At 40.7% G+C, this 576,716-nt stretch overlaps 8 protein-coding genes, 1 long non-coding RNA gene, 1 other non-coding gene and 5 pseudogenes across 42 annotated transcripts; 5 read left to right on the forward strand and 10 right to left on the reverse strand.

Moving 5' to 3' along the window:
- Positions 1-96,663: 96,663 nt before the first annotated feature.
- KCNA5 (potassium voltage-gated channel subfamily A member 5) lies at positions 96,664-99,500 on the reverse strand. Its single transcript, XM_036296478.1, has one exon. It carries the CDS (start codon positions 99,253-99,255, stop codon positions 97,444-97,446), a length of 1,812 nt encoding a protein of 603 aa, XP_036152371.1. The 5' UTR covers positions 99,256-99,500; the 3' UTR covers positions 96,664-97,443.
- An 11,763-nt stretch (positions 99,501-111,263) lies between these two features.
- Positions 111,264-123,892, reverse strand: NDUFA12 (NADH:ubiquinone oxidoreductase subunit A12). Its single transcript, XM_036300331.1, has 4 exons — positions 123,735-123,892; positions 122,773-122,855; positions 120,527-120,614; positions 111,264-111,540 (listed from the first exon to the last, which is right to left on the reverse strand). The coding sequence occupies exons 1-4, from the start codon at positions 123,818-123,820 to the stop codon at positions 111,360-111,362; spliced, it is 438 nt and encodes a 145-aa protein (XP_036156224.1). The 5' UTR covers positions 123,821-123,892; the 3' UTR covers positions 111,264-111,359.
- A 13,097-nt stretch (positions 123,893-136,989) lies between these two features.
- Positions 136,990-178,549, reverse strand: NR2C1 (nuclear receptor subfamily 2 group C member 1). Of its 10 annotated transcripts, XM_036299144.1 has the most exons (16): positions 178,410-178,496; positions 177,592-177,707; positions 176,738-176,870; positions 167,762-167,835; positions 166,298-166,528; positions 162,782-162,863; positions 160,521-160,700; positions 159,623-159,770; positions 159,437-159,527; positions 155,006-155,190; positions 153,654-153,819; positions 147,686-147,807; positions 142,896-143,035; positions 140,712-140,849; positions 139,534-139,639; positions 136,990-137,495 (listed from the first exon to the last, which is right to left on the reverse strand). In XM_036299144.1, exons 4-16 carry the CDS (start codon positions 167,813-167,815, stop codon positions 137,321-137,323), a joined length of 1,818 nt encoding a protein of 605 aa, XP_036155037.1. In that variant the 5' UTR covers positions 167,816-167,835; positions 176,738-176,870; positions 177,592-177,707; positions 178,410-178,496; the 3' UTR covers positions 136,990-137,320. The 10 variants fall into 10 exon arrangements, with proteins under 10 accessions (XP_036155037.1, XP_036155040.1, XP_036155039.1 ...); XM_036299147.1 differs by lacking the exon at positions 177,592-177,707 and having other exon boundaries at positions 178,410-178,549; XM_036299146.1 differs by lacking the exon at positions 178,410-178,496 and having other exon boundaries at positions 177,655-177,963.
- LOC118652362 lies at positions 142,565-142,699 on the reverse strand. The gene has a single exon (XR_004966603.1). It is a non-coding gene; the product is annotated as a small nucleolar RNA SNORA48 (small nucleolar RNA).
- A 1,636-nt stretch (positions 178,550-180,185) lies between the features above and the next one.
- Positions 180,186-311,597, reverse strand: FGD6 (FYVE, RhoGEF and PH domain containing 6). 4 transcript variants are annotated; one of them, XM_036298105.1, is made up of 22 exons: positions 311,336-311,597; positions 304,486-304,757; positions 302,360-304,185; positions 266,380-266,536; positions 248,094-248,161; positions 247,979-248,009; positions 237,618-237,769; positions 233,946-234,102; positions 231,114-231,201; positions 211,468-211,518; positions 207,884-207,942; positions 207,732-207,803; positions 206,960-207,028; positions 206,083-206,166; positions 204,269-204,348; positions 195,530-195,632; positions 194,899-195,045; positions 193,432-193,534; positions 191,363-191,487; positions 189,228-189,356; positions 186,784-186,932; positions 180,186-184,660 (listed from the first exon to the last, which is right to left on the reverse strand). In XM_036298105.1, the coding sequence occupies exons 1-22, from the start codon at positions 311,349-311,351 to the stop codon at positions 184,624-184,626; spliced, it is 3,975 nt and encodes a 1,324-aa protein (XP_036153998.1). In that variant the 5' UTR covers positions 311,352-311,597; the 3' UTR covers positions 180,186-184,623. The 4 variants fall into 4 exon arrangements, 2 of the variants coding, with proteins under 2 accessions (XP_036153998.1, XP_036153999.1); XM_036298106.1 differs by lacking the exon at positions 189,228-189,356 and having other exon boundaries at positions 311,336-311,596; XR_004965884.1 differs by lacking the exons at positions 189,228-189,356; positions 193,432-193,534.
- Positions 187,790-187,922, forward strand: LOC118652175 (annotated as a pseudogene).
- LOC118650155 lies at positions 262,269-266,371 on the reverse strand (annotated as a pseudogene).
- Positions 311,598-311,846: 249 nt separating the features above from the next.
- On the forward strand, positions 311,847-382,912 carry VEZT (vezatin, adherens junctions transmembrane protein). Of its 11 annotated transcripts, XM_036298438.1 has the most exons (13): positions 331,258-331,431; positions 343,971-344,105; positions 348,487-348,573; positions 349,842-349,895; positions 352,759-352,934; positions 358,699-358,974; positions 361,636-361,785; positions 362,636-362,783; positions 367,492-367,823; positions 371,888-372,081; positions 375,891-375,991; positions 377,508-377,715; positions 381,899-382,912. In XM_036298438.1, exons 1-13 carry the CDS (start codon positions 331,270-331,272, stop codon positions 382,426-382,428), a joined length of 2,553 nt encoding a protein of 850 aa, XP_036154331.1. In that variant the 5' UTR covers positions 331,258-331,269; the 3' UTR covers positions 382,429-382,912. The 11 variants fall into 11 exon arrangements, with proteins under 11 accessions (XP_036154325.1, XP_036154332.1, XP_036154331.1 ...); XM_036298432.1 differs by lacking the exons at positions 331,258-331,431; positions 349,842-349,895 and adding an exon at positions 311,847-311,988; XM_036298439.1 differs by lacking the exons at positions 331,258-331,431; positions 349,842-349,895 and adding an exon at positions 311,847-311,988 and having other exon boundaries at positions 348,491-348,573; positions 361,648-361,785.
- On the forward strand, positions 324,880-328,152 carry LOC118649712 (annotated as a pseudogene).
- Positions 382,913-388,343: 5,431 nt separating the features above from the next.
- LOC118651595 (uncharacterized protein C3orf20-like) lies at positions 388,344-492,466 on the reverse strand. Of its 9 annotated transcripts, none has more exons than XM_036300902.1 (18): positions 492,254-492,466; positions 486,685-486,813; positions 480,544-480,616; positions 480,364-480,456; positions 456,858-457,088; positions 454,427-454,525; positions 451,785-451,884; positions 442,812-443,039; positions 441,711-441,860; positions 433,704-433,824; positions 429,097-429,237; positions 427,753-427,854; positions 423,183-423,342; positions 419,308-419,533; positions 411,387-411,681; positions 405,807-405,923; positions 392,965-393,107; positions 388,345-388,537 (listed from the first exon to the last, which is right to left on the reverse strand). In XM_036300902.1, the coding sequence occupies exons 5-18, from the start codon at positions 457,018-457,020 to the stop codon at positions 388,492-388,494; spliced, it is 2,091 nt and encodes a 696-aa protein (XP_036156795.1). In that variant the 5' UTR covers positions 457,021-457,088; positions 480,364-480,456; positions 480,544-480,616; positions 486,685-486,813; positions 492,254-492,466; the 3' UTR covers positions 388,345-388,491. The 9 variants fall into 9 exon arrangements, with proteins under 9 accessions (XP_036156798.1, XP_036156799.1, XP_036156795.1 ...); XM_036300900.1 differs by having other exon boundaries at positions 480,364-480,440; positions 492,254-492,465; XM_036300901.1 differs by lacking the exon at positions 492,254-492,466 and adding an exon at positions 491,922-491,961 and having other exon boundaries at positions 480,364-480,440.
- Positions 492,467-497,101: 4,635 nt separating this feature from the next.
- On the forward strand, positions 497,102-533,423 carry METAP2 (methionyl aminopeptidase 2). Of its 3 annotated transcripts, XM_036300910.1 has the most exons (11): positions 497,102-497,359; positions 499,203-499,310; positions 507,926-507,997; positions 512,328-512,430; positions 521,843-522,004; positions 522,737-522,918; positions 523,759-523,853; positions 524,086-524,182; positions 531,546-531,649; positions 532,337-532,452; positions 533,101-533,423. In XM_036300910.1, exons 1-11 carry the CDS (start codon positions 497,209-497,211, stop codon positions 533,351-533,353), a joined length of 1,443 nt encoding a protein of 480 aa, XP_036156803.1. In that variant the 5' UTR covers positions 497,102-497,208; the 3' UTR covers positions 533,354-533,423. The 3 variants fall into 3 exon arrangements, with proteins under 3 accessions (XP_036156803.1, XP_036156804.1, XP_036156805.1); XM_036300911.1 differs by lacking the exon at positions 507,926-507,997; XM_036300912.1 differs by lacking the exon at positions 507,926-507,997 and having other exon boundaries at positions 499,206-499,310.
- LOC118651597 lies at positions 497,769-498,881 on the forward strand. Its single transcript, XR_004966301.1, has 2 exons — positions 497,769-497,906; positions 498,764-498,881. It is a non-coding gene; the product is annotated as an uncharacterized LOC118651597 (long non-coding RNA).
- Positions 517,242-517,331, reverse strand: LOC118652286 (annotated as a pseudogene).
- LOC118649713 lies at positions 527,508-528,145 on the reverse strand (annotated as a pseudogene).
- A 4,991-nt stretch (positions 533,424-538,414) lies between the features above and the next one.
- Positions 538,415-547,465, reverse strand: USP44 (ubiquitin specific peptidase 44). Its single transcript, XM_036301954.1, has 5 exons — positions 545,979-547,465; positions 544,400-544,595; positions 542,670-542,778; positions 539,842-540,047; positions 538,415-538,611 (listed from the first exon to the last, which is right to left on the reverse strand). Exons 1-5 carry the CDS (start codon positions 547,401-547,403, stop codon positions 538,415-538,417), a joined length of 2,133 nt encoding a protein of 710 aa, XP_036157847.1. The 5' UTR covers positions 547,404-547,465.
- Positions 547,466-576,716: the final 29,251 nt, after the last annotated feature.

Raw genomic sequence — 576,716 nt, forward strand, 5'->3', positions numbered from 1 at the left:
CCTGGGGAAGGGGCAGGGGCTGTGCACGACACCTCATAGCTGCTCCCCCAGCGGAACTCACCCTCCCACAGCTGTGTATGTATGGGTGGGCATGTGGGCTCACAGACTGTTTTAGAACTTGAATACTGAACTGTTTTCCTGGTTGAAAGGCACCGATGAGGGTGTTAAGTTTGGGCTGGGGACAATGGGTGGGGAAGCTTTGAGGCAGTCATCAGCATCTGCCTTTCCATCATTTTGGTATCTCAGACTCCAGTTACACCTCCTCTCAAAAGCATTGTACTCCGGAGAATAAGATTGACCCTGACCTCACACTATTGCCAAAGCCCCTCAGAACGGCCAGAGAAGCATCTCTTTCCACTTAGTGTAATAAGCCCTCTATGGCTTGTAAAGTGGTCTGAGGGACTGTAGCAGAATGGAAATGGATTTCAGGATTTCAGCAATGTGAGGGTGAAGCTAAGCCAGGTTGTGAGAACTGAATGCAGAGTATCTGCTTGCACAGCCCATAGAAGAACACCCCACACACTCACACACACTCACATTCTCACACAAACACACTTCACTCAAACATGCTCTCACTTACTCACAAAAACACACTCACACACAAACACAGTTGTTTTTTTACCTGTTTCTTTTTTTTAAATATATTTTTATTAATTTCAGAGAGGAAGAGAGAGAGAGAGGAGACAGAAACATCAATGATGAGAGTCATTGATCAGCTGCCTCCTACACACGCCCAACTGGAGAGTGAGTCTGCAACCCGAGCATGTACCCCGAATCGAACCATGGCCTCCTGGTTCATAGGTCGACACTCAACCATTGAGCCATGCCAGCTAGGCTGTTGTTGTTGTTTTTTTAAGTTATTGTTTCTTAACCTTCAATTCCCAGAGTTTTTTCCTACCTATTACTGGCTGTGGCCAGGGCCAAGCTGTTCCCTTTTTAATTACACATTTTAAAAATTATATTTGTACTTCTATTACAATAGTAACAATTATTATAGAAAAATGAAATAATAGGCAAGAAAAAATTTTACTACCATCTTTCTACAGAAACTGCACTTACTAATACCAAGCTATATAACCTTCCAGACATTTTCTATGTCTAGGTTTTCCTATGCAGTGATACGTTGATAATATAGACATACATATATTTATAAATATAGATATCAATGTAGATATATAGTATATACATACACATATTTTTTAATTTTTTTAATAAGATTATATCCTTATAAGTATGCCTTTTATATATTTGAAGGCAATCTTTTCAGGCCCACAACATATGTCCACAACAATTATTCTAAATGACTGAAGGATATGGAACACGAGCATAGTTAACCACTTCTTTATTGTTGGACATTTTGGATATATTCAATTCTACACAATAAATTTAATTAAAGCCAAATTTTTTATCTATCCACTAATGATACACTTTTAGCACCCAATTTGTACTCAATAATGCAGAATGTATAATTATAAGTACACCATGTCTTTTTCCTTTTTGATGAGACTCAAACAAAAATAAAATGTGTTGGAATTCCCCTGTTGTACGGCCCAAACTTGCATCAGTCCTACAAACAGCAAATCCTTTCATCGTGTTTATTAATGCTCACTGTTAAAAAAACAAATTTTGATCAACTGTGCTAGAAGAAAAGCTGAGTTATCTTTCCTTCCTTTCACAGAAAATGGTTTCACAAAGTGGTTGCCATATGAAGAGGTGACTGAGAAAATGTAGAGGAAAAATGCACTTTGTCAAGAAGTTAATGAAAATATTGTAAATTTTCTGGATTTTAGGATGTGTGTTATAGACATCAGCTTTTTAAAAATTAATTTATTATGATTTCTTTTCTCATTCTAATTAAATATGCTTTTCTGCTTAACTTTATCTGTATCACTGTTGCATTCTTTTCTAAAATTGTGTAAGCTTATGCCTATCGAAGCCTCGATGCCCTCTGGTTAACCCCCACATTTCCCTAGTTCAGAGCCAGGCAAAGAGGAGTTTCCTCAGTTAATGTTTATTGATCAGGACTGACAGCATCAAATTTGGATAGGGCAGAGGCAGACCCACCAGAGGGTATGGAGACTAAAGAAATAGTCTTGTGTCCCCTTAACAGTCAATGTCCTATGAATGATTCCTTAACAAAGACATCTGCCTGCCCTTTTCCTGAGTTTCCCCTTTTCCCATCTCCCCCCAATAATGCATTACCATTGTTTTCCAGACTTATTTCTTCTCTCTTTCCCCTTCAAGTCTCTCTCCCTCTCTTTCTCTCTACCTCCCTCCTTCCCTCCCTTCCTCCCTCCCTTCCTCTCTCCCTTTCCCTGTTTCATCTTTGCCTCATGCTCTCATTTTCCTTCCATATCTGGAATGGAGATCTTCATGAAAAGTTGGCAAACACAGCAGATGAGAAAATGAAGGCCTCCTGGCTGAGCCGGTACTCACTTCTGATTCTCCTCTAGCCCGGGCAGGCAATGCAGAATATAAGGTCAAAATCACTCTTACATGGAGTGAAAACTACCAGTCTGTCAGCCTGTCTCCTCCCTCTGGCCTGAGGGGTCTGGTAGAGGCAGAGATGGAACCTGTGCTCAGAAGACATCCAGGGTGGGGACCAGCAGTCCTGCAGAGCCCTGTAGTGCCTGCGTGGTGCCCTGTCGCCTGCCTTTCCCAGTCCTCTCCTCCCTCACCAGTCCTCAGAAATTGCTGTGCAAGGCCTCAGGGAGGCCAGTGGGCTACATGGAGAATTTGGCAACCAGTAAATCTGTCTTCGAGGATCTCAGGGCCAGCAGCATGGGTGCTGTTCACTGGCCAGCCTCCCACCACCACGGGCTTCCAGGATGCTTGCTCAGCCCACACCCAGGGGTGACAGCCAACCCCAGCCCTCCGCCAGTGCAGACTTTGCACCCAAGAGGGCAAGGAGGGGGTCGGGGAGAAGGACTAGAAGAAAATAGGGAGAAGGAAGTCCTGCAAAAATCCTACCTTCTCCACAAAGCTTATCCTGCCCCCTCAAGACCTTGGCCTCGCTCCTTCCTCTAGGCTTCCAGGACATTCATCAGCATGTTATGTTGCATGTACATCCTTGTTACCTTATGAATGCAGTTTGTCTCCACTACGCAAAGCCACTCTTGGTACAGGATGCATTATGATGCATTATTTATTGCTGTGACCCCATACCTAGCAGTGGCCGGTGAGTAAGAACTATTTGCCAACTGGGTCATTCCTTGGGCCAATACTAAGATTACAACTCCATGCTATGCTTGAAAGAGACCCTATTTTGCCTGGTGTTCTATGTTCTATTTTGCCTGGAGTATTTGATATCCTCACAGAAGAAGGAATCCTAATTACTTCTGTCATCATATTACATGATGACTTATGGGGACAGCAATAAAGGGGGTTAGCTAGTATACAGAAAATCACTCAGATTCAAGAACTTTGTTAATCACCCTCTGTGACCCTGTGTCCCTTTCCAGGAGGTTCCCAACCTGCAATTTGTGAGAAACCCTACCAGCCAACAATAAAATCAACATCAAAACATTTCCACAGGAACCATGGTCCACACTTTTAAATGTGCAAGGAATATTCTGTCTGTCCTCTGCATCAGTGAAGCCTACCCCAGAGAAGGAAAAACAGCAAAGCAAAGGGCCCATGCTCCCTCAGACGCAGCACCCTCTCGTGCAGTGATTCCAAAGGGGGATGCATGGAGAGGCATTAACTTTGCAGGAAGGCTGCTCCCATTTTGATTCCCCTTCAAGGAGACTGGTTCCATCAGGCACTGGGATCTCCTTAACTCTTCTCAAACACTGAGCTCCCACTTTAACCCCAAATAAATAGAGTGACAGCCCTCAACAGATCACAATATTTAGCTAGTTTCATACCACAGGTTTCAGTGAATAACACTTGCCCTTTGGTCTCCAATATTTAAAGCAAGTAATGTGGCTTATTTTTCATTGGCATTTGTGATATAGTTTCCTTTTAAAGTAACTACAATGAAGTAAAATATTGGGTCTGGCTGTTAAAGGAAAAGGATTAAGTAATAGCACAGGTGTTCGCAGCTATACCAAACAATGACGACCATTGAATGCTCAAAACCACAGGTTGGGAACCACTGGAATTGGGAAAAGGAGAAAGAAATTAGACAAGTCCAGTTCTCATCTTTGTCCTGACACTTTCCAGTGTGTGGCCTCGGACAAACCACTGTGCCTCTTTCCATGACTGTTTCCTCCTATGTAACATGAGGAGAGTTGGTAAGCCAAAGGCTTTTAAAGCATATTCCAATTCTGAAATTCCAGGATGCTTTATTATTGTGTGTTGAGGGGGAGGTGAGGGGGGGAAAAGAAAGGAGCATGGAAAAAAATACAGTAAAAAGAGGTGGAATTCTTCTGCCTTTTGTCTTTGAAGATAGCAAAGGGGAGCTCTCTCTTTGATTTCACTATGAACTGAGACCCAAAAGTAATGCCCATCTGTTAGCAATTCCATCTGTAATCCTCCCTGGCCCACCCACTGGCCCTCAGAGGCAGGGCAAGCAGCAATCCTCCCCCCACCCCCATTCCTCAGAGATGGCAGCTACTTAGTTCTGAAGACGAACAGCCAGAAAGGGAAATGGAGAGCCCGTGCCCTGTCTGCCTGGTCGGAAGGCCCCTCACTAATCTCCCCATCCTGAAACCCGAGGCCCTGGGAATGGCCTGTTCATGAATGGCCTGGGCCTGGCCTAATAGACAGAGAACTCCTTGGGGGATCCTATCAGCCCCCGCTCATCTCCCCATTGTGACAGGTGAAATGAGAAGCTTGGGCACAGAGCAGTCGGTCCCCTTTCCAGAAGCCTGGTTGGAGCTGGGGATGGATCAGGGAAGCAAGGCAAACCCCCTGTGTTAGCCTCAGAGGCCTTTTTGAAAAGAGAAAGAATTTGATCTTGGATAGATTTGTCTAAAAGTCCTTGAAATGGATTGAATAAAAAGGTCTGGGTCTGAAGAGCTCAGAGGTGGGCGAAGCTCTCACGTGGCTCTGGGCAAATCAAGACAGGGAAACAGAGTCCAGACACCTGAGAGGAGGCAGGAACGGGCACCTGCTGGCTCAGAGCCTGAGGACCGCTCCTCAGACAATACCAGGCATGTTTATATGTGCAATGTTTTTAAAGAGAAAGGCTCTGAAATAAAGAGCCTGGGAGAGTTACCTAAGAAGAAAATCTCCCAATTCACCTTCAACTAGCTTTGGCCTGCAGTCTTCTCTCTCCAACCGATCACTAGTCATTTTTCTGGCATCTCCTTGGAATTTCTACCTACAGACTCTAAATTGGAATTTTTAATTATTTCTGTCCACCCTTCATATCAGGGCAGCCAACTGAAATGCCCATGGAGAGTGCACTGTGTGTGTATGATGAGGAATGGTGGGAGCTAGTGAGGAGGATCCAGACCCATCTCCAGCTGGTAGCTGAGGCTCACTCCCCCTGCCGGTTGGCAGGGAGGCCAGCTCAGAGTCCCTAATTATTTGGGTTCTACCCCCAATTCCAACGTGTTGTGGGAGCACGTGGGGTGTTTCCCCCACACCACCAGTAAGTAATTCTCTGACACCAGCTGGGTGTCCTAAAGTTCGGCTTAATCCCAACCCTTTAGAGAGATAGTATCAGATCCCACTATCTGACTCACAATACTGTGCCCTGGCCCCAACTTCAGATGCCAATCCAAAATCCAGGTTGTTACCTGTGCTTCTGACCAACTGGCTATAAATCAGAGGTCCCACAACCACCACCACCACCCCCCCCCCCTTGGACTTGATTAATGCGCTAGCATGGCTCACAGAAACATTTTACTTAGCAGATTGCTAGTTTATTATAAAAAGCATATAACTCGGGCCCTAGCCAGTTTTTCTCAGTGGTTAGAGTGTCGACCAGGGGACAAAGGGTCTCAGGTTTGATTCCAGTCAAGAGCATGTACTTTGTTTGCAGACTCAATCCCTGGCCCAGGTCGGGGATGCATGCAGGAGGCAAATAATCAATGTGTCTCTCTCACATCAATGTTTCTCTCCATCTCTCCCCTTCCCTTCCACTCTCTCTAAAAATCAATGGGAAAATATCCTCAGGTAAGGATTAACACATACATACATACATACATACATGCATGCATACATACATACATAAATAATGATGCAGAGCATATATTTCACCAAGTAGGGAATGTGCTGGGCCTGACTGGGGTCCAGAGTTAATCCAATGAATAAATGGCAAATGCAGCTTTGCATGCCTGCTAGGTTTTAGGGCTGGCTTAGAATGGGCAGCTTCTTAGTTCAAAGAAAAGAAAAGAACTTCCTCAATTATAATATGCTTAAGCCAGTCTGATAACATCAGCTGGCAAAAGGCTCCTTGAACAGAGTCGCTTTGACCAAACAATATTTTGTTGTGTTAAATGCAAATGAACCAGAACCGTATGTGACCAGTCTCCTACCTTGGGGTTCAGTGGGGATGGAATAGAGGTGGTTGGGGTGAAGAAGGGCATTGACATAAAACATTTGAGATTCTATAAAAAAAAAAAAAAAAAAAAAAAGATGTGTAAAAACAAAGTAGCAGCTGTTGCTCCCAACCTACTTTCTCCAATCCTAAAATTGTCCTGAGGTTTCCCTGGTCCTAATCTGATTAATGAAATAATGCCAGACTTTCCAAGTGCTCACTGGTAGATCTGAAGCCAATGCATGACAGGCTAGGGATGCTGGTGGTTTAGTCACCTAATCCTCTATTTGCCTGTTTCCATGCAGGCATAAACAAGGTTGGGGCTCTCTGTGAATGGAGCAAGGAGGAGCCTGGATAATGCAAATTCCTATGTAATCTCACCTATATTTGGAAAATGTATTAAGGAATTACTTCAAAAGCTACTTACTCTCTTGCTTTGCACTCATGGTTTTATGTGTTTGCATTCTGGAAGGGTGGTCTGGATGTGTGTGGGGTGTGAGTCACTGAAGTAGGGAGATGGGTACAGCAAGAGAATGGAGATAGGGAGGACTTTATATCTTAACTGGCTTTGTTTGTGTTTTTGTGTTTTAAAAGAGGAGAAGCTGGAGAGTTGAATGGAAGCCTAGGAGGAGGCCTGGACAGCTCACCCCTCAAAAAGAAGGATTGCACATTAATAATTAAAGAATCCACTTACTTAAAAAGCAGTATTTGATGAATTCTCCCTTTTACTAGTACAAGTCCCTCTTAGCCCCCTCCCCGTAAAATGTCTTATGCACCACCTCAGCTTTTCAGTGAAGTGCTTACAGGAGAGCCTGGGTGTGGTAAGCACTATAGACATTTTTGTTGGTGGCGTTGCTATTATTATTGACTTTTTTTTTTAGAATTTGAACATACCTGTATTGAGCAACCTGCTCTTTACCAGGCATTATGCAAGCACTGAGGATGTAGAGATAAATGACATCATCTGGGTCTTCAAGGATTCACATTTCTAGGCCTCAATAATTTAACTTCCTCACCATGTATTGCGGTCTGTTCCCTACATGCACACCTTCTCCCCAGCTGTCCTCACATACACAAGTGAAGGCTCAGAGGATCTACAAGGAAGTGTAGTGGAGGGGTTGTGTGGGTAAAGAGATAGAATCCTACTGGCTGGCTAGACTAGGGTGGCCACCAAGAGCCATGAAATCTACCTTCCTGACCCCCATCTCCTTTTTCCACATATTTTTCCCCATCAGACTCTTGTAACTTGCCCTCGTCCAACACAACCCTTAAGAAAACATCTAGAGTTTATACTTAATGTAAATTCAACTCTCCCGGGGGTGATCTCTAATAATAAAAGCATAATATGCTAATTAGACTGGATGGCCTTCCAGATGAAGCCAGGGCTTCGAGGGAAGCCCAGGCCCTGGGAGCCAGAGGGAAGCTGGTGCCGGCAGCCAGGGGAAGGAAGGCCTACTCTTGCACGAATTTCATGCATCGGGCCCCTAGTTTAACTATAAGCCTTACTTTTAATTATGTTGGCAAGTCTATGTCCCTCTTTGAAAGGAAAGTTAGGCTCTAGTTAAGGAATGGGAAGTATCATTTCAGGGATAAGTCTTCCCTCGATCTGTGAAATCACACCGCTGGGCCCATGTCTGAGGCCAGCTCTGCTTCCACCTGCCCCACCTCTCCTTCTTGGCCACCCAGCAGCAGCTGCACCCTTTTGGGAAGGGAATTCAATCCCTGAGTTCCCACTGCAGGTAGCCCCAGCATTTCTCTTGGTCTGTGTCTCGGATGCCTTCTCCCAGCTGCAGATGAATCTCCAGAGCTCCACATTCATAGATGCCCGATGCCATCCCTTAACTCCTCTGCATGCCAACCAAAGCCTGGCCAGGAGACACTCCAGACATCCTGGAAAAGGGCACACAGTATGTTTCCCTTCCCTGGTGAAGACCTGAAGCTGCCCCTTGGCTATCTATCTTTATTCTTCTGAGGCACCAGTTCCAAATTCTTGCTGGGCAATAGCTTTCAAAGAGCTGCTTCATTTGGCAGACACCTTGTCTCTGCCCTTTGTGTAGTTAATGATGTGTGCAAAACCTACATTCATCACAAAAGACAGGCAACCTCACACAGAGTCACTTCCTTTCTCTGAAACACGTCTGGACTCTCCCTGCCTCAGTGACCCCTCACAGAAGGAAATGTAATACCAACTGAATTTTTATCCAGCACCTTTTATCCCTACGGCTCAAATTCACCAGCTCTCTTCAACACATACAACCTTCACAGTCAAAAGGTAAAGATAATTTTTCAACCGTTTACTCCCCCTTTCCTTGTTCTTTTCTGACAAATGTTCACTAACCCTGGCGACTCCATTGAGGGTCTCACCTTTGTCCTCTGGCATCTGGTCCTGTCTGGATGCTTTTTCCCTTCTCAGAGCTTATCCTTGTCACCCAAAACCCACTATTCTTGAGTTAGAATGTCTAATTTGGCTCAGAAAGTGCCTCTTACTTCCTCCCAGTGATAGCAACAATTTTAGCTGAGGAGAAAATGCAGATCTGGGTTCTAAAACCTAAATTTATTGACCCTTAAAATCTTTATCTGGCCTTGGGACCTAAAGGGGTGGAATATATTAGACTTGAAATATCTTTTTTTTTTTTTTTAAATATATTTTATTGGTTTTTTACAGAGAGGAAGGGAGAGGGACAGAGAGTTAGAAACATCGATGAGAGAGAAACATCGATCAGCTGCCTCCTGCACACCCCCCACTGGGGATGTGCCCGCAACCCAGGTACATGCCCTTGGCCGGAATCGAACCTGGGACCCTTGAGTCCGCAGGCCGACGCTCTATCCACTGAGCCAAGCCGGTTAGGGCTAGACTTGAAATATCTTAAGAATAGAGACTATATAATACCTATCTGTTTATTCCCATAGCACTAGGTAGGGGCCTGGCACATAGTATGTGCACAAAAGTGACTGACAATAAGTGAAGGATGCTCCTACTTTAGATGCTGTGCTCTTAAGTGTGGAAATGGTGTATAAGTGTGGTCTACCAAGAACCAATATGAATAAGGACTGTTAAAGTTTTATCACTTTGTAGAACATTTAAAACAACGGTTGTCAGTCCTCAGAACAGGTTAGAAATTCTAACATCATACTATATTGATTTTGGAGTGACATGTTGGCACACCTGGAGCTTTAAGAATTAAATTATTTTAATTTAACATAAATGGCTATTCATCCCAAGGCTAAGGAAACCAAAGAATGGTCTAGAAACATAGGGATATAGATTTAAAGATACACAAGGCCATCAGGATGATTTAGGCTGATCTTAGCGAGGCGGTCTAGAAAACCATTGCAACCAGAAAGCTGAACTGTAATGAGAAAAGACTGTATTGACCAAAGGGTGGTGGACAGCTATCCAGAGAAAGCACAAATTTGGAACTGGCAATTGAATGCAAGGGAAAAATTGGCCAGAATAAAGATTCCAGATTGATATGCAGACAACTAATTTTCAACAAAGGTGCAAATTCCGTGGAGAAAGGAAAGTCTTTTCCACAAGTGGTGCAAGAACAGTTAGTTATCTACAGTAAAATAAAATTTAAAAATCAACTTCAATTTTCACTTTATATTGTATACAAAAATTAACTCAAGTTGTATCAGAGACTTAAGTATAAAACTTAAAACTATAAAACATCTAGAAAAAAACCTTTGTGACCTTGAGTTAGGCAGATTTCTTAGATATGACAGCAAAAGCATGATTCATAAAATAACAAATTGATCAATTAAACTTTATCAAAGTTAAATTTGCTCTTCAAAAGACTTTAAGAAAATGAAGATACAAGCTACAGAATGGGAGAAAATAGTGGTAAATCACATATCTTATAAATACTTGAATCCAGACTATTATAAAGTATTCTCAAAACTCAATAATAAGAAAATAAACAATCTGAATAATAAAATGGGGAAAACAGTTATCTACTTTTCAAATTTATCTGTGATGTTTAGTTGTTGTCATGTTTACTGTTTTAAAGCAAATGCCTTAATTCAATCATTATTTCTAAACTTGGGTATTTTCTTATATAACCAAATGCTATTATCAAATCTAACAAAATTATCAATAATTTTTTATACCACCTAAAAAATGCAGTTCATATTTAATATCCACAATTGTCTCAAATATATCTTTTACACTAAGTTTGTATAACTCAGGATCCAAACAAGGGCCACACATGTTTCGTTTTAATGTGTCTTAAATTGCTTTAAATCAAGAGCAGAGTCTCCTTCTCCCCACCCCCACCCTTTTTCCATACTTTCCTTGTTTAAGAAACTGGATCAGTTGACCCTCAGACTGTCCCACAGTCTAGCTTTACCTCTTTGCTTTCTCCTGGTGTCATTTAACTTACTTCTTCCTCCCCTATATTCCCCCTACAAGGAAGTTTGTGCTAGAAATTTGGTTAAATTCAAGTTCAACACTTTTGGCAAGAGCACTTCCTAGGTTATGGTAAATACTTCCATTGAATCATATCAGGAGATACACAATGTTTTAATGATGGTAAAATTGATAAAGATGACAACGATGGTAGCAGCTTAATCCCTCCACTGAAGAGTTCCCCATTAAACTTTCTTTTTTTATCTCCAATATTTCATTTGATAATTTCACCCATTGGTGATCATTGCCTGGATTAGGGATATGATTAAAAATTGCAAAATGGTGATTTTTCAATTCCCTCATTTCTTTCACTTTAGTAGACTGAATTATTCTCTTAAAAATATATCATCTACAAAGACTATTTAGTTATCCTGAAATGGAGCTCACACAGGAATCACACTAAATTAATTTCCTTTGACTACCAGTGTTTAGAATTAGGAGTTGCTTCTCTTCAAAAAAAAAAAAAAAAAACCTGAAAGAAAAATATGAGGGTAGTTTCTGGAGAAGTCTTTTGTTTTTGTTTTTGGGTGTGTGTGTGTGTGTGTGTTTTATTTTCACTCCTCAGCAGATTGCATGAGGAGACGCCTGCTGTTGTGCTTCACATACATCTGTGCACAGGAGCAATGCAATGCCGGACTGATACCGCTGCCTTGCATGGCCCGAGACAAGCGTGAGAGTTAAAAGTCCATATGCTAGAGGGGCGGGGAGCGGTTCTAGATGGCAACCTAAGAGGATCTTGAGCTCACCTCCTAGCACCAAATCTGCAGGAACACGTGGAACTGGCTGGTGACACTACATGCCTTCGAATTGGGCAAGCAAGAGAAATTCCATATGCAAACAGGTAGCACAGGCTGGGACACAATCACCATCTCCTCCACAAACCCCCACCTCCTCCTGACCCCCATGCGCGGGGCACAGCCTGGAGGAAACTCAAACTCGGAGCTGCTCCTTGAGGAACAAACGATTTAAACCCCACATCCAGCACCACCAACTTTTAAAACCTGCCCCTGAGGGACGAGCCCCCAAAACATGTAGCTTTGAAAACCAAGAAGACCCAGCACCAGCTGGAGCGACTTTAGCACAGCGCGCAATGACTCACCCGGCCAGCGGAGCGTGGAGCCTGGGCTCTCTGTGTGGTTGAGGCCCCTACTGCGGCCTGCGGGGCGGCCTGCGGGTCTGACACATCTGCACCTGCTGGATGGAAGCTGCCTGGGATGGAGACTGCGGGTGCATTCTTCACACGCTCTTTCCCGGGCACCACCCTTTGCTGTTTTCTAAGTCTGTTTTCTGTCGCTCCAGAATACCAGTATCTCCTGGGCGGGAGCTTAGACCTGTGTCTGCTGCCACCAGCGGCACCTCTCCAAGGCCGACTCTGGTGGCCAGGGGGGCTTTCTCTTGCGGGTCCCTCGGGGCTGCAACCAGGGTAGAAAGGGCTCTAAAGGGGCCACCACCTCCAGGACACAGCCAGAGGCAACAGAGCCAGGAGCTCAGTCTTTCTGGGAGAGGCCTGTTAGCTTCTGTTCATGGCTGCAGCCTGAGGACCGGGCTTCTAATTAAACACATCTGGGTCTGACTAATCCTTTGCAGAGGCCTCAGAGCATGCGCCGGCTCAGTCCTCGCGAGACACAATTTCATCATCTCCCCACAAACCCCCACCCCCTACTGACCCCCATGCACGGCACACAGTCTGCGGGAAACTCAAACTCAGAGCTGAGCTACCCTCCCATGGGAGCTGCAGGGTGCTAATACTTCCCTGAAAGGGCTTTTCACCCATGCCTGGTGCACTTATCTTTTTGGCTCCCCCCCCCCCCATGGGACACCCCTTGATTGTCTGTCTCAGTGGCCAAAGGACTTTGTTCCTGGGTCCCACAGGGCGGTAACTATTGGAGAGTTAGCTCTTGGCAGGCTTACCACCCCCAGGACACAGACAACCCAATGAGACACACCCCCAGTCTTTCTGTCAGAGGCCTGTTTGCTTGCCCTGGAGCTTGAGCCTGAAGGAGGCTTCCAGTTTGGCACACATTAGAGGACTACAGAGTTCAAATTATATTACAAAGCCATAGAGATCAAAACAGTATGGGGTTGGCATGAAACACACACAGATCAATGGAATAAAATAGAGAGCCCAGAAATAATTATATATATATATATATATATATATATATATATATATATATACACACACACACACACATATATATATGTTATTTTATATGCTAAATGTTATTACATATATGCTAAATGTTATATAAACATATGGTGGTATATATTTTTTAATATGGCTAATTGTTAAAATTTTATAAAGCTGGGTGGTAAATATTCAGGAGTTTATGTGATTCTCTAAACCTTTCTAAAGTTTGAACTATTTTATGTTGAAATGTTTAATTGAACAGGGAAAAAAACCTATTTTTGTCAAGTTCAAAATATACTTGAAGTGTTTATATGACATTAAAATAGAAGCTTGACCTAAGCTTTGGGAGTAGAAGTACATGTCCTTTTAGAGGCCTAATAAAATTTGTTTAAATGATAGACAGAAAGGAAGGAAAGAAGAAATAAGCTAAAAAATATAAACCAGTCGAGTGAGGAGGCACATAGCAAATACAGGTGCTCAAGGACCAGAGTGGGGAGTGATGGGACCCACGCTACACAGCCCCAGGGAGTCTCACTGTGGTCCAACGGCCTTGCTCAGAACAGGAGGAAATGTCAGTAAACCAAGCAAGCAAACAAAAACAGCAAAACCAAAACTAAGTGCTTTTTGAAAGAGGCCAGACTTAAGAGGAGAAAGGTGCCACAGCCGGCATCTCCCAGGTAAGGTCACAAGAGGCCCAGCAACCTCAGATGCCCTAGCAGCTGGCAGAGTGCCGCACGGGGAGGGGAGAAGGGAAACGGCATTTTGGCACGAGCCTAGGAGAAGCATTGGCAGAAGTTGTACGCCCCTAAGAATGCATTCAGGCATTTCTATTTAGGCACCGGAGAAGGCAATGAGCACATAAACACACATGAACTTAGTTAAGCAGAACTGTGTTCTGATGAAACTTGAGGAAAGGCAAGGAGTCTAACAGGCAAAGAGCTGGGTTTCAGGAGTCAGGCAACCCCGTGTTTGAATCTGGAGCCCACACCTTCCAGTTGGGTCACCCTAAACCTGCTACTTAACCACTTGGTTTCCTCTTTAACAAAATGGGATAAAAACATGTATACCTCTTCCAATGGCTGCTGTAAGGATTAAATGAGAAGGTTGTGCCACACGCCACAGGTTTTGAACAAAAAGTTTTCTACTCTTGCTACTATTGTTGTTATCTGTCTTGTTTATCTAAATGTCCAAGTCAGTTGATACAAATGCTATCCCATGTTAGAAAAGCAACTCAGGTGGGACCATCATTCTGGTTATATCATGTTAGATACTCTAAAACAGTGGTTCTCAACCTTCCTAATGCAGTTCCTCATGTTGTGGTGACCCCCAACCATAAAATTATTTTCATTGCTACTTCATAACTGTAATTTTGCTACTGTTATGAATCGTAATGTAAATATCTGATATGCAGGATGTATTTTCATTGTTTGCGACCCACAGGTTGAGAACCACTGCTCTAAAATAATTGTCAGCCCAGCCAGTGTGGCTCAGTGGTTAAACGTCGACCTAGAACCAGGAGATTATGGTTCGAGTCCTGGTCAGGGCACATGCCTGGGTTGAGAGCTTAATCCCCAGTAAGGAGTGTACAGGAGGCATCCAATCAATGATTCCCTCTCATCATTGATGTTTCTATCTCTCTTTCCCTCTCCCTTCCTCTCTGAAATCAATAAAAATATATTTTAAAAAATAAAATAATTTTCACTGCAAGACTATCTGTAAAAATGAGAAAGTCTCCTTATGTATCTGTTTATTTTATGTACAAACCTAGATTCACGGGAAACTCAGGACTAAGGGAATATTTCTGTGAAAGAGAACGGGACAGAGCGAGGCTGACAGGGAAGGACCTGTGGTCAAGTGACTGTACCTCTATGGGCCCAAGTTTCCTCATCTGCAGAAATCCACAGACACAAGTCCATGTTAAATAAATGTTATTTCCACAGCATTTTACTCTGTGCATCTTTGTACATACCTGGCAGAATAACGACCACCAGCATGTATCATACTGGACTGCACCACCCACTGAATATGCCACTTAATCCAGCAAAGAGTCGGGAAATTTGGGCAGTGATTACGTATGTACATATGTGTCTGTACATCCCAAACACGTTCTGCTGTATCCGCTAGGCCTGGATCAAATGGAAGGTGATATTTCAAAGAGAGTACAAAACCATCTGAAAGCTCTGAAAGCTATTATGAATGTGAGCCAGCCCAGGAGGCCTCCCTGGAAAGGTGCCTGCTCCCTCGCTGTTCTCCATGGCCTCTGTTTATAACTCTGTTCCCTGGCCTTTCTCTTTCACTTCCTCTGAATCCTCCCTGCTCCACCTTTCTCAGCTTTATGGGATTTTCTGTAATGATGCAGATAACACCCATTAGATTACACTCCATGGTGGTGGTAGCTGCTCACAGGACTCTTTGGCTATTGCAATCAGAGCCCATCTCTTGGCAGCTTATTTGTCAGAGGGTCTTTTTGCTTCTCTCTTCCCCTTTGATTTTTCACCCTGTAGAGATGCAAGTCAATGGATGCTAGAAATGCTTATCTACGACCAGGATACCCTCTGTCTACTGTGAGGGAAAGGGTCTGGCATGCCACTCAGGACAGCAATTATGTGCTCAAGGTGAGACCACCCTCATTCTTAGTTTTCCCTTCACAAATGAAGAATGTCAGAAAAATGCCAAATGATTTAGCAAAGCCTAAACTTCAAGAGGCAGACACACAAAACACAATGGGCCTTCGGACACGGATCCTTGGTGGCCTCCACGTGAATAAAGGGGCCATGAGCCTTGCCCTGCGGGACCGGGACACACACAGACAGCGCAGCCCCAGGAATGCTCCTGTGGGAATGTGTAATCCAGAGCAGATTCATCTGGCACAAACCAGATATAGAAATGGCATGAGAATGCAGATTTTGGACTGGGGGGCGGTGGAGAGGAACCAACATTTTGACATAGCAATTGAACACCAAACTTCTGAAGACTTTGCTGGTTGGTGGGTCAGATCTGGATGCCAACTGGGCATCATTCAACAATGAGGGGACACATTGCATGGTCCTGGGCAATTGCTTCCTCAGATGAGCCCATAAAAGGAAAAGCTGACATGAAGTGGTTGAATCTGATGGATTTGTGTGCCAGATAGGAGCCCAATTTGCAGAACAGGGACTCTATTTCACTAGGAGTCCTCAGAAGGAATTCACGCATTCAATCAATAAACATTTAGTGTCTGCCTATGACAAACAGGCCCTAGTGATACAAAGATAGAGGTCTTGCTCTCAAGGATCTCTGAGTTATAGGTAGACAGTATCCTAACCAAATAAGTTCAAAACAAGTTCCTGGAAAGGATGGTTCATTAGGAGGAGTTAGGAAAAGAAAAACTGGTGTCATGAGGGCTAAACTAGAGACACATAGAGAATGACTTCTCACCAAGAGGACTGAATCCTTTATAAATGAAATTAAACCTTCCTGCTTAGGATGTTTGGGATCAGAATAACCTCTGAAGTGTGGGCTCTGTGGATGCCTTTACTTCATTTCATGTAGTCTGAAAAGCAGAGAGGACATACCATTCACACCTGTGGTTTCAGAAAAACAAGATGGATTGTGGTACAGTATCCAAAAGGTCAAAGATCAGAAAGGTTACTTCACATAGATGTAAAATGAAATTTTTCACCAAGTATATATAGGAAGAAGAGTTTAAGGAATATCTAAAAATTCCACACAAAATCCAAGATAATTTACATAATAAGATCTAAACAATTCAAGCCATTTTTGAAGTTTAGAGTGAGGGTTATGTTACCGCATCTCCACCCCAAAGACACACATGCGTGCACACACATCAACGCAGCATTTCAGAATGAGGTAGGTTTCAGCCATGGTGCAGTGAAATGAGCATGGGCTTTTGAGCCAGGTAGACCTGAATTCAGATCCAACTCCATTGTGCAATAATTATGTGGCTTGGGCAAACTATTTAACCTCTGGGTTTTCATTTCTTTGTTGTATTAATGTTGGGGAGCACAAGAGACTTGGTTAGAAAGTTGTAAGGAGGACATTTCGAGAAAAGAGAAGTGTGTGGAAGGTTGCCTGACCTGTTTTTCAGAATTCTGACTTAGGAGAGTCTAAGGGGAATGTCAATGATGGCGCCCCTAATTATTCCTTGACCTTTCCAAACAAGCCTGTGCATATGCAGACCCCGGGTGTTTACTGGAATCCTTATGCTTAATCCCTGGATGCCCTTGCCTAGAGTGCAATGTAAACACATGTGCCCTCCCAAGATTACTCGCCCTACTGATTGTATCTAAAGATAAAAATTCCAATAAAGGCCTAACAAGGCAGGCAATAGAGGCTGCTCTGGCCGCTAGAGCCGGGGAGCCCTTAGCCCTCTCTTGCACAGTCAAACTGTGTCTGAATGATCTGTTCATCCATCATTCAGGGGCTGCTGGTCAGCCCTGGAATATTAAGAATAATAATACCTACTCCATGGTGTTGTTATACATTTTAATAATACTATTACTCATCATCTATTGAGTACTAACTCTGAACCAGGCAATAAGTGAGGCACTTTATCAATATTATTTCATTTAGTTTATACAACAACCCTGCAATGTAGGTATTATTACCTCCATTTTAGAGATGGCAAAAGTGAACCTCAGAGAAGTTAAGTAGCTGGACTATTCACACACAATTAAAGATGGTTGTAGGCAAATCCCAAGACTGCACTATGATCTCCTGCAAGGAGTCCCAGGAAGTATATGAAGAGCAGAAGTCATCCAATGAACGGGATTTCCACATCCCACACACCTCTTTCCCTTGTTTCTCCCCTTGTTTTCCACCTTACTAACCTTGATTTCTCTCCATCTCTCTCAATGTGTGGGTCTCTAAATGTGCGTGTTTCTAGTTCCTTTATCTGGGCCTATGTTCATTTCTCTATTTGTATGGAAAGGTGTGTGTGTGTGTGTGTGTGTGTGTGTGTGTGTGTGTGTGTGTGTGTGTGTCTATGTGAAAGAGTTTCTATCTAAATCTTTGCCTGACTATATCTGTATCTGTTTCTCCATCTCTTTGTCTATACCTGTACCAAAGGTCCAGTTTTTGTCTTTCTCCTCTGCTACCTCCCCCACCATCTTCTCTTCCATTTCTCCCTCTCCCTTCCGCTCCCATATACTTCTCTCCAAACTGGATACAGTATAAGACAGTTGTATTAAATTTTTTGCTGGATTATAAAAATTATAATTTAACAGAGAGATGAAAAGGGTATTTTCTTTTTCTTTTTATTCTTTGTTTATTTATAGTTCATGTGTCCTTAATTGTTGCCCACCCCTTGGGAATAAGCAGCTACAGTTTTAAAAATTGAAAACCTGCCCTAGCCAGGTAGCTCACTTGGTTAGAGCGTCACCCCTTTACCCATGTTGTGGGTTCAATCTCTAGTCAGGGCACATGCAAGAATCAACCAATGAATATAAATAAGTGAAACATCTTTCTAAAAATCAATCAATCAATAAATAAATTGAAAGCTCTTCTACCTCTGGTGAAGTGTAAGCCAAAGGATGGATTAATTAAGCTGTTGTTTATGGTTTCAGAGTCACTGACCCAGTAAGCAGTTGTTACATTCCTGGACACAGGCACATACTCTAGTAGGAAACAATTTATTTGAGGTTTTTCATGAGAACACTTGTGTATATATGCTCCTTCTTGGGAAAAGAAAATACTTCAGTTTTCCTTGCTTTTGAATAAGAAAAACACCCTCCAGTCCCGCTTGTTTACATAACCTTACTTAGAGAGGTACAGATATGCTTGACTCCATAGAAAAACAAAAAGTGAAAATGATTTCCCCCACAATACTTAAAAACCCATATTTATAAACAAAAGAAACCTAATAGAGTCTGCCATGGGAGGAAAAAAATCTCCTCAGCCTGCTGTGAGAGCATGTCGTGTGTGGCCAGTGAAGAAAGTTTGGACAACAGGAAGCATTCCATTGCCAGAAAAAGTCCAAAGATAAGTCATCCTCATTCCAACCTTACCTGATGCCTTCCTGGAATGAGAGGCCTGGGGCTCTTTTCCCCCTTGGCTGCTTGAAAGTCAGCTGTCATCATGAATGACACAGTAACTATCCTGATCAGGAAGTTCATGACCAACAGACTACTTCTGTGGAAACAAATGGTCATTGAAGTCCTTCACCCTGGAAAGGCAGCAGTACCTAAGACAGAAATTCAGGAAAAACTAACCAAAATGTCTAAGACCACACCAGATGTTATCTCTGTGTTTGGATCAGAACCCATTTTGGTGGTGGCATGACAACTGTCTTTGGCAGGATTTATGATTCCTTGGATTATGCAAAGAAAAATGAACCCACACATAGACTTGCAAGCCATGACCTGTATGAGAAGAAGAAGACCTCAAGGAAACAGGGAAAGGAATGCAAGAACAGAATGAAGAATGTCAGGGGGACTGCAAAGGCCAATGTTGGTGCTGGCAAAAGTGAGCTGGAGATGGGACAGCAGAAGGAGTAAAGATTCTCCAGTGACTTTATCTGTGGTGACTGCAGAGGTTTCATGAGAGGAGTAATAAACTAAGAACTTAAAAGAGATAGAAAGAAAGAGAGGGGCGGGGGCTGGAGGATAAGGAAAGAAGAAAACTTTCCATTGGTCCTGAACAAGTGGAAAACTTACTGCGTAAGAAAGGTTTTTCATGGTTTGGCAGAGGAAGGACAGAGTGAGGGTTTACATATTGGGTTCCTATAAAGGAAAAGGTTAGACTATGTGGATAGAGAAGGTCAATGCTCAAACTATATTTTGTTTGTGACGTGTTCTGTGTTATGCCATAACTGTACCTTGCCACAGCCTAAGGAAAAATAGCATCTATACTAGTCATTTTGTACATCAGTATTTTCTAGAAACCCCTAATCTGGGAGTTGCCATCTAGTGTACATGAAAATAACATAGACTTTCAGATCTTATCAGGGAGCAAACTTATTATTCTATGAGAAACTCTAATTTCTTCTGCAACATTTGCACCTATTAGAGTTCTAACTTTGACAAATGAATTCCTAAATATCCAAACAGTCCAAATATATATTGCATTTGCCTGACTTCCCAGTAGGAAACACTTTTCACTAGACACATTTTGTGATTTGTCTTTAGTGCACCCTGGATGGTTCCTAAATGATCAGGTCACTCCCTTTCCCAAATTTACTCTCTATCTCCCCCAAAACCCTCCTGGATTCTGCCCTGGCTCCCAGGCCTCCATATTCTCCCACATTTGACAATCAGGTCAACATTTACTTGGAAGCTGAGGTCCACCATATGTCCCATTATATCTGGTTTCTCCCAGTCTACCAAAGGTGGTTCAGCAAGCACATTGCAAATGCTCTCAGGCCTCTGCACCAGAATCCCATTTAATGGGGAGGTGAGACACACAATGAACACCTAGGGGCTCTCTGACACCTCTTCACCCATGGCAGCTTCAATTCCCTCCCATCCTGGCCATGCCAGTGGGAACATCAGAGCTGGAGAGGACCTAGGGAGTGCCGATCTCTCTGCTACCTCTTTATCTCACCGGTGACCCGAAGCACTGAGCCTTGGACTTGACTCAGCTCCAAATGTACCTTAGAAACCCTTTGAGTTGTTTTACATTTGTTATAATTCTTAACTCCTCAAAGCTTTGACAAGAGTCCATTTTGGAACAAATTATAGAGATGACAGGAGAGAACCTCTTTTTTTTCTCTCTCTCTTTTTGTATTGTTTTATTGCTTAAAGTATTACAAAGAGTATTACATATGTCTCCTTTTTTCCCTCCCTTAACAATCCCCCAGCCTCCCCTATCCCCCAGTGTCTTATGTCCATTGGTTATGCTTATATGCATGCATACAAGTCCTTCGGTTGATCTCTTACCCCCCCCCCACTCCTGCCCCCCAACCCGCCCCGGCCTTCCCGCTGTAGTTTGACAGTTTGTTCGAGGCAGCTCTGCCTCTGTATCTATTTTTGTTTATAAGTTTATAATGGTCTTTATTATCCATAAATGAGTGAGATCATGTGGTATTTTTCCTTCATTGACTGGCTTATTTCACTTAGCATAATGCTCTCCAGTTCCATCCATGCTGTTGCAAATGGTAAGAGTTCCTTCTTTTTTACAGCTGCATAGTATTACATCGTGTAGATGTACCACAGTTTTCTAATCCATTCATCTACAGATGGGCACTTAGGCTGTTTCCAGATCTTAGCTATGGTGAATTGTGCTGCTATGAACATAGGGGTGCATATATCCTTTCTGATTGGTGTTTCTGGTTTCTTGGGATATATTCCTAGAAGTGGGATCACAGGGTCAAATGGGAGTTCCATTTTTAGTTTTTTGAGGAAACTCCATACTGTCTTCCATAGTGGCTGCACCAGTCTGCATTTCCACCAGCAGTGCACGAGTGTTCCTTTTGAGAGAACCTATTTTTTCCCCTTCAAAATATTAGATTTATTTTAGACTAAAGACTAGGAAAAGTTAGGGGGCTCAGAATAAACAGGAAGCTCCAACTTAATGATTTCATATCCCCAGTCCTCTGGATCCCTAGAAAAGAAATTCCTCTTGCACTTATAGCCATTGTCAAGAGTCTCCTATCAGGTGAGTATTAGATTTATTGGGGTGAACACTCTGTAAGTTATATAAATGTCTAATCTCTATGCTGTATACCTGAAACTGATATAATATTATATATCAACTGTAATTGAAAATAATTTTTTTAAGAATCTCCTTATCTGTGTCCTCCTAACTCGACTCCCATCTGTTCCCTTGACCCTGTGTCACTATTAGATTTCAAGGCACCCAGGACCAGAGGCCCCATCTACTCTTCATAGTCTGAGTACAAAGTCCCATGTAGATGGACACTGTCATACTGAGCAACAAAACAGTGCTCTTGGCTGCCCAATTCATCGATTATTGAATAAAGCCAGTAATATCTTTAAAATTTGCTCAGTGACTTTTATTTTTAACAGAGTTAAGAAGTAGGTTAATCCAATAACTAATTAGCTATTAGATCAATGCTAAATACTTTCTATGTGTTTACAGGACAGAAAAGTGAACAAGTAATGGAAAATTCTGCCTTCTCTTTCTTCTACCATCCTTCAATCATTTTCCCCTACCCTAGGAATGCTCTGGTCCACCAGTTCAGAGCTACTTAATGCCTTACTTAAGGAAGGCTCTCTGTAGCAATCAAACATGAATAGCAAGCAGCCTGCAGGGTCCTGGCAATTTCCAAAGAGTGTTACTTGAAGCTCCTCTGAAAGACTCTCTGTGAATGATCCTGTAGTTGTGTATAAGGCATTTCAATGCCATTGGAGGTCATATCAATAGACCAGGAGCACACCATTCCCTTGAGGAGCTCAAAGACAGAGATTTTGCATGAACAGGGGAGATAGGAGAGCGTGGCGGAGAGGAAACTGGTTAGCCCCCAGTTTTCAGTGAGAAAAAAAAAAATCGTAATCATCACCATCACCATCGTCATTACCAGCAGCTTCAACAGTAACAAATTCACAGATTGAAAATGTTTACAAAGCCCGATGCACAATTAAATCAGTGGAATCGTTTTTAAATGCATCTGCTTGCTTCAGACAACATTATATGGGAAGCAAAAGGAATCAGCCAAAGATTTTAAATGTATTTAGCTGGGCCATTTCCAGTAATCTTCAAACAAGTTTTCTAAGTTTGAATGAAGCAAACAAAATGACCATACACTTTATAAAAATGTGAATCTCTGTAGCATATTTTGAATCCATTTATTAAGATTAAAAACATACCTTTGCTGTTTCCAATGATTTTACTCAGTTGTTATTGTATAATGTCTTATAATATATGTGGTCAATCATTAGCTCTGATCTAAAGCCCAGTACTTGGTTAGGAATGTAATCTCCTAAATTACAACATAGTTCTAAGGAAAAATAGAGACATGCTTTACATTAGTGCATTTTATTACAAGAGTTCCCAGAATGCCATGTGTAAAAAGTGGAGTGTTCATAAAATAAAAGACATCCCTGATATTTAGATTGGGAAATAATTAAGTGACTTTTGAAGTTAAAAGGTGATTTTTCAAGATTATAAAATACTCATTAGGTTATTCTGCCAGCACTGAGTTTTATATAGGTTGTTGACTGACTGATCAACTCCCTAATATTCATTCATTCATTAAGAAACTATTTTTTGAGCATAAATTATTTCAAGAGGATAAAATCTGTTCAGAAAGATAACCCAATCATGGTAACAAGCAAAGGGAGTCTGCATACTACATAGACTTAGAGCTTGGAAAAAATGATAGTTCAGATGTAGACCTAAAAGAATTGGGAGATAAACCAGAGAAATATGCAGGAACATGTAGACTGTGGCCAGGAATTAACCTAAAATTTGATATCATTAGAATGGCAGCACTTGAGCATAGTTTGAAAAGTTAGAACAGAAAACCAGCAGCACACCATCCCCTTAAGCAGCTCAAAGGCAACAGCTTTGCATGAACAGGGAAGGCAAGAAGAGAGTGGCTGGGAAGGAACTAACTGGTTAGCAAGAAAAAATGTTTAGGTGCATTGTGTATTTTTCCTAAGAAAATAGTAAATTTGACTTTCCCTCCAAAATTGAAGATCTTAATGAATCAGACTTTATTTTACTCATGTATCATCATATCCACTTCCTACTCACATGTGCACATAAAAATGATCCTCAATGCCTTAAATGAGCAATGAAGAAAGGGATTGTGGAGGCATGGCTGGCTGGTTGGTTTAGGCACTGAAGAACACACCTAACTTGTAACCAATAGAGGAGAAAGGGAAAGTTAAAACAGGGTTCCTTATCTATCTTCTAAAAGTGCCAAAATATTCCCCTAATGCAGTGGTTCTCAACCTTCCTAATGCCGCGACCCTTTAATACAGTTCCTCATGTTGTGATGACCCTCAACCATAAAATTATTTTTTTTTGCTACTTCATAACTGTAATTTTGCTACTGTTATGAATCGTAATGTAAATATCTGATATGCAGGATGTGTTTTCATTGTTACAAATTGAACATAATTAAAGCATAATGATTAATCACAAAAATAATATGTAATTATATATTCAATAGGTGTTTTCCGATGGTCTTAGGCAACCCCTGTGAAAGGGTCATTCGACCCCTAAAGGGGTCGAGACCCACCGGTTGAGAACTGTTGCCCTAATGGAAAGTTAAGGGTCATTAAGAACATTGAGAGCAATGCCAGACACCCTTGAAAGCCCAGATGCCTAAAATGAACCTGTGAGAGATGAGGTGTGGGACCAGGAAAGCAATGAAGAAATAGCAAAATTTCCTCCCCTGTTAAGACCTTCTCTTTCCCATCAAAACCTATCTCTTGAAATGTTCTGCTTTGGTCACAGATAGTTTTCTTCTTTGTGTTTTTTTTCTCATTAATTTTTATTGTTGAAAGTATTACAGATGTCTGCTTTTTCCCCTCCATTGACCCCCTCCAACACACTCCTACCCCTCCTCAGGCCTTTATGGCACTATTGTCTGTGTCCATGGGATATGCATATATGCATGTAAGTTCATTGGTTAATCTCTTCCCACCCAGCCCCCCCTTTCCTCTGAAATACTTCAGTCTGTTGCATGATCACAAATATTTAAATTATGATGTTTTCTGTGCCAGGAGTATTTACAATTTAAGTTTCAAACTTACAGTAGAGAAAGATGTTCTGTCCCTTTTAATCCATATAACTGATTATTATATAGGTTCCCCTTTCTCTTTCCTGCCAGGATTCTTAAGGGAGATTCCAACTGGTCTGTGTAGGCCAGTGGTTCTCCTTAATGGCTGCCCAGTAGACTCACCTGGGAATCTTGGGGATGCTGTTCCTGTCCCCCAAATAGTCTGATCATTGTTCTAAATCTAGGCTATGGTTTGAGTATGTTTTAAAATATCCCTGGGTGACTGTCAAGTGTATTCAGGTTTGAGGATGAGTGGTCTAAGTCGCTGTGCACAGAATATTGCCCAGTGCATATAATGCTGATTGCTGTTGTCAGCTGTCTTGTGCCCACAAGGAAACTCAATCTTACATGAAACTAACACAACAGTTTCTACAATAGTTACTGCTACTGCTATTGCTCTGCCAGGAGTAGAAAAAACCCTAGGTCCTTGAAATCATTACTGATACTACTCTGGACTTCTGGAATTTCTCTGTCTTATTTGCTTTCCTTCTCCCTCTTCTACTCCTCCTCCTCTTCCTCCTCCTCCTCCTCCTCCTCCTCCTCCTCCTCCTTTCTTCTTCTTCTTCTTCTTCTTCTTCTTCTTCTTCTTCTTCTTCTTCTTCTTCTTCTTCTTCTTCTTCTTCTCCTTGAAACAGGAGTACTCTGTCACTTGTAACCAAGACCATCTAAGTTGGTCAGTATAGAATACAGTATACCATAGTGACAAACTTCAACATCTCAGGGGCTAAACATACTTAAAGTTTATTTCTCACCCCAAATCCAGTGCAGGTTAAATAATTTGCCTCCATTTGATAGCTATGCCAACTGGACACATCCCCTTCAAGACAGAATTATGTGATGGAAAGATTTTATGTGTCAACTTAGCTAGGCTATGTTGCTCAGTTGTTTGGTCAAACACTAGATGTTGCCATGAAGGTATTTTATAGATGTAATTAATATTTACAATCAGTTGAGTTTAAGTAAAGCAGATTACCCTCAATAATGTGGGACTCATCCAATCAGTAGAAGACCTTAGAGCAAAAAGTAAGGTTTCCTAGAGGAGAAATTCTGCCTCAGGACTATAACATAGAAATCCTGCCTGAATTTCCAGCCTTCTGGTCTCTCTCTCTCTCTCTCTCAAATGTGTGCTGGTGTTTGTTGATATGTGTATTGTGTCAGTTCTGTTTCTTTGGAGAACCCTCACTAATACATATTTTGGCCTGATAATGGTTCTTGAAAAACAGAATCTTATGAATGAGTATTCTGAATTGGTTCTGGGATCTTTCCAGTTGATTAATTAATCTGATGTGATTTTAAAGGCACCAATGACTATTTCCAATAGTAAAGGCACTGATAAACCATGGCATGATGTTACAATAGAAATAGGCAAAATATCAGCACTGGATACTACTAATCAAATGCTTACACAAAGCAAGGTTCTCAGTGATCATGTATTTGATGCATTAGAACATTTTAGTCAAACAAGTCTAGTGAGATGGGTTAGTTACTACTAATTGTGCTGGACAATATGGGGAAAGAAAAGCATAGCCCAGGGATCCAGATTCCCAGCTCAAGCAACACATACATAACCTAGAAGCTTCTTGGTCTTCCCTAAAAAAAAAATATTTTATATACAGTAACCAGAGAGATGAGATTTCTGAAACCAGGCTTATGTAATGAGGGCTATTAATGTTATAAAAGTCCCAGTGAAAGCCTCTACGTATGAATATAGTAAACCAAAGGAAATACTGTATTCCTGGAGAGACTGCAGAGATTACTGCCAACAACAAGGACTTGAAAACTGCAGGGGTGGTGACTCCTTCCCAGTATATCCCTGTTCAATTTGCCTACTTGGCCCGTGTAGAAAACAAATGGGTCTTGGAGAATGACAGTGGATTATCATGAACTTAACCAGGTGGTGAATCTAAGTGCAGCTGCTGTTCTGGATGTGGTTTCATTGCTTGTTCCCAAATGCATATCCCCTAAAACTTCTGATGCAGTTGTTGATCTGACCAGTGCTTTTTTCCCTGATACCTGTTAGTAATGACAACCTGAGCAATTTGCTTTCAGCTGGCAAGGCCTTCCTGTCTTAGGGGTGTAGCAGCTTTGCAACTCTGTGTCATGATTTAGGAACCTCAATCACCTTTCCCTTCCACAAGGTATCACACTGGTCAATGCACAGATTACATTATGCCAATTGGACCTAGTGAGCAAGAAGTAGCAACTACTTTAGACTCATTGGTAAGATACTTGCATGTCAGTGGATGGGAAGTAAATTGAACAAAAATTCAGAGGGCTTTACCTCAATGAAATTTCTAGATGTCCAATGACATGGGGGCATCCTGAGATAGCCTTTCTAAGATGAACGATACTTAGTGTGCCCTCAGTCGACTGTTGAGAGGGTAACAAGGGGGCTCCTAGCCTGGCCAGTGTTGCTCAGTGGTTGAGCGTTGGTCCATGAACCAGAAGGTCATGGTTCTATTCCCGGTGATGGGGTGATGAGGAGGTGAATGGGGTGATGAGGAGGTGAGTTGAGCCCTGATTGTACTTTCCCTAGACCTAGGCATTGGTGTTCTCTGGAGCCAGGAAGAAAAGGAAGAGGAGAAAATTGAAAAAGGTACCAAGCCCAGCTGGTATGGCTCAGTGGTTGAGAGACAACCTATGAACCAAGAGGTCACGGTTCGATTCCCGTCAGGGTATATGCCTGGGTTGCAGGCTCGATCCCCTGTGTGGGGCATATAGAGGGCAACTGATCAATGAGTCTGTCTCATCATTGATGTTTCTATCTCTCTCCCACTCTGTTCCTCTCTAAAATCAATTTAAAAAAAAAAAAAAGGTGCCAGAAGACTGCTAGATTTGGAAATATCAGCAAGGGAATGAAAGCAGGAAGGGAGGTTGGGCTGGGAGGGAGGGGGGGAGGGCGGGAATTGAGTTGTCCCTGGATTGTTAGCCCAAGGTGACTTTCTTTTAAATCCTTTATAAATATAAAAGAAAAAGGAGAAGAAATAATATTATTGGACAAAGGCTACTGCTTTCAATTCTCCCATGGCAAGAAAAACAAAAGCAAGAGATTCATTCCTGGATTTTGTCAAATCACAGAAAATCACATAAGAAGGATAGTCTAATTCCCAAGCAGTTTTATAGAAAACATCAGAATGGATGAAATTTAAGCCTGGATGCAAACATCTGTGGAATTTTTTCTTAGAGGAAGAAAAAAAAAGTGAGATTAAGACCTACAGCATCTGAAAGAGTGGGTTAATAAAAAGAATAAGTATTTACCAGAGTTTTGTAACTCAAAGGCACTCCCACATGTCACAGATTTTCTGAAACATCAACATCTTTGAGAAACCACAATGTTTATTCCGCATTTCACACTCATGTAATATAACCGTGAGCGTTGTTTCTGCCTTCCCAGACCTCTTTCATTTCTCTTCTGCTACAGAAACCTTCTTTCCTGCGAGAATCCATTCAGCGGTTCAGGTGGGGCTGCCCTGACACCAGTCTGCCCTGTGCCCTGTCAAAGGAGGCTTCTGCAATAGTGGCTTCACCTGCTACAGCACCTCAGCCCTCAGGCCAGAATGAATTGCTCAGAAAGGGGCACCTAAGGAGGACAATCAGAGCCTGCCTGTAGTTTGATGTGTAGATTTTGAGGAAGAGGAGGGGGCTTTCTTCTTCTTGGGGATCATGAGAGTTGAGGATCAGAAATCCTGGAGAGGCTTGGAGTCATCCTTGCCATTGCATGTGGGTGGCTGCTGAGGACAAAGATGATGAAGAGGAGAAAAACCAGATTAAACACGTAAAGAGAGACTCGGCTCTGATGACAGCTGTCCAACAGGGAGCTGTGCGTTCTCGGTCCCTAAGGGAAGCCCTGAGTGACCAGCAACTATGAGAAAGGAGCTCCTAGCTTGGCCAGTGTTGTTCAGTGGTTGAGCGTTGGTCCATGAACCAGGAGGTCATGGTTCTATTCCTGGTCAGGGCACATGCCCAGATTGCAGACTCGATCCCCAGTCGGGGGTGTGCAGGAGGTAGCTGATCAATGATTCTCTCTCATCACTGATGTTTCTCTCTCTCCCTCTCCCTTCCTCTCTGAAATCAATAAAAATTAAAATATAAAATAAAATAAAATAAAGAAATGGGCGGCTCAAGTGGTGTGGGCCCCAGAAAGAAAGCCTTCCCTGTTTACCTCCTGAGATGGGTCCATGGAGGACAAGGGAAATAAGCCTTCCTGTACCTGGTATGGAGCCCAAGAGTCTGCACAGCTCACCAGGGCACTCACTACTCTGACACGGGGCACCCTCTGCCTCTGTCAGGAATCAGATGGTGACTGTGCTATATTTTGTTCTTCTCTCCCCCTTTAAATGGGAGTTTTTAGTGAAAAGTCTCTCCAGATAAAATATTACTTAATTGAGGCCACAGTAGAGGACACGTCCCATAATTCCTCAGAATCTTCTAAGTCTTTTAATCTAAACATCAGCACAATTGCTAAAAGAGCTACAATAGGTAGTTACAGGAAATAGAGGAAGTGACAGAGCGACAAATGTACTCTCAACCTTAAGACAGACATTCCTATGAGGGCCTCATTGTGATTGTCTTAAATGGAAGCTTAAACTGGTGAGAGAAAGAGAAGAGAGAGAGAGAGAGAGAGAGAGAGAGAGAGAGAGAGAGAGAGAGAGAGAGAGAGAGAGAGAGAGAGAGAAAGTCAACCATGTTTGGCACCAGCTCAAGCATCCCTGAACCGGTGACCCTTGGAGGATAAAAGCCAAGGGGCTGGAATGGGATAGTCAAATGACAATTTCCATCTCAAAAACTAGGGTCTGACTCCAAGGCACAAGGGTACTTGTGCCAGCATACTTGTACTTGGGCTCCAAGGCAGCCCAATTAGTCCCAGTCCAATGTGGGAGCAAGAGGGGAAAGGAATAAAGCAAAAGGCACAAACAAGGAGTCGTTGATACATATTACTAAAACCTAAAAGAAATAAAGCAGATGAAGTGGAGTGAGCAGTGAGAGGGGAGTGCTTATGAAAATCTGAAACTAAAAATTGAAATGCCTCCTATGACCTTTAGCTGAATAGTCATTCTTATAGAAAGGGAAGGGAATGAATAAAAGAAGAATCGAAAAGCAGACTTGGGGCCAAATTTTAGTGCTACCGGAATATGTTCATTGTAATAAGTTATTTAAATGGACTGGCCTCACTTCGTGAGCAAAGTGTAAAGTGAGAATAATGCTGCCTACCTGATAGAACCATTGAGATGAACGAATGACAACGTGCATGAAAAATGTCCAGTACAGTGTCTGGTAGGTGGAAAGTTCAAAGCCATGAGCTTTCATTTTCCTCTTCCCTGTGCTCTGGCCATGTTCCCAGTGCCCAAGCCAGGGCTTCTAAGTAATGGTGCCAGACTTATGCCCTGATTCTGGAACAAGACAATGGACACGTGTCCAACCTCAGGTGTGTACATTATAAATAGCAACCTGAGGGCTAGGAGACTGTTGACTCCTCCTGGAACAAGGAAGGTAGCGGATGGGCTGATCCAGCCCAAGTAGAAGTCCGCTGGCCCCACTGGCATCACCTTTTTTGAAGCCCCTGTGGTTCCACAGCTACCATTTTTATGTTCACAACAAGCAACTCATGGGGCTTAAGTGAAACTGTAGAGTGAGAACCATCCATAGCAAATACCTCTTTTCCAAAACCATATGCTGGGCCCCAGGCCAAACAGCAGGGCTCATGCCTGCCTCTGATTTCCTTGAATCAGCTGCCAGTGTCTGTGTGGCTCTGCTCCCCAGGTTTCTGATAAAGCAGCTTAAGTCTTCAAATAAGCTGCGACTGTGCAGACACAAAGGAATGGCAGGCTTGCCAAAATACTTCCAGGGTGCTGTCTTTGAATGGGGTGTGGTAGGGGCAGGAGGGTGATTTGCCAGAAGCCGGTCCATCCTTGCTGTTTGACACAGTCACTGCAGGGAAGAAACATCTGCACAGCATATGTTTCAAGGGACCTGGCGTATATGGCATACTGTTCTTAATATGTTTGCTCCCCCTTAGTGCTATGTGTTTTAACCAGGGCCACCTCTCCGAGAAAGGTTGTTTCCCCAGGTGGGGATGTTTCCCTGGAGTTGGGGATTGATGGGACTGGGGAGGGGAATGAATCAGTAAAACCCCCTAGTGTTACAGAAATACCATGTACTACTTATGAAGAACTCGGACTAAGACTGTTGGCAATAAATTTGGGACTTGTTGGGCCCACATCCCCAGGGGTCTGCCCATCAGGGAAAGCACCAAAGCCTATACCCCTGGAGACCCATCGACACAGGGCAGTCCCAGGGAAGGCAAGCAGCAGGGCTGGGAGGGCATAACCTTTACTGGGTAGGATAATCTCCTTCAGTCACTTCCTTGTAGCTTATCAGTAGAGCAGTAGAATAGTGACCTTGGAATAGCCCTTATAATGGAACCCAGAGATTAACATAGACAAGATTAAAATCAACAGAACTAGATAGAGAGGATTTTTGGCAAAGGTCAGATAAGAAACTATGGACATGAATACAGGAACTGTAGAAGGCCAAGGGAGGAGCCAAAACATACCATTATGTCATGCTTATAAATACAGATGTAACAGGACAATAAAGGAGAGAAAAAGAGAGAACCTGGCTATGTTGATCAACTGAACACTGTCTCCGTGTCATTCCTTCTTTGCTGACTCCATCCACACCTTTGGGAACCCCTGGACCTGCTGAGGCTGGACCCCAACAGGGCGATTGTCCCTGCACTCACAGGTGTGTAGATACACATCTTCTTGAATGCCTGAAAGTAGTGGGTGTCATACAGAAACAGAGGAATGGGTAGTTATTGTTTTTTTAACAACTTTGTTTTCTAACTTCAAAAGTAATGCATATTTACTGTAGAAAATGTAAAACCATGTGTTAGTCAGAATAATTAACATTACCTCCTATAACAAACAGCATTAACAGACTAACAATGTATTTTTCATTCACACAAAGTTCAACAAAGATGTTCCTAGGTGGGTGGCTCTCTTTGGTGACTCACCTTTAAGTAGTGACTCGGGGATGCAGGATTCTTCCATCTGGCTATGCTGGAGAGAGAGAGAGAGAGAGAGAGAGAGAGAGAGAGAGAGAGAGAGAGAGAGAGAGAGAGACTTGGTATTTTCTAAAGCAAGTCCTCTAAGTACACCACTTTTCCTACATTCCTTTGGCCAGAGTTAATCTAATGGCCAACATAAAAGGTTTCCAAGCAAGGAGACTAGGAAATACTGTTTTCCTGTGTGTCTAGGAGGAAAATGACAAGGTATGACTAACACAGAGCTTTGCTGCTACAACAGCATCTAAAACTACACAGGCACAACAGATATCTACTTATATAAAAACCATGGGTGGTGTTCATCACATCCAGAAGAACCGCCTCGACCAAGTGGAAGGAAGTCAGTCCTGCAGGGGTTGTCTTGGCAACAGCTGTGCCTTCCCCCAAGCTGTTTCCCAGAGCTGTTTCCTGTAAGGGTGGGGTTTGAGGCAGGAACCCACCCTCAGAGCGTGGAGGCAAATCTTTCTAAAGTGTGCCATGCGCCAGCACGGCCAGGGGTGAACTTGAGTGGGGGCAGCTGAAAGGCTTAGAAAAGACAGACAAGAGAATGAAAGCCGGGTCTCAGTGGGATGCTGCGTCTCTGAGAGACAGTGACCATGCCCACAGCCATGCCTTTATTTTATAGCAGATGCTACGAGGCAAAGTAAGGGCATGACCAAGATGTTTACAACATTCTCCTGGGTTTCAATCCTACTCATCTACATGCAGCTGAACTCTATCAAGCCTACATCACTCAGGTACATGGGGCCACATGTTTGGACCATAGGTTCGAGCTTACAACTACAGCTGTTGGCTATAATTGTGCTGGGAGGGCCCTGCCCTCCAAGCTGGGACTTGCACATGGCAATGAGAGGACTGTGCCCTCTCATCAGTCCAAGGCTTGAACCTGTCCAAAACACTGTAGCGGCTCCCCACAATAAAGTTTTAATTCTGTTTCTTTGTTACTAATGTTGTGGCCCCACCCCATAACAAAGAAACAATTTCCGGAGGATGAGGCCCAGGAATCAGGATTTTAAAAAGATTTCCAGGTGATTCTAATGTGCAGCCAAGGTTGAGAACCACTGCTATAGATAATATTAAAAATATATCTAAACGTGCAATTCTTTGTCCAAAAAATGAGCATGTTCAAAAATTAAATGAAGAAAATTTGGATATACTCGATGGAGATTTTCACACATATTTGAGTGATGATTTCATTGATTCCACAGATGATGCTGAAAAGGAAAATTTTCCCACCGGATTTCTTAATAGTATTACTCCTTCGGGAATGCCGTGTCATAAATTAAAATTGAAAGTGGGTGCAATCATCATGCTATTGAGAAATCTCAATAGTAAATCAGGTCTTTGTAATGGTACCAGATTTGTTATCAAAAGATTATGACCTAACATTATCGAAGCTGAAGTATTAACAGGATCTGCAGAGGGAGAGGCTGTTCTGATTCCAAGAATTAATTTGTCCCCATCTGACATTGGCCTCCCATTTAAATTGATTTGATGTCAGCATTTGTGATGACTATTAATAAATCACAAGGATAAACTCTAGACAGAGTAGGCATATTCCTACCTGAACCCGTTTTTGCACATGGTCAGTTATATGTTGCTTTCTCTTGAGTTTGAAGAGCATGAGATGTTAAAGTTCTAAGTACTTCATTACAAGGGAAATTAGTCAAGCACTCGGAAAGTGTTTTCACTCTTAATGTGGTGTACAGGGAGATATTAGAATAAGTTTAATCACTTTATCAGTCATTGTTTGCATCACTGTTGTTTTTATATCATGTTTTTGTTGTTTTCATATCATGTTTTTGTCATTTTTATATCATGCCTCTGTTGTTGTTATATCCTTTTGTTACTGTTTATTTATTAATAAATTTATATATGATTTTCATATACATTTTACTAATTTCCTTTCATCTCTCACACTTCTATTATAGAGAAAGGGTAAATAGCAATATTAAAATATCTCTGCTAATTAATTCCCTTTTTAAAAAAATATATTTTATTGATTTTTTTGCAGAGAGGAAGGGAGAAGGATAGAGAGTTAGAAACATCACTGAGAGAGAAATATTGATCAGCTGCTTCCTGCACACTCCCCACTGGGGATGTGCCCGCAACCACGGTACTTGCCCTTGACCGGAATCAAACCTGGGACCCTTGAGTCCTCAGGCCAATGCTCTATCCACTGAGCCAAACTGGTTAGGGCAATTAATTCCCTTTTAATGTGCATGAATTTCATGCACTGGGCTACTAGTCCTATATAATAAAGAGCTAATATGTAAATGGTCATCACACCCTTATACCGTCACGCTCTCATGCTGTCACACCCTAACGGCTCAGACACTCAACACTGGGGAGAGAGGAATGGGGACCAGCCAGGCACAAATGAGCTCGTGAGAGAGGAATGGGACCAACCAGGCCGCGGCCGGGAGAAGGACAAGCCGCCCACCCCACGGTCCCAGGCACCAGCAGCTGCACCTGCGCCTGTGGCCCAGGAGAGGGACAAGCTGCCCGCCTTGCAGTCCTGCGTGCCAGTGGCTGCATCTGCACCTGCAGCCTGGGAGAGGGACAAGCCACCCACCCCACGGTCCCAGGCACCAGCGGCTACACCTGCACCTGCAGCCCAGGAAAGGGACAATGTAGGGTGCAGCTAGAGTGTTTTGGACAGGTTCAAGCCTTGGACTGATGAGAAGGCACAGTCCTCTCATTGCCACGTGAAAGTCCCAGCTGGAGGGCAGAGCCTTCCCAGCACAATTATAGCCAACAGCTATAGTTGTAAGCTTGAACATATGGTCCGAACACGTGGCCTCACATGCCTGAGTGATAGAGTTCAGGTGCATGTAGTTGAGTAGGAGTGAAACTCACAAGAATGTTGTAAACATCTTGATCACACCCTTACTTTGCCTCCTGGCATCTGCTATAAAATAAACACATGGTTTGTGGGCTCAGGCACTGTCCATCAGAGAGGCAGCGTCACACCGAGACCCAGCTTTCATTCTCTTGTCTGTCTTTTCTAAGCCTTTCATCACCCCCACTCAGGGTCACTGAACCAGGCTGAGCTGGCATGAGTATGCCATGTCTGTGCCGGCTCCCCACAGGACAAACTGCCCGCCCCGCAGTCCCCAGCACCTGAGACTGCAGCCCAGGCAAAGCCACCCACCCACGGTCCCCTGCAACTGAGGCTGGCCCGGATGAAGCCGGCCCGGGTCCTGGGTGCCTGCAGTCGGCCAGAGGGAGGGAAGCCTGGGTCCTGGGTGCCTGTGACTGGTGGGAGGAGGGAATCCTGGGTCCTGGGTGCAGGGTGAGGCAAAGGTGGTTAGGGGCGATCAGGCCAGCAGGGGAGCAGTTAAAGGTGATCAGGCAGGCAGGCAGAGATGGTTAGGGGTGATCAGGCAGGCAGAGGTAGTTAGGGGCGATCAGGCAGGCAGGCAGAGGAATTAGGGGCAAACAAGCAGGCAGGCAAGCAATGAGGAGCCAGCGCTCCCGGATTACGAGAGGCAGTCAGACATCCCCCAAAGGGTCCTGGATTGGAGAGGGTGCAGGCCATGCTGAGGAATGTCCCCCCCCCCCCCGCACAAATTTTGTGCACCAGGCCTCTAGTACAATATAATATACTTGCAAAAATGGTATCATATAACATATTCTGTTTTAGAGCATTTTTTTAAATTTGCAACTTAACTATAAATATTTCTCACTAACCCAATTTTAAGAGGCTGTTCTGTATGGGTTATCTGTTATGAGACTGGTTCCAATCCAGTTGCTAGTTTTTGTTTTCTTTCATAAACTACAATCTACACTAATAAAAGAGAAACATGGTAATTGGCGTACGACCACTACCCTTTTCATTGGCTAATCAGCGAGATATGCAAATTAACTGTCAGCCAAGATGGTGGCCGGCAGCCAGGCAGCTTGAAACTAACATGAGGCTTGCTTGCCTCAGTGACGGAGGATCGTTGGAGGAAACCAACGTTCCCCGCCTGCAGCTGCAGGCCTCTGAGCGGGTAGTTTAAGAAACATTGTAACAAATACCACCGGACTTCAGCCAGCAGATTCTCAACATTGTAAGCAAAGGCCAGAAACCTACTTTCAGCTGTGGAGGCCTAAGAGCTGGAGCCAAGCCTCAAGGTAAAGTTGGCCCAGAATTAAAAAAAAGAAAAAAGAAAAAAAGGAGCGGTTGGGAACTTCAGTCACTCCCAGCCTGAAAACAGCCCTCAGCCCCTCACCCAGACTGGCCAGGCACCCCAGTGGGGACCCCCACCCTGATCCAGGACACCCTTCAGGGCAAACCAGCCGGCCCCACCCATGCACCAGGCCTCTACCCTATATAGTAAAAGGGTAATATGCCTCCCGGCACCAGGATCAGCGTGACAGGGGGCAGCACCCAAACTCCCTGATCGCCCTGCGGCTCTGTGTGTGACAGGGGGCGGGTCCCCAACCCCCTGAGCAGCCCTGCTCTGTGCCTGATAGGGGGGAGCTCTCCAACACCCCCCCACACGGTCCCTGCTCTGAGTGTGATGGGGTAGAGCCATAACCTCCCCATCAGCCCTGCCCTGAGTGTGAGAGTGGCAGCGCCCCAACCCCCTGATTGGCCCTGCTCTGTGGGTGATAGAGGGCAGTGCCCCAACCCCCTGATGGGCCCTGTTCTGTGTGTGACAGGGGCAGCGCCCCAACCCCCTGATTGGCCCTGCTCTGTGCATGACAGGGGGTGGCGCCGCAACCTCCCCATCGACCCTGCCTTGAGTGTGACAGGGGATGGTGCCCCAACCCCCCAATTGGCCCTACCCTGAGCGTGACTGAGGGTGGCATCACAACCTCCCAATCTGCCCTGCTCTGTGTATGACGGGGCGGCGCCCCAACTCCCCAATCGGCCCTGCTCTGAGCCCGACCAGGGGCTGCACCTAGGGATTGGGCCTGCCCTCTGCCACCCGGGAGCAGGCCTAAGCCAGCAGGTCGTTATCTCCCGAGGGGTCCCAGACTGCGAGAGGGCACAGGCCGGGCTGAGGAACCCCCCCTCCCCCCCGAGTGCACAAATTTTTGTGCACCGGGCCTCTAGTGTAATTATAAACATGCATAATATTTCTGAGTATTTCTCAGGATAAATTCTCAGAAATAAAATTTGTAAATCAAAAATAAGCACATTTTTAGGGCTGATGAAGTAGCTTCACAATGATTCCTTTACTAGGATTTTACTTTGGGAAGTTTAACCTCCATGGCAATATTGAATTCTTTGCAGACAATTCTAACTTTCTAGTGGTGTCCTTGCTAATGTGTATTCACAGCTTCTATTTGCTAAGGAAACAGTCTTGACTTTGGCAAGAGTAAAGGGAAAATGCAAAGTCATGGAGATAAAGGTTGGCTGAGCCCACACTACACACCAGGCACAATGCAATATGCTTTACAAAGAATTACATTTAATATTTATGACAAGCTTGAGAGGTAAGTATTATCCTAGTATTATGAAGAACACTAAGATTCAGGGGAGCTCAGTCATTTGCCCAAGACTGTGAATGGTGGAGTGAAGACTCAAATAGGACCTGCCTCAGGCAAAATTGTGAGACTGATGAAGAAAAGAGTTTGCTCTCCTGCCTCAAACTGATTGTCAAACTGCAGCGGGAAGGCCAGGGAGGGTTGGGGGGCAGGAGGGAGAGGGGTAAGAGATCAACCGAAGGACTTGTATGCATGCATATAAGCATAACAAATGGACATAAGACACTGGGGGGGTAGGGGAGGCCAGGGGATTGTCAAGGGCGGAGGAAAAAAGGACACATATGTAATACCCTTTGTAATACTTTAAGCAATAAAACGATTAAAAAAAGAAAAGAAAAAAAGAGGTTGCTCTCTATTCTTTCCCCTTCCTCATCTCTGGGTTGCCATGATTCTCCTATCTCTAGCCCTGTTACCCTACCAATGCAGGAAAAGACCCTCTGAGGATATGACAAAAGGCACTGGTCATATCAGAAGAATTAAACTGGAATCCTGTCTTGGTATATTTCAATCAGTATGCTACACTAACCTTGGTGAAACTGTTTTCTTATCTGTTGAAAGAGGCATTTGGACCAGATAACTCAGTCTCTTTAATGTCCCCAAATCATAAGACAGAGAGCCCTAGATTTTAAATTCCAAAGACAAAGACTTGAGGTTCAGCTCTGTCATGTGTATGTTGAGTAAACCTGGAGAGTCACTAACCCCTTGAGTCTCAGGACTACAATCCATAAATGAGGGACTCAGCCCAGGAGCATTTCAGATTCTTTTTCTGATCCCAGAACTCTTCTACAAAACCTAGCCAAAGACCTGGCACATAGAATGATACAATAAATATTTATTGTCTATTGGCTCTTCAAACCTCTCCATTTTGACACCCCCAAAAGGTGCTGAATATATACTTAATTGCATGGAATTTGGCTCCTGCTTGCCTTGATGTTATTCTATAAGAGAGACAGGCTCCTGATGAAGAATGTTAACTAGGACACCAGGTCTATGTCCACTTCCAATTAATCCAGACACATGATTTGCTATAGCTGTAAAGGACTTCGCTTGGTTGAAAAAAAAAATGTTTATTAGGACATTGATCAAATATGATCAAATATTTGAGGCTCCTATGCTCCTCTATCAGTCCTGGTTGGAGAAGACCATAGGAACAGTGAGTTGTGGTACCAGCTACTTTTGAACTATTGGCTTGCATGAGCCTTTTTGGAAATTTTGGCAAGGTAGTCTACATGCAAATCCAGAAACCTGAGTCCACTACTAGGCATTGGGAATCCAGCCAAATGTCACAGTAAAATTATAGTTCTAGCACCATGGTTCCCAGTCTTTTGGGGTTCAAGCGTATCTTGTACAACCTACTTAAAGGCTACATATGGGCCCAGCTTGCATGGCTCAGTAGTTCGATTCCTGGTCGGGGCACATGCCTGGGTGCTGGGCTCCATCCCCGGTGTGGGGTATGCAGGAGGCAGCCAATCAATGTTTCTCTCTCATCATTGATGTTTCTATCTCTCTCCCTCTCCCTTCCTCTCTGAAATGAATAAAAATATATGTTTTTAAAATAAATAAATAGTTCAAATGCTGCCTCCTCAAATCCTTTTATGGAGCTAACTGGAGTATAAATAAATTGGCATGGGGTCAACCATTCACAATAGCTTTCTAAAATGAGTCATGAACTGCCATGAATTAAAAACTTGTTTTGCAGTCATGGGAGTTAGAGGACAGCTGGTCACCAAAGCCTGTAAAATGACCTTTCCTGGGTTTAAATGCTTTATTGAGTCATCCCTTTGGCCTCCATTACTCCAAGCAAAGTAATTTCAGTTTCTTTACCTTCCTCTTCAGTCCTATGTTTCGGCTGAAATAGATTAGCAGAGATCTGGGCCTGGAACTTTGGAAAGTGAGTTGAGAAGAAGGTATTCTTCCACCAATAGACAATCTTCCCTCATTCAGTTGTGAGTTATTTCCACAGCTATACCTCAGATAATCTCTCTCTCTCTCTCTTTCTCCCTTTTCCTCTCTCTTCCATTGTTCAAGCTGCTTATAAAATCCCACATCCACTATGAAACTAAGGCTTCTGTGTTGCACAGTCCATTTTATTCTGTATATGGTGGCCCTGGAATTGTGTGATGCAGAAGCACTCCATAAAGCTTTCTTGATAAACTCAAATGTCTCAAGGATTTTCCCTGCCTGTCCAATCTGGGAGCTTTCTAATCTTAGGGGAAAGCATCCAATATTTCACTGTTCAATATGCTGCAAAATACAAGTTTTTCGTAGATATTGTCAGATGACAGAAGTTCCCTTCTATTCCTAGGTTGTTGAAGGTATGTTTCTCTTATGTTCCATGAATAGGTGTTAAATATTGTGAAATGTTTTTCTCTGTATCTATAGAGATGATTTTCAGATTAATGTGGTAAATTATATTAATTGAATTTTTAATATTATATAAATTTTGCTTTCCTGAATAAGTTTATTTGGTCATAATAGTATATCTTTTAATATATTATATATTAAGTATTACACATTTACTTGATCATAAATATTGTATATAAATTATATATGGAGAGAATTACTAATATTTTATTAAGAACTTTTATGTTGGGAGAAACCAAGATGGTGACATAGGTAAACACCTGAAATTGCTGCCTCGCACAACCACCTCAAAAGTACAACTAAAAGACAAAACGGACATTACCCAGAACCACAGGAAGGCTGGCTGAGTGGAGATTCTACAACTAGAAGGAAATAGAAAAGCACACTGAGACTCAGAGGAAGTGCGGAAGTAAAGTGCAGAGGTACGGAGGCGCTCGCAGAAAGGGCTGGCAACTGAGGACCCAAGAGCCAGTGTACCCAGTGGTCAGAGTGGGACCATCCAGATTACAACTCCTCAGATCCATAAGGGACACACTCAGGGGGCAGACTCAAAGATCACCAAAGCCCCACTGAAGCAAGTCTTTCCCCATAAGGGTGTCTCCAGAACAGAAGTTCTCCCACCATAGACACAGCTGATTCTCACAGCCAATTGGCCTGGAGGTCAATTCCTCTCACTGATACCAACAACAATCAAGGCTTAACTACAACAAAACTGTGCACACAGCCCACAAAGGGGTGCACCAAGAGTGTCCACCTCAGGTAATTGGGGAGGCTGAGCCACTGGGCCCTATAGGACACCTAGTACAGAAAGCCACTCTATCAACACAGGAAAGCAGCCAAAATGTGGAGACAAAGAAACAGGTCACAAATGACAGAAATAGAGGAAAGCAAACTACTGGATATAGAGTTCAAAACCACACTTTTAAGGTTTTTCCAAGAATTTTCTAGAAACCACCAATAAATTTAGTGAGACCCTCAATAAATCTAGTGAGACCCTCGAGGATATGAAAAAGGACCAACTAGAAATTAAGCATACACTGACTGAAATAAAGAATATTATACAGAGATCCAATAGCAGACTAGAGGATCACAAGAATCAAGTCAAAGATTTGAAATATGAAGAAGCAAAAAACACCCAACCAGAAAAGAAAAACGAATCCAAAAATATGAAAATAGTGTAAGGAGCCTCTGGGACAACTTCAAACGTACCAACATCCGAATTATGGGGGTCCAGAAGAAGAGAGAGAGCAAGGAATTGAAAACCTATTTGAAGAAATAATGACAGAAAATTTCCCCTACCTGGTGAAAGAAATAGACTTACAAGTCCAGGAAGCGCACAGAGAACCCCAAACAAGAGGAATCCAAAGAGGACCACACCAAGACACATCATAATTAAAATGCCAAGAGCAAAAGACAAAGAGAGAATCTTAAAAGCAGCAAGAGAAAAACAGTTAGTTACCTACAAGGGAGTACCCATATGACTGTCAGCTGATTTCTCAACAGAAACTATGCAGGCCAAAAGGGAGTGGCAAGAAATATTCAAAGTGATGAATAACAAGAACCTACAACCAAGATTACTTTACCCAGCAAAGCTATCATTCAGAATTGAAGGTCAGATAAAGAGCTTCACAGATAAGAAAAAGCTAAAGGAGTTCATCACCACCAAACCAGTATTATATGAAATGCTGAAAGGTATTCTTTAAGAAGAGGAAGAAGAAAAAGGTAAAGATACAAACTATGAACAACAAATACATATCTATCAACAAGTGAATCTAAAAATCAAGTGAATAAAAAATCTTATGAACAGAATAAACTGGTGAATATAATAGAATCAGGGGCATAGAAAGGGAGTGGACTGACAATTCTCGGGGGGAAAGGGGTGGGGGGGGTGTGAGAAGAGACTGGAAAAAAATCGTACACCTATGGATGAGTACAGTGAGGGGAGGGGGGTAAGGGGAGAGGGTGGGGTGGGAACTGGGTGGAGGGGAGCTATGGGGGAAAAAAAGAGGAACAACTCTAATAATCTGAATAAAGATTTAATTTTAAAAAAAAGAAAAGGCTTTAGGAGCACAAAGGAGCAGATCACAGCATCAATTCAGAATACTCAACTCACTACTGTTCAATCAGTTCATTCAACAATTGATATTGTACACTTACTGTGTGCCAGAAACATTGCTAGGTTCTAAGCCTGGTGCCCAATTACACTAACTCCAACTCTTATTTTTTGAATGTTTATAATTTGTGCATGTCCCAGGCACTGTTATGACCAAGATGAATAAGGTATGGCTTCAAAGAACAACCAAAAGAATAATTTGAATACTGAAGGAGTTTCATATTTCAAACCCATTGAGAATTAAAGGAGGAAATATAATGCATAGAAGTAGTGGGACAGTTTTACTTCTTCTTTTCCAATTTGGTTGCCTTTTATTTCTTCTTCTTGTCTGATCGCAATGGCTAGTACTTCCAGTACTATGTCGAACAGGAGTGGTGAGAGTGGGCATCCCTTGTGCCTGTTCTTAGGGAAAATGGTTTTAGTTTTTGACCATTGAGTATGATGTTGGCTGTGGGTTTGTCATATATGGCTTTTATTATGTTGAGGTATGATCCTTCTATTCCCACCTTGCTGAGAGTTTTTATTAAGAAAGGGTGTTGGGAGAACCAAGATGGCGGCATAGGTTAACGCCAGAGTTTGCTGTCTTGAACAACTACTTCAAAAGTGAAACTAAAAGACGGAACGGACATCACCCAGAACCACAGGAACGCTTGCTGAGTGGAAGTCCTACAACTAGGAGGAAAGAGAAACGCATACGGACACTCAGAGGAGGCGCAGTGCTGAAGTCAAATTCTGAGGTGCGGAGTGCGTGGAGCGGGCTGGCGGTTAGCGTTTTCAATCGGGAGGGAGTCGCAGACTCTGAGCTCCAGATACGGGCGAGTCTTTAGGGACCCAGACTCAAACGGGAGAAGCGGGACTGTCTGGCTTCGGTCAGAGCGAGTGCAGCTTTCTCTCCGAGGTTTGCAGCGGTTGCTGGGACTCAGAGAGGCAGAGCCCCTGGGGACAGGACTGAGAGCTGCCATAACTGCTCTCTCTGGCCCACCCTGTTGATCCTGTGCGACCCCCACCCCCACCCCCCGCCCAAGCCCTGCACAGAGGCATTTACCAGATAGCCTCAGGCAAAGGCTAGATTAGCACCTCCCTAGAGGACAGAAGTTCTCTCACTGCAGACACAGCTGATTCTCACAGCCACTTGGCCTGGAGGTCAAACCCTCCCTGGTATTAGCTACAACAATCAAGGCTTAACTATAAGACTGCGCGCAAAGACCACTAGGGGGTGCACCAAGAAAGCATAACAAAATACAGAGACAAAGAAACAGGACAAAATTGTCAATGGAAGATATAGAGTTCAGAACCACACTTTTAAGGTCTCTCAAGAACTGTTTAGAAGCCGCCGATAAACTTAATGAGATCTACAAGAAAACTAATGAGACCCTCGATCTTATATTGGGGAACCAACTAGAAATTAAGCATACACGGACTGAAATAATGAATATTATACAGACTCCCGACAGCAGACCAGAGGAGCGCAAGAATCAAGTCAATGATTTGAAATGCGAGGAAGCAAAAAACACCCAACCAGAGGGGCAGAATGAAAAAAGAATCCAAAAATGCGAGGATAGTGTAAGGAGCCTCTGGGACAGCTTCAAGCGTACCAACATCAGAATTATAGGGGTGCCAGAAGATGAGAGAGAGCAAGATATTGAAAACCTATTTGAAGAAATAATGACAGAAAACTTCCCCCACCTGGTGAAAGAAATGGACTTACAGGTCCAAGAAGCGCAGAGAACCCCAAACAAAAGGAATCCAAAGAGGACCACACCAAGACACATCATAATTAAAATGCCAAGAGCAAAAGACAAAGAGAGAATCTTAAAAGCAGCAAGGGAAAGAAACTCAGTTACCTACAAGGTAGTACCCATACGACTGTCAGCTGATTTCTCAACAGAAACTTTGCAGGCCAGAAGGGAGTGGCAAGAAATATTCAAAGTGATGAATACCAAGAACCTACAACCAAGATTACTTTATCCAGCAAAGCTATCATTCAGAATTGAAGGTCAGATAAAGAGCTTCACAGATAAGGAAAAACTAAAGGAGTTCATCACCACCAAACCAGTATTATATGAAATGCTGAAAGGTATCCTTTAAGAAGAGGAAGAGGAAGAAAAAGGTAAAGATACAAATTATGAACAACAAATATGCATCTATCAACAAGTGAATCTAAGAATCAAGTGAATAAATAATCTGATGAACAGAATGAACTGGTGATTATAATAGAATCAGGGACATAGAAAGGGAATGGACTGACTATTCTTGGGGGAGAAAGGGGTGGGGGAGATGGGGGAAGAGACTGGACAAAAATCGTGCACCTATGGATGAGGACAGTGGGTGGGGAGTGAGGGCGGAGGCTGGGGCGGGAACTGGGAGGAGGGGAGTTATGGGGGGGGAAAAAGAGGAAGAAATGTAATAATCTGAACAATAAAGATTTAATTAAAAAAAAAGAAAGGGTGTTGGATTTTGTCAAATCCTTTTTCTGCGTCAATTGATACGACTATGTGATTTTTATCTCTCAGTTTGTTTATGTGATGTATCACATTTATTGATTTGTGGATATTGTACCATCCTTGCATCCCTGAGTTAAATCCTATTTGGTCATGGTGTATGATCTTTCTGATGTATTGCTGGATCCGATTTGCTAGAATTTTGTTGAATATTTTGGCATCTATGTTCATGAGGGATATTGGCTTATAATTCTCTTTCATTGTGTTATCTTTATTTGGTTTTGGTATTAGGGTGATGCTGGCTTCATAGAATGAGCTGGGAAGTGTTCCTTCCGCTTGAATTTTTTGGAATAGTCTGTTGGAAAAGAAGAAGTAAAACTGTTCTTATTTGCCAATGACATAATACTGTACATAGAAAACCCTAAAGACTCCATCAAAAAATTATTAGACTTAATAAATGAATTCAGCAATGTAGCAGGATACAAAATTAATGCCAAGAAATCTATGGCATTTCTTTACACCAATGGTGAACTTACAGAAAGAGAAACTAAAAAGCAATCCCATTTACCATCGCACCAAAAAAATTAAGATACCTAGGAATAACCTTAACTAAGGAGGTAAAAGACCTATATGTGAAAAACTATAGGACACTGAAAAAAGAGATAGAGGAAGACATAAACAGATGGAAGAATATACCTTGTTCATGGGTTGGTAGAACCAACATCATCAAAATGTCCATACTACCCAAAGCAATCTATAGATTCAACACACTCCCCATTAAAATACCAACAGCATATTTCAAAGACCTAGAACGAACTTTCCAAAAATTCATCTGGAATTTAAAAAAAAAGACCTCAAAAAGCTGCAGCAATCCTGAGAAAGAAGAACAAAGTAGGTGGGATCTCAATACCAGATATCAAGCTGTATTACAAAGCCACTGTTCTTAAAACAACTTGGTACTGGCACAAGAACAGACATATAGATCATTGGAATAGAATAGAAAACCCAGAAATCGACCCAAACCACTATGCCCAATTAATATTTGACAAAGGAAGCAAGAGCATACAATGGAGTCAAGACAGTCTCTTCAATAAATGGTGTTGGGAAAATTGGACAGATACATGCAAAAAGATGAAACTAGACCACCAAATTACACCATACACAAAAATAAACTCAAAATGGATAAAGGACTTAAACGTTAGATGGGAAACTATAAAAATACTAGAGGAATCCATAGGCAGCGAAATCACAGACATATGCCGAAGGAATTTCTTCACCGATACTGCTCCTAGGGCAATGGAAACTAAAGAGAAAATAAACAAATGGGACTACATCAAAATAAAAAGCTTTTGCACAGCAAAGGAAACCATCAACAAAACAAGAAAGCCCACTGCATGGGAGAACATATTTGCTAATGTTATCACCGATAAGGGTTTAATCTCCAGCATTTACAGGGAACTCATACAACTTAACAAAAGGAAGATAAACAATCCAATCAAAAAATGGGCAATGGCCCTAAATAGACACTTTCGAAAGAGGACATACAGAAGGCCAAAAGAAATATGAAAACCTGCTCAAAGTCACTAATTATACGAGAGATGCAAATCAAAACGACAATGCGGTATCATCTCACACCTGTCAGAATGGCTACCAACAAATCAACAAACAACAAGTGTTGGAGAGGATGTGGAGAAAAAGGAAACCTTTTACACTGCTGGTGGGAATGCAGGCTGGTACAGCTACTGTGGAGAACAGTATGGAGTTTCCTCAAAAAACTAAAAATGGAACTCCCATTTGACCCAGTGGTCCCACTTCTAGGAATATATCCCAAGAAGCTAGAAACACCAATCAGAAAGGATATATGCATCCCTATGTTCATAGCAGCACAATTCACCATAGCTAAGATTTGGAAACAGCTTAAGTGCCCATCAGCTGATGAGTGGATTAAAAAACTGTGGTACATCTACACAATGGGATACTATGCTGCTGTAAAAAAAGAAGGAGTTCTTACTATTTGCAACAGCATGGATGGAACTGGAAAGCATTATGCTAAGTGGAATAATAGTCAGAGAAAGATAAATACCACATGATCTCACTCATTTGTGGAATATAGTGAACAACTTAGGCTGATGAAAAGGGATAGATCCAGAGACAGAGAAGCAGCGATAAGACTGTCAAACCTCAGAGGAAAAGTAGGGGAGGGTGGGGGTAAGGGGGAGAGATCAACCAAAGGACTTGTATGCATGCATATAAGCCCAACCAATGAACACAGACAACAGGGGGGCAAGGGCATGAGAGGGAAGGGGGGATTTATGGGGGGAGTGAGGTCATATATGTAATACCTTAATCAATAAAGAAATTAAAGATTAAAAAAAAAGAAGTAGTGGGAGGCCCATATAAGAATTTATGGGCAAATAATTTGGTAGGTTGTTTACTTGGTAGGCTCAAATGAAAGGAGGAACAGCTGGAAGGTATGTCATGTTTGCATTGTGAAACTTATTTTTACAGCAAATTATTGTGTGTGTGTTTTTTTTATATATCATGTTTAAAAAGATAAATGATTTTTGTAAAAAAAAAAAAAAGAATTTTTATGTTGAGATTTTTATGGGGTCACAGAATTAATAAGTGGAAAGTCAAAATATGAAGCCATGTCTATTTGACTTTGCATCACATATTCTTCCTAATATAACATCTACTACATTTCACTGATGCATATCAGATAGCCTGTGTTTTTTAAAGCATGTATGGAGATCCTAGAAAATCTGACCAGTGGCTGGTATCATTGGCATGTCCCTATTCGCTCTGTGATGGGAAGCCACCTAGAATTGGTAAGGTGGGCTGGGTAGATCAGAGCCAAGGGCATATCTCCCTCAGGGAGATAATGGGAGAAATTAGAATCTTAATTATCAATCGAACCCACTTCAATACTTAGAAACAATGGTTCTACTCAAACTGAAGTATATTGTAAAGCTAATGAAATCTGAGTGGAGATACTTGGGTTTGTCCCCAGTTCTGTTACAAGTTAAATATATACCTGTGTATAACATTTTAATCTCTATGTATGAGCAATTACTTCTTAAAGATTACAGTAAGTACATCAATTATGAACAATTAAAATCCCAAATTGACCTTAATAATGAATCGTCAATATTTTCACCTTTATGTATGTTGGTTTTGGTTATAGCTTTCTAGAAAACCAAGGATTTTCTATATACTTTCCCTTCTTAAAGCAAGCACATTTCAAAACACTTTGTAAAAGTATAATAAAAACAAACAGAAAAGGCAATAGAATGAAGAAGAAGGAAGAAAAGGAGGAGGAGGAGGGAGAGGGGGAGGAGGGAAAAGAGGAATTGGGCCCAGTTCTCCTAGACTAGTGGTTGGCAAATTCATTAGTCAACAGAGCCAAATATCAACAGTACAACGACTGAAATTTCTTTTGAGGGCCAAATTTTTTAAACTTAAACTATATAGGTAAGTACATTGTTATTAACTTAATTAGGGTACTCCTAAGGCTTAGGAAGAGCCACACTCAAGGGCCAAAAAGCCGCATGTGGCTCGCGAGCCGCAGTTTGCCAACCATGGTACCTAGATCATTTATGGCATGCGCAGTGCTCAGCCTTCAAGGTCCAAGAGGGAGCAAGTCCTGCTCAAGTGAAAGTAAAATTCTTCAAAAATAAATTTAAACTCAAGGTGGGCATAGCATCCAAGACTCAAAACCCAACATTCCATTCATAGAATAGATATATTTTAAATCAATAATATTTGCAGCAATGGGTAAAATATTGCTTTGGCTCCTCATGTCATTTCCATAAAGATAATCTATATATTCACAAGGAGAATTATATTTATAAAAATCAGTAATAATAGAAATGATGAAACATTAGCATGAACAGAACTCACCTTCATATATTGAGTCTATCCGTCTTTTTTAAAAAATATATATTTTCATTAATTTCAGAGAGAAAGGTAGAGGGAGAGAGATAATAGAAACATCAATGATGAGAAAGAATCATTGATCGGCTGCCTCCTGCTCACCCCCATTGGGGATCGAGCCACAACCCAGACATGTGCCTGACCCAGAATCAAATTGTGACCTCTTGGTTTATAGACTGATGCTCAACCACTGAGCCATGTCAGCCGGGCCCATCTGTCTTTTAAAGTTCAAGAAAAGTCCACAGCCCTTTGTCTCAGGATAAATCCAAGCAGCTTCTGAATGGCGCTGAAATGCATGTGTTTCTCATTCCTCCAAGATTTAAGCTCCCCAGACTCTACTCAGAAGAGCAATCAGATGTCAATCTGGCAACCTATACCCTCCTCCCTCATGCTAAATTAAGTCCTTGTAGAACTTCAGAGTCCATTAGGGTCGGTGGCCCAAACCAGGCCATACTTATGGGAGCTGAGACCTGGGAGGGAGAGGTTCTAACAACTCTACAACTGCCTCACAATGAAGAATATTTCCCTCCTCTGCTGGGATCTGGGTCACCAGCACTTCTTCAGCCCATCAGTCTCTTTTTCTTTCTCTTATTTATTTTTTTTTTAATGAGCACCCAACAGCTGGGGATGGCTTCCTGAAACCCCTTCTTTGTTTCTCCCTGAATTGATGATGAATTCATGGGTTTGCTTAAGAAAAATAAAGCCAGGACTTCCGGCTAAATTCTATACTTTGTTCCTCAGATTAGACAAAAGGCTTATGCCTCTTTCAAACACACCAAATTATCCCCAGATCAAAGTGAAAGCCCTTGAAACAAGTGATAAATGGTAAGACCCACTGGCCCTTGGCTACTCCTAAAAGGGATTCTCTGGTGAGAAAGAAAATCTGGTTCCAATAGTGGTAGCAGAAGTGAAGTACTTTATAATCCTATTATAAGGGGAGAGGATCAGACCCACAGGGGTCCAGCCAGCTTCTACTTGACTGGTTATAATGCTCAGAGGCCACGGGGTGTACCTCAATATATATAGTGAGCACTAGGGTTATTTTTTAGCTTTACTGTTACTATCTATGATTTTTTATGTTGAAAGGATATAATTTTGAATAATGTGAGTAATTAAGGAAATGAGACATTCTGGAGAGTTTATTATTTTTAATAGCCAGAAAATTATTATTCCTCTATATCATTGAAAGTATTGCTATGACCAGGAGCTAATATTCTTGTAGGCAGGGAGAGCACTCAAGTAAGAGTCAAGAGAAGAAAATCTGAATCACTCATTCTTCCACTAACCAGCTGGGTGACCTGAGCAACTCCTCTTCCCTCCCAGAGCCTCAGTTTTCAAATCCGTGGAGTGAGAAACCTGGACTCTGTGATATCTAGAGCTTCCCCTGTCCACTTACTACTATCCCAATAAGTGGGTTTTGAGGGAAAGAGTTAGAACATCTTCCCAGAAGATCAAGGAGAACAAGAGACACCTATCCCTCTGAGGGAGGCTGGAGAAGGAATGAGGAGGCAGATGCCCCTGGGGACCCTTTCTAAGTTCCAGGTTTCAAGGACTGTAGGGGTACATGCCCATGGATGCTGTTAGCTACCCCTCTAAAGGTTGGGACTTTGCCTGGCCAGTGTGGCTCAGTGGTTGAGCTTTGACCTATGAACCAGGAGGTCATGGTTTGATACCTGGTCAGGGCACATGCCCAGCTTTCGGGCTCAATCCCCAATGGGAGGCATGCAGAAGCCAGCTGATCAATGATTCTCTCTCATCATGGATGTTCTATCGCTCTCTCCCTCTCCCTTCTTCTCTGAAATCAATAAAAAAAATTTTTTTTTGAAGATAGGGGCTAAAGCAAAACACCAGTGGTTCAAGCACAAACTCCACCTATTCCTTGTAATCCAGGAGAAATCACAGGAGTTGCCCTAATCTGATCCCCTCCCTAGATTGATGGATAAGGCTACACTGCAAGGATGCCCTCCCACAAGGTGGACTTAGACCCTGATGCTGCCACTTACTAGCTGTGAGAACTTGGGAAAGATATTTAACTCCTCTGATCCTTGATTTCCCCATCTGAAAACAGGGATTAAAAATAGCTATCTTCTTGTGTCATTCTGTAAAAATAACTATATCGTGAATTTATGGAAAGTGTCTAGAATAATCCAAGTATATACAGTTAAACAGTCTTTCTTCATTTTCAAGCTAAATTGATAACCTGAGAATCATTTGCAAGTGGTTTTGGCATTCAGTCCAGCACCAAGTCTCCTAGACATATACAGATCACAACACACTTACACATGTAGACATTCTTGAACAAGTTTGATACACCTGGGCATGATTCCCAGATCAGCTCTTTGTAAGATGCTCAACACACACATGAGTGACAGAGTCAAAATCCTCAGAACATTGCAAATAAGAGAATGAATGAGAGACGCCAATGGCTCATAGCATACTTTAGGGGCATTCTTTGGCAGGTGATGCCTAAGAAAGGGAAATGATAAAAAGGGAAATAGTTATCAAGAAGGACAAAGATTTCAAGATTGGTAAGAAGTGTCAGAAAGTAGGACTGACATAGCTAAACTATCATGGGGAAAAGGTGGGTGGCCATAGGGAGTTCTAAGAAAAAAAATCCTCAAAACATCTTAAAAATGAAAAAAAAAATTTCCTAGAACCAATCTATTATAGAGTGAAGCTCTGAAAAAAGCTCAAAGTCAGACTGAAAGGAAAGGAGAAAGGACTTCCAACAATGCAGAGGTGGTCTTACTTGGGTACACCCAAGTAAGGGACTGTGAATGTGGGGAGCCAAAATCTGGGGACAGGAAGCTTGCTGTGAAGTCAGCAGTAGAAAAAAGTTGCAAGAAATTAGGTTTAGAAACTGAGACACAACATTTCCAATCCAGCCTGTACTCAACAGGATTGAGGATTTACAGCAAAATTAGAGTTGGAAGGTGGGTAGTTTAGAGATAATCGAGTCCTACATGCTTACTTGGTGGTTTGAAGAGGCAGAGATAAAACTCTTGCATAGGAAAGGTATTTAAGAGTTTTAAAAAATAGGGACAGCTAAATTGCAGAATTAAATTTATATATCGTAACATTTTACAGTAAAAGGTGTTTTTTTTTAAAGGCATCAAAGTGGAACCTGCCAATTTTCTTTCTTATTTATAGAATCCTTCATCTTTATTTGTTGAGCCACCTAACATCCTCCCAGACTTACTTGTTTCTCTAGTCATTGGCCACTTATTCTGTGAAAAATTCAAATGATCCCATGCAGGTGCAAACTAAGGGCGATCATCTCTCTGCTCTGTCCTCTCTGGTCCCATCTAGGGGTTTCCTGTTGCCTGCTGGGGACTGCTAGGTAACCCCACATATTCAGCTTGAAAGTCCAAGAGAGTTGATGCATATTGGGCTAACTTTTGATCCATGGGAAACAGGAGCTGGTAGACACATTTCTCTCCTTCCCCCTTCCAAATGGACTTTCTTGGGTGTCAAGCTGTAGCCAACATGTCTCTGTAAATTGGCTGTTCTAGGGGCCTCATAGAAGTGGAATCACACAGTATCTGCCCTTTTGTGACTGGCTTATTTCACTTAGCATAATGTCTTTATTCATCAGTGTGACAGCATGTGTCAGAAAACCCTTTTTAAGGCTGAATACTAGTAATATTCCATTGTGTGTACATACCACATTTTGCTTAACCATTTACCAATTGATGAATATTGATTGGAATGCTTGTATCTTTCCATTATTGTGAATAATGTTGCTATGAACATGGGTGTACACATATCTTTTCAAGACTTTGCCTTCAATTTTTTTGGATATATACCCAAAAGTGGAATTGCTGAATCATACAGTAATTCTATTTTAAATTTTTTAGAAACTGCTATACTGTTTCCCGTAGCAAACACAGTATTTTGCATTCTCACCAACAGAACACAAGAGTCCCAATTTCTCCACATCCTTGCCAACACTTGTTATTTTCCTTTCTTTCTTTTGGGTGTGAAGTGGTCCAACACTTGTTTTTTATAACAACAACAAAAAAAGCCTATCTTCCCACACCTACCAGTACTCATAATATACAAACAATGAAAGGATTTACTGAATATGAAAGAGATAAAATGCACAAAAACCTAAGTATTTCAATAAGTCAATGTTCCGATATAATTATGCTTAAAGAAAAGAAAACTATTCCCACAAATTTCCAAACTGCCTTTTAGGAGATGGTATTGCCTCAGTCGAGGCCACCAGTGTTGGTGACTGATAAAAGCCAAGGTGGTATCCCTCCCAGAAATACATGGACTTTGATACAGTCAAGCCTTAAGCCTAACGAGTTTCAGCCTCATCAGATGTTAGGGGAGTGTTTTGCAGAGAGACAGACAGATCTCAGCAGCACCCCTGAGACACATGTGAATGGAGCCAACTCATTCCCTCTCCTACCCACACAGCATCTGTCACAACTGTCTGGGTCAGGGACTCCTCTGGCAAATTCGAACATCACAATCCAACTTGGAACTGCAATGCTACCCCATTGACCTTAGGGAAAAGATCAAAACCTTATCTCTCCCTTCAGAGCTGAGGAACAAGAGCATCAGCTGGGAGAAATAGTTGCTCCTGGGCCACCAGCAGGTGAGTGAGAGAAGGGGGACTAGACCCCATTCTTCTAGCCTCAGTCCTGTAGTCTCCTGACCATACGTCACAAGGATGTCCCCAGGCCTTATTCCTGAAGAGGTGGGTGAAAATAACTGCAGGTGGCTCCTTCTCTGGAGTGGTTTGAATGCCATCCTTCCTGATGGTGGAGGAAACACCAGCTGAGAAATTGATGGTGTCAGTCCAGACTCTAAAGAAAGAGATGAGAGCAGACAGAGGCCTGGCATAATGGACATCGTGCCAGTCAGAAAACAATCCTGGAAGCTCTGGGCCACAGATTCCTACTCAGAGCTAACAAATTAACTGATACCCCTTCTGCTCTAATGCAGAGGCATTTGAGCAATGCAGAGCAGTGAATTTTCCACGTTTAAGTCCAATATCACAAGGAATTTCAGCTCCCCAAATCCCTTCTCTCTTTTCAGCCAGCTGTCTCCTTTCTTCATTGTGCTCTTTGTGTGCAGGCCTCTCCGGACCAGTCAGCGCCTATCATGGAAATAATTCTGTTTCTCACTAGAAGGGAGAAGAAAATTCACCCACTGAACCAGAGCAAATTGCAGTGACAGCGTGGAGACCCTGGAGAGGCGCCATATTGATTAAAATGATAAAGTTAGTAAAGAAAGGAGCAAGGGGAGGAGGAGAGAAAGAAGAGCAGAGAGGGGAGAAGGAAGAAAAGAGGTGGGGAGGAGCATTCACCTTCTGGCAGTCTCTCTCCTTGGGTATCTTCCAAAGCGACTTGGTGGGTGGACCAGGAGAAAAAGCATTTAGCGTGAAGAGAGCCAGCAGAAATCCTGCACATCCCTTCACTATCTGCTCTCGGATGGAGCGCTCCACTATCGCCCCCTGGTGGGGGTCAGCACCGACAGGTGCAGCCGGGATTCCGCAGAGCAGACCCTAGTGGTATCATCTACACTAGGCAGCTGGTGAGGCCATCGCCTGAGGGTGTGAATCCTTCTGAATGACCCTGGGAAAAATGAGTCTATCTCAAGTGTCAGCTTAACCAGTTCTCTCCGCATTAACAGTCATCTTCACAAGAGTGATGCCGCTCACAATGTCACCGAACTTGACAGCTCACAAAGTGCATTATCTCATTGAATCCTCATTGCCTCCCAGTAAAAGAGAAATGATTATCCTTGCTTTACAGATGAGGCGGAGGTTCAATGAGACTGTGATTTGCCCGAAAGGAAAGAGAAAAGCACAGTGCCTTGCCTTGCATGGGGGCCTAGCTCTCAGCATTCATAAAGCACCCTCCAGACCCTGAGGAAGGAGGTCTAGCTCTTCCCACTTCCCTGCCCTCTCCCCCCACTCCCTTGCGTGGTAATGAATCCAAATCCCACCCTGGCTTTGGATCCACAGCAGTGGTCCGACTGTAAGTCTTCATGTAATTTCTCGGAGGCATGTGAGCTCAATCAGAACATTGTCAAGCTGACATGGCTCACTTAGCAAACAATGTTTTGAGTTTCTATTAGAAATTGGGGGATTCCTACTAGTAACTAGGGGATTCAGTGTTTTTTTAAAAAACAACCAAAAAAACCCTAGGTCTACAAATTATTCTCTCCACTCAACAGAGAAACAACAAAAACTAAGAAAGAGCCAGCTGCCTCAGTCACAGCACAGATCGACCAGACACTCTTTGTACCCAACATGTAACCAGCATTCAGGGGCCAATCTCCTTTGCAGAGAGGCAGGAAATGGGATGGTGTGACCTCGAGAAGCTCCTGAGCCGGGGGTCTCCTGTATTGTTCTGTGTCAGGCTTACACGTGTGGTGACTGAGTCTTCCACACCTAACCTTTCCAGGATCAGTGGAAGGGGATTTGGGAGGCTTCATCGGAGGTTTAAGTTTTTCATTCTAGGTGTCTAAGTTCGGGCAAGTCACTCCACCGCTCTGGGCATTGGTTCCCCGTGTGTGATAGGAGGAGTTGGGTGAGCTGGATTTTCTCACTGCCTAATGTGCAGGCCCGAGAGCAAGGCAGCCTCGTAGGCTGCTCGTCTTCTGCAGTGGTTGCTGATGAGGGTGTTGACTGAGTTCATCTGTTTACCAAGATAGATGCAGCTGTCCCCCTCCAATTACTTCATCACAGGCGCTGACGGACCCTCCCGCTAGGGCTTTTGGCACCACCTCACTGGGGAGCATCTACAATCGGTGCCCATCCTCATCAAAATGAGATTTATGGAGTGTGAGGCTGGAAGAGGCCCCAGGAAGGTCGTGAAACACATGGTCTCCAGGGCCCTGGGAGCTCATGTGCTGACTTGTGGGCCTTTTCCCAAGACACTGTGCCAAGCAGATCAGCGTCAGTGTTCTCACCCTCCATTCCATGGGGTCAGGCTGAATGGGCTGAGGAGCATGACACTTTAACAGGTCACTCAGTGGCTTTGCCAGCCCTTACAAGACCTACCCCTACAAGAAATGCATATAATTATTTTGTATCTATGATTTTGGACCACCAATTCTGCTATGGGTGTAGTGAGGAACAATAGGTAGAGAGAGTCTTGAATCTAAACAATTACATTATATTTATGACAATAAATAGTGTTTTCAAACAGTTATTGTGTACCGCCTATTATTCTAAGTCCTTCACATAGTTTTACTCACTCCTTCCAGTAATCCCACAGAGGTGTGTAATCCACCCCTTTTTATTGACAAGAGAGTGCTGCCTTAGAGAGTTCAAATTGTTTGCCCAGGACTTAGACTGAGGTCTGATGCCTAATTCTTGCCATTGCACCCCAGCTTCGTTGGGTTGACCAGCTACTCCTTGCACAAAACAATGGCAGACAATGGGACAGCTTATCAATAAGTGCCACCAAGTACATGCATGTGGAGTTGGGAGGAAGGAGAGAGCAGTGTAGGATGAAGCATTGAGGGAGGTTTCTCTGAGGAGGTTGGGTGAGGCTGGCCTTCCCAGAACCAGTAGGATTTAACCAGATAAAGTAGAGGGTGTGCGGGGGTGCGTTAGGAGCAGGGGAGAGCCCAGCATGAGGTGAGGGAGAGGGAACAGGATGGCGAGTGGAAACGAAAATGGAGTATGTTGCATTCTTACCTTCCTTTTCTCTGTCCTCATTCATGGCTTGATTTCCTGGGACTCTGAGTACCTGTGAGCTACTGTGCTCTGTGGGGGTCCCAGACAAATGTTTGCTTTCTGACGAACCTGCAGGAGAGGAGGAAGGGAAAGAGGCTGACCCCTTGGATTTTCTGTGCCCATCTGTGAGGTCATTTCCCTGTGGTTTTCAACCACTTATGTCCTTGGGGTAGAACTTCATGCACTAGTTCGGGGGATGTAGATGAGATGGGATTAAGCTGCACCATCCATAACTGCACTAATCTTGTGGAGACTTTCTGGCCCTAGTTTGCTCTTTGACACCCACAAGTAGACTTCTTGGGTGTTCTCATGACAGTTTGTCCTCAAGACATACCTCCCTCCCAGTGCAATGTCTCAGCTCAAATGGACATCCCCAGCATGGTATGCATCCAAATGAACCCAAAGTCATTTAATCAAAAATTGGCAGCCCACCTCTGAAGGGGGTGGGGTGCATGTGTGCACTGACTGAAGGGTGAGAACCGTGCCTCTGCTACTGAGAGACCAGCCCATGCTGGTGAGCACCAGGGTGGATGGTAGAGTAAACTCTAGGTAAAGGATGCTGGCTCATGGGACTGGAATTCTGGCTTTTGGTTTTAGGTATTACCACTAACCTGCAACTTAGCTTCTAGAATCAGGGCTGGAGACTCTCAGCTCCCCACTATGCTTGTCCCTGCTTCCTCTGCCCCCACAACACATACACTCCACACACATTCAGAAATAGCAAAGGTCACGCCGCAAACCCTCCCCTGATGGCTCTGTCCCCACAGCTTTATTTTTAGGTTAGAAAAGACCCTTTTCCTTCTGACTCATTGTCCTGCTGACAAATATGCCCTGAGTGGGGCAAGCTAAATAAGTCATTCCCATGTCACAGTCTTTCTTATCAAAGGGGCCCTTGTGACTACATCCTGTTTTGTCATTTTGCTCCTCCCATCCCCAGTACCCATGCCCTGTGGGCACTTTTGCAGAGCAGGGCACTAAGGCCAAATAATCCTCTCCCTATACTCAATACCTCCTCACAGCAGTCTAAGGAGATTTAGTTTAACTTCTTAGATCAGCGGTTCTCAACCTGTGGGTCACAACCCCTTTGGGGGTCGAACGACACTTTCACAGGGTCGCCTAAGATCATCGGAAAACACATATATAATTACATATTGTTTTGTGGTTAATCACTATGCTTTAATTATGTTCAATTTGTAAGAATGAAATTGGGGGTCACCACAACATGACGAACTGTATTAAAGGGTCGCGGCATTAGGAAGGTTGAGAACCACTGTCTTAGATGATGCTACAGGGCAATTAGCTCAGGAGCCACTCGGTTGATGTTAGATCACCCCTATGTCTAGAGTAACTAGGACTTTGAAGGGTACTGGACACCAAGGTAAGCTACTGGTTTAGGTACTAGACTCTCAATACTGTCTTAGCCTAAGGACTTGCAGAGTGGGTTGGATCCAAAGATCATGTGCTTGTGAGAGCTAGATAGCAGGCCCTGCTCTAAATTATGATTTTGGATCACTCTGGTCCCTTTTCTGGATCTCAGTCCAATTTAATCATCAGATCCACTAATTCCATACCTTTCCTCTGTGACATCCTAGTCAGTGTATTGCTTATTGGTTCCTTTGTAGTAAGTGGGAAGTAAGGCATTGATATCTATCCAGCATGTCTGCTTGCCTATTATTCTTTTGTTGTTGCTGTTAATCCTCACCCAAGGATATTTTTCTATGGATTTTAGAGAGAGTGGAAAGGAGGGGCAGAGACAGTGAAAGAAGCATTGATGTGAGAGACACATCAATTGGTTGCCTCCTGCACGCTCCTCAACCGGGGCCAAGGATCAAGCCCGCAACCAAGGTATGTGCCCTTGACTGAATCAAACACATGGCCTTTAGTCCATTGGCCAATGCTCTATATACCAAGCCAAACTGGCTAGGGCACCTATTATTATTTTTATTAAAAAATGGCTAAATGATATTTTTAAATTGGAGACTGGAGGCTAAAGTGGAGATACCTGACCCTTTTTATAGGTTTCAGTTCTCCATGTCGTCTGTCACTAGAACAGGTGCTTGGTTGCAAGCATCCCAAACCGTAAGTTAAATAATCTTGAATTGCAAGTGTGCAAACTCTTCCAAACTCTTCCAGGCAATCCCCCAACTTTCCTGGGATGTTGTCCCCCAAGGTCACAGGACCCAGGATTACAGGCGAGAAAGGCCCAGGCACACAGCTGGTTCCCCTGCCACTCTCCCTCCTCTGCTCCCATGGAAAAGAAACCCAACCTCCCAGCCCAGTGTCGGGACCCCTGGGAGCTTCAGCCCAGCAGTGGCAGATTGGATTATCTTTATTGGCCTTAGCGCCCTTGCTGAACCCCTGGGGAAGTGAGCCAGATGTCCCCATTTGACCAACCTCTGCAGTTGTGTCCAGCAATGCCCAGCTGTCCCTGACTCTGTTCACAGAGCATCCCATTTAGCTTGGATTTCCTGGTGCCATAGCCAAGCTGCCACTGGAGAAAGGGATGCTCCATTCCTGACATCAGGGGGAAACTATGGACCAGGAATCTAGGAAATGCTGCTAAGCCTTGTTTCTTCCCAGCATGCGTCCACCATCTCCCCTTTCTTCCCCCACTGAACCAGGGAGGTATACTTCGCTATCCTTCCTTGAAGAATCTGATCCAGGCATCTCGCCTTTCAGAAAAGATTTTCCAATCATTTCTGAAAATCTGCTGCATTTTAAGGGCAACCCCATTAAGGGATTAGCTTTGGGGTTTTAGTTCCATGTCTTTAGGGAATTAGGGGAACACAGCTGGAGGGATAACTCAGCTCCACAGATATACCAAGGAGAGCTTTACATCCAGGGAATTATTGGGAAGCTCAGCCCTTCACCTCCTCTCTCTACCCAAGTGCTATTTCACACTTATTTACAAGCTTTGGGATAAGATGCCACTCTAGCTTGAGTTTGATGAAGACAGGAAGTCAAGCTGTCTCTGACTCCGTGCCTAATGTGGGTAAAGGTGTTGAAGAGAAACCTGCACTGCTCGGGAGGTCGGGGGACTGTGTTCTCACTCTGACTGTGCCCCAGACTTGCTGTGTGAATCAGGCACCCACTGTGGTTGCTCATCTCACAGAGATCTCTAGGGATTGTTCTCCACCCCATCCCAATACTGAAGCAAGTTCCAATCAGATGTATATAAGCAATTTGTTCTTGCATCTCTGGGTCCAAATGAATGGATCAGGACTTGGTTACTAACCCAGACTGAGCCAAAATTCCATCCCCAGGGATGTGGGCATGGCACAAAGAGGGCCCATCTCCTTGGACTGGTCCTCTGAAACATGAGAGATGCTCACTCACCACACACATTGGTGAGCAGAGATGGCCATGCGGAGAGAGAAGAATCAAGGCTGAAAGAGCAAAAGCTGTTATGTGTGTATGCACAGCTTAGTACACATATATGCATTCCTTAGCTCTGTCTGCTGAAAGGGCTCAGGAGCAATAGCACCCCAGTAGCAATGAGCACCCCAAGTGCCCAGATCTTGGGTTTTAAATATTCTCCAAACCCGGCCAGCGTGAATCAGTGGTTTAGTATTGACCTGTGAACCAGGAGGTCATGGTTGGATTCCTGGGCACATGCCGGGGTTGCAGGCTCGATCCCCTGTGGGGGACATGCAAGAGGCAGCTAATTAATGGTTTTCTCTCATCATTGATGTTTATATCTCTCTCTCCCTCTTCCTTCCTCTCTGAAATCTATGAAAATATATTTTAAAATAACAATGAAAAATAAATCTCATCCTCCAAGAAAGAGACCAGGACTCCTGGGAGAAATAGAAAAACTGGGATAAGAAAGGAAGAAATCTGTGTTATAGTCCCAGTAGCACCCTAAAACAGTTCTCTGGTTTGAGACAAAGCATTTCAATTCCCCTACAAAATAGTCAGGAGAGTTGTGTCAGCATTGCCCACCTTGCTGGGTTACCATCAGGCTCAAACAGCACAAGTACCTTGAAAAGGTAAAGAGAAAGAAAAAGTAGAGCTGGTTCACTGTTATGATTAGCAGAGCCCCACTGGTGAGGACAGCTCTGTAACACTGTGAAGAGTAATCAGAGATGGGTCACACCATCCTTTGTACATACAGAAGAGAACAGTGGCCGTCCTCACTGTGGTCTGGGCGAGGTGTGTGGTTCACACTAAACATGTGTCTCTCACTTCCCCCAAGTCCCCTTCTCCGGAACCAGGATTTCCGGAGCTCAGCTTGCAGAATCGCATTTGTTAACTCATGGGTCTGATTCTTGCCCTGGCCAACTGCCTTCAATGATGGAAACAAATCTAAAATTGTGAACTATCAGAAGAAAAAATGTTTGCAATATGGCATTTTCCCACCAGGTGGCGGCCAAGGCCCATGTTTGAGATTCAGTTCTGGCCTCCAGCCTTTGACCTAAGCGTCCTATTCAAAACCCTGTCCTAGGGAACCAGAGAAGATACTGCAGGCTTTGCAAGTTGTTCTCTATGCGCCACAAGTCTATGATGACAGAACAATGGCAGAGGGCCTAAAACTACATCATGGGCCGATGGAAATGAGGCGAAAATCAGAATATTTTGGAGTGGTTTAAATGGCATCCTTCCAAAGCTGATGTGCGCTTACAGCTGTAGAGGTCTTAAATGAATGGCCTCTGAGCAGCCTTGAAGCTGCCAGCCTTCCTGGAGACAGGCGATGGGAAAGCCAACCTCTCCAGCGGTCTGTTGTTTATTCCAATCTGGAATGCATGTTTTTCCGCGTGTGAAGATTGGCCTATCATAGTCTTAGGGCCCCATCTTCAAGCTCTAGACTTTTTGTCATTCACACTGTCTTGCTTAGAAGTTTCAGAAAAGATGAAGAGAATGTGGGCCCCAAAACATCTGAAATTGTACACACTACATTCCTTCCATCAAATAATTATAGTTGAATTTGATTGGGCATTTAGTATATGCAAAGCACTCTTTGGGAATGGTCTGATTTAAGAATCATATCCTTCTCACCCTCACAGATGGGGAAACAAGGCTCTGAGCAGTTACATAGCAAGTGAGCAGCAGAGCCAGGACTTCTACCCAGGTCTGTCCCAGTTCAGACTCATGCCTACCGAGGCTCCAGGGTGCACACTTGAATGGGAGCTGTGCTGGGGACTGGGCATAGAGATTGATGGGACACAATCCTTGACCCTATAGCAGTAGTTCTAACCTGTGGGTCGCGACCCCTTTGGCAGTCGAACGACCCTTTCACAGGAGTTGCCTAAGACCATCCTGCATATCAGATATTTACATTATGATTCATAACAGTAGCAAAATTACAGTTATGAAGTAGCAACGAAAATAATTTTAAGGTTGGGTCACAATATGAGGAACTGTATTTAAAGGGCCAGAAGGTTGAGAACCACTCCCTAGGGCAGTGATGGCGAACCTTTTGAGCTCGGCGTGTCAGCATTTTGAAAAATCCTAACTTAACTCTGGTGCCGTGTCACATATAGAAATTTTTTTATGTTTGCAACCATAGTAAAACAAAGATCTATATTTTTTATATTTATTTTATATATTTAAATGCCATTTAACAAAGAAAAATCAACCAAAGAAATGAGTTCGCGTGTCACCTCAGACATGTGTGTCATAGGTTCGCCATCACTGCCCTAGAGGGTAAGGGAGACACAGATACAAAGGGCTAAGTCGAATACACATGTATGTACAAAGTGCTCCAACAGCCAGAAAACAGAGCAATTAGGCTGTGAGGTTATCAAGGAAGATTCTGAAAACTCAAGAGGTAAAGAAGGACATCTCAGCACAGAGAAGAGGCTGTGCAAAGGCACAGGGACATGAACTTAAGGTGTCCATAAAGAACAGTGAGCATGGACTGCATGCAAAGGGCAGGAGGAGGGGAAATTTAAAACTTCGCTTCACCCTGGAGAACCTCGTACAGCACAACACAGAAGGTGGATTTCCAACAACAGGGCACAGTATGTGGTTGGGCCAGTGGGTTTGGATGGTTGCTTCCCAGAGGACACGGTGCACGTGTCCATTGGCCACATCGTCTCGAGTGCTTTTTCAAGGAAAGGGAAAGGATGGCTTCCTTTGTTGCCATGAATCAAGAAGAAATCAGAAACTTGAATATCACCTTGAAATCCTGCTGGAAAGACCCAGCTCATCTGTTACAAACCAAGGGCCCAGGCTTTAGACTAAGCTTCTTCAAGTGCAGATAATGGTCTGAGGACAGTAAACACTTGGCAGGAGCTGGCAGGAGTTCGGGGTGGGGAGCTGGCACTATGACATTTAGGGACACTGTGGAAGTCTCTTCCCTTCAGTCTCCTTTAGGACAAATAGCCCCATCCAAGAGCTGGGAACCAGGGTTCGCAGCTCCTGTTTACCATCATTGCAGATCAATAGGAACGTCCCCTTGTGCTCACGCATCCTTCCTTTTCACAGATGGTGTCTGGGCTAACATGTCTTTTGTCTTTTACTTTCTCTACGCTACTCCTTAACTTAAACAACTTAGGAACACCAACTGAGGACCCTAAAGTGGTCAGAAAAGCCAATTATTAAGTGTGGGAGACTAGGCAGAAGGAAAATACAGTACAGCATTCTTTTCTCTCTTCTCCTTTCCCTGTTGTTTAGGTAGAAAATTCTTATTCCCCAGATTGTCTTCCTGAACATGATATGACCCTGAAGCGAGCAAGAGTTGCCCTAGCAGCCTGACCTTTAACAGGCAGTCAACCTTCTCTCACTCCCACGCCCCTTCATCAGAACAGGGTCTTATCTGTCTCCCTCCCAAAAGGCTGTCACGTCAGAGCGAGCTTATCCTCACGGCTTTATCTTGTTTAAGAAGACAGATTTGGCAGCACAAGAAGTCAAAACATTTCTCTGGCTAGATCTTGCTGAGCAGGGCACAGTTATCTCTGACGCACCAGACATGGAAAATGGCTTCTATTCTTATAGAAATAATTGCATGCCCATGATCTGAAAACATAGCTACATTGCAGAAAGACATGAAATGAGGAAATTTTCCCTCCTCTGATTTCCAGAGACAACCTCCTTCAGCATTTCTGGGTTTCATTCTCTTGCCATTACCATTGTAGCATAAAATAAAATGTTTATGCCTCTATTCCTTGACTTATTCCTTGATGTAATTAGAATGTTAAATTTTGTGTTTAGACAGTTCTGTTAACCTCTTTCTGTGAAAGATAAGGAATTCTGTGAGTTTACCCTTCCTTCCACCTTTCCTCTGCCTCTCAAAATTCTAATTTATTGTGTTATTCTTTCCATGTCAAGATAACAGCAATCATATTCCATGCCAAAACATATCTTCTGAGACTTTGACAAGAGTAAGACCCTGGTTTCTCATTTTCAATGTAAGGATGGAGCACATCAACAACTATTCTATAAAGAAAAATCCCTAAACAAGCTGATCTGATAACTCCTTTCAACACCTCTACTTCCCACCCTAATGAACTAATAATAACAGCTTCTGGATCCATCTTCTAACAGCATAGAAAACTAAAATTAGGACAAACAATGTCTATGCTGTAGAGGAAAGAAGATAGTTTCCACGCCGTCTTCTTCAAGGAGGTCACCAGGTACAGTGTCTCTTTTCCATTTGTCATTGGGCAGGGTCAGCACACCCAGCAAGCCCAGTAGAAGACTGTGGACATAAAACCAGACCAGCTTCCAGCCTGGGGTAGGGGCTTAGGGAGGGGAGTGGGGATGGAGGGAGCCTTTCAGTTCCAATGGCTGATGATGAAGCAGCTTAGAAATAAGGTCTCAGGTGCCCTGGGCCTCCTCACAACTTAGAGAGATGCTCTGAGTCTCTAGCATCAGGAGGACTCCATAGAAAAGTCTAGAATGATAAGAGACTCCCTCTACTAATCCAATAAATGATTTCTTTGTCTAGAAAGGAAGCTTGAAACACTACACCATCTGTGACTTTCAGTTATATGGTGGGCTAAGCCCTTGCAAGCTTCCACCTCAACAACAACAACAACAAAAAATGCTAAATAAAATAAGTTTTTAAATTAAATATGCAGTTGGGCTCATAAGAAAGAAAGCAAACTCCATAGATGTCTCAAATAATGATGGAATTGAATGCCAGAAGAATATACTCTCTAATTGCAATGGCCCTGGGAGAGAAGGGCAAGAGGCCCAGATTCTGACTTGGGCCCTAACAGCCAAAGGCTCCACTAGCAGACACAGACCAGGAGACAAGGCTTTAAGGAGCAGGATCTGAGAACCTTATGCCAAGCTGTGATCCTCAAGTAAAAAGAAACTACAAAGTCTCTACCTCTTTCTCAATGGGCAATAACTTAGTAAGAAACAGGTATAAAATCTCTACCCTCTAATCCAGGATGCTGGCAAAGAAGTCAATCTCTACTTGGAGTTCTGAGTGGAAAAAGGCTTCCTTAAGAAATCAAAGAACCTCAAGGCAATGTTGAGTATGAGTTTGGTGCCCCAAACTACCCTATGCACCTGATGGAGGAGCACATCAGCATAGCAGCTGTTCCTGGGCAATGACACCCACCCTGAGGCCTCTCATGGAAGCAGAGTTCATGCAGGGCAGGGGCATGTCCTGAGAATGCATGTCTAACAAGTTCCCAAGTGGCATTGATGCTGCTGGTCCATGGACCACAATGGAGAACCACTGGGCCAAAGCACTACATCTCAAATTTTCATGGGCATGAAAGTCACCTGAGTATCTTGTTATAGAGGTGAAGTTTGAGGTTCTGTACGTTTAACAAGTATCCAGGTGATGCCAGTGGTGCTGCTGGTTCAGGGTTCACATAGCAAGGTTCCAGAAGTTACTTTTCTATTATTCTACTTCTTGTTACCTAGACCAGTGGTTGGCAAACCGTGGCTCACAAGCCACATGCAGCTCTTTGGCCCCTTGAGTGTGGCTCTTCCACAAAATACCATGTGCGGGCGCGCATGTACAGTGCGACTGAAACGTCGTGGTCCATGCGCAGAAGTCGGTTTTCAGCCTGGGCGAGTCTATTTTGAAGAAGTGGCATTAGAAGAAGTAGAGGGTATTGGTCAGTCGAGCGATGGGAGATGCAGCGTGGGGGAGGTACATTGTTTTGAGGTACATTCGCTGAGGTCGACCCCTTCCAACTCTCCCATTCACACTTGTCTATCTGAAACAAGTATACAAGACGAGTGTGATGCGAGAGTTGGAAGGGGTTGACCTCAGCGAAAGTACCTCAATCAGATTGAGGACTTTTGTTGTTGTTGTTTGTTTCTTTTAGAGCCGGGGTCTCGCTATGTTGCCCAGGCTGGAGTGCAGTGGCTATTCACAGGCGCGATCCCACTACTGATCAGCACGGGAGCCTTGACCTGCTCAGTCTCCGACCTGGGCCAGTTCACCCCTCCTTAGGCAATCTAGTGGCCCCCCGCTCCCAGGAGGTCGCCATATTGATGCTGAACTTAGTGTGGACAGAGGATCGGCATAGTGCACTACAGCCCAGAAGTCCTGGGCTCAAGCCATCCTCCAGCCTCAGCCTCTCCAGTAGCTGGGACTACAGGTGCGCGCCACCGCGCCCGGCAGATTGAGGACGTTTTTAGCAAAGGCCAGCTTAGGAGTACCCTAATTAAGTTAATAACAATGTACCTACCTATATAGTTTAAGTTTTAAAAATTTGGCTCTCAAAAGAAATTTCAATCATTGTATTGTTGATATTTGGCTCTGTTGACTAATGAGTGTGCCGACCACTGACCTAGACCTATCACAAGTAGATATGGAAGAGAAGAAACAGCTACTGTGATTCTTCTTAAGGGCTCTTTTCCATCAGAGATGCTGTCCAATCCACCCTTAGTCACTTTTACTCATGGTGAGCAAGTCAGGGAGGCCAGCACTGAGCCTACTACATTGGCTCCAGAACCCACGTGGCCTCATTGTTATTACTGCCCTCCGGATTGGGTGATGCTAGGAGAAGGCATAGATAGTGAGATGGAGAACTGAGAGCCAGGGCAGAAATGACCATGGGGAGAGAAAATGGTCAAAGTCCGAGAAAGATCAGGAATACCTTAACATGAAATCGTGCAGAATGTCCTGTACTGGCACCAGCTTGCTTAGAAAAAAAAGAAAGAAAGAAAAAACTGTTCTAAAATTGGCCTTTCTTCTCTTGGGAAAGTCAGATTCTTTCCCAACAGCCACTAGTCTGAGGAAGATTGTGAGAGGAGGAGGGGAGGCAAATCTTTCCACGCACCATTACCTTCTATGATGGATGGCTTTTCCCTTGGGCTTTGTTGAAAGCCAGCATTCTGAGTCTTGGCTCAGGCCCAGGCTGTCTGGGAGCCTGGACAGCCGCAGCTGATAGTGAGGGCACCGGGAACCAGTACCTCAGTTGGGTTCCCAGCTCCAGCCACGGTTTTCTAATTATAGCATCTCTCGCTCAGGTTGTACATACACTTCTCAAAAACACTTCATTTATTCATTCCTCTCATCAACACATATTTATTGAGCACATGCAACATGCATAGCATCCCATTATGCCCTCAAGGAAGGAGCTGAGAACAAAAAAGCCATATTGATCCAAGAAAAAGGCCAACACGGCCCTGGTATTTAGATCGCTTACAGTGCTCACATCTCATGACATTTTTATATGTAGGAAGGCCCAAGGGAAGTGCCTTTCCTGGCCAAGATAGGAGCATCCAAGGTCACAGGACACAGTTAGCCCCAAGCCAGGACTACAATTCAAAATTCATTTCATCAAAGCACATAACACATTCTGCATCCCCCAGCAGATTTATGCGGCGACTCCCTTCACCTTCTCTCAGACCCCAAATGGAGGAAATGGGCTCAGAAGTTTGAAATGAGACAAAACAAGAACCCCCTGAGTGAGGGCTGGGGGACCCCAAAAGATCTACAGAAAAGCCCTGTGACTCCTGAATGCAGAATGTTCTCACAGCATCATGCTGAGGGTGGTCAGAAGTAATCCTGACAGGCAGAGAACTAGCAAAATGGCTTTGAGTTTTCATCAAGCTCTATGACCTCAGCTGTCCTGACTGCCTATGGCTAGAACACACCCAGCTTTCCCCTAACAGCAAGAAGCACCATGTCCTGGTAGAAGCCTACGCCAGAAGTGGCTTCTGAAATCAGAGCAGAAGTTCATCTGGACAGAAGACCAATGTCGGATCAGGACCTTGTTGAGAGAACCTGCAGTGTAGACTTGATAGTTGGATACACCAGTAGAAGTTTGTGTTCACTTCTTATAGCATCTCATCTGACCCTGGTGGGGTCAGCATTACTGTGTGCTTTCCGAAACCAACTTACAGGGGACTCTAGCTTGATTCATAAGTCTGAGGGGAACCCTGAATGTCACTGGTAGTTCTGATACGCAGTTAGAACTGAGAACCACGGCTAGTGGTGACGGATGTAGGACAGCTCTTTACAAACAGAAGTCTCCTTATTTTTGTCCTCTTACCCAGCTCTTTTCCTTTTTTCTTTTTTCTTTTAAGTTTTGGTCTATTGTAGAATGTTCATATATTCAGGAAATAATGAATGTACCTACTACCAAGATTCAACAGATTTTTGTACCTGATATATTTGTTCTGGATAATTTTGTTCAGAAATAAGATTCAGCCCAGCCAGCATAGCTCAGTGGTTGAGCCTTGACCTATGAACCAGGAGGTCATGGTTCAATTCCTGGTCAGGGTATATGCCCGAGTTGCAGGCTCGATCCCCAGTGTGGGGCATGCAGAAGGCAGCCAATCAATGATTCTCTCTCATGGTTTCTAGCTTTCCCTCTCCCTTCCTCTCTGAAATCAATTTTTAAAAAGAAGAAATAAGATTACAAATAAGCACTAAAGCCCATGAACACTCCATCTTACTCCCCGCCCTCCCTTCCAAGAGGAAACCATTCTCCTGATGTCAGCACGCATCCTTCCCAAACATGGGTTCCACTTTATTAAAAATTCACATGCTTATTTACAAAGTTTGCACGGATGACATCTGAGTGCAGCGATTTTCAATCTTTTTCATCTCATGGCACACATAATTACTAAAATTCTGCGGCACACCAAAAAATATGTTTTAGCCGATGTAACCAAAAAAAGGTATGATTTTGATTCATTCATACCAGATGGCTATTGTTGTGTTGGCTGTTGTCATTTTTTAAATTTAACAATCTAAGGGAAAGAGGTCCGTGCCCCTGACTGAATAGTCAGGTAATACACGTTTTAAAAATCCTTGCAGCAACACACCAGTTGAAAATCGCTGTCCTGGTGCACGTGTCCTTTTGCACGTTCGTTTGTTCACTTACCATTATGACTTCAAGGGATACTGATCCATATCTACTTCGCTTGCCTTAATTGCTATTGAAAGACTGCCAAGCCCTGGACCTGGATCACTGGCTGAGGTCTGGGTGAAGGATTTGCCCCATTATCCTAGAATCTTTCTCCTGGGACTTGGATCTCCTGGGGCTTGGATCAGGCTCTTTGATCATGCGCCTGTGGACTCCATTGGAGCTGGCCTCACACTGAGGGTTGCCGGTGCAACAGTTCATACTGTGTGCTCAATGGAGCATGTCAGGAGTATGTCAATTGCAGCCATTACAGAAGAACAGATCCTCTCAATTAGAAAATGCTAGGTCTGAACTCTTTGGGGTTCTCTTGTTTTCTTTCCACCACCTGAGAAAGGAAGGACCACCTACACCAGACAGAGCCAGGGGACTGTCAGCTCTTGCTTCATGAAGCTGTGGAATTTTCATTTTTCTGAAAAGTGAGGATCAGACACAGCGTGACTAAGCACCTGTTTACTCTAGCAACCCTCCGGAATGGACGTAGGCAGATCTAAGGAAAGCCCTGAGTTTGTAACTTACCTACAGACTCACAGTACCTTGTGGAAGGAGGGAACCCTAAGGTTACTTTTATAGGTGAATTCACTTTTGGGTTTCCCATTCCTCTATCCCATTCCCCCTGACAAGCCTGCGAATGCCCTAAGGCAGGACCCTCACCTCTTCACCATAACTCCTGTATTGAATGCTGTTCTCGCTTATGTTTGGTGAGCATAAAGCACAAACTTGGCATGAGGTATGGGGAGGAGGTGGCAAGGACTATTAATAAAAATCAAGTCTTCCCTCGCCCCCACCCAGGAGCCCTTGCACCTGTGTCCACACCTCCCTGATGCAGAGTAGATTCTGATGAGTGATAATAGTGTCATATGAGCTGGGGTGGATACATCGAGACTTGAGAAGGACCTGATTTAGGGAATCCAGAGAGCTTCTTGAATAAAATGGGCTTAGCCTAGGTACAGAGGATGCATCTACTGCTTGGAACACAGATGAGATCCCAGGGTCTTCATTAGTGCTTTCTGGAAGCTGTGTCAGCTGTTGTTATGAGTAAGGAGGAAGATAAATGAAAGACTAGTCAAGCAAGGAGGTAGAAGCTAGGTTGTAAGGACCCTCTGTTCACTGTTTATAATGAGATCAAAGCCTAAGTGTGCTCCTGTGAGGGGGGCAGCACAGAGAGACAGACCAACCTGAGCCTCAGCTACTCAGTCGTAGGCCACAGAACACCCGGACCACGAGGTGGACATGCCTGGAGGGATGGTGATGAGGAGAGGCAGTCCCACCCATGCTGTGGAAGACACTCCAGGCCCCTCTGCATTCAGCTGGGTAAGATTATGGGTGAAACTTGCTTCAGTGCCAAGAGAGTGTCTTCTGCTTTTCCCAAAGAGAACCCCATAAAACTGGAATGAGATTTGGGTCATAATAATAACAATCCTCTATAATTTATCTTGTTCTTTCATCAACATGCACTCATCAGATTTATCATAAACCCTGGGATTTAAGCCACATGGTTACTATCACTTTTTTATAGAAACTATTCAGAGATGTAAAGAGTCTGTACTCAGCTCTCTAATAAGCCAGTGACACGGTTCCAGTCCTCTGATCACAAATCCTGTGGGATTTCCACACTGCCATACTGTCTCACATATACGACGCAATAGATGAACACTAACAGCAAGGATGTTAGAAGGAATGGGCTCAGAGTCCCGACACACCTTTCTCTTTCGCTTGTAAAAGAGCATTTCCAGTGACCATGCAAGAGGGTGAGGGAGAGGGCACATTTGAGAGAGAATGCCTTCACGCTTATAGGACACTATCATATTTAGCTGCATTTTCACGAACAGCATAACAGAGTTCTAAATAAGTCATGTGACAATAAGTGATCCAGGTGTGCTTAGAGAGAGAGCTTGGTCTGGGGATCTCAGAAGCAAAAGAAAAAAAAAAAATCTAAATTGCCTCATTGTGTGGAATGCCCTGGGCTACCAAATCATTCTAGGTTGACCTAAATCTAAATCAAGTCACACCCATCCCTTACCATCTCTGTACCCTTATGCTTGTCATGTATTCTGATCATCTTTGTCCCAACTATTGCTATTGACCAAAGTCCTAGCAAGCCCTATGTCCCAAACTAAAGCATGCACTTTCTGAATAATGTGTCCTGTTCAGCATTTTTGACTAAATTAAGTCTTGTGTTTAAATGGTATCTGTTGTCACCTGAAAAACGTTTTTCTAAACTGGAAAATAACTTCATTTGTACTCTGAAGTTAGCCACTTTCTTGGCTTTGGGAAATGGAAAAATTGCAGCATTTGCATTTGGGCTGCTTTGATGTTGTGGAACTGATCCCAAGCCCCCAGGATCTTGCAGGCTGTAGAATTAAAGCACCAAAAGAACCCAGGTTCTCCTGTTCACCTTCTGCCTTCGGCACCTTCTTCTGCTCAAGTTTGTAGCACAGTGAGCTGCTAAGTGAGCTCCTTGGGCCACCTGTGGCTCCAACTGTTTCTATCTTCAAGGGATCCAAGTGCTTGTGCTCACAGGAGGGGAGCTGAAAAAGCAGGTTCAGAGGTGGGCATGGACTCGCACTGGGATGAGGCAAAGCTGAACTCAGAAGGGGTCCACCTGCTCGGCTCCCCAGGTGAGTGTGGCTCATGGGGAAAGTAAGCATGCCTGCACCATTTAGATTTTCTAGTGGGGAGGAGGGCAAGAGGAGGAGAGCATGCTAATGCCTCCTCTCAGATTGGAGAGGGTCCCTCTACAACCTCATGTTCCCCATTCCCAGAATGAAATCCCTGGAAGTATTTTAGGGGGGGGGTGGGTTTGGGAGGAGGTCATGGGGTGAACCAGAAACCTGAACCTTGGTTCTGGGGCAGCTGCCTAGGACTATGTCATAATAGGGTGTTCTGCAGGCAAATCCCTCCTTGGTGCTCCCCTGGGGCTGTCACACTAGGAAACAGTGCCATCTGCTGGGAACTTTGCAATGTTCCCCCTTTTCCAGGTCCCATGCCAAGGAAGGAGGAGCATCCCAAAATGGCTGAAGGTCAGCCCTAGAGACCCCAAAGTCTTCCAGATCCGCCAGAACTTCCTGTCACCATGGCCCTCACCTCCTTAGGGTGTGAGAATCCCTGCTACTGCAGCAGGTCAGTGCTCTGAAATCTGGGCACTCATGTCCTCAGGACTTTCCCTAGAACCATAATATATCCCACCTCTGTATTCTTCCCCACTGTGCCTATGCCTAATGCTCTCTCTTCCCTGGGCACCAGCCCAAGGATGCCCATTCTTTAAGACCCAGCTCACTGCCTACAGTCTCACAGCCTCCAATCTTGGCATCCTCCAGTTTGGTTTCCCTAATTGTGACATATCCTCTATGTTATTTTATATTCCTACTGGGGCGGGGGGGATCCCTCAGCCCAGCCTGCACCCTCTCGCAGTCCAGGAGCCCTTGGGGGATGTCTGACTGACGGCTTAGGCCTGCTCTCTGTGAGGAGTGGGCCTAAGCCATCAGTCAGACATACTTAGCGCTGCCTCAGAGGCAGGAGAGGCTCCCACCACTGCTGCTGTGCTCTCCAGCAGTGAGCCTGGCTTCTGGCTAAGTGACACTCCCTCTGTGGGAGTGCACTGACCACCAGAGGGCAGCTCCTACATTGAGCGTCTACCCTCTGGTGGTCAGTGTGTATCATAGCAACCGGTCATTCTGCTGTTCAGTTGATTTGCATATTACCCTTTTATTATACAGTATATCCTCTCCACAGGCCTGGCACATTGCTCAGCAGTGAGAAGATACTCAGTGGAGGGCTGCCAACTGATGCCCAGCTTAGATCCTTCTAGTTATAATAAGTACATTTCTTTTCTTTTTTAAGTTTTTTTAAACTTTTTTTATTGACTTTAGAGAGAGGGGAATGGAGAGGGATAGAGAGATAGAAACATTGATGAGAAAGAAACATCAATTAGCTGCCTCCTGCACACCCTGAGCCTGCAGCCTGGGCATGTGCCCTGACTGGGAATCAAACTGGCAACCACTTATTTCATGGATCGATCCTCAACCACTGAGCCACCGACCCAGGCAATAAGTACATTTCTTGAATTAGGAATCTGAATGTAAAGACAAGGCTGCACCCAATTCTTAGAAGCCAAGGAAAAACCAGAGATACATTTTATTCCATTTTTAAAGATGAGATTGCAAGATGAAGCAGAGGATTCTGGCTGGGGGTGAAACTCTGAGCCGAACACTGAAATGCAAAGCTCTTATGCATTAATCTCCTGCATCATTCCAGGTCCACAGAAGAGGGACAGAGCAGGGGATATTAAAGTGGGCTGGCCCTAGAGGATACCCAGCTGTGTGGGATGATACAAGGAGTTCGAACCCTAAATCTGAGTTCTGACACTGTGTATTAAACACTTACTAAAATGTGATTAATAATTCAAAATATACTTGACCAGCAAAAGTGTCTTGATGCCAATACCTATCTCCAGTCACATTGTAAGAATTCAATAAAATAAATTTTTTTGAAAGAAAAATAATCTACCTTAGTACTATTACGGAGAGTTAAATAAGATAACATGAAAGCAGTGTATAAACTGAAATGCCATACAGACTCCCACTGGTGACATTTGGAGTAGAACCTGCAGTGGGAGTGGTTTGGGGCTTTCAGCACCCACCACCCCGTCCTTTCCTTCATAACAAGGGCTCCTGTGTGCTTGTGTTTCTCCACCCACCCTCCATAGGCTTCTATTTGGATAACCCGTGCTAAGCATGGGTACATCTGACAGCAGAGCCCAAGGGCACACTAGTCCCTTTTCCTCAGGCTCAATTCCTGCAAGTTTGTGCTCTGGGAAGCTGGTCACAGCGGATCTGGCCCCTCCAGCAGTAAAGGCATGATGACTGCTCCCCATTGTTTCCTTTCATAAGTAGGTAGCTGCTGCCAGAACCTCCCAAAAACCCTCTTCTGAAGCTTCCTTGGGCCAACATGCACGACCTTCTCCAGCACTTTCTCCCTCTGCTCCAGTGAGCAGCTCAGAGCGGCGGAGGGCAGGCTGGCTGGGAGGCTGCTGCGGGGCCAGGAGCAGGCAGGGGCGATGCAGAGATGAGTAAACATGCCTGAGAGATCGTCTCCCCATTGAGGAGGGAGGGAGGAGCTGGTTCCGGTCCAGAACTACCCCCTTTTTACCTCTCTGGTCTTCAACTGTAAAAGGAGAGGCTTGGGCTTGAAGATTTCTAAGCCCTTGTCCAGCTCTACAGTATGTCCTTGTCCTGTGACCATCTTTATTTCTAGGAGGGAGAGGGAGAATCAAGGCCTAAGCCCATACATGGAACATGGGTCCCTGTCTATGGAGCAGTAACTGTGTCCAGCGCTGCAATAGCTGCTTTTGGTACATTTAATGTGAGCTCTTAAGAAGCACACTAGGCCAGTATTATCATTCTCACTTACAATTAAAGGGACTGAGATTCTGTTAGCTAAAGTGGGAGCCTCGTTAGAAGGAGGGGGAATTATTTTTAAATGTAAGACATTCTGACCCCAAAGCCCATGTGGATAGAAAGTAGGAAGACAGGTCACCAGGGAACGCCCTGTAAAAAAGGAGTGGTACCTGCTTTAGTCAGGATTCTCCAGAGAAACCGATTACATATACACATACATATACATATACACATACATATACACATACACATACACATACACATACACATACACATACACATACACATATATACATATATATGGAGATTTACTATAGTCATTGGCTCACACAGTTATGGAGGCTAAAAAGTCCCACACTCTGCCATCTTCAAGCTTCAAACCCAGGAAAGCCCATGGTGGTCCCGTCCAAGTCCCAAGGCCTGAGAATCGGGGGTTGATGGTGTAGGTCCCAGTCTTATTCCAAAAGCCTTAGAGCCAAGAGCAACAATGTTCAAGGGCAGAAGAGGGTGGATGTCTCAGTTCAAGCAGAGAGAGCAAATTCTCCCCTCCAGCATTCTTTTGTTTTATTTAGACCCTCCGTGGATGGGCTGATGCCCAGCTGCATGGGTGAAGGTGATCTTCTTTACGCAGTCTACTGATTCAAATGCTAATCTCTCCCAGAGCCACCCTCACACACCCAGTTCTCTTGGCATGCCTTAGCCCAGCGGTTCTCAACCTATGGGTTGCGACCCCTTTGGGGGTTGAAGGACCCTTTCACAGGGGTCACCTAAGACCATCAGAAAACACATATATAATTACATGTTGTTTTTGTGATTAATCACTATGCTTTAATTATGTTCAATTTGTAACAATGAAATTGGGGGTCACCACAACATGAGGAACTGTATTAAAGGGTGGCGGCATTAGGAAGGTTGAGAACCACTGCCTTAGCCCCATCAAGGTGACAGAAATAAACCATCACTCTGCCCTGCAGACACGTGGCATGTTTGGTTCATCACTAAAATAAACATCATGATTACACTGTTTACCCATCCAGTTCTTAGTCATTTCATTTAGTTATGCATTGCCTCATTTACTGTTCACAAGAACTCCATGGGGGATCTAGGATAAGCCCCTATTGAGAAAGGAGGGAAAAGAGCCCAGCCCGTGTGGCTCAGTGGTTGAGCATTGACCCAGGAACCAAGAGATTGCTAGTTTGATTCTCCATCAGGGCACATGCCCAGGTTTCAGGCTTGATCCCCAGTAAGGAGCCTGCAGGAGGCAGCCAATGATGTTGCCATTTCTCTCTCATCAATGTTTTTGCCTCTCTCTCCCTTCTTCTCTCTCTCTAACAATATTAATAAAAACATATTTTTTAAAAAGAAAGAGCAAAAAGAGCCTGCAGAAATCTGACTTGCTGACGAGACTGGTGCCTGGTCGTCTGCCTTCACGCCAGGTTTCCTGTTGCTAGGCCACAGTTGGAAAGAAGGAGCCCTCAGTGCCCTTTGCCCTTTCTGTCCTCAATTTTCCAATTCACAGCCAGAATGAGCATGAAGAATCTGCCTCTTGCCCATTCCAGGATAAATGCTGCACCAGCCAGTCAACCTCTCCCTGCTTCTAGCCACAGTTCTTCCCTTTAACTCTTTTTTACTCTCCATGTTAAACTGGATAAAGTCAATCTCCAATCTCCCTCCCCTGGCTCACTATGGCCCTGCCCACCCTACCCCCAACTCCTGTCTCCAGCCTATTTATCTGAGTCCTCACGCTTGGGCTCAGCATCTCAGAGGTGGTCTCTGCTCAAGGTCAAAGAGCCTTGAGACCCATGAGCCCTGGGTTTCGGTAGGAAAGCAGCTCCACCATTTAGAGCCTGAGGTCCCGGGGTAAGTCTCAGAGGAGGCAGAATTGCACAGTGGGCTCAGCCACCCGCTGCAAGTTCTTATGTCTCTCAGCTTCAGCCTCCTGATGCACAGTGTGTACGTAATAATAGCGGTCAGCTTGTGGGGTTATTCTGAGGATTTAATGAAATAATGTATGTGTATTGTTGTTAATATTATTATCCTTAACAACCATGTGGCAGTTGTTTACAGGTTTAAATTAAATAAATACATGTGATAATGTGTCTGATAAATAAGAATATTCAACAAGTGTTCATCACTTTCTTGCCAACATTACAATTAGTTTTGCCGCATTAGGTGGAGAAGGTGTTATCCTTTTGTATCCTTAGTACCTACATCTGGGTATGTCGCAGGAGCTCTATAATGTTTGATGAAACAGAAGGGGGAAAAAGGAAGTAAAATAAAATAAAAAAGAAAGGCATGAAATTTTTAAATGTGTTTATCTGTCTGATAGATTTAAAAGGGGTCATTTGCCCAACAGTAACATCATTACTATCTATTAGTAACACCCTATAAGAGAATAACGCTGCATTTTGTAAGTACACTATGAAATACAAATCCTTTGTTCCCAGTGGCTCTGAAAGTTTGAACTGAGAGGATCAGATCTCTCCTCCATAGCTCTGTATCTGGGTTTCACATTCATCTCTTGACTATAAAATGGGGAGATGTGGCTGTCCCCAACTACAATTAGGAAAACACTTGAGAATTTATAAAGATTTTACAGAGATGCCTTCATTTGGTCCTCCCCACATCTCCCCTGGATAGGGACAGTGGGAAATAAGAGGCTCCCTTCAACCTCACCTTGGGGTCAGCAAACGGGAACTCAAAGATTTAACAATCTGCCCAAGTGACAAAAATGGGACTTAGGCCAGACTTTTTCCTTTAAAGTTAAAGTCGTATGATTTCCACAACAGCAATTAGGATACATTGAAATTCCATAATATGTTTTCTTTGAAAGACCTCAGAGATTTCAAGTTTTGAATATGTTTTTATCTTCATACCATCTCTGGCTGTTGGGGACAGCCACATCTCCCCATTTTATAGACAAGGAAGACTAAGGCAAGAAATGAAATTTGACTGACTTGAGAGAACCAAGATGGCGGCATAGGTTAACGCCGGAGTTTGCTGCTTTGAACAACTACTTCAAAAGTGAAACCAAAAAAACGGAAGGGACATCACCCAGAACCACAGGAACGCTGGCTGAGTGGAAGTCCTACAACTAGGAGGAAAGAGAAACGCATACGGACACTCAGAGGAGGCGCAGTGCTGAAGTCAAATTCTGAGGTGCGGAGTGCGCGGAGCGGGCTGGCGGCGGAGGGCGCGGTTGGCATTTTCAATCGGGAGGGAGTCGCAGACTCTGAGCTCCAGATACGGGCGAGTCTTTGGGGACCCAGACTCAAACGGGAGAAGCGGGACTGTCTGGCTTCGGTCAGAGCGAGTGCAGCTTTCTCTCTGAGCTTTGCAGCGTGTGCTGGGACTCAGAGAGGCAGAGCCCCTGGGGACAGGACTGAGAGCCGCCATAACTGCTCTCTCCGGCCCACCCTGTTGATCCTGTGTGACCCGCCCCGCCCAAGCCCTGCACACAGGCATTTGTCGGATAGCCTCAGGCAAAGGCTAGATTAGCACCTCCCTAGAGGACAGAAGTTCTCTCACTGCTGACACAGCTGATTCTCATAGCCACTTGGCCTGGAGGTCAAACCCTCCCTGGAATTAGCTACAACAATCAAGATTTAACTATAAGACTGCGAACAAAGACCACTAGGGGGTGCACCAAGGAAGCATAACAAAATGCGGAGACAAAGAAACAGGACAAAATTGTCAATGGAAGATATAGAGTTCAGAACCACACTTTTAAGGTCTCTCAAGAACTGTTTAGAAGCCGCCGATAAACTTAATGAGATCTACAAGAAAACTAATAAGACCCTCGATCTTATATTGGGGAACCAACTAGAAATTAAGCATACACGGACTGAAATAACGAATATTATACAGACTCCCGACAGCAGACCAGAGGAGCCCAAGAATCAAGTCAATGATTTGAAATGCGAGGAAGCACAAAACACCCAACCGGAAAAGCAAAATGAAAAAAGAATCCAAAAATGTGAGGATAGTGTAAGGAGCCTCTGGGACAGCTTCAAGCGTACCAACATCAGAATTATAGGGGTGCCAGAAGATGAGAGAGAGCAAGATATTGAAAACCTATTTGAAGAAATAATGACAGAAAACTTCCCCCACCTGGTGAAAGAAATGGACTTACAGGTCCAAGAAGCGCGGAGAACCCCAAACAAAAGGAATCCAAAGAGGACCACACCAAGACACATCATAATTAAAATGCCAAGAGCAAAAGATAAAGAGAGAATCTTAAAAACAGCAAGAGAAAGAAACTCAGTTACCTACAAGGGAATACCCATACGACTGTCAGCTGATTTCTCAACAGAAACTTTGCAGGCCAGAAGGGAGTGGCAAGAAATATTCAAAGTGATGAATACCAACAACCTACAACCAAGATTACTTTATCCAGCAAAGCTATCATTCAGAATTGAAGGTCAGATAAAGAGCTTCACAGATAAGGAAAAGCTAAAGGAGTTCATCACCACCAAACCAGGATTATATGAAATGCTGAAAGGTATCCTTTAAGAAGAGGAAGAGGAAGAAAAAGGTAAAGATACAAATTATGAACAACAAATATGCATCTATCAACAAGTGAATCTAAGAATCAAGTGAATAAATAATCTGATGAACAGAATGAACTGTTGATTATAATAGAATCAGGGACATAGAAAGGGAATGGACTGACTATTCCTGGGGGGGAAAGGGGTGTGGGAGATTCGGGAAGAGACTGGACAAAAATCGTGCACCTATGGATGAGGACAGTGGGTGGGGAGTGAGGGCGGAGGGTGGGGCGGGAACTGGGAGGAGGGGAGTTATGGGGGGAAAAAAGAGGAACAAATGTAATAATCTGAACAATAAAGATTTAATTAAAAAAAATAAAAATAAAAATAAAAATAAAAAAAGTAGAAAGAAAAAAAAGAAATTTGACTGACTTGAGACTCACATAGGGGTATACACAGTCATAAGGAGGATTTGTTGGTATTTGCTGTCCCCCCCTTCCAACCATCACAGTGCCTCTCTTGAATGGTTTTATGGTGAGATTGTCAGTGCAGTGGACACACATCCTATTTTCTCACCCACATCCTTTGAGTTCTGAGTACCTAAAATCCAGCTCCTGTGGGTGATGTATTGACTAAACTTGAAGGGAAGTGAAGGGAAGGAAAACTTTTCCTCAACCCTCTTAAGGTCCTTGGTTGGTCTGAAAATTAAACTGACAAAAACAGATTAATAGGAGAGAATCAGATAAGCTGTATTACATTTTTTAAATATACTTTATTGATTTTTTACAGAGAGGAAGGGAGAGGGATAGAGAGCTAGAAACATCGACGATAGAGAAACACCGATCAGCTGCCTCCTGCACACTCCCTACTGGGGATGTGCTCACAACCAAGGTACATGTCCTTGACCGAAATTGAACCTGGGACCCTTGAGTCCCCAGGCTGATGCTCTATCCACTGAGCCAAACCGGCTAGGGCTGTATTACATTTTTACATATCAATAGGAGGCTTCACAAAAGAATGAAGACCCCAAGAAGTGACTACAGCGGGCAGCTTTTATACCTTTTAGACAAAGAAAGAATATGTTTGCCCAGCCAGTGTGGCTCAGTGGTTGAGTGTTGACCCATGAACCAGGAGGTCACCCTTTGATTCCCAGTCAGGGCACATGTCTGGGTTGTTGGTTCGATCCCCAGTGGGGGGCATGCAGGAGGCAGCCAATTGATGTTTCTCTCTCTTCCATGTTTTTATCTCTCTATTCCTCTTCCTCTCTCTAAAATCAATAAAAAAATTTTTTAAAAAAAAATGAAAAATAATACATTTGTGAAGAATTGGCAAGGCAAAGACGTTTGGGCTAGGGGGAGTGAATTATGAAGAAGTAACAGGAAAGATAAAGTTAATTTAACAAGAGGGTGGGAGAAAGGTGACCACAAAAAATCTGTACAGATTTCTCAGCCCCTGATTCCCTGTCTCTGATGATAAGAGTGTCTTCCTCCCTCTAGGTATAGAGAGGGCACCTCTCACTTAAAGGTTTTAAGACCTGTTTCGGGGAAGAAGGGCAAGGGAGGGGGAGGTCAGAGTGACACGTCTATTTCTGCCATTTTCTCAAACTCCTCCAGCTTAAACTATTCAACATGTAAGATGCCATATTTGGGGGTAGGGTTTCCTGAATCCCATCAGAAGTAAATAAAGAACTACAGGTTTGAATAACTCAATCCTCTCAACCACTATTCAAACAAGAACTTGTCAAAGAACAAATAACCATAGAATGCTTGAAGAAAGCATTTAAGGATGAACTTTAGAAACCTCACCAGCGATTTTTTATTCATTAGAAACCTCTATCAATGCCTCAGCTATGATAATTCCTCTGACTGTCACTGCTACTACCATCCACATAACAGCAGGGACTTCACAAAGCATTTCGGTTGTTATCTCATTGATCCTCACAACAACATCATCAATTTGGTATTTTTATCACCTACAAATAAGGGAATGGAAACTAATAGAGCTTAAAGGGCCTGCCTAGGCTCACATATCTGGGAAGTAGGTAGCAGAATAGAGATTCAAAGCCAGATCCATGTGACTGCAGGGTTTGAACTCCTAGCTGACTCAGCAATGTCTTCTGGGACTATCATTTCTATTTGATTATGCCAAAATTTAACATTTTCAATAATTAGTTATCCAACTATGTGTGTGGAACTTTTCTGGGGTAGCATAAAGCAAACAAAGATGCTTACATCACAGGCTGAGCCTAAGAAGCTGACAGACTTGGGGAGATCAAAATGTGAAATGGGGCTAATAATATCTACCCTACGAGGCTGCTGTGAGGACAAAATAAATTGCTTATTAAGCACTCAGCACAGTAGGTGGCCCAGAGTAAACAATCTTTCATGCCACAAATTTTTATGAGAGCCTGAGAGCTGGAAATATAGTGATGGGCTGAACAAAAATGGTCCCTGCTCTCATGGATAAATAGCTGTTCTTATTATGGTAGCTAACCAAGAAACACAGCACAGTGTTAGAACATATAATTAGAGGATAAAGAGCTGGTCTTAAAAATTGCCTAATAACTGCAATAAATAGCTTTCTCATGTAAATTCAGTAGGTCAACCAGAGTCCTAGCAAGTGCACTTATGAATATCTTAGAAAGCAGGCCACTGCATAGGGAGTTAGACTAAACGCCAGGGTGTACTGGTCATGCTGAGCAGACATTACAACATTTTATAAGAGGAGAAATGCAGGTGGAATCTGTTAGATGAGCCAGTTGTATCAGTAAAAACAACAAAACTGTTATCACAAAATGGGATATCTGGTTCTGGCAAAGGAGTTAGGGAAACATGGTGTGGAGGCAAGTGAAGAGAGCTGGATTCTGGTCCCTGGCCAGATCCTGGACAGCAGTGTGTCTGGGGAAAGCCCCTTCACCACTCTCTGGGTTGTTCCCCATCTGTGAGATCTCAGCCACCTCTGCCAGTCTCTGAGTCAATAAATACAAAAGAGTTCAATTGAGTTGGGTTTTCATAGCAATGAGACTAGCTTCGATAACCAATTAGGGTATCTACTAAAATTAAGGACTAGATCATAGCTTGACATCATTTCAGAAGGTGGGAATTTCTAAACACTGGCCATCAAAAAAATAAAATAAATTTTTAAAAATAAAAAAAGAAACACTGGCCATGACCAGATTTATAGTGGTAGATAAAACTCTGATAATGTTGGTTTTCCGTTAGAGATCAGGAAAGTGATTAGTGTTCCCAAATATTTCTGACTCTACTTTCTAGGCAGAATTGTTCTTTCTGGGCCCTCCTTGAGTTGCTGCAGTCATGTGACTAGTGCCAGCCAATGAGTGGGGAGTGAGAGTAACCAATGAAGGATAGGTAATATGAGATATACATAAACCTTTGTGTTTTATGCCCTTGGGATGTGAAGGCTATTTTTGTTACTGCAGCATAATCTAACCTATTCTTATGGGCATAGTGCTTCATATTAATGTTTTGCTGATTTCATAGTTTCATGAAATAGAGACTGGACTTGTGTACTAAAAACTTTTCATTTAAATATGACTGCCTTCTACCTGATTAGACACCACTGTGTTACCACCACAAGGGACACCATTTATTATGCACCTGGAAGTGCCATTCACGTTCCATACAAAGTGACTAGCAACACAGCCACTCTGGATCTATGGTAGTATTGGGGGAATAAACTCATTCCGCTTATGATTTTTACTTCATGAATTTTCAGGGTAATGGAAATAATCCTGTTTATTTGCAAAGGATTTTAAAGTTTTAAAAAGCTCTTGCATTCAAAATGTATTATGTCATTTATTAAATATTCACAACCTCTAAGGCATATAGTGTCAGCGCCCTTTTCTAAACAAGGGATTTGAGAGCCATATAGTTTAAGGGATGCATACTATCGCCAGTTAGTAAGCGGAAAAGCTGGACTTGAACTTGTATCTCCTGACTTGTGTGAGACTAATTCAACTGTACCACCTGCCCTTCAGCATCTTCACCCTGAACAGAAGTTTCTTTTTGCTTTCATCTATTCTAATCAGGTTTCCCTCAAGGGAGGAAACACTGCACCAATCATCTCTGCAACATTAGTTCTTCGCAATCTAGTTGTTCTAAACAGAGTGTTGCTGGCAGGAACCTGCCACCACACACTCCCAGCAGTGAAGTCACTCTGGCTGGTGGGTCTGGGAGAAAACACCACCCACCAGACTTGATAGACTGGAGGCTGGCTATCTGGTTAGCCCTGACCTCTTGGCTGCCCTGATCTTGCAGAGGCTGACAGGCTGTGCTAGGAGCAATCTCACCCTCTAGACTTGGCAAAATATCTCACCTCTGACTTGTGGGGACAATGAGCACCACTTAGGTTGATGACCTCACGTGACTTCCCAGCTCTTGTCCAAAAGAGTTGGAGGGCTGTTCCTCTATTCCTCTCCTCTCACTTCCCTCTCCTCTTCCTTCTGCCTTCATGTTTCTCCTTTGGTAAATCTTTGGTGTAGGTTGTCAGCCTCCTTTTTTTTTTTTTTAATACATGTTTATTGATTTCAGAGAGGAAGGGAGAGGAAGATAGAAACATCAATGATGAGAGAAAATCATTGATCAGCTGCCTCCTGCATGCCCCACACTGGGGATCAAGCCCACAACCCGGGCATGTGCCCTGACCTGAAATGAATCTCCTGGTCCATAGATCGACATTCAACTACGGAGCCATGCCAACCAGGCTAGCCTCCTTTGTTTAATTGGCTTTATATGAATGAAATCTCCCCATTTTCTGGGTCACTGATACCTGAGGTTGGGTGGGGTCAGAAGGGCTCAAAGACCTGGGCAGAAAGCTCCTCCAAGGGTCTTTGGAGGTGACAGAGAGAGAGAAACTCTCTTCATTCTCTTCCTAAGCAGATGGCCAACCGCTTCATAAGTCACCTGCATGGTGCCTGAGATTTTGAAGTTCTCCTGTGAATGTAAGTGGTGACACTCACACCAATCTTTGGAGGTGATGTGGCATCTGGGGTCCCCATGCTTGCCCTCGCTTCACCACAGAAGGTGTGCCAGGCAAACAGGAAAGGACATGTCCCCCTCTCTAGGATCTGCCCTCGGGACTCCAGCTCCCATGGAGCCCCCATCTTCTCTCCCCTGAATTTCGTATGCCTGACACCCATTTCTCTCCGAGCAGATCTGATGTGGTTGGTTCTTTTTAAGAACTTTCTTCTTCCACAGAAGGGCCTGCTGCTGAGTTCACCTACTGAGAAAGACAAGCTTTCAGGATGACCTCTAGGAGACCCAGCTCCTTTGCTCCTCTTCAAGGTCCAACCCCAGGGCAGGAAAAAGCAGAGGGTAAGAGAGATGAGAGAAGCTGCCTAGAGGGTTGCATCACATATTTTTCTGCTTCTTCTCTTCTCCTTCTACCTCAAGGCTTCCGAAACTGGGTTGTGTCTGGCACCGGGTCCTTAGCAGTTGTGGACACAGAATGGCTTCCGGGTCCTTGTCATTAGGGGCCTGTCATTTCAGGCCCCCACCTCACGCCTACCTGTCAAGATGAAACCATCCCATCTTGCACTTTCATGGCATCACAGGCATCTCCTTCAGTGCTTTTTGCTTTTTCTCACAAGCAGTTTCACATAGGTTTATGGGATTATTTGATTTATATCTTTCTCCCCCATTAGGCTAAGCTACATAAAGTCAGAGACCATGCAGCTTTCCCGCACCTGGCCAACAATGGACACTCAATAAATATTTGTTGGATGGATGAATTAATCTTCATTGCTGACATAGCAAGAGAGAGCGAGCCTAAGCTATGGCAAGAAGGTTCTGTTCAGCTCCTCTGGCGCTGCACTGCCTGGTTTTAATTCCTGGCTCTGCAACAGGCTTCTCGTGAAACCTTAAACAAGTATCACCATCCACCTCATGTTATAGTTCTAAATGGTGGTAATAGTAATACTTACTCCTTATGGTTGTTCTGAGGATTAGATAAGATAATACATGCAACACCCTTCAAACAGTCTCTGGGAGCTAGAAGGGGATAAAACATATTCTCTGGGTTCCCTGGGTGTTTGTGCTCCAAGATCACAGACTTTTCTTAAGTAAAATAACAAAAGTGATGAGATCTGCTTTGCACTCAACTGATGAGCCAGCTTCCTAGAGCCCAGAGACACATCCAAACACCAGTCTTAGGATGAAGTCAGCCTGTGCTTCTGAGAGGAGAAGCCCTTGAGGGTTACAGCCTTGATCTGCAAGCCACAGCTTCCTCTGCTGAGCTGCCTGGGAACACCAGCAGCTTGCTAAGGAAACCAGTTGGTTGTCAAAACACAAGCTGGCTTCTCCTGTCAGGGGTGTCAGCCGACATCTTAGAGGAGGGCAGAGCAGGCTCTTGGGAGTTCAGTGCTGATAAATGATCTGTAAATGTCACGTAGGCTCAAGGGGTGGGTGCCAGTGTCCATGGAAGTCACCTCTATTTCAAAGCCATGGAAAATTGTGAAACCTCCAACTTTCTTATATAAGCACATGTACCATATTTTTAAACCTATAAACAGTAAAAATGACTATAAATCTACTTGTCATTACCACACCGCAATAACAGAATCTCCCTACACTAAAAACAATTTCCTATGCTTTTTTTTTTTTGTCCTCTAACCCATAATCTCATTATTTCCTTTACTCAATCCAGGTATACCTCCTCTCTGAGACTATTGATTCAAACAATCCACTAACAAGTATTTATCATGCCCTACTGTGTACCCAGAGCAAGATAACAGAAGGCCAAGAAAGATAACAGAAGAAAGCACAGCCAATGTCTTCATGGACCAACTTAAAGTCTGTTTTGTCAGACCTGCATTGCTCCAAGATCTACAGCCTTCACTCAGCAGTCAGTCAATCACCAAGTATTTATCAACACTGCTGTGTGCCTGGGATCCAGAGTATGTGTGAGCCAGGCAAGGTCTTGGTTCTCATGGAGTTAGCATTTCAGTAGGAGTAAGTGGCAATGAGCCGTAAGCAAGTATTGTATGTTCAGAAAATGGTAAGTGCTATGAAGGAATTAGGTAAAGGTAGGAAAATGGAGTTGGATGGGCTGGAGGCCACAGAAAGCATTTCTGAAGAGGTTGCATGACCAGTCTGTCGAAAGTGCTAAGATAGCCCTAGCCAGTTTGGCTCAGTGGATAGAGCCTGCAGACTGAAGAGTCCCAGGTTCAATTCTGGCGAGGGCACATGCCTGGGTTGAGGGCTCAATCCCCAGCAGGGGGCATGCAGGAGGCAGCCGATCAATGATTCTCTCTCATCATTAATATTTCTATCCTTTTCTTGCTCTCTGAAATCAATAAAAATATTTTTAAAGTACTAAGATACAAGATAAGAGACTATTAAAAATCATTTCTAGTAGGGATCCCGCTCATAAACCCTGGGGAAACACAAAGGACATGGTAATGAACTTAGAGCTGCCTCCAGCTGTAAGCTTCTATGACTCTTGGTTGAGGGCTGCACGTTATTCATAGCACTAAGCACAGCATCTGACTCATAGTTGATGTTGAATGACAGTGATCACAGTAGTCACTTTGGGTCAGGCAATGCACTAAGGACTTGCCATGCACTATTTCATTTAAGTCTCAAAACCACCACATGAAAAAGGTACTATTATCCCCACATGACAAACACAAAGAGACAGAAACTAACCTGGTGCTAGACTGCAAACCCAGGCACTCTCTTGGTCTCCACTCCCACTGTAGTGCAGGCAGCATAACAAATGCACATGTGATCTTTCCACTTGACCTTAGATCTCATTCATTTCTAGGAAGGGTACAGAGGTGAAGGTTATCTGCTCCAGGCCTGGGATCCTTAGAATCCATATATTCAATTGCATCTGAAATACTGCTACACTCAAACGTTCATGCCTTTTTGAATACACAACCAAATAGCTGCTTGTCCCAGACAAGAGGCAGTCTGAGAGAAGAAGTTTAAATTCTGAGGTTGGGCAAATCAAATAGCAAAAATTATAGCTTTTTTCCTCCTTCTTTGTAGCTCCTCAGTTCACAAATAGATTTTTACAGTTGAGTCTTAACCATTGTCAACTCCCTAGAGGCCCAGTGCACAAAATCGTGCACCAGTGGGTCCCTCAGCCTGGCCTGCGGGATTGGGCCAAAACCAGCTCTCTGACATCCCCTGAGGGGTCCCGGATTGCGAGAGGGTGCAGGCCAGGCCGAGGGACCCCACTGGTGCATGATTGAGACCAGGGAGGGATATAGGAGGTTGGCCAGCAGGGGAGGGACCAAAGGAAGGCTCCAGGACATGTCCAGCCCATCTCACTCAGTCCCCATTGGCCAGACCCCAGCAGCAAGCTAACCTACCGGTCAGAGTGTCTGCCCCCTGGTGGCCTGTGCACATCATAGCAAGTGGTTGAGCAGCCTTAGCATATCATTAGTAAATTATGCTTTGATTGGTTGAACGGACAAACGGACACTTAGCATGTAAGACTTTTTTTTTAATATAGGATTATGATATTGACCAATAATGTCCACTGGCCTGATAGGGTCAGTAATGAGCTCAGTTCTCAGACCTGTGCTGGAAATGAAGCTAGAGATGAGATAAGGTGAGAAGTCAGGAATGCATCCATGGCTTCACATACACTGCGACAGGACAGTTCATTCCCACTCTGCAGGACTAGCCAGTCCAGTCCCAGGCCCAGACCTCCCCACCTCCATCCTCTGCTAAAATGATTTCTTCACATGGATCACCCTGCCTGGTCCCCTGACCTGTGTCAGTTTCCCCCATCCTTCCAGAGCCATCTCAAACGCCTGATTACTACATCTGTTTTGTCATTTGTGCCCTTAGTTTGTGCTGCTTGTCAGATTATGGACACATACTTCTCTTCATCTGCTTACATCTCCAAGCTCTCACATAGCACAGGAGACATCTGTGCTCAGTAACTCTTGTTGAGTTAAATTTGATGGTAGTCCCACTTTGAAGGAGCAGGGCTTGTCATCGTAGGCTCTGTCCTGGAACTTTACATCATCATCATCATCATCATCATCATCACCAACATCATAACTGACCTTCCCCGATGGCTTCCTGCCTAACAAATATCTAAGTAGTTTATTTCAGAGTTGCCTCATGACAACTCTGAAAGAAGGCCTTCTTTTTATTCCTATTACATAGAGGGGAAAGGCTATTTTATAAAACATCATTTAGAAAACTATCATTTGTATTTGGTCAACTGACTAATAAAAGACAAAACTAGGATTAAGACTCAGATCTACTTGCCTTCAAGACTCACTTAACCAAAACATTTGACTGCCTGGATGCCTCCTCATGTATTGGCCTAAAGCAGTGGTTCTCAACCTGTGGGTCATCAACCTGTGGGTCACGACCCCTTTGGGGGTCGAACAACCCTTTCACGGGGGTTGCCTAAGACCATTGGAAAACACATATATAATTACATATTGTTTTTGTGATTAATCACTCTGCTTTAATTATGTTCAATTTGTAACAATGAAAATACATCCTGCATATCAGATATTTACGTTATGATTCATAACAGTAGCAAAATTACAGTTATGAAGTAGCAACAAAAATAATTTTATGGTTGGGGTCACCACAACATGAGGAACTGTATTAAAGGGTCGAGGCATTAGGAAGGTTGAGAACCACTAGCCTAAAGGGTCCTCTTAGCATTCCCAAGCCTCTCCCACCCTTGGCCCAATATACTAACCCTTCAGTCTTTGACCTCCTGAGGACAGCACACTCCCCAGCTGCTCTCCACAGGCCCTAAGTTCTCTACTCCCCACAATTCTTTAACCCACTTTGCCATTCACTGTTCCACTGCCAATCTCTGTCTCCATATATCCTTCTGCATAAACTCCCATTTAATAGACTGTCAGATTATAGTTAAATTGAATTTAATTTAAGTAGTTCACACCAAAGTGTGAGTGACTACTAGCCCCTTAACGGTGCAAATTTGCCAATTGATAAGAGGATATCTGCTAACTTCAAGGACTAAATCTGAATGTGTTCCCAAAGGTGAGTCCTAAAACATTTTCCAGTTACTTGAGTGGCCTTCCCCAAGATTACCCCTTAAAAACACTTATTTGTATGGTTGAAGATCTATGCATATATATTTGCTTAAAAAGAAGTCTAATGAAATGTTTCATTAATGCACACTTTTCACTGTGATTCTCTCATTGTTCCTTTGTTTCAGGTTAGTCCCTTCCAGCTCTGAAATTTGGGGTCCACACTATAAATCCCCTTGGTTGCCCACAAGCACAGGGTGGTCCAGGCCCAGCGTCAGAAAGAAGTGATCATTAATTTACAGCAGAGATTTACTCCTTAGCTTTGCCCTCTCGGCGTTTTCCAGAAAAGACCCAACAAACCATGGCTCAGTAGGGGCGACATCAGAGCAGCTCCTTCAAAGATGCAGAACAATGGTCTCTGTGTGGCTCCAAGAAATTCCATGCCACTCAGACTCAGGTTTGTCCTGGTGACCACCAGCTGTCAACATCTGGAATCCATTTGCCCATTCCAAAAAGCCACTCAGACAGAACTGCCTGTAACCAGGATGGGGCCCAGTGATGTGGTCTGGGGAAGGATGGGGAGGGACCCCTGCCAGCTAGGAGTGATTGGGTCAGAGCCAGAATATCCCATACGAAGCGAGAACCTGAGCTGAGGGCACCAGCTCAACAGAGGTGAGATCATTTTTTTTGAAATAACTTGACACTTGCTATGTCAGTAAAAGCATCAAGGAAAATATTAAAACTTTTGGGGGCTTTCTTAAATTTATGTTTTGGTAGGTATTGTTTCTATTTTGAATTATATTTGTAGGGGCATCATATTCTTTTCAGTGCTTAAGACTTCTAAATCTCTGGTCCAGGGACTGGGAACTATATTATATTGGATTGGGGTTGAAGATATGGACTAAATGCCTCATAGGGGCCCCCAAGTCTTCTGTGTGCCTAAATCCCAGCGTCCAGCACAGTACCTGTCATTTGGGAACTCAGAAAATATGTGGTAACCTGATTATGCTTGTCCCTGCAGGCACCACTGCTGCTGGTGTTACAGTCAACCAACCTGGCCACCCTGGATCCCCCTGAAAATGACAGCAGAGAATGATGAAGAGACCATCACCACCTCCACCCCTGCCCACCACTGCTTGGGTGACCATTCACTGTATCTTCCAAACTGAAACATTTGGGAATGAGGGGACTGGAGGGTTAGAAATAATTCATAAGAATTCCTTAATCACCAACAGGTGCATTCCTGGTTGTTCTTGGCAGATCTGATGTATGTCAATCTATCTATCCCTCACCAATATTTTTTCACGCAGAGTGACAATTTTTCCAGTCCCCGCCTCTTTCCCTCCTTCATCCCCACCTGATGGCTCTTCCCTGAGACACTGTCCTGAATTGTCACCCCGTGAGTCTTTCTAGGAGTCTCAGCTCACATCAAATGTCACCATCCACCTGGACTACACACACGATGAGTGAAGGCAGAGCAATGGCACCTGTCAAACGAAGGCCGTTCTTCCACAGGGTCCTAGATGCCAGGGAATGACTGTATCAATCAATGATTGTTCCCCACCATTCAATGTGGGAAGCCCAGAGTGGTGTATTTTATTGCATTATAAAACAGCTTGTCAAGGGCTTAATCCAGTTCCTCATGCATAGCAGGTACCTCATCAACACATCTCATATGAAGACAGTGAGGAAGCTAGTGTCTATGTCCAGTGCCTTGGAAGGTACAGGTATAGGCAAGAAGTCATAAGAGAAGTCATTTCAATCCAGAAAGCCTTATTATTGAGCACCTGCTATATTCCAGGCCCAATTCTAGGCACTGAGATGAACAGGAATCTGAGAGAATTCCTGCTCTAAAGGAAGGATTCATTTGAGCTTGAGTGGGAGAGAGGTAGGTAAACAACTGACCAGAGCTGAAGCAGAATGCGTTTATGATAGGAGCCCTGAAGCAGGGAAATGGCTTTGGACTGGAGAGACTGAGGATGGCTCCTTTGAGCAGAAGATATGTGTGTTTTGAAGGATGAGTAGGATTGCAGTAGATTAAAGTCCACCCAAGAGGATGACTGATGGGCAGGCATACCGATGGGTGTCACCTGGGGCCATGACTTTGTCCAGTGTAGCTAGCAAGTATAGATGTCTTTGGGGTAGATAATGTAGAGAAAGAAAAGGCTAAAAAGGAAGATTTAGTATCACATTATGGAGGACTTTAAAAGTCAGGCTAAAGGGACAGGGATTATTCTGTTTAGGAGCCCTGGAAAGATCTGATTATAGGGGTTGTCCTCTGGAGAGATTAATTTAGAAGGCATGTGTAGTGTGGACTGGAGGCAGATAGGGAAATAAAGGCAGAAAGGCCATGAGAAGGTTATTATGCCCACCTCAGGCTCCATTTCACACCTGGGGCCACAATAATGTGGGATTTATAGGTAACTTCACTACAACCAAAGAAGAACAATAAATAACAATATATATATATATATATAAAACCCTAATATGCAAATAAACCAAAGGGCAGAACAACGGAATAGCCAAACAACTGGTTGCTATGACATGCATTGTCCACCAGGGGGCATGCACGGAACATGGTGGGCATTGGCAGCAGGCAGCAGAGCTCAGAATATGGTGGGTGTTGGCTGTGGCGGGATGGTGGAGCAGGTGCGGGGGGGCACCAGACCAAGGCGGGGCTCCAGTCGCTGTCATGGGGGTGAGCCTCTGGTGGTTACTGAAAATTCTTTGCTCCCATGCACCTGTGGTCCCTCTGACACTTGCACCTGCTGCCAGCACCGGCCCCACTCGCACCGGCTGCCAACACCAGAGCTGCTGCTCACACCCGCTGTCAGTGCCCAGCGCCGGCCGCAATCACTTGGCACCATCAGCAGGTGCAAGCGGCAGCTGCCAGCCCCAATTGACCCTCAGGGCTTCTCCACCTCCCCCTGCTCCTTAGGGGCAATCGGGGCAGCAGCTGCTGCTCACATCCACTGATGCGCCAGCCCTTCTCACACCCATTGCTGGTACTGCTCTCTGCCATCAGCGGGTGCGAGCAGGGCCAGTGCTGTCAGTGCATGGGGGCAGCGGCAATGGGAGCGGGGCTGCTAGAAGACAGGGGACCGGGGGCCGTGGCAGGAGGGGCCAGGCAGGGGCACGGAGGATGGGCCAAGACCTGCCCCTGTGCCCACCACAGCTTCACTGCCCACAGTTCCTTTCAAAGTGCATGAATTCATGCACTGGGCCCCTAGTAATATAATATGTACACCATAGAGTGAGTACAACAGAAGCATAAACCACTACCTGTTGCTTCAACTGGATATTTTGTGAGAAAAAGTCCCTTACAACTGGATATTTTTTGAGAAAAAGTCCCTTACAACTGGATGCCGTGGCCACTTAAGCAAAACTGGGACCACTTGCCCAATTTCCCAGGTGGCACCCATTTAAAAAGTGCCAATGATCACAGTCATAGAAAGGTTTATCAGCTGGGGAGGAAAGCCAGGAGCACACACGGGCACCTGTGTCCTGCTCCCACAAATAAAAAGCAAAACAAAAAGCCAGCAGAAATCCGTGCTGTTTCCTTTGGCGAGGTGATCCTGCTGCATGTGTTCTGGGGGGTGCTGGGATTGAAAATCCTGCCTGGAGCTCTCCAGGAGGCCTTGGCCTTTCTCCACCCCCACTCCTGCCTGAGGTCTCCACCCCTCTGCTTCTGCAGGAAAACATAGTCTCCTCCCAATTCCCCCAGTCCTCACAGCCCTGTCCCCCACACCTCACCTTATTTCATGCCTTCTCATGCTTCACTCACGTTGTTCTTCTCCGACCAGGCGACTCTCTAAAGTTGTACATCTCTCCTCTGATGACAGTGCTGCTCACTTCCTCCATTTAAAAATGATTTGCTTACGTGATTACTGATTCTCCCCCAATGGACTGGAAAACCAATCGGTAAAGATCCCAGTGTCTTAGCACAATGCCTCCCTGTCACATATTTTTCAAATGAATGGAGGAATGAATTAATGAGTGAATTGATAATGAATGAGTGATAGCACTAGGACACTGGATTATAAGTGTTTCAGTTTCCCCTCTAGACAGTGAGATGTTCGTATATAGCAGTGGTTCTCAACCTTGGCTGCACATTAGAATCACCTGGGAATCTTTTTAAAATCCTGATGTTGTGGCCCCAACCCATAACAAAGAAACAGAATTTCCGGAGGATGAGGCCCAGAAATCAGGATTTTAAAAAGATTCCCAGGTGATTCTAATGTGCAGCTAAGGTTGAGAACCACTGGTATATAGAAACCTATTCATCACAGTGCTGTATCCCCTTTGCCTACACAGGCTTCACATTTGCAATAAACACAGGTTGAAATGAGTAAAATCAAATTGGAGGAGACAGATCAGGGCTTTGTAAGCATAATGGAGAGCCAGGAGGCAGCCTTCCCAGGCAGACTAGATTCTGGATTCGGATAAACTGATGTGGCAGGGTTGTGCCTCTGGAGGCGGGGTAGAGGGCAGCTTAATGAGAACTGGGAGACTTTCATGAAGAAGGAGCAAAAGGCAACACAGAAGGAAATCCAGGCTGGAGTCAGGGGAAGCAAGCCCAGTCCTGGATTACTTTAACGGGGGTGTGACCTTGGATATACCACCTCTCTTCTCCTGGCCTCCATTTGCTCCTCTGTAAAAGAAGTGGGACAGACCAGATTGTTTATAAGGTTCCTTCTAGCTGAAATATTGCATTGTGCAAAGTTTGACTGACCTATGAACTAGGAGGTCACAGTTCAATTCCTGATCAAGGCACATGCCCAGGTTGTAGGCTTGATCCCCAGTAGGGGGCATGCAGGAGGCAGCCTATCAATGATTCTCTCTCATCATTGATGTTCCTACCTCTCCCTCTCCCTTCCTCTCTGAAATCAATAAAAAATATATTTTTTAAAAAAATAAAGAAAATAAATATCAGTTAAGGGAATGAGATAAGCATCTTGCTCTGTCTGCAGGTCTGTGGTCTGCAGGTGACTCACTCCAGGCTGGGCCACACCTCCTCCATCATGCACACTCCTACACATGTGCATACCATATGCACACCATGCACACACAGAGGCCATGCCAGCCCAGGGCCCATCTCTACAGCCAGAGAAGAGCCAGGCAAAGAGGGGCAGAGAAGTGTAATATTTACTACCTGGCTCTTCTGGGTTTTGCCAACCCCGTCCCTACACAAGTTCTGCGTCCCTGCCATTGGTAAAACTGGAACTCCTACTGTGGTCCTCAGGGGCGGCACCAGCCTTCAACTCTGGACTCCATCGCTGAATGACAGTGATGGGGACAAGGCAGCCATTCTCCTCTACCCACTATTCCCACTTCCCTCTTCCCAAATGCTCTCCCTTCTTCCTAACCCCCCTTCAAGGTCTCTAGAAGCTTCCCTTTCCTATTCCATTCCCCCTCTCCTTCCCACTCCTGACCTGTAACACTTCATTTCTGAGCCCCTTGCAAGGCACTCAATGCCACTGTCTTGCATGATTTGCTTGTGTTTTGCCCTGATTGCTTCCCCACTGGGACTGGGAAGCATATGAAGGTAGAAACCACATTCTAACTGTTGTTCCAGTATCCCCAGCACACCAAGGAGGGCCGGGCCCAGGTGGCTGCTGAGCAAATGGGAGCTGTTGAGGTCCAAATCAGAGCAGAGCACGTGATGACCACCCAGGGTCCCCCTCCACGTGCACAGTCTGCCACTGCTGGAGGAGACCTGGAGCAAGGTGTCCCTGCACCAAGAGAATTACTTCGCTCCATGCACCCCAAGCCTAGAAGTGCTCATGACTTTAACACTAGGACAATTCAAAGCCCAACTCTACGGAAAGGTTCCTCAAGGACTGGCACTGTTTCATTTTCCCCTCCAGGGAGTGTCCCTGGCAGCGTGAATCAAGGAGCTGGGGCTTTTAAAGCATGTGAAAAAGCCCAGCCAACAGGGCTGTGGTTGAGTGTTGACCTACGAACCAGGAGGTCACGTTCGATTCCAGGTCAGGGCACATGCCCAGGTTGAGAGCTTGATCCCTAGTGTGGAGCCTGCCGGAGGCAGCCGATCAATGATTCTCTCTCATCATTGATGTTTCTATTTCTTTCTCCCTCTCCCTTCCTCTCTGAAATCAATAATAATATTTTTTTATTTAAAAAAAAGCATGTGAAAAAAATTTTTTTCCCTGAGTCTGTCATTGCTTAGGGTTCAGCGATCACAGAGGCAAAAAGCAGGTAGTGGAAGGGGGGGCGATGCACGGCAGTGGAGACGCTGTTCACCGTGGCTGCCGAAGCTGGGAGATGGGGTGGTTTCCTGCCGTGGGGGCCAAGAAGCAACATCTGGATAAAAAGCTTGGCTGATGCCACTTGATCTAATCTCCTCAGGAAGGTAAAGGCAGTGGAAAATCAATACGGCAGAGAAAGGGAGGTTGGGAGGTGACAGGAGGGGCCTCTTACCTCAGGCAGCCTGAGTAAGAGCCTTGACATTCAGGTTCCTTTCCTGCTAAGCACGTGAACAGGTGAACCAGCATGCAAGTTAAGTGGAGCCTTTCTCATAACCATAGCAACAGGCACATTGAGAAGACAGGGAGACCGAAATGCTTGCACTGCCCAGTGGGTGCCCCTCCCAGCGCCCCAGGACTGATTCCACACCACTGGCCACGGAGATGACAGGCAGCAGCCTATCATCCCTACTTTGGGAGGCCCCCTGGGACCCGCATGATTCCCTTGGTAAACCTGTTCTGCAGTATCCTCTCCTTTCACACAAAATAGGAATTCACTCTCTCCTTTCCTCCACTGCACCCTGAGGATTTTAGCTTGCACCCACTTATTGGGCACTTAAAGATACAGGCTGGCCCTAGCCAGTTTGGCTCAGTGAATAGAACGTTGGCCCATGGACTGAAGGGTTCCAGGTTCAATTCCAGTCAAGGGCAGTGACCTCAGTTGCAGGCTCAATCCCGGGCCCAGGTCATGCTGCTGCGGGAGGCAACCCATTGATGTGTCTCTCTCACACTGATATTTATCTCTCTGTTTCTCCCTCTCTTTTCCACTCTCTCTAAAAATCAATGGAGCCCTAACTGGTTTGGCTCAGTGGATAGAGCGTCGGCCTTTGGACTGAAGGGTCCCAGGTTCTATTCCAGTCAAGGGCATGTAACTTGGTTGCGGGCACATCCCCAGTGGGGGGTGTGCAGGTGGCAGTTGGTCAATGTTTCTCTCTCATCAATGTTTCTAACTCTCTATCCCTCTCCCTTCCTCTCTGTAAAAAATTAATAAAATATATTTTTAAAATAATAATAATAAAAATAAAAATCAATGGAAAAATATCCTCAGGTGAGGATTAACAAAACAAAACAAAAAGATGCAGACTGTCAGGCACCTGGACACGTCTAAGTCCTGGGCACCACTGTCTTTGTTGCTTAAGCCTAAAGGAACTGTACTTCAGATCCACAGTGGTAACTTCTCTGTTGCCTCAAAGGGAGGGTTGAGCCTGGGACTCAGTGGCCCAGTCCCAATCACGAGGTGTGTGCTAAACGCCACACGTTAGATTTAAAAGCCATAGAGGGCTTGGAGGTGAGACGCTGTGGAGTTGAGCTATGGCAAGATGCCCTGCTTTTAGGCAGATTGTAAATTATAAATAAGTAAAGCGTCTCTGTTTTTCTTCCTTTGCCCCGGCATGTGGTGAAAAACAACAGAGCCCTGCCTGCAGTCCTGTTTCCTCCTCAGATTGGCTGCTCAGTCACAGGCACTGGCTTTATTATCGTGTCCGCATCTTACTTAAACCCACAGTTCCCAGACATCAATTTAGCGGATCCTCCCTCACCCCGCGGAGACCCGGATGCACCCTCACAACTAGCCATAGGCTCACTATGGTTGTGGGGGAGGTGTGACTGTGGACCACCAGCCTCCCTGGTGACCATGTGAGACAACCAGGCTTTGGATAACTCAGCAGAACAAGCAGCAGCAGGAATTCAGAGCCCCCACGGGAATAGCTAATCCCAGAGAGAAATTTTAGCCAGTGTTATACCTGCTGTGATGTTTTTCCACAAGCATCCAGTGAAAAGGAAGCAAAGAAATTCGTTCTGGGTTTAGGGAATACTCCAGACATGGGAGAAACCAGCCTTTACTGAAGACAAGCAAATCCTCCCACTTGGCCTCTGGCTGCCTCCATCCATCAAAGGGCAGTGCATTCTCCTCTGTCCATCAGGGTTGGCAGGGAGAGTATAGCAGGTGCTGCTTCCCTTCCTCCCTCCTTCCCTCCCTCCCTCTCTTTCGCCCTCCCTCCCTCCCTCTGTGACCTTCACTCCAGGGCCTCATTTGTGAACGGGCTTCATGTCTGAGAATTGGGCCTGTTTCCCAGGGCTGCTGAGAACCATGGTAAGGACGGCTTAAAACCTGCAGACAAAGGAGAGTTCAGAATCCAGCAGCGAGACACCACAGCAGGTGTGGGGGGAGATGCGGAGGGAGGTCCTGGTCACCCTCTGCCTTTAGCTCCATCCCACTCCATGCTGATGGCTGGGTCTCATACCAACATGTTACAGGGGGTCCGTGCCATCGAAGGCCTGACACAAACAGAATTTACTCTTCTATGAGTAAATATGTTGATGATCAAATCATTAGGATTCCCAGTTTTCTTCCCCATCAAGGTGGCATTTGCTCTGACTCCAAAACCAAAAACAGTGACAGGCTTTTTTTAATTATTAAAAAAAAAAAAAAAAAAAAAAAAAAAAAGCATCAGCTGTAGAAAACTAATACTTGCCTCAACGAAGTAACATTTTATTTCCTGGGGTAAAAACAAAGAGAATGAATTGTCAGAAGTCTTCCTCCAACATCATTAACATGCTTTTCGAAGGAAGTTATAAGAATTGTTTAAGGCGCACAAAAAAAGTCAGACTTGCCTTTCTTCCAGAACATTCCCTGCCCTAGATGCACAGCACCGATACCACATCCCAGAAAAGAGACAGGCTTACAGACACAGGAACCAGACCTTGTACCCAGGGTCTCTGACTCTATGTTTCACAGAAAAACATCACAGTAACTCTCTCTTCCACAAAGACAACATATGTCCAGAAAAATATATCCAAAATATCTTCATCTGAACTACAGTACAAAAACCCACTCGCCAGCCATAAAAATATTTCCCCCTATACACAAATACAATCATATGTAAAGCAAATGTGGAACACATGGATGGGGGGGAGGGGAAAGGTTATAAAATCCCTTGGGATCTGGGCTATTTAAAGTCATTTTTGTTTGGGTTATTCCTCTGCTGGGTATAGGAAACTGGCTACAAATACATCCATCTCATGGCGCTCACCATTTTAACAGCTCTTGCGTCATGGAATGTGGTACTTTTTAAAAATAGGCGACCCTTGGTGTCATGGAAAGAAGAGGAAAAGCGGGGGGATCCAGGGAAAGAGGGAGGGAGGGCAGGAGCCAAAGGAACAGGGGCAGACTTGGGTAATGGGGTGGGTTTGAAATACTCTGTGGTATAATGTAGATGCCCAGACTCGGGAGGCTTCAGCTGTCCCACCAGAACCCCCTTACAAATCTGTCTCCCGGCTGGTGTCCAGGCAGAGGGCATACAGGGACCTCCGCAAGTCCACATTGCTCTTGGCCTTGAGGTTACACTTCTCTAGAGGGCAGCTGCCCCCTCGGGCCCCCTCCGCATTCTCCAGGGACCCCTTGCAGAAGGACCCCTTGTTCCAGCTGGCCTTCCTCTGGCCTCTGCCGCCCAACCCTGTCCCCTGGCTCTGGCTGCCCTGCTCCTCCTTCAGGGCGGCCAGCTCCTCGTGGCGGTCCGACTCCCGGTGGTCCGTCTCCCGGTGGTAGAAGTAGTTGAAGTTGGAGACAATGACGGGCACCGGCAGGGCGATGGTGAGGACCCCGGCGATGGCGCACAGTGAGCCCACGATCTTGCCCCCCACGGTGACTGGCCGCATGTCCCCGTAGCCCACCGTGGTCATGGTGACGACCGCCCACCAGAAGGCATCGGGGATGCTGGAGAAGTGGGTGTGCTGGTTGTCCGCCTCTGCGAAGTAGACGGCGCTGGAGAAGAGGATGACTCCGATGAAGAGGAAGAAGATGAGCAGGCCCAGCTCCCGCATGGAGGCCTGCAGGGTCTTGCCCAGGATCTGCAGCCCCTTGGAGTGGCGGGAGAGCTTGAAGATGCGGAACACGCGGACCAGGCGAATCACTCTGAGGATGGCCAGGGACATGGCCTGCTGCCCGTTCTGGCCGCCCCCCGGCTGTGGCTCCGCCAGCTCGGTGCCCAAGGTGATGAAGTAGGGGAAGATGGCCACCACGTCGATGACATTCATGATGTTCCGACAGAAGTCGGCCTTGCTGGGGCAGGCCAGGAACCGCACCAGCAGCTCGAAGGTGAACCAGATGACGCACGTGGTCTCGACAATGAAGAAGGGGTCGGCCAGGGTCCTGGGCAGGAGAGGCGCCACCGTGGGGCCAGAGGAGGGCGCCCCGGCCCCGCTGCCATTGGCCCCCCGCGCCGGCCCCGAAGGAGGGTGGGGCGCCGGGGGGTGGCGGAGCAGCTCCCGCTCATCCCTGAACTCGGGCAAGGTCTCCAGGCAGAAGGTGATGATAGAGATGAGGATGACCAAGACCGAGACGATGGCGACGGCCCGCGCGGACCCCGAGCTCTCTGGATATTCAAAGATAAGCCACACCTGGCGCTGGAACTGGTTGCGGGGCAGGGGTTTCTCCTCTTCTTTAATGAAGCCCTCGTCCTCCCGGAAGCGCTCCATGGCCTCGTCCCCCAGCTGGTAGAAGCGAATTTCGTCGGCGAACACGTCCAAGGAGACGTTGACCGGCCTGCGCAGCCGGCCTCCCGACTGGTAATAGTAAAGGATGCCGTCGAAGCTGGGCCGGTTGCGGTCGAAGAAGTACTCGTTGCGCAGGGGGTCGAAGTAGCGCAGGCGCCTGGCGGGGTCCCCCAGGAGGGTGTTGGGGAACTGCGCCAGGGTGCCCAGCTGGGTCTCGAAGCGCAGCCCCGAGATGTTGATGAGGACGCGCTGGTGGTGAAGGGCCGCCGCGCTCGGCACCGGATCCTCCGACGCGCCCTGGGCGGGGTCGCCTTCTCCCTCCTCGTCCCCCGTCGGAACCTGTCCAGGCTGCGGCTGCTCCGGGGGCAGCCTTGGCCAAGGCCGCCCTCCCGGCTCCGCGCTCCCGGGCGCGCCGCATCCCTTGGGCGCCGGCCCTTTGGGTCCATCGCAGAGCGCAGCTGTCGAGGGGCACTGGAGCTCCCCCGCTGCGGCTTGGCCACAGCCCACCCGGTCCTCACCTCCTCCTCTGACGGTCATGGCCCCGCCGTTCTCCAGGGGCACCAGGGAGATCTCCATGGGCCTGGGGCCCGGGGCATGCTGCGCCCCTGGATCCGCTCCCGCGCCCCACTCACACCCCGCGAGAGCCTGGCATCCGGCTCCTCTCCCGCCGTCGGCTGGCGCACAGTGGAGCGGGCTGGGGTTGCTGGCGCGATCCCCTCGCTAGGTCCTGACGTCAAGAAGCCGCTGCCCAGCGCTCTGCCTTTCTCTGGGTTCTGGCAGCCCGTTACCAAGCAGCCAAAAACCTCCTTCCAGCAGATGCAACCTTCACCCGCCCCTCCCGGCTGCACGGCGGCGCCCGGCCTCCCCTAGGCGCGCTTCCCCGCCTCCTCCCTTGCCCTCCCCTCCTCTTTCTCCGCCTCCCCTCCTGGGTACCCAGACGGCTAGCGTCTCTCCGGAGGGCGCAGCGGGGCCCTAAGCAGGGGAGGGAGGAGGGCTGAGAAGGTCGCAGCAGGGCGAGGGAGGGAGGTTGGGAGGGAGCGGGGAGGATGGAGGAACAGGTTGTGCCTAGAGCGCTGAAACTCCCAGGGCAACCAGATGAGAATAGCTCGGAATTTCAGTTCACCTGGGAGCCCGCTGAACACAGAGTGGACTGAGGGGGAATGAGTTGTCATGGGTTGAAGGGATAAATCTTTGGCCGCGTCGGAGTAAGAAAGAGGCAACAGTTCTTTTCACATTTCTGCCTTGAAGGAATAATGGTTCTCTCTTCTTTGGGAAACATGTCACACTGGAAGGGGCGTGGCGGAGCTATGGGCCTTGAAAGATGAGATAGATAGATGATAGATGATTGATAGATAGATAGATGATTGATAGGTAGGTAGACAAATTTCCAAACCAATGGAGAAGCATGTCTCTTCCCAACTCCTAACAAACCCACCAAGAGGTAATAGGCTACAACCTTGCAGCGACCCCTGCCCATGCCCGGGGAAAGCCCTCATTCCCAGTCCAGGTAGCAGTGGTCAGCAGTGCAGTATGCCAAGGCTGCGAGTTTGATCCCTGGTCAGGGCACATACAAAAAGCAACCCATGAATGAATAGATAAGTGGAACAGCAAATCGATGCCCCCCGCACCCTTCAAATCAATAAATAACATTTTTAAAAACACCTTAACAGGAAAGGGGAGGAGGGATGAAGAAATCCTGGTGAGAGCTGTTGCTGCCTGGTGAAGGGAGCTAGCCACTGTGTGGAGGTCCGTGTAGGGACAGTGTACATGAGAGAACCAGACACATTGTGGAAGTCCCCAGGGCTGAGGAACTCCCAGCAGTAGAATAATAACCAGCACATACTTTGCTCTTATGATGCACCAGGCCCAGCAACCTGTTTTGTAAGAACTAATCTTATCCTTATTTTATAGATGAGGAAACTGAAACACAGTGAGACTGACTAGCTTGCCAAGGTCATACAGGTAGAAAGTGGCAATGCTGGGATTCAAACTTAAGCAAACATCGATGGGTCTCTTGCTCCCTCCACTCCACTCTACAGAAATGTGTAATCCCCTTTCCAGATGCAAGCACTCTCTCCCCACAACATGGGATGCCTGAGGGCTTAAGTTCCCTCCTGCAGGAGGCAAGGGATGGCTAAGATAACAGCTAAGTCCTTCTGGGTTACCGCACTGGGCTATCTGCCCCTGCCCCAGCTCCCTCAGGGTTTCAGTGGGCATCTATAGCCAAGGGAGATATCTTTCAGGCAATTCTGACAGTTCCAGATGTTTGTTGGTTTTAAGTTACCATTGTTGTAATGTACCCCGCGAATCACAGAAGGACACCTCAAGAAGTCGAATTAAAGAGTCACATTTATTGCAATCCGGGACTATGAGGGGTCATCCCCAAATCTCATAGCAATAAGATGATGGCAAAACCAGACTTATATAGGCAAAAATCACAAAGGTATTGATTACATCCCAGGGTTTGGAATGTGGCACCTGGCTCCCAAAAAGATTACAGATGCAGAATTAAGCATGTTAATTACAGTTTCGGGTCTCCGGATCACTGAGTTGATAGAAACACATTATCTAGAGCCCTCGGGTCTCCCGACCACTGAGTTGTCAGGACAATTTAGAGTAATTGTGCTGTCCTGGTCTCGGGACCACTGAGGCAGCTGGAACGCACCACCTGTGGCCACTAAAACAATTTAGGGTAATTGTGCTGTCCTGTTTCCAGGTACAGTAGAATGTGCTCTCTAAGACCAGTATGATAACGATCAATGAATAGTCATTCAATCGATAATGCATTCAATCGAATGGGATGACTTATACCATTTAGAAAATCAAAGTAACCTGTCCATTGTTAAACAAAGCAAACAGGTACCATACTTCACCATAAATTCACTGTATTTTTTAATGTCTGATTAGTTTTGTTCCTATAAGTTGTTTGGGGTTTATGTGTGTGGATGTTACAGTCTCTTATCTGCCATCTGCACAGACAGGATGTTTTGGAAACTTGGTACCAGGTGCACAAGTGTTAGTTGAAATAGCAGGGGGTGCACATACCAGGCCCATGTCTGGGTTGGAGAAGTGTATGTGCATGTGGCTTTTTGAAGTGTATGTGAGAGTGGACGTGATTTCAGCAGATGGAAATGTTTTCATTGTGTGTGACTTGTGCATGTGATTGGCTGTCCTTGCAGATGTGCATGAGTGAGGAAGGGGTATGGAAGTGAAAATCAGTATGTGGAGGCATCGCTGGTTGACCGAAGGGCCTTGTACTCCCCTCCCCAGACCTCTGCCATTTTGCTCTGTCTGCTCTGGGTTTTTATTTTCTCTGGCTCTGAGGTTGCCAGTCAGGATCAAGTCTGCCCTTGGGGATCCTGGGGCTTACTGAACTGGCAAAGGGTGCTCTCAGACCCCTGGCCTCGCTTCTTGTTTACTGACTCATGCATCTTGTAAATACAGGGACACCACATTGGTTCACAGGGCTCTTCCTGGGCTCCCGAAGGAAAAATGTTCTCTGGACCTTGTCTTCCAGGGGGAGACTATTTCCTGAAGAATCAGCACAACATAAACAATCCTGGAAAAGCACATAGGCCAGGCTTCCTTTAATGTGGTTATTACTTAAATTTGCTTTCCATACATTTTTTGCTTTCGTAGATTTCCTGCAAAATTGCCTCCAGATGTCACATGTGGCAGCCATGGGTGTATACTGCTAGGGTCTCCCTTAAACAAAGAACTTACTTTTTATTTTCAAGGAGTACTGTTAGCTGACAGCCTCAGCTGGTAGTGTTAGGGGCAGAAATAGAATATTGGGGAATAGCTGTTAATTATAAGAAATACTAGAGGCCCGGTGCACGAAATTCATGCACTCAGGGGGTCCCTCAGCCCAGCCTGTGCCCTCTCACATTCAGGAGCTCTCCGGAAATGTCCAACTGACAGCTTAGGCCCGCTCCCTGTGCTCGCCAACTGTAAGCCCGGCTTCTGGCTGAGCGGCACTCCCCCTGTGGGACCGCACTGACCACCAGGAGGTAGCTCCTACATTGAGTGTCTGCCCCCTAGTGGTCAGTGCACATCATAGCAACCAGTCATTCTGCCATTCTGTCGATTTACATATTAGCCTTTTATTATATAGGATTTATCGTTCTCTGTTAACAGTGATTGTTTTGTTCTGATTAAAGAAAGCACATTCTAACCAGGCTGAGAGTTTCACACCCCTGGGACCTGGGAGTCAACCTTGGAATGTGGTCCATTCTCAACCAAGAACTGACTATTATCATGGAAAGATTAACAACCTTATTGCCCAAACAATGGAGCCCCCCCCCCACCCCCGCCAGCCCACAATGCCTGTAATCTGTAACTGTCACACCCATTCTTATTCCTTTTGCCTACCTCCCCATGTAAACTGATTTATGGGGGGTGCAGAGTGGATTTTCATGGATGACCTGCTGCTCTCCCATGCTGCTGGCATTATTGGAATAAATGCTCATATAAGATTCAACCCTGTCTCTGTTTACTTGGGTCAAGTAGTGACAGGCAACCCAGACCCACAGGGTTACAAGGATGGGCCATTTCTGCCCAGTGCAGACTCGGCTGTTTTCCCAGTCCCTTTTCTATCACTTTGGTAAACCAGCTATTTCAGATCACCCCCATCACCCTGAATCTCCTCTCCATCACAAAAGGAAAGTGAAGAAAACCATCTTAGCATTTCCTCTACAAGGGAAGCTGTCACCCCCACACTGGAGAGACTTGTTCTTCCCCACTTCCCCATAATTCCTCAGTCAGCATCTTTGTAAGCAAACATGGAGGTGTTGGGAGTCAGAGGAGAGGGCTTGGGACTTCTTAGGCTGGACCGGGGAGAGACAATAGAAGGCAGCATAGATAAAATTCACCAAAATGCCTTTAAACAATTTTTTAAAATATATTTTTATTGATTTCAGAGAAGAAGGGAGAGGGAAAGAGAGATAGAAACATCATTGATGAGAGAGAATCATTGACTGCCTGCCTCCTGCATGCCCCCCACTGAAGATCTCGCCTGCAACCCAGGCATGTGCCCTTGACTGGAATCGAACCCGGGCCCCCTCAGTCCGCAGGCGGACGCTCTACCCACTGAACCAAATCAGCTAGGGCTAAACAATTATTTAAAAAATGGTAGGCTGGGTCTTACTGCTCAGTGTTACAAAGTGTAGATTCTGTGGTGCATTACTATTAAATAAGATATGGCAAGGCTATGTTGTCAAGCAATAATTGGATCGAGTATTATTAATCAGCAAAAGGGTAAAGCCCTCTCTCACCTAATCCTGTCCCCCAGATGCACTCCATATAGATTTGTAGTAAAAAACATTTTAATGAGGGGAGCAGCTGTCCTTCCTCTCCCTGCCCTGCCCTCTCACTTGCCCCTCAAGCAACACCTTGGGAAGGAAGCCCTGGAAATGACCTTCCTTTCCTGTTTGATGGAAGCGTCAAAGGTGAAGTAAAGCAAAACACATGAACAAAACAAATGTGTTTGTGGGGTGTGGGGAGAGAAGATGTGTTTACTGTGCTGAGAGATGGAAGCTGGAGAAAAAGGCTGGGGGTTAGAGGAGAGGGAGAGATTACGCTTAAATTGACCCAGATCTGACAGAGGCCTCAGGCGGACTGTTCTGATGTCCTGTTTAGAGGGATTAAGATGAGAGGTCATTCACAAATCAAGACTCACATCTGGAGCTTGGCTTTTCCCCTCCCTCCCTCCTGTCCTCTTTCCCCCTCTCGATATAATCCAGGAATAAATTCATTAATGGATCCAGTGCATTTCAGAGACCAAACATAGAAAGGAAAATGAAATATACAGGGTCCCCGAGGGCTTGCCTCCCTTTCCGCCTCCGTTGACGAGCTGCTGGGTTATAGACGCATTGTGACTATTTTTCTGTCTCTCTTTTGCTCAAGTCCATCCTTTCTTCCCTAAACACATCTCATGATGCTATTCACTTGCATAAGATGAAAACTTTCTAACTTTGAACCAAGAGCTTCATTTGTTGTTAGGGTTGGAGATATTTGAATTGGTTGTTGTTTTTTTACTTTCTCAACAACAGCTGCAGCTTTTATTTTCCAACTCTCTGCTTAGGTACCTAAATCAAGGGAAGCAGTAATTGAGTATTTTAGATTCAATTTCCAGCTAGATTTTTGCCCACCCTGCATAAATACATATATATGAATTTAGGTTATATATCAAGATCTATGGAAAAAAGTATTTTTAAAGTGCTAAGCAAATGTAAGATTGTTCTATTATTATATAAGAAGCATCCCTGCTAAGTCTGGAAAAACCTGTGGTCACTACACAACCCATGCAGGCCAGGAAGGGGTCTGGGTCAGATTAGTTCCATTCCAGCCACACAGGCATTTTAATGCTTCCAGGTCTGGAGACAGAGTTTTCTTGCTCCCAGGAGTTGGCATCTCAAGAGTCAGATTCTCAAACTTTGGTTAAGGGGTCAGAGGTAATTGACCCTTGGGCCCCAGGTGGGATTTTAATTCTCATGATTTCTAGAGCCCTTTAGCCTCCCCAGGTGGGGCACATTTGGTCGCCGAAGGAATGTCAAGCCAGAGGTATCAACATCCAATCTCAGGACATCCTGGTCAGATCAGCTTTCCAGCCCTCCCTGCTTGCTGCCCAGTGTTTGTGTGGTCTTACACTGCTCTGGAACTAGGCATCTCCTTCCTCTTCCCCCTCTCCCTTTCCACTTCTCTCCCAGACTTTTCCATCAAGCCACACTGCTATTACCTTCAGGTAATGAAATCTGTCGAAGGCTCAACTCTATCTGTGCTAAGCCCAATTGCCCAAAGATGGAATAACCACATGGTGCTTGCCCAGGAGACAGGCTTGTTTTTTTAAAATATGTTTTGTTACATATGTAATACCTTAATCAATAAATAAAATAAAATATGTTTTGTTCTTTTTATTGATTTCAGAGAGAGGAAGGGAGAGGGAGAGAGATAGAAACATCAATGATTAGAGAGAATCGTTGATGGGCTGCCTCCTGCATGCCCCCTACTGGGGATCAATCCCACACCCAAGCATGTGCCCTGACCAGGAATCCAACTGTGACCTCCTGGTTCACAGATCGATGCTCAACCACAGGCTGGGCCACACTGTGATTCTTTAAAAACATCCCTTCTCTACTCAAAAGCAGACCCTCAAATATTTGTTGAATCAATGAATGAAATGTTAACAGTGCTTGTTACTGGGCCAAGGAACTAGCGTTTATTTTTGTTTCTACCTTTAGATTACCCGGACACAGATATTGCTGAGAAAGGAGGTGATATTGGTAAAGTGAAACATCAATGATACAAAAGAGGGAGCTACACAAAGATATTACTATTCCAGTCAGAAGGAACAGCAAGTGCAAAGGCCCCAAGGCAAGAATAAACATGGAATGTCAATCAAAACCACGATGAGCTACCACTCACATCTGTTAGAATGACTATTAACAACAAGACAAGAACTAACAAAACTAACAAGTTGGAGAGGATGTGGAGAAAAAGGAACCCTCAGACACTGCTGGTGAGAATACACTACTGGTGGGAATGTAAGTTGGTACAGCCACTATTGGAAAACAGTACGGAGATTCTTCAAAAAACAATTAAGAATAGAGCTACCGTATGGCCCAGCAATCCCTCGTCTGGGCACCTACCCAAACAACAACAACAACAACAACAACAACAACAAAACAAACAAAAAACCCCCTTGAAAACACTATTTATAAAGGTACTCCTTCCCTGGCTGCCGGCACCAGCTTCCCTCTGGCACCTGGGACTCGGGCTTCCCTCGCAGCCATGGCTTCATCTGGAAGGTCGTCCAGAAGGATGTCTGGTATAATTAGCATATTGTGCTTTTATTATTATAGATATGTACCCCTATGTTCTCTGCAGCATTATTCACAATAGCCAAGACATGGAAACAACCTAAGTGTCCTTCAACCAATGATTGGATGAAGATGTGGTACATAAATACAATGGAATACTACTCAGCCATAAAAGATGATGAAATATTATTTGCAACAATATGGATGGATCTTTAGAGTACTAAGCTAAGTGAAATAAGTCAGACAGTAAAGAACAAGAACCATATAAAGTCATTGACATGTGGGATATAAAACATCAACAAACAAACAAATAAATAAAACAAACTCATAGACGCAGAAAACAGTATGGTAGTTACCAGAAGGGGTGAGGGAAGGATGAAGAGGGTAAAGGGGATCAAATATATGGTGAGGGAAGGATACTAGACTTTGGGTGGTAAGCACACAATGCAATATATAGATGATGTATTATAAACTTATATACCTAAAACTTATATAATGTTATTAACCAATGTTACCCCAATACATTCAATTTTTATTTTTTTTATTGATTTCAGAGAGGAAGGGAGAAGGGAGAGAGGAGAGAGAGAGATAGATAGAAACATCAATGATGAGAGAAACTCATTGATGATCGGCTCTGTCCTGCACTCCCCACACTGGGGATCGAGCCCAAAGCCTGGGCGTGTGCCCTGACGAGGAATTGAACTGTGACCTCCTGGTTCATAGGTCAATGCTCAACCACTGAGCCATGCTGGCTGGGCAATACACTCAATTTTTAAAAAGAATAAAGAAAGCGTTGGTATGACTGACACATGGTAGATGTTAGAGGGAAAAATAAGAAAGATGATGTTGGAGAGGTAGATGGGCATGTTATGAACACAAGCAGGGATTCCTGCAGACTCTAGTTCGTGGACTCTTTTCTATGAAGTGGTTTTCTTGGCCAGGGCACTATCCTATATATGATGAAGCAGAAGGCATTCTAAGTCCATGAATGTTGGTATTGGCTAAGTTATGATAGGCAAGGAAAGCAGATCCAAATTCAGAACAACATCCATTTCCATGAAAAAAAATCAAGCTTTGCCCCAATGAAATGAACTTGCCACCATGGGGCTGCTGGCCTTAGGTGTGTTTTACATTGCATTCACCCATAAGCCAATGCTGAGACAAGACTTACTTGTGGGGTGTATTATTAATACACTTGTGGGGTATATTTCTTGACCAGAAAGACCAGAAATGCTTAAGAGATGACCCTGTAAGCACCTGGCTGCTTTGTTCTTAATCTCTGTGGGTTCTAGGCCCGATCTTCAAAGTTCATTGGCAAAGCCCTTCCCAAAACCTTCACAGCAATTTTCAATGTTGCTCTTTTCAAGTCTCTGACATATAGCCAGTGACTGGTGACAGAGCCAGACTCAGGTCATGTTTCCTTCCAGTCAAAATACATGATAAAAGGCATTGCTTGAAAGCCTGCCTGATTCCTGCTGAAATCCTGCCCTCTGCTGTCCTTCAAAACAGCTGCTGATAGCGGGTGTGGTACATAATAGGAGACTTCCAGCTGGTAGTGCATCTTGTACAACATCTATAAACCAGGCTTGACTTTTATTATTCTCAGTTAATTGGCCAACAACTCTCCGCCAGGGCGAAGGGACAGACTGGCCAGGACAAGGTGTGGAAATAGTGTCGTCAAAAGCACAGAGTGGGAAGAAATCTGCTCACACAAACTAAGTGCCTTATGGCCTGCTCTGGCCCCATCTATGAGGTGATGGAGTGTTACTGGACATGGTCCACTTTATGAGTAGGTGGGTTAGATAGCACCTGAGTCCCATGGTCTCCAACACACTAGTAGCAAATCGAAGCTGCTTCTGAAAAGGAAAGTAGCCAGGGGTTCATGGCCTTGCTACCCAATCCTGTGTGCTTCCACGATTTTCTAGAGAGACTTGTTTCTGATTTCACTAAGTCTCCCAGGTATTTTGAGAGGGCTGAGGAGCAGACCTGCTTAGATGGCAGCCTGGGCCTCCTACAGAGACTGCTTTGCACTGACAGCTTCTCAGGTCACCTAGAAAATAAATCTATAAAACACCCGTGTGCCATATGCTGTCTACCACAAGGTGCTGTGCTTTTCTGAGTTGTAGAAGGGGCAAGATGTAGCAATGAGTCCTTACCACTGGAGGGGCTATCACCACATGTACTAGACCACTGAATCCCTGGGGATATTACTAAGCAGTCAAGTGCCTGTACCTCTGTGAAATTCAGAGTTCATCCTTTGAATACATGAATCTACCATGGCATTCATGTATCTGGTATTTCCAATACAGTGTGTTAATGTGATATCATATGGTTTGGTGATGCATTAAATGTCCTCATGTAGCACACAGCTGGATTTGACATCTGTGGGACAGGTTTATAAAGCTGTTTCTGTCCCTGCCAGGTAAAAGCAAACTGCTAGGGGACTCTGCTAACTAAAATGGATAAAAATGCAGTGGTTAGACCAATAGTTACATATCAAATGTAACTAAGGCTGTTAACTAAGTTAACCTTGGTTAACTAAGGCTGTTCTAAGATGCTCCAATAGAGACCATTTCAGGAACAGCAGCTGTAATTCGGATCACCTCAAGATTAAGTTTTAATGCAGAGTCCACTGTCATTTCCAAGAATCATCAAACTTTCTCACTGGTCAAATGACTCACTTGGGGATATGACAGGTTACCACATTTGTATCTTTCTACCCTCTGATGGTTGTACAACTTCTATAATTACTCGCAAAGACATACTGCTTTTTTACTTAGTATTTTGGAGGAACACAATGCTCCAATGTCTTCCCCTTCGTCCTTCCACCACAGAGCACTTACTCCTTAGGACAGGGAGCCAATGGAGAGATTCTGCAAAGGATGTGTATCCTATCTACACTTAGGAACTGAGGAAATGAATCAGGGTGATGGGGGGGGGGGGGGGAGGGAGGAATTCAGTGTCCAATCTTCCTCCCATGACCTCTATTCTTACCAGGAGTCATAGTCTTCTCAATCCCCCCCATAACTTAGAACAAGTTATCTACTAATCCCTAAAAACTTTGGATATTTCTCATTTCAGACTGCATATCACCTTAAGAAATAGCTAGGTGAAAGGTTCATAACACACATCTCTACTGTTATAGCAAAGGCCCTTAAATCAAGGGTTCCGGTCCTGAGAATTAACTCAGTTCTAGGAACTGAGACGCTGTGATCCTCTGGCTTGATTCAAGTGTCTGTTACATAGACCTATCAGGTTGGCTTTAAAAAAAAAAAATCAGGTTAAAACCTCTGTTGCTTTCATGCCTGACTCTAAGATTACCTAACCACTTTAAGAGATTGTGCAGATCCAACATTTCCTCATTACTACCTTTCCATCTTCTCCCTCCCCATTTTTCTTCTAGCAGGTGACCCTCCAACATGCTTGACCAGAAACAACAGAAAGCGAGGACAGAACTTCCAGTTGCTCACAGGTTTCCATTTTAGGCCCTGGCAGAAAAGTTACTGAAGAGGCCGATGACCGAGCATGTGAAATCTCAACTAGCACTGGTCAGCTCTTAGTGTTTGGTCCTGCTCTACATTGGTCCACCAGCAAGTTGCAGACAGCTGCCCAAAACAGCACACGGAATATAGTATCTCCTGAGGGTACCAAATTCAACCTGACCCAGCGAAGTAAGGGATACTCAGCAGTGAGGCTGTGAGAAAACTGGTTTCCTATAATTGAGAAAGACATCCAGGAGAGCCAGTTTGTTGTGTTTTCTTTAGCTCAATAGTTCACAACCTCAGCTGCAATGGAACCATCGGTTGGAGCCCTCAGAGAGGCTGGTTTAATAGCTTGGGCCTCTAGAGCTAAAAATATTGCCCGAGGTGATGTTAAAGTGCACTCGGGGACTTCCTAGCTCCTGCCAGATGTCCCTATACCAACAACCAGGACCCCACTCTATCCCATAATTTTCATTTAAGAAACTTGAGGTTAGCTAAGTCATTTTATTGTCCAGAGTTTCACTTGAGTTGAGGTTCAGGAATCAAGGTTCATTCTCTCCCTTAAGTTATCCAGTGCCCTTGAAAGCAGCTATCTGACTCCATAATCCTTGCATTCTTTTTCCAATCACCAGTATATTGTTCTACGGTGGCTGCTAAGCAGTATCCAAGGACCTTATCCTCAAGGAGCTCAGGGATCCTAGTAACTAAAACCAATGGCCTGACAAGCTACTGGATTACTGAAGCTGCGAGCTTTCTATCCAGAACACAGAGGGCAGTGGCACTGCTTTTTGTCCTACCCAGAAACAACCAATGCCAAAGACCCCTCATTTCCCTGAAGGTCTGCCTACAACCCATTTTTTGGAATCAATATAGACATTAAAGTTCTTTTGTTTGCAAACAACAAAAAATCAGTGACCCTAGTTAGCTTAAAGAAATAATATAGTGGATGGATTCTAGGATGGTCCACACATCCAAATAAACTGGAAAGAACCAAAGCTCAGGAAACATGAAATCTCTGAAAACCTCTGTAGAGCTTCCATAAAAGCCATCCATCCAGTTCTGTTCACTCAACCTCTCTGTCTCTCGAGAAGATCCGCTGGGCTCAGCTCAGTTTTAGGTCTTCCCCTATCAATCAGCTATGGTAGGAAGGCAGGGTCGCAAAGCACAGACATGACCCCGGGTAAGGAGAACTGTAAACCAGCACCCACCCCAACAGAAGTCTACTTCAATTACCCACATCTGTAAGCCTCTATTTTGCAACTGATAAATAACAAGAGCAAAAAGACATTGTTTAATCAAATAATTTTAATTAACAGTAAGCAGCAAAAGTGCAATGACATGAAAAGCCTCATATTTTACATGTTTAAATTGTTCACTGTCTTTACTTGTAAGGTGTTGAAGGTGGGACCCACTCCTGAATCTTCTTTCTAGTGGTAGAATAAGGTACATATTGCTCTGAAGTGCCACTCAGGTTGAATTTATGGTTTGTCCAAATGAATTTACGAGCAGTAGGTGGTTTTGTTGTTGGAGGATCATCAGTCATACAGTGAAGCCAACGGTGCCTTAAAGAGAGGAAAGAAGACAGTTAGGAAGAGGCCGTGCAGTGTCAGGGAGGAAGGTTAAGAGGGCAGCTCTGGGGCTATTTTGTTGCTTGAGCTCAAATCTTAGCTCCATCACTAACTAACTGAACTTTTCTATGACTTAGTTTTTTAATCTGAACATCTTATTTCCTAAAGAGGGATAAGGATTAAATGAGATGATACACATAAAGCACCTAGAAAAATTCCTGTGCATAGTAGGAATTCAACAAATGCTAGCTATTACTATTATCCTTACTGTATTTCATCAAATCTAGGACACCATCAATTTTAAGATACACCATTATTTTATGTATCTCTAAAAATTAAAAAATGCTGCCAATTAAATTATGACACTATTGATAGAATATGTACCTAATTTTAGATGTAAAAATATGTTAGAAAATTGATGAACTACAGTATCACTATGAGATGCTAGAGGATGACTCTGGAGTTCCTGTGTGCTGAGTTGCTCTGTCTCATGAAGCTGTAGTTGGAAACCCAATGCTGAGGAAAAGGAAGAGGTAGAGGGTCTCTACGTGCACCTTAAATTCAAGCTTAAGTCTGAACACTGGAGAACATAACATTTGTTACCTTAAAATTATTAGATCACAGTTCACAAGTATTTCAGCTTTAAGCGTTTAACCATTTAATTTCAAAGGATACTTGCTGGGAGGGGCCAGAAATCTGGCCTAAAGGAAGCTAGGAGCTTTCCTTGGAATCTACAGGGGAATGTCTCTCTAATGACAGAGAAAGGAAGAATCAATGTCCAAGGGACAAAGAGTAGAACTGAGCAGGAAGCCAAGCTGAATTTATATGGGAAAGGAAGGAGAGGGAACTCATCCCAGATCCCCCAAGGCTCAGAGCTCATAATACAGATATGACCCTATAAAAACAGGGAATGAGGAGACAAGCATAGAACGCAGCTCCAAGAAAAAAGAAAAAAAAAGGTTGACCAGCTACAGAGAAAAGGGTAAGAGGAGGAGGTTTCACTAAAATAATTAAGACTAAACCTAATAAGAAAAATTTATGATGCTATGTATGTTCAAGAGTGTTTATTAGCAATAATTGATAATACATAAAATCTGAAAACGTTTACCCAGGAAGGCTACTGGCAAGAGTCAGGGAATGAGTAAACAATTTATTCTCATAAGAAACAGGCTAGCATAACCCTTCTGTTACAATTAGTATTAAATAAAGGCTAAAGAAATAATATGATTTCCACACCAAGGAGTTTTTGCAAAACAGGTTTTCAGCTGGGTCATTTTTATTCCAATTAATTAAAGACACCATTGGACTAACAGCACTGTCTAGAAAACTATGTTGCAGCAGGCATTAGAGCTTCAATTTTATGTCACTGTTATTTTCTTAAAGGACAAAATACAAAATTACTTAAACTTGATGATAAAGGCAGTGACACTACAAATGAGGACACTGAGAGAAAGGCAAAAAGTTATAAATACCAAAGAGATAAATACTTATAATGAAAATATAATACATTTTGGGAAAAACTCAGTACTCAAATATTAGTTGTGTCAAAATAACTGGAAACAGAGATATTAAATGACAATTATATACTAAGCTGCTGTAAGAAAGAAAGAACTCTTACCATTTGCAACAGCATGGATGGACCTGGAGAGCATTATGCTAGCGAAATAAGCCAGTCAGAGAAAGATAAATATCACATGATCTCACTCATTTGTGGAATATAATGAACAACATAAACTGATGAATAAAAATAGATACAGAGATATAGAAGCATTAAACAGACCAAGAAACCTCAGAGGGAAGGCAGGAGAGGAGGTGTGTGTGTGTTGGGGGGAGGGTAAGAGATCAATCAAAGGACTTGTATGCATGCATATAAGCAAAACCAATGGACACAGACAGTAGGGGGATGAAGGTATGTGCTGGGGAGGTGGGGCAGGAGCAGGCGGGGAGAGGTCAACGGTGGAAAAAGGAGACATAGGTAATACTTTCAACAATAAAGAATTTAATTTAAAAAAATTACAACACAACTCAAATGAAAATAAATCCAACTAGTGGTTGATCCTATTTTCAGCTGTATAAGAGGAAAAAGTGTGCCAGGGAACAGGGGAGACAGACTAGTCCTTTCTTTTTGAAAATATACTAACTTCACTTAAATAGCCCCTCAGTTTGGGTGCATTCAAAATGCAAAATGAAGGGGTCTATTTTGAAAATCAGTGCAAATGAAAACAGTCTTTAAGATTAGAATTAATAACAAAAATTAAAAAGTTTAATTTTTCACCCTAGCTGGTTTGGCTCAGTGGATGGAGCATTGGCCTGCAGACTGAAGGATCCTGGGTTCGATTCCAGTCAAGGGCACCTGCCTGGGTTGTAGGCTTGATCCCCAGTGAGGGGCATGCACAAGGGAGCCAATCAGTGATTCTCTCTTATCATTGATGCTTCTATCTCTCTTTTCCTCTCTAAAATCAATCTATATATATAAAAGCCTAAGCAACCGTCCGACCGTTCAACCAGTAGCTATTATGCGCAATGACCACCAGGGGGCAGACACTCAATGCAGGAGCTGCTGAGCTGCGGTGACTTGTCAGCTCCGGTTCTTGGGTGACACACCCGGAACGAGGGAGAAGGGAGCCCAATTCTGATTCTGGGGTGCATCATCCAAGAACTACCCTCTTGCAATCCATCCCCTTGGGGGATGTCAGAGAGCCGGTTTTGGCCCAATCCCTGCAGGCCAGGCAGAGGGACCAATCTGTGCACTGGGCCTCTAGTAAAAAATTATTTTTAAAAAAATGTTTAATTATTCTTTTCCGAAAATACCAGGAAATAAAACATAACCAAATAACTGCTAACAACAACAATAAAAACATAGGCAGTTTTAAATATTTGTTCTCCTTAGATAACATTCTTAATTTTGGGAATCAAGACTGGCTTCTGACCATAATGTCCATGTTTCAGATGTTTTAACTGAGCCTAGAAATGCCAAAGATTTTTCAGTTTTTCAAAAAATAAATAAGAAAGACTAAAGAAAAACTCAAGAGTGTGTTTTGAGGTAAAAATACTCATTATACTAAAACTTATATTACTCCATCAGACTTCACTTTACGAAATATTCTAACACACATCACTTAGTCACAATTTAATGTTTCACATTTTAAAACTGAGGAAGCAGAATTGAAATGACTTTCACAAGGTCCCACAGCATGTATGTGAGTTACAGAGCTGAGGCTTGAACACAGCTTCCCAATGGTGAAGCCAACCCTTTGAACAGAAACTTAATTACAATCAATAGATGAAAACCAGATTAGGATTACAATAGCATCTAGGTATCTGCCAAAATCCTGAGACTCATCTAACCCCAGGATGGGATTGATAAATTTAACAAATTTTAAAAACAAAGATAGCTCATTACAAAATATCCAACTCAAACTCTGTTAGTTCAGTTAACTATTTTTAATTAAATGCAAACTGAATTAAAATCCCAATAGGGTTTGACAATGATAAGGATCAGCAGAGTCTATCTAAGAACTAGGTTTTTAAAATATGGAATTGTAATCAATAAATATTAATTTTAAACCTAAGTTGCCATTAATCCTTTTTACATAAAATAGCCCCCCAGACACTAAAAATTTCAAACTGACAAACAGAATAGTGAAATGGGAAAAACATCTGTGATATATTAAGTGAGGAAGGAGAAAGCAAACATCATATCATGCATAATAAACAGATATATGCAGGGTGGGCAAAGGTAGGTTTACAGCTGTAAGTATGGGAAACACAGTTTACTCTTGTACTATTATCTACTAGAGGCCTGGTGCACGAATTCGTGCACCAGTGGGGTCCCTCGGCCTGGCCTGTGGGATCAGGCCAAAACCGGCTCTCTGACATCCCCTGTGGGGTCCCAGATTGTGAGAGGGTGCAGGCCAGGCCGAGGGACCTCACCAGTGCATGATCAGGGCCAGGGAGAGACGTGGGAGGTTGGTCAGCCAGGGAGGGACCACGGGAGGGCTCCAGGGTGTGTCCAGCCCATCTCACTCAGTCCGATCGGCCGGACCCCAGCAGCAAGCTAACCTATCAGTCAGAGCATCTGCCCCCTGGTGGTCAGTGCACATCATAGCGACTGGTCAACTGGTCAACTGTCAGGCCCCTGCCCTGGTGGTCAGTGCACATCATAGCGAGTGGCTGAGCAGCCTTAGCATATTATTAGCATATTAGGTTTTGATTGGTTGAATGGACGATCGGACACTTAGCATATTAGGCTTTTATTATATAGGATTACTTATTGTATTACTTTCTATACAAATAAATGTAAATTTACTTTTGCCACACCCTGTATGCAAATATACTCATATATGTGCCTACACATAGTTAATTATAATCACAAACCTTCTAAGAAGGTGTGAGCAATAAACAACAATCTGTTCTTTAAAAACATTCCTTCTCTATTCAAAAGCAGACCCTCAAATATTTGTTTAATCAATGAATGAAATGTTAACAGTGCTTGTTTCTGGACTAAGGAACTAGAGTTTATTTTGGTTTCTAACTTTATTTCTCTGGATTTTCCAAGTTTTCTATAACAATTATAAATTTTTATAATCAGAAAAAAATTAACCGTGATTATAAGGATTGTTTTAGTAACATAAAACTGCTTATAATATCTAGAGAAAAAAAACAGAAGATAACATTGACAATGACTATGAACACAACTACAATAAAAATTATTTAAAAGGACTAAAGGAAATATGCTAAATGTTGACAGTGGTTGTCTCTGCCAGATTTTTAAAACTTTTTTGCTCTCTCCACATTTTTTCAAGAACAGATTCCACTTAGATTCAATAAAGTTCATATTGCCAAATCAACACAGACACTTCTCTGTCCTTATCTTACTCAACCTCTCAGCAACAATCAATATAGGTAGCCTTCCCATGCTGCTGAAATGCTAATCTCTCTTTCCTCTTACCTTGCTAGCTGCTGCTCATTCTTCGGTGCTGGCTTGACCTCTGTGCTAAGCTCCAGATTCAGTTACTCTGCTGTTTTTGTGGCATATCTATTTACTTGGATTTCTGACAGGTATCTCAAACTTATATCTCCAAAAAAGAGGCTTCTGATTCCAACCCTCCACACACCCCAACCTCCCTTCTCCCAGTATTCCCATCTGAGTGAATGATACCACCACCTATGGATCACCTGATTCCTCTCTATCACCTCCCAGTAATCCCCCCGACCTGCCATCCTCTTCTCTACACAAGCTTCTAGAACATTATATGCCAACCAAAAAAACCCTGATCAGTGTATACTGTATACATTTCACCTCCTCCACATCTGTACATTCCCAACCAAAGATTGAAAACAGTACAGGCATTTACAATCTGCAGTTAAGTGGATCCATGCAGTTCAAACCCGTGTTGTTCATGGGTCAACTGTATAAACTCCAAGAGAGCAAGGATGCAACAAGAAGAACCTGACATTGCTTCTGTGACATTCCTGCCAGAGCATAGTCTGAATCTAGTCATAAGGAAACACAGGACAAACCCAGGCTGGGGGACATAATATATAACATATCTGACCTGTAATTTTCAAAAGTGCCAAGGTCATAAAAGATAAGGAAAAGCTGAGCAACCAATCCAAGGTGCAAGAGCCTAGAGAGAATGAAGATGCACATGAAATGTATGATTAGATCGTCTTGCAATAAAGGATATTGTTGGAACCACTTGATGAAACTTGAATGAGGTCTGAAGATGACACAGTAGAGGTGTATCATTGGTAATTTCCTGACTTTGATGGTTATATTGTGGTTATGCAGCAGGAATCACACATTAAAATATTCAGGAGTGATGGCGCATCATTTTGGCAACTTAATATGAAATAATTCAAATACTTGTAACTTTTCAGAAAATTTGATATTCCCAATTTTTAAAAAATTGTGAAACAGATCACATCCTACCCTGCCCTCCAATGACTTCAAAAGAAATTTAGAGAAAAAGTCAAAGTGTTCACCATGACTTACAAGATCTACATGATCTAGGCCCTATCTATTTCTCCTACCTCATTTCCTAACATCTTCCCCTCTCATTCCATTCCAGTCAAATTGGCCATATTGTTGTTCTTTGAATACAAGCAATACATCTCAAACACACAGGACTTTTGCACTTGGTTACTGCTGCCTGGAGCTCTTCACCACCATCCCACCCCTCTTCTCCTTGCTCTCTTCATTTCCTTGAAGAAGTCTTTACTAACCCCAGGATAAAGCAGCCACTTAACCCTCCATGCTCTTTATCCCTTTATGAATGCCAGCTTCATATTATCTTCTTTGTGTTTATTGTTGCCTAAACATATAACATATCTATTTTTCCATCTGAGAGCAAAAACTTTGTTTTATTCACTATTGTACCCCTGGTGTCTGCAATAGGTCTTTGCACCTGATAGATATACAATAAATAAAGTTATTTGAATGCATAAAGATGATAAACTATATATGTTATTCATTACTCTATGTGTAAGATAATACCTGGCTCTAATAAATCAACCCTACTTCAAACTTATTCAGGAATCAAATCACAGGCAAGAATCCACAGATTTAGAATTCCACAATACATGACACTCAGCAAAAGGGAGTCTGAGAAACAAACAGCTGTGCTTGTCTCACATCACTTCTTCCCACAAAGACTAATCACAGGCCTTCAAACTTCTCTTACAAACAAGGGTCATTGAAGGTACTCAGCCTTTAGAGGAGGCTCCACTCCACAGAGAAATTCAGCTCTATATCCTCAATTGCCCTCAGGCACCTGCTGGAGTGCTGTCTTCTACCACTGTCGGCTTTTTTCCATGTGTTGCCAGATTATATAAAAGGGCTTGCTTGGCTGAACAGCACTTTTATCTCTTCATATCTTTTACTATTTTGTAATTTTAAATTTGATTCATCTCACATAATTTAAATCCCCCCCACACCCTACTCTCCCAAAATATAGACCCTGAGACCAATGTTAGATGAGTACTCTGAAAGAGATAGATCTCAATGTGAACAACACACCCACCTGCCTTCTACATCTTTACAGGACCAATCCCACCCGAAAAAACAACCAAACAAACAAATAAAAACTGGAACACCTCACTTTCTAAAACCAATAATTCACTTTAAGACCTTGGTCTTGAATAGTGCCCCTGACATACAGAATGCTCCTTCGGAGAAGGCAGATAGCTCTAAACCTAAAATCACAGCTCCCCAGACCTTAACAGAACCATACATTACTTCCCATTTAAAAGAGGAAACCCAGGCTCAAATGTAGCATCAGTGTTGCTGTGAAGAGCCAATGAGTTTTAGTATAGACGTAATCCAATACTGTGGTTTTCAAACCACATTAATGTCATGGTTCAATGCTCCTAACTGGTCCACGTGGTAGACAAGAGGTTGAAAACTGGTTGTAGGTGAAGTCTTATAAACATGTTTGCTTAGCTCACACAATATAAAACAAAAACAAACAAATAAACAAAAACAAACCTATTCTGAACAATCAAATAGCCCATTTAGTTGAAATAAAATTAAAAATTCACTTCCTTAGTCACATTAGCCACATTTCAAAGGGACACATGTGGCTAGTGGCTACCCTACTGAACAGAACAGATACAGAACATCCTATCATGTATCAGATAGTGATGTATTTAAGCTGACAAATATTTTAAATTAACATATAAAAAACAAGACACCTCACCATAAAATACAGATTTATACTTTCTCTTGAAAAATCATGTATCTGGAAACAACTGGTGAAATTCTCACCTGATGGAACTGAGGCAGAATAAATAGTGCTGCTGCGCTCTCTGATGTAGTGTGTGCTTTTCAGTTCGTTATACTCCTCCCTATTCCTTATTGTCTCACACCTCACTCTGGTTAAATGCGTGGATTTCTAGTTGAGCTTTTACAATGGAAGTGAATACTCTGAGATTATCCCACTTGCCAAAAACTATTTCTGCTGATTAAGCTCAACTGAAATAAAATGTCAGTTAACTTGATAAACTTACTTTCAGTTTTCTGGTGAAATTTTCTAAACTAGAAAGGATCTCCCCAGTTTATTGTATATCAAACAAATGGTATTATTCAGCAATCTATGGAATAGAGATCAGTACTTTGTTTTGAAATACTTAATATAAAATTTGGCAATTCAAGTAAAAGCATTAGAATTTCATTTCAAAATGGTTACATAGTTTATAGTCATAAAAACCAGTTTTTAGCGATCTAAGGAACTTGGGGTTCTCATTTTACAGGTGAGAAAAAAGTCCCAGAGAGGTTAAGGAACTTGCTTAAGGTCGAGCTGCCAAAGAAGATTAGCGGCAGAGTTCTTTTTGCTTTTCCCTTCACCCACAGCCAGGTGATACTGTGGAATATTGTTTTTCCCCCCAAAACAGCCACACCACTATATATCCCCACAAATAATGTGTTGTCACACCTCCATCAAGAGATAGGGTCTATGTTCTCTCCCATTAAATTTGGGCAGAATTATCTAATTGCTTCGACCAATGAAATGAGAAACTGGTACTGAGCGATCTCTAAGACTAAGTGTGGACAAGGCCTGCCTCTCTCTCTCTCTCTCTCTCTCTCTCTCTCTCTCTCTCTCTCTCTCTCTCTCTCTTTCTCTCTCTCTCTCTCAGCACTTGCCTGAGGAAGCCCCAGCTATGTCCCCAACTGACAGTCAACATCAACTTCCAGACACTGAATGAAGTCTTCAGATGGCTCCAGCATCCAGCTTTTAAATCTTGCACCTAAGGCCCAATATCCTGGAGCAGAGATAAGCCATACACAGGTTGTTTCTATCTAAATTCCTGACCCACAAAAATTATGACATATATAACTGAGACAGATGCTTTCAGAATATCATTAATTGCCTTATAAATAAATAAGCTATTTAATAAATATTTGTATAATAAAACAAACATTGCCAACCCCCTTGTCTCCCCCCACCCCCCCAAAAAATAGAATGCTGACTTAGCTTACCATTCAGGGGGCACCATGCTTCCATCCACATCCCAGAATGTATTTCTGCCATTCATTTCAGTAGTGTATATAACCCATCGGTGACGGCCTGAGTGGAAAGAGCAACATTTAGAAAAATGTGAAAAAATAAAGACAACTTTAAAAGGAAACACAAAAAACCATAATTGCAAAATATCAAAGAAGACAACCTTTTAATTAAGACTTTTATGTGCTCTTACATAAGAGAAATAGCCCCCAGGTTGTAATAGTGAAGGCAAGCTCCAGGAAGTGTATGGCAAGCTTCTATCAACAGCCTGGCAGCTGCCAGAGCAAAATCCCTGCACAGGGACTAAAACCTACTCTGTGGGCAGGGCTCAAGCCTTTCCCACAGTGGAGAACCCTTGCTTCCACCCGTGCCAAGAAAGCAATGGAGAGGGTAGGGGAATATGTGCCCAGCCAGTCAGGGTATTCAGGAGAGAAAGTGCTCCTCCTGCGAATGGAGCAGGAGAAATGTACTCACAGCAATCATACTTGGATTATATGTTTCCATATAAATATTTTTAAATGACTACCAGAGATCCTTTCAGAAATTGAATACACATAATAAGCAAAATATGTAAATGATGGTTAAATAAGGACAGTTCATGTCATCAAAATAATATGACTACATTCTTGTTTAACACATTTCTATGGAGTAGTTGGAGGCCTAACCACAATTTACAAGACTATTTCTTTCTTAATTTATTATTATTATTATTATTATTATTTTTAGAGAGAGTGGAAGGGAGGGTGAGAGAGACATGTCGATTGGTTGCCTCCCACACACGCCCCGACCAGGTCTGGGGATCAAGCCTGTAACTGAGATACATGTCCTTGACCGGAATCGAACCCGGAGCCCTTTAGTCCATGGGCTGATGCTCTATCCACTGAGCCAAACTGGCTAGGGCAAGAAGACTATTTCTATTCGGTCTTTGCCTTAATATGGGCAAAGACCTGGATTCCAATCAAGATTCTGTCACTTATCTATGAATATTAGGTACATTTTATGAGACTCAGTCAGTTTCTTTGTCTATTACAAGTAGATGATTATACCTCATCTGAAGGTTGCCGTGAAAATTAAATATCACACACATAGACCTACTTTAACATCAGACATGTAAGTGCATAATAAATATCAATTCCTTCTACCCCTTCCTCACTGCCCCACCCCACAGGGAATACTGAATTCAACTCTATAACAGATTTTAAGCCAATAAGCACAAGGTAATCTGCATTTACTTTATAGAATTTATTTTATAATCAATAAATATAAAATAATGCAATTTAAACATGACCATATCTATTTAAAGAAATACAGATTTCAACCACGATTTGCTTCTTCTATTAGAGAGATTACTCTTGACAATAAATAACTAAAAGTAAGCTATAATCCAATAAGGCAGGGGAACGTGAAGGCAAATAGAAAAAACCTTGGGTAAGGTTCATAGGGTTAGGCCATGACGCTAGAGCTGGGCCTTAACAATCTTGAGATAAATATATCAAAATTTTAAATGTGTATACTCAGACTCAGCAATTCCACTTACAGAAATTTATTCTTAGAATATTGAAAGTAGGTACAAGCAAGTTCACTGAAGCATTGTTTCTAGTAAAAAAAAAAAAAAAAAGTTGAAGGCAACCTAAATGTCTATTGACAGTAAAGTGTTTGGCCCTAGCCGGTTTGGCTTCAGTGTATAGCCGTCGGCCTTCAGACTCAAGGGTCCCGGGTTTGATTCCAGTCAGGGGCACATGCCTGGTTTGCGAGCGTGGTTCCCAATGGGGAGCGTGCAGGAGGCATCCGATTAGTGATTCTCGCTCATCATTGATGTTTCTATCTCTCTTTCCCTCTCCCTTCCTCTCTGAAATCAATAAAATATATATATATATAATACATATATGTATAAAGTGTTTGAAAAAATAATGGTTCTTTCATACAATGGAATATTGTGTTGTTATTAAAAAGAATGCTGTGGAAAAAAATTTTTAATAAAAATACACAGACAAATATCCAAACAAAAAAGAATGCTGTAGATACATCCAACTAACTAATATGGGAAAATTGCCCAAGGTTTTATGAAAAAAAAAAAAAATTTCCATTTATCAACAACATGAATAAAAAGAGTGTATGTAGATTTATACGTTTATTAAAGAAGCTACTTGTACATTATGAGAAACAGAGTCAAATCAAAATTTAAGCTCACTCCCTTTACTCATACCGATACTGCACTCACCAAAAAACTGCTTGTTGTCTTCATAGTACTTGTTTCCATATTTGTCTTCCCCCACTAATGTACCAACCCTCACATCATTTGCCCTGTGAATGCCCAAAAGAAAAGAGATAGTTTAGAAAGATTCTTTGTTCAAAACACAAACATAAGTAGAGAATACCGACTTTAAGAAACAAAGGCTGCTGCATCAATAAGAAAAAGGAGGAGATGCTCGGGGAGGGACACTAGCGTAGCCTTCCAGCCTTCATCTCGAGGCTCACCCCGCCCACTGCTCAACACTCGCCTCCAGGCGCAGCTCTAGAACACACGCTCCTGCTGCCCCCGGTGCCACCTGAAGAGCACAAGACGGGATCAACTGGCCCAGACGATATACTTAAACTGCACTAAATATAAAGATGCAAATTACAAAACTCCTTTTATCTCCTATCAGAGGCACTGGAGTTAGTAAAAACCCTCAGGAAATCAGGAAGCCAAAGTCTATCATCTTAAAATGATATGAATGTCCGAGCTGTCATTCAACTCGGGGTCTCCAACCGGCTTCCACGGACGATGCTGCTAGTCGGATTCAGCGAATGTCAGGACTAGCAGAGACCTTTACGATCACCTTGTGCAACGCCTTACCGCACAGAGGAGGAAACTGAAGGCCAATAAAGGGTCAAAAAGACCGTTCCCAAGGTCACACCGTAGGTGGTTAGCAACGCTCATTACGCTCCAGGAATCAGGGCAGGGGGCAGCCGAGATACCCTCGCCTCCACGTCCCAGCCGTGTCTGGAGCTGGCTGTGGTCCTCTCTCTGGGAGACCCCGGGAAGAGACTATGGCCCGGGGGATGAAAGGCAGAGATTGGGCCGGCTGTCCTTGACCAGAGCTGCGGTTTCTCCAAGGTGACCCAAGCCCACGCCCCTTCCCAAAAGCCCAGCCAGCTCAAGTCCAGCCCAGAGGCCGGGCGCATGGCTCCGCCGCCTACCTGAAGAGCATTCGCAGCCAGCCTCGGAGGCCGTTGTGGCCGCTGACCTGCTGCAGTCCTCGCCTCAGGACCTGCAGGAACTCCATCTTGCCCCGCAGCCCTGGCCTTCCGGGTGCGCTGCTCAAAATGCGACCGGGGGAAGCGAACGCTCACTTGCAGGGAGCCTTCCACACAAGGTTCCCACCGTTCTGCGCATGCGCGCACCGCCGGAGCTCGCTTGCGCGACCGCTTTCTCATTTCCGAAGAAAGTGCGGTTAGGTTTCCTTGGGAAGCAAAGGCACAATAAACTTTCACCAATGCATATAAGTTGCATTTAGAAGGCGGGATATGTGGTGGAAAACACGTAGACTAGGCTTCCCCAGGTGGAAGTTCCTCTTTTGGGGACCCCAGGTTCCCCATCCCAAATGATTGATTCAGACTTCTCCAAAATCCTTCCTAGGGCCAAGATTCTTTAGAAACAAGATGCCATTAAGGAATTCAATATCGAGCTCATAATGATATTGAATACACATACTAGCGTTGTGTAGGAATAGCGAGGAGGAATCGAAACGTATATGATTAAGTATCTGCTCTCAAGGATTTGGTGATTTAGTTTCAAGGTTAAAATTCAAGTATTTAAATTTATTACAAAAGTAATTTGTGCATTACATATAGTTTACTTTAAAATAAACAAATATAAACTAATGCAATTTAAACATGACCATATCTACTTAAAGAAATACAGATTTCAATCAGGATTTGCTGCTTCTATTAGAGAGATCAATCTTGAGAATAAGTAACAAAAAGTAAGCTATAATCCAATGAGGCAGGGGAATGCAAAGGCAGATGGAGGAAACCTTGGGTATGTTTTCATAGAATTAGGCATGACCCTAAAGCTGGGCCTTAACAATCTCGCAATAAATACATTAAAAATGTAAATGTGTGTACATACGTATGTACAATTTATATTTTTTATATATGTACATAATTTTTTGATAGTTCAATTGATGTTTCTTTCATTTCAGATTTAACCCATTGGAATTAATATTCAAAGTGTGCATACATTTTTTTTTTTAGATACCCTATATATATATACTGTCACACAGGAACGGAGCAACACAGTCGCAAATGAAGCCCCTAAATCCATTCCCCCTCACCCAGAACTGCCTGGAGTGAGGCGGGGCTCAGAGTCTGATCAGGAGGCCTCCTGGATCCTCAGAGGCAGTGCCCTTAGCTCCCTTGCTTGAGGATGTGTAAACCTGCTCCAGCAGTGGCACAAGCCCTGGTCCCTGGGTGTCCTGCTGTCCAGAGAAATCTTCAGCTTGTCCAGGTAGGAGTCCTAGGACCTCACCAGGTCAGGGGCACTCTGGTAGAACTCCACTACCAGCAGCATCTCATGAAGGATGTCATTAGTCAGGAAGCTATCCTGGACATAGGCTACCTCCACCTCTGTGGGGATGCTGTAAGTCACTGGGCCTTTGCCAGCAGGGACACCAGCCGGTTGCTACCAGCCACTCCAAGCCTCCCAACCCGTAAAGCTCCATCCCACACACCAGGCCCTGCTGTGCATATTTAAAATTTTAAATAATGCAGGCTATTAAACACCATTCCTAATTTTCCAGTGGCTATTTCATTTTAAACAATATGCTGGGAGAACCAAGATGGCGGCATAGGTTAACGCCGGAGTTTGCTGCTTTGAACAACTACTTCAAAAGTGAAACCAAAAAACGGAAGGGACATCACCCAGAACCACAGGAACGCTGGCTGAGTGGAAGTCCTACAACTAGGAGGAAAGAGAAACGCATACGGACACTCAGAGGAGGCACAGTGCTGAAGTCAAATTCTGAGGTGCGGAGTGCGCGGAGCGGGCTGGCTGTGGAGGGCGCGGTTGGCGTTTTCAATCGGGAGGGAGTTGCAGAATCTGAGCTCCAGATCCGGGCGAGTCTTTAGGGACCCAGACTCAAACAGGAGAAGCGGGACTGTCTGGCTTCGGTCAGAGCGAGTGCAGCTTTCTCTCTGAGCTTTGCAGCGGGTGCTGGGACTCAGAGAGGCAGAGCCCCTGGGGACAGGACTGAGAGTCGCCATAACTGCTCTCTCCGGCCCACCCTGTTGATCCTGTGCGACCCGCCCCGCCCAAGCCCTGCACAGAGGCATTTGCCGGATAGCCTCAGGCAAAGGCTAGATTAGCACCTCCCTAGAGGACAGAAGTTCTCTCACTGCTGACACAGCTGATTCTCATAGCCACTTGGCCTGGAGGTCAAACCCTCCCTGGAATTAGCTACAACAACCAAGATTTAACTATAAGACTGCGAACAAAGACCACTAGGGGGTGCACCAAGGAAGCATAACAAAATGCGGAGACAAAGAAACAGGACAAAATTGTCAATGGAAGATATAGAGTTCAGAACCACACTTTTAAGGTCTCTCAAGAACTGTTTAGAAGCCGCCGATAAACTTAATGAGATCTACAAGAAAACTAATGAGACCCTAGATCTTATATTGGGGAACCAACTAGAAATTAAGCATACACGGACTGAAATAACGAATATTATACAGACTCCCGACAGCAGACCAGAGGAGCGCAAGAATCAAGTCAATGATTTGAAATGCGAGGAAGCAAAAAACACCCAACCGGAAAAGCAAAATGAAAAAAGAATCCAAAAATGCGAGGATAGTGTAAGGAGCCTCTGGGACAGCTTCAAGCGTACCAACATCAGAATTATAGGGGTGCCGGAAGATGAGAGAGACCAAGATATTGAAAACCTATTTGAAGAAATAATGACAGAAAACTTCCCCCACCTGGTGAAAGAAATGGACTTACAGGTCCAAGAAGCGCGGAGAACCCCAAACAAAAGGAATCCAAAGAGGACCACACCAAGACACATCATAATTAAAATGCCAAGAGCAAAAGATAAAGAGAGAATCTTAAAAACAGCAAGAGAAAGAAACTCAGTTACCTACAAGGGAATACCCATACGACTGTCAGCTGATTTCTCAACAGAAACTTTGCAGGCCAGAAGGGAGTGGCAAGAAATATTCAAAGTGATGAATACCAAGAACCTACAACCAAGATTACTTTATCCAGCAAAGCTATCATTCAGAATTGAAGGTCAGATAAAGAGCTTCACAGATAAGGAAAAGCTAAAGGAGTTCATCACCACCAAACCAGGATTATATGAAATGCTGAAAGGTATCCTTTAAGAAGAGGAAGAGGAAGAAAAAGGTAAAGATACAAATTATGAACAACAAATATGCATCTATCAACAAGTGAATCTAAGAATCAAGTGAATAAATAATCTGATGAGCAGAATGAACTGTTGATTATAATAGAATCAGGGACATAGAAAGGGAATGGACTGACTATTCCTGGGGGGGAAAGGGGTGTGGGAGATGCGGGAAGAGACTGGACAAAAATCGTGCACCTATGGATGAGGACAGTGGGTGGGGAGTGAGGGCAGAGGGTGGGGCGGGAACTGGGAGGAGAGGAGTTATGGGGGGAAAAAAAAGAGGAACAAATGTAATAATCTGAACAATAAAGATTTAATTAAAAAAAAAAACAAAAAAAAACACGTAAAGAGGCAAAGTGAAGGGGGAGGCTCTGACCTTGGCTCACTTCTTAAAGATTGATACCTTTTCCTGGAGCTGCCTTTTCCAGGCATTGGAGCTGGCATTTGGTATTCACTTCCTCCAACAGGTATCTATCAAGCACTGCAGGGTGCTGGGTCCCAGTGGTGGACAGAGAGGCTTGTGCCTCCTCTGGGGCTGACAGTCTGGTGGGAGGACGGCCGATTAAACAAGCCAGTCTGTGACTATAACGTGTAATAAGAACCTCCACAGTAGAAACACATGCTAGAAACGCCCTACTCCCACTAGAGAAGCAGAAGCGTTTGCTTACCACTTAGTGCTAACCCCCGATTTTATAGGTGTAGACATTGAGTGCAGAGAAGGGTTGTGATTCACTTTTTATTAGTAACTAAACCAGGACTAAAACTCTTGTTTCTTAAATCAGCATTTAAAAAAATATCTCTGCTATGCTTTCTTTCTGACTTAGTTGGAAAACCTGATCTTTGCTTTCAATTTTTTTTTTTTTTTTTACTCTACAAGTTATTTTTGTTATTCAAAACCCAGAAAAGAGTGCTGGCGATTGTGTAGGCTGTTGGCCATGCCAGCTCCCTGGGCCCTCTCAGAGCATGTCAGCTCCCGCTGGTTTGATCTGTGGAAAGGACTCTCCTCTTCCGCGCCAGCCCCTGGGATGAAGTCTGGAGTAGTTGGACCATGCACAATCCTTCCAACAGGCCCTCAGGTGACTTTAACTCAACTCCTTTCTTCTCAGACTAACCTTAAACCTGACACCTTCAGATTCGCTTATGAACTCAGCCTCTTTCTAAACCACAACTTCCTTTAAAGTCTGGTAAATTTTTATTGTTTAACTGTTGGTTATGTGATGACATAAAGAAAGCGATATTTAGAAAAAAAAAAAAAAAAAGAAATAATTAAAATCTTTTAGAACTAGATGAACTTTATTGTTGCACAACATTGTAAAATAATAAGTCCCAATGAATTGCACACTTTAAAATGGTTAATTTTATATTATGTGAATTTCATCTAAAAGAAAAGTATATATATGACTTGATTTCAGCAATGATCAGTGCTATGTAGATACTGAAAGAGAATAACCAGTTTCAGTGGGTTTTAGCCAGGGAAGTCAATAAATGCCTCTTTGAGGGGGTGACATTTAAACTAAAAAAAAAAACAAAAAAAAAAACAACAACACAATATGCTTTTTAAAAAATCTATATATTCCTTGAGCCATCAATTTGGAACATTTTCTCTTGATTCTCAACTATTTGAGATGAGAAATTTAGCACCTCACTTTCTTCCCCTATTTTCATCCTTTGCTCTTCAAACTCTAGGTCAACATTATCATTACTTTCAAAAGATTAAGGTTTATAAGATTTACACTTGAATTGTAACTGCAAGTTTTCATTGTTGTGAGTTTAAAAACTGAAACACAGTATTTCATGAAAGGATCAAGTAATATAACTAGATCCAGGAAAAGTATTTAATTTTATACTATTAAATCTTCAACCCCAAAGGAAAAACTTGCAAATATCAGGGTCAAATTTTCTTAGACTCTATTAATTAGTCAAAATTAAAAATCACATTTGAATTTGTTTTAACATGAACTGTGATTTTCATGCACTTTTTGTTTTCCTATTTTTTTATTTTTATTTATTTTTTAATTTTTTATTTTTTTTATTTATTGCTTAAAGTATTACAAAGGGTATTACATATGTGTCCATTCCCCCCCCCCCACCCTAGACAGTTCCCTAGCCTCCTCTATCCCCCAGTGTCTTATGTCCATTGGTTATGCTTATATGCATGCATAAAAGTCCTTTGGTTGATCTCTTTCCCCCCTACCTCCTGCCCCCCAACCCTCCCTGACCTTCCCGCTGCAGTTTGACAATCTGTTTGAGGCAGCTCTGCCTCTGTATCTATTATTGTTCAAAAGTTTATAATGGTCTCTATTATCCATGAATGAGTGAGATCATGTGGTATTTTTCCTTCATTGACTGGCTTATTTCACTTAGCATAATGCTCTCCAGTTCCATCCATGCTGTTGCAAATGGTAAGAGTTCCTTCCTTTTTAGAGCAGCATAGTATTCCATCGTGTAAATGTACCACAGTTTTCTAATCCATTCATCTACTGATGGGCACTTAGGCTGTTTCCAGATCTTAGCTATGGTGAATTGTGCTGCTATGAACATAGGGGTGCATATATCCTTTCTGATTGGTGTTTCTGGTCTCTTGGGATATATTCCTAGAAGTGGGATCACAGGGTCAAATGGGAGTTCCATTTTCAGTTTTTTGAGGAAACTCCATACTGTCTTCCATAGTGGCTGCACCAGTCTGCATTCCCACCAGCAGTGCACAAGTGTTCCTTTTTCTCCACATCCTCTCCAGCACTTGTCGTTTGTTGATTTGTTGATGATAGCCAGTCTGACAGGTGTGAGATGGTACCTCGTTGTTTTGATTTGCATCTCTCGGATGATTAGTGACTTTGAGCATGTTTTCATATGTCTCTTGGCTTTCTGAATGTCCTCTTTTGAAAGGTGTCTATTTAGGTCCTTTGCCCATTTTTTGATTGGATTGTTTATCTTCCTTTTGTTAAGTTGTATGAGTTCCCTATAAATTTTGGAGATTAGGCCCTTATCAGATATGACATTGGCAAATATGTTTTCCCACACAGTGGGTTTTCTCATTGTTTTGTTGATGGTTTCTTTTGCTGTGCAGAAGCTTTTTATTTTGATGTAGTCCCATTTGTTCATTTTCTCTTTAGTTTCAAGTGCCCTAGGAGCTGTATCAGTGAAGAAATTGCTTCGGCATATGTCTGAGATTTTGTTGCCTTTGGATTCTTCTAGAATTTTTATGGTTTCCTGTCGTACATTTAAGTCCTTTATCCATTTTGAGTTTTTTTTTGTGTATGGTGTAAGTTGGTGGTCTAGTTTCATTTTCTTGCATATATCCGTCCAATTTTCCCAACACCATTTATTGAAGAGACTATCTTGGCTCCATTGTATGTTCTTGCCTCCTTTGTCAAATATTAATTGAGCATATTGGTTCGGGCCGATTTCTGGGCTCTCTATTCTATTCCATTGATCTATATGCCTATTCTTGTGCCAGTACCAGGCAGTTTTGAGAACAGTGGCTTTGTAATACATCTTGATATCTGGTATTGAGATCCCACCTACTTTGGTCTTTTTCAGGATTGCTGCAGCTATTCAGGGTCTTTTTTTATTCCAGATGAATTTTTGGAGAGTTCGTTCTAGATCTCTGAAGTATGCCGTTGGTATTTTAATGGGAAGTGCGTTGAATTTATAGATTGCTTTGGGTAGTATGGACATTTTAATGATGTTGATTCTACCAATCCATGAACACGGTATGTTCTTCCATCTGTTTATGTCTTCCTCTATATCTTTTTTCAACGTCCTGTAGTTTTCTGAGTAGAGGTCTTTTACCTCTTTAGTTAAGTTTATTCCTAGGTAGCTTAATTTTTTTGGTGCGATGGTAAACGGGGTTGTTTTTATAATCTCTCTTTCTGAAAGTTCACTATTGGTGTATAGAAATGCCTCAGATTTCTTGGGGTTAATTTTGTATCCTGCTACATTGCCAAATTCATGCATTAAGTCTAGTTGCTTTTTGATGGAATCTCTAGGGTTTTGTATGTATAATATCATGTCGTCTGCAAATAAGGACAGTTTTACTTCCTCTTTTCCAATTTGGATGCCTTTTATTTCTTCTTCTTGCCTAATTGCAATGGCTAACACTTCCAGTACTATGTTGAACAGGAGTGGTGAGAGGGGGCATCCCTGTCTTGTTCCTGTTCTTAGGGGAAATGGTGTTAGTTTTTGTCCATTGAGTATGATGCTGGCTGTGGGCCTGTCATATATGGCTTTTATTATGTTGAAGTATGATCCTTCTACTCCCGCCTTACTGAGAGTTTTTATCAAAAATGGGTGTTGAATTTTGTCAAATGCTTTTTCTGCATCAATTGATATGACCATGTGGTTTTTTTCTTTCAATTTGTTTATGTGATGTATCATGTTTATTGATTTGTGGATATTGTACCATCCTTGCATCCCTGGGATAACTCCTACTTGGTCATGGTGTATGATCTTTCTGATGTACTGCTGGATCCGATTTGCTAAGATTTTGTTGAGGATTTTGGCATCTATGTTCATGAGGGATATTGGCCTGTAATTCTCTTTCATTTGTTTTCCTATTTTTTTTAAAAGCATCCATTTGACATATTTCTATATATCTAAGAACTCTTAAAAACAGAATCATATTGTCATTATCTCACATTAAAAAGTAATTCCTTAGCCAAAACCGGTTTGGCTCAGTGGATAGAGCGTCGCCCTGCGGACTGAAAGGTCCCAGGTTCGATTCCGGTCAAGGGCATGTACCTGGGTTGCGGGCACAACCCCAGTAGATGTGCAGGAGGCAGCTGATCGATGTTTCTCTCTCATCGATGTTTCTAACTCTCTCTCTCTCTCCTTTCCTCTCTGTAAAAAATCAATAAAATATATTTTTTTTAAAAAAGTAATTCCTTAATATTAAATACTCAGAGGGTTCAAATTTCCCCAACTGTCTCAATACCTTTAGTTTTTCCAACCATATGTTGTAATTGGTTGATCTTTATTTCTTTTAGTCTATAGGTTTCTCCCATTTTCTACCCCCGGCTTCTTTTTTTGTCCTTCCAATATATTTGATGAAGACACTGGCAGTTTCTCCTGTAGAATTTCCCTTAGTCTAGATTTTGTTGATTGTGCCTCTCATTAATATTCCTCTATCCCCTGTATTTCCTGTATATTAGTAATTAATCTAGGTGCTTGACCGGATTGGTGGGGTGTTAAGTATATTTTATGTGATGATATCCTTCCATCAGGACACACATATGGTGTCCGCTTGCTTCACTTTTCATTTTTGCAGCCACTGATGAGCACTACCTAGGCAGTAATTTCCTAATATCCCTAAAGTTCTTTTTCCTTTTCTTTACTTGAAATTTTAAATTGAGATAGTTATAGAGTCACATGCAGTGTAGGGTAATATAGAAAGATCCTGTTTATACTTGTTTCTCTTAATGGTATAACATTTCGCAAACTATACCATCACAACCAGGATACTGACATTAATGCAATCCACTGAGTTTTACCGCTACTCATTTGTGTGTGTGTGCGTATTTAGTTCTACAGTTTTATCACCTGCAAGTTCTTGTATGGCACCACAGTCAAGATAGTGAACAGTTCTATCACAAGATATCTATTGCCTTATTACATACTTCTCTCCCCTCTAAAACCCCCTCTTCCTTAAACTCTATTAAAATATAAGACCTCCTGATTTGACTCCCTAATGTTATTTTCTTATTTTCTATTTATCTTTTCTTACGCTTTCTGGGTGAGTTCAACTTCATCTTCCAACCCTTCCAATGAATTGCTTTGGCTATAATTTTTAATTTCCAGGGACTGTTCCTTGCACCAATTTTCCCTTTTTAAAGCATCCTGTTCTCATTTAATGGATATAACGTCTAGCTTTTCAAAATATCAATGAAGGTATTTTTCTGATCCCTCCATTATATCCCCCTGCTCTTTGTGTGATTCTTAGGTATTACAGATTTTCCTTAAATATCTGGGGATCCTGGCTCCACACTATTTAATAGGCACTAAAGAGTTCAATGAAAACACCATGTATGCACACACATGACTTAAAAGCGGGTTTCATGGAAGTGATAATGTGATAATCAGGCATGTTATCTAGACACAAGCAAAAGTGAGTGTCTGGAGATCATTTCTCTGGAGGTAGTTTTTCTGAAGAGAAAAGCTATACCTGATGGCCAGCAGTCTGGAAACACAATTAGTGAGCCCACATTCAGAATGCAGATTTTAACTTAATCCATATTTTCTTGTGTTAGTCCTCATTTGAGGCATTTTTTTCCCATTGATTTTTTTAGAGTGAAAGGGAAGGGGGACAGAGAGAAAAACATGGATTGGTTGCCTCCCACATGTGCCCTGAGGGGAGTGGGGAGACAGGGATTGGAGCCTGCAACTGAGGTACAAGATACGTGCTCTTACTGGAATCAAACCCATGATCCCTCAGTCCGCTGGCCAATGTTCTAACCACTGAGCAACCGGCTAGGGCTTAATCCATATTTTCAACCCTATATCTAATCCAAGCCTTCTATTATGCCTGGCATTCTATAAGTCCCATGATCTTCCAGTTAGTTTTTAAATAGCATTAACTGCTGACTTGCTGCTCGAAAAGGGGGGTGGGGGCAGCCCGGCTTGCATGGAGTTGAGCATCAACCTATGAACCAGGAGGTTCATTCCCAGTCAGGGCACATGCCCAGGTTACGGGCTCAATCCCGTGTCGGGAATGCAGGAGGCAGCCGATCAATGATTCTCTCTTATCATTTGATGTTTCTCTCTCTCTCTCTCTCTCTCTCTCTCTCTCTCTCTCTCTCTCTCTCTCTCTCTATATATATATATATATATATATAAAGCACACACACACTGAGTGGCCAGAAATTATGACCATCCCATCAGTACTTCGTTGGGCCACCTTTTACCTTCAATACTGCGGCGATTCTTCTTGGCATCGATTCCACAAGATGTTGAAAGGTGATGCAAGGAATCTGACACCATGCCTGATGAATAGCACTGTCCAGTTCTGTGAGATTTGATGGTTGTGGAACCAGCTGCCTGATGGCTTTTAACTTCATCCCACAAATGCTCAATTAGATTGAGATCTGGTGATTATGGGGGCCACCTAAGCAAGGTAAAGTCTCCCTCATGTTCTTGAAATCACTCCTGCATAATACGAGCACCGTGGCATGGCGCATTGTCTTGTTGGAAGAAGCCATCTCCGTTGGGATACACCATCAACATGACAGGATGAACTTGATTAGCAACGATACATAGGTATGTTGTGCTATTCAGACATTGCTTCACATGAATTAAAGGGCCCAAATCATGCCAGGAAAACATGCCCCAAACCATAACACTGTCCCTACCAGCTTGAAGGGTTGTACTCATGCATGTGGGGTGCATGCTTTCATGCTGTTTCTGCCAAATTCTCACTCTGCCATTTGCATGATGCAACCGGAAATGTGATTCATCGGACCACATGACTTTTTTCCAATGCTTGACTGTCCAATCCTTGTGTTCCTGTGCAAATTGGAGACGATTTATCTTGGTAACTGCAGAGAGCAAAGGTGTTTGAACAGGCCTTCGGCTTCCATATCCCATACGATGCAGTGTACGGCTAATATGCCTACAAACATCAGGTGGTCATAATTATCTGGCCACTCAGTGTATATGTATTTATTTATTATTTTAAATATATTTAAAAAAGGGCCGGGGGTGAACGAAAGTGATTGCCTGACTTAAGTATAAACAAAGGCAATTCAATGATTCTGTATACAGGCTTGCAATCAATTCTTTCTTATTTATGTCCCACGCACCATCTCTGAATATGAGTACCTGGGTCCTCCAGATAATGAGCATCTTTTCTGGATACTGCAAGGTATACAGGCTTCTTTCTCACTATATTGCCTTTTGCAGGCACTCAGATTAGAGTGTATTTGACTCTGGCTTTCTCTACCTGGATTTTGTTTTCTTTTTTTTTTTTTTTTTTTTACAGAGAGGAAGGGAGAGGGATAGAGAGTTAGAAACATCGATGGGAGAGAAACATCGATCAGCTGCCTCCTGCACATCTCCTACTGGGGATGTGCCCGCAACCCAGGTACATGCCCTTGACCGGAATCGAACCTGGGACCTCTCAGTCCGCAGGCCGACGCTCTATCCACTGAGCCAAACCGGTTTCGGCATGGATTTTGTTTTCTAAAAACTTATTGAACTCTCTTATCCTTTGATTTCTTCTCTTTTGTTTTGTCATTATGTAGTTATACTTTACTGCTTTACTGTCATTTACTGAGATTTCAGGAGAGCAAGAAAATAAATTAATAGTCAATCTAATATTTAGCTAGAAGTCTTCAAACTGAATTATAATCCTAAAATAATGGATATGGAAATGTTTTCCCTTCCTGGAAGTACTTTAATAAATCTTACTAGAAATTTCTTAATAATGTGGCAAACAAACAAAAGGATAACTACTCAACAAATAGAACTCTCAAATCAAATATACTGTCAGGAAACAAATTTATAATGCAGGTCACATTTTACTTAAGATCTAAAAACACTTCCAAATATAACTACAAATTTAATCATGAAAAACACCTGCAGTAAACGTGTGTTAATTGACCATAATTACATTATTTCTAAATCCTTGGCTTCCTTCTTTGGATTATAAAGGTATAAACCTACTAATTTTCCCATTTGTGTATTTTTATAGTAATTGTACTTTTCTCCAGCTAATATTATAAATAAACCTAATGACAAAAAAAAATCATGTTTTAAGTAGGGAAAAATTTCCCTTAGTAAGTTGGTAAAGACTGTACAGTGATACTTTTAAACTTTTGATTTACTATAAAGTAGTAATTAGTAAAATCCACAGCCTCCCCAAATTCAGCTTCTCTTCTATTACAAAAATCTTTGTAAAAGATGTATTCTGAGTACAATGAAATCTCCATTTTGTTTTTTATAACAAAGCAACAAATAGACATACTAAAACAATTCATCATGAAATCAGAGCAAATCAGTATTTAATAGCATTAGGTTTGCTATGGAAAACATTACTCTGGAAGACATCCAAGGAATTTAAAATGCTTTTGTTGTAGCAATAACAAGGCTTTAGGTTGATGCTCATACTAAAATAGCCCTCCCCTCTTTATAGTGAAAAATCAGTGCATATTCCTTTATCAGCGGTTCTCAACCTGGGGGTCGTGACCCCTTTGGCGGTCGAACGACCCTTTCACAGGGGTCACCAAAGACCATCCTGCATATCAGGTGTTTACATTACGATTCGTAACAGTAGCAACATTACAGTTATGGAGTAGCAACGAAAATAATTTTATGGTTGGGTCACAACATGAGGAACTGTATTTAAAGGGCCAGAAGGTTGAGAACCACTGCTTTATATACTAAAAAATTTTATTTTTAAAAACGGTTAACTGCCTTAAGATAATTGTTTCACTCACCTTGAAAACACAGATTGGTTATGATAAATCCATTATTTAACAAACTGTATTTCTAATGACCTAAACGAAATTGGCTAACACCCATGGAAGGGTCAGGAAACTATATAATGCGGATCAGGAAAGAGGGAGAGGACAGATGTTTTCTGTGCAATGGAAGAGCAACACTTGTAAGATCTCTTCTGCAATACTGAAACATTTTGGGCTCAACCAGTTTCTACTACTTTTAAAACACTGCAGTAAACTGAAAATATTAAAACATGAACCTTATCCTATTCTCAAAAAAATTTTTCTGCTGTATACATAAATAAAAAGTGCTTGTAACTAATAACATACACCACTAAAAAAGTCAAGTCTTAAGATCATGAATATCCTGTCTCATTGCCAGCAATGAGTGGTCTATGCTATGGGTGCCACAACATTTACAGAAGACAAAAAAATATATATTCAATTATGATTTCCTCTGGTTCTAATGTTATCATTACACCATTGACCATAATCTTATGACAAAGTAATTAAAAGATTATAGAAGTGTGAAATACAAGGATATCCTCAGAGATTTCTGACAATTACATATCTGTACTAGCTCATAGTGAAGTTAAACATGAATAGAACACAATTCTGAAAAAAAAAAAAGAACTAGTTTATTTGTTTCACCAAATAAGATATGAGATCTTAGTTTAGATAGTTAAAAGGTGACAGCTTTAGGTATCATCTTAACCAAGAAAAAATTCATAGTATTTCTTATTCACTTAAATAAGACAGGAAAGGAAACTCTAATTCCTGCTACCTGCCCAGTCACTTCGAAAATTCTTCTTAAGAAAGTAAAAATAAAAATATCTTGGTTTTTGGTTATTCTTTAAAGTCAAAATTTCCAGGTACCCTGGAAAACCATGAGTTCAATTTGGTGTCTTGTGTTCTGAGAAAGAACAATTTTACATTGAGTGCTCAGCTTTCATATGCTGTGACCAATTATTTGTGAGTTATAATCTGCAGGTTCCATTTTTAAAATATGTGGGATAACACTGTCAATTCGTACACTGCCAATGAGACCTTTGAAAAACAATTCTTCAGTGATGGTAGCATTCATCAACCTCAAAGCTGGCAATCTGAGTAGTAGTCTGGACAACCTAAAAACAAAAAAGAAAGGGGAGGGGGACAAGATTATAAATCAAAGAGAGAGTAAGTAGAAAAATATGAGTAATTTCTGCATGTATATTATTTGTGGCCTAATTGAATAAAAGATCTAATTTTCAAAAGTTGAAATAAAAACCTTAGAATTCAAGCTTTAGCGTGTATGACAATCAACTGGATATAAGTGCAGTCTGACAGACTTCATAGTCAAGCCTTGCTCTTAACTGCTATGCCATTAAACCACGGTTCAAGCTATATGTTTAAAAATGGTATAGGAGCTTATTTTAGGTTGTAAGAACAGCAATATTTTGTGTTATCAGGGCATACAGACTCAATTATAATAGTTTTCTTGATTTTGCTTTAAGAAATACTACTGGGAATGGTAAAACAGGCAATGGTTGTTATTACTGGGAAAAGCACAAGACAATGGAATCAAGATCACTGGACTCACATTTTGATTCAGTTGCCCTCCTAGCTATGTGCTCCCTGCCTCTCTTCATTTTTTTTGTGAAAATTAAAATGATATCTGCCAGTTTCTGTATAGTGAGGTTCTTAAATTTTGGCAGGATATCTTGTGTGAAAGAAAGTACATTATACATTGAAAACTGCTATCAAAAGATAATTTGTTATTTTTAAGTAACTAGAAATGTAAGAAATTCAAAAATAATTCCAAAGATCAGTGAAAGCACCTGGAATCTAATGAAACAAAAGTCAGCCAACAACGGTACATCTAAGGAAGAAAAAATGTAAATACTGTACTTACTTTATAATGAGGCATAAAACAACTTTAGAAACATTTTTAGAAATCTGAAAAATAATCATGACAAACCAACAACAAAAGAACCACCTTTCCAAAAAGCTTGTGGTAATGTTTATCCTTCCTCTAGTTCAGTGGTCGGCAAACTCATTAGTCAACAGAGTCAAATATCAACAGTACACTGATTGAAATTTCTTCTGAGAGCCAAATTTTTTAAACTCAAACTATATAGGTAGGTACATTGTTATTAACTTAATTTGGGTACTCCTAAGGCTTAGGAAGAGCCACACTCAAGGGGCCAAAGAGTCGCATGTGGCTCGTGAGCCGCAGTTTGCCGACCACGGCTCTAGTCTAAGGCCTTGCACTCCAATGCTTGAGACCAAATGAAACCAGCAGCCCCAGAATTAAGTGACCTTCATATAGCCACGTATCCTATTTCTCAAATTACTCAGTTCCTTTTGTTCCCACCAGCTGAGTTGCATCCACAGAACTGGTAGAAAGCAGGATAAGAGAACTGGTTAACTAAGTCTCATTTTCACAATGGAACTGGCTTATACATTTATTATTTAATATGTATAAAACATTGTTATATGTGAAATGTTCTTTTACTAGCTTGAAGTATATTAAATAGATAATAACGTTAGTAAACACATTTTTATAGCCCTTGCTATGAAACAGGCACTGTTCTAAGCTCTTTACATTATTAACTGATTTAAGCGTTACACTAATTGTAAAATGTGAATACTATTATTATCTCCATTTTACAGATGAAGAAACTGAAACAGAGAAGTTAAAAACTACTTGCCCAATGTCATACAGCTAATAAGGTAAGGTCAGAGGTCAAACCTAGGTACTCTGGCTTTGATGACCATGTGTTTACTCTACAATACAGTCCTTCAAAAATTTAATTGAGCTTATAAAATATTTTTTTAAAATTTCTATCTTAGTAGAAATATCATAAGCCAAATCTCAAAGTTATTTATTTAAAACAAAGAGTTTGGGCACTACGGCCAGACTACCTGGATCCAGTCAGGCTCTGCCAATTATTGTGATTTGAGCAAGTTACTTAACCTCTATGTGCTAAAGTCATCTCTATATAAATGCAAGAAATGGATGAAATATTACATGCAATAATGCATACTGCTTTTCACAGCATTAGCTATTTCAAAGTTTAACTAGAACATTTTATTTACTCTTAAAATATAAAATAATGAAATAATAGATTCACAAAAAAGTTTAAAATTAATATAGTTAAATAGCATTTAACTTCTAGATACCTGTAGGTGTCATCTGGATATGTTCTGGTTATATAATCTTGAAATTCCACATAAGCCTTTTCCTGAAATTTCTCAATCTGTTCCATGTTTTCTAGGCCTGGATGGTCTGAAACATGAAAGAATATATTGTTACCCTGCTTCTGAATGTTCATTTAATAAGACATCTAGAGTAGAGGTGGAAGGGAATGAGAAGAACAGTTCAGTCAAAAATGAAACCTCTTCATATGTGTGGCTCTTTCCATAAATATTACTAAGTACCAGGCATTGTACTTTAAAGCTTATAAAACTATTTTATCTCAAATTCTAATATCTAATAAAAAATGAGACCAATGGGTTCTACTAAAATAGATATTATTTTCGTTTATCCCAAAAGTGGAGAAGGAATTTTGCTCACTGGTTTTAGCTTTTTTTTTTTTTTTCACATCCAAATAAGTGTCCAGCATTCATAAAACTCACCAATTTAAAGTGTATAATTCAATTATTTTAGATTATTCACAGAATTGTGCAACCATCACATAATATAATTTTAGAACATTTATGTCACTCCAAAAGAATGCTGTACCATTCAGTCACTCCCTACTCTTCCCTCTCCTTAGTCCTTGGTAATTACTAATTACTAACCTACTTTATGTCCGTAAAATTTGCCTATTCTAGACAACCCATTTAAATAGAATCATGTAGCCGAAACCGGTTTGGCTCAGTGGATAGAGCGTCGGCCTGCGGACTGAGAGGTCCCAGGTTCGATTCCGGTCAAGGGCATGTACCTGGGTTGCGGGCATATCCCCAGTAGGGGGTGTGCAGGAGGCAGCTGATCGATGTTTCTCTCTCATCGATGTTTCTAACTCTCTATCTCTCTCCCTTCCTCTCTGTAAAAAAATCAATAAAATATATTTAAAAAAAAAAAAAATAGAATCATGTAATATGTGGTCTTTTGTGACTGGCTTCTTTCCCTTAGCATACTGTTTTCAAGGTTCATCCATGCGTAGGAACTTAATTTTATAGCTGACTAATTCCATTGTATGCATATATTACATTTGGTTTATTTATTCATTTATTGATGAACACTTGCTTCCACTTTAACTGCATCATTTTATATTCCCACTAGCAGGGTATGAGGGATTCAATTTCACCACAAGCTCAAACATTGTATTTTAGATAAGATGTCACTATTTGTGTACCTGGACTGAAGAGCACTATTGCTTTCAGGTAGGCATATTCATAGCCATCAACACAGAGTTTAACCATGCTGTTGCAAAACTCCTGGAGTTTGAAGATGTGCTCCATCAATAATTTTCTTCTTTCGGTTGACATTTTATCTTTAATTAAAAACAAACAAAAGCTTCTAATTTTCTGCTATAATGTATGACTATTTTTATCCAACATATTTCCTTCCCATTAATTTCCAGCGTTAAATATAACCAATCTGTAAATGTTTCAAATTCACTATCTCTACAAGTACAGATGAAACTAATTAATGATCTTTGGACACGCTTCATTCAAGAAAAAAACAAAACAAGCTGTTAGTATAAAAAACCCTAAACATAATGTTTCTCCTTTCAAGACACACCTTTGAAAAAATAAGCTGTAAAGACAATCATCTGAAAAACTGGCAAAAGAAATTCAAAATATTCAAATTTGGTAACAGGATTTTATTTAAGCTTATACTGATTTTTAAAAGTGAGCAAAATCATCTAGATTTTTAAAAGTTAAAAACACTGCCCAGCTGGTGTGGCTCAGTGTTTGAGCGTTGACCTATGAACCAGGAATGGTTGGATCCCAGTGAGGGCACCTGCCTGCACCTGCCTACGCTGTGGGGCTCAATCCCCAGTAGGGGGCATGCAGGAGGTGGCAGATCAAAGATTCTCTCTCCCTCTCCCTTCCACTCTGAAATTAATAAAAATAATAATAAATAAAAAGGTTAACAACAGTACTAAAATAAAAATATTTAGCAAAAAAACCCAAACCACTGTCAAAACCAAAGGAGACTGAGTAAAATTTACTGTGGAGGGATATGTTTAAAAGACATCTGATTACTCAATTACAGCTTTAGTGAAGGTAGGCTATATAATGCATTACAAACTTATGAGAAAACAATCAAGATCAGGAATCCACAAATAACATGGGGATGTGGTGCTGCTTTCTGGAGCTACTGCTGATGAAATTTTAAGGAGCAAACATATAATTTAAAAATCATATAAAACAGTAAGAAATAGAATATGGTAAAGAAATAAAACATAATTCCCAATTTATATATTCCTAAACGCAAGTGACAGCTTCTATTTGAAGAGGGGGCACATTTTTGGTCAGTCACATGTCATTCTGAAGTAAAATATTTATAAATCAGTGACTGCCTGACTCCTTAAATTAGCGGTTCTGAACCTGTGGGTCGCGACCCCTTTGGGGGCCAAACGACCCTTTCACAGGGGTCGCCTAAGAACATCGGAAAACACATATATAATTACATATTGTTTTTGTGATTAATCACTATGCTTTAATTATGTTCAATTTGTAACAATGAAAATACATCCTGCATATCAGATATTTACTTTATGATTCATAACAGTAGCAAAATTACAGTTATGAAGTAAAAACGAAAATAATTTTATGGTTGGGGGTCACCACAACATGAGGAACTGTATTAAAGGGTCGCAGCATTAAGAAGGTTGAGAACCACTGCCTTAAATGAATGAGAATTGTCATTATCTTGGCATCAAGAAAAGGAAAAAAGAGAGGAAGGATTGTTTTGTGACTCTTCAGTACTTTTTAAATAAGAGAATATACCCTGGTGAATTGACCAAAAAAGATCTTGGAATTCAAAGAGTTACAGTGAAGAAAGGTAACTTAAAAACTGGTTGGAAGAATACATTTTAAAGTATTTATTCAACTTTATATAAGCTAACCCTGGATTCCTTGTTACCTATACCAAAGTACAAAAATTCACAAGGCCTGGTCAGAAATAGCCAACCAGACTTAAATATTCTTGTTTCAATTTTGTTGTGCTTTAAAACATTTTAAAATTCAAAAAATTTTTTCAAGTGTCCAGGGCCTGAACCAGGCATGGGCACAGACCAAACGCCAAGCTAGGATAAACAAGGAGTTACTTGGTCCCTGCTGACATGAAATAAGCATCACCAAATCAGGTGCAACTCTATCCAAGTCAGGGACATACAAATTTAAATATTCAAAAATATTTTTTTGGTGGTCAATGAAATGAAATTATCAAAATGTAAAAATTATCTAAAGTAAAAAGAATGTTGGCATCTAAAACATTATCATCAGATATGTAACTTTAATAGTAAAACACTTTATAAAACTGACATCCTCTCTTATATCCTGGGAAAAGGAAATAAAGTGCTTTTTACCTTGTTGAAGGCTACTGTGAAGGCAATTGACAAATGTTGCTAATATAGTTGCCACATTCATTACTTGCCAGCACTGGGCAAGACCAAGAGTAAAAAGTTCATTCCAATAAGCTTTCACCAATGATATGCTGTTTTCCTGCCTATTAAAAACACACACACAAATCAGATATTATTAAAATATATTTTATAAACTTTACAATTGACTCATATATTTTATAGTAAAATACTAGTGAAGTACAATTTACTCTAGAAAGACGAACTAGATCAATTCTGTGTTCTGTATACCTGACAGCACTTGATGAGAAAGGCTTAGAACTTTAATTAGCTAGCTCATTAATCAGTCAGCCAGTTTATAAGAACAGTTTCAAACTGCAGAAGTTGAGGCTTTAATACCACATTTCATGGAAACAGATAGCATAAAGATTGTTTTTAAAAATATTAAAATTAAAAGCATGCATTTAAAAAACTTTTCCCAAGTTTTATTTTGTCTTTAATGCAGGTAAATACTCTCTTTTTTAAAAAAAGGGCAATTAAAATTATTTAATGGTAGGTAACAACCAATTTCCTAGGAGAAATGGTTTCTTTTTTAAGTATGTTTCAGATGAGATATTATCTCTATAAATGAGACACCAAGGATTTTACTAGGGGTAAGAAGGATAAGAAAGATCAAAAGTTTTTTTCTGAATTTCTAAATCAGAAATCTCAGCATGAGAAAATAGAAAAAGTAGTAATAGGAGTCAAGAGACCAGGGTTTTAAAACCTAGATCATCAACTTATTATCCATTTGAAATCAGGCAAATAAGCTCCCAAGTCTCAGGCTGTTTAGCTATATAAAATGCAGAGACTCTATAACAGGGGTGGGCAAACTTTTTGACTCGAGGGCCACAATGGGTTCTTAAACTGGACCGGAGGGCTGGAACAAAAGCATGGATGGAGTGTTTGTGTGAACTAATATAAATTCAAAGTAAACATCATTACATAAAAGGGTATGGTCTTTTTTTTCAATAGTTTTATTCATTTCAAACGGGCCGGATCCGGCCCACGGGCCGTAGTTTGCCCACGGCTGCTCTATAACCTATATCTAGCTCAGTTATTATGAGGCACAAATGTAAGAATTATGTGAACAGGCTATGAGGCACAAATGTAAGAATTATGTGAACAGGCCATGACACAAAGTACAAAAAGCCAGGCACTGTAGGAAGCATTGGAAAAACAGCAACAAACAACATGGATTAGGTCTGCCTTCATGAAGCAGAAGGGCAACATAATAAATACGCCATTTTAAATATTTTATATAAATATATACACATATACATATGATTATACATACATTAAGTTAGTTTTAGGCAATAAAAATTCTACATTACTATAAAGTATGATGCTGCATTAGAAAATGGGGATGGGAGGGCCATGTTCAGGTAAGGTAGCTGGGGAAGGCCTTACTAAGGGCCTGACATTTGAGTAGAGAAAAACAGAAAAGAACTTAAAAAAACACACACACAAATTCTAGGGGAAAAGTAATCTAAGCAGAACAAGGGCCAAACTTGTTGAGGTGAGAACCAGGATGTAGTAGGTACTCAAAAACTGTTGAGTGGATTAATAAATGCTATCCTCCCTTAGTTTTTTAAATTTCTAAACATTTTATTTCAAAGTATGGCCTTTTTATGAGTCAGCAGTTATATTAACTTTTTCCTTTAAACTTATTGGGGTGACACTGGTTAATAAAATTATATGTTTCAAGTGTACAATTCTATAATACATCTGTCTATTGCACTGTGCGATCACCACCCAAAGTCAAGTCTCCTTTTGTCACTATATTTGACCCCCTTTACCCTTTACTATCTCTCCACTCTCCTTCCCCTACGGTAACTACCATACTGTTGTCTGTGTCTAAGTTTCAGTTTTATATCCCACATGAGTGAAATCATATGGTTCTTGAGTTTTTCTGTCTGACTTATTTTGCTTAGCATGATATGTTCAAGATCCATCCATGTTGCAAATGGCAGTATTTCATTTTTTCTTATGGCTGAGTAGTATTCCATTGTATATATGTACATCTTCTTTAACCAGTCATCTATTGAAGGATACTTTGGTTGTTTCCATGTCTTGGCTACAGTTAATAATGCTTCAGATGTCTTAATTCATGGATCTCTCAGACGAGTTTGCGTGATGAGCTGGGAATCCTTTGTTGAATCATAGCTATGCAACTTGTAACTTCAAGGGAAGAGAACAGGGGAACCTCCCATGCCTCAATTCCTCTGATGTAACTCCTCCTCCCCTCTTAAATATCCTTTCACTGGCTAAATCCTTTCTATCCCTTAATCTATAACTCAGAGCTCACTTTAAAAAAAAAAAAAAATTCTCTTACCACATTCCTCTCCCAAGATAGTTCATCATTCCTCCTTCAGTGTCACATATTCATTTATATTTTATACTTATTTCATGGTATTCTAATTTATTGGTTTTGGAGTCTGTCTCCTATACTAGATTAAAACCTTACTGAAGGCTTATTCATGTCTGTATCTCTGTCAACAGCACAGTAGATGGCATATAGAAGAAATTCAGCAAATGATTTCTGATTTCAGGGGATATAGAACAGGGAGAAGTTAGAATTTAGAAAAAACAGAGTTAGAAAAGCTATGGGCATGGACTCTTTTCCTATCAAATAATCTTTAAACCCAAACCTATATACTAAAATCATTTGTCAAGTTAAAACACATAGCCTTCTTTATGACATTACATTTTATTTAAGAATTGAATATACTCAAACAAAAGCTTATATTGCCAACTTAAGAGTTATAGAAAGTAATTTTTCTCACTGGAAATTTTTCAGCTGAAATTTTTACTCCAGGCTGATCACTCTTTTCCATTCAGTACCTGAGAAGAATTACTTGCCATAAAAAATTGGCCATTTAAAATTTATTTAAAAGTAATTATGAAAAGAAAATCAATAGTTTTAATCGCCATATGAAAATGAAAAATTTTAATCTCAAACAAACTGAAAGATAATAAGATACTATTTTTCATTTATCAGAAAAGATAGATAAAATCCAGAATTAATGAGGATGTGAGAAAATAAGCATTCATTCTTGTACATTGCTGATGTGAGTGTAAACTGTCTCAACATCATTTTGGAGGACAATTTGGTAGCACCTAGCAAAAATGGAAAGGTACACCTTTTAGACTCAGCAGTTCCACTTATAATAATGTACTTTATAGAAATACTAACACAAGTACTCAGTCGGAATCCATCTTTTTAATTCAAAATAAAAGTTATTTAGTGATAAGAGAACTTACATAGCAGCTACACTAATAGTAGGTAAGTCTAACTGCAAAGAATCAGTTAGATTGGCTGTTACACTGAACCAGATTTTTAATACAGATCACAGGGAAATGTGGATGCCACTATAAAATTATACTGTTATAATCAGAAACCTCAGGTTTTATTTTTGCTTTCTTCAACATTTGGACTATATCCATAGGATAATCACACTTAATTTAACAGAAGTACTTAAGATCGGTATGTTACAAATAATTCAAGGAGTTCAAATCACTACCCCCAAATCCTTCCTTTTGTTGTTTTACTATAATAACTGATATCCAATTATAAAAAACAGCATCAGATTACTTTTCAAGGTACAAGTATGCCAATTACAAGCTTAGAGAACTACAGTAAACGCTTTAAAAGAAACTGCTAATTTATAAATGTAGATTATATTTTAATTTTTCTTAAAAAACAGACTGGAGAAATTCTTAAAGTTAAATGTTACTCTGAGAGAAAGAGCTAACAATCATTTTAAAGGTTAATCATTCTAAATCAGACTCTTAGTCTATTGTAATTATATTATTTAAATACATTACTTAATACATGATATTAACGCATGGTATAGCCAACGTTGATTAATAAACCAAATTACAGTGGGGTTCTACATATGCCTCTTAAAGTAATAATTCAGATATGTTTCTTAGTTATATTCTAAATATTCCCTAAGGATAAAGGATGGGCATGGACTCTTCAGTTATTATTCTTATTTGGCAAATGGAAAAACAGATTTACAGAATATGAAAGTAAAAAGTTTACAAAATTGTATTGGTGAGTAGGGTCCTATAACTAGAATAATACTTTTCTAACTATGGTATTAACATATTCCATGGTCTCTTTGTTTCTTCATACCAGCTACTTTAAAGCAATTTAAATAAATCTGGCAAACTTTAGGCAAAGCTTGGGTTTCTTACAGTGAACCATTTCCTTTAACATCTGATTACTTCAGAACAGACTACAGATGTGCTATTCAATAGAAAGAACAAAACTCTAAATTATCATAGTGGTACTGTGGGGTTTACATTTTCTTTCTTTTTTTCCCCTCAATCACAATTGTTTCTGTTTTTAAACATATTCACTGCTTACAAGTTTCAGCTCCTTATTAAAATGTTTGAGATGAACACTAGTCGGGTAAGGAAAACAATAACCCTGGGATAAACCTATAGGCTCCCTACCTTTAAGTCATTCAGAGACAGGTTATTACGAATGCTGGCTATGATTTATCAGTTCCACTGCATATATCCCCTTCAAATTAACTTAGTCAATTCATGAAATATGGATACTCTTCCACATAAATATAATACAAAAAATACAAGTTGCCATGGTTTGTGACATCAATGACAAAACTTCCAGTTATGTGGTACCATTTTTTTTCCTTTAATGCAGATCCTCCCAAAATAAAAGTTCTTGTTTAATGTACATTTGTGCTACAAAACCTCATTTACATTTAAGATTTTAAAACACTTACCCCAAAGCCTGGAAGGAAGGAATAGAAAGTGCCCAGTGCATCGATAAGAACAGCAGTCTGGAGGCAGACTCCCCGATATAGTGCACATTCAGGTACTCAGGCATAGGAGAAGGCATGGTGAGCTAGTGTGAACAGGGATGGAGATAAATTATCTTATGACCAACAGTCCTAAAGTGTAATTTCTTTGAAAAAGTTAAATGCAAACCATAACTTATTACTCATGAGTCTAATAGATTGACCAAAAGGTAAACCTTGAAATAATCTAAGACACTGGACTTTACAGCTAAAAATAGGATTTAGAATAAATGAGTAGATCATAGTTTCTAACAAAGCAATATTCAGACAAGCAGAATCCTACTTAATAAATATCCAACTATGATATTATCTGGTTGTATTTTTATAAAATATACTTTTATTGAATTCAATGAGGAAAGGAGAGGGAGAGAAAGAAATATCAATGATGAGAGAGAATAATTGATTGGCTGCCTCCCATTCCTTTCTGGGGATGGAACCCACAACTCTAGCATGTGCCCTGATTGGAAATTGAACTGTGACCTTCTGGTTCATAGGTTGATGTTCAACCACTGAGCCACGCCAGCTAGGCTATCTGGTTGTTTTTAAAAGTTGCCTTTTGTCTTTGTCTAACAATTTCTTCCTTTCCTCCCTTTCTTTATTAAACAATAGTATACAACAAATTCACTTTAAGAAGCAATCCTGTATATGTTAAATGTTCCTTTCATTTAGGCTATGGAGTTAAATTCAAATGCTTATAGGCTCAGGAGAGTATTGATTGAAGCAGGCCATCTGCGAGTGCATATTCCCAGAGAAAGGGCACAGCTGTGACCTGAGTTCAACACATTAAAAACATATGGGAAAAACAGATGCCTGCTATCAATTTTTCAAAGAGCAGGTTCTGTGTAAAAAAAAAAAATCCCCATTTAATCAACAGGTAAAACCAAGTATGTCTGTGGCCATAATTTTCACAGGCTTCCAGTTTGTACTGATGACCTTAGATAGTTATTTTAATATGTTTTTCACTGATTTTTATTTTATTTTTTGAAAGAGAGGAAGAAGGATAGAGATAGAAACATTGATGAGACAGAAACATCGATTGGCTGCTTCCTGTATGCCCCCTACTGGGGATCAAACCCCATAATCCAGGCGTGTGCCCTGACCAGGAATCGAACAAATGACCTCTTGGATCAGGAGTTGATGCTTAACCACTGAGCCCACTGGCCGGGCCTTAGGTAGTTATTTTAAATGTGTGACCACTGCCTGGCCAGTGTGGCTCAGTGGTTGAGTGCCAACCTATGAACCAGGAGGTTGATGAATCCAAATTTCCTTCACTGAAGAAAAGAATAATCCACACTATCGAGTACCTTCTAGGCATTAAATTAGTAAGATAAACTGAGATGTAATGGCACAGAAAAAACATCTCATAGACACCTAGAGAAAAAACTGCAAAACATTATGTGGATGATCCAACTTACACATATAAATAATAAAAAAAAATACACAACACAGTTAACAGCAGTAGCTAACCCTGGGGTGGGGTAAGCTCGATGTGCCCATATATATTTTTCTGGGGAATGGATATATAGCTTTCCACAGATTCTCAAAGGTGTCTATGATGCCAAAAAGATCCAAGGATTTGTTGTTGTTAATCACCTGAGGATATTTTCCCATTGATTTTTAGAGAGAGTGGCATGGCTCAGTGGTTAAGTGTTGACCTATGAACCAGGAGGTCATGGTTCCATTCCTGGTCAGGGCACATGCCCAGGTTACAGGCTTGATCCCCAGTGGGGGGCGTGCAGGAGGCAGCCTATCAATGATTCTCCCTCATCATTGATGTTTCTATCTCTTTCTTCCTCTCCCTTCCTCTCTGAAATCAATAAAAATATGTTAAAAAAATAAGAGAGTGGAAGGGAGGCGGAGAGACAGAGAGAAACATTGACGTGAGAGAGACACATCAATTGCTTGCCTCCCACAAGCACCCTGAACAGGGCCAGGATGGAGCCTGCAACCAAGTTACCGGCCCTTGACTGGAATCAAACCCAGGAACTTTCAGTCCACAGGCCAATGCTCTAACCACTGAACAAAACAAACTAAGGCTGAGGTGATTCAGAGTAGTGGTTCTCAACCTTCCTGATGCCGCAACCCTTTAATACAGTTCTTCATGTTGTGGTGACTCCCAATTTCATTGTTACAAATTGAACATAATTAAAGCATAGTGATTAATCACAAAAACAGTATGTAATTATATATGTGTTTTCCGATGGTCTTAGGCGACCCCTGTGAAAGGGTCGTTCTATCCCGAAAGGGGTCGCAACCCACAGGTTGAGAACTGCTGATTTAGAGTGTTGAGACATGACTAAACTAGGATACCTACTTTACAAGTTATTGTTTACATAATCACCTTTCCAGCAGTTTCTATATGTAATTTTCATAATGGGTTAAATAATATAGCTTTAAAATAATCATTTGACTTGAGTTAGAAGATCTGGATTCTATTCCCAACTTGTCATTAATTAACTGTGTGGCCCTGGATCACATATCAATTCAGCAACCATTTATTGAGAGTTCATTGTGAGCCACCTAGCTAAGTGCTGTATGTATACTGTAGTCTCAATAGAGAAATAAAATGGGAAGTGAATGAACTGTAGAAAAGGCTAAAAAAAGAGAATGACATGTCTGAGAAATAATGGGCAATGGGAAGCTATTGAAGGTTTTTATGTAGCAGAGTTACATTACTGGATTGACTTTTAATAATTATTATTTTGTTATCAGTGCTCAAGATGGAGAAGAGAGACTGTAAGCAAAGATATTACTATAACACTTTAAGAAAATTTAAAAGGCCTGAAATATGGCATTGAAAATGAAGAGAAAGGGAGAAATTCTAATAGACTGGTTAGGATTATGTCAGGGAATGAGGCCAGGAAAATGACAATAACTCCCAAACAGCAAATGTGGTGACTAGGATTGTGATTCTAATATTTGGATAATAAATTTTAGAGAACAGTTTGGGAAATCACCTACCTCTATCTCAAATACTTATTTCCAAATGGGAATAGTATCCACCTTGATTATTTGTATAAGCAAATTGAAATAATCAAGTAAGACAAAGCATATGAAATCACACCAAAAACTGAAGTTTAACAGAAATGTTAAATATTGCTGCTGTCCTAGATTCTTCAGAATAAAAATTTAAGAAGCATTATTAGACTATTTCTCCTTACTGTCTGGTTTGCTTTGAATAAGACACTAAAAACCTCCAAATCTCTTTTTATTCAGAAAATTACAATAAAAATATGAACCTTCTCAACAGACTATAGTGAGGCTCAAATCAAAGAATGCATGTGGAAGCATGCTGCAAACTACACTCACTGTATGTAAAAATGCAAGAAAGGGACAAAATGCTATTAGTAGCTCAGCAATCAAGAGAAAATTCATTTTATGATTACAGATGGCATGTCTTGAAACTCATGACCATAAAACATCAAGGAAAGGACTAACCCTGAAGGTACTAGGCTGGGAAGTCACTGAAAAGTGAGACTCTGATTTCATAGAGTCTGTAAATAAGATTCAAGGAAAGAAGGAGCTGTCTTTCTTCAGGAGAATAAGAAACTTTACAGTGCTCATTATGAGGACATCCAAAGTATAGTAGGATAAAGATGAAATGGAAAAAAGAAAAAGTTCTATTTGCCTAATTCATTTGTCCAAAACAAATATTTGAAAGAAAAAGAAAACTCTGAGGACCACTATCAACAATAAAAATGGTGAACTACTTCTACTTTCTTTTTTTTTTTTTAAATATATTTTATTGATTTTTTACAGAGAGGAAGGGAGAGAGATAGAGAGTTAGAAACATCGATGAGAGAGAAACATCGATCAGCTGCCTCCTGCACGCCCCCCATGGGGGATGTGCCCGCAACCCAGGTACATGCCCTTGACCGGAATCGAACCTGGGACCCTTCAGTCCGCAGGCCGACGCTCTAGCCACTGAGCCAAACCGGTTTCGGCAACTTCTACTTTCAATAGAAGCATTCTTGAGTACCTTTTCCTTGCAATGGGTCCTCTTCCTACTTCTTTTACCCTTCTCCCATTTAAATCCAAAGGGGGAAATAAAACTAATAAATATCTTTTACTTAGAATAAGAAAGAGCAATGGGAAAAGTCAGTTTTGTTTTGCTCCACCCCTGTCCATAGCTTCTACCATATTTTTAAGGATGACATTGATTATTCCCATTGCCTCCTCTTATAGCCTTCCTAAAAAGTGTTCTTGATTGTCAAACTGTAGCAGGAAGGCCAGGGAGGGTTGGGGGGCGGGAGGGGGGGGGGGTAAGAGATCAACCGAAGGACTTGTATGCATGCATATAAGTATAACCAATGGACATAAGACACTGGGGGGTAGGGGAGGCCAGGGGATTGTCAAGGGCGGGGGGGAAAAAAGGACACATATGTAATACCCTTTGTAATACTTTAAACAACAATAACAAAAACAAAAAAAAGAATGTCAGGAAAAAAAAAGTGTTCTTGTACAATGCAAATAAAACTTTTCTAATTTTTTTCATGTTATCTTTGTAAAATTTTACATAAAGATTGGTTTCACTGATGTTTTACTGACTATCAAATTAGAGCAATTATTATTTAAGTCACTATGTTTTCTCTGTGGCTATTTCTACCAAGTAGTTAAAATTTGCATAAACAAACTTTATTATATGCAATTTTGGCCAGTATTAGATTTATTTTGTGCTCATTATTTCTACCAGTGACGTGTGTATGTATGCTGTAGTCTCAATAGATATAGTTATCTACTTGATAACTATATGTTTTCATAAGAAACCCATAGAAATGTGTATTCTATAGTAAAGTTATGAGCAATTACACTCAGGTACTCCAGAACTACTATGTATTGTTAAATGTCCTACATACTTTCAAACACTGCATATAATTTGCTAACAGTATTCACAGCTAGCTGGCAGAGCAAAGATACAAAGTGGTTAAAATGGAGGGTCAAAACAGCTGGGTCTTAATTAGGGCCTCAATGGTCAGCGTATCTATAGCTGAATGACAACCATCTGTACTACAAATCAAATATTATAAAGTTATTTTCTAATGTTGTATATGTATTACTCCTAATATTCTAAATGTAATGTTTCCATCATAAATTTACGTATATTAGGGGAGCAGAAAATAAGTTACAAATGTACCTTCTCCAAAATGTTTAAAGTGTTAAAAGTTAACACAAAGTTAAAATGTGTTAAATGATTTTTACCTTCTTAAAATAATTGAGAGCTAGCAAATTGGGGTAATACATAATAAATGGAGTTCTCTGCAGTTACTCTGATAAGAGCAGAGTATCTGAGTCTTAGATACTGGTTTATACTAAAGTAATAGTAGCGAGGCATTGAACAAACCAGTGCATTTGACAGATCATGATTGCCAATATTTAATGTCAAAAAAGCAACAACTTGCCCTGACCAGTTTGGCACAGTGGCTGGAGCGTCAGCCTGTGGACTGAAGAGTCCCAGATTCGATTCCGGTCAAGGGCATGTACCTTGGTTGCGGGCACATCCCCAATAGGGGGTGTGCAGGAGGCAGCTGATCGATGTTTCACTCTCATGGATGTTTCTAGCTCTCTATCCCTCTCCCTTCCTCTCTGTAAAAAATCAAATAAAATATATTTTTTTAAAAAGGAACAACTTATGTATAAATGTTCTAAAAGCTAACTTTTATAAACTGAAACCCATTAATTAATATTATAACTATGCCTTAGAAACAGGATTTATTAAGCCATTTTTTTATATAGGCAGATGTATATGTTTTAGCTGCTGTTTTGAATTCTATCAGGGATATTTCTGACTTTTAAAAGTACAACAAATATACTTAGTTTTTTGAAAGGAAGATTAAAATCAAAATGGATAATACAACATAAAAATTATAAAAAAAGTATATATATATGGAAATACCCTGAAAGCTACATGTGAATCGCTGAGAAGTGGCCCCTCTTTTTCGATGTAATTTATGCTTGAGTCTCCAGCAATTAGATGTACGTTTCCTTCCATGCCCTCTACTGAGCTCTGACAGGCTGTGCTCTCTCCGGGATTCAATGCTTTTGCAAGAGTGTCAAATGCCCTATAAGGAGACATCAGAAGCTGTGAGCTTGGACATCTCCACAATAAAATAAAAATTGTATATAAAATTCTGGAATTAAGATTTAGGCCTAAAAACTGTTTAGGAATCAAAACTTTGGTGTATCACTGAACACTCTATTTCAGTGATATCTATGACTCTCCAAAAGCAACAAATTAGACTTCATATGTATGAAAAAATATATTAATGTATTATCAGAGAACTAGTCTTTAAAAAAAATCTTAATTAAGGAGGTATAATTTTTATACTTCAGTATAAAAATATGCTTTTACAAGTTATACATTTGTTACAAGATATCAGCTCGTTCATTTTACATATAGCAGTTATTTAGAAAGAACAAGGGCTAGAATTTACGTTGACCTGACTGTGTTCTACACAACATGAAGTTAGGTTTTAACTTTATTTTATAATTCAGAGAATATTTTAAAACTTGTGGTTACATAGCTACATCTAAACGGTAATTTGAGATTAGAATAGCAAATAATTAACTAATGTTAGTAAATAATTATTCAAAGCAGTTCTCCATATTTTCTAATGAGATGCCTTCTAGATTTACTTAAAACCTCTTGTTCAACAAAGTACTTAATGAGATTTTTAAATGAAGTTTCTTCAATATTTGAGGTGATGGAAAGAATGTGAAAAAAGCCTAAAGAAATCTGATTTCTACATGCTAAGTATTAATATTGAGAGAATGAAAAATAGAATTCTGATGAGTTTCCTGAAGTGTAACTTAAAAATTCGATTTAACTAAGTCTTTAAATCTATTTCATCACTAAAAATTGATGGGAAAAATGAACATGACTCCCTAATAAAGATAAATGGTTAACTCTAAATACACAGAAGATAAAATCTGACAACTAAACTATATCTGAAATTTCAGACCCAAATAATCATCTTTAGTGGAAGAAAATTCCTGAATTTTATGACTACATTTCTAACATATAATAATATTCACTTATTGCTCATTATGTATAATGTAGCCTGCTGGAAAACATTTTACATTTGAATGCAATTTTTTAGTTAAAACTGACTAGGCCTTACATTTTCTAAACCTGAAGAAATACCGGTTTTTTGAAACCTCTATAAATAGTATTCAACCTAAAAATATCTTAAGAAATACTAAAGAACACTTAAACGAAAGGACACTTAAGATCAAAACAGACCTTACCTTGAAACATCACCGTTGGTATGAATTTCTTGATTAAATTCACACAAAGAGGTATCACCATTACTTAATCCTTCAATCATAGACATTTTATTACTATTTTGAAAAAGATCTTTAGTTTTTCCAAGATTTGCTAATGATGTAACCACACTGGCCAATGTACTTAAATCTCCCTGACATGTATCAGCCTTAAAAAAAAAAAATTAAAAAAAAATTAAATTCTGCAAGTAGGTCTCTGTCAACTTTTAAATCTGAAATATCCAGTTGTAAATTATGAAATGCCAAAATAAAAGTACTCTAAGATGAAATCTAAAAAATAAAATCAAAGAGCTGTGAGCATTTAGAAGCTTGTTGAGGAAAATACATGTTTAAAAACATCAGGTACATTTTCTATGTTTTCAACAATACGTTATACAAAAATTACTTCAAACCAAAAAAGGCACTTAATGGCTCACCTACCCATCCATATCACACAGTCACTTAAAAGGCTATTAAATTACCTGGCCTGGTAGTTCAATTGGTTGGAGAGTCGACCTATACACCAAAAGGTTTTGGGTTAAATTCCCAGTCATGGCACGTACCTAGGTTGTGGGTTTGAAACCCGGTGGGGCGAGTATGGGAGGCAATCAATGTTTCTCTCACATCAATGCCTCTATCTCTCTCCTTTCATCTCTCTCTAAAATCAATAAGAACTTATTCTTGGTGAAGATAAAAAAAAAGGCTATTAGATTATCCTTTTTAAATTTTGATAGTTATAATTTCCAAAACATAAAATAGAAATTATAAAGAATGTAATAAAATTGTAAAGAATGTAATAAAATTATTATTAGTGAAGAGAGGGAAAAAATGTAAATGTATTATTGAACAGACTTCCTAGGATGCCAACTTTTACTAGGCACTGTGTAGTAAATACCAGGAAATGTGCAGCTCAAAAATCTTACATATTTAAGATACTGGGCTATTTTTACATATTACATTATTTTCCCATTTGCCTTCAGCTTTTATTTTTGTTAATGGAGCATATTGTATATATTTACATATTAATTAGCTTATTAAAAACAACTTTCCTTAACTCTGACTACCCAGAAATATAATTTGTACAGCAAAGGCAGTTAAGTGCTTGATTCTTCTTCCTTTTATTTTCCAATTTGCAGAGGAATAAATCAATGTTGTAGCAACCTCTAATGGCAATAGTGAGTTTTGAGTATCATCTTAAATTCATAGATTTTTACATATTTGATGTTTTTCAATCCATTAGTTATTCTTTTTTAAATGTCCAAATTATTCTAATCCTAATCTAATCTAATGAGAGGGCTTCAGTTGCCTTCTCTGACGTATTGACAGGATCCCTTAATGGTATTTTTTATTCTTCTTTTATGGTTTTTGTTTTCAGTGTTCTTAATCCTAAGAGAATACATGTTTCTGTGATTCATTTGTTATGGTAATTCTTTAGTTTATATGAAATTAATTTTGGTGAATAAGTAGAATGAAATAATTTTTGAGTTCTCCCCAAATGAATGAATGGTCCCAGAATCATTACTGAGCAACCCACCAGTTACTGAGTTCTTGCATGATTACTACTTATATATTTTATTTAATCCTAACAACACTGTGAAATAGGAATCATCATCTCATCATCCCTTTATTGATGATAAGAATTATCCATCATCACTCCAGCAGTAGATAGGGGAAGCAGGGTGGGAAGCCAGGTCTGATGGGAAAATCCATGTTCCTAACCATTCTGCTGTAGCCTTCTTATATATGAGTAAAAGATTTGCCCTAGCCGGTTTGGCTCAGTAGATAGAGCGTCAGCCTGTGTGGACCGAAGGGTCCTGGGATCGATTCCGGTCAGGAGCACATACCTTGGTCACAGGCTCCTCCCTCGCCCAGGCCCTAGTCAGGGTTTGTGCAGAAGGCAACCCATCAGTGTGTTTCTCTCACAACAATGTTTCTCTCTGACTTTCCCTCTCTCTTCCACTCTCGCTAAAAATCAATAGAAAAATATCCTTGGATGAGGATTAACCAAAAAAAAAATTTAACATTTTTTAACTAAAACTTAAACACATATATTCTCTTCCATTTCATAACAAGTCTATGTAACTAAAATTTTAAGTTTTGCCACTCTTGGGCAATGTGGAAAGACCTCACTCAGCCTGTGACTTGAGAGTTTGGGGACCATCTGTCAGAAACTTACCATACAAGGTTGGTATTACAATGTAATACAAAGATATATAGACTGTACAATGTCTAGACAAATAGTAATTTCTCAACAAAACTTAGTTCTTTTCCTTTCCCAAAGGAGTTAATCCTATCTAATAATAGACAAACATGGTAATTGACCATACCTTCGCTACACCTCCCACGGGCTAATCACCATGATATGCAAATTAACCACCAACAAAGATGGCAGCTAATTTGCATACAACGGCTGGGAGCGAAAACTGAAGACACAAAGATGGCGGCTAATTTGCATATAATGGCTGGGAGCGAAGACTGAAGACACCATAGAAGGAAGCCAAGCAACGGAGCCGAGGTAGTGGAGATGGGAGGGAGAGAAGCGGCAGAGATGGGCGGGGTAGGAGCTGCAGAGAAAGGCAGGGTAGGAGCCGCAGAGATGGGAGCGAAGCCCTATTCTTGCAGGAATCCTCCTGCAACGGGCCTCTAGTATACAAATAAAATTCTAAGTAGCAATCTAACTTTGAATCATTTAGACAAGGCTAAATCTCCTAACTCCAAAGTATATGTTAAGAGGCCAAATCTCACTTAGTAGCAGCATGCTAAAGCCCAATCTGTTAGGCTGACACTCTCATTATCCCTATTTTATAGATGAAAAAGGAAAATGAGACAAAGAGGTCAAATAACTTCCCAAGGTTATGCAGCTAGCAGGTGGCAGCTGAAATTAGACTCAAGAGCACAAGTATTAAGAGTGAGTGCCTTGCCCTGGCTGGTGTGGCTCAGTGGTAGAGTGTCAACCTATGAACAAGGAGGTCATGGTTTGATTCTGGGTCAGGGCACATGCCTGAGTTACAGGCTCAATCCCTAGTAGTGGGTGTGCAGGAGACAGTCAATCAGTGATTCTCTCTTGTATTGATGTTTTAATCTCTCTACCTCTCCCCTTTCTCTCTGAACTCAATAAAACTTTTTTTAAAAAATGAATGTCTTAAAGTATTAATCAATAGATATATAACAAATTTGACCATAAATAGGATGAAGAATCTTACATGGTATATAAAACCAGATAACATTACAGGCTAAGAGAAACAAGTCATGGGCTCCCTAAAATCTGTTTTCACAAATGAGTTTTCAGGAGAAATTTTTTTTGTTCTCATAAAAGGTTCCTGAAAACTACAGAATTTTTAAATACTCAATCTAAATAAACAAACCTATATTCCTATAGACTCCTTGCTCAATAAAGAACTGTTCCAAATCTCTAAGAGAACCCAGATTTGGATACATAATGAGAACTCTTGCAAACCTATTTCTACTCTTAACTCAAGTTGGTGATTTGAGTCAGGTGCATTAGGAATTTCAGGTGTGTTGAAATTCACTATACAATCTGTAGTGAAATATAATAGGAATATTAAAATTTTCAAAAATATTTTCATTAATTTTTTAAGAGAGACAGGTAAGGAAAGGGGTAGAGAAAGAAACATCCATTGATGAGAAACATCCATTAGCTGCCTCCTGCACGCCACCCTACTGGGGATCAAGCCGCAACCCAGGCATGTGCTCTGACCTAGAATCGAACCCGTGATCTCTTGGTTCCTGGATAGCTCAACCACTGAACTACATGGGCTGAGCAGGAACATTAAAAATTTTTCAATTATAAATACCTATTTATGATGACTTTTATTTCAACATGAAAAAATCTGGAAGGCTTTTTAATGTTTGTCATTTTCACACTGAAGCTATAATTGTCCTAGTGGAATAATAAATATTTCTACTAATAAAGTTAATTCCTACAGTACTGAGAGCCACGAAATGGAGGGTGCTATAGTGGCTCTGCCTATGTCACAAATGTAAACTAAGCCAGCCTGTACTTACCCTAGGAAAAGAGGACCTGCTGGCCTTAAAAGGAAATCCCTGACTTTGCAGCCAATCATGCTGTTTCCTTGCTGCTGCCTCTCATGCTCTGTGAAACTCACTCCTGCCCAAACTCTCCTGGGGAAGAGTGTTCCACTGCTTATGAGACACTGTTCTCTCCTAATGCATGGGTTGTTTCTCCTTGAATAAAGGACATCAAACTCTTAACTAAATTGATTGTTTTGTCATTTGACACTACAAGACAGTTGATAATTTACATATTTTTTTAAAAAGCAACTTATAATAGGGAATATTTAGGACCAAATCAATTGACTAAATTGATAGAAATAAAGGAAACCATTTTAAAAGCTTAAAAATGTTTAATCTTTACATTAATTGCACTAAACACACCTTATCTGGTGTCATCAGCATAGAGGACTCAGTTTTTATTCCAGACGGATGAATATTCACAAACATTCCTGGATCTAACAGTCCTGCTGACCTGTAACAAATAAGAACAAGTTTCAGCCTTTGTTTCAGTGGGAAGAAAAACAAATGACCAGCTACTTAATGTTTTGTTTGTTGTATTTACTATACCTTGCAGTTTCACTATCTGTTACAAAAGTAGGAGTTGCAGCTAATGGGCTTCGAAGGTCTTTTCGAATGTAGATTTTTTCTGTTGAAGCGGCACAGTTGGAAGATTTTTCTCGTGATACTTCAATGGGTTTTCTTTCACACTGAACAGCTATAAAAATGTGGTAGACTGTCACAATGCAGAATTTACAGGCAATTATAAATGTAAATTTTAGGTCAGCAATGCTGCTCACTGAAGACATGGTGATTAAAACTGAACTCCAAAGACAACCAACCATCAATCTTTAGAAATTATTTGCATATTCGACAAAGCTGCTTTAGTAAACTGTAATAATTAATGTAAAAGTGGCCATTTTGAATTCTTTCCTCTTTCTGTCACTGCTGTGGTAGAAATGTAGATGAATTTATTTTTTATAATCGCAGTCAAGCCTGGCCAGTGGGGCTCAGATGGTTGGGCATCCTCCTGTGCACTGAAAGCTACCAATATTCAAATCCAAGTTTTGCCACTTATTAGTTGTGTGACCTAGAACAAGTACTAAACTTGCTTACTCAAATGTAAAATAGGTAACAGTAGTACCCACTGAATAGAATTTTGCTGTGAAAATAAGAAAGTTATTAGGCATATTTAGAGCTCAATCAATAATAGCTGCCAAAAACTAAACTTAGTTAATTATGCTTTTTTTTTTTTTACCATGTTCAAACTAGAAATACACAACTGGCATATAGGCACTCAAAAACTATTTGTTGTGTGAATTAAAAATACATATGTATATATTTCTATAATTTTAGTTGGAAAACTATAAATTAAAAAGCATATAAAATTGACATTTTAATGTGCTAATTTTAACATACTTCTAGTCTGCCTGAATTCTTAATTTTCTCCTTTAAAACTAATACATACAGTCTTGTTTCATTCCAAACGCAATACATCTCTGTAACCTGCAATATTGACAGCGGTTTCGATGATGTTTATTGATAATACAGTCCTTAGATCCTCGACATGAGTAAACTAAATTTTTTCGGATACTTCTTTTAAAAAATCCTTTGCAGCCTTCACAAGTTACTGCTCCATAATGACGTCCTAGAGACAAAATATTTAAAAGTCATATATTTTAGAATAGAAATGAAATAAGCCCATTTCTTCCCTTTAAACAACATATATGAGATGAAACTGAGATTTTTGAGTTTATGACATGAAAAAAATGTTTAGGAGTTACCAAACAGAAAATGAAAACAACCATATTCTCTGATAAGATATATTAAACAATACCAGTGTTTTTAATTTTATAACATAACTATTTTCACTTCTGATAGCACAAATTAGTTATTATATACTGCATATTTCAATCTAAAAACTATGCTCCAAAAAAAGGATATAATATCAGTTACTATCTGAACTATAATAATCCCTCCTCGCTATGGGTTCCACATGTTTTTTTTGTCCACCAAATTCGTTTTAATTTTTTTTAATTTATCTTTATTGTTGAAAGTATTACAAATGTCCTCCCTTCTTTCTCCATTGACTCCCTCTGCCCAGGCCTTCACCACACTATTGTCTGTGTCATGGGTTATGCATATATGCATGTATGTTCTTCGGTTAAATTCTCCCTACATACCCCTATCTTTCCTCTGAGATTCATCAGCCTGTTCCATGCTTCTATGCCTATGGGTTTATTTTGTTCACTAGATTCCACATATGCGTGAGATCATATGATACTTGTCTTTCTCTTACTGGCTTATTTCACTTAGCATAATACTCTTCAGGACCCTCCATGCTGTCTCAAAGGGTAAGAGACCCTTCTTTATTTACAGCTGCATAGTATTCCATGGTATAAATGTACCACTGTGGGTTCCATTTTTCAAAACTCTGGAAGCATCTGTAGTGCTCTGATTAGCCTATCATTTCACAAACCATTTCTTTGGCATAACATCTATTAACAAACTGAACACACTCTAAGTAAAGCTCTAGTGAAGATTTTTGTAATTAAGCTATGGGCTAGTTTAAAGAAAATTAACCTCTAGAGTGCCAGGGAGTGCGATCGAGTTCCACCTGTCTTTCCCCCAAAAGTGCTGGGAGCACTATCGCACTCCTCCTGCAGTGTCACTATTAGATGCTAGTAGTTCACTCTTTATTGACAGACGGCACCTAAGTGCAGATTACTTATGATTCTGAATGTTTGTAGTTCTAAAATTGACCACTGGCATTTATCTGCCTAATTTTCATAATTTTTTTCCTAAACTGCTGTAAAATCAGCAAAAATGCCTTAGCAATTTTAGCATAGTTCCTAGGATATTCGTTGGCATTCAAAGGGTTAAAGAAAACAAACTGGGCCCTTAAATTATATCACATTGGCACCTATAAATACATTTGAATGAACATGGGTTTGTATTTCTGGCATGATGAGGTAACAATAGCCAGAACTAAAATGACATAGCCCTGAATACTAGTAACAGGTTTGGAGAAATGCCTGATGGGCTATGCAAAGAATTAAATACAGGTTAACCAGAGCTTTTTCCACCTCAATAATTCAAGTTACTCTGTATTGCTAGAATGAGAACAGGGCTCAACAGGTAGGTTACCAACTTAGTGTTATATATTACCAAGGATCACAACTCATTTTTACCAATTCTCTGCCAAAACTGGTGTCACATTAAAAAAAAATTTCCACACCTTCAGTTTACCTTCAAAAAGTAAACTGGCCAGTTGCTCAGTGGTTAGAGCGTTGGTCCTTGGACCAAAGTGTCACACAAATTTGATTCCTGGCCCTGATCTGCACCTTGTGGGAGGAAACCATATTGATGTGTCTTTTTCACATTAATGTTTCTCTCTCTCTCTCATCCCCTCTTCTCTCCCTTCACCTTTTTCTAAAAATCAATGGGAAAAATATCCTCAGGTGAGGATTAACAACAACAAAAATGGTAACCGTCTTTCATAATGCTCTGAAATATAGTTTTTTTCACTGACAGATCAAATTAAACTGCACTGAAGAGAAAAATCTTTACATTAATAAAAAGCTCTGGGGAAAAAATCAGGTAAATTTCATTAGCTACAAATATGAACCATAAAAACTACATGCGCCTTTATTTTTCTTTTTATTTTCATGGTAGTGTGATAGTTATTTTAACAACACAACAGATATAGGAAATTATTTTTAATGTTACCTGATGCTTTGTCTCCACATACTACGCAAAGATCAAAAATCTTATTTGGTCCTTGGTCTGAAGAAGAATTATCTGTTAAGAACTAAAGTAAATCCCCCAAAACAAAAACAAAACACAACAATGTTATTACTCAATAATGCTTTTCATGTAAAAAATTAAAAGAACAGCCAGTCTTATTTTTTGCTTCCTTTTTAAGTTATTTTGAAACTTTAAACTCTATTATTATGCATATACTAATTAAACTATTTGTAATTTTCTTAACATATAGGAAAAATTTCAATGTTATAAGAAGCAACAACAGTAATACCTTTTTAATTTGTTTCATAACAACTTCATTAAAGTAAATGACTATTAAACACATGAACACATAAGTAGTTTTTAATGCTTTTCACAGATTAAGCATTTAATATGCATATGGAACTTGTCAGATTATCGCAACATTATCAATCCTATCATGACATTTGTCTTTAAAAAGCTTAGAACCTTTCCACTGGAATGGCATGATTAAAACATGCTATGACAGCATAAAAAACTAACTAGATTTTTAAAAGAAAAAAATTTTGTTGCTGTATTAACTTTATAATTATGGAAATATAATTGATAAAGGTATAAACTTTTTATTAATGGGCTGTCTTAGGTTTGGGCTGGGTGTAAGTGGTGGAGAGCATGGACTCTGATAAATGGTAGCAAGTTAGTGGGACTAGGTGGAATAGCCGTGGGTAAATTACTAAGCCTCTTTCCGTTATATAAAGAGCTCATCACTAAGTACAACTAATGCTGGTAAAGAAATACTAGTTTCTTCTCTTAGGCTTATCCTTCAATCTTTTCATCATTTTCTTTCAATCTTTTGAAAAGTGAACAAATTAATTTCAATCCCAAAAATGTGATATAGCATTTAGTAAACACCTTCCCCTGCTTTAAAACAACCCACAAAGTAACCCTCTACTTTGACTTTTTCTTCTCTTAGGGGTGTGAATGACTTTAGAAGTAATTCTGATTTTAAAAAATTTAAACAGTTCTTAAAATAGCTGTCCTGTTATGTTATAGTGCCATCATTTCTTTTTACATTACTATAAAATCAGCCTTCAATAAAACCTTAAAAAAATTTCTATTAGATGTCCTTTGAAAGTGCCTAAGACAAATACCATTCTTTTCCTAAATGGCACATCTATTGCAAAAGGTGTTAATATTTTATCTGCTACTTATTTCTACGGGTAGAAGAGATATTGAGAGGGCAAGGGATTTGCCCATATGCCATCTTAGGTTATTAGACCAGAAAGGAAATCTTGGTCCAAGAAATTTCATCCTATACTTGTTTCTCTTTCATTGCCCTTAGCAATAATCCATTAAGTAGTAAAAATACCAATATTACTTCCATGTTCATAATATAATTTTTTTTAAAGAGTAAAAATCTGACACATATTTCTTCAGCCAGGAGATCAAGGTTAATGTCACCAGTCATAAGGTGTGATGATAGTAAGTAAGTACCCTTGATATGATGTAATGAAAATGGCACTTAAACTCTGTGATCCTGCTCCCTAAAACCCACGACCCCAATCTAACATGAGAAAAATATAAGCCAAAGTCTCAGAGGGGGGGCAACCTACACTTTACCTAACCAGTATACAGCAAAACTGTCAAGGTAATTAAATACAAGGTAAGTATGAGAAATGGTCATAGGTAAGAGGAATCTAAGGAGATATGGCAACTAAATGCAATATAGTATCCTGAAACAGAAATAATACTAGGTAAAAATCAGGGAAAGATAAAAATAACTATTTTAGTTAATAATGTATCAATATTAATTAATTATAACAAATGTGTCATCCTAATGCAAAATGTTAAAACAGGAGAAACTGTGTGTTGGGAGGTTATATTGGAACTCTGCATACTAACTGCTTATATTTCTATTAACGTAAAACTTCAAAAAAAAATCAAATTTGTTAATAAAATAAAGAAATTAAGGTATGTATAATGTTATAAATATTTTTAGTGACTCCTATCCATTTTCTACCTCAGCAATTTCTAAAATGATGTAACTGAAAGAATAAAATCCAACAGGATACATAGGCAAGATTTTGTGTTTCATGAATTAGGAGTTTTTCAATCCTGAAAGGAATTTTCTTTGATCAGTTTTTCATTAAAAAAATGTGGAATCCAATTTTAAGCGGGCACTCACCCAAAATCTCTCTGGAGGCAAACTTAATGGTTCATTATATTTGTATTCAATTGTAACAACCAGAAGTAAAAACATCTACATAACCATAGACATGCAATGTGTAAAAGCCCTAACTGGCTCTTGAAGTATAATATAGAACTAGCAAAAATTAACACTAACTACACTACTGAGTTTGAATATTAAAGGAGACCATAGAGTAAATGGCTTGCTTTATCAACGAAGATGTAGATAACAACAGAAGAGGCTAACTGACAGCAGCTATGATACCAACTTGTTAATATGGATGCTGCTGGTTCAAGGCACAGGCATCTTGGTCCTAGAAACTGCAGCCACAGAAGATGCTCCTGATCTGGCAGTTTCCTAACTGTGCAGAAGCAGCAGGACTCTTAGAAGTAGTTCTCAAGTGTGCTCCAGTAGTTATTTTTTGAAACCTGACCTAGAACTGTTTCTTCAGCCCTCCTGCAACAATTCTTTGAGCTCTCTATATTCTATACTAGAGGCCTGGTGCACAAAATCTGTGCACGAAGGGGGGGGGGGTCCCTCTCCTCAGCCCAACCTGCACCCTCTCCAATCTGGGACTCCTCGGGGGATGTCCGACTGCCCTCTCACAATCCTGGACCACAGGCTCCTAATCGCTCACCTGCCTGCCTGCCTGGTCGCCCCTAACTACCGCCCCCCACACCCCGGCCAGCCTGATCGCCCCTTACCGCCTCTGCGTGCTGGCTGATTGCCCCTAACTGCCCGCCCTGCCGGCCTGGTTGCTCCCAACTGCTCCCCTCTGCCGGCCTAGTCGCCCGCAACTGCCCCCCATGCCAGCCTGGTCGCCTCTAACTGCCCTGCTTGCCAGCCTAATCGCCCCCAACTGCCCCCCCCCCCCCAGCCTGGTTGCCCCCAACTGCACCTCCCCTGCCTGCCTGGTCACCCTAACTTCCCGCCCCCTGCTGTCCTGGTTGCCTCTTACTGCCCCCCCGCCCCCCCGGCTGGGCTGGTCGCCCCTAACTGCCCTCCCTGCTGGCCTAATCGCCATACACAGCCTGCTGTTCAGTCATCTGGTTGTCCCTCACTTACCCCCCTGCCAGCCTGGTCACCCCACGCTGCCTGCTTGTTCAGTCGTTTGGTCATCTCTCACTAACCCCCCTGCTGGGCTGGTCGTAGGCAGCCATCTTGTGAGGGCGTGAGGGTTAATTTGCATATTACATCTTTATTATATAGGATTTAGTCCCTTCCTGCTAAACTTGCCAGAGTGGATCTTACTGTATGTAACTAAGAGCATACTTATGACATGCTTTTTAATTCTTTTCAAGTGTAAGATACAAAGACACACTGTGATTATTTACCTGGAGGTGTTGTGCAGACAAATCAGGAGTTGTAAAAAATAACTGGTTGACACCTGCTGCATCAGGAGTTGTGAGAAAAACTTTCCCAGGTGTGGAATCTTGTCTAGCCAGAATGACTTTGCTTGGAGTAGAGACATCGTGATTTGTCAGAATGAACTGCTTGCCTTGTGTGTTATGATCAAGTGATGTCACAATCTGGATTTTTTGGCCAGTTTGCTGCTCTGTAACAACCTAACACAATCATGTAAAATTAATAATCAAATCAACTCAATTTTTCCTCTCTCAAAGAACACAATTTTGTCATACCTTCAGAAAAAGCTGGAAAAGCATACCCATCACACAAGTATTCAATACTAGTGCCCTGGTGCACAGATTCGTGCACATTGAAAGGAAATTAATTACAAGGTGGCCAGCGGGGCAGAACTGGGCAAGATGGACCGGACATGCCCTGGAGCCAACCTCCCATGGCCCCTCCCCAGTCAGCTGCACCTGGGGCAGCACCATGGCTTGAAGGGCTCTGCAGAGTGAGCGGGGTCCCTCCAGAAGGTGGGGTCCCTCAGCCTGGCCTGCGGGGATCGGGCCGAAACTGGCTTTCTGACATCCCCCAAGGGGTCCCGGATTGTGAGAGGGCAGTTCTTGAGTGACTCACCCTGGAATCGGGCTCCCTCCTCTCTGGTTCCAGGGTGTGTCACCCAAGAACTGCCACTGCCAGCTCATCACATATATATTCAATATAATACATATATATATCTTTTAAATTAGCAATTCTACTTCCATGAAACCCTATCTTACAGAAATAAACAAATGTAAAAATAAATAAAGGTACAATAGTAAGAACAGTTAGACCTCACTATTTTGATTTCTTCCTTCCCCTTCCCTTTCACCTTCCATTTAGACAAGCATACACTGGGTATATTCTATATGCAAAGCACTGTTTGTTCTGGGTCCTAGAATAGAGCAATAAACAAAATTTTTGTTTTCATCAAGCTTTACAAGTTCTGGATTTCCTACTGTGTGAAATGGAGATACACTGGAGGGTTTATGAAGCAGAGGAGTGCCAGGATCTTTTTCAAAAAGGATCATTCTAGATTTAGTGTGAAGACTAGACTGTGAATGTTCAAGAGTAGAATTAAGGGAGACCAGAAAAAAGGATATTATTACACAGATACTGGCAATATTTGGGTATTATATATTGGCAGAGATACTGGCTGAGAACAGGGAAGTAGCCATACTGGGGGGGTGGGGGACACCTGAATTTGGGATATCTTAAGAAAGGAAAGATGACAAGATGAGCTGAATAGACTAGAAGTAAAATGTAAGGAAAGAGTCAAGGATGACTATAAAATTTTGGCCTGAGGAATTTGGAGGACAAAATTGCCATCTTTTATCACTGTATTTCAGAACCTAGTATATACATTTGATGTAGTTCGGTGAACTAGTGAATGAACTATAAACTAACCATACCTCTCCCATCTGTTGTTCAATAATTTGATGAGCAATTTCTTCTATGGTTGCCATGATCTAATTGCCAAAATGTCCTGCCAAAAATAAAAAGATAATTTTTTATAATTATACCCATAAAATATATTTATTAAAGAATTTAGAAATGAAATTATATGTTAGGATTTTCCTCAAAGCAATCCAGTTAGGTGGGCAGGGGTGGGAAGGAAAAAATAAAACAAAATTGACCATGCACTGACAGTTACTGGTTAAGTTTACACAGGGGTTCATAAAATTATTGTCTGCTTTTATATATTTTGAAAATGTCTATTAAAAAAACTATTCAACCAAACAATTTCACTTTTCAAAGATACTGAAGCCTAAACAGAACTCTACTACAGATTAGGAGTAGTTTATAAACTTAAACAAGGGTAATCCTATCTGTAAACAAACACATACTGTAGCCATTTAACACACTTTTATCAAATATTATAAAAACTGACAAAATAATTGCATTTATTCAGAAGGATGGAAGATTTCTCTAGAATCATTTCACTAATGATCATTCTTCAGTAGTGGCAATTTGGTTAACTGAATTTAATGAAAAGTAGTCTTCAAATGGATTTGAGAGCCTGTAAGATTAATGAGTTGACTTTGACTTGTTTTTCTTTACATGGGGTAGTCAAGAATATAAAATTTACTTCAGGCTTTATATTATACTAGAGACCCAATGCACGAATTCGTGCACAGGTGGGTCCCTAGGCCTGGCTGGCGATAGAGGCCTATTGGGGCCTGCAGGCTGGGAGAGGAGGAACTACGACCGGTAGGGGGGAGGGACCGCGGGAGGTTGGCTGACCTAGGGAGTTTGGTTGTTGGAGTGCACTGACCACCAGGGGGCAGCTCCTGTGTTGAGTGTCTGCCCCCTGGTGGTCAGTGCGTGTCATAGTGACAGATCACTTAGGCTTTTATATATATACACTAGAGGCCCGGTACACAAAAATTTGTGCACTGGGGGGGGGGGGGGGGGTCCCCTCAACCCGGCCTGTGCCCTCTCGCAGTCTGGGAGCCCTCGGGAGATAATGACCTGCTGGCTAAGGCCCAATCCCTAGGTTCAGCCCCTGGTCGGGCTCAGAGCAGGGCCGATTGGGGAGTTGGGGCGCCGCCCCCTGTCATGCACAGAGCAGGGTGATCGGGAGGTTGTGATTCCAGCCTCAGTCAGGCTCAGGGTAGGGCCGATTGGGGGGTTGGGGCACCGCCCCCTGTCACACTCAAGGCAGGGTTGATGGGGAGGTTGCAGCGTCACCCCGTCATGCACAGAGCAGGGCCAATCAGGGGGTTAGGGAGCTCCCCCCGTCACGCACAGAACAGGGCCCATCAGGGGGTTGGGGAGCTCCCCCCTGTCACTCACAGAGCAGGGCCGATCAGGGGGTTGAGGAGCTCCCCCGTCACTCACAGAGTAGGGCCGATAGGGGAGTTGGGGCACCGCCCCCTGTCACACACAGAGCAGGGCAGATCAGGGGGTTGGGGCGCCGCACCCTGTCACACTCAGGGCAGGGCCGATGGGGAGGTTATGGCTCTACCCCGTCACCCACAGAGCAGGGCCGATCAGGGGGCTGGGGCGCCGCAGCCTGTCACACACAGATCTGCAGGGCAATCAGGGGGTTGGGGAGCTCCCCCCTATCAGGCACAGAGCAGGGCTGATCAGGGGGTTGGGGCGCCTTCCCCTGTCACGAACAGAGCAGGGCCAATAGGGAGGTTGTGGCCCTGCCCCGTCACACACAGAGGCGCAGGGCAATCAGGGGGTTTGGGCGCTGCCCCCTGTCACGCTGATCCCAGTGCTGGGAGGTATATTACCCTTTTACTATATAGGATAGAGGCCTGTTGCATGGGTGGGGGCCGGCTGGTTTTTCCCTGAAGGGTGTCCTAAATCAGGGTGGGGGTCCCCACTGGGGTGCCTGGCCAGCCTGGATGAGGGGATGATGGCTGTTTGCAGCTGGTCACACACCCTTCAGGGTGGGGGTCCCCACTGGGGTGCCTGGCCAGTCTGGGTGAGGGGCTGAGGGCTTTTTTCAGGCTGGTGGGTGACCGAAGCTCCCAACCGCTCCTTTTTTTCTTTTTTCTTTTTTTTTTATCTGGGCCAGCTTTAGCTCTGAGGCTTGGCTCCAGCTCTTAGGCCTCCGCTGCTGAAAGCTGGTATCTGGTTTGTTTGGGTTCTATAATCGAAACACTGTTTCAACTCCAGCTCCAAGATCCCCGCTGGCTGAAAGCAGGTTTCTGGGATTTTGTTTAGCTTTTATATTTGTAACAATGTTTCAAACTGCAAGCTCAGAGCCTCCCTCCCTTCCCCCAGCCACCTGCTGCAACAGCCGGCCATGGCCTCCCTCCCTTCCCCAGCCAGCCCTGCCCCTTGGTCGAACTCCCAGTTGATGGGACAATTTGCATACCATACTTTTATTATATAGGATATTGTTTGTCATAAATTCATTAATATTGGGTAATTATAATTAATATTAATTGTCAAGTTATCTGAATTCTTTTTCTTTATATCAATTTTATTAAAATTATAAATGCTTCAATTAGTTGTGCTAAAAAGCAATGTTCAATATTTAGCATGATTATTCAACTCTCACTAGACTGGAAAGCAGTGGCCTCAACCTCTCTGGAACCAATCGAGGAGACAATGCTTCTCCCTGGGCCTTGTGTTCTGGGCCCATGGTAGCAGTGTCAGTACTGTTAACTTCTGACCCATTTTTGAGGCACATTCTTCCCTATTCTTGAAGGATAACACATGTTTAAAACTGAATAGCTCTGCTGGCCCAACCAATAGAATCCCAGAAGTCCAAGAGCCTGCCTTTATTTCATCTCATTTGTGTCCTCTTCAGTCCAAGCTGGTAGCATTTCTGTTGGTATAAGATCCTCAAAAATCTTGTTGCTCCATGCAATTCATAGTGGTGCAAGCCATCCAAGAGTCCCCTAAAAATCTCTCCTGGATAAACCATCTGTATTCCATCTCTCATTCTGTTGAGATGACTGATTGGCTCAAAATATCACATGCCCATAATCTCTTTAGCAAATGACTGCCCAGTTACACCCAAACCTGGGTAGTCTCTCCAGAACAAGCTTTCTCCTTTTTTTTTGCAATATGGATAAGCTGAGTATTTTCCAAAATCTTCAACTTTTGGGTTCTATATTTCTTAATAACTTCAATTTATCTCTCCTCTCACATTTTACTATAAGTAGCAAAGGGAAATCAGGCTGCATCTTCAACACTTTGCTTAGAAATCTCCTGAGATAAATATTTGAGCTTATCACTTACAAGTTCTACTTTACACAAAACACTAGAATACAACACAGCCAAGTTCTTTGCCACTTTATAACAAGGTTCCCTCCCTCCAGTTTCCAATAACATGTTCATTTTCATCTGAAATCTCATCAGAAGCAGCTTTAATGTATTTCTACCAACATTCTGTTTTGACACATGTATATATCTCTTAAGATATGTCTACCATGACAGCACCTTTTTCTATAGTTCTCTTCTTTCTGAACCCTCACCAGAATTGCCTCTGACATCTATATTTCTACCAACAATCTCATTAAGGCAAACCAGGTTTTTTCTAGCGTGCATCTTCAAAATTCTTCCCATTTCCCAGTTCCAAATTTTTAGATACGGATTATAACAGCACCCCACTTCCGAGTACTAAAAGGTTTACTGGAGTTGACATAACAAAGTAGCAGAGGCTGGGTGGTTTAAACAACAAAAAATGTATTTTCTCACAATTCTGGAGGCTAGAAGTCTGAGTCTGAGTTAGCAGTATTGGTTACTTGTGAGACCTATCTCCTTGCCTTGAAGATGTTCATTTTCTTTGTTTCTTCACATGGCTACCCTTTGGTTTATATCTGCGTTGTAATCTCTTCTTATAGGGACAACAATCAAATTGTAATAGGGGCCACCCTAACTGACCTAATTTTAACTCAATTACCTCTTTAAAGGCTACATTTGTAAATACAGTCCCATTTTGATGTACTGAAGTCAGAACTTCAATATATAAATTAGGGGTGGAGGGAGACAATTCAGTCCATAACACTTAGGCATAAATCTAGTAAAAAATGTGCAAGATGGATGTAAAGAAAGTTTTAAAATGCTACTTAGGCCAAAACCGGTTTGGCTCAGTGGATAGAGCGTCGGCCTGAAGACTGAAGGGTCCCAGGTTCGATTCCGGTCAAGGGCATGTACCTGGGTTGCGGGCACATCCCCGGTGGGAGATGTGCAGGAGGCAGCTGATCGATGCTTCTCTCTCATCGATGTTTCTAACTCTCTCTCTCTCTCCCTTCCTCTCTGTAAAAAATCAATAAAATATATTTAAAAAAAAATAAATAAAATGCTACTTAGAAAAAGGGAAAGCTATCTGGAAGAACATGTAAGAAAAGGTTAGAGTGACTACCTTCAAGGAGAACTGGAAATCTGGGAACAGGGATGGGACAAAGACTTACTTTTCACTGAGTAAGTTAGTTCCTTTACAATTTTAATTACTATGTGATGCACATGTGTGTGTATATGTATGCATGTATAGGTTCAGGCTTAATTGTATACTATGTCATTAGCAATGTTACAGGTAACAACGCTAATGGATTTTAATGTTAATATTGTTGGAAGAGTATTCTTGAGTACTGAATTCAGGGATATTCAGGTATTTTTTTTTTTCTGTTTAGGAAGAACAGAAAAATGCAATGGATTCATCACTTTTTGGAGTTACAAACTTCTTAGAGAATCTGAGATATGATAAAGCTACATATGCTCTTCAAAAAATATAAACATATTTATATTTGAGGAATTCTATTTTGTGACCCAACACAGCAATTTTCTACTTCTTGCTATATAAACCCTCTGCACTACTGCAGTTGTCTAGAGTCATTATGTCTTATGTTTTATAGGTCCATATAATCCAAACTATTTAGTAAAAGAATGCTCAGGTAAAGTTTACTGGAATACAGTGGGGCCTTGACTTACGAGTGTCCCGACTAACGAGTTTTTTGAGATACCAGCTCTCTCTCAGCAGATTTTTTGCATTTAGTTATAGAGTAATTTGAGTTAATGAGCTCCTTAACGAGCTCGGTCTAGGAAGGAATTAAACTCGTAAATTAAACTGTATTTACTTTAGTGATCATATCTCAATTTGTGTACCTCTGCCAGCATTTCTGTCTGGGAAAAAGTTGCCCCTCCAGCTCTCACTTGATGTCAGATACTTCAGTTTCTCCCCATATAGTCCCTGGTTGCTTTCAAGTGCTGCCCTAATGCTGGAGCTCAGAAAGAGCAAGTCCCAGTAAGTGTGCACAGGGCCTTTTGAGGAACTGCATGGGACCCCAGCCGCTCTCTGCCTCACTCAGCTACAATCCCTGCTGGTTTTTTTTTTTTTTTTTAAATATATTTTATTGATTTTTCACAGAGAGGAAGGGAGAGAGATAGAGAGCCAGAAACATCGATGAGAGAGAAACATCGATCAGCTGCCTCCTGCACATCCCCCACTGGGGATGTGCCTGCAACCCAGGTACATGCCCTTGACCGGAATCGAACCTGGGACCCTTGAGTCTGCAGGCCGACACTCTATCCACTGAGCCAAACCGGTTTTGGCTCCCTGCTGGTTTTTACAGGCAGAAGTTATGGGGATTTCTCTTCCCAACACTGGAACCCTGGGGTGGGAAGCCTGGTGTGGGGATGGGACCCCTTGATCCTCAGGGGGAACCTCTGCAGCTGAGATATTCCTCCGATTTTTACCCACCACACCTGGGTGTGCAACCAGTCCATTCTGCACCTCCACTCCTTCTACCAGTCTTTTTTTTTTTTTTTAATATATTTTTATTGATTTCAGGGAAGGAAAGGGAGAGACAGAAACATCAATGATGAGAGAGAATCATTGATCGGCTGCCTCCTGCACGCCCCTTACTGGGAATCGAGCCCGCAACCCAGGCATGTGTCCTCGGCTGGAATCGAACCTGGAACTCTTCAGTCTGCAGGCCAACGCTCTATCCACAGAGCCAAACCAGCTAGGGTTCCTTCTACCAGTCTTGATGTGGCTTCTTCTTTATATTCTTAGTTGTAGGACTTCTGTTCAGCTCAGTTTCAGGCGGTTCTGAATCATGGCTGTTCTGTAGTTTAGCTGTACTTTTGATATGGTTGTGGAGTATGAGAACACAGCATTTACCTACACTACCATCTTTACTGGAAGCCCACTCATTCATTCTAGAATTTTTTTTTCATTAGTACCTACTTCTCTTATTAAACTAACCAGGAATGTTATACATATTTAGATGTAAAAAGATCCACAAGATAATTAAAGTACATCATACAATCTTGTTTATTTCAAAAAAGCTTTCACCATTTACAAAAAGAATTAGATTATCTAAATTAATTACAAATCCTATCCAAACTTATTAACTTTTACTAAAATTCAGAAATTTCCACAGGACAGTTAATATTATTCACTTCAATAGACAAAATATTAGCAAGGGGGAAAATGATGAAAACTGGTAAAAATAATACAGGTATTTGGCATGAAAGTAGGTATCTATGAGAGTGCATTAGCTCAACTACTGCTAGTTTAAGCAAAAAAAAAAAAAAAAAAGCGGGGGGGGGGGGGGCGGACTGTGGAAACCACTGCTAGGACCACAACACAGCTGACCTTGGGAAAAACTGGAGCTAGGATTTCTTAGGCTGTCAGGAATCTTCCTATCTCAGCTACACCCTATGTGGCTTATTTCTGACTTTGTAGTAAAGCACCAGGAAAGGAAAAGTAGTCTTCTCAAATCCTAATTTTAAAATCTTGGTAATGGAGTCAGACTGGCCTAGCTTAGGCTGTGTGCCCACCTCTTGGATTAATCACTGTAGGAGGAGCAGGAAGAGAGAAAGGAAGGTTAAAATGATTGGCAGTTTGTGTGTTTTCGGAAGGCCTATTTACCAAAAGATGGGACTAGCACAGACTTGTCTACTGATATAATCACCATGAGCCAGGCAACCACTCTAATTTGTTTCTACTAATGAAACACAGAACTCTTCAACCAGAAGTACATTAAACACTACTACTAAGCTACTCAAATTTAATTCAGCAGTGACTGCAATTTTCTACTGTCAGTTGAAGAAATCCCAAGAAGAAGAAAAAAACTCTTATTCTTATGAGGTAACATATCAAGAGGTCTACTTTTGGCCACTTCCAAATCTAATTTCTTGCTTTGCGAGTTCTTTAAGTAAATGATAAATTTAGTTTTATAGCTATGTTGTTTTAAATAACCTCAAAAATTTCTAGAGAATTCACAAAACAAATTTTAATGAATTTTTTCAAGTATACCATAAATACACCAAAAACATTTTTGCTTTTCTTTTTTAGTTGGTAAAAATAGGCATAAGAAGTGAGGCAAGACAGCCTTGCAATCCTTAATATTAAAAACTTGAGGCCTACCTAGCAAGTTTGGCTCAGTGATTAGAGCGTCAGCCAGTGGACCAGAGGGTCTTGGGTTTGATTTCCCGTCAAGGGCATGTACCTCAGTTGCAGCTTCAATGCCCCGTGGGAGGCAACCAGTCAATGTGACTCTCTCACATCGGTGTTTCTCTGTTTCTCTCTCTTCCCACCCACCATTTCACTCTCTTTAAAAAAAAAAAAAATTAATGGAAACAATACCCTGGGTGAGGATTAAAAAACAAAACAAAAACTTGAGCCCTCACTAGTTTGGGTCAGTGGATAGAGCGCTGGCCTGCAGACTGAAGGGTCCCAGGTTCGATTCCGGTCAAGGACACATGCCTGGGTTGTGGGCTCAATCCCCAGTGGGGGGTGTGCAGGAGGCAGCTAATCCATGATTCTCTCACATCATTGATGTTTCTAGCTCTCTCTCCCTCCCCCTTCCTCTCTGAAACCAATAAAAATATATTAAACAAACAAAAACAAAAAACTTGAGGCCTAGAGTTTTAAGCTGTTATACTCGTTTATGAAACAGAAGATTATTAGGAGATACCAGAATTTTTTTAAAAAGTGTTTTTATTGATTTTAATATGTTTGTTTTTTGTTTTGTTTTGATTGACTTCAGAGAGAGGAAGAGAGAGGGAGAGATGGAAACATCAATGAGAGAAAATCACTGTTCGGCTGCCTCCTGCATGCCCCCTAATGGGAATAAAGCCCCAAACCCTGGCATTTGCCCTGACCAGGAATTGAACCTGTGACCTCAGTGCATGGAACTACACTCAAGGAACTGAGCCACACTGTCCAAGGCCAGAATGTTCTGGATGGGGAAGGTCTACTGACAATTTGAAAAGAATCAAGTATGTTTTGGGTTACCAGTCCAGATTTTACTCCCAGCTTTAAAGGAAAGCTAAAAAAATGAGGTGGCTAATGATGGGGGAGTCAGTAACGGGGAAAAGAGGTATATAGTATTAATTGTTTTCTAGAGAAAGTTAGATTCAAAAGGAATAATTATTCTTTTTTGTTTGGTTAATCCTCACCCGAGAATATTTTTTTCCATTGATTCTTTTCCTCACCAGAAAACACAAGTTCACATTCACTTACACCAGGGGTGGGGACCTTTTTTCTGCCAAGGGCCATACAAAATCATCAACTCAAAAGTTAGCCTACTATATTTGGTCAAATATTTAATTAACTCACCTTTAATGCCTTGGCAGAGCCAGACCAAATAATTTCTCGGGCTTTATACAGCCTGTGTGCCAGATGTTCCCCAGCCCTGATTTACACTATAAATGATGGTGTATGCTGAATTTCGAGGGATTCATAAAACTTCCTGTGGCCAGTCCTAGGCCTCAAGTTAAGAACCTTTTGGGTAAAATTTCAGCTACTGCCAGATTTGAGTTTCCTGAGTGTATATTCAATGTACCCAGCTTTATGTATATGAAAGGCCCCTAGAAGGCAAGAATCATCTTTATGTATATTTGAAGTCCCAAGAAGGCAAAAGTCATCTTTTTGTCCTTAACTCTGACAAATAGCAATATCCCCAGATGCTTACAGAACTGAACCACATCCCTTTTTTCCTACTTCAGAACTATCAGTGTCTCTTCAATGGTCAACGTATAAAGTTTCGGCCCTTCAGGTGTTTTTTTTTCTTCCGTATTTGCTAAGCCCCTGTAACATGCCAGGCACTGTGAATACAAAGGAGAGTGTTCTTTAGAGTCCGATTTCTTCTTCTCATTGCATCTGCTATCACTCTCCTAACCAACCATTCCAAACCCCTCCTCCCTCATTTAAATTCCACCTGGCCTTTCCCACTCCGTTCAAATGCTGTTGTTTTTTAAATGCAATCTTTCTAGGTCCAGCATTTATGGTGTATACTAAGGTTGTTAACTAGGATCCACAGAATTCTATTAACTTCTAATATTTTACTCTGAATTTTTATGCAAAGGTGCATTTTTCTGGAAGGTCAGTCCATGGCTTTCGTAAGATTTTGAGGTTGCAGAGGGTCCTATAATGCAAAAAACGGTAATTATACTATCAGTCTATGCTGCTGCTTTTGTCTTTTCTATTCCCCAAGGGTAGGAATGTCAGACTCTGTGTGTGCAAAAAGTATTTTGGGAATGTCTGCTGACTGATTTGTGTCTCCCTCAAACCTTTCCTAAAAGAAGACTTAAATACCCCCACAAGGAATGATGACATTCGTTATATCTGATCCACTTTTTTTTTAAAATAAGAACAGAGATACCTTTTAAATCTCCCCATTGCACATATAAGCAAAATTTAAAAACAATCCTCACATACCAATGAACCACACAGCATTGTTCAAAAACCTCAGTCTTAAAACAAAACAAACCCTCTGTCTTAGGTCTACCCACAACTTCAAAGGCACAAAAACCCATAAGGCCTTACTTTCAATTCATTTTGCTTTTCCATTTTTTTTTTTTTTCTTTTTCTTAAAACAGGCTGACCTACTTAGTGAAGGTTACGAGGCAACTTGGCGACATTTGCAATCCATCAAACGCTATCTGCAGAAGCGGGAGGCAGAGTTCCTTAACAAAAGAGCTACTGGAAACTTGGCCAAGCCCGGTGCAGGGAGCACCCTGGGCCGATCCATTTTCTTTCTCCAAAGATACGGGTCCGAGGGCAGCGACTACTCTCGCCCACTTGTTGAGAGAGGAGACCCTCCGTCCAAGCACGAGAATCAGCGAGGGGCCCCCAGCGAAGGGGGATCGGGGCTCGGCTCGGGCCCCTCGGGGCCAAGGCCGGCCTCCCCCGCGTCCCGCCGGCCACGGAAGCCCCCGGAGCGCGGCGCCCAGAGGCGGGGGAGCGGCGCCGGCGCCCCGACGGAAGCTTTCCCTGCAGTTGAAAGGTCAGAGGCGCCGCGGGAGGCGCCGCAGGAGAGGCTGCCGAGCCGCTCGCGGACTCCCTCCAGCGCCCCGCCGCCCGACCCCGCTCCGGGCTCCGGGCCCCGCGCCCCGGCCACGGCATCAGCCTCAGCCTTTCCGGAGCCCCGCGCGTTCGGCCCCGCCGCTCCGGCCGCTCTCCGCGCTCCAGCCCAACCCGAGCACCCCGCCGCCGAGCCGCTGACCGGGCCAGCCCGCCGGCAGTGGCGGGACTGGTGGTGGTGGTGGGGGGGTCGGTTAGTTGGGAGAAAGGGACACCGCCCCCGCCCCCACCCCACCCCTATCCCGGGCGCGGCCGCTTTCTCCGCACCCGGCGCTTCTTACCGGCTTCTCCGCCGAGCTGCGTCCGGCACCGGGCGTGGACCGGACGGTGCCGCTGCGACGGCTCCTGGGGGGCGCCGGGAGGAGGTGGCTTGGAGAAGGATGAGGGGGAGGGTAGAGGAAAGTGGGGGCAGGGAGCTTTCTGGGTTTGTGTATTTGGAGGGGGTCAGAGTTCGTGACCTCTCGGCTCCGCGGTGCGCGCTCCAGCCCGCGCCTGCGCGTGAGTGGTCTGGGGAACAGGCGAGAGGAGGGCGTGACGCTCCCTGGGAGGAGGGATGAAAGGACCCAGCCTCTCAAGACCGACTGCCCCCTAGCGGCGAGGAGGGAGAATGCCCCGCCATTGCTGCGCCTCGGGGGTCAAGGACTTAAAGACCCAAAGGCGGTCCTGAAAGGGTTTGAAACTGAAAAGATTTGAGTATTGAGATAACCTCATCAGTTTTAGGCAATTCTGTTTGTAATTTGGGGAAACTGGGCTCTGTTATAGGCTCTCTAACATTTATCAGAGGACTAACAAGTATGGGTAAATCCCAGTAAGACATTTAAAAGTCCCTTCGCCAAAACCGGTTTGGCTCAGTGGACAGAGCGTCAGCCTGCGGACTGAAAGGTCCCGGTTCGATTCTGATCAAGGGCATGTACCTTGGTTGCGGGCACATCCCCAGTAGGAGATGTGCAGGAGGCAGCTGATCGATGTTTCTCTCTCATCGATGTTTCTATCTCTCTCCCTTCCTCTCTGTAAAAAATCAATACAATAAATAAATAAATAAATAAATAAATAAATAAATAAATAAATAAAAGTCCCTTCAATAAAATGACAAACTGGGGTAGACTCCTGTGTAGTAAAGCAAAGTTTTACTTATCAGCTCTTGTAAGTAAATAGGTATAATTGCTAAATGGTGCATGGATATAATTACTTAGAATGTCAAATTCCTGAAGGCTTATTTTTGTCTGATTTGCTCAGGCGTGTATTCCCAAGCCTGTAGGACAGTGCCTGATGGCCAACCAAAAATTGGAAAGAGGTATTGATGGAACATGACATTCTGACAGTAACTGCCAGTGGCACAGAGATGTGGCAGGAAGAGCTGTCCTGTATGCAAAGTACTGTGTGATGGTTTGGATTTTAAGAGAAGGGGTCCTCAAAATTTCTTTAGTATTGACCAGCACTAGGAAAGCAGTCATGGATTCAGGCCAGAAACCCAAGTGAGGAAAACAAAGGTGCACTGGGAAGGAGAACATCTCTGTCATTTCCTGCTGGAACTAGGAGCCGGACACAGGACACAGAAAAGGGGCATGCAGCTCTATTTCTAACAAGTAGAAATATACTTTAGGCCGCATTCTCTAAAAGTTCCCCTTTTCCTTTGGCATCATTTGTTCTATTTGGTGGTTTTAAGGCAGCCCCTCCTCCCTCCACCCCCCAAATCCTTAAGATGGTCTCAAAAGTGGAAGTTAAGAAAGCATATTTACAATGAAGAAGGCAATCTGAGACCTTGTCTCTATTCTCAGTGCATAATATGAGCGCTTATAGTGATGCTTGTGGTTACCCCTTATCATCCAATTAATTCATATAAGTTACAGTAGGTTGACTTATTAAAATGTGGAAGTAGAAGCCATTTGGGAAACATCATTTGTGGGTAGAGAAGGGCATCCCCTAATTATGCTTCAGGAAAACAAGTCAATGTGATTCATCTTTAAATGTGACTCTTAAAAAAATTAAGGTCTAAAGAGAACGAAAGGGAAAATAAACAAAAAATAATAATATAAAAAATTACAATTTAAAACACATCACATCAAAAGTAGATAAATTTATTTTGTATAAATACATATTAACATTATTTACAATGCTAACATTTGATTTATAAAGGATTTACTAGTAGATCTCTGTGGACAATAAGATACAGACTATTATCACTTTAAGTAAAAAGTATTTATAGAAATTTGTAAGTCATTTAAAGAAACAATAGCATTTTAAGATTGGTTTTCAAGATGCTATGACCAACTTATATAAAAGAAAAGGCTGCCCCCTTTTAATCTCTCCCCACAGCAGAAAAAAGGAATTTGATACATTGAGGCGTTTTGAAAATTTACTGCCACCTTCATCTTAAAAAGAAAATACTACTAGAAATTACTTATCTCTTTTCTTAAAGGGGGAAAAAAGTTGTAGGAAAGATTTTCTCTTAGAAAATAACTTTAAAAGTGGCATAAGCTCCTGAATGATATTTGTGTATTGGGGATACTAAAAAAAGGGGGGGATCCATTTGAAGTAATTTATCAAACAAACACTGAATATCCAACAATTATAGGCACTCTGCCAGATGCTGAGGGGGAATCTCAAAAGAATAAGATGCAGTTGCTGGTCTCCAGGACAGAATGTGATAAGTACCATAAGAAAGTCTGTTTATGAGCTAAAGTCTATGGGAATATAGAGGAAGGGAAAACTAGATCTAGCCGGAAGAAACAGGAGAGAAGTAGGGAAGAGAAGGACGAGGGATCAACTTCAGAGAAGTCTTGGATAAATAGGCAGAAATGGGGGTGGAAGAGAGGGTGAGAAAACAAACTGGACAGAGGAAGGTTGGGTTGGGATTAGCTGGAGTGCATGATACCTGGGGAAAAGTGTTCCATGCCAAGCCACTGGGAAGCCAACGGAAGTGGAAGAGCAGGATGAAAGCAGAGCTATGCTTTAGAAGATGGCTCTGGAAGTGTTTAAAGTGGGACGGTGCAAGGAAGGCATTGAAATCAGAAGAAGAGTTATTCCAGTCATTGGAAAGAAGTAACAAGGGTCTGTGCAACAACAGAAGGGCAATGAAGATGGAAAGGATACAAGAGCAATTGCAGAGGGCCCTGTTGAGACTCAGAGTCAGATTCTGGAGAGTACAACGCTGTTTTTTCATCACAGAAGAAAATAAACAGATTAAAAGAAAAGTGAGTTTTAGTGATGTAAAGTTTAAAATGCTTAAGGACTCGTGTGTCAGTGTCCAAGTGGTAGTTGCAAATGTGGCCTTGCAGGATGGTGGAATGTGTAGGTCTAAGAAATGAGTTGTAATGTAGGCATTTGGAGAGCTGTGCTTGAGATGTAGATGACAAGAATCATGTCCTTTGTAGAAGAAACAAATATTAAAACAATATTTAATAAATATTATCTCTTAAAAGACAGAAAGAAGGTAGGTATTTTGTGAGAAATTGAGACATTAGACATAGCATCTGCCTTCCAGGAGTGTATAGTACAGTAAGAGAAATAGGACTTACTTCTGGAAATCTCAGTGATTATATCTGACTACACTGCCTCTCAGACTTCAAAAACAGTACAGTGAAAGCACATTCCAGGACATATCAACATATGCTGTGATGACATTTACATTTTAACTAAATTACTTTATACCTGGCTTTCCCTATTTCCCTGGATATATTCTACCAATCAAATATAAAATACACATTTGGCTAACAAAACTACACTTTAAAGTTGTCTTCTTCACTTGTTTCATCACATCTTTATATTAAACAAAGGTTGCTCTGATGATCTCATTTTTAAGAAATGCTATTACATACACAAAGAATCAAGCATTTGATTGAGGAAAGAATTAAGTGTCTTGGGCAAAGGACTCTAGCACACTGGATACATTAGGGAACGGGGTGGGGGTGGGGGCGGGGAAGGTTGCAGAGAGGTCCCAAAATGTGGGATGATCCCAAAAATAACCATTCTCATTTTCCTAGGACTCTGGTGGGTCCTCTACATTTACAGATGCCACTGGCTGGGGACACACCCTAAGAATGCAACCATCCCCTGGTTTAAACTGCCATCTCTTGTCTAAGTTACTTCAGAATCCCTTTGGCTTAACTTTATAACTGCTCTTCTTTCTCCTCCTCATGAATAAAAGGAGTTACTTGAAAAGATTTGATGGAAGCACATGTATCAGTATAATAAATACAGTGTTCTTGGGATCTAGGTACTATTTATACTTTCTCCTCATTTATAGGATGTACCCAATATATCATTCCCACCCCCTTAAAATGTTAGCTATCAAGAGATATTTTCAAAGTAGCTTTACAACAAAACGTATATAATTAGGTTTTTCGGTTGACATTGAATTAGCCAGTTTAAATAAATAATTGATCAGCTTTAGTAAGTTATGAGGATTGATAAGGGGGAAAGGGAATATAAAACTATTCCACATTTAAGACATCTTTATGGGGTTTGGGGTTGTAATCTGGTAGCTTCCTCAAGAGGCTGTATTTTATATTTTGCAAAACCCTCCATGGGGCTAAGCCAATAGCTAGTATAATCATACATGAGTTTCACGTGTAATTAGAAGAATCACTAGAAGTTTGTGCAATGTTTCTTCTATTTAGATTTATAACTGGTTCTTGATTCAGCCAACTGTTGAAAGCTAGAATAGCCTGCCTGATATTTTCTAAGATTCTGAGGTTTAAACCAAACCTGTAGTCAGAAGGTTGAGAGCTTAAGAGGAGGGGGAAGAACTCTAAATAACTTACTGTTTTGTGAAGTGCTAAGCCCAATGATGCAGAAGGAAATACTTTATAAAGTATAACCTTGGTCTCCAAAAAGGTTATACTAAAAAGTGCAGGGATTTTTAACATGGAAGCCCAATTCATGCTATCTTGATTAAAATTAATGAGCTGCAAAGACTATTAGTTTACCCACAGTAGCAGGACAGGAGAGGTAGCATGTGAGGATTGTGTGTGAGATGGCAACAACGTTTAAAATGATTCCACAGCAAGCAAAAGCCAGAAAAAAAGGACAGCCAACTCTACATTTAACAGGGACTCTGGTGCTGCAACAAAAAACATTCAAGAGGCCTCAGAAAGGCACTTGAATTCTCTTGGCAATCATAAATATCACAGTGAATCAGGAAATCCCTTATGCAAAAGAAAGGAAAATTCTTGTGTTGGTTAATGAAATATTCAATGAATAATTTTGCCTTTTAGGATAATTTACATATAATTTAAGCTCAGTCAATAAATCTTCCTATGAACATCAGGAATGGCTTTAATCAGTGTTCATTTTTCTTCTGTGAACCAATTTTATTTACAAAGTAGTTCCTATGTTAAACAATAAGTGCACCAGAATTATGAATATAAATCTTTCCTACTGAGGTGCACTGATAGTTGGTTAAAGAAATAACGGACTTTTAAAAAATTTACCAGGGAGGACCTAACACAAACTGGTAGTAAAAAACTCTTTTTCAAAAAAGAATACTATACAATTTCAATTAATACTGGCTTAAAATTTGTGCTTTTTTGATACGATAATTCCAGTTCATTTTTAAAAGCACAAAGGAAATGTAACATTCTTTTTAGATACAAATACCACTATTGACTTGGGCTCAGAACACTTACAGTAACAAGGGACACTATGTAATATAATGCTTGCCATATTTTACATTTAAAAAAAAAAACAATACACTTATATTTGTGTAGAACTGGTAGCTTTAAAAAAAGTTTAGACTGAATTAATGTAAAGTCTATAGATTTAATTTGTGTTCCTCTACAAATGAAAACATCTTATTTCCTACGTATATTCGGTTAAATAAAAATCCAGACTCTTCCCCTCTGCTATAATTCCTTTATGATGTAACATTATCTCATGCCAAAAGAGGTGCATCATAGTAGAAATGCTTGGGAAAATTTATTAGAATTTCATTTCACAGTTACGGAGGTAGAAGTTGGCCATGTGTTTTCCCATTAAAGATAAAAATTCATCTTAGTTTACTGACTTAAAGATACACATTTCTTGTCATAAGCGGTTTTCTAATCATAATTTCTAAACCAAACATTGCATGAAACTTGCTCCTTGATGTGTGTTTTTTCATTTACAAAGACTTACCACTAGTGAGAACATTATTACAATGTAACACTGTAAAACACATTGAGAAAACAGTGTGGACTATGTCACAAACAGTTAATACAGCATACAGTATTAAGATACATTTTCTAATTTCTAAAGAAAAGGTACTTTAGAATTCAGTGTGAATTTCAGAAGTAATTCTGACTTAAGTAAACATCAAAATTTTAATAAATAACATACATGGAAAAAACAAACATTTAAAAAAATTATACCTAACAAAATAATTTTTTATATTTGATGAAAATTTTGGTTACATTTATCTTGGCAGTGTTCATTTGTATTAAATTTTTATACTGTATTTACTCCATTCTGATGAAATTCCACCCTTTTGAAATCACAGAAGAGATGAGACCAATACTGCTATAATATTGTGCCTTCCTGAAATGCTTCTATCCACCTATTAATAAGAGAAATTGGTTAGATTCATAAAATGCAATTATCTGATATGTGTTAATGTTAACACCGATAATAGCTGTGCCTATGAATCTGTTACCCTAACAATGTATTTAAGATCTTTCCTATAGCAAACTAGAATTCTATAAGTATGGAAGTATCCTTTATTTGATAATTTGGCCAAAAATTTGGACTGAAAAGTGCATCTCTTATTTCTACGAGGCAGGAGGAAGGACCCATTTCATGTGAAAGTTCTATGAAGTCCTGGTGACCCTATTTAATTGGTTTTGGAAGTAGCTATATCTTTAAAGGACTTTATTTCAACCCCCTTTCTGCTTTTAGAAACACAAGCTCTGTCCCTGTCTCCTTCTCCCTTAACCAGAGATTCCTTAAACATCCATAGTCTAGACCTGCTCTAAAATTTTCAATGAAAGGGAATCTAACATCTAGTCTGATCAAAAATTTGTATGCAATAGAAAAATATTTCACAGTTTCACAGAACTTTTCAAAATCCTTTAGTCTCAAAGTTTTGACAATACACATAGTGGCAATTATTCAGACACTTGGAGGTAGTGTCTTTGTGCCTCCCTAGTAGTATAACTGCTTCTGAACTTACTAGGAACATTTTAAATCACTCAGTTTAAATAGTAAAGCAGTATATGACAGATTTAGCTCAAATTTCAAGGATAGAATTTTCAAAATTTTAAATTTTAAATGCAAATGGCATATCTTATACCATAACAAAGGCTTTTTAAAAAGCCAAAAGTTTCCATTGAAGTTAACATACTTTACTATTCTGTAATGTGCAAAAAAGCAACCCATTTGATATTAATACCCTCAAAGAGAAACTCATATTTTAGCCTGTATTAATTCTAAATTACAAGTAAGCTGGTTCTCTTCACCTAACTAAGTTCAATTCTGTCTTGAAATGATTTCTTTTTTTTTTAAATTATTTTTTCTCCTCATCACCATTTACCCTCCTACATCTTCTTCCACTTCCATCCCCAAATTGATAAAGTGATTTCTTTATCAATTTAAAGACATGAGCAAAAGATATATATTCAAAAGCAATAATTATCAGTTTTGTGATGAATATAAATTAAAATGATGAGAAATATCTAACAGAATATTGGGGCAATAACTATTACTAAGAAATTTTTCAAGAAAAAAGATAGCTAAAACATAATTTTAAAACATTCTTCAGTACACAAAAGGAATTATTTGAAGTAGCAGCTATATACAGCTAAATATCCTAACATTGGCAGGGGTTAGGATGGGGGGAGGGAGTATTTGTACCACTGTACCTGATTAATTTCCAGGAACATATGTAATCCTGGTACATTAATTCTTACTGCCTTAAAAATGAAAAGCCTTGTTTACTTAAAGCATTCTTAGTTGCATGCACTTTTTGAGTTTATTCAGAAAAGATTAGTATCTTTTAGTGAAAAAAAAAAATGTGTCTTTTGTGAGACCAAAATAAAAAACAAATGAAAGAGGTGAACTGTTTGTTCAGAAAGGGCCTTGATTTCACGAGATATACTTCTCTATATCAAGCAACCTCATGACATCTAAATATTCTTGGAATTTTGAAGAGACTGTCTTTACTATCTAAAATGATATCTATCTCAAAAAATTTTTAAAAAATGATATCTAATTCCTTCTACTCAGTCACTGGGAACAGCATGGGAGCCTCTTAATGTGTTTGACCTTTCCCCCAAAGAAGTTAGCAAGCAGCTGTTTAAACTCCTGCAGTTCCCCGGCACAATGGAATCATTGGACTGCCAAATCCTGGAATGTTTCAAGAGAAGATTCTTACCCTCACTGAAGGAGAGGTCAAATACCTCAGCATCCCTTCCTCTCAGCAGAGCAGCATCATGCTGCTTCCTCAGAGGTCATGCATACACAAATATTTTGGACAGAACTACCTATTTTCTTTCCCCCTCTGTCTCCTGAAAATATTCGAGGTACTCTAGCCTGTCTTTAGAAACAATGCTAAAGAGTTTGAATAATATCTTAAACATTTCTTATTTGGATCCTGACTTAAATTCTTAGTTGTCCCTAAAGTAGGTTATCTTACAATAGCTCACACTTCCATGCATAAAAGGAAAATATGTCTAAATTACTTACTTCTGAGCTGAGTGAGCATCATCTGCTTTGAATACATAAAATACCATGTTTTTATGCAGTAAATGAAATACCCTGGACTCTGAATTCTCATCTTTGACTTCAGTGACAGTGAATCCTAATAAAGGTTGACTCTCCATAGCTGCCACATCCTAAATTAAAAAGACATGGAGGGTAATGGGTTTTAAAATTTAAATAAAATTCAGATTTGCGAACTCTTGCTATATATATATATATATATATATATATATATATATGGCTCTCATTTCATTTCATATCCTATTTAATAAAAATCGACCGAACAGCGGCAGGAGCTGCCCCGGTGGTCAGTGCACTCCCCCAGGGGAAGCGCCGCTCAGCCAGAAGCCAGGATCACAACTGGCTTGCTGACTGGCTAGCAAGCGCAGCAGCGGTGGCGGGCGCCTCTCTCGCCTGCACTGCAGGTAAGGAGCAGGGGTCCTGGACTGCAAGAGCCCCGGACTGTGAGAGGGATGTCTGCCTGCTAGCTTAGGCCCAATAACCCTAGGGATCAGGCCTAAGCCGGCAGGCGGACATCCCCTGAGGGGTCCCAGACTGCAAGAGGGCATAGGCTGGGCTTAGGGGACCCCCCCACCAGTGCACAAATCTCGTGCACTGGGCCTCTAGTACACATATATAAAACAATAATAACTCTAGCAACTTACCCAGTTTTCATTTATTCAACAATATTTACTGAGCCACACCCCCTCCCTTTCCAGGAGCCAGATACTGTGCTAGATAGACAGTTTTCAATATGTTCACATGCATTGTTTTTCACATATTTCCCTACAGCCACAGGAGTTAGGTAATTATATTACTTTGATTTTGTGGATGCAGGAAACATAGCTCAGAAGGGCAAGTGATTTACGCCAGGCCCACTAAGGAAAAGCTTGGGCCTTAGAGCAGAGGTTTTCATAGATGTTGGAACATATGGTGATCAGATAGGAGAAAAAGGCAGTATTAAAGCAAACTGTCAGAAATTGCTTATATAAAGACTATACTTTCAGGGATCATTTCTATAGTTCGTGTCTAGAGAAGTTTCTCTGAACGTGTAGAGCAACCAGAAATTGCTTATAACCCAAAGGAAGTTTAGATTATCTATGCTGATGCCTGATCAATGCAATCTGGGGACAGTCAAGGGATGCCATCCAGCAGAGCTTGGCAGAAAGGATAAACACCTCTGCCTTCAGTGAAGTAGTCACATGACACCAAAAAAACTTACATTTTAATACTATGGAAAATTCCTAATACTTTTGAATAAGAGCTCTCAAGACAAAAACAAAGACACCGTTTACATTAGAAATAACAACATGCCCTGGCCAGGTGGCTCAGTTGGTTGGAGTATCGTCTTCTACACTTAGGTTGCAGGTTCAATCCCCAGTTCAGGATGCAAATGGGAGGCAACTTATTGATGTTTCTCTCTCACATTCATGTCTCTGTCTCTGTCTCTCTCCCTTCCTCTCTAAAATCAATAATATATATATATCTACCTATCTATATAAAAGTCCAAGCGACTGTTACGACTGAACAACCAGAAGACCAGAATGACTGGTTGACCAGTCACTATGATGCACACTGACCACCAGAGGGCAGACACTCAACACAGGAGCTGTCCCCTGGTGGTCAGTGCGTTCCCACAGCCAACATCCCATGGTCCCTCCCCCCTGGCTGGTCCCTACCCCTGGCAGGCTGGCCCTGATCCACCCTGATCACGCCGGCCAACCTCCCATAGTCCCTCCCCCTGGCCAGCGGGCCCCAATCGGCCCAGCCCCGATCAAGACTGGGTCAGATGGCCCTGATCGGCCCTGATCGCCAGCCAGGCCTAGGAACCCCACTTGTGCACGAAAAGTAAATATATATACTAGAGGCCGAAACCAGCTCTCCGACATCCCCCGAGGGGTCCCGGATGGTGAGAGAACACAGGCCAAGCTGAGGGACCCCACCGGTGCACAATCCGGGCCGGGGAGGGACGCAGGAGGTTGGCCAGCTGGGGAGGGACCAAGTGAAGGCTCCAGGGCGTGTCTGGCCTGTCTTGCTCAGTCCTGATCGGCCAGACCCCAGCAACAAGCTAACCTACCAGTCGGAGCGTCTGCCCCCTGGTGGTCAGTGCATATCATAGTAAGTGGTTGAGCGGCCTTAGCATATCATTAGCATATTATGCTTTGGCTGAATGGCCGATCGGATGACTGGACACTTAGCATATTAGGCTTTTATTATATAGGATATACACACACACACACACACACACACACACATATATCTATCTCCTTGGTGAAGATTATAACAAAATTAAGGTAACAACATCTCCCCCTCCAGAAGCAAAGCAAAACAAGTAACATAAAACAGATTAAACAAATACTGTAACTATTTCCAGTTGGCATTATAAAACACGATACCCAAATTACACATATTTAGATTTCAGATCTTACCTCACTTGCAGCATATGTATATAGCACTTTATTTTTTATGACAAACCAAAAGTGTTTCCAAGGTTTTTTATGGCCCTTTGACCTGTACAAATAGCCACTCATGGAAGAATCTTCTGTATTTGCTGATACCTAGATAAGCAAATCCCATATACAGTTATATGGTGTTCAAACAAAAAATTTAAAATAATAAAATAGCTTTTGATCATTGGTTCTGAAAGCAATAACCATAATAATAATATTTCAAAATTAAAGTTTATTTTCAAAGTCTGCTATTCTCCACTGATAATGAATTACCACATGCATAAAAAAACCTTTTAGAAGCAGTCCTAGAATTCTACCTGGTTTGTATGTATGTTTTTCTTTGCAGGTTTGTCTGTTTTTTCTGGTTTCCAGAAGAAAAATAATTCCAAAGGTCAAAAAGCCTTTTTTAAAACTGCATTTTGGGGCCTGTGTATGTTGTTTATTGCTTTTCTTATTCTGGTAATCAGAGAAAATTACTTAAAACTTAAACTCTGTCCCTGAAATAACTAAAAATTTGTACCAACAGAAAAGTAAATAGAGAATTCTATTAATGGTGATTTTAAGGATCAGTTTCTACTCCCCAAATTTTGGTCTGGAAGAAAAGAAGTCTGTTTTGCTTCATAAAAGGTTGAAAATGTTTTAATCTCTAGACAAAATATAGTAAGCTTTTATAGTGATTATAATTTGGCAGTTGAGACTTTTCTATCTTTTTTTAACACAGGAACAATAGCCAAGTTTACGAATTGCCTAATTAGTGGTGTGGTGCACAGACCCTGAAGTGACTCCCCATGACCCCTGCCTCTGAAAATCACACTGTTGCACATTCTCCTCCCCTTACATGTGGGCAGGACCTGGGACTTGCTCCTCACCCACAGTATAGGGTGAAGCTGATGGGATGTCACTCCCCTGATTATGACATTATATTAGACTCAATCTTACTAGTAGACAGCTCTGTCTCCCATTCTGGCTTTGAAGAAACAGGCAACCATGGTGGGAGGCCCGTGTGGCAAGGAGTTGAGGACAACCTCTAGGAAAAGCAAATAAGAAGCCAAGGCCCTCAGTCTTTCAACTGCAAGGAAATGAATTCTGCCAACAGCCTGAGTGAGGATGGAAGTAAACCTTCCCTAGTCCGTCAACAATAGCCAACACTATGGTTGTGGCCCTAGAGGGATCCCAGCTAAGCTATGCCTGGGCTCTTGAGATAATAAATGTGTGATGTTTTCACACAGTAACTAAGCAAGAGAATAAAATTTAAAACTCTACTGGCCACAAAACTAGCATAGGTGGAACCAATTAATAAACTAATTAAAGGGGGAGTGGCCAGAAAGGCGGTGCTTCTGATCGCTGGCACTGGCTGACTGAACACTTGAATTTGAGGAACTGGGATTGGATACCAGTGATGCTTGTGGATTATGCCACTGCCAGGTCTAACTGTACTAGTATATGCTATTATCACCTTTTAAATATTTCTTTTAAGCTTAAAGGAATGACAACCTATTATTAGTGATTATCAGCTGTATATAACTAACCAATGCCTACAAATATTCTGCATATTCTTCCCTCTAGTTAGGGGTCTCCTCAAAGTAATATTAAAAATTCATGCTCTAGCCGGTTTGGCTCAGTGGATCGAGCATCGGCCTGCAGACTGAAAGGTCCTGGGTTTGATTCCGGTCAAGGGCACATGCCCAGGTTGCAGGCTCCATCCCCAGTAGGGGGCATGCAGGAGGCAGTCAATCAATGATTCTCTCTTATCATTGATGTTTCTATCTCTCTCTACCTCTCCCTTCCTCTCTGAAATCAATAAAAATATATTAAAAATAAAAAATGAGAACGAACTATTTAAAAATAATTGACATGCACCCAAGTTATCTTTACTTTCTATCACTGCTATAAAATATTCTGCAAACTTTTTGACAGCCATTTTCTAAATGACTCAGGTCATATGGGAGACTAAGCAAGATAGTGAGGCATCAGCCACATCTCATCACCAGTATTAAAATGCATGTCTTAATAGTTGTGGGAAATGACATCTTCCTTTATGAATGAGAAACAGTCTATTATGTGTATGAATAATTCAGCCTCTATCAGGTTGCAAGTTTAATGGAGACACTTACTTCTTTGAGAGCCGCTGGGATTTTTTTCTGTTTCCTCCCTGATGGAATACTCTGTAAGACTGATGATAAGGCACTTGAAGATTTGTGATTTCCGGGAGATCCAATCTTAGGAGAGTGCTGGTGATCTAAAAGAAACAAGCACACTTATACACCAGTGGTAACCATTCTGCAATTCAATTTAATTCAGATCAATAAACATTATTGCATAAAATTTCCGTGGAAGAATACTTAAGAAACTGGTGGTACTGACGGCCCTGGCAACAGAAGATAGATGGCCAGAAGATGAGTGGGAGGAAGGCTTTCCACTGTCTATGATTTTATACTTTTTCAACACTAAACCATGTGAAAGGATTGCGCTTTTGTGCCTTTAGAATTGTGGAACATGTCATTGTACTACCAACTTAAAAACATTTTTTAAAACACTTCACTCCTGACTTGAAAAAAACAAATCTAACTTCATTTAGTATCTAGATACATGACCAAATAATATTACAATGAACCAAATAATATTACAATGAAAAGGGGCTACAAGCCCAGCCGGCATGGCTCAGTGGTTGAGCATTGACCTATGAACCAGGAGGTCACGGGTCGATTCCTAGTCAGGGCATATGTCCAGGTTGCAGGCTCGATCCTGAGTGTGGGCTTGCAGGAAGCAGTCAATCAGTGATTCTCTCTCATCATTGATGTTTCTATTTCTCTCTCCCTCTCCCTTCCTCTCTCAAATCAATGAAAACATTTAAAAAATAATTTAAAAAAATAAAAGGGGCTACGAGACAAGATGAGCAAGCAATTAATTTTGACTGCACAGGTTCAGGAAAAGCTGAGAAGAGGATGAGATGGTTGAGTTGGTATACCTAAGTTTGCCAAGCAAAGAAGAGGAGGAGGAATGCTTTATGAAGAGAGGTCAGCATAAGCAAAAAACAGAGAGAGATGAAATCAGATCATCTACTTGGAGAATACTATGAGGCTGGAAATAAAAGGCTGGTTCTAAGGAACCTGGACTGCTGCTATTTAGGCAGTGGGAAATGAAAGACCTTTTAGGCTGGAGAGTGACATGAGCAGACTGAACTGGGAAAAATAAATCTGGCAGTGGAAAGGAAGACGGATTTGTAGCAAGAAAATCTGTTTGGAAATTACTGCAGTAGTCCAGATGAAAGATAATGAAGGCCTTTTTATGAGATGAAGAAATCAAGAGAAAGACAAAGATAAACTTGACAAGATTTACTGACCAAATGAGTCTTAATGATGGGGGAGAAAGGTTCAAAAGAATTTATTTTGAATGGTTCCAGCCAATACTATATACCCAGAGAGAGCACATGGAGGAACACATGGCAAGGGAATAATTAGATGGATATGTCTTCTTGTACACAGACAAATCACATGTCATCTAGTTTCATTCAATTATTCTCATATGCTGATGAAACGCTGCTCTTCATGAAAATGAAAGATAATCTTTTAAAAATTTAGAGCCTAAATGTTTCAGGAATTTAAAGGTCTCTTCCTAAAACATAGACCTGAACAGTCCTGCTTAACTGCAGGGATGAATTACCTGGGAATGAGTAGGCAGACATGATATATCATTTCATATTTAGTGAAAAGCTACACATTTATATGTACAATAACACCTCACTAAATCAATCCAAGTGATTAAAATTAGGCTATCAAAGTGACACCAGGTATACTTCCATAAAGAATTACTTTACAGATATATAAAAATGATTTGTAATGAGCACAGTTGTGAAACTAGAAACTTCAAAATTACTTGAGAGTTAAAGTGCCCTTGTAACTGTTTTAAGCATTTCATCCTATAATTACATTTCTACAATTAGTATTCTAAGCAAAACTGTGATTAGAGTAAGAATAAACTTCAGTCCAACCTCTCTTGAAAATATTACTAAATATGAGTTAAGAGAGCTTAACTAAGGAAAGCAAAATACTCAATATTTTGAGATGAGTATCACCAAATCATATTGCTAATGTGATTCTTCTAAGATGATTCTTTCAGAAGGCCGTTTGAAAGCATCTGGGAATTAAAGGAACTTGGGGTTAAGTCTTTACTTATATATTACCTAATTTCTGCAGTTCTTGAAAACAATATTCACATACTCTTGCTGGTTGATTTTTCAGGTAATCTAAGCCACACTTATTTGATGAACAAGCTTGGCACACAATCTGAAAACACATTGGAATTATTTAATTTAGAATAATCTTTGTATCCAAACTATCTGGTATGTTACAATTTATAGTGCTGCCTACTTTTCAAAACCATTTTTACCACCAGTCATTGATTCTCAATACAATTCTATGGACTTCAGGCATGCAATGAACTCACACACAATACCACACTGGAAGATACAGAGGCCTCAGATGATTATTGAGTGTTTACTACAAAAAAAAATAATATACTAAAGAGTTAATGTGTGCAAAATGTTTGAACAGCACCTGATGCACAGTAAGTCCTGTGTTAGCTGTATTATCTTCATTATCATTGCTGTCATTGTTATCATTACTGATATAACCATGACCACCTCTGACCATCTCTCCCACTGTCTGCCCCTATATTAAATGCTCTCTAAATAAGACCTCATTTAACCTTTACAATTACTCGTTGATGTCATTGTTACTGTGCTCTAATAAACTAATTACTAGTTTACTAATGAGGTCATGAAGACTTAGAAACATCATTTGTGATAATTTCAATGCTGAAAGTTCCCCCTATAAATTCAGCAGGTCCTTGAATAATGTCATCTCATTATAACATTTATGTGACCATACAGGAACTTAATTCTGGCTTATATCATTTAGCTTCCAGTAAAACTGGTCTCATTGTTAAGTCCTTGCACTTACTGGTAAAGTCACAGAACCTATCAAGATGTTAAGTGAGGACTTACTATAATTAGTATCCAGATAAATGTAGTTTAAGTAATTATCTATAGAGTAGAGGCCCGGTGCATGGATTTGTGCACAGGTGGGGTTCCTCAGCCTGGCCTCCGAGGATCAGGCTGAAACCGGCTCTCTGACATCCCCTGAGGGGTCCCAGATTGTGAGAGGGCAGTTCTCAGGTGATGCACCCTTGAATCGGGCTCCTTCCTCTCTGGTTCTGGGTGCGTCACCTGAAAACCACAGCTGCCAAGTCACTGCAGCTTGGCAGCTCCTGAGTTGAGTGTCTGCCTCCTGGTGGTCATTGCTTGTCATAGCTACCGGTCAGATGGTCACTTAGGCTTATACGCACACACACACACACACACACACACACACACACACACACACACGAGGGTCTATTTAATTGTGAATTTGTAAGTTTTTTTTAAATGAAAATTGTCTATTACTGGCATGCTAAAGTAACCTTGAGGTAGGAGGGAATAAGTTCCCTAACAAGACTGCCCCATGCCTAAATATTTAGAGAAAATACCACCTGTGATTCAGTATATTTTTTTCTCTCCTACACAGGTTTACAAGGGGACATATGCTTCCTCACTATATACAGTCTGGAGCTATTAAAAATCACACTGGAAATGGGTGTTATCCTCTCCCACCTTTCCGCAGGCCCGGCAGTGATGTCGTCTCCAGGTCAGAGTAAATTCACTTGTGCAGATCATACACATTGTGGCTCTGGTATCAGGAATCCAGATAGGAGCCTTTGATCCAAGGGGACAAACTTCCTCTTTATTTTCTGAGTCTGCCTGTGGAAGAACGATGCCTGATTATTGCATGCATGTGGACTGCTACAGAATCAAGCCTTGTCTTTAGTAGTGGCGATCACAATGCAGATGGTATCAATTAGGGACATGGGATGAAATATGAGCTATTATATTTTTTCATGTTCTCAGGGTATTAAGATTAGCTACATTCTAACAATCCTCTAATGCAAAATTAATTTTAAAACATGCCTGTGGTAGTATGATGACAGCTGATTAGTTCCCTTAAACTATGCTGCATTTTCTAAATTTTATACAACGAGGTTTTATAACTAGAAAAAAATATGACTATGCTACATGCTATAGACTTGCAGTGAGACATTAACAGGATAAAATTTTAGCTCTGAAATCACACACACACCTCCAATCCTTCTGTAAAACATGTTGCCTTTCTAAACCCCTGGGAACAGTTTTTTTAAGATAAAAAGTAAAATGCATTAAAAAAAGGAGGAGGAGGAAAAGACAATACCTCATCAAGACTCCTACTAGGGCAGAATGTGATTCTTTTCTTGGCATACTCTTCTATTGACCTGGAAATCGCTTCTAGCCATTCATCCCTTTCTGTGGCAGAACTGTTGGGGGCAAAAGAAGGTTCCATCAACCAGATGTCAGCTTTTATCCTTTGCCTTTTTCATACTTCTTTTCCTTCTCCCATGGCAACAGATTCCACCACCCTCAACAATGCTGGTCACAGGCAGGACCTCAGAGGTTTGTGTACACAAATAATCAGAGCAGGCATGAGAACACAGGGCATTTGAGCAAACACAATGCTGTCTTCCTTTCCAAGAGTACTGCTTTATACTGAACGGCTTTTGAAGTCTCCTAACTTTGGAAGCATTTTTTGTTTGGCTTATAAGCTAGTCACACAATTCAGAATTGTGATGATTATTTATATAACCAAGAAGTTTCCTCAGGTATAACACTAGAATTTAAAAACATTCCAAGGAATCAAGTTTCAAACTCAAATTTACACCATAGAATACTCATATTTTCAGTTTAGTAACTACTACTAATATATTTTTATTGATTTTTCACAGAGAAGAAGGGAGAGGGATAGAGCGTTAGAAACATCGACGAGAGAGAAACATCGATCCGCTGCCTCCTGCACACCCCCTACTGGGGATGTGTCTGCAACCAAGGTACATGCCCTTGACCGGAATTGAACCTGGGACCTTTCAGTCCACAGGCCAACGCTCTATCCACTGAGCCAAACCGGTCAGGGCTTCAGTGCCATTTAGAATTTGCATTCATATGGCTATTAAAAGGTAAAACTCCAATTACAAATAAAAATTTTAAATTAGTAAGTTTCTCAAATTTTTATTATATACCAATAACAAAATAAAATAGAAACCACCCCCGTCTCTCCAAACAAACAAACAAACAAACACCTGCCTTTGCCCTAGCTGGTTTGGCTCAGTGAATAGAGCATCGGCCCACAGACTGAAGGGTCCCGGGTTCAATTCCGGTCTAGGGCACATGCCCAGGTTGCAGGCTCGATCCCCAGTAGGGGATCATGCAGGAGGCAGCAGATCAATGATTCTCATCATTGATGTTTTCTCTCTCTCTCTCTAAAAAAAAACTACACACAAAAAAAACCCTGCCTCAGTTACCTCTACTATTCTACAACTAGCTGACATTTATTTAAGTTACTACATGTCAGTCAACTGTGTTAAATGCTTTGCAAATGTCATCATATCTTTTCCTCAAAGCTACCCCCTGAAATATATATTGGGTCTTACCCATACCCTCATCCCAACATCACCACTCACCATCACCATTTACAGATAAGGAATCTGAGGATTCGAAATGTTAGATAATTTGCTTTAGATGACAGACTATACTAAATAGGTTGGTATCAGACCAAGTGTGACTAAGGGTTGAACCCTTCACCACAATGTCATCTCTGGCCTCTATTCATGTTCTCTGAAGAACTATACTATAAAAACATACACACAGCCTTCCAAGCAAACTTTCATAAAATATTCCCACCCCTCCCTTCATCTCTCCCTCCCCACTGTTTCACTGGAAGAGGTAACAGAAAGCAGAGAGGCAGATGGCTAATTTGAGAATTGCCGTCTGATTTTTCTGGAGCTCTGAGAGCATGTGGAATGTGATTTGACTGTAAATCGTATCACATATGCTGTCCTCTCTGGTGTGGGTTTCTGCCAGAACAATGTTTACCAGCTCTTGATAACACATTTCTCATAGACCACACACATTTGCTGCAGCATTGAGTGCAGACATCGAGCTCTCCTTTTGCAACATGGTTAGCAAAAGAATCAGCATTTTCCTCGGATCAAAAAACAGTTAAATTTGGTACTGGAATGGGCACATTACCAGAAAGCAAATTTATATTTCATAAGTACAATTTTCCCATTGATTGAGATGAAGGTCCAAGGGGAAAAACGCTCCAATAGAAGGGTTTGCTGATGAGTTAGGCCTTGTTACACCATTTATTACTTGTAGTAACTAGACATGCTACTCTAAGGTCCAAAGGCCATATTGCTTCAATTGAATTCATCTGAGTAACATTTACTGGAAACTTACTAAGCATCAGCTACTACGCCATAAACTGAGTACAAGAATATACCTCACTTATAAGGGCTTCCATGTAATTGAGGTGAGACACAGAATCAAGTAATTACTATCTACACTAATAAAAGAGAAACATGGTAATTGGCGTACAACCGCTACCCTTCCCATTGGCTAATCAGTGAGATATGCAAATTAAATGACAGCCAAGATGGCGACCGGCAGCCAGGCAGCTTAAACTGAACATGAGGCTTGCTTGCTTCAGTGACAGTGGACTCCAACGTTCCCCGCCTGCTGCTGCAGGCCTCTGAGCGGGCAGTTTGAAACATAGTAACATATAGAAGCTAACAAAAACTCCAGAAACCTGCTTTCAGCGAGCCAGGATCTCGGAGCTGGAGTTGATACAGAGTTTCGATTGTAGAACACAAACAAGTCTGGGCCCAAGGGTTTCCGCTTTCCTAGCAGCAGAGGCCGCAGAGCTGGAGCCATAGCTAAAGCTGGCCCAGAATAAAAAAGAAAAAAAAAAAGAAAAAAAGGAGAGGTTGGGAGCTTCAGTCACCCGACAGCCTGAAAACAGCCCTCAGTCCCTCACCGAGACTGGCCAGGCACCCCAGTGGGGACCCCCACCCTGAAGGGTGTGTGACCAGCTGCAAACAGCCATCATCCCCTCACCCAGGCTGGCCAGGCACCCCAGTGGGGACCCCCACCCTGAAGGGTGTGTGACCAGCTGCAAACAGCCATCATCCCCTCATCCAGGCTGGCCAGGCAGCCCAGTGGGGACCCCCACCCTGATCCAGGACACCCTTCAGTGCAAACCAGCTGGCCCCCACCCATGCACCAGGCCTCTATGCTATATAGTAAAAGGGTAATATGACTCCCAGCACCGGGATCAGCGGAGCCGAGAGGCCTCCTGGCACTGGGATCAGTGTGACAGGGGGCAGCGCCCAAACCCCCTGATCGGCCCTGCTCTGTGTGTGACAGGGTGCGGCACCCCAACACCCCCCCCCCCCACGGGCCCTGCTCTGTGTGTGACGGGGTAGAGCCATAACCTCCCCATCGGCCCTGCCCTGAGTGTGACAGTGGCGGCACCCCAACACCCTGATCGGCCCTGCTCTGTGGGTGATAGAGGGCGGCGCCCCAACCCGCTGATCCGCCCTGCTCTGTGTGTGACAGGGGACGGTGCCACAACTCCCCTATCGGCACTACTCTGTGAGTGACAGGGGGGAGCTCCTCAACCCCCTGATGGGCCCTACTCTGTGCGTGACAGGGGGGAGCTCCCCAACCCCCTGATTGGCCCTGCTCTGTGCATGACAGGGTACAGAGCCCCAACCCCCCTGATGGGCCCTGCTCTGTGCGTGACAGGGGGCAGCGCCCCAACTCCCTGATTGGCCCTGCTCTGTGCGTGACAGGGGTGGCGCCGCAACCTCCCCATCGACCCTGCCTTGAGTGTGGCAGGGGGCAGTGCCCCAACCCCCCAATCGGCCCTACCCTGAGCGTGACTGAGGGTGGCATCGCAACCTCCCAATCCACCCTGCTCTGTGCATGACAGGGGGCGGCGCCCCAACTCCCCAATCAGCCCGGCTCTGAGCCCGACCAGGAGCAGCACCTAGGGATTGGGCCTGCCCTCTGCCACCCGGGAGCAGGCCTAAGCCAGCAGGTCATTATCTCCCGAGGGGTCCCAGACTGCGAGAGGGCACAGGCTGGGCTGAGGGACCCCCCACCCCCCGAGTGCACAAATTTTTGTGCACCGGGCCTCTAGTATGATATAATAAATGCAAGGTAGATAAAGAACACAGAAGTAGTAAATTACTTTCTGTAGGTAGCAGGGAAGACTTTGCAGAGGTGATGACTAAGATAGGCTGGGAAGAATTCTAGGAGTTTGACAGGGAACTCTTTAGTCTCTCTGTGCACCTTCATTCAGTCTCCTGGCTTTGGTTCTCATCTCTAAGTTGATGATTCCCAAATATATGTATCTAGTCCAGCTTCCTTCTGACATTCAGATACTTACATAAACTGTCTCCTTGATGGCTCCATTTTGATGATTCATAGGCACCTCACATTCAATGTGTACATCTGAAACTAAATTCCCGATCTCTCCTCCAAAGCTGCTCCTCTCTGTATTCCCTGTCACAGTGAACGGCACCACTGCCCAGTACAATGGACAATCTGGAGCTCATGCTCACTCTCTTTCTCATCCTTTTTGTCCAATTAGCCATCTCCTTTAGTTCCCCTCCCAAGCCATTCTCCACACAGCAACCAGACACTCCTTTTAAAATGCCAGTCTGATCACATCATTCCTTTATATAAACCTTTCAGTGGCTTCCTGTGGCTCTTAGGCTAAAGACCCAAGTCCACAAGATGGTTCTGTGAAACCTCCCTCCCTCTCTCCAGGCTTATCTTGGGCCTCTTTCATTCTCTATGTTCACGCCACACTGGCCTTTCAGTTCTTTGAATATGCCATGCTTCTTTCCACCTTAGTACGAAATGTTCCTAATGACCGGGAGCCTCTTCCTTTCCTCTTTGCCTAGCTATCCAACTCCTATTTACCCTTCATAATGAAGTAGACACAGCAGGTCTTTAGGGAAGCTAACCCTGACTGCTCATTCTCTGCCAAATCTAGTTCAAGGTCCCTTGTTTTACAGCCTCATATCTCCTGGTAGTCTTCTTGTGTACTACTTAATCACCGTAATTACTGATTGTGTTAATATTTGTGAGTCTTCCCTAATGGACTATAAGCTTCGGGAGAGAAGGGCCATTTTAATTCTCCACTGTATCCCCAATGCCTGGCTCAAGGCAGAGACTCATATAATTTATTGAACAAAGTAATGAATTTCAGGAGAAGGCAGCCTGTGCAAGGCAGAAGGATGTGAAGTAGGCTGGTGTGGATGGAGAACCATAAGCAGATCCATGCTGATGAGCATGCCAGGCTTTCATGGGGGTGGGTATAGGAAGGATGAATGGAGATTAGGCTGGTGAGGAAGACAAGAACCAGATCACAAGAGACCTTCTTAATCCCCTTTTACATGTTATACAGTACCTGCCTCACTGTGGTTGGGGTATTCAGAAAGGGTATTCACTATGTGTTAGTTTGTTTCCCTTCCTCCATGCCACCTTAATCCTATCTTGGAGACTTATTTTTCACCTTTATCAAGAACTTCCCACTTTTATCATTTCTCCTGCATATCCCACATTCAATCCATCAGCAATCCTATTGTCTATACCTGCTTCTGACTACTTCTTACCACTCTAGTCCAAGACACTGTCATCTACAACCACTTATCCGGTCTTCCAACTTCTACTCTAGTCTCCAGTGGTCTATCCTCTACAAAGTGGCCAGTGTGCTCTTTTAAAAATGTAAATTAAACCAGATCAGTTTTTAGCTTAAAACCCTCAGATGGTTTTCCATCATATTGAAAAATCCAATGCCCTTCCTAAAGTCTAGGAGGCCAATCTGGGAAAACATGGACATTCAGATATTTACTGATAGAAAACCGAAGAAAGATTTATATCATTTCCTGATTTGTTTAATCTTTAATAAAATAGAATTCTGTTTTTACCAAAGCACATTTTTATTATAAAACTTAAGTACAATTAAAATTTTGAGTTTCCTATGGGCATTTCCTCTTTGGATTTTTGAAAATTACTTTCTTGATTTTAAGAACCAAGCTTAAGTATTTGCAAGGAGTCTGATATACTGGGACTTGATGTTCTTTGCAATTTTGCTCAAACTCAAAAAAAGGAGGGAGTGGGGGAGGGAGGGAGGGAAGGTAGGTTGGTTAGAGGGAGGAAGGGTGGTGGGGGGAGAGAAGGCCACAGCGCAGGCTGAAACTGGGAAGCATCTGACAAATTCTGAAAACAGGTATTTAACTTCTCCTGTCATCCTGAGATCTGGTGTCTGGCAGCAGTGGCCATTCCCTTTCAGAAAAGTGACATGACTTAGGGAGCTAGCTGCTCTTGTGCTCCTCTGATTTTGGTCTGAGTCCTTGACATGTGGACATAGGCAATATTATTATGGTTAAAAGCATAAATTTAGTGTCAGATACACCTAGGTTCAAATTTTAGTCCACTGCTTACTAGTTATGTAAACTTGGACATGTTTTCAGGCTCCATTTTCCTTATATGGAAGATCAAGACAATACAAACTCCACTAGTTATCATAGAAATTAAAAGAGAAAATAAATATAAAACCTTTACAACCATGCCTAATGCAGAAAAACAAATGGTTCCATTACGACTCAAGGTGCTACTAGGACCCTAACTGATTTCAGTGATTTGGACACAGCTGTGAGCAGGCTGCCTGGGTCCAAATCCTGGCCCTGATAACCTGATAGCTGGGTGGCTTTTCTCACCATTAAAGGGGTGTAATAGTCATCACTTACCTTGAAGGTTGTTGTGAAGATTTAATGAATTAATACACAGAAAGTGCTTAGGATAGTGCCTGGTACAGTGTAAATGCTACTAAAGTATTTGCTACCACTTTTATTAAAATCAAAGGTTGGTCTGAGAGCCTCCCAGACTCACTGTCCAGATCCAGCAGTAGAGCACACTATGGCTGCTATCTCTCTCTTCACCTGTCAAATCCTGCCAAACACCCACTTCTGCCACTTGGCCAATAACTCAACAATGTATATTTATGTTTATACAGCTTCAGGTTTTCTTTAGGACTTTATTTACATACTAGAGGCCCGGTGCACAAAAATTTGTGCACTCGGGGGGGGGGGGGAGGGTAGGGCATCCCTCAGCCCAGCCTGTGCCCTCTCACAGTCTGGGACCCCTTGGGGGATGACCACCTGCTGGCTTAGGCCTGCTCCCTGGGGGATTGGGCCTAAGCTGGCAATCAGACATTCCTCTGGCAGCCCGGGAGCCCTTGGGGGATGTCCACTTGCCAGCGGGGACCAGGCCTAAGCTGCAGTCGGACATCCTTAGCGCTGCTGAGAAGGAGGGAGAGGCTACCACCACCACCGCTGTACTGGCAGCTGTCAGCCTGGCTTGTGGCTGAGCAGAGCTCCCCCTGTGGGAGCACACTGACCACCAGGGGGAAGCTCCTGCATTGAGCGTCTGCCCCCTGATGGTCAGTATGTGTCATAGTGACCAGTCATTCCCAGTCCTTCTGCTTTTAGGGTCAGTTTGCATATTACCCTTTTATTATATAGGATAGAGGCCTGGTGCATGGGTGGGGGTGGCTGATTTGCCCTGAAGGGTGTCCCGGATCAGGGTGGGGGTCCCACTGGGGTGCCTGGCCAGCCTGGGTGAGGGGCTGATGGGTGTTTGCAGGCTGGTCACACACCCTTCAGGGTGGGGTTCCCCACTGGGGTGTCTGGCCAGCCTGGGTGAGAGGCTGATGGCTGTTTTCAGGCTGGCCACACCCCCTTTAGGGTCGGGGGCCCCCACTGGGGTGCCTGGCCAGTCTGGGTGAGGGGCTGTGGGCCGGTTTTTAGGCTGGCCAAGCCCCCCTGCTGGTGACAGAAGCTCCCAGACTCTCCTTTGTTTCTTTTCTTTTTTTTAATTCTGGGATTTATTTGCCTTCTATAATTGAAACTTTGTAGCCTTGAGAGGAGCTCAAAGCCGGCCAGGGCAGGTGGGAGGGAAGCTTGGCTTCCTCCATCACTGGGGCAACCAAGTCTCCTGCTCGCTACAGCTCTGTGGCCACAGCCAGCTGAAAGCAGGTATCTGAGGTTTATTTATCTTCTATAATTGAAACTTTGTTGCTTTGAGTGGAGCTCAGAGCCAGCTGTGGCAAATGGGAAGCTTGGCTTCCTCCATCATTGGGGCAACCAGTCCTCCTGCTTGCTCCACTCAGTGGCTGCTGGCCGCCATCTTGGTTGGGTTAATTTGCATATAGTTGCTCTGACTGGCTGGTGGGCATGGCTTAAGGCATAGCGAAGGTAAGGTCAATTTGCATGTTTGTCTTTTATTAGTGTAGATGGTATTACAGCTTTACTTATACTTAAGCACCGAAGGTTCTAGTTAAGGCAATGTGGTATCATAAATAACAACAGATTTAAAAGCAAAAAATTTCTATTTGTATTGTGACTTTGCCAGTTATGTATCCTTAAGATAGAAACTCAACTTTTCTGTAACTTAGTCTTCCTCATCTTTAGTGAGATGACACCTATCTCGTAGATTTATGTCCTTTCAATGTTAGGTGAAAACTTCTAGTAAAAGATTCAAAGCACTAGATGTTTTTATTAATTAATTAATTTATTTATTTATTTTTACTTTGTTTTTATTGTTGTCACCATTACAGATGTCCTCATTTCCTCCCCCTTTGCCCACCTCCCTAGTGCATTTGACCCCTCCTTCCTTCTGGCTATCTACACACTGTGGTCTGTGTCTATGGGTTATGCATATATATTTTTTGGCTAATCCCTTCACCTTCTTTGTTTTTAAAAATGTGTTGAAATATTCACTTTAAAAAATGATCAGCAAAGCATTTTTCAGCATTATTATTCTACTCAGAGGAACATTTTTATCTGTGTGCTTCTAGCACTGTGTTGCATTCGTTCACTCTCAGATATTTTATCTACATGGTAAACCACGAGATACCTGCATGGTATTCAGAAAGAAAAGAAGGGGGAAAAGATAAGTCTAGTAGTTAACTTAAATGTAAAAAAAGGCTGGAGATGGCTGACCCTATAATACTGGCAAATGCTCATCTATGAGTTTTTAAACTTACCTGGCTGAGAGAATGAAGGAACGTTCTACACTCTCAATCTGTAGTTCATTCTGATATGCTTCTTGGGTAGGTTTTTTTACCTGGAAGAAAGCAAAACAATTTGAGCAAACTCATCTTATTAAAAAATCTCATCTTTGAAGCACAGTTAAAATTGCCCAGTGACCTAGATGCTGACATCCACCACCAACCTTCGTTTATTTCCAGCTTTATCTATCACTGCTTTCCCTCACCTACTCTCTGCTACAAATGAATTTATTTTTATTTTTTTTAAATATATTTTTATTGATTTCAGAGAAGAAGGGAGAGGGAGAGAGAGAGAGAGAAACATCAATGATGAGAAAGAATCACTGCCTCCTGCTCACCCCACACTGGGGATTGAGCCCGCAACCCAGGCACGTGCCCCGATTGGGCAGAAGCCCAACCAGTGTGGCTTAGTGGTTGAGCATTGACCTATGAACCAAGAGGTCATGGTTCAATTCCCGATTGGGACACATGCCCAGGTTGCAGGCTCAACCCCCAGTGTGGGGCCTGTAGGAGGCAACCGATCAGTGATTCTCTCCCATCATTGATGTTTCTATCTCTCTCTTCCTCTACCTTCCTCTCTGAAATCAATAAAAATATATTAAAAAAAAAGAAAACTAAAAATGGAACTCCCATTTGACCCAGTGATCCCACTTCTAGGAATATATCCCAAGAAACTAGAAACACCAATCAGAAAAGACATATGCACCCCTATGTTCATAGCAGCACAATTTACAATAGCTAAGATCTGGAAACAGCCTAAGTGCCCATCAGCAGATGATTAAAAAACTGTGATACAACTACACAATGGAATACTACGCTGCTGTAAAAAGGAAGGAACTCCTACCATTTGCAACAGCATGGATGGACCTGGAGAACATTATGCTAAGCGAAATAAGTCAGTTGGAGAAAGATAAATATCACATGGTCTCACTCATTTATGGAACATAATGAACAACATAAACTGATGAACAAAAACAGAGACAGAGAATCATCAATCAGACTGTCAAGGGAAGGCAGGGAAGCGTGTGGGAAAGGAAGGGAGATCAACCAGAGAACTTTGTATGCATGCATATAAGCATAACCAATGGACACAGACACTAGGGGGGTGAAGGCATGAGCGGAGGGGGGGGTGGGGGAACAATGGGGGGATAAGGACACATATATAGTACCTTAATAAATAAAAAAATATATTTAAATAAAATTAAAATAAATACCTATGTACACAAAGGCCCAACTTTCCCACCTTTAGGCCTTTGCTCACACTATTCCCTCTACCTGGAATGCCTTTCCCCACATCTTAGCATGGCCAAATGTGACCTATTCTTGGTTCTTCCTCCAAAAAGACTTCCCCAATTCTCCCTCTTTCCTAGCTGCCATCAATACCTCCACCATGTCCCACCAAAAGCTGCACTCCGAACCAAAAACTTTAACTGTGCCTTTATGGTGATATTAATTACTGTCTAATTTATAAGCGTTTATGCATAGTGCATTATCCTCCCTACTAGTTGCTAAGCTCCTGGGGAGACTGGCATAGGGGCAGAGACAGCAAGAATCGTGCTTACATTTATCTTTATATTTTCCGCCAAACCTATTGCCATGTTGTCTATAGTCATTCTCAATAAATATGTTATGAATAAATTAATGTATGAGTGAACAAATGACGACATGAATGATTGAATGAATACATGGACAGTAATACATGGAGAAGAAAAAGTTAAAGATAATTATCTTAGGGAATTTTCTCTAAATATATTTAGGTTAAAACAAAACCTTCCAACAGATGCACCGACCTTCATTCCAGCCAATGAGAGCATGTTGTTCAGTTTATACATCCCAGACTGTACTGGTGTTGTATACAATAGGGCATCATTAAACTGAAAGTAGAAACATTTCATAGGATAAAGTAAAAGAACAAATTTCATCTACAAAGTTATTGATAAGACACAGAAATAAAGGAAAAAACATTACTTCTTTATTAGCTCTTTAAAAGCTAATATTATTACTTCTTTAAAAGCTCTCTCTTGCCCTAACCGGTTTGGCTCAGTGGATAGAGCATCAGCCTGTGGACTCAAGGGTCCAAGGTTCGAGTCTGGTCAAGGGCATGTACTTTGGTTGCAGGCACATCCTCAGTAGGGAATGTGCAGGAGGCAGCTGATCGATGTTTCTCTCTCATCGATGTTTCTAACTCTCTATCCCTCTCCCTTCCTCTCTGTAAAAAATCAATGAAATATATTTAAAAATAAAAAATAAAAAAATAAAAGCTCTCTGCATAAATACTTACGTTCTGCTTACAGAAACTAAAACCACCCAGAATGTTCTATTAAAATATTATTAAAAAGGCAATTGTGAAAAAATGTGCTTTCTTTCCAAGTTCTGTAGACAGATTTAATGGTTTCTGAATGCTAAATCCCACTAAGGCATTATAATCTGCCTAAATAATCGATTGAATCAATTTTTCCAAATTAAAAATGAAATAAACTAAATTAAAAAAGAAAATAAGTTTCTGGTTATGCATCTTTGTTTCCTATACTTGAAATGCAAAGGAGCATACAGTCAGTCACAGATCCCACTAAAACTGCTATTTGAATGTGCTAATGTACAAATGTCTCCTTTGATTAAGCAATTATGCCTTCCTGGGGACCATCAGGAACACACACAGCCACTTACCAGGAAGAACACTCGGGGCTGCATGTCTTTCCGAGACAGCTTCATCAGAGTTCCTTCTTTGAGAAAAACCTGATTCATCCAAACAAACACCCATTTAGTCCTATCATCATAACACAACAATATACATATAATTTCCTTTTCAACTTTCTTTCCCCAGATTTTTTTCTCTGGGAGCTGGGCGGACATTATTTTCCTTGTGACTTTTTAAAGTCATGGTTTCTTTCTAAACCCTCTAAGTCATTTAGGAATTGGACAAGGCTGCAGTTTTATAAATCCAATATTGGCCCCAGGGGTACTATGTGGTCTGAAATGTAATTGACCCAGTGTGTACTTTATCCCAAGGCATAGCCAACATCCTGACAATTGCATTTTGTAATTTCCCTGAATTCATTCCCTAGGCCATTTTTGTGCTCTATTAGCAGCAACAAAATACCAATTTTCTCCTTCCCCTCATAATCCTCTCTGACATGAAAGATTTTAATGAAATTGTCTTTAAAGTTGTATGAGGTCAGCTAGTATTACACAATAAAGTGATCCTATTCAATCAGAGACTCTGTGGGGTCCCTTGCCATTTTCCTAATTGAATTGGACTTCTTAAGTGACTTAAGTCATGAATGTTTAGATTGGTAGAATGAACTTAGGTGACCCAAACTGGGTCAATGAAGAGTAACAATAACAAATAATCTATTTTCATAACTGAAATGAAAAGTAGTTACAAACTGTGCCTAAAAGCATGAGATTAAATTTGCCTAAGATAGTCTTAAACACTCACCCGTCCAGGCTGCACGATTTCATGGTGTCCATTTAAGCTGTACTGAATTTGCATAAGTTTTTGGAAGTTGTCCTACAGAGAGAGAACGCAGAGCATATGAAGGCCTGGCTCCCAGGTTCAATAGTACACAGCCACTGAAATCAGATACTTACTCCTTGCTTCATGGTGTCATTGGCGTGGTTGGCTACCTCTATAACAACAGCAAGGGCATCTAAAATATGTAGGAACAGAGGGGGATTTGGTCATTACCAATGAATTGCAACATGAAGCAATTCCAGGCAACAAGATGGCTAGTTTACAGCAACCAACTGCTACAGGATCTTGGATAACTGAGAATAGGCAAAAGTATGGATGATGAGAGCATGGAACAGGCAAAATAGAGAACTTGAGAGGAAAAAAATGAACCAGAGAGTCTAAAGCAGCGGTTCTCAACCTGTGGGTCGCAACCCCTTTGGGGGTCGAACGACCCTTTCACAGGGGTTGCCTAAGACCATCAGAAAACACATATATAATTACATTTTGGTTTTGTGATTAATCAACATGCTTTAATTATGTTCAATTTGTAACAATGAAATTGGGGGTCACCACAACATAAGGAACTGTATGAAAGGGTCGCGGCATTAGGAAGGTTGAGAACCACTGGTCTAAAGAGACATGATATACCGCCCTAGCTGGTTTGGTTCAGTGGATAGAGTGTTGGCCTGCAGAGTGAAGGGTCCTGGGTTCAATTCTGGTCAAGGAACATTCCTAGGTTGCAGGCTCAGTCCCCAGTAGGGGACGTGCAGAAGGCAGCTGATCAATGTTTCTCTCTCATCATTGTTGTTTCTATCTCTCCCTTTCTCTCTGAAATCAATAAAAATATATTTTTTTAAAAAGACAGACATGATATACCATGTGTATTAATGTATGAATGTCAGTGTTGTTTTGTGCTGAAACTTGATTATCCTCTTGAAGTTTACAAGGATACAGATAGGATTTCACCTGGAAGCTAAGGACCATTCCAGTGTAGACTGCCTTGGGAGTGAGGGATCCTGGGACAGGAAACCAGAAAGCAATTATGTAAGAGGGTCAGGGCTCAGCTCCCTTCTTTTTTCTTTTTTTAATATATTTTTACTGATTTCAGAGAGGGAGGGAGGGAGGGAGAAAGAGAGAGAGAGAGAGACCATCATTCATGAGAGAGAATCATTCATTGGCTGCCTCCTGCATGCCCCCTACTGGGGATCAAGCCTGCAACCTGGCCATGTGCCCTTGACCGAATTGAACCGGGACCCTTCAGTCTGCAGGCCAACGTTCTATCCACTGAACCAAACTGGCTAGGGCTCAGCTGCCTTCTCTTAGTCTGATCCCAAGAGGGGAAAATGTCCCATGCAAGCATACTAGACTTTAGGAAATTGCATGCATTACTTTGTTACTTAGCTTCATTTGTATTTCATTCTTTTTATTAACCCCTTGTTGTTAGCAAAGTGACTTTCACTGCTCCAGTCTTATTAGTTTTGCAACTAGCTATAAAAAGAAGTCTGAACTTTATCTCCTTTGGGGCTACAGTTGTTCTCAACCGAAGACAGTAGTGTTCCCCATGGGACATTTGGACATGTGTAAGGACAATTTTTGGTTGTCACATGACTGGGAAGGTCCTCTAGCCTTTAGTGGGTAGGAGCCAGGGATGCTAAACATTCTGTATTCCTAATTAGATACCCACACAAAGGTTATTCCAGACAATGTAACAGTAGGACTCCCACTGAGAAAAACTGGTAGTGTTAAAAAGGGAATATGCCCTCCTGAGGCTGGTGTAGCGGGAACAGTAATCAACAACAAAAGGACAATTTAAAAAATACACAAAAGATCAATTATTGGAAAGGGGGTGAGGATTTTTGGTCCAACTACTATAACCTACCAAGAGATTCTCTTTCTGGTATCAATCCTGGGGGTTCCTATATTCTTTAAATACAAATTCATTACTATCACCATTATTAAAGGAAAGCAGTATTTCCCCACAACCATAAATCTACTGTATTGCACCTGGCACTTATCACGCCAGCTATTTAGGAGATGGTCCTTGGCACACCCCCTGCTTTCTGGCTGCTTGAAGGACAAGTGGGCAGGGAGAGAAGATTTTGGATGAAAGGATAAAGCTGTTGTTGTCTGGTCATCTGAATTCCAAACTCTGCATTCTCTCACCCAGTCTGTAATTCTACTCCCCAGGTCATCCCTTTAAGAGGCCTTGGTGACTCTGTCACTTTAACTCCTCTGCCTGCCTTCCAGAGGTATATCTGTCGCATTTCCCCTCACCCTTGGCAACCTCATTTACAACTGCTCACCACTTTACTGCGGTGCACCTGGCCATACAGTGCACTTCACTATTCACTGCTTATTCTAATTCAGTTTTTGCTCAAGTGTGTAATTTTCCTTTAAACAAGCTCTTTAATCTCTGGCCCTGTATTTGTTTTATCTGTAGAATGGAGCTAATAATTCACTGTCTTTGAGGGCAGAGGCCCTGGAGGAGATGTTTTCTTGAGGCCCTATTTGTTAAGATCTGTTTAAAATTTTTATTTTCATGAGAGAGATTCTGATCTGGAATGCCCATCCTTGCTCTGCCTACCCAACTCCTCTCTGGCCCCACTTCTCTCTGCGCAGAGCTCTGCCTCTTCAACCTTCACACTTTTTTCCCTCTTTCAAAGGATTCTGTACTGTTTAGTGCATCCTAAATTTACAGCTATCTACTCTTTCTTTGTCTGCTGGGCAGGCTTTTTTCTTCAACTAGGTATGTTCACTGAATGCAAGACGCATGTCATATTTCCCACCCCAAACTTTTCCTTTAAAAAAAAAAAAAGCACCTTTAAAAGCATAACACTTGCAAATAGAAGATGTTAGAGAAGGAGAAGTAAAACAATTAAGAGAATGAATAAGAATCTCTACAAAATGGGTTAAAGACCTGTTTGGTTTTATAATCGGAAAATATAAAGGATAACACAGGAATATGATAAAAATTCATAAAAGTAATGGGATGGACATGGACTTGTTTAATGTGTTTCTGCAGATCAGAATGAGGGATGTATCTATGACTTTTGAAAGAAATGGGGTAAATAGAAAGAAACACCAGAAGTAACAGAAATAATCACATGTGTGTTTGTGTGTAAGAGAGAAACACATACACACACACACTATGGATTATCCCATGAACATCAATGAATCCATTGTACTGTAATGGACTACTCCACTTAAATACCACTGGGCATGATGGGGTAAGGCTAATGCCCATCATTAAACAGTCTAGAACTACATGCTATTTTTGATGTTAGCCCTGATTTGTGTAGTTTGGTCACCTCGTGAACTCACGATTTTAAATGCAGATTAACTGGTTCAACCCCTGCTTTGAAAGCAATGGGCATCTAGAGGAGGAGAACTGACATCTGGCAAGGGTGACTAACATAGGAGGATGGAGCTCCCTGACCCAGCATGCTGGGTGACTCTCAGGCAGCTGGCTCCCATGGCCAGCTCACCCTGGGCCACGCTTGTCCCTAAATTATCTTTACCCACATCCAGCTCCACTGTACCACTTTATCTAGTTCTATTTTAACCTGCCCAAAATAGCGTTTTGAAAAAAAGAAAAGGCTTCTTATAAATAAAAGAGTTTTGTTATATTTTTAATTTCTCAGTCCAAATAAAACATAATATAAAAACTTCTACAATATATAAGACCACAAAAATTTTTACCTTAAAAAAAAAAAGTTTTTACCTTGAGTATTTCTGTAATCTCCAGAGTCTTCTAAAAGATTTTTCAAATAATCTAGAAATGGAAAAAAATGATAGTATTTAGTGTAATAAAGCATTACGGGGAAAAACACTTGTCTTTTTTATTAAATACGTCAGTCATTCTTGTTGCTTAAGACACATGCTAGTCCAATTTGTGCTACCTTTCTAAAGTGTGAAAGAATAAAGCCCTAAGAACAATTTAAAATCAGGACAGAGAATGATAGCAGAAAAGAGCCTCAGAGGTCACACCAGTCATTTCGGAGAGGAGAAACCAGGTTGCTGAGTACAGTGTCTCACCCAAGTCACACAACCTCTTTATGCAGAGCCAGGACTGGAATCCAGGCCTCCTGATGCCCAGTTCAGATATTTCACACATGAAATACCTTAACCTCAAGATCATATGTAGTCTAATACAAAATTCCAAGCGTTAATAGATTGAATGCCTAAGGGACTCTTAGGTTTGTCCATCTAAGTCTAACAACATCAGAACACCAGAAGAATGCAATACACTGGTCTAGGGGCTCTCAAATGGGGGTGAATTTGGCTCCTAGGGGTCATTTGGAAATGTCTGGAGATATTTCTGATTGTTACAACTGGGGGAAGAGGGATTACTGGCACTTATTGATGAGAGGCCAGGGGTGCTGCTAAACATCCTACAAATGCACAGGGCAGCCCCACAACAAAAAATTATCTGACCCAAAAAGTCAACACAGCTGCAGTTGAGAAAACTGATCTAGAGGAAAATGGTCTGTAAAATGAGCGACATAGTTTATGGTGGTTCTTATAATATGGAAAGAAATTAAAGCAATAGGTTGTAGTTAATAAATCTTTAACAAAAAGGAATGTAACAGGATTTTGAGGTAATACTCTCTTGTCTATTGATAAATGTTGGATGGCTAATCCTTATCTATCAAATTAAAATAAATTCCATTCCCTGGAATTTAAAGTCCCCCAGTACATGGTCCCTATTGACTTTCTGACTTTCTCTCTTGCTACTGCCCAACACAGGCCCTTTATTCTTACCAAAGTTTGATTCTGCACAATTCCTTAAATGCTGCCCATGTGTTCTCTGGCTCCATACTTTTTGTCTCTAATGTTCCCTTCTTCTGAATCCTTCCTCTGTCTCTGCATATAAAAATTCTCCTCATGCCAAAACCGGTTTGGCTCAGTGGATAGAGCGTCGGCCTGCGGACTGAAAGGTCCCAGGTTCGATTCCGGTCAAGGGCATGTACCTGGGTTGCGGGCACATCCCCAGTGGGAGATGTGCAGGAGGCGGCTGATCGATGTTTCTCTCTCATCGATGTTTCTAACTCTCTATCTCTCTCCCTTCCTCTCTGTAAAAAATCAATAAAATATATTTAAAAAAAAATAAAAATAAATAAAAAAAATAAAAAAATTCTCCTCATATTCTTCAAGGCTCATTTCAAATTCCTCTTCTCCTACTAAACTTTCCACTTAAAGGAAATATTCTCTCCCTTTGAATAATACATTACATGACAGTTACTCATTGTGTGCCTTTAATCGTTTTTGTTTTCATTTGACTCAAAGCTCCATGTGGGAAGAACCCACATCTGATTCATCTTTCTATCTCTCATAGTACTTATCCAGGACTTTTGCACAAGGGACAATAAATGCTTAGAATTTTTTTAAATGATTTTTTTCTTGGACAGAACTGTCTTAGTTTAGGTAAACAACAATAAAGGCTGAAACCAATCCTAATGACAGTGGGAGTTGAGAAAATGAAAGGAGGAAAGGCATGTTAAGAAACAATGCATTTTTATCAGAATCAACCTCCATTAACAATATCATGGACTATATCATATTTCATCCCAGGGTTTTATGAAATCATGCTGAAAGGCACAAAGGGAAACTCGGGTGCCAGTGGCAAGTTTCCAAACGTACTACATGAAGTAAACACTCACACCCAAGTGTTGAAACTCTGTGCATCTTTAGACAGTGATCCAAGAACCTGTGTGAGTCTAGACATGCAGCACTGGCAGGAAGCCATATGAGACACTGTGGATGACGACATTCCGTTTCCATGCACCGTGGTGTAGGTTCTATCCTGCCAGAGACTGTCACTAGCAATTTAGATCTTAAAAGTAATCTGAACACAGAAGATGGAAAGTATGCTTCCAATCAAATAAGAAAACCACAAAAATTAACAAAATACGCTGATTACATATTACACTTAGCTTTTCCTGGAAATGAAAATTAACTTCATTTCACTCTGACTCCACTCAGAATGAATTCCCTCTTTAAGCCATGTTTGGTGAGTCTAAATAGTCAACTTCTCCATGAGAATGATAGGGTTGGGGAAAAACATTTAGTTGTCTTCTTAGATGTTCTCAACATCCCAGCTACCTCATTCATCAAAAGCAACAGTTCTTAAAGCCTCGAGGTCGCTGAAGAGTATGGAAAGGACAGCAGATTTACCTAAGTATCTGATTCAAGACAAGTTCCTATTGTGTCTTCAATGCTTGTTCTTTAATACAGAACTAAGACATTTCTCTAAACCAGTGGTCAGCAAACTCATTAGTCAACAGAGCCAAATATCAAAAGTACTTCTTCAAAATAGACTCGCCCAGGCCAAAAATCAACTTCTGCGCATGGGCCACGAAGTTTCAATTGCACTGTACACGCACCCGCACGTGGTATTTTGTGGAAGAGCCACACTCAAGGGTCCAAAGAGCTGCATGTGGCTCGCGAGCCGCCGTTTACTGACCACGGCAAGAGAGCCGGCTGGAAGATGTATTAGGAAATCCTGACCTCAGAATCACTGTGCTGAGCCTGATACGCTCCTGAGCTGCATTTTCTTTCCTTGTACTCAAACTCAGCTGCCGTCCGCCAACCTGAACTTCAGGAACAGAGTGGAAACACAAATCGGCTGAAGAGAAAACCCACCACTAAGATGTTACAAAATCATGCTATTAATCAAGGATGTAATGGGGTTAAGCTTACTCTCTTTGCCAATTTTTTTAAAAGTATCTTAAAATTCAATGTTCCGAGATTAAACTTTAAAAATTCAACTTTCCAACATATCCATCCATCCATCTGTATTTTCAGGGCATCTTGTGGCAGTGCATCCTTGTGAGAACTTTCACCTTTTCAAGGAAGACGAGACCATGATCGCCCTCAGTGAAGAATCACTCGGTGCCTCAGCTGCAGAATTAGAACATGATTGATTGCCCTGAGTCAGACGGAAGGAGCACGGAAACCACCAGCTGTCCCAGTGACTGTTACAATCCAGGTGAAACCCAGGAAAGGAGGCCAGACAGACACACCTGTATTGGTCATAGGAAATTACCATTTAGGACCTTGTACAGGAGTTTCCTTTTTAAAAAATGAGGAGAGCAGAGTAATCTACTCTATTTGCCATATTAGACGTGTATCAGTCTATGACACTTTCCTGCTTCTGCCAAACCAAACTAAGCATTTTTCAAAACTTCGCTAATAAAAATGCCTCAAATGCTACTGAGGTTAATTCTTTCAAAGAAAAAAAAGGTTGGTGCAGCATGCATGGGCACCACAAAATGTACTTTCTGGCCACCAGATGGCATCGTTGGTTAATAAAAGTTAAATAACCCCCATTATCGCCATGAGCAACCTCAAGGAACATACAAGTTTAATTTTGTTCTCATTTCTGAGGACCCAACAAATATTGTATCATGTTCCAGGTCTAAGTTTTCTAATATAAGTGCTCCTAGTAAGCCCTACCACCCCTGATTACACAGCCAATGAATAATTAACTTATAGCTGAAAGCTATTCAGTATAGTTAACCTTTCCTAAACATGAGTCATCTGTGGGAATCTGGGACTTTTTACTTCAACAATGCCCAGATTCCTGGACTGTGTGTGCGCTGTGAAATGGGAATGGCAGAGCACAGAGGAAATGAGCATACAGGACGGGTAACATTCCAAAGTCAGTTATTTTGAATTTGAGGACATGTCTTGCTTTGTATTATCCAGATTTCTTCTTTCCTCCCTAAATAATGTAATGATATCAGCAACACATACAGAATTATGGGATCCAAAGGTCCATTAAGTCTGGTCAATAAGCCTGTCTGCCAAAATCTCAAATTTTCAAAGAAGCAATAAAATATTATCCTGACTTATGAAATAAAGTATTGATTATTTTAAATACCCCAAATAAGGATCAATTGTCTAGCTGTAAGACATACCACCATATTCAAAGCAGCTTGGTGAAGTGGTCAAGAGCCCTTGCTGGGAGCAAGAAGGCAGCTTCTTGTTCTCTTAATAGTCCAGCCATGCCTAGCAGAGGCATGGGGCTTTGGCCAATTCTGTTCTGTAACATTTCCGTGTTAGTATCCTCACACACTATATAAGGCTAGACCAGATTAAAAAAACTGTAATGATTCTCATTCTAAACAAGCGGTTCTCAACCTGTGAGTCGCGACCCCTTTGGGGGTCAAATGACCCTTTCACAGGGGTCGCCGAAGACCATCGGAAAACACATATATAATTACATATTGTTTTTGTGATTAATCACTATGCTTTAATTATGTTCAATTTGTAACAATGAAATTGGGGATCGCTGCATTAGGAAGGTTGAGAACCACTGTACTAAACAATCATGAAGCATATATTTATTTTTAAATTTCTAAGATGCATTGCTCTGACCGGTGTGGCTCAGTTAGTTGGCATCATCATCCTATGCACCAAAAGGTCCTTTAATTACCGGTCAGGGCACATGCCTAGGTTGCAGGTTCGATCCCTGGTTGGGGCCCATATGGGAGGCAACCAATTGATGTTTCTCTCTCACACTGATGCTTCTCTCTCCCACTCTGTCCTCTCTCTCTAAAAATCAATAAAAAATATTAAATATTTTTAAAATTTGGTTTTTTAAACAAACAAAAAAACAAATAAATAAAAATAAAAGGTGCTCTGGTCCCCTGCTCTAATTCTCTTACTCCTTGAATATTAGTTCAGTCCTGGTCCCTAATTTGTGGCCCAGGGCTTCCTCTTATACATATATATGATGCTTATATAAAGTTAGAAAGTGACTTTTCTGGGCTCTTAGGCTCACAGATTCATTGTTTGGAAAGCAGGTGATGCCTTTCTGTGAAACAGAAAAGGCCACTTTTCCTGGGCTGATGCAGCCCCTCACCCGGGCACCCAATATGGTGAACAGAGTGCAGGCTGGACTTGGACCTCAGCTGGGAGGGCATAACCATCTGGTCGATCCTAGACTTTGATAAGCCTGGTCCTGAGGTGGCAAGCCCAGAGGACTCCAGAACCACACCCAACTCCAGAACCACACCCAATTCCAGGCTCATCCTATGGAAAAATTCTGGAGTTCTTACACGGTACAGAATTTCTCCTCAGTCCCTTTTTAGCAGGACAGACTGGCCAGGCATATCCAGAATGCCCTTGGAGGAGTCAAACCCATAGAAAATCTCCCAACAAAAGTAAATGTCCACTATTTTGACTTGGTTGAAACAAATGCTTTTCTTTCTGGACACATTTTTAAATGGTTAAGGCTGCCAATTTACCAAGTGAGGATCTCAAATGTACAAAAATGACCTGGGCATGGTTAAGCCCTACTTAAATGAGCTCTTAACCATATTTGGTCCTCACTACCCTGGTGGTTAACGAAGAGCACGTTTACGTTTATAAGTATATTTTAATACCCGAAGACCAGCAAGGTGAAGAATAAAGTAAATATAAGCACCAAGGTGAATTCAAGCTTGACCAAATTTTAATTTTGTCCAACTGGAACAGTTACTGATGCCAGCCAGGATTTTGACAAACCCTAAGAGGGAAAACTCTAGTAAGAGTCAGCTTGTTGGATCTTTGGCAAAGGAAGGCCCAGCAATAAAGGCTTCTGGCTATTTACAGTGTCAAATCTATATTGGGAGTCAGAAAAAAGAATGGCTTTGTAGTAATGTTTACGAATAGAATTCTGCCAACTTGAATAGGCAAAAACAAACGTTTTCATTAACATCTAAGTGAAACACAGAATTTCCTTTCATTATGAATGCAGGCAACAAGCCACAGTATCATCAATGATAACCAGTGACTCTGTCACCATAAAAACCACATATTGTTTTATATCACATTACAGTCATTGCAGACATCTCAAAATACTGTTTACTCTCACCACTACTTCAAAATCAGGGCAGTTATTAGATCCACCACCAGATCTTCCTATTTACTGCATTACTAAAGAAGCACATATAATACTATGTTACACTTCAAAATTATTTTAATAATTGTATTTCAGCCCACTTAGTTTCCTTTTAGTATTAAGTATTTTTTTTCTGTAATTTAAAAATTTATTCTGAGAAGAGATCCATTCATAGCTTTCACCAGATTGCCAAAGGGATCCAGGCACAAAAAAAGGTTAAGAACCCCTGCTCTACAGAGAAAGTGAGGTTTGCATTTAAAAGCTATAATTTTAAAAAAGAAAAATAAAGAATTAAAAGCTATAATTTAATAGAACAGGCTTACCTCTTAAAGTCTTTTCATATTAAAATCAGGAATATGATTTATTAAATACTATCTCTCACAATACCTTGTTCACAACTACAATTAAAAACGAATAGCAACAGAACAAGAGCTGATGTCATTACAATGAAAATTCTAAATATTATCAGTCTCCCATTTTACACCGATGGAACTGTCTCATACCAGGGCCTTTGGGTTCCCCAGAAACTAAATTCCTTGGCTAGTGTCCAGGATAGCCCCACCTCTCATCAAGTTCTGCCCTAGAGAAACTGTTAGAATGACATTTGATGTAAACAATTAGCCCTGGGTTTCAAAACTAATACCTACCCAGCAAAAGTTTTATTTTCAGTAAGGGTTTTCTTTAAAGTCATGCATTAATTTGAGCCAGATCTTTTTACCCATCTGCTTATTAGCCTATTCATAGCTCAAATTTATAACTTCAGAACACTAGAACAGATGTTTTTAATATCATATTTTCTCTCAACATCAGAAATCCTAGATTTCTAAAACATAGAGGGAGTTAATACCATACCAGAGTAAAGGCAAAGATATTACAGGAAAAGTAACCTATATATATAAAAGCCTCAGCTGACCGACTGGTAACTATGACATGCACTGACCACCAGGGGGCAGATGCTCAGCACAGGAGCGGAAAACAAAGGCATGGAAACATGGAACAGACTGATGAATCTCAGAGAGAAGGAGGAAGGGGAAAGGTAGGGAAGAGATTAACCAAAGATCTTATATGCATACTTGAGGCCTGGTGCACAGATTCATGCACTGGTGGGGTCCCTTGGCCTGGCCTGTGGGTATCAGGCTCTCCAACATCCCCTGAGGGGTCCCGAATTGCGAGAGGGCGCAGGCCAGGCCAAGGGAACCCACTGGTGAACGAATCTGTGTACCAGGCCTCTAGTATAATATGTTGTTAAAGTCATTCATAATATAACATAAATATTTTGAACAAGTGCAAAGAAACTACTTGATCCAAATTTAATCAAAGTTCAAAGGAGTGTGTTTTTTTCCCTAAGTAATAAGTGGAAACATATTTCAGAGAAATTTTTAAATTATGTTTTCATTATATTTTCTCCACCATGATCCTCACTGATTCTACCTGTTTCAACAGCAATGTAGTAACTTTCTAAATCAAAGGTTTTATCTATTGAAAAAATTTATAACACATATAACATAAAAATTCTAAAAAGATATGATAGTCATTTCTGGATGATAGAAGATGAAGAACTTTATTGTTATTATTTTTTAACTAGAGGCCCAGTGCACAAGGGGGGGGGGTGGTCCCTCAGCTCAGCCTGCACCCTTTCCAATCTGGAACCCCTCAGGGGATGTCTGACTGCCGGTTTAGGCCTGATCCAGGGAGGGCACCCAACTGCCCTCCCCTGCTGGCCCAGTCGCCCCTAACTGCTCTCCCCTGCAGGCCTGGTCACCCCTAACTGCCCTCCCCTGTCAGCCTGGTTTCCCCCAACTGCCCTCCCCTGCAGGTCTGGTCCCCCCCAACTGCCCTCCCCTGCAGGTCTGGTCCCCCCCAACTGCCCTCCCCTGCTGGCCTGGTCACCCCTAACTGCCCTCCCATGCTGGCCTGATTATCCACAACTGCCCTCCCCTGTTGGCCATCTTGTGGCTGTGGGCACCACCATCTTTGAAAGCATGGCAGTCAATTAGCATATTCCCTCCTTATTGGCTGTGGGTGCTGCCATCTTTGCAATGGTGTGAGGGTCAATTAGCACATTACCTCTTTATTAGATAGGATAATACTTACATATTTTAATAGGTACAAAAGTTTTCAAAAAAAGTGACCCTTACAAAAATAAATCCTCAAAATATACTCACTCAAACAAGTGACAAGATCAATATAACTTTTAGGAAATGAAAATGGGAAAAGCTTGGTTGGAGCCTGAATGGTTGAGCATGGGCCCAAAGAGGAGTATTGTAAGCTCATCAGGACAGGGATGACCACAAGTGTCCAGCTCAGGGCCAGTCCCTATCAATAAATATTTGTTCAGAGAGTTAGTGACTGATTAATGAAGGAGAGAATCTGGCCTTGAAGGCCAGGTTTCAGGAGAGACTAAGAAACCTACTAGAGCAAAGGAAAATAAAAGTTTGGGCAAATTTGGGTTATAAACTTCAACCTTTATACTGTGGATGTTAAGTTTTTGGTTTTATTTTTTCTATTCTAAAATAGGGACTTATTTTTACAGCATTTTTACCTTCACAGCAAAACTGAAAGGCAACAGAGATTTCCCATACACCTCCTACCCCGACACATGCATAGTCTAACCCCACCATCAACATCTCCCACTGGAGCAGATTTGTTACAAGGGATGATCCTGCAACGACACATCATAATCACCAAAATCCATAGTGTACATAAGGGTTCACTCTTAGTATTGTACATTCTATGGGTCTGGACAAATGCAAAACGATATGTATACATCATCATGATAGGACAAGTATATTTTCAACTTTCCTAATAAGCAGAATAAAAGCATATCTGCAAAATAATAATAATAATAATAATAATAATAATAATAATAATATATGTGTGTGTATATATATATATATATATATAGAGAGAGAGAGAGAGAGAGAGAGAGAGAGAGAGAGAGAGAGAGAGAGATACAGAGATAGTAATAGCTGCTCCCAGTTCCTGGCACAGAGCTCCTAAAAGACTTGTAATTTAATAAGTAATAAGAGCATTGGGAGCACCTTTTTTTCTAATAATAGGTCGTTGACCCTAGTTCTGACACAGAGCTCCTAAATCCCTTGGACTTTCCTAGGTGATAGGAGTATCTTTTGATCTAATGAGGTGAGTCTTGATGGGCTGTTGAATAGCTCCTAGATGAAGCTGGTCACCAGAAGGATCAAGCCATGATTAGCAGTTTGGAACTTTCAGCCCCACTCTCCATCCCATAGGAAAGGGAGAAGGGGTAGGAGTGGCGCTAATAGTAGATCATGTCTGCATAATGAAGCCTCATCAAAATCCCAGAATATGCCCTAGCTGGTTTGGCTCAGTGGATAGAGTGTCAGCTTGTGGACTGAAGGGGCCCAGGTTCAATTCTGGTCAGGGGCACATGCCTGGGTTGCGGGCTCGATTCCCAGAGGGGGGCGTGCGGGAGGCAGCCATTCAGTGATTCTCTCATCATTGATGTTTCTCTCTCTCTCTCTCTCCCTTCCTCTCTGAAATCAATAAAAATACGTTTAAAAAAAATGTTAAAAAAAAATAAATCCCAGAATACAGGGTTTGGTGAACTTCCAGACTGCACAGGAGGTGCGTGCCCTTCCCAGATACCCTCCCTCCCTATGTATCTATTCCACCTGGATTTTCATCCGTATCTTTTATCATATGCTTTTACAATACACTGGTAAGTGTAAAGTTTCCCTGAGCTCTGTGAGCCATTCTAGAAAATTAGGAAACCCAAGGAGGGAGTTGTGGAGACCCAGAATAACAGTTGGTTGATCAGAAATACAGGTGACAACCTGGAACGTGCAATTGGCCTCTTAAATTTGGGAGAAGAGGAAGTCTTGTGGGATTCAGCCCTTAATCTGTAGGATCTGACACTATCTTCAGGAGATAGTGTGAAAATTGAATTAAATTGCATGACACTTAGCTGGTATCAAAGAGAATTGCTCAATGGCAAGAAAAGCCACACACACCTGGTGTCCTGGAAGAGAAATGAAGTGATGATGTGTCAAGCTACCTGGGGGAGTGGTAAGAGGTAGCATGATCATTAGGAAGATATTTCCATAACCAGGCATGAGGTCAGAAAGGCCTGGCCTGGAGCATAACACAGGAAATGGAAAGAGCAGGAAGCAGAGGCAGGCAAAACTGGTCAACAGATCCTACCAGGGAGCAAAGATGAGGAAAGGGAAGTATTTCAGAGTCCTTTCGACAGTTCTGTGCCTGTGTAACTGGAAATTGTTTTGATTCTTAAAAGCAATTCACTCATCCATCCATCCAACATTTGTTAGCACCACTGCATAGGGCTTCTCAACCTTATAAACAGGAACTATGTTTGTTTCCCTAAGCCTTTCAGTTTACCAAGTCTCTGTTAATGTGCCAGTCTCTATGCCAGACACTAAATTAGGATAATAAAGACAGTCTTTACCCTGAAGAGATGATAAAGAAGAAGGAAATAAGCAGTGGTAGACAACAGTGTATGTCTATTTTCTTTCATTGCTTCCTCACTGTTGCCCTAAGATTTCCATTTCTCCTAAATCCAAATAGGTTCTGGGACCCACACATTTTAAAGAGTGTGAATAGATCAACTGGCCAAGATCTGACTAGATCAACTGGCCTTGAGTAGCCAATATAAAGGTAAAATTTGTAAGTTTTTCTGCTTACATTTACTTTTTTGGTTTGTTTTTAGAATTCTAATCTAAGCATTCCATTATACATCATATACTTTTTCTTTGATCCTATTCTGGGTTGACTTGAAAAAAAAAAAAAGACAAGTTTTTAATACAATGAAGAAATCGGTAGCCTAAATAAAACACTCACTAATAAAACGCAAATTATGTCCTGAAGAAAACATGCAAGACAATAGGATGGTTGTTTGAATTGTATGAGCAGAACTGCTATCTGGGAATTTCCACTCCCCTTTTCCTAAGAAGATTCCAAAAGTAACTATTCTATCTTATCAGTTTCATCTCTGTCTTCCCCTCCCAAGAAACCAAGCAGCACAAATCTACTTACACTGAGTCAGACAGGAATCCTTCCCCTTCTCTGCCTTAAACTCATTAATAAATTAAAGTTTTCAGGGGGTGCCTCAAATAGTCTCTCACTTCTCCTCTCTGCTCCAGTATATTCTGTGCACTTGAAATTACTCCAAATTCTAAAATGGAAATAAAAGTACTTACCTCACAAGATTGTTCCGAGGATTAAGTCACTGAGCTTATTTATCCAAAGATGAAGACTGAGTTAATTAACATGTTTAAATAGATGCAAACTTTAGGCTTAAAATCCAATTTCTAAAAATCTAAGTGAATAGACAGGGGCACTTGGATAGCAGAAATATCGTACAAAAGTAGGGAGCAATTAGAATATCACAAAAGATGAGTATTGAAAATCAGAATTTTGAATAAAAATTAAACAAACCCTTAATATCAACCCCTATGCTTCCTTGGGCTTAAATGATCATAGGTGCTTCAACTCATACTAAATGTCCTTAGGCAGGACACTTCACCTCTCTGGGTGTGTCTTTCATTTAGAAGAGAACTCTCTAAAATTCTCTCTCAATGTTGTCCTTTAGGCTAGTGATGTTTTGATTAAAGGGATGTTGTAAACCTAGCTTAAAACCAACCAAAATTATTTCCTGAACAACTTCTACGGTATCCAAAATGGACCCAGATATACTGGGGTACACTAAATTATTAGTAAAAGATTCACTCTTTGACCTCAAAAAGTTTATAATTAAATTAGGAACTAAATATTCAAATAGTAGGAATATCATCAAATTCACAAGGCATCAAATAAGAATTTACTAAGTCACACTGTACTGATACTAAGGGTCAAGGAGAACTGGAGTAATCAGTTCTTCAGTAATCAGGCTTCAAAGGGAATGGAGGACTTCAGCTCAGGCTTGGTGGAAGAGAAGAATTTGAATCAATGGGAGAAAAGGCATAAAACTATGTTCTTTCTTTGACTTTAGTCCTGACTTTTCGACTCTGAACAAGCTATTTATCACCTTTATCTTTCAATAAGTCCGTAATTACTATGGGTTTACTCTATATAAGGTAATGTGCATCATTTAAATAACAAAGATTTTCCAATTTAAGAAAGAGGAAAACAGCTTTAAGATTAAACAAGGGATAGCACAAAACTAAAAGTAACCCCAAACTCACATTATACTGGTTATAAAACAAGTAACATCTGTTCTCTTAAAGAGGATTTTTAAACTTGCTTTTGCTATTCTACCATTAATCATTAAAAATCAAACTCACTGTGAAACCTTAATTAAATAAAATGTGTAACAATTTTACTTACATCAGTCATAATGTGGGAAAAAATATTTTCACATAAAAATTTCATAACCTTGCTCCATCATTCTTGCAAATCATAGCTTTTAAAACCACACTTGTCTTTTGCCACTAAAAACAAGACTTCATTTGACAGCTGTAGAAATAGCCTACCCATTCAATAGCTCGTTTATGATACAGCAATGAATTTATCTAGCAAAAACACAACACATGCATGGGCACTTCCTTTTATCCTGTGTCGTCCAAACACAGAGGAAAGAAAAGTACAGATGGACAGGATATCCTCAAATTATTTGGTTTGCTTTAGGTCATCCCAGAGAAACACCTAGAGTCCAATTCACAGTTAGAAATTCAAATTAAGTAGAAACATCTAAGGAAGCAAGTCCTGGGGCTGAAAGGCAAGGCCTTCCTTATCAGCAGTTTGTTCTTCACTAGGCCAGCTTGGAAGGCAGAAAGCCTTTGCCTAAGGGAAATTGGGAAATCCTGGCTTTCCAGGATTCACCTACTTCAATCAATTCAGCCCTAGGTTTAAGAGAAAAAGACTAGATTAAGGGTAAAAGCATGCACTCCAAGCACTGATAGCATCCAAGGACCTCTATTTATATAAAAAATCTATTTATATAAAATTACAACAGATAAATCCATTAAAAAGAAAAAAAATTACAACAGATTGAATTTAGAGTAGTGGTAGCATTTTAGTATTCTTGTCCATTTTGACCCAATTCTTAAGGCACATTATGTATATTAAGTCACTACACATTCATAAAATACTCCTGAGGACCTAGTAGTATGTATTGGATATTATGCTTGGTACTGAGACCTCACTAACTTTTTTGTGATACCAAACCACTTAAACTCTAAAAAGCTGTTATCTTATCTATATAAATAATATATTGTGATGGTTATGGTGTTATAGAATAGCCAGAAGCTAGGAAAATTCCAGGGCTAGCAAAATAGTGAAACTGAGACAGATAAACAGTAGTTTGCAGCCACTAAGTAAATCCCCAATTCCCTAAATGAGGGGTCCTCAAACTACGGCCTATGGGCCACATGCAAATACAAATATTGAATTTGTTCCCATTTTGTTTTTTAACTTCAAAATAAGATATGTGCAGTGTGCATAGGAATTTGTTCATAGTTTATTTTAAACTATAGTCCGGCCCTCCAACGGTCTGAGGGACAGTGAACTGGCCCCCTGTTTAAAAAGTTTGAGGACCCCTGCCCTAAACCAAGGACACTTATGAGTAAATAGTTTGCACTTCTCCCCAACCAGAGGTAAATGGTTTAAATCCTCCTCCTCAGAGAGGCAGATAACAGAAATCCAATTAAGTGTCATTTGCCAACCACACCCAAGGGCAAATTAAGAAAATAAATTTCATTTTGGTACATCATAAAGCTGATGAATATTCTATTGATCTACCCCTAAGACTTCCTTTATCACCCAGCTTTTAAAGGCCCTGAAAATGAAGGTCCCAGGGCACTCTCCCTTCAGGAAGCACCACACCTGTGCCACTCCCTTCCCACTCTCCTTCCCGCACAGGCACATATCCCCTAACCTCTAAGGCAGTGGTTCTCAACCTGTGGGTTTCGACCCTTTCACAAGGGTCGGTCGCCTAAGACCATCAGAAAACACATATATAATTACATATTGTTTTTGTGATTAATCACTATGCTTTAATTATGTTCAATTTGTAACAATGAAATTGGGGGTCACCACAACATGAGGAACTGTATGAAAGGGTCGCGGCATTAGGAAGGTTGAGAACCACTGCAGGGGATCCCATGAGACCTGCAAGTGTTGTAGGCAGTTAGACAGATCTGAGCAGAGCAAGGGTGATGGGCCAGGTACATAAGGTCACCAGGGTGGAAGAGCATCAGGTGCCTAGCAAAGAACCATCAATTGTAGGATGGGATCTCCATCCCAGGGTGACTTTTCCTCCCCAGCATATCAATGGTCATGCAGTTGGATTCCCTGACCTTTCCTCCTTAGAGATAACATCTATGCCTCAGTTGTATTTCAGCTCCAGGCCCAAATAAGCTATCAAACCAGTCACCTCTGACTGTCAGGACCAGCTGCATTGAAAAATGACTCCCTGCCCCAGTGATGACCAATCAGTGGAGACCACAACCCTGAAAGGACACACCTGGAAAACTGCTGAATATTCTTTTGAAATCTTCCCTGGGACTTCCCTTAAAATCTCCACCCTTGCCTGGCCGGCGTGCCTCAGTGGCTGAGTATCGGCCTATGAACCAGGAGGTCACGGTTCAATTCTTGGTCAGGTCACAACCTGGCTTGCGGGCTCAATACCCAGTGTGGGGTGTGCTGGAGGCAGTCGATCAATGAGTCTTTCTCATTATTGATTTTTCTATCTCCCACTCCCTCTCCCTTCCTCGCTGAAATTAATAAAAATATTTTTTTAAAAATATCCACCCTTAAAACCCTAGTGCCCTAGCTGGTTTGGCTCAGTGGATAGAGCGTTGGCCTGCGAACCAAAGGGTCTGATTCTGCTCAAGGGCCTGTACCTCAGTTTCGGGATCCTCCCCAGCGTTGGCCCTTTTTGGCTTAAAAATCTGCCATCGAGGCTCACATTGATATTTCTCTCTGTCTTTCCCTCTCTCTTGCCCTATCTCTAAAATTCAATGGAAAAATATCCTCAAGTAAGGATTAAAAAACAAAACAAAAAACAACAACAATAAAAACGTTAAAACCCTAGGGCTAGGACCCAGAGTTCTCCTTCTTGGGAGCATGCCATAGATCTTTCCTTCTCTTCTCTTTCCTTCCCTTACACCTCCCAGCCCCAGGCACATTAACACTAGCTTCCTCACTCACAAGCTTCAAAGGCCCTTTTCTTTACCTCTATAAATTGTTTATAGAGGTAAACAATTTTTTTTACCTAAGCCCATTTCTTTTAGGAATTATTTTTTCTACCTCTATGATTTACCAAATAAATGTTCTCTTACAGGGTGGGTCTTGGCTCTGAATTCTTTCCTAGCCAGAACCCAAGTACCGAGGTTGCTGAACCCAAGTTTGACCTGACCCCACCTGTCAGATACCTGGTGCAGTTCCCGCCCACCCACCACTTACAACACAACCAGGGGAGATATGCTCCTTGTTTCACTGTCCTATGTTTTTGCTGAGGTCAATAAATTCTTGCTCTCTTTGTCTCCCGATTGAAATCTTTCCCTCAAGAAGATAAGAACCCAGGTCTCATCCTCTCCACAGTAACAATGGTGAAGATTTAATGAGTAAACCAGTGGTTCTCAACCCTCCTAATGCCGCGACCCTTTAATACAGTTCCTCATGTTGTGGTGACTTCCAACCATAAAATTACTTTCGTTGCTACTTTATAACTGCAATTTTGCTACTGTTATGAATCGTAATGTAAATATCTGATATGCAGGATGTATTTTCATTGTTACAAAATGAACATAATTAAAGCATAGTGATTAATCACAAAACCAGTATGTAATTATATATGTGTTTTCTGATGGTCTTAGGCGACCCCTGTGAAAGGGTCGTTCGACCCCCAAAGGAGTCACGACCCACAGGTTGAGAACTGCTGCAGACTCAGGGGGCACACTCAGGGGGCTTTTGCATATGAAAGGCCTGGCCCTTTGCAATCTGAATATAAAGTCCTCAGATGTGTGCTTTCACTCAAATCAGAGCTTTTTGAAAATTTTCTCCACACCCCCCCACCCCCCATCTTTTACTATTAGAGTGGAAAGTAAACAGGCACAGCCCTGTGATGTTGACACTCACAATCAAGCAGAAGGTATAGACCAGCCATGGGCAAACTACAGCCTGCGGATCCGGCCCGTTTGAAATGAATAAAACTAAAAAAAAAAAAGACCGTACCCTTTTATGAAATGATGTTTACTTTGAATTTATATTAATTCACACAAACACTCCATCCATGCTTTTGTTCCGGCCCTCCGGTCCAGTTAAAGAACCCATTGTGGCCCTGGAGTCAAAAAGTTTGCCCACCCCTGGTATAGACAATGACCACTCAAAGGATGATGATAATGAAGATGTTGATGGTGATAAGGACACTGCTGCTACTAAGTACTAATAGCAGTGAGGGCTTATTTAGGACACACTCACCAAAGCAACATTCTCCTTATAACAGGGTGCGGAATGTTTTTTCGGCCGAGGGCCATTTGGATATCTATAACATCATTTGCAGGCCTTACAAAATTATCAACTTAAAAATGAGTCTGCTGGAGAGAAACCAAGATGGCGGCATAGGTAAACACCAGAAATTGCTGCCTCGCACAACCACTTCAAAAATACAACTACAAGACAAAACAGACATCATCCAGAACCACAGGAAAGCTGGCCGAGTGGAAATTCTACAACTAGAAGGAAAGAGAAAAGCACACTGAGACTCAGAGGAGCTGCGGAAGTAAAGTGCAGTGGTACAGAGGCGCACGTGGAAAGGGCTGGCAACTGAGGACACGGTTGTCTTTTTCCATCGGGAGGGAGTCTCAAAATCCCGACTGCACTGAACTGCAGTTCCGGCCGAGTCTCTGGGGACCCAGACTCATACAGGGAGAAACTGGACTGTCTGGCATCGATTGGAACTTGAGGGCGGTTTTCTCTCAGAGGTGCTTGCAGCGATTACTGGGACACTGAGACACAGGGCCTCTTAGGGCAGGACTGAGGAGCAGCCATAGCTGTGTGCAGAGGCTTTTGCATATGAAAGGCCTGGCCCTTTGCAATCTGAAAATTACCTAACAAATTGCAGCTGGGTCAGAGAGACCCAGAACTTCCAAAAGAAGCCCCAAGACCCCACAGCAGCTTGCACTACTTCACAGCTGGGCCTCATCTGGGCACCTCCAAACCCCAAACAAAGAAGAGGAATCTGCAGAACTCTCCATAGCTCCTGCTGGGTAGCCTCAGGCAGAGGCTAAATTAGCACCTCCTTAGAAACAAGAGCCAGTGTACCCAGTGGTCAGAGTGGGATCATCCAGATTACAACTCCTCACATCCATAAGGGACACACTCAGGGGGCAGACTCAGTGAGCACCAAAGCCCCACTGAAGCAAGTCTTGCCCCAGGAGGGTGTCTCCAGCACAGAAGTTCTTCCACTGCAGACACAGCTGATTCTCACAGCCAATTGGCCTGGAGGTCAATTCCTCCCAGTGATACCTACAACAATCAAGACTTAACTACAACAAGACTGTGCACAAAGCCCACAAAGGGGTGCACCAAGAGTGTCCACCTCAGGTAATTGGGGAGGCTGAGCCACTGGGCCCTATAGGACACCTAGCACAGAAAGCCACTCTATCAACACAGGGAAGCAGCCAAAATGCGGAGACAAAGAAACAGGTCACAAATGACAGAAATGGAGGAAAGCAAACTACTGGATATAGAGTTCAAAACCACACTTTTGAGGTTTTTCAAGAATTTTCTAGAAACCGCCGGTAAATTTAGTGAGCCCCTCAAGAAATCTAGTGAAACCCTTGAGGTTATGAAAAAGGACCAACTAGAAATTAAGCATACACTGACTAAAATAAAGAATATTATAGAGAGTTCCAACAGCAGACTAGAGGATCACAAGAATCAAGTCAAAGATTTGAAATACGAAGAAGCAAAAAACACCCAACCAGAAAAACAAAAAGAAAAATGAATCCAAAAATATGGGACAACTTCAAGCATACCAACATCCGAATTATGGGGGTGCCAGAAGAAGAGAAAGAGCAAGATATTGAAAACCTATTTGGAGAAATAATGACAGAAAACATCCCCTACCTGGTGAAAGAAAGAGACTTACAAGTCCAGGAAGTGCAGAGAACCCCAAACAAAAGGAATCCAAAGAGGACCACACCAAGACACATCATCATTAAAATGCCAAGAGCAAAAGACAAAGAGAGAATCTTAAAAGCAGCAAGAGAAAGAAAGTCAGTTACCTATAAGGGAGTACCCATACAACTGTCAGCTGACTTCTCAACAGAAACTTTGCAGGCCAGAAGGGAGTGGCAAGAAATATTCAAAGTGATGAATGCCAGGAACCTACAACCAAGATTACTTTATCCACCAAAGCTATCATTCAGAATTGAAGGTCAGATAAAGAGTTTCATAGATAAGGAAAAGCTAAAGGAGTTCATCACCACCAAACCAGTATTAAATGCTGAAAGGTATCCTTTAAGAAGAGGAAGAAGAAGAAAAAGGTACAGATACAAATTATGAACAACAAATACACATCTATCAACAAGTGAATCTAAAAATCAAGTGAATAAATAATCTGATGAACAGAATAAACTGGTGAATATAATAGAATCTGGGGCATAGAAAGGGAATGGACTGACTATTCTTGGGGGGGGGGGAAGGAGTGTGGGGGTGCGGGAAGAGACTGGACAAAAATCGTACACCTATGGATGAGGACAATGGGGGCGGGGGTAAGGGCAGAGGGTGGGGTGGGAACCGGGTGGAGGGAGCTATGGGGGAAAAAAAGAGGAACAACTGTAATAATCTGAACAATAAAGATTTAATTAAAAAAAAAATGAGTCTGCTGCCCTGACCAGTTTGGCTCAATGGATAGAGCCTCAGCCTGCAGACTGAAGGGTTCAATTATGGTCAGGGGCATATACCTTGGTTGCGGGCACATCCCGAGTAGGGGGCATGCAGGAGGCAGCTGATCGGTGTTTCTCTCTCATCAATGTTTCTAACTCTCTATCCCTCTCCCTTCCTCTCTGTAAAAAAATCAATAAAATATATATTTTTTAAAAAATGAGTCTGCTATATTTGGTCAAATATTTAATTAACTTACCCCTGATGCCTTGGCAGGGCCTTAGATGGCCTGCAGGCTTGGATGTTTCCAACCCCTGCCTTATTACAACCTTCTGAAGTGCCTGAGGCTATGATAGTTGATTTAAATATATGTGGGAATAACCCTCTAACCTCCTTGTTGAGTGGCTGGGATAGTACCTTCCTTGTGGTTAATATTAATCAGGTAAAATGATGCAGGGTTGAAGGAATGGTATGGTAAAAGAAGTTCTAAGCAAAAGGAATATAAATGCCCAAGGCAGACAATGCACACAGGGATCACCAAAGAACTAAGGTTCAAGCAATGTACATGCAGGGTTCGAAGCAATCTATAAATCCGTATATTAGGTATAGGGGTGACTGGAGTGATAGAAAAAGAGAGGTAAACTGCCAGAGACGCCCACCTGTTAGCAGCAGCCTGTACTGGGGGATCCTCTGAACTGGCTTGAGCAGGTAGTGCTTGAGGGCCAGATTAGCACAGCGTGGGCTCATCTGAAAGGAAAAGGCATCCAATATAAACACAAGCATTTTTCTAAGAAGCAGGACCAGATTCAGGTGCCAAGGAAGGCAAATTTTAAATAGCCAGCAGCTCTAGGAGGGAATTCACAGAGAAATTCCCTTTATTTTAAGCTGTACCTATGATGCTGAGAGTGAAACTATAGCCAATTCATTACGTAGTCCACCCTCTCCCATAGGTTAATAAGTCTCTCAAATCACTGACTCAGGGAAAACGTGTTCACAGCCCTCACATACAGAGAGTGGTGGCTGCATGTTAGGCCAATTTAGAGCCCATCCTACTCAGCAGCTGCCACTGAGACCCTACCAGTGCATGAATTTCGTGCACTGGGCCTCTAGTGCAGTGGTTCTCAAACTGTGGGTCACGACCCCTTTGGCTGTCAAATGACCCTTTCACAGGGGTCGCCTAAGACCATCCTGCATATCAGATATTTACATTACGATTCATAACAGTAGCAACATTACAGTTATGAAGTAGCAACGAAAATAATTTTATGGTTGGGTCACATGAGGAACTGTATTTAAAGGTCCAGAAGGTTGAGAACCATTGCTCTAGTGTATTCATAAACATAAACAAAACCTTTGAACAAGAATACAATGCATGTCCCCCAAAGTAAGTTGGCAGAAATAAACCTACTGGGAAATGGATTCAAATAATAGTCAGAGCCTATCAATATACTCATAATAACAATGGTTCATACTGCAGAGAATTGCAGAAATTAAAGATCACCTGAAAAGTAGCCTTGCTAAGCATCCTTTCTTTAATAATTCTGAAGAATGTAAAACTTTCTTACATGATTGGCTATAAGAGACAGCCCCCAAATCACAGTGGATACAGAAACATTTGATTCAGAACCATTCTGACTTGACTGCAAGGACATTTGATTCTTCCTTTAAAGCTCTTTTCTTGGTGTGTACAACAGACACTTCTGTCCATTCCTAAGCCCCACCCCATTTTCCAACACAGTTATTTACTGTGAGTTGGCATCACAATGGCCAAGTGAAAATGTCCCTCATCCAAAGATATCCTGCACTTCTTATACAGATCAGGTGGATGGGGAAGAGGTTTTTTTCTGCTTTTTTTCCCCCCAGATTTGTTCAGATTGTTTTATTTTTTTCTAAATATGCACCTCCAAGCTCTGGTACACAAAATAATTCTGAAATTATATGATAATGCATGTTAAGAAAGCATCTATCATGCAAGCACCATTAACCCAAACAGCTAACTTTCCCATCTTATGGTGTGTTTTTCTCTGCTAAAGCAATGGAACTACTCCTTGAACCCGATGAAAACCTGGGTCAATTATCAGTTCCATAACTATGTACATCACACTTCCTTTCTTAATAGTGTGAAGACATTAGCAGAGAGGTAAAAAGGAAGTAAAAAAAGACTACGAACAATTTTAAAGTTTAATTATCTGTATGTGTTTTTTAAAGCACACATGCTACTAATTTAAAGTAAATTTAATTCTACACAGCCTTGTTTTTTTAAAAAATTGTGTTGCCTTACAATGCCGTTTGAAACCTGCAAAGTACATTAGAAGCAAGAAAGAAAAGGGAATGGCTGGTTTTCATTTGAATTGTTTTTTGATAAAACTGTATTTGGTAAATATTTTACAGACTAAAAATTAACATATGACCTGGTTATTTTCTTGCCTACTGTACAAATTAGAAACCAGCAGTATCCTTTTTTTCCTAAGGAGCTCCTTTTATTATTTTTTAATTTGTATTTAATGATGAGAGAGAGAGAGAGAGAGAGAGAGATCTGTTCTTCCACGTATCCATGCATCCTCTGGTTGATTCTTGTATGTGCCCTGACCAGAAATCAAACCAGCAACCTTGGTATATCGGGACAACACTCCCACCAATTGAGTTACCCATTCAGGGCAAAATCAGCAATATCCTAATACAGCTAAAATTTTTCTATTTTTGTGCGACTGGAATTCACTAAAATTTTTAGTTTCAAAGCAGAGACATAATCACTAAAGCATATAGTAATTTTACCTAAAATTAGGGGAGAAGACTTAAGTAAAACTGTAGTTAAAAATTATTTTTTTTAAAAGAAGCATTATATCAGTTTATAACAAACCAAATCAGGCTTGTACCCTCACAGCTTTGAGACAAAACACAAAGCTTTGGCAATAAAAATACTATTCATTTTTCTTAACAGTGACACTAAAACTATGTTATTTATTTATCTAAAGGGAAAAAATTATATTTCCATCCATGATTATAGATTAGTTGTTATAAGAATAAAGGGAAAAGTTTAGTTAAAAATAAGAAGTGTTCTCTAGAGTAGTCAAATTCACAGAGACAGAAAGTAGAATGCCAGGGGCTGAGGAAGCAGAGAATGGGGAGTTAGTGGTTGTTTAATGGGTATAGCTTCAGTTTTGCAGATGAAAACAGTTCTGGAGGTTGGTTGCATAACAAGATGAATGTACACTTGAAAATGGTTAAGAGGGTTAAGTTTCATTTTTTGAATATTTTACCACACACACAAAAAAAGAGACTTTAAAATATTCAAATGTGCAATAACAGATTTCCAAAATTAAATCTTGTAGAACTGCTTGAGTTCTATTGAATTTGTTCAACTCCCTCTATGATTTTGAAGGGATTATATTTTAATATCTTTCTGTTTGCAAGGTTTATTTTCAATGACTGCAGATTAAAACTTTAAAGCAAACAAACAAAAGCTCAACATTAGATGGTAGCAAAAATACCTCAAATTCTCTAACAACAGCAGCGAAACCTGGGTTTTTCTTGCACTGCTCATCCAGCAAAGCTATATTCTTATCAAATTCTTTGATGTATGTGGAATACATTTTTAGATATGGCCCCTTCTTTACAAAGATATCAGCAATTCTTTGTTGTTCTGTCCTAAAGATAAAGAGATACACAAAAATATTAAGTCATTAATGTATCCAAAACATGTCCAATGAGTAGAGTCCCATATTCAAGCATCAGCTTATCTCTTTACTCTTCTTGTGAGACATATCCCCAAATGGCTACTCTTCACCATTTCCACTGCCAACATCACATTTTGCCAGGATTCTGCCAACAAGATGGTCTCCCTGCTTCTACCATGCCATTTTTATGCAGCCAGAATATAAAAACATGCATCATGTGACTTCCAATAATCTCCTTGGCTCTAGCAGAAAAATAAACTTGTCTGAGAGGCTTACAAAGCCCCACAGGTGCCACTGCTCGTACTCTGCTGACCCATCTTACCCTTCTCTTCCTCTTTCTCTTTACTCTCCAGCCACATTGGCTTTCTTCATAGTCTTTTGACACAGAGAATCCATAACCACTGTCAAAACTTGTATTAAAGGTTTCACAAGCCTGGAGATATGGAACCCAGTCTGGCCGCTCCTTTTTGGTCAGATGTCATTTTCAATGTGCTGCCTTCTTAGAGGGCCTTCCTTAACCACCCAATCTTCATTCACTAACACATGATCCTATTTTACATATATGCAGATCAGAAACTGCTTCTAACTAGTTTTTTTTTGGTGTGTGTGTGTGTTTTTGTATGTTTGTCTTGTGCTTCCCTTACTAAAATGTTTGCTCCATGAGAGTAAGAGACCTGTATGTTTTGTGTGCTGTGATATGCCTGGCATGCTTAGAGTGCTGATTAGCACATAATAGGTACTCAAAACTTGTTGAACACAGAAATGAAAGGTTTCATCATTGTTACTGAAAGCCAGTATAAAATAAATGTTATTTCAGAAAGTCTATTAACACCAAAGAATGTCTTGATTTAAAAACCTTAAAGAAAAATCTACACTAATAAAAGAGAAACATGGTAATTGGCGTATGACCGCTACCCTTTTCATTGGCTAATCAGCGAGATATGCAAATTAACTGTCAGCCAAGATGGCGGCCGGCAGCCAGGCAGCTTGAAACTAACATGGGGCTTGCTTGCCTCAGTGACGGAGGAAACCAACGTTCCCCGCCTGCGGCTGCAGGCCTCTGAGCCTGCAGTTTCAAACATTGTAACAGATACCGCGGGACTTCAGCCAGCAGATTCGCAACATTGTACGCAAAGGCCAGAAACCTACTTTCAGCCCGGAGGCCTAAGAGCTGGAGCCAAGCCTCAAGCTGAAGCTGGCCCAGAATAAAAAAAAAAGAAAAGAAAAAAAGGAGCGGTTGGGAACTTCAGTCACCCCCAGCCTGAAAACAGCCCTCAACCCCTCACCCAGACTGGCCAGGCACCCCAGTGGGGACCCCCACCCTGAATGGTGTGTGACCAGCTGCAAACAGCCATCATCCCCTCACCCAGGCTGGCCAGGCACCCCAGTGGAGACCCCCAACCTGATCCAGGACACCCTTCAGGGCAAACCAGCTGGCCCCACCCATGCACCAGGCCTCTACCCTATATAGTAAAAGGGTAATATGCCTCCCGGCACCGGGATCAGCGTGACAGGGGGCAGCGCCCAAACCCCCTGATCGCCCTGCGGCTCTGTGTGTGACAGGGGGCGGGGCCACAACCTCCCTATCCATCCTGCTCAAGTCACCCCAATCCCCTGAGCAGCCCTGTTCTGTGCCTGATAGGTGGGAGCTCCCCAAACCGCCCCCCACGGGCCCTGCTCTGTGTGTGACGGGTAGAGCCATAACCTCCCCATCAGCCCTGCCCTGAGTGTGAGAGTGGCGGCGCCCCAACCCCCTGATTGGCCCTGCTCTGTGGGTGATAGAGGGCGGTGCCCCAACCCCCTGATGGGCCCTGCTCTGTGTGTGACAGGGGGCGGTGCCCCAACTCCCCTATCGCCCCTACTCTGTGCGTGACAGGAGGCAGTGCCCCAACCCCCCTGATTGGCCCTGCTCTGTGCATGACAGGGGGTGGCGCCGCAACCTCCCCATCGACCCTGCCTTGAGTGTGACAGGGGGCGGTGCCCCAACCCCCCAATCGGCCCTACCCTGATCGTGACTGAGGGTGGCATCACAACCTCCCAATCTCCCTGCTCTGTGCATGACAGGGGGCGGCGCCCCAACTCCCCAATCGGCCCTGCTCTGAGCCCAACCAGGGGCTGCACCTAGGGATTGGGCCTGCTCTCTGCCACCCAGGAGCAGGCCTAAGCCAGCAGGTCGTTATCTCCCGAGGGGTCCCACACTGCGAGAGGGCACAGGCTGGGCTGAGGGACCCCCCCCTCCCCCCTGAGTGCACAAATTTTTGTGCACCGGGCCTCTAGTATTTTAATAGGTAGGATATATCTTATTCCTTGTTAGTAATAAATATAGCTTTTGCCAGAGTTGTTGTTCTAGTTGTCCCTTAAGTTAGTCTGTCTCTTAGGGATGCTTAATATTTTAACATAGAACATCTATAGATCTAAACCTGAGAAAACTTTAGTACAAGTAAAAAAGATATTTAAGTTTCTACTGCTTGCATAAATATGCACATCCTAGGTCACTTCAGATTATTTTAAAGCCAATTTTTATAAGAATGATTAAGTATGTACAGTAGCTATTTAAATACACTTTCTTTCTACTATGACTTTAAAAACTACCTTTTAGTCATTCCTCAGACATTAACTTTGCTTTATACTTGTAAACTGCTGCTAAGTATTAATTGCTTATTTAGCATAGTTTCACAAACAAGCAGAGACATGATATTTCTAAAATAGGCAGTGGTATTTTTCTGGATTATACATAAAGAGAGTTTAGAGGGAAATTGTGATCATGAAAGTATGTGATACTGTTTTGCTATTCAAATCATTGTGGGTTCCCTATGGATTTCAACAATAAATTCAATCCCTTAGACCAGGGGTGGGCAAACTTTTTGACTTGAGGGCCACAATGGGTTCTTAAACTGGACCGGAGGGCCGGAACAAAGGCATGGATGGAGTGTTTGTGTGAACTAATATAAATTCAAAGTAAACATCATTACATAAAAGGGTACGGTCTTTTTTTTTTTTTAGTTTTATTCATTTCAAACGGGCTGGATCCGGCCCGCGGGCCATAGTTTGCCCACGGCTGCCTTAGACCAAACTTTCAACATATTTCTGAAGCTGTCACCAAAGTTTCTATACCCAATGGAAGCTCTTGACTATTTGGTATCCTTTACCTGTCCTGAAATCTACATCATCTACAATGATGTCAGACACATGCAAATTTTCTAAACCAACCAACCAACCAACCAACCAACCAAATCATCAGTTTATCTCAGTGAATGGCCTCTTTTCCAAAACACAAGGAAATTTCATGACTTGAAGCTCCAGAACAGATATATAAAAAATTAAAAAAACTGTTTTCCAATGTGAAAATATCAACTAAACAATCTCAAAAATCTTCATTATCAAAGGTGACCTATAAAAAGTTAAATTGGCTGATTATGGGCCCTTCTGGCTTACAGCTTCATCTAAAATTGGAAACCCTAGGAAAGCAGGTCAGCTCATTTTTACCAGTTTGACACTCTCTCCTCTAGTTCCTTCAGGAGATCCCGGTTGAGCTCGTACAGCTGAGGCAAGTAGTATAGTATCTGATTTAGGATCCGGTCCTCAATCACTGGTTTCCCAAGTTGTCTGGAAGCATGAGCAACAGCATCCCGGAAATCCTATTACAGTTCAGAGGAGAAAAACAATACAGGTATACATATAACCTGAAAAAACTTTTCCCCCTAGTCACTGTATTCCCTAAAACAACAAAATTGCAAAACTGTGTTCCCCTTGTAGAATTAGAAGTTGAAAAATATCCACTTCCTTCTATCCCACTTACCTAGAGAGTTTTGTTGTTTTGTTTTTTTTAATACAAAGTGACTGGGGTAGATACTTGCTTTTAAAGCAGTCTGTGTGATATTGCTCTTAAATCTTTTGGTTTGCTCTCCAGTTATACTCAAGGGCATGTTCAGAAACTGTATGGCAACTCTAAGTAGAGTCTAAAATTATTCCAATACTGCAATATGAACACAATCTATTTTAAAGGCCTCCAGGAAATCTTAGCTAAATTTATCCTGGAAGAATCCCTTTGTCTACTTTCAGTAATCACTTCCCAACAACTGGAGCATTCTAGGTGAAGCATGTGAAGGATGACACATTCTTGATAATCAGAGAGTACTGGATCTATGACCTCCCTCACTCTTGGTTTACTGTACCTCCTTGAGCTACCTTCATTTTCCTCATCTTTTTCATTATTAATAACGCCAAATAAAAATGCATTTAATCTGTACCAAAGTTATTTGAACAAAATGATTTTCTTACAAAAAGGTTTCATTTTATTGGACATTTTTCATTCATTGGTTAAAAGAAAAAAAATTAAACTGTCCAGAATAGTATATCAGAGGGAAATCTAGGTATGATTGAGGCAGAAAAATGAAGTTTCTGAAGAAAACCAGTGACAGTCTCTTAACAATGAATGTAATATGTTCTTTCTAGGTTGCTTTTGTTTTTGTTTTTCAGGGAGGGAAGGACAATATGCCTAGCTAAAAAAATGCTTTCTCTTCAGATTCCTTTTCAGCTAGGGATGGCCATATGACCCATCTAATTCTAGCTACTGAGATACAGATGAAAATTTCTGAGAGGGGCCACAGGAAAATCTTTCTGTTCACCTTCTAAATTCTGTCATATTTAGGATAACAGATAATTTGTTAAATTGAGGAGTACTTCATTTAGGTATAAATTGCATATTATCTAACAGATAACATTTAGAATTTGAAGTCTGATTTTTTTGTCACTATTGTTTAGTTTCAGTATATATACAGTTTACATAGAAATTAACTGGTATGTGTCTAGATTTCACTATCCCTGGAGGGTAGACCTCAAGATATAAGTAAAACAATAGTGGGATCTTTTCCACAATCCTGAGGATTCAAAAACAAATACTGTTTCTTCTTAGAAACAATAGGTTTAATTTAAACCTTAAAGCAATGGTTGAATAAACCAGACTCCTATCAGACTTTATCTTCCGTTGCCTTTATTTCCACCTCCTTTCCATTCAGCGATACACTGGGCCAATCAAATAAACAAACAGACAAACAAACAAAAAAATACTGATTTTCCCCCTGAGCCCTTCAACACCTTCCTCCAACGTACATATAACCTCATATGTAATTTAAAAGTACTTAAAAGGATTCCTTTTCTAAGGTATGGCTATTTTAGATAAGCCAAATCCTCTTTTGCTAACCAAATGCTAAAAACAAACACCTTAACTTCTACCTTACTACCTGGGACTAACTCTATTTGCCCAATGGTCACATTAGCCCAAAGGAACCATCTACTTACACCAGTAACTAAAGAGCTACTTTTACAACTAGTTACTATAATAGAAAATAAGAATTCCTAAGTTGTATAAACTCCAATCCAGAAAACCACACAAAACATCTCCAGAAACTAAATGGCTATCAGCCAAATTCCACCTCCCAACAGCTTGCTTCTATCAGCACTCACATCTACTAAGAGAAAATAGGGCTACTTAACACTTTTGAAAGTCATTAGATTTTTCCATCATGCAGAACATTAGAATATACGTATATATCATGAATTACTTCCTCAATTTTAAATGTATTCAAAGTACAACAGGTAAACATCCTCTACAGTATTTTTTTTTTTTTTTACTAGTTTAACAATTAATATAATTTAGACATGAGTTCCTTGTTCAACAAAGCAGTAAGCACTGGCCTTTTCTCTGGTAGACTAAATGATGAATATGTTTGTCCCTTGGAAGCAGGGTGACCTTTGTTTTCCAGTTGGAAGGTATTTCCTCAGTCATGACAGTGACAGCAGACATTAGCTGCTAACTAGCTTAAGGACCCTGTTTGACACAGCTTTTGCCAGACTCTGCATTCCACATATCTGCCACCATTGCCAAAAAGGAAACTTGTTTATTTAGGACACATTCAACAGAGACCAGCCAAATAAATCCACACTGGGCTGACCAGTGAGATGGCTGCCTCTAATTGGAGGCCCCAGTCGCATTACCAGGCAAAACTTTCCTTTTCCTGGTACTACTAGTATAGTGGATGGCATAGGCCGCTCTGGATGAACTAATGGCCCATAATATCTTTTTTCAAAATTAGCCTGTAAGAATAAAACAGATATTTAATAATTAAAAGAGAAAATGAAGGACACTGAATAGAAACCATAGGGATTTAGAGAATTAATATCCAGCTATCTATTAGAAATTATCCCTAAGCCTCACAAAGTGACATATTCTAAGCAAGCACTACCAGGACAATCACTGGTCTTTGTGGTACCTTTTTGAAAATGGAAAAAGGCACAGCATCCCTCACTCCAGGTCAATCCAACTTACACCAAAGGCCCTACTCACAACTCATGGCTTTCATAACTATGCATGGTAGCCCTGGCCTCAATCTCATTCCCTCACCTCTTGGGCCATCATCCCCTGAAAATAATGTATTATGGTCCCAGTGCGAGATGTTCACACAGGAATGACACACAGAGTGTTTAATTCTCAACTCTTCATGAACCTCAACCATTTCTAGGACTTGTGTCACTGAAAGGAGGAAATATCTTAAAAAAAGAAAAAATAGAAAGGATGATCACAACATGTGTCTAGTTATTTTTCTAAATGCTAACATCCAGGATAATTTGGGAAAGTGTGATGACACAAAAGCCAGAAGTAAAGTTATTTTGGGGCAGAAGAATCTAAATTGACTAAATCAGTGAGGATGCAAGACCACAGGCCTGGCACTTCAAAAATTAGATCCAGATATACTTTTTCACACTGAAAAGGCTGGGTAATTAAAATAAAAGGGGTGATAAAGTGACAGACTTTACTGATATCAACTACATAATGTCAGTCTAATCTCCTAACATAAAACTCACCGAACCACTTGCACTCTAGCTTCTGGGCACAATAACCACATGCTTGTTCAATTTGGAATTTTTAGAAATAGAAATGGGTTTCTAAATTATAAAACATACCATACAATTTTTCTTCATAATTCCCAGAAAACCTAAAATAAGGACCAGATGAACTTTAAAAAACTCAGCTCCTTTGAGGTATGAACACACTAGCTTTAGTTCAACTCTGATCGCTTTGGTAAGAACTCAGCAAAAATCAATGCAAATAAAATCAAGTATGAACACCTAAGGCAATAAAGCACCAAACAGATGGCCTTGTTCCTTGGGTCAGGCTTTATAACTCCAGTGGCAAAGAGAAGTAGTGACTTAATTACCAGCTGCCCTGCCTGGGCTCCTGACCTCAGGGCATTACTTAACCACTGCTAGGATACAATGAATTACAAAGACCAGATGGACATATGGGCAGACAGGGAGCTCTGCAGGGCTCCCTGACTTCATGAAGGGCATTAAAAATCACTTCATATTAAGCAAAAGCAAAGCAGCTGCTAAGGTCAAAGAGCTTTGATAAATATGCAGAAATTAGTGTGAAACTATGAAGTAAAAGTAGAGGGGGAAAGTCCCCATATTAATAAGTTGACTTTGTTTTTAAATAAAAATATTTTCCCAATGAAAGTATTTCTACTTCTCTTTATGCTCAGGTCTATTATTGTGCATAATCGTTGATGCAAAACTGTGTAAAATACGGCTGACATCAATCCTTTATCTCAAGTCTCCAACCCCCTTAATAACATTAACAAGTAATCATCATAATATATCCTAAATGATCAATATCTACCTTCATTCTCATCTTTAAAAGAGAAAATACTATGATTTCCTGGGCCAACGGAAAGAATTCTGAAAACAAGCTTCTACACTAAAAAACAACTATACCCTCTCCAGTATGGTAGAGATTTCAGGAAACAATTTTTAATCAAATTCTGAACAATTCACTAAGTACAAGGGCTGAGAGAGACCTGAGTTGGAGTCTGGCTTTGCCATTTAGTAGTGGGTTACTTTTGGCAGTTAACTTACTTTCTTCATTTAAAAAATAAAAATAACATCTATTTGATAGGGCTGTTATGAGGATTAAAATAAATAATTTCTATAACATAGTTAGCATGGTAAAAGGCACATAGAGAGTACTCACCAGAAGGCCACTAATTTAATGAAAGGAGAGATTTGGTTAATTTAAATGAACACATGAATGTCATTTAAGATCCACAAGTTCCTGGAAGCTCTGAGACAGTGGCCTATAAAGTGAAGGAAATACCAAACCAAGGTGGGGAAACCCACATCTCAGCAGCGAGACAAAGGTGCCCTTAACAAAGAACTTCATTCAGTGAAGGATGGTCCTCACATAAAGGAAGCTGCTCAAAAGTGAAGGTTTGGAAACCATGTCAGTAGACACTTAAGTAGGATTCTTTACAACTAAAACTAAATGATAATTAAATGGTTCACAAGATTAAAAAAAATAGGGTGTATTCAGAACATGGAAAAAACTAGCGGCTTCTATGAGAAAGCCTTCTATTATTCTTTTTACAATGCATTAAAAAAAGATATATTTTATTTACTAATAATACACATCTAGATATCTAAGAAGCTTTGCCAACTCTATGGACTTACCGAGAGCCTCTCAAATTTTCAAAGTAATGTATCCCCCAACCTAAAGAAATTAGTGTAACAAATGCTTCATTACTAATATCTTTTAACTATTACTTAACCAATCCATCTTTGTCCAAAAGACCTCCAAGCTCTGATCATTCCCTTTAAAAATATATTTTTAATCATGCTGCCTGGACATTTACGAAATAAATGTACAGAGTTGTTTATTAAATCAGTCTCCCACCAGAGAGCAAATAAGATAACAAAGCCAAAAAACACACTGTATCATTTGTACTTAATTATGTTATATGTCTAAGGTGTTTTATCTTTAAAATGTGCATTTATATACAATATAATAGCATTTTAGTAGAGAAAACACTAAATAGGTAAACAAGTATACAAATTATATATTTACAGCCAAGAAGAAAACAAACAAGGGGAGTTAAAGAGAAAAGATGGTCAAAATAGAGCTTTCTAAGGAGGTCATGTTAAACCCAGATTGGAAGGATAAAGAAAAAACTAGCTATGATCAAAATGAAGAAAGAATAAACATTCTAGGAAACAGCATTAGCAAAAGCTCTGAGCAGGAATAACCTTAAGTGCTAAACAAAAACTGAAAGGAGACCCGTATGACCAGAATATGGTCAATGGTGAAAGAATGCCACCCTTCTACAATCTCTGATCTCACTACCAGAGGCCACAGAACCTTATAGGCTGGGCCATAATTTACTGTCCAAACCAGATCATTTTTGACAGTGAAAAGGAGTTCTATTAATATTATGCCACGACAATAACCAGGACTGTGAAAAGCAGACAAGGACATATGGTTGTCCTACTTACAGGTCGTGGTAAATAGCTTGGACTTTATTTTTAATGGCTGGGAGTCACTTAAGGGATTTTAAGCAGAGGAGTGGCATGATCTGTTATATACAGGGTGTCCCTCCAAAAATGTACACACACTTCAACAGCTGACAGCTCAATTTTGAAAATGAAATGTATTTTAATAAACACTGCCTTTATAATTATTCAAAGGTGCATGTATACATTTTTGGGGGACACTCTGTATTTTAAGAAAATCACTTAAAATTTTATAAGGAAAAAAAATCATATAAGGAACATATTGGAAGGGAGGCAAGAATGGAAATAGGAAGCCCAATTAGGAGGCTGTTGATTAAGAGATTTGATAAGTTGGCAAAAGGAAAGAGGAAGTAGAATCAGTGGATTTGCTATGGGTTGGCTGGAGAAGTAAGTGAGATGGAGAAATGAAGACCAAGTTCTAGTTTTTGGCTTTTGCAGCTATATGGATAGCACTACCATTTTGAAATGGGAAAGAATGACTTTTAGGAATAGCCTTTCTCTTTGGACTCATCAGAGTACTGACTTAGAGACAATATGCACATTTGACCTTTTATTTTTTTTAAAATCCAGTTCAAAGTTCAGGAGCTCATGATATATACTGAAGAGTATGTACCACATAATACAGTAATTATAAAGTCTTGCCACTGCCTCTGCAGGTGCAATCCCCAGCCCCGCGCCGCCCCCCTCCCCCCCCGCCCCCAAACATCAGGTAGATGAATCAAAGCCCTCAACTGAGTATACTGGCTCTTAAAATTTTAAGTATATTTTAAATCGTGTGCCTTCCACTCAAGTCTATTCCTCTCAGTGTAATAACTAAAATGATGAGATTCATTTGTTTAGATTAAAAATTTTTTTCCTCTGATCTATTTCACCTAGTTAATTACAAAATTCCGAACAAAGAAGTGTTAGTAAGCTACAGGGACATATTAACATTTTTTTTAGATATGGCTGCCATAGTGTAACACCAATATTGAACATTTCTGTCATCACAGAAAGATCTATTAACCTATTCTAGACTCTAATATGGAAAACTATTCATGGGAAATTATGTATAACTGAAACAATAGCTTCTTACAAGCCACTTGGATAGATGGCTGATTTCCAAAAAAACACCCACTGGATTATCTAAAGCATGTTATTTGCATATTTTAAATCAGTCATATTCTATCATATAACAGGAGTTAACTCATTTAGATGAAATCAGATAGCAGGACTCAGGTTAAAGGGCCCCTGTGCTACCTTCATGGAGTACTTTTGGTAGAGTAAATATGAGCTTTAATGACATGGTGGGAATATTGGAAGGAAGAAAGATGCCCTTGGCTTCACCTGCATTATCCGTCACAAGCCCTTCCTAGTAAGGCTAACACCTGGTTAATGCTCTGTTGTTATGACACCCATTAGAATTGGGTTCTGCTGAGTTAACATTTGCACACACCAGACAGAATGTTAACATGAGGTCAGCAGATGATCTATTCTCACCCTGACATTAAAGGCTTAGGAGATTTTGAAAATATACAAGTTAATGTGGATTATGAATGACTCACTCTATTCAACATCAGCTGGGAAGAGCCCAAGATCATCTAGGGAAATCGGTCTGATTATCCATTTTTATGATTTGTTTCAAAAATATAGGTAAAAACAGAACATATATTTTTAATTAACCAAATAAATAAACTGGTAAAGCTTTTAATTGCCTCCCTGCCTACAAGAATCAGAACTTCCTTCATTAAAATGAAATTTTAGTACAGGGGGGAAAAGGCACTAGAAAAAGTGAAAAGTTAACTGTGTGGAAATAGAATGAATGCTTCCCATTCACTGATGCTCTTAAAATGGAAGATGGAAAAGAAGAGGGTAATGGAAAGGTAAGTTGGGAATCTACCATACCCCGTGTGCAATGCTAGACTCTTCACATCATCTTATTTCACTGAGTCCTCACAACCTGAAAGATGGGTACTTTTATCCCCATCCTATATAATAAAAGGCTAATATGCAAATTGTCCCCTCAACTGGGAGTTCGACCAGGGGGTGGGGCCAGTCGGCCAACCACCCGTGTCCCCTCCCTGTGGCTGGCCTGGCCCAATCGGCCCGATCTGGGCGGGCCAGCTGGACCCCACCCATGCACAAATTCGTGCATCGTGCCTCTAGTTTTATAAATGAGAAAAGCTAGATCCAAAAGGTTAAACTACTTTCTAAAATTCACATAGCTGGTAAGAAACAGAATCTACCAAGTCAATGCTTCTCAAAGTATGGTCCACGAATTGTTATTGGTCAGCAAAGATATTAGTCAAAAAGTAAGAATCTATGCTAATAATAGAGGAATATGCAAATTTTCTGGGATGCCGTCACAGTAACGACCAAACAGCAGACTGCGTGGGGTGACCAGGCCAGCAGGGGGGTTAGTGAGGGATGACCAAACGACTGAACAGCAGGCTGCGCGGGGCAACCAGGCCGGCAGTGGGGGCAGTTTGGGGCAACTAGGCCGGTGGCGGGGGGTGGGGGCAGTTGGGGGCAACCAGGCTGGCAGGGAGGGCAGTAAGGGGTGACCAGTCCAGCAGAGGGGGGCAGTTGGGGGTGACCAGGCTGGCGGGGGGGGGGGGGCAGTTGGGGGTGACCAGGCCAGCAGGGGGGGGCAGTTAGGGGCTATCAGGCAGGTGAGCAGTTAGGAGCCAGTGGTCCCAGATTGAGAGAGGGATGTCTGACTGCCGATTTAGGCCCGATCCCTGGAATCGGACCTAAACCGGCAGCTGGACATCCCCAAGGGGTTCCGGATTGGAGAGGGTGCAGGCTGGGCTGAGGGGACCACACCCCCCCCCCCCCCCCGCACGAATTTTGTGCACCAGACCTCGAGTAAGGATTATAAAACTTTTATATCAATTTGATATGGCCATGACATTTTTATTGTATTTTACAAAAGCTTTGGTCCACCATGTATGGGAAATTTTTAAATCCTGTCCCTCACAATAGTGTGAGAAGCAATACACTAGACTCTTAGCCCAATGAGGACAGGGACTCTGTGTTGTTCACAGCGAAATCTTCAACACCTATTCCATGCAAGATTAGCTAAAATAGTGCACTGAAGTTCAAGCTCAAGTCTTTTTGACTCCATAACATTTTTTGCCTCTATTAACAATAGAGCTTATCAACTGACTTGTAGATACTTAAAATTTCCTTGGAGAGATCCTATTTAAACATGTCTATCAGGTGTCTGGGTGGTCAAATCTATAATAACAAAAGCGTAATATGCTTATTAGAACGGATGTCCTTCCACACGACATTCCAGATGTAGCCAGGGCTGCAAAGGAAACCTAGGTCCCAGGTACCTGCCAGTGGTCAGAGGGAAGCCCGGGTCTTGGAGGGAAGTCCGGTCTTGGGTGCCAGAGGGAAGCCGGTGCCGGCAGCCGGGGGAAGGAAGGCCTATTCTTGCATGAATTTCATGAATCAGGCCTCTAGTATTGTTATAATTCTTTAATGAATTGCAAAAGAAAACTTACCAATATAGTCAAGAGTTCTGTGAGAAACTATTCACAGGGAAATATCTCACAAAAAAAATTAGTATTGTTAAGAATTATTTTAGAAAATGTTTCTAAAGCTAGATATTTTTCACACCGGAATTAGCCCTCCACGTTTCTGTTGTACCAAATATAGAGTACAAGGAAATCATTTGGTGAATGTGAATCACCAAGTAAAACTCACTTTTCATATGTGCCTAATAAAAGGAGGACATTTTTGCAGAGACATAAATGTGTGTATAGTTTGTGAGCCTACCACTTCTCAGCAATTAAGTTTACAATGATGTTAATAATTACACCATCTAAGCAAAGTTTCACTTCAATTTCTTTTTTTCATTGTTTCCTCTACCTTATCCCTTTCTTCTGTTAAGTTTTAATATTTTGCCAAAATGCAATTGGAATAAAGTAATACTAAAAGCACTTTAGCTGCCAATGAGTAGTGAAACTTGTAAAAACCTGCAGATACAAAGGAATGCATGAGAAAAATGAACATGTAGCCAGACACATACCCTAATTGTTTCCCAACAGGTTTGTTCAAGTTGACAATTATAAAAACTGAAACTAGAACGTAAAAAGTTAGTTGTAAAAATGTCTATTTTAAGTCTCTTTTTATGAGCTTATTCAGAGAGAAGAACAGAACTGAACACTGATCATGACATTCTGTATACACTGCTAATACAAAATTCTACTAATGGCAGACTTCTGCAAATATCCAAGAGGAAATATTATCACTTTGAAAACTATTATGAAGACAGAAAGTATAAAGACTTTGGAGACAAAGTTATAAAGGCTCTCTATTTTTAAGAAATCATTTGGGTATATCACACATTTTAGAAAACTTCTGTATTTAAAAATAAAACCATATATTAGAAAGCACATACATGAATATACATATTAGTTTAAGTATATTTAAGTTATGTTGAAAATTTTGGTGGCTAGGAAAAGATGTAAAAGACGATAGTCTTAGACTTTAAGAAAATATTAGCAGATACTTACGATATGCAAAAGTTTTAACACATCCACAAACCTGTAAAAAACATCAATGAAAGAAATGTTTTAAATGAGTCAATGGGGAAAACAGAGTCTTCTGAATCATAAACTAGATACTTACACTTTCTCTGAGCTCATGATCTCCTTGGCAATATAATGGACTTTACTTTTTATTCCAGTATCTTCACCCTGTGGATAAGAGTGCATTAAGAAAGCATGAATTAACAAAAGGATAATGAAGATCGGTTTTGAACTAGTCAGATATAAATTCAGTTCCATTACTTACAAGTTTCTGAATAGAACACATTTCATGCTATATAACATCTCAAATGACAAATGAAGAGAATTAGGTACAGTTATTAAACTTAATACAGGAGAAGCTGAGAGAATCGGTAACCCTCTACCATCACCAGCCCTAGATTGATGGGCTTCCCCAAGACACCCCAGAGCCTTGGTGCAGCACAGCCATCGGTGGTTCAAAACAGAAATGACCCCAACAGATACCACATGCACATTCTTCTTGGGGTGCACACAAGTAATGCGAGATTAGTGAGTATCCGACAGGAATGTATAAGAGCACTTTACTCAAAGAAAAGTCACGAAGTCAAACACCTTAAGTGCAGTCTGAAAAGGGCTCTTTTTCACAGTCTACACCAAACACTGGCCATGGCTCTCATCAATTTACTTAAAAATCCCTTTTAGAAATATGCTCTTTTATATGTTTTATTCTAAAGAGCTGAAATGATGCACCTGAAACCTGTATAATTTTGTTAGCCAGTGTCACCCCAATAAATTCAATAAAAAGGAAACAAAAGAGCAGAAATGAAATTCTTAAAGTATGTACTGCTTTGTGTGTAAATTAAATACTCTAGCAGGAAGAAAAAAATGCTCACTCTGAGCAGGGAGAGGTGATTATGATTAGGAAGGAGGTAGGAATAGGTAGGAATTTAGAGACATGTTTTTATGTAAAAATGAAGAAAGCCGGTTTTGACTCTTAGTCTTAGAGCAAAGGAGGAGTTTCTCTCTCCATTTCTATTCTGGTGAAAGGTCTGTACACAGCAGTCCCACAGTGAAGGGCCAACGAGAGCAAATAAGGAACAAGCAATTGTAACATTTTTTATATTACACCTAAGGTGAAAAGTGTGACTATGGTTATTAAAAGGAAAACATACTGATGCTTCTGTTGAAGAAACATCAGACCTGGTTTTATTAGGAGAGACCTCCTGAATACATGCCGACCTTGGCAATACCAGAACCCAGTTATTCTGTGCTGTTCAAAGTGACGGTGAGCAAGGCCCTGTCGCAATAAGGATAGAAAGTGACCATGACAATCCTGTAGTCAGTCACTAACAAGATGATACAGAAAAAAAATTAGTGATCTCTCATTATTAAAAATTAATAATAACGGTAGCGAAGTGGTCTCCTCTTTTCTAAATTGAAATTATGGATCATCCTAGCACATCTGTTTACCTGAGCATTACTGTGATGGGTCAAAGGACTATCTTAGTTCCTTATTTGGAAAAAAAAAGCTGTTTTTATCTGCTTCTAGAATTTCAGTGTCAGAACCAATATATAAAAATAGATGCAGTTTAACAATGAATGAAGCTCTTCAGAAAATTACATTTTAGTGATTTTTTAAAGTGTGTCTGCTGATGTTCTGTACATACTTATTAAAACCCTTTTATTAACTTCCTCAAAGCAGTGGTGACATTTAAATGAATAAACACAAAGAGGATCCTTCAAGATTTTATAGCATGCTTAAATTTAGGTTCTTTTGTTACAATAATTTATATTACCATAAGTCAGTAATTTTATTTATTTTTATCCTCATCTGAGGATATGTTTATTGATTTTTTTAATAGAGAGAGAGAGAGAGAGAGAGAGAGAGAGAGAGAGAGAGAAGGAGGGAGGGAGGGAGGAAGGAAGGAAGGAAGGAAGGAAGGAAGGAAGGAAGGAAGGAAGGAAGGAGGAAGGAAGGAAGGGAAAGAGAGAGAGAGAAACAGTGACTGGTTGCCTCCCATACACACCCCAACCGGGGATAGAACACTCAACTTTTGGTGCATGCAATGACACTCCAACACTGAACTGAGTCACCAGGCCAGGGCAAATCTTCATTTTTAGATTCAGTTTTTACTACACTGAAAACCAATGGATCATAAATGGCAAGTGAAGTCATAGAAGTGAATGAGATCAACATAAAGGAATATGTAAAGTGAGAACTGGACCATGATCAGAATCCCAAAGAAGACCCACTTAAAACAGGGATTTGCCAAGATTCAAAGTTTATTATTAGCAGAGTTGGGAAGAGAACCCATATTTTCCAATATGCAATCTAGAAATTGTTCTATTACTCCCTGAATCTCTCTTCAGTATCTTCTGGTAATCATATCCTTAAAAATATTCACTGCTATTCCTGACCAGTGTGACTCACTGGTTGGAGCATCAGCTCCAGCACCAAAGGGTCTCAAGTTTGATTCCTGGTCCAGGGAACGTACCTGAGTTGTAGGTTCGATCCTGGCCCTGAGTCTGGCACGTTCAGGAGGCTATCAATCAATAGGTGTCTCTCTCACCTCTCTCTCTCTCTTTCTCTCCCCCCCTCTCCCCCCACCCCAACGTATATCTGCCCTCCTCTCTCCTCAAGATTTAACAAATCCAAACATTCTGCAATATTTGGTTTAAATTTTGTGAAACCAATTGTTATATATAACAGGGTTTCCCTCCTCTTTCAGGAATAAACACTAACCCTGCAATGTATTATTTGTCCCTCTGTATTTCATATCTTACTACTGAAGAATTCACATGCAATATCAAGAAATCCTAACATCAGAAATACTGTTATGCAAAAAGTATTCAAAGTAGTCTATAGAACAACTACTTATAAAAATAATCTCTAAAGAGTAAATAATTATTAATAAAGAGTACATAATAGCCTAGTCTAATTAACCTAGAACAGCACTTTTCAACCTTTTTTCATCTCATGGCACACATAAATTAGTTTTTAAAATTCTGCAGCACACCAAAAAATATATTTTTTTGCCAATCTGGAAAACAGAAGGAATACTTAAAAAAAGAAAAGTGTAATTTTGATTCATTCACACCAGATAGCTATTGCTGTTTTTTGTGTTTGTTTTTTTTTTTAATTTAACAATTTAAGGAAAAAGAGGTCAGTGCCCCAGACTAAACAGGCAGGTATTGCATGTTTTAAAAATTATTGCCCTGGCCAGTATAGCTCTGTGGTGTTGTCCCGTACACGAAAAGGTGGTGGGTTTTATTCCATTCAGGGCACATACCAGGTTGCCATTTCAACCCCTGGTTGGGGCACCTACCAAAGGCAACCAATTAATGTTCCTTCCTCTCTCTCTTTCCCCCTCTCTCTCTTTTCCCATCCTGTCTCGTAAAAAAAAACACACAATTCTTGAGGCACACTGGTTGAAAATTGCTGGCCTAGAATATTTTGCTTTACCTTGTTACTTAGCTCCCAAACTCTCTTTAAAGGGACAATTAGATAACTCTTGACCTCTATCCCTATTATTATTCCTCTTTCTAGGGCAGATTGTTGAATAATTGCGACTAACAGGTTGAGTAAGTGTTGCTCAACTGAGCAAGATAGGTATAAAATATTCAACTCCATTCACTCACCTTTTTATTTATTTACTTTTAAAAATGTTTTTATCGATTTTATTTTATTAAGTATATTTTTACTGACTTCAGAGAGAAAGGGATAGGGAGAGAGAGATAGAAACACCAATGATGAGAGAGAATCATTCATTAATTGGCTGCCTCCTGCACAACCCCTACTGGGGATCAAGCCCACACCTGGGCATGTGCCCTTGACCAGAATTGAACCTGGAACCCTTCAGTAGATAGGCTGACACTCTATCCACTGAGCCAAACCAGCTAGGGCTGTTTTTATTAATTTTAGAGAGAAAGGAAAGGAGAGGGAGAGAGAGAGAGAAACATTGATTGGCTGCCTCCCGTAAGTACCCTAAGTCGGGATCAAACCTGCAACCTGAGTATGTGCCCTGACCGGGGATCGAACTGGTGACCTTTCATGCAGGGGACAACACCCAACCTACTAGCCACACCGGCCAGGGCATTCACTCACAGTTTTTTTATACAGAGCTAACATTCCTCAGGAAAAAGCTGTAAACACAGCCTGATCTTGCAGACTTCATTATCAAGCATGCACTAATAACCTGACTACCTACCTACACGTACATACGTACACTCACGTATGGATAATTATTTTAAAAAATATTGTAGCAAATCAATGCTTTTCTAACTATTATAATTGGTTTCTCTGTTATCTGTAGCTAGAAAGTTTAATATTTATAAAATACAGTATATCCTTTTAAAATTAAAGAGTCAAAAGAAATGCATTAAAAATGAAAAAGAGAAACCTAAACCATTAAAAGAACTGAATTCTTGACTCTGCATTCTCCATTCTGAAAGGCTATAAGCCCTTATAGGTCAAGAGGTGGTTTTAGCAGTAACTATGCAGAAACTAGGTACACTATAGATGCTGGAGCATACCTAAAAAATTTCAAGTAGGTATCCTTTATTTTTGGCATCTACCTTATATTTCCTTTCCTTTTTTATTACCCTCCTTTTGGTACATCTGTAACTCTAAACTTTTTTTTTTCCCTCTTCGAAACCCTGCTCTGCCAGGGCCTGGGTTAGAGAAAATTGTTAAGAGTAACTCCATAGTAATAAATATGTTATCCCCAGACAGATATCATGCTTCTGTTATAGCAGGGGACGCAATACTTTAACTTAGAAAAACAACTATGGGAGGCCTGACATTCATTATCAGCAAAATGAGTGTTAAATTTTCAACTTTAAAATTCTAAGATTTAATCATTAAGTATCTCAGATCTTCAGGTGTGGTATGGCAAGTCCGTGAGACAGGGGTTGGCAGCAATCCAGAAGCAGCACTGGGGCTGTTGGCTATGGAGTATGTTTTTCTTTTCTAGAAACGAGACTGTAAACATTGGGGATGGGGGGCATGGTGGGTACTGGCATGAAGACAGATATGTAGATCAATGGGAAGAAACTGAGAGAAGTATACTGTTACATTTATGGTCAATGAATTTTTGACAAAGTTGTCAAGGCAAATCAATGGAAGAAAGGATAGTTTTTCAACAAATGGTTGAGAATTACGGAACAAGTGGATATCCACAAGCAAAAAGATGAATTAGTCCTCTACTTGGCACCATTTATAAAAACTTAACTAAAATCTACGATGGACTTAAATGTTAAGAACTAAAACAGTAACTCTTCTAGAAGTAAATACTGAAGAAAATCTTTGTGACCTTGGTTTAGGCTAACAGCTCTTAGATGTAATGCCAAAATCATGATCCATTTTAAAATTGGTAAGATTAACACTGTTATGTTTCAAAAAATACCATCCTATCTAATAATAGAGAAACACGGTAATTAACCGTAACTTCGCTACCCTTCCCATTGGCTAATCTGCGAGATATGCAAATTAATCACCAGCCAAGATGGCAGTTAACCGCCAACAAAGATGGCGGCTAATTTGCATACTGCAGGCAGGGTGGGACAGCGCCATCCCACCTGCCCCGCTGCCATCCGGGCCTGCTATTTGCGACCCACGTGGCAGGCAGCCCGTATGGGAACAGACCCAGGGCTGGTGGCGGAACCCCAGTGATTGGCCACTGGCCATGCCTACAAACGGCCCTCCACGGGGATCCCCGGACAGGTGCTAATGCACTGATCTGTCACTGGCCACGCCCACAAACGGCCCTGGGGGGGATCCCCGGCCGACAGGTGCTAATGCACTGATTTGCCAAAACGCACACCGGGCAGCCTTTGCCCTGCACGAACTATGCAGCTGGGAGAGGGGAGTGGGGCCGCTGGGAGCAGGGCGGGAACTTCCCGGGGTTTGCATCAGGCAGCTCAGAGCAGAGTGCAAACTATCCCCGCTGGTAGCTGCTTGCTCATTCACTTACTCGCTCATTCATTCACTCATTCACTCACTCATTATTCACTCACTCAGCAAACCCTCTCAGGTCCATAGCACTGGGCCAGGCACTGAAGTTGAAGCAGGATAAGACAGAGCTATGTCCTCAAGATGTTAGTAATTCAGTATGCAGCCAGGAGAGGGGCGCCAGGCTGCTGGGAGCAGGGCGGGAACTTTCCCAGGGTGGGCTTCAGGGAGCCAGGAGTGGGGCCAGAACTTCTGCCATGTTGCCGTGGCAACGAGGCAGAAGTTCCCACCCCTTAGCTGCTTGCTCATTCACTTACTCGCTCATTCATTCACTCATTCACTCACTCATTATTCACTCACTCAGCAAACCCTCTCAGGTCCATAGCACCGGGCCAGGCACTGAAGTTGAAGCAGGATAAGACAGAGCTATGTCTTCAAGATGTTAGTAATTCAGTAGGGTGAAGCAGGCACATGAACGAGGCAGTTGTATGCACAGATGCATTGTACTGGGTTCTGTGAGGGCTGTAACTAACGCTGACTTTGTTCTCTTGATAAACTGGGGCCTCGGGAGCCAGGATGCCCAAGCCTATAGGCCTGTGCCTAGGCCTGGAGTGGCCGGGGTCCCGGAACATGACAGAGGGTGCAAGTTGGGCTGAGGGGTCTGGCCCCACTCCTCACCCTCACCCCCGAGTGCACAAATTTTTGTGCACAGGGCTACTAGTCTATAACAATAAAAGTGTAATATGCTAATTAGACTAGACATCCTTCTGGAAAACCTTCCGGACGAAGCCGGGAGGAAGGGAAGCCCGGGTCTCGGGTGCCAGAGGGAAGCTGGTGCCGGCAGCCGGGGGAAGGAAGGCCTACTCTTGCACGAATTTCATGCATTGGACCTCTAGTAAATAAAATAAAACATAAGCCACAGGTAAGGAGGAGATATTTGCAAATCATGATTCTGTATCCAGAAACATAAAAAGCTTAATACAACTCAGTTAAAAATGAGTAAAATATATGAATAGACATTTCACTAAAGAAGATGTAACAATAACCAATAAGTATATGAAAAGATGTTCAACATAATTAGTCATCAGGGAAATACAAATTAAAGCCACATCAAGACAGCACTCACACCCACAGAATGGCGATAATAAAAAATCAGAAGTAAAGCCACTATTGGTGAAGATGTGAAGAAACTAGAACCTTTTATACATTGCTGGTGGTTATGGTAGCCCTTGGTCATGTATTATGATTTGGGGTTTTAGCTGTCTCCTAATATCACTAAAGGCAGAATTTATATTTCTTGTCTTCCTTGTTATCCTGAGATAATTTATAAGAGGTAGGAGTCAGGACCATCTTTTCTACATCATTTTAAAATCTGAACTTAGTAACTATCATTTGATAGCAAGATTAGCAGGAGAAAACAGCTCCACTGTCAGTTGATTCATTGCTCTACAGCTAAGTCTGAAAACATGAGTGATCATTAGAACCAGGCAGTGCTTAAATGTCAGATTCCCAGGTAACTTGCAAATTCTCATTCTGTAGGTCTGAGATGGGGCACGAAAGTGGGTGTTAGAAGAGGGAATGAAAGATAAGAAATAGCCCTAGCCTTCAAGTAGTGACTAATGGGAGCAAACCAAATATACAATAACTATTATAAGGACAACACTGAAACATACTGACATCTTTTGTTTTTGTTTTTTTAATATATTTTTATTGATTTCAGAGATGAAGGAAGAGAGAGAGAGAGAGAGAGAGAGAGAGAGAGAGAGAGAGAGAGAGAGAGAGAGAATGAGAATCATTGACCGGCTGCCTCCTGCAGGCCCCACACTGGGGATCGAGCCCACACCTTGGGCATGTGCCCTTGACCAGAATCGAACCCTTCAGTTCACAAGCTGACGCTCTATCCACTGAGCCAAACCAGCTAGGGCCATGCTGACATCTTTTTTTTTTTTTTTTAAATATATTTTATTGATTTTCTACAGAGAGGAAGGGAGAGAGATAGAGAGCCAGAAACATCGATGAGAGAGAAACATCGATCAGCCGCCTCCTGCACATCTCCCACTGGGGATATGCCCACAACCCAGGCACATGCCCCTGACTGGAATCAAACCCGGGACCCCTCAGTCCGCAGGCCGATGCTCTATCCACTGAGCCAAACCGGTTTCAGCCATGCTGACATCTTGAAGAAGAGAAAGAGCATAATCAGACAGCAGTGTAATTCAGGAAAAGATTCACAAAGAATGAAGTGTCTGGTGACCTACAGTCACTTTTTAAATTAGCCATTAAGTACCTGCATGCTAGATATTACAGACTCATCAAAGCCAGAAACCTGGACTCCTCCACCTTCTATGACTACAACTGAACCGTCAAGTTCTGTCAACCTGTTCTTCTGAATATATCTTTAAAACATAATTGGTCATTTCCTCTCCCACAATACTGCCTCCTTATTTATTGCCTACACAGTCACCTAAGTGGTTTCCTTGGCTCTAGATTTACTCCACTGCAATCTACTCTCTACACTGCCACCAGAGCAATAGTTCTAAAATGCAAATATAATCATATTAGTTCTCAGGTCAAACCATATCAACAGCTCCCTATCACCTATGGGCAACAAAGACCAACTTTTCTTCTGCCATGCACATAAGACACATCACAACGTGTCTAGTTATCTTCACTAGTCTCATTGCTACCCCTCCACACTGTGTTCTCTAAACTCCAGCCAAATTGGAACCACCGTGCAACTCCAAGTGTGCTCTGTCCCTACAAGTCCATCCCTTTATACCTTTCCTTCCCCTTTCCTCACCTCCCCCTCTCCACAAATATTTCAGGCAGTCAAATCCCAACTCATTCTTTTTTTTTTTTTTAATATTTTATTGATTTTTTACAGAGAGGAAGGGAGAGAGATAGAGAGCCAGAAACATCGATGAGAGAGAAACATCGATCAGCTGCCTCCTGGACATCTCCCACTGGGGATGTGCCCACAACCCAGGTACATGCCCTTGACCGGAATCGAACCTGGGACCCTTGAGTCTGCAGGCCGACGCTCTATCCACTGAGCCAAACCGGTTTCGGCCCAACTCATTCTTTATGATTGCACTCCGAAAACGTAAATTCAAGCGTGTAAAAATATAGGGGGTTGGATTAGATTTGTAATTCTAAAATTCTACAAGTCTATGCATTCTATTATCTATTTTACCTTTTGAAGTAGGAAAACTACAGAGCTAAAAAGATAGTAACTATTGGAAAATGATTCAATGGAAAATAATCCTTTTCAAAGAAGACAAAGACAGATAAAACAAACCAAAATAAAAAAGCTCTATACTATCTCCAACTTGTAAGAACAATGCTGATTCTGACCCAACTCAAACAATGATGGAGAAATACATCCCACTGAAAAAAAAAACAAAAAAAAACGCCTCAAGAGAAGCCATATTTGGCATCTCAACTTTTCAGTTAATGAAAGCCCTCACTCAAACTACATTGCATTTCAAAACACATTGCCTATGCAATAACTCCATCTCCCAGAAGAAGTGCACTGCTGTGGAAGTTGAAACATTAGCCACAAACGAAATTATTTTGTCAAGGTCATAAAATAAGTCATACAAATTCCTGAACAGCCTTTGATCTGAAAACGAGTTTTTATGTTCCTATCTCTTGATAATAGCCCAGCTTTGCAAATTCTGAAATGTGTTCTCTCTTTTCATATTGTTCACTGCAAATAAAGTTTGGTGAAATTTGTCCATTACTTTTTAATAGAATTTTTAAAAGGCCTCTGCTAAAAAGAGTATAATCAGGTAGCGGTGGGTAATTCAGGAAAAGATTCTACTAAAGAGTTCTACTAAAGAAACAAAAATCAAAAAACAACCAGAGAGACCTGCCTGAGCAGCATGTCTACATCATTAAGGTATGCCAAAAATGAGGTGACACCAGGACTAACCTCTAAAGGACAAAGTTCTCTTAGGTTTTCACCCTTCTCTTCAGGAAGATATGTATTTTATGAGCTGTTGCAAGAAAATGTGAAAAGGAAAGAGGCAGAGAAATCAATATGCGGGAAAGGTGAACAGTGGTTAATATTCCAACCATAATGAAGAATAATGAATAGATCCCCCTTTGAAACAACCACTGGCAATCACTAATGTACTTTCTGTCCCTATGGATATGCCTATTCTGGACATTTCATATAGATGGAATAATATAACATGTGATCTTTTGTGAATGACTTCTTTCACTTAGCCTGTTTTTAAGGTTCATATATGTTGTAGCATGTATCAGCACATTTTTAATTGCTGAATAATATTCCATTCATCAGTTTGATGTCTCCATTTATCAGTAGATGAACACTTGAATTCTTTCCACTTTTGAGCTTTCATGAATAATGCTCCTATGAACATTCCTGCACAAGCTTTTGTGTGGGCATATGTTTTCATTTGTCATGAGAATACATTCAGGAGCAGAATTGCTGGGTTACATGGTAACTGTATATGTAACCTTTTGAGGAACTGCTAGACTGTTTTCCAAAGTGGCTGTACTATTTGACATTGTTACCAACTAGGTACAAGGGTTCCAATTTCTCCACACCCTCACCAACATTTGTTATTGCCTTTTTAATTTTATAATCATCCTAACAGATGTGAAGTGGTAGCTCACTGAAGTTTTGCCTAGCATTGGCTAAAATCCTAGATGGCTAAGGAAGTTGAGCATCTTATTATGGCCATCTGTATATCTTCTTTGGAGAAATGTCTATTCAGATTCTTAGCCCATTAAATTGGGTCTTTTTTTTTTTTTTTTTTTTATTGTGGAGTTCTAAGAGTTCTTTATATATTCTGTATACAATTACTTTACCAGAGATATTTACTAATGATATGATATGTAGGGTATGGTAAAAGTAGGTTTACAAGTTGTTCGCATGGAAAATAATATAAAAATTAATTTAAAAATAATACAAGAATAAACTCTGTGTTTTGCATATTCACAATTATAAACTTACTTTTGCCCCACCCTGTACTTTCTCATATTCTGTGGGTTGACTTTTCATTTTCTTGATGGTACTGTGTACAGCATCAAAGATATTTTTGGTTTGTTTTTTTAATCCTCACACAAAAATACTTTCTCCACTGATTTTTAGAAAGAGCGGAGGTGGGGTGAGAGAGATAAAGAGAGAAACATCTGTGTGAGAGAGACACATCAGTTGCTGTCTCCCGCATGAGCCCCAACCAGCGCTCAGGATCAAGCTTGCAACTGAGGTAACCTGTCCTTGACCAGAATCGAACCCACTGTCCTTCAGTCCTTAGGCCGACACTCTAACCATTGAGCAACTGACTAGAACCCACCAAAGCTTTTAATTTTGATAAAGTCCAATTTATCTATGCTTTCCTCTTATCACTTATACTTTTATTACAGCTAAGAAGCCTTGGCCTAACATAAGGGCATGAAGAGTTATTACTATATTTTCTTCTATTGTTTCTTCTAAGAGTTTTATACTTTCAGCTCTGACATTGAGGTCTATTATGATCCATTTTGAGTTAATTTTTGTGTATGGTGAGAGGAAAGGGTCTAATTTCATTCTTCTGCATGTGGTTATCCGTAATTCCAGTACTGTTTATTACACCTTGACTTGTTTAATTATACATTTTGACCTTTTATATTACATAAATTTTTCTGTCACCTGAAAACCATTGTGAAATTATATTGACGTAAATAAACTAACTGACCTTTAAAAATTATTTGACCAAGCTCATACAGCTGGTAAGTGGCAGAGCTAGGACTGCCAAATTTCATGTTTTTCTATCAGAACACAATACTGCCTTTCATGTAAACATGTTTCAGATTTACTGATCCAAGATAAGAAAAGGTAACTTTGAAATAATATATATTTATTGAGTATATTGGATATACATTTATTGGGCATATTTATCCAATATACATTTAATTGGTTATATAAAGCTTGATTTCAGATACCTTTTTGCTTATTTTCATATAAGCCTATAATAATAGCTAAAATCTACTGAGCATTCACTTTGTTTCAGACACTGTTTTAAAATGTGTATAATCATGTAATCATCACAAAAATATTAGAAAATAAGGACAAGTGCCCATCCTATTCCCTCCTCTCGTTACAGATAAGGAAAAAGAAGACACAAAAGTTAAGTAAATTGCTGAAGAACACAGAGCTGGGAAGTGATAAAAACCCAGGCAATCTGGCTCCAAAGACTATGTTCTTCTAAACCACTGTGAAAGCAAATTACTTAAAAGAAAACCATTCACCAGGCTATGCTTAGGTGGATCAATAACTGCCTAGAAAGGAAGAGTTAGTCTATTTTATTATGGCTATTGCTGTCTCAGATGAAGAGACAGACAGTAGGCTCATCAGAGTGGTTGACGATTCTACAGGAAGGAAATTATTAATTCGCTAGCATCAGGTGAAAAAGTATTAAATGTCCACGATTAACTGAAGAAATAATATCATGTTAAAAACAGAAAAAGATTTAACAGAAATAATGCATGTGGCACAACTAAAGACAAAAACACAGTAATAAAGGAAGGGAAGGGATAGGCAGGCATGATTATAGAGTAAGGAACCCTGGAAATCTCCAATGACCACAAAACAAAAGTCAAACAGGCAATGTTATGACAGGATGTACTGGGAAGATGCATAACACAAAAAGGTTAGAGATTAATCCTTCCTTTTTATCAGGTATCGGTGAGATCCCTAGTAGAATGTGGAAACCAATTTTGGTCACTGTACTTTAAGTAGGGGGAGAAATTGGGAAATGTTTGATTTGACCAAGAGAAACAAATAAACAAAATGATAAAATAAAAATAAAATAAAATAAAAACAGTATTTGTTAGGGAAAGAAAGAATTTGCAGTGTATTAAAAAGAGTAAAGGTTGATGTAATTACACTCCTTAGAGAGGAAGAATCTTTGAAAACTCTGCCCCAAACTCTGCAGGCTTTGACTCCTGCCATTAAATCTCAGTCAAATGTCACGTTATTAAAGGCTTTTACCCTAAGTAGCCTCCTCAGTTTCTAGCACATCACTCTGTTTATACCTTTCAGAGCATGAAATAGTCTGAAGTTCTTACTGTTCATGCATTTTTGGTCCCTCTTGCCCCATTAGTATGTAAGCTCTTCAAGAGAAGGGACCATGGGCTCTGCTTTATGTCTATAGAACATACTAACAGTATCTAGGACTTTGTATATATTTAAATATTTGTTGAACCTATATCTGCGAAGAATCTACAAGAAAAATTATCTTTTAAATTAGAGCAAGACAGATACCAATAAAACAGAGGAGGAATTACTTGATAGTCAAAGTAAATCCCACACTGCTGAGCAATGCAGTAGGGATTAAGAACAGTTATTCATCTGTCTTAGGTGTCTTACAAATTCACCTGCCTCAGGTTAAGTAATTTCTAGTGGTTACTCCCAACTCCATGATTCAATACTTTACAGCACAAAAATAAACAATCATTGAGTTCTAACTATGTACTGGACAGTGTTCTAAGACTTTTACATACATCAAATCATTTAGTCCTCACAATTCTATAAGAATAATTCTCATCTTCATAAAATAGGATGCTTCAGCCTATAATAGGTTAATTTGCCCATGTGCACTTGAAAAGAATGTATGTTCTGCTGCTCTGGGGTGAAATGCTCAAAAATATCAATTGAATCCATCTAGTCTAATGTGTCATATTTAAGGCCAGTTTCCTTATTAATTTTCAGTCTGGAAGATCTATCCATTGATGTCAATGATGTATTAAAGTCCCCTACCATGACTACATTACTGTCAATCTTTCCCTCTATGTCCATCAATATTTCCTTTATATAGTTAGGTGTTTCTATATTGGCTGCATAATGGTTTTCAAGAGTTATATACTCTTATTGGATTGATCCCTTTATCATTATGTAATGGCCCCCTTTGTCTCTCTTATAATTTTTGTTTTAAAGTCTATTTTATGTGATATAAATATTGCTACCCCAGCCTTTTTTTCTTTCCCATTTGCACGAAATATCTTTTTCCATCCCTTTACTTTCAGTCTATGTGTATCTTAGGATCTGTAGTGGGTCTCTTGTAGGCAGCATATGTATGGATCTTATTTTCTTATCTATTCAGCCACCCTATGTTTTTTTAAAAGTTTTATTTATTTATTTATTTATTTTTTAAAATATATTTTATTGATTTTTTACAGAGAGGAAGGGAGAGAGATAGAGAGTTAGAAACATCGATGAGAGAGAAACAGCGATCAGCTGCCTCCTGCACATCTCCTACTGGGGATATGCCTGCAACCAAGGTACATGCCCCTGACCGGAATCGAACCTGGGACCCCTCAGTCCGCAGACCGACACTCTATCCACTGAGCCGAACAGGTTTTGGCAGTTTTATTTATTTTTTATTGTTATGGGCGTTTTTACTGAAATGGTGACTTTCCTATGATTTCTGACCACCCTATGTCTTTTGATTGGAGCATTTAATTCATTTACATTTAAAATGATTATTGATGGGTATGTAGTTATTGTTATTTATTATTTATATTTATGTTCCTCCCCCCCCCCTTTTTTTTTAAAGAAGTCCTTAATATTAATTTGGTTGTGATGAACTCCTCTAGATGTTACTTGTCTGGGAAACTATCTCTACTTCAATTTTTTTTTTATAATGCAAAAACAGATTTATTTGTACACACACCAATGAAGGGTAGCCGTTTTCTGTCAAACGGAGAAGGTTAAGATTCTTAAGGAGCTGATTTTGGCACCTACTACAATGGGAAGACTTGCTTTGTTGCCTTCAGATGTTAGGTCTGTTTACCTAACACTTCAGCAGGCTTTTTAAATGAGTCTTCCTCCTCCTGGGCCTGCTTTTCTAATTCCTTATGATATATACACTGGCGTTCCAGTTATTTGTGTTGTTCCTCTGTTTATCCAGGTATGTTTCCATGAAACTTAAGACAACAGATTCATTGTTGGCAGAAGCTATGGTCTTCAGGTCTAGCAGGAGCTTGGTTAACTGGTTCTCCAACTCCAGAGCAGACTCTAGAGCTTGAATGCTGGTTTCCCAGTTATCTATCTCAGGACTCTTAATCACCGGAAGGCAGATTTTACTCTCACATCCTCTTAGATATCTTAGGAATCGCTTTCCATGTTCCCTCTTCACCTCAGCTTGGTTTTCAAGGAATGCGGCAAAATGAGGTTCTCCTGGGCCTTCAATGTAGTTAACAGCCCACAGATAAATAAGCATCATTGATGTGCAGCTCATAGATGTCACGTGATCAATAGCAACCCTCCACTCTTCAGAGAGGGGGTGCTTGGCTGCCATCTAGCTTTAGAGAACACCAGGTATAAACAGTGCTCTACTTCAATTTTAACATCACTTTTTTTTTTTTTTTTTCATTTTGAATGATCCTTGTGAGTGATCTATAGACCAGAACCCTGGGGAGAATTAGGGCAGAAGATCTCTCCTTCAATTTTAATTCATACCCTCACTGGGTACAGTAGTCTTGGTTCTAGGTCTTTTATCACTCTTTATCACTTTAAATATTTTGTGTCAAGCCCTCTGGCCTAAAAAGTTTCTGTTAGAAATCAGCTGACAATCTTATAGGAGCTCCCTTGTAGTTAACTGTCTTTCTCTTGCTCCTTTTAAGATTCTCTCTGTCTTTAACCTTTGCCATTTTAATTATGATGTGTCTTTGCGTGTGCCTCTTTGGGTTCATCTTGATTGGGACTCTCTGTGTTTCCAGGACAAGTATGTTTACTTCCTTCCCCAGGTTAGGGAAATTTTCAGTCCTTAGTTTTTCAAATAGGTAGGTTCTCAATCATTTGCTCTCTCTCTTCTCCTCTGGTACCTCTTTGATGCAAATATTTGTGTGCTGATGTTATCCCAGAGGTCCCTTAAACTATCTACATTTTTTAAAGTTATTTTTTCTTTTCCTGGTCTGAATAGGTGTTTTTCTGCCACTTTATCTTCCAAATCGCAGAATCGATCTTCTGCTTCTCCTAATCTATTATGTGCTCCCTCTAATGTATTCTTCTTCATTTCAGTTATTGTATTCTTCATTTCTGGGATGAAATGTTCAAAAATATCCATTTTATGGTTTCTATGTCTTTTTTATGCTTACTATCTCTTTGTTGACATTCTCACTAAGTTCCCTGAACATCCTTATAACCAGTGTTTTTAACTGTGTATCTGGTAGACTGCTTGCCTCCATTTCATTTAGTTCTTTCCTGGGAGATTCCTGTTCTTTCATTTGGGAAATGCTTCTTTGCTTCACCATTTCGCTGCCTCTCTTTGTTTGTTTCTATGTATTAGATAGATCTTTTGCACCTCCCAGGCTTGGTAGGGTGGTCTTATGTAGTAGGTGTCCTGTGGGGTCCAGTGGAGTAATCTCCCAGATTACCTGAGCCGTGTGTTCCAGGAGTGTCCCTTGTGTGGGTTGTGCGTACACTCGTGTTGTAGTTGAGACTTCATTGCTGTTGGGACATCAGTGGGTGAAATTGACTCTCAGGTTGTGTCTGTAAGTACTGGACACAACCATAGCTTACAAGCTGCTCTGTGGGGGCTGACCCCATACAGTGGGATTCACCCCAGTGGGTTTGGATGCCTGGCAATATTACCCTTTGGGTGTGCCTCTTCTGAAACTAATTGGGTGGTGGTGCCCTGTTGTGGTCTGATGCCGTTCACTGGGTATGTTGGTTCTATAGCCTCCGGGGGACTCTGGTACAGGTCAGTGTCAGACACTGACTGTGACCAGCCCAGAACTACCTATTAGGAGCTACAAAGCAATCTGCAGTTGGAGGCTACCTGTGCCGGTTCCAGATGCATGTGTGAGAGAGGCCATGCTGTGATTCAAGTCCAGCAGCCACCTGTACTGGGCTTGTGGCAGTAAATAAAAGGCCCAAAGCAACTTGAGACATGCTGCTGGCTTCCTATTAAAGCTCAGCCACTGTAAAAAACCTCAGTCAGTACAAGAGCTGGTGAGGCAGAGCCTCAGGGAGTCACAAGGGTTAGTGAACAGTGTTTTACCAGGTTGATAGATTCATATTTGGTACCAGATTCATATTTGGTACTCAATGAAAGCCTCAGGGTACACTGAAGCCAGGGCCTCAGGGAGCCTCAGGATGGAGCTAGTAGAATTCACCAGGCTAATCCACAATCCAGTTTGGCAGCATGGAAAATGGCTCAATACAGAGACAATGGTAGCCTTCCCTCCAGCCCTGCCCTGAAGTGACATAACTCAGTTGCTTCCTATATGTCTCTGGCATGCATCCCCCACACCAGCTTGACCAGAATTCCCAGGCTAGTTGCCAAGGAAAGAGCCTGGGGCCATGCATGAGTTAGGTGGGACGGGGTCTTGGGTAGTCCTCAATAGAGCTAGTGAAGTTCACCAGACTGTTATAATAATGTTGTAGTCATAAGGAAACCCCTCTAATGTGTGGAAATGATTGTGTGAAATGTTTGCTGTGTGGAGACCCCAATACTCTGTAACTTCCAAAATGTGGTGAACGCCCTACTATCTTGATGTGAATGCCCTAAGCCCTTAAAATGCAAACACCCTGCTCCTAGCATAACGCACACCGTCTGGCCCACACTGATAAGACACAAATTGTTTACTACTGGCTATATAAGCACCAGATTTTCTTCAGTCCATGTCTCCTGCCTGATGAGAGGAGGACTCCACGTTGCTCCGTGAGACAAGCCCCTGACTGACTGCTCTGCTGCGCGAGCCTGAACCAACTGCGGCCGCCTGTCTGTCTCCGTCTTCATCGTCCGTCTTTCGGTGTGCATCGACGGGTGGCCTTTGCTGGAGCCTAGGGCCCACTAGGAATAGGTAAATAAACCTTGTGTGATTGCATACTAATTCTGTCTTGTGTGTTCATATGTTCCGGTTTGGCTCAACTGTCTAGACATTGAAGTACCAGGGGATAGGCCGTTATTGCTGACCCCTGGTCTCCTTCGTTTGTCCCACTAAATCTAAGCAAATAATTAATTAATTGGGGCATAATTAGGATACCAGACTAAAGCTGGTTCAGATTTGTCTGGGGGGAGTGATCAACACAGGAAAGATGATGCCTGAATAAAGGGACAATGGCAGCCATCTCTCCAGCACTCACCCTGAAAACACACAGCTCAGTTTCTCCTTGTGTGTCTCTGGTGACCCCTGAGTCACTGTCCCAACACCAGAGTCCAATGTGAGTGCCTATGACCAGAGTTTGCATGCGGGCCCTTTAAGAGGACGCCTGGATTTCCAGCAACTTTCTGTCTCACCAGGACAGACAGAAATCCCTGCCGATTTTCACAACCAGATGTTATGTGGGCTATTCTAGAAGAAATTAAATTTAAATTAGAAAAATGTTTTATACATTTCAAGAAAACTAGGGACTTTGTGTCTATCACACTGATAAATATTATTTCTGAGTGTCATGAGAGATCAACAAACACAACAGTAGACACAATTAAAGACCAACCTCTACCTGTTTATCTTCCAGCAGGTCAGGCTCCCCTTTGCTAGAACCAGAGCTGACATCATCTTCATCAGAACTGTTGATGACTTCCTCTTCATCTGAAGGAAGGTCACCAAGACCAAGGTCCACATCACTGTGTACCTCCTGGGATGCTTCACAACTGTTTCAATAGAAAGTGTAACATTGGTCACCTTCAAAAACAAGGACTACTGCCAAAACCAAACAAAATCAACCATCTTATTCACGTGATATAAACAAGGTACATCTAAGGGGTTTCGAGAGATGGAAATAGCCAGATCAATCAAACTTCCCCTTCCCTTTCCCCATCCCAGTCATCAAAAAAACATATTAAAAGAAAACACATTCATTTTTATTTTTAAATAATCATCTTGGAAAACATGTATTTTCATGATCAGAGGTGAAAAAGAAACAAGTTTCCCAACTGACCCATCCTATGATTCAATACATCCTTACTCTAGTCTAGAAGATCAGGTCTCTACTAGTACAAACCAAGAGGTCTTACAGCTCATGAGCTGGGTTACCACAAAGGAACATTAGAAGGGGTGATACTTCCATAGGTCTCTTTTTTTTTGTTTAGCTAATAAACCTACAAGGATTGGGAGGTAATGGTGGCCATCACAATCAACAATGCATGTGCTAATGTAAACACATGCCCACTTCCCTGATTATAACCAATCGCCTTTTATGTAACCACATCATAAGACATGGGAAAGAAAGAGGATGTTATAAATTCTCCGGCTGTGCTCCAGGTCTGCAGATTCAGACACTCTGGGGGTGCAGGGCCCCTAGGCAATAAACCACTATACCAGGCCACTTAACAACGCCTCCTCACCAACCTGACATCATCATTTCCCACTTTGTATTGAGACAGCTCTCTTGAATCTAAAAGCCATTGTTGCTATCTGATAGGTGGGGGGAATTCCATAGCAAAGTTCCCCAGGAAGATAACAGAAATAATACTTTTTAGCTTTGCTTATAAAGACTCAGGAACAAACCTGTAGGAACTGCTTTCCTGTTTGTAGTCTACAAGAATATCTGCAGACTACAGAAAGCAAAAAAAAAAAAAAAAAAGAGCCTCAAAAAATCACCCACAGAAAATCATCGGGGAAACATTCAGGCAGAATAAAGAGTTGCATTTCATCCTGGCATGCTCTTTTAGAAGGTCATGGGCAGGTCACTCAATAGCCAAGGCTCCCACAAGTTATGAGCATTTCTGACGAGAATCTTAAAAGCGCATGATGAATTTTTTCTGCCAGTTTTTGTAGGATACAGACTTGCCTCAGATGCCATTCCTGGAGCCCAACTGTTACACAAACCAGTTGGATGGAGGCAGAATGCCAAAAGGAACACTTCCCTCTGCCAAAGATTACTCAGTGCCTGGAGGGCCTAGGGATTCATATCAGCCTCAATTAGGTGGGAGCACACCTTATCATAGCTGCCTATGACATGAAGGAGACACATTCCCTGGGGAGTGGTAGGGGTGAAGAACGGAAGCTTTCGGGTCAGATCACTGGCAAGATGCACTGTCTCTGGGTGTGGGGAGATGAGCCCACCACAGCTGGGCAATTAGTTGACTTAGATTAATGAGAATAAATGAGAGTTAACAGAATCTACAGACTGCAGGATCCATCTATATTAATAGAAGAAACATAAAGCTTTACTTGTTTTTATCTTAATTCATTGCCCCTTAACAGTCTCTAAAACCCTGTCAGTAAGGACATATTCAATCTATGAGCAGCTTTAGCATTAGAAATATTAAACCTCAGGTCCTGCCCCACCCTCACTGAGTCAGAATCCGGGTTGTAACAAAATCTGAGTAATTTGTTTTTTTGGATCAGCCTATCTGTGTGTTCCTTTAAACTCCACAGTATAAAAATTTCAAATAATCAGTTATAGAGCTATGGCACCCTTGAGGAAATTATGTTTATTTTGTCTAAAAGGGGAGCTGAGAGGTTTTCTTGAAAAGCTATTATTAAGAAGACTAGAGGCCCAGTACATGAAATTAGTGCACAGGAAGGGGGTGGGGAGGGAAGTCCCCTCAGCCCAGCCTGCACCCTCTCCAATCCAGGATCCCTCAGACATCCCTCTCACAATCCTGGACCGCTGGCTCCTAATCGCTCACCCGCCTGCCTGCCTGGTCACCCCTAACTGACCCCCCTGCCAGCCTGATCGCCCCTCACTGCCCCCTGCTGCCGGCCAGGTCACCCCTAACTGCCCTCCCCCGCCGGCCTGGTCACCCCCAACTGCCCCCCCCCCCCCCCCGCTGGCCTGGTCGCTCCTAACTGCCTCTGCTGCTGGTCTGGTCGCCCCCCAACTGTCCACCCCTGCCTGCCTGGTCACACCTCATGGCCCCCCCTGCCAGCCTGGTCACCCCACATAGCCTGCTGTTCAGTCATTTGGTCGTCCCTCACTAACCCCCTGCCGGCCTGGTTGCCCCATGCAGCCTGCTGTTCAGTCGTTTGGTCATCCCTCACTAACCCCCTGCCGGCCTGGTTGCCCCACACAGCCTGTCTGTTCAGTTGTTTGGTCATACCTCACTAACGCCCCCTGCCTGCCTGGTCATAGGCAGCCATCTTGTGAGGGCATGAGGATTAATTTGCATATTACCTCTTTATTATATAGGGATATAAATGTTTACAAAGGTTAACATTTAAGAAAAAGAAAAAATAGCTTTAAATATTAAAATGGCATGAATCAAAACATACTGCATAAAACGTTTGGAGATTGTAATTCTGAAAATTGCTTTCTTATAGGAAACGTTTCCTGATCACTATTCCTTAACCCAAATTCATTTTCTTGACTCTGAGTCCTATCCAATCTTACTCAACTGCACTTGGTTCCTACCATTAAAATGTAAACTCCTAAGGATAAGAAAATTGGTTACAGTTGAATCCCCAGCATACTGCTTGATACAAAATAGATTCTCTGTCAATTTTTACAGATTAGACAAAAATGATATTAGAGAGCAATCAAACATTCAGGAATGTTCAGACTGTATGTATTTATGGTAGTGGTGATCACAAAGACATGTTTGGGGGAATACTGAAAGAGTGTATGGTTTAAAGGAGACAGAGCATCCTAGGTATCACAATCAATGGTATAGAAGTGGGAATATTTGTATTTAGAAAACAAAAAGGACACTTAGGCTGCAACAGGAGACTCCTATAGGTAATTAATGAGAAACATGCTTGGAGAAGATAACAAGTACCAGGCTGTCAAGGATCATGAAAAATAGCTGAAGAGTTTAGACCTTCATTTTCTAGGCCTTTAATATGAAGATTCAAATTTCCCAGTAGATCTCCCAGCTGGATGTCACTACCTATATACTTATTAGCGCCAATAGGAAAGAGAATGACATCTCTTCGGTCAATCAGACTTTGTAAGCACAGCCCTTTCTCCACTCCCCCCACCTTACCAAGGGAAAACATCCCTGTTTACTAGCATCGGTGAGAAATCCCCTTGAGGATCTCAAAGTTTAAGTCGAAGTTAAAGGAGCTTTCCACATACCTGGATGGTAAACAGTAGAGACCATTTATGATTTCTGAAGCTTAGGGAGGAAGATTAATCTTGTAACCCACTGCCAATGAACTAAGTGGGGGTGAAATGGAAGGTAGGCTCAGAGACAGACTAAGTGGAAGGAGATCTAGTAGGCAGTTTCAATAGTGCAGGCAGCCTAAACCAGGGTGGCTACATCAGGAAGCAAGAGGAAGGGTTGAATGTAAGAAATCATCAGGGTTAGGGTAAAGAGATGGGAAAAAACTCCAGTATGCCTTCAAGGTTTCATGAAGACTCACCAGCAAAATGAGAGTAACATTAATTGAAACAGAAATATGTTAACAGGGATCTTATTTTAAAGGAATGATAATGACTTCAGCAGCAAATCAGGAAAGATGGCATCTAGTATCCACATTAACATGTTCATCTCTGCATGATTAAACAGAGAAAACTGTTCATGAATTTACTTTCCCACATATTGCTAACAGCTTTCCATTCCATCCAAATAATTTTAGATTTCTAATAATGAAATATGGACTCTTTACCAATGCCAGTCGTTGAGTTTGGGGCTCTTCCATTCTTTTTATTTCCTTTCCACTGTCAGGAAGATAACTTTCCAACACTGTCTACACTGGGGTTAAAGAAACAGGATAGTGTTTCCTCCACATTTTCCTGCCTAGTTATATCATAATTTGATAATCGAAGTAAAAGGAAAGTAAGCTGCAACAACAACCAACAGAGTCAAGACTACCTCCCCAGGCCACCCTTTCCAAGTCAGATTTGCTTCTGGAAGGACTCTTGCTTCTAGAAAATAATGTTTTTCAAGTACACTGAAATAAAAACAAAGAAAAGTAAAGCCAGAAGTAAATTCCCACTGATTAGGGAACATTCCTTCAATTTCACATGCCAAGGATCTTTAGATTTGGAGTGATAATTATTTAATTCCATTGCTTTCTAAATATTATTTTTAAAAAAAATAATTCAGAACAGTGTTTTTTAAAGTATTCCATTGCATTTTTTAAAAAATTACTTATTTTGGAGCAATGTCCTCATACACCAAGGTTACAGGTTCAATCCCCAGTCAGGGCACATACCAGAAACAACCGATCAATGCATAAATAAGTGAAACAACAAATTGATATTTTTCACGCGCTCTCTCTCTCTTCCCTCCCTCTCCTTTCTCTCTCAAATCAATAAAAAATTTTAAAGAAATAAATGTTAAAAATTACTTATTTTTATGTTATTTTTTTATATATAGACAGGACATCCTCCACTGGGAAGCACAGCAAATTTCTATTTCAAGTAAGATGTCACATCAAGGATGGTTTCTCTTTTAGAGGGAACTGTCTTTTAAAAAATGCTTATTTAATCCATTTCCCTTAGGAGTTTTCAGGAACATAAAACCTGCACAACGCTGAGCCAGGCATCACCAACAAAACATCCTTGTGAACCTCCATTAAGTGAACAATTCCAGCAAGTGAGAGGGCAAGGATGGCAGAGAAAAGAAAGGGAGAAGCAGTGTTAACTGAAGAAAGCTTTAAAAGTCCTGAATTCTGTCCTCTGTTGTTGACAAATCTAGTTTCTTTTTCCTCTTTTGACTCTGATTTTTATCTGAGCCCCTTAAATAAAAAATGTAGATGTAATTCCTCCCAAACTTGAAAAAAGTTCATTCCAATACCCTCACCTTCAGGAGCTTCTTTCTCACTTCCAAGTCACAACACGTAAATATGAACTTCTATGATCTTTCTCTTCCTCTTCTTTCTACTGCTAGCCCAAACTGAACAGAACCAGCTCGTGCTCAGGATGTTGTCATAATTCTTTTTCAAATGCTGCCTCATTATGGCTTGGTGATTTATCTGTTTCCTTTGGATGCTTTCATATTTATCACAGATTGAGTGGAAAAAACTACTACTAACAACTTCAAGAATGAAAATTAGCAAAAAAATTTAATGTCATATATTATTATATGCCAACTATATAAAATTGTTCCACAATTTTTACCAGAAAAAAAAGGTTAACACGTATTTAAATGTTTTTATTGAAGGGAGAGGGAGAGATAGAAACATCAATGATGAGAGAGAATCATATATATGCTGCCTCCTGCATGCCTTTCACTGGGTATGTGCCCTGCCCAGGAATCAAACTGTGACCTCCTAGTTCATAGGTCGATGCGCAACTGCTGAGCCAGATGATTTTCTTGAGAACTACCACAATAATGAGTAAGTTATCTCTCTATTTCTTTTAGGAAACAGTGCACAACTTGTAAAACAGTCATATAGTGCCATTTTTGCCCTATAATAAAGCAAAATTCATATATTCATGTCATGATTTTAGGGTTTCCAAACATAGGAGCTGGCACAATTATTTTAAGTATGTGCAAAGCTATCGTGACAGAATGTAAAAGCAAAGAGATAACAGAGTTTGAAACAAACTTATCTGATCTGAATAAATATCAGGTTCAACAAGTGTGACCGCTATGTGAAGAGAGGTAAACTGATTATCTAATAGGTCTTACCCATTACTAACTGCTTTAACTAAAAAAAAAACCCTGTTGCTTCAATAATATGAAAGGCTGTGGATGGCTGTTTCTCTTATTACAATAGCAGAAATCCTTCCCCCCAAAGAAACATTAGTTTTTTGATATATGTTAATTTTTAATCTTCTTTTGAGAGAATGCCTAAAAGACAAACTTTATTTTAATTTTTAAAATTAATGAATTTATTACCTTAATTTAAGGTTAAAAAATCTATAACTTAATGTATGTATGAGCATATTAACTATTTTGAGTTAAATGTTTTAATAAACACAGACTACAAATAAATAAAGTCAGTAAAATAAGGGACAGCACATCAGGAGTTTGTTACTAAAACAAACAAAAACTAAAAAAGAAACTTGCAGTAAAAAATGTATACAATTAGGCCCTGGCCAGGTAGCTCAGTTAGTTAGAGCATTGTTCCGATATGCCAAGATTGTGGGTTCAATCTCCAGTCTGGGCGCATACAAGAATTAACCAGTGAATGCAAACAAGTGGAACAACAAAGTGATGTTTCTTTCTCTCTCCTCTCTCTCTCTCTCTCTCTCTCTCTCTCTCTCTCTCTCTCTCTCTCTCTCTCACTCTCCCTTCCTCTCTCTCTAAAATCAATAAATGAAAACGTTTAAATGTACACAATTAGTTTTTCATTTTTGGTTCATGACTTTTAGAGGTGTTAACTATCAAGACTTTAAAACTATCAAGCCAGGGTTCAATGGCTTCAGAAAAAAAAAAAGAAAGAAAGAAAAGGAGAAAGAAAAGAAAAAAATGCACAGAAAAATGTCCAGCTTCCCTGAAATATAAACTGGAGGATTGTTTAAAAACTGGCTTTGGGTGACTCAGGAAGAAATACCAGGTTTTAATGACGGATTTTGAAAAACAGGCCTGCTTCCAGTATTCACAGGCAATCAGCCTGAGGGTCCATCCCTCCCACTGATGTGCCAACAACAATCAAGGCTCAAGTACAACAGGAGGGCACACAAAACCCACAGGGGACACACCTGGAGTATCTGGCTTGAGTGACCATGGATACTGTGCTACTGGGCCCCAAAGGGCACCTACTACACTTAAGGCCCCTTGCCATGACTGGAAGACATAGCAGATCTACCTGATGCATAGAAACAAACACAGAGAGGCAGCCAAAATGAGAAGAAAGAAAAACATACTAAATGAAAAAACAGAACAAAAGTCCAGAAAAAGAACTGAACAAAATGGAGATAGGCAATCTACCAGATACAGAAATCAAAACACTGGATATAAGAATGCTCAATGAACTTATGGGAAGAGTAAATGAACTCTGCAAGAACTTTAACAAAGACATCAGAAACATAAAAATGGAGATAAAAATCATAAAAAAGGACCAGTCAGAAATGAAGAATACAATAACTGAAATAAAGAATTCTTTACAGCCCAGCCGGCATTGCTCAACAGTAGAGTGTCAACTTATGAACCAGGAGGTTACTGTTCAATTCCCAGTCAAGGGCACGCACCTTGGTTGCAAGTTCCCCAGCCCTGATAGGGGCAGGGGTGGGAGGCAAACAATCAATGTGTCTCTCTCACACCCATGTTTCTCTCTTTCTCTCTCTCCCCCTCTACCCTTCCTTTCACTCTCTCTAGAAATCAATGGAAAAATATCCTCTGGTGAGGATTAAAAAAAAAAAAAGAATATATTATAGGGTATCAATAGATTAGATGAAGCAGAGAATCAAATCAGCAATTTGGAAGACAAAGCAGCAGAAACACACACACGTGCACGCGCGTGCGCGCACACACACACAAAATGAGAACAGTTAAGAGGTTTCTGGGACAACATCAAGTGTACAACATCTGCACCATGGAGGTACTGGAAGGAGAAGAGAGAGAGCAAGGAATTGAAAACCTATTTGAAAAATGACAGCAAACTTCCCTAACTTAGCGAAGGAAATACCTAGTAGACATATAAAAGTCCAGGAGACGCAGAGTCCCAAACAAGTTAACTCTAAGAGGCCCACAGCAAGACACATCATAATTAAAAAGCCAAAGAGAGAATCTTAAAAGCAGCAAGAGGAAAGTAGTTAGTTACCTACATGGGAGCTCCCATAAAATTGTCAGCTGATTACTCAGCAGCAACTTTGCAGGCCAGAAGGGATTGGCAGGAAATTTTTAAAGTAATGAAAAACAAGAACATACAACCAAGATTACTCTACCCAGCAAATCTATCAGTTAGGATCTGAAATCAGATAAAGCGCTTCCCAGATAACAAAAAGCTAAAGGAATTCATCACCACCAAACCAATATTAAACGAAATGTTAAAGAGACTTCTTTAAGAAGAAGCAAAAAAATTTTAAAGATCAAAAATATGAATAATAAAATGGCAATAGTTACATACCAATCAATAATTACTTTAAGTGTAAATGAATTAAATGCTCTAGACCAGTGGTTGGCAAACTGTGGCTCGTGAGCCACATGCAGTTCTGTAGCCCCTTGATTGTGGCTCTTCCACAAAATACCACGTGCGGGAGCACACGTACAGTGTGATTGAAAATTCGTGGCCCATGCGCAGAAGTCGGTATTTTGTGGATGAGCCACACTCAAGGGGCCAAAGAGCCGCATGTGGCTCGCGAGCCGCAGTTTGCCGACCACTGCTCTAGACAAAGGACATAGGTGGTTGAATGAATAAGAAAACAATTACCTATACATATGCTGCCTACAAGACCCACTTCAGATCAAAAGACACACATAGACTGAAAGTAAAGGGATGGAAAAAGATATTCCATGAAAATGGAAATGAAAGAAAGCTGAGGTAGCAATTCTGATATCAGACAAAGTAGACTTTAAAACAAAAACTATAACAAAAGGCAAAAATGGATGTAGAAGTCCACTTCTGAGTATATACTCAAAGAAACCCAAAAGACTAATTCAAAAAGACATATGCATCCCTATATTCATTGCAGCATTATTTACAATAGCCAAGATATAGAAGCAATCTAAATGTCCATTGATAAACAAATGGATAAAGAAGAGGTGGTACATACATACCATGGAATATTATTCAGCCATAAGAAAGAATGAAATCTTATCATTTGGGACAACATGGATGGACCTAGAAGGTGCCATGCTAAGTGAAATAAGAGAAAGACAAATACCATATGATTTCACTTATATATAGAATCGAAAAAAACAAAATAAATGAACAAACAAAACAGAAACAAACTCATAGATACAGAGAACATTTTGATGGTTGTCAGATGGGAAGCAGTTTGGGGACAGGGTGAAAAAGGGGAAGGGATTAAGATATGCAAGTAGCCAGTTATAAAAACAATCAGGGAGATGCAAAGTACAGCTTAGGGAATATAGTCAATAATGCTGTTATAACTATGCATAGTGTTAGATGCATACTAGACTTATATTGGGCAATCACTTCGTGGGTTATGTAAATGGCTAATAACTATGTTGTACACCTAAAACTAATATAATATTGTATGTCAACTGTAATTGAAAAAAAATTATTTTAAAAAAGCATGTCTGTTTCCTCTTCCAAGGTCCTCTACTCTTACAAATACCATTACCATTCCCCTCCCCAGAAACACGTTTATTATATTCCCTACTGACTAAAAACACAATCAGGATCAGTACCCTGAGGCTTTTAAAATAAAATCATTGCAGGACAACTCTGAAAACAAGTTACAAAACAAATGGAATTCAAAATTCCTTAAAGGAGAAGAGAATCTACTGAGATATTTGCACCCCTTTTATTTAAGTAATTTTAGAGTTATTAAATTTTAACTACAAAAAAAAGAAGTTCTAAAAGGAGATTCTACCATTGGCCATTAATTGGAGACTAGTTAAATAAATTGGTTCACATCCATATAATGAATTACAAAACAGCAATCTAAAAACTAAGGTAGATCTATGCATGTTGATATAGAGTGTACTCTAAAAAATATTGCTAGGTTAAAAAGATTGCTAGGTTAAAGACACAGAGCAGTGTGCATTCATTTACATAAAAAGCAAAACAAAAGAACACCTACACCTACACATATATATTTATATATATAGATATACACCCATACAGATATGCTAATAGATAGCTCTGGAAAGATTCAGAAGAAACCTATAACAATGATTGCCTCTGAGACTAAAGTCTGAGGTAAGAAAGGGACTTCATAATTTACTCTATGGTTGTTTTTTATAACTATTTTTTTAAAATATATTTTTTATTGAATTTTTACAGAGAGGAAGGGAGAAGGATAGAGAGCCAGAAACATCGATGAGAGAGAAACATCGATCAGCTGCCTCCTGCACACCCCTCACTGGGGATATGCCCGCAATCAAGGCACATGCCCTTGACTGGAATCGAACCTGGGACCTTTCAGTCCGCAGGCTGATGCTCTATCCACTGAGCCAAACCGGTCAGGGCATAACTATTTTTATTATGGATATTATTACTTTTTTAAAGACAACATACACACACACACACACACACACACACACCACAAAACCAGAAACTTTTAAAAGTTTTACAAAAGATGGTTCAGATCACCAACTCTTCAGCAATAGCTTATTCCTTCCCAGGGTGATGAGAATTTTCACAAAATAAGAAAAGGAAAAGGAATGGAAGGAAAGAAAGAAGAGAGAGAGCTCCAAACCTGGAGCTCTGCTCATTCTCAAGATTGCCTTTATTTTATCCCTTTAACTACTATTTAGGTCAGGGAGGTATGTAGACCATTATGCCTTTCCCTCATGGCCTGTAGGTGCACATTTGGGAAAACCATTAACATGAGTCTCTAGATAATAGGTAGACGGAATGACCTTCTGACCAGTCAGTTGATGGCTTTAAAAAGAGAAAAAGAGGTTGCAGAGAGGTTATTTAACAGTCTGCAGGAGCCACAGAGTAACCATACAACTTGCTGACTAACCACAGTGAACAGCACCATATTATTAGGCATCTCCCGTGCTACTCCTGAGTGCTGTGATAACGCCTGAACTGTAAATAAGGACATCATACCCTGCAGGTTCCTGGTCCAGTTTTAATGACTCAGAAAGAGTCCAAGGCTGATAACATTCCAATAGATACTCTTGTCCCTCTAGCTTAGCTGACAGCCTTAGCTGTTCTTAGCTAAAGAGGAATAAATTGTTACAAAAATGTCTCCAGACACAAGCAATTTTGCTTTCTTAGAAATTGAAGAGGTTTGAGGAATAATCCCAATGTGGACAGTTCTATTTTAAATTTTTTGAGGAAACTCCACACTGTTTCCCATAGTTTACCAATATGCATTCCCACCAACAGTGCATGAGGGTTTCCTTTTCTCCACATCCTCACCAACACCTGTCATTTGTGGATTTATTATTGATAATAGCCATTCTGACAGGTATGAAGTGAAATCTCATTGTGATTTTAATTTGCATTTCTTCCTTATGACCCAGGTCTGGGTATTTATCCCAAGAAACCTAAAACACTAATTTGAAAGGATATATGCACCGCTATGTTCATTGTAGAGTTATCTACAATAGCCAAGATATGGAAGAAACCCAAGTATCCATCAATTGACAAGTGGATTAAAAAGCTGTGGTACATATATAATGAAATCCTATCTAATAATAGACAAACATGGTAATTAACCATACCTTCACTACCATTGCCAATGGCTGATCAGCATGATATGCAAATTAATGGCCAACAAAGATGGAGGCTAATTTGCATACTGCAGGCAGGGCGGGACACCGGGAGCCGCCATCCAGGCCCCCGTGTGCAACCCCAGGAGCCGCCGGAAAGCCAGGCCACAGGCAAGGCGGCCCCCTGGGACCCAGGAGCTGCCTTGCCTGCAGCCCATGATTGTGATCATGATTGGAAAGTCAGGCTGCAGGCAAGGTGGCCCACCGGGACCCAGGAGCCACCTTGCCTGTCGCCCGTGATCGTGATCATGATCATAAAGCCAGGCCACAGGCAAGGAGGCCCCCTGGGAACCAGGAACCCATCGGCGAGGTCTGCAGGCGAAGCAGCGATCAAGCTATGAGGGGGAGGGTTGGGGGCAGAAGGAGCTACAGGAGCAGCTCTGGCCGGAGACTGAAGACTCCGGCCGGAGCGTGGAGCAAAGACTGAAGGCTCCAGCCGCAGCGAAGACTGTGTCCAGAGTGAAGATGGAAGGCGGTGGCCAGAGTGAAGGTCTGGGTCCCAGGTGCCAGAGGAAAACTGGTGCTGGCAGCCAGGGGAAAGAAGGCCTATTGCACGAATCTTCGTGCAACGGGCCTTTAGTATTACTCATAAAAAGGAATGAAATCTTACCATTTGCAACAGAATGGAAGGACCCTAGAGGGTATTATGCTCAGTGAAATAAGCTAATCAGAGAAAGACAAATACCATATAATTTCACTTACATGTAGAATCTAAAGAACAAACAAAAAAAAATTGAAACAGACTCATAGATACAGAGAATGGACTGGTTGTTGCCAAAGGGGAGGGGGTTGGTGAACTCAATGAAAGTGATGAAGGGATTAAGAACAAATTGGTAATTACAAAATAATCACGAGGATGTAAAGTACAGCATAGGGAATCTATAATAATAAAAGCATAATATGCTAATTAGACCGGACAGCCCAATGACCTTCCGGACGTCATTCCGGACATCCTTCAGGATGAAGCCACGGCGGTGGGGGCTGAGGCAGAGGCAGTTAGGGGCGATCAGGCAGGCAGGTGAGCAGGTAGGGGTGATCAGGCAAGCAGGTAGAGTGGTTAGGGGCAATCAGGCAGGCAGGCAATTGGTTAGGGGCCATCAGGTAGGCAGGTAGGAGAGCGGTTAAGAGCCAGTGGTCCTGGATTGCGAGAGGGATGTCCGACTCCCAGTTTAGGCTTGATCCCATAGGGAGGATTGGGCCTAAACTGGCAATCGGACATCCCTCAAGGAGTCCCAGATTGCGAGAGGGTACAGGCAGGGCTGAGGGACCCTCCACCCCCATGCATGAATTTCATGTATCGGGCCTCTAGTATAGTAAATAATATTGCAATAACTATGCATGGTGCCAGGTGCATACTGGAAATATTGAGGGGGATACTTTGTAAGTACATGATTGTCTAACCACTATGCTATACACCTGAAACCAGTACAAAATACTTTTAAAAATGAAATGTAGACAGAAATCTTTTGTTAATACAAATAGCAAAGCATTCTACTAAGCTGAGAATTGCCTCCAAAAAAAATATACCAGGTTTCCAGTCCAGTTTTGTCATTGTAGCAAAGATTGTATTCATTTTGTTGAAAAAAAATTTTTTTAATTAAATGAAGTTAGGGTTGACCCAAGATCATTTCTTCCCTTTACCTCCTCATTATGTAATACATAACTCAGTAGTACCACATCACATAAAGGCCACTAGAAATAATGACGTTGGGACAACTACATGAGGGTACTTCATATTTAGACACACACACACACATATATATTTACACAAATGTATTTATATATACACACATGTATTTTCACATATATAATATTTTAAATGTCTAAAACTGTAATTTGTTTATTTCAATAAATATTTATTGAGGGCTTATTATGTATCGTATTATTTTAGGGTCTGGGTAAAGATACTCTAAAGGAATTAGTTACAGATAATGTTCAAACTGTAAATTCTATGGTCGCTTCTCTTTTTACAAGATGAGTAAAACTTTTCTTAACAGATAAAGGCAGAAAGAACTGAAATAACTACAGTAATTAGTATAAAGGCAGGGACTATTTTCTAAAAAGGGAACAACTAAAAGTTAGAGTATGCTAAATGTTAAAGGCAATGCACAGACACTAGGGGCTACCGAGCCAGAAAAATACCCCATGCAGGCTGGGGCGGTCAGAGAGATCTGAGTGCAGACACTTGAGAGAACAGACCCCAGCGAACAAAAGGAGGAGCAAAGGCATCCTAAGTGGGAGAAACAGTGTGAGCAAAGCCTTGTAAGTGATGTGGAGGGTGATTTGGGTGGGGCATTTTTTATGTGATAAGAAGTTAAGAAAGTCCACCATGTTAGAGAGGTTCCTACTGCTAACACAGCTGGCAAGCAGCCACTGCAGAAGAGACAATCACCATCCATAATGGGACCATGGGATCCAAACCCAAGGCCTCCCCTTGGCTTTACCTGGTTCTTACACAAGAGTAAGAAACCTAATGGGGGAGCAGAGCCACAGGAGTGAGACTGGTTGGTGAGTAAGTAAAAACAAACAGCTCACCCTCTGACTACCTTCTTTAACATGGTGTCTCTGTGTCAGCTGTATATGCCAGCTTGCTTCCGCTAATGTCTTTTCATCTTATTCCTAACAGCCTCTAAAAAGATGGTGAAACTTTTGGAGAGCATGACCATTCCCTCCGCCATGCTATACTTCTGATTGTGACTCAGTACAAAACCACTATGGAATAAGGCCTAAAACTGTGTTCTGCCTTGACATCTGGGGAAAACCAGGAGGGCCCTGACTGGCCTAACCATAAGTTGCTCTTCCCACTCTGTTCCCCTGGGTAAGGTCCCCTTCTTTATCACAGAGACAGTTCTGGCTTAGCCCTGAGTAGAGGATAATAATTCCTTGCCAACAGGTGGAATTATTCAAACTAGCTAATCACATCCTCTCCTGGGAACCACAGGGGCACCCTTCCCTCCTGAAACTACAAAGCTTGCCTCTCACAGTCCCCAGTGGTTCACTCTGTTTCCAAGTGCAACACCAGTGTAGCCCTGCATGGCATGCTATGTCTTTGTCCCCTGAGCTGTGAGTACAGGGTAGGGCAAAAGTAGGTTTACAGTTGTGAGTACACGAAACACAAAGTTTCTTGTATTATTGTTTAATTACTGCATTCTTTTTTTTTCTTTTATATTATTTTTTTATTAAATCTTTATTGTTCAGATTATTACAGTTGTTACTCATTTTCCCCCTATAGCTCCCCTCCACCCAGTTCCCATCCCACCCTCTGCCCTTACCCCCCCCCCACTGTCCTAATCCATAGGTGTACAATTTTTGTCCAGTCTCTTCCCGCACCCCCCACACACCTTCCCCCGCCCCCAAGAATAGTCAGTCCACTCCCTTTCTATGACCCTGATTCTATTATATTCACCAGTTTATTCTGTTCATCAGATTGTTTATTCACTTGATTTTTAGATGCACTTGTTGATAGATGTGTATTTGTTGTTCATAATTTGTATCTTTACCTTTTTCTTCTTCCTCTTCTTAAAGGATACCTTTCAGCATTTCATATAATACTGGTTTGGTGGTGATGAACTCCTTTAGCTTTTTCTTATCCGTGAAGCTCTTTATCTGACCTTCTATTCTGAATGATAGCTTTGCTGGGTAAAGTAATCTTGGTTGTAGGTTCCTGGTATTCATCACTTTGAATATTTCTTGCCACTCCCTTCTGGCCTACATAGTTTCTGCTGAGAAATCAGCTGACATTTGTATGGGTACTCCCGTGTAGGTAACTGACTGTTTTTCTCTTGCTGCTTTTAAGATTTTCTCCTTGTCTTTTGCTCTTGGCATTTTAATTATGATGTGTCTTGGTGTGGTCCTCTTTGGATTCCTTTTGTTTGGGGTTCTCTGCACTTCCTGGACTTGTAAGGCTATTTCTTTCACCAGGTAGGGGAAGTTTTCTGTCATTATTTCTCCAAATAGGTTTTCAATATCTTGCTCTCTCTCTTCTTCTGGCACCCCCATAATTCGGATGTTGGTATGCTTGAAGTTGTCCCAGAGGCTCCTTACACTATCTTCATATTTTTGGATTCTTTTTGCTTTTTGTTTTTCTGGTTGGGTGTTTTTTGCTTCTTCGTATTTCAAATCTTTTACTTGATTCTTGCGATCCTCTAGTCTGCTGTTGGAACTCTGTATAATATTCTTTATTTTAATCAGTGTATGCTTAATTTCTAGTTGGTCCTTTTTCATAACCTCAAGGGTCTCACTAGATTTCTTGAGGGTCTCACTAAATTTATTGGCGGTTTCTAAAAAATTCTTGAAAAACCTTAAAAGTGTGGTTTTGAACTCTATATCCAGTAGTTTGCTTTCCTCCATTTCTGTCATTTGTGACCTGTTTCTTTGTCTCCGCATTTTGGCTGCTTCCCTGTGTTGATAGAGTGGCTTTCTGTGCTAGGTGTCCTATGGGGCCCAGTGGCTCAGCCTCCCCAATTACCTGAGGTGGACACTCTTGGTGCACCCCTTTGTGGGCTTTGTGCACAGTCTTGTTGTAGTTAAGTCTTGATTGTTGTAGGTATCACTGGGAGGAATTGACCTCCAGGCCAATTGGCAGTGAGAATCAGCTGTGTCTGCAGTGGGAGAACTTCTGTGCTGGAGACACCCTTCTGGGGCAAGACTTGCTTCAGTGGGGCTTTGGTACTCACTGAGTCTGCCCCCTGAGTGTGTCCCTTATGGATCTGAGGAGTTGTAATCTGGATGGTCCCACTCTGACCACTGGGTACACTGGCTCTTGGATCTCTAAGGAGGTGCTAATTTAGCCTCTGCCTGAGGTTACCCAGCAGGAGCTATGGAGAGTTCTGCAGATTCCTCTTCTTTGTTTGGGGTTTGGAGGTGCCCAGATGAGGCCCAGCTGTGAAGCAATGCAAGCTGCTGTGGGGCCTTGGGCCTTCTTTTGGAAGTTCTGGGTCTCTCTGACCCAGCTGCAGTTTGTTAGGTAATTTTCAGATTGCAAATGGCCAGGCCTTTCATATGCAAAAGCCTCTGGGCCTAGTTTGGGTGGGGAGGGGTGTCAGGGGATCAATAGGGTGGAGCAAGCAGCTATGGCTGCTCCTCAGTCCTACCCTAAGAGGCCCCACATTTCAGTGTTCAGGTAATCGCTGCAAGTACCTCTGAGAGAAAGCGGCCCTCAAGTTCCAATCTATGCCAGACAGTTCAGTTTCTCCCAGTATGAGTCTGGGTCCCCAGAGACTCACCTAGAACTGGAGTTCAGAGCAGTTGGGAGCTTGAGACTCCCTTCCGATTGAAAAAGACAACCGTGTCCTCAGTTGCCAGCCCTTTCTACATGCACTGCATCCTCAGTTACCAGCCCTTTCCACATGCGCTGTGTCCTCAGTTGCCAGCCCTTTCCACGTGCACCTCCGTACCTCTGCACTTTACTTTCGCACCTCCTCTGAGTCTCAGTGTGCTTTTCTCTTTCCTTCTAGCTGTAGAATTTCCACTCAGCCAGCCTTCCTGTGGTTCTGGATGATGTCCGTTTTGTTTTTTAATTGTATTTTTGAAGTGGTTGTGCGAGGCAGCAATTTCCGGTGTTTACCTATGCCGCCATCTTGGTTTCTCCCTGCATTATTTTCCATACAAACAACTATAGACCTACTTTTTTTTTTTTTTTTTTTAATCTTCACCTGAGGATATGCTTTACTGATTTTAGATAGAGAAGGGAGAGAAACATTGAAGTATGTGAGAAACATCATCAACTGCATCCCCCACATACGCCCCAACGAGGGATTGAACCCACAACCCAGGTATGTGCCCTGACTGGGAATCAAACTGGTAACCCTTTGGTGTACAGAATGATGCTCCAACCACTTCAGCCATACCAGCCAGGGCCCTAATTACATTTTGCATACATATCCCAACAGACTCTGCCATGAAAAACTCGAGCAGTTTTCAAGTTAAAGGTATTATTATTATGTGCTACAGAAATATGACATATTCCAAGTTACATTAAATACAGACCCCACTATAATACAATCGTGGGGAATTACAAGAGAACCAGTGGTTAAACCCTTTAGACATCTGCTTTCAGTCCCAGATCTTATTTTATCCCAGCCTACTAGAGTGTTCCCATTTTCTAACAGGAACCACATCCTGTAATTGGGATTTCCCATTGCTATGGAGTAAGAACAGTAGGCTTCTCGGGAGCCCCTATGGAGGCAGGGAGGGGGGAGGTTAAGTTGTTACTCATGAATGAATCAGCCCACTTCCTTATTTAGAACTATACATGAAGAATTATTATTTATCATGTCTCTTTCTCAGGTACTATCCACAAAAGAACTGACTTGAAGGTCTACTCTAGAACGACAATGGATCATCGATAATCCTCCAAATCCATATGGAACCTATTTCTTTCTCAGAGCACCCTGGGGGTAAAGGTCTATTTTTTCCAAGACTGAGAGGTTGTAGAGGGCATCAGGAAAGGGCATGAGTTTCTTTTTCCACTCTTAAACCCACGCATCAGAGTTTTTTTTTCCACGAGTTACACTGCTGAGTAGCTAGCTCTGTGATTATTTTTAGTCTACTTGATTGGGAAACCAAGGAAAATCATAACATTGCTATCAAACTTGGGTAACATCTTCGACAGCTAGAGTCAGAGAAAATGCAAGGAAGTGAAAATAAACATGCATTCAAGAAGTGAGATAAACAGATTCACTTTGAACAGGGTCACAAAGATTTCATCAAGTTTCATTCATTTCTAGAGAAAATGCAGTAGAGGAGAGAAGAAAAAACACTGGTTTCAGCCTAAGACAAACTTGCATTTAAATCTAGGCTCTACCACTCACTAGGTTGTATATAACTATCTGGCTCTTTAATTTTATACTTCCCTAAATCATACAATTGAGATAATACCTCAGCCTATGAGGCTAAATGAGATAATGTGAACATGCATGGTACACACAATAGACAGGAGACAACACATTTTTTAAAAGCAGACATGTGAAGAGGGGAAACATCACGGTCCATTGAACAAAATAGGAAGAGGAACTGGAAATCTTTGTTCTTGCTCACCCCTGGTAACGCCAGAAGTTAATGTGATGCCTGAGCTCTCTACTTCTGATATGAATGAATTCATAAAATGGACTTTCTCCTAATATCTCACAAAAAATAGTATCGTGACCTAGCTGGCTTGGCTCCGTGGATAGAGCGTCAACCTGTGGACTGAAGGGTTCCAGGTTCAATTCCGGCCAAGGGCACATGCCTGGGTTGCGGGCTCGATCTCCAGTGGGGGGTGTGCAGGAGGCAGCCGATTGCTGATTCTCTCATCATTGATGTTTCTTTCTCTCTCTCCTTCTCCCTTCCTCTCTGAAATCAATAAAGAAATATATATTTTTTTAAAAAATAGTATGGTATGAGTAAGCAAAGCCAGCCAGCCTGCTGCCTCTTTTTGTAAGCCTGTGAGCTAAGAATGGTTTTTACATTTTTAAATAGTGAAAAAAATCAAGAGCATTTTTGTGGCATGTGAAAATTACATAGAACTGAAATTTCAGTATCCACAAATAAAGTTTTATTGGGACACAGACATGCACATTGGTTTCGTACTGTTTGTGGCTGCTTTTGCATTAAGAGTCTAAACTTGTATACAAAAATGACTTCAGAGAGAAACTTCTGCATTACCAGTCTCGTGAAACAGCTCATCACAGCGTACACGGCTGAGTAAAGAACTCCTGCGGTGAGTTCATATGAGCCATGGTTTTGCAGCAGGTCACTCCTGGGCTTGTTTCCCATGTTTAATTTCACTGCTTCTTTTGGGTAGCTTACTACTTTTACAAAGCTCAGAATAATCACAGTTTCACACATGTCACAATACTGATTCCTACTTAAAAAGAATTTCAGTCACCAACATAAATGACTAATTTAGAGGTATCCCACTAGATCTGAAGGTGCTTTTTAAGCAACTTTCTAAAAGTTAGCTTTGTCCCTCTTTGGTAAATAATGATCATAATGATGACAACCTAAATGAGCAACAAAGCTGAAAAGGCTTACGAGTGACATAAGAGGCATGTGTCACTTACGCAATGAAGTTGCTGATTCCTTTGGTAACATGAACTTCATTTTGCAATGTAAAGCAAAGTACCTTTATTTCTTTTCTAAATACAGGTTTTTGTACTGGAGTAAAGTGCAAAGAGTCTAGTTGATGCATTTCAAAACACTGATCTTCTGCCACTAACTAAAGGCCCACACACAAATAAGAGGAGCAGAGAGGAGGGAAGCAGGGAGAAATTAAGATACCAGAAAGCAGTAAGAAGAGTGGAAAGAGGAGAGAAACAGGAGCAGACAAAAAGGCAAAACGCCATCAGTTCCTCCATCTGTGATGTGGGCAAGTGTTCCCAGAGCCTTTACTGAGTTCCTGAGGGGTTAGGCTTTGTGTTAGGCCCTGAGGTGACACACAAGAAGGAAGACTGTTCCTGCCCAGGGGGAAATGGTGCTGACAGCTCTTGCCTTTCTCAAGTGCCTCCTAGATAATAATGGCCTAGGGACAGAGATTAACTACCCCTAAACTTTCCATTTATTCTAAAACTTTCCATGCCAAAACACAAAGCAAACAAACAAAACCCCCAAACCTTTCCTCTCAACTGGAATAGAAGAGGTTAATGAAGAAAAGGGGGCAGCATTTTTCTTTTTACTTCCTGCACATTTGACCTTTAAAAAAATTCTATATAACTTTTATAATGAAAAAATTAATAAAGAATTGAAAATCCCCATCCATCCTTCTTCAAGTTTACTAATCTCAATTATTTCAAGCATTCCTCACAAATTGTTGTTGTTGGTTTTTAATATATAGAAAGAAAAGGTCAAAGGCAAGGGAAAGAAGGGGCTGGACACTGCCATCCCCATCTGGACTTCCCCACAAATGCAAACAATAAAATAAAAAATCACACCATGTTGATATGTGAATTATAGCAATGGTTTTCAATATACTTCCTGTAGACAGCCTAAAAATAAACACTCTTCTAGAGCAGGGGTGGGGAACGTCCGGCCCGCGGGTCTTATAAGGCCTGTGAAATCATTTGGTCTGGCCTTGCCAAGGCATTAGGGGTGAGTTAATTAAATGTTTGACCAAATAAGCAGGCTAGTTTTTTAAATATTATTTTTTTCTGTTTATTTAATAATGTTTAATAGTGTTGTTTTTTGTGAAGAAGTCTTTTGTTGTTGTTGTTGTTAATCCTCACCCAAGAATATTTTTCCATTGATTTTTAGAGAGAGTAGAAGGGAGTGGGAGAGACAGAGAGAGAGAAACAGCAATGTGAGAGATACATAGATTGGTTCCTCCCTCATGCATCAGGGATGGAGCCTGCAGTCAGGGACGGAGCCTGCAACCAAGGTATGTGCCTTTGACCAGAACTGAACCTGTGACCCTTCAGCCCAGGGGCCAACGCTCTACCAACTAAGCCAAACCTGCTAGGACAGCAGGCTAATTTTTAAGTTGATAATTTTGTATGGCTTGCAAATGATGTTATAAATATCCAAAATGGCCTTTGGCAGAAAAAGTTTCCTACCCCTACTCTAGAGTTTCTATTCCCATCAGTCAAGGTACACCTAGGAAAGAAGGACTATTTTCACCCTAAAATCAGGTAAGCATAGTGAAACAGAAGTTTCTATAAACTCCAATACCTCTGTTGAGCCACAGATTTCATTTATGGAATCTGCCCAGGAGCATTAGCAGAAATATTTCAATGAGCAGGTAAAGAAGACATTAATTTGTAGAGTACAGAAGAGCATATAAAAATACTTTGCATCTTAACAGTAAGCAGGCTCAATAAGAATTAATGATACTTAGACTTACTACCATCGAGAGTCTATCTAATCAAGGAAACGGCTAAGATCTCAGTGTAGCCTACTGCACGAAAGCATCAACAGTTACTCAAATTATAACCACTGGGTATAAAAACATACCTAAGCTCATTTTACCATTAAAAAAACAAGTCCTGAACCTATTGGAGCTAATGTATTTGCTTATTTTTACAGTCTTTATTTAAATTTTGCCCTACAAAATGATTTCATATATTTTAATGAGACCAAAACCCATTTCTTTTAGTCACAGAAAACTTTCACCCTTCAGACTTTTATGTTATATTCTTCACTAAAGCCTTAGTGACAATTTTCATTTTAAAAGTCTTTTTATACTTCCCCAAATACAGTGCTCAGCACACAATGTGCAATAAGTACCTGCTAACTAAAAATAGTATTTAATATATTAAGAGGAAAGATGTAATTTATTAAAGAGTTTTCACTGGTTATCTGTGCGACTTCATAGCATACTTTCCCTGGCTTCTGAACAGCTAAGTTATGAGATTTTTTTAAGTTGTACAGTCAGAATACTACAATATAAAGGTAAAGAGTTTTCTCAAGTTTACATCTTTCTAAAAGATTTCATAACTTTCTTAGATAACACTCTTAACATCTTTCCCATCTGGATACCCATGTTCTTGAGGTAAATAACAGACTTTACTTGGAGACAACAGAGCAAAGAGCCTAAAATAATATAGTTTGGCAGACTGATAGGATGTTCAAATCTTCAAATATTTATATGGATAATTCACCCTGTATGGGAAAACACGTTTTGTGTAGCGAAATCATTATGATCATTTCCCAAATATAAAAACTGCACCAGGCCCCTTCACCAGGCTTGTGACTTCGGGACATCTTTGTAAATTTTTGCTAACTTCAAAGATTCCTACAGACTGTCCAGATTGTTTTCCTTCTAATCTTACTACATATAAGACATGTCCTTTCATTTAAGAAGAGTTTTCTAAGACTTTGACTTTTTTGTGTGATACAATTGTCTGTGTTTTCTGGATAGCACATGAAATATGTTAAGATCTATACTACTTAGGAAACTGTTAAAAACAGCTTTTGATTGGCGTGGAGTTAGATCCCATGGCTTTTTTCTGAAGGTTTGATAAGAGGACTAGTGGAATGAGAGGAATGGAATGTTTCTTGCTTAACTAGTCCATAACATGGAAGGAAAGCTCAGTATGGACAGATGCATGTAAGGCCTTTTAACTCAACTTCTCTCTCCAAGGGAGCTTTGTTTTAGCAAATAGCAGTAATTCTCCAAATCAGTGTAATTGCTTTCCAAAATTAACAGATGTTTCCTGTGCATTCTGCAAGCCTGGTCAGTGGGATACTGGTTTATTCAAAATGCAGCTGGATTCTGACCTCACACAAATAAAAGCAATATATAACCTGACAACTATTTACTCAGATGTGACCACCTATTTTGTGCCAGGTATCTGCTGAGGCTAGTGATACAAAGGCCTTATAATTTCTTACAATATTTATTTTTCATATAGCTTATGTTTCTTTTTTTTGGAAGGGGTGGTAGGGGGATGTCAACAAAGTGCTATGATAAAATGGTGAGTTAGTGCTGTGCAATAGGAGACCAAGGAAAGGGGTGTCTTACGCTGCTTGGTATATAGTAAATGTTAGTTATTGCTTTTATTATACTACTAGAGGCCTGATGCACGAAATTCGTGCAAGGGGCTCAGCCCTCGCAGCCCCAGCTTCGTCCAGAAGGTCATTCGACTGTTCGGTCTAATTAGCATATTATGCTTTTATTATTATAGAATTATTATAGATAAACAGGATATGACAGGCAATATACTATGGAAGGGTGTGGCACCACAAGTATCCACAAATTCACTTCCTCATTCAGTCTTCCAATAAATATTAACTATGTGCCTACTACATATCAGGCACTGTTGTAGGCACTGGGGATAAAGTGATGTAACAAAGTATTTCTCATTCATACAGGTTGTATTCTAGTAGGGCAGACAGATGAGCAAATAAATAAATAGATAATATATTGATAAGAATAGGACATATTAGAAAGAAAAACAGAACTGTGTAAGTGATTAGATAGGTGGTGGAGGTAGGGATATTTTGTTACCTTTTCTACATTGGAAGGAAAGATTTTCACAGAAGATAACATTTGAGTTAGGTCTAGAAGGATGAGAGATAATCTGAGAAAAAGTATGCCAGATAATGGAACAAATCTTTGAGAGGGAATAGGGTGTTCAGGAATGTCAGTCAGTCTTATATAGGTGGGTAATTTCATAAGATTAGAAAAGCCAACTGGGCCAGACAACAAAAAGTCTTATATACTAAGTTACAGAGTTTCAATTTTATTCTCTAGGGAACTGGCCACCAAATGATGCTTAATTACAAAATATGTAATTCTTTAAAAACAACAACAACAACAAAAAACATGCCCTAGCCAGTGTGGCTCAGTTGGCTGAGCATCATTTCAGGCACCAAAAGGTCGCCCGTTTGATTCCTGGTCAGGGCACATGCCCAGGTTGTGGTTCAGTCCGTCGGGGTGTGAAAGGGAGGCAACTAATAGATGTTTCTTTCTCACTTAGATGTTTCTTTCTCTCTCTCTCTCTCTCTCTCTCTCTCTCTCTCCTCTCTCCCTCCCTCCCTCCCACTCATCTACCTACCTGTCTCTATCTCTCTCTGCCCCTCCTTCCTTTCATCCCTCCCTCTCCCTTCCCCTTCCTTTCTCTCTCTAAAAAAAATAAAATAATCAATACAAAACCTTTTTAAAATAACAAGAATTCCCGGTTAGAAAATGGACAAAAAAACCCAGATTTCATGTTAGAGGATATACAGATGGCAATTATGCACAAGAATACATATTTAACATCACCAGCCATCAAGGAAATGCAAATTACACCACAATGGGGTGTCACTACACACCTATCAGAATGGCGAAAATAAAAAAGTGACAAACACCAAGTGCTGACAAGAATGTGGAGACACTGGGTCACTCATACATTGCTGTGGGAAAGTAAAATGGTTCAGCTACTCTGAAAAACAGTTTGGCAGCTTTTTATAAAACTAAACATGCAATTACCATGTGAGCCACAGTTGCATGTCTGGGTATTTATCCCAGAAAAATGAAAATAAATGTCCACACAAAATCTGTACATGAATGTTTATTATAGTTTTATTTCTAAGAGTCAAATAGTGGGACTGACCCTTTAACTGGTATCCTTTAATTGGAATATTACTGCAATATAAAGGAAAGAACTATCCATGCATGTAACAACTTGGATAGTTCTCCAGGGAATTATGCTAACTGAAAAAAAGTCAATCCCAAAGGGTTATATATTGTTATGATTCCATTATATATAATATTTTTGAAATGAAAAAAATTTGAAATGGATAATTGGTTGCCAAGGATTGGGGAGTGAAGTGGGTAGGAAGTGGGTATAGTTATAAATGGCAACAAAAGGGATCTTTGGTAGTGATGGAATTATTCACCGTCATGCCTGACGGTGATATGCAAACCTATAGATGTGATAAAATTATATAGAACTAAATACATATCCACACTGAGTACAAGTAAAACAGGGGGAATCTAAATAAGATCAGCAGATTATATCAATGTTAATATCCTGGCTGTATTATTTTGCTACAGCTTAAAAAAATGTTACCATTAAAGTATACTGAATTTTTCTCTGTACTATTTCTTACAACTGCATGTGAACATACAGTTATATCAATAACAATTTCAATTAAAAAATAAAAAACAGACTTTAAATTTCTTGTGACTTCTAGTCTGACCAACTCTCTCTGAAGTAGCTGATTAGCTACTAGGGAATAAAGTCACTTGAAAATACCCCCTCTAGCAGTTAAAATGCCACTCTGCTTACATTAGAACCGGACACCTTTAAAATCAACTGTCATTAGGTAGGACAGAGTCATGGAAAACTGGCAGATTGAGGGCATGGTATTTCAGCTGGCTTCTATAAAAGCCTTCAGAGCAGTATCACCCCACTGTCCTTTTCCATTCAATTTTAGCATAAAACATGGGAAGAGAAGAGGCAGGAAACAAGAGAGGTAGGGCAGTGAAACTTCTATGTATCTGGACACTAAAAACTGTAAGCATATACTTACATGCTATGCCCTTTGATAATGAAATATCCTGAAAATGAAGCTAATTGTGTAGCTCTTTCTGGGTTGATTTTAATCTGAATTAAGTTGCGAGAAAAAACTACAAATTCATTATAATCTAAAGTATAAGATATTTTAAATGAAATACGGTTTGAGTCCTTTCATGTATATGTATCTACCATTAACAGCCAAGTAGAAATTTGGTCTTACCAGGCTTGCTTTAGAGCAGCCTGTTATAATTAACACATAATTATTTTACGCAAACACATTGTTAAAATGCCCAGCAGGGTGTGTACAGAATTTAAATATGTTTTCTATAATATAATTTACAGCATTTATTTGCTTAAAATGAGACTAGCCAAGTCTAGTTGAGCCTAGGCAGGATGAATACAGATGCAAAATTAAAAAGTCATAAAAAGACATTTCAATCCGTTTCACCTTGGAGGTAGATTCAGCAAGCCCTTGGTGAACAGGGTCAGAGATTGTGACCAGTGTCAGCGGCCCCAGCAATGATGCTTTATCTAAGAATTTCTCTCAACTGAATGTGCCCTCTTGCCCAGTTTCCAGGTCTTGTCATTTCATAATTGAAAAGGCTCCAGACAACAGCATAGTGATTGCCAGAGAGAAGGAGATGAGGGGAGGAATAAATGGTGATGAAAGAAACTTGACTTGTGTTGATAAACACATAATATACAGATGATGTATTGTATAGAGCTATATACCTGAAACATAATTTTATTAACCAATGTTACCCCGATAAATTCAGTTTAAAAATCCATTTTTTAAAAAGGCTCCAGAAATACTACCTCTTCTAATTTTCAGCCACAGAGAATATATCACCTACCTCTATTTTGGGCGGGGGGGGGGGGGGGGGGGGCGGCGGACGACATTACCATTCATTTAAATCTATATTTTCATTAAGATATAAAAGATATATTTCAGCCTTACAAACATTTTTACTTCGGGGGTCCATAAATAACAATAATTAACTATTAAACCACAGTGCTTTAGAGGTCAGAAAGTATCTGACAGACAATGAAATGAGGAACAAGGATAAATGAGATTAAAAAAGCAACTCTCATGTAAATCAGGGGGGAAATATGAGACATACATAATCCTTTCTGTGTCATTAACACCCAAAGTAACTGGTAAACAAAAAGGATCATTTTAACTTGCTTTGAATAGTGGCCACCACTAACCTGACCAAATGCAAATATGGCAGATTAGTTCAGTTTCCAACCACTGAAACGTCTATTTCCTAACCATAAAAGTTTTCCAATCAATGAGCTCTTCTTGCATGGAAGATCTGGGGCCTCGCAAATGCTCATTAATGTCTATACATATCGCTGCAGGTGCTCCTGTATTTGCCGTCTAGATCTTGAACAAATTAGTGTCAGTAATAGTTTGTCTCTTGGGTAGAAGATTCACAGACCTCTACCAATATTAAACATAAAAAATAAAATAATGGCAAAACAAATGCCCTACAGGCCAGGACAATATGAACATGTTCTGATTTAAAATCAATGCCTCAGGATCAGAAAACATGGTTCCACACTTTATCTACATATTAGCTGTGGACAACTTAGTTAACTTCATTAAGTCATAGTTTCTTTATCTGTAAAAGAAGATAATATCCATCTCATAGAATAGTAGGGACAAAATAACACAAGCGAGATCCTAGCTTAATGCTTGGCATGTCAGAAATGTTGAGTAAATAGTACCCAGTACCATTAAGTATAGGATACATGCTATTTGACGGTAACAGCATTTCTTTTCTTTTTTTTCCCCAATATATTTTATTGATTTTTTTCAGAGAGGAAGGGAGAGGGATAGAGAGTTAGAAACATCCATGAGAGAGAAACATCCATCAGCTGCCTCCTGCACACCCCGTACTGGGGATGTGCCCGCAACCAAGGTACATGCCCTTGACCGGAATCGAACCTGGGACTCTTCAGTCCACAGGCCGACACTCTAGCCACTGAGCCAAACTGGTCAATGCGTAACAGCATTTCTTATCCTTGATATTGTCTGGTAAACTTTTGATGGCTAACAACAGATTGATGGGGAGTCAGATAGTTGGAGGGAAGCAAGTTATGCTAACATACAGGGTTGGACAAAAGTAGGTTTATAGTTGTGAGTATGCAAAGCACAATTTATTCTTGTATTATTATTTATTAATTATAGCATAATTTACTTGTATTACAACTGTAAACCTACTTTCGCCTACCCCATATATTAGTGGGATCAGACATTTTTTTGGCTGAAAAGTTTCTGGTTAGTTTGAATACTCACCTGCCTCAAATCACCATTTAACAAATTGAGCCACGTAATCCTATGTTCATATACAGCTATGTGCAGCCCTCTTTCCTGACAGGGATAACAGTACCTGCTACAACAAGAAAAAAGGCAGTAGTACCAGCAAACCGAACCTTTTTGGGACAACTCAAGATCACTTGAGTTTTCTAAATCTTGCTGGCGTTCTCTGTAATGCTTCCACAGCAGCCTTAGAAGAGGCAATGTGGTATTCTGTCTTATAAGTACCGCGCGCTAACCGATTGCGCCACTGGAGCTCCCAATGTGGTATTCTGAAGCACCAGGTTGAAGCCTCGGTTTTGCAAATTCCCATCACTGTGGTGTGAGGAAAGTCAAGGACTGCTGGGCTTGGTTTCATCAGTGAATGAGGAGGCTGGATTGATTGGATAAATTTACAATAAATGAATTTCAGTTCTAAAATTTAATGATTCTATGACTACATTTAACCTAAAACCATTCAAAGACATACTTGAATTTCAAAAGATTTCAAACTACCCAAAAGGTTCCCTAACTTTTGCTACCAAATACTAGTAAATCAGACCTAGGCCCGTGAATGATCTCATTACTTATCCCTCCCTGCCCACTCCTAAGTACCACAACCAAACTGGGTGGTAGAGAGCTGTAGTCTCACGTTTCTAATAGTGAAGTTCTGGAAAGAAAAATTAAATAGTGACAAAGCTACTCATTTAAATGGAAATCTCTGTTTACATGTGACTGCCCATAAAGCTAAAGACCAACTAAAAGGTAAGAATAAACACACACACAAAAAAACAGTTACCAATTATTCCTTCTTTACACATTATATCTACCTTCCTGGACTTGAAATTAGTTGTCAAATAATTCAAATCAGAACTGCTTTTCATACTGAGAAAGAAAAAGAAAGCTATTCTAAATTTATTAAAAACCACATTTATTCTTTAATTCCTAATGTTTCAAATGATACTAACGTATGCCAAAGTATATCAACTGTTACCAAGAAACTGACTTCAAAAAAATATATGATCTAACTAAAACAAAGATTTCAACAGAATCCACAGGAGCTAAAAGAACAAGTAGCTATGCCATTTCAAACATAAAACAGCTAAATGTGTTTGTTTTCCTTTTTATTTTTATCCAAACATTCAGGAAAAACTGACTTTCTTTGTTCAGTGTTTATTATTTCACCTTTCCTGAATCAGAAACCAAAATACTTTGATAAATGGGCGAGTCTGGTAAACAGACCCTTGAACATTAGGGACCAGAAAAACTAATCCAGTTACATTTCCATCTTTATCCATTTTTCCTAAAGTCACTACCACTGTGATTCAATTTCTTTATTATAGAAGGGTATGATAACACCAAATACAACCTTACTCCAATTCAATTTATATGTAACTAAAATGAATTTATAATACATGAAAACAAGAAGGACTGAAAAATCTGAAAGACAATTGCAAAAGACAGCTGTTTGTCCTGGAAATACTATCATAATACTTTATTCCACTGATAGTCTATTTGGCCGACCCAATTTTTATAGCTCCAATGATAGATTATCTCTGTCTGATGTCAAAACTACTTGCAAAAAGTTTTTGTTTTTTTTTTGCTCTCCCAGAAATCCATGAACACAAATAATTATCAGACCCAGACTAAACCACCAAAGTAGATTTTCCATACCACCCAGAAGAATAGTGGGCAATTCCATTCTTGAACTTAACTTTTAATCTCAGTATTTAATAAAAAGGTCAGCACTTTTTTTGTAGCTTCCCACACCCATAGCGCTACAAGTCAAACTGCTCTTTATTCCTAATATAGTTTTAAGAAAATAGCATAATAAATATGCTCATATAAACATGTCTACTGTTTTAAATAAAGGGCTTTCCTTAAATACCAAATTAGTCTATGCAATGCCAGGAAAAGATGATATATGTAAAAGAAATCTCTGTCAAAAAATAAAAAATAAAGGAAATGTCTGCAGGAACACAGAGAGCTTACAAAACTAATATACAAGTACAGGCATTACTTTGGATATCTGAAACAAGAACATACCCACCCGCTTATGTATGAACTTAAGTCTGCACCCGGAATTCCACGGAACTACCTAGAGGACTGGTGAGTCAAGGTTCATCTTCTATACTTCTTCATCCTGCTCCCTTCCCCCTTAATATTTTCCTCAACACACTAAATGTTTCCTCTTTAAATACACCAGCATTTAAGATTTATAAAAACTATTTCGTTCTATTGTTCTGTTTCAGTCTTGCCACAGTCTCATTTTTTATTACTTTCCATTGTATTTTTCATATATTAGAAGCTAAATATGTTCTTGTGGGCTGGCTAGGAACCTAACTCCTACTCATAGTTATTTCTACTGCAAAAATGCATTCTGAGTTCCAACCAACCTACTTATAGGTTTAAAACACTCACAGATTGATGGATTTCTAATTATCATTATCTATCAGGTTCTTACAGGAATTAAAAATGCTTAGAAAAAGAATGAGGTCTCCCCGTATCTGCTTTTTCCCAAAGAGATCCTACTGGGAATATTTCTCTAACATATAGGTTAGAAGCTCATTTTGCAAAGCAATTTATGTCTCGCTGATGTAAACAGTTGAAATTTTATGAAAACTTGGCTAAACTATAAAATGTCTATAGACTTTTTAATATTCAAAAACTTGCCGAAACCGGTTTGGCTCAGTGGATAGAGCGTCGGTCTGTGGACTGAAAGGTCCCAGGTTCGATTCCGGTCAAGGGCATGTACCTGGGTTGCGGGCACATCCCCAGTAGGAGATGTGCAGGAGGCAGCTGATCGATGTTTCTCTCTCATCGATGTTTCTAACTCTCTATCTCTCTCCCTTCCTCTCTGTAAAAAATCAATAAAATATATTTAAAAAAAAAAAAAAAAAAAAAAATATTCAAAAACTTAATAAAAGCCCAGCAATAAAAAAAACAATCAATTACCTCTAAAGATGCCATCCTTTTCCCTGAAAATGTGCAAATAAATATCAGCTATCTCAAAACAGTATAATTTTATCAAGCAAGACAGGATGTCTGTGTGTGTGTGTACACACAATCGCAATGTTGGATATTTCTTTCATTACTAACTGAAAATACACCTTTAAAAATAGTGACATTCTATCACATTAAAGCATATCTATCCGATACAATATCACTTACATGTTTTGATAGGAAATTAGACCAAAGGAATAGAGCTGGACAAAATACTGCAATTCAACTACTTACCAATACTTATTTAACAGGAAAAAAGAAAAGCTTTATTGCCAAGAAATAAAACCAAACGCTCCTAGTTGCAGTTTAAAATGTAGGGTAAGTACATAAACATATTTGCCAAAACTGTGTGGCTATGATTCCAACACAAGAAACATAGAATTAAAGAGTCATACAAATTTTTGATATTTCCTGAGCTGATGCTGAAAATAGCTCACAGGAAAGTGCTACTGTTAAGATATACGAATCCCAACCCCACCCTCTATGCATAATCTTATTGGTGTTATGACAACATGGAAAGGCTCATTAGGGCTATTAATTTATACTTTAATCATTATTAAAATTCAACAATACCACCAGATGGTAAATGCAACCCAAGAGAAATATCTTCTAGACCAGGTCTAATAATTTATAACATAAATCCTATAATGGGATTTGAGGCAAATTGCAATGCCTTTTGGCAGCTCTTTAAGCACAGTTTCGTGTTTAAAATGGTGAAAAAACAAACAAACAAACAAAAAATTTAGTACTGCCCTTCATCAGAGAGGAGGGTTACTAATTAATTAAAAACAAATGATGCTAACGTTTGTTTTATTTTGAATTCTGGTGCTTGAGGAAAACCAAAAGATAAATTCAAACCTTTGAGTGATGGAAACTTCTGGGCAAAGTTTCAAGGGACAGCAATTCACATTTTCTGATTCTACTTCCTCTCTTCTCAGTCCTCCTCAGTCTGCAATCTGGTTTCTTTGCTCAGAGCACCAACAAAATTGCTCTTATCAAGGTTACAAAATGACCTGGAAATGCCAAATCAGGTGTTGTCCATTTTACAAGCTTGGGTACCTCTGAAAAGTCATCTTTATTATCCTACTTGGGGTACAACTCAGACAAAGCTTGGATTAATAAAACCATGTTACCTATAATTGTCTGCCGCCTCACTGACCAGAATAGGCACCCCTTTCACCTTTTAATGCACACTGTTTGACATACGGTCAGTATTTTGGAATAAATAGAGGGCTTACTAGGTTACCTAGGAAAACCCAATTCCCATACATTTTCTCTGAAATGCTTACAGTAAGAACAAACTAAAATCACAGAGGAAAAACCTGAGATGTTTCCAGGGAAATTTTTTATTGGTTATAGAATTAAGAAATCTGCTATAATTTCAAGCGGAAAATTCGAACATTTGGGCACTATTATTTTGTTGATTTGTCTATAACTCTTTAATAAAGGCTCAGATTTTTGGAACTTCCTTATGAAAATCAAACTTCTTAAGTAATAGTTTGATTACTTAAGGAGTAACGGAGCACTCATCACCTGCATAGAGTAAGAAAAAAAGGACTGTTGCTGGCTAGTTGTTTTGGATTTATAATGCCTGAAACCTTCTGGGAAAGAGAGCTCATAACTATACCCAAAACACACCCGATTTGAGAACCCTGTGGCTTCCAGAGCAGTGACCCAATGATGGTCTAATTGGGAACACGTAAAAGCTACTGTTTCTACAGCCATAGGAACTCCCTTTCATCCTCCCTCACCTTCAGATTTGGCTGGTCTTCTTTCCCCACTAAGGGGTTTCCCAAGGCCACTCCTCACTCATCCAGCCCTTCCCAGTTTCTTTTACTCACTGATGACTAGGGGTCAGAAACTCAATTAGCAGTATCATGCAGTTAGCATAGGAGAATGGGGAGGGGGAAGGGGAAGGGACAAGAATAATAAGAAAAGAAGGGAAGGAAAATCCATTGCTTACTAAATGGCAAAGATCCAGCCCTTCCTTTCTCCTTATCACTCCCAATGCTTTAGTCTTTCTCACAGCAAGCCCAGCCCCCAATTTCCTCATTCTTCTTTAGTCACCTCACCCTTTCCACAAACTCTGCTGCCTCAGACCCAGTGGATTTGCTCATCTTGATATCCTGGTGCTCAACCTCACCCTGGCCAACTCTCCTGCCTCAGCCCAAAGAAGTGCTGAGAGGAAATACTCACCTGGGAAGGGAGAAGGGGAGGCCAGAACACTAGTGGTTAATATAATTTGGGGGCTAAGCTTTACCACCATTCCCAAAACTATTTCTTCAGGGAATATACTTCAAGTTTAAAATTATCATGAACTTTTAAAATAACAGAACCCTTTTGGAATTGGGGACCACCTATAATTATTTCCTGATAAATTATAAACATGTTGTTATAAATTTGAAATGGATTCATGAAATCTACATTCTAAAGAAGGTGACCATATGAGCTACTCCCAAGCTTGCCAAATATCTGTTTGATCCAGAATCCAGTTATATATTGTAGACTCGGTGAGTTCTATAAACTAGTCTCGTAGGTGAAATCCAGACTCTTCCCTGAGGGTTGAGAAACTGTTAGACACTCTTCTGATTCACTCCACAAAAATCTTAAACAGGGTTCATTTGCATTTTTTTCTTATCGTTTTAGAACCCTAGGGTGTTGGATTTAGAAGTACTCTAAGGAACAGATCTACAGTTTCAACAGCCAAAACAACCAAAAAGATTTCAACTTGGACCCTCTCAGCTCACTTCTCATTTACCTTATTTTAGGGTGTCCAGGTGTCCTCCTCATGAAGCCTTGGATTTTGCTTTTGCATCTATTCAATGTTATTATTAGAAGGTGCAACCTCCTAGCTGTTCATCTGATCCTATGTCTGCAGGCTTTTGATTCAGCTGGTACATTTTAGGGGCCTCAAGCCCGTTTACGGGTCCTCGCTTTAGGACTAAAGAAGAATATCTGGAAAACTAAATTCAAAAGCAAAGCTCACCCACTCTTCACCAGACTACCCTACTTACTGGCCTGCATTTTGTTCACAGCCACCCTTGGTGTCCTGGCTTCCAAAAAGAACCCTCCTCATGAATGCCATCCAGCTGAACTGGCTGGCTGTGTATATTTATTTACCCCTTCCAACCTGGTTCCCTCCAGCCAAGCAGCAGTGCCCCTGATAAGAAGCATATCAGACAAAGAACAAGTTCCAGGTCCTGGCTGGGTAGCTCAGTTAGTTACAGTGTTATCCCTATATGCCAAGGTTGCGGATTTAATCTCCCGTCAGGGCACATAACAAGTATCAAACAATGAATGCATGAATAAGTGGAACAACAAATCAATGTTTCACTCTCTCTCTCAAATCAATAAATCAATTTTTTTAAAATAAAAAGAACACGTTTCAGAATTTACAGCCTGTGTTAGAGAAAATGACAAACTCTCAGGATTTAAGCATGAGAGCCAACAGGAAACTTACACCAAGAGCCAAATCTCCAATTTCAAGAAAAAACTTCATTTTAGCTAAGAATAGTAGTATATCATGAAGAAGCCAAATTCATTCCTCTTTCTCACAGACACTCACACATACTTACACACACACACACACACACACACACACACACACACACACTACACAAAAGCATGTTAAAAGGAAGAGAGTACCAACAAAATTGTTCCTGAAGAGCAGGCATGAAAAGTTAGATGTGGTGGGTTTTTTTTAAGTTGGATACTTAACTACAATTCTCCATGGAAATATTTACACCAAGGAAGAGGCTTTTGCCTGGATACTAATATTCAGAATCAAGTCAGCTATGAGAAAAGTTAGGCAAGGGAGGTAAATTATCTTTTATGGATCAAAGGAGGAAGGGCAGAAAGGATTATGAGTAAAGAAAAATGCTAGGAGAATATCTAAAAGAACAATTTATTTTACTTGGTGTACTAAGATTTCATTAGATCGTTTTATTTATATAATTCATCCAATCATCATGTTTTTAGCCCTATATACCATATGTTAATATTTCTACAAAAGTCCCATTTTAAGACCTGAGTATTCAGAGGCTTGAAGTTAGTGACCAAAGAAAAACGTGAAGACTTCTAAAAGGTTAAAACCAACACTTTAAGTACAATGCAGAGTCTCCCTTTGAGACAGTGGAGAAAGGAAGCAGCTGCAATGGTTGTTTCCTTTACCTCTTTCTCATTCGTTCTCTCATGTACCTAACTAACATCTACTGACCTCTATTAAGCCCCTTTCTTGGCCTCATGCAGGACAAAAAGACCTCTTCATTGTGCTTAAAACCAAATATACAGATCAGACATACCAATAAATAACCATACCATAAGACAGATTGAGAGAAAGGCCATAAGGATAGCAGAGCATAACTGGGAGGTCAGAATAGGAAGTAAACATTTCCCACTAGGTAACTGTACACGCTTCCTGAAGCCAATCATTGCTGAGCTAGACCATCAAAGATGGGCATGGTTTTAAGAAGACGAATGGAATGGGTATACCACGGGTAGAATGTGCTTATACAAAAGTGTTTCCTGCATTTTTCCTATATCCATCTGAAGTTAGTAATTAGCCTTCAACAAGTAAAATAAATAATCCTCAAAGAGTAGTAATTTTTGCAAATGCAGAAGTGCCCTGACAAGGGCACCATAGGTAAATGCATGAATTTTAATAACTTCAGATTTCCTACACCTAGCAAATAAAGCTCATTAAATTGGCCAATTTCCTCCCCTTAAGTTCCAGCTATAACTTCCAAGTTGATGCTTTTGAGGCCCTGAGACCTCTCTGGTCCAGGTCTTTCATACCTATACTATTACTGGTTCAAATTCTTTGAATAAGCAACTAAGATAGGGTAACTACTTCACACTTGCATTGCAAATACCCAATCTGACTGTATGATAAAAGGAGACTGCTCTTTGAAATAATTTAATATACACGTACTAACCCACTTTATCACCAAGTGATTTTTTCCCCCCATGTGTGAGATTTTACCTGTCTGACAGGGTTTTGAAAATTAATTTCAGTGATGCACATAAAACTACAGTGTCTGTCTGGGACCTAAGTGTTACCTGGAATGCTGCTGTGTAGGTCCAAGTTGCAGCTGGCCATCTGAAGCTTCATACAGGTCTTCTATCTCATACACATTTGCATCAGTGTCCTCCATGCTGCTGGAATTCTGCCTTTCCAACTCTAGAGTTTTCCCGACAGCCATACCAAGTGGAAAGTTCTCATACTCGGGTATTTCCTCATAATGGCGTACATTTTCATAATCTGGTGCATAGTCACTTGTAACAGATTTACAAGGCGCCTGAGATGTTGCCTCCCTAGAGAGCATTTGGTCATCCAAAGACTCAGCTCTTGGTCCATTAGTTGCACTGCTCTGGCCCCGAGACTTCTTCCTCTTCTTTTGAGATTCCAGACTGTAGTTATCTGCAGAATATGACTTGATGGGTTTATTTCTCTTCTCTTCAACTAATACACCATGCCAATCACTTTCAATCTCTTTTCCCTCCCCACCTGAGAGTCTGCCAGCGATTGTGCCTTCAAGTTGGCTACTCTTGGACCAAAATTTCTGGAAGTCACTCTTCATGAAACAGATGGACAGCTTCATGTTGAGCAACTTCTTTAAAGAGTGTTTCCTTTGAGAATCTTTGCAAGGCTTAGTGCACCTATCCATATCCACAGCAGACAGTGATTTTGCTCTAGGCTTGGTCAGGGCATTTGAAGGCTCACTATTTGAGGATGTGGTGATAGACTTTAAGGATTCTGGGTTCCCTTTAAAGGGTAAAATAGGATGAGGTAATTTCCACACTGGCTTTTCTAAAGTCCTTTTGGACATCTCAAAGGAGGACGACGTACCATGGTTTTGGGCACACAATTGTTGGTGATTTCTTTCCGGGTCCTTTTTTTCTTCATTTGAGGAATATGAACTTTTCTCCATAAGCTCCTCTGAGGCAGCCTTTTTAAGCATTCCTGCAGCAGGCAAGCTGTGTCTTTGAGGTTTTTTGGGGACAATTTTTGAGGAACTTACATCTTTCATTGTAGATTCCTTTTGCATTTGAGGGACAGCCCCTTCCAAGTTACAGGCCATAGGTAAACGTTTGTTGCAAGCTAATTTCAGCTGCTTAGGCAGGCTCATAGATACAGTACTGCATCTTATAAAACTGGTCCGTTTGTCCACAGCAGGTGACATACTAGAACCATCTATTGTCTTGCTGTCGGAACTCAAATTAGAATCTGTATCCAAAGAAGGTGTCATTTCTTCAGAGGAAGGTGTTTCATGACACATGGCTTTCTGGGAATCAACTAAGTTTTGTCTGTCACTGTTGGAGTCCACATTCAATTCACTTTTCTTTCCTGGTTTCACTTTGTTCACCTGTTCCTGGTTATACAAAACATTCTGATAAATGATTTCATTGTTTTTCAAACTATCTTCAAAAAGACAAGAAGAGTTACTGTCTAAATTCTCTGGTTTTTCGGTACTTTCAGTAGGAGTATCTACGTGCTCTTGACGAAACAGCCGTGCGGCACGTGTCTTTCTGGGCTTGGGAGTTGGAAATTTTGAAGTACATGATACTAAGTGAAGTTCTAAGGGACCAAGGTCTTTGACTTCTGAGTTCTTACTAACTCCATCTGAAGATAAAAAAGTACTCCTTTTACCATGTGCCAGAGCTTCTTGTTCAGATGAATGAAAGCAAATATGGCTTTTTTCACTGTCATCCTGACAAGTTTCAATATTTTGAAGTTCATTGATAGGAAGTTGCAGGAGGCAGTAGTGATCAGGAACCTTTTCAAAGCTGGACTGGGAAGGTGTCAAGTCTGAAAATTCAATTCTGAACTGTCCGTTGGAGTTACAGCCCTCATTCGTTTCTGGGCTGTCTGTGGAAGTGTGCTTCTGTGGGGAAATAAAGGGTGATGTTCATTAAAACATCTTTAAACTTCTCTTCTAGGATGCTTACCTTTAAAAAACAACTATACTCTGGCTCTTGACCATTTCACCATTAGAATCATTTCTACTCATTGTTTTTATAGCTGAAATGAACTCATCAATTTTACTATTTTCTAAATTTTCAGGCATTTCTAGTGACTCTAAGACAAGTTGCTTTACACACAAATTCTCTCTATTCCCAAGCTTATGGATACACTAACTGCAGGAACACATTGGTAAAATATAACCACAGCTCTGATGCCCTACCTTTTTGCAAGAAGAGCTGTCAGCACTTTCAGGTAATTCCTGTTTATGTTCTTCCAGATTCACGATGCTTTTCCTTGATGGTGACTGCCTGATGTCACAAACAGGTGAGCTTTTCAGAACTTTTGGTTTTGGGGCTATTGCTGGTTTGGCTTTCTTTGTTGACTGTGGAACACTAGAAATCACAATATCAGGTTTGGGTGCAATAGGAGGTGGTACTGACTTATTATTTGCCACAAACTTTGGTTTGGGGGCCAGTGGTGGCTTCTTAATCTCTAGAAAGAAAAAAATAATAACATGATTAAAAAAAAAAAAAAGGCAGGAGATGATAAATGGTTACATTTGATAACTTTTACTTTTGACAATAAGGTGCACCTGCATTTTACTAGGTAGATTATGTTACACTAGGGCCCCAGTGCACGAATTCTCAGCCTGGCCTACACCCTCTCACAATCCAGGACCCCTCGGGGGATGTCAGACTGCCGGTTTCAGCCTGATCCCTGGTGGCCCAATCCAGACAGGAGGAGCCCAATCCCATCAGGCCCCATCCAGACAGGAGGGAGACGGATCCTGTGCAATGAGCGTCCAACCAGTCAACCTGTCATTCGGTCGCTTAGGCTTTTATATATATAGATTGTATAGAGTCAATATTAGCCTTAAAATTGTCTCAGTTCTAGAGTACATAACTTTGGGTATACTATACATTTCTTAATATGGTTTTTCTTCTAACTTTGGAACAGATAACCATAAGTTCAGACCACACTAAGTGAAATAAATGGCTTCTCCTTGGGTCCCAAGTAATAGGAGAAAGTACTTCAGTTCATTTGCTAAGTGCTAAGAGTTGAATTTGCCGGTTATTTGTAGGACACAACTCTTTTTATTTTATTTTATGGCAACCAAAAAGTATATTAATTTAATTATATTGAAATAAAGTATATTAATTTAATTATATTGAAATAAAAGATTTCTGTTCAAAGGAACCATGAACAAAGTCACTAAAACAATAGAACACAAGATACTTGCAATATCTGAAACAACCAGGGTTTACCCTTTCTAGAATATATAAGGAATTTCTGCACATTACCCAGGAGAAACTGTCAACCCAGTGCAAAATGGTTGAAGGATACGACTAGTAACTTATAGATGAGAAAACTCTAAAGCTAACAAGTACTTTGAAGAGATGTTTAAAAGCATTAATAATTGGAGAAAATATAAATTAAAGCAATAATGAGATCTCACTTTATACATATTAGACTGGTGGAGTTAGAAAGCTAGATAATGCCATATGTTGGAGGCAATGTGTTGATATAAGAACATAATCCAATGCTTGAGGTAATGTGACTGGTTATAGCAATCCTGAAGATCAATCAATCGGGCAGCTACAGTCAAATTTAATATGTTGAGCCTGGGAATAGAGATATTTAAGAAGGGATCCTGGTGGCTAATTGGGCTGAAATTTAAAAACAGAGCCAAGCAGCAGTTGCTAAACAGGGTCCTCTTGTACAGCTGCACTTCACGAAGAAGCCTACACTGATTTGCCTGCATGCTGGCTGAGCCAGCCCTTATAAAGGAATTCTGGGAATCCTATATCAACCAATAGAATTAAAACGTTCCCCATCCAATCAGAGCTGTGCAACTATATTCTCATTTTCATCTTCACCAACTAATCAGAGTGGCTCCATTCTGACCAATCAGGACGGTGTTATTTGGACCAAGGATACAACTCTTTAAGCTTCTCATATGAATAAGCAATATTCGTCTACCTCAAAGATACACAATAGAGATGTGTAAATGCCTTTATCAATAACCTATATCACTAAAACCCCAAAACAATCTTAAAATGAAATACAGAAATCAGAAATTTTTCAAAGTTAAAACTAAAAAGTAATTCTTCTGTATTAGTTGAGGCTCATAATAAAACTAATATTTCTCTGTGCAGGGTTGTCAATGGGGAATTTTCATTCTAATCCTTCATGGAGCTCAACCCCAGGTCTAATCAACTAGTTTCTGGGATTTAAGCCTGGACATATGTATCCCCTGGACATATTTTTTCTTAGGATCCACAGGTGATTATGCTGTGTACCCTTCATTAGTGCATTTAAAAGATGACCACAATGTCTAGTCTTCCTAGTCATTATATAAAAAGTACTGAGAGAGCACCTATTATACTGAGTTAGATTTCTACAGATCTGCTCTTAGCCTAGAAACCTAATAATAGCTTCACACAAAAGACCGATAAAATGAGATATAGAGAGCCTGAACATTAGGTTTTTTAAGTTCTTTTAAGTTTTTCTACCTATACTGTCATTTATCACATAGTCATACTTCCTCAATGAAATCCTGAGGTAAAATATCTTCTTACATTTCTTATATTTATGTTTGTTCCTCCAATATCATCTAATGCTTAATAAAAATGTGATTTACTAAAAAAAACTTTCAAAAAAAACCTTTCAAAATATCTACTGGACATTGTTTAATTACTTGAATACACAGAGGCTTAGATACTTCATATGGTGATGAATTTCTTTTCAACAAAGGAAATTAGTCACAATGCTCGGGAAGATATTACATGGAACTGAGTTTTAAAAAAATTAAAAAGAGTTCCTTTTATCAACCAAGGAAGAATTTCCCAAACCTCTAATATTATGTGTTCAATCAAGATCACCAGATAACAGATGCTTTCTCACTCAATATAATGTTGTGACAAATAAAGAAAATAATGAAATATTTTCAAAATAACTTAATACAAATTCCCAAAGCTTTTTACATTAGCAGTTATCTATCCAATAAGCATGTTATTAGTTTTTTGTTTTGTTTGTTTTATAGGAAGAAAAAAATTGGAAAGCCCTTCAAAGCCTAATGCTAAAGCTTGGTATAATGATCTCTCAAATTCAACTCTTGGTCTATTAAGTCAGTTCTTAAAAGAAAGCCTGAATGCCCTAGGCCTCTTCCCAAGCTCTCATCTTACTCAAGTTAATGAAAACTGACAGGTCGTCATGTTGATTTCATTTCTGTAACCATTCTTAAAGCATTCTACCTCTGGGATTTCTGAAGGAATGGGGGGGGAAAATCCATTTTGCAAGATGAAAAGGGTTCTGGAGATTGACTGCCCAGCAATGTGAATGTACTTAATTAACACTACTGAACTGTACACTTAAAAATGATAAAGATAATAAATTTGTGTTATGTGTATTTTACCACAACCAAACAAAAAAAGAACCCATCTAGGCAAATTAATCTTTTGCTTTCTGAAAATACAGCTTTGTCAGAAGCTTCCAGGTCATTTAACTGATCGATTTTTTATTTGTAGTTAAATTTTTTTAAATCCTCACCAGAGGACATGCTTAAAAAAGAGAGAGAGAAAGAGAGAGAGAGAGAGAAGAGAGAGAGAGAAACATCGATCGGTTGCCCCTCCACAAGTGCCCTGATCCAGGATTGAACCAGCAACCTAGGTATGTGACCTGACAGGATATCTAATCTAGCAACCTTTTGGTGCACAGGACGATGCTCAACCAACTGAGCCACTCGGCCAGGCTAATTAAATTGTTTTTTAATCTCTGTTCCCAATTTTACTCTTTTATTTAAATGTGTCTTCTATATGAGTCTGCTTCCAACAGACTTAATCTCTGTTCTCTTTAGTGTCCTAGAAATTAAATTACTTACATATGAGCTGTGGTTGATTGCCAACAAAAGTAGCCCAGCATTATGTACCTAATGCCCTCAATGCATACTCATTGAATTAAGTAAACAGCTGTGAAATTTGGCTCACCAGTGTTAGCTAACCATGTACATATTAGACTTTAGTGGAAGTCAATGTGGGGAGCTGGCTAACCTAATTATTTGCCTTTCTGCAGATCTGGCTGCCTCAGTTTCCTTACTTGTAAATAAAGAGTTGGACAGAACTGTAAAGCCCATATGATTCTGAGATGATAACTTCTGAGATACTTGCTTCAGGAGAACCTTTATTTTCTCCAGCCCCTTTGTCCTGTATGATTTTTCATCGGTATAACTTTGTTTTTCACTACTAGAAAGGAAGCTCCAAAAGGGCAGGCACTTTGTCTCATTGCGATGTCCCCAATGGTGAAAATAGGGCCCGAAGAATAGTCAGACCTGCCACATACACTTACTCTTTAATATTTCTCAGTAACAGGAAATTTCTTTTTTTTTAAAAGTCCATACCCATTTTAATGTAGATAATATTTTGAAAAGTATCAGGAATCAACTTCAATAGGATTACTGAATAAGTTCTTAATTATTAGTAGGAACAAGTATTCAACTAAGTCACTGGTACAGAAATAATCCTTCATTATTATTATCATTACTTTTTTTCATGGCTCTATTATGAAAGAAACACAACTCAAAAAAAAAAAAATAACAAGCCATTGTATTGTGGTCTGCTCCAATGTCAAATTCTTGAAGTAAGTACATGATCTTTGGAAATGGATCCAGCACCTTTGCATCTTAATACTGTATCAACAGTCAGACCCAAAGCCTTTCAGAGTAAAGCAGCAAATCTTTTATTTATACAGCTGTTTGGCTCCAGGAAAAAATAAGGTAAGACTGTAAAGCACTTGTACCATGTCACTATTACAAACATACTGTCATCTATGACACACAGATGGCTGCGGCTCACATGCACACTTTCTTAGCTTTCAAACCAGCCGTAAAGGAAAGCACAAGCATTAATGAGACAGTGACCTGTACAAGTTAAAAAAAAAAAAAAAATAGAAAACACATACCTGTAACTACCTCTCCTTTTAAATACATTGATTAGAATAATTCTAAAATCTTACTATGGGCCTATTCTTTCACAGATGTTTCAGAAAAACAAAGCAAGCTCTTCTTCAGGATACAGAAAACATAGATGTTCTACAACATTTCTCTTATTTCCTTAAATTAAGCTAACCATGCCAAATCCCGCAGATTAGCTTCGATATAAACAAACATTCCCTTCCCCAATTGGAAATAACTTTCCTAAACTTTTAATTAAATTGACTATTGTTCCAAAAAGCATAAACAGCTTGTAAAAATGATGAACAGATAATCTTATAAGAATAGGATGAAAATAAAACCCAATTCTCTTCCATATCCTCCATTTAGACATGTGAAAGAATTAAAATAAATCTTAACAGATGCGTGGACAAAAAAGTAGCTAATGCTTCTCAGCAAACCATGCTAAAAACTAACTCAGCTAAACACAGGAAGTGTCCCTCTTTTAAAACACCACAAAAATGTCTGTGGATTTCTTTAATTGTAAAGTTGATAAAATATAAAAATAGCTTGCATTATTCTAGGGTAATGCAAATTAAAGAATCATAAACCTCCAGACTGAGCCCTAGATCAGGTTTACATATTTAAATGTCATATTAAATGCTTCTGTATCTCTTCATTATAAACTGTTAGAACTGGGATTGAAAACTGATGCATATAAGGTATAAATATTTTAAACGTGCTTGATACTCCAAAAGAGGGGAGAGCTAAAATTAGCTGGAAGGGTTTAAATCCAACCACTTTAAATTAATTAGAAGAGCTCAGTAATAAAGGAAAACTGAACAAAGGTGGGGCACAGAAATTTAGGATGAAAATAATTCACCTCAAGTAGGAAGCCTCACTTTGGTAAGGAAATAAGTTTATAAGGAACATGATATGACAACATATCTCCTACACATACATATAACATCAGAAAGGAAAGATCCACAATTTCTTCAGGAATACTACTTCACTCTTTGCTTTCTTACTACTATTGGCTACCTTCTTGCCTAGTTACCTATAATCTTTTTACACCTAGCAGTGCAACACTTCAATAAATCTAGGCTTTAGAAATAAGACAACTTAGAACATTTAGAATGCTGTTTGACAGTTTCACGTTGCAGGAATTTAAAACAAATGCCAAGAAAAGCAAAGTGATTCTAGAAGTCACTTCGAGGGAAAACTTTACACTACTTTACTATAAAATTTCTAATAAAAGTGTATTTCTTTCAACGTGGACGAAACAAAGAAAAAAAAAACCCTTAATACTGAATACATTAAAAATTGTGGTTTAAAAAGTAACCTATATTCTTATCAATTGGATCTAAAACCACTTTAGTAATTATCATGGAATATATGAACTGTTCCTTAAAAATGTTTAGAAATATGTGCAGAATTGCTCAAAATCCAAAGGTAAACAGTTTGTCGTTTGGATGAAGGGAAACAACTATAGGGGGCAGACGGAAAATCAGGCTGTGTTTATACTAACCAGGTAGAAATAGAAAAGAAAATCCATTAAAAAAAATTGGGCGAAGATGAGCAAAAAATTGCCATGGGCACTTCTATTCCTCTATTTCTCGGGTGACGGGGAAAACTTGACGGTTATCCTTTTTTTCAGGATAAACCACCTCTTTATCTACTGAGTAATAAGCGTCAGGGTTTCCAGTCGATACCAGGTTGAAAGCGACTCAGCTCCGTGGCCGAGTTCAACACTCTGGGAACACTGCCCTTTCTTAGAATAACTGATTTCTTAACATGGTCATCGAAACTATTTTCACACCCAAAGGCAAAGTCGCTCAAAGTTTCGGAGACAAGCAAACGGTCCTTTTTTCATTTCGCGTTTCACCTGGCGCAGAGCCCCCAACACCGGTCTCCTTTTAAAGGCAGGTCCCAAGGGAGACACGATTTCCAAACACCCTCTCTGGGCAGGAAGGGAGGAGGAAATAGGGCAGCAAATGCCGTCTGCTCCACACTTGCCACCGTCCCCGGCAAAAGTGCAAAAGGAACACCACTAACCTACCCCCAAAGGAGAAAGCTGCGCCAGAACCCTACTAGCAGCGCTCCCTACAAACTTTCCAGGGGCAGCGCGAGCGCCGTCACTTACCGGCGGCAGAAGTCATGATTCCCCAGGCGGCTCGCTTCCCCGCTCGCCTCCCCCTCAATCCATGCTCCCCTAACCGTCCATTGTTTCAAGAATTTAGGCAGGGAAATAAAGCTCCCGCGGCGTCCACATTTCGTCCTGCTGCTCCGCAGCGAAACTCAAGGGTCCGCACAAAGGATGCGGCGGACTCCAGAGACCCGGCGGCGCTCCGGGGCGCGAGCGACAAGCTGCGGGCACGAGCAGTGCTCACCGCGCCTCTGCCGGCGCGTGCCCGTCTCCAGTTTAAAAAAAAAAAAAAAAAAAAAAAAAAAAAAAAAAAAAAAAAAAAAAAAATCCGTGCTCTTGGCGCCCCCTGCCAGCCGCAGCGGTAAAAGGCAGACAAAAGCCCCAGCCTCCTCCAATCAGAGGGCTCGAGCTTCCTTTTGCTCCTGCCTCTCCCGTCCACAGGATCATCTTCTGCTCCAATAAGTGGGCCTGAAAAGGGGGGGCGTGAGCTGAGAGGCATGCTGGGAGTTGTAGTTTTCTGGACACACGGGACGGGAGAAGCGGCTGCCTGGGTGCCGCCAGCTCCCCCGCCTTCATTTCCCATCGTGCTGAGGCGGGTGGCATGGCGGAGAAGGATGACACCGGAGTTTGACGAAGAGGTGGTTTTTGAGGTAAGGAGAAAATGGCGGTGGGTGTGGATTGCCTTTGTTTGAGAAGAACGAGGGCGAAGGCGAGGAGGTTGGGCGAGGGACCGATCGCGGGGTGAGGGATCGGGTGACGGTCTTGCCGGCCTCGGTCACCAAATCTCGGCGATTTTTGGGCCTAGAGTTGGGTGCTGCCTGACAGGTGTAGCCCGAGACGCCCTCAGCCTCAGGCCCGCCCGGAATTCCCAGTCGGGCTGGTGGACGGGAGCCCTGCCTGTTCCTCGCCCCAGGACGGCTACGCCTCAGTGGGACTGCCCCTGGCTGGGGCGGGGCCCGGTCGTGCGTTTTTGGATACGCACCAGTACAACTTAGCCTCCCAGTTTTACGTCCTTGATTTGGGGGGTCATTGTTTTACGTCCTTGATTTGGGGGGGTCATTATCCAGAAGTGCCTTAGGTCCCTGTTCCTGGTCGAGGCGTGGCCCTCGGAGTGAAGGCAGCAGGTGCTAGTTTTGTAGCAACGTTTAAAATTGGTGTGGGACCCACCGCGGGTGACGAGGGCCGGGCATCTGAGCTTTAGGTTCCGTTCTTTTGTCCTTTGCTGTTGCGCTAAGTGTAGCCAGTTCTGGCTTAAGGCTCCGGTGTGAGTGCTTTTGTGTGGGACTATTTTAAGACGTTCTCTGCCATCTTGAATGGTGAAAAAAACCACATGCACACACACACACACACACACACACACACAGGCAAGTCTTTTTGTTGCCATTTATTTATCACCCACAGGTGCAAACCCACCACCCCTGTGCAGATGCACTGCATAGATGTATGTTTTGTGTTCACACAGTCAGCTAGATTTTAAGAAAAATTTCAAAAAGATATGGCCCGTTCTGCACAATGGGAGAGCTAGGCACTAAACAATATAGAATGATAAATATTGAAATATGTACAAACTGTCGTTGGGGGATTGGTTGGGAAACCATCATCTGTTCTTGTAACCTCAGAGGAGCTACCCACGGGCAGTGAATGGTATCAGAGGTGAATCTTGAACTATGAATTGGATTAGGAGGACAAGGGAGAGAATGCATCGCAGGGGGAGAGAGCAGAGCACGCCAAGGTTGGGAGGTGTGACAGTACTTGGTGTGGCTCTTTCAGGGGCTGGAGTGTGGGAGGGGCACTGTAGAAAGTGCTTTGATTTGGCTAGAATGGAGAAGTAGGGGAGGATAGGGCTATTTTACCAAAGTGAAGAACCTGCATTCGAAGTGCTCTCTAGGAAAGACTGGTGCCTGCATTTTGGAAATGAAAGAAGAAGTAATAAAATGTTATAATGGCTTGGACAGATGCTTCTAAGATAAAATTACAAATTAAATGCAAGAGCTAAAGGAGAGATCAAAATCTAGGTTGCTTAGAATTAAGGAAACTGGGTGGGTGTTATTTGTTTACCCTATTATTTTCTTAGATTTCTGAATGTAATAATAATAAATATTCAAGGAACATTTCATTGTAGCAAATAAGCCACAAAATTAAAATCATTCATTATCCTACCATCCAAAGATGGCCATTATTAACACTACAGTATGTGTTACAGACTTTTTTCCATGCAAGTGTATGTTTAAGTCTGTGATATTTTTTAACACAAAAGATATCATACCACATAGAATTTTGTATGTTTTTTTTTTCATTTAAATTTATCATGAGTCTTTTCCTATTCATTACTCTTTGAAAACATTATCCCATCATACATATGTTTCATAATGTAGCAATTTTCCCATTGTGGGATAATTATATTGTTTCAAAATACTCACCATTGTAATCAACACTGACATAAATCTATCTTTAATTATAACTCTGAATTTTCCTTATAATAATTACTAGAAGGGAAACTAGTAGGTGAAAAGAGTAATTTTTAAAGACTTAATGAAGAAAGGTTATACCAATTTAAGTTTCCATTAAGAGTAAGAATATTAGTAGTTTCACACAAATCCTCAGTAACAGCCTTATTGGTTTTTTTTAATCTTTGCTAATTTGCTAGGAAAAAAACAGCACTCCATTATTCTAATTTACATTTTGTGCATTTATTGAAGCCATTTTTCTCTCTTTGCTTGAACCTTTCTTTTTGTATGCAGACCCATTTTCCAGTTGGATGCTAGCTTCTTAAAAATTGACTTGCATGAGTTTTTCCTGTTACTTCTAGAAAATCTTTTCCAGCTTGTTATTTGATTTATTTGCTTTATGTTATATGCATTAACTTTTATTGTAGCATAATATTCAGAGGAAAGTGCACAAATCATAAATGTTGCTGAATTTTCACATGAACACACCCCAAAACAAGCACCTAGATCAAGAAACATCACCAGTATACCAGAAGCTCTCTCTTGCTCTTTCAGTCACTTCTTCCCACCCCAGGGATAACCACCATTCAGACTTATAATAACTAACTTAGATTAGTTTTGCCCATTTTTATAGTGTACACGCTGTGCAATTCCATTTGTATATGCTCTTTTTTGTCTGACTTATTTTTGGTCTCTGACTTTGTTTACTTGTTAGATTCATGTATATTGTCATGTGAGCATTTTTTTACTTCTCCATAGTATTTCATGTGAATACATGAAAAAATTTTAAATCCATTCTACTATTGATGGTCTTTGGGTAGTTTCCAGTTTGAGATTTTTATGAGTAGAGCTTCTGTGAATCTTTTAATATATGTATTTTGCTGAACATATTTCTGTTGGGTATATAGTGGAATTGCTGAGTCCTAGGAAATGCATATGTTCACCTTTTGTAGATACTGCCAAACATTATTCCAGTGTGGTTCTACCAATTTATACTACTACCAGCAGTGCTTGAGCTGTCCAGTTGCTCTACATTCTCATCAACACTTGCTAATTTCAGTCTTTCTTTTTATCATTCTGGTGGTATTACCAGAGAATCGAATTCTTCTATCACTCTTGGGAGGGAGGTGAAGGTTCTTGGGATGCTGCTGAAAAAAGAATTTTTAGAAGCCCCCATGGGAGGATGGAAAAAGGCTTTATTTGGGTGAAGTTATATTTCTCGAGTTCTAAAGTCCCCTGCCCCTTAAGCCAGTCCTGGAAAAGGTGCAGCTGTGAGTTCAGCAGAGCCAGAAGCAAGGTCAGTGTCCAGAGCTTCTGTTCCATGTTGCAGCCCAGTGTAATTCATTATCCAAGTTAATTCAAGTTCATTAGTCCATGTGTGAAGTCCAGCATGGCCCTGCGTCAAGCCATGTGGGTGCGGAAGATATGGGAAGCTGCCTGACTCATTTAGAAGGCAAGCAATAAAAATATTCGTGGGTTTGAAGATCATTATTGTAAAGATATTGGGTCACCTAGGATTAATACATATATTCTATGCAAACCCAATCAAAATCTCAGTAGGTGTGTTTTTTTTTTCCTTAATGAAGGTGACTGGCTGATTCTAAAATTCGTTCAGAAATACAACTGACCAAGAATAGCCAAATCAATTTTGAAAGAAAAAAATGCTGGGAGGTTTTATCCTATCAGATACCAAGACCTATCATAAAGTTATAGTAATTAAAATAATGGGATATTGGTACAAGAGTAGTCAAATTGACCAATGGAAAAGAGCATCCAAAAACAGCCACACATACAAAGTATTCTGATTTATGACCAAGGCAACATTATAGTTCAGTGGAGACAGGATTTTCTATTCAGTAAATGCCAGCTTAACTGGACATCCATGTGAGGAAAAAATGTGTTGACCTTTATTTGATACCATACAAAAATCAGTTCCAGGTAGAGGGCAGATCTAGATGGAAGAGGAAAATAAATATTTTAGAGAAAATATGTGTCCTTCAGTTAGGCAAATATTTCCTTTAAAGCACTAGCCATAGAAGAAAGGGATTTAATTGGATTATAATAAAGGTAAGAGCTTCTGTTCATTGAAAGACAGTATTAAGAGATTTATTGCTGAAGGCAGGGGGATGGTAGAAGATGAGGAACTGATATTGAGGGCGATCAGATGTAGAGGATGGGAGATTTGCTAAAATGACTTAGCAGGATTCCTGCTAATACTAGATTTTGCAAGGAAGTGCACAGACGGTCTAAAGCAGGGGTCCTCAAATTTTTTAAACAGGGGGCCAGTTCACTGTCCCTCAGACCGTTGGAGGGCCGGACTATAGTTTAAAAAAAAACTATGAACAAATTCCTATGCACACTGCACATATCTTATTTTGAAGTAAAAAAACAAAACGGGAACAAATACAATATTTGTATTTGCATGTGGCCCACAGGCCGTAGTTTGAGGACCCCTGGTCTAAAGGGAAGGTTCTGAAGCCTGGCTAAGGTTTGGCTAAGCAAAGAAAGGATCTTTGTCAATATCCAGGGAGAAATTCTAACTCCCCAAAGTGGCTTAGAATTCCGGCTTAAATATCATCTCAATTGGGGTAGGGGACAATTTAGGGAGTGGGGAGATGGAAGTCTCTTGGGGAAAAGTAAATTATTTTTAGGAATGAAAGAAGAATAGATGGGAGATGAGATAGGTTGTGACAGAGTTTCTCCAGGTGTGTAGACCTTCTAGCCTCCTCTCCTATGATAAGAGTTGGTCTTCCCTGGTTGATGAAACTCCCAGAGAAAGGGTATTTATGGCAATTGAGTTCCTTTTGGAAGATCTATCTTTAGGCAGATAGGGGAAGCTCAGAGAAAGACTCTCCCTGCATTTGCTATTCTCAAGTACCTACAGTTCAAAATAATATGCCAAAATGGCATATTTTGGGGTGGCATATTCTGCTACCCTTTAGGAATTACCTGTTCCTTGAAGATATAGCTAAATTGGTCATTAAATTATCTAGGCCTTTGCTGGGGATAGGGAGATGCTGATCTACTGATTTCATTTCTTTTCTTGATTGATTGATTGATTGATTTAGACCAGCGGTTCTCAACCTGTGGGTCGCAACCCCTTTGGCGGTATAACAACCCTTTCACAGGGGCCGCCTAAGACCATTCTGCATATCAGATATTTACATTACAATTCATAACAGTAGCAACATTACAGTTATGAAGTAGCAACGAAAATAATTTTATGTTTGGGTCACAACATGAGGAACTGTATTTAAAGGGCCAGAAGGTTGAGAACCACTGATTTAGACAAAAATGGGGGGAGAGAGAGAGAGAGAGAAACATTGATTTGTTGTTACACTCATTTATGCACTCATTGGTTACTTCTTATATGTGCTCTGACCGGAGATCAAACCCACAACCTTGGCCTACTGGGACAATGTTCTAAGTAACTGAGCTACCAGTATCCTATTTAGGGGCATATTTTAATAGCATATGTTATTTTTATTCTGAAAGGCAATGTAACATAGTTGTTAAAGGAGTAGACTCTCGGGCTGTACAGCACAGGAAATCCTAGCTCCAGTATTTGTTAGTTAGTGTGACTTTGAAGAGTTTGCTTAACTTCTCTATTCTTCAGTTTTCTCTATATTAAATAGAAATAATGGTACTTATCTCATGAGCAGTTGTGAGTATTAAATGATTTAATATATGTGAGGTACTTGGATGAGTGCCTTCACATGTACCGATAAGCATGCAGTAAATGTTAACTATTATTAAATTTTTTTCCAGAAAATTTTTTCTTATTTAGCTTTCAAAGTTATTGGTATAAAGTATTCTTAGTAGTTTCTCATATTCTTAGTAGTTTTTCATTTCATGACACTAATTAGATAATTTCACTTATGTTTATTTATTTATTTATTTATTTATTTATTTTGTTAATCCTCACCCAAGGATATTTTTTCTATTTATTTTATTTTTTTTAGAGAGAGTGAAAGGGAGGGGGAGAGACACAGAGAAAGAAACATTGATGTGAGATGCATCGAATGGTTGCCTCCCAAAACCAAGGTACATACCCTTGACTGGAATCGAATCCAGGACCCTTTAGTTCACGGGCTGATGCTCTATCCTCTGAGCCAAACTGGCTAGGGCTGCCATCTTATCTCTTGCCTTTTGGCATTTCCAGCCATGCGAATCCCGTTTCCCCACCCTCATCACCCCTTTCAGTCAGCTTGACCTTCAGGCCACTGGCAGAGGGCCTTCTTTTGCAGAGCTGGAAGCTTGTTGGGCACATGGTCTGTCTTCCAAGGCATTACAATACAGTGGCAGTAATTTTATCAAAAGTTTTGTCATTTGGCTAAAATCTCAGACATATACCGAAGCAATTTCTTCACTGATACAGCTCCTAGGGCACTTGAAACTAAAGAGAAAATGAACAAATGGGACTACATCAAAATAAAAAGCTTCTGCACAGCAAAAGAAACCATCAACAAAACAACAAGAAAACCCACTGTGTGGGAAAACATATTTGCCAATGTCATATCTGATAAGGGCCTAATCTCCAAAATTTATAGGGAACTCATACAACTTAACAAAAGGAAGATAAACAATCCAATCAAAAAATGGGCAAAGGACCTAAATAGACACCTTTCAAAAGAGGACATTCAGAAAGCCAAGAGACATATGAAAACATGCTCAAAGTCACTAATCATCCGAGAGATGCAAATCAAAACAACAATGAGGTACCATCTCACATCTGTCAGACTGGCTATCATCAACAAATCAACAAACGACAAGTGCTGGAGAGGATGTGGAGAAAAAGGAACACTTGTGCACTGCTGGTGGGAATGCAGACTGGTGCAGCCACTATGGAAGACAGTATGGAGTTTCCTTAAAAAACTGAAAATGGAACTCCCATTTGACCCTGTGATCCCACTTCTAGGAATATATCCCAAGAAACCAGAAACACCAATCAGAAAGGATATATGCACCCCTATGTTCATAGCAGCACAATTCACCATAGCTAAGATCTGGAAACAGCCTAAGTGCCCATCAGTAGATGAATGGATTAGAAAACTGTGGTACCTCTACACGATGGAATACTATGCTGCTCTAAAAAGGAAGGAACTCTTACCATTTGCAACGTCATGGATGGAACTGGAGAGCATTATGCTAAGTGAAATAAGCCAGTCAATGAAGGAAAAATACCACATGATCTCACTCATTCATGGATAATAGAGACCATTATAAACTTTTGAACAATAATAGATACAGAGGCAGAGCTGCCTCAAACAGATTGTCAAACTGCAGCGGGAAGGCCGGGGAGGGTTGGGGGGCAGGAAGGAGGGGCGTAAGAGATCAACTAAAGGACTTGTATGCATGCATATAAGCATAACCAATGGACATAAGACACTGGGGGATAGGGGAGGCTAGGGGACTATCTAGGGCGGGGGATAAAATGGACACATATGTAATACCCTTTGTAATACTTTAAGCAATAAATTAAAAAATATATTAAAAAAAAAAAAAAGTTTTGTCATTTGGCTATAGTGGGTCATTGGATTTTTAGCCCGCAATATGTTTCCTTGCCAGTCACCACTCAGTTAGCAAGCCAGTGTAGCATATTTCAGTTTCTGTTAAATCAGCCCTACTAGATACCAAGTACTATATCAGCCATAGATCTTAGTGCAGGAAACAGAAACCCTCTACTATAAACAGGAAAAGATTTAATACAGGGAAATGGTGGTTAGAATATTGTTGGAAGGTTTAAAGCAAGCATGTCAAACTAACGGCCCGCAGGCTGCATGTGGCCCACAACGAATATTTTTGCAGCCCAACCAATAAAACGGTATGTAAGAAACATTTTAATAAAAATTTTGTAACTTAAGTTTTACAATATCCTGTTACACATAATTATTAATAACGAACTACAACGTTCACTAATGACTGATTACTATAACCGTGTTGCAGTCATTTCCCTATGTGCAGGCACACCATTTCTCTCTACTAATACTAGCAGTGAATATTTTAGCAACCAATTACCCCTTCATTAGTCTTGGACTGCCTTGTTTGGTGTGCGCAACAGGAAATATTTTGCTTTCGGAGAACAAGAAAAATAGGCTTATTTGCGTTACGCTTATTAATTTATGCAGTTATTCATTGTCTGGTAAGTTAATGTTCAAGAAAAAAATATTAATTTTTATTAAAATGTTCTATTATTTTATGTTAACGATTACTCATTTATTTCAGCCCTTTGTATTCAGCATGTCTCTACTGAAATAAACCTACATTTCTATGAAAATTGAAGCTTTTGTTTTTTTGTGGCCCACATAAACTTAAACCTTGTTTATTTGGCCCGTGTTAGCCTTTGAGCTTGACATGCTTGGTTTAGCAGCGGTTCTCAACCTGTGGATTGCCAACCTGTGGGTCACGACCCCTTTGGGGGTCGAACGACCCTCTCACAGGGGTCGCCTAAGACCATTGGAAAGCACATATATAATTACATATTGTTTTTGTGATTAATCACTATGCTTTAATTATGTTCAATTTGTAACAATGAAAATACATCCTACATATCAGATATTTACATTACGATTCATAACAGTAGCAAAATTACAGTTATGAAGTAGCAACAAAAATAATTTTATGGTTGGGGGTCACCACAATATGAGGAACTGTATTAAAGGGTCGCGGCATTAGGAAGGTTGAGAACCACTGGTTTAGAGGATCAAGATTGTTAAGCTCATGAAGCCAAGAACACATGATCATGATCATAGCTACAATCCAAGAATTAGGAAGCCATCATCACATCTGCCTCTCAATAACCTACAAAGCTGATACAGCGGTACTGGAACTCAGAATCTAGCCACTGTTTCTACCACAAGTGCCTCTGCATTACCAGGAAGCTGAAGAATACATATTGGAATACTGCTTTAGAAGCATTTTGCCTCCACAGCTTTAATAGTCAAAAAAAGCCAAAGCAGCAAGAAGTGAACCTCTGCTTTTTTTCCCATTTTCCAAATCTCTCATGAGTATACCTAATTAGAGGAACCTAGTATATATCTAGAATCTAGCTGCAAGATAATTAGAGAAATGGCCACATTTAGCTTTCTTATTTCTTTAATATAAAAGGGATACTAGAAGGAAGGAAGGTAGAAGAGAGGTTGAACAAATCAGGCCACCATATCCATCATAGGACCTAAGATCTCCTCCCCTAAGAAAATGTAACTGGTATAATTTTGGTATAGTTGGTATAATATTATTACTTTAATGGTTTTCAGAATCAGACTCATTTATATCTTAATACTCAGAGAATTATATGCATTAAAAATTTTTAATTAAGCAAAGTTTTGAAAAGTATTCCAACCACATTCTTTTCCTATTTAAAACTCTTTTGAAATATCTTGTTTTACACAATATCGATTTCCTGGATTATTAGTTAACTTTACTATTTTTTCTTCTAATTTTGTTCTTCAGTATTCTCCTTCCAGAGGTCACTTTTGAGTTCTCCTAGTCTGGGAGGACTAGACATACACTGAAGGATGGTGTAGTGGAAGAATGAAGAAAGAGAAGGAAGAGTGAGGAGAGTGAGGTTCCCAGGTCTAATTCCCAGTCCTTGCCCTAGAACAGAGGTGGGCAAACTTTTTGACTCGAGGGCCACAATGGGTTCTTAAACTGGACCGGAGGGCCGGAACAAAAGCATGGATGGAGTGTTTGTGTGAACTAATATAAATTCAAAGTAAACATCATTACATAAAAGGGTACGATCTTTTTTTTTTTTAGTTTTATTCATTTCAAACGGGCCGGATCCGGCCCGCGGGCCATAGTTTACCCACGGCTGCCCTAGAATCAACAATCTTCGTTTCATCAGGGCTAGATTTCCAATATACTTCAAAGTTAATTCCATTATCTTGGAGCCTGACTTCTCCAAGAGGCTGAAGTGGGAAAGACAGTGTAACCTTATACTTGGATCTATTAGTATGAACAGCAACAGGGCAAAGTTTAGAAAAAAAATGATGGACACCATATTTAACATGGGGTATTAAGCAAAATAAATACTAAAATACCAATACTGATATTTTATTCTGTTATTGTAATCTGTAATTAAGCTGTTAGAGAGTAAGAATTCTCTAGTCTCCTTAGGTGTTAAAGTTCTGATGTTGCTCTTTCCTAGCTTTCAGTTTTTTTCAGTATAAATTAATTGCAGAAACTTTGTCATTTATCCTATCTTGAATCCTGCTACTCCTGAAGGTAAAAGTACCTGAAAATGAAAACTTTTCATCTGAAGGACCTCCTTGCATTATTTGTAGTGTATCTAAACTATTTCTTTGTAACTTCATTATAGAGAGAACATTGTCCTCAGGTGAACTTTTACTCTTTCAAATTTCTGTCCTTGGTCACCCTATTTTCTGTAGTTGAACTCTGGTGTTTGTTGAAATCTATTTTGTTTTCCTTTGTTCATGACTGGGAAAGCTAATCTTTGCCCCCTTATTTTGATCTCGTTCCCTCCTTCATCCTTCATACTTCTCAGTAAATTATGAAATGTTAACCCTTTGTTGGTAATGTGTTCAGGTTTAGCTTACCCCCCCCAACCCTCTGCAATGTATCAATTAAATAAATATGAGATGGCTCCCACATAATTTCCCACATTAAGAGAAAGAGAGAGAAACATTGATTCTTTGCACCACCTATCAGTGCATTCATTGGTTGCTTCTTGTATGTGCCCTGACCAGGGATCAAACCCACAACCTTGGTATATGGGGACAACACTCTAACCAACTGAGATACCCGGCCAGAGTTCTTATCTTTGTATTTTTTGTTTACATATATTTTTCTTGATTTCATAGAGGAAGGAAAAGGGAGAGAGAGATGGAAACAATAATGATGAGAGAGTCATTGATCTGCTGCCTCCTACACACCCCACACTGGGGATCTAGCCTGCAACCTGGGCATGTGCCCTGACTGGGAATCAAACTGTGACCTCCTGGTTCATAGATGCTCAGCCACAGAGCCACACTGGCCAGGCCCATCTTTGTATTTTTAAAAGTTATACCTCTGTAAAGAACACTAAGGCATTTTTTATGAGTATCATTTGTAGATTCTTTTCTACTTACATGACTGTGTACATTGACAGTAGTAGCTATTTTGATAATGGAACTTTCTCTCTGGAATAATTATACATATAAAATGTAAGGTATTATTATATCATTCTATTTTTCCTTCAAGTGTATCTTCAGTTTCCTATAGTACACGAAGCTCTATAATTATATCATATAAAATAATCTTCTGAACTGTAACAGATTGGGAGCATAGCAAAATTCATACTTTTATCACTATCTGTAATAGAATATTTATTAATGGAATTATTAAATCTTAGCCATCCTATCTAATAAAAGAGAAACATGGTAATTGGCATACGACCGCTACCCTTGCCTTTGGCTAATCAGAGAGATATGCAAATTAACTGCAAGCCAAGATGGCGGCCGGCAGCCAGGTAGCTGGAAGCTAACATGAGACTTGCTTCCTTCAGTGACTGCGGACTCCAACGTTTCCTGCCTGCCTTGCCCGCCTCTGAGCCGGCAGTTTGAAACATTGTAACAAATATAGAAGCTAAGCAAAACCCCAGAAACCTGCTTTCAGCGAGCCTGGATCTCAGAGCTGGAGTTGATACAGAGTTTCGGTTATAGAACACAAACAAACCAGATACGTGCTTTTAGCAGCAAAGGCCTCAGAGCTGGAGCCAGAGCTAAAGCTGGCCCAGAATAAAAAGAAAAAAAGGAGCGGTTGGGAGCTTCCGTCACCCACCATCCTGAAAACAGCCCACAGCCCCTCACCCAGACTGGTCAGGCACCCCAGTGGGGACCCCCACCCTGAAGGGTGTGTAACCAGCTACAAACAGCCCTCAGCCCCTCACCCAGGCTGGCCAGGCAACCCAGTAGGGACCCCCACCCTGATCCAGGACACCCTTCAGGGCAAACCAGCCGGCCCCCACCCGTGCACCAGGCCTCTATGCTATATAGTAAAAGGGTAATATGCCTCCCAGCACCGGGATCAGCGGAGCCGCGAGGCCTCCCGGGACTGGGATCAGTGTGACAGGGGGCAGCGCCCAAACCCCCTGATCAGCCCTGCTCTGTGTGTGACAGGGTAGGGCCATAACCTCCCCATCGGCCCTGCCCTGAGTGTGAGAGTGGCAGCGCCCCAACCCCCTGATCGGCCCTGCTCTGTGGGTGATAGAGGGTGGTGCCACAACCCCCACCCCTCCCACGGGCCCTGCTCTGTGTGTGATGGGGTAGAGCCATAACCTCCCCATCGGCCTTGCCCTGAGTGTGAGAGTGGTGGCATCCCAACCCCCTGATCGGCCCTGCTCTGTGGGTGACAGGGGGCGGGGCCCCAACTCCCCTATCGGCCCTACTCTCTGAGTGACAGGGGGGAGCTCCTCAACCCCCTGATGGGCCCTGCTCTGTGCGTGACAGGGGGCAGAGCCCCAACCCCCGGATTGGCCCTGCTCTGTGCGTGACAGGTGGTGGTGCCACAACCTCCCCATCGACCCTGCCTTGAGTGTGACAGGGGCCGGTGCCCCAACCCCCCAATTGGCCCTACCCTGAGCGTGACTGGGGGTGGCATCGCAACATCCCAATCCGCCCTGCTCTGTGCATGACAGGGGGCGGCTCCCCAACTCCCCAAGCGGCCCTGCTGAGCCCAACCAGGGGCTGCACCTAGGGATTGGGCCTGCCCACTGCCACCCGGGAGCAGGCCTAAGCCAGCAGGGCATTATCTCCCGAGGGGGTCCCAGACTGCAAGAGGGCACAGGCCAGGCTGAGGGGCCCCCCCTTCCCCCCGAGTGCACAAATTTTTGTGCACTGGGCCTCTAGTCCTATCTAATAAAAGAGAAACATGGTAATTAGCTGTACATCCGCTACCCTTCCCATTGGCTAATCAGCAAGATATGCAAATTAACTGCCAACCAAGATGGCAGCCGGCAGCCAGGCAGCTGAAAACAGGAGGCTTGGTTGCCCCAGCAATGGAGGAAGCCAAGGTTCCCCGCCTGCGGCTACGGGCTCTGAGCTCCTGAAGCAACAGCTCCAAAAGATACAATGTTTCAATTATAGAAGCTAAAAGATGGCGGTTAATTTGCATATTCAGGCTCCAAGTAGTGGAGCAAAGCCAAACAGCCCTGAAGCCTCAGAGCAGAGAGGCCTCACTGCCCAGGGATCAGCAGAGCCGGGAGGCCTCAGGGCCCCGGGATCAGCGGAGCGAGAGGCGGCCTGGCCCCGGGATCAGCGGAGCCGAGAGGCGTCCCGGCCCGGGTATCAGCGGAGCTTGATGGAAGCCCTGTGTTATGCACCCTGAGGGTGCAGAGGTCCTGTCCTAGGCAGAGGCCAATGGCGAAACTTATGACTCTGAGAAGTGGCCTGGGGGCTGGAAGGCGGCTCCTCTGACCTCAGTGCTGGAGTCCCACTGCTCCACCCGGAGAGGAGCAGAGAAAGGCCTCCCTCAAGGTGACCCAAAACCCCCACCCACACCAGGCAGGCTGCTGGGACTGTTCATGGAGGACTCACTTCCAAGCCCAGCCGGTAGCCCTGCCGCAGCCATGGCACTGATGGGTGCAGGCCCTAGTGAGATGCGGGGTGGCGGCAGGGCGCCTTGAGTCCTGGGCTCCTTGCCTGCCTTCCAAGGCTTCCTCCTGCTTTAGGGCCTCGCCCTCCGCCAGCCTCCTCCCCAGCGCCCAGAGCAGCGGACCCACCAAGGGCGCTCCCCACTGGTCGAGGGGGTGAATGGAGCGGCAGGGACTCCCTGGTAAAGGGTCGCCCTGGGGAGGAGTCCCGACACCTCCAAGACCCGCTCCTGTTCAGCAACATCCCCAAGATCGCGCGTCTGCACCGGGGGCTGTGGGGCAGCGTGATGGCGCTGATGGTGGAGAAGGCACTGCGCCCGTAGGGGCTGCTGCAGCCCGGGACCTCCTCAATGGCTTCAAGATGTTCGGCTCCCTCTTCAAGCCCTACATCCGGTACTGCATGGAGGAGGAGGGCTGCATGGAGTACATGCGCAGCCTGCTGCGCGACGACAACCTTTTCCCGGCCTAGGTGATGTGGGCCCAGAAGCACCAGCAATGCCAGCGGCTGAAGCTGAGCGACATGCTCGCCAAGCCCCACCAGCGGCTCACCAAGTACCCGCTGCTACTCAAGTCGGTGCTGAGGAAGAGGGACGAGCCACGTGCCAAGGAGGCCGTCATCACCATGATCAGCTCCGTGGAGCGCTTCATCCACCACGTGAACGCGTGCATGCGGCAGCGACAGGAGTGGCAGCAGCTGGCCGCCGTGGTGAGCAGCATGGACGCCTACGAGGTGGTGGAGGGTAGCAACGACGAGGTGGACAAGCTCCTGAAGGAATTTCTGCACCTGGACCTGACCGCGCCCATCCCAGGTGCCTCCCCGGAGGAGACGCGTCAGCTGCTGTTGGAGGGCAGCCTGAGGATGAAGGAGGGAAAGGACAGCAAGATGGATGTGTACTGCTTCCTCTTCACGGACCTGCTCTTAGTGACCAAGGCAGTGAAGAAGGCTGAGGGGACCAGGGTCATCAGGCCACCACTGCTGGTGGACAAGATCGTGTGCCGGGAGCTGCGGGACCCTGCCTCCTTCCTCCTCATCTACCTGAATGAGCTCCACAGCGCGTGGGGGCCTACACGTTCCAGGCCAGCGGGCAGGCTCTGTGCCAGGGCTGGGTGGACTCCATTTACAATGCCCAGAACCAGTTGCAGCAGCTGCATGCGTAGGAGCACGCGGGCAGCCAGCAGCACCTACAGAGCCTGGAGGAGGAGGAGGAGGAGGAGGAGGAGCAGGAGGACGAGGAGGAAGAGGAGGAGGAAGAGGAGGGTGGGGAGAGTAGTACTTCCGCCGCCAGCTTCCCCACCATTCTGCGCAAAAGCAGCAACAGCCTGGACACCCAGCACTGCGCCTCGGACAGCTCCATGGAGACCCTGGCCGTGGTGGTGCTGGAGCCCGGGGAGACGCTCTCCTCTACCGAGTTTGAGGGCGGCCCCTTCAGCTCCCAATCGGACGAGATGTCCCTCAGTACCACCGCCTCATCTGTCACACTGACCAGCGAGCTGCTGGCCCTGGGCCCCGGGGAGGGCAGCTCCTGCTCCATGGACTCCGCCTACGGCACCCTCTCCACCTCCTTGCAAGACTTTGCGACCCCAGCCCCTGTGGTGGAGCCAGCGCCCTGGCCCTAGAGTTACCACAGGCCCCTTCACCCCCACCCTTGCCCCGCCTCCGCCGCCGCCCCCCTGTCCAGCTGCTGCCCCGCCTGCCCCACCTGCTCAAGTCCAAATCTGAGGCCAGCCTCCTGCAGCTGCTGGCAGGGGCCGCCACCCAGGGTGCGCCCCCAGCCCCCAGCCGCAGCCTGTCGGAACTCTGCTTGGCTGCCACAGCCACCGGCGCATCAGGACCACCCTGCTGCTTAACTCCCAGGCCCTGAGCAGAGTGTGGAGCCGCCATGCCTGGAGGTCGTGGTCCGGGGCGGGCGCACGTGTGCCTGGTGCAGCGGGACTTGCTGGGGAGCCGCCCACCTTCCCGGCCGGGCCTTAGGCCCGGCGCCCAACGTGGAAGGGCCGCAGTGCGGCCACCAGGCCCTGAAGGCTGCCCTGAAAGCCACACAAAGACAACCTTCTACTGGAGGGCAGGCATGTGGTGCTCCAGGAAGATTCCGGAGGTAGGGAAGGAAGGTCATGGAAGGGAACAATTGCAAGAGGAGATCCCAAAGGTTCTGAAAGCAGAGGACCAGCTCCTTGCAGACCTGAACTGTGTGGGCTTCTTTATCAGCCCTGGCGGTGGGAGACACAAAAGGAGGTGATGGACCGGGGCTGTGCCCAAGGAAGACTCAGAGGAAGCAACGTGTGGACAGGGCCAGGCGAAGCAGGCAGGCCCGTGCGGATCCCGCTGGAGCGCAGCCAGACCCCAAGGCGACCACCAAGTCAGGCCCCAGGGAGAAGTGAGCAGATGCCACTCCACTCTCTGGAGAGGACCATTAAGCAGAAAACTAAAGAAACCGATTTTACATCATTTCCCAGGTGGAGAACAGTTGGCATGTAAGCCCCTGACCAGTGTCCAGCCTCTCCTCTGTCTATCTCACTCTTAGGTACCATGTTCTTTGTTCTCTCTTAACTGCAACTCATTTTTAAACTAGATTGCTTTTAAAAGAAGACTAAATAAAGTTTCCCTTAAGTTATTTAGGCGGTGCTGGGGCTGCTGGGGCCCTGATCAAAGACACAAACACGCAGCAGGGGGCCTGTACCCAGCAGCCCCAAGGCCCACCACCTTGGTGCTGGGGCTGCTGGGGCCCTGATCAAAGACCCGCAGCCCCAGGCCCCGCCATCAAGGTGCTGGGGCTGCTGGGGGTATCAGAGACACAAACCCGCAGGCCCGGCACCCAGCAGACCCAAGGCCTTCGCGGCAGCGCTAAGGAGCAGCAAGCTGAGCAGTAGGAAGCAGCAAGCAGGTGGGCAGTAAGGAGGGATGGGTCTCAGACTGCGAGAGGGCACATGCTGGGCTAAGGGACCCCCCACCCATCCCCAGTGCACGAATTTCATGCACCGGGCCTCTAGTATTGATATAAAAGACTGATCATTAAGACCAAAGCTAGTTTATCACCAGATATGCAAGCATAAATTTGTTGGGTTTTTTTGTTTGTTTGTGTGTGTTTTTGCCCCTATATAATTCTTTATTTTTTTTTCCAGCTGCATTCCATTTTGGCAGGGGGCAGGGGTGATACTCAGCCTAAGCTATTTCTATTCCTTTCCTTTCCCTCCCTCCCTTCCTCCTTTCCTTCTTCCCTCCCTCCCTCCCTCCCTCCCTCCCTCCCTCCCTCGCTCTCTCTCTCTCTCTCTTTCTTTCTTTCTTTCTTTCTTTCTTTCTTTCTTTCTTTCTTTCTTTCTTTCTTTCATTCTTGATTAAGCTATTACACATGTGTCCTTATCCCCCCATTGCCCTCCCACCCCCCCCACCCCTGCTCATGCCCTCACACCCTAGTGTCTGTGTCCATTGATATGTTTATATGCATGCATACAAGTCCTTTGGTTGATCTCATAAATGTGTTTTATAACATGAATTATAAAAAAGTATCTTGAGAAACAAGTCTTCACTTTTTTTTGTCTGGGTCATGTTGTTTCTTCCATTTTGGCTTCTTCACATATCTTCAGAGTTCCAGTTTAGATTCTAACATTTTATCTTGCTCTCTTATACAGTTACTAGAGGCCCGGTGCATGGATTCATGCACTGGTGGAGTCCCTCAGCCTGGCCTACACCCTTTCACAATCCAGGACTCCTAGGGGGATGTTGGACTGCTGGTTTCGGCCCGATCCCCACAGGCCAGGCTGAGGGACCCCACTGGTGCATGCACCAGGCCTCTAGTATGCATATAAGATCTTGGGTTAATCTCTTCCTGCCCTCCCCACTTTCCTCTGAGATTCATCACTCTGTTCCATGTTTCCATGCCCATGCATTGAGCATCTGAACCCTGACGGTCAGAGCGTGTCATAGCTAATGGTCAAATGGTTGCTTCGGCTTTTATATATATAGATATAAAGACTTTCATTTTTTAAAAGCCTTGTGGAAAGGCATTAATTAGTAAGGGTATCTTGATTGAATCACTTAATTTATTTAAAGTTAGCTTCCCATTTTTTATATGAAGGATCATCATTTAGTATGAAATTATTTTCAAATCTGGTAAGTTGGGTTAGAGTAGGCCCTTAGAGGATTCCATTAATTAGGAAATACAGGGAGAAATTCCACTCATTTACAGTCTGTATTTAGATCAGACACCCTGCCTCAATTTTAGTTTTCTTGGTTCTGTACCAGGAGTTTGTTCCCCATGTTTCCAGAAGCAAATCATGGCATAAGGATTTAAGAGAAAGGCCCAAAGCTCAATGTGCTCCACAGCAGCAGTGTTAGACAGTGTACTGACTTCATTGCCTCTGGATTTTTAGATTATTGCTTATATAGCTACTAGAGGCCCATTGCACAAAAATTCATGCAAGAGTAGGCCTTCCTTCCCCCGGCTGCCGGCACCGGCTTCCCTCCTTCAGCTGCCAGTAGGCACCTGGGACCTGGGCTGGCTTCCCTCTGGCCCTGGCTTCGTCAGGAAGGAAGTCCGGAATGACGCCCAGAAGACATCTGGTCTAATTAGCATATTACCCTTTTATTATTGTAGATTGAGACCTGTGGTTATTCCCACTATGACAGATCAAAATGTTCAGTAGTTTTTATTTTAAATAACAAACTTGAGGACATCCTTTATTTTTAAATCTACATTGTAATGTTTTTATTTTTTAAATATATTTTTTATTAATTTCAGAGAGGAAGGAGAGGGAGAGAGAGATAGAAACATCAACGATGAGAGAATCATCGATCGGACGCCTCTCGCACCCCCTTGGGGATCGGGCCCACATTGGGAATTGGGCTTACAACCCAGCATGTGCCCTTGACTGGAATTGAACCTGGGACCCTCAGTCCGAAGGCTGACACTCTATGCACCGAGCCAAACCAGCTAGGGCCACATTGTAATGTTTTTAGCTGGCTACCTATAGTTTATTGTTGGGATTTTGCTCATTAATTCATAACCGTTAATATGTCTTTAACACCTTTATTAAAGTGTATTTCCTACTTCAGTGTACATCTACTTTGCCCTGTGTGGGGTTTTTTTTTACTTTTCCTTACAGATTCTCTGCTTTATCTCTTAACAGAATCACAAATTCTGTCTCCACATTATTATTATTAGGAATAAGGAAAAAAGAAAAGAAGGTTGGTTGTGATATACTAATATCCAAACCTCATTTTAAAGTTTATTACATGCTCTTCTCACACCCAACATTGTGCCAATGTGTCTGACCTGGCTCTATTTTTCTTTTTCTAAAGCACTTTAAAATGGTAGTTTTAATTTCTCACCTTGCTTTTGCTCTGCATTCAGTAAGTCCCCAATATATGCCAGTTGATTAACCAGATATTGGTAGGGAGAGCTCAATCCATTATTGCTATCTTCTATTCCCTTAGTTAAGACCAAGTCTCTGCTGTTCTTCATTTTCAGTCAGTTGAGTGTATAATCTGTATAAATCAACTTTCTCCCTTTGCATCTCTTCATCTTCCAATTTATTTTGTTTTGGACTATATATTGTAATTAAGTACATTTGTATTATTATTTAGAAAAAATGTTACTTTTTTAATGTTTTGTTGTTTATAACATTCTATATAAAATTAATTGGATGGGATGCATTTCTGTTGGAAATATCAGAAGCCTGTAGTCAGGAAAATTTATGAATTTATATGTCATACCTGCTCCTGGTTTTCAAAAACTTTTATGTAAACACAAATATTAAGTAATATCCTCTTAAAGGCATTTTTTTTAAAAACCATTTTCCCTATTACTTTTTCTGCATTTACTGAGTAATACTGAGTGGCACTGAAGAAAATGTTCAGGTTTTTCAAAGAGCTGCTTCTGATAGGAAAATGCTTAGTAATGATGAAGACACGCCCTCCGGTTCAGTGGCCATTTTCTAGTATAGTTCTGGAGAAACAAGTGGGAACCATCAAAGAAAGACGTGTACGGATCAAAGAACATGGGCAAGAGGCAGTAAATTTTTCATCTAGGTCAATTGGAGAAATTAGAACTATGCTGTCTGTGAGTAGTTTAATTAGTTGAACTAATTTTTATGGACCCTTTTAGCCTACTTAATTTTTTTGAATTCTATGATTAGATTTTGCTTTGCTGATATTGAGGAACAATTCACACTTGGATTTGGGGCTTTTGGAATAATAATTTAGAAGTTATGTTGAGATGGGCAGGCTACGAAAAGTGTTTCCTATTATTTTGTAATATCTTGTACGTTGCAAGGTACTATTTTTATTATATTAAGGTTTAAGGTGGGGAGGGTGGAAGACAATAAGTGGTTGCTTTCAAATTATACTTTCTGATTGTATACTGATTAAAGAGAAGTGAAAAATACGTAGAAACAGCATATTGGCAATGTCATTAATAGTAATGGGGAAATTTCTTTTCCTTTGTAGGATTTTGTTAATTATGACAGTTTTAGCGCTTTACTGGTATATAATGAAAGCTTATTCCTTAAAAATAGAGAAAATAGCTACCTTGTATAATTTTGTAATGACAATCTTCCTCATCAGCTTATTTTCTGATGTTTTACAATTAGCCTGGAAAGAAATAAGAAAATAGCAATTGAGAACAGGAGTTCATCCCTTTCAGTCATTTTTTAATGATGTTCTATATGTGATAATTGCATTTAGATTTGTAGCTTTAAGCTATAGCTAAAGAGAAAATATTTAAAAAAATATTTTGGTAGCTAATAAATGTTTCCAGGTAAATATTCCTATGAAATCTAATTACTAACTAATTACAGATATCTTTTTTTCTTAAATATTTTGTTTTGAATACAAAATCTTTTAGAAGTTCTATTGGAATGGTGGAAATTTTAAAAATATATAACTTAAAGTTCAGTACTTTTTTCTGAAGGAATTAAAATTTATACAAACATTTAAAGAAAAGTTAACTAAGTAATTTGATAAATTCTGTTAACAAGGGAATGACAGTCAAAGGCTTCTAAATAAGCACAGATTTATATAGGTGTGAAGTCTTCATTAACAAAATTCTACAATTTCAGGTTTCTGTGCCAATGTTTCCTGCCTTCTGCCTTCAGTTAGTAGCTATCTCTAGTTTCCTATTGCTTTTTGTGTTTAAATATACACTTGCAGAGATCAAATATCATCTGGCATCTGACAATAGTTAGCATTTTTCAAGACCTAATAGTATGGCTTTGATATAATACATTTTAAATCAAGGAACTGTGTAATAGTTGAGTAGATCATTAGTGGGTGTGGGTTTTTTGTTTTTTTTTTAAAGAGAGAGAGAGAGAGAGAGAGAGAGAAAGAGAGAGAGATTTGTTGTTCCACTCATTTATGCATTCATTGGTTGATTTTTATATGTGCTGTGACCAGGACTTGAACCTGAAACTTTGGCATATCAGGACAACACTCTAACCAACTGAGCTGCCCGGCTAGGGAGTTCATTAGTTTTGAAAGAGAAAAGTACACCGGACCATTCTAATTAATCTGCTAAACTTACAATTCAACACCTTTTTTTTTGAAGATCAGCCTTATGCTGGGTACCTTTTTCCACATAAAAAACATAAATATATTCTCATTGTAAAAAGTCAAATACAGCCCTAACCAGTTTGGCTCAGTGGATAGAGCGTCAGCCTGTGGACTGAAGGGTCCCAGGTTCGATTCCAGTCAAGGGCATGTACCTTGGTTACGGGCACATCCCCAGTAGGGGGTGTGCAGGAGGCAGCCGATCGATGTTTCTCTCTCATCGATGTTTCTAACTCTAACCCTCTCCCTTCCTCTCTGTAAAATATCAATAAAATATATATATATATTTTTAAGTCAAATACAGGGAAAGCATCAGCCCTCCCTTAATCCCCCTTTCCTTCCCCAATTTCTTTCACTTTTCTCCTCACAAGTAACTACTGTAATCAGTCTTCTTCCAGATCATATTCAGTATAATTATATTCATATATACATATATGCAAATATATGTCTAATACACATAGAAATGTATAATTTGACTTTTTAAAATGTAAATGGGTTCTTAAATGATTATAGTAGTCAGTATTCTCATATGTACATTTAGCTGACTTCTATAGTTATACCCATAGAACAAATGCATAGTAGAATTGCTAGTTCAGTAGATGCATACATTTATGTTTTCATAGCTATATTCCCACTAATAGTGTATGAAGTATCTATTTCCTCATACCCTTGGCAAAACTAAATATGATCAAACTTCTTAATTATTGCCAACTACCAGATAAAATTATCTTTAATTTGCATGTCTTCAATCAAGGTTAAAGTCCAACATGTTTTTTTGTTTGTTTTTTGTAGATAAGCAGTTTTATTTTAGGGAAAATTTTATGATCTTGTCTTTATTTTTTTTTTAAATTTCTTTATTGATTAAGGTATGTATGTTTTTTTCCTTTGAACTGCCTGTTTATACCCTTTGCTCATTTTACAGTTTTTAAAATCTTTTTCTTATTTTTTATATGGGTTTATTGTAAATTAAATCAATTTTATCATATGTGAGCCATATTTTCTCTCCCGTGTCATAAGTTATTTTTTTCTTTTTAATATTAATATTTATTTATTACAATGATTGGGTGATATTGGTCAACATGAACATCTAGGTTTCAGGTGTGGGCTTCTATGTTTACAAGATCTGTATATTGCACTGTGTGCCCACAATCCAAAGTCAAATCTCCTGTCACCTTATATTAGGACCCCTTTCTCCCCCCACCCCTATCACTCTGGCAATCACCACACTGCTTTTGTGTTCATGAGTTTCAGTTTTATATCCCACACTAGTGGTCCAGTGCAGCATGGATTCGTGCACATTGACAAATCTAAAGTTTTACATATGTCTCCTTTTTCACCAATTGACCCCCCCTGCCCAGTCATTCTCACCCCAGGCAAACCCCCACTGCCCCAGTGTCAGTATCCATTGGTTATGCTAAACACAAATCAGAAAAGGTATATATGCACCCCTATGTTCATAGCAGCACAATTTACACTAGCTAAGATTTGGAAACAACCTAAGTGCCCATTAGCAGATGAGTGGATTAAAAACTGTGGTACATCCGCACAATGGAATATTATACCGCTATAAAAAAGAAGGAACTGTTACCATTTGCAACAGCATGGAAGGAACTGGAAAGCATTATGCTAAGTGAAATAAGCCAGTCGGAGAAAGATAAATATCACATGATCTCACTCATATGTGGAATATAATGATCAACATAATTTGATGAACAAGAATAGATCCAGAGACAAATGGTAGGGGGAGGAGGGAGGTTAGAGAGCAACCAAAGGACTTGTATGCATGCATAAAAGTTATCTTTTAAACCCAATGAGCTGAACTTGAAAGTAATTTGTAAGAATAGAGTATTATTGTTTTTTTAGTCCCAAGATTCTTTGCAGCCAATTTCTAGGCTTGTGTAATCTGAGGCAAATACATATGGATTATAGGTCATCTGAAACATAAATGACTGGGAATAAATGTAGATATTATCAGAAGACATGTTGACCTATTGTGAATTTTCTAACTTAATCTGTTAAATGATTTTAAAATTACAAGTCCAGCTTCTAGTTTTAAAAATATACAAATTATACAAAATACTATATTAGACTAAGTTAATGAACTTATTTACTCTAAGTTTTCTGCATTGTAGCAGAGAAAATAACAGATTTGGCTCTTGCTCAGCTGCCTAGGTTCAAACCCTGGCTCTATCATTTATGACATGTCCGAGGCCAAGTTACTTGGTCTTTCCATGCTTGCCTTCGTTTCCTTTTATCTTAAATGAGTTCTGGCTCATAAAGTTATTGCAAAGATGAGATGAGTTAGTCTGTAAAAATGCTTAGAACAGTGCCTGACACATGTTCACTGCTGCTGTTGTTTGGGAAAGATATGGTGGGGAAGGGGTTAACCAAATAGATGAGAACTTACACTGATATCCTCCTGTGATTAAAAAAAAAAAAAATTGCATCTGGGTAGTATCAAACAGAATTAGCTGCCTCTGCTGACATCTCTAAACCAGAGGTAAACTCTGCTGTAGAGGGGGGAGCAGGTCAAGGGCCATTTCCAGATTCCCACTACCTATGAACCCCATAGCCTGTGGGCAACTGCAGCACTGGAATACTTGCTTTATTTTGTTTGTGATCTTATTCATATTAATGCCTGCTATATGGCTCTTTCACTGTTGGTAACTAGATTTCTAAATTGATCTGCCTTTTGATTCTTCTTCTTTGCATTTTATACCTGAAAATTTCCCTCTGGTTTCTGCCTGAGTTATTACTAATTGTTACTTTGTTAAACCAAGTCTAATAAATATAGAACTCTCTTAAGGATGAGTCAACAGAAAAATCATGGAGCCTGTAGATCATAAGAATACCAGTTCTATGAAGGTTTGAAGGAGTTGCCACTCTTCAAAATATATTCATGGGCAGGGTGGAGTGTGTGTGTGTGTGGGGCGGGGGGGGGGGGGGGGGAGGGATTCAAAATTTGTGTTTCTAGATTCAAGGGACTAAAGCCACCAGTGAAAGGGGGATAATTTGAGATGAGGACAACCTGGTGCTGCCCATGTGCCCTCCCCTCCAGCATGGCCTGCCCCCTTCTGAGGATCTATGAGTGTAACAAACTATCTTTTCAATGGTAGTTGTCTCCTAATCTGTTGGCCTCACCACACCTGAGTAATAACCTACATTTTAAAACAGCAAGATGAACTTGAGAGAGAAGACTTGGTTGTTCCTTCTAAATCTCCTTTTTCCTCAAAGAGGCAATTTTGTGTTTTGGTTAAGGGTGTGGGCTTTGGAGTCAGACCAGTTAGCTTCACATTCTTCTGGGTAACATTGGACAAGTTATTTAACCTCCATATGCCCCAATTTCTTTCTAAAATATGAATAGTAGTATTCAGAAGTTTGTTAGGAGTAAATTGGGTATTATAAAACATGCTTAACTGTAATGCCTAAGCATATAAGCAACTCAACAAATGTTAACTATTTTTACTGTTAACCTTATTATTTTCCAGCTTTTCACTACTCTTTTCCAAAATACTGATCTCTTTTAGGGCCCTCTCATCTTCTCATACTATGTATTATCTCTAACTGAGCTTACCTACTCCAGATTTCCATAACTATATGCTACCATATTGATTTGTCGCCATACCTATTTGCTAAAAACTCAAATCCCTACATTCAAAGTAGGCTGATCTCCAGAATCTTTAGGTCCAAGTTATTCACGTTTGAGTATCTCACAGGCACCTCTAACTCATCACCTTCTTCTTCAGATTTGTTGCTCTACCATTATTTTATATTTTAGTAAATAGCACCACCTAATTGTTCAAAACAGAAATCTAGGAATCATCTTGGTCCCTCCATTGCCAACCACTTTCAATCATAAATGGGTACTAAATTGGGGGTGAGGGGAGCGATTCACAAACTAAAGAATGTTTGTTACATTTGGGGAGAGTGAGTAGGGGTCAGAGGTAGGATAAAGAAAGTTATTTCACATTTTATATTTTTTTGTACTGTTTACATTTTTTAAAAAATATTTTTTTATTGATTTCAGAGAAGAAGGGAGAGGGAGAGATAGAAACATCAATGATGAGAGAGAATCATTGATCGGCTGCCTCCTGCACACTCCCTATTGGGGATTGAGCCTGCAACCCAGGCATGTGCCCTTCACTGGAATCAAACCCAGGACCCTTAAATCCCCAGGCCGACGCTCCATCTACTGAGCCAAACCAGCTAGGACTGTACTGTTTGCATTTTTAACTCAAAAATAAAACAAAAAAACCCGTGAAGTTGAGCAGTTGAACTTCGTTCCCTTTTTATAACTAGGGAAAAAGTTAACTTTTTCTTGAGCATCCCCAGAGAGAAGTTAATGGCAGAAAACTACTATAACTCTGGTGCCTGACGTATAATAGGTGCTCAATAAATATTTGATTAGTGATACATGAACAAATGAAGCTTGTCATTTAAGTTCCCTTTTTTCTAGCCAGTGGAATGCTGTTAGCACTGAGTCATTGACATCTAGAAGACTGAGCAGATACTTAAAGGTTTGCCATCACTGAGCTAGGGCTTTTTTTTTTTTTTACATCAGAGAGGAGGGGAAGGGAGAAAGAGAGAAAGAAACATCAATGATGAGAGAGAATCATGGATCGGCTGCCTTCTACACTCCCCTTTCTGGGGATCAAGCCTGCAACCTGAGCCCTGAATGAGAATTGAACCATGACCTCCTGGTTCATAGGTTGACGCTCAACCACTGAGCCATGCTGGCCAGGAATCTTCCTTCTTAAATGCAAACCAGCAATAAAGATATTGGCACTTCTGCAGAATGCATCATAAATCATGCAGAAAATAAACAGTGCTTTAGAGTGGTTCAGACTTTATATACCATTAGAGTGGGGTCTGATATGTTTAATGGGGGAGGGGGTGCAGAAGTATAAGTAGTCTAGGATTTAAATGAGTCATTTTCTTGAAATGCTTGTTCAGCAAAAATGTTGGTGTTTTCTTGTCTATTTTTATTTATTTTTTCTTACAAGAATATGTTTCAACCATCAGAACAATCTTAGCACAACCAAAAACTCTTGGCTATCATTCATTTAGCAAAATTTTTCTGGTACTATGATGTGTGTTTTCTGTCAGCTGAAATTTACAGGAATCGTTAACCACAAGGATTTCCTGAGGCTAAGCTCCCACATGCTGTGTCTGGGGTTTCTCATATTTCTTTTGGCAGCAGTAACATTCTCCACTACTACAGAATTATATTTTGAGTTTAGTGCTGATGATTTCTCTTCAAGAAAACAGCTTAACTGAAACATTTGTGGTTCTATTTTGCTTGAACCAAGGAAGAAAAGTTATAATAGAGAAAATTACCTATCACCACCTACTCTGCCTTACCCTCTGCACACACACAAAATCCCTTCTAAAGCTGCCATCAACCTACAATAATGCTCACTATGTGATACATACAAATATCTATTAGTCTAAAGCCTAATAGCCCCAAACCTTCAAATATATGAATGAAGGCTGTTACAATAGGGAACCTCACCTTGCTCTTGTAAAAGAAAACCAAAAATAAGTTATTTTATATTGGACAATCAGGTTTTAATACCAAGATATTATCTGCCTTTTTCACTTTTACTCTCTTATGAATGTTCAGAGTATGAAAAACTCATCAATATGGCTATTCTTTGATAATACGATTATCAGAAAAGACTTACATTACTATTCCCTTTCCAACTGTACATATGTTTAAGGTGTGATTTTCTTTATATACTTCATCCAAAACAATAAATTGCAGCAGAATGAATGCAGAAGCAAATACAAGAATCCAGCTATCTCCTATTAAACCAGACAGTAAAGAGATTTGCAAAAATGTAAAACAATCCACTCTTCTCAATTCCTTCTTTCTCCCCACTTTGGAAAAAAAGCATTTTTCATTAAAATTACATTATTTACATTAATATTGTATATTCTGTACATCAGCTAAGCATTCATACTCAGTTTGGATCACCCATAGTTGATCTTCAAATATTGCCTTGAATTACTCAGTCTGTGTTTTCAAACTGAACTGTGAACCATCAGAGCGGCAAAAGAACAAGAATGCTAGTTCACTTGGATGATCTTTTGAAAAGTTTACATACTTAAAAAAAACAACTTGTTTTTAAGGCAGTAGAATCCTTTCTTCAAATGAACTTCCATGGGGAAGAACAATAAATAAGATGGATCAAAGTAGAGTTACACTAATTCAAGGGTCATCAAACTTTTTCTATAACAGGCCAGATAGTAAATATTTTAGACTTTGTGGGCCATATGGTCTGTGTCTTAGCTTTGCTGGTATAGTGCAAAAGCAGCCACAGATAATACATAAATCAATGAGTGTGGTTATATTCCAGTAAAACTTTTATTTATGAAAATTTTTAACTTATAATTTTCATGTATCACAAAATATTAGTCTTTTGATATTTTCTCCAATGATTTCAAAACGTAAAAACCATTTCTTGTTCCCCAATCATATAAAAATAGGCATAGAAGGGGGAACAAATCTAATCCAACAGTTTTAGTTTGCTGATTCCTGTCCTAATTAAAGACTCACTTGAACTCGTGAGGCACACTCTTGACTGCTAACTGTTCTTTGGGGGTGGGGATGAGTCCAAACTTCTTTTTATGCAAATTATAATGCTGTGTCAGCATTGGCCCCAATGTCCTTTTCTTTTCCAGTTTATGTCACAGCTCGCAGAATAGCAAAATAGAATATCTATATCATAGATTTTTTTTCCTTAGGTGATTAAACAGAAGAGCAATAATGAATACTTTGTATTCCAAATACAGGGTAGGCCTGAGTGAATCTGTTTTTTCAACTATGAAATGGGAATAACAATAGATGATGGTGATGATGATAAATTTTATAGAGTTTACTAGAAGCCCCATGCATGAAATTTGTACAAGAGTAGGCCTTCTTTCTCCCGGCTGCCGGCACTGGCTTTCCTCTGGCACTTGGGACCCAGGCTTCCCTCTCAGCCCTAGCTTTTTTGTCCGGAAGGTCATTCTGAAGGACATCTGGTCTAATTAGCATATTATGCTTTTATTATTATAGACTAGTGGCCCAGTGCACAAAATTCGTGCACTGGAGTAGGGTGTCCCTCAGCCTGGCCTGCACCCTCTCCAATCTGGGATCCTTCGGGGGATCCCTCTCACAATCTCGGACCGCTGGCTCCTAACCGCTCGCCTGCCTGCCTGATTGCCCCTAACCGCATTTGCCTGCCAACCTGATCACCCCCTAACTGCTCCCCTGCCCGCCCAATCGCCCCAACTGCCCTCCCCTGCCAGCCCGATTGCCCCCAACTGCCCTCCCCTGCCATGACCCACCTCCTCCACTGGGACCGGCCTCCTCTGTGCCGCGTGGAGCCGCAGGACCCCCAGGAATCACTACGTGGAACGGCTGATGGGCCCTGCCTCCACTGTACACATGGCCATTTTGTGGCAACCATCTTGTGACAACATCTCACGTGAGGGTCACCTAGGTTTTTATTAGTATAGACTAGAGGCCTGTTGCATGAAGAGATTCGTGCAATAGGCCTTCCTTTCCCCCGGCTTCTAGCACTGGTTTTCCTCCAGCAGCTGGCACCCAGGCCTTTGCTCTGGCCGGGCTCCAGCCGGAGCCGGCCCCAGAGCTGTGAGGCTTCACTGTGCCACTGGCCTCGGGGCCATGAGGCTTCACTGCGCCGCTGGCCCCAGGGCCGTCAGGCTTCACTTCACCGCTTGGAGCCTATGTATGCAAATTACCCGCCATCTTTGTTAGGTTAATTTGCATACTCTCCTGATTGGCTGGTTAGCGTAGCGAAAGTACAGTCAATTTACATGTTTGTCTATTATTAGGTAAGATTGTGAGCCGTATCTAAAATGATGCATGTAATGCTTAGTTAAGCTTTTGCCACATAGTATTGTGTCAGCTATGTTGCTATCTATTGTTTTGGTGATAGTTGTTCTTGTATCTCTGACACCTAACATAAGGTCTTTTTAAAATATTAATTACTAGAGGCCTAGTGCACGAATTTGTGCACCAGTGGGGTCCCTCGGCCTGGCCTGCAGGATTGGGCCGAAACCATCTCTCCAACATCCCCTTAGGGGTCCCAGATTGCGAGAGGGTGCAGGCCAGGCCAAGGGCCCCTCCAGTGCATGATCAAGGCACGGATAGTTGCAGGAGGTTGACCAGCCAGGGTGGGACTATGGGAGGGCTCCAGGGTGTGTCCAGCCCATCCCACTCAGTCTCGATCAGCTGGATCCCAGCAGCAAGCTAACTTGGTCGGAACGTCTGCCCCTTGGTGGTCAGTGCACATCATAGTGAGAGGTTGAACAGCATATCATTAGTATATTATGCTTTGATTGGTTGAACAGTCGACCAGTTGACCAGACACTTAGCATATTAGGCGTTTATTATATAGGACTAGAGGCCTGGTGCACAAAATTCGTGCACGAGTAGGGTCCCTAGGTTGGCCAGCGACCAGGGCCAGTCAGATCAGGGTCTTCCAGCTGCCGGCTGGGGCTTTCCTTCATTCTGTGCAGCCCCCTGGTGGTCAGCACATGTCATAGCAAGCAATTGAACTCCCGGTCAAACTCCCTAGGGGACACTTTGCATATTAGCCTCTTATATATATACTAGAGGCCCGGTGCACAAAAATTTGTGCACTTGGGGGGAAGGGGTCCCTCAGCCCGGCCTGTGCCCTCTCGCAGTCTGGGACCCCTCAGGGGTGACCACTTGCTGGCTTAGGCCTGCTCCCCGGGGGGTTGGGCCTAAGCTGGCAATCAAAAATCCCTCTGGCAGCCCGGCAGCCCTCAGGGGATGCCCACTTGCCAGCAGGGAGCAGACCTAAGCTGCAGTCGGACATCCTTAGTGCTGCTGAGGAGGCAGGAGAGGCTCCTACCACCACCACTGTACTGGCAGCCATCAGCCTGGCTTGTAGCTGAGCAGAGCTCCCCGCTGTGAGAGCGACTGACCACCAGAGGGCAGCTCCTGCATTGAGCATCTGCCCCCTGGTGGTCAGTGTGTGTCATAGTGACCAGTCATTCCCAGTCTTTCTGCTGTTAGGGTCAGTTTGCATATTACCCTTTTACTATATAGGATAGAGGCCTGGTGCACAGGTGGGGGCTGGCTGGTTTGCCCTGAAGGGTGATCCGGATCAGGGTGGGGGTCCCGCTTGGGTGCCTGGCCAGCCTGGATGACGGGCTGATGGTTGTTTGCAGCTGGTCACACCCCCTTCAGGGTGGAGGTCCCCACTGGGGTGCCTGGCCAGTCTGGGTGAGGGGCTGAGGGCCGTTTTCAGGCTGGGGGGCGACTGAAGCTCCCAGCCTCTTTTTCTTTCTTTTTTTTTTTATTCTGGGATTTATTTACCTTCTATAGCTGTCACTGGAGCTGAGAACCGGCTCCAGCTCTGAGGCTGCAGCTGGCTGAAAACAGGTATCTGGGTTTGTTTAGCTTCTATAATTAAAACTCTGTTGCCATCACTGGCACTCTAAGCTCTGAACCCGTTGGCAGCTGAAAGCAGGTTTCTGGGTTTGTTTACCTTCTATAATTGCAACATTGTTGCATCTGGAGCTCAGAGCTGGGCTGCAGCAGGCGGGGAACCTTGGCTTCCTCTGTCACTGGAGCAACCAAGCCTCATGTTCGCTTCAGCTGTGTGGCTGCCGGCTGCCATCTTGGTTGGCAGTTAATTTGCATATCTTGCTGATTAGCCAATGGGAAGGGTAGTGAAGTTATGGTTAATTACCATGTTTCTCTATTATTAGATAGGAAGGATATAGATAGATAGATAGATAGATTTGTTGAGTGGAATCAAGGTTTATTTTTAAACATATCACTAACTTTGTACTTTAGAGAAAACTAAAAGTTAAAATTAAAGTTTGCTTTTTTTATCCAAAAAGAGTTGTCTCATAAATTTTCATCCAGTAGTGATAGTGATCTTTCTGTTTGGTGGGATTGGGATGATTTTTTTCCCCATCTGTTCCAAAACCTGTGCTCTTTTCACATAGCCTATATAAAGTTAAAGTATAAATTGAGTGCTTATTATGTGTCATGTACTGTTCTAAGTGCTTTATATTTATGAACTAGGTAATATTATTCCTCCTATCTTTAGTTGAGACAACTGGAGCATGAAAAGATTATAAATTGCCATAGTTACCCAGCTAGTAAGAATTGGAATTTGAATCTATGGTCTGGCTCCAGAGTTTCTGTCTTTAACCATTGTGTTCTAATGCTTTTATTAACTACACTGTCTCTCATTTACCATATGCTTGGACATAAGCTCATCTTAGTTAACTTTCTTGCAGTTTTAAGTTTTTTTATAGTGCTGGGTACTGTATGTGTTATCTATAGTATAATAATACATATTTGTGCTTGACTGGATCAGTGAATATGATGGTATGATACAATTATAATTAATACAGTACAATCATTTCCTAATTCTTCTTGCCTTCAATTAATAACTGTTTTTCAGTATAGGTCCTCATAGGAGCTATATATAGCCAGGATTGGCTATTTTGAAGCTAAAAGTTTACTCTAATATTATAAAAATTCGGACAAAGAAATTTCTTAACAAATCTATTTATATTCCTTGCTGATGCTCACTCAAAAATATCTGTGTTTTATTTAGAGTTTTCCCCCCTTTTGGATCCCTTTGTTAAACTGTTTGTTGGTGTATTTTTTTTAAAATATATTTTATTGATTTTTTACAGAGAGGAAGGGAGAGAGATAGAGAGTTAGAAACATCGATGAGAGAGAAACATCGATCAGCTGCCTCCTGCACATCTCCCACTGGGGATGTGCTCGCAACCCAGGTACATGCCCTTGACCGGAATCGAACCTGGGACCTTTCAGTCCGCAGGCCGACGCTCTATCCACTGAGCCAAACCGGTTTCGGCTGGTGTATGTTTTTTATGTTAAATGATATTGTGACATAATTCACTTTTTTATAGATTAAACCTTAAAGAATTTGGGCATACTAGTCATGATAGTGACATTTGGTATTGAATTTGGCCTCTAAAACTTGAAATAATAATGATTTTGATATATGTTTTATTTGATGTCTCTTTCAGAATTCTCCACTTTACCAGTACTTACAGGATCTGGGACACACAGACTTTGAAATATGTTCTTCTCTGTCACCAAAAGCAGAAAAATGCACAGTGGCAGAGGGACAACAAAAGTCCCCTACAAGAGCCCTGCCAAAAGTAAGGAAGCATGCTCTTTCTCTATGACTTAATCTTTTGTTCTTTGCCTTACAAAAAACAAAAACAAAAAAACACCTTGTCCTCCCCCACACTGGTAAGACTTTATTTTTTATTTCATCAGTAGTACAAAACTGCCTGTTTAGATAAAAATGAAACCTTGCTGTTTCAGACTATCTCATGGGTAATTTGTATAATAAGTAGAAATGAATATGGTTGAGGATCAAAATATATTATTTATTTAAATAATGAAGTTATCTGGAAAGGACCAGAAAAATACACTAAAACATTAATTGAGAACCCAACTACTAGGGCTGTTATATTAAGAGCACAAATTATAAGAAAGCAAATTGATAAGGTATTTCATAGTTTCAAGGATATGTGATGGAGCGAGTATACTTACCTCAATTTCTAATGCTCTTTATGTTTGCAGTATTATATATTTTTATATAATACATACCTCATAGTTCCTGTACAGCATTATGAGGCTAAGATGCTAGAAGAATCTCCATAAATTATCCTATATAATAAAAGGGTAATATGCAAATTGACCAAACAGTGGAATGACCAGTCGCTATGACACTCACTGACCATCAGGGGCAGACGCTCAACACAGGAGCTGCCCCCTGGTGGTCAGTGCACTCTTACAGGGGGAATGCCGCTCAGCCAGAAGCTGGGCGAGCGCAGCAGCAGTGGCAGGAGCCTCTCCTGCCTTCGAGGCAGCACTAAGGAGCAGCAAGCTGACCATTAAGGAGTGGTGAGCAGGAGGGCAGTAAGGAGTGAGGGCTCTCAGACTGCAAGACGGATGCTTAGGCACAGGGAGCAGGTCTAAGCCAGCAGGCAGACATCCCCCAAGGGATCCTGGACTGCAAGAGGGAGCAGGCCGGGCTGAGGAACTTCCCCTCTCCCTTCGCCCCCCAAGTGCACGAATTTTCATGCACCAGGCCTCTGGTGTTTTATAAAATTTATTAACCTAAATTCATTTATGTCCTTTTATTTTATTAAAATAAAATATATATTCTGTTTTAATACAAAGAATTCTAATTTAGTAGGAAACTATAACTAGGTTACCTAATTTTTTGAGCTTTCTAATTTAATCGGTGTTTTATTACAAGATCAATTATTTTCAGGAGGTAGCTTTGAAAGTTTTCAATTACTCATTTACTCTAGGGCGATAGAGGTCTTTTCTCCTGTTCTTCTTTGAAAAATCCCTAAAAGTGAGGTAACCAAGCTGGGCCCATTTGCAATAGCAGAGTAAATACCAGAGAAATGGTTTGTTTTTTTATTTTGTTTTGTTTTGTTTTGTTTTTGACCAACACCCAAAGGGTGAGAGTTAGGAGAGTTAGAGCTTACATGGTTCAGAATCAACTTGCTAGTCCTCTGTACTTAAACCCTTCCTGCTCCTTGGTCCTTTCAAATATGGATGTTCCTGGGGAGGGTTTTGAAAGGAAAACCCACAGATATATCTAATAGATTATTTATAGATTAAAACTTGAATTTTGGATTACTTGACAAGAAAAGACAAAGAAAGGGACATGGGATTAACTTGCATTGACCTGTGTGGTGTGTTCACGGTGTGTGTGTGTGTGTGTGTGTGTGTGTGTGTGTGTGTGGTGTTTCTTGTAGGTTTTCAGTCCTTTCATTCATGACAGGTATTTTTACATATAGAAATGTTATTAGTTTATAAATAAACTACAAGCCCAGTGCACAAAATTCATGGACTCAGGGCGGGGGGGGGGGGGGGCGGGGTCCCTCATCCCAGATTGCGGGAAGGCACAGGTCAGGCCAAGGGACCCCACCGGTGCACGATCGGGGCTAGGGCGGTACACGGGAGGTTGGCCAGCCAGGAGGGACCATGGAAGGGCTCCATGGCATGTCTGGCCGTCTTGCCCAGTCCCAATCGGCCAGACCCAGCAGCAAGCTAACCTACCAATCAGAGCGTCTGCCCCCTGGTGGTCAGTGCACGTCATAGCAAGCGGTTGAGCGGCATTAGCATATCATTAGCATGTTACGCTTTGATTGGTTGAACAGACAACGGGATGACCGGACACTTAGCATATTAGGCTTTTATTATATAGGATAAAATGAGGGTTTAAAATGTCATTGACTCAGAAATTGAGGAACAGTAAAAAGCATAGCCAGAGGTTATTTTTCAAAATTACCACATGTCTTGAAAGTTTGTTTAGTCTTCACTAACACATTTCAACTGTATGAGCTATATTTTTCTAAAATGGAGTTTTTCTAAATTTGGGGCAACTAAATTTTAGAAAATGTCTGTACTATAGTTCCTTCTCAGTGGATATATTTTTAGAATTTCCCTCAAAATTCTGTTCAAACAGTGAAGTATTCATTATTTATTTATTTTTTGGAAAGCAATTTTTTTTATATGAGTTTGTGATGAAATGGCCCTTAGCATTTATTGCTTTTTTAACTTTATTTTTTAACATGATTGTAAAGTACGTACTGAGTAATCTGTACTGATATTCTCACCATGAATATTTATTGTCTGTATATTTTTCTGTTTTCTTTTCTTGTGATTATTCTTTTCTTTCTTTTTCTTTTTTTTTTTTTTTTAAAGAATCACTGGTTTGCCTTTCATTAATTTTAACCCTTAAGCTTTTAAAAATCTATCAGAAGGCAAGGGTGTAGGAGAACACTTGTCTTATAAACTCATATTAAAGATTCTTATTTGACATTAAGTACGTTCTTTACTTAATGGGATAGTGACATTTGGTATTGAATTTGGCCTCTAAAACTTGAAATAATAATGATTTTGATATATGTTTTACTGTTTACAAGGTTATTTCTGAGTTGCAAAGACTCCATGTTTTTCCCTATATTCCCCCATGCAATCTTGGCTGCCATAATCAGACAGACAAAAATCATGAGGACCCCCTTTTTTGGTATCTGCAGTGGAAGTTTAGAATCAGGCCCCTTCTCTGCTTGATCTGTTTTCTCTGAGAGATGCCCGGTACTTTCTTGCCTTCATTGGCCACTTATGGTCTATTCTCCATCTTCGCTGAGTTCCAGATCTTTGTTCGACATTTCCACCTGCCTGTGCCCCAGGAAACTCAGATTCAACATGTCTAAAACAGAGTTTTCCTGGGCACCCCACAAACAAACAAAATTTTTTTATATTTCCAAATTATACCCTCCTAGTTATCTTACAACTTCCCATCACTCCCAACTTGATTTGGTCACAAAATAGTATGTCAAGTCAGCTTCTATGTCTCTAAAATCTAACCCTAATTATTACCATTTTTGCTATCATAGTGCAGGCCTATGACATTATTTAGCTGTACTACTCTCCTAATCATGCTCTTGGCTACAGTCATTCCCTGCCAGTACCGCCTCTGAACTGTTGCCAGTTATTTTTCTAAAATTATTTCTTTATTATTTCACTTCCTTGCATCAAAACCTTAGTTGGCTCCTCACAGCCTACAGGATAAGATCTAAAAGATGTGTCATATGAGACCAAAGTCCTTTCAAACCCATCTCAGTGTACCTTTTCAACTTTATTCCAGTTCCCTTTTTCCCTTGGGTCTTAGCTGTCCCAAACTGTGCCACCAGCCCCATGGCATGTTCTTCCCTGGCTCCCTCCTGTGATTATCCAGTTCCCTTGCCTGGAGTGTTCTAACCTCCTTTGTTGCTACATTTCCACTCATCTGTTAGGGTTTAGCTCCCCTTGGCCTCTTCTTTTCCCACATTTTTCACACTTTACATTGGTTTGTAATTATTTGTACTATCTCTTCTGTATCAAGTTCTTGACAACAGTTATGTGTGTTCATCTTCCTTCCCATGATTGTTTTTCAGTACCTGAGATATAGTAATCCCTCAAGGAATGTAAACTCCATTTGCTGGCATGCTCAGGAAATGGGCTATTACGGTATATTGAATTTGGGGAGTGATTCAATAATATGCTTTTTATTTCAATGAGACAGTTTTTCTAAAATTAAAATTTCTTTCTGCCTTACTATTATGGAATAATCTTGGAGAACCCTATGGTTTTCCTCTGAAATACATACCATCATCATTTTGATATAGTTTATAGTATACCAAAGATAAATGGGCTACATCAAGATGACTTCTGGTGGCTCATTAAAAATTACATTTTTAAGACTCATTTCAAACTTACTGAATCTGAACTTTCAGTTTGGGGCCCAGGAATATGTTTCTAACTAAAATCAAATCCATGTGATTTTGATATGTAAGTAAATTTGGGAACTAATAAGGAGGCTGAGACATACTGACAAAACATAGAACCTGGATGATTTTCTTTCTTACCCTGATAAAAACTGTGATTCATTAGATGTAATTATTTGAAGTTTTTCTACTATCTGGTTGTAGTTTAATAATCCTATGTAATGTCATTCATCTCCTTTAGCGAGGCATCCTGTTAAAAGTGGCTGAAACCATCAAAAGTTGGATTTTTTCTCATTGCAATAAGAAAGATGATTTACTTCACAAATTGGTGAGTGTTCGTTTTACTTTTTTTTGTCAATATTCAGGGCTCCAGCTTATTAGTGAGAAAATTGGTAAATCAGAATTTGTCTTGCTACTGATTTGGGCAGTGATTAATTTTTATTAGCAATTCTGGGCAGTTTTGCAAAAGGAGATTTTCCACTTCATGAACTGTTAAAGTTGTTTGTGTCTCCTAAGAAAACAAAAAGAAAGTAAATTCTTCAATAATTTGGGGATCTTTGAATTTGGACTCCGTATTATTTCATACTTCCATTGGTAAGAGGTTATTAGTCACTTACTTAGAATATTCTTGGTAGTTATTGAAACCTTATTTGTTAGAGTACTATTTTCCACTGCCATCTTCCTCCATTGACAGATATTTCTCATAGTAATGAAGGGATTAGGAATATATCCATTAGTGGGATCTTCTCCTTTTTCATTAGGAACTTGACTGTCTTTATCCTTATCCCACAACCAATGATTATAAAGTTTAGGCAAAATCAAAAGTGGCTCCTCCCTAATTTATTTATCATTAATCTGACAACTTCAGATTTTATTTTATTAATTTATTTACCATTGTTTGACAACTTCATATGTAAAATTTAGTCTCCAGGACTGATAAATCACAGAATTTTCCAAAGACTTGGAATAGTCAACATTGATAGTCTTTGTGATTCCTGTGAGACTTGCTTTTTTTTCTTCTCTCTGCTGTAGTATATCTGTTGCTTGACCTCTTGTCCCCCAAGAAGGAGTACCTCAAGTTTTTACATCCTAACAATACAAAAGTGAAGTGATAAAGCTCTTCTCCTGGCTCTCGGTAGGAGAAATCAGGTTACAAGTAAGCAGGCTTTCAGGATCCTCTGCTGGCCTATGACCCTAAGATAATAATAATTATTCTTATAAATTATCATTTATAAAAAAATGTTTACAAAGTGCTTTCACATTTTGATTTGGCAATCTAAACACTGTAAGGTTTGGTGCACTTACCAGCTGGAAATCCTGAGGTTCAGATCACTCAATTTGATTTAAGAATACTGATTAAGTGAATTATTCAAGAATCAGCTAGAAAGTGATAGAGTCAGAATTTGTATTCTGATCTCCTGGTTTCTAAGCCCAGGCTCTGTACTATAATGCACTACCTCTGTAGCTTAAGTATTATTATGTTTTGACTGACTAAAATTACTTTTTTAACAATCCAAAAGGGCAAGTTCTCTGTTCAGGGTTTCATCTTTGTGGGTGTGTTGAGAAGGTCAATGAAGTATCTTGTCATCTACGTAGAATACCATCTCTATCCAGGTGGAGCCATCCTCATTCTTCAGTGATACTAGGACTGTGATAAGGTACATGGATCCATATACATTTTTCAGTGGTTTAATCATTGTCTATATAGTCCTGATCTTTTCATTCTTGGTTCTTTGTCACTGGCCACATATTTTATGTTTTCTTCTTAAAGTATAAAAAAAAATGCCTTTATAGCAACTATGATGGTAGTGATATTAGCACTTTTAAAGTACTTTTTAGCCTATCAAGTGCTTTCAAGTGTTATCTAATTTGCCCCTCATCAGCTTTATGAAATAGCATTATATATTTAAAAGTGTGTAAGATCATTGAAGTGTATTGATGCATAAAGAAGTTCCCTTCTCCATCCGTAGGGGCAAAAATAGAAATCTCTTTTATTCTTCAGCTGTGCTTTTCATCTCTTTCATTCCATCCAAGCAGAAATCTTCCTAAGTTACCTTCTCGTGCCATTTCTCTATTTAGATCCTTAAAAAGATTCCTATTATCTATCATTTCAAATCTAATTGATCACTTCAGCATAAAAGAGTCTGCATAAGTTGCATTAGTCTACCTTCCCAGCCTTATCCACCTTTATTTTTGTCAACCAACCCAGTCTTCCTTTTCCTTTATTCCATACCTGTTCCTGTATGTCTGTTTGTGCTATTATACTGTGGTGGAATTCCTTCCATTTTTATCTCTATTATCAGAATCTTTTCAATGAACAGTCCTAGCTCATTTTCAAGGCCTTTCCCAGAAACTTCAGCCCATTGATCTCTTATTTTCTGCAACAACCTAGTAATAATTATCTATGCTATGATCTCTAAGTTTTTGTATGTTATGTATGCTTTTCTTTATTGTATTTTAACACTAGCAGCTAACACTTACATAGTGTTTACCGTGTACCAGACACTCTTAGTATTTTGTAAATACTGACTTATTTAATCCTCACAACAACCCTATGAAGTTGGTACTACTTATTTTGCAGATGAGGAAACTGAAAGAGTGGGTGGGATTTATAAAGGGTAAAGGGGGCCAAATATATGGTGACAGAATATGGTTTGACTTTGGGTGGTGGACACACAATGCAATATACAAATCATGTATATAACCCGTGATTAAGCTTGAATATGGATCACTGCATTCCTACTAAGTCCCCATTATAATCAGCTAGGGCTGAACTCTGTGGTGTCGGAATGATTAACTGACCAAGAAGAGCAAACCCACTGCTTTAAACCCTAGACCTAACTCTTTTATATTAATTGCTAAAGGCTTTGCCCTTTAAAAGTTCTCTTTATTTTTGCCCAGCTAGCATGGCTCCATGGTTGAACATTGACCTATGAACCAGGAGGTCATGGTTCAATTCCCAGTCAGGGCACATGCTAGTGTTGTGGGCTTGATTCCCAGTGGGGGTCATGCAGAAGGCAGCTGATCAATGATTCTCTCTCATCAGTGATATTTTTTCTCCGCCCCCCCCCCCGACCTTCCTCTCTGAAATCAATAAAAATAAAAAATATAAGTTCTCTTTATTTTTATCTTACAATAGGGTCACTCTATTTCTAAATTTAATACAAAATAAAACTTAAAATTTTCTGACAAAGCAGAACATGTACAGTGAAGCAAAACTGACTACTAGAGACTTAAGCTTTGAAATCAGATTTCTGGAGAGCTACTTATTCTCTTTGGACTTTAGTGTTCTCCTCTATAGAATGGAGAGGAGGAGAATGTACGTCACAGGATTACTGTGAAAATTAACCTATCTGCTGTAACATTCCTAACTTGTCTCCTATCTCTACCATGAACACTCTGCATAAAACTAATATTGATGACTTGCAGTTCTACAGAAGCTTTTCTGTCTCATCTGACTCTTCCAACTCTTATATCCGGTCAGTTCTTACTCTTACTTTAAGAGTCAGCTCAGGCATAACCTCTTATACTTTCTCTGACTTCATTGCAAGTTTTGGTACCTTTTCATAATACCCTTGGTATACATCATTGCACTTCTTTGCACATTATGTTGTAACTGTTTACTTTTTAGTCCTTCATTAAACTATGAACTCTTTAAGAGTAGAGACTTAAATGTCTTGTTCATTTTTTTGTCCTTGGTATCAAGCATGGTGCCTGAAATGTATATTTCTTGATAGATGGATAGAAGGAGAGAGGAATAAATGAGCTGGTATATGTGAAAGCATTTTGCAAACTATAAATGCTATGCACATGTTAGTGTGGTTTTATATTACATTCCTTAATGATGTATTTTTAATATCTGAATGTCCATTTTTATAAGGCCTTGATCCTGCTGATGTAATTCTTAGATACTGGCTATACTGTTACAGTATCCAGGGACAGCATCTTATGTTACAGAATCATATTTTCCATGTGTGTTCTAGCAACTTAATTAATTGGGCTTGACTAGACAGGTTTATTAATCTATAGTTCACACCTTTTTATTAAAAATTTATATTTCAGCCCTAACTGGTTTGGTTCGGCGGATAGAGCGTCGGCCTGCGGACTGAAGGGTCCCAGGTTCGATTCCGGTCAAGGGCATGTACCTTGGTTGCGGGCACATCCCCAGTAGGGGGCGTGCAAGAGGCAGCTGAATCGATGTTTCTCTCTCATCGATGTTTCTAACTCTGTACCCCTCTCCCTTCCTCTCTGAAAAAAATCAATAAAATATATTTTTTTAAAAATTTATATTTCACATCTGGTAGTCCAATAATATCCACTTCAATCTTTATTATTTCACATTTACAGTGGGGGGAAAAACACCCCCCAACAGTAGATTGGATTGTTGTTTCTTCTTCTTGGAGTTTATACTGAAAATAAATACCTCTAAATTTTATTAGTACTTTAGGAGCTTAGCATTAAATGCAAAATGATGTATGCATTAATACCTCTCTTCCGGTCTTTTAATGGCAAGGATATTGGATTCCGACTCGACTCACTATATACCATCCTGCAACAGGAAGTCCTGTTACAAGAGGATGTGGAGCTGATTGAGCTACTTGATCCCAGTATCCTGTCTGCAGGGCAACCTCAACAACAGGAAAATGGACACCTTCCAACACTTCGCTCCCTGGCAACCCCTAATATTTGGTACTGTTCAGAAAACATCTATCCTTTGCTCACATATAGAGTATTCAGAGGAAATCCATCATGATGCTCCCCATTGTAAAGGCATTATAAACATCCCATACATTGTAGCATTGTAATTAATGATATGCAAAGGTTTTTAAAAAGACCTTTTAAAGTGAATACTATTTAAAATGAAGCTGGAAACAAATCCACTTTCAACTCAGTATAATTAGTTCTGTATTTTAATAGCCCACATATATTAATGACATGTGCCCAAAAGAATCTGTCTTACCCATATACCTCTATGCACATGTGTACATGTAGGCCTCTGTGGTTCTTTATGTTTCTTTATAGTTAATAAATTATATCATAATCACACTGTAAAGACAACGAGCATAGGCATGGAGGTAAATGATCACCTCTTGCTTTATTGGCTGAGAAGAGATCATCCTATATAATAAAGAGGGAATATGCAAATTGACTGTCACTCCAACACAAAGATGGCTATACCCACAGCAGAGGCGGGGTTTCCGTAACACAAGATGGCTGCACCCACAGCGAAGGCTGAGTTCCCTTAATGAGCAATCCGCAGGGACCTGAGGCTGCGCCACCTCCCCCCACCCCCATGGGGACCTCAGGCCGCACCCTCCCCACCTGGCAGGGTTTGACGGGGTACCTCAGGCCACGCCCCCCACCTTGGCACCTGGCTAGGGGACCTCAGGCTGTGCCCCCCGCCCAGCAGGGCTTGACGGGGACCTCAGGCTGCGCTCCCCACCCCAGCACTGGGCCAGGGGACCTCAGGCTGTGCCCCCCACCCTGGCACCAGGCTGGGGGACCTGAGGCCATGCCCTCCACCCAGTGGGGCTTGACGGGGGACCTCAGGCCACACCCTCCGCCCTGGCGCCAGGCTGGGGGACCTCAGGACGTGCCCCTGGCTCTGGCACCAGGCCAGGGGACCTGAGGCCACACCCCTTGCCCTGACGCCAGGCCAGGGGACCTGAGGCTGCGCCCCCTGCCCAGCGGGGCTTGACAAGGGTGGGACTGGCCGGATCTGGATTTAGCCCAATGAGGGTGGCCAGCCGGGTCTGGGTGTCGCACGATTTTGAGATGCACGTGGGTGGGCAGGGACTTGACTCTGGGTCCCGTGGTGCACCCCAGGCTCTGACAGAAGAAAGATTTTCATATACATTTTACAAATTTTCTTTCATCTCTGACACTTCTCTTATGGAGAAAGGGCAAATAGCAATATTAAAATATTTCCTTTAATTAAAGCCCTTTTAATGTGTACAAATTTTGTGCACCAGGCCACTAGTAAGGAACATAGTCTAATGATTTACACTATCCTAAAACTTTCCAACCACTTTAAATATTTGGATCTAATGAAGAAGTCCCAGGATAATCTGTTTAAAAAAAAGAAAGAGGAATGGAAAAAAGGGATTTTATATGTACACTAAAGTCCCAGTGCACAAAAATTTGTGCACTCAGGAGGAAGGGGGGGTCCCTCAGCCTGGCCTGTGCCCTCTTGAAGTCTGGGACCCCTCGGGAGATAACGACCTGCTGGCTTAGGCCCGCTCCCGGGTGGCAGAGGGCAGGCCCAATCCCTAGGTGCAGCCCCTGGTCGGGCTCAGAGCAGGGCTGATTGGGGAGTTGGGACGCTGCCCCCTGTCATGCACAGAGCAGGGCGGATCGGGAGGTTGCAATGCTACCCCTAGTCACGCTCAGGGTAGGGCCGATTGGGGGAATGGAGCACCGCCCCCTGTCACACTCAAGGCAGGGTCGATGGGGAGGTTGCGGCGCCACCCCCTGTCACTCACAGAGCAAGTCCCATCACGGGGTTTGGGGCTCCATACCCTGTCATGCACAGAGCAGGGTCGATCAGGGGGTTGAGGAGCTCCCCCCTGTCACTCACAGAGTAGGGCCGATAGGGGAGTTGGGGCACCGCCCTCTGTCACGCACAGAGCAGGGCCCATTAGAGGGGTTGGGGCTCCGTACCCTGTCACGCACAGAGTAGGGCTGATAGGGGAGTTGGAGCACCGCACCCTGTCACACTCAGGGCAGGGCCGATGGGGAGGTTATGGCTCTACCCCGTCACACACAGAGCACGGCCTGTGGGGGGCGGTTGGGGGGTCGCCCTCTATCACCCACAGAGCAGGGCCAATCAGGAGGTTGGGGCGCCGCCACTGTCACACTCAGGGCAGGGCCGATGGGGAGCTTATGGCTCTACCCCGTCACACACAGAGCAGGGCCTGTGGGGTGGGGGGGTGGTTGGGGCGCCGCACCCTGTCACACACAGAGCAGGGCTGATCAGGGGGTTGGGGCGCTGCACCCTGTCACACACAGAGCAGGGCTGATCAGGGGGTTGGGGCACTGCACCCTGTCACACACAGAGCAGGGCCAAGCAGGGGGTTGGGGAGCTCCCCCGTATCAGGCACAGAGCAGGGCTGATCAGGGGGTTGGGGCGCCTTCCCCTGTCATGAACAGAGCAGGGTGGATAGGGAGATTGTGGCCCCGCCCCCTGTCACACACAGAGCCACAGGGTGATCAGGGGGTTTGGTCACTGGCCCCTGTCATGCTGATCCCAGTGCCGGGAGGCCTCGTGGCTCCGCGGATTCCAGTGCCGGGAGGCATATTACCCTTTTACTATATAGCATAGAGGCCTGGTGCACGGGTGGGGGCCGGCTGGTTTGCCCTGAAGGGTGTCCTGGATCAGGGTGGGGGTCCCACTTGGTAGCCTGGCCAGCCTGGGTGAGGGGATGATGGCTGTTTGCAGCTGGTCGCACACCCTTCAGGGTGGGGGTCCCCACTGGGGTGCCTGGCCAGTCTGGCTGAGGGCCGTTTTCAGGCTAGCGGGTGACTGAAGCTCCCAACCTGTCCTTTTTTTCTTTTCTTTTTTATTCTGGGCCAGGCTCCAGCTCTGAGGCCTTGGCTGCTGAAAGCAGGTATCTGGTTTGTTTGGGTTCTATAATTGTCACACTGTTGCGGTCCTGCTCACTCCAGCTCTGAGATCCTGGCTGGCTGAAAGCAGGGATCTGCGTTTGTTCTATAATTGTAACACTGTTGCGGTCCTGCTGGCTGAAGCCGGGCTGGCTGAAAGCAGGTTACTGGGGTTTTGTTTAGCTTCTATATTTGTAACATTGTTTCTTAGAGTGCAAGCTCAGAGCCCAGCAACAGCAGGCCAGGCGGGATACATTGGCTTCCTCCGTCACTGAAGCAAGCAAGCCTCATGTTCACTTCAAGCTGCCTGGGTGCCGGCCACCATCTTTGTTGGCAGTTAATTTGCATATCGCCCTGATTAGCCAATGGGAAGGGTAGCGGAGGTACGGCTAATTACCATGTTTGTCTATTATTAGATAGGATAACTCTTAATATCCTCTTCCTATTAAATATGAGTTTATCAAATCAACTAAATCATTGTTCCAACTGTCCAAGTTATACAGGCAGTTACATTCATTAGCTTCAGTGTGCTGAATTTGTCTTTTCTGTCACACTGGCAGCTGCTTCATATTCTAACATAGCAAAGTATGATGCTTTCCAAACCTGTATCACTCAGATATCATCATGATGAAATAAAGCATCTTATCCTTTAAAAAAAATAAAATAAAAGTAAGAACTTAAGGGACTGCTACAAGGAACCATAGGATTTAAGAATTTTGCTTTCAAGTTTTCTTTAGCCACAGGTATGATTAAGAAACCACCTATATGCATGCATATGAGCATAACCAATGGGCATAGACGGTGCGGGGGAGAGGCAGAGGTGAGGGCATGTGCTGGGGGGAGGGGGCATCCAGGGAGAGGTCAATGGGAGGAAAAGGAGACTTATATAATACTTTAAACAATAAAGAATTAAATTTTTAAAAAAGAAAAGAAATTATGAGTCTGTAAATACTTGTAGACTTTTCTATTAACACATACAAGTAGATAATGAGAGTTGGCTCTATGATATTACCAGTGTCATATAAAAGTAAATGACTCCAAGGGAAATTGGGGCAGGCAAATATTTAATAAGAACCACTCTTAATGAGACTATCTTTGTAGTTTGACCATCTTCAAGTACTGTTTTTTGGACACAACCCCCCTACATTTACCTTTTTATTATAAATACACATTTTCATCAAAACCTTCATAGCTTAAAAGATGTGTTTTAATCTATAGATTTATAGTTGACCTAATCAAAAAACATATGCATATTTTTACTTCAGTTAAAGCAGTGTGAAAACACAAAGCTTGTCCATATTATGGTCTGCAGTATAAGTGTGTGTATTCCAGATTTGTGGTGATGATTTAAAATTAGATGACTTTATTTAAAACAATTACTCATCAAGTATATATTATTTCTAATTGGAAAAATTCATATATTTTCTTCAGATATTATGTATTTATATTCAAATACTTAAAGTCTGATTTTAGGAAAAAGGAGCTCATTATATATTTGAATATTAAGATAGTATTTTAATATTAAAATTAGTAAAAATTAAGCTATTTTTACTTTAAATTTATAAAATTGGATTTTTTAATCTGTAAATTTTTTTAGAGTTAAAGAGTTTGTATCTTTACAAAAAAAGTCTTGACCTAGTCCTAGAGGGTATTATGCTAAGAGAAATAAGTCAGACAGAGAAAGACAAATACCATATGATTTCACTTATCTGTGGAATCTAAAACCCAAAAGAAACAAATAAAACAGAAACAAACTCATAGACACAGAGCACAAACTGATGATTGCCAGGTGGAAGGGTAGGTGGGGACCTGGGTGAAAAAAAGTAAAGGGATTAATAAGTTCAAGTTGGTAGTTACAAAATAGTCATGGGGGTATAAAGTACAGCATAGGTAATATAGTCAGTAATTTTGTAATAACTATTTATAGTGTCAGGTGAGTATGAAACTTATTGGGGTATCACTTTATAAATGATATAAGTTATCTAACTACTGTACTGCCCACCTAATTCTATATAATAAAAGGCTAATGTGCAAATTGACCGAATGGCAGAACGACCGGTCGCTATGATGCACACTGACCACCAGGGGGCAGACATTCAATGCAAGAGCAGCCCCCTGGTGATCAGTGCACTCCCACAGGGGGAGCGCTGCTCAGCCAGAAGCTTGGCTCACGGCTGGCGAGTGTAGCGGTGGTGGTGGGAGCCTCTTCTACCTCCACGGCAGCGCAAAGGATGTCCGACTGCCGGTTTAGTCCCATTCCCAGCAGGGAGCAGGCCTAAGCCGTCAGTGGGACACCCCCTGAGGGCATGAATTTTGTGCACCAGGCCTCTAGTGTAAAATAATATTGAATATCAACTGTAATTGAAAAAATTAAAAAAAATTTTCTCTAAGTCATTTCAGAAGGCACCAATTTCTTATGTCCTTTACCTAAACTTATTACTTAATACCTAAGGACCATTGTCTAGTTGCTAGATATTTCAAAACTATTTCACATGATTTTTTTAAATATGTTTTTAGTCATTTCAGAGAGGAAGGGAGAGGAAGAGAGAGAGAGACATCAATGATGAGAGAGAATCACTGATCAGCTGCACATCCTCCACTGGGGATCAAGCCCTCAACCCGGGCATGTGCCCTGACTGGGAATTGAACCCGCAACCTCCTGGTTAATAGGTTGATGCTCAACCACTGAGCTATGCCAGCCAGGCCATGATTTTTTTTAATGTCATTTTTTAAGCCATATGTTACAAAGAAGATGGAATTTTATTTTAGGAAACCTAATTTACTGATAAAATAACTCATCTTTCTCTTTTCTAATGAGTATTGTTTTTGTTTTGTTTTTTCTCTGTTATAGGGATGTCTCAATGCTATTTGCCTTCATTAGTTTGCTTATTATGCTTCCCACTTGGTGGATTGTCTCTTCCTGGCTGGTATGGGGAGTGATTCTATTTGTTTATCTGATCATAAGAGCTCTGAGATTATGGAGGACAGCCAAACTACAATTAACCCTAAAAAAATACAATGGCCGTTTGGAAAATGCAGCAGCAAATAGCCGAGCTTTTACTAATCTTGTGAGAAAAGCTTTACGTCTCATTCAAGAAACTGAAGTCATTTCCAGAGGATTTACACTGTGAGTTCATTTTTTATTTTATTTTTAAATAATTCTTTTTTATTACATAGTTAAATTAGAATATTTACTACCTATTTTCATTTTTGTATTGCTTTTATAGGAAAAAAGTGGGTTTCTCTTTAGCACTTATTAAAGTCTATTAACTGCTCACTAAAGGAATAATATGTTAGATTTAATATGTAATATGATTCTGCTTATCTACTTTGAGAAACCAAAGTGCTTTGAGAATCATGATTATGTCTGTGTGTTACCTGTAATTTTATGAGATAATGTAGAAAGGGAACCTACCATTGAACCCAGCATACAGTTACCCAATAAATGCTTGTTTCCTTTACTTCCTGTCAGATACTCTGTTTCCTCAGTTTAATTGATAGCTGTATCTGACATGAATTCATTTTGAAAACTCTTGCCCTGTATTAATAATGTTCTTTAGGTAAATGTTAGTAGATATTATGGCACCAATATTGTCAGAATATCATGCAAGTAATGATGTTTCACATTCCCACGAGAAATTAAATATTCACCAGTCTAGCTGTAAGTGTATTAAGCTGCAGGTTATACTGGTTATTTATTCCATTATTAAAGGAAAAGTTATATTTACTCAACAGCAGTTTATTAGTTATAGAGCAGATGTCCTTCCATCTGGCTCTCAAGCTTGATTGCAGTACACCAGACTGCCTGCTAAACACTAGCAGATGATGGTTGTATTGTAGTATATATGTAATAATTTATATAACATGTAACCTTTGCAATCTATAAGTGGGAGAAAGTATGATGAAGTATATGGTGAAGAATAATTATTGCTCTTAATTATCGTTATATCTGGAAAATTATGAAAAGGGGGAGCAGAAGACCCTTTGGTAGTCATCACATCTTTTACTATGCTCTGCTCTAGAACAGTACTGAAATGATCTTGGCATAAAAGCTGTATTTGAAAAATCACGAACAGGGAAGTGGAAGAATCTCCAGTAGTCATCTCTTTCTTCACTGTTGTGTTCTGAAACAGTATTTTAAACAATCCCAAGACATAAGAGATGTTTTATTACTTTTCTTTCTGGTCAATTCAAAATGGAACAGTCCTCGGTATTTGTTTATTTTTGTTCTTCCATTGTTCACTTCTTTTTGACTGAGCAGAGCAGTTTTTAAGTTATTTGAGTATCAAGTTTTAAAAGTTAAAAATCACACTAAGAATAAGAGTGGCTTTTCATTCTTGACTTGCACAGGACTTTACTGAGAGAACTGACTGCCTAATGATTAAGCAAAGTGCTATGTGTTTGTTCATTTAGTGCTTGGGCATGCATAGAGGGTTCTGTGCCTTTTGTCATTGTCCACCTTTTACAAACATATGTATAGAATAGGCATGAAGAGCTAAATTGGGTCAGTTAGACATGATTTGCCTCCAGATTTTGACTTCTATCTATTCAGATGCAGACAGGCAGAAGAAATGTTGGAAAAAATTATGCTTCACTTGTCTTCATCTAACTGGATAATTGATTGAAAAAATTATGAGCAATAATAGATCTTGAATCATAATATTTTTAGTTTTTAAAATTCATTCAGTAAATAAAATGGAGTACAAACAATAGTGCCATATATTGAAAAAAATGAGTACTGTTTTGTTCTGCCTCTGTTTGTCTGCTCTAGCAAATAATTTAACCTTCTTTGCTTCATTCCTTTATTTTAAAATAAGCCAGCAGTCATTGTCCTGTGGTTGTTTTTTTAATAGATTTCCAATGCCTGAATATATTTTAGTTTGATTTAACATTTTTAAAGTTTTGAGTTAGATGTCTTATTTTACAAATGTGTGGTTATAGTGTAAGAAATGTATAAATTCCAATATTTTGTTTTGCTATTGGGAGAGGTTAATGGTTAGGTGAAAAAAAAATACTCTTATCTAATAACTATTCATAGTTTCATTTATAAAAGCATAATTTATTATATGTCATTGTTTCAAATAGATACTCCCCACTTAGCTTTTGGAAAGTGCTATGAAATGTGCTTCCTCTTGAACAGTTTTGAGAGTAGCTATGCAACTACATAGTAACCTTTACTTTGCCTTTCTACTTGCATTCCCCTGTTGGCCACTGGTCCTGTTATCTTTCTGCGGCCCCTACTTCATTTTGAGTAGGTAAGTGCCAGTGGCAGCAGGTGGGTAAGTCATTTTACCCTACTTTTATGAATGTACAGAATGCATTCTGTACAAGTGGCCAAAAACATGATTAATGAACATATATGAATGCATATTAAGAATGTGAAAGTGTTTATAATTAAAGCTTTTATACTTACTGTAGATAAAGGCTTGGAAACTAAATATAAAGTAGTATCACTTTAGTATGTTTTAGCAGGTAGAGTGTCTATATTAAAAAGTTACATTTTTTACATAAATATTCCTACATTTCTATATTTCAATTATAATGTTTTCGTTTCTTCATATCAGAGGAAGCCATTACTCTGAGATTTAAATTTTTCATTTGTCTTTTTCTGGTGACTATATATGTATCAGGGAAATGGCTATTTATGAGACCTGAGTGGGGTTACTGATAAACATTTTCTAATGAAAATCATGGAAAAGGATTTTTTTCTAAACTTAATAGAATTATGGATTTAGGAAACAAAAACTTTAGGACACCTGTACAGTTGTATCACATTTTACTTTTCAAGTTTGCTTGACAGGGTCAGTGCTGCTTGCCCATTTAATAAAGCTGGACAGCATCCCAGTCAGCATCTCATCGGTCTTCGGAAAGCTGTCTACAGAACTGTAAGAGCCAACTTTCAAGCAGCAAGGCTGGCTACCCTATATATGCTGAAAAAATATCCTTTTTTGTCTAAATTTAAGAATAAGATATGTTTCCAGAGTGCTGAATATAGGTATCATAGTTGCATCCTGTAAAGTTAACTGTAAACTGAAATTGCTTATTTTGAAGCTAATTTCTATCAGCACTTCTATTTTAAAACTGGAAATGTATTCCAAGGGGGGGAAGGCAATAACAGACAAGAAGATAGTTGTTCTCTCGTGTGGTTCATTTTTAATAAGGAAAAAAACTTGAAATCCCTGCCTTTACTGGTCCAAAGAATAAATTCAAAAGACCTGGCTTTGCTGGGCCTGGCTTTTTTTTTTTTTTTTTTTGAAATTACTGAACATGGCAAATTTGTGTCATGACATGGAAATAAACTGGCAACAGGAAATCTTTCTCCTTTCACAAAACAAAGGCCCTAGAGTCAAATCGGCAACATTTAAATTTTGGCCATATCAGTTATTGCCTAGGTGACCTTAAGCAAGTTTCTTAACTCTCTATACCTTTCTTTATTCATTTTTAAAATGTCAATACTAACACAATCTTACTGACTGTGTTTTTGTTGAAATCAAATGAATTAGTGCATATAAAGTGTTTAGATAGTGTCTGATACAGAGAATACATGACAATAAGTCAGTCACTTAAATTTACTAAATAAAAAAATTATTTCTATTAGTCAGGAAATAAAGGTATGTAATATCTTTATTTTATTTATGATTCATAAATAAATTATGAGTAAGTGGAATGCAAAGATTACTTTTGTAGGTCGACGCTCAACCATTGAGCCATGCTGGTTGGGCTGGGCAGTCTTAATGTACCTTGTATGTTTTATGAAGACTTTGTTGATTGCCTTAACCTAATTTAACCTACCCCCTGAACTCTGAGAGTGACAATGTAACCAACTACATCTGTGTGGTGCCTTTTAAGGAGCTGGGACTTGGACTTAGTGAAGAGCAGATTTCAGAAGAGGAAGCACATAACCTTACAGATGGTTTCAGCCTGCCTGCATTGAAGGTAATCCACTGGTAGAATGGAAGGAAGGGCTGAGGAAGAGATAGATGCTCTTGGATTGTGCCTGTGCTTTTTGAACACAAATGGTGCACCTGTTCTCTTTTATTATTTGCTGATTACTATTACTGCAATAACCTTACTGATGTTTGTGAAGCTGCCTTTAAAATTGGAGAACATCATAAAGATTGGAAAAGAAGATCCTTATAGTTTGATATCAAAATACTCATAATTCTTTTTTTTTAATCCTCGGCCAAGGAATGAGAATATTTTTCCCATTGATATTTTAGAGAGAGTAGAAGGGAGGGGGGAGAGAGAGAGAGAGAGAGAGAGAGAGAGAGAGAGAGAGAGAGAGAGATTTGAGAGAAACACATTGATCGGTTGCCTCCTACATATGGCCCGACCAGGGCCAGGATGGAGCCTACACCAAGGTACGTGCCCTTGACTAGAATCGAACCCAGGAACCTTTGGTCCACAGGCCGACACTCTATCCCCTGAACCAAACCGACTAGGGCTCCATTTTGTCTTGAGACTGCATAAACTTCTACATCTTTAAATTTTTCATATTCATATAAATGTTCTAAATCTGTTTTTCTTCTCTCTTACCTGAAATTTGCCTTGACTTATTCTTATCCTCATTCTAATCCATCTTACAGCTTAAGCTAGAAACCTGCACACTAACCATCTTATCCCTCCTTTTACTCCTCACATCCGGTCTGTCATCATAATTTTGTGTCAGTTCTACCTTCAAAATATATTTTAAATTCATCTATTTTTTCTGGGTTCTTCCCCACCATCCTACTCCTGAATGCCATCACCTTTTACCTGAGCTGCTTCAATTGTTTTCTTACAGGTTTTTTTAATTCCCTAAAGTTGTTTGTTTCAGAATGCAATTTGACATACAAAGAGCCTTTAAAATAATATATGCTTTGAATCAGTAATTCCACTTCTGCAAATCTTTCTTAAATAAATTATTCCAAATATAGTCAAGTTTTATGTACCAAGTTGCTGATTAGCTTTGTTTACAGTAGCGGAAATGAACAGAGCCTAAATACACAGCAATTAAGGAATAGTTGCATGAATTATGGTAAATCCACATGGTGGACCATTGTGTAGTAACTACAGTTTGCTTTTGAAGATTTTTTAAAAACTTGGGGAGATGTATGTTAAACCAGTGAAGCAATTAACACACAAAAATGTATATATAGTATGGCCACAACTCTGTCTTTACAAAAAGACTAATAGAAAATACCAAGACACCAATAGCTACCTTTAGGATGGTCACATTGTAGAAAATTCCATTTACTTCCAAATTCAGTACAATTTGAGATTCTTAAGAAAAAACAGGGATTTTGGAATTGAGCAGACCCAGGTTTATATTTTAGCTCTGACACTAACTTTTGACCTTGAATAAATTATTATTTGAATTTGCCTCAACTGTAAAAAGGGCCACCATACCTGCCCTACAAGGTGTTAAATGAGAAGACATATGAAATACCGACAGTGAAGCTTGTCATATAATGGGTACCATATGCGGTAATAGCTATTATTGTTTACACTTTTGAAATATTGTTTTTAAAAGCTTATTAAATCTTGGATTGTATTTCAGCTTAAGTATAGGCAGCAAAGAGAAAAAGTGACTCCCCTAGAGTCAGACTTTCCAGGTTTGACTCGTTCCATCACTTGACGGTGAATGTGTTCTTGAGCAAATCCCTGTTTCTGTGTTTATAAAAATGGGATAATCATAATGCTTACCTCTGAGGGATTTGATAAATGCCTGGGATAGAGTGATTAATAAATGTTAGCTGATTTTTTTAATTGCTTCTGATGGGATCTACTCTAAAATGTGAGGCTTGTTCTCTTTTATCTCCCCACCCTAATTCCAATACTGCTGGTTGTAGCTGGACCCCTTTTGCTCACCCATGTTGTTTTAAAGACTAACTTTAGTATTTTGATTTTTGCTTTATTTTGACATATAACTAATCTATAACCGAACTTCATGTATTGCATTCTTACCAGGAACATCAACCTCTGAAAGTTGCCTTATCTTGGACCTATAGTGTATAAACTGCTGGAAACCCCTGTGACACTTAAAAATTGTATTTTGCCTTGTACATTTGCCATTGTACCCAAAAGAAAGTTTTTTTTTTAACAGATTTTGTATAAATTTTAAAAGAAAATTCTCAAAAGAGCAGCACTAATTAAAGATTTTTTTTATGTAGTGAAAGATGGTTTACAAATAAATCAGGACCTTTTGTTTTCTTCTGTAATTTTCATGGTGTCCATAAAGAAAATACATTTTGGCTTTATTATTTTTTTTCACCTATATTCCCTCAGGAAAACTTTGCAATCCTGAGAAGACATATAGAATATTTAGTACAGAGTCCTTATCCCTTCTTCTTATTGTTTAAATTTTTAACTAGTTTTTAAAGTTATTATGAAGTAATATATTTCCTGCTTTAAAAAGTAAATCTACATTTTTAAAAAATGCTTTACATAAAAATTTCCTATTTGTTCATAAATTATGGTTTTCCCCTCATCCAAAGAACAAACAGAAATATATATATATATAATTTTGAGTTTTGGTTTGATTGGATACTATGGTAGTGATTAAATAATAAATTAGTATTTTAAAAGTGGCAGTAAGCTATGCCCACTTGATTGTTTCGGTTGCTGTGGCCAAAACTCTGGAATCATTCTTCATAACACTTTTCCACCCATAAACAATTTGTCAAGAGATTTTGTCGGTTCTACTTTCACAATATATCCAGGGTCCAACTACTACTCACCTGTTACCACTAACCACTGTGGTACAAGCTACCAGTAACCCTTACCTGAATTATTATACTAACCTCCTAACTGGTCTCTCACCTCCTTATCTTCTCTCAACACAGCAGCCTGAATGGGCTTGTTAAAGCATAACTCAGATCATATAACTCTGCTGCTCAGAACCTTTCAGTGGCTCCTCATTTCTCTTAGAGTAAAAGCCAGAGCTATTTCAGTACCTTCATCACTTACCTCACTCCTCCTTGCTTACTGTACCCCAGTCACACTGACCTTGTTCCTCAGATGTGCCAAGTCCTCTCCTACTAAATAACTGCAGTTGAACCTCCTGTTCCCTAGAATTCTCTTCCCTGATGATAGTTTCATGGCTTAATTCTGGATCGCACTTTTTTAGAGACATTCCTGGCCACCCCATCCCTCCACCTCTCCACCTCCCTAGCCCCCATTACCTTCCCCCATGTAAACACACATACAGTACACACTCGCTATTCCCCTTCTCTGCTGTATTTTTCCTCATAGCACATCAACCAAGAAACTCTGTCTTTTACTTGTTATTATGTATTGCCCCCCCCCCCCACTTGAATATAAGCTCCATCAGGGCAAGGATTTTTTTAATTTTTCACTTTTGTTCAAAGCTATATTATCAGCATATAGAATAAAGCCTGGTACATCATAAGTGCTCAAAAAATACTTGCTGAAAGAACCAATATAGGGATAAAGAAAATCATTATAGTCATGAATTTACTGGTTAAATAAGACCTATGAGGTAAGCTTGTTTATATTCAAGAATTCCTAGGTAAATGTCTTTAGCAATTTGGAAATTTGAGCTTGCTTATTTATTTTTTTATTTTTTTGACCGTGCTTATTTAAAAAAAAAAGTTCAATGGTAAAATAGGTTTACATTAAATTATCTTATTATTTGCCTAATTTTAATGTTCAGTTAATAAAACAATCTAAATAATGTTCACTTTCCTGGTTGTGAAAAATTGGAAATCTAAATTTGTTCATTCCTCTTTGTTGTATGCCAATTCTTGTTCATAATAGATTGTTTCCTCATGTTTGTTTGTTTCTTTGTTTTGGAGATATTATCCTCCTCTAGAATAGGACTTATACCTACAGAAATCCTTTACTGCCTGAAGTCAGAGGTTGTCTCTCAAGAATGGGTTTTGGCCTTAGCCAGTTTGGTTCAGTGGTTAGAGTGTCAGCCTTCGGACTGAAGGGTCATGGATTTGATTCCGGTCAAGGGCATGTACCTTGGTTGCAGGCTCGATCCCCAACCTATTGGGGCATGTGCGAGAGACAGCCAATCAATGTGTCTCTCTCACATCAGTGTTTCTCTTTGTCTCACCCCCTCCCTTCCACTCTCTAAAAATCAATGCAAAAAATATCCTTAGGTAAGGATTAACAACAACAAAAGAAGGGGGTTTTAAATTTCTTGTGCTAGACACTCCTAAGTATGAACACTCTGGGACTGATTTTTATGTTATTTTTTAACTATTTCCTAGCCAAAACAATGGTGTAATTTTGAACCCCAAACTCTGGGTCCATCAATAACTCATTTCTTTGAACTTATATAGCTCTATCATTCCTACTGTTTTCATTTCTCCTTTGTGTAAAATTTTAAAATAATTAATCAATATTTACTTCTAATACATGTGTCTCAATCTATCAACACTTTCCTTCTAGATCAGAACTGTACCAAGTTATATTTTGGTATTTCCTGCTATATTGGGATCAGAAGTTCCCATGTGCAATGACTACATAATTTGATATAAAATTCTTGGCTAATCTTAGAGTTAACTCAAGCTCAACTATATCCATTACTTATGATAAAGTGGAAAATTTAAACTAGAAGTTAAATTTGTAGTTTGTTTTGAATGTTGGCCAATATTTTTTATTGATCTAGTTCTTTTTTTCTTTTTTTTTTTAGGTTTTGTTCCAACTCTGGGTAGCACAGAGCTCAGAGTTCTTCAGACGGTTAGCCCTATTACTTTCTACAGCTAATGCCCCTCCTGGGCCCTTACTTACTCCAGCACTTTTGCCTCATCATATTTTATCTGATGTGACTCAGGGTCTACCTCATGCTCATTCTGCCTGCTTGGAAGAGCTTAAGCGCAGCTATGAGTTTTATCGATACTTTGAAACTCAGCACCAGTCAGTACCCCAGCGTTTATGCAAAACTCAACAGAAGTCAAGAGAACTGAATAATGTTCATACAGCAGTACGCAGTTTGCAGCTCCATCTGAAAGCATTACTGAATGAGTAAGTTTAGAAGCTATATAAGGAAATGTCCCCATGATTAGCAAGTTTCACTCTTGGGCTATTGTGGTTCTTGGCTTGTGTCCTAGCTAGAGAGAAGCAGCAAAATGGAGACATACAGCATGAAAGACGGTTTATACTTACAAACAGAGCAGAGAAGCATGATTTATAAGTACTATAATTCGGTACATTTATAATTATTACTTTTCTTGATTTCAACAGACAACCTAGAAAAATAGGACAAAAGCAGATGTTCATTCTATTTGAGAGCTGAAATGGAGAAGTTTACAAAGAATGAGTTTAACTCTCTTTAGGTAGGGCTCTTAAACTGGAGCCTGCACTCTAGAAGAATATCTGCCAACACTGGAAAAATAAATTATAAGAGGCGTTGTTATCTTATCTAATAAAAGAGAAACATGGTAATTAGCGTACGACCGCTACCCTTCCCATTGGCTAATCAGGGCAATATGCAAATTAACTGCCAGCCAAGATGGCGGCCGGCAGCCAGGCAGCTTAAAGCGAACATGAGGCTTGCTTGCTCCAGTGATGGAGGACTCCAACGTTCCCCGCCTGCCTTGCCAGCCTCTCAGCTGCAACTCTAAGCAACTATGTTGCAAATGTAGAAGCTAAACAAAACCCCAGAAACCTGCGTTAGTCAGCTGGGCTTCAGCCAGCAGGACCGCAACATTGTTTCAAATACAGAAGGTAAACAAAGGCCAGAAACCTGCTTTCAGCAGCCAAGCCTCAGAGCTAAAGCTGGCCCAGAATAAAAAAGAAAAAGAAAAAAAGGAGCAGTTGGGAGCTTCAGTCACCCCCAGCCTGAAAACAGCCCTCAGCCCCTCACCCAGACTGGCCAGGCACCCCAGTGGGGGCACCCACCCTGAAGGGTGTGTGACCAGCTGCAAACAGCCATCATCCCCTCACCCAGGCTGGCCAGGCACCCCAGTGGGGACCCCCACCCTGATCCAGGACACCCTTCAGGGAAAACCAGCAGGCACCCACCCGTGCACCAGGCCTCTACCCTATATAGTAAAAGGGTAATATGCCTCCCGGCACCGGGATCAGCGTGACAGGGGGCAGCGCCCAAACCCCCTGATCGCCCTGCGGCTCTGTGTGTGACAGGGGGTGGGGCCACAACCTCCCTATCCACCCTGCTCTGTTCGTGACAGGGGAAGGCACCCCAACCCCCTGCTGATCGCCCTCCGGCTCTGTGTGTGACAGAGTGCGGTGCCCCAACCCCCTGATCAGCCCTGCTCTGTGTGTGACAGGGTGTGGTGCCCCAACCCCCCCCCCCCCCAAGGGCCCTGCTCTGTGTGTGACGGTAGAACCATAACCTCCCCATCGGCCCTGCCCTGAGTGTGAGAGTGGCAGTGCCCCAACCCCCTGATCGGCCCTGCTCTGTGGGTGATAGAGGGCGGCGCCCCAACCCCCTGATGGGCCCTGCTCTGTGAGTGACAGGGGGAAGTGCCCCAACCCCCTGATTGGCCCTGTTCTGTGCGTGACAGGCGCCGCAACCTCCCCATCGACCCTGCCTTGAGTGTGACGGGGAGGTGCCCCAACCCCCCAATCGGCCCTACCCTGAGCGTGACTGAGGGTGGCATCACAACCTCCCAATCGCCCTGCTCTGTGCATGACAGGGGGTGGCGCCCCAACTCCCCAATCAGCCCTGCTCTGAGCCCGACCAGGGGCTGCACCTAGGGATTGGGCCTGCCCTCTGCCACCCGAGAGCAGGCCTAAGCCAGCAGGTCGTTATCTCCCGAGGGGTCCCAGACTTCGAGAGGCACAAGCCAGGCTGAGGGGACCACCCCCCCCCCCCCCGAGTGCACAAATTTTTGTGCACCGGGCCTCTAGTATATATAGAGTTAAAGAATAACACATTGCTATTTTCTAAATAAATTCAACAGATTTGGACTCTTTTTCCATAGCATAGGACATGTTTTTTTGGCCCCAGTTAGATAATACAATGTAGAGTCCATATTAGGTGATCTACTTTGAATGGAATTGCTGGCACTCTGCCTTGGTAGCAGGTATGGTGCAGAAGACAGACTTGTAGTAGGGACTGGATCAGATGAATGGTTGGATTCATGTTGTGCTGGTAATCAGGAAGGTCATCGGAATTTAATGGGTTGATATGATCATAGTTTAGTTACTTTATCCTGGATACCAGGCAAGAAGTGGAAGGGAGAGGCCATTAATCAGTTTTGTAAGACCAAAAATAAAAATGAGTCAAAAAGGCTTGAAGTCTCAGTAAAATTAAAAGGCTGGTTTACAGGACTGAAGAAGGATATGGTGTACAAAGATAGGAAGTTAAGGTCATAAAGACATTTTGAGAAAAGTTTCCACTCATCAGTTCAAGGTCTGGCATTAGGTATATAAGGCTGATGTAAAGGTTAGGGCATAAGGAAAAATTAAGACACTATGAGGCAGGAATGTTCCAGTGGTCTGTAGCAGCTATTCCAAGAAAGCGGGTGAATGTTAACCTAACTCAGCTCTGTCTGCCACAGGGAATATGGGAGGTAAGGCAGTCTTAAGGTGAGTGGGTGACAAAGGTTGAATCATCATCAGAGGAATATAATAAAAGGCTAATATGCAAATCGACCGAACAGTGGAACGAACAACCAGTCGCTCTGATGCACTGACCACCAGGGGCAGATGCTCAACACAGGAGCTGCCCCCTGGTGGTCAGTGCACTCCCACAGTGAGAGTGCAGCTCAGTCACAAGATGGGCTCACGGCTGGTGAGCACAGTGGCAGTGGTGGGAGCCTCCACGGCAGCACTAAGGATGTCCGACTGACGGCTTAGGCCCACTCTCCATGGGCCTCTAGTATATTATAATGAGAGAAGGTGGCTTAGGGAAGGAAGAGTGCTACACTGTATAGATATGAAAATGAAAAAGAGGGGCTTTGTACCTTTGTCAGGAATTGTGGATTATGATGGGAAGTATGTTCTCTATTTAAAAATGAAATATTCTATATCTTAACTAGAGAGTATACCAGTCTTTAGCTATCATATATAAATTGCTCTATAGACTGCTACAACCTTGAAATGTCATCTAAAATTGTGTTTCACTCCTTTGCCCTTGTTCCCTTTGCTATTCACACTCTCACTTTCTTACATGAGGACATTAACCCTTTAACTGTTCTTCCTCCAGAGTGCTCATGGCTAGATGGTTCCTGAGGCATATATTTGCTTTCTCACTTAACCAAAAATCTTAACTGGTTTCAGAATAGAGCTGCTTAGACTGAAGTCTATATAAAACATTCTGTAAAAAAGGTTTGCCATAATCTGACTACAGTCTGCTTTTCTGTCTTGATTTCTCCTTTTCCTTCAGTCCAGCCAAACTGTATAAATTGCCATATGCCCACAGGGAATATGGGAGATAAGGTAGAGTGACCTTCCTCATCTTTTGTACATGCTTCAATTTTATCCCGCCTTCACTGCTCCCTCAAAAGGACCTTAGCTACTCCCTTAGCTACTCCCTATCTGTCCCATTGCTGGTAGCAATGTTCCCCTCTTCTGAATTCTTATAACACTATCTTTTTATCTCTCTGTGGTATACTTTTGTGCCTGGATTCAACCCAGGTTTACAACTTATCAGCTGTATGACTCTGAGCAAGTTTCTTCAACTCTCTGGACCTAATTCCTCATCTGTAAATGAAATAAAATGTTATGACTTTTTATGATAATTGTATTTTATACATATGTATAATTTATCTGATTCAGTTATGTTTCTTGTAAATAGAAGATGGGTTTAACTTGTCCTTTCAGTTCATGCCTAGTATATATGCAAGCAATATTTGTGGGATAAATATATGACACTGTTTATAAGCTTTTTAAAAAAGTGTTATAAAATACACGTAACATAAAATTTACCCTTTAATCATTTTTAACAATACAGTTCAAGGCATTAAGTATATTCACATTGTTGTACAACCATCACTACCTTCCATCTCCAAAACGTTTTTAAACTTCTAAGCTTATTTCTTAAATAGGCCTTATAAATGATAAATTTTCCATTTTATATTTTAGAAATCTCCATGGTGAAACTGTTTTTCTTTATTACTCAGGGTAATAATTCTTGAAGATGAACTTGAAAAGCTTGTTTGTACTAAAGAAACACAAGAACTAGTGTCAGAAGCTTATCAAATCCTGGAACAGAAATTAAAGTTGATTCAGCCCCATGTTCAAGCAAGCAACAATTGCTGGGAAGAGGCCATTTCTCAAGTGGACAAACTGCTACGAAGAAATACAGATATAAAAGGTACCTGGGAGAGATTTCTTCCATATATTCCTCTGCAGTTAGGATTTTATTAGGTGTATTTCTTCTCTATGATGAAACTCACTTGGCAAGCCTTCTTAGTTTACTAAAGAAAAAGTTGAACTTATATGGCCCTGGCTGGTGTAGCTCAGTTGGTTGGAGTGTCTTCCTGTATACCAAAAGGTGGCGGGTTTAATTCCTGGTCAAGGCACTTGCCTATGTTTTGGGTTTAGTTGTGGGAGACAACTGATCTATGTTTCTAATTTTTTTAAGTTGAACTTATATGTACAAATTAACACTGAATATAAAGTCTTGGCTCTTACTAATAAGAAAAACAGCCCTAGCCAGTTTGGTTCAGTGGATAGAGCGTCAGCCTGCAGACTGAAGGGATAGATTTTAATAATATTATTTATTATTAGAACTTCCAGAATCTCTTTTCCAATTAAGGGTAATGATGATTTTGATATTCATGGGCCAGAAATTGAGTTTTGCTTCTAAGATGAAATTCTTACTTTAGTTATTCAGAAATTTTATACAAATGTTATAATAGGTAGCACTATGTATTTGTTATTAGGGGTCTAAAATGTATTAAGTACCATTATTTAAGAGTAATACTGCTAGGTAAAAAGATAGTCTTGAAATCCTCCACAAACCTGCTTTCATTTAACCCAGATTTTATACTTTGTTTTACTGATCTCACCAATTTCATTGTAAACATTTGGAATATTAATTTTTAAAATTTGCTATAAACTATGTTTATCCCTTCCACCTTTATGATGAAGTTAATAACAGAAATTGTATTTCTGCCAAAGATGATTGATGCTTTATTATTCTGTTTCATTGTTTTGTTTACAGCTAAATCTGTAATACTTTAATGTCTTAAATATGTTGAATAAGTCCTTAGATAGTAAAAGTATTTCCTTTGAAACAAGGAAATGTTAATAGTACCAATAGATTTCCTTTATGTCTCAAATATAAATAGTAATTTTTCCTGCCAAGGATAATTTTGCCAAGGATTTTTTTAAAAATATATTTTTACTGATTTCAGAGAGGAAGGGAGAGGGAGCTAGAAACATCCTCCTATATAATAAAGGGCTAATATGCAAATCAACCAAACAGCAGAACGACCGTTTGCTATGATGCACACTGACCACCAGGGGGCAGGCACTCAACACAGGAGCTGCCCCCTGGTGGTCAGTGCATTCCCAAAGGGAGAGTGCCGCTCAATCAGAAGCCGGGCTCACGGCTGGCAACCGCAGCGGCAGTGGCAGGAGCCTCTTCCAACTCCTCAGCAGCGCTAAGGATGTCCTACTGCCAAGTGGGCCTAAGTCTTCAGTCAGACATCCCCCAAGGGTTCCCAGACTGCAAGAGGGTGCAGGCGAGGCTGAGGAACCACCCCCCCACCAAGTGCACGATTTTTGTGCACCGGGCCTCTAGTCAGTGATAAGAGAGACTCATCGATCAGCTGCCTCCTGCATGCCTCCTACTAGGGATCGAGCCTGCAACCAGGTTCATAGGTTGGCATTCAATCAATGAGCCACACTGGCCGGGCTTGCCAAGGATTTTTAATAGGTGCAGATATTTATGCATTTAAACTTTTTGAAATGACCCAAGTGTAGAGCTTTTGAGTACATTTTCTATAGTTTGAATTACCATTGGGTGTTAAAAGATGCATCACACTCACTTCTCCTTAGCATACTCTGAGATGTTGAATCTTAGTCACTCACTTAAATATGATTGTTATAACTGTCTCCAATGCATTGGGCAAGTGATAAAGCAATTTCTTAATTATGCTCTGTATATGTGGCTTTTGCTCTATATAATAATGATATGAATAGAAGTAATTCACAAACTTTTCTCACTAAAATGCTCATAGTGGCCATAGCTACACAACTTTAAAATGTTTGTTTGAGCCCTGGCCGGTTTGGCTCAGTGGATGGAGCGTTGGCCTGTGGACTGAAGGGTTTCAGGTTCTATTCCAGTCAAAGGCATGTACCTTGATTAGGGGCACATCCCTAGTAGGGGGTGTGCAGGAGGCAGCTGATTGATATTTCTGACTCTCTATCCCTCTCCCTTCCTCTCTGTAAAAAATCAATAAAATATATTTTTAAAATATAAAAATAAAATGTTCATTTGAGCCTTAGCTGGGTGGCTCAGTTGGTTGGAGCATCATCCTGTACACCAAAAGGATGTGGGTTCAATTTCTGGTCATACCTAGGTTGCGGGTTCGATCCCTGGTTGGGGTGCATATGGGAGATAACTGATTGGTTTCTCTTTCACATTGTTGTTTCCCTCTTTTTCTCCATTCCTCTCTCTCTAAAATCAATTTTATATATATATATATATATATATATTTTATTGATTTTTTACAGAGAGGAAGGGAGAGAGATAGAGAGTTAGAAACATCGATGAGAGAGACACATCGATCAGCTGCCTCCTGCACATCTCCTACTGGGGATGTGCCCACAACCCAGGTACATGCCCTTGACCGGAATTGAACCTGGGACCTTTCAGTCCGCAGGCCGACGCTCTATCCACTGAGCCAAACCGGTTTCGGCACTAAAATCAATTTTTAAAAAGGACATATATTCAGGTGAGGATTTAAAAAAATGTTCATTTGCATTTTTTAGATGCAGGTGCTTTAGTTAGCTGTATCTTGTAAAGTTACTTCAAAATTACAGGAATATCACAAGAATAGTTCACAGTACTCTTCATCCAGATTCCCCAGTTGTTGACATTCTAACACATTTCCCTTATCTATGTATCTATATGTAAATTCCTTTGGTGATATTATTCTTAACCATTTGAAAGTAAGATGCAGACATGAAACCTCATTACCTATAAATACTTCTGTTTGCATTTTTCTAATGTCCAGGTCCAGATCACACATGGCATTTAGTTTTGGTGATCTTTATTCTCTTTTAGCCTTTCTTCTCTTTCATTATAAGTATTTTGTGAAAATAATACTTTAAGATTATATAAATACCCTTTCCTCATCAAAATTTTTCCCACTGTTAAGCATACACGCACCAAATGACTCAGTAATATTATTCCTAGATATTTACCCTAGAGATATAAAAGCTTAATGTTCACACAAAAACCTATACACAAATATATATTTATAGTGGCTTTATTCATAATCACTAAAACCTAAAAGAAGCTTGTGCCCTTCTGCTCGTGAATAGATAAATTGTTACATCCATCCATATAACTGACTACTACTCGGCAATAAAAAAAAGAAATAAACTGATACATCAATAAGATGGAGGAGCCTAGCCAGTTTGGCTCAGTGGACAGAGCTTTGGTCGCAGACTGAAGGGTCTCGGATTTGGGTCCAATCAAGGGCATATATCTCAGTTGCAGGCTTGATCCTTGGCCCTGGTCAGGGCACGTGTGGAAGGCAACCAATTGATGTGTCTCTCTTACATTGACGTTTCTCTCCTCTCTGTCTCTCCCCCTCCCACTCTCTGTAAAATAAAACAACAACAAAAAGATCGATGGAAGAATAATCTTGGTGAGGATTAACAAAAAAAAATAATAAGATGGAGGAATTTCTAATGCATTATGCTAATCAAAAGAAGCCAGACTTAAATCACCATATACTATATGATCCCATTTATATGACATTCTTAAAATAGTAAATTTTAATAGGAACAGAAAACACATCAATGATTACTGGGAATTAGATATGGAAGGAGGAATATGATATAAAGAGGCAGTATAAATAAATGTTTTGAGGTGAAGGAACTGTTCGGTATTTTGGTTGTTAATCAGATATTCAGTCATTTCTGTGTGGCCTGTTTCTTTTTAAGGCAAACCTGAAATAGCATGTGAAAGCCCACGCTGTACTGTGGTACCCGTGCTGCAGCCTACTCTACACATTGCAGACAAAGATCCAATCCCTGAGGAGCAGGTAAGGGTGAAAATTGCTTGTTTCCCATAAAGGAGAGTTGCACATGTGAAACTTACCTATTGCTCTCTGTAAGTGACATTGTAGAATTTATGTTTCTAATGAGCTTCAAAATCACAATATAATGTATTGAATATATATCAAATCATTAGTTCTTAGTGCCTTGAATTTTAATCCATTTTTTAGACACTTAAAAGTGATAAAGCACATTAAAAAATAGTGCCTTTGCAAAGGTACCTTTCTGAGATACTGGAAATGTTTTTATCTTGATCTACCACCATGTATACATATCTAAAAATTTTATACATTCATCTTGTGCATTTGACTGCATTTATGTTATGCCTCACTTTCGATATTGACAAAGATTTCTTTTGCTCAAGAAGTTTTCCTTAGGTCATATAGTCTATTCAGTATCCTTAATTGCAAAGGGAAATCAACCCTACTTAGTTTAACAAAGAATAAATTTTTTTATAAAACATTAGATAGCCCTAACCAGTTTAGCTCAGTGGATAGAGCATCAAACTGCGGACTGAAAGGTCTCAAATTCGATTTCGGTCAAGGGCATGTACCGTGGTTGCAGGCACATTCCCAGTAGGAGGTGTGCAGGAGGCAGCTGATCGATGTGTCTCTCTCATCGGTGTTTCTAACTCTCTACCTCTCTCCCTTCCTCTCTGTAAAAAATCAATAAAATATATTTTTAAAAAATAATAATAATAAATAAAAAACATTAGGTACCTCATGGAACATTCAGAGGGCCAGGTAATCAGGCTTGAACCAGGCTGGGGTAAAAAGCTAAAATCACTCAAAAGAACTTTTACAGTGGCAACACCACTGTAAGTCACTGGGCACAGACACTGCCACTTGCTCCTTCAATGCTACCTTTAGAGCCTCTGCCCCTGGAAACTTTTTTGCCACCATTCTTACCAGAGTGGATTCCATGAGATGCCTGCTTCTTTTATAACATACTTCTGAATCAGATCTGATCCAGATACATCTGATTAGAGGATCTCAGTTGTTTGTCTGAACCATAACTGCAAAGGAGTCTGGGTAAGCAGGGATCCTTCCATCTGCCTTAGTGATATGGAGAGCCATAGATGAGGTGTTCCACAATCCTAGGAATAGTGTTCAGACTTCCTGGGACCTCAGAAAGCACCACAAATTCTACCACAAGAGGACTAACATACCTGACCACCTCCCCAACCACCAGCCTGGCTAATTTTGATTGGTTTTGACAGAGCTAATCACAGTAACCTTTACTAGATCTGTAGAATGGTATCAAAGTAGAAAAATAACGATTGAGTTATTAAACTTCCTTACTTAAAACCCTTTATAGTATCAAATTAAGTTTTTTTAAGATGTCCACTTATCTATGTTTTCTTTATTTGCCCAACTGTGTTTTACTGACCTGTGCTAAGAGTCCTCCTTTTTTAATCTTGGAGAAGGGTAGGTGCAAATAAATGAATACTGCTAGAAAATCATCTGCTTGAAGTAAAGTTCTTTTTCTTTTATTCATTTTCAGGAATTAGAAGCTTATGTAGATGATTTAGATATGGACAGTGATTTAAGAAAGGATGATTTTTATTACTTGTCTCAAGAAGACAGAGAGAGACAGAAGCGTGAGCATGAAGAATCCAAGAGGGTACTCCAAGAATTAAAATCTGTGCTGGGATTCAAAGCATCAGAGGCAGAAAGGCAGAAGTGGAAGCAACTTCTATTTAGTGATCACGGTAAGCACTGACTTCAGAGTAAAAGGTTATTTCAGTGTAGGGTGTTTTTCTTTAACTGAATCTTATTTTGGTTACAGAATTCTTATGACTCTAATTTTAGGGATCCACCAGTAAGTATAGTACTTTTTCTTCTAGATACAAAATCAATTTGTTCAATTAAAGAGTAGGTATGTAATGAAATGGGATATAAAAATCACACTTTTCATCAGTTATTTGATTTTTTTACTGAATTGTTTTGGAATGGACAGTGAGTTGAATAAATTAGAGTGTTTTCAAATTTTACGTATTTGAGATTCTAAACTCTGTTCTCTTTATGTTGATATTATAAATACCTCAGTGAAACACAAATAATTGGGTTCGCTGTTGAAACAAATGGACTAAGAGACCTAGGCCCTTAGCTACATCGTTTAGGTTACTCAGGGATTTGAACACTGTAGTGGATGGGAGTTGAGAGCCTGCTTCTGTGCACACAGTTTCCATACTTGGATTTGGACAAAGCTGGATGACTGGCAATACCTAAGACAGTGGTCGTCAAACTGCGGCTCACGAGCCACATGCAGCTCTTTGGCCCCGTGAGTGTGGCTCTTCCACAAAATACCACATGTGGGCGTGCATGTACAGTGCAATTGAAACTTCGTGGCCCATGCACAGAAGTCGGTATTTTGTGGAAGAGCCACACTCAAGGGGCCAAAGAGCCGCATGTGGCTCACGAGCCGCAGTTTGCCAACCACTGACCTAAGATTAGCCTTAACTCCTCTATGTTTCCCACCCATCTTTAGTTGAACTTATTGGGAGGCAGGGAAGGGAATGAGGGGAAGCTTAATACTTGACAATATTAAACTAGCTAATTTCTAGATGAAGAATTAATTTCTAAGAAGGTAGAGGGATTTCCCTTCTATTTTAGAGTATGCAGAGCCTCAAAATCAGTTGTCTTCTTTTCCCTTTCTCTTTTTACTCAAAATATATAGGTTAGTTAACTTCTGGAAAGTTTCTCAGGGTCCTCTTAGGAGCTCTACCATTTTGATTCTCCTCTGTCCACACGTACTTTTTAAAATTTTATCCTTCCTCCTTCTTTCCATTGACCTCTTTTATAGCCCAGGTCCTCATTAGATTATGCTCAGCTACACTAATAAAAGAGAAACATGCAAATTGACCATCCCTCCATTACGCCCACTAGCCAGAGCAAGTATGCCAATTAACCCAACAAAGATGGTGGTTAATTTGCATACACAGGCACATGGAGTGAAGACTGAAGACAGCCCAGAAGGGAGTGAAGTGGCAGAAAAGGGAGGGAGCCGAGACAGCGGAGACAGGAGGGAGCGAGACCCGCCTCTGCGGGCTTCGCTCCCTTCTCTGCTTTGCTCCAGCTGCAGGAAGCCTTATTCTTGCAGGAATCTTCCTGCAGCGGGCCTCTAGTGTATTATAATAGCCTTAGTTGACTTCCATTTCAGTATCTTTGTCTTCTAAGCTATCCTTAGAAATAATGTCTAAGCTTCAAAGAGAGCTTCTAACCTTGCAAGGTCTAGATCAGTGATGGCGAACCTATGACACGTGTATCAGAGGTGACACGCGAACTCATTTTTTTGGTTGATTTTTCTTTGTTAAATGGCATTTAAATATATAAAATAAATATCAAAAATATAAATCTTTGTTTTACTATGGTTGCAAATATCAAAAAATTTCTATATGTGACACGGCATCAGAGTTAAGTTAGGGTTTTTCAAAATGCTGACACGCCGAGCTCAAAAGGTTCACCATCACTGGTCTAGATATTTCCCAAACAGCAAATTGACAATAGCTCTCTACTTAAAAACCTACAGCAGCCCTGGCCAGTTTGGTTCAGTGGATAGAGCATTGGCCTGCGGACTGAAAGGTCCTGGGTTCGATTCTAGTCAAGGGCACATACCTGGGTTGCTGGCTCAATCCCAGTGGGGGGCGTGCAGGAAGCAGCCAATCAATGATTCTCTCTCATCATTGATGTTTCTATCTCCCTCTCCCTCTCCCTTCCTCTCTGAAACCGATAAAAATATATTTTAACAAACAACAACTACAAAACCTACAGCAGTGCCCCCTTTTTTATTGTATTACATCTAATCTCCTTTTCCTGGTGTTAAGCCTTTCCATCATATGAGTCCATCATACCCAATTATATGTCCCACTATTTCTAATATAGATATCTTCCTCCAGTTATATTTATCTAATTAGATTATGGTTCCACAAATTCACTATTTTTATTCATGAAAAACACTCATGCTGATCCCTTTACTAGACATCTCTCTTCTCCAGGCTGTCCTCTCCACCAGTCTCCTCTGTGAATCCTCCAGCCCTGCCACCTTTCCTACCAATGCAGACCCTCATGCCAGAAGGGCACTGTAGCAAAATGAAAGCAAGTCTGAGCAGCAAAGCATATAGGAGATTAGGATCTTCCTAGAAAGAGCAATAAAAATTGAGTTCCTGTTACCTGCTTATATATTGGGCCTACATAACTCATAGATTAAGAGTATTAATGTTTTAGGCACTGTTGTTTTCTATGCGCTGGATTTTTTTTTCTCTGTAATACAGTCTCCTTAAATAAGGGTTTTATTATCCTTCATAGTATTCATTCAACAAATTCTTTCTTCAACAAGTAGTTCTTAACACATTGTTCATTGTTACATATTCCTAACACATAAATCAAGAGACAAAAATCCCTACACTCCTGGAGGCTTATATTCTAGCACAGTGTTAATTTAATACACTTGTATTACTCCCCTGCCCCATTTAATTAGCAATTATCAGGAATATCAGTCAACTTCTAATGTATGTTGCATTCTTTAAACTAGCATATTTATAGATTAAAACTGCATGTGAAGACTGAAAATAGCATTATATATAAACTTGTATCCTTTTTTATTGTTTAGTATTTTCTTCATATAGCTTTAAAATTATCCTATTGACAATATGGGCAAAGAGAACACTGAGAAATGTGTCTCTTTTTCAGGTATGTGCTTTGATAGTTTACATTTGAAAAGGCAACAATGCTGATTTAGTTTGTGAAATTAAGTAAAAAACTGCTGATACCATAAAGTGCTTTTCCCATGAAATTTTCCAGTACATCTTCCAGAGTTGTTTTCATCTCTGCCTACAGGGGTAAAGTCCGAATGGAATTAGAGAGGGAAATTCTGCACTGGAACCTGTTGTCGCTGCTTCTCTAGTGGAGTTACTGCAGCTTAGGGATCTGTTTCTTGCAAATGGACACATATTACAAAATAATTTTTAAATAAGCGCCAGATCTTCAAGATGTACTTTTTTATTTCTTCCGCCATGCTTCATAATATATTGTATTGTACTAACCCCTCATACTGGGAGGAGAGACTGCCTAGCAAGCAACCCACTGCCTACTAACTTCAAGAGGGGCTAAATAAAACTTCATTTGCCTTGAAAGGACAACTTCTGCCGTATGGTTATATATTATATTTATTTATTATGCTTTGTACAGTAGTTGGTCTTGAGTGCAGATTTTATTTCATTATATATTTTTCTGTGACATTACAAAATGTATAGAAGTTACAGCTTTACTTTCATCAGGGTCTTGTTAGGTGGTTGGCAAGTAAATTGAGTTGTATGTTACGTTTGTTTTCCATGCTGTTTTAACTTATATCTATGTGTGTTGAAAATATGATTATCTGGATTACTTAGGCTTTTTATCTCACATATTATCAGTGAAAGCCATGCTGCTTATTTCTTAATGCTGTGGTCCTCAAAATTTAGTATGCATCAGTACAAGGTGGAAGGCTTATCAACATAACTGGTCCCCAACCCCATCTTCCAATTTAGTAGGTCTGGGATGGGGCCTGAGAATTTGCATTTCTGCCAAATTCCTAGGGGATGCTGACTGATGCTGTTAGTTCAAGGACCACACTTAGAGAATCAATGCTTTAATATTTTGGATAAGAGAATACATGAGGTGTTTTAAAATCTTCATCGTAACCCTGTCTCATTTCATTTCTTAGGCATTTTATCTCATAAAGTTCTTTGGATTTATAAATTTATATTGATTTTACTAGAAAGTTTTATTTAGCCTTTATTTCTTGTTCTTATAAGAAAAAGATCTACTGGGAGTTTAAATTAAAGTTTAAATTATTTCTGGGTCCTTAGTTATTATTTTTCTTTCTTTCTTTTTGCTTTTTTTTTTCCTTTAAAGCTGTGTTGAAATCCTTGTCTCCTGTAGACCCAATGGAACCCATAAGTAATTCAGAACCATCAATGGATTCAGATATGGGGAAAGTTGGTAAAAATGATATTGAAGAAGAAAGTAGTAAACCCTCCATACCTGATGATGAAATATGTAGTAGGACTGAGTATTTGTGTGAAAACCCTCTAGATGGTAAAAATAAAGACAATTTTACACATGAAGGCTTCCTGCAAGGAGCTGAAAAAAGAGCGTGTCTGTGGGAAAGTGAAGATGACTCTCAGCAGGCAGATGTTGGTGACCTGATCGCTGCCCATCCAGTTCCCAGGGACTCACCACAGCCCTCCATCAGGCAGAGGCTGGCGCGGCTGCAGCTGTCACCGGATTTTACCTTCACTGCTGGTCTCGCTGCCGAAGTGGCTGCTCGGTCTCTCTCCTTTACCGCTATGCAGGAACAGACTTTTGGTGACGAGGAGGAAGATCAATTAATAGAAGAAAATAAAAGTGAGGTAGAAGAAAAAGAAGAACCAAGATTTACATGAAGGATTTTAAATTATTCCTTTTATGAAAGTGTTTTTTTAGCTTCAAGACTAGATATTCCACTGGAAAGGGAAAATGAGTGTAAGTTTATTATATATAAAGCTAAGGTATGATTTTACAGGAAGAATCTGGTTTAAACAACTGATCTGAAAATAGTAATTACCTGTATGGCAGATCTTTTAGGACAATAAGAGAAAGGTAAGGGCTCTTATGAATAATTGCTGTTTTACTTGCAGCACAACTGATCAGTTTTGGAAATTCTTTAAGTACTTTTCATAACAAGTGAATTTATCATTTCTTGCCAGAATTTGCTATCACAAGATGACTGGGATAATTCTGTCGCAAGAACATATGACTCTTTTTTACTGTTTTCTCACAGTTAATAACTGCAGTTGTTATGTTAATAACAAGTTGTTTGTATTTTACTTTGTTTATACCACGTCTTAAAACAAAGATACAGGTTCTAAATAAAATTAAAAAAAAAGATCTCATGCAATTGATGTGTACTGGGGTTTGGAACTAAAAAATAGTTTTATTTTAAAGGTACTTGGGTTATGACATGTTTCTTATGTTTTCCTTGTTAATGTGTATTCAGCAGTTAATTTTAAGATTTTCTGATATTTTTTTAAAGCGTGCCATTTTAAGAATTATCCTTTTACATTTTTGTGTGTTTACCTTTTTCTGTTTTCATTGCAATCAGAAGAGCTGATTTCAAAGTGGGATCCTTGTGGTCCAAGACCTCATCCCCAACTTTGCAGATAGATAAGCAGGCCACCATGCTGCTGATTTCTTGCTTTAGGCTATCCCCTCTCCACCTAAATAAGATTCTGGAAACATCCTGTCAGCTTCCTGGAAAGCATCCTTGCCTCCTTAATACTTAATACTTCATTTACAAACTACCTCTTAAAAGAGGTTGCTTTCCAAATTATACAGTAGCATCTGTTTTGTGTTGTGATTGCATTTTATTTATTTATTTACTTTTATTGATTTGAGAGAGAGGAAGGGAGAGAAAGAGAGAAACATTGATTTGTTGTTCCACTTATTCATGCATTCACTGGTTGATACTTGTACGTGCACTGACAGGAGATCAGATCCACAACGTTGGCTTATCGGGGTGATACTCTAACCAACTGAGCTGCCCTGCCAGGGCCATGATTGCATTTTCAAAGAGTGATATTTTCAGGAGTATATTGTGTTTTGAAGCCTATAGCTTCCATGCACTGACATAGTGTGTAGATGTTATTTGGGGAAAATGTAGAGATAATTCAATTTATGCTGCTGCCCTAGAAAGAAAATTACATGATGAATCTAAATTGTCTTTAGAGTTAAGAAGCACATGCAGACTCCTACAACTTAGCACTTAGAGTAAATTTTCATACTAAAGGGTTTATGGGTTTTTTTCAATAATCTAAAGAAATTTATTTTTTATCCTGAGGAAAACCTTGTTTCTGCTTTACTTGAATGGTAGAGATCCTTTGTATTATACGTTATTCTGCCAGTTGCCAAAAATTCTGTGACATCCATAATTAAGCTCTTAAGAGCAGTTCCTAAGAGTAGGCCTAGTTTACAACTCAGAAATAGTAATAACATTTAGAGTTTACTTTCTTTTTTTTAATCCAAGCCTGAGGATATGCTTCATAGATTTTAGAGAGAGCGGAGAGAGGAGTGGGAGAGCGATAAATATCCATTGGCTGCCTCCTATAGGTGCCCAACCAGGGATCAAACCCTTACCAGGAATCGAACCTGCAACCTTTCAGTGTATGGGACAACGCTTCAACCAACTACGCCGCCCAGCCAGGGCAAGTTTACTTTCTTTTTAAATTAGTTTGTGAACTCCTTTTTTCCTTGGATTTAGAAGAAATAACTAAGGAAAAGTTTGATAATCTTTCTCTTAATCTATAACCTTACACAGGAAGAATTCGAGATTAATACTTTTTAATTTTGTTATATTTTGTTTTTTATTACACCAGTGTGGGAAAAAATATCTTCATAATATTCTACCAGTTTTATTCAGTGCTCTCCAAGGTGATACTTTTTAAATGTGAAGGGCTGATTTAATCAAGAATTTGTAACCTTCGCCCTGGATAGAGCGTCAACCTGCGGACTAAAGGGTCCCAGGTTTGATTCCAGTCAGGGGCACATGCCTACGTTGTGGGCTCAAGCCACAGTAGGGGTGTGCAGGAGGTAGCCAATCAATTATTCTCTCTCATCATTGATGTTTCTATCTCTCCCTCTCCCTTCCTCTCTGAAATCAATAACAATATATTTTTTTTTAAAAAGAATTTGTAATTTTCCAGTCTGATTTGTTTTATTCACTAATTAATTAGTTCAGTGAAAATTTTGCTTGGTGAAATCATGATATAAGGATCTTAAAGTTTTAATTTAATGTTTTTTTGGTGTATGTAATTTTCAAATTTTCTTTCATCTTTTAAAATATTTTCAAGATAAAATATTATCTTTCCTGTGAAAATTCCTAACTTATAATAATCTAGAAGTCAGTGTTTCTCCATTTTTTCATGGGGCACCTATAATAGAATAAATTGGAGGTCTTATTTTTCAAATGCAGACGTAGAGCCATCCTCCCAATTATTCTTAGTCATTTTGGAATAAGACGTAGGTGGTGTTTATGCCCAGTAAAAATCTAAGAGCCTCTATGTTAGACTTTATGCTTCCTTCCAATGAATACCTGAAGAAGTAAAATAAGCCAATGTAATATAAGTAGATATCCTTGTTTGTTACTTTTCTGAGAATATTTCACTTTGTCTTATTAGGCTCTTGACTAGTTTTAATAGCTGCCAACCCACATACAAAAGAAACCCTGTGGGGAAAATTTGTAATTGTGCTTTCCAAGTTTAACAATAATATTTTGACAGGATAATTCTTATTAGGAGTAATATCCTGACAGCTTTTATCTTTTCTATTTTTAAATATGATATGTTTTCATTGATTTTTAGAGAATAAGGGAGAGAGAGGGAGGGAGGGAGGGAGGGAGGGAGGGAGGGAGAGAGGGAGGGAGGGGGAGAGAGAGAGACAGAGAGAGAGAGAGAAAGAGAGAGAGAGAGAGAGAGATCCACCGGCTGCTTCCCTCACACCCTCCCACTGGAGATCGAGCCCGCAACCTGGAATCAAACTAGCAACCTTTCAGTGGATGGGACAGCACTCAACCAACTGAGCCACACCTTACCAGGGCTGACAGCTTTTAATACGAACATTTCCATAGTCTGTTTTAAACCTAGTATTTAATGCAAGAATGTTTTAAAAAAAACTATTTAAGTCAGTCTTGAAGACAGAATTTTTATGCTTTGTCTATAGTTAGGAAAATCATGGCAATAAATAATCTGGTAACAATTATATCTTAAATTATTTTCTTTTCAGCTTTCATTAAAACTACATATCTGGTCTGACTAGTGCCAGACTCTTCCTAGTCTTTGATTTGTGGTCCTCTGCTTATATTCACAAGTTTTCTCTATTATCTGACTTCATAAGTTAAGTCTTCTTTAAAGTCTAATTGTACTTACAATATCTGAATATACTTTATTGGGAAATAATACATTGACTCAAGTTTGAAGTTATGGGAGACAAGCAGGTCAGAAGAAACACATTTAAGGCCAATTAGTAAGGAAATTTAAGAATATTGGCTTAAGTGTTTAATGCAGAAGGATAAGCCTGAGTTTAAATCACAGATCCATCATTTAAAAGCTGTGGATACAGCTAACTTAATAACTTCAGAGGAAGTTTTTCCAGCAAAACCCAAATCTTCTAGATTGCTAAATGATGTTTGTGATTCTGACTTCTCAGAAATATTTAAAAGTAAAACTATTGAGGCTAAAAATAAAACAAGATCTGGTCATAAATATATTTGTAAAATAAGTCAAAAATTAAAAGTTCAATTTTCATTAAAAAATAGTAATTCTGATTCACATAATAAAAGTGGTAAAGCTTTTAATATTAAAGCATAAAAAGATTCAAGTTCATCTACATTTCACAAAATTATAAATCAAGTGTTAAGGGATCTTGGAGGTCATTTCACTCTGGTGACTTACTTATACCCTATCACTAATGTAAAATATGAAATATTTTGATACATTATTGAGAAATCATGTGGGAAGGAAGGCTCAGTTGATTTGGATTAATCATTGTGTATTGTTTCTATACCTAAACAAAACAAAGAAACAGGAACTAAATACCATAAGATTGGTATAGCTCAGCCAACTCATTATTTGAATTAAAGTAGGTATCATGCCATGAATGACAACTAGACAAAGCATAAAAGTTGATTTATTCTCTCAGTTATATTTATAAGAACATATCTGTGCAATTTACATTATATTAGAAAATGAAGCTATAAATATTTTAGAGGAGATAATATGGGGAAATACCCTAAGTATAGTAACAGTTGATTTATCTGTAATCATTGATGATAACTAACTTGTATAAGTTAATTTTTTGGGTAACTGAGGCAAATCCATTTAATAAACTTTTTTAACAGTACAGTGCGAAATTTTCTACAATGTACTTTCTACTTCTCTTTTTCTAGAGTATTTAGTATGTAATTTTAACTTTTTTTTGTCATCTTTAAGAACATCAATTATGGAGTGATAATCAGAAACTCGCCCTCAGGAGGCTCCTGAGACATACAATGCCCCTTTCCTGTGTGGTCCTATATTGCTATGCTTTTGAGTCATGTTTGTTTTTCACAGTTTCTCTGTTTTCCCGTATAATCAGCTGTCACTTTTTGCTCCTGTCTTCTGTGCCTGCATCCTGCACTAGCCCCTAATTTGCTGCTTCTAATCTGCTGTGGACTGGGAAACCAGATTGCCAAGCTTGCTAGAATTGTGTCTAAAATAAGAGTAAGTAGACTGAAAGAAGGCTAAGGGGCTTTTCTGTCAGTGGCGTGCATGGACTTTATGGAACCTGTTTGGCTACTTAGCATACTTTTGTTTGCCTCTTAGTTCTTTACTAAACTTGCTAAAAACATTTGGTTGTATATGTGATTGCCATTTATTTGAAGTATTAATTCATTTTTATATATTGATATTTCTAGGACTCTCCATTAATGAATTAAGCTCTGAAAGAAAATTTTACTAACATCCTCACATAAATTGTGTATATTTTAGGACACTGTTAAACATTTTGTTCTTAGTTGTTCTTAGTATAGTGTATAGACTTAAAACATACAGCACTGTAAACGTGATTTCAACTCTGTTCATCAAGATTTATATTCTAGAACTATTGGTTTGAGACTAAACATGCATGGGTAATTTAGTAGAATTACCCGTGAACTGGGTTTCTGAATTTTGGGGGAATGAGTCATTCTTTATACCCCAGTTTTCTATAGAGCTTAAATTAAGCATTAAAATTTTTTGAAATAAGTGTTGAAGGGAGTCTTTAAAACTTAATATGCATTGCTATCCTCTTAAACAATATATGAAATGCATTTTATTTAATCTTTTTTGATGTCAAAATGGTCATTATTAACAGTAGTTAATTATGCTGTGATAAACTAATTAAGCATTGAGAGCTATATACCCTTTACCAAATGGCTCCATTCTGCTGTGCTTTCTTCATTTTGTTGTCTTTGTTTTCTAATAGTTCTAATTTCTCCAGTTTATATTACTGCTTGCTTAAGTGTGCCTTTTTCCATCCTCATAGTTCCCCTTCTAGTCTGCTTGGTTTTGAAAACAAGGTGGCTAAGACTGCTAGAATAATGTAGGAAGTAAGAGTAAATTGACTCAGTAAAGACCCAAAAAACTGGATTATACTAAGTGCATGAATTTTGTAACATCTATTACTTTAGTACCTATTTCATTTCTATCCTGAAAATAAGTGAAGTTACAGTCAGTATCTTTTCTCAAAGTAGAAGAGCTTTCATTGTACAAAAGGAACCATTTTGTTTTTATACTTTACCTTCTCTGTATTTTTATCCTCTAATTTTTTTATTCCTATTAAAACCACTCCATTCAAATGACCATTTTCTACAGTACTTTCTCTTTGATCTGGATATCATATGCTGCTAAGAATTTCTTTGGTGAGGTTTTTTTTTTAATGTTGTTTAATTTTTATTTTTAGAGAAGTATATCTTCATTTCCAAAACATGAAGTAGGTTGAGCCCTGGAAAATAAGAAAACTTTTATTATTGATATCACAGAAGACAATATCTTTATTTTCATACAATTAATTGTATGTTAAAATCTTGCCAAAAGTTATCAATGTTAGAATGATACTTACAGATATTTGAATGACTAAATTCCCAGTGTCATTCTATATTTTGCATGTTTAAATTATTATTTAATGTGTTAAGTAATCAAGCATGATAATTTCTCTCTTGAATGAAAAATAAATATGAATGTGCATGTTATAATGTTTGTAAGTAAAATTCAAATCTGTCTAGAAGGGGGTATTCTAGCATCTAACAACTTAGTTTTACCAACAGGCCGATTGTGTTTTAGTAATCATATGTTAAAAACAGTCTGCTTATTTTATGGTCGTGCCCCATAGTCAGCTTTCCATCATTCATGCTATTGGAAGGGAATTATGGCACAACAGTTATTAAAAAACAGATAATCTAAACAGTTTCTTGAGTTGAGACTGCTATTACAGAATAGGTAGTCAGATGCCAAACTTGGATTGGTGGTACAAGGAGAAAATTTCTCCTTAAGTATAGTTATGGGATAAAAGTGATTGTACTCATTGTAATTGCTTAAACCAAAAAAAAAGAAAAAGAAAATGGATATGAATACAAGATCCACATAATCCACATATACAAAAACTTAGCATGAATGAGTTGATTTTATGAATATCCTAAAATGTGAGATGAATTAAAGTGCAAATGGTATTTTTAATGCTATATTTTAACTGTCAGCAGTTAAATTTGTTTCTTTCATTCCCATTTACTGAATTCCATTTGGCACATATCAAACATGTTATTGCAATAGGACAGTGTTTAACTTGTGTGTACTTCTAATTGCACTTTAAAAGTGGGTAAATTCTATGAAATATTATTGTAGAAATAGATATTTCCTCTCATGTTTGTATCTTAAGTTTCTCAAAATATATTACTATAAGTTTATTCTTTTATAATATCCTTTTCCTCCCAAGAAAGTTTTAAATTAATTCCATTTCTTAAAGAATTTTCTGCACTTATACCAACCTGTAGTACCTTCTATTCATACTATGACTTAAGTAATGCTCACTCAGGCACAGGAGTAACATTCTGATTCACATAATAAAAGTGGTAAAGCTTTTAAAAATGGCAACATGCAGAAAGCCCCAGAACTGTTCCTTAAAAGGTTGGCATGTGGTCCTCAGACAGCCCTGAAGGTCCACATGAGTGAAAAGCCTAGACGTCTGAGCTGAAAGCACTCCCAAGGAGTTTGGTTTTGTTTGGGTTTGTTCTAGGTATGGTCCCAGGGATCCCAGATCAAACCAGGCCCCTGGGCCTATCCTAGAACCAACCTAAACTCGCGCATCATTCCTGGACCATCAAGAGTATGAAGACTGAAGATGACCTGAGGTTTCTGAGACATCCTACATCCATCAGGACTCACTTTTTTGTATGTGTGCCTACATTTTAGCAAGAATTGATTGGTTAATCCTTCTAAAATTAAAGGGATGGGAATGGATAACAAAATAAAGCATTACTAGACATTGACATAGTAATTTGTCACAATAGAAAAGTGATATGTAATATTGTTAATAATTGCCAATGAGGAGAACTGTACTTGTAGCTTTTATTATTGGATTGGATCTCTATTTTTAGGTTAAGCAACTTAGCCACCAAAAGACATTCTCTCCCAAGTTAATTATTTGTTTTTGTTTTTCTCAGAGTTTCTACTCAGTATCAGTCTTATTTAACTAATTGTTCATAGTTTCTGAAGGATTGGTCTTTGCCTCTGGCTCCAGTGCTAGTAATTTTAAACTCTTATTTTGGAGACTGCCTTTTTCTTTTACTCTTTTGAATCTACCACATTGCTTTAAACTCGCTTTTTGAGGTTCAGATCTGGAAAGAAACTTAGCATCATTTGTAGACACACCATCCCTTGTGGGATGCATTGTAGGTTGCATTGCAGAATCTGCTGTTGTTGATGAAAACAAGCTAGGGTGATAGAGTGGAAATAGGCTAATACGTCACATTTTACAAAGGTATTTTGTCAAATAGTATGTTCCTTGATTTTTCATTCCCTGCTACTCTGGATTTTTAAAGTATTCTGACCTTGTTGACTCATTGCATGGTCTTACATCAAAACTGTGACATTGCTATAGCCACATACATATTTTTGTTTAATTTGGAGGACAGGGTGTTGGAAAAGGATTGAAATGGTCCCAAATCCAAAGAGTTATGATACACATTGAAAATGTATACTTTGGGTAATACTGGCATTTCTATAGGTTTAGACCCTGTTTGAAATAACTGCTAACTAATCAAGGACTCCACATGTGAAAGGAGCTAAAAAATGTACTATTCGTCCAAGCCCAGTCACATCAGAAAAATTGGGTCAATGGTTATTCTTTAAAATAGGACTGACTCATTCTAATGAACTCAACCCTATAATTAGTTCTGTACTACATTCATTACAGAGATGCTTCATCCCATGAATTCTATTATTTTTTGCCTGGTAAATTGTGTATATATATGTTTTTTTCACTCTTCTTTCTCATGTTTTCCTTTTTGCACAGTGTTTTCCTGTTTGCATAAATCAAAACACTATACATGTTACTATGTGTATGTTTCTTTTGATAAAACAGACTGGATGGAATGATCTTTGGATTTTAATTCCTTTTAAATCCATGTGATTTAAATGCTCTGTCTTATAAATTCACTTTTAATTTATACTTCGATTCTTCTCATTCATCTTTATCTAATGAACTATGTATAATTACATAGGTGAGCCTTATATATGGATTCATGTAGAATTTATAACTTTTTGTATTCACCTAAATACGAAAATATTGTAACATCAGTAATCTTGTATCAATGCACGGATCTGTGAGCATATTTAACTTTATTTCTTAACATAGTCAGAAGTGTGTGAACCCATCTTATGTGTGTGTACAATGTGCTCTCAGTGTGTGGGGGCCTTTACACTCTCTCTTTTAACATTGTTAAATATGAACCCTGCAAATGGGAAAGTTATGAACCGTCTTAGAGTTCAGGCTTGTTAACCCAGTAAGTTTCTAAAGTCGGCCTTCGCTTCATGTACTTTGGGAGTGTTAGGTATTTTCTTTTAATATAATTTGAGAATATTCTTTCAGAGATATTTTAATTTTTACTTTTTGACTACTTATGTTTTATATAGAACTACTTTACTCACCCTTCCTGAAAACTTGAAATTATAATTTTTAACACAATACTTTCTTTGATAGATTTATGTATTTTATTCTATTTCATTTTTGTCAGCTCTTTTAAAATACTTTATAAGAACCCAATAGTAGGTTTGTATATGTCTGTATTATTTTTGTTCCTCCTAAGCTTAAGAAGACCCTAATAAAATCTGTACTTCTTTGTATCTTTTTTTGTGTGTACCATTTTTATTCTGGTGTTTGCAACATGAATTAGCCAAAGGTGAAATTCTTTCTCTCTTTCTTCTGTCCCTATTTTTCTTCTATTACTGTTTTTCAGAATTTGTTAATACACCCATAGAAGACAGCAGTTGTCTAAGAAAGCCCTATATTCATTAGTCTAAGTTTTGTTTGGTCATTTACATGCTTCACATGATAATTTATCAGAGTGAAAGCAGCCAATTAAGTTTAAAAGCAACATTTTCACCCTTTAGAGCAGTGGTTCTCAACCTTCCTAATGCCGCGACCCTTTAATACAGTTCCTCATGTTGTGGTGCCCCCCAACCATAAGATTATTTTCGTTGCTACTTCATAACTAATTTTGCTACTGTTATGAATCGTAATGTAAATATCTGATATGCAGGATGTATTTTCATTGTTACAAATTTAACATAATTAAAGCATAGTGATTAATCACAAAAACAATATGTAATTATATATGTGTTTTCCGATGGTCTTAGGCGACCCCTGTGAAAGGGTCGTTCAACCCCCAAAGGAGTCGCGACCCACAGGTTGAGAACCGATGCTTTAGAGTGTCTGTCAGCCATTGGGTACATTCTCATTGTGGGGACCCCACCCATGCACTGGGCCTCTAGTTGTGTTATATTTGTTAACTTAGATGACCTCCCTGACAGAAAAGACATATAGAATGAAGAAGAAAGTTAACATCCATAAAGTCATACTCTGTGCTATGCAATTGAAGGAATTATTGGTTTGACTCCTTCTAATCTTAGCTTAACAGTCTTGGGAACATTTGCTGGTTAATAAGAAAGTGGTTTCCTTGAACTGAACTTTTAAATAAATAAGCTACCTCTTTCCAGAAAAGATTTGAGGCAAGGGATAAATACTTATAAAGGCAAAAGTAAGTTTGAGGTAAAGAAAAATCACTCATAAAGGCAAAAGTAAATCCCATTTAGCCCTTGTCTGGGATTTACTCATTAAAAGTATAAGATAAGGTAGAACATGCGTAGTTACTCTACCGGATTCTGAAGTCACTGGGTAGGAAATATCCCATATGATAATCACCCCTTGTCTTCACAATTTGCTTCTGGAGGTCTTTAGCAGATGTGCTGTAACCATTGAAAATAAAGTTGGCAAATAGTAATTTTCCTTGGATGTACATCTATAAAAATTTAAAGAACATTTTTAGAATCTCATCAAATGAAAATTAGTCCTATTTATTTAAAGGTGTTTTTCTATGCATTTATTTTCCTAAGTCACCATATAGGACACATTCACACATACAAAACACACACAAATCCTAGTTATCACTTCAAACAGCATAATCTTCTCAGTCTGCATTTAGTTTCATTATCGGACTCCCATAAAAATTCAATTAAATGGGCAGTTAATTCCTCTGTGCATCGTTTATTCACATATTAAAACTTCACTTCATTTCTTGAGACATTCTCCCCCATGCCACTGTGCCCAATGCTTAGATTCCCTATTACTCATGAAGTTGGTGTGAGAATCTTTTTACAAAAGCACTTGGTAAACTGAAAAGATATTCTTTTCTAGATATTCTTTTCTTTTCTTTTCTGTCGGCTGTATCTGGTTGACTGTGATGAGAGATTAAATATTTAAACCACACCAGTTATACCATTGTTCCAGGAATTAAGTGGAATTGAAAGACTTTCCCAAACAACTCAAACCAAGCAAACAGAACCTGACCAAATATTGGTGACCAAATATTGACCTAATGACGAAATAAAAGCAAAGGGATTCTAACTACCCTCTAAAGCACTTACCACTTAACCTTAATGAAATGTCCCAAAATGCATCTGGACAAAAACTCTTTTAGTTGAGATTAGAAAGGGGGTATGTTGAGACCAAAATTCTCTCTCCTAGCAATCCTAAAGTCTCACTTATGGTAAAAACAAAGAGAAGACCATTTTCTACCCTACCTACAGAGGCATATATCCCAATGCTGCCAATAGGAACTTTATTTTCCCCATTTTGAACTATGAGTCAAGAAACCCAGGTTAAAAAAAAAAACAGGTTCAAATCTCACCTCCTCCCTATGGTTGTGGGATCTCCTTGAAGCCTGTTTCCTTTTATGTGGAAACAGCAACTTCACCTCAGAGGACTGTCACCAGGACCCAAGGAATTAGTTATGTGAAAAGGTATGAATCTCAGAAGATATTCCTTTCCTTTTGGGTCTCCAATATTTATCTTTTGGGGGAATTCCTGCCTTGTAGAAAAGCTTGGGGCCCTGTCACAGGCTGGGACAAAGACTTGGTTGATAAGTGAAATAGACAAAGCAACGTGAGAGAGGTTTGGCATTCCTGTTGGAAAGAAGGGTGAGGGTTTAGTCACTCAGTCAAACCGGTGCATGGTATGGCAAAAGTAGGTTTACAATGGTAAGTGCTCAAAATAGCTTATTCTTGTATGATTTATTCATTAAGGTATTTTACATATGAACAACTGTAAACCTAATTTGCCACACCCTGTATTTATTGGCAGGCTACTTTTTTTCTAGGCACTGGGATGCAGGGACTCTGCCCATTTGTTCATTTCTGCATCCCAGTGCAGTAGATGGATACGAGGCTAAGTAGTGATGAATGCTATGCACCAAGTAAAGCAGGATAAGAAATGGAGTGCGAAACAGGCTCTTTTAGATAGAACAGGCCACTGAGCGGGTGACCTTTGCCTAGAGACCTGGTTATGTGGGGGAATAAACCATGCACCTGTCCAGTGAACAACCAGCAAAGTGAGCACCGTGTGTAAAGGCTCTGAGGGGGACAACAAAGAGGCTAGAGCTGTGGAAGCCAATGGGCAAGTGGAGGTGAAGTAAGCCAGGGGCCAGATTACATGAAGTTTTGTGGTCCATGGAAAGGATCCCAGATTGGCTTTTTTCTGTTTAAATATAGTTTTATCGATTTCAGAGAGGAAGGGAGAAGGAGAGAGAAACATCAATGATGAGAGAGAATCATTGATTGGCTGCCTCCTGCATGGGCTGCCTCCTGCACATCCTCCTACTGTGGGCATGTGCCCTGACTGGAAATCGAACCGTGACCTCCTGGTTCATGGATCCATGCTCAATCACTGAGCCACACCAGCCAGGTTTGATCCCCGGTGTGGGACATACAGGAGGCAGCTGATTAATGATCCTCTCTCATCATTGATGTTTCTATCTCTCCCTCTTCCTTTCTCTCTGAAATCAATTATATCCTATATTATAAAAAGCCTGTGGTCGTGAGGCCCTCATGCCATAACGACCAATCACCAGGAGGCTGCATGTGTAGCAGGCGCATGCGGGTGGGCAGGGACTTTACACTGCGTCCTGCGAGCGCTGGCAGAGATTTGACCAAGAGATGCATCAGGGGAATCCCATGGCGCCAGTGGGGGCTTGACGCTGCGTCCCCACCGGTGCCAGTGGGTCTGGGTCTCACACGATTTCGAGGCGCATGTGGCCCAGGGACTTGACTCTGGGTCTCGCAGAGCCAGCAGGACTTGACGCTGTGTCCTGTGGGCACCGGCCCAGACTCTAACAGGAGGGAGGAGGGAGCCAGATACCTGCAACCAGGACTTGGCAAATAGCGATATTAAAATATTTCTTCTAATTGATTCCCTTTCAATGTGCACGAATTAGTGCACCGGGCCACTAGAGTGAGTGTGTGTGTGTGTGTGTGTGTGTGTCCTTTTTTTTAATAGATACTTAGGGTTGACTTAGATCTACTGAATGAGGATCTCCAGGGGATGAGGCTTGTAGTTCCTAAAGAGCTCCACAGGTGGACAACAGGTTTAAGGATTACTGATTTAGGAAAAGGTAAAGTGAAGAGAGAGGGAAAGGCTGTGGCTCAGGTATAACAAAAACAATAGACCAGGGGCTCAGCATAGAACCCATTAAACCATTTCTACACACACACACACACACACACACACACCATTGCACCACCACTTTACCACTACCTTCACTAGTCAAAGTCCTAAACCAGTGATAGCGAACCTATGACATGCGTGTCAGAGGTGATACACGAACTCATTTTTTTGGTTGATTTTTCTTTGTTAAATGGCATTTAAATATATAAAATAAATATCAAAAATATAAATCTTTGTTTTACTATGGTTGCAAATATCAAAAAATTTCTATATGTGACACAGCACCAGAGTTAAGTTAGGGTTTTTCAAAATGCTGACACGCCAAGCTCAAAAGGTTCGCCATCACTGTCCTAAACAATGAGCTCCATACCCGCGTGTGAATAGCTTGTACAATGTTTTTGATTTACCAATAGTTTCTGCATACACATTCTCATTTGAACAAACATTTTCATTTGAAGATACATTCTCACAACAAACAGATAAATTAAATTAAATCTGGCCATTAAATTCAGATCTGGTTAATATGCTAACTCAATCCTCACAACATCCCAACAGTGGTGTTTTTCTCCCCAGTTTACAGATGAGGAGATTGAGGCCAGCCACAAGACGAGGATCTGGGATGCAAACTCAAGTTTCTGACCCCAAAGTTTATGCTCTCATTTCATAAAAAAAAAAAAAAAAACCACAAAAAACCCCACTGATCTTTATGCTGCTTCATTTTTTTAAAAATGGCTACTAAACTAGGTTAGCGTTTAAAGCACAGAACCACTCCAATTTTCCCAGAAAGGATAAGAATCATCAATCTCAGCCAGATTTTCATACTTCCTTGGTAGGTACTGGTTTTGCTCCCAGAGTCTGTCATAAGACTTTCTTAGGGATGCAGGCAGAAGCAATGGAAGGCTCCTGTTCAAATATGCCTCTAAAATCAGAACCTGGAAATGGGACAATAAGGTGATTGGTTGCCCCCACCTCCAATCACCTCCAGTCACCAGTAGGCACTTGGGTCTATAGGTCCAAGGCTCAGGTGAGAAGTCTGGACTGATGTTGGAGATATGGGTGTCACCAGCATACAGGGATAGTTTCTGGATCTGTGGGAAAGAATGAATGTGTGGAGAGGTACACTGAGGAATGCCAACATTCCGGGGTGGGGTGGGAAGGCTCAACTGGAAACATTCTCTTAAATATCTTGACCCCTTCATAATCCAGATCAAAATAATTAATGTTCCTGTTTACATTTCATTGTTTCTCTTTCTGGTTTTTAGTGAGGAGAAAAACTTATAAGTCCTATGTTCTTTAATTCAACACTGCCTACAAATTATTATTGGAGCAAGCCACAGAGGGGATTGGGACTGGGAGAGACCCATTAAAAGCATCTGTACTTCCTGCTTATGAGCAAAAGCCCAGATGATACGCTGTTTGTATCACTAGATCTATGGAATATTAAGAGCGATACTGAAAAAGGGTTCGGCAGCTAAATTATAGGGAATGTGAACAAAATTAATTTGAACAAAATTAAACAGATCTCTTCTAAGAAAAAAGATTATGAATATTTACATATAAGCTACCATAAAGTTTATACTTATTCCATGGCTTCTTATGATGAAGTTGAGTTTCTCAGGCTATTTGCTACAAAGAGCAAAGAGCTTTCTGGTGATACACAAAGATTTTTTGTAAAGGTTCCAAGGAATGTTGACTTGTATTCTTGAGATCATAAATATTTATAATTAGAAATTACATTTGTTAAAATGTTTATTTACTTAAAAATATAAACTACATTTGTATAAGAGATTTTTACCCACCAAATTTGAGATAATTAGCTTCACCAACTTTATTCTGTAGTTTCTCTAGCCTCTAATTGGTGCCTAGATTTTTTTTTTTTTATCAGAAAGCACCTAGACCTTTTGTCTAGACATTTTCACATCTTATAGGCTTGTTTTTTTGTTGCTGTTTTTTTATCCTTACCGGAGGATATGTAGAAAGAGAGGAAGGGGGAGAGAGAAACACTGATGTGAGAGAGAAACATTGATCAGTTGCCTTCTGTATAGACCATGACTGGGGCTCGAACCCACAATCTAGGTGTATGCCATGACTAGGAATCCAACCCACAGTCTTTCAGCTTACAGGATGATGCTCCAGCCAACTGAGCCACACCGGCCAGGGCACAGGCTTGTATTTTAATAAGCCTGGCAGCTCTAACATTTGTTTTTGAAAAGTGTAGTAAATGTCAGTTTTTTCCTACCGCTTGTCCAAAGATGTATCTTTTCCGTAAGTGTTGGACCATTGGGGTGGGACCCCAATAGAAATCCTGAATGACTTCCTCCTCAGAACATGCATTTTTCTGTTAACTATTAGAGTTGGAAGGTACCTAGACATCATCTAATCCAGTCCCCTTGCTTTACAGATAAACAAATTGAGGACTAGAAAGGTTAATTATCTGTGGTCACCCAACAAGTCAGGTATTTATATCTTTCCTACACTGCCTCCCCACTTCTTTTTTATTGTTGTTATTGTGGTAAAATATACACGATTAAATTGATCACTTTAGTCATTTTAAAGTGTACAGTTCAGTGGCATTAAGTACATTCACATTGTTGTGCAACCACCACCACCATCCATCTCCAGAACTTTTTTATCATCATCAACTGAAACTCTGTGTGTATGTACCCTTGAAGCAAGAACACCACATTCTCACCTCCTCCAACCCCTGCTAACCACTGTTTTGTTTTCTGTCTAGGGATCTGACTATTCTAGGTACCTCACATTGTTAGGGCAAAAATAGAATATTGGGGACTAGCTATAATTATATGAAATATTAAGCATGCTCCATTAACAGTGATTTCCTTGTTTTGATTAAGAGAGGACATTCTAACCTGGCAGGGAGTTGTAGGCCCCTGGGACCTGGGAGTCAACCTTGGAATGTGGTCCCTTCTCATTCAAGAACTATCCAATATCATTAAAATTAACAACCTTGTTGTCCAAACAATGGAATCCCACCCCAACCCGCATTGCCTACTTCCCCATACCTGTAATTCCTACTTCCCCATACCTGTAATTCCTACTTCCCCATGTAATCTTTGTCCTACCCAATATAAGCAGCTGGCTTATGGGGGATTACAGATTATATTTTTGTGGATTACCTGCTGCTCTCCCATACTGCTGGCAGTGTAATAAAAAGTAGGAATAAAAGCTCATATATGTTTCAACCCTGTCTCTGCTTAATTGGCTCAAGTAGTGACAGGCAACTAGGACCCATTGGTTGTCCGGTTTCAACATGAGTGAGATCATACAGTATTTATCCTTTTGTGTCTCACTTATATCACATAGCATAATGTCTTTAAGGTTCATCCATGTTACAGCATGTATTAGAATTTCATTCCTTTTTAAGGCCAAGTAGGTATTTCACTGTATGTATACACCACATTTTGTTTATCCATTCATCCGTTGATGGATATTTGGATTGTTTTCTACCTTTTTAATATTGTGACTAATTTTGCTATGAAACAAACATCTGTTCCAGTCCCTGCTTTCCATTCTTTTGAGTATAGACCAGGAGTGGAATTGCTGGATTATATGATAATTTTATCTATTTTTAGCTTTTTTTTTTTTTTTTGAGAAAACACCATACTGTTTTCCAAAATATTGGTATCACTTTACGTTCCCTCTCCTTATTTCTGATATGCAGTAGAAAGAGTGCAGGATTGGAAGTTGCCAACCCAACCCCAGGTTGGTTAGCTACGTATCTTTGTAAGCCACTTCACCTCTCAAACTCAGCCTCACCAGTCAGGAAGAGGTAACTGACCTCTGACCTCACAAAATTGTTACAAGATTTCAATAAAATAAAATATACTGAATGCTTGATAGATGAAAACAGGTTCTTTAATGGAAGTTATTATTAGTCATTTATTCTAAATTTGAGTTAAATCCAATGTAAAAGGAGAAAACCAAGAGCTGTTTGAAAGGAAAGAGTACACTAAAGAAATGTAATATCTAACAGAAGACTTAGATCAAAATGCTTGTGGTTACAGTTTGTCATAAGTAGTCCCCTGCTGCCTGGGTGTGGTAGATAAGGACCAGATAGGCCTTGAAGTGTCCCAAGAGCAGAGGGAAGTCACTCACAGCCTAAGGGCTTCACATTCTGGCTTTTATGGTCTTTTGTTTTTTGTTTTTCAATGTCAGTGTGAATCCCAGGGAATGAGAACCTGTCCCATCTGCGTGCATGCGTGCTGCCAGACAACCTATTTGTATTTCTAACCTCAGAACTCAAGTAGAACTGCCTAAGAAAATACTACTTCAGCTTTAGTGTATTTTTAAATATAAAAACAAAAAACAAACCTTCGTGCCCTTGCTGGTTTGGCTTAGTGCATAGAGCATCGGCCTAAGGACTGAAGGGTCCCAGGTTCGATTCCGGTCAAGGGCACATGCCCGGGTTGCGGGCTTGAACCCCAGTGGGGGGCATGCAGGAGGCAGCTGATGAATGATTCTCTCTCTCATCACTGATGTTTGTATCTCTCTCTCCTTTCCCTTCAAATATATATATATATATATATATATACCTTTGTTATGGTAAGTGTAATAAATATAACTGTGCTAACTTATCAGCACAAATAGGTCAGACTGCATAATATAAAATATAGCAAAGGAGGAAAAATTTTACATGCTAAAAAAGTTTTGGGGTAAATTGGTAATAGTATGGTAAATTGGTAATATTATGGTAAATTGGTAATCTTATGTTAGTCTTTCATCTGATTTAAAAGAATTTGGAACAGAGTCCCGCCTTAATATGACTTTATTACTCATTATATAACAGAGTCCCAATATTCTGAATCATTGTCCTCTTTATCTGGGAAAGAGGGATGCAGAAGAACAAAAAATTTACCAAACCAACCCTCTTAAAGCATCTTGAAGCAAACACTCATTTTTTGTCTTGTCCTTTTAAAATGAGAATGTTGCTAGTTTCATCACTCCCTGTCCTCTACTGCATTATCACAACCTATCTCCATCATCTCCACTGGAAACAAGGGTTCTAGAGCTTTGATTAAATTAAGTTTTAAATTTTGACTTTAAAAAGCATATCCCTCTCTCTATATGCCCCTCAGAGACTTAGCCTTTCCCCTGGATAAGCAGCAACCACCAAGGCAGCAGAAGACAGTAGCTGGGACCTCTGCCAGGCTAAAGATAACATCTTGATCTAAGTTACATTTCACTCCTGAGCTCCAAGGTGGAACAAGCTTCTGGCTATTTCCCATAGGACTGGACAGAGAGCCCCCGGAACAGACCTCAGGACTGTCCTCTAAGACCTGAAGAGATGATTCATTACTGTTACCTCCCCTCCAACCAATCAGCTCCCAGCACAAACACAGAACCCCCCAACCCACAGTATCTTGTGATTTTGCCCTACATAATCTGTAACCTACATGCTGAGGAGTTGGGGTTTTGAGCATTCGCTTCCCGTTCTCCTGGATAGTGCCATTCATCAATAAAACAGCCAACTTCTTTCCAACTTGGGCCTAGCAAATGGTTCCCCCACAGAAAGAAGGTGGCGAGAAGAAGGGCCGTTTTGCCATCAACGAGGTAGTGACCAGGGAACACACCATCAGCATTCACAAGCACATCCATGGAGTGGGTTTCAAGAAGTGTGCCCCTTGGGCACTCAAGATCCAGAAATTTGTCATGAAGGAGATGGGGACTGCAGATGCAGCACTGACGCCAGGCTCAGCAAAGCTGTCTGAGCCAAAGGAATAAGGACTGTCTGTCCCATACGGTATTAGGGTGCAGTTGTCCAGAAAACATAATGAGGTTGAAGAGTCCCCAAACAAGCTTCTATATGTTGGTTACCTCTGTACCTGTCACTACTTTCAAAAATCTACAAACAGTTAACGTGGATGAGAACTAACTACTGATTATCGAAGAAAGTTATAAAACTGCAAAAATAAATTGTAAAATAAAAATAAATAAAATAGTGTTTCTCTACTACAGTTCTGTTTTGTGTTTGGCTCTGCTAGTGCCAGGTGGACAAACTCTTTCTGGTCTATAACACCACTGGTCACATTGAATTTTACTATAGTATTTGTTCTTATTTTTCTCCTCTTGAAGACAGAGATCATGTTAGAACAGACAAAATAATATAAAACCATGGCATGGCAATTTGTAAACAACATTCCACAAAGTCAATCTTGCCCCTCTTCAAAGCCCTGGGGAGTGCACATCCCCAAAACTAGCCCATTTGTATAAAAATGAACACCATGGTGCCCTGGCCAGTCTGGCTCAGTTGTGTGGAAGATTGACCTGTACACTGGAAGGTCGAGGATTCGATTCCTGGTCAGGGCATTAGCCCAGGTTGCGGGTTCAGTCGGGTTGCATACAGGAGGCAACCAATCGATGTTTATCTCTCCCATTGATGTTCCTCTCTCTCCTCTCCCTTTCTCTCTCTGTAAAATCAATTAGAAAACAACAACATATCCTCAGGTAAGGATTTTAAAAAAAGTGAACACCTTGGTGAAAGACTTGATCCATCCTAATGCAATTAAAGCAAGCAGCTGAAATAAATTTTCAACTTAGTTTCCACAATGCTTTTTGCCTTTGTTAAATTACCAGGAAAGTGCAGGCACACTTATTGTGGACAATCACATCCATTCCCTGTACTGCTTTGCCCAGAGAAATCCAGCCCAACATGGTGACATTGGAACAATTCACCTATATTTTCTCTTGCAAGATAAAGAAAACAGAATCATTCTGCCTTGCTCCAGGAAGAAAGGCAGGGCCGTCCCCAGGGCCCGGAGAATGCCGTTCGGTGCAGTGTTTCCCGGAGTTTTCTGGCCCAGGGACAAAGCACATTTACTAGTTCGGATGGATCAACACTGTCACCCAGTGGACAGACAACTAGGCAGGTTGACGCCTTAGCACTGCCCTTGGCTTGACAGCCAGACACAGGCAGCCAGGGTTTGAATAGGAGCCTGTTTATTTTAGGTGATCACAAAAGTTAATATTCTCTAACAGGGAACTGGGAGGACCTCAGCTGACAAGCCTTTGATTTGGATATCACAGATGAGTTATGTTTAAGGAGGACAAACACTCCTATGCTCCCACTGTGCTGATGCTTTCTTTTTCTTTGCTTTCTTTTATTTTTTTTTTTATTTTTTAACCATCAGTAAATTTATAGGAAGCACAGACTATAAACCAGCCAAGCGAGTCTGCCAAGACTCACAGGATCAAACAGGCCTGCTGGAGTACGGTGATATTTGATCACAGGCCAGGTACTGTGGGGAGACTTCCTTACCACAGAATAAGACTCATTGTCCATTGTTCAGAGGGACAAGGATGTGTATTTTAAAGACTGAAAATAGATTTTTGTGTGTATTCGGATTGAATTCTGAGGAAGGCACTTGGTTTACTCCAGTGAAACCAGTGGAGGAGCCACCCTTGCTTTCTCCGTTTAGTGTGTATCTCAAAAGACATGCACAGGTCTAGCCTCTGCCCCATCTCCTTTGTGCTCCTCTTTTTCTTGTCTAAAATGTCATTTGACACTTGTAATAAACTGGTTTACTTTTTATATTAAGGTAAGAGGCTCTTTGCCTTTCATGCTAGTCCCTTTCAGGCAGTCTTGTCTCCCCAGCTGGAACTCATCAACAGGGATCCCGGCGTCTGGTATCACTTTAGACTTCTTAAGAATGCCTGCAGCAGTGGGAGCTGAGACTTCTCCTTGTAGGCATTCTTGTAGAATCTCATGATTAAAAGCAAAGTCTCTGCTTATGGTGAGAAAATTCGGGTTTGAACGCTGACTTCACTGCTTGCTAGCTTCTTGACCTCACACAGGTCACTTAATCTCTCTAGTGTCAGTTTTCACCTCTACTTTCAGGGATAATATCAGTACCTACCTCCTGGGTTGTGGGGATTTAGATAAAAAAATACATATGAATAACTTAGCATAGTACCTGGGCACATAAGAAAAAGCTCCATAAATATTAGTGTTAGCATTATCAAATTATCATAGCAGTAGGATTTGTTATATTCCTAAAAAGCAACTTTAATAAAGTACCTCTAGACTAGCAGATGAAATCATGGCATTTTTTTAAGCCGGAAGGGTCCTGAGAGGCCATCTAGTCCATTGCTTCTCATTAAAATGACCCAGGGAAGCTTTTAAAAAACACTGATATCCCAAATAGCCAGATAAAAGTATACTTATGGTATGAATCTTTTAGGTGAAATTCTAGAAAAGGCAAACCTGATCTGATCTGTAGTGACAGAAAGCAGAACAGTGATCATCTGGGGATGAGGTTGGAAGGTCTTACAGCTAAAGGGCTAAAAGAAACCTTTTGGGGTGATGGCAAAATTTTCTATCTTGATTGTGGAGGTGGTTACACCAGTGTATACATTTGTCAAGTCATACATTATATACATAAGTGCATTGTATTGCATATAAAATATATCATCATAAAGTTGATGTAAAGAGGATCCTGGGGCCTGGCCAGTGTGGCTCAGTTGGTTGGGCCTCATTCTCACACCAAAGGGTCAAAGGGTCATCAGTTCGATTCCCATTCAGGGCACATACCCAGGTTGCAAGTTTGATCACCAATGGGAGGCAACAGATGGATGTTTTTCTCTCTCTCCCTTCCATTTCTCTCTAAAAAAAAAAAATCAATTAAAACATTTAAAAAAATTTTTTAAAGAGAGAATGCTGGGTTTCACCCACAGAAATTCTGATTTAATTGTTCTAGTGTGAGGCCCAGAAATATTTTTTTTCATGCACCTAAGGCATCAGCCAGGGTTGGGAGTTACTGGTCTAATCCAGTCCTCTCCTCTTCCAGTTGAGGTTAACCCAAACACATACAACTGGTTAGAGTGGATGGTGTAGGACTAAAAACCAAGTCTCCAGGTACCTTGTGTTCCAAACCTTCCCCTTTACTAATATTCCCTTCTCCCTGAAACTTCTTTCTCCTCCTTCTTCTTACCTCTATCAAAATCCCTCCCGTCTTTGGATCCCAGCTCACATATTACAAGAAGTCTCAGGTTGCATCTCTCCCCATTGGACTAGGAGCTCCTTGTCAGGAAGGACTGTAGCTTTTTTATTTTTGTATCCAAGCAGACATTCAATAAACATTTGTTGAATAGAAAAATTAGTGGAAGGAAATTAACATTTATTAAATGCTCACGAGATGCCAAGAATTGAAATAAGTGCTTTATGCACATTATCTCACTGAATTTTTACAATTTTATAAATTGGTTATCATTTCCCCTTTTGTAAGATAGCAAACAGGCCCAGAGAGGCTTAGTAATTTGGCCATGGTCACATAGCAAAGAATGTAGTAGGACCAAGGTTTGAACTCAGGTCTGTTTGTTTTTAAAGTTCATGCTTTCTCTACCAGATTAGGCTGTCTCATTTATGGTAGTTACTCTATTCAGTCTTTTTTCCCTTTTTATTGAATTTATTGGGGTGACATTGGCTAATAAAACCATACATATTTCAAGTGTTCAACTCTATAACACAACATCTGTATACTGTATTGTGTGTTCGCCACCCCAAGTCAAGTCTCCATCTATCACCAATTACCCTCCCTTTACCCTCCTCCACCTCCCAACCCCATGTGCCCCCTAGCAATCACCACACTATTATTGTCTATGTATTTAGTCTTAAATTATGGATCTTCTATATCTTATCTCCTTAATTAGGTTATAAGCTTCTTAAACACAAGAATTAAAATTTAGCACTTATAATCCCATATTAATTCACAAGGTGAATTCTTTGGCCACCTCAGTGTTAACAGAGTATCTAATTTTTAACTTCATTAGAGTGATTGGCCATACAGATAATCTAACAGTTATAAGAAGACCTGCATTTATAAGAAGACCTCTAGTCAAGGGGGTACCACAGAAGGTTGTGATTTGAGCTGACCTATTTCCGCATTCTCTCTAGCCTTTTGTGCACTCTGTGAATGATCTCTAAGCCATGCAAGCATCATACACAACAGTCGGTGAAAAGGGCCATATGTCTCAAAGCACCTACCAAAAAAATTCCTGGAACGACATTGTGCCTTTGAACCAGAAGTGGATAATTGCTGCCTGTAAATTTAGATGCAGAGATTATGTTGTATTTGAGAAATCGAAAGGAATCCAAACGACTCTTTAAAAAAAGAAAATAAAAAGTGGTAAAGACATTATATCCCAGGTAACCAACCTTTTGTTCTATTCAGCAGTATTTGTATCTCTGAACCAATAAGTCTAGACTCTATTGCCACTGCTCCATTAGAAATGCCTTCATAAGCTCCTCATAGCCTTTGTATTGCCAACGCCAGTGGACATTTTCATGTTTCTTGTATTATTTGACCTTTCTTTGGCATTTGAAATTATCGAACAGTTCCCCCTTCTCACACTCTCTCCTGGGAGTCTGTGGCCCCACTCTTATGTTTTCTTCCCATTCCTCTCTATCTCCCATCCCAGTCTTTGTCAGGCACAGCTTTCTCTCTATTTGATCTCTAGGTATCTACTGTTGTAAAATCTCCAAGCTTGCCTCTTGCCATTCATTCTCTTTACACCCTCCTTGGGTGATTCATCATTGTAACTACTACTTGTGCCTACTAAATGCATGCAAAAACCTTTCCTCATCTCCTTCCCCCACATGAGTAAGTGTGGCCCCTTCTTCCCAATCCAATCACCTCATTGTATTCCACTCTTGCTCCCGAAGCCTCTTTCTACTCCACACCACTATGTGGCATGGTGAGGTGCTTAGGAGTACGGGTCCTAGAGTACAGCCACATGGTCTGAACCCCAGCCTCACCACTTCCTAACCGAGGAATCGTGGACAAGTGATTCACTGTCCTGTGTCACAGTAACAGACCTGTGCTCAATGGACTCATATGCAGACAAGCCAGCCACTTAGGATTCTTTTCTTTAAAATATATTTTATTGACAGCCAATTGGCCTGGAGGTCAAATCCCCCCCAGTATTACCTACAATAATCAAGGCTTAACTACAACAAGACTGTGCACAAAGACCAAAGGGGGGTGCACCAAGAAAGCATAAAAAATGTGGAGACAAAGAAACAGGACACAAATGACAGAAATGGAGGTAAGTAAACTGCTGGATATAGAGTTCAAAACCACACTTTTAAGGTGTTTCAAGAACTGTCTAGAAGCCGCTGATAAATTTAGTAAGGCCCTCAAAAAGACTGGTGAGACCGCCGATAAATGTAGTGAGATCCTCAAGAAATCAAGTGATACCCTCGATGTTGTGAAAAAGGACCAACTAGAAATTAAGCCTACACTGACTGAAATGAAGAATATTATACAGACTCCCAACAGCAGACCAGAGGAGCGCAAGAATCAAGTCAAAGATTTGAAATATGAAGAAGCAAAAAACACCCAACCGGAAAAGCAAAATGAAAAAAGAATCCAAAAATATGAAGATAGTGTAAGGAGCCTCTGGGACAGCTTCAGGCGTACCAACATCTGAATTATAGGGGTGCCAGAAGAAGAGAGAGAGAAAGATATTGAAAACCTATTTGAAGAAATAATGACAGAAAACTTCCCCTACCTGGTGAAAGAAATAGACTTACAAGTCCAGGAAGTGCAGAGAACCCCAAACAAAAGGAATCCAAAGAGGACCACACCAAGATACATCATAATTAAAATGCCAAGAGCAAAAGACAAAGAAGAAGCAAGAGAAAGAAAGTTAGTTACATAGAAGGGAGTACCCATACGACTGTCAGCTGATTTCTCAACAGAAACTTTGCAGGCCAGAAGGGAGTGGCAAGAAATATTCAAAGTGATGAATACCAAGAACCTACAACCAAGATTACTTTATCCAGCAAAGCTATCATTCAGAATTGAAGGTCAGACAAAGAGCTTCACAGTCAAGAAAAAGCTAAAGGAGTTCATCACCACCAAACCAGTATTATATGAAATGCTGAAAGGTATCCTTTAAGAAGAGGAAGAAGAAGAAAAAGGTACAGATACAAATTATGAACAACAAATACACATCTATCAACAAGTGAATCTAAAAATCAAGGGAATACATAATCTGATGAACAGAATGAATTGGTGATTATAATCGAATGAGGGGCATAGAAAGGGGATGGACTGACTATTCTTGGGGGGGGGAAGGGGTGTGGGGGATGCGGGAAGAGACTGGACAAAAATCGCGCACCTATGAATGAGGACAGTGGGTGGGGACTAAGGGTGGAGGGTGGGGTGAGAACTGGGTGGAGGGGAGCTGTGGGGAGGAAAAAAGAAGAACAAATGTAATAATCTGAACAATAAAGATTTAATTTTAAAAAATTATCTAAAAATAAATTAAAAAAATAAAATATGTTTTATTGATTTTTTTACAGAAAGGAAGGGAGAGGGATAGAGAGTTAGAAATATCAATGAGAAACATCAATCAGCTGCTTCCTGCACACCCCCTACTGGGGATGTGCCCGCAACTAAGGTACATGCCCTAGACCTGAATGAACAGAATGAACCTGGGACCCTTCAGTCTGCAGGCCGACGCTCTATCCACTGAGCAAAACCAGTTAGGGCTTAGGATTCTTTTGAGAATTAAAAGATGTTAAATGCTCAATAAATATTTGCTCTATTGATCTTATTCTGACTTTGCATTTCTGATCAGTTCAGCAAACATTGACTGAGTGTCTATTAGATGCCAGACGTTGGGGGAGCACTGTCTGCACCGAGGATGGCAGAGCCCTTGGGATTTAATGTGTATTGTCACTCCAGTGAGAAGTTGAACTCCTGATTTAGGTCTTGGTCTCTTATTCACTCTGCTTGTCTCTCTTCAGCGGAGACCTAGCCCAGTTCACAAGCTCACTGTCCTAGAACACCTCCCACGAGACCAAGAAAGAATTAGCAGTGACCATATACCCATATCCGACCCTCAGGCTGAAGAATCATTCACTCATTGATTGGTTCATTTATTCATTTGGCAAGTATGTTTTAAGTGTTAACCATGTGCTAGGCCCATGATAGGCATTGGGGCTATACTTGTGAACAAGACATTATCCTGCCATCAAGAACCTCCCAGCCTATTGGCAGAGGAATCCAGCTTCAAAGCAGGCTGGGAGGGTGGGGCTGCTACTCCCAGATCCTGTGCTCCCAAAACCCACCCCACACCCTCTGTGGCTCAGGCCACCCTTTCAGGAGCTTTATCTACACCCTTGCAGCTTCTACCAGAGTGTCCAGTGATTCCCACTGCTGTTCAGCTTCCAAGTACTGTTCAACAATTTCAGCACCATGCAAGAGGCCAGGGTCCCCTGGTTAGGTGGAATGAAAGAGAATGAATGCCAGGCAACCCTTCTGTAGGAGACTGAGGTTCTTGGGTGAGTTTTCTGTGTTTTATAACTGTCCACATTCTTATTTGGATTCCTTTAGGGTCCCTGGTACAGGATCATTCCTTTCCTTTTTATGATCTAATAAAGAATCTACTTTTTGGAAGCATAGGTTTCCTAGTCAGTTATGCCCGGACTCTCTTCACCTTCAAAGTTACAAAATGTCATATCACCTCCCTGCAAGATTGCTCTCAATTCTGCTAGAAAAAATAATCTTTCCTTAGTTAAAATTTATATTTTAAGTTGGGTTATTTGTTTACATGTTGCCTTTTAAGGAAAACACCTAAAGTGGTTTGAAGGAAGACTTGTGTAAGAGAAAATTATGAATTATAAAAATCATGATGAGAAGATTTCAATATAAACAGAAGTTCTAGATCCAAAAGAAAAAATGGGTTTCAGATAAGTGGTAAGTAATTTTTTACCCTATTGTTATAATTCAGTCTAAAACATTCTGTACTTTTTAAAAATGCATTTTTTTTTTTTTATTATTTCAGAGAGGAAGGGAGGGGGAGGGAGAGAGAGAAACATCAATAATGAGAGAGAAGGCACAATAGTCCGATCGGCTGCCTCTTGCATGCCCCCTCCTGGGGATTGAGCCCGCAACCCGGGCATGTGCCCTTAACCAGAATCAAACCCAGGACCCTTCAGTCTGCAGGCCGACGCTCTATCCACTGAGCCAAACCAGCTAGGGCTTGTTCTATACTTTAAGGCAAAGTGAAGAGAGGTACCCAGTAGGGCACCAAAATCTCATGGACAGGAAAGAGGGCACACACCAGATCCTCGTGGGGAGAAAAGCTTTCTAGCTTCTCATTCAGAGAGACAATTTCCACATTGGGCTTCACACAGGTTATACCAGGCCTGTAGCAAATAATGTAACACCCCTTAAAATAAGCACAGGGTATATTCAGGGCAACATCCTAAAAAGGCAACTTATTGGAAGCAGTTTGGCAAAGGGTGACAAAGCCCAACTCTCAGCTTTCACGTGCTTCAACCTGATGGAGAACAAGACCTGAGGGTCCCTAGCATTCTTTAAAGTCCCCCCTGAGGCTATCACTGAGGTTGAAGTAGGGATCTGAACATGCCTGGAAGAGCCCCAGTGGGAGTGGGCCCTCAATGTCAGGTAAGGAACTTGGACTTGACCTGAAGAGAAGGCCTTAGAGGGTTTTAAGCAGAATGATGCAGTCATCTTCAGATATTAAAAATAATACCCTGCAACATGTAGGAAATGTCAGAGGGACTAAGATCAGAAGCAGGAAAATTAGGCAACTTATTGGAGAACATCAGCTGGGAGATGGTAAAGGTCTAAAATAAGCAGAAGCAATGGGGTTGAAAAAAGGGACAACCAGGAAAAAATGTCTCAGGGACAGAATCGATAAGACATAAAGACTTATTAAATGTGTTGCAGGTAACGGCTATCATGTGGAAGAGGTTTTATGAGTGCCTACTTCAGACCTACTGGCAGAGGCTACTTGGAGTGCAATCAAAGTAAGAGTTTAGGGTCCAGTCTAGGCTCAGTTGACAAGAATGATAGATTAGTAATGTCTGCCAAGGATGCAGAATTGGAAGACGTTGGCATGACTTGTACTTACCATTTCCATTCTCTGGCAGAGGAAGCATAAAAATGTACTGTGTGTTTTGAAATGTGCACACTGTGTGATGCCATGTACTAGTATAGGAAGGCCTACAACAGACAAAAGTAGCTTATGGTGATACAAGTCAGAATACTGGTTACCTGTGTGTGGGTAGGTGGGTGGTTTATTTTTTTAAAAATATATTTTTATTGATTTCAGAGAGGAAGGGAGAGGGGGAAAGAGAGAAACATTAATGATGAGAGAGAATAATTGATTGGCTGCCTCCTACATACCCCCTACTGGGTATTGAGCCCACAACCCAGGCATGCACCCTTGACCAGAATCGAACCCGGGACCCTTCAGTCCAAAGGCTGACACTCTATCCACTGAGCCAAACTGGCTAGGGCTCTGTGGGTGGTTTATTGACTGAGAAGGCACAAGAAGCTCTTTGGGGCCTGGAAATAGTCTATTAGTATATCTTGCTCTGGATGGTAATTATACAGACATATACATATGTAAAAATTCACTAAGCTATATACCCTAAGACTTGTGACCTTTCTTACATAAGGTCAAACCTCAGAAGGGAGGGGCAGCATTCCTTCCATGAGCCTTAGTGTGGCTGAAGAACTGTATTAAGATATAACATACAAGTCAACATTATTTCACAATTTGTCTTTATACGCATGACACTCACCTGAGTACAAGGCATGTTTCTAGCTTTATTCTGTTCCCTGTACACTTTGTTCACTTCCTTCATAGTCTTGTCCTTTTCCTTAGCTGAGAACACATAGACTATAATAATCTGGTCCATGGAGGACAACTGCTGGTTTATAAGGTGATCATACTCCAGGTCTGTCACTTCGGGAACGCTGTAAGTGCTACATCGGCAAATGGGCCCTTCCTTCCTACAGAGCATTCTCCTTAGGACCACAGGACAAGCCAGATGGGGAGCAAACTGCCCATCCTTGCTCTGAATGGGAAGGGGAAGCCTAGAAAAGTAATGATAGAAATTGCAATTGAAGAACTAAAAGGACAGAAAGAACATACTTTTTAAAAGTATCAAAGAACCTAAGTGACTACTTTATTTTTATCATTATTGCTGTTTTTAAGAATTTGATTAAATCCCCCACACCTTTTTTTCACAATGAAAATACAGAGGAAAATAGCATTTCACATTGTATATACTCTAAAGTGGCTACTTTAGTAAAGCATTGAGATTTAATTCTGGACTGAATTTTATTTGCCAGCACATTAAAATACTTGTCAAGCCCAGCCATGGTGGCTCAGTGGTTTAGTGGCGACCTATGAACCAGGAGGTCACAGTTCAATTCCTGGTCAGAGCATATGCCCAGACTGCAGGCTCGATCCCAGTTTGTGTAGGGGACAGCTAATCAATGATTCTCTCTCATTATTGATGTTTCTATCTCTCTCTCCCTCTCCCTTCCTCTCTGAAATCAATAAAGATGTATTTAAAAAAAAATAAAAAATAAGCCCTGACTGGTTTGGCTCAGTGGATAGAGCATCGGCCTGTGGACTGAAAGGTCCCAGGTTTGACTCTGGTCAAGGGCATGTACCTTGGTTGTGGGCACATCCCCAGTGGGGGGTGTGCAGGAGGCAGCTGATTGATGTTTCTCTCTCATCAATGTTTCTAGCTCTCTGTCCTCTCCCATTCTCTCTGTAAAAACTCAATAAAAAATATTTAAAAAATAAAAAGAAATAAAATAAAATACTTGTCAATATACTAAAAGGATTAAATTCGATTCTTAGGTATGTTATATAGAAATATGTTATAATCCATAATCTATCAGGGTTAGAGGTTTATTTTATTTATCTATTTTTTAAAATATATTTTATTGAAAAGAGAACCAAGATGGCGTCATAAGGTACAAACCTGTACGTGCTGCCCCCCACAATAACATTAAAACCACAACTATAAGACAAAACAGCTATCATCCAGAACCACGGGAAAGCTGACCGAGTGGAAGTTCTACAACTAGAAGGAAAGAAAAAAAGCGCATTAAGACGGAGTAGGAGGGGAGCGGCACCAAGAACAGAGGTACAGAGGCGTGCGTGAGGCTGCTGCACCTGGGTGCACGGTTTCTTTCAATCGGAAGGGGATACAAGCTCTCGAACGCACTGAACTCATTTACGGTGAGACGCTGGGGTCCCAGGCTCCTACGGGGAGAAACGAGTCTGTCCTGCAGCGGGTCGGAAAGCTAGGGTGACTTTCTCACAGAGCTACTCCCGGGGATCTTTGTAGCGGTGGGGGCGGGCGGCACTTGGGGAATCGCGGAAACGTGATGACACCATTGTTTGCTCCACCTGGTGTCTTCCTGAGACCCCGCCCGACTCTATTCATATCCCCTGTCAAGCTGTGATCGGCTGCACAAAGGAGGCACCTGCACTTCTGCAGCCGAACAAACTGCAGCTAGATCAGAGAGCTCCAAAACTTCCAAACTACAAACAAAGCAGAGAAATCTGTTGGTATCGCTGTAGCAATTCTTCTTATAGGCACAGTGGGTCCTCGCAGTCAGCCAAAAATGCGAAGACAAAGAAACATGTCATAAATGAAAGAAATGGAGGAAAGCAAACGAATGGAGGACATAGAGTTCAGAACCACAGTTATAAGATTACTCAAGAATCTTCTACGAACCTCCAAGAAACTTAGTGAGACCTCCGAGGAACTTAGTGAGACCTTCAAGGACCTTAATGAGAATGCCAAACAAATGGAAAAGGACCAGTCAGAAATTAAACATACACTGACTGAAATAAAGAATAATATACAGAGATCCAACAGCAGATGAGAGGATCCCAAGAAAGTCAAAGACCTGAAATACGAAGAAGCAAAAAACACCCATTCGGAAAAGCAAAACGAAAAAAGAATCCAAAAATATGAAGGTAGTGTAAGGAGCCTCTGGGACAACTTCAAGTGTACCAACATCCGAATTATTGGGGTGCCAGAAGAAGAGAGAGAGCAAGATACTGAAAGCCTATTTGGAGAAATCATGACAGAAAACTTCCCCTACCTGATGAAAGAAATAGACTTACAAGTCCAGGAAGCGCAGAGAACCCCAGACAAAAGGAATCCAAAGAGGACCACACCAAGACATATCATAATTAAAATGCCAAGAGCAAAAGACAAAGAGAGAAAATCTTAAAAACAGCAAGAGGAAAACAGTTAGTTACCTACAAGGGAATACCCATATGACTGTCAGCTGATTTCTCAACAGAAACCATGCAGGCCAGAAGGGAGTGGCAAGAAATATTCAAAGTGATGAATACCAAGAACCTACAACCAAGATTACTCTACCCAGCAAAGCTATCATTCAGAATTGAAGGTCAGATAAAGAGCTTCACAGACAAGAAAAAGCTAAAGGAGTTCACCACCAACAAACCAGGATTATATGAAATGCTAAAGGATATTCTTTTTTTTCCTTTTTTCTTTTTTATTAGTTAAGGTATTACAAATATGTCTTCATCCCCCTGAAGGATATTCTTTAAGGGATAAATACCACATGATCTCACTCATTTGTGGAATATAATGAACAACATAAACTGATGAACAAGGACTGATCCAGAGACGGAGAGGCATTGATTGGATGTCGGGCCTTGGAGGGAAGGTAGGGGAGGGTGGGGGTAAGGGGGAGAGATCAACCAAAGGACTTATATGCAAACATATAGGCCTAACCAATGATATGGACAACGGGGGGGGCAGTGAGGGCATGAGCAGAGGGGGCGTGTAGGGGATAACGTGGGGATAAGGACACACATGTAATATCTTAATCAATAAAAAATATATATATGTATATATATTTTATTGATTTTTTACAGAGAGGAAGGGAGAGGGATACAGAGTTTGAAACATTGATCAGCTGCCTCCTGCACACCCCCTCTGGGGTTGTGCCTGCAACCAAGGTACATGCCCTTGACTGAGATCAAACCTGGGACCCTTCAGTCCGCAGGCTGTAAAGAACAGAAGTCCAACCTCAGTGACACTCTCTTGTTTTCCCCATGACCACTTACTCCTCCATCCCCACCTTTGTCTTGCCTGGGGTCCATCTCAGGTGAACATAGGGTGAACCAATATCAGAACCCCTGGAGAGGCATTCTGAGCATCCATGAATAATTCCAATGTGGCAGCTAGTGTGCAGTGAAATCATTAAAAGTTAGGTTTCAGGCTACAACCCTCTATATAAATTTTGGCTCAAGAAGGCATTTCAAGTTCTTGCCTTGAGCACCCCCACTCACACACACATACACACACACACAACCTCCTATCTCCAACACATTGCAATAATCTATATATATAAAAGCCTAAGTGATCAGCCAACCAGTAGCTATGATGCGCACTGACCTCCAGGGGCCAGATGCTCAACGCAGGAGCTGCCAAGCTGTGGTGACTTGGCAGCTGTGGTTCTTGGGTGATGCACCTGGAACCAGAGAGGAGGGAGCCTGATTCCGGGGTCCGTCACTTGAGAACATCCCTCTGCAATCCGGGACCCCTCGGGGAATGTAAGAGAGCTGGTTTCAGCTCCATCCCCACAGGCCAGGCCGGGGGACCCCACCAGTGCACAAATCTGTGCATTGGGCCTCTAGCCCACTGGCTCCCCACTTTGGGTCTGGCTCCCTACCAGGCATCTAGCCCATTGCAGAGGTCATGGGTCTGGCCCTTACAGAAACTTTTTGACTCAATTAGCTAAATGATGAGACATATAGGACCTACTGACTGCGCCCCCCCCCCCCCCCCCTCAATGTCTGGCACTCATGCTGGCCCATCTGCTTAATATGGATTTCCAGTGGAGGCAGTGAATTTTCCCGCTACCACTCTCAGCTGGGAAACAAGCCATGGCTTCCCTCCTTCCAGGGTGGACAGTAGCACCAGCAGGCAACCTCTGGGGAGGGAAGGAGGTGAAAGAGCAGCTCAGGTGGGAAGAAGGAGGTTCCAGCTGCCACAGGACTCCACCTGGGCTGAAGGGCCTGGCAGGAGCCTGATATTGAGCAGGGTCCTGCCTAAGCCGACTAGGTTCCAGGCTAAGTAATTCCTGTTTGCTTAAATAATTGCATTTTGCAGCTAAATGTCCACAAGTTGTCAGTTACCGCCAAATTTAGGGTAAAGTGAGATGAAAGAAGCAAGACAGATACAGAGAGAAAGTGACATAATATTGGGAGAAGAGAGGAGGGAGCCCGATTCCAGCCCATTTCAGGCCAGGCAGAGGGACCCCACTGGTGCACAAATCCGCGCACCCAGCCTCTAGTGGTAAAACAAACAATTGAAAAGATCAAAGCTGTCATCCAGGTCAAGATGAACACCTCTCGACAACTGTGAACAGCACCCACCAAAGGAGCTGCTACCAACTGAGGAGCAGCTGCTACCACAACCACCCGAGGAGCAACTGCAGCCTGAGGAGCCAATGCCACCCAAGGAGCAGCCACTGAATGACTCAACATCTAGATATGGCAGTACAATCAAACATGGGTAGACAAAGAAACCCCCAAAGGAAAGAAAAGGAGGACTCGCCAGAAAAGCAGCTAAGTGATACAGAGGCATGCAACATGACAGAAAAAGAATTCAGATAAAGGGTCCTAGAATGCATAAACCTGATGGAGGAAAAAATCAACAACTTATGCAAGAAGCAAGAAGAAACAGATGAAAAAAATCAATAAATTATGTAAGAACCAAGAAGAAATGAAGAGTAATATAGCTGCAACAAAAAACACCATTGAAAGTTTCAACAGTAGACTAGGAGAAGCAGAGGACCAAATTAGCGAATTAGAAGACAGGGAAACAAAACACACCCAAACTGAACAGCAATTGGAGAAAAAAATTAAAAGACAGGAGGAGAGCCTAAGGGAGCTATGGGACAACATGAAATGAAACAACATACGAATAATGGGGGGTGCCAGAACAACAGAAAGGGAACAAGGGTTAGAAAACCTATTTGAAGAAATAATATCAGAAAACTTCCCTGATGTGGGGAAGAAAAAAAATCACACAAGCACAGAGAGTCCCAAACAAGGTGAACCCGAAAAGACCCACACCAAGACACATCATAATTACCATGGCAAATGTTCAAGACAAAGAGAGAATCTTAAAGGCTGCAAGAGAGAGATGGAAAGTTACATTCAAGGGATCTCCCATTAGATTATCAAATGATTTCTCAATAGAAACACATCAGGCCAGAAAAGAATGGACAGAAATTTACAAAGCAAAGGACTGAATCCAAGAATACTCTATCCAGCAAGGCTATCATTCAAAATTGAAGGGGAAATAAGAAGCTTCACAGACAAAAAAAGGCTAAGGGAGTTTATCACCACCAAGCCAGCAATGCAAGAAATGCTAAAGGGACTGGTGTAAAAAGAAGAAATAAAAAGCTCAGAAAGAAAACAGCCACACACAAAAAAGAAATGGCTACAAACAAATACCTTTCAATAATAACTTTAAACGTAAACGGACTAAATGCTCCAACCAAAAGACATCGAATGGCTGAATGGATAAAAAAACATGACCCATACATTTGCTGTCTACAAGAGACCTACCTCAGAAGAAGGGACTCACACAGACTGAAAGTGAAGGGATGGAAAAATATCTTTCAGGCAAATGGAAAGGAAAAAAAAAAAAGCTGGGGTAGCAATACTTATATCGGACAAAATAGACCTCAAAGTGAAGGCCATAACAAGAGATAAGGAAGGCCATTTCATAATACTAAAGGGATCAATACAACAAGAAGATATAACCCTGATAAACATATATGCACCCAATGCAGGAGCACCCAAATACATAAAAAATCTCCTGGAAGATATCAAAGGAGAGATCGACAACAATACAATCATAGTAGGGGACTTTAATACACCACTGACATCACTGGATAAATCCTTTAGACAAAAAATCAGCAAAGAAACAGCAATCCTAAATGACTCACTAGATCAGATGGACTTAATTGACATCTTTAGAACACTTCACCCCAAAGCCACGGAATATATATTCTTCTCAAGGGCTCATGGGACATCTTCAAAGATAGACCACATATTGGGTCACAAAGTCTCCCCAAATTCAAGAAGATTGAAATCATACCAAGCATCTTCTCAGACCACGATGGCATAATATTAGAAATAAACTACAATAAAAACAACCCCCCCGCCACCCCCCCAAAAAAAGATGAACACCTCTCTGGATAGAAACTCAGTATGTTAGTGGGGCTAAAGCCATAAGTTTGCTTATTTCCTGAGCTAGAAACAACAAAAGTGGATAAGAATTTGGCTCTTGTGGGAAAACAGAATAAAATGCTCTTCTCAATACAGGGTGATGTAGAGTTGGGAATTGTTGCCTGGCTCACTTATTAAAACCAAGGCCCAGGGTAGGGCTCCCACCACTCTTTGCATGAGGCCAGAACAGCTGCTGTCTACTCCTGCTTGGCACCATGGCTCATAGGACACTTGAAGCTCAGGCAGGTTGGAGAACACAGACAAAGCCTCCCAACCAGAACTAAGCGAAGCTGTTTGCTGGCTTGGGACTGCGTCTGCAACATTCCTAATACTCATGGGGCAGGACACCCACCCCACCATTATTTGACCTGGTTCTAAATTTCTGAATGTGAGGCCTGGGGCTTTGGGGTGGTGGCAACTGAAAAATTACTAGAGAGGGAGGGAAAGTGGACACACATGCCATATGAAGAGAGGAAAAACCTTCCACTTGAGATGAGCCCAGAATCCAAAACACATAGAAAAAGCTAACTCTAAGAAAGACAAAACACAAAACTAATACTCAATAGATGGATTCACTATAGATAAAATAAAAATAATAGAGCAAATTAAACAGTACTTAAAAATAGGTATGTTTAGAATCTTTTAAAAAATATTTTTATTAACTTTTAGAGAGAGAGAGAGAGAGAAACATTGATTTATCGTCCCACTTACTTTATGCATTCATTGGTTGCTTCTTCTATGTGCCCTGACTGGGATTGAACCAGCAACCTTGCATATAGGGGAGATGCTCTAACCAACTGATTACTGGCCAGGGCCTAGTGCAGTGATGGTGAACCTATGATACGCGTGTCAGAGGTGACACACAAACTCATTTTTTGGTTGATTTTTCTTTGTGAAATGGCATTTAAAATATAAATTAAATATCAAAAATATAAATCTTTGTTTTACTATGGTTGCAAATATCAAAAAATTTCTATATGTGACACGGCACCAGAGTTAAGTTAGGGTTTTTCAAAATGCTGACACGCTGAGCTCAAAAGGTTCGTCATCACTGGCCTAGAGTCAGCTTTTAAGCAGGTGTTTCACTGAAGTGGTGAAAACAAACTAAGCCTTGATTCCTGGTTGATTCGAATTCCTCTGCTAAATAGGTAGCCTCTTAGGAAGCAGGTTGGAGAGAGCTGAAATGCTTGAACCTAGGCATGTAAGTCTGAACCAGTTTTAGGAAAGATTTTTCACTGATAGCATGCGAGTGTCAACACCTTGACCCAGCCTGCTCAGAAAGGACTGTGGTGTGAAGCAATGTAATAGCATGCCTTGCTCAGTGTTTGTGGGTGGACTGAATGAGACTGTTACCGAAAGCTTTTTCCAACATAAGCTGACTGTGAATTATTAAGACAAATGAGGCTGGTTACCTAAAGGAACACTTGCTGGCTGGAGTCTTCTGGATGCAAGGGAGAGGCGAAGGCTGAAAGACACCCTTCAGTTTTAGGAAGGTGTTTCGGTATAGAAGATACTCCTTATTCTCATCTTTTTCCTTTGTACTTGGTTTCAGAAGAAATTCTGCTCGGGAGACTTCTTGTTTCCTGACCACTTTTGGTTGAAACCTGGGCACTTTGCACACGTGCAGACATTCTATTCCTGAAATGTAAACAGAATAAACGTCACTGAAAACCCTAAGTGGACCAAGGTCTCTGTGGGCTGGGGTAACGCGGCTGCAATAATCCGGACACCCCTTCACCCATTTACAGCAGCGCCTTTCTGTGGGCTCCTTTTAGCGCACTTTGTGGTCTGCTCAGCGGATACATAGCATCTATGCAATAAACAAGGAAATGTCTAGGCTATCAACAAATCTAGTCCACAAGAGTTTGGTTATCTGTGCTTATCTTGTGCCAGGTAATGTGCCAAGCACCTTAAACACATTATCCCATTGAATCAGGGACACTAAATGGGGCGAATAGTCTTATTTTTATGATATCAGAGGTAAGTCCAAGTTCACCCAGCTAGAGAGAAGCAGAACCAGGATTTGAACATATCTATTTGATTCGGAAGATGGTGCTTTTACACCATGCTATAGACTAAGGCTTCCCAACTTCTTTTCATAAAGCAGAAAAGTGTAAACTATAAAGCCCAATACATATAGATTCTTATCATTAAAATGTGATATAAAAAAAGAAATCATGATAATTTGTATTGCATATCGTGGTGAATTTAGTAGGCTGCTTGTAAGTAGAATCAACTATCCCAGGGGCTAGATCACCTCAGCCCAGCTGCTCCCCTTAGGACGGAGAATTTCCGCTTTCAGTTCCTAAGTAAAACATTTGTGGTGTATCCTTTGGGAAGCTCTGCTATTTACTACAGTAAGTAGCAAACTACCTCCTAAAATGGAGAGGCTTGCCTTATGGATTAAGTATACAATTAATGCTAATTATTTGCAGATTCTGTTTTTGTGAATTTGTCTACTCACTAAAATTTATTTGTAACTCCAGATTAATACTTGTGGCCCTTTCATGGTCACTTTGCAAATGTGTAAAGTGGTGAAAATTTTAACTTGTGCTATGCAAGTTCCCAGTTGAGGTTGAACAAGGTGACACTCTGCCTTCTTGTTTCCACTGTTGTACTACAAACTTGTGTCCTTTACTTGTGTCATGGTCTGTTCAGGGCCATGTTTTACACATTTTTTTGTGATTTTTTTTTGGTGATTTTGCCATTTAAAATAGCCCACAAGCTTAGTGTTCCAAAGTACAAGAAAGTTTGATGTGCCTTATGGAGAAAATATCCTATCTAATAAAAGAGAAACATGGTAATTAGCTGTACGTCCGCTACCCTTCCCATTGGCTAATCAGGGCAATATGCAAATTAACTGCCAGCCAAGATGGCGGCCGGCAGCCAGGCAGCTTGAAGCGAACATGAGGCTGGCTTGCTTCAGTGACGGAGGAAACCAACGTTCCCTGCCTGCCTTGCTGGCCTATGAGCTTGCAGTTTGAAACATTGTTACAAATATAGAAGCTAAACAAAACCGCAGAAACTTGCTTTCAGCCAGCCGGGATCTCAGAGCTGGAGTTGATACAGTGTTTCGATTATAGAACCCACACAAACCAGATACCTGCTTTCAGCAGCAGAGGCCTCAGAGCTGGAGCCAGAGCTAAAGCTGGCCCAGAATAAAAAGAAAAAGAAAAAAAAGGAGCAGTTGGGAGCTTCAGTCACCTGCCAGCCTGAAAACAGCCCTCAGCCCCTCACCCAGACTGGCCAGGCACCCCAGTGGGGACTCCCACCCTGAAGGGTGTGTGACCAGCTGCAAATAGCCATCATCCCCTCATCCAGGCTGTGCAGGTACCCCAGTGGGGACCCCCACCCTGATCCGGGACACCCTTCAGGGCAAACCAGCCGGCCCCCACCTGTGCACCAGGCCTCTATCCTATATAGTAAAAGGGTAATATGCCTCCCAGCACTGGATCAGTGGAGCCGAGAGGCCTCCCGGCACCGGGATCAGTGTGACAGGGGGCAGCGCCCAAACCCCCTGATCGCCCTGCGGATCTGTGTGTGACAGCGGGTGGGACCACAACCTCCCTATCCGCCCTGCTCTGTTCGTGACAGGGGTGCGACACCCCAACCCCCGCCCCCCCCCCCCCCCCGCCCCACGGGCTCTGCTCTGTGTGTGACGGGGTAGAGCCATAACCTCCCCATTGGCCCTGCCCTGAGTGTGAGCGTGGCGGTGCCCCAACCCCCTGATTGGCCCTGCTCTGTGGGTGATAGAGGGCAGCACCCCAACCCCCCCCCCCCCCCCCGCCACGGGCCCTGCTCTGTGTGTGACGGGGTAGAGCCATAACCTCCCCATCGGCCCTGCCCTGTGACAGTGGCGGTGCCCCAACCCCCTGATCGGCCCTGCTCTGTGGGTGATAGAGGGTGGCGCCCCAACCCCCTGATCCGCCCTGCTCTATGTGTGACAGGGGGAAGTGCCCCAACTCCCCTATTGGCACTGCTCTGTGTGTGACAGGGGGGACCTCCCCAACCCCCTGATTGACCCTGCTCTGTGCGTGACAGGGGGGAGCTCCCCAACCCCCTGATTGACCCTGCTCTGTGCGTGACAGGGTACAGAGCCCCAACCCCCTGATTGGCCCTGCTCTGTGCGTGACAGGGGGTGGCGCTGCAACCTCCCCATCGACCCTGCCTTGAGTGTGACAGGGGGCGGTTCCCCAACCCTCCAATCAGCCCTACCCTGAGTGTGACTGAGGGTGGCATCACAACCTCCCAATCCGCCGTGCTCTGTGCATGACAGGGGGCGGCGCCCCAACTCCCCAGTCGGCCCTGCTCTGAGCCCGACCAGGGGTTGCGCCTAGGGATTGGGCCTGCCCTCTGCCACCCGGGAGCAGGCCTAAGCCAGCAGGTCGTTATCTCCCGAGGGGTCCCAAACTGCGAGAGGGCACAGGCCGGGCTGAGGGACCCCCCTCTCCTCCCCAAGTGCACAAATTTTTGTGCACCGGGCCTCTAGTGTATTAAATAAGCTTGGTTCAGGCATGAGTTATAGTGCTATTGGCCATACGCTCAGTGTTTGTGTATCAACAATATATGTTAAATAAGGTGTCTTTAGTCAAAAACACACATAGAATAAGGTTATGTATTGATTGGTTAATGAAAATATTGTGACCAGAGGCTCAAAGGTACCTCATCCTATGTTTTCCCTTGAAGCAATGGTTTGATATTCACTTAATTCAGTGTTTGCAGAGATGCTGTAGAATCTAACTACCATGAATAATGCAAATTAACTGTGTTATATCTCCAGTCAGGAACTGAACCCTAATAGACTCTAATCAAACAGCAGCTTTGCATTAACATCACATTACAACAGCACATTGCAGCGAGCGTACCCGCGCCTCTTCTCCACACAGCACATGAACAAAAGACATCAGCAAGGACTGAGGTTTTGGTGGTGAGACTGAGCGGTTGTACTTAAGGGGTAAGAGTATTTTAAGATCCAAAAAATGAGTGTGAAAACACCTCCTCTTAATAAAAAACACAGCAGTGGCCAGATAGATTAACTCTCCAAAGAGAGGAAGGATATAACATTAAGATTCCTGAAATGTAAACAGAATAAAAATTATTCTTTAATTTCTTGCTATGGCCAATCACCTGGATCCACGGTAAGAATCTGCATGTATTGCACTTTACAGTTTACAAACTCACCACCTCGGGAACCTTGGAAGGAAAAGGCATTTAAATGTTGGTCCTCTGAAAATCTGAATAATGGAAATGAGTTATGTGCAGCAACACAGTGGGTCCCATAACTGACCCAATGAAAATCTGTAGTAATCCAGCCAGTTAAATAGGATGTGCTTGGCTTTTCTCTGTAGTCTTCTTAATTTAATAACTGTCGCAATGTCAGACATAGGGCTTATGTCCATTGCTGTATCAAATGTAGCAGTATCCGCTGCACCTGACAAACTTGAACGCTTTAAAACATATACATATGAGAGAGAGAGAGAGATTACTATATGATTAGGAAACATAAATTCATTCATTTATTCATTTACTCATTCATTCATTCAGTAGGTTGTCCAAGAAATGCTTATTGGGTGTCATTTATGGGCCAGACAATGTACCAGAAACCAGGACTAAAGAAATACTACATAAAAGTCATGTTCTCTGTCTGGCCAGCATGGCTCAGTGGTTGAGCATTTACCTATGAACCAGGAGGTCACGGTTCTATTCCTGATCAGGGCACATACCTAGGTTGTGGGCTCATTTTCCAGTGGGGACATGCAGAAGGCAACCAATCAGTGATTCTCTCTTATCATTGATGTTTCTATTTATCTCTCCCTCTCCCTTCCTCTGAAATTGATAAAAAATTTTTTTTAAAAAGTCATGTTCCTTTGTGAATGTACTTAATGTCACTGAATTATGCATTTAAAAATGCTTAAAATTGAAACTTTTATGTTATGAATATTTTACCACCACAAAAAATGGAAGAAGAAAAGCTATGTCCCCTATGCTCAAGGTGCTCAGAGTCAATGGAAGAATTAGATATGTAAATATTATAACACAAGGGCTATGTTATTGATAAGCACAGTGTTACGAGAGCATAAATAGATTACTTAATGTTTGTAATACTGAGCTTTATTTAGCAGAAGAAAGTTTCAAAGTAGTACATCATGAGGACATTAGACTTTAAAATGGATAGTTATAGTGAGTAGTATGTGTGATCTTTACACAATAAATTGGGTATATAAAGTAGTTAGCTTTGAATGAGCTTATATGACTATGAAAATTGATGATAATTCAGTTTTATATACTCATTAAGACTCATAGATAGAGAATAGACTAACAGCTGTCACAAGGGAGGGAAGTTTTGGGACTGGGTGAAAATGGTGAAGGATTAAGAAAAAAAAACAATTCATAGACACAGACAACCATACGGTGATTACCAAAGGAGGGGTAGGGGGGAGGTAGAAGAGGGTACAGAGGGATATATGTGATAGAAGGAGACTTGACTTGGGGTGGTGAACACACAATACAATATACAGATGATGTATTATAGAACTGTATACCTAAAACCTATATAATTTTATTAACCAATGTCACCCCAATAAATTCAATAAAAAAGATGACTGGCAATGTTGAACATTTTTCTGTGTGCTGGTTGGTCATTCACATCTTATTTTGTGAAATATCTGCTCAAATCTATAGCACATTTTTGAAGGTTGTCTTATTATTGAGTTGTAAGAGTTTATGTACTTTGGATACAAGTCCTTTGTCAGATACAATATTAAGAATATTTTCTGCCTTTCTGTCGCTTGCCTTTCCATTTTCTCCATTTTCTTACTGGTATCTTTCAAAGTTTTTACTTTTGACAAAGTCAAATCTATCCAGTTCCCTGAAGTTTGTGTTGTGTTTTTTTTTGTAAATGAATGTAAATGCTGCTTTGGTCAATTATTGATGAACTTCATAGTTCTACAGACATGCCCTCCTAATTAACTTGTAGCTCTCATCTATCTGAGATCCTCACTACCTTAGTCCAGTCCACAATATCTTGGCTAGATTAGTGAACAATCTTATGATTGACCTCCCCACACTATATACCCAAATATTGCCCCAGGCATATAGAACAGTTCTCCACCTGAGTGAGTACATTCTTCCTTGGGGGCATTCAGAAATGTACATGGGCCTTTTGATTGATGGCACAACAGGCACTTAGTTTGTGGGGACCAGGGACACATTCTGAAATGTGCTAGATTGTCCTGCATAAATATGAATTATCTGGCCCCAAATGCCAACAGTGCCCACTTTAGAATTAAGGTTCTAATTAAAAAAATCTTAAATGCAACTGTTCATAGCAGCTTTATCCATAATAGCCAAAGACTGAAAAGAACCCAAATGCCCATCAAAGGGTGAATGAATAAACAAAGTGTAGTATATTCATATAAGGGAATACCAGTCAGCCATACAAAGGAAAAAACTACAGATACATCTGAAACATAAATGAACCTCAAACACAATATATTGAACAAAAGTAGCTAGACAGAAAAGAGTGCATATTGGTTCTTCCTATGTGAATGATTTTACACTAGAAATACAAAGCTAATTAACAGTGTCTGGAGTCAGGAACAGGGAGGACTGAGTAGAAAGGGATACATGGGAACCTTTCGGTGTGATAGAAATTATATTATGATTGCAGTGGCACTTATACAGATGTATACATTTGTCAACAATCATCAAATGCACACATTTATCAAAAATCATCAAATGCATTAAATGGATGCATTTTAATGTAAATAAATAATACTTTAATAAAGTAGATTTTTTAAAAGTTAAATATACCTGTGGTGAAAGAGGTGAAGGGATTAAGAAGTACAGATTGATAGTTACAAAATAGGGATGGGAATGTAAAGTACAGCATAGGGAAAATAGTCAATAATATTGTGATAACTGTGTATGGTGCCAGGCGGGTACTGGAAATATCAGGGGATCACTTTGTAAAGTATATGACTAGTTAACCACTATGCTGTACACCTAATATTAATACGAAATAATACTGAATGCAAACTGTAATTGAAAAATAAAATGTAGCCTTAACGGTTTGGCTCAGTGGATAGAGCATCGGCCTATGGACCGAAGGGTCTCAGGTTCAATTCCGGTCAAGGGCATGTACCTTGGTTGCAGGCACATCCCCAGTAGGGGGTGTGCAGGAGGCAGCTGATCGATGTTTCTCTCTCATCAATGTTTCTAACTCTGTATCCCTCTCCCTTCCTCTCTGTAAAAAATCAATAAAATATATTTTAAGGAAAATGTAAATTCTTTAAAATTAAGGAAATAAATAACTAAAATTAATTTGTGATGGATTATGGCATTATTAAAGAAAATACTTTATGAGGAAAATGGACACTTAAAAAAATAAATCTCTGCAATGAAACATTCTCCCTGTTGCTTGTGGAAACTGCAGATCTCTATAAGAATATATTATGTGTCCTTACCTCCTTTAAGGTAACAATAATAAAACAATTTATATAAAGACATTTTATCCCCCAAAGGCAAAAAAAAATAGAGATAATCTTGCAGTAATAAAATTGCTCACTTTTTGTGACTGGACAAAACAACTTTGTCTTTATGGACTCGACAAATGACTCAGACTCTAGGAGCCGGAATTCATAAGGGCACTTATGGGTGCCTGTATCGCTGTCTACTCACTAGGCATTACTGGGCAAGTGATAAAAATCTGGGTTTCTCTATGATACTGTACATTTGTGTGCTGCTTTTTTTTAAAAAAAAAAAATCACAATATTAAATTGTTTAATTTTTGTAAAAAGAAAAAGTTAAATGCACACTTCACACAGATTAGGATGGCTACTATTTAAAAAATACACAAAATAACAAATGTTGGTGAGGATATAAAGAAAGTGGAACCCTTGTATACTGATTGTGGGACTATAACATGGTGCAGCTGATATGAAAAATAGTATGGTAGGTCTTCAAATACTTAGAAATAGAATTTCCATATGATCCAGCAATTCTACTCTGGGAATATATCCAAAAGAACTGAAAGTAGGGTCTCAAAGAGATATTTGTATACCCATGTTCATAGCAGCATTATTCACAATGGCTAAAATATGGAAGCAATCCAAGTATCCATCAACAGATGAATAGATAAATAAAATATGGTACTAAAATATAATGAAACTAGAAGCCCAATGCACAAAATTAGTGCAAGGGGCTCAGCCCTCACAGCCCTGGCTTCGTCTGGAAGGTCATCCAGACAGTCATTCGGCTGTTCAGTCTAATTAATATATTAGCTCTTTATTATATAGCATATTATTCACCCTTAAAAAGAAAGGTAATTCTGACACAAGAGACAACATGAATGGACTTTGAGGATATTATGCTAAATGAAATTAGTCAGTTACAAAAGGACGAACACTGTATGATTCCGCTTAGATAAGGTACCTAGAATAGTCAAATTCATAGAGATAGGAACTAGAATGGCAGTTGCCAAAGGGTGGGGTGGCAGGGGAATGGAAAACTGTTGTATAATGGGTACAGAGTTTTCATTTTGCAAAATGAAAGAGTCTGGAGATAGATGGTGGCAATGATTATATAACAATGTGAATGTACATATGCCACTGAACTGTATAATTAAAAATGGTTAAGATGTTTTTAAAAAAGATAAACACAAACAAAGAATCAAACAAATAAATACAAACAAAGAGTCAGCATATGTTCCTTTTAGTGATTATGTGAATGGACCTATCTGTGTTCAGTAACTTGGTCCTTTTTCTAAAACAAATCCAGCCTATGTTGAAAGAAAAAAGTAACTAGAATAACATGAAAACTTAAATCCAATATCAAAGTAGTGACTAATTCACACTTACATCTTTGATCTGAGTAATGGATTTCATTAGCTTGCACTTCATTTTGTAGGCCTTGAATAGCTCCCTGGCTTCTTTGGAGATGGGATTGACATCAGGGAATGGCTGAGAGAGATTGTAAACTCAGATGACATGGCTCATAAAAACCCAGAGAGGCAAATAGCATGATATTAAAGGCATATTTATAGAAAAACTATATAATTCCAGTATTTGTGAAGTAACCATGGTAATTCTAAAGCAAGCATGTCAAACTTGCAGTCTGAGAGCTGCATGCCTCGTTTATTTGGCCCATGTTAGCTTTTGAGTTTGACATGCTTATTTGAAAGAGTAACAAAGTTCTGATGCCAGTCCCTAAAAATAAAGATCTTTTACATGTATTCATACACATTTTGTAATATGTGTGCCATTCACATAAACGCACTCAAAATTTTAAAAGTTTGATCAAAGCCCTAGCAGGTTTGGCTCAGTGGATACTAGTAGAGCATCAACCTGTGGACCAAAGGGTCCCTGGTTCGATTCCGGTCAAGGGCATGTACCATGGTAGCAGGCTCCTCCTCAGTCCAAGCCCTGACAGTGCTCATTCAGGAGGCAACCAATCGATGTGTTTCTCTCACATCGATATTTCTGCCTTTTCCTCTCTCTTACACTCTCCCTAAAAACCAATTGAAAAATATACTCAGGTGAGGATTAACAACAACAACAACAAAAAATAAACAAATAAAACATTTTTTTAAAAGTTTGATCAAAGCTCACTACTTAAATATATGAAATTAGAGATACTAATGTTTTAGTGTCTTACCTCTTGGTAAACAAAAGTTTTAGCCTAAAATTTCTCAACAGAGATTAAGTGCAACTGTAAAGTGATTATTAAGAGAAGTTATTCTGAGCCATAGTTTTAGCAATGCTCTAACATCGCCAAGTGTTTTTGGAATATTAGTTATGCTTAAAAAATACACCTTAAATTGATATAGTTTCTTTTAGTTAAAAAACAACGATATCTGAGCCCTACACTGCTTTTAAGAAATCATAGATTACTAGTATATAAATGCAAATAATTCAACTTTTTAAGACACAGGAAGTTAATTCTCCAAAGCTTAGGAATCATGGCCTTAGAAAAAACTAGGTCTTCATTTTTCTCCCAACTCTACCTTTATCTTCTAACCTCTCCTCTTCCCAAACTTTCAGTTATTTCAAGTAAGGTCCATAAACAGCTATAATAGCATCCATATCGTAGAAATCACTGGGAAATACTGAAAATTAAGAATCTAAAATCAGTGAACATTGTTCCTGCTCTGGTCTGTGCTAAGGTGCCATCATGTAGATGATTGAAGAAATCTCCGGACCTACTGTCTCAGGGGTGTGTGGAGGAAACGTGGAGGACCTGCATTTTACAGGTGCCAGAGACAGCTTTAGGCTTTGAGGATACCATTTGTAGACCAAGGAGATGGCAAAGCGCCCAGAAATCTTCACTGTGATGAATGCATTCACCTGGGGACAACAGGAAGAATTGTCATTTCCTGCACAGAATTCTCATGCTCATAATTCAGGTGGAAATCATAGACATTTACATGATGCCTGGAAGGAAATCTGAGATCAACATTCACAGGTAGCTTTAGTCTAATTTCATTTAGTCAGGAATGGGTTTTAGGTTTTATGCTAGAAGTTTGTTTGCCATGACATCTGCAGATTTGTACAGCATATTTAAAGGCTTGTGTAGATAAAGTATCCTCATTAGGTCAGCTGCTCTAAGCAGGCAAAGACTTTTGTTTGGTTGCAAGTTACATTCTCTTGCTTCCTGAAGGCTGCCAGCTGAGGTAATATGAACTAAATGACCTACCCCATGAGCTACCATGATTTTTCTAGACAAAGGGTGGGGAAACCCTGAGGGTCAGCAAACTTGCACATGCAGGCTTGCCTCTTACAGTTTCTTTACTTGCTCTTTACTTCCCTAGCCCTCCAGAACTAAGCAGTACTTTTTAAAAATAGCCATCTGAATAGTATATGTAGGATACACGGCCACCATGAACGATTCTGTAAATTCTATAGAATAGAGGCCTTAAGCTACTTCCCTACACAAGAGCCTGTCCGGTAAAAATATAATGTGAGCCACATAAATAACTTGAAATTTTGTAGTAGCCACATTAAAAAGAGCAAAAAGCAAGTGAAATTAATTTTAACATTTTATAACTAAAAATATCTAGATATTAATATATCCACATGTAACCATTATAAAAATTATTAATATGATATTTTACATTCTCATTTTTTGTACTATGTCTTTAAAATCTAGTGTGTATTTTACACTTACAGTGTATTTCAAAGGTTCCACAGGTGGCTAGTGGCTTCCATACTGAATAGCACAACTCTATATACATGGTGCCCTTAGGGGTTGGTGGTTCAGTGCACTATGTAAAGCGACCCTGCCCAGCTCGTGTGGCTCAATGGTTGAACATCTATCTATGCACAAAGGGGTCGCAGGTTCAATTCCCGGTTAGGCCACATGCCTGAGTTGTGGGCTCAAGCCCCAGTGATGGGCTTGCAGGAGGCAACCAATCGATGCTCTCTCTCATTGATGTTTCCCAATCTCTCTCTTTTTCCCTTTCTCTCTCATAAATATCAATAAAAACATTAAGAAATAAAAATAAAGTGCCCAGCCAGCTTGGCTCAGTGGTTGAGCATTGACCTATGAACCAGGAGGTCACTGGTTCGATTCCCATTCAGGGCACATGCCCAATTGTTGGCTCAATCCTCAGTGTGGAGCGTGTAGGAGGCAGCCAATCAATGATTCTCTCTCATCATTGATGTTTCTATCTCTCTTTCCCTCTCCCTTCCTCTCTGAAATCAATAAAAATATAATTATAAAGAAACAAAGTGATCCTGTATACAAAATGCAACACACACACACACACACACACAGTAACTTATATGAATTGAGAATGTCTAGCACCGAGGTTACAGACTGGCAGCTCAGAAGTTTTGGGTTTAGTCCTCTCAGAGTTTGAATTAATTGACAACTTTTAAATATCAAGCTATTTCACCAAAAATCTGAATTTATGGCTTTTTTTAAAATCATAAAAGATAGGGAAAACTAAGATGGCGGCATAGATAAACACCGGGAAATTTCTGCTTCCCACAACAATCGATAAATGCATCAAAAACACAAGGTGGACATCATCCAGAGCTACAGGAGGGCTGGCTGAGTGTAAATTCTACAACTAGAAGGAGAGAAAAGCACACTGCGAGCGGGAGGAGCTGCGGAGGTGGCGTGCAGAGGTACGGGGGCGCGCGCGCGGAAAGGGTCTGGCACCTGAGGACGCGGCTGTCTTTTTGAATCCGGAGGGAGACACAAGCTCCCGACGGCTCTGAAATCCGGTTCCGGGAAGTCTCTGGGGACCCAGGGCTCATACGGGGAAATACTGGACTGTCTGGCAGCGGGCGAGCTTGAGAGCGGCTTTCCCTCAGAGGTGCTTGCAGCCGTTGCCGGGACACTGGGACTCGCGACTCCTTAGGGCAGGGCTGAGGCTCCGCCATAGCTGCTTTCTCAGCCCTTTGATTCCTTGAGACCCCGCCCCACCCAGGCTGCGGCAGAGGCTTTTGCTTATGAATGCCCCGGCCATTTGCAACCTGTAATTACCTAACCGCAGCCGGGCCAGATAGACTCAGAGCTTCCAAGAGAAGGCCCAGGCCCCACAGCGGCTTGCATTGCTACACAGCTGAGCATCATCAGGGCAGCTGATTCTCGCTGCCAATTGCCCTGGAGGTCAATTCCTCCCAGTGATCCTACAACAACCAAGGCATAGCTACAACAAGACTGTGCACAAAGCCCACGAGGGCGTGCACCAAGAGTGTCCACCTCAGGTAACTGGGGAGGCTGAGCTACTGGGCCCTACAGGACACCTAGCACACAAAGCCACTCTATCAACACAGGGAAGCAACCAAAATGCGGAGACAAAGAAACAGGTCACAAATGGCAGAAATGGAGGAAAGCAAACGATTGGATATAGAGTTTAAGGCCACGGTTATAAGGTTTTTCAAGAATTTTATGGAAACCGCCGATAAATTTAATGAATCCCTCAATAAGTATAGGGAGACCATGGAGGACATGAAAAAGGACCAACTAGAAATTAAGCATACACTGACTGAAATAAAGAATAATTTACAGAGATCCAGCAGCAGAAAAGAGGATCCCAAGAATCAAGTCAAAGATTTGAAATACAAAGAAACAAAAAATACCCAACCGAAAAAGAAAAAAGAAAAGAGATTCCAAAAATATGAAGATAGTGTAAGGAACCTCTGGGACAACTTCAAGCATACCAACATCAGAATTATAGGGGTACCAGAAGGAGAGAGAGGGCAAGATATTGAAAACCTTTTTGAAGAAATAATGACAGAAAACTTCCCCTACCTGGTGAAAGAAATGGACTTACAAGTCCAGGAAGCGCAGAGAACCCCAAACAAAAGGAATCCAAGGAGGACCACACCAAGACACATCATAATTAAAATGCCAAGAGCAAAAGATAAAGAGAGAATCTTAAAAGCAGCAAGAGAAAGACAGTCAGTTACCTACAAGGGAGTACCCATACGACTGTCAGCTGATTTCTCAACAGAAACCATGCAGGCCAGAAGAGAGTGGCAAGAAATATTCAAAGTGATGAATAGCAAGAACCTGCAACCAAGATTACTTTATCCAGCAAAGCTATCATTCAGAATAGAAGGTCAGATAAAGAGCTTCACGGATAAGAAAAAGCTAAAGGAGTTCATCACCACCAAACCAGCATTATATGAAATGCTGAAAGGTATTCTTTAAGAAGAGGAAGAAGAAAAAGGAACTCTTACCATTTGCCACAGCATGGATGGAACTTGAGAGCGGATAAATACCACAGGATCTCACTCATTTGTGGAATATAATGAACAACATAAGCTGATGAACAAGGACTGATCCAGAGACGGAGAGGCATTGATTGGACTGTCGGGACTTGGAGGGAAGGTAGGGGAGGGTGGGGGTAAGGGGGAAAGATCAACCAAAGGACTTATATGCAAGCATATAGGCCTAACCAATGGACATGGACAACGGGGGGGTGAGGGCATGAGCGGGGGTGGGGGGCGTGGGGGGTAGAGGGTAACGTGGGGACAAGGACACATATGTAATATCTTAATCAATAAAAATATAAAAAAAAATCATAAAAGATAGCAAGCCCAAGCCCATATTCCCATGTGGTCACAGCCTCTAGCCCTGAGTAGAGGTTGCCTCTTCAGGGGATACAGACATCCCAGTCCACTGCAGTTCCACCTGGCAGGTTCACTCCTAATTATCTGAATGTTTGATCCTTGATCCTACAGAGACATATACTGAGCTGTCAACAGAGGTAATTTCTGCACAGTGAGACTGAGAGGAAGGCTTTCACTTTGAACATTGTATACTTTCTCATTTTTTTAAAAATATATTTTATTGATTTCTTACAGAGAGGAAGGGAGAGAGATAGTTAGAAACATCGATGAGAGAGAAACATCGATCAGCTGCCTCCTGCACACTCCCTACTGCAGATGTGCCTGCAACCAAGGTACATGCCCTTGACCGGAATCAAACCTGGGACATTTCAGTCCGCAGGCCGACGCTCTATCCACTGAGCCAAACTGGTTATGGCATATACTTTCTTATTTTAAAAATGTTTTATAGTAGGTACAAGTTTTTATAATAATAATTTTTAAACTACTGTTTAAGTAATTGCTGCTTAGCAAAGATAAATACATCATGAAAGGACAAAGTAAAGTCCCAAGTGAAGTAAAGAACTGAAATAAAGATTTACCAGCTTAGTTGGCTAGTGAAGACATCCAAACTGAATAACTCAGTTCTCTCAACCCTCCTTCTTCAATAGTATATTTCAGACCCTCAAAGAAAATTATGGTTAGAGAATAATAAATGACCAGAAAAATGATAAATTGTAAAATGTTACCGAAATTTCAACAGGATCATCAAGTTTTCCCTTTGAAGGCCATGCCCATTCTCTTACAATGTATCCATTTTTGTTGATCACCAGGCCTCCATCCTCATTAAACATCATTGATATTATTTGGCTGCCAAAAAAAGAAAGAAAGAAACATGACTCATTTACAAGAAACCTTCATGTACTCATTGATTTGGCCAAGGTGGTGGAAGTAACCAGGTCACAGCCTTCAAGAGGATGGGACTTCCTCCTATCACATTCTTGGAGGATGGTCACCTTGCCTCTACCTGAGTATCTCCCTTAAAGAGAACATTGGTATATACCTCTCATATGATCATGATCTCCCTTCTCTGAGACACATCCCCTTCCATTTCAGGAATGGACCCTGCTATCCATGATTATATACCATGTGGCCCTGGTGCCTTACTGTTGCTATTGAATCAGGGATGGACATCTGTCCCAGAACTTTGTTCCAAATGGATGCAATAATATATATAAAAGCCCATGAGGAAGGTGATGGGCACAGTGTATTCAAAGGACTGAAAGAAAACCAATGTGGCTAGAGTCCAGAGTGGTGTAAATGACACTGGATTGGCAGGTAGGAGCCAGATGTGCATGGCTCCCTTCTCCATATCATAAGTTTTGTGGTAAGAGCAAAAAATTATAGAAGGGTTTAATAACAAAGCAAAGAAGTGGCATGATCAAACAGATTGGTACATAATTAAAGTAAATGCCAGAGACTCATTAAGAGCTCACAGAGGTGGTCCAGGAGAAAGGACGACAGCTTGGACTAGGGCAGGAGTGAGAGAGATGGAGGCACATTCATGGATTCAAGAATCAACTAGGCTGGATAGATGGGATTTGGGTGATGAAGAACAAGGATGTAGCAATTTTATCTTCCCCATACTTTAATACAGGTGTATTAATGCAGCCTAGCATTTCATTAGCTTTTCTAGATGAGTAATATCACATTATGTGTTTATGTCTAAACCATCTTTGTGTCTTCTCTCTTCTCAGCACAGGACCTGGTACGGGGAGGGGCTTAATAAAAGTTTGAATTGCACTGATAGAATGAATTCAATTAAACAAGTACATATTGGTATCTTTTAGATGCAAGACTGTTCAGGCACTCTCAGGCATCTAGGGATGCCCACAGCAAGGTGCTCTCTCTGCACTCAGGACATTTTGAGTCCTGTGCTAATAATTATTTTGACAGACAGATAACATTTATTGGGAGTCTACTATGTACCAAGTCCTAAATACATGTTTTAACAGGCCATTGTTGCTTAATGGTTACAAACCATTGTAGAGCCAGATAGTTAATGGTATTGAAACTGGCTCTTCCATTTCCAAATTGTATGAATGTGGACTATTTCTTACATTTTCTGTGGTTCGGTTTCTTTATCTTAAAAATGAAAAAAACAATAGCATCTACCGCACAGAGCTGTTCTGAGGACTAAATGAGCTAATACGTATAACAGAGCCAGGCATCCTGTAAGTCCTTTAACAGTGTTGGCTTTCATTGACAATTCCATTTATAGGTATTATGAGCCCCACTTCCCAGCTGAGAACATGGATGGAGGGAAGTTAGTAAACAGAGTACCTGCCACCTAATAGAAAGTTCAACAGAGGGGCTCACCATTTAATGGAACAGTAACAGTTCACAGTATAAAAGGGGTGCTTTTGGCATAATTGATGAGCCCATAGTTCAACAGATATGCTAAAGGAGTGAAGCAACCAAACTAGAGAAATAAGAATAGAAGCCCTGAGCCTTGGACACCTAGAACGCATTCCTTTCTTGAAGAGTGCACCCTTTTACTCACCCTGGCCAGGCCAGCCTCCAGCTGTTCTCATTCCTGTGAGGCATCTCAGGGAAGACCTTAGCCATCCACCCCTGCTCTGCAGCAAAAGTTCTAGCTGCAGCAACAGTCTACCTGCCCGTGTGGCCTTTCCTATACACTGAATCCTTGCAACAAGGGTCCCAGTCCACACCTCCATTTAATTCATCTTCCTGAAGGTTCAAGTTGCTGAGCCTTCTTACCAAGACTCCCCTTTGGTGGGATGACAGATGCACAAGAGGAAGATCTGTTTAAAAGATCATTAACAGTGAAGTAATGAAATCCCTTTCAAGGCAGCTTTTTTGTTGTTGTTTTGTCCTCTCTTTCCTAGCTTTCAGTTATGCTGAAAGCAGACAGTATCCTCTGCCAAGGAATGGCCTGTGGTGCCCAGGATGAAATTACACAGGGCAGGACTTAGCTGTGAGGCTTAGCATTTTGGGCTTCTCTGAAGTTCCCAAAATATCATCAGCAGATGGTGTTGTATTCATCTGCTTAGTTACTGTTATCAAAGAAGACAAAGAGAGAATGATGAAGGCAGCCACAAGTGGGGGTGGGGGAGTTTTGTCATCTCCTCTTTGTTTCATGGATATAATTCTCACCTTGGATATTTAATTTTATGCAACAAATAACCAAGGAAACAATTCCCCAGTATAAACTAGACTCATTGGCAATATTAAAGTTTGATCAGGGCACTAAACATTCTAGTTTCTACCCAGCATCCACTCTCTATCCCTTCCTTTCTTTCTAACAAATTCCTATTCATTAAGCTCTTCACCTCTCACTGAGTTCATCCCCATTTACAGGGGTAGATGTTGAGTAGTCTAAGATCAAAGGTGCATGGCATTACCTTGGTTCAGGGGTGGGCCTATGATTAAGTTGGCCTAAAGAAACTGAAAGATAGGACATATAGTTTATTTTTGAAAAACAGCCCCCCTTCCACCCCACCACTAGATATGAAAAAGAAGATGTAGTGAGTGTCTTTGGTTGCCATCACGAGAACATTTGAAGAATGAATGCTACAAATAGCTAAGGGGAGAGATTTAAAGAACCTGGGTCTTTGATGGCATCATTGAACCATAAATTATGCTACATCTAGAGTCCATCCTATCTCCAATTTTAAATGGGATTTTTCTGTTACTTGCTATAGCAAAGCATTCTAACTCTACTTTCAGCAAAAAAAATATTCTAACTGCTGCAACCCCTGTGATTAAATATTTATGGCTGGCTCTCTTAAAATCCTGTCTGTCCCAGCCTCTCCAGCTACCCATTTTCAATAGCCTGACACAAATATTCCTAAAAGTCTTGTCCACTCATTATTCAATTATTCAAGTATTTAATAAGCACTCACTCTATACTGGGCACATTATTATGTTGGGGGTAGAGCAGTAAATAAGACACATGTGGTCTCTCCTATAAAGGAGCTCACATTCTAGTTGCACAGACCCAGTAAAAGGAAATTTAATTTTGAATTAAGATTAGTACTGAGAATAAATAGATAAAGTCATCACTAGAGTAATAAAAAGGAAAGGATGGGACTTAGACTGCTCTCACAGGGGCTACTTGCTTCTCCGGAGGACAGAACAAAGGCCTTCCTTCCTAACTGCAGGGTCTCCGCACACCTCAGTGTCCACACTTTGTTGTTACTATTTGTACCGTTTCTGGTAGAATCTCTTTATCTTGCTCTTGGGAATGCATTATAGGCGAGCATGAAATGTAAAGTATTTATTTAAATAAAAAGAAAACCTCTAAATTGGTCATTGAATTACCTCCCTGCAACTTTAGAGTTTGTGACATTTCTTGACCTTGCTAGTTCTTTCATTAGATCTGTGCAAGATCTAGACATCTGGTTAAGGGTTTTAAGCAGACACAACTATGAACCTCAGGAACTGTATCACTATTACTGTCGGTCATAACAAAACTTGTCCTAACCAGTTTGGCTCAGTGGATAGAGTGTCAGCCTGCGGACTCAAGGGTCCCAGGTTCGATTCTGGTCAAGGACATGTACCTTGGTTGCGGGCACATCCCCAGTGGGGGGTGTGCAGGAGGCAGCTGATCGATGTTTCCCTCTCATTGATGTTTCTGGCTCTCTATCCCTCTCCCTTCCTCTCTGTAAAAAATCAATAAAATATATATATTTTTAAAAAATGTATTTAAAAAAACAACAAAAAAAAACCCTGTTTCTTCCCCCAAGTACATGACCCACAAGGATATGAACTAATGACGAGAAACTGTTTTTGTACACTGTACATCCTTAATAATTTTACACGTATCAGATAGGGGTGCTCCTTATCTTCCTTTGTACAGACAGCTGAAATAAAGCACTCTGTCAATCTGCTATTTCAAAAAAATTTTTTAAAAAAAGGTGGTTAGGAAAGATTTTATTGGAAAACAGTCTGCAAGTTTCTCAAAAAGTAAAAAATAAAATAAAATAGTTACCATATGACCCAGCAATTCCACTCGTAGGTATTTACCAAAGAGAAATGAAAACATATGTCCACATAAAACTTATACATGAATGTTCACAACAACATTATTCATAGAAGCCAAAAAGTAGAAACAACACAAATGTTCATCAACAGATGACTGGAGAAACAAAAGGTGGTAGAGCCACACAATGGAATATTATTTGGCCATAAAAAAGAACTAAGTGCTAATACATGCTACAACATAGATGGACCATGAAAACTTTATGCTAAGTGAAAAAAGCTAGTCACAAAAGACCACATATTATATTATTTCATTTATAGGAAATATCTGGAATAGACGAATCTATAGGGGCAGAAAGTAAATTAGTAGTTGTCTAGGGTTGTAGGTGAGGGATTGGAATAATGAGTGACTGTTAATTGATTCACAAACTGTGGGATTCTGTAGAATATTAAAGAGCAGAAATCACAAAAGCTATAAAAATACAGACTTCAGAGTGTCTGAGCTTTATGAGCAGAAGATAAAAGGGAGAGACCTAAGATAAAAGGGAGTGATCAATCCAGGTTGTACCAACACAGGATATAGAAAAGAATTACAGGATGACATAGACTTCCAGGTGAGAGTATAAGAATATCTAGACCAAAACCAGGAGAAAGAAGAGAATCAAGCCTCATGAGTTTTCATCAAAACCTTTGAAAGGAGGGATTGGTGTTTAACAGATGAATTCTAGCGTGATCCATCTTATACGTGTTTATACTTCTCAAATTCTACTATAATCGGTCAAAATAGAATTGGGGATGGAGAGAGGCAAAGGGGGGAGGGAAAGAGAGAAGAAGAGAGAAAGAGAGAAGGAAGAGAGAGAGAGAAGTAATAGTTTAGATTCAGATGTTGCCCTTGTGATCAAACGCAAAAAGTTAAATAATAAATAAATAAATAATGGCTGCAATAGTTTGCAGCTTCTTCCAAGAAGAGTAAGAGTATTTTCTCCATCTCCTGATTTGGCCATGTGACTTGCTTTGACCAGTGAATCATTAGCAAACGCAATGCTTGAAGAGGCTGGAAAAGTGCTTATGCACTGGGATTCATCTTCACTATTGTTGCTTTTAGAACTCAGCCGCCATGTGAAGAAACCTGAGCAAGCCTGCCAGATACTGGAGACATATGCCCCAGTTGCCCTGTTGCTCTAGTCAAGTGACAGATGTCTAACCCCAAAGCCCATATTCATAATCAAAGCATCACCATCATCATCACCACCACCACCATCATCATCATCATTATAGCATCTACTCTCATTATTATTCATGTAGTATATACTCTCTCTCAACATGTTAAGGGTTGGAAAGAGAAAAGAGCACATCACAATTAGAGTCTGAAAACTAACCAATGCTTTTCTCTATACGGGGCTTTGGTAAAGGTATACATCTTTTTTGAACCTCAGTTTCCTCAAGTGGGAATTAGACCTAACCATAGGGTTCCTGGGAAAAATAAAAACATGGAAAAGTTATCTCTTTAAAAAAAATGATTTCAGAGAGGAAGAGAGAGGGAAAGAGATAGAAACATCAATGATGAGAGAGAATCATTGATTGGCTACTTCCTGCACACCTCCCCCACCCCACACCCTCCACTGGAGATCAAGCCCGCAACCCGGGCATGTGCCCTGACCAGGAATTGATCTGTGACCTCCTGGCTTATAGGTCAGTGCTCAACCACTGAGCCATGATGGCCAGGCAAAAAGTTATCTCTTGACTTTTTTTTTTAAAAAAGGGCTTTCTTGACGTAAAGTGATATATGTCTGCAATTAATAAAGGGGATATGTTTTAAGCTAGCTCACCAGAAAAGTTTCTAAAGAATCTAACTTTAGCCCTAACCGGTTTGGCTCAGTGGATAGAGCATCGGCCTGCGGACTGAAGGGTCCCAGGTTCGATTCCGGTCAAGGGCATATACCTTGGTTGTGGGCACATCCCCAGTAGGGGGTGTGCAGGAGGCAGCAGATCGATGTTTCTCTCTCATCAATGTTTCTAACTCTCTATCCCTCTCCCTTCCTCTCTGTAAAAAAATCAATAAAATATATTTTTTTTAAAAAAAGAATCTAACTTTAACAATCCCTTAAAAATCAAGTAAAATATATTTGTTCTTCATAAAAAAAATTGTTACTTTTCCACCTTGTCTGTAGTGTCACAGAATAAGATGTGAAAGTTAAAATGCCATAAAAACTACATAGTGTTTCCGACTCTTTCAAAACTGTTCAACTACTAGGGTTGGGAGAGGAAAGTATGTGCTTTCTCAGCCTTTGAAATGCTTCCTGATTCTGTCATCTTCTTTTCATCTCAACATCAAAGTTGGGAAAAGCTCTTCCCCACCAAGGACAGGTGTATACATGCCACTCACTGAGGCACTTTGCTGCCCCATTAATCTGCCTCTTTTTCTATTTGCATCTTGAGAATCAAGCATCAGCCTTTTATTTCTCTTAGCTTTTTGCTGACCTGCACTCTCTCAGCTGGAAAGCTGCTGACACATTTTTACAGGTGATTTGGCTCATAAAAACAGCCAAGGAAAGGAATCAGGGAGAAGGGGCTTCACCAGAAGCATGGTCAGTGTATATGAAGTGCTGAAAATGGCAGAAATACACAAACACATATTTATTAACTTGTTAAGAAAAAAGAAGGGAGTTCCTTGCTTTCTGGATGACCTAACTCCCAACTCCCAGGGTCTTGTAACCAAGAGAAGTCAAAACACAGGGTATGGGAAAAATATGTGTTTGGGACTCATTCAAAAAATTCAAATTCAGCAAATAGGTGAATTTGAAAATTTTAAAATTTCCAAGTATTTACACTGTTCATGTACATGACATTTTTAATGGGAATGTTAGGTAACTCAAACCACCAAGAAATTCTGCTACCCTCACAGAGGCCTCTGGTGAACAGTGTATGAAAGTCAAGGAAAGGAGAAAATTCCCCAGTTGGCTCAAATAAAAAGATAAGCATGGAACAGACTGTGGAATTTCAGAGGGAAGGTGGGGGAGGGTGGGTGAGTGGGAAGAGATCAACCAAAGAACTTGTACGCATATATGCATAACCCATGGACACAGACAATAGGGTGGTGAAGGGCGGTGGGGATGGGGGGGATACTAGAAGAGGTCAATGGGGGGGGAGCGGGCAAGGGGATATGTAATACTTTCAACAATATAGATTTTAAAAAAATAAAAAGCCAAAATAAACTCACAGACACAAGACAAAGTTGAGAACAATATTCAGAGAAGGCAGGGTTTCAAAACTAGAAGAGACCACAAGATCATACCCCTAAGAAATTTGCAGAAATTTTGAGGACAAGCAACGTTAATGGGGTGTGAAATGGGAGTCCTGTCAGTGTACCTAGTTCTTAAGGGGTCAGACATGCCCAGCTGACACTTGGCTCACCCATTAACAGCCTCCCTGCTTTAGCTCCCAACCTGTGCATTCTTGGGGGTCTTGCATTCATATAGGTTCCCCCTGTTCTTAAGAGTCATAGCATCTCTTCATGGATGGCTCAATTGGATTCTTTTGACACCCAACGTCTTTTGGCTTGTTCTGATTTGCAAGTTCATACATGGGAACAGTCATGAACACATGTGTATGCTTCATTTTCCTTACCAGTTTTCCCAATTAGATTGACCATCTAAAAGATTGCTTTCCCACCCTCCCCTTTGTTAGGATTTAGCTCTTTCTCTACCCCTTAGCTTACCCACAAGTTCTAGTTTGTCTGGAATCTCACGTACCCCTTAGGAAAAGAAATACTACCACATCCAAAAGGTGTAAAGGTCCCAAGGATAACTTGATCTGGCAAGTCACTGAATATGTTGGTGTACATGCCACCCCAAGGGAGGGCAGAATAGCTTTGACAGACAGCTACACGGCCAGACGGATAGATAAAATCAAGGTTAAGGAACTGATATTGATAAAACACACAATAATGATAATAATAATTCTTATATAGAATGCCATTAATTCTTAGTCAATTATTTCAATTAGCTATTTACAGATAACACAACAGAAGTCCAGAGAGGGTAACTCAATACCCCATAGTCACTGAGCATGATAGTGCCAGGCTAGCACACTGGTTCCCTGACTCCCAGTTGCATGTTCCTACCATACACTCAATTACCTGCACCCTCATTTTAGCCCTGAATTCTTTGAAATCAACCATGTGAGTAACAACAGGTAAGTCTGGTCAGACTGGTCCAGTTAATGGCAAAGTTGCTGAAAACCAAAGTTGCCCGTTGGTACCCAGCATTGCAGGGTGTGGTCATTCCAGCACACAGCAGGAGGACAGGATCTCCCCACCAATGTCTATGGACAGACAGGAGCAAAGGAAGGCTAAGGGATAATTGCGGATATGTGAACAATTTAAAAAACCTAGCTGTACCAACTTCTATAAAACTATGACGGACTCTCGAGGTCTATTTCATTTTGGATTTGTAAGAATTTATTACAAACGCCCTCTTCTCTTTAAATTGGATTTTCTAGATGCTAAATCCCCATGTCATCCTCTCTACTAATCAGAAAATGCAAGGAAAACTCATTTTCTCAGCACCACATGAACACTCAGGTGCTTAACAAAAAGACTGGTTATAACCAGAGGTTTTCTTAAATAGAAGTAAAGTTTGTGAACTGGAGAATTTGTCTCAACCTCTTTGACTTCTCCTGCTCCCCCAGCATGAGGGAATGCGGACCCCTGGGAGAAAGGGACTGAATAAGCACAAGACATCAGACGTCCTTTTGGAAATTTCTGATGATACAGAAACACCCCACCTGTCAGCCTCTTCTACCATTCCTGGCCCCCTCCATCCTTCTTTCCCTTTGGAATTTCACAAGGATATTAAATCATGGAGGAACCGTCTATCAAGGCGTAATGGAACTTTTTCATCCCTGGGTCATCCTGTTGGACTGCTGGCATCTGAGGCTTCCCCTTCAGCAGCTCCAGCCAGAAATAGTGAGAACCAAGGGGACTGTTGTCCACCTCTGCCTCCTGTTTAGGATCATTATAGTGGCGCAGAATAAGTCGTTTGTTGAATCCCTCTTTCTTCAGCTTGGCTGCTTCTGTTTTGCTGTTCAAAAGAAAAGAATTTGAGACTTGGCTAATTGCTTGGTTTTATCAAAGGCTGGAGGATGGCCAATGGCTGTTCTAATGGGCTTTTTTTATTTTTAATACTCACCTGAGGATATCTTCATTAATGAGAGAGAGAGAGAGAAACATCTCTCAGTTGCCTCCGCTCAGACCAGAGATGGGACCTGTAATCTAGGTATGTGCCCTGACTGGAAATTGAACCCACAATCTTTTGGTGTTTGGGACAATGCTCCAACCAATGGAGTCACCCAGCCAGTGTTTAATGGGCTTCTTTTAAATCAAGATATCTGGATTTTGAAATCCTTAGCTGAGCATTTAAGGAGTGCCTGCCATTTTTAAAGAGTTATTGAGCACCCACTGTGTGTGAAGCACTATACCAGAGGCTGTAGGAACTGCAGGACTAGTAAGTAGCCTTTGTCCCCATAGGAGCGGTATGACACATGTGGCACAGGCTTTGGATGAGAACTGAGATGAATCCTGGCACTGCCACTTGGGACCACTGAAAGTAAGCCAAGTACTAAACTATGAGCCTTGCTTTCTTCATCTGTAAAATATGGATAGCAATACCTCACAGAATTGTAAGGAATCGCTGGTTAATGCACGGACCTCAGTATTTAGCATGCACTCTATAAATACTAGTTGTTTTCATTACATTTTAGTGGGGATTATACACATACATGTTTATTAATAATAAGGTAATAAAGAGGAAGATTAGGTAAATACGAAACAACCTCGCTTCTAGGTTTTAGACTAGACCCTGAAATTAAGGTAGCCTCTTAGGACATTCATTTAACCATCCACAAATATTCACTAGGTGTCTTCCACAGGCAAAATTCATGAGAAAGATGCTATCTATTTCCATTCTAAAGAGAGCGCCCAAGTTATGCAGCTGCATGGGAGAGCCAGGCTTCAGTGTATGCATATTCACTCCAAACTCTCTACTCGAATCTCTCCACTTCACAATACTATTTCCCACATTTCTAGTGTTGGAGCTGTGGGCACAGTATGAAATGCAGACCCGCCAGGGCTCTGTATCTGAGGGTCAGTCATGAAGCAGACCTCCCTAGTTCTTGCCCAGCTTCCTACACACTCGTGTACCCAAGTAGCAGGTAGTTGTTGGCAACATGCCAGTAGAAGCCTCCAGAGTCAGGCTGGCAAAGCAGAGGTCATACACTAAAGAGACAGTCTTAGTTCTCTTGGAGACCAACACCACCTGCTTAATAACCACATGGGCTTCTGGCTTGCTTTTACTCAGTAATCCCAGCAACCAAAAGTGGGCTGCTGGGCTTCTCTATTATTAAGACAAAATATGGGCATTTAATGTGGGAGATCCATGATCAACACTAGAGAATAATCAGAAGTGTCAGGAATGTAACTAGGGGAAGGAGGAGCCACCTTCCCAGAGAAGAGTAAGCAGTTTGGACATTTCTAACAGCATCATAGAGTGGAACTCAAGACACACAAACAAGCCCTACCTGTTTTGGTTTAGTGGATAGAGCACTGGCCCTCAGACTGAAGGGTCCCTGGTTTGATTCAGGTCAAGGGCACATAGGACAGTTGCAGACTCCATCCCCGGCCCAGTGGTGGGCATGCAGGAGGCAACCAATCGATGTGTCTCTCTCACATTGATGTTTGATGTTCTCTCTCTGTTTTAACCCCTCCCTTCCACTCTCTCTAAAAATCAATGGGAAAATATCCTTTGGGTGAGGATTAACCAAAATAAAAAATAAACAAAATAAATAAAAAACCCAAACACACAAACAAGCAAATCTCAGTAACAACATAAAAGAATGTATAAGGTTGCCCTCAGCAAGTCCTTTCAGATTTAGAGCAGATTCAAACATGAATCCTTGATGTTTTTATCTTAAGTTGTACTTGAAAATTCCTGAAATTGAGCTGGCATATCTCAAGGAGAGTCTTGGAATATTTGGAAGATATAGTCTGAATGCGTGTGCTTATCAGTTGAGTATGAGATCTGGGGTGTGGGAAGAGTTATGATGAAAGAAGAGTTTTTAAAGGTTTAAAAATAAGTAATTGAAAATAATACAGCTGATTAATAAAAGGCGGGAAAGGTACAACAGCCACACCATTGTTGAGCACTGGGAGTGGGCATCCTAGCAATCATCAAGAGTCACTGGTTCTTCCAAGATGCAGGAGGGCATGCTTCCCAGTGAGCCTGTGGGGAAGGAACCAGAGCCGGGAGGATGGGCAAGGACCAAATCTGCCACTTCGTAGTTGGAAAATGGAAATGCTTAATGAACAGCAGCTTTCTCTCTTTCCCCCTTTGTCTCTTCTCTTGCTTTCCTCCTCCTGCTGCTCCTTCCTTTCTTTCCCATGTTCTCATGAAAACATATCCCACTGTCAAAAATGAGGTGAGTGGGCAAAATTATCGAATATGACAAAAGCAAAGCACTTATAGGTTGCCATTTTTTCCCACACCAAAACATGCATGCCTCTCCATTGATAAGCATCAATGGTACAATATCAGTTTAACAGCACACAATTATAATCCACTGGGAACACGAGTCTAATTACTATTCTCCAAGCCTAATCTTGGCCTTTCATTCAATGCCTAAACATGATTTTATTCTTCTGTGATTCTCCACAAATGAATCTTTTGGATTATTCTTAAAAGAAAGGTAAGAATGCCACTAAAGTGTAAATATCTATAATCATTGGGAGAAAAAAGGCATACTCCACCTCCTTACCAATAAGACCAAAAATTAAGATAAAAAACTCCAGTGCAAAAAACCCCAACGCAAAATCTCTTGCATTCTATAAATGCCACATTACTTAAATAGTCAGAGTGGGCAGCTGTAATTCAGGAAAGTTCCCCATTACCCTTTTAAAAGCAGTGCTTCCTTTTCTAAAGAGTCTTTTAGTCATTGCTTTAAGACTAATCAGCTTCCCATGCCAGCAAAGAGCCTCTTTTCTGCTTTTTCTCAAAATGTTGGCAGTGGCCATGGTCTTACTCTCTTCTTGCTTAAGGACCAGAAGTTGGCCTCTGGTTTTTCCAACAGGTGATGATTACCAACACCAAGTTGATTAATTCAAAAAAGCAGTCCTAACACTTGCACATTTCTCAAAAGTTTCAGGTGATGGTCATCCCCAGGAAAAGTCATTGCTAGGACTTAAGGACACAGTCCTTCTCTAAGTCAGATGTTACCCAATTATGCCAGCCCTCTGGTATTTATACCACTCTAAGACAGAAGCTGGAATAGAAAGGGAACTATACCTCAAATTACCTCAAATCTAATAGGCCTAAGAGTCTAATAGTAAGCTAAATTCCTTACGGTGGGGGCATCCACTGAATGCAAGAATTGAAGAAATGTTTGGAGAATACCTATTACCATTTTATAGATGAAGGAGCCAAAGTACAGAAAAAGGAATATTTGCTATATAATAGTTACTGTTTAATGAGCATTTACTATAGCATTTTTTTAAATCTGCACCTGAGGATATTTTTCTATTGATTTTTAGAGAGAGAAAGACAGAGAAAGGTGAGAGAAACACATAGATTGGTTGCCTCCAGCATGCGCCCTGACCAGGGCCCAGGTTGGGGAGCAGCCTGCAACGGAGGTACGTGCCCTTGACTGGAACGAAACCCAGAACCCTTCAGTCTGCAGATCAATGCTCTATATACTGAGCCAAACTGACTAGGGCTTTCCTATAGTATTTAGCTGTATTATTTCATTTAATGCTTTCAACAATCCTATGTGGCAGATTCTAGTAGGATCCCTGTTTTATATGAGAAAAGGAAGCTAAGTACCCCAAATCCCATGGTTGGTAAATGGGAGCATGAAAACTGTGTAGACTCCAATCTTGGCTCTAGACCTTCACAGACAATGATCCTTGTACTCTGGTCACACAGCTAAGGAATGACAGGGTCAAGGTTAGGAGCAAGTCTGCGATTCCCAGGGTAGTGCTTTTGCATCACCAGGCTCTAACAGTGAATATGAGTAAAATCAGAGCACTTAGAGCTTCACCAGGTAAGGCCCAGAGATCTGACTCAGGCTCAGACAAAAGGTCTAGGTAGACCTGTCTAGAGAATGTGCCTTGGGATCTGGTCTAGAATGGAAGGGTTCACTAGGTTTGTTAGACCGGACTTCCTGTGATAAATCCAGAGTCTATATCAGTGTGGACTGCCACTGGGGTTAGGAAAAAACTCTTTCTTTCTGCCTTTAATTTTTTGGGGGTCTGACTTGATATTAAACATCTATAATGTCTGTGTAGCAAGTGTGGTAGAAATGTGGTAAGGTAAAAAGGCTGACAGTTCTGATTTGCCTAAAAATGCATTTCATCCAGCAAGCATACATTTAATTTCCATTGGTATCTCTAGCCCTGGTAACCAGGGGATGTTAGGATTCAGCTGCTTTGCTTGCAGAAATGTTTTATAATGCACAAACTGTAAAATTACCTGTGCTCTTTTTTTTTATACAGGTTTATCGTTAATGTAAATATATCTCTTCTTAAATAAATATATACACATATTTGAATTTGTCTCACCTGTGCTCTTTTTAAAGCTTGGATTTTGTATATGACAGATCCTTTGGGAACTAATTCTACCGGCTTCAGCAATTCTCATTGTTAAAAACAAACAAACAAAAAAACCACTCCCTTGCCCTGGATGATTTGGCTCAGTGGATGGAGCATTGGCCTGCAGACTGAAAGGTCCTGGGTTCGTTTCTGGCCAAGGGCACATGTCCGGATAGTGGGCTCGATCCCCAGTGTGGGGCATGCAGGGGGCAGCCGATCAATGATTCTCTCTCATCATTGATATTTCTGTCTCTCTCTTCCTCTCTGAAATCAATAAAAACATATTTTAAAAAACAACACACTTCCAGCCCCTTGACGTTATTACTATGGGTCATGCATAAAAGCACTTAACTCACCCCTACTTGTGTGCCAGCTAAATTCTCCTCCTCCATCTACACTGACTAGCTATCTCTACTTGGTTCTAAACCCACTGTTTCAAGAAACTATCTCATGGTATTGGGTTATTATTTAAAATGCTTTCTATTTGCTTAGTGTGTTAGTGTCCACAAAGCATGTTTATAAATATTGGGTTGCTTTAAGCTTCATAACACCCTGCTGTGGTAAGTAGAAGACATCTTATTATCCCTACATGACTAAAGAAACAGAGGTTCAGGGAGTCCACGTACTTACACAAGATCCCATGGCCCCTGACTAATGAACCTGAATGTTCTGACTCCAAGTTTGTCTTATTTTTTCCTTTATTTTTCAGAACAATTATATGTAAATAGCAAAACTGAGTGGGAAGTACAGAGAGTTCACAGGTATACCTCCTGAACATTTGGTTTTCTTTTCCTTAAAATATGCTGCCTGACTCACATTACTTTGAGGCCTTTATAAACTTGGAAAACTAATTCTATGTTCACCTGAAAGAATACATTTGTGAAAACTGGCTAAGACACTTTGATGTAGAAAGAGTAACAAGAGGAATTTTGCTGTATTAGATATTAAGATAATAATAACTAACATTTATTAAGTACTTTTGGGGGCTAGTAATATTTATAGCAATCCTAAAAGATAGCTACTATGACTGTTTCCATTTCACAGTTGAGGAAAGTGAGCAAAGAGAAGTTAATTGACTTTCCCAAAGTCACATGAATGAGTGGACCTGGGATTTTAACCCAAACAGTTGGGCTTCAAGGCTCTTTCTAAGACCATACTCTGCCTCTGATATTTTATAATCTGAATAATTAAAATAGCTGAAAACTTAATAGGCAGATTAATGGAATAGAACAGAAAGCTCAAAGGCAAACCTTAATGTATATAAGACTGATGATGTAATTAGGTTGAAAATTCAAATCAGTGGATAACAGAGAATATATTTAATATATGGCTCCAGAGAGATAATAATGTTGCGGTTAAATGCACAGGCTTGGTATTAGACAAACCTAAGCTTATATACCAGTTCACCCACTTAACTAGCTCTCTGACCTTGGCCTAAGAACAGCAACTTACTCATGGAAGCATATAAATTGCTTCATGTAGTGCTTTACACAAAACAAGCACTCAATAAACACTGGCTGTTAGCATTAGCACTCAATAAATACCAGCTATCATTATTTTTGGCACCAGAGGAATAAAGCTAGAATCTTATCCCCTCACACCACACACAACAAAATGTCCAGCTAAATGTAGAAAAAAGAAATAAAAAATAGGGTATGTCTACCTAATCTCAGAATGAGAAAAGGCTTTCCACTTATAAAACAATGGGGAAGCACAGCCGGTGTGGTTCAGTGGTTGAGTGTTGACCTATGAACCAGGAGGTCACGGTTCAATTCCCCAGTCAAGGGAAATGCCCAGGTTTGGGCTTAATCCCCAGTAGGGAGCATGCAACAGGGATCAGATTAATGATTCTCTCTCATCATTGATGTTTCTATCTCTTTCGTCTTCTCCCTTCCTCTCTGAAATCAATTAAATATATATATATTAAAAAAAATTTTTTTTAACCTTAAAAAAACAGGGAAAAATCTTAAAACAACACATAAATAATTATACAATAAGAAAAGTTAAAACACTGACATCTTAATCATAAAATTAAAAGGAGCCCTAACTGGCTTGGCTCAGTGGATAGAGTGTCAACCTGCGGACTCAAGGGTCCCAGGTTTGATTTCAGTCAAGGGCATGTACCTTGGTTGCGGACACAACCCCAGTAGGGAGTGTGCAGGAGGCAGCTGATCTATGCTTCTTTCTCATCGATGTTTCTAACTCTCTATCAATCTCCCTTCCTCTCTGTAAAAAATCAATAAAATATATTTTTTTTAAAATTAAAAGGAAATAAATTGCAGAAATGAATATTTATCACAAATAACAAAAGATTAATATACTTAATACTTTAAAATCTTAAATGAACAGGTAAGAAAGACTCTAAAACCCATAGGGAGAAAAGGTACAGAGATTAGGAACACCTGGTTCACAGAAGAAATATTTTTAAATATCAAAAAATACTTAGAGCCCTAACCAGTTTGGCTCAGTGGATAGAGTGTCAGCCTGCGGACTGAAGGGTCCCAGGTTCGATTCCGGTCAAGGGCATGTACCTTGGTTGCGGGCACATTCCCGGTGGGGGGTGTGCAGGAGGCAACTGATCGATGTTTCTCTCTCATCAATGTTTCTAACTCTCTATCCCTCTCCCTTCCTCTCTGTAAAAAATCAATAAAAAAATATTTTAAAAATACTTAGAAAGTTAAACCTCTCTAGTTAGTAAATAGACACTTAAGAGTATTCTTTGTCTATCAATTTATCAAGGTTGAATAACCTTAAGAATTACATTCAGTGCTAAGACTGTTGAGATGGCCTCTCTCACATTACTATGAAGGGCTAGTGGCAGGATTTTTCTAGAAAGCAATTTGGCAGTAACTTTCTAGAACTTTAAAAATGTTTATATACTTTAAGTTCCACTTCTAGGAATATTGCTTTAGGAAGGAATCAAGAAACAAAAAATATTTATGGGACCACTGAACAAATGTAAATATTCAATTAATAGGAGACTAGTTCAAAAAAGCAAGAAACATCCATGCAATAGACTTAATTCAAAGCAGCCATGCAAAATCTTATTTCTGAAGAATTTAACAGCATGGGAAAATGCTCATGTTATCAAAGAAAAAGCAGGACAAAATGGGATTCGAAAGATAGTATATAGCTTAACAGATAATATATAAACACGTAAAATACATAGCATTTAAATAGTACTTAACTACATGTATGGGTGTGTATGTGTTTATATATGTAGATAGACAAGGAGAGGTATAGAGCCTATGTGACCCTGGACAAGTCACCCTATCACCTTGCCTATTGTATTCATAATATGAAAAGGTATGTGCACAAACAAACCTTTCTCTTCCAGGTAACTCATGGAAAAGCCGGAGGAAAATATGTCAAAATGGTAAAAAAAAAAAAAAAAAAAAAAGGTATTCCCTTATTGAAAAGTTTGTTTTTTCTTCTTACGCTTTTGTAAATTTTTGAAAAATTTAAATACTAAGAATGTATCAAAATACATTCCTGCAAACAGTATGAGGCATTTTCACACAGAACTGGAGTAGAAACAAAGTGGGTAGACTTTGCTGTCAGATGCAGCTGGGTTTCAGCCCTGGCTCTGTCTTTGTCTTGCTGCATGGCTGAATGAATTGCCACAATCTGTGTCACATTAGTTTCCTTGTCTGTAAAATGGAGATGATAACTGTACCTCTCTCCTGGCATGGTTTTAAGGAGTATAGATAACATGTAAAGTGCTAGGTTGACTGTCTAGCACAGAGTATTTTGTCAATGCCTGCTATCGCTATCACCTCCTAATTCTTTTATTTGTCCCCTGTTGATTGTTAACTTGCTGAGATGTTTAGTTTCCAATTTTACATAAAAACAGGGACTGACTTTATGTTTCCTTAGAACAGTATTTTGCTCATAGCTGGCTTTTCTTTCCTTGCCTACTTCTGTTCCCCAACACTGTTACACACGATGCTGTACTGGTCATATGATAAGGCTGGTTGATAAGTCATGTGTCATAGAGAGACTTCCACGAGTTACCTGGAAGAGAAGGGATTGTTTGTGCACATATCTTTTCATATTATGAATGCAATAGGCAAGGTTAATAGGGTGGCTTGTCCAAGGTCACATAGTCTCTACACCTCTCCTTGCCTATCTACTGTATCATATGCCTCATAAAAATATATGATTCTGAAGACTGCAGAGGGCTCCCTACATTTGAATTATGGCTTCTTGTAGCTTCTTCACAGCAATATCGAGGACTGTCTTCCATTTCCGAATTTCCAATTTTGTGTGAGGATAGTGAAAGATCCAACCTTTAAAAAAAAAAAGACATTAACAAAAAAGGGATATTTATTTCAAAATTTACCCCAAGTCAGTACCCACTGGGTAAATCCTGCCCATCAGTCTACCAAAGCCTACTTGAAAAGGGAACCAAAATTCATTTATATTAAAGTATAAGTAATTATCATCTTAAGAATTACCTGTCCTCAAGGAGATTTGCTCTAAAATGTGATCAAGACTTTAACTCCAAGGAATTAAACCCCTATGATGACATCTGAAGTATTAGAGGCCTTTCAAGAATCCCTACACACACTGTAGACCTACAGATGAGGGTCTTCAGTTTCCCCGTCTCAGGAAAGAATCCTGTGTACTGGAGAGAACATTTTATTGGTAGTCTATAGATTTGGGTCCTTTTCCTGACTATCCCACTAATCTGTTTGGGTACTCAACATCTTTAGGCTTCAGACTGCTCATCTGCAAAATGAAAGAACCGAATGACATGATCTCTAAGGTCTTTCAATTCTAATGTTTTCCCCTTGTAAAATTCTACCCTTGTAGTGAACATATGGAAAGATTCACAGATGGCTTGAAGGAATTTGGAAGAGAAAACCTTGCATTTTCTTTATTCCATCCTGCCAAGTCTAGTCCATTCAATAAACCAGTAAATTACATATGAAAGAAAAATTTAAAAATGAAGATATGAAAGGGGTGGAAGGCATGGAATCTTACCACACAAGCACTGTTATTGTTTTGGTGTAGCTTCTTCCAAATACTGTTTATTCTGTCTTCAGATCTTTTGCCTTAACCACAAACTCTTCATTTGGCCGTAACTCCAGGTGAAATTTTGAATCAGGACATTGTATCTCTCCTCTGCTTTTGTCCTCACCTCCATTCCCCACCCTAACTCTAAGTTAAGGGCAGGATTTCTTCTCTTCCAAAACAATGGATCTAGTTGACTTTTCTTACTTTGAGGTATCGTCCCAATCCCATCCCATGGGATTCAAGTTGGGCTGACAATAATACGTTCTAGCAACCCGTGAGCCAATGACCCAGGTTTGACCAACAGCATTACTTTATTTCCCAGGCCACCATGATTGGCCATAGGGTGGGCACTTGACTCAAACAGAGCTAATCTGAGTCATTATTTAGAACTGAAACATGGGCCTTGGGTGGGGAGGGGAAGGAGAGCACTTTCTTCCCAAGCTGGAAGCACATGAACCTATGGCTGGCAGTGACCATCTTTACAATGTGGGGTGAGCCTAACTGTAGAATTCAACCAAGCAGAGGTGGAAAGAACATGGTGAGTCCCACATCCTGCCTTGGACACTGTTCCTGCAATTTTTTCTTTAATCTTCTGAGCTAGCCTCTAAGACATGAGCAAATAATTCTCTTGTTGCTTAAGCGCGTGTGAGTTGGGTTCTTGTGGCTTACTGCCTAAAGATTCCAGGCTCATCCCTATAGGACCATGAGAACCATCCTAACTTTAGACTGGAAGGACTGAACAAGCACCATCACTGGATTCCTTAGGATTAGATAATGTAAGTTTTTCCAGCCTCCCACTTTGAGATTTCAATCTCTGACCTTCAATGATAAGGCCTTGCTCCTTGTTCACAGATTATCTAGTTGGCTGGCCACCGCTTGCCATCTAATTGCTTGCTGGGGGATTTCCAGTCATTGGATTTTACCCACGTATTTGGATTCTTCGACATTTTCATCTAGAATTCTCTTATTACCTTAAGATTTACTTCATTCCTATTTGCTGTTTTACCATACCTACTGGCTTGTTCTTAGCATATGCACCTGGGTCTAGTTCCTCAATATCTGTCCCACCCCAGTGAGACAGTTCTAGTTTTAAATTTTGATCCCTCAACACATCAAATTCAGAAGTATAAATAGAGAATGGGGAGCTGTGGAAGGAACACTTATCACTAGACACATTATCTAAAAGCAGATCCTTTCAACTATTTTTAAGGTTGTTAGGACTATGATAAAAAGGCCATGAAAAGCAAATCTATAAGACATATGGCAGTCAGCCTCAACTCCTACTGCTTCTCTGAGCTACACAGCTATGTTATGTTTGTGTCCCAAGGAATAATAAGTTTTCCTTTTCCTAACAACCCATATCTTATCCCTTTTATAACTTCATTCAGGTATAGAGAGCATTCTTTCTAGATTTGGGCAACCATAAACTTTCTTGGGCAGTCTCCTTTATAACATGTAAACAATTTAAGAATCTATTTTTGCCTTTAACACAGAAGCCTTGGTTCCAAACCCAGAATGGTAGGTTTTTGTGTTGGAAGGGCCCTGGGTTGCTCTTCTAGGGACACAAATGTCATTGTTACGTAAACTAGTTCCTCAAAATCATGAAGGAAAAACTCACAGTGTACAGGAGTGGAGAAACCAGGAAGAGCTGGGTTTGATGGTGATACCTTTGAAAAGTTTGACTTCAAATCTATGATTGTGGTACTAAGAGGATGTCTGGGAGAAAGGCTTCAAATTCAGTGAATGGAAGTGATCCTCACTCTGGTTGCTCATCAAAATTGACCCTGATTTGGGTGGGTAAAGGGATCTTACCATTTTCTAAACAGACCTTGGACGACAGTGAGAAGTGAATGACAAAAGGTAAATTGCTTTCCTGGAAGATCTGGGAATACTGCTTTTGGCTGAAAACAGCTAAGGGAAAAAAGAAGAAGGTGAGGAGAGAAGGAGAAAAAAAGCTTTTTGCTAGATTGTCAAAAAAAAAGCCCAATTGTCAATATTTTAATATTTTTATGAAGGTATTAGTTTGGTGAAGACCAAGGGAGGGAGAGGCAGGGGTGGGTGGAGATGGGCAAAGGGGAAGGGGCAGAAAGGGGGACACCTGCATTAATTTTTTAAATTAAAAATTAAAATTTTTAATTAAAAAAAGAGAAAAGCATAAAAATACACTGGAAGAAAATATTTGCAAAGCACATTTACAACAAAGGACTAATATCTAGAATATATAAAGAACTCTGAAAACTCAACAATAAGAAAGTAAACACCCTAGCCAGTTTTGCTCAGCGGATAGAGCATTGGCCCGCAGACCGAAGTGTTCCGGGTTTGATTCTGGTCAAGGGCACGTACCTCTGTTGGGTTGCAGGCTTCTCCCCAGCCAGGGAGCTGGTCAGGACACATGCAGGAGGCAACTAATCGATGTGTTTATCTCACATCGATATTTCTCTCTGTCTTTCCCTCTTTCTTCCATTCTCTCTCTAAAACAAATAATCAATGGAAAAATATCCTTGCGTGAGGATTAAAAATTTTTTTCTCTTAAAAATAAAAAGGAAGCAAACAATCCAGTTAGAAAATGAGCAAAGACATAAAAGACATTTTAGTGAAGAGGATATATAGAGGACACATATTCCACATCATTAACCATTAGAGAAATGCAAATTAAAACCACAGTGAAGGACCTAGCTGGGTAGCACAGTTGGTTACAGTGTCGTCCCAATATACCAAGGTTGCAGGTTCGATCCCAGGTCAGGGCACATACAAGAATAAAGCAATGAATGCACAAATAGGTGGAACAACAAATCAATATTTCTCTGTCTCTCTCTCTCTCTTTCTCTCTCCCCCCTTCCCCTCTCCAAAACCAACCAAAAAAAAAAAAAAAAAAAAAAAAAAAAAGAAAGAAAAAATAAGCATGAATAAAATCCCACTGAAATATCATTACATGTCTATAAGAATGGCTAAAATAAAAAAGGTGATGACATACACATACTGGCCAGGATATCACTCATACATTGCTGATGGAAATGTAAACAGTACAGCTTCTCAAAAAAAGTTTGGCATTTAACAGTTTGGCACTTAACATATAAAAGTAAACATGAGATTAACATGCGGCCCAGCACCGGTCTTCTGGGTATTTATCAAAGAGAAATCAAAACTTACATTTACACAAAAACATGTATACAAGCAGCTTTCCTAATAGACAAAAGGTGGAAGGAAGGAAGCAAGGAAGAAAAGGAGGGAGGGAGGGAAAAATCCAGATGTCCTTCAAGGAGTGGATGGTTAAACAAACTGTGATACATTCATACTGCAGAATATAGCTAAGCAGTAAGAAGGAACAAATTACTGATACATGTAACCTGGATGAATCTCTGAGAATTAAGCTAGTTGGAAAAAAAGGCTATCACCAAAAGTTATACATTGTATTATTCCAGTTCATATAATCTTGAAGTGACAAAAATATTAAAATGGGGTACACATTGGTGGTTGCCAGGGTTAAAGAAGGGGTAGGGCAGGAGGAACATAGTCTTGCCTGCAAAAGGACATGAGTGATCCTTGTGGTAATGCAAGCATTTTGAATCTTGACTGCATCAATAGCCTGGTTGCGATACTATACAATAGTTTTGCAAGATGTTGCCATGTGGGGAAAAAATGGGTAAAGGGTATATGTGATCTTTCTACATTATTTGTTATAACTGCATGTGTGTCTGTAATTACCTTAGAAATAAAAGTTTAATTTTAAAAAATTACTTATGTGGTAGCATCATTTTTCTGTTGGACCATGCTACTGTTGAGAGAATTTGTAAGATCTCCTGAGGCAAAGGCTTCACATCACATGGATATGAAGCATAATGAATGCTATATTGAACTGGAAGCACTATAAATTTTTCTGTCTGCCCAGCCAGTGTTGCTCAGTGGTTGAGCATCGACCTATGAACCAGAAGGTCACGGTTCGATTCTCAGTCAGGGCACATGCCTGGGTTGTGGGCTTGATCTCAGTGTGGGGTGGGCAGGAGGTAGCCGATCAATGATTCTCTCTCACCACTGATGTTTCTATCACTCTCTTCCTCTCTGAAATCAATAAAAATATTTTTAAAGAATTATGTCTTACTGCTGACATTCATGAATTACTAAAATGATTAACAAAACCAAATATCACTATAATGTAACCAAATACAATGTTCTGTCAATATCTCACTTGCTACTTTTATTCTTTTTTCCTTATTTATAAATCTAATTAGTAATTTTTACTTACATATTTTTTTCATAGGATTAATTGATACAAAATGGTGGCGATCTCTTTTTGTTTTCATCAGAAGATTTTCCTTATGACGTTCTATTGGGTAGTTGCTGATTTTGTCAACTATCATGGAACTGGAATTGTTTTGCAAGGCATCCTGTTTCTTCAACATTGACATTTTGGTTTCATATTTATTAGCTTCTTCAATGAGATCATGCCAACTGTAATTCACAAGATTTACAATTCCTACAGGGAAAGCAATATTATACTCAGCATACATCTGCAATGTCTCCCCAAGTTCACACAGTAATTCAGCAGCAATGTCTTTGTATTCTTCAAGCAGACTCTTTTGCATTTGTATTTTGGAGAATGTAAGGTTAGCAGAAAGCTTGGAAACAACAGGAGTTGGTGAGATGGCAAATGGTTGAAACGCATATTGCTTCTTCAATGCAGCTACTATAGATAGACTTGGTTCCTTATCTACTTCTTTAGCGTTAAAACTCTCTGTAGTACTGTAAAAAACATATGTGAGACTTAAAGATATTGAATACTTTTTAACCTAGTAATTTGACTTCTAGAATCCATCTTAAAATATAATTTAAAAGATGTATAGTAGCGGTTCTCAACCTGTGGGTCGCGACCCCTCTGGGGGTCGAATGACCCTTTCACAGGAGTCGCCTAAGACCGTCGGAAAACACATATATAATTACATATTGTTTTTGTGATTAATCACTATGCTTTAATTATGTTCAATTTGTAACAATGAAATTGGGGGTCACCACAACATGAGGAACTGTATTAAAGGGTCGCAGCATTAGGAAGGTTGAGAACCACTGATGTATAGCATCTATGTATAAAATTGCAAACTGTAACCTTATTTTTTTATATTAGTAAAAATTGAAAAGAACCTAATAGCTCATAGGAATATTGCTAAGTAAGTAAATAATTCCATACCCGAACAATGTATAGCAATAAAAATTGTTTGTAAAATTTCTCTTAATAATTTTGGGAAATGATTATGTTATATAAAAAAGATACACAATTACATATGTGGAATGATCTCAATTGTATAATGTATATATCATATATCTGGTAATAAAGAGCCTAAGCAAATGTCCACCGAAAAGGAAATTAATTGTGGGATTACAGAAGTCATTTTTTATTTTCTCCTTTTATACTTCACTAGAGGCCTGGTGCACAAAAATTTGTGCATTCAGGGGGAAGGGGGGTCCCTCAGCCTGGCCTGTGCCCTCTAGCAGTCTGGGATCCCTCAGGGGATGACCACCTGCTGGCTTAGGCACGCTCCCCGGGGGATTGGGCCTAAGATGGCAATCAGACATCCCTCTGGCAGCCCTGCAGCCCTCGGGGGATGTCCACTTGCCAGCGGGGAGTAGGCCTAAACTGCAGTCGGACATCCTTAGCGCTGCTGAGGAGGCAGGCGAGGCTCCCACCACCACCGCTGTACTGGCAGCCATCAGCCTGGCTTGTGGCTGAGCAGAGCTCCTCCCATGTGAGAGTGCCCTGACCACCAGAGGGCAGCTCCTGCATTGAGCGTCTGCCCCCTGATGGTCAGTGTGTGTCATAGTGACCAGTCATTCCCTGTCCTTCTGCTGTTAGGGTCAGTTTGCATATTACCCTTTCACTATATAGGATAGAGGCCTGGTGCAAGGGTGGGGGCTGGCTGGTTTGCCCTGAAGGGTGTCCCGGATCAGGGTGGGGGTCCCGCTTGGGTGCCTGGCCAGCCTGGATGAGGGGATGATGGCTGTTTGCACCTGGTCACACCCCCTTCAGGGTGGAGGTCCCCACTGGGGTGCCTGGCCAGTCTGGGTGAGGGGCTGAGGGCCATTTTCAGGTTGGCGGGTGACTGAAGTTCCCAACCTCTCCTTTTTTTCTTTTTCTTTTTTATTCTGGGATTTATTTACCTTCTATGGCTGTCACTGGAGCTAAGAGCTGGCTTTAGCTCTGAGGCTCAGCTCAAGCTCTGAAACCTCGGCTGCTGAAAGCAGGTATCTGGGCTTTGTTTAGCTTCTATAATTGAAACACTGTTGCAACTCCAGCTCTGAGGCCCGGCTGGCTGAAAGCAGGTTTCTGGGGATTGTTTAGCTTCTATAATTGCAACATAGTTGCTTAGAGTGCAACTCAGAGCTGGGCGGCGGCAGGCGGGGAACCTTGGCTTCCTCCATCACTGGAGCAAGCAAGCCTCCTGTTCGCTTCAGCTGCCTGGCTGCCGGCCGCAATCTTGGTTAGCAGTTAATTTGCATATCGTCCTGATTAGCCAATGGGAAGTGTGTCAGAGGTATGGTTAATTACCATGTTTGTCTATTATTAGATAGGATGCTCTTCTAACTTTTCCACAATAAATATTTTTTTTTTTATACACAGAAGAAAAAAACCAATATATGTGTGTCATTTATTCATTTGTTTAATTATAAGATAAGACATAGATCATTTCTTCCAGAAAGGCTTCCCTGAATTTCTTAGGTTCTAAGTCTACAAACTTATTGTGTTCCCTTAACCCAGTGGTCGGCAAACTCATTAGCCAACAGAGCCAAATATCAACAGTACAACCATTGAAATTTCTTTTGAGAGCCAATTTTTTTAAACTTAAACTATATAGGTAGGTACATTCAACTTTAAATTCACGGTTTTCATCTTCCATTTTTCTTTGCTGCTTCTTTGTAGCCATCTCAAACAGGGCACCTAAAAAAATGTTTCATTTTATAATAATAAAGCCACCAACACAAAAGAATTACAATTCTTAAATTGATGACAAAAAACTGTAGGATCTGCAGCTGGTTGGAAAAATTCAGGTAACTTTATGCTTCGAGTAGGTACTTTTGTCACCTGTGCGCGATTTGCGAAGGCGACTAGCACTAACCACTGCTCCATGAGACTGCTGACTGACTGGCTCACTAAACTCGTGCATGAATCGCGCGCTGTGTATCTCACGGCCCACCTGTGCCGCTTCTCCTGTCACCCTACCAACCGACACCCCCCACTTCTTCTAATGACACTTCTTCAAAATAGACTCGCCTAGGCCGAAAACCGACTTCTGTGCATGGGCCACAAAGTTTCAATCACATTGTACGTGCACACCCACACGTGGTATTTTGTGGAAGAGCCACACTCAAGGGGCCAAAGAGCCTCAGGTGGCTCTCGAGCCTCAGTTTGCCGACCACTGCCTTAACCCATCCAACACACCCCTATCAGATATTACTGTATTTGAGAGAAGACAAAAATCCAAACAGGTAACCCTCATATTCCCCACGACCACCTTTGTAGGAGGTTAGGTGCAGGGAGAGGGAATTTACCAAATCTAGAAGAGGCATTTGAGAAGCTTAGAGACTGATGAGGGCTTTTGATAGCTGGGACAGTTTGGAGCGGGAGCGCTATGGTTTTAAAATTTGGAATGTTCTCCTCTAAACCAGTTGTTCTAATATTTCTAAGACAGCTACCCTCGTCATCACAATTTCTTTATTACTGAATGTATTAGGGTTATATTGATTAGTAAAATTATATAGGTTTAAAGTGTACAATTCTATAATACCTCACATGTATATCATGCCTCTTTCCAGGAGCATTTATCACCCCTATAAACTCTCCTACCTCCCCCCACTCCTCTTTGTCATTACAATTTCAAAATGTTTTCTTTCACCAAGTCAACGTGGTGAAACATGTCAACACCACCCGATGGACTTTATAAAATGGTACAGAGCACTAAAGAGTCACATCTTTCTCCTAAATGGTGGTACATTAACATAGTTTGAAAAATAACATTGGTTTCTCAACTGAGGGATTAATGTAAAAAGGCAACTTTTTTAGATAAAAAGGTATTTGAATTGGAATAAGAATTGTAAATGTAGATCTTTAGCCATTGGTTCTATTTTCACATTAATATTTTTTAGATGGAAGACCTATTTTTGAAAACTTTAAACATAATATTATAACTCATACATTTCTATATCCTGTTATAATAAACTTTCAAAGTTGCTCTCATAACATCATTTCTCCAAACTCTAATACTAAACCTATGAGGCAGCTACTGTGTTATCTCAATTTTATGGTAATTTCTTGCCGGGGTCCAACCCCAGCAGGTCCAGGGGTTCCCAAAGGCATAGACGGAGTCGGCGAAGAAGGAAGGACACGGAGACAGTGTTCAGTTGATCAGCAGCCTAGCCAGGATCTCCAGCCAAGTTCTGGTCTGGATCTCCAGAGAGGTTCTGCTGTTTATTGTCTTGTTACATCCGTATTTATACCAGTTGATTTTAATCCTGTCAATTTCTATTACAAAGGTTAGGGCGTTTCTTATCTCCATTCCAGGGAGTAAAGATTATGTAGCTTAAGCATGATTGTTTGTAGTTAAAGTGATTAACTACCTGCTTGGCACTTAGTTAAGGAGTTTCATCCCCTCCCTAACTTCAGGGAAAAATCCCTACCTGGGGAAACAACCTTTCTCGGAGAGGTGACCTTGGTTAAAACACACAGCACTAAGGGGAGCAAACATATTAAGAACAGCATGCTATATACGCCAGGTCCCTTGAAACATATGCTGTGCAGATGTTTCTATCCTGCAGCGACTATGTCAAGCAGCAAGGATGGACCGGCTTCCGGCAAATTCCCCCTTTTTTATTTTTTAAATGATAGCGCATGCAAATCAGTGGCCACCTCTCAGATTGGGCCATTTAAAACTCAGAAGAAGACTGGCAAGCAATGACAGTGAGTATAACTTTAAACATAGTGGATGGAGTGCACAAGGAGCCCCATTCCTGTAGAAGGTTGCTGGCCTCTTCAGTCAAGGGATTACAGCTGTCCTCAAGTTGTTGGTTTGATTGTCTTTGTTGGTCTGGCTAGCAGGCGGCATCACTGGCGACGGGCTTCCCGAAGCGTCAGCGAGTTGAAGGGCTGCATCAAAGGGACCATTAGGGCCGTGGTTGATGGTGGTGTTGGTGTCCAAGGAGGAGTAAGCTGTGCCCTCTGGGTCAGCTGATATGGAAGATGGAGGGTAGTAGAGAGAAAAAGAAGAGAAAGCAAAAGAACTACAAGGCATGGAAATGTTTAGAAAAAAGAGGGAGAAGAAAGGGAAGAAGGCAGCATCCTGACACAGCCCTTTCCTTCAGCTGACCCTTTCCCCGTGGTCCAAGGTAGAAATGGGAAACAAGTCCTGTTGCAGTGAGAGGGCAGCTACTGTCAGCCAGTCTCTGTCTTTACCTGGGTCCCGATCTGAGCTGGGCATGGGAAGCGGGAAGCAGCCATGGGGACAGGAGACCTTCCTCAGAAGGGGTGAGTGTTCAAGCCCCTGAACCATTGGGGGGGGTGAGGATCTGTGCCCCACCTCTGTTGAACCCCAAGTTCTCTCCTACTGGCCCCCCGACTGTGCCTGTCTTAGGTTGCCCCACCCTGTGGGGTCTTACCTGTCTTTGACTACCAGCCATCTCTGGGCCAAGTAGGGTGATGTGAGGTTCAGTTCTGTCTCCTTGGTAGCCTATGTCCCTCTGGCCTCCATGCCCAGCAACTGCCTTGGGATCCCCTTGCCTGCTGGCGGGGCCCCGGCATTGATCACATATCTTGGGGAACCCAGGTTTCTTCTCCAGGGAGGGCCCAGCTCACGCTATTGGGTGAGCGACAGATCCATGGTACCAGCCACCATGAGGCTTCAACCTCAGCATGAACAGAGAGCTCAGGCAACAGCTATGGGCAATTGGGTTGTAAGAAGAGGGTCCCTCTTGACACAAGGGTAAGAGGGGCCAATACAGGACAAAGGAGAGTCCCGGAACAGGGCTTTCTCAGCCCAGGATGTCAGGCTCTTGGCACAAGACAACTCCATGTATGGGGCATATACCAAGCATCCCTAGTCACGGCATAAAAGGGAGGTGCCCTTCCTGGAACAGTAGGGTAGGGAGATTCTAGAAGAGGCTGTGTTCAGGAAAGAAGGAGAAAGGCCAAAGAACCAGCAAACAAGTAGTTAGATTTTAAAAAAAGGAAAAAGGAAAGGAGATGTGGGGCAAAGCTGGGACATGTGGAAAGACAAAAAGGAGACACATGTGATCCTCCCAATGGACAGATTGTTCCAGCTCAGGGCTGCACATCTGCTGCAGACGTGCACTGGTCAGGTGTGCTATGATGAGGCAGAGATGGCGGGCGGTGAGACATAAGGTCCGACTAGACGGTCTGGAATCCACACAGGTGAGTCTGCGTCCTGTGGAAATATACAAGCATATCCTCTCCCCCAGATTAAAAGTACATCAGGTCCCTTCCAGGCTCCTGTAAGCAAGTCTCTCCATTTGACAAGGGCTTTAGGTTTAGTTAAATCAGGGTTCCAATGGCTGTACATCGGGGAATTTCCCTCAGAATCTACATTTAGTATATTAATTACAAATAGAGTATGTTGTAGAACATGATGAGGAGAGGAATATTTAAACTCATTTTCTTGTAATTTTTTAATTTGTGTTTTTAAAGTTTGGTGAGCCCTTTCTACTATTGCTTGGCCTTGAGGATTGTAGGGTATTCCTATAGTATGTGCGATGCCGAATGTAGAGCATAAGTTTTTAAAAGCTCTAGAGATATAGGCAGGCCCATTGTCTGTTTTAAGTGCCCTTGGTATTCCTAGGTAGGAAAAGCATTGGAATAGATGTTGACTTACATCTTTAAAGGCTTCTCCTGTACGTGCAGAAGCAAGGATAACATGAGAAAAGGTATCAATACAAACATGCACATAGCAAAGTTTGCCAAAAGATGGGACATGAGTAATATCCATCTGCCATAAATCACAGGGTCTAAGTCCTCTTGGATTAACTCCAGTAGCAGGGCTAGGAAAATGAGTAGGACAATGGCCGCAGTCACGCACAATACTTCGAGCAGCTTCTCTAGATATGCGATAATATAGACGGAGAGCAGAAGCATTTTGATGGTGAATGGCATGAGACCGCCGGGCTTCTTCTAGAGCTGTACAAACTACTGGGCGAGTTAGTAAATCCGCCTGATAATTTCCTTCGCTTAAGGGTCCTGGTAGGCAGGAATGAGCTCTAATATGTCCAATATAGAAAGCCTTTTCTCGTTTATGAATGTAAGTTTGTAGCTGAGTTAACAAAGAGAAAATGGCTGTTCTTCCTTGTGGGAGAGAGGCAGTCTCAATATGAGGAAATAATTTAACTATATATTGAGAGTCAGTGTACAAGTTAAAGGGAACCTGTTGCAATTGTTCAAAAGCATAAATAACTGCCAAAAGCTCTGTTCTCTGAGCTGACGTCTCTCGAGTTTGTTGAACATGGGCTATTGAGTCATGATTGTTACTGCCCTACCATTAGAGGAGCCATCTGTGAATACTAAGGAGGCAGGAGGTGATAATGGCTCTTTTGAACATTTAATAGGAAATATAAACGGATGTAGGGAGAGAAATTGCAATATAGGTGATCTTGGCAAATGATGTAAAATTTGTCCTGGGAAGTTACCTATAGCTATTTGCCACTCTTCTTCAAATTGTAATAGTGTGTCTAATTGTTCTCTTTTATAAGGTATTATTATCTCAGTAACTTCTCTTCCAAAGAGTTCGATGCTGCGTCGTCTACCTTTGATAATGAGAGTGGCCACTAGGGAGGGATAGGGTGGTACAATCTTCCTAGGAGTGACAGGTAAATGTATCCATTCTAATGGTCCTTCCTGCCACAAGCATCCTGTAGGAGTATATTTAGTGGCTAGAATAATTAAGGCCCAAGATTTGGAATAATCTAGATACTGTAGTTGCTGTTTATTGATGGCCTGTTCTATTTTTGCTATAGCCTTTTCTCCTTCTACAGTTAATTGTCGGGGAGACTTAGGGTTAGAATCTCCCTTTAAAATGTCAAATAGAGGTTTTAAGTCAAGAGTGGTTATTTTTAGATATGGCCTGACCCAGTTGATATCACCTAATAGTTTCTGATAATCATTCAATGTGTTTAAATGAACTTTTCTTAATTGTAAAGGCTGATGGGTGATAGTAGAGGTATGTAATATTCTGCCTAAGTAGGAAAAAGAAGGTTCAATCTGAATCTTTTCTGGGGCTATTTTTAGACCATGTTCTTCTAAAGCAAGGACGGTCTGAGTAAGAATTTCCTGTAAAGTAGCCCGATCTTTATGAGCTAGTAAAATATCATCCATATAATGAATAAGATATAGATCTGAAAATTTCTTTCTAATAACTTGCAATGCCTGATCTACAAACTTTTGACATAATGTAGGACTATTTTTCATCCCTTGTGGGAGAACCTTCCATTGATATCTCTGATAAGGCTGTTTAAAGTTTTCTGATGGTATGCTGAATGCAAATCTTTGACAATCAGCTGGGTGAAGAGGTATAGTGAAAAAATAATCCTGTAAGTCAATAACAACAACACAATACTCCTGTGGAATTGCCACAGGGGAGGGCAATCCAGGTTGTAAGGAGCCCATATCTTCCATGGTGGCATTTATGGCTCTTAGATCTTGCAAAAGTCTCCACTTGCCTGATTTCTTTCTTATTACAAATATGGGTGTGTTCCAGGGACTATTTGATGGCTCTATATGTCCCTCTGCTAATTGCTGATCAATTAATTGTCGGGCTGCTGATATTTTCTCAGATGTTAAGGGCCATTGCTCAACCCATACTGGTTGTGACGATTTCCAGACTATGGGATCAGCAGTCCTAAGGGCAATGGCCCCAATTATAAATCCTGTCGAGGAGTGTGAGGTATTACTTTCTTTTCCTAATCCCTTTCCTGGATTAAATCTCGTGTCTAGCATCTGTGATGTTACTCTATCACTGGGGCTATATAATAGAACTCCCATTTGAGACAAGATATCTCTTCCCCATAATGTAAAGGGGATAGTCGTAATGACATAGGGACAGAATGTTCCCGAATGTTGATCTTCATCAGCCCAAGTTAAAATCTGAGAACTCTTTTTTACATTAGATGCCTTGCCTAGTCCTACTAGGGAAGTGGAGGTGGTGTGCGTGGGCCATGAAGAGGGCCAATCCTTCCCTGCTATGCAGGAAGCATCTGCTCCTGTATCCAATAGACCTTCAATTGGTTTTCCCAGAATTTGTAAAATTTTTGTAGGTCTAGTAGCATGGATTTCTTGTATCCAAAATGCTGCATCACTAGATCCAAAGTCTCCGGCCCCTCTAGCTTTCTGGGTAACAGCTGTCCCTATTTTATGTATTGGTAACAGGAGTAATTGGGCAATTCTCTGGTTGGGCTGAATCTGTATAGTTGTGGTGGGTGGGGAAAGTAAAATCTGTATTTCTCCTGTGTAGTCTGCATCAACAACTCCTGGGATGACTAAGATCCCCTGTAACGAGGTGGAGCTCCGTCCTAATATTAAACCTACAGTTCCCTCAGGCAGCGGCCCAGACACTCCTGTAGGAATGGCTGCTACTGGCGAGTCTGGGGTTAGTATTGCATGGGTGGTTGAGTGGAGGTCCAATCCTGCACTGCCTGGGGTTGCCCTGAAGAGGTCACTGACTGATCGAAATTTGCAGAGGGGTTGAAGGTTGATGCCCCTATTATTGCAGGGGCCTGGGGCTGGCCCCTTCTCAAGTTTCCCAATTGAGGTGATGGGATATAACCTCCTTGGGAGCTATTTGTAGAGTTTAAAGGCCGACCATTTTTATGGTATTTTGATCTACATTCCTTTGCCCAATGGAATCCTTTCTGACATCGGGGACAAACGGTTTTTGGAGGATTAATATTATTCCCTAATGTATTTCCAGGCTGTCGAGGAGCTTGCCATCTGGCCTGAGTATTATTATTTTTATTTGGGCATTCTCTACTAAAGTGCCCAGATAAGCCACAAGAGTAGCAGTTCATATTTCTTTTATTACCTGTATTATTGCTGGCTTGTCCTATACCCTGTATATATTGAGGGTATGTCTCCCCTTTGAGAGCTGCAGCTATAGCTACACCCTGTATAAATGCTGGACTTACATCAGCACAGTTTTATAAAATCATTTATAGTTCCTGTTCTGCGAATCGGCCTTAATAAAGCCTGACAGGTATTATTAGCATTTTCAAAAGCCAGTTGTTTGATTAGGATATCGGCTGCCTCTTTGTTATTGATTACTCTCTTGACTGCCTGTATGAGGCGAGAAAGGAAATCCTGATATGGTTCCTCGACCTTCTGTTTAACCTCTGTAAGGGTGGTTGTTTTTCCTGCTGTATAAGGTAGGGATTTCCAGGCATTTACTGCACAACTGGTTACTTTGGTAAGTGCCTCTGTGGGCATATTCATTTGCTCCTGAGCCGTGTTAAAATCACCTTCTCCTAATATCATGTCTAGGGTTATTCCTTTTCTGTTTTTTTTGCTAGTGGCTACAGCTTTCTTAGCAAGATCATCATATTCAGTTTTCCATAATAAGTAATCGCCTCCTGAGAGACAGGCTTTACAAACCTGTGACCAATCAGAAGGAGTCATCCATTTACTGGCTAGGGTTTCTACCAAGGTTTGTGTGTAAGGAGCTAGAGGTCCATATTCAGAGCAGGCCAATTTTAATTCTTTAAGTACTTTGTAAGGTACAGGCTCCCAGGTGGTGTTTCTGTCCCCACCAGACTCATTCTCATATGCAACTGGGAAGCAGAGTGAGAATTCAAGATCTCCATTAGCTTCAGCTTCTCTTATCGCCCTTTGAAATTTAGACATGGAGCTCATAGGAGCCACAGGCTTCCTTTCTAATTTGGGGAGCCTGTTTTGAATAGGAGGGCCTCTCTCCTCTCTACTGACTGGAAAGGACCAATGGTCATGTTTATGATATTTATTCTCCTCCCGATCAGTAGGCATAGCTAAATTGCTTTTAGATTGAGCTGAAGACAATAATGATGTATCCTCTCTGGGTGGAGCCGAGGGACTATTTAAAGTTTGAGAAAGTTCAACCGTTTTTGCCTCTGGTGCCAAGATTTCACAAATTGAATTCCAGAGAGAAAAGGTATCTGCCGGGACCTTCTCAGATCCATGATAGCTGTAATAGTTCTTTAATTGCTCTCCTACTTTAGTCCAAGTTTCTAAATTAATAGTTCCATCCTCAGGAAGCCATTGACATACGTCTTCTATAAAACTTTCTGTCTGACTGGGAGTAACCTTAACTCCTCTGCTAGCAAGCATATGCGTTAAAAGATTAATACAGAGTCTTTTTTCTTTAGACTCAGTATGACCCATCCTGTCAATCTAAGTTCTGTACTAACTACCCGCTTACCCTACTTATTCTCTATAGGGGGGAGGGGGGGGTCTGCAGCACCCTACGGTGCAGTCCTATCTGTCCCAAGTATGGGGGGACTTACCTAAGGGTCCCTGTTCGGGCGCCAGATGCTGGGGTCAAACCCCAGCAGGTCCAGGGGTTCCCAAAGGCATAGACGGAGTCGGCAAAGAAGGAAGGACACGGAGACAGTGTTCAGTTGATCAGCAGCCTAGCCAGGATCTCCAGCCAGGATCTCCAGCCAAGTTCTGGTCTGGATCTCCAGAGAGGTTCTGCTGTTTATTGTCTTGTTACATCCGTATTTATACCAGTTGATTTTAATCCTGTCAATTTCTATTACAAAGGTTAGGGCGTTTCTTATCTCCATTCCAGGGAGTAAAGATTATGTAGCTTAAGCATGATTGTTTGTAGTTAAAGTGATTAACTACCTGCCTGGCACTTAGTTAAGGAGTTTCATCCCCTCCCTAACTTCAGGGAAAAATCCCTACCTGGGGAAACAACCTTTCTCGGAGAGGTGACCTTGGTTAAAACACACAGCGCTAAGGGGAGCAAACATATTAAGAACAGCATGCTATATACGCCAGGTCCCTTGAAACATATGCTGTGCAGATGTTTCTATCCTGCAGCGACTGTGTCAAGCAGCAAGGATGGACCGGCTTCCAGCAAATTCTTTGTAACATCCTGTAAATATGCATTTACAACTCTCAGATTTATCTATTGCTCAAATAAAAGAATAAGACTACTTAAAATAATAATAACTGTAATACCTTCCACTTATTAATTGCCCCAATATGTACATACAGTCAATAATTATACCTCCTTCCGAAGGATATTAAGAAGGTTAAGAAATTTAATACATATTTAAAAATAATATTTATATATCTGGTTTATTTTTTTAATGAAAGGTGAATTTATTAAACAAACGTAGTATGTAGAAAGTTTGAACGTATTTTTTTTCCTTTTTTTCTCCTATTGACCTTCCCCCGGCCTCTCCTACCCCCAGCACAAGCCCTTACCCCCACCCCCAGTGTCTTGTGTCCATTGGTTATACTTATATGCATGCATATAAGTCCTTCGATTGATCTCTTATCTGCCCCCCCCCCCAAAACACTCCACAGCCTTCCCGCTGTAATTTGACAGTCTGTTCGATGTTCCTCTGCCTCTGTATCTATCTTTTTGTTCATTAGGTTATAATGTTCCTTATTATCCATAAATGAGTGGGACCATGTGTTATTTTTCTTTCACTGCCTGGCTTATTTCACTTAGCATAATGCTCTCCAGTTCCATCCATGCTGTTGCAAATGGTAAGAATTCCTTCTTTTTTACTGCAGCGTAGTATTCCATTGTGTAATGTACCATAGTTTTCAAATCCACTCATCTGCTGATGGGCATTTAGGCTGTTTCCAAATCTTAGCTATGGTAAATTGTGCTGCTATGAACATAGGTATGCATATATCCTTTCTTTTTTTATTTTATTTATTGCTTAAAGTATTACAAAGGGTATTACATATGTGTCCATTTTATCCCCCCGCCCTAGACAGTCCCCTAGCCTCCCCTATCCCCCAGTGTCTTATGTCCATTGGTTATGCTTATATGCATGCATACAAGTCCTTCGGTTGATCTCTTACCCCCCAACCCTCCCTGACCTTCCCACTGCAGTTTGACAATCTGTTTGAGGCAGCTCTGCCTCTGTATCTATTATTGTTCAAAAGTTTATAACGGTCTCTATTATCCATGAATAAGTGAGATCATGTGGTATTTTTCCTTCATTGACTGGCTTATTTCACTTAGCATAATGCTCTCCAGTTCCATCCATGCTGTTGCAAATGGTAAGAGTTCCTTCCTTTTTAGAGCAGCATAGTATTCCATCATGTAGATGTACCACAGTTTTCTAATCCATTCATCTACTGATGGGCACTTAGGCTGTTTCCAGATCTTAGCTATGGTGAATTGTGCTGCTATGAACATAGGGGTGCATATATCCTTTCTGATTGGTGTTTCTGGTTTCTTGGGATATATTCCTAGAAGTGGGATCACAGGGTCAAATGGGAGTTCCATTTTTAGTTTTTTGAGGAAACTCCATACTGTCTTCCACAGTGGCTGCACCAGTCTGCATTCCCACCAGCAGTGCACGAGTGTTCCTTTTTCTCCACATCTTCTCCAGCACTTGTCGTTTGTGGATTTGTTGATGATAGCCAGTCTGACAGGTGTGAGATGGTACCTCATTGTTGTTTTGATTTGCATCTCTCGGATGATTAGTGACTTTGAGCATGTTTTCATATGTCTCTTGGCTTTCTGAATGCCCTCTTTTGAAACGTGTCTATTTAGATCCTTTGCCCATTTTTTGATTGGATTGTTTATCTTCCTTTTGTTAAGTTGTATGAGTTCCCTGTAAATATTGGAGATTAAACCCTTATCAGAGATAACATTGGTAAATATGTTCTCCCATGCAGTGGGATTTCTTGTTGTTTTGTTGATGGTTTCTTTTGCTGTGCAGAAGCTTTTTATTTTGATGCAGTCCCATTTGTTTATTTTCTCCTTAGTCTCTCTTGCCCTAGGATCTGTGTCTGTAAAGATATTGCTATTACATATGTCTGCAACTTTGCTGCCTATGGAGTCTTGTAGGGTTTTTATGGTTTCCAGTCTTACATTCAAGTCCTTTAGCCATTTTGAGTTTGTTTTTGTGTATGGTGTAATTTGGTGATCTAGTTTCTTTTCTTTCTTTTTTTTTTTTGCATGTATCTGACCAAATTTTCCAGCACCATTTATTAAAGAGACTGTTTTGACTCCATTGTATGCTCTTGCCTCCTCTGTCAAATATTAATTGAGTATAATGGCTTGGGTCAATTGCTGGATCCTCTATTCTGTTCCATTGGTCTATAAGTCTGTTCTTGTGCCAGTACTAGGCAGTTTTGAGAACCATGGCTTGGTAATATAGTTTGATGTCTGGTACTGTGATCCTCCAACTTTGTTCTTCTTTCTCGGGACAGCTGTGGCTATTCTGCGTCTTTTTTTATGCCAGATGAATTTTTGGAGAGTTTGTTCTAGATCTTTGAAATATGCCGTTGGTATTTTAATAGGTATTGCATTGAATCTATAGATTGCTTTAGGTAGTATGGACGTTTTAATGATGTTGATTCTACCAATCCATGAACATGGGATGTTCTTCCATTTGTTTGACTTCCTCTATCTCTTTTTTCAATGTCCTGTAGTTTTCCAAGTACAAGTCTTTTACATCTTTGGTTAAGTTTATTCCTAGGTATCTTAGGTTTTTTTGGTGCAAAGGTAAATGGGATTGTTTTTTTCATTTCTCTTTCTGTGAGTTCATTATTGGTGTATAAAAAGGCCATAGATTTCTGGGAATTAATTTTGTATCCTATTACATTGTCAAATTCATTTATTAAGTCTAGTAGTTTATTGATGAAGTCTTTGGGGTTTTCTGTGTATAGTATCATGTCATCTGCGAATAAGGACAGTTTTACTTCTTCTTTTCCAATTTGGATGCCTTTTATTTCTTCTTCTTGTCTGATTGCTATGGCTAGTACTTCTAGTACTAGGTCACACAGGAGTGGTGAAAGTGGGCATCCTTGTCTTGTTCCTGTTCTTAGAGGAAATGGTTTTAGTTTTTGCCCATTGAGTATGATGTTGGCTGTAGGTCTGTCATATATGGCTTTTATTATGTTGAGGTATGAGCCCTCTATTCCCACTTTGCTGAGAGTTTTCATCAAGAAAGGGTGTTGGATTTTGTCAAATGTTTTTTCTGCATCAATTGATATGATTATGTGATTTTTGTCTCTCAGTTTGTTTATGTGATGTATCACATTTATTGATTTGCAGATATTGTACCATCCTTGCATTCCTGGAATAAATCCCACTTGATCATGGTGTATGATGTTTCTAATGTATTGCTGAATCCAATTTGCTAAAATTTTGTTGAGAATTTTAGCATCTATGTTCATCAAGGATATTGGCCTGTAGTTCTCTTTTTTTTTGTGGTGTCTTTATCTGGTTTTTGAATTAGGGTAATGCTGGCTTCATAGAAAGAGCTTGGAAATGTGCCTTCCTCTTGAATTTTTTGGAATAGTCTGAGTAGGATAGGTTTTACTTCTTCTTTGAATGCTTGGTAGAACTCCCCTGTAAAGCTGTCCGGACTAAGGCTTTTGTTTGCTGGAAGATTTTTGATCATTGTTTCAATTTCTTCAGTAGTTATCAGCCTATTCAGGTTTTTTTTTTATTCTTCTTGGTTGAGTTTTGGAAGCTTGTATTTTTCTAAGAATATGTCCATTTCATCTAGGTTGTCCTTTTTGTTGGGACAGAGTTGTTCATAATATTTTTTCATAATTGTTTGTATTTCTGTGGGATCGGTTGTTATTTCACCTCTTTCATTTCTGATTTTGTTTATTTGGGTCCTCTCTCTCTGCTTCTTGGTGAGCCTGGCTAGAGGTTCATCACTCTTTTTTTAAAAAATGTATTTTATTGATTTTTTACAGAGAGGAAGGGAGAGAGATAGTTAGAAACATCGATGAGAGAAAACATCGATCAGCTGCCCCCTGCACATCTCCTACTGGGGATGTGCCCGCAACCCAGGTATATGCCCTTGACTGGAATCGAACCTGGGACCATTCAGTCCGCAGGCCGACGCTCTATCCACTGAGCCAAACCGGTTTCGGCGAGGTTCATCAATCTTGTTTATCCTTTCAAAGAACCAGCTCTTGGTTTTGTTGATCTTTTTTATTGTTTTTTTTTTTTTTGGTCTCTATTTCGTTTATCTCTGCTGTTGTCTTTATTATTTCCTTCCTTCTGCTTACGCTGGGCTTTTTTGTTGTTGTTGTTGCTCTCTTTCTAAGTCTTTGAGTTGTAGGGTTAGGTAATTTATTACCATTGTTTCTTGTTTTTGTTTTTTTTTTTGGTAGGCTTGTAGAGCTATGAATTTCCCTCTCAAGAATGCTTTCACTGTGTCCCATAGATTTTGGATTGTTGTATTTTCATTGTCATTTGTTGCCATGATGCTTTTTATTTCTTCTTTTATCACTCTGGTAACCCAGTCATTATTTAATAGCATGCTATTTAGCCTCCAGGTGTTTGATTTTTTAAATTGTTTTTATTGTAGTTCATTTCTAGTTTTATGCCACTGTGATCTGAGAAGATACTTGATATGATTTCTAGCCTCTTGAATTTGAAGAGACTTTGCCTGTGACCCAATATATGGTCTATCTTTGAGAATGTCCCATGTGCACTTGAGAAGAATGTATATTCTGTGGCTTTGGGGTGAAATGTTCTGAAGATGTCAATTACTTCCATCTGATCTAGTGAGTCATTTAGGATTGATGTTTCTTTGCTGAGTTTTTGTTTAGGAGATTTGTCCAATGGCAATAGTGGGGTATTAAAGTCCCCTACTATGACTGTATTGCTGTCAATCTCTCCCTTGATATCCTCCAGAAGTTTTTTTTATGTATTTGGGTGCTCCTGTATTGGGTGCATATATGTTTACCAGAGTCATTTCTCCATTTCTCCTTGTTGGATTGCTCCCTTTATTATTATGAAGTGGCCTTCTTTATCTCTTGTTATGTCCTTCACTTTGAGATCTAATTTGTCCAATATAAGTATTGCTACCCCAGCTCTTTTTCATTTCCATTTGCCTGAAAAACCTTTTTCCATCCCTTCACCATCACTCTGTGTGAGTTCTTTTTTCTGAGGTGGGTTTCCTGTAGACAGCAGATATGTGGGTCATGTTTTCTTATCCACTCGGCTACCCTATGTCTTTTGATTGGGGCATTTAATCCATTTACATTTAAAGTTATTATTGATAGGTACTTGTTTGTAGCCATTTGTATTCTTTAAGCGTGTGTTCCTTCTTCGCTTCTTATTTCTTCTTTTTACAGCAGACCCTTTTGCATTTCTTGCATTGCTGGTTTGGTGGTGATAAACTCCCTTAGTCCTTTTTTGTCTGTGAAGCTCCTGATTTCACCCTCGATTTTGGTTGATAGCCTTGCTGGGTACAGTATTCTTGGATTTAGACCCTTCCTTTGCATGACTTTGTATATTTCATTCCAATCCCTTCTGGCCTGATGTGTTTTTGTTGAGAAATCAGTCATCAGTCTGATTGGGGATCCTTTGTAGGTAACTTTCTGTCTCTCTCTGGCCGCTTTTAAGATTCTTACTTTGTCATTGGTGTTTGCCAATTTAATTATAATATGCCTTGGCTTTGGTCTTTTGGGGTTCATTTTGTTTTGGACTGTGTGAGCTTCTTGGATTTGTGTGATTTTTTTCTTACCTATATCAGGGAAGTTTTCTGTCATTATTTCTTCAAACAGGTTTTCTATTCCTTGCTCAGTTTTCTCTCCTTCTGGCACCCCTATTATGCGGCATATTGTTTCATTTTGTGTTGTCCCAAAGTTCCCTTAGGCTAGTGGTTCTCAACCTTCCTAATGCTGCGATCCTTTAATACAGTTCCTCATGTTGTGGTGACACCCAATTTAATTGTTACAAGTTGAACATAATTAAAGCATAGTGATTAATCACAAAAACAATATGTAATTATATATGTGTTTTCCAATGGTCTTAGGCGACCCCTGTGAAAGGGTCATTCGACCCCCAAAGGGGTCACAACCCACAGGTTGAGAACCGCTGCCTTAGGCTCTCCTCCTGTTTTTTAAGTTTTCTTTCCAGATACTGCTCTGCTTGGGTATTTTTTCCTACCTTGTCTTCTAGCTCACTGATGAGGTTCTTTACTTCTTCTAGTCTACTCTTGATGCTTTCTATTGAGCTCCTTATAGCAGCAATGTCGTTTTTCATTTCTTCTTGGTTCTTCCTCATTTCGTCTTGGTTTTTACACATATTGTTGAATTTGACTTCCATTCTTTTCAGCGACCTTGTGACCATTTCTCTGAATTCTTTCTCTGACATATTGCTTGCCTCTATTTCATTTTCTTCCATTTCTGGTGATGCCTCCTTTTCTTTCATATGCGGGCTGTTTCTTTGACTCCCTATGATCTCTCTTCTCTGGGTGTCTGGTTTTGTAGCTCTCTCTCTCTTTTCCTAGGCAAAATCTGACCTTTCCTTGAGAAGGTAGAGAGCCCATCCAAGTCCATGTATTCGCGCTGCTAGAGATCTGATGTTCCTGGGTTCGCAGCTGTTCCCTGGGTGTTGATATTGTAGATTTCTGGGATGTATAGGTTTCTGATAACAGCCACTCTCACTATCAAGATGACGTGATCTCCCACATTCTTCTGTACCGAGCGGAGCCGTGGAAAGACGAAAAGCTTCAGGGTGGCCGCTGTCTCCCGCATCGTGGCCAGGAGTCTGGCTAGCCCACAGCCAACTCCTCAGACCGCTGAGAAGTCAGCAGTCCAGCCGCGCAGCCAACTGTCTATCTGGTTTATTTTTCAGGCAAAAGCTCAAATAATGGACTGTCCAGTTCAAAACTAAACTTAACAATCTTTTTATTTTTAATCCTCAAACGAGGATATTTTTTCATTGATTTTTAGGGAGAGTGGAAAAGGGAAAGACAGAAATATGGATGTGAGAGAAATACATCGATTGGTTGCCTCCTGCACTCGCCCTGACCAGAACCCAGGTTGGGAAGGAGCCTAAAACCGAGGTACATGCCCTTGAGGGGAAGCAAATCCAGGACCATCTGGTCTGCAGGCTGACGCTCTATCCACTGAGCCAAACCAGCTAGGGCCAGACTTAAAATTATCTTAACGAGAGATAATCAACAATGAAGGTCTTGGCACCTGGCTCAGTCTTAAAGTAGCTCTACTTCTCTAGGCACACAGCACATGAGAAGAAATAATTATTTCATTTAATAAATATTCATCAGGCACAATTCTAGGTGCTGGGGAGACATGGTGAAGAGGACAAACCTCTGCCCTCATGAATCTTACATTCTAGTTGGAGAAAGAATGCCGGGAGGGAGAAAAGAAGGAGAGAGAGAAGACAAAGAAAAGAAATTTATAGATAGCAATAATTGTATTGGTGAAAATAAAACTGGGCAATTTAATAGAGTAATGGATGGGGGTAGGGTGGGGGGAGGAGAGGCTTAGTTTCTTTGGATTGGGAGATCAGAGATGGTCTTTCTGAAGAGACATCTGGGTTGAGACTCAAATGATGACGAGGAAGAGCCAACCATAAAATAATATGGCAGAAAAACATTCAAAGGAGAGTGTCCAGCAAATGCAAATAACCTAATGCAGGAATGGGCATGGTTGTGAAAGCAATAGATAGGCCATAATGGCTGGGGAGCAGTGACTGACATGGAGTGGTATGCATGGTCGGAGGACAGACATAAGAAGAAATCACAGAGGAAAAACCAAGATGGCGGCTTAGGTAAACACCGGAGATTGCTGCTTAGCACAACCACTTCAAGAATACAACTAAAAGATGGAACGGACATCATCCAGAACCACAGGAAGGCTGACTGAGTGGAAATTCTACAACTAGAAGGAAAGAGAAAAGCATATCGAGACTCAGAGGAGGTGTGGTGCGGAAGTAAAGTACAGAGGTATGGAGGCGCACGTGGAGAGGGCTGGCATCTGAGGACACGGATGTCTTTTTCAATCAGTAGGGAGTCTCAAGCTCTGAGCTCCATTTCCGGGCGAGTCTCTGGGGACCCAGACTCATACGGGAGAAACTGGACTGTCTGGCATCAGTTGGAACTCGAGGGCAGCTTCCTCTAGGAGGTGCTTGCAGCAATTGTCAGGACACTGAGAAGCGGGGCCTCTGAGGGCAGCCATAGCTGCTTGCTTCGCCCTGCTGATCCCCTGGGACCCCCGCCCCACCCAAGCTGTGCACTGGCTTTTGCATATGAAAGGCCTAGCCCTTTGCAATCTGAAAATTACCTAACAAACTGCAGCTGGTCCAAGGCCCCAAGGCAACTCGCATTGCTTCACAGCTGAGCTCCTGCTGGGTAGCCTCAGGCAGAGGCTAGATTAGCACCTCCTTAGAGATCCAGGAGCCAGTGTGCCTGGTGGTCAGAGTGGGACCATCCAGATTGCAGCTCCTCAGATCCATAAAGGACACACTCGGGGGGCAGACTCAGTGAGCACCAAAGCCCCACTGAAGCAAGTCTTGCCTCAGAAGGGTGTCTCCAGCTCAGAAGTTCTCCCACTGCAGACACAGCTGATTCTCACTGCCAATTGGCCTGGAGGTCAATTCCTCCCAGTGATACCTACAACAATCAAGACTTAACTACAACAAGACTGTGCACAAAGCCCACAAAGGGGTGCACCAAGAGTGTCCACCTCAGGTAATTGGAGAGGCTGAGCCACTGGGCCCTATAGGACACCTAGCACAGAAAGCCACTCTATCAACATAGGGAAGCATAAAAAATGCGGAGAAAAAGAAACAGGTCACAAATGACAGAAATGGAGGAAAGCAAACTACTGGATATAGAGTTCAAAACCATACTTTTAAGGTTTTTCAAGAATTTTCTAGAAACCGCTGATAAATTTAGTGAGACCCTCAAGAAATCAAGTGAGACCCTTGAGGCTATGAAAAAGGACCAACTAGAAATTAAGCATACACTGACTGAAATAAAGGATATTATGCAAAGTTCCAACAGCAGACTAGAGGATCGCAAGAATCAAGTCAAAGATTTGAAATACGAAGAAGCAAAAATCACCCAACCGGAAAAACAAAACAAAAAAGAATCCAAAAATATGAAGATAGTGTAAGGAGCCTCTGGGACAACTTCAAGCATACCAACATCCGAATTATGGGGGTGCCAGAAGATGAGAGAGAGCAAGATATTGAAAACCTATTTGAAGAAATAATGACAGAAAACTTCCCCTACCTGGTGAAAGAAATAGACTTACAAGTCCAGGAAGCACAGAGAACCCCAAACAAAAGGAATCCAAAGAGGACCACACCAAGACACATCATAATTATAATGCCAAGAGCAAAAGACAAAGAGAGAATCTTAAAAGCAGCAAGAGAAAAAAAAGTCAGTTACCTACAAGGGATCACCCATAGGAATGTAAGCTGATTTCTCAACAGAAACTTTGCAGGCCAGAAGGGAGTGGCAAGAAATATTCAAAGTGATGAATAGCAAGAACCTACAACCAAGATTACTTTATCCAGCAAAGCTATCATGTAGAATTGAAGGTCAGATAAAGAGCTTCACAAATAAGAAAACCTAAAGGAGCTCATCACCACCAAACCAGTATTAAATGAAATGCTGAAAGGTATCCTTTAAGAAGAGGAAGACGAAGAAAAAGGTAAAGATACAAATTATGAACAACAAATACACTTCTATCAACAAGTGAATCTAAAAATCAAGTGAATAAATAATCTGATGAACAGAATAAACTGGTGATTATAATAGAATCAGGGACATAGAAAGGAGTGGACTGACTATTCTTCGGGGGGAAAGGGGTGTGGGGGATGCGGGAAGAGACTCGACAAAAATCGTGCACCTATGGATGAGGACAGTGGGGGCGGGGTGAGGGCGGAGGGTGGGGTGGGAACCGGGTGGAGGGGAGCTATGGTGGGAAAAAAGGGGAACAACTGTAATAATCTGAACAATAAAGATTTACTTAAAAATAAAAAAAGAAGAAATCACAGAAGGACTTGCAGTTCATGGTAACAAGTATGGAGTTTGTTTTTGGTGCAATAGCAGCAGGATAGCTGGTGGGAGAAATGGGATGTTTCCAAGCAGAGTGGACAGAAGCAATGCCTAGCACATACTTTGAGGAATGTATTAAATGAGAAAGCTGGGAAGCCAATAAACCCCTCAAGCTCTATGACAAACAGACATACTGATTGCTCATATGACAATATGACTCATTAATTACCAATTATAAGCCAAGCAATGTGAAAACAAAATGATCACATTATATTGAACTGCTTTTCAAAACAGAGAGAGTTGGAAATGAAAAGACAACAGACTTCTGGAAATAACAGCAACTTGTAATGGTCTTGAGAAAAGTTCAAACTGCTCAACCCCCCCCCCCCCCCGCACACACACACACAATTTAATGTATAGCCCAGTTTTTCAATCTGAAATGCTGACATTAGGATCAGATAATTCTCAGTTGAAGGTGCTGTCCTGTGTATTGTCGGATGTTTAGCAGCAACCTTGGTCTCTATATACCAGATGATAACACCATATCCCCCTTGTTGTGACAAACAAAAATGTCTCCAGAAATTACTAAATGTCCCTTATAGGGTGAAACACCACTGTTCAAGAACTCACTGGTAAAATTAACAACTTTTAACTTTATTTAGCCTGTGATATATGTTCTAAAATAGGTGGGAATATTTTAATTTCCACTCCACAAGTTAAATTGTGGTAACTAGAGGGTAAAACTATTGTGAAATGACTAGTTCCATTATTTCATTCATCTTTGTGGTCCTAACACAATTCTATGGCTATTAATCACAAATCTTTTAAGCACATCCTATGTGCCAAGCACTATTCTTGGTATTGGGGATAGAGAAGGGATCAAGTAGATAAAAAATCCTTGTAGACCTGATATTCTCATGAGAAGACAAATAAGTAGGGATATCATTTACAATATTAATAAGCGATTTAGTGCAACAGAAAAGTTAGAAAGGGGATAGAAATTGCTAAGGTGTTGATGGTGTAGAAATTTGAAATAGGATAATCAAGAAAGTCTCACTACAAAGGTGGTATTTAAATAAAGACAAGGACGCCAAAACCGGTTTAGCTCAGTGGATAGAGCGTCGGCCTGCGGACTGAAGGGTCCCAGGTTCGATTCCGGTCAAGGGCATATACCTTGGTTGCGGGCACATCCCCAACTGGTCGATGCTTCTCTCTCATCGATGTTTCTAACTCTCTATCTCTCTCCCTTCCTCTCTGTAAAAAATCAATAAAAATATATTTATAAAAATAAATAAATAAAGACAAGGAAAGGGGAGTAAGCAATGCTGAAAGCAGAAGGAACAGTTAGTGTAAACTCCCCAAGGGAGGGAGGAAGGGAGGGAGGGGGAGAAAAGGAGGTAGGGGGAGGGAGGGAAGGAGGGAGGGAGGGGGAGGGAGGGAGGGAGGGAGAGAGAGGGAGAGAGAGAGAGAGAGAGAGAGAGAGAGAGAGAGAGAGAGAGAGAGAGAACATGCTAGATTTGTTGTGGAATAGCAAAGAAACCAGATGACTGGTCCATTTGACCAATTATGCTTAAATTAATCCTAATCTGGCTAAAATAAAGTTCTCTGACTAACTTCATAGTCGGCTTTGACATGGTAATTTCTTGATGTAGTTTCTTAGAGGGTAGGAAATAGGGAAGGATTGATTCTGAGCACCTTATAAGCCTTTGAAAATACACAGTGATGCCAGCAATGCAGAGTAATTCCAAAAGTTTTACCTATGTTTTTCTTCTGAAGCGTGCTCCAAATAGGGGAAACAGTCTCTCTTTTCCCATTTTTTCTTTTTTGGTTTCATCTAAAATGAAATAAATCTATTTAAAAGGTAGAGAAAAATACTGGTCAAAGTGAAATATTTTTAAAAGTAAATTATAATTTATGAAACTGAGCTACATTATTACCTGATCAAAGAAATAGATAGGTCCAATGTCCAAAGGTCTAGTTTTAGTAAAGTCTTCCATTCTGCCATCAGACCTAAGAAGGAGAAGTTAAGAATATGAAAACAAGTTATCATGTCTACAAGTAATAATTCAAACACTTGGTTTTAAAGTTGAGATTTATGTATTCTATGAACTGTACAAAGCGGGGCTTGGGGAGAGAACACAACCATTCCTTTACCTCTATCTTCACTTCATAGGCTATCTACTTGACAAAGACACAATCAGAAGGATTTCATGCTAATGGCAAAAAAAGCAATATCATGTTGATGCCAAGTTTCTCAACCTTGGCACTACTGACATTTGGGCCAGATAATTCTTTGTGGTAAGGAGTTGCCTTGTGCATTGTAGGATGTTGAGCAGCATCTCTGGCCTCTACCTACCAGATGCCAGTAGCATGCCTTCTTACCCAGTTAGGTCAACAAAAAAGTGTCTCCAGATATTGCCAAATGTCTCCTGGGGATAAAAATTGCCCCTGGTTGAAAATGACTGTGCTGATGCAATAGTGCACCACTCCCCCACCCCCACCCCCCCACGGCCACAAACAAAGTTTTGATAGGGAAGAAACTGGTGCCTCAGAGTGAGTGATAGATACTGCTAATGGCAGGATATTTGAGTAGTGCCACTCAAAATGTGACCATTGGACCAGCAGCATCAATATCACCTGAGAGCTTGTTACAAATGCCAATTCTCACTTAACCCAAACATATCATATTGTGTCAGAAGCTCCTGAGATGGCATCCAGGAACCTGTGATTGAACAAGCCCTCCATGTGATTCTTATAAATGTTAAGTTTAGGAAGCACTGACTATGAGGACACAATTTACCAACAGCTTGTGAAACCGCAGGATTGTGACTAAATGGGAAGTCTGGGGCTGGCTAAACCAAAGCTAAGTGGCCTCATGGGTTTGCAATGAACAAGAAGAGCACGTACTGGAGGACTGGGCAGCAGCAACAGTATCAAAGGACTGGGACACCTAGAGGACTGAGCATCATTAGGTAAAAGCTAACGATATTAATAACTATATTAACTTATTAATATTACTATTAATAAAGAAAATTTTCTGAGGCTCAGACTTGATTAGCCCTTCCTAAAAGAGAAGTAGGAGAATTTGTTTAAAATGAGATTTGAATGACACCAAAAGTTCCTGTTTATATAAACATCTCTATCTCATTGTCCTGCCACTGTTGCTAAACATTCTACTTTGAGTTATGGGGAGTCACCTCAAGATGTGCCTCTGTGGTATGTAGATTGTTTTGAGCTAAAGATAACTTTTGCCTCAGGCTGAAGAGAAACTTCTGCCTCTCCCTTAACTACCTAGAAAAATTTAAATTAGAGGCCTTGCCCATAATAAGTGATTATTAGAAGTAACCTCTTTTGACCTATCTGTAGGGCAGGACAAACTTCTATTTCCTGAACACCTGCTCTTCTTATCATCTTGCAATGACCATTTGAAGCCCCCAAAGTACCTCCCTCATCCCTAGCTCAGGGAGTCTTATATACCTCAATCTCCCTTTCTATCTCAGAAACTCTCATGCATGTGGGGGTCTCTGACTCTCTCACATATGTGGGTTTCCCATACATATGTATGTATTAAATTTATTTTCTTTTGCTGATGTACTCATATCTATTTAATTATTAGACTAGCCAAAAGAACCTGAGAGTAGTGACCATTGGACCAGCAGCATCAATATCTGTCCTCCCCCACAGCAGAAAAATCTGTCCTCCCCCACACTGAGTTTGGCTCAGTGGATAGAGCGTCGGCCTGCGGACTGAAGGGTCCCAGGTTCGATTCCGGTCAAGGGCATGTACCTGGGTTGCGGGCACATCCCCAGTAGGAGATGTGCAGAAGGCGGCTGATCGATGTTTCTCTCTCATCGATGTTTCTAACTCTCTATCTCTCTCCCTATATACATTTGCGAAAAACTTCATGTCCTGCAAAATTGTGCACTACAAATAATAGGGATCATGGGAAAAACAGAGTGCAGGCACACCACTTAAAATTTATGCTACTTTGCCCTAGTTGGTTTGGCTCAGTGGATAGAGCATTGGTCTGAGGACTGAAGGGTCCCAGGTTCAATTCTGGTCAAGGGAACATGCCCAAGGTTGTGGGCTTGATTCTCAGTAGGAGGTGTGTAGGAGGCAGCCTATCAGTGATTCTCTCTTATCATTGACGCTTGTATCTCTTTTCCCCTCTCACTTCCTCTTTGAAATCAATAAAAATATGCATGTTTTTTTTTTTAAAAAGATATCCTATATTGCCCTGGTCACTGGCTCAATGGTTAGAGCATCCACCCATGCACCAAAGGGTCACAGATTCAATTCCCGGTATCAGGATTGCAGGATCAATCCCTATCCCCTAGCAGGGCACAGGTGGGAGACAACCAATCGATGTGTCTCTCTCACATTGATGTTTCTCTCTCTCACCCTCCTTCTCTTCTACTCTTTAAAAAACAATGGAAAAAAAGTATTCTCAGGTGAGAAGTAACAGAAAGATTTTATGTATTTAAAGACTTAATATTGTTAAAATGGCAATACTCCCCAGTTCACCTACAGATTCAATGAAATCTCTGTCAAAATTCCAATGGTTGGCTGAAACCAGTTTGGCTCAGTGGATAGAGCGTCGGCCTGCGGACTGAAAGGTCCTAGGTTCGATTCCGGTCAAGGGCATGTACCTGGGTTGCGGGCACATCCCCAGTAGGAGATGTGCAGAAGGCGGCTGATCGATGTTTCTCTTTCATCGATGTTTCTAACTCTCTATCTCTCTCCCTTCCTCTCTGTAAAAAATCAATAAAATATTTTAAAAAAAAATTCCAATGGTTGTTTTTGCAGAAATTAACATGTTAAAATTTCTAAAGTTCACATGGAAATTCAAGGATCCAGAATATCCAAAACAATCTTGAAAAAAGAACAATTTCCTAATTTCAAAACTTAATATAAAAGCTACATTAATCAAATGTGGTACTGACAATGAGGATAAATATAGAAATCAATGGCTTACAATTGAGTCTAGAAATAAACCCTCAAATTTATGGTAAACTAATTTTTGACAAGAGTTCCAAGACAGTTCAATGGAAGAAAGAATAGTCTTTTGAATTCATGATAATGGAACTGGATATTTACATGTGAAAGAATAAAAATGAACCCTGATATCATACCATATACAAAAAATTAACTGCCAATGGATCACAGAATGGAAAAAAATTTTGCAACTCAAATATGTAAAAAGATAAGAGGCCTAACTTGAAACCCAGGCAGATAGGGCAGGGCTCCAGCTGAAAACAAAGGCAGGTAGAACATAGGCAGGGGTAGACATGGCAGTTTGAACCAGCCTAACCACAGGAACCAACCAAGCAGAAATAATAAAATGTTTCTGGACTCAAAGCGGGAGGCATGGGAAAACAAGGGAGAGCCTGTAGCAACAAGACAGACGAACGCATAGAAACAGAAAAAGTTCAGCACAGGAACAGAGAAAGAGCATATAGAAACAGGGAAAGTTCAGGTCTGTTGCTGGGCAAAAACAATTGAGGGAATTAATCAGGTGACAACACAGATAGACATAGAAGCAGACTTGTAGCAAATATATACAAGGCTTTAACGGGCAGCCCACTCTTGGGTCTTCCTCCCCTTGCAGGGAGTCTGAATCTGCTTATAATAAATTTTCCACACTTTTACTTAAATCTCCTGGTTCACATAGATCATTCTTCGATGTCACAAAACACAACACCGGGAAAACACCTCAGCCCATAGTTCTGGTCACCAAAGGGTCTAGTATTCAGAATATATAAAGAATTCGTAAGCTCAAGAATAAAAAGACAAATAACTCAAAATGGGCAAAGGATTTGGACATTTAAGAATATATGCAAATTGCTGAAACCGGTTTGGCTCAGTGGATAGAGCGTCGGCCTGCAGACTGAGGGGTCCCAGGTTCGATTCCAGTCAGGGGCATGTACCTGGGTTGCGGGCATAAACCCAGTGGGAGATGTGCAGGAGGCGGCTGATCGATGTTTCTCTCTCATCGATGTTTCTAACTCTCTATCTCTCTCCCTTCCTCTCTGTAAAAAATCAATAAAATATATTAAAAAAAAAAGAATATATGCAAATGGACAATAACACATGAAAAGATGTCAACATCACTAGTCATTAGGTAAATGCCAATCAAAACCACAATGAGATACCACTTCACACCCACTAGGATGGCTATAATAAAAATAAAACAGACAATAACAAGTGTTGACAAGGATATGAACAAACCTCATGCACTGCTGGTAGAAATGTAAAATGGTGCAACTACTACTGAAAACAGTCTGGTAGTAAAACATAAATTTAAAAAGATATATATGCATTACTATGTTCATTGCAGCATTGTTGACAATAGCCAAGATATAGAAGCAATGTAAGTATGCACTGATAAATGATTAAAGATGATGTGATACATATATATAATGGACTATTACTTGGCCTTAAAAAAGAATGAAATATTACCATCTGCAACAACATGGATGGACCTAAGGCAGTGGTTCTCAACCTTCTGGCCCTTTAAATACAGTTCCTCATGTTGTGACCCAACCATAAAATTATTTTTGTTGCTACTCATAACTGTAATGTTGCTACTGATATGAATTGTAATGTAAATATCTGATATGCAGGATGGTCTTAGGCGACCCCTGTGTAAAGGTCGTTTGACTGCCAAAGGGGTCGCGACCCACAGGTTGAGAACCGCTGACCTAAGGGGTATTATGCTAAGTGAAATATGTCTGATAGAGAAAGACAAATACCACATGATTTCACTTATATGTGGAATCTTAAAAACAAAATAAACAAACAAAACAGAAACAGACTCATAGATACAGAGAGCAAACTGATTGTTGCCAGAAGGGAGAGGGTGGGAGGGCTGGATAAAAAGGTGAAATGATTAAGTAGTACAAATTGGCAGTTACAAAATAGTCATAGGGATGTAAATTACAACATAAAAATATATTAAATAACATTGTAATAACTATGTATGGTGTCAGGGAGGTACTACATTTACTAGAGGTATCACTTCATAAGTTATGTAAATGTTTATCCACTATGCTGTATAGCTGAAACTAATATGATATGGAATGTCAACTGTAACTGAAATTTTTTTTTAAATTATAAAAACAAAAGCAAAGAAAAAGAGAAAGACTCATTGACAAACAAGAGTATGGTGAATGGCAGAGGAAATGGGGAGTGGGGAAAGGTAGAAGAGTGTAGAAGGGGGATAAATGGCAATGAAAGGAGACTTGACTTGGGGTGGCAAACACACAGTACAATATATCATACAGATGATGTATTATAGAACTGTATACCTGAAACTTATATAACTTTATTAACCAATGTCACCCTGATAAATTTAATTTTTAAAAAACAGTGGTTAAAAATAAAAAGGTTAAAAATAAAATTGTCATATGACCAGCTTTTATATTTGTAGATATATGCCCAAGAGAAATAAAAACATATTCATACCAAAACATACAGAAAAGTTCATAGAACTATTCATCACAGCCAAAAAGTAGACATAACCCAAATGTCTATTAATTGATGGATGGAAAATGTTCTCTAATTAGATAGTGGTGGTGATTGTAGACTTGTAATTACTAAAACTCATAGAATTATACACTTTAAAATGATAAACTTTATGGCACATAAATTATCATAATTTTTTTTAAAAGGAGTATCCAAGAGCCTCACCCAGCTCTAGCTTCCACCCATACCAACCTAAGGATGTCAACTTCTAGAGACCAGGCCCTCAAAAATATGAGTGCCTTAAAAAGTACCTATTTTCTGTCTTACGAGCTGCTGCCAGTTCAGACCCAAAGAATTTTAGAGATCTATTGGTTCTAACCCCAAAATAACTTTATACCAGTGTTCCATTCAGAACCTCAAGACCAGTTGATTCTATTCATGTCTTTTATCTCAGTCATCCTCAATCACTGGGAATGTAAACTTGCAATTTCTATCTAGATCAAGAGAGCTGACTGAGCACCATGTCCTCTACATTCTGGAATTTTTATCAATTAAACTGACTTTATTTATGTGTCATAAATCTGTTTTAACAATGCAGAGGTGTGATATCTTACATGTTTGAAGAAAGAGAGACTAGCCTAGGGTTTTCCAATTCAGTAGCTGAATCAAGGGGCCAGCATCTTTCCATCCTTCTGTGTTCTTCAGATTTCATCCCTAGTGATCATGCTCAGACTTTAAAACATCTAAAAGAAGAAAAAGTGCTTCATTTTATTTTGTCTTTAAAAAAAAATTTAGTAAACCTTTTCCAGAAGTTCTCAATGGTTTTTCTTTATGTCTCATTGACCAAGATTGCAACATATCTATATCTATACAAACCACTGAGAAGAGGGATTGGAATTGATGTATATTAGCTTAGACCAATCAGGATGTACCCCCCTTTTTTGGAAGTAATTCTAGTTTTATTTTAATTTTATTACTAGTGGCCCGGTGTATGAAATTTGTGCATGGGGGGGGGGTGTCCCTCAGCCTGGCCTGCACCCTTCTCCAATCTGGGATCCCTCTCACAATCTGGGAATGCTGGCTCCTAACCACTCACCTGCCTGCCTGCCTGACCACTCCTAACCACTCTGCCTGCCGGCCTGATCAACCTCAACTGCCACCCCCTTCTGGCCTGAGCACCCCTAACTGCCTGCCCCTGACAGGCTGATTGCACCCAATTGCCCCCCCCCCCGTCAGCCTAATTGCCCCCAACTGCCCCCCACCCCCCGCTGGCCTGCTCACCCCCAACTGCACCCCCTGCCAGCCTGCTTGTCCCCAACTGCCCTCCCCTTCTCACCCCCAACTGCCCTCCCCTGCTGGCCTGATCGCTCCTAACTGCCTCTGCCTCAGCCCTGCCACCATGGCTTTGTCTGGAAGGATGTCCAGAAGATCTCTGGAAAGTCTCCTGGTATAATTAGCATATTACTCTTTTATTAGTATAGATAGAGGCCTGGTGCACTGGTGGAGGCTGGCTGGTCTGTCCTGAAGGGGGTCCCAGATCAGGGGTGGGGTCCCCTTAGGGGGTGGGGTGGGCCTGGGTGAGGGGCTGGGGCAGTTTGCAGGCTGATCATACCCACATTGGGGTGAGGATCCCTGCTGAGGGGTGGGGCCAGCCTGGGTGAAGGGCTGAGGGCCTTTTGCAGGCTGGCCTTGCCCCCTTCAGGGTGACGGTCCCAGCAGGGCATGGCTGGCCTGGGCTAGGGGCTGAGGGCTGTTTGCAGCTGGCCACACCCCCATTGGGGTGAGGGTCCCCGCTGGGGGCAATAGCCAGCCTGGGTGAGGGTCGGAAGGCCGTTTGGGGGCAGTTTGCAGACTGGCCAAGCCCCAGGCTTTGTCCAGAAGGACATCCAGAAGGTCTCCAAAAGATCTCCAAGTCTAATTAGCATATTACTCTTTTATTAGTATAAACTAGAGGCCTGGTGCACAAAAATTTGTGCACTCGGGGACATCCCTCAGCCCAACCTGCCCCCTCTAACAGTCTGGAAGCTCTCACAGGATGTACTACTGATGTCCCTGTGGGGAGCGGGCCTATGCCGGTCTGGCCTCCCTCTGTGGAAGGCAACTGGCCGATCAGGTATATAGATACTTTCTGAAGGCAGCACAGACTCCGTCCTTATTTCTTTCCTCTGTGGTTGGAGAATAGGGGACTAAAAGGTGGAGACAGAACTGTGGCCGGGCCTGGGGCTCTTGTAGGCAGCAGAAAGAAGGAGAGGGCTGGGGGAAGTCTAGACACGGTTTCCTTCAATTGTCCTCTCTTCCTCTGGGCCCCTCGCTCTGTTCTTTCCTTGTTGTGGTGGACGCTTGGGCCTCGGACTGACAGGAGCCCAGCGACAGTGGAGTTCAGCCCCCTCACTTCTCAGCTGAACATACAACCGCCTCACATTCCAAGTGGAGCTGTTTTCAAGTGGCTGAAGTGCTGGCAATTCATGCCTCCTGGCCTTTCCCCTCTCGGGTTTCGTCCTTGGGTCAGTGGACTGACTATTCTCGGGGGGGGGGGGGGGGAAGAATGCGGGAAGAGCCTGAACAAAAATCGTACACCTATGGATGAGGACAGTGGGGGGGGGGGGGTGGTCAGGGCAGAGGGTGGGGTGGGAACCAGGTGGAGGGGAGCTATGGGGGGAAAAAAGAGGAACAACTGTAATAATCTGAACAATAAAGATTTAATTAAAAAAAAAAGAAACAAATGAAAATTCTAGAACTGAAAAAAAAGGATTTGAAATGAAAAATTAACTGGCTGGTTTAACAGGAATTAAACATCCTATCTAATAATAGACAAACATGGTAATTAACCGTAACTTCGTTACCCTTCCCATTGGCTAATCAGGGCGATACGCAAATTAACTGCCAACCAAGATGGCGGCCGGCAGCCAGGCAGCTGAAGCAAACAGGAGGCTTGCTTGCTCCAGTGATGGAGGAAGCCAACGCTCCCCGCCTGCCGCTGCCGGCCTCTCAGCTGCACTCTAAGAAACAATTTTGCAATTATAGAAGCTAAACAAGCTCCAGATACCTGCTTTTGGCCAGCTTTGGCCTCAGAGCTTAGAGTGGCAGTGATGGCAACAATGTTTCAATTATTGAAGCTAAACAAACCCAGATACCTGCTTTCAGCCAGCCGCAGCCTCAGAGCTGGAGCCGGGCCTCAGAGCTGGAGCTGGCTCTCAGCTCCAGTGACAGCTATAGAAGGTAAATACATCCCAGAATTAAAAAAAAGAAAGAAAGAAAGAAAGAAAAAAAGGAGAGGTTGCCAGCCTGAAAACAGCCCTCAGCCCCTCACCCAGACTGGCCAGGCACCCCAGTGGGGACCTCCACCCTGAAAGGGGTGTGACCAGCTGCAAACAGCCATCATCCCCTCATCCAGGCTAGCCAGGCACCCAAGCGGGACCCCCACCCTGATCCGGGACACCCTTCAGGGCAAACCAGCCAGCCCCCACCCTTGCACCAGGCCTCTATCCTATATAGTGAAAGGGTAATATGCAAACTGACCCTAACAGTAGAAGGACTGGGAATGACTGGTCACAATGACACACACTGACCATCAGGGGGCAGACGCTCAATGCAGGAGCTGCCCTCTGGTGGTCAGGGCGCTCTCACATGGGAGGAGCTCTGCTCAGCCACAAGCCAGGCTGATGGCTCCCAGTACAGCGGTGGTAGTGGGAGCCTCTCCTGCCTCCTCAGCAGTGCTAAGGATGTCCAACTGCAGTTCAGGCCTGCTCCCCACTGGCAAGTGGACATCCCCCGAGGGCTGCAGGGCTGCCAGAGGGATGTCTGATTGCCATCTTAGGCCCAATCCCCCGGGGAGCGTGCCTAAGCCAGCAGGTGGTCATCCCCTGAGGGATCCCAGACTGCTAGAGGGCATAGACCAGGCTGAGGGACCCCTCCTCCCGCACCAAGTGCACAAATTTTTGTGCACCAGGCCTCTAGTTACAAAATAAGTGAAGTTGAAGGCAAATCAATGGAACCCATTAAACTGAAGCCAAGGGAGAAAAAAACAAGCCTCAGTGACTGTGGGACATTATCAAGTTATCTGATTCAGTGTCTGGTGAAGTCCAGCTTCCTATTCATATACATCTGTCTTCTCACTGTTCTCACATGGTGCAAGGGACCAAGGAAGCCCTCTGGGGTTTCTTTTATATGAGTACTAATCTCATTCATGAGACCTCTGCCCTCATTATGTCACTTACTAATGGCCCCCTCCCTCCATCTCATTGGGGATTAGATTTCAACATATGAATTTTGGGGAGACATGAATATTCAGTCTATGGCACCATATAAACAAAAACATCTGTGGACTCCTCTATAATTTTCCAAGTGTAAAAGGGTCCTGAGACCAAAAGTTTGAGAACGTCTCTTTAACCCTTTTCCATATACAACCTCACTCACAATATATTCCTAGTTCAACTCTGTCTTCAACACCAACATAACTCTCATTAATCAGTAGTGGGGACCATTATCAGAAGAGATGGGAAGAGAGAGATTATGAATAGTACTGTCATTTGTCTTGTAGTATGTAGCTCATCTTTCTTTTGTGAACCCTTGATATTGATTTCTATGTAGCTCTGGCCAATAAACACTTGAAATCTCCATGTGGGTAATGATACTCCTGACAACTTGGCCACAGGCATATTACTTGGAACTATATATGTCTTTCTTAAAATCTAGCCTAAATACATGGATGCTACATAGAGATTATGGGGAAGAAAAAGAAGTTCTATTACTACCTAACTATTATCCAGTTACAGAAGAAAATAATAAAATATTGTAAGATGAAAGGTAACTTAGGATATCTTTGGACAGAACTAAAACAGGGAAAGAATCACAGGACAGCATCACATTTAATTTCAAGAAAGGTGCTCTCCAGAAGAACAAAAAGGGCGAGTCTTTCAAGAGTCACTGATGAAATGGGTTTGAGATAAAGGATCCTTTGATCCTCCAGCTGATATCCAGAATAGTGCAACCCAATTTCTTATGAGAATCTTTTTTTGGCGCTCTCTAACAAAACTGTTCTCCCTAAAGTCACCACAGGGATCCTAATAGTTAAAATCAATGGTCTAACTCATACAACTTAACAAAAGGAAGATAAACAATGGACCTATATAGATACTTTTCAGAAGATGACATAAGGAAGGCCAAGAGACATATGAAAACATGCTCAAAGTCACTAATCATCTGAGAGATGCAAATCAAAACAACAATGTAGTACCATCTCACACCTGTCAGAATGGCTATCATCAAAAAATCAACAAATGGCCGAACCGGTTTGGCTCAGTGGATAGAGCGTCGGCCTGTGGACTCAAGGGTCCAGAGTTCGATTCTGGTCAAGGGCATGTACCCTGGTTGCGGGCACATCCCCAGTGGGGGGCGTGCAGGAGGCAGCTGATCGATCTCTCTCATCGATGTTTCTAACTCTCTATCCCTCTCCCTTCTTCTCTGTAAAAAATCAATAAAATATATTTTAAAAAAATATCAACAAATGACAAGTGCTGGAGAGGATGTGGAGAAAAAGGAACCATCCTTCACTGCTGGTGGGAATGCAGACTGGTGCAGCCACTGTGGACAACAGTATGGAGTTTCCTCAAAAAACTAAAAATGGAACTCCCATTTGACCCTGTGTTCCCACTTCTAGGAATATATCCCAAGAAACTATAAACACCAATCGGAAAGGATATATGCACCCCTATGTTCATAGCAGCACAATTCACCATAGCTAAGATTTAGAAACAGCCTAAGTGCCCATCAGCAGATGAGTGGATTAGAAAACTGTGGTACATCTACACAATGGAATACTATGCTGCAGTAAAAAAGAAGGAATTCTTACCATTTGCAACAGCATGGATGGAACTGGAGAGAATTATGCTAAGCAAAACAAGCCAGTCAGAGAAAGATAAATATCACATGATCTCACTCATTTGTGGAATATAATGGACAACATAAACTGACGAACAAAATCAGATCCAGAGAAAGAGAAGCATCAATCAGACCGTCAAACCTCAGAGGGAAGGTAGGTGAGGGTAGGGGTAAGGGAGAGATCAACCAAAGGACTTGTACGCAGGAATATAAGCCTAACCAATGGACACAGACAACAGGGCGGTGAGGGTATGAGTGGGGTGGGGGTGGAGCAATGGGGGGATCAGGACACATATGTAATACCTTAATCCATAAAGAAAGAAGAAAAAAATAAATAAAATCAATGGTCTAGTTTGAGACTTCATACTATTTGCTTTCTTCAACAGCTGATATAGCTGAACCAACTTTTGTTTTGTAAAACATTTTCTCTCACTTCCATGTGCTTATTCTCTAAAGCATTTTCTCCTTCTTGGTTTATCATTACTTTGTAATTTTCTTTTCTTTTTTTTTTTTTTTTAACAAATTGAAATCAATTCCTCTGAAACGAAAGACAACATATTTTTATTTTTATTTTTAATATATTTTTCACAGAGAGGAAGGGAGAGAGATAGAGAGTTAGAAACATCGATGAGAGAGAAACATCGATCAGCATCGATCAGCTGCCTCCTGCACATCTCCTACTGGGGATATGCCCGCAACCCAGGTACATGCCCTTGACCGGAATCGAACCTGGGACCTTTCAGTCCGCAGGCTGACGCTCTATCCACTGAGCCAAACCGGTTTTGGCTACTTTGTAATTTTCTTAACAGAATTTCCCACCCTTGCTTCTTATAGGAAAAAACCTCCACAATAAAACAAAACAAACAAACAAACATAAAACCACATAAAAAAAAATACCTAAAACATTAATGTCCTTCTGGATTGTGTTCTGTTTCTGGCCCTTGTCTCTTCTCCCTGAGATACCTCATTCACAGCCTTCTACCACACCCAAGCAAGCCATAATAATTCACAATCTCCAGATCCATGTTTCTGACTACTGGATATCTTTGCCTGGATGCTCTGCAGGCATCTCAAAGTTAAAATGCCCAAAGCTTATCTCTCCCTCCACCTCCTCCAAAACCTACTCCTCCTTTTCTATTCCCTATCTCACAAAGTGGTACCACTATCCACCCAGGAACCCAGGCCAGAAACCTGGGTGTCATTGTGAACTCCTCCCTCTCCACACTAAATGGCCCAGCAAGTATTCTTAATTCTATATTTCTGCAACCCAATCTCTCCTCTCTAGCACCCTAAGAGACTTCGCCTAAATTCTTATCAATATTTTTCAACAATAACATCTTAGAGAGTCTGCCCTACTATCAGGCTCTGCCATTTCTAATTCTTTCTTTAGAATAAATGACATCAGACTTGGGATTTCACTATTGAGGAAAGTTTTCAAAAAGGTTTTGAGAAATGACATACTGGGGGGGGGGGGGGGTGGTCAGGGCACAAAAGACCCATCATCTACTCTCACTGTCATTTCATCATAATAATTTTAAAGTACTGCTCAACTTCAAAAAACAGAAAGTACCAAATTCTCAAAGCAGAAAAAAGTTCTTTAAATATACTTGGCTTTATAAATGAAACAATTTTCTGGAGGGGAACCACTGTTATAGAATCTAGGCTGCCATTAGAGTCATCTTTCACAAAGCAAAAATGACTAATTTTCCCTAGCTTGAAAACCTGTTTGTATTATGTAAACATTTAAATTTATCCACATAATCTACATGCATATCATTTTACTATCTTTTAATGGCTACACAGTATGCATGGTATTGACCTGCTATTGATATATCTGTTGTCTATTTTAGGCATTTTCTTAAATATTAAAATTTAAATATCCTTTGTCACATATCACCTCAAAGCCTTACAATAAAAGCCATACTCTTTACAGTAACATAGAAGGCCACTTATAATTTGGTCATAATTTACTTTTTCCTCAGCAAGAACTTCTCCTAAGCATAGCACATTTTTTCATGCCTCAACCAGAAGCAGTTCCCTGCCCCTTTCTCCAAGAGGATATTTGGCAATATCTGCTATAGTCTGAATTGTGTCCCCTCCCAAATTCATGTGTTGAAGCCCTAAGCCCCCCAATATGACTGTATTTAGGTTATTATGTATATATATATATATATATACATATATACATCTACACACACACACACACACACAGGTGTTGGCAAAAGTAGGTTTTTAGCTGTGAGTACGTGAGCGTTAATAAAGCTATTGAAATAATCATAACCTGCTCACCCCTGTATATCATACAATTTATACATTTTAAAAGTTACATGTATAGAATTTTTAAACCATAAAGATATGAAAAAAATCCTTAGTATTTCCCTTAATGTCAAGCAATCACGCTTTCCCAATTTTTAAAACCATATTTCTTGTTAACTCATTGCCAAATGTCACATAATATATGTGTGCCTTAAATTATTTAGACCATCATATAATCTACACAAATGGAAAATTTTTAAGAATATGACTTACTAACAATAATATTAGCTAACACATCACTATTGTGTCAGACATTGTACTATCTTAAGTGTTTTTTCTCCATTTTGAAATTTAATTTCCATATCCTATTATGTGGTACTATCATTATTCTAATTTTACAAATGAGTAAACTAAAATTTGGAGAGATTGACTTGTCCAAAGCCATACCAATAGCAAAGATTTCAAAGAAAATAAGGCTAGGGGTAATTATGTTGTCCATTTTGGAATCAAAATTTTCTCAGCAAAAATACATTTTTGGACAAAATAATAAATGTGTTTTATAATAATACATTAATTTTATAATAGGACAAGTATCTCTCTAAGAGGGGAAAAAACTTGTTTTTTTCAGATTATCTAGGTAGCCACCTGAAACAAAATGACTTCATGTAATTAGCTAGCAGCTACTGGTATTGAGATAGGTGCATTTATTACAGGTTTTCTTAGATTCTTATTTAGGTTTTCAACATTTCTTACTCTTCTACCTCATTCAATTTTCTCTTGCAGAGAAAACCAAATGATGAAAATAGGAATGTCATGTACTACTATTTTAAGTACAGTTAACTTAGTTACCTCAAACTCTTCAGTGTCCTGGAAAACAATCTTCCAGCAAATATCCATTATCAAGCTTTTAAGATATGTATTGTTTTTTGCTACTACCTTAAAGTTTTGTTTCCTTGCCTCTTTTCAGGAAAGGGACAGAAGTACAGTACAATCCCTTTGCAGCAAAGAAACAATGTTTTTATTACGGCAGTTTTGCATCTTATTTTTGTCACTGAACAAACTTTACTTTGACATTGATAATTCTGTAGATCAACTTATACCTTAAGCACGCCTGTGTCAAAATTCATCTATCAAATTTACTGGTTTTGTCCTCTGGGATCCTGTGTTTCCCGGGAAAACACAGGTAGTAACCATGACCCAAGGGTTCCCATAACTTAGCGAGGACCTGAGAAGATTCACAACAAAGCTTGTAGGCTTTTTTTTTTTTTTAATGTAGCAGATTTTACTTATAAGGATGTTAAGAGCTTCTGGGAGTAGCTTTGCACTTCAACAAAGGTGAGCTTTGACTCCTCCTGAGGTTGACCAGCTACATCTTGCCCTCAATTTGAAGATCTTTTAGACCCTTTAAAAATTCATCAGCTTTGTGATAGACGAACTTAAAATAGAAAATAATAAATAAGGAAAGTATTAGCATCTTATTATTTCTTTTAAAATATATATTTTTTTATTGATTTCAGAGAGGAAGGGAGAGGGAGAATATGATAGAAACATCCCAGGCTAATGCCCTGACTGGGAATTGAGCCCTGACCTCCTGGTTCATAGGTCGATGCTCAACCACACACCAGCTGGGCTATTTTACTATTTCTTTACGTATTTGTTTCATTGGATGCTAAACTTTCTTCAGGATACAGATTTTTATCTTATTCATTCTTGCATCTTTCACCAAGAAAAAATTACTTCTGGTCTACTATCAATAAATATTGACTGAACAGATTTGAAATTTCAATTGGGAAGGCAGCATATAGAATTCTTAAACTTTTGGTGCCTGATGACCTGGGTTTGGATTCTAATTGTATTAACTTGCTGTATGACCTGGTACAAATTACCAAAACTCTCTAATTTCCTCAACTCAGACGTGGATTAAATGAGATAATGAAGGCAGAGTACTTGGCACTTCACAAGTACCCATTTATACAATGGGGAACTACTCAGCTCCTACGACCCTCTAATTTAGAGGCAGGTATTGGCGGTGAGTATAAAACACGCAGGATTCCTGTCTTCGTGGAGCTGGGGAGACAGACATAAAACAATCACACAAATGAACTAATTACACGCTGCCACGGAGAAAAGGGTTGGGAACTCAGTGAGAGGCTCCGGGGGCAGGGCCTGAATTAGGTCGCTGAGGAAGGGCTCCCCGAGGGAGTGGCGTTTAAGCTGAAACTCGAAGGACCAGGAAATTCTCTATTTCCCCATGTGCCTCACCTCTCTTTAGTCTGGCTTCCATCTGTCCACCTAAACAGCTCTTGCTAAGGCCCCCAACGGCTTCCCTCTGACATTTTTCTGTCCTTTTACTTGACCTTTTCGTAGCATTCAACGCAGTTGACCACTCCCTTGTAGAGACGCGGTCCTCCCTCGGCTTCTCTATAGTAAGCGCCTCCTCATCTCTTTCTCCCTTTGCAGGTTCGTCTCCTTAGTGCCTGGACGGCCTCGCCGCGAGCCGTAATTGTGAGTAATAGCGCAGCCCTTTTGAGTCATAAGGAGTGTGTACAAGTGAGCACATCTCCCAGCCCCTCTTCTCGCTTTCAGGGCGCTTTATAAAACCGCGAATATCAAACTTTTCGGCTCCAATAGAGACTCGCTTTTCTCTGGCAGACGGCACCTGCCCACCGGCACAAGCATCCAACAGGACCCCAAGCCGGCAGATATGCCCCGGGAATGAATGCCTGAGGCGCGGGAGGAGGCGGGTGTCGGGCCTCGCACCAGCCAACCGCTGCCAGGCCCGCCTCCGCCACGTTTCAGACACCGCCGCCGCCGCGCCGCGCCCCGCCGGAGGTGAGCCCGCCCCGCTTCCGCAAGCGCCCCAGGCCTTCCAGTCCTCCACCGTCCCAGCATTCCCTGCGCCCCACCGTACAGAGCGGCTTCCGGCGTCGGTGGTGGAGGTGGGTGAAGAAGGAGCGGGCTCTCGCCGCTCGCTCTCACTCCCTCGCGCTCTCTCGGGCAACATGGCGGCCGTGGAGGAGGCAGCGTCCTCCGGGAGCCTCCTGAATGGCGACCTGGATCCGGACGACAGGGAAGAGGGAGCTGCCTCTACGGCGGAGGAGGCAGCCAAGAAAAAAAGACGAAAGAAGAAAAAGAGTAAAGGGGCTGCTACAGGTAAAGCGAGTTTTATGTTTTTCCCAGGGATGGCCGAACGACTCGGCTCAGGCCCGGCGTGGGTGTCAGGGACCGGGGACTCGGAACCCTGGAGTGGACTGATTCCCGGGACTGAGCGCGTGGCGAGGCCGGGCTACAGAGTCTCAGCCCCGCGGGGAGGCGGCTTCTCCTCCCGTGGGACTGGAGAGCTGGTGGAAGCGTGGGGAGGGAGAGCGGGGTCGGGTCGCTCAGCTTCCCTTGCGGAGCTCGCTCTGGGGTCGGTAGGCCGGGAGCCCCTGAGTTGCCAGAACTCGACTGCCACGCAGACTGTGCAGCGGCCGTGAAGCCGTGCACCGCGCCCAGCCCTACCTACCATCTTCCTCGCGGTTTGGCTTCCTGAAAAACCTGCTTCTGACCCGCGCTGCCCGCCGCCGCTTTGCTGGAGCATCCTGGTACTCACTTTCGCAGACGGTGCGGGTGAAGTGGACAAGTCCGAGCGCCTGGACCGCGCCTCACCCCGCCACCCCAGTTTACAGAGGGATTTTTGGTGCGGGCTTCACTTTTGGGGGTGTGTGTATGCCCACGCGCTCATGTCACTGAGTTGTAATTGCAGAATGTGGGGCGGGAGGGCGGGTGTGTGTGCGCGCGCGCGCGCGAATTTCCACTCGTCTAATCCCACGGCATCATCAAGCGTTAGGGTTTTGGGCCTGAATTATAATGGCATTGCAGGCGGTCTAGATAGAGGATGCATTCTGTGGCTCAGAGCCGAACTTCTCCAAATCCACTGGTAAGGCAGGAAAACAGCTAAAAACTTAACACTTGGGTTATATTAAGAGTTATTTTATTTTGAGAAGTCAGTGTGTTTTTGTTGCACTAGGTCTTTCATTTTAGGAAAAATTATTTGCACCTGTTTCGTTTTTAGGAAAAAAAATATCTCTACCTGTGAAAGCCATAGAAAGAATGAAAGAAAAATGGAGAGGCCAGAAGTGATGAGCGTGGAGTTGAGAGAGGCTGGAGAGGGTTAACCTGTCTGAAATGTTGATTAGATGGGAGTTGAAGAGGGAGAGTTGCAGGTGCTGAGACACTCCCAGAACACAAGTTGATCCCAGGACACAGGCTAGTTAGTGGCTCTTCCTGGCTTTCAGATGAAGTCCAAGCTCTTCAGTTTGGTCTTTAAGGTGTGTTCAGCAGACTGACCCTAATACATGTTTAGCAGGACATTCTCAATAGGAATGTTCTACAAAGGCCAAAATGTCACGTTATTATGTACTACCTCATATTACTGTCTTTCTGCACACGCATATTCCTCCTCTAGCTAGATTATAATCACTGCCAGAGCAGGGGCCTGGTCTTATGCTTAGCTGTTCAAGAATTTTTTGTTTTAGTAATGGAATGTCTTTTTCTATTTATTTTGATTTTACCTAGAGCCCAGCTTGACAACTTTTTTTCTTCAGGAATCCCTGAAGGCCCCCAGTGTCCCACAGAAATCCTCTTCTTCACTAAGGTCTTCAGCATTTATTGCCTATCTTAAGTACCTGTTTGGTTAGTAAAGTATTTGTTGTAGTTTAATTGTTAAATACTTTAAAAAGTTAAAACTACTTAAATATAGGGACCAACTCACACTTTTGCATAACCTTTAGCTGCTATCACAGAGAATGTATTTTGTTGAATGGACAATACTACTTAGATTTGGGAGACTTTTCTTTGTCATTAAATAAATTCTGTTAATGTTCACAATAATGTTTGTTTTTGTTTCCTAAACACCTATCAGGAAAGGACTTGTGTGTTCTTCACTATCTGTAGAACATATTCTAGTGTTAAAGTATCTTTATTAGATTTGATTTATGCTATTATATTTGATTAGCAGGGCAACAGGAACCTGATAAAGAATCAGGAGCCTCAGTGGATGAGGTAGCAAGACAATTGGAAAGACAAGCATTGGAAGAGAAAGAAAGAGATGATGATGATGAAGGTAAATGATTAATTTGGTGTTTGTGGTTATAAAAGCAAGAAAATACGACGTTCTTTAATCATTTTTTTAATCCTCACCCAAGGACAGGGGTCCTCAAACTACGGCCTGCGGACCACATGCAAATACAAATATTGTATTTGTTCCCGTTTTGTTTTTTTTACTTCAAAATAAGATATGTGCAGTGTGCATAGGAATTTGTTCATAGTTTTTTTTTAAGCCATAGTCCGGCCCTCCAACGGTCTGAGGGACAGTGAACTGGCCCCCTGTTTAAAAAGTTTGAGGACCCCTGCCCAAGGACATGCTTTTATTAATTTGAGAGAGAGACAGACAGAGAAAAACATTAATGTGATGTAAAAGTGAAACATTGATTGGTTGCCTCCCACGTGTCTTCAATCAGGGCTCAAACTCCCAACCTGTGCCCTGACTGGAAATGGAATCTGCCACCTTTCGGTATATGAGACTATGCTCTAACCCAGTGGTTGGCAAACCCCGGCTCTGAGCCACAGGCGGCTCTTTGGCCCTTTGAGTGTGGCTCTTCCACAAAATACCACGTGCGGGCGCGCACGTACAGTGCGTTTGAAAATTTGTGGCCCGTGTGCAGAAACAAGTATACAAGACGAGTGTGGATGGGAGCGTTGGAAGGGTCGACCTCAGCGAACGTACCTCAATCAGATTGAGGACGTTTTTAGCAAAGGCCAGCTTAGGGGTACCCTAATTAAGTTAATAACAATGTATCTACCTATATAGTTTAAGTTTAAAAAATTTGGCTCTCAAAAGAAATTTCAATCGTTGTACTGTTGATATTTGGCTCTGTTGACTAATGAGTTTGCCGACCACTGCTGTAACCAATTGAGTCACACTGGCTAGGGCAGGGGTGGGCAAACTTTTTGACTCGAGGGCCACAATGGGTTCTTAAACTGGACCGGAGGGCCGAAACAAAAGCATGGATGGAGTGTTTGTGTGAACTAATATAAATTCAAAGTAAACATCATTACATAAAAGGGTACGGTCTTTTTTTTAGTTTTGTTCATTTCAAACGGGCCGATCCGGCCCGCGGGCCGTAGTTTGCCCACGGCTGGGCTAGGGCATGACGTTCTTTAAACAAAATCTACTTATTGTCCATATAGTCTATTATTTTCTGACTTCTTAATTGACAATAAAATAAAACCTCAGTGTCACAGATACAAAGGGAAAGAAATTTATTAGCAACTCTTTAAAAAGTTGGATATGTTGAATGATTGCTCAAACAGTACAGTTCTCAACTTTTTTTTTTTTTTTAAATATATTTTATTGATTTTTTACAGAGAGGAAGGGAGAGAGAGAGAGAGTTAGAAACATCGATGAGAGAGAAACATCGATCAGCTGCCTCCTGCACATCTCCTACTGGGGATGTGCCCGCAACCCAGGTACATGCCCTTGACCGGAATCGAACCTGGGACCTTTCAGTCCGCAGGCCGACACTCTATCCACTGAGCCAAACCGATTTCGGCCAGTTCTCAACTTTTAAAAATATACTTGGGCCCTAGCTGATTTGGTTCAGTGGCTATAGCAGCCATGGGCAAACTATGGCCCTCGGGCCGGATCGGCCCGTTTGAAATGAATAAAAAAGAAAAAAAAGAAAAAAAGACCGTACCATTTTATGTAATGATGTTTACTTTGAATTTATATTAGTTCACACAAACACTCCATCCATGCTTTTGTTCCGGCCCTCCGGTCCAGTTTAAGAACCCATTGTGGCTCTTGAGTCAAAAAGTTTGCCCACCCCTGGGCTAGAGCCTCAGCCTGTGGACTAAAGGGTCCCGGGTTCAGTTTCAGCCAAGGGCACATGCCTGGGTTGTGGGCTGGATCCCTAGTAGGGGGCATGCAGGAGGCAGCCAATTGATTTTTTTTATCATATATATATATATATATATATATATATATATATATATATATATATTTTAATGTATTTGGTAAAAGGCCAAGTGGTGGGTATTAATAGGATAAAATTGAAGGGTTGTTTATTTAACTTTTATTTAACTAACATTTATTGAACAACTAATATCTACTATCCTAGGATACTTTCACATGCATTCGTATTTTACCCATGCAAATAAAGTAGTTGCTCTTCTCAGGAAATTATATGATTTTCCCAATGTGATACAGCTAGTATGTGTAGAATAGAACCAGAATTTCAAACCTAGCACTTGACTCCAAGTCTATTCCTTTCACTCTCTGTACCAAAGCTGCTTTTTTTTTAATTCTCAAAGGAGCATATTGGAGTGCTTCTGAACTCTATTATAAATTCCCTGATCCTAGTTCCTTGTGGTATTTTGGTGCTGTTAGATTTGTGTAAACATGGCAAGTCTTAGAATTATAGGAATTGATGCTATCGGTAAGACAGTGGAGGGAGTCATTAATTAAAAGAACTGTTCTATAGCATCTTTTGGCAGAGGGGGAGAGAGGGCTTTCCCATTCTCAATTATTTACTGTTTTGACCTATTGCTATACCTCAAGCACTGCCAGCTTGAGTTTTTGCCTTTCAATCCTTAAAACAAATACCTGCTATATTTTAATTATTGTGTTAGGGTAATGCAGAGCAGTTGTTTTTTTCCTCTAGATAGGTATGTTCTGCCTTCAAAAAGCTTACAGTCAAAATTTGGTTTAAAAAGTGCCAAGATTACAGGGAATAGTTGGCTTTTTGACTTCTTTGAGCAAACCTCTTGTTCATTCTACCTTTCCTTATGCTTCAGATTAAGAACATATTTTGAGCTCTTAAGAAAGGGTTTTTTGTTTTGTTTTTTAATATATTTTTATTGATTTCACAGGGAAAGGGAGAGGGAGAGAGAGATAGAAGCATCAGTGATGAGAGAGAATCATTGATTGGCTGCTTCCTATACGCCCCCCGGATCAAGCCCACAGCCTGGGCATGTGCCCTTGACTGGAATCAAATCTGGGACCCCTCAGTCCGCAGGCTGACGCTCCAGCCACTGAGCCAAACCAGCTAGGGCAAGAAAGGGTTTTTTTTTTTTTTTTTTTTTAAATATATTTTATTGATTTTTACAGAGAGGAAGGGAGAGGGATAGAGAGTTAGAAACATCGATGAGAGAGAAACATCGATCAGCTGCCTCCTGCACACCTCCTACTGGGGATGTGCCCGCAACCCAGGTACATGCCCTTGACCGGAATCGAACCTGGGACCTTTCAGTCCGCAGGCCGACGCTCTATCCCACTGAGCCAAACCGGTTTCGGCAAGAAAGGGTTTTTTAAATTCAAAGTAATATAATAAGTTGCTGTAGACCTTTTTTTTTTTTTTTTTAATATATATATATTTTTTAAATATATTTTATTGATTTTTTACAGAGAGAAAGGGAGAGAGATAGAGAGCCAGAAACATCGATGGGAGAGAAACATCGATCAGCTGCCTCCTGCACATCTCCCACTGGGAATGTGCCCGCAACCCAGGTACATGCCCTTGACCGGAATCGAACCCGGGACCTCTCAGTCCGCAGGCCGACGCTCCATCCACTGAGCCAAACCGGCTCCGGCTTTTTTTAATATTTTATTGATTTTTTACAGAGAGGAAGGGAGAGGGATAGAGAGTTAGAAACATCGACGAGAGAGAAACATCGATCAGCTGCCTCCTGCACACTCCCCACTGGGTATGTGCCCGCAACTAAGGTACATGCCCTTGACCGGAATCGAACCTGGGACCTTTCAGTCCACAGGCTGACGCTCTATCCACTGAGCCAAGCCGGCCAGGGCGCTGTAGACCTTTTATATGTAGAATATCACAGTACTGATCTTGAGTGTGCCTAGTTCCATTGCACCTCTACAAAGTTGTGTGACTCTTGGCATTGAAGGGGAAACTTTTGCTTGTCAGATTGGAAATCTTCAATGTATTAAAGAAGATTTTAGTTTTCTCCAATTTTAATTGTTTTTCCAATTCATTTCAGTAATCAGTTTCAACCAGTAGTACTAATCTGGTGTGAGAAGTCTTTGAGTGGATGGAAAGCTATTGTTTCAGAATCTTTGTTTTAAGGAAAGCTGGTGGTAGAGAGACAAAACCTAGAGGTGAAAAGATAAGCTACAGTTAAGTTTATTGGTATTTGGAGATGGAATTGGCTGAATGCTGAAGAAGTCTCATTAATTAAGAGAACTACTCTACAGCATCTTTTGGTAGAGGGGAGATAGGGCTTTCCCATTCTCAATTATGGGACTTGAATAAAACCAAACAGAAGGAACCATTTGGGGGTGGGGAGGGCGGGTGGAACAATATTGTGAAAGTCTTCAGAGTCTAATGAACAATGCATACTGGTCATATAAGATCCATTGAGGGAGGCTTTGAGCACTTTTATAAGAAGAATGTTATGAAAAAAAATTTCATATATAATCTTCATATATATTCACAATTGTTAAAAAAGAGGGTATATATAGGAAAGATAGGAAGATCATTTTGGAGATCACAACAATAGTTTATGCCTGTGGTATTAAGTTGGTGGTTATAAATGAGAATGAGAGTGAAATATTGACGATCAACTGCCTCCTGCAAACCCCCCACCAGGGATCAAGCCTGAAACCAGGCATGGCAACCTTTGGTGCACAGGACAATGCCCAGCCAACTGAGCCACATTGGCCAGGGCTCAGGGTAATACTTGTGAGAGTCATCAGTTGTATATATATCAGTAGTTCACTACTTTTTTTTTGCTGAGTAGTATTTCAAATTTGTTTATCCATTTACTGGTTGATGGATATTTCTAGTTTTTGTCTATTTCAAATAAAGTTACTGTGAACATTTGCATACAAGTCTTTGTGTAGACATTTTTGCATTGCTCCTGGGTAAATAAATACCTAGGAGTAGGGTTGTGGGTCATATATTAAGTGTATGTTTAATCTCATAAGAAACTCTTCCCAAATGTCTACCATTTTTCATTCCTGTCAGCAGTGGTGGAGAGTGCCAGGTTCTTTGTATTCTCATAAGCACTTGGTATTGTTAGTTTAAAAGTTTTAGCTTTTGTAATAGGTGTGTGGTGGTATGTCATTATGGTTTTCATTTGCATTTCCATAACTGATGATGGTGAACATCTTTTCATATTTTTATTTGCCTTTCGTGTATCTTTAGTGAAATGTTTTCCTCTTTTGTCCGTTTTTCAATTAGATTATGGCAGCGGTTCTCAACCTGTGGGTCGCGAACAATGAAAATATATCCTGCATATCAGATATTTACATTATGATTCATAACAGTAGCAAAATTACAGTTATGAAGTAGCAACAAAAATAATTTTATGGTTGGGGGTCACCACAACACGAGGAACTGTATTAAAGGGTTGCGGCTTTAGGAAGGTTGAGAACCACTGGATTATTGTCTTAGTGAATTATAGTTTTTTATATACTCTTGATATAAGTTCTTTATCAGATACATATGTTTTACAGATATTTTCTCCCATGCTGGTATTGTTTGCAACAGAAAAGTTTTCAGTTTTGATGAGGTCCAAGTTATCTATTTCTTTTCCTTTATTAGTCATGTTTTTTTTTTTTCGTTCTATCCAAAAAGCTAAATAATTACTATTATGAAGATTTTTCTCTTACGTTCTCTTAAGTTTTATACACTTTTCACTGTTATATTTAGGTCTATAGTCTATTTAAAATTAATTTTTGTAGATAGTGCAAGGTAGAGATTAAGGTACCTTTTTTGCATATGGATGTCCAACTGTCATTCAACAAATATTAATTGATTTGGACACAAATAAATATGAACAGTTTCTGCCTGTTAAGAATATCCTGGGATGCTGTAAAAGAAAAACATCTAGAAACCAAATTGCAGCATGGTATGTTGGGTGGAATTATAAGCATATTTAGTTTAATATTCAGATCTTGGCTCTACCACCATCCTGGCACCAGGGTTCAATAAATGGTGGCTTGTATACTTCTTGAAGCATTTTAGGTTGAGTCTAGTGCAACCGTGGGCAAACTACGGCCGTTTGAAATGAATAAAACTAAAAAAAAAGACCGTACCCTTTTATGTAATGATGTGTACTTTGAATTTATATTAGTTCACACAAACACTCCATCCATGCTTTTGTTCCGGCCCTCCGGTCCAGTTTAAGAACCCATTGTGGCCCTCGAGTCAAAAAGTTTGCCCACCCCTGGTCTAGTGTATGTAGCAGTATGCTAGACATTAAATGTTGTTCCAGAGCAAAGGCTATCTTGTTTAATATTCTGTCCCTTTTGCCTCTCACTTAAGAACCCAGATACATTTGTTGGATGAAAGGTTACAGTTAAAATTGTAGTGCAGAATTATATGAATTGATTGTCTGACACATGAGGAAAACGAAAATTGTGTTTCCAAAAGATTCCCATGTTATTTTTGTTAGGCTTTTGCATCTTCAAACCAGTAATGAGTAAGTCAAGCAAAATTTGTGTTTGTTATTTTAGAGCAGTGGTTCTCAACCTTCCTAATGCTGCGACCCTTTAATACAGTTCCTCATGTTGTGGTGACCCCCAACCATAAAACTATTTTCGTTGCTACTTCATAACTGTAATTTTGCTACTGTTATGAATTGTAATGTAAATATCTGATATGCAGGATGTATTTAGGCGACCCATGTGAAAGGGTCGTTCGACCTCCAAAGGGGTCGTGACCCACAGGTTGAGAACCGCTGTTTTAGAAGCTCAAACAAAAGGAACTGAAATTTTGTAAGTCAAATTTTGGCAATTTCCTAACACTCAATCCAGCGGTCACTACCATTGGTGGTCTGAGAGGTCCGAAAGGTTGGGATCCGCTGACTCAATCCACTTAAAGCATTATATCATTCTTCCTCCTCCCTCTTTGCTAAACTACTGTTTCCTGTTTCTCCATTGGGCAAAAATAAAAATAAGATAAAATAGACCAAAAGAACACTTTTTTATTGAATAGACTAAATATTTACCACATGCTAAGGCACTTTTCTTAAGAAATGGTTCCTCTAGCCCTTGAGAAACTTACAAATGAATAAGGGGTCAGTGTAAACCAGTGATTATAATGTTTTGTGATAATTATAATAGAAGAATATAGTAGGTAGCATGGTGAGATAATTTCTGTTATGGCTCCTGCCTGTCAGCCCGGGAATAAAAATGGAGCTCTTTAAGCAGAAAAATGTAAGTAGTCATTTGATACTGTTTTATGGGTGTGGATTTCACTATCTAAAATAATTGATGTTAGATGAATTACTGCCACGAGGTAAAACATTTAAAAGAATACTATAGGGGGAAACATACTATTAAACTGTCAACTTCTAATTAAGTCAGTATTCTATTTATCCGTCATAGCAGTGTGACTTGTGGGTAGATTAGCGTACTTGAGAAATAATTGTTGAAATTTATTAAGTAGCATTTTTAGAAATTCAGACGCTTAAGTCTATGTTTTATACCTTTACTTAAAATGTTTTAAGTCACTTTTTAATCTTGATCATAATAATATCCTCTATAATTTCTCAGAGTTCAAGGGTATGAGCATGGGCTTCATAGAAGGTTGTTATAAAAACTGGCAAGCAGATCTTGGCTGGTTTGGATACTTTTCTGCCAACTATTTTTTGAAATAGTTCTTGACTTTTATTTTTAGGCATCAGAGAATCTGAGAACTCTGAAACTAGGAAGTGTATAATATGCCCTCTTTTTTTGCATACAATTTGACTCAGAAGGAGAACACTTTGTTTAATCACAACTATGCAGGATAAAATAAAATGCAAGACCCCAAATACCCGCACTGGGTTATATTTTTGGTCCAATTCTGCCATTTACCAGTTGGGATTATCTTAGGCATGTCCCTTAAACACTCCTTGTTACCTTATAGGGTTGCTTCCAGGATCACATGTGGTCATGAAACACAAGTGTTTAACTGCAAAACATATGTAAATTGTTAACTAGTATTTTAGCTGAAGTCACACAGTTGTTATTGGTATTAAACTAACACTAGTTATTTTTCCTAGTTTTTAAAAAAAGATGTCTTTTAATATATTTTTATTTAAAAATACCTTATCAGCCCTGACCGGTTTGGCTCAGTGGATGAAGCATCGGCCTGCGGACTGAAGGGTCCCAGGTTCGGTTCAGGTCAAGGGCATGTACCTTGGTTGTGGACACATCCCCAGTTAGGGGGTGTGCAGGAGGTAGCTGATCAATGTTTCTCATCAATGTTTCTAACTCTCTATCCCTTTCCCTTCCTCTCTGTAAAAAATCAATAAAATTAAAATACCTTATCAGCGTTTCTTTTAATAGAGTAAGTCAAACTAAAGGGAGAGGGAGAGAGAGATAAAAACATCAATCATGAAAGAAAATCATTGATCAGCTGCTTCCTGCACACCCCCTACTGGGGATTAAGCCTGGCACCTGGGCACATGCCCTGACCAGGAATCAAACTAACCTCCTGGTTCATGAGTCAGCACTCAACCACTGAGCCACATCGGCCAGGCAGTTGACTAGTGCTTTTGATTACACAAGTCAAATTCTGATACTTAAAGCTAGCAATATAAGAAATCATAAAAGTATTAGGTCAACTTTGTCATATGCTATTTCAGATGCAGTGTATATGTCTATACACCTGACTGCTTGCTTCTTCCTTCGGTTTAAATGAATATGCATTTGAAATTGTCTTTTCTTAGATGGAGATGGAGATGGAGATGGAGATGGAACAACTGGAAAGAAGAAGAAAAAGAAGAAGAAGAAGAGAGGACGTTAGTGTCTTAAGTTAATCTTACTTGACTGGTTATTAATCAGTGGGTTTGAAGTTGCTTAAGATCTTGGGGTATGTCAGGGAAATAAATTTAGGCTTACTAGAGGTAGGATTTAGTGATATAAATATTTTTCAAGTACTTTGGTGTAACAATCTTGATGTCATTTTTTTTTAGCTGATATTCAGCTAAAGGATATTAATAATAGATTGGTTGAAGTTACTGCAGTTAGGGATGAAGTCTTAAAATCTTGAATAATTCAAATAATGAGTCTGGGGATGACTAAAGTACTACTGTGTGGTAACAGGGTAAACAAATTTTGCAGTTCACCTGCCAGCTTTGAAATTGTGAAATTCTTAATATTTAATGAAGAGCCCCATTATTTAAAATTTGTGCATATGGTGAAATTCTATTAATAATGTTTATATTACACTTATTTCAGATTTACTTAAAATATCATCCTACTTGTGTTTGTTTTTGAAAATGGCATAATCAAACACCTTCAGGGACCTAAAACTCTATTAGGCAGACTAAAGAGGATGACTAAAGAGTATTGGGGAATAAAAGTTGGGTTGAAAATCAGAACAGTTATTATCTTAGACGAGCCAGCCCCCTTGAACTATTGGGAGCCACTGAGTTCTGGTTATATCTTTTAAATCTTTCAGGCTAAAATTTTATGAATCAGAATATTGGGGACTTGACTTCCCTTTTTATCTCTGTGTTGCAAGAAATACTTAAATTATTGTTTAAGAAAGATAATGGCTCTGCCAGCCATTTTCCTGATCTGTCTCCAGGTAGAGATGGGATAGTCTTCTTCCTATTAGGCATGCAGCCATGTTAGATCCTTCTATTCAAAGATGTCAGTCCTGCCCCTAGTGTAGTCTGTATTTAATGAACATAGGTTACTTGTATTCCAGAAATCTTCTAGAGATTATGATATCATATTTCTTCAATTCAGAAATTGTTAGAAGTGTGCCCGTGAGACGTATTACCTGACAATGGCTTGAGATAATATCTATTTCTCTAAATACTCTAAAATTGTTCCCTAGTGAAGGTACATAAACGGGGAAGAGTGTTAAGGGGCTGCCTTGTATTTGCTCTTGGTAGAATTCTTCCACTGCCACCAGCCTTTATTGTGCCTCCTCTGAGGATATTGTTGAACTTACTGTTATATTTCTTTATGAGCACTCTCAAGAGAGAGTTTTTTGTCTGGTCTTAATGTTAGGAATAATTGCGCTTTTCCTGAGTAATGACTGTGTTTCATCTCAGAAACATGAACTATGCAAATAACCTAGAGGTTTTTTATGTTTTGTTTTTTATTTTTTTATTCTAGAAGGCCTAGAGCCAAATCTGTGGTTTTGTATTGGCCTCATTTCAGGTTCTGTTTTATGTTCTTACCATGTTTTGATTTTTGCTCTCTCGTTTACTTTGATGCCTCTAATTTCTGTTCTTTAGATATTCTTGTAGACCAGTGGTTCTCAACCTTCTGGTCCTTTAAATACAGTTCCTCATGTTGTGACCCAACCATAAAATTATTTTCGTTGCTACTTCATAACTGTAATGTTGCTACTGTTATGAATCGTAATGTAAATATCTGATATGCAGGATGGTCTTAGGCGACCCCTGTGAAAGGGTCGTTCGTCCGCCAAAGGGGTCGCGAACCGCTGTTGTAGACTATCATTAATCACTTCTGGAATAAACCAAGTAATGTACAAGGGCAGTTTATTATCCTCATCTAGAAAGTGAGAGAATTATAAGTAATAGTTAATGATAACTGTAGTACAGATTATTTTAATTATCCATTGTTTTAGATTAGTGGTCAGCAAACCGCGGCCCTTTGGCCCTTTGAGTATGGCTCTTCCACAAAATACCACATGCGGGCCCGCACATTCAGTGCAATTGAAACTTCTGGCCCATGCGCAGAAGTCGGTTTTCAGCCTGGGCGAGCCTATTTTGAAGTGTCGTTAGAAAAAGTGGGGGGTGTTGGTCGGGTGACGGGAGACGCAGCGCACGTTGGCCGCGGGATACACAGCTCGGGGGAGGTACATTGTTTTGAGGTACGTTCGCTGAGGTTGACCCCTTCCAACTCTCCCATCCACACTCATCTATCTGAGACAAGTATACAAGACGAGTGTGGATGGGAGAGTTGGAAGGGGTCGACCTCAGCGAACGTACCTCAATCAGATTGAGGACGTTTTTAGCAAAGGCCAGCTTAGGAGTACCCTAATTAAGTTAATAACAATGTACCTACCTATACAGTTTAAGTTTAAAAAATTTGGCTCTCAAAAGAAATTTCAATCGTTGTACTGTTGATATTTGGCTCTGTTGACTAATGAGTTTGCCAACCACTGTTTTAGATAATTGAATATAGTACATTATAATTTTCAAAGGTTGTACAAAATTTCATCTGGTTCTTCATCTTGTAAATAAGGAAACAGGCTTGGCACATTTAGCCATTTGTCCAAGTCACAGTTAATAAGTGGTAAAGGCTAAACTTCAACTCTGATTGATATTTTGATTATAGATTTTTTATGTTTTCTCTAATTATCTCTTTGAATCCTTTAATTTGTGGACAATATAAAAAGCATCTTTATCAGATTTGTAGATGAGATGAAGCTGAGGGTGATGAGATAATACTTTGGTTCACCCAAAATGAATGTTGGGAAGATATTGACTGCCTCTGGAGTGCAGTGCCAAATGTCAGGAGTTTAAAACGGGATTATTAAATTTTACTGTAAAGCTAAATTAGATGACCTCTAAGATTTTTTTAAATTTTAAATTCTAATATTCTCTCTTAGGAGAAACATAAGAAAGTGTCTTCAAGTTTACTTGCCCATAGAAGCCATTTAAACCAGTTAGCTGACAGTCATGATATTGAGCATTTGGGTTAAAGGAGGAAACCAAAAAAAGTTGTTTTATAGATAAATGATTTGGTTCAATAAACAATCATATTTTTATTTATGCATATTATTTTTCTCTCCTTGCAGAACAAAAGAGCAAAATATGTGTTAAAACTTTAAAAGATCTATAACATAAGATCAGTGATAATCCAAAGGAAACCACATACTTCAACTTAGTTGTTAAATGCTGCAGGTATATATTGAAGGTCATAAAATAACCCATGCAGCTTTCTGACATTCCTTGGATACAGCATTTGTTACTAAAGGCAGTTCTTCATGTGATAAGAACTATACCACTAGTTCTTATATATATTTGGGGGAAATTTTTAGAAAACAACTTCCTTAGCTATCTTTTAAAAGCATCTTGAAGCTCTACTGGCGTGGCTCAGTGGTTGAGTACCAACCAACCTATGAACCAGGAGATCACAGTTCGATTCCTAGTCAGGGCACATGCCCAGGTTGCTGGCTTGATCCCCCGTAGGGGGCATGCAAGAGGCAGCCAATCAGTGATTCTCATCATTGATGTTCTCTCCTTTTCCCTTCATCTCTGAAATAAATAAAAATATATTTTTTAAAAAACCAAAACAACAGAACATCAAAGCATCTTGAAGCACTGGTGTTTTAGTACGTAGTTTGGGAAATACTGTTCTTAAAACATATGCTAGGTGTTAACTTTTTTGAGTATTGGGAAATTTGTGTATGGCTACCTAAAGTCTTTGGGTACTGGCACTGAGTATGTATACCCTTAACTTTATACCTATTATAAACTTGAAATAAGTTTTTAAACTTGTTTTATTAACATACAACAGCTTTTTTTTTTTTTAATATATTTTATTGATTTTTTACAGAGAGGAAGAGAGAGAGATAGAGAGTTAGAAACATCGATGAGAGAGAAACATCGATCAGCTGCCTCCTGCACATCTCCTACTGGGGATGTGCCAGCAACCCTGGTACATGCCCTTGACTGGAATCGAACCTGGGACCTTTCAGTCTGCAGGCCGATGCTCTATCCACTGAGCCAAACCGGTTTTGGCAACATACAACAGCTTTATATTTCTACTTTATTGCTATAAGATTTCTTATTTTCTTGTTGCTGCTTTTATTTGTATTTGTGAAAGCCAACCTCTATATGCTATCCCATTTCCAGTATAGTAAATGAAGACAAAAACATTAGAAGTGTGCTTTCTTCCAAGGTATATACTGTTTAAATATATAATGGAGTCTTGAGGAATTGAATATTTTTATTCCCAAGCTATAGTAAATCAGAGAGGAGGTGACCAGCATGGTATTTTTAACTATAAGGAGACAAACATCAAGGAGGTTCTTTAAAATCAGGACATACCACAACCATTAGGAACTGAGAAAAACTGTAATGATAACTGCTTAATTTTATTTCCAACTACAGAAGTTAATGCTTTATTTGTATCTCACAGCAAAAGTTCAAACAGACCCTCCCTCAGTTCCAATATGTGACCTGTATCCTAACGGTGTATTTCCCAAAGGACAAGAATGCGAGTACCCACCCACACAAGATGGGTAAGGATCATAAAATAACTTCCAGTTTGACTTTTGAAAGTTGTAGTTTAGCAATAAAGCAGATTTAATTTTTCTCCACTACCTTAATAAGAGCTTGTGAATTTGTTGCAGAGAAAATACAGTAGAAGCCCTCTTATCCAAAATGATTGAGACCAGCAGTTTGGTTAATCAAAAAAGTATGTTAAAAGTGGGATTACAAAAAGCAAAAATCCTATATAATAAAAGGCTAAATGCAAATTGTCCCCACGGGAGTTCCACCAGGAGACCAGGAGTTCGATTGCTCTCTATGACATGTGCTGACCACGGGGTTTGGCACCGAACATGGCAGGTGACCAGTGGTGGCGGGAGGGCGCTGAGTGGGTGAGGGAAGGAACAGGCGGGGAGGTCAGGAGGCAGGGAACCTGATCGTCCCTGATTGCTGGCCAGGACTAGAGACCCTACCTGTGCACAAATTTTGTGCACTGGGCCTCTAGTCTTTATTGATAAAAGTTAACTTAAATATTTGGTTTTCATCATTTTTAGGATAAGTTTGCATTGGACTCCACTTTCTCCCCCATAAGTCATATCCATAATGCATTGCCTATGAGTCTATTTTATTTTGAATTTCTATGAATAAGTAAGTAATCTGAGAGCTGATGCCTGTCTATATCTTTACATTTTTTTCCTGAAACCATTTATAATTCTTTACTTAATTTCACAGAAGTATTTTTTGATGACTTGCCTTTATTGAGATTTTTCTGAGTAGTCAATTTAGTTTTCATAGAAACAATTTTTTAAATGAAATATATATAGTTAAATAACATAATTATAGTAGTAACTGCAGGTGACTTAAATAAGTTTTGGGAACAAATCACCTAAATTCTTGGAAGTATTCTGAAAGGATATGTGTTTCCACTGGTTAGCAGACACATAATGGCATTATGCAGACTGGTTAACACATTGCGTACCGCATAGAAATCTCTAAGACATATGCCAGTTTTTGGGCAAACTGCACATTATTTAAATCATAATGCACTTTAGGTGTTGTTTTTCAATAATTATAACATTTTTATTTACAAAAACAATTAAACAATTAAAGTTCCAAGTACTTTTTTAACGTATGGTACTGCGTGAAACATTTTCCTCTATGAAGAGGGACCAAACAAAATTTACATAAGTATCTAGATTTGCTCCTTTTTCCATGGGAGTGAAAAATGAGAACACTCGTGACCGGTCCTTACCAGATGGCGCGTGAAACACGAGAAAACTCCTGAGCGGTACGAAATGTGTTAAGAATATGGAAGCTAGGACTAAACTATCTGCATTTGAATCCTAGCTCTAACACTAGCTTTTTGACTTGGGCAAGTAATTTATCATGTCTATAGTTTTATTTCCTCATCTGTAAAAATAAAAAAAAAAGTGGGGCACTTCATAAGGTTGTTGTGAGGAATAATAAGATATGCAAAGCACTTAGCAGAGTAACAGACACATAGTAAGTATTAAGTGTTAGCTGCTATTCAGAATAGGAACTTGTCATCTGCTGATATTCAGAATACAATGGGAATTAGTCACTATGTTTACAGAGGGAGTCAAGAGCATTGGTTAATTGAGTGGTTGCAATAGTTGGCTAAGAAAGCTTCTACTGTAGCATTGTTTTTTGTTGTTTTGTTTCTCTCTTAGAGTGGAAGGGAACAGGGAGGGGCAGAGAGAGAAAAAGAGAAATATTGATGTGAGAGACGCATGGATTTGTTGCCTCCCACAGGCGCCCTGAGGGCGGGGGGATCAAGCCTGTAATCCAGGTACTTGCCCTTGACCTCGAATCAAACCCAAGACCTTCCTGTGCACAGGCCAATGCTCTAACCACAGAACCAGGGCAGGTTTTTGTTCGTTTGTTTGTTTTTGTTAATTAGAAAAAAGCATGATGTTATATTTTTACTGCCTTCCTTGTTCCCAGTACTCATAGGGAATTAGCCTGTAAAGTTGGGGAATTTTATGGTATAGGCATCTTTTCTTTAAATTGAATTCATCAGTCAATATCCTATCTTGATACATCTATTTAAAAAATGTACAGACACATAATTTTACATTAATTACATAAATTTTCATGGTACTTAGGATGTGATCACATTTATCTTTAAATAAAAATTTTTAATTTTTTTTTTTGCTTGTTCCCTCTTCCTTCCCTTCCTTCCAGACCCATGTAAGCATCTAGCAGGTAGCCTTCCATATTTTTCTATGCTCATATATGTGTTAACTATGTCTGTTTATATAAGGAGAGTGTTTTGGTCATTGCTTGTTTACAAAAATGAAATCAGGCATACTTTTCCTCCACCTTACTTTCCTCATTCAGTACTACCCTTTAAAGTTCCTCTATGCCCTGACTGGTTTGGCTCAGTGGATAGAGCGTCGGCCTGCGGAGTCCAGGGTTCCAGGTTCGATTCCAGTCAAGGGCATGTACCTTGGTTGCGGGCACATCCCCAGTAGGGGGTGTGCAGGAGGCAGCTGACCAGTGTTTCTCTCTCATCGATGTTTCTAGCTCTCTATCCCTCTCCCTTCCTCTCTGTAAAAAAATCAATAAAATATATTTTTTTAAAATAAAAAAATAAAGTTCCTCTAAGTCAGAATAGCTCTGTAATTTTTTTGAATGGCTTCATAATATTATTCTATGGTGTAAACATATTCTTTATTTCACCATTTTCTAATTGGTGAGCATTTACTTTGTCTCCAGTATTTTTTGCTATTATAAACCATCCTATATAATAAAAGGGCAATATGCAAATTAACCCTAATGGCTGAACGACCCAGAATGACCAGTCACTATGATGCACACTGACCACCAGGGGTCAGACACTCAACGCAGGAGCTGACCCCGGTGATCGGTGTGCTTCCACAGGGGGAGCTCCACTCAACCACAAGCTGGGCTGATGGCCGCGAGTGCAGCAGCAGTGGCGGTAGCCTCTCCCGCCTCTTCGGCAGTGCTAAGGATGTCTGACTGCTGAGTGGGCCTAAGCTGTCAGTCAGACATCTCCCGAGGGATCCCGGACTGCCAGAGATCCCCTGGGGAGTGGGCCTAAGCCGGCAGGTGGACCATCCCCTGAGGGGTCCGGACTGCGAGAGGGCTGAGGAACCTCCCCTCCCCCACAAATGCATGAATTTTTATGTGCCGGGCCTCTAGTTCTGTATTAAACATCTCATTTATGTATACGTGTGTGTGTGTGTGTATACACCCCTCCTTATGCTTTGGTAGTTTTACTATGTGACTGTTTTCCAAGAGGGAGATTAATGAATCAAAGAATATTTTAATACTTTAATTTATGATTCCCAGACTGCTAATGATTTTGAGCATCTTTTGCTTATTGTGCATATTGGCTTTGCTCTTTTGCTCTTCCAGAAGTTTTAAATACATAAATACAGAATGCTTATATTTTATACTTCTGGGTTCCTAGCAGTCTTAGATTTTCTCAAACTCACTATTTTTGTATTTCATTACATTTTTAATTGGTCTGGAATTTTTTAAGTAAGGTTTGGAATGCTTCTTTCTAAATGAATAGACAGTTGTGTTAGAATTATTTATCCTTTTCAATTTAGAATTATTTATTAATTTATCCTATGCAATTGAACAACCATCTTGTCATGTATCTCTCTATATAAAAGCCCAGTGACTGAACAGCAGAATGACCAGAATGGCCGGTCGGTCGACCAGCTCCTATGATGTGCACTGACCACTAGGGGGCAGATGCTCAACGCAGAAGCTGCCCCCTGGTGGTGAGTACGCTCCCATAGCAGGTCGGTCCCCGCAGGCCACGCCCTCCACCAGTGCACGAATCTGTGCATCGGGCCTCTAGTTCTTATATAATGGAATTATGTGTTTTGTGGGTTGGTTTTTTTTTTAATATATTTTATTTATTTTTTACAGAGAGGAAGGGAGAGGGATAGAGAGCCAGAAACATCGATGAGAGAGAAACATTGATCAGCTGCCTCCTGCACACTCCCCACTGGGTATGTTCCCGCAACCAAGGTACATGCCTCTGACTGGAATCGAACCTGGGACCCTTGACCCCGCAGGCCGACGCTCTATCCACTAAGCCAAACCGGTTAGGGCTGTGGGTTTTTTGGGTTTTCTGTTTTTTTGTTTTATTTTTTAGAGAGAGGAAGGGGGAGAGAAACATCAATTTGTTGTTCCATTTTATTTATGCATTCATTGGTTGATTTTTGTACGTGTTCTGACTGGAGATTGAACATACAACCTTGGTGTATCAAGACTATGCTCTAACCAACCAACTGAGCTACTCAGCCAGGGCTGGAATTACATGTTTTTGATCTGTGGTTTGGGATCTGTAAATGCAGAAGACTGAATTAAGCAATACATGGTTATTTTACTGCTCGGTGGTCAGGCCCCCCAGACCCCGTGTTGTTCAAGGCTCAACTATATATATTCTCGTGTATAATGGAACCAGTTTCTGTATTATTTATTCTCTTCCTTTGATCTATTTGTCTATTCCTGTGCTAATACTATTTTTATTTCCTAAACTTTATACTATTTTGATAATTTGATAAAACAGTCTTATCTTCTCTGCCACACACCCAAACACAGTTCCTTTTCATACTTTTCTTAGCTATTTTGTCATATAATCTTAACACACACACCCAAGAGAAATGTCCTTGTTAGAATTCTCATCAGAATTGCATTACATTTATGTATTTGTTTTTAGAAAATTGGCAGTTATGTCACATTGTCTTTATCTAGTGTCATGAAATATTTTCCCACTTATTCCGATTTTTTTTTTTCTGGTAGGTTCTTTCCCATTCTTGTTAAATTTATTATATATTTTTTAAATGTGGAACACTTCATGAATTTGTATGTCATCCTTGCGCTGGGGTTATGTATTTTTCCAACTTGAGTATATGTGCTGCCAAAGCAAGCATGTTAAATTTATTCTTGACTGTTTTCTGGTATTGTACTGATGTGAACAAGGAGTTTTTATTTCTACCTCCGTTTCTAGATGTTTATTGCTAAAGTGGAGGAAAGCCATTGGTTTCTTATAGTTGTAACAGATTGTTAATATTTTATATCACTGTAAATTGGTGGAATATTTGAAGTAATGTTAAGAAAAGCAGATTTTGGCCCTAGCCAGTTAAGAGCATTGGCCCTCGGACTTAGGGTCTTGGGTTTGTTTCGGGTCTAGGGCATGTACTTCGGTTGCAGGCTCGATTCCTAGGGCACATGCAGGAGGCAACCAATCCATGTGTCTCTCTCACATCAGTATTTCTCTCTCTGTCTCTTCCACTCTCTAAAATTCAATGAAAAAAATATCCTTAGGTGAAGATTAATATCTCTTGGGGTGATACTTTTCTTAAATATTGAAAGCAATGCTATATGCTGTCCTAGAGAAATACAAAAGAAAGTAAGGTATTGTTATGTTTGCTTTTTGATAACTCAGTATTTGTTGACATTCATACAATCAGTTTTGACTACTTGCAAATAGGTCAGAATAAATATTCTTATAGATTTGGTAAAATTAAATAGATTTTTATATCTTGCCTCATTGTTTTTAAATAAACTGATTGTAAATTGCTTGAATTATCACAAAGAACTCAACTGTAACTACCACCCATGTTGAGTACATTGCTTTATTTTAAAATAATTTAATACTTCACAGGAATAATTCCATACTGTGAGAATATTACAAAGAACTCCCGTATACTTTTCACTTAGATTCTTAACATTTTGCAACTTTTATTCTGTCAATGAAATATGACAGTTATACATACTCTATGTAATATAAAATAACATTCCATTTTTTCCTTGGAAGATAAAAGGTAAATGGAGAAAATGTTTCATTGGTGAATTTGTATGCATACTATTTTTCTGATTGATTTGAGAGTAGATATCACTTAGATAAGGTATTATCTAGTTTTTTTGGTTTATCAATACTTTTTTTTCTTCTCGTAATTACTAATTTGTGGGAAACTAATTTGTGAATATGAAAATATCTCATTCCTATGTTGTCCTCCCATTTAGCATCCATTGATGATCTTTGTCTGAATCCATTTTTATTTTTTATTTCAGAGAGGAAGGAAGAGGGAGAGAGAGAGAGAAAAGAGAAACATCAGTGATGTGATAGAATCATTGATTGGCTGCCTCCTGCGTGCCCCCTACTGAGGATCAAACCTACAACCTGGGCATGTTCCCTTGAACCTGGGACCCTTCAGTCTCTAGGACGATGCTCTATCCATGGAGCCAAACCAGCTAGGGCTGAATCCATTTTTATTACACTGGTTGTTGCCCTTTTTTTTTTTTTTAAAATTTTATTAATTTTCTACAGAGGAAGGGAGAGGGATAGAGAGGTAGAAACATCTATGAGAGAGAAACAATCAGCTGCCTCCTGCACACCCCCTCCTGGGGGTGTGCCCGCAACCAAGGTACATGCCCTTGACCGGAATCGAACCTGGGACCCTTCAGTCCGCAGGCCGACACTCTATCCACGGAGCCACACCAGTCAGGGCGGTTGTTGCCCTTTTAAAAAATACAACATTCTATGTTTATTTCCAGTGTTATTAAAAGTTTTTTAAACCAATTTTTTAATGGCTGTAATGCTATTCTATTCTGTATCTGGCTGTTATTCTGTTATTTCCCTATTTTTGAATATTTATATTGACTTCAATATTTTATTAGGAAAATTCCTGTGATGAACATTGTATGTTAATTGGAACTGGTTTTTCTCTTATTCTGGATATCTAGAAGTAGAATGAAGTATTATTTTTAAATTCTTTATCTATTTCTAAATTTAGTAGACAATTTTTGGGGGAAAATGTTAATTTTACAAGTCATACATACCCAGTATAGAATAGTTAGTAAATACAGATTAGCAAAAAGAAGAAAATAGAATAGAAGTCTCCTTAATTCTGTCAGTGAATTACTAGTAAAATCACTGTTAACTTGTTAATATTTCTTCCTCTAACGGCTCTCATATAAATACCTAGGACTCTTTTTCAAGGTAGACTTATATCACAATATCATTCCTTTTAAAATTTGTTTTCATGTTAGTAAAGAAACCAACAGTATTTCTAATAGCTGAATAATTTTGCACATCTGTGTGCATATCATAATTTGTCCAGTTTTCTCTTATTGGACTTACACTTTATTTCTAGTTGCTTACTATTTTTTTTCCTTTTATTCTAGTTGCTTACTATTATAAATGATGGAATAAATACCTTTGTTGGAATAAATATCTTTGTTGATTTCAACTTTTATAGTGAATTCCATAAGAAAGGGTGAAAGTGAACTCAATACCCAGATTGAAAAGTGCTTATTAACATTTTGCCCTGTGTGTGTGTATGTATGTGGTTTTTTGTTGTTGATCTTTTTCTTTTGGCTGGGCCATTTAAAAAGAAGTCTTATTTTGAGTCCTTACTTCTAGAAACTTCAAGTATCGCCCTAGAATTAGAAATTCTCTAAATTATTACAGCTAAGTATATTAACAGTAACTTCCCAGTATCATGTAAATAATTACCTAATGTTCATATTTAGAATATTTTTCCTGTTGTCCCTGGAACATCTTTTTAGTTATTTTTCCTCCTAAACCAGGATCCAATCAAGGTTCATACATTGCATATGATTAGAATCCCTACCTTCATCTCTTCAATTGAACTGGCTTTTTTAAGAGATCAGGTAATTTAAAAAATCTCATGTTCTGGGATTTCTCCCATTGTTTCCTTGTGGTGTCATTAAACTTTTTTCTGTTTCTGTATTTTCTGTAAACCGGAATTAGTTGGAAAGGCTTACATTAGCATTATACTAAATATATTTCATAGGGATATATTATAAGTGACATTAAAATACTTCATATTATACCATAGTCTGTTGCATCAGATGTAATTTCAGATTGTTCATTAGTTTATCTGTATTTAATCACTTGGGTAATATGAAGACCATCATCCCTGTTTCATTTTTTTAAAGATACTTTTTTCTTTTTGCAGTTAACATGTAATCTATGGGGTAGTTTGGAACCTTTGGAATATCCTTGTCTTTAACAATCTTTCACTTAGCTATTTTAGTATTCATTGATGATCCTTTATCAGTAATTTATTCACTGTATTGCAGTGAATTTCTAATTCTGTCATTTCTTTCTTTTCTTTTCTTTTTTTTTTTTTATCCTCACCCTAGAGCATGTTTATTGATTTTAGAGGGGCAGGGAGAAACATCAATGTGAGAATGAAACATTGATTAACTGCCTCTTGCATGCCCCCTACTGGAGATCAAGCCTGCAACCCTTCAGTGCATAGGACTGACCCAACCAGCTGAGCCACACAAGCGAGAGCAGCAGTTAAATATTATTTACAAAACAAGTGCCAGGCTAGATTTACCTGCAGGCCACATAGTTTGCCAGCCACTAACTTAAGGCCATAGGAATAATTTGAAAGCATCACTTTCATACTAAGTATAATGTATATACCTCCGTGATCACTGCGTTTGTGAACTATACAGTATTTTTTAAATTATTTTATTTCAGAGAGTGGGAGAGGAGAGAAACATCAATTTGTTGTTCCACCTGTTTATGCATTCATTGGTGGTTTCTTATATGTGGCCTGACCAGAAATCGAACTCAAAACCTTTGCATATAGTAGGGACAGTGCTCTAACCAACTGAGCTATCTGGCTAGGCCTTATGTATTCAGTATTTGTTAAGAATGTGTGAAAGGATAGCTTTTTCAAAGATTGTCATTTGAAAACAGTTTTCAAAATGTACTGCTTAAAGGCAATCAGTGGATTTCCTCATTCCCAGATACTGAAAAAAAATCTGTTACTCCTAGCACTTTTAAAATGTGAGCCATATCCTTCAAGGAAGATTACCATACACACACACACAGGTAGAAAAGTCCTGCAAAAGCCATAATATTTTATGCTTTGAGGAATATATATATATGTATGTATATATATATATATATATATATATGTATATATATATATATATGCAGATTTCCAGGTCAAGTCTTTGTATTAGTACTTGCCCTACTGGTGAAGTTAAATGCTAAATTTTGGTGTGCTCTTTTGAATCCTCTTATTATATATATTACCTCGAGTGGAATGATGACTTTTTCTCCTACCTGCTTGGTATCTAGGACTCTTCTGACTTTTCTGGTTCTCTCGTTTTGTGTTATTTTCTGTGGCATGGTATTAGTCCTCTGACTATGAATGCAATCTCACTTGATTTTTTTTTTTTTAAGATTCTTGGAAAGTATTTATTATGATTTGGCTTAATTACAAGTGTTTGACTACTTGTATTCAGAAGTTATGCTGACATTTAGTGAAAGAAATTAAATATGTAATATTTTTATCTAAAATGTCTTATATTAGTATATTTTTATCTCAGGTTTTATGTTTATTGTGCTGTTTCTTAAATTACTAATACTATGCTATGTGTACTATAAAGGCGAACAGCTGCTTGGAGAACTACAAGTGAAGAAAAGAAAGCCTTAGATCAAGCTAGTGAAGAGATTTGGAACGATTTTCGAGAAGCTGCAGAAGCACATCGACAAGTTAGAAAATATGTTATGAGCTGGATTAAGCCTGGGATGACAATGATAGAAATCTGGTAAAAGGAATATGATTTTGTAAGAACATGAGAAAAATAATTATTTTTTAGAGTTGACTTTTCAGTTGTAATGTTTGGCTTTCATTACTACTTTAAATGAAGGTTCTAGAAACGTCTTCTAAATTCTTGTAATGCTGATGTTACGAGGAAACCATTAGAGGCGTTTATACTTCACCCATCCTATTTTGTATTCACCTACACTCATGTGCAAATGCACCCATTATTCTTATTTTTTGTCCTAAACTCTGTTGGTTTGCTATCTAGCAGTTCATATTAAATTAAAATTCTTGGACACAAAACATTTATAATGTAATGAAGAAACCAATAAAAGTAATTATTTCTTTAGTTTCCTGTTGAGAAATAATTAGCTGTAAGAGGCAACCTAATTCTCTGATTCATATTTCAAAATATGCAACATTGAGCAAATAAAGTGTAATCAGCATTTAAATTAGTCTATGTCAAGAATGTTACCTACTAGGAAACTTAAGTCCTCTCATTTCATTTCTCCAGATTTCTAGTGGAATTAAGTTTTTTATCTTTTAGAGGTGCGCTACTATTTTTATAGCTTCAGGGAACTGTTATTCACATTCAGAAAGTGCTCAGATTATTTCCAGGAAGTAATTTAAGAGAGTTTTATTTAACTTTCTGAACATGATGAACTAACTGTAAGGTTTATAAGGTTATACCTTATATAAAATGTCAAAGTAAACAAATTTTGTTTTTATTTTTTAGCGAAAAATTGGAAGATTGTTCACGAAAGCTAATAAAAGAGAATGGATTAAATGCAGGCCTGGCGTTTCCTACTGGGTGTTCTCTCAATAACTGTGCTGCCCATTATACTCCCAATGCTGGTGACACAACAGTATTACAGTATGATGATATCTGTAAGATAGACTTTGGAACACACATAAGTGGTGAGTTCTTAGAAATAATTTCACCCCTCTCCCTAAAAGGACTAGTCTTATCTATGTTGGATGGGGCGGGGCTATAGGTGCTGAGCTCCCAAATTTTCTTCTTGATGCCTCACTTTTTAATAGAGCTGTATTGAGGTAGATTTTGAAATTGGCTTTAAAGCCTCCTACTAAATGGAGTATAATAAAAGCCGTCAGGTAATTGAAATTTACCTTTTGTATCAAGGCATGAAAAATATTATCCTACATTTCTTCAGTTATTATTTCAGACATTGATTCATATAACATCAAATGTTTACTTAGAACCTTTAAGTTTACCAACGTTTATACTTGTTAGCTTTTCTGCAAGTATCGTTTTATTTCACTTTAACAGCTGAAAAGTAAAGCTTAAATTAAGTACTTACCTAAGCTTTTATTAAATTGAAGAAGCTGGAATGATGGTTAGCATCATGGGGACCTACACATATTCTCTGCCTGGATTGCTGTTTCTTAGTTCCCTAGGCTTTTCTAGCTTTGATTGGTTTCTGTTTCCTAGGCTTTTCTAGCTTTGATTGGTTTCTGTTTATATTTTTGCATAACTGCCTCAGTGATACTGAATTAGTGCTGTCTTGAAGTAATATGTACTACCACTGGAATTATCTTTTCATCCTGAATCCTTCATATAACTTAATAATTTTACTTTTTTCCCTTTGGTTATGAATGTGTACTTAGAGTGCTGCTTTCATTTGAGCCCATCGTTTTATTTTCCTGTTAACTAGCAAGGATAAGCAATAGAGTAGATGCTATAAAATAGATAAATCTACTAGCTGATAAGTAAATTTAAATGAGAATTTTTTCTTTCAGGTAGGATTATTGACTGTGCTTTTACTGTCACTTTTAATCCCAAATATGATACATTATTAAAAGCTGTAAAAGATGCCACTAACACTGGAATAAAGGTATGTGAACTGTAATCACTATTTCATTCAACATTTTTTGAGCACATTATAAGCTGTTGAAAGTGTTTGAGTTATGTAAGACTACTCCACTGCCCTTAGGGTTTTAAGTGGGTAATTATATAATGTACCAAAGGTTTTTATAGAGAAAGTTACAATGTACAAAGCAGTTTTGAAGTTAAGCTAATGTAAAATTCTGCGCTTTGAATAACACCGTACATTATTTGGTCTTTAGTGTGCTGGAATTGATGTTCGTCTATGTGATGTTGGTGAGGCCATTCAAGAAGTTATGGAATCCTATGAGGTCGAAATAGATGGGAAGACATATCAAGGTGTGTTCTTTAAAAATGTATCTTACTTAAAATGGTGTGAGCTTTGCAAAATTAGTTTTAAAGAAGAGTGTTGAGTGCTTTCTTTGGGTCAGCTGCTTCATCTTTATCGCTTGAGAATATAGAGGGAAAATGGGGAAATGACCTGCTTATGGTAGGAGGAGTATGTGGTTGTTAGCTGGGAATTGTTGCCAGTCTCCTCTGGTAGCTGATAAGAAGACACTTGGGGATTTATCCCAGGGTGGCCAAAATGCAGACTAGGTTTTCTGTGACTAGTCAGATCACAATTGCCTCAGTGAGTACTGAATTAGTGCTGTCTTGAAGTAATATGTACTATCCCTGGAATTATCTTTTGCGTAACTCAAGAGAAGTTAAATACAAAATTGAGAGGCCGGTTTATTCCTTGTGTGTTCTTTAATCTTTGTTGTTGTTTTTAATTCTCACCCAAGTATATTTTTTCCATTGATTTTTAGAGAGAGTGGAAGGGAGGAGGGAGAGGGAAAAAGAAAGGAAGAAAAGTTGGTTGCCTCCTTCACACACCCCAACAGGGGTTGGGGGACTGAACCTGCAACCCTGGTACGTGCCTTTGACTAGGAATCAAACCCTCAAACTTTCGGAGTATGGGCTGACTCTACCCACTGCGCAATGCTGACCAGGGCATGTCTTTTAATCTTTATTTCGTCTGCCTGCTTCTCTTTCCTAGCCACTGCCTTAGGTACACAGTCCCAGAGTCACCTGTGCTCCTCCTCAGTCCAGCCTTGTTGGACTCCCAACATCTATATGACCACTCTTCTGCCACCATCATCATAGCTTTCTGTTCCAGCTGTCCTAATAACGTTCTTACAGAATTCCTACATTTCCTTTAACCATATCCTATCTCCTTTATAGTCCTTTGAGTGGCATCTGTCATGCTTCCTTACCCTTCAGTAAATTCATATAATGCAGCATTCTTTGCATTACCCTGTTCATAATAATATTATGTTTTTAGCCAGTGCAACAGTAATTCTTCCTCTGAGACCAACCAAAAATACATTTAAGTAAAAACAGATTTCTCTTAAAAAAATTTCTTTAAAACAAAAAATGCATTTAAATAAAATAACATAACTGAGTTACACAGAAGAAGCAAGGCACAGGGATGTCCATTTCATATTAGACAGGTTTTTGACAGCCACAGGCTAATTCTGGGACCAATAGCTATTAAGGTAACTTTCTAGATAAAAGCTACTCACACTTGGATGGGAGGTGGTATGAGAATGAAGAAAACATGCTTTGGGGTCAGGCAGGCCTATCTTTGAGCTTAGATAATCCTATAACCTTTTAAGAACCCAAGTTTGTTTGTTTTTTAGTGTAATAGGATTAATGGTATGATTTTTTTGTTTGTTTATTTACAAACTAGAGGCCCAGTGCACAAATTTGTGCACTAGTGGGGTCCCTCGGCCTGGCCTGCAGGATTGGGCCAAAACCAGCTCTCCAACATCCCCGGATTGTGAGAGGGTGCAGGCCAGGCCAAGGAACCCCACAGGTGCACAATCGGGGCCAAGGAGGGATGCGGGAGGTTGCCAGCTGGGGAGGGACCTCGGGAAGGCTCCAGGGCATGTCAGGCCCGTCTTGCCCAGTCATGGTCAGCTGGACTCCAGCGGCAATCTAACCTACTGGTCAGAGCGTCTGCCTCCTGGTGGTCAGTGCATGTCATAGTGAGCATTTGAGCGGCCTTAGCATATCATTAGCATATTACGCTTTGATTGGTTGATCAGATGACCAGACACTTAGCATATTAGGTTTTTATTATATAGGATATAAATTTTAGGATAGTGTCTGAAATTTATTAGTATTTAACAATTATTTTTATTTTCCAACCCAGTTTTGGGATTGGTGTCATAACAAATAATGTACATTCAAGTCCCTCTCAAAACGTTTTTTTCTATCTTCTTCCAATTCTGTTTGATCTTGCTTTCAAGGTCTGTACTAGGTGACAATTTGACTTTCAGCCACTGCAGTATTGTAATCTTTAATACCTGTCTCCTTACCTTTTCCACTAAGCTAGTACAACATTTTTGGCTGGCATTTTTACTAGTTAGAGCAGAAAGGGTATGGACAAATCATGAAATTGGGAGTTGAAGAACTAGGCTATAGGCTTAACTTTCAGAAGCAATTCCCAAAAACCATAATTCAGAGCTGGGCCATCAAGGGAGGCAATTTACTTTGAGCAGGAAGGTAATAGAATTTGAAAGTTACCTTTACAGCTGTTGGTTCTAGAATTAGCCTGACACTGTCAAAACCTGATAAAATAAAAATGGATACCTCTGTGCCCTGTTTCTTCTGTGTAAGTTTGTTATATGTTCGGTTGGTTTTTTATTTAAATGCATTTTCATTTAAAAGTCTTTTTTTTAAAAAAAAAAAAATAATACCAAAATGTGATTTTTGACACATCAGAACTGAGCAATGAAAACAGGATCCTCTTTGAGCTACAGAAGAGCTTATAGTAAATTTCAAAATATGAAAAAAAAAAGATGTGGTCTTTTTATCACCATTATATCATTATCTTGAATCAATAGCTGTAATTAAGCTGAGCCAGACTATCATCTGCTATTGAAATATATGAAACTAATTAGACATGAGGTATGTAACCAGAATAAGATTGGGACAATAAAAATGTACACAAAGGAGGCTTTCTGAAATGATGAACACAAGTCATAATAATATTTCTGGAATAAATTAAAAACAAGACCAAAGAGAGAATCAAATCAATCAGGTGGATAGAGATCCTACATTTTCTACATGTGGGCTAGATAACAACACCCCAGGCAAGGGAAGGGGAGTAGGGCAGGGATATGAAGACAGAAGAATGTAAGATCTGAAGATGGTGGTGAATCTTCAAAGGAGCAGCACTCCATTGCTAATGCCAGGATTCAGTGGGTGCCCCATTGTCCTTCTCGTTGCTACCTGGCATATGTAATAAGGATAATCTTTACACTGTTATTTATAATAGTGAAACATTGGAACAATTTTAAGACCCCTTATTGATGAATTAAAAATTACATTTTTAAGTGTTAAAAAAAAAAAAAAGTCTTTTTTTTTTTTTTTTTTTTTTGCCATTGCCACACCTGCCCTTTATTGGACTCAGCTAGCAGGCTGGCGCAGGCTCTTCACATTCCTCAGACAGCACCCATATAGGAGGGCGGTGCCATCATTCTGTGAAGGCCCAGAGTCCGCCCAAGTCTTGGAGGCCAAGTTGAATCACCAACCAGAAGGTTGGAAGATAAAAAGGCAACAGGCAGACAGGAAAGACAAGAGTCTTTGATGATGGAGACTGATCTCAAGGGAAAGCTTAGGTCCAGCAGTGTCTCCCAAGGACACTCTGAATCCTAAGGAGAGATACTCGGGCTGGATGGAGTAGATCTGTGTGCTTAGCAGCCAGTGTCTGTATGGCAACTTTGAGGAGACTCTTGGTATCAGGCTCAATGTTAAAGGAGGGGAAAGTGCAGCGGTAGTGTCAGAAGGGCTCCCCCATTTGGCCTGGTAAGGAACTTCTTAAGATTCCAGGCCATATCTGAGTGGCACACTGGACTCCAAATGATGAACTTGGGATTGGTCATGAGAGAAAATGGGTCATCATAAGGGTCGGGGAACTTGTTCTTCAGGTAGGTGAAGACAGGATGCTTGTTCTGACCATACACCTCACACTTTTGGGCAAGGGTAAAGGTGGGCTGGAATCCAGCCCCAAGGGAAAACATACTTGAGATTGTTTAGAATCTCATTCTGACACTTCTCCTGATGTCCAAATAGGTTGCAAGGGAAGCCAAGAACCACCAGGTACCTGGGAAAGTTACAGCTCGTTGAGCTGGCTCAGAGCGATGCTACATTCTCAATCAGCACTGCCCTGCCTCAGAATGTATTGAAATCTGTCTTCTCCCCATCCAAGCTGCTAATAGTGAGGTTGTAGAACGACTTGGCAATGAAAGCCATGGTGGAAGTGCAGAGTCTAGAAAATCTTTTATTTAAATGTATTTTTTATTGGCCCAATGGGTCAGTTTGACAGGTCTTACAGACATAGTAATACTTGCTGACTTTTAAATACATTTAGCTTATTATTTATATAAAAAGGAATATTTTTTGAAGAGCTGAGAGTTTTATTTTTCTGTACCACCCCCTAAATTTGTAATATACTTGTTATTTTTTCACTGTTACAGATTTGGAAAAAACCTTGCTACCTAATTCTGCCCTAGAAGAAAGGTAGCTCATCCTAAGGATTCTAGTACTGTACAGCTAAATATTTTTAAACATTTTTTATTGTGGACTATAATCAACACTATTTGTATAATATCCTATATAATAAGAGGCCAATATGCAAATCAACTGAACAGTGGAATGACCAGTCGCTATGATGCGCACTGGCCCCTGGTGGTCAGTGCCCTCCCAGAGGCCCTGAGCCAGGCTCATGGCAGTGGTGGCGGGAACCTCTCCTGCCTCCATAGCAGCACTAAGGAGCAGCGAGCCAGGTTGTAAGGAGTGAGCAGGCAGGTAGTAAGGAGCAAGGGATCCCAGATTGCGAGAGGGATGTCTGCCTGCTGGCTTAGGCCCACTCCCTGGGGGAATCGGGCCTAACCAGCAGGCGGACATCCCCTGAGGGGTCCCAGACTGTGCGAGGGTGCAGGCCGGGTTGAGGGAACACACACACCCCCAGTGTGTGAGTGTCATGCACTAGCCCTCTAGTTCTATCTGTATAGGCCAGTGATGGCGAACCTTTTGAGCTCGGCATGTCAGCATTTTGAAAAACCCTAACTTAACTCTGGTGCCGTGTCACATATAGAAATTTTTTGATATTTGCAACCATACTAAAACAAAGACTTATATTTTTGATATTTATTTTATATATTTAAATGCCATGTAACAGAAAAATCAACCAAAAAAATGAGTTCGCGTGTCACCTCTGACACGCGTATCATAGGTTCGCCATCACTGGTATAGGCCTTCTCAGTTACAGTAGCCTTCCTCTAGTAAACCACTATGTTAAGTAGTAAAGTATTTGCATTTGCTTTTCTTTATACCTTTTACGATCTAGTTACGTATCCCTAAACAGTTACGTAATTATGCCTAATTTTGAAAATATTAAATGCACATCCTATCTAATAAAAGAGAAACATGGTAATTAGCCGTACGTCCGCTACGCTTCCCATTGGCTAATCAGGGCGATATGCAAGATGGTGGCCGGCAGCCAGGCGGCTTGAAGCTAACATGAGGCTTGCTTGCTTCAGTGACGGAGGACTCCAACGTTCCCCGCCTGCCTTGCCGGCCTCTGTGCTTGCAGTTTGAAACATTGATACAAATATAGAATCTAAACAAATCCCCAGAAACCTGCTTTCAGCCAGCCGGGATCTCAGAGCTGGAGTTGATACAGTGTTTCGATTATAGAACCCAAACAAACCAGATACCTGCTTTCAGCAGCAGAGGCCTCAGAGCTGGAGCCAGAGCTAAAGCTGGCCCAGAATAAAAAAGAAAAAAGGAGCGGTTGGGAGCTTCAGTCACCCGCCTGCCTGAAAACAGCCCTCAGCCTCTCACACAGACTGGCCAGGCACCCCAGTGGGGACCCTGAAAGGTGTGTGACCAGCTGCAAACAGCCATCATCCCCTCATCCAGGCTGGCCAGGCACCCCAGTGGGGACCCCCACCCTGATCCAGGACACCCTTCAGGGCAAACCAGCCGGCCCCCACCCGTGCACCAGGCCTCTATCCTATATAGTAAAAGGGTAATATGCCTCCCAGCACCGGGATCAGCGAAGCTGATAGGCCTCCCGGCACCAGGATCAGTGTGACGGGGGGCAGCGCCAAAACCCCCTGATCACCCTGCGGCTCTTGTGTGTGACGGGCCGGGGCCACAACCTCCCTATCCGCCCTGCTCTGTTCGTGACAGGGGAAGGCGCCCCAATCCCTTGATCAGCCCTGCTCTGTGCCTGATAGGGGGGAGCTCCCCAACCCCCTGATCGCCCTGCGGCTCTGTGTGTGACAGGGTGCAGCGCCCAAACCCCCTGATCGGCCCTGCTCTGTGTGTGACAGGGTGCGGTGCCCCAACCCCCGCCGCCCCCCCCACGGGCCCTGCTCTGTGTGTGATGGGGTAGAGCCATAACCTCCCCATCGGCCCTGCCCTGAGTGTGAGAGTGGCGGCACCCAAACTCACCCCCCCCCCCCCCACGGGCCCTGCTCTGTGGGTGATGGGGTAGAGCCATAACCTCCCCATTGGCCCTGCCCTGAGTGTGACAGTGGCGGCGCCCCAACCCCCTGATTGGCCCTGCTCTGTGGGTGACGGGGCAGCGCCCCAACCCCGATTGGCCCTGCTCTGTGCGTGACGGGGTGGCGCCGCAACCCTCCAATCGGCCCTACCCTGAGCGTGACTGAGGGTGGCATCGCAGCCTCCCAATCCGCCCTGCTCTGTGCATGACGGGGGGTGGCGCCCCAACTCCCCAATCAGCCCTGCTCTGAGCCCGACCAGGGGCTGCACCTAGGGATTGTGCCTGCCCTCTGCCTCCCGGGAGCAGGCCTAAGCCAGCAGGTCGTTATCTTCCGAGGGTCCCAGACTGTGAGAGGACACAGGCCGGGCTGAGGAACCCCCCTCCCCCCGAGTGCACAAATTTTTGTGCACTGGGCCTCTAGTCTTTATATATAAAAGCCTAAGCGACCATTACAACCGAATGACCGCAATGACTGGTCCACCAGTTGCGGTGACGCTCACTGACCACCAGGGGGCAGGTGTTTAATGCAGGTGGTCAGTGTGCTCCCACAGCCAACCCTCGCGGCCACCCCCCCACCCCCTGGCCTGCCCCCATCGGCCCCTGGTGCTAAACCATTCGTATTTTTGAGTAGCATTCTATTGTGTGACTATACCACAGTTTGTTTATTCTATCATGAATCTCAGGACCTTGGGGCTGTTTAAGATTTTCTTTTTTAACATTGGAAATGTTGATAGAGTAATAAAATTTAAGGTTTCATAAATCCAATCATTTTAACACAAAACACTCCTTTTTACATTGCGTTTTAGTCCATAACAATATATAATTTTCATGTTTGTAATTATTGTATACATGGCATTTTATGACTTTTTATTGATTAACAGTACCTCTTTAGATGGACGCCCCTTGTGTCCTCATCACATAGTTTATTCTTTTTCCACCATCTCTCCTTACTCCCTTCTAGTTTTTAATTAATAACATTGTAATAAACATCTTTTTATATTACACTAGTCTTCCACTTTGTATTTTAACTACCTTAAGGTGAGGTTATTTTGTAGAGCCATATGTTGTTTGTAAATAAATGCTTGAACTTCATACTTAAAGGTCAAGAGTTCTGAATAACTTTTTTTCTTACTATGCCAGTGAAACCAATCCGTAATCTAAATGGACATTCAATTGGGCCATACAGAATACATGCTGGGAAAACAGTGCCCATTGTGAAAGGAGGAGAGGCAACAAGAATGGAGGTATGTATGTTCTTTGTGAAGCATTTTGATTTTTTTTCCCCAAACCAAAGCTAGTGATAGTATGTTGAGCAAAATTAACTTGCCATTTATATTTACCTTGACAGGGATTGGGCCATATTAGTATGCACATTTTTTTAAAATATGCTTTTATTGATTTTAGAGAGAGAGATTGCCTCCTGCACACACCCCAATCGGGGATTGAATCTGCAATTTGAGTATATGCCCTGACCAGGAATCAAACTGGCAACCTTTTGGTACTCGGGACGACGCACAACCAACTGAGCCACACCGGCCATGGCATTAGTGTGCAAATTTTATCTAGTCAGATCAGGGCTCAAGTCAGTTATGTAAAATTGGGTATGTCACAGGATTATTCATTCAGCACGTAGTGAATATTTACTGGGCATCATGGATGTGCCTTCCAGTCTCTTCAGTAGGCACTAAGGATATAGTAGTGAACAAAACAAAATTCCCTGCCCATGTAAAGCCTGCATTCTAAAAAGAGGATGCAGAAAGACCAAAAAGCGCTAAGGAGGTAAAAAGCAGGGAAAGGTGGATAAGGACTGCCAACGTTATTTCATGGTGTTTCTTCCATGAAGTAGGGAATACCTCAGCCTGACGTTAAGATATGCTAATTTTAATTTGTTCTTAATTTTTCTTGTCTCCCTATTCTAATGTGTTTTTTAGGAAGGAGAAGTATATGCCATTGAAACCTTCGGTAGCACAGGAAAAGGCGTTGTTCATGATGATATGGAATGTTCACATTACATGAAAAATTTTGATGTTGGACATGTGCCAATAAGGTGAGAGACTTATTTCTGTATGACTAGTGACGTTCTCTTCCCAGTTAACAGCTATTTTAAAAATGTGAAAAATATCCAGTGATACAGCTTTATAGCTTAATATTAAATTCTGTGGATTTCCATAATGCAGCAAAGATTGGCCTGTTAAAAATTTTAACTGAGATGAAAATGATGTAGGTAACTATTTTCTTCAGGTCCAGTTTCTAATAATTGTAATAATTTCAGAGATAATTTTGCGGTATGTCTAGATTTTTTTCTTATATTTGGTAAACTTTTTATTTACTTTAAAAAAATCTTTTTGGGTAGGTGGGTGAAAGATTTACACCTACTTTATGGGCAGGTCTTTCAGCTTGATGCCTATAAAAAGAAATTCTCACCAGAATACTGTTGGTGAGTCTGTATTGGGAATTTCACACATGCATAGGCACAGACATGTTAAGAGCCTTCATCTGGCTTCCTATTCAGCTGCCATCTATAATTAGATATGGGCTATTATATATCCTGGCTTTTGAATGTGGAAACAGGCAACAACAAAATTTTTTTAAAACTTTAAGTGAAGCCACAGCTACCATTTGAGTTTTCCTTAGTGGGGAAGTGAGTTTTGGTAACTTTTTAGCTAACTATTAATCTTGGATTTTCTCCTTTTAGGCTTCCAAGAACAAAACACTTGTTAAATGTCATCAATGAAAACTTTGGCACCCTTGCCTTTTGCCGGAGATGGCTGGATCGCTTGGGAGAAAGTAAATACTTGATGGCTTTGAAGAATCTGTGTGACTTGGGCATTGTAGATCCATATCCACCATTATGTGACATTAAAGGATCATATACAGCACAGTTTGAACATACCATACTGTTGCGTCCAACATGTAAAGAAGTTGTCAGCAGAGGAGATGACTATTAACCTTAGTCCAAAGCCACATTAACGTCTTTTATTTTGTAAGCCTTGTTGGAATACATTATACCAGAATTGATTTGCGACATGTTGTCTGTTTAACAGTGGACCTATATAATACTTCTATTCGTGTTTAAAAAGGAAGGAGTGTGTCAGGATGGCCGAGTGGTCTAAGGCGCCAGACTCAAGCTCTGCTTCCTAAAAAGGAAGGAATTTGATCAAAGGCAAACCATCTAATGTAATTAACCATGGAAAAAGCTTTCAGGACTTTCATGTTAACTGTTTTTTCTCCTGTCTAGAAAATGCTATAAAGTTCAAATTAGTTAGGAATGACTTAAGCATTTTGTTTTGAACACCAAAAAGATGCTTTTCAAATATTTATATTGCCATATTCTTATTTGAATGCTTTGAATGACTACATCCAGTTCTGCACCCATACCTTCTGGTATTGCTTTTTAACCTTCCTGGAATCCATTTTCTAAAAAATAAAGACATTTTCAGACCTAAGAGCTACATTTCAATGTCTGTGGTTATAATTTTGCACAGAAAATAGCTAAACTTAATGTAGGGAAATGTAGAGCTTTTTATCTGGATTTAGACCTTTACACTGAAACTTTTTTTTCTGATATAGTGGCTAAACAAGATCTACACATGTATAAAGTAGGAAAAGCTTCATAAATTAATATACAGCTTAAGGAATATTTTGCATTTTTTTGAGGACCTTATCTTTAGGACCTTATATTAGTCCTTATCTTTCATTTTTTTCTCTGGCATTGGAAAGATCTATTTGTAACATGACTTAGGAATATTGTACAACTTGAAACCTTGATTTAGTAAACTAACATTTAGATCCTTTGTCCAGTGCTACATTTATTAGGAAAGGTATTTAGCTTGCTTGGTAAACCAAAAATGCATTTAAAACCACAAAAACAGGAAAATTTTCCATGATTAGGTCTTGTTCTAGTTAGAAAAGTTAAATTGAATTATTAGTCTTTTTCATTAGTGAACCAAATTCTTTAGCACCCTGTACCTCGACTGGTTTAGATTTATAACATTATGGGTGATATTTCAGGAAGTGAGGTTATAGTGACTTATTAAAGCAGCTAAGTGCATAAGTTGAATGTAAGATGCATAATACTTGAACTGAACCCCACTACCAATTTTTGAACAAACTGTTTGAATTTTATGTAAATTATTTTGGGGAATGTTTCAACAAATTTTCAAAATAGTTATGTACTAAGGTAAAGCCTTAATTTGTATGTTTAGCACAGTAACATTTATTGACTCTGGGATGCTGTTTTGTATTTTAATGTTTTTCTCATAGGAAGAGAAATCTGACTTCTGTACTTAGACCTTTTATTATACATTAAAAAGCCGCTTTCAGCATTCAAGCTATAAATGAATGTTATCTTGTGGGATAAACAATCTAGTTTAGCTATATGAGCCATGTTTACTATGGTGCTAATGTTCAGTAGCTATCTTTGAATAAGTTCTCCATTTTCTGTGATGTGCTAGTGGCAGAGCTCACCAGTTTGTGCTTGGAGATGTTACAGGGCTTGGGCCCTCCAGCTAGCTCTTCTGGAGTTTTGAGTCCATACTATTTTGATGTGCTTTGGAGGGAGGTATAAAGTATCCTGATTTCCAAGCCCGTGAATTTTAGAATTGATCTTTTGAGTCAAGAATTTTGGAGCTTTGTGAGATCTCTTTAGCAGTAGTGATCTCAAACAATTTATGAGATCCAAGCTCCCTTCCCAGGTAACTGTTGGAAGCAGTAGCATCACTTACATGCTGCTGGAATGGCTGGAAGGGATATGATCTTGTATATAGAAAAGCTTTCACTTAAGAAAAAACTGTATTGTTTATCTGCTAGCCATGTATCTCTTGAAATCATTCTGTCATGTTTATAATGATGTACCTTATTGGTAACCAATTATTAGTTTGAATGTTTAACAATAGTGCCTTTAGTAAATTATTTTACAACCAAAACGTTGTTTTTGTTAGATCAATTTAGCATAATGTAGAAGCCCACATTAAGATGTTCAGTAGGAAATCTTAAGTTTCTGTGCATTGTCTAGGTTTTAGTTTCACTTTAATAGACTTTTTTAAGATCTGATTTAGGTGAGCAAAAGTTACCACATACTTCCTTGACCTCACACATAGCACCCCTCCATAGGTTTTAATTTTAAGGGATTAGAAAGGGCTAAGCCACTTTATTTCTTATACGTTACATTGAAATAAGTACTAAAAACAAGCAACTTTCCTATAAAATAGGCTAATATGCAAATTGTCCCCTGGACCAGGAGTTCGACCACGGGGTGGGGCCGGCCAGCCAACCACCCATGCCCCCTAGCCCCCAGGCTGGCCCTGACCAATCAGCAAGGGGCCAGCTGGACCCTACCCATGCATGAATTTGTGCACCTGGCCTCTAGTACCATTATAAACAACATAGCTTTCAGAGTTGTTTTAAAATATCCCCCTAAAATTAAGTGCTAAAAGGTATAGCAGTTGATCTAAGTACAGTGGGGCCTTGACTTACGGGTGTCCCGACAAACAAGTTTTTTGAGATACCAGCTGTCTCTCGGCCGATTTTTTTGCATTGAGTTGACAGAGTAATTTGAGTTAACGAGCTCCTTAATGAGCTCGGTCTCGGAACAAATTAAACTCGTAAGTCAAGGCCCCACTGTATAAAGTAATCCTTGAAATAAAGACTATACTCAGTATCTTCACCACATAAGTCTTTAATGAGGTATAATTACATTAACAGTTGAGGTAATAATTTGCATAGGTATTGAATAAATGATTTTAATCCTTAGCCATTTAACACTCGAGTTGTATTTTTGGCATAAATGATTTGTCTGTTCAGTGATAAAGTCTCATTGCACTTCACAAAGCTACCCCAGATGACTTGTTCTCTGAAATTTAAGGAAAATTTGCCAATAGAGGTTGTCCTTCACAAGCTTATACTTAGATGATCACTAGTGGAGAACAGCATTTAACATATTATTTTCCACTAAGAATTCAACCTGCAAGCAGACCCGCTTAAAAAAAAAAGATCTAGTGGTTAACACTGAACTCTTACAGAGCTGATCAACATATATTAGTGGATTCTCCTCTTTCTGAAATAAAGTTAGCAGCAGTAGGATTTTAAAGAGATCTGGTAAGATTATTAGGGAAGAACAAAGAGTCATACTATGTGTTTTTAATAAAATGCAAGATTATATAATTTTAAATGTCAGGACCCCATGTTTGAATATCTGAGAAGCTCCTAGTATTCACATAATCCTAGCAAGAGTGAGCAGTCCAGACCTTAGAAAAATGAGATACATATTACCCACCTGCCAGTTTTGAAGATTTACCTTCTCTGCCCTGTAATTTTTTTCTCTTCAAGACATATATTTTATTCCAGGAAGAATCTCAAGATATGCAGTACAAAGTCTTAAAAGATTTAATATTTAGACATAAAATGAATTCATAACCAAATAAAATTGTACTTGTATAACAATACAGTTTTGGTAAATTCAAGTTTTTTATATTACTTCATTATTAGAATCAGGACAAACCAGTTTGCTGCCAGATGAATCATTTAAGTCCCAACCATCATTGTTTTTATGTCCACAGAACTGAAGTTATTTAAGCATACTATTTATAAAGCTGTCATTTTCATTTGTATAGTTGAGTATGCCAAATGAAGAACAATTATTAAAAATAAATTTAAGCCCTAACCAGTTTGGCTCAGTGGCTAGAGCGTCGGCCTGCAGACTGAAAGGTCCCAGGTTCGATTGTGGTCAAGGGCATGTACCTTGGTTGTGGGCACATCCCCAGTAGGGGGTGTGCAGGAAGCAGCTGATTGATGCTTCTCTCTCATCGATGTTTCTAACTCTCTATCCCTCTCCCTTCCTCTCTGTAAAAAAATCAATAAAATATGTTTTTTAAAAAAATTTAAAAAAAATGAAGTTCCTTTAACAACCAGTAATGTCTTCTGATCCCTGTAATACACAAAGCTTCAGGAATATCAATGTGATTGATAAGTATCTTTTCTCTTTGAAAATAGTAATTTAACTACCTTCAAGGGGCAAAGGTAACTTCAACATACAAATAGCCTGAAAGAATTGACTTTTGGGTAATATTATTAGTGAAGAAAGTGTATATAATTTTGCATAGAATAAATTTGTTTGGAAAATAGCTACAGAAGATAAATGTACAGCCCTAGCTGGTTTGCCTCAGTGGATAGAGCATCAGCCTGTGGACTGAAGAGTCCCAGGTTCAATTCTGGTCAAGGGCACATGCCCAGGTTGGGGGCTTAATCCCCATTGGGGGACGTGCAATGATTTCCTTTCATCATTGATGTTTCCCTCTCCCTCTCTGAAATCAATAAAAATATATATACTATACAAAGATAAATGTATAAAATGATACCACCTGAACTTCAGTACAAATTCATGATGTGCCAATCCTATATAATAAAACCCTAATATGCAAATAGACTGAATGGCGGAATGACTGGTCGCTATGATGCGCACTCACCACCAGGGGGCAGGCGCTGAACGCAGGAGCTGCTCCCTGGTCAGTGCGCTCCCACAGGGGAAGTGCTGCTCAGCCAGAGGCTGGGCTCATGGCTGGCAAGTGCAGCCACCTCCGCGGGAGCGCTAAGGACTCCTAGGGGGATGTCGTAAGCTGGCAGTTGGACATCTCCCGATGGGTCCTGGACTGCGAGAGGGCACAGGCCAGGCTGAGAGACACCCCCCTGCCCACCCCCTTGCCCCCCCGACCCCATAGTGCATGAATGTCCTGCACCGGGCCTCTAGTTAAAATATAAAAGAGGTAGTAACACCAGTCTGAGGTAAATACTAAAAGCTTAAAACTCCCCAAGTACTTGAAAAAAGGTTAGTTACCTATCATTAATATACATATATTTATGCTTTGTCTCTGTAAAAAGACTTGTAGATAAAAAAATTATAAACATAGTATGCACTGATTCACAAGTACAAAATAAAAACAAAGCTCAAAATTGTAAATAAGCCCTTTGAGAAAATATACACACAAATCGCAATAAGCACCACTATCTTTGGATCAACTAAGCTTTTCATTAGAGGTATCAGCTTCTTCATTAGGAGGTAGGCTACCAGACAGGAATTCTGGAGGCAGGAGTTTAGAATGTCCATTCTCAGTAACTCGCTGGGTATAAAACAAGATATAAGCTTGGGCCTTGCGTACTTCATCCATAGTGCACATGCTTAGCTTGGAATCATTGCAGTGTACCCAGAACCCTAGAGTGAAGCACAGAAATATACCTTAATGTTTATAAAGGAACTTGAGAAATTTCTATTATAAATTAAAACATGGATTTAGAAGCAACCGTTTCAGTGAGTTCAAGTTTTTTTAAGTTTACTTTTCAGTTATAGTTGACATACAGTATTATAGTAGTTTCAGGTGTACAATATGGCGATGTTTTTATACCTTACAATCTGATAACCTAATCTAGTACCTATCTGGCACCATAGGTATTACAATATTATTGAATGTTGCCTAAGCTGTACTTTACATCCATCCCTGTGGCTATTTGTATAACTGGCAATTTGTACTTCATAATCTCATCTTTTTCACCCATTCTCCTTGAACCCCTCTCCTATCTGGGAGCCATTGATTTGTTCTCTATATCTGAGTTTTTTTTGTCCTTTTGTTTTTTAGATCCCATATAGGTTTAAGTGAAATCATATAGTATTTGTCTTTCTTTGTCTGACTTCAATTAGCATACTACCATCTCCATCCATGTTGTTGTAAGTGGGAAGATTTCTCTCTTTTTTATGGCTGGATGATATTCTACTTATGTACATCTTTATCCATTCATCTATCAATGGACACCTAGGTTGAATTAAGCTACTTTTTTAAGAGAAAATGATTGTCCAGCCTATTCATTTCTTTTAGTGAGAAATACAGCTTAGGCAGTATGTTACTCCAGAATTATCTACCTCTATCCTAGAAGTAATTTGAAGTTCTGATTACTTGACACTCTTTTTAATTCCTGGTATAATCTTACCAGTTAATGATTTTGCTGCTTATCACACTATAAAGCCAATAGCATACAACTGACTCTTGATACTTTAGTGTTAAATTACCTTCCTGAATTAACTGGGCTTTTTGTCCATACGTCTTTTCTGATTTTGGGGGTTTTTTGGTGTGTGTGTTTTTGTAGGTGTATGTGTTGGGGGAGGGGAGGGAAAATAGGCGTCAAGAAGAGGCTCATCCTTTAACAGTAGGAAGGGAAAGGGGAAATAAAATATGAGACCTAGATTCAATCACTTTTGCCACCTATGAAGGATCCATGGAGGCAGACCTTCAGTATTTTCTATGAGCAATAATGCAGAAACATTCTTGAGAGAAAACAAGAGATAAGTGGCTTTGTTTAAGATGATCTAGTGGCCAATTTAGAAACTGCTAGAGCCTGAACTCCAGCTGCCAAGTCTAACCCAAGATAAAACACTTTTCCCCATCTATACCTCCTTCAGAATTATAGCAGTAGGCAGTGTAGTGTCCTGAGCCAAATCCTTTCCCATGGTGCATTACTACAGCAGATAAGTCATAGATAAAACATTCTGGTCTGAGGGATTTCACGGACTCCCTGCAGCAATAGGGCTCCATGTTTAAGGTTTCTTTAAAGTCAACATGAACACCAATCTTCTCCCGGTTATTACGTCCTGACCATCTGTGAACAAACCAGGGTAAAAGTATTAACAAAATCAATGGAAAATAACCAGGTACTAGGTTCAGATAGTCAATGTGGTCATACTTCCCAGTACTGGATTGAAGCATGGCAAGCAGTGTTTTTACCAATGTACATAGTATGAGCTAGTGTTATGGGGCGGGGGGGCGGGGGGGGCGGGGGGGGGATGAGTAATGTAATAATATGGTAGTTCTTTCAAAAGATTCTAATCCATTTAGGATGGTTTGGAACAGAGGAAAAAAGGCAGACTTCAATGAAAATGATAATATTAAGTTACTAAACATGAGGTTAAGAAACAATAGCAGATAAGAGAGGGAAGAAAGGCTTATAGACAGGTTTTTAAAGGAAAAATACATGAAAATGCTTTTTAGTACAATGTTAAAAATGGTATGGAACTAAAGTAAGGCTTGCACATTATATTTTCTGCTGGACTGAGAGTCATATCCCACTCCTTCCCCAGGAACTGTATAAAAGATCCTGCATCCAATGCAACTTTTAGTAAAGATGGAAGAACAGACAAAAATAATGGGATGTACTTAACATGAGACATTCCTATCATTCTCATTTTCTCTTTTACTTTACCATAAAATCCAAACCTTATATTAATTATGCTAAATAAACACTTGTAAGCCATCTAAATAGAAAATACTCATTCCTACTGATAAATTGAGTACTCAGGTTTTTTTTCCTGCTGAAATACAGTAAAATGAGAAAGAATAACAAGATAACAATGTACCCAGAATTCATAATGGTTTACTTCTGAGGAGAGGGAAAGAGAACAGGACTGAGAGGCACACGCAGGGAACTTGTAAGCTATTAGAAATATTCCTTTTCTTATGCTTCTTCAAAGAGCTCCTGTGTGCTTCTCCCCAATCCCATTCTCTCTTTTTGTCTTTTATTTACCCTATATACTTTATACACTGGAAAATACAATAGTGCTTTTTTAATAAAGGAGAAAGATAAATGTGGTGGTAAAGGCAGTATCAACATGGTCTCTGAATCAGATATAAATCAGGGCATGAAGGATCAAATACGTTTTGGGCAGAAGATGGAAGGAAATAAGAGTCAAACAGGTTTGTATTAAGGAGAGCTTCAAATGCCAGATTAAAGAGCAGTTATGAAGAACTGGAGGTTCTACAACAGTTTATAGTAGCCAATTAAGTTATCAGTTTAAGTAACAAAATTTTAAATCCTTTCTATTCTCTTTACAGAAGCTCATGTATGTTCTCACTTTTCAGTGCTGTCTGGCCCTTATTACCTGAACCCGAAATGCAGTATGAATAATCTTCCTGTTCTCATTCTACTTGATTGTATACACAATGGCAAGTCTCACCTGACTTTTCACTAAACCTTTTGTTGTAGACCCTTCCCTGTTCCTTCCTCCACACCTTTGTTCATGTTACACCTCCTGTCTATACCCCATTCATTCACTTAATATTTTGGGGTATTGCTTGTCCCACTGGTAGGGGAAGAGAAATAAGTAAACTGTTAATTGTAAACAGTGGTTTCTGACATTAAGCCAAATAGGGTGATATGATACTGATGGTTTGAGTGGTGGTGCTTTTAAATAGGATGGTCAGGGAAGTCCTCTCTAAAGAGATGACATGAACTGAGACTTGAATGACAAATCCCCTATGTCATTAGAGAGGCTTTGGGAACATTTGAACATCAACTAACTTCCCCCTGCAAGTCTCATTTTAATCAGTTTGTTTATAGTTTGTGATATTTACTGTTTCCACTTCACCATTATTTCTGTGCATGCCTTACTGTAATCTTCTTGTGAAAAGAATTCTACTTTATATTCTTCAAAGAATATAGAACATCTTGAATTAAAAAGCACTCATATGATGTTTTCTGACTGAAATAACTGAGTCAACTTAACAGTGAGAAGTAGAACTGAAAAGAAAGGTAATTTTATTTGGGGCTTCTATTTTGCCTTCTGTAATGTCTGAAATTTTTTTAAAAAACACATATTACTTTAACTGTTAAAAAATTAAACCATGGTCTCAATAGTTTTCAAACCATAGCACATAAACTAACTTCTCATTCCTTAAGAGAACAGCAGCTCTCAGGTTAACATGGTTATTGCAAGGTATGGAAGCATATGCTTTGATTAACCAACAGATTTGCCAACTTATTCACCTAACTAAACATATTTCTGAAGACTAGAGTTGTTTTTAACTGCTTTGAATTGAACTGATGTATCTTTGTTCAAATATTTTCCAAGGATGAAGCAATTAAGCCAAATACTCTAAGTTACAAATTTAAAAATTTTACACCTAAAATATGCTGAATATTAAACAGTACAAGCAGAAACTTACAATAATATTACTTAGCCAACCAAAATGTGAGGAGTCTGCTAATCAGCAATGCATTCTATAAGGGAAGCTAATCAGGTTAGATATTGAATATGGCATCCACTGGTCAAGGCTAGAGACAATGATAGAATTTTTTTTTCCTTGAAAGTCATAAATAGACCTAAGTTATCTACTAGCCAAGTATACAGTATTAAAATTTAATTCATCATATATTAAGTTCTGAAGCACAATAAGTAATAAGTTAGAAGTATATAGTTGGTAGGCAACCGATACTACTACTACTAACCTGAATCGTTTGAGATGTAGTCTGAGAATCTGAGGTAGGTGGCATATCATAAGCTGTTTTTGGGCTTCTGTGAGTACAACTGTTTTTGAGGAAAACCTTCTACGCTTTGCTGTGATATCAAAAAAATGAAAATCAAATTTAATTTAAGGACACAAGGAAAATCTGAGTAACGTTTTAAAATAATTCACACATGCGTTATCATTTAAACATCTGTGTTACAGATACTATACTGTGCTAGAGATAAAGATGTGTCTTGCCTTTAAGAAACATAATAAAAAACAAAAAACTTATGAGCTGATCAAGGTGGATAGACATGTAAACAATTAAGTAAATGACTTAATATTGTAAATAAGACAACAGAATGATATAGTGCTTATAATATTTTAAAATGTATTATAAAACCATATTTTCCATTCATTCATAATAGCATTCTACTCGCAGATTTGGTGATGAAAACCTCTAGGACCACTCACATTTATGTCCAAGAAAAAAAAAGGAAAAAACTCCACCATACAAACTTGATCAAGATTTTTTTCCTACCTATATAAATCTTCGGTTCCCTATAACAGTTCATATTAGCACTCAGAAAACAATGCTAGTATAAGTCATTTTATAAAATCACTAATTGATGTGACATTCCTTCAGTGCTAGAACATCAAATGTTTCCTTTATATTACCTTAGAAGTTTAGTATCTAGAGCCCTCGAATCATTTTTTTTTCAGACCTGACAATTAGGGAAAATTCTTGAAAATTTATAGTATAAACACTAACATGCCATGTACACATTGATAGAGGAGATAAAGACACCACACTTAAAGACACAACAGAACCCTGGCCAGTGTGCCTCAGTTGGTTGGAGCATTGCCTATAAACCAAAAGGTTGTGGGTTCAATTCCCCAACAGGACACATACCCAGTTTATGGGTTAAGGTGCATGCGGGAAGCAATCGATAAATGTTTCTCTCCTTCTCCCTCTCTCTACAATCAGTAATAATAAATAATAATAACAACAATAATAAAAGATAGACTTAATATGCTTTTATACACTATTCCCCTGGAGGATAATGCTTCCCTTGAACTGAAATGGCTATTTCATCTCCCTGTGCCCACCTCTATTAGAGAGCTTACTGTAGCAGATCTTAATTGTTTACCTGTTTCCTCCATTAGGTATGTGAGCATTTAAAAGCGCCTAATCTCTAGCCATAGCAATTAGAACAATGACTATATAAAAGAGATAGTAGACGTTTTCAAAATAAATCTTTCTTTTTCTGGAGCCAATCTCCATAGCAGCAGTTCAGCTATATATTATTTTCTATTACATAGGTATGTGTACACCCACACATATACACATGTATTACCTATATCAATGTTTTTATATGTAGCAAAAAGACTTAAAGCAAACATTTCTTTCAGTACTAAATAACATGCTTTCCTTTTACTATTCCCTTTCGCTACTTTATTCTGCCTCACATATGAAATTTAATTTTTTTTATTTTATAAATCCTTTCTGTCCACAATTGACACAGGATCAAAAAATGTTTTTAATATCATCATTATTGCAAACATACACAAAGGTTCATAAATGCCAATTATAAAGTAGAAATATCCAGCCTAGTTTCTTTTGATGAACTAACAAAGAAAGCTTATTTCCATAACTGCTACTTAAGGAATTTTTTCCAGCTTCCTTTCATTCATTCATAGAAAAGCAAGGAGAATATAGTCACTACTTACAGTTACAATGGTCACATATGTAGATTTTTCCTTCTAAAGCTTCTGTTTCTGTGAATTTGGACAACATTTCAGTAACCAGGCATGACTGGGAAGCCATATCTTTTCCATTGCATTGGTATCTTTCGGGAAATTCCAGTGACAAATCCCAGAAAGGTTCTATGGTATTTGATTTGTTGTCACATGCAAGACATGTAACCTGCAAATAAAAATGTTTCAGATTACAATGTTCCTGTCAAAACATTTACTCCTTTCATGAGAAGTCACTGCCAATTTAAAAAAAAAAAAGTTTTTCTTCTGAAAATGCACTATCATAATTCTGAATAATCTGCTTTATATTATTTTCAGGAAATTCATTATTTTTTTTTTCCTTCCAAAACATTGTCAGTAAACTGACCATGCATTGGTGGACTTGAACTACTAGGCATTCAAAAAGCTCCAAGGGAAAAAAAAAAAAAGCTCCAAGGGCATTAGTCAAATCTGAATTTAGGTAAAAACAAACTGTGGACTCATTTAATCAGATATACATATATATATATATATATATATATATATATATGCATTTAATTTAATGTATTTAGATAATTAGAATTGCAGTTCTTTGCCCTTTTTCTTTCTTCATCTTTCACCAGTTGATTTTCTCTCCCCAAGTCCCTATAACCCCTTAAACATGATACAAGTAAAATACTGTATTTTTATATATAGAGGTATATTAGTGTATATAGATCTTGAAGCCCTACCAACTGATAATTTCAAAAGATAGTAATACGACAAATAATGAGGTCATACTTCCATTTAAAGCAGACATCACTACATTAAAATCCTCACCAAAATATAGGAACCACAAAGAATATGGGCAGTTCTAACAACTTAAATAGGATAGATGTCTAGTAACTGAAAAGGGAAAGAATAACAACTTCTGCGAAGAATTCAGCAGGATTTAATGCCAGAAAACACTGAAAATAATTGAAGATAGACTTTATAGATCATTCCACACAATATGAAATGCAGTTGATGCTTGAATAGCATCAGCATCTTCAAATTTGTTCCCTGTAGGATTAACCTTCCCCCATCTCCCCCCCGCCCTTTCTCAACCTCTCAAAGAATAAATATAATATAGTTAACCTAAGAAGCTCTGTTTCCTAATTTCCCTTCTCCACAAAAAAAGCTTTCATACCATGGACATGAAACTACTTCCAATGATTCATGAAGGAAACTATAAAAAATGAGCTGACTTTATACATATCTGTGAAAGTAATCTATTTTGACTTGAAAACAGTACTAGCTCTAACACACTAGATCAGGGATGGGGAACATGCAGCCTGCAGGCTGTATAAGACCCGAGAAATCATTTGGTCTGGCCCTGCCAAGGCATTAGGAGTTAATGAAATGTTTGACAAAATATAGCAGGCTAATTTTTAAGTTGATAATTTTGTATGGCCTGTGAATGACGTTATAAATATCCAAATGGCCCTTGGCAGAAAAAGGTTCCCTACTCCTGTATGAGATAGAGAATATGCATCTTTTAGGCTTCACTTTATGAAGTCCCTACAATGAAAATCATATTTTAAAAAATCCATACCTGACTAAGAAGTTGTCCATGAAAAATATTATTCACAACATTTAAAACCTGTTTGATAAGTTTCCTTTGAGAAGTGGGGATAAGAGCTGGTAACCTGGTACCAGTTGTCTCTAGTTCATGTTGTATTTTATCCAAGAGTTCACAAAGAAATTCCTGAGCATCCTGTTGGGCATAACCACGAAAAGCAGGAATTAGTCTCCACACTGAGTGTAGCATAGCAAATGGTGAGACGAAGGCCCACTTTCCAGACCACATGACTTGGAACAAAGTATGCAATTCATGACAGAGAGAAATGTATTGTGAACTTGACTTCCATGGCTGAATAAGTTCCATCTTTCTACTCTTTGATGTTCCAACACTTAGTCTGGATGATAAACTTGGATGTCTGGAGTGAACAGAGAACATATCTTTTTCTTGGCATTCATTCACTTGATATACTGTATCTGTGATTGGTGGATGCTTATAAGATGATTTTGTCTTATCATTAGTTGTCACAGACAGCCATTGGTTCAGATCAAGTTTTAAAAAACATTGTCGAAAAATAAGTAAATGACTCAACACTTGAAGAACAGAATTCATATAGCAAGTATTTCCCAAATTTCTTAATCCTGTTACACCAGGAATTACAATTGGCCTTTGTTTAATTGAGGGGTCACTGGCTTTTTTGTATCTTACGTCCTCTGAGGTAGATACTACTTGATCTTTTGCTGGTGATGCTGAGGTTAGTAGTGGTTCTTGAACAGGAACTAATTCTATTGTGGTGGACAGAGCTAGACCTTGCAAACGTAGACTCTTTCTTGGAGGCATGCTTTCCAATTCTGCTTTAACTCGATGCTCTAATTCTTGCCGTCTTTTCTTCACTTCTCTATTTTCTATTTTTTCCTGATATTTTTCTTCTTGCCTTTTTCTTCCAACGGGTGATTGTTCAAACCAAATTCGAAAAATTTTACCCATTAGGATCCTTCTCCTGTGCCAAAGAGCAGTATACATTTGATCTTCATTTTGAAGCAGAGATTGGGCACCATCATGTAAGAAATAAGAATCACCACTTATACCGATAGATTGTAAAACCCTTCCCCTGCGAGTGGTGCAGTGATAATTTTGACTTTTAATTGCACTTAATGTACTTCGTAGTAACTTCAGGTCTCCAGCTGCATTATCATTAAGAACATAATCATCACAAAGGTAACAAAAAACATACATATCATTCACCTCTATTGCAACAGGATGACTGCTTTCTTGAAAGTGCTTGACAGCATGTTCTTCAATATATCTCCCACAGGCAACATGGGAACAGCTCAGGCAAGCCCAAATCGACTCACTTGTATTGCAGTTCACACAATGCCATTTCTGAGGGTTGAGAATGGAATGGTCTTGAGCAAGCTGCAACTGTCCAATGTGTTTGCATTTATCCATAGTTAACATTTATTTAGTCTAGCTGAGAAATACATAATCCAAATCAGTCTCTGTTCATTCTTGAAGCATCTGAAAACTAAGCAGAACATTGTCAATTTTAATAAAATAAGAAGCCAATATCTTTCTGTTTTTATGAGGTATTTTTCTAAGAATAATTTTATAAATTTGCTGCTTCTGCTCCAATTTCTAGGCCTGTCATAATACCATAGGCAGTTCTCACATTTCCCTTGCTGCATGCAGACTTCTCTCCACCTTATTTCCCGCAGCGGTTCTCAACCTGTGGGTCGCGAACAATTAAAATACATCCTGCATATCAGATATTTACATTATGATTCATAACAGTAGCAAAATTACAGTTATGAAGTAGCAACGAAAATAATTTTATGGTTGGGGGTCACCACAACATGAGGAACTGTATTAAAGGGTCGCGGCATTAGGAAGGTTGAGAACCACTGCTTTAAAGTCTTTTTAAATTTTCTGCCACTATCTACCTAATAGTGTGCGGGCAGCTTAAGATTGGGGCTGGCAAGACCAAAATATATCTCTAATATCTATGTTCTGAGAACCCTACGTGGAGTTAATAAAACGTACTCATAGTTAAAAGCATAAGTTTTTGAAGCAGAAAAACTTAGGTCTGAATTTTACCTCTCCACATACCATTCATTATATGTCTGAGTTGAGTAAATATTTTAACTTCTCTAAACTTCATCTGTAAAACAGGGAAAAATCATACCAACTTCAAATTGCAGAAGAATTGAGATAAACTATCTGACACACAGTAAATGCTCAATAAATGGTAGCTATATAATGGTGGCTATAGTGAAAGCATCTTAATATTCTCTTCTATTCATGTAAATAAATCATATTTCATATTTTACTTAATTACCATTTTTAAACTTGGCTTTCCATTAGTAAATCAATAATGACCTTTAATTCAAGACTCTAAAACATACTCTGATCTGATAAACTTTGACAGTTTGCCTTAGGGAGAGAGAAAGACAGAAGGGGAGAATGCCTTTGTGTTTGAGCAGACTCAGGAATGTGCTAGAACTTGTAAGCAAGTAAAAAGAGAAAAAATACAAAGTGGATGGCAATATAATAAACTTTTACATTCTGGTAGGCTTAACTAAGCATTATCTGAAATTAAAAGCTTATTCTAAAAAACAACACAACACAAGTCAACATAATAAAACAAAACAAACAAAACTCTTCAGTGATTTTGACACTGAAACTTGTTCCTTTATCAGATAAAGTCAGGAACACTTCTGCTACAGTAGTTAAACATAGGGAACCGAAATCTAGTTAAAAGCAGGGATCACAAAACATTTTCTTTATTGTTTTAATATAAACTGAACACAAATTTCTGGTCACAGGTGGGGACCTGGTTACAAAACACTCAGAACATTGTATGTAGCATGATCAATGCTTTAATTTTTAGGGCAGCAAAACAACATGAATTTAAAAGGTACTTGTGGGTACCACCTAGGGAGGGCCCTTAGAAAACTGCAAAGGTAAAGTTGATTTTTGGTTTCTTTCCATCTCTTTTTTGCAAAATCTCCTACCTAGCAACCAGAGACATCCCCTTCTCCCTCCCTTCATTTCTTAACTTTTAGATATAGGGTATCCCTGAATATGGACTTAAGACTGACAAATCCCAACATTCACATGTGCACATATTTCAACCACATGTTTTAAATTTACTTATCTTCCCTCAAAATTTCCTGATGTCAAAAAATATGGCCAAAGATAGGATTTTATTAGATCTCCTAACACTCAAATGGTAATGGCAAAATTAAGACATCAGTGATTACTATGCTCCATTATCTAATATGTTTCCAGGTACTGAGGTTAAAAATCTTGGAGTCATGCCCTGACCGGTTTGGCTCAGTGGATAGAGCATGAGCCTATGGACTGAAGGGTCCCGGGTTCAATTCCAGTCAAGGGCATGTGCCTTGGTTGCGGGCACATCCCCAGTGGGAGGTGTGCAGGAGGCAGCTGAGCGATGTTTCTCTCTCATCGATGTTTCTAACTCTCTATCCCTCTCCCTTCCTCTCTGTAAAAAAAATCAATAAAATATATTAAAAAAAAAATCTTGGAGTCATTAATGACTCCTCTTTCACTCTCCCCCACCAATTGTTCATGAAATATGGTTGGCTCTACCTTCAAAACTTATCTTGAATAAGACTACTCAATACCTCTACTACTACCACCCAGGTCCAAGCCATAAATGAGTCTTCATCTGAATTACTGCAATAAGGCTCCTAAATGGTCCCCCAGCTTTGATTCCTGTTGCCACCAAAAGTTTACTCTCCACACAGCAGCTGCACTCTCTGCTTTTACACTCACACAACAAGGGCCCAGATCTGACATTTTAGGAGTCCTCTGCTCTAGCCCTCTCCCCATTATGTGAAGTTAGCAGAGACAACAGTATATGGCCCCTTGGAACCGGCACATATCCCCTACTTGCCTTTTAGACCCACTCACCCGTACCTGGGAACTGAAGAATTCCCAAACATTTCCAACCCTGCTACCAGAACCTATGGTCAATAAAAAAGCCACTGAGTATTCTATAGAGGAGAATGCCATGATCAGATAGTAGGTTGCAGAGGGATCTGAATTGCAGATCTAGAGGGACAGGTGCTACTCCAGATGTTGAAAGGAAATTAAAGCTGCAGCAGTGATGAAGCAAGGATGGGAACAGAGATAGATCAGTACTGAACAAACATTGGTTGAAAGAACTGATTCAATATAGAGATTAAGAGAAGACTCGAGGGCACTCCTCTATTTTTATTTTAAAAGGATCATATAAAGAACACAGAAAATTTAATTAAACAATTGTTTCTGGCAAGTAATGGACAATATTCAACTTTTTTAAAAAATATATTTTATTGATTTTTTACAGAGAGGGAGGGAGAGGATAGAGAGTTAGAAACATCGATGAGAGAGAAGCATCGATCAGCTGCCTCCTGCACACTCCCTACTGGGGATGTGCTTGCAACCAAGGTACATGCCCTTGACAGGAATTGAACCCGGGACCCTTGAGTCAGCAGGCCGACGCTCTATCCACTGAGCCAAACCGGCTAGGGCCAATATTCAACTTCTTAAAGAGATGAAGAGGGAAATTCTTTTTACTTACACTAAAGAAAAATCATTTCATTCTAAATTTTTGTAAGTAGATTTTATTTCAGGTCACTACACTGCCTTATTTTATTTTACTTTATTTATTTTTTTGTTAACTTTCACCTGAGGATATTCTTTCCATTAATTTTTAGAGAGAGTGGAAGGGAGGGGAAGAGACAGTGACCTCCTGGCTCATGGTCGATGCTCAACCACTGAGTCACACTGGCCAGGCTCATATAAAATATATTTTTAAATAAATATATATACATATTTATATATACATATATATAATACATACATATATATACATACATATATTTATATATATGTATGTATATATACATATATACATACATATATATATTTATTTAAAAATAGTCTCTGGTTAGTGGGACTGCAAATTATTTTTTCTTTCAATTAATCCATATTTTCAAATATCTAAAAATAATGAACATGTTACTTATATAATAAGTTGTAAGTAGGAAAGATAATGCCATGCATATGTTTAAATTATACACTAGCCTCTTTAATCCTTTCTCTATACTGTGCAAATAAATTCCCTTGGTTATAAGGAATTTTCCTATTTCATACCATTTGTTACTAAAAATATCTATTTAGATGATGGCAAGGTCTCTGACCTTCAACAGGAAGTGACCTACAATTGAATGGCAAAATTGTGAAAGAGGTGAAATGTTGACAGATGCCCTCTCTCTGACAGGCAATACAGCAGGGGAATGGTATCACAGCAAATGGTTAGAGAACACACTCTGGAATCTAAATGCCTGAGTTTAACACCTGGTTGTAATTACTATGTGACCTAGGCAAATTATTTATGCTCCACATACCTCAGTTTTCTTATCTATAAAATAACAGTGATATTAATACCCTGGGTTATTGAGGGAATTAGAGAAATTTATATTTGCAAAGCACTTAGAACAATTCCTGGCACAAAATAATATTACATCTGCCAATAATAATAATATAGCTGCCAATAATAATAACATCAACAATACTAAGGATAATGTTATAAATGCTAATTTCTTACAGTTTTATTACTTTTAGTCAGGGGCTCCTCCTTTTCAGCAAATGTGAACTAAGCCTAACTAAGGTGCTAATTGATAATTAAGATGTTAGATGTGAACTAAGATCTGACCTCTCCCAGGGGTATTTGCATTTTAAAAGGGACTCTCTCAAAGATAAAATCTTTTTAAAAATCCTAAGAAGTGAAACCAGAATGGTGTAATGATAGATCGTGAGGTTAATATTTTAGAGTAGAGGCTCACTTACCCTCTCTGCTTATGAAAAAAATCAGTAGGAGATGGATGCCCAAGGGAAGGTCAGGGAGGAAAGCAGGAGCTAGAGAGGCAGGCTGCTGGAACCAGAAATCTCCAGTTTGCTCTGCTGCTTGGAGCAAAAACTCAGAGACAGTCGCTAGGGTATCACTAAAGGAGCTTCATCACACAAAGATCTAAAAGCTTGGAGGAAAAAAGGGGGGAGGGGATGGGAGTATTTCTTGACACTTCCTATTTTCCTCGACAGAGTTCAGAGCACTTCTTTTCATTTGCTAATCCACTGCTGAGAAACTATTAACTCTGTTTGGCTCTAGCAGACTAGATATGTGATTTTTGGTAGTATATTCATTTTAACGAGATAGCAAATCATTTTTGTATCCTCTACATAGATTATGACAAAATATTACTTATACCTACATATAACAGCAACATAAAAATAGTCAAGATGAATGAAATTTATATAGATCAAAATTATACTGTCATTTTCTCATATATTTAAAAAATGTCTCAAACTTGAAATTCCAATGAATAGCTATAAAATGGCTTTTTAAAAAACCAAGTATGCTAATCTTTATTTTAAAGACAGATTAGTTATAAATATTCTAAAGGCTTCTTTTTGTCCTTCTTCACTGCTTAAAGACAATAAAATATTTGTTTAAAAAAACATTTAAGCTATTCAAACTTTTCATGCCATATAATTGAGCAAACATTTTATTTTCAAAATTCCCTTTAGCAAATCTCTAACATTCAAGAAAATAATTGTATTGAACTTATTGAAAGGTAAATTATTTTATATAGAGTTAGCATATCATTAAAGCAATTATAAAATAGAAAGCTAAAATGACTGGAAGAGAAAAAAGATGTAAGACCTAATTAGATATGGTATTTTTGGTCAAAGGTCTATATTACACACAAAAAGCAAGTAAGATCACAGGTAAAGTATTTTAACTTATTAAAGTTCAACAGCACAAAATTATTTATATTTACCACCCAGTGAGAATTCTGAAATTAATTTTTATTTACTCATTGAAACATACAATCTAGGCTTTATGCATGTAACAATACATTGCTGATCTATTTTAATGGCTTTTCAAACCTCTTGTAGAAATAAACTCACTTCAAAAATCAGATCTAGATAGCTCACTTCAAAGACTTTATCCTTAGCCCTAATCTTTCTGAATTAATCTCAGACACACTTCAAACTCAGCTTACCTATATATCTTGCCTTCACAGAATTAGCCTCTTTTCCAATATTATCTGATTAAATATATTGTATTATATCATCCAAGTACCCAGGCTAGAAGTCTTTGTAGTTTTTTAACTCTTCCCTCACACATTCAGTTTGTCACCTATATATATAGGGCTGATTATTATTCCCCAAGTCCCTATTCCTTTCCATTTCCAGAGCTATTACTCTCATTATAAACTTTATTGTATTATTATTCCTGAAGCACGACAGTAATCTCCAAATTTGTCACCCATCATCTGAACTTTCACTCTCCTCCATCGTATTATCCTGCCAGAAAAGACGGAGCATTGACTCTTGTACTTAAAGTCCTCTCTTCCCCACAGTCCAATAAAGCAGTGATTTTTAACTTTGACTACAACTCAGACTAAGAAATTTTATTTTTTAAATTTTTATTGTTGAAAGTATTACATATGTCCCCCTTTTCCCCCCATCGACCCCTTCCAGCCCACCCCTGTCCCCTGCCACAGGCCCTCACCACCCCACTATCTGCGAAGAAAATTCACATCGGGTTTCAGTAAATGTGTGTGTACACATCAAATACATACACACACACACACACACACACACACACACACCCCGGGAACGAAAGTTTCACAAACAATCATTATAAGAATGGTATATTCTGATATTTCCTATCCTATTTCATGTTTTTTTAAATGATGATCACGACTCACTAAACTTATTTCATAACAGCAGTGGGACAAATACCGCAATAAAAATGTCATATATTTGTCAGTCTTGCTTTCAGAATTCTTCAGATTCCAACTTATCTTTTTTGCCTTCTCTTATTACCCCTCCTGTCATTACCGCTCTGTGCATTCCAGCCAAAAAGAATCATCCCCAGCTAATTTCCTGAATTCATCTTCATCATTCCCTTACCTGAACCCTTTAAAAACGTATTCATCCTCCAAGATCCAACTTCTTCACAGAGTATTTCTAGTTGCCTTTTTTTAAAAAAATTATTTTATTGATTTGAGAGAAACATCAGGTTGTTGCTCCACCCATTCATTGGTTGATTCCTGCATGTACCGGTGATCAGGGATCAAACCCACAACCCTGGTGCTTTGCAATAATGCTCCAACCAAATGAGCCACCTGGCCAGGGCAAAGTATTTCTAGTTAAAAAAAAAATCTCTTTTCTTCTAAATTCCTAAAGGACTTGGGTGGTGTCAAATATGAATCCTTGTGCTTCTGTATATATACATCCTTACTCTGCCGCTAACTGTTGGGTAGGTTCCCTATCGTCAGAGAGGATAACATTTTTTTTTTTTTATCACTTTAATAAAAAGAAAATAACAGATTTATGAAGATCCTAGGTTTTTTTTTATAGCCACATTGTTTCAGGCTAATAAATTCTTGGCACAATCAATCAATTTGTATTAATTGCAGGTCTCACTTCAGTTCTCATTACTTGAATCAGTGGATAATAGGAAGTCATTGATTACTAGTGGCCAAAATGACCCTCAACTAAGTGGTCATTTTCCCCTCATGGTCAGTTAAGGCACAGTTTCCTGTTATTTTGTGATGTCATTACCCTACTTTCTCTATCTTTAACCAGAGTCTACCATGTGTCTTATCCCATGCTACACGCTTTCAGATATCCAAAATAGTTTTTATGTAAAAGCAAACAGAGACATACTTCTTCAACCCTAATTAGGTATCAGTGACTTTGAAATTTGGTATTATATATAGTGACCCTTTGGATACATATCATGCTGCAAATATAAGTATTACCAAGAGCTACAAGAACTTGAAATATTAGAAGGGTAGCTACTTCAAAAATTAACATTCTATAAATTTTGGTTATTTTCAACATAATTTTCAGCTGACCACTCCCTTTCTAACTCAGTTTCTCAAGAAGACACTTAGAAAGTGTCACCCTGGTCAGCATTGTCTCAGTTGTCCTGTGCACCGAAAGGTCGCTGGTTCAATTCCCAGTCAGGGCACATGCTCAGGTTTCGGGTTCAATCCCTGGCCAGGGGTATGTGCAGGAGTCAACCGATTGATGTTATTCTCTTTCTCTCTCCCTCTCTCTTTCTCAAGTCAATTTTTAAAATATTTTAAAAAGAAAGTTGGAACCAAAGATCAGTCATACAAAAGTAATCTAGATCTTTTAATCAGTGCAATTAGTCACAATTTTCAGATTCTTTGCTTTAAAAAATATTTTAAAATAAAAGTCAGGACGTTACCATGAAAAATAAACATATAAAAACAGCCAAACTAAACTCTGACTGGGTGGCTCAGTTGGTTGGAGTTGTCCCATGCACCAAAAAGGTTGCAGGTTCAATTAATTCCCAGTCAGGGCATACATCCTCAGGGCATATATATCCATGTTTCTCTCTCTCCCCCTCCCCCTTCCTCTCTGTAAAATTAATACACACATCTTCAGGTGAGGATTAAAAATAAAAGAAGCTTTTAGCCGAGGCCAGTGTTGCTCACTCAGTGGTTATAGCACTGGCCCACACACCAAAGGGTCGAGGGTTTGGTTCCCAGTCTAGGGCATTTACCTGGGTTGCAGGTTTGATACCCAACCCTGGTTGGGATTGTGTGGGAGGCAACCAATTGATGTTTCTCTCTCTCTCTCTTTTTTTTAAAAAATATATTTTATTGATTTTTTACAGAGAGGAAGGGAGAGGGCTAGAGAGTGGAAACATCGATCAGAGAGAAACATCTATCAGCTGCTTCCTGCACACTCCCTGCTGGGGATGTGCCAGCAACCAAGGTACATGCCCTTGACTGGAATCGAACCTGGGACCCTTGAGTCCACAGGCCAACGTTCTATCCACTGAGCCAAACCGGTTTGGGCTGTTTCTCTCTCTCTTCCCCTTCTTTCTTCCTTCCCTTCTACTCTTTCTAAAACTCAACGGAAAAAATATCCTCAGGTGCAATGTAAAAAATAGCCAAACTAAATTATACTTCGAAAAGTGACACAGAACAAGGGAAATGGCTAATAATATTCTTAAAAAGAATTTATATTTTAAAATCTGAATAGACACTAAAGTAACATCATCATGCTCTATTAAGAAGCTTCGCCCTTTCATAGCTCATACTTAGTCAAAATAATCATAACATTTACATTTTATATAATTCTTAGTGTGTCTTATGGCCTAGTTTTATAATTATATTTTATAATTATTAAAGGATTGTTTAAAAGTCTTGAAAGACTACAAGATAAATCTAAAATTAACATGACATATAAGAGCCTTCAAATTGTGGCACAATATATACTTTTTAAAAATGTTTTTTAATTGACTTTAAAGAGGGAGAGAAACATCAATGAAAGAGAAACATGAATGGGTTGACTCCCACACACAATCCATTCATAGGAAATGAGTCTGCACATTTTATATAAATATATACATCCTACTGCAATTAAAGAAAAAAAAACATGTATAAACAGTATTTAAAATTTTTTCTTTTTTAAAATTGATTTCAGAGACAGGAAGAGAGAAATGGGAAGAGGAGGAGGGGGAGAAGGAGGGACCTCCCCAAAAGATTAAAGAGTAGGCATATGTTGACTCTTCATTTTAACAAATAATATTTATAGCAAAACATTTTTCTTCTTTTTTAAAAAATATATTTAAAAATATATAAAAATATATAAAAATGGCTGAATAGTATGCCTGTGTGAGTGTGACATTTTCTTTCTCTCTTCATCTGTAAATATATACCTAGGTTGTTTCCATGTCTTGACTATTTTAAATAATGCTGCAATGACACGGGGCATTCCTTCAGTATTTACTGAGTCTGAAAACATTTTTTCTTTTTTAAAAAAATATATATTTTTATTGATTTCAGAGAGGAAAGGAGAGGGAGAGAGAGAAACATCAATGATGAGAAAGAATCATTGATTGGCTGCCTCCTACACGCCCCCCACTGGGGATCGAGCCCACAACCGGGGCATGTGCCCTGACCAGAATCTGGGACCCTTCAGTCCCCAGGGCGATGCTCTATCCACTGATCCAAACCAGCTAGAGCAAAAACATTTTTCTTTTATCAGTACCAAATAACCTAAGCAGATCTTCTAAAAACTATTAAAATTAGAAAGATATATTATTTTCGATAATAAAAGATAGGAAGAAATGGCAATTTTAATAGCAAGTCGGCCCTAGGAATTGCTAACCACCACAATCTTTACATGTACTTGGGTAAGAATGAAAATAACTTTATCCATAGTAATTAGGGTAAACCTTACCCATGACTTATGAGCAATTTCTTTTCTTTTGTAAAATATATTTTTATTTTTATTTTTTAAGAAGATTGTTATTGATTTCAAAGAGGAAAGGAGAGGGAGAGATAGATAAGAGAGAATCATTGATTGGATGCCTCCTGTATGCCTCCTACTGGGGATCGAGCCCACAACCCAGGCATGTGCCCCTGACCAGAATCGAACCTGGAACCCTTCAGTCCACAGGCTGGCACTCTATCCACTGAGCCAAACTGGCTAAGGCTTATGAGCAATTTTCAAGTTTCCATTTATTTCATGAAACCACCATAGTACCCCTATCCTCTTAAGAAATGTTTGTAAAATACTAAGGGTCATAGTGCCTGGTACATACTAGTACAAAGGGGTTCAATATTTTTGAATAAACAAATTATTGAACAAATGAATACAATGGGCTCTCAAACTTTCCCTGTTCCCCTTAGGTATATTATTATGCCTATCATGTGCTTTGGTACCGCTCCTTGTCAGTCATGATGCATTTCCTTTCCTTTATTCCTAGAAAGGCCCTAGTTATTCTTTCTTCCTCCAGAGATCTAGAATCTAAAAATTACCCTGATCTTGTTCAAAACTCCTCATTAAATAATAAATAATAAATGTGCACCCTTCTTGCCCCCGGCCTTCTTCATGTCTCAAACATGCCTCTCCTGAAGCACAGAGCTTGAATCTAATTCATGAGGTTCTAAGAAAAAGTTCCTAGAAAGCAAGTTCTGTCACCAGGTTATTTGATTTCTTCACCCATCACTACTTGCAAACATTTCATTCATGGGCAATATTGTTCCAAAATATTTATCATTAGTGTCACACCATCCTACTTATACATCAGTCTACTGCTGCTAACTTCATAACAATGGGGAAAACATTCACAAAGAGATTGAACATTCTATTATGGATCCAGTAAATTGAGTTAAAATACTTGGTGTAAAATGCCTAGATTCTCTATTCTATCATTCCAGTATATCCAGGACTTGGCCTGACAAGTATATTCTTGGACTATAAATATTTTTTTTTTCTTATGGCATGTAAAACTTCATTAAAAATGAGTTCTTTAAAATAAAATTTTTATGGTGTCTGAAGGTGCTGTGAAAAATCAATTGTACTTCTTAAAATAATTTTAAACTTTGCCAGAAAACGAGTATTTGTAGAATCCTATATTTTAGATACTTGTCATCTATTTAGTCTGGGCCTAATGGCAAACTGTCCCCCATTACTAAATCCAGAGAATGATTGAGCACACATTTCCTATCTCGATGAGATTCCTAAACCAGTGGTTCCAGCCTCTCTCTAGTCTCCATTAACCAGACAACTTCTTCAGAATCTGGAAACTACATTTATTCTGCCTAACATTACAGGATGGAGGAATACTGGAAAGCACTTTTTCTTCTGCTACCAAGAAGCCCAAATGTTGCCTTTCTCTATATCTCTGTACTATTAAAAAAACCCAATTTAACAAACATTGACAAGGTTTCTCCCATGTTAAGCAGTCAGGTGCTAGGAATAAAATTAAATTATAATCAGACTCAGCCCTCAAACAACCCAAGGAGCAGAAAGTCCTTTTATGAGGACCAATGCTGTAATACTCAATAAGATTCAAAGATTCAAGTGTGTAGAGCAGTGGTTCTCAACCTTGGCTGCACATTAGAATCACCTGGGAATCCTTTTAAAATCCTGATTTCTGGGCCTCATCCTCCGGAAATTCTGTTTCTTTGTTATGGGGTGGGGCCACAACATTAGTAACAAATTAACAGAATTTCCGGAGGATGAGGCCCAGAAATCAGGATTTTAAAAAGATTCCCAGGTGATTCTAATGTGCAGCCAAGGTTGCGAACCACTGATCTAAACATTTCAACTTTCTACAATGTATGCATTGAAATATTTGTTCCATATCAGAAGTTCTCTAAATTGCAATATATAGTCTACAATGATAAATATTGGATTGAAAAATCTGCCATCCATTGCAAAAGTAATAATAGCTAGTATACACAGACTAAAAGAGTGGGGGCAGGGGAGAGAAGCTACATGAGCAAAAAAAACGTTTTAGAATCTCTTTCAAATCCTGATACTAAATTAAGATGAAAAGATTAGAGTTCCAATAATACAAAGTTTTCATCTCTTTTAAGACTGAATCTTATTGAGATCATTAAATATTCTATAAACAGATGCTTAACTCATGTTTGGCTTTCTGAATTGGATCACAATGAATAGCCCAAGCTTTTTCCTTGTTTACAGCAAATGCTGGTTTTAAAGACAACTCAAAATGGAAATCCAGGCTCAAAGTTACCACCCCCCTACTTTACCCCACAGGCAGCTACTTAACAGATAATAAATTCAAGTGCAGACCCTGAAAGCCTATTTCCATGCTAATTTCACAACCCCGTTACTGCCAAGAAATGACAATTAAAGTTTAAAAGGGGGGAGGGGGAATTGGGGATAAAGGGACGCTCCCAAGACCTGCTAAATTGTACTTTCACTTCCAAAATGAAAACTGCAAGAAGGTATCCAATGAGGATACAATTGCTCAAACTACAGTTGAAACCAATTACCATGTTTTTCACTTTCTTCTTTAGAAACCATCTCTTAAACTCGAGCAATCTCTTTTCTTCTCTTGCGGACACGTTTCTTACGCCCCTTCAAACGAGTTTAGCCTATTCACATTCCTTCCCCAAAGGCCGGCGGGAACGGGTGAGGTAGCGTATTGAAAAGTCGTGTCTCTAAGTGGCAGCAGGTGCAGGCAGCGCTGGGACCCGAACCGCAGAGGCGGGGCGGGGGAGAAAGACGCTCCTTCTACAGAGGCCTCGAACCGCCCTTCCGCAGCACCCTTGGCTTCCAGCATCCCTAGGCGGCACTCAGCCGGCGCCAGGATGCGGTGCTCTCCCGACAGGGCCAGCTCCGCACGCGCCCCAGCCCGCATCAGCTCGGCGATCGCGGCTCCCCGACGCTCCAGAACCCGAGTCGGGGCACAGCTTCCCCACGCGCATCCCCTCAGGCGCCCCCATGTCGCCTTCTCTCCCCCTGCAGCCCAGCGCGGGGTGGCTGCACGGTGTCTGTCACAGGGGACACGGCTCCTCGCAGCATCTCCGGGCTCTCACGAGGGGAACGGCCACCAGGACACCCGCCAGGGCGCCCCGCCCCCCGAAACTTCCCAGAGGCGCCAATTCTAAATTTCGCCGAACGCGCCACCTGCTCTGCGCGGCGCGCTCCCCGCAGTGGGTCCGCGGCGCCCCCTCCCTCAAGCCCCTACTTTGCAACCTGCGCGGCGGGAAAACGCCGCCAGGTGCCTTCGGGCTCCGTGAGCTCCCGCAGCGGGTCTCGCTCCGCCGACAGCCGCAGCCGCGCGCGCGCCCCGCTCACGCACACTCACCCGCCCGCGCCGGAGCGGCCATCTTGGCGCTCGCCACCGGGACCCCCAACCCCCATACAACCGGGGTTCGGCGGCCCGGTCCGGCGGCTACGTCATCGGTGACGCCCGGCAGGCCCCGCCCCCTCGCCTGTGGAATGCGTGGGGGGGAGGGGGGTCCTGCGGGAGGGGGCGCTCTCTGCCCTGCGACTACGGGCCGCTGCCGGGAGCCGCCTGAGGGGAGGCGGCCTGAGCCTCAGGGAGACGGCGCGGGGCTTCGACGCCGCAGGTACGGGCTTCCCCGGCGCCGGGGGCTCTACGCGGGCAGCAGAGTTTCCGCCCCGGCCAGGCTTTGCACCTGTCGCGAGCGCCGGGGCCGGGAAGGACAGTGAGTGTTTCCTGCGAGCTTGGGAGAGGCAGAGTATTCCACGACGCCGCGACGCCCTCGGGGTAGCTCGTCCGGCATCGGATTGTCCGGCAGAAATGCGGGCCAGTGCCTTTACCTTCAGAATCTGCCCAGCTTCCCCGGCGCAGACATTGTTTCCGACGTTTCCTTCCCGACGAGGTACCGGGGTGTGAGCGCAGGTGGCCCCCGGGGGCTGCTTGGCGTCCGGCTTCCTCGGGCGGCCGTCGGGCGAATGCGGTCCCAGGACCGGGAGCTTCCTGAGAAATAAGGTGGCAAAGGAGAGGAAGCGGCACCTCAGTCCAAAGTGTCCTCGCCCGAAGTTGCCAATTTAAGGTGATGAAGGAGGAAAGGAAGAGACGGAGGGAGAAAAATCTGGAAGACAGTCAAGTCAAGCCTACAGATAGACACAAGGGGATGAATCCATGGACAGTTCGAGCGTTTGCTTTGCGCCGAGCTCCGAGCCAGTTGTACCTCCGCTGCTCCGTGCAGAACATTTAACATGAAAAGACAGACTTCCTGAGAGGAGCTCAAAGAAACAGGAGACAGACGTGCACAGTTAATAACATGTCAGTGCAGCACGGCATCTTGCGATATACTGTATAAGGCAAGCGGTAACATTGTTTATATCTTTCAATCAGCAGTTCCACTTTGGGGAATATCTTTCAATGGTGAGAGCTGGGGGGAGGGGGGGGGCGGGAAGCACGCAGAGGTATTCATAGCATTATTTCCCAAAGAACAAAGATTGGAAGGGGAGAAAAAAGTCTAATCACAGGGAAATGGCTAATTAACATCTGGCATATTTAACCTCAGGAATTCGTAACAGAATGACAACAGACTCTGATCAATTTATATTTGAAAGCATACCAAATATGTACATGAAGATTCAACTGCGTGAAATGTAGTTATGCACACAAAGATTAAGGCTAAGGAGTGAATTTGTATAGTTTAATACCCCTTCCATTCTTTTTTCAACACGTTTAACTGCATAACAGTTCCTCCCGATTCAATTCTGTGCCCTGTGCATTCCTCCCGCTCAAAACATAAACTGCTACCTGTGACTCCCCCCCCCCCCACCTTCATTTCTAAGATGTACGAAATGCATTATATGAGAGGGTCTCCTAAAAGGAAGCATTTCTTCCAATTAAGTATTTCTGGCATGCAGTATAGTTTTTCCTGTAGTTTCTAGAAAGCAAAATATCATAAAGTTAAAATCCCTTGCTCTTATTTTAATGTCATAAAACCCTTATGGAAGGTCTTCGGGGAAACTATCAAGAGTCTGCCACCTCTGATCTAGTAATTCTATTTTAGAAGTAACAAAGAGTGCTTACCTGAGACTCGGGCAACTTAGAAGGCTATTCATATCAATGCTATTTAGGATTGTGTGAAACACAACCTAACTGTTCAGCACTGTGAGAATGGCTGAGTACATCTGGTACATTCACAGGACAGACTACTACATAGTCATCAAGAATCTTATTTTCAAAAGCTATTAAAGTGAAGGGATGTAGGTCACGACAACTGTGTTCTGCCATTCCCAGTCCTCTGAGAGGTTCCTTCATAGATTTAGTTATGGTACTTACTACAAGACCCTTCTTCCCTCTTTGTAACAGTTTATTGGACTGGCATGGACACCAGACCCAAAGGCAGCCAATCTGTAGGGAGCTTGTTAAAGCTCTACCCAAACAGTGCAAGGTGAGAGAGGGGTGAGGTAGACTGAATAATGGCTCAAAAGCACATTGAGTAGGCAAGCAGTGGACACTGGTCAGCAAGAGCCACAGGGAGCAGAAGCCATGAGTCATCAGAGGATATAGAATAGCAGCTGAGTTAAAGAGAACAGGCAGTAGTAGCAAGTAACAGGATGCTGAGTAGACTGGATTTTGGAGTCTCTATAAAATAACTATAAAAGTAAAAACTAAAAGCAGAATGCAAACAATGTATATACTGTATTTTAAAATATGTATCCATAAATTATTCACTTTGAACACTTGAAGGAGTACATTAACATTTTAATGGTGGAGAGATTACAAGTGATTTTTTTCCCTAACATTTTTACAATAATTTTAAAAACTATTTTAAGGAGGTAAGTAGAATGAAGACCATCAATAGTCAAAATTTCTAATCAGAAAATAAGTTTTATGTAGTCAAAGTGACTAGAAGACAGAAGGTCAGAGAAAGAATTCTCTGAGATCATAAATGGCATACAGGAAAAGCTGGCACTTAGGCTGGGTCTTTTAAGGACTAAAATTATTTGAATAAATGAAGAGGGAACGAGAAGACAAAAGACAAGCTGAGTAACGGCGTAGGTGGAGAGTAATGAATAGGGTGTCCTTAATAAAATGTCTTGAGTACAAAGTTGTAAGCTAGGGCGAGGTGCTGGGTTCTAAAGGGGGAAAGTTGGAGATAAGGAATTTTTCATATAACCTTATCTTTATTGATATTATTCAACTTTGAGAATTTCCTCAGCTCCCATTTTACTTCAGGTTTAACAACCTAGACCTAAATTATGGATTGTTTAGCTTGTTTCCTGAGCTGCATGACCTCCCTGTTGGAATCTCATTTTTCCATAGCTGTCATAAAAATCATTTTTTTTATAAATTAAATCTTTATTGTTCAGATTATTACATTTGTTCCTCTTTTTTCCCCCCCACATAAAAATCATTTTTATGATGTAATTTTTCTGTTTTCTTACCCACCTCGTCAACTCTAAGCTTTTTACAGTAACAACAACAACAACAACAACAAAAAGTCTTCTTCCCTTCTCACCTCCAACAACTAACTTCCCCAAACTTACCTATTATGACATCCTCAGAATCAGTCTTTCTCCAAATCACCTTTTTACTGTTAGGAAGTCAGTCTCTTTATGGTCTCCCACACTTCAGGCACTTCCCGTCTCTAAATCAGGGCAGATACTTACCTCCTAAGTAGAATGCTTTCCAACTTTCACTCATGCAAATCATTACAATCAACCTCTTTCAGAGCTGGCTAAAACTTTCACCTCCTGGAAACTGCTTTCCTAGTAACAACTGGGCTTCCAGATCCCTACCCCCACCCCCATTAGTCCATTATTATGCAGTCACAGCTTTTGTTCATAGTTCTGCGCCTGGTTCTCTCTCTCTGTATTGTAACCTCTTTGGAGGCAAGGACTGTGCCCTTGCTCCATTTGAATACCTCTCCACAACTCATAGTACAGTCCTGGCCAAAAATACTCTTACAGTGTTTAATGAATTAACAAAATTAGAACTTCTCTAGCATCACGTAGGGTTGTAAAAAATTATGTATAGGGGTTTCCCTTGTTTCCACAGTTTTCATTTTGGGAGAAATGGTAATTTGCCCTTTCTCCAAGGTAACCAGTTTTCTAGACAAGATAAAAATTTAATGACTTTGATACCTCAATTCTGAGGCCATATTCAACTTTTGAAGTGGGTACAATACAGACTGGTTTTGTTTCTTGTATCTTGAGAAGAGAGTGAATGAATTGAAGACAGTCCTTTGAGCTGCATTTTATGTTTTGTGCTGACTTTCAGAATTTTCTAGTCTGGTCTTTCATGAATCTGAGAAGTATCTTAGGAATCCTAATTATAGACAAATGATGAATTTATGAGCTTACTAACTTTGAGGAAACTACTTCTAAGAATAGCCTATGTAATAATTTGGAAGTTATTAAAGATTCACTTGACAAATATTTTTTGAGTACCTATGTGCCTGGCATCAAGCTATGCACTGAAATGCCCATAGCTTTCATTTAAATGTCATGAGAAGTTGAAAGATTGAATAGAGGAAGCAGGTAAAAAGAATAAACAGCTGAGACTTAAAATTTAGTTAAGGTGTAGCAACATGGTGCATTTTTATTTTAATGAGCTACCCAAAGAACAAACTTGTGGCAAATATGTAAAAAATGAATTGAGAGAGTAGTATTGAAAATAGGACAGCAGCCATAGCCCGATTGGCTCAATGGATAGAATGTGGGCCCGAGGACTGAAAGGTCCCGGTTCGATTCTGGTCAAGGGCATGTGCCTTCGGTTGCAGGCTCCGTCCTGGCCCTGACCAGGGCCCGAACTGGAGGTAACCAAACAATGTGTCTCTCTCACATGGATGTTTCTCTCTCTTCCCTTCCCTTCCCTTCCACTCTCCAAAAATCAATGGAAAAATATCTTTGGGTGAGAATTAACAAAAAAATAAATAATAAATAAAACAGCAGATGGCAAGATATGGCCTTAAGCAAATAGAGAGAAAAAATGAGCAGAAAGAAATGGCTGTAGAATTAGACTTCTTTTTTAATTCTAAGAAAGAATGAGGGTGATGGCAGATGGGTAAGTGCAAGTTGAGAAGTACCAAACCTGATTGAATGTTAAAGGACCATTAAGTGTTTATTGGGAGATCTGTGAGGGAAACTCATACCTTGCAGGTGAATTTCCAATGCAGATTTATGGAAACTGAAACTGAGCCCAAAGCTTTGGCATTAGTGGAAGCAAAATTGTGAAGATCATCAATTTGTCTTTCCTTTAACATTTTCTCCACTTCCATCCACCCTACTCAATTTTTTAGGGATCCTCAGGCTGCTTGTGACTAGGGCTTTACCTCAGTATATCAAGGCCTTTCTCTCTTTCCTCCCATGAAAACTTTCATTATTTTTTTTTCTAGGACTGTACCCAACCTTTCATTTTCTCAGTAACAATCATTTGCATTCCTCTATATTTAAGACTATATTCTAATGGAACTTCCTTATAGACACCTGCATGAGAAATTTCTCAAAAGAAATTTTAAGCATTGTGGCAGATCAGTGGCTTTTTTTCTTTTAAAAAGGTTTTTTATTGATTTTTTAGAGAGAAAGGAATGGAGAGCGGGGAGAGAGATAGAAACATCGATTGGCTGCCTCCTGCATGCCTCCCACCTGGGTCTGCAACGTGGGCATGTGTCCTGACCGGAATTGAACAGACGACCTCTTGGTGCATGAGATGATTTTCAACCAACTGAACCACACCAGCAAGGCAGAGGGATTTTTCTTAAGCCAGGATGCCTTTCCAAGTATAAGCTTGCAGTGTATGTTTGAGGTTAGCCACACATGTACTCCACGCATCTAGGTACATACACACATATAATTATATAACGTGTGATCTATTTATAATCACAGTGTATGACAGTTTAGTTATTTTTAGTTCTTAAATATGTTGCATGTTTATCTCTATCTTCTCTGTAAAGTTAGAAAAATAATATCTGTCCTGTCTTCCTTTAAAGCAGTGGTTCTCAACCTTTTGGCCCTTTAAATACTGTTCCTCATGTTGTGACCCAACCGTAAAATTATTTTCGTTGCTACTTCGTAACTGTAATGTTGCTACTGTTATGAATCGTAATGTAAATATCTGATATGCAGGATGGTCTTAGGCGACCCCTGTGAAAGGGTCGTTTGACCGCCAAAGGGGTCTCGACCCACAAGTTGAGAACCACTGCTTTAAAGGTTGTTTTAAAGATCAAATGAAGTTTTGCTTGTGTAAACCCTTCCTAAGGTGTAAAGAGAAAATTTATCATTATTATTTCTCTTAAGATTATTACTACCCTATAAAGGTCCTTGAGGTCAAGAACTGAGTTCTGTTCATATTTATAATCCCTTAAATCAAGTTTTACTTCTATACTAAAGTAATAGTTAATTGGAAGATAAATATACTTTATAAAGGCTAATCATTAATTTTTGTATTCTGAGAAACATGCAGAATAAAGTTTTTCTCACTTTCTCATGGAGGGGGGATCTGGAAAAGCAAAAAGAGAGGAAAGGAAAAAGCATTAGGAGTGGAAATTTTAACTTTTAAAGCTTTAGTTGACCATGCCGAAAAGATACTAGTAATCTTTCATGAGGGAAGATTATTGAGGTACCTAAGTTTTATTTTATACGCTATACATGTTTTTAAACCCACTTCTTTTTAAAAAATGTAGAATAAAGAAAGTATGGGTGATTAAACATAGTTGTTTGTATAATTAGTTACATCTTCCTAAACCATTTGGACATTGAAATCCTATAGTGTTACTCCTGGGAGTAATAAAACAAGACAGCTGAATAGAAAGCAGCGATGAATGTAGTACGGTGCTGCATCATATAAAGAAAACCACATATTGTGGATTCAGGATGTATATATGCAATTCAAACTAACAATTCTTCATGTGCAAGAACTAGGATGTTCACCTGCTTTTTTCTGTCATCTTAAGATTCCTTCCTTTCTGGTCAAAGGCCCTCTTAGTAACAATCATTGTTCAGCCATCTGTAAGTGGTGTCTGTGAGTCTCCCTTTCTTTGTCTAACCAGAGACTCTTATGGGCAAAGAGACTGTATTTAAAGTAGATAGCCCCCATCTATTTCATTTTATCTTTGGTCTGGAAACTAGTGTGTATAGAACTAAGCAGAAGAAACACTTGATACATATTTCTTAAATTTTTAAATTAAATGTATAGCTCCTGATCTTTAGAAAAATAATGAGTCAATCAGTAGGAAAAAGAAAAGAAAAGGTGACATATAATGTCTTTTTAGCAAATATAGTTTTCTTTTATCTATTTGCATGAAAGCTCTAAAATGCCCCAGGAAGGAAATTTGTATAAATTAACCATTAAACACTTACAACATTATCTCTTCTTTTCTTGAAAAATCAATGATAGTAATAAAATTCCCAAATTTTATCTCCAACCCAGACTTCGTCCCTTAACTTCTGACTCACATATCTGCCTATTCAACCTCTCCACTTGGATCCTGACTAGATATCTAAACCTAACATTTGCAAAACTGAACTCAAGTCCTTCAATTTTTTCAAACCCGCTCTATTATTTTATCATTTAAGTAAATAGCATCTCTATCCTTTTAGTTGCACAGGCCAAAGACTTAAAGTCTTCCTTGCCACAATATATCTCACCACCCACATTTTACATCAAGGAATCCCTTCTACTTAAAAATATACAGAATCCATTTCTCACTATCTCCACTGCTTTAACTGCTGTCGCCTTTTTGCCTAGGTATTGTAACAACATTCTAACTAGTCTTCCCTTCTTACTCTTGCCACTCTACAGTCTTTTATCATCCTAACAGCCAAAAGGTTATGACTTCCTATTGCTCTAGCTAAAGTCTTTATAAAGGTCCTAAAGAATCTGGCTTTCCCCCTTCGCTCTCTCTCTTTGTAAAAATATATTTTTATTGATTTCAGAGAGGAAGGGAGAGGGATAGAGAGATAGAAACATCAGTGATGAAAGAGAATCATCTATCGGCTGTGTCCTGGCCCCCCCACCCCCCCCCTCTCGATCAAGCCTGCAAGCTGGGCATGTGCCCTTGACTGGAATCAAACCGGGACTTTTCAGTCCGCAGGCTGGTGCTCTATCCACTAAGCAAAACTGGCTAGAGCTCCCCCTTCTCTCTTACCGTTTCTCATGTCTTACCATTTTCCCATCACACTGTTTTGTTTTTGTTTTTTTTATTATTGATTTTTTCAGAGAGGAGCGAGAGGGATAGAGTTAGAAACATCGATGAGAGGGAAACATCTAGCAGTTGCCTCCTGCACACCCCCACTGGGGATGTGCCCACAACCAAGGCACATGCCCTTGACCAAGATCAAACCTGGGACCCTTCAGTCCGCAGGCTGACACTCTATCCACTGAGCCAAACCAGTTAGGGCCACACTGGTCTTTTGTTGCATTTCAAACAAACCAGGCATGTTTCTGACCCTGGATCTTTGAACAGACTCTTCCCTCTGGTTGGATCACTCTTCTCCCAGATGTGTGCCTTCAAATAACACCGCCTCAGTGTCATTTTAAAATTGTAACCCTCAACCCTCCCCTAGCATGTCCCATTACCCTGATTTATTTTTCTATAGTTCTTCATACTTTCTAAATTACTGCATCATTTTAATATTATGTTCTTTATTATGTGTGTTGTATATTGTCTCTCTCTCTTAGAATGTAAGAAGAGCAACTTTTATCTGTCCTGTTCACTGCTGAATATTTAGTATGATAAACAGTACTCAGCATATGTTAGGAACTCTATATTTTGTGAAGGAAGGAAGATGGGAAGGAATTAAATGTAAACAACAAAAATTATGTCTGATCTTCAACTTCCTGTGAACTGTGGTAAGGATCTAATGAGAGAATGGATGTGACATGGAGCAACAATCAAATTAAGATATTACTATGGGTAGTAATAGTATTATTATCTCATCAGTCTGCCTTGCAACCTTTTTGAACTTTTCATCTATGTAGTCATTTAGTAAAGATAGGTAACTGTTCTAGGAGAATGACACCTCCATTCAGTCAACCTGTCGAGATTAAATTTTCTTCCATAAATGTATTTGACTATCAGCATCCATTTATATTTCCTTTCAACTCTAAATATAACTTTTTGCTTACGCTCTGGCATAACCCCACTTTAATTTTGTGGTACAGCTGTTCCTGCATGTATCCTTTGTGTATGTGTGAACTGAGGGCCATCTTATGTGTATGTGTGTGTACATATGTGTACTATGGATGTTTTGTGTGCTGTGCTCTCCAAACCGGCTCTTGGAGCCATTATCAGTCAGAAAAGTCACAAGGAAGTTTTTTTTTTTTTTTTTATTAGAGTCTAAGACCAGTCAGAAACTTCGGAGAAGCCAAATAACAGAGGAAGGAGGAACCAGAGGTGGACATTGTAGATAGGACATCATTGTAGATATTAAAAACATTTTTCTTTTGCTTGTCTTCTTGTTTATTTTGAGAGGCTTGAAAATTGCGGACAGCAGCAGCTTGTTCCACCAAAGTCATTTGCTACTCTTACTGCCATCAGCCATGTAAAGGAGATGACATAGAAGGGCAGGGAAAGGGATCAAAAGGCAACTTTTCCCAGAGCATTTTGGAAAATTGAGCTTTTACTTTCTTTTTAGCCCTCAGAAGAAAATACACAGATTATACTGTTACTGCAGATTATGGGCGTTGGGCTGGAAAATATTTCACCAAGTGATAGGGGTAGTTGTCATATAAAAAGAATTTACCTAAGAACCTCTCCATAATTCTGTCAGCCAAAGAGCAGTCAGTAGCATTCGATGGCACACTGGACTGTCTTGCATTCTCTCCAAGGGTTTTGGTTACCTGAGGTATTTTATTACCATCCTGTTTTACTAAGGCTGTGCTTGTGCTGGCTGTGATAGCTGCCTCCAGGATTGATTTAGCTAATTTGGCTGGTTGAACAGGGCCTTCACTGTATCTCCTTACTTTATTTCTTTTTTTCCATTAGAAACTATACTCTGCCAAAGAGAACTGCCTTCCCAGACACAGGTTTGTTTGTTTTTTATGTCTTTCTCTCTGAGATATAATATTCTAGCATGAATCTAAAAGATTGTTAGAGTATTATGGAATACTAGAGGCCTGATGCATGAAATTCATGCAAGAGTAGGCCTTCCTTCCCCTGGCTGCCGGCACCGGCTTCCCTCTGGCATCCGGGACCCGGGCTTCCCTCGCAGCCCTGGCTTCTTCTTTACCTGCAAAATAGGTGATCTCACAAAGTTGTTTGAGAATTGAATGAGGTAATATCTATAAAAAGTAACAGACATAGGCAGTTACTTAGTCACATGATAAATGGTAGATGGTTTGTTCATGGTGGTAATTATACCTTATTATGGCAACATATTACTAGAGGCCCGGTGCACAGAAATTTGTGCACTTGGGGGCGGGGGGGTCCCTCAGCCTGGCCTATGCCCTCTTGCAGTCTGGGACCCCTTGGAGGATGTCCACCTGCTGGCTTAGGCTCGCTCCCTGGGGGATAGGGCCAAAGCTGGCAGTCAGACATCCCTCTGGCAGCCCAGCAGCCCTTGGGGGATGTCTACTTGCCAGCGGGGAGCAGGCCTAAGCTGCAGTCGGACATCCTTAGCGCTGCTGAGGAGGAGGGAGAGGCTCCCACCACCACTGCTGTACTGGCAGCTGTCAGCCTGGCTTGTGGCTGAGCAGAGCTTCTCCTGTGGGAGCACACTGACCACCAGGGAGAAGCTCCTGCATTGAGCGTCTGCCCCCTGATGGTCAGTGTGTGTCATAGTGACCAGTCATTCCCAGTCGTTCTGCTGTTAGGGTCAGTTTGCATATTACCCTTTTATTATATAGGATAGAGGCCTGGTGCATCGGTGGGGGCGGCTGATTTGCCCTGAAGGGTGTCCCGGATCAGGGTGGGGGTCCCGCTGGGGTGCCTGGCCAGCCTGGGTGAGGGGCTGATGGGTGTTTGCAGCTGGTCACACCCCCTTCAGGGTGGGGGTCCCCACTGGGGTGCCTGGCCAGCCTGGGTGAGGGGCTGATGGCTGTTTGCAGGCTGGTCAAGCCCCATGGAGGTTTGGCTAGCCTGGGTGAGGGGCTGATGGCTGTTTACAGGCTGGCCACACCCCCTTTAGGGTGGGGGATCCCCAATGGGGTGTCTGGCCAGTCTGGGTGAGGGGCTGAGGGCTGTTTTCAGGCTGGCCAAGCCCCCTGGTAACGGAAGCTCCCAGTCTCTCATTTTTTTCTTTTCTTTTTTATTCTGGGATTTATTTACCTTCTATAATTGAAACTTTGTAGCCTTGAGAGGAGCCTAGAGCCGGCCAGGGCAGGCAGAAGGGAAGCTTCCTGCTCGCTGCAGCTCCGTGGCCACGGCCAGCTGAAAGCAGGTATCTGGGGTTTATTTATCTTCTATAATTGAAACTTTGTTGCTTTGAGTGGAGCTCAGAGCCTGCTGCGGCAAGCAGGAAGCTTGGCTTCCTCCATCATTGGGGCAACCAAGCCTCCTGCTTGCTCCAGCTCCGTGGCTGCCAGCCGCCATCTTGGTTGGGTTAATTTGCATGTAGTTGCTCAGATTGGCTGATGGGCATGGCTTAAGGCATAGTGAAGGTACAGTCAATTTGCATGTTTGTCTTTTATTAGTGTAGATTATGGCAACATATTTTATTACTGAAAATAGCAATAGCAATAACTATAGGAAAAAAACTACAGAGTTAAAAGTACTAGAGATTAGATGATTTCTAACTCTAACAACCACTGCACCTTATTATAGAGTAGGGAACAATCAATTTCTTTACTATTCAGATTAAAGTTATGCTTGTCATATGTTCAATATGAAGACAAAACAGGTCATTATACCTGTGAAGCTTTTTGTAATTTGCATAGTTAAAAATAATTGAAGTAAACTGTTGTGGGAAGAAGCTTCATCTGTGACTATCACTCTCCACAACAATCCAGGGAGGAATTCTGTAGGGCCAGGCTTTGGAGCTCACTGAGTCCAGAGCTCTGGAGCGTGGGTGTTAGAGAGAAAGGTAGAAATTGCAGACAGTATAAGGAGAGGGTACCTCTTCAGGGGCTTAGGGAGAGATACTTTTGAAAATGGAAAATTCACATTAAGAAGCCAGGGGCCATAGGGATATGTCCTTTCTAAGTAGATAGTAAACTCCTGAAGAAAGAGGATAATGAAGACTAGAAAGAGGAAAATATGGTTTTCAAGGTGGTATCCATACAGTCCACTCTAGTCCTCAGTCTACCAAACTGTATACATATGATCCCCAACTAGGTGAAAGTGCAAAGAAAAGTGTTTGGAATAAATACACCAAATACTAAATAGACTTTTCTCTAATCTGTCAGATTAGGGGTGATTAATGTTCTTTTTAATTCCTTGTAGTCATTTCCACATTTTCATGCCGCAACCCAGGCATGTGCTCTTGACCAGAATCAAACCTGGGACTCTTCAGTCCACAGGCTAACGCTCTATCCATTAAGCCAAACCGGATAGGGCCTCTGTTGTTTTTTTATAATAAAAATTTCATTTAACAATATTTCAAAAGGCCTACATTTAAAATCCATAAACCATCTAGAAGGAGTGAGGCATTGTGTTAATGGTTGCTATTATTCCATGAACACTCACTCACTTATATGCCTGGGGACTGTGTAAGCAGCTTTATGAGAATTTTGTCATTTAATCCTCCCACTAAGCCCAAGAAGTATATACAGTTATTCCCATTTAGAGATGAATACACTGGCGTATAGAGATCAAGTTACTTATTTTAAGTCATGGAGCTAACAGGTAGCAACACCAGGATCTGAATCCAGGAAGTGTGACTCCAGCGATTCATAGCATATTTCCACTATAGGACAATGCCCTGGTCCATACACACACTGAGACAGCTGGAGGCTCTCTGCCTTGGCTCTACTTCAGGTATGGTGGCTTCTGGCTCATTTTAACTTATAAAAAACTTATATAAATAGGCCTTCAGGCACTCTGATAAGAAATATTTTTATTTTTCTTAGAATTCTTATAAAAAAAGGGCAAGTATCTCATTAAGAATATAAACTAGAGGTTGAATTCACATACACACTTAAAGGTTTTGACCAAGCAATCTGAATCATGTTACAAAAATTTTTTTATGTCATTAATGTGGCTTTTGCTTTTTTAGCTAGTTTTGTAGCTTCTGTGATGGAGTATTTTTAGGGATAATTGCTAAGAAGCAGGAAATGCAGACCTTTTTTCTCTTCAGTTAGTGCAACCAGTGTAGGAAAGATGCTTATTGGGAAGTTGAGCAAGGATAGAAATCTAGGTCAAGAATGTAGTTTTAACATAATATCTTCTTCAGTAATTCTCTAGCATAGAATTTTTAGGTTTGGAAGAGATCTTACAAAGTCTAGGCCAGTATTTTATCTAGACATCTTTGACTCCCTTCCTCACTCCCCTTCCAATGTCCCCTGGCCTAACGTCCTACCACTAGCAACAAGGAACTCACAGTTTCAGGAAGCAGACCTTTTGTTTTAGGACGACTGTTGGTAACTTTTCCTGATGTCAAGTGGGAATTATTCTTCTGGTAGCTTCTTATTGGTCCTACAAGTGATTGAAAGAACAATTTCAATAGATCTGATACAAGTCTTGGTCTATTTGTATTGTGCATGATGGCTTTAAATCCTTGCACTTTTTATTATATGTCATACACTGAAAGTCAGATCAAGAGGCTATCTGTGGTAAGGAAGACTAGACCTGAGGTCACAAAACTGATTTTGGAGCTGGAATCAGTCTTGTAGTCTCTTGGTTTTGTTTCTACTTGTTTGTGTGGTGTGCTGGATGTTATTGGCTTGAGAGTATAAATTTAGCTCATTTCCCCCCAAGTGCTTGCAGGCAGTGGTGCCTGTTTAATCTTTTAATTTAAAAAGAACTTGTTAGTATCTTTAGGACCATACAGATGGCAAACTGCTCCAAAGCTGGACTATGCCTCTAGTTTGAGATGATACCACTCTAGGATTTCCAGTTTGCTTGCTTTTAAGACAGTATAAAACCCAATTCTTTCATTAGCCTAGCCCAGTGATAGTGAACCTATGACACGCGTGTCAGAGGTGACACGTGAACTCATTTTTTTGATTTTCTTTGTTAAATGGCATTTAAATATATAAAATAAATATCAAAAATATAAATCTTTGTTTTACTATGACTGCAAATATCAAAAAATTTCTATATGTGGCACGGCACCAGAGTTAAGTTAGGGTTTTCAAAATGCTGACACGCCGAGCTCAAAAGGTTCGCCATCACTGGCCTAGCCAGTTCTGATGGAACCAATCTCAAAAGGAGAGAATATGTTCATTTTCCCAGAAGATTAGGGAGAGCAGTTAGGTACAAAGATACCTAGTACCATCTTCAAGTGGACAGAATTTTTGCTAGATATTGTTAATTTAGTCAAATATAATCGATATATGGGAAAAGTTGGAAATAATGGTCACAAAGACCTTTATTTTCTAAAACATCCTAAACTCCAAATTCCCCAGAGATAGTTTAAGTACATATCAAAGCCCCAACCTTCCATCCCTAAAGGAACAGAAACAAATTAGTTCCCTGAATTCGCTTTCCTGTAGCCCAGCGGTTCTCAACCTGTGGGTCGCGACCCCTTTGGTGGTCGAACGACCCTTTCACAGGGGTTGCCTAAGACCATCCTGCATATCAGATATTTACATTACGATTCATAACAGTAGTAACATTACAGTTATGAAGTAGCAACGAAAGTAATTTTATGGTTGGGTCACAACATGAGGAACTGTATTTAAAGGGCCAGAAGGTTGAGAACCACTGCTTGTAGCCTCACCTGTTCACACTTAAGAACTTTATAGGCGTGGATGACAGGCTCCAGCTCATCCAAAGCTTTCCGTTTTGGTCAGTTGAAATCCCTAGGAGGCAGCTGCCATCAGAAGGTTAGGTATTGTGAGCTCACGCAGGCTGTGGGGGAGGAGTGAGCTGGCTTGTGGGGACTCCCTTCTCAAGTTGCTGGTCAATCAGCTTCAAACAAATCTGCATCACACTGGGCATTTCCACCCCTTTTTCTATGTCAGTGATCCCCATTTTGTCCCTAGAGCCTAGGTTTCAGGTCCTGGGGAGCCATTCTCATTTATCTGCCTTTTGTTTTCAGTCTGCATTCTGGTTTAACCATTGACAATTATCATTTATTCTGTACCATTTAGTTTGGTTATGAATGCTAAGGTTTTCCTAGCCTTTCAGTTTAGTCATTCAGGCTCTTTCTAAAGAACAGAGGCGCAAACATCAATTCCTTGGTCTGCCGCTTACTGGCTGAAATAATTGGAGTTGGAGTTTCTGAGTCCAAATTTCTCCTTGAATTTTCTCTGGTGTCAAGAAAGACTTTAAAAAAAGTTGCTTTCTCTAATCTCTTAAACCTTTTGAGGATCTTTCTGTCTTCAGAAAAAATGCACACAATTTTAGAAGTTCACGGACCTTCTGATACCCCTGAATGTACCATCTTTAAATTAGGAACCCTGCCTGCTGTAGTGTCCTTCTGGGTTCTGAACTAGTATGAAGGCGTAAATAGTGAGTGTGGCTTTTGAGAAGCAATAAACTGATTTCCTCTCAATTTTCCATTATTGCCATAAGCACTTTCAGCCTCGTATATTTAAAGTTACAGAAGCACTGTGCACTGTGGCATGGGAAAGACATAATTAATTTTCAATTTGCTATTATATTTTCTTACACTGTTATTTCATAATCTTTTTTAGGGGGATTGAAGCTCTTAAATTCCTCACCCATTGCATGTGGCAGTAAAGTGACCTCTAGTGGACTTTCCTGGTAGTTTCCAGGAAATTCTGGAATAAGAAGAATTGCTTGGAGGAATAAAATTAGATTAGCAATTCAGCCACCTACTGCCCTGGTTTCACTGAAGTGTGGTCAGTTTCTGTACCAAAGGTGGGGCAAGTGAGGGAGGTAAATTTGGATGAAGATTTATCACTGGTTAAAAGTGACTTGAAGAGACCTTGAGTCCCCTGCAACCAAGGTTTCTCTAGAGAAGGACCAAGGTTATGATCAGTGGATCAGTACCAACCCACTGGACTGATTTTAGAAAGAAAAAAAAAAAAACATCTCTTTTAAATAACCATTTGAAGTTATGATGGACCTTGTAGGCAAAGGGAGGGAGTATGTATTCCACATTTTATGTTCTGAGTGTTGGGATTTTTGGTGGGAGGAAGAGAAGGAAATGAATATTTAAGAAGTTCTAACTCAAGGTTAAATAATCTCTCAACCTCCCAGTCTCTGTCTCTCTGTTTCTGTCTCTCTCCCCTTGTACCTTTTATCCAGCCCTACTCAACAGCCCCAAAAAAGGCAAGTCCCACTTACAGTGATTGCCCTGGGCCGATCCTGACTCCTTTTCTGGCTCTGGGTCATGTTTCCTGCCCACTGGACCTACATTGACCTTTGTTACCTGGCTTGTTCCTTG

Source organism: Myotis myotis, unplaced genomic scaffold (genome assembly GCF_014108235.1).
Source record: "Myotis myotis isolate mMyoMyo1 unplaced genomic scaffold, mMyoMyo1.p scaffold_m19_p_3, whole genome shotgun sequence".
Lineage (NCBI taxonomy): Eukaryota > Metazoa > Chordata > Mammalia > Chiroptera > Vespertilionidae > Myotis > Myotis myotis.

Bases quoted from the DNA above. Each gene is read 5' to 3' on its own strand.
- KCNA5 (XM_036296478.1), bottom strand. From the start codon at position 99,255: ATGGAGATCTCCCTGGTGCCCCTGGAGAACGGCGGGGCCATGACCGTC.
- NDUFA12 (XM_036300331.1), bottom strand. From the start codon at position 123,820: ATGGAGTTCCTGCAGGTCCTGAGGCGAGGACTGCAGCAGGTCAGCGGC. The intron at 122,856-123,734 runs GTAGGCGGCGGA...GGGCATTCACAG, and splicing joins TGGCTGCGAATGCTCTTCAG to GGCAAATGATGTGAGGGTTG. The intron at 120,615-122,772 runs GTGAGTGCAGTA...CTTTCCACTCAG, and splicing joins AGACAACAAGCAGTTTTTTG to GCCGTCACCGATGGGTTATA.
- NR2C1 (XM_036299147.1), bottom strand. From the start codon at position 167,815: ATGGCAACCATAGAAGAAATTGCTCATCAAATTATTGAACAACAGATG. The intron at 159,528-159,622 runs GTATAGTAAATA...TATTTGTTACAG, and splicing joins ACAGATAGTGAAACTGCAAG to GTCAGCAGGACTGTTAGATC. The intron at 143,036-147,685 runs GTAAGTGTTTTA...TGTTTTTAATAG, and splicing joins CCTTCCTTCCAGGCTTTGGG to GCAGGAAAACAGCATATCAT.
- FGD6 (XM_036298105.1), bottom strand. The intron at 211,519-231,113 runs GTGGGCGTCTCT...TTCCATTTCTAG, and splicing joins GTACAGGCTGCTGCTAACAG to ATTATTTGAAAAATCTTTTA. The intron at 189,357-191,362 runs GTAAGTGTCTCC...TTGCTTATCTAG, and splicing joins TCCCAGCGGCTCTCAAAGAA to GTATCAGCAAATACAGAAGA.
- VEZT (XM_036298438.1), top strand. From the start codon at position 331,270: ATGATGAAGACACGCCCTCCGGTTCAGTGGCCATTTTCTAGTATAGTT. The intron at 331,432-343,970 runs GTGAGTAGTTTA...TGTCTCTTTCAG, and splicing joins AAATTAGAACTATGCTGTCT to AATTCTCCACTTTACCAGTA. The intron at 358,975-361,635 runs GTGAGTTCATTT...TTACTTTTCAAG, and splicing joins ATTTCCAGAGGATTTACACT to TTTGCTTGACAGGGTCAGTG.
- LOC118651595 (XM_036300902.1), bottom strand. From the start codon at position 457,020: ATGTCAATGTTGAAGAAACAGGATGCCTTGCAAAACAATTCCAGTTCC. The intron at 427,855-429,096 runs GTAGGTCCGGAG...AATCTCTCTCAG, and splicing joins CTCCACACACCCCTGAGACA to CCATTCCCTGATGTCAATCC. The intron at 405,924-411,386 runs GTGAGTGTCATG...CTTTTTTTAAAG, and splicing joins GAAACATGCCTTGTACTCAG to AGTCGTTTGGATTCCTTTCG.
- METAP2 (XM_036300910.1), top strand. From the start codon at position 497,209: ATGGCGGCCGTGGAGGAGGCAGCGTCCTCCGGGAGCCTCCTGAATGGC. The intron at 522,005-522,736 runs GTAAAAGGAATA...TTTATTTTTTAG, and splicing joins ATGACAATGATAGAAATCTG to CGAAAAATTGGAAGATTGTT. The intron at 532,453-533,100 runs GTGAGAGACTTA...TTCTCCTTTTAG, and splicing joins GTTGGACATGTGCCAATAAG to GCTTCCAAGAACAAAACACT.
- USP44 (XM_036301954.1), bottom strand. From the start codon at position 547,403: ATGTTAACTATGGATAAATGCAAACACATTGGACAGTTGCAGCTTGCT. The intron at 542,779-544,399 runs GTAAGTAGTGAC...TTGATATCACAG, and splicing joins CATATGTGACCATTGTAACT to CAAAGCGTAGAAGGTTTTCC. The intron at 540,048-542,669 runs GTTAGTAGTAGT...GTTTGTTCACAG, and splicing joins CTACATCTCAAACGATTCAG to ATGGTCAGGACGTAATAACC.